This window comes from Passer domesticus, chromosome Z (genome assembly GCF_036417665.1).
Source record: "Passer domesticus isolate bPasDom1 chromosome Z, bPasDom1.hap1, whole genome shotgun sequence".
NCBI classification, from domain to species: Eukaryota; Metazoa; Chordata; class Aves; order Passeriformes; family Passeridae; genus Passer; species Passer domesticus.
In genome coordinates, this window is record NC_087512.1 from 34,809,621 (window position 1) to 35,378,721 (window position 569,101).

At 38.7% G+C, this 569,101-nt stretch overlaps 6 protein-coding genes and 5 long non-coding RNA genes across 33 annotated transcripts; 4 read left to right on the forward strand and 7 right to left on the reverse strand.

Annotated features, from left to right (window-relative positions):
• Positions 1-2,472: 2,472 nt before the first annotated feature.
• On the reverse strand, positions 2,473-109,062 carry SLC24A2 (solute carrier family 24 member 2). 3 transcript variants are annotated; one of them, XM_064402783.1, is made up of 11 exons: positions 108,918-109,062; positions 106,065-107,118; positions 53,850-53,888; positions 52,677-52,785; positions 36,826-36,876; positions 29,364-29,459; positions 27,653-27,738; positions 14,220-14,351; positions 7,207-7,296; positions 6,634-6,800; positions 2,473-4,590 (listed from the first exon to the last, which is right to left on the reverse strand). In XM_064402783.1, exons 2-11 carry the CDS (start codon positions 106,974-106,976, stop codon positions 4,341-4,343), a joined length of 1,932 nt encoding a protein of 643 aa, XP_064258853.1. In that variant the 5' UTR covers positions 106,977-107,118; positions 108,918-109,062; the 3' UTR covers positions 2,473-4,340. The 3 variants fall into 3 exon arrangements, with proteins under 3 accessions (XP_064258853.1, XP_064258854.1, XP_064258855.1); XM_064402784.1 differs by lacking the exon at positions 108,918-109,062 and adding an exon at positions 108,745-108,887; XM_064402785.1 differs by lacking the exon at positions 36,826-36,876 and having other exon boundaries at positions 108,918-109,061.
• LOC135289291 (uncharacterized) lies at positions 23,060-46,130 on the forward strand. 6 transcript variants are annotated; one of them, XR_010352077.1, is made up of 6 exons: positions 23,060-23,357; positions 29,972-30,112; positions 30,196-30,269; positions 31,775-31,848; positions 34,675-35,837; positions 38,677-39,633. It is a non-coding gene; the product is annotated as an uncharacterized LOC135289291 (long non-coding RNA). The 6 variants fall into 6 exon arrangements; XR_010352076.1 differs by lacking the exon at positions 31,775-31,848 and having other exon boundaries at positions 30,196-30,596; XR_010352078.1 differs by lacking the exon at positions 31,775-31,848.
• Positions 109,063-109,113: 51 nt separating the features above from the next.
• On the forward strand, positions 109,114-114,278 carry LOC135289290 (uncharacterized). The gene is made up of 6 exons (XR_010352071.1): positions 109,114-109,888; positions 109,955-110,014; positions 111,400-111,470; positions 111,553-111,635; positions 112,338-112,403; positions 112,794-114,278. It is a non-coding gene; the product is annotated as an uncharacterized LOC135289290 (long non-coding RNA).
• A 72,006-nt stretch (positions 114,279-186,284) lies between these two features.
• On the reverse strand, positions 186,285-206,448 carry LOC135291156 (uncharacterized). The gene is made up of 3 exons (XR_010354025.1): positions 206,197-206,448; positions 189,343-189,486; positions 186,285-188,181 (listed from the first exon to the last, which is right to left on the reverse strand). It is a non-coding gene; the product is annotated as an uncharacterized LOC135291156 (long non-coding RNA).
• A 17,786-nt stretch (positions 206,449-224,234) lies between these two features.
• LOC135291498 (uncharacterized) lies at positions 224,235-231,753 on the forward strand. Its single transcript, XR_010354310.1, has 3 exons — positions 224,235-225,092; positions 230,345-230,414; positions 231,680-231,753. It is a non-coding gene; the product is annotated as an uncharacterized LOC135291498 (long non-coding RNA).
• Positions 231,754-247,316: 15,563 nt separating this feature from the next.
• MLLT3 (MLLT3 super elongation complex subunit) lies at positions 247,317-364,813 on the reverse strand. 6 transcript variants are annotated; one of them, XR_010352240.1, is made up of 13 exons: positions 364,584-364,813; positions 363,910-364,090; positions 309,038-309,120; positions 304,113-304,256; positions 291,989-292,108; positions 283,782-284,390; positions 267,668-267,746; positions 263,938-264,070; positions 262,301-262,400; positions 259,357-259,428; positions 257,478-257,549; positions 255,814-255,931; positions 250,724-250,863 (listed from the first exon to the last, which is right to left on the reverse strand). XR_010352240.1 is itself a non-coding variant. In XM_064403064.1 (12 exons), exons 1-12 carry the CDS (start codon positions 364,593-364,595, stop codon positions 250,732-250,734), a joined length of 1,737 nt encoding a protein of 578 aa, XP_064259134.1. In that variant the 5' UTR covers positions 364,596-364,813; the 3' UTR covers positions 247,317-250,731. The 6 variants fall into 6 exon arrangements, 5 of the variants coding, with proteins under 5 accessions (XP_064259134.1, XP_064259136.1, XP_064259135.1 ...); XM_064403064.1 differs by lacking the exon at positions 255,814-255,931 and having other exon boundaries at positions 247,317-250,863; XM_064403066.1 differs by lacking the exons at positions 255,814-255,931; positions 304,113-304,256 and having other exon boundaries at positions 247,317-250,863.
• LOC135289472 (uncharacterized) lies at positions 300,172-304,102 on the reverse strand. Of its 2 annotated transcripts, XR_010352243.1 has the most exons (3): positions 300,964-304,102; positions 300,683-300,750; positions 300,172-300,252 (listed from the first exon to the last, which is right to left on the reverse strand). It is a non-coding gene; the product is annotated as an uncharacterized LOC135289472 (long non-coding RNA). The 2 variants fall into 2 exon arrangements; XR_010352242.1 differs by having other exon boundaries at positions 300,683-304,102.
• An 11,024-nt stretch (positions 364,814-375,837) lies between the features above and the next one.
• FOCAD (focadhesin) lies at positions 375,838-464,551 on the forward strand. Of its 4 annotated transcripts, XM_064405765.1 has the most exons (45): positions 375,838-375,927; positions 379,778-379,880; positions 380,319-380,410; positions 383,271-383,345; positions 384,990-385,144; positions 389,660-389,764; positions 394,944-395,045; positions 397,733-397,937; positions 400,135-400,341; positions 400,783-400,870; positions 401,519-401,721; positions 406,913-407,170; positions 415,524-415,628; positions 416,030-416,131; positions 417,207-417,337; positions 418,910-419,036; positions 424,140-424,274; positions 424,652-424,702; positions 426,424-426,507; positions 427,974-428,106; positions 430,746-430,934; positions 431,135-431,256; positions 436,147-436,239; positions 438,278-438,366; positions 440,470-440,511; positions 441,784-441,892; positions 442,406-442,522; positions 442,864-443,102; positions 444,518-444,607; positions 447,020-447,167; positions 449,043-449,162; positions 449,820-449,942; positions 450,799-450,876; positions 451,259-451,330; positions 451,519-451,621; positions 452,722-452,802; positions 453,789-453,917; positions 454,924-455,039; positions 456,240-456,500; positions 457,109-457,198; positions 458,676-458,853; positions 460,277-460,374; positions 461,274-461,519; positions 462,650-462,725; positions 464,090-464,551. In XM_064405765.1, exons 3-45 carry the CDS (start codon positions 380,354-380,356, stop codon positions 464,161-464,163), a joined length of 5,406 nt encoding a protein of 1,801 aa, XP_064261835.1. In that variant the 5' UTR covers positions 375,838-375,927; positions 379,778-379,880; positions 380,319-380,353; the 3' UTR covers positions 464,164-464,551. The 4 variants fall into 4 exon arrangements, with proteins under 4 accessions (XP_064261835.1, XP_064261838.1, XP_064261836.1 ...); XM_064405768.1 differs by lacking the exons at positions 375,838-375,927; positions 379,778-379,880; positions 380,319-380,410; ... (1 more) ...; positions 384,990-385,144; positions 389,660-389,764 and adding an exon at positions 390,022-390,044; XM_064405766.1 differs by lacking the exons at positions 375,838-375,927; positions 379,778-379,880; positions 380,319-380,410; ... (1 more) ...; positions 384,990-385,144; positions 389,660-389,764 and adding an exon at positions 390,788-390,810.
• A 6,803-nt stretch (positions 464,552-471,354) lies between these two features.
• Positions 471,355-489,139, reverse strand: HACD4 (3-hydroxyacyl-CoA dehydratase 4). Of its 3 annotated transcripts, XM_064405770.1 has the most exons (8): positions 488,910-489,139; positions 488,367-488,474; positions 483,086-483,189; positions 482,072-482,199; positions 476,204-476,316; positions 473,729-473,835; positions 472,824-472,955; positions 471,355-472,105 (listed from the first exon to the last, which is right to left on the reverse strand). In XM_064405770.1, the coding sequence occupies exons 3-8, from the start codon at positions 483,180-483,182 to the stop codon at positions 472,023-472,025; spliced, it is 660 nt and encodes a 219-aa protein (XP_064261840.1). In that variant the 5' UTR covers positions 483,183-483,189; positions 488,367-488,474; positions 488,910-489,139; the 3' UTR covers positions 471,355-472,022. The 3 variants fall into 3 exon arrangements, with proteins under 3 accessions (XP_064261840.1, XP_064261841.1, XP_064261839.1); XM_064405771.1 differs by lacking the exon at positions 488,367-488,474; XM_064405769.1 differs by lacking the exons at positions 488,367-488,474; positions 488,910-489,139 and adding an exon at positions 487,433-487,536.
• Positions 489,140-495,405: 6,266 nt separating this feature from the next.
• Positions 495,406-502,858, reverse strand: LOC135290153 (interferon kappa-like). The gene is made up of 2 exons (XM_064404045.1): positions 497,257-502,858; positions 495,406-495,734 (listed from the first exon to the last, which is right to left on the reverse strand). The coding sequence occupies exon 1, from the start codon at positions 497,810-497,812 to the stop codon at positions 497,258-497,260; it is 555 nt and encodes a 184-aa protein (XP_064260115.1). The 5' UTR covers positions 497,813-502,858; the 3' UTR covers positions 495,406-495,734; position 497,257.
• A 1,872-nt stretch (positions 502,859-504,730) lies between these two features.
• Positions 504,731-567,147, reverse strand: TJP2 (tight junction protein 2). Of its 5 annotated transcripts, none has more exons than XM_064404036.1 (24): positions 566,974-567,147; positions 555,141-555,261; positions 526,470-526,523; positions 524,341-524,465; positions 522,043-522,145; positions 521,016-521,589; positions 519,437-519,540; positions 519,141-519,294; positions 518,036-518,147; positions 517,787-517,926; positions 517,226-517,292; positions 515,923-516,073; positions 515,074-515,182; positions 514,251-514,461; positions 512,668-512,855; positions 511,515-511,610; positions 511,328-511,407; positions 510,663-510,873; positions 510,143-510,243; positions 509,561-509,773; positions 509,070-509,180; positions 507,842-508,183; positions 507,331-507,416; positions 504,731-505,654 (listed from the first exon to the last, which is right to left on the reverse strand). In XM_064404036.1, the coding sequence occupies exons 3-24, from the start codon at positions 526,512-526,514 to the stop codon at positions 505,483-505,485; spliced, it is 3,495 nt and encodes a 1,164-aa protein (XP_064260106.1). In that variant the 5' UTR covers positions 526,515-526,523; positions 555,141-555,261; positions 566,974-567,147; the 3' UTR covers positions 504,731-505,482. The 5 variants fall into 5 exon arrangements, with proteins under 5 accessions (XP_064260106.1, XP_064260105.1, XP_064260103.1 ...); XM_064404035.1 differs by lacking the exons at positions 555,141-555,261; positions 566,974-567,147 and adding exons at positions 529,741-529,849; positions 530,412-530,553; XM_064404033.1 differs by lacking the exons at positions 555,141-555,261; positions 566,974-567,147 and adding exons at positions 529,741-529,764; positions 530,412-530,498.
• Positions 567,148-569,101: the final 1,954 nt, after the last annotated feature.

A 569,101-nucleotide genomic window follows, 5' to 3' on the forward strand; every position in this document is an offset into this window, starting at 1 on the left:
TCCCTTAAAAAACACCCAAACATTAATAATATTTCTAAGCATCTATTTTTTCACTGTACTTGGATTAACTACATGTTTAACTTACCACTTTGTGGACCTTCATATCCACACACAACAGTACCATGAGTGACAGTGACCATAAACTACTTCATAGTAGTATATATGGAAATTATATGGTAGGTTCATTGCCATTACAAACAAATGACACCTAGATAAGGTTGCTTGTCACCCACTGTGCTTTACGCTTCATGAAGTTTATGCAGTCAGCCACATCAACTGGATACATGAGCAGAAGCATACAGACATAAGAGCCTGTCTGCACTACAAGAAAGCAGTAGCCTTCAGTAAAATAGTTAATTTAAAATACATAGAGCTTTGCTGAAAGACTTTTCCATGTCTACATGTAGTTCTTAAGGAGAGAATCTTCACACCACACTTTTAATGACACTTCTATAGCTTTTACCAAGGTGTGACCAGGGTGGTTTATGCAGAGGGACATCAGAATAGTTGTAGAACTCCAGTGGTATTTTGTTCCAATGGGGCCTATTCTCATATTTAATTCCAATGAAGTTAGTGCAGAAGACCTCTAAAACTGGCTACAATCTGAACCATGATCCTATTCAAATGCTACCGGAACTCCCTTCCAAAAATTGTGTTCAACATTGATTCCATTCAGAGATGATGGTGCCACAGAGGGTTGGTTATTAAATCTGAAGTTGTATTCTTATCTTACTTCTGTGTTTCCAAGCTGGTGTCCTGAATGTGCTAAGCTAGAACAGGATGTTTATCAACACCAATTTTTCTATTAATTATTCATTTATACTTCATAAGGTTTATACAGACAGCAGTAGCGATTGAGTAAGTGAGCACCGCCACACAGGCAGGTGGAAAAGGCTTCAACACCAACCAGCTCACTATAGAATTTGGGCAGTGTGAAGGACCAGATCACTAGTGAAGTCATTCAGAACTTTGGCTGAAGAAAATAGAACTTTGACTTCTAGGTGTGCAATGTTGAGAAGAGTTCATGATCCTACACTGAAATAATTATGAATAGAAACACTTTATGCTGGGAAAATTTGCTGAAATTGTTAAATAGGAATGTTGCAACAAGTGTGTGTGTTAACAGCAGCATTGTGTCTGGACAACTCACTGACATCCAGTCATTGGGTTGGAGCAGCTGTTGACTGTTTTCTCTGCATTCTAGTTTAAGATTGAATTCCTTCTGTAAGGATAAGGGACTAAGCTTCTCCCTCCATCCCACTCCTCCTTTTCCCTACTAGCCAGCAGAGCTGTTGTCTTGTAATCAAAGAGCACATCGGCATCCAAGCATCCACAAACAGTTTATCCCAGGAGTAGAAAGGTGCCTTGGCAAGTACAAACATTGTTCACAGACAGCTCTCACAGAAAGCACCACACAACTGAAATCTGTCCTATTACCTCTGGATCTGAGGTACCACTGGCACAGTTATTCAGCCATTTGAAAAATGATCTGCCCAACAGACAGACGGCAGTGGGAGCCATGAGGTGTCTTATTCTGGAGGAGGAAAAGTTGTTTGTAATACCTGCTTAGATAAAGATGTGATAGGGACAAACAGACATGGGAAAGAAACGAGACACATTTTAAGACAGTATAGAAATGCCTTTACAGGATACCAGTCCTTAATGGTATACATAAAGGTCTTCCTATAAGCTCTTGATGCCAGTTACTCTCTACTCCCTGCCTGCCCTCAGTGGGGTAGCAGTCTCTGCTGCTGATGCCCTGAGTGCACCAGAGTGCTCTTAGAGCTCTGAAAGGTCAGGTAGGAATTTTCCTTTTCCAGTGTGGGAGTTATTACACCATGAAGATACGAAGGTAAAAAAAAAATTTAAAATATTAAAAAAAGCACTGTACTAAATAGAGATCGGACTCTGGTCTGGTTTCTTGATTTGAAATGTCAGATCAGTGAAATCTGGGCATTGCAGTATTTTCTAAGTGTCCACATACACAGCCCTTCCTTTAGATCACTCCTATGTATGATTCTGCTTACTTGGGAAAGGATTGCCTGTTTTGAGCATTGTCATCAGAAACAAAAGCATTTGGTGACTCCTCTGGAATAGATTGTACTGTGGAGTCAGCTCTGTATTTTGGGACACGTGTTTTGGTTGAGGTCAGAATTTGGGTCACCAATTGCTTTAGGCTGCGGTTCTGTCAGTAGAGGGCACCACAGTTATGCATATGCACCCACCTTTCCACTGCCTACACCCCTAGGAACAAATGTTAGAGATGGGCAGCACTATCGTTAAGACAGGTAAGGATTCTGCACCAGTGAAGGATCTTGAATACAAAGACAAGTTTTCGCTCTCAGTGTGAGGAGCTCACTCTAAAAAGCACTAAGAAGTAAGAGATGTTGCTTGTTGTATGTTTAAATATTATCAAATACTGATTCTGCATGTAGCTAGGACTTAGGACAATATATGAGTAGCAGACATTGCAACTCCTAGTATCCTTCTTTTATTTCATTAACATCTCACTTTTTTCTTCATGATATCACATAATATTAATATTCCTAATATGAATTTTGTACTGTTTTCTCTACCATTGTTTTCTGTCAAGTGCTTAGTTTCTAATCATACACTGTTACATACAAACACATATAACAGGAAAATAGCAAAGGACAAAGGGGAGGAGTGAGAAATTAACAGTGTGGAGCAGTGAAAAACAGACAAGACAAAATGTGCTGAGACTTCTGTTACACAGATGTGAGAATGGCATTGCCATTGTGAGCACAATACACATACAAAACAATGCTGAAACAGGTCACAGAAATGCACTGAAACTTCATGAACTCTTAATTGCACAAAAGACTTGAACAAACAAATGACGATTATCTGAAATAATTTCTTCATATTCATTCCAGTCCTCTCATTAAAAAAAAAAATCAGCCAAACTACAGAAAGTTAGTTGCTTTCTCCCTTCTTGTTTTTTTCTGCTCTAGGTTTGGACCTTCTCATTCTCCCAGTATCTCAGAAAAAGGATGTTGCATTTTCACTCCTTCCTTTCTTTAGACATGTACACTTCCAGCAATACTGAAGAATTTTCATGTAAGTTTCCTGCAGCTCCACTGTATTTAAATTGTGTTTCTCCTACCTAGTTTCAAGATTTATAACAGCAAATGTGAACTTCCCCAGCTTTATACAATAGGTGGAGATCTCTTCCAGCAATAACTATATGTAGCTGTGAAGGTCCTTACACTCCAAGTAATAGTGAAAGCCTATAAAGTATATATTCACTTAGCAATTAGGCTGCCATTTTATAACTACTTCTATTTTCTGTATGAAATAGTATGCATAAGCAAATTAGCCTTTTTATTCTGGCATGAAAAGGCAAACTCATAACAGCATCTGAAAGCCATTGGTACTGTTGATATTGCTGCATTAGAAAAAATGGTGTGTTCACATAGCTGTATGATGTCACTGCATGCTGCACTGCTATTAGAGAAGAAAGATTATCCCCATTCTGGTCTTTGCATGAGAATGCAATGAAAATCTGCACCAGTTACAAAATGGTCAGGCATCATGGCTCCTTCAGTGCCAGAGTTTCTGGAACCTGAAGAGTTTTGCAAGATGTAAAAAAACCACCATTAACATCCTGCTGATTGCCTTTACGGACCTGTGATGCAGATGACCAAAACACTGATGAATTCCCTGGCTTTGCTGAAATCACATCACATAAATCCACTTACATGAAGAGACAAACAAGCCCTTCCCTGTTTGTGACTCATTGCTTGGTGTATGCTTGCCACTCAGGAGTTTCAGCAGGTTATTGGAAAAATCCTGTACCAGGGTGTGTGGGGGGTGGTGCCTCCACAAAGTTAATATTAGCTTTCCCCTTGGAAGAGGAGAGCTTTAAGAACTGAGCACACTGTGTCTGTGTATACTACTACAGAGAACGAGAAGTCTGTGGGTAGGTACCGTAGGCAGAGGAGAAGCAGTAACTTTCAACTTTCGCTGTTGCCGTGAGCACGTCGCGTGTCCAGTGCTGAGCAGCGAGGAGGTTCTGCAGCAGAGGAACCCTCAGTGCACCCAGACTCAGCCCTTCAGTTACTGCACTGGCCAGCAGCAGCCATTCTTCAGCTCCGAGATTGTCCCTTTGTATTCTTTTCTTTCTTTCACTCTTTCAAAATTGAGGAAGAGGAAATTTACAGATCCATGGGTTATTCCTGCTGCAATTTTCCACTGTGGTTTTCTTTCCCCCACTGTTTTGTTTTGATGTATGTATCTTTTCTTTAATAAATATATATGTTTTGGTTTTTCTTTTTTCTTTTTTCTTTTTTTTTTCTGTCGAGAAACGGCACTTTCCACTAGATGGAGACAGGACACTGGATCACTTTGTCCTCCAGAAGGACACTGACAATCAGGAACACAAAATAAAGCCCAAACATGAGGAAACCCAGGATTTTATTCATCTTCCACTTGCAGGAAGCAATGGAGAGGATGACAAAGAGCAGCATGATGAAGAGGAGGACAATCGCACAGAACAGACCATTACTGCTGACTGTCACTGGGGCAAAGCTGTTAACCACAGCATACAGGAGCCACGGAAGCGGAAGGCTGTAAAGAAAAAGAAAAATTATTTTAAAACATTGCAGAAGTCCAGAAGGGAGCACTAGAAATTTTCTGGTGACAAATCAAACACAACCAAAGGCTTCCTACACAAAGTGAGGCAGGAAGATGTTCAACTCTCCTAACAATTGCATAAATATAAATTGTAAGCTTTCTCTTGGTTCTTGGGGAGAACACACAGGATTTTTTGCCCTCCACACTTCCAACAATTATACTGGTGAATTATATTTCTCTGGGCTGGCAAATCACCTGGCATCCTGTCTGTGAAGAGGAAAACCCCTTTCATTTGTTTCTAGTCTTCACACTATCTGCAGAAGCTATTTGCACACTCTTTCCAAGAGTCTGCCTGCCAGGAGGGTGGGTTGGAAAGAAACATGTCCTTCCCATGAAGAACCAGCACTCTGCAAGGCACTGCATGCAAAATTTCACTATTAAATGTCTTTGTCCACATTTACTGTAAAAACCTCTGCTAAACTGTGAACTTCAATTGAACTTCAGCTTAACTTCTATTTCTGTGCTTGCTGTCATTGCATTTCTCATCTCCCTACACCACAGAAGGAGACAATATCCCTCTGCAAGATGTCAAGCTGAAATAAATATTTAAGACACTGACTGGAGCTTAGCAGGCTTAGAAAGCATGAAGTGAGTTGTCAGAAGCTCACAACATTAAAACTTTGAATAAGCAGCTCAGGAGAGAATAATTTATTACAGCTGCAGTACTAACTACACCAGACTACAGCTCAACTGTGCCATTTCTGTTGTAAATGTAGCAGACTGGTGCAGGACAAAACCATTTCCTTTGGCAGGAAGATTAAACATTTTTTAAAAAGTAAGAAAGCACTGCAAAAGAGAAATAATTTTGTAATGCATCCTCTGTACTCCAAGTTGGAGGACATGGTTTTCTGCATTTTACAGGTTTGCTGCAATAGATATTTCAAAGACTTAACGCTTCAGGATTAATAGAAAATTGGCCAAGTTTTCCTACTATGTCTAAAGTACTACCATTAGCTAACAGAAAAAGTAAAAAATATATTTACTATACATTCTAACTTCAGGATCCTTTTTTGTAGCTTTGTGCAGTTGCTGGTATATTTTCAGCTGTGAAAACCAGGATCTCTTCTACAACCAGGCTGTCTGGCACTGTAACTATAACTAGACCTGTTCTTTTGTTTGTGTGTGATAGCAAGGAACAACCAAAGATGGAGAAATTGAAAATATGGTCATGATTCTCAGTACCTCCATCCGGTGTTGAAGAAGGGAATGTGGGAACAAAGACAGAATTTATCTCTGTATTTCCTGCACATTTTTGAAACACTGAGGCATAGATTACACTATTTCTGAACCTGATCTACCTTGGTCTCAAAAGATCAAAAAAGAATTTGAATTACAACATTATACCACAAATCATTACCCTAGAGCTGCCATGAAGCAGTGAAGGGTAAGTAGAAAACTTCTGCACAATCTCATGTAGCTTCACATTGCCACAGCTATAAAAAGGGTCCTTTTTGTTAACAGATAATTAGTTTGTAATTTGGGACTTGTCAGGTATAGGAAAAAAAAATTAATCACATGTCACCAGCAGCCTAAACCAGTTACACAAGACAATGAATTTCTGTTGTTAGAGCAAACATGTTGAATACTGCAGAGGCAATGAATTGTTCCTGATCATCATTTACAAAGAAAGCTCTAGTATAAGCACAATGAGTTGTAGCAGAAAGCAAACAGCAACCTCACAAAAGTATAAAAAGCTTTGAAAATCCCTTTCGGAACAATGCCCTTGCACAATTTTAAAGTGCAATTCACTTGCCTAAGCCTCTCTGTAACGTATCAAAGCAAGGATTAGGCAACAAATTTATAACATTTCTTCATGCAGACATCTGTAAACTTCAGAGCACTTGCCTCAGTAACATTCGCTTCATATTTGCATTACTGTGCTTTTAAAGATTGCTGCTTGTAGCACATTGCTGTGGTATTGGCTAAGAACAAAAGACTTGTTTAAAATAGGCACAATTTTCTTGATGTAGAACTTACCCCACTGTGATGTCAAATATGTTGCTTCCAACAGAACTGGATACAGCCATGTCCCCCAGACCTTTGCGTGCTACAATAACACTGGTAATTAGGTCAGGAATGGATGTGCCAGCAGCTAGAATAGTCAATCCCATGATTTCTTCAGTAATACCAATGGTCTCTCCAACCTAGAAGAGTTTAAATAAAACCAGGAAAAAGTGTCCTGCAGTGAAGAACTGTCCTGAACTTTCCTATTAGCTTGGAGAATACCAGGCAAGATCAGAGAAATACTAGTTTTCATGGATTTTCCCATGTATCAGGAGAAAAGTAAGGCTTTCAAATAGAAGCATAAGATATTGACAGCAGTTGCAGATGGTTCTGATGTTACAAGAATGACCAAGTCCTGTGGTCGAGCCAACCACAGCTCTCTGAACTACTTTCCATTTACTGAGTACTGACTTACTTTATCCATGGTTACAGCTCCTGAAATAAAGCAGCACCCAGCATGAGATAGATGGACTCTGACAGAAATTATCTTTTACAGTGCAAAACATAATGCAGGGCTTTTATTTTGTGACAGTATCATCTCCTTACCTGGTGTGCCCACCAGACCATTAAGTAAGAAAAGAAGGCAATCCAGCTGATAGAGCCAAAAAATGTGATAGGAAAAAACTTTCTTGATGTCTGAAACAGAAAAAAGGAGAAACAGTGAAAACCTATATTGAAGGCTGACCTGCCATACTCTTAATTCCTTCTCAATATGAGAGTGGCTTCTCATTTTTTCTGATGGCCTGTTCTAAGCAACTGTTCTGATCATCATCAGATGATCAAAATACCTGTCAAGAAAGGTAAGAAACAGATGCCCTGACATTGTGCCTCATTCTTACAATTGCTTCAGTCATAAAATAAGATTGCCTAAGAACTTGAAGAATGGAAAATTCTGGGATGTCATTTTTATAATAATTTGTTACAATGCAGTTTGCATATGTGTTTAGCTCAATAGTGGTTTGACTTCTAAATTTGTTAATAATTTCATGTTTCTTCAGAATGAATGTTTTCAGGTGACCATATCTTTCCTTCCTACATTAGTAACTTTTTGCAACAAATTTCACAGTCAGTATAAAAAAGACTGCCATATGGCAGAGCTAAAAACATGTACACTTAAAATTTATTACAGCATTTACTCTGCTTGTGAAAACTACTCACTTTCTCAATAGAAGATATGTTAAGCACATATTTTCCATGCTTCATTTTGTAGAAAAATTTAATGTTATAAAAACATGCAAAACATACTGTCAGGCCCTTCAATGAATTAAAAACTCCATGTAAGACTGAAGTAACTTAATTTTCATTTTCACTGTCTCCCTAACTAGTGTCAGATTTTGAAGAGACAGTGTTCTTGCAGCCAATGAATGGGTTATAGTCAGATTAATGATTTATTTTGGTTTCTGTTCTTTCAGAAATCTTTTGCATTTTCCATATTATCCATGGACTAACTGAATCTATGTAACAAAAAGAGGTCAAGTTAACTACTAAAGGAAGGAAACAAAATTGCTGTAGTGCACCAGGCTAACACTGTCTAAATCAAATCAGTACTTAAAATTAAATTTGTCCTGTGAATGAATTCTAACAGTCTTTCTTTATGGTCATTGACCTTTTGAATGCAGATCTTTCCTCATATGATTTCTGACATGTGACTAGCAGAGTCCTACAAATTGCATGAATAACCAGTGGGACTGCCAGTGGAAGTAAGTTATACCACTCTGAATGCCTCTCATGGCTGCCGCTCAGTCTTGCAGTACTTCCCTTTTGGTCCTCACTAAATCCACTTCCACTCCAGAATTTTTGAGAATTTTTGCCCTCTTTCATTGCAGGTCATCCCCTACTGTATGAGGAGGCTCATTAAGACAGTGGATCATTCCTAGGTGTTGTGGAAGCATATGGGATTGCAGGGCTTTCCCTCAGTGTGACTTTTGGACAGAAAATACCATTTGTTCTGATTCAGATTCTTCGAGCCATCATAAACACTTCTTTTTTTAGGGAGCTTATGGAGCTGCACAGTCAGCTTTCCTTATATAACAAACTCAACAGATATTTGTATGAAACAATTTCACATTTAGGAACTGATCAGCATGGAACCATAGAGTGGTTGTAGACCAAAAGATGATCAGTATATTGGGCTGGCCATTAGAACTGGTCAAGCAGGAATGTCACTGTGTTTTGCCAGCTGAACCTGGAAACAGTGAGGCTGGTCTGTAGCTCAATGAGACTGTGTAGATTCTCTGCTGATGTAACTGGAATAAGCTCGGGACATTAACTGATGTAAAAAGGGTAAAGTCAGCAATGCCAATTGTGCACACTCATCTACAACATGGGACAAATAGAAGGTCCATATCTGCTCCAGCAGCAGGTGCAGCTGCTGGCTGTGCTACAGAGCACTAACTCACTCCCTGTGTGTACTTTGCATAATGCTAAATGTCCTCCTGAAAACTGAGCATGTTGACTAACACAAGCTATACAATTTCATAACTGAATACACACAGGAACACATATTAAAAATGGTACAGCTTTAACAACACTACCAGAGGGATGGAACACTTCTTCTGTGAAGAAAGGCTAAGAGAATTTGGATTGTACAGTCTGGAGAAGAGAAGGCTTGGCATGATCTAATTGCAGTCTTCCAGCTCCTAAAGGGAGCTTCTAAGAAAGATGGAGAGAGACTATTCACAAGAGCATGTAATGACAGGACAAGAGGACCAGAAAAGTAGAAAGAAAGAAGGTTTAAACTGGACATTAGGAAGAAACCTTTAGTTTGAGGATGGAACAGGCTGCCCAGAGAAGCTGCGAATGCCCCATCCCTGGCAGTGTTCAAGGCCAGGCTGGACCAGGCTTTGAGCAACCTGGCCTAGTGAAATGTGTCCTTGCCCACGTCATGGGAGCTGGAACTAGATGATCTCTAAGGTTCCCATCCAACCCAAACCATTTTATAAATCTGTGATTCTAAACTCCTTCATAATATAAATAACTGAACATCTGTTGGAGTAAAAGTGGTCCAGTAAGTGTTTTAAACAGATCACCCTTAAATAACCACCACAGCACCTGGAAACATTATTTTCATATAAATTCCACTACTGTCACAAGCATTGTTTTTAGAAGTGCTCACAGTACTTTGGTTGATCTGTTTCTTAATTGCTTCTCAACTCATTACAGAGTAATGTTTTCAAAAGAGAGTTCTAAATTTCCATCAAACCAGAAAAATATGATAATGAGCTTATGATATTTAAAACCTACTCAGATGGAATTTTAAGTTAAAAATAAAAATTTTACACGCATTGGGGGACAGAAGACAATGCAAAAAGGAACACAACTGAAAGAAACATATCAATGGCTGTCATAATGATCTGACACCAGTGGGAGCAAAATTAAGACTGGTAGAAATAAATTAATCTAAATAGCAATTTCTCTTTTAAAACTAAGCAGGTAGTACTTTTTTTCACCATTCCTAGTAGTAAACTTTTCCAACTTCCAACATTTTTCATCTTCCTTGTAAAAACTCTGATCTTTTGACAAGACATATAGTAATGAGACAATGAAGCAATAAAATTGTTGGAACTGGTCACAAAATCTGCATAGAGCACCATCTGCAGCAATGCAATTCGAATGACCACTACCCAGTACTCAAGATTTAAGCACACACTGGCTTAAGCACAACTAATACAATACATGCTGGTCAGTAATAATTCTCTGATGGTGTGAATATATACATCAAATGGCCCTTGCAAAACAAGGAGACATTGCCTATCTGAGTCAGACACCCACAGAATTTGGATGGATAAGAATTACGACTCAGTAACTGTGCAGCATGTGTACTCCTCGCCTGCCTTAGCTAATCCTCTCCCACTAAAATTAACTGATAAGCAGCAGTCCAAGATACTTTAATAGGCTTAACACTTAAATTATCTATTTTAAAAAGGGGAACATTTAAATTCAGAAAGGGCAAAATTTAAACCTTGTACATTTTACATGAGATGAAATCAAAAATGGAATCCACAGATACTGCTATATAATATGCATATAGATGAACATTTGAAAAAGCCATAACCAGAATGCCAATTCTTCTTTGTATGCTGGATTTTATTCCAGACTGTAACAATAATAATCATGCTTGTTTGGTAACTAGTTTCAGCATTCTTTTGATATTTATGTAATTTCTACTCTCTAGCTCTTTGAAATACACAGAACTGCCAATTCTAAGCATTTTCCTAAAAGAATTAGTCAGAGACAGCAGACAGCAATACTTCTCTCCCTCTTTTTCAGTAGTTGTTGTGGTGGTTGCCGTGTAAAGACAGAGTGCAGAGTTTATTAGCAATTGGCTCTTTTGTGGTCCAAGTAACAGATAAATGAGAGAAGCCATGGCTCACTCAGTTCATATGCTATTTTCCTTTAAGAAAAGCAAAAGGATTTTGTAGTTCCACTGTGGATTAGATGGATTGGTACTGTTCCTGTCTATAAGAAACCTTAAGAACATTTCTCTTGATACATTTCTATATATTTATTTAGTACCAGTGTCTGAAAAACAGGGCTATAAATAGCAAAAATAGTCCAGGTATGAAGGCTTTTCTTCTAAGAGCTTGATCCTGGAAGGTAGTGTGTGCTGAATAATCTGGAAAGTAACTCTTTCAATTTTAGCCAGCATTATTACCAACATCTTTAACCTGAATGATTCACATGTTTGTCTTGTTCATAAATGTATCTGCATTGCAAAGTTTGATCTTTCTTTCACAGTTAACAGTGCTTAACTCTGATTACTCAGAATCTGCTCTTCTAACTGGATCTGTACAGGAACATGTTGTCCTTGTCCCCTTGGTAACAGTGCATCTCTGTATGGCAACAAGAGTTCATGTGAGTTGTAGCTCTTCGTTTATAATGGGAATTTGCAGAGATAGAATGAACTCCCCCTTACGGGTCCAGTGATGGCAGGACTGGAGCCCCAAGGGCCATTTTTCTGGCCTGTAATGCAAAGGGATGGACAGTGGAGTTTGGGTATAATAAAAGAGGTGTGTTCAGTTTCTGCTCCAGACCTACTGGGGCACCTTTGTCACATAATTTTTCTTTCAGTCTTTCAATATCTGTTACTCCAGGAAACGGGCAGTTACATGTGTGACCTTTACAGAGCCACTGGGGAAACAAGCCATTAGTGCAGGAAAAATAGCTATTAGTGTTCAAAACACCTGAGCAAAAACTCAGGAAAAAATTCCCTAAGGGCACACCTACCTCTGGGATATGCCAACAACATTATTGATGCTATAGTAAGGATTTTAATATATGCTGGCTTAATGTGAGCAGGTATTATTAAGGCACTAAACACATTAAAACATCTCAGCTAGTCAATCAGCTGGAAGTTACCTGAACTAATGCATAACCTACTTTAAGTATACAAAAATCTGCATATGTGTGCACCACAGCATAATAAGGCAGCAGGATTTTGCTAACTTTAGAACCAGAGACCTTGTCTACAAAATAATTTTTCTAGAGCTTCTGGGTTTCATGGAACTAAATGTATCTCAGAATAGTACAAATAAATGCAGGGAAACCATCGCCTTTGTGTGGAGATAAAATATACACTAGAAAAAAAACCTCTAGTTAGAAGGAAGAATTTACTGAAAAGTGGACACCCACAGAGGATGCCAAAGACTCCATATGGTCTTTCAAATCAGTATATAGCAAAAAAGCATTCACTTTATATATGCATATGCTAATATGAGCATCCTGATGCAGAATTTGGGTTTCTGACTAAAATTACCACACTTGCAAATCAAGCCCCTGATGGCAGACCTATCTAAAAAGTCTAGTTGAGTATTATTTTAGGTTTGCTTTCACTTTTATCTCACAGATATTATTGAAAATTGTTTTCTGATGCACATGCTGAGCTGTGATAGCAGGCATCATTTTTGTTAGGAAGGAATTAGTGGGGATGACACACAGAAAGAAGTGAGAATATTTTGAAGGTAAATTAATGAACCCTACTTAAAATGTTAAATAATTTATGCAACTATCTGGTTAATTCTTTGAGAGCAATGTTCAAAGTAAGTAGCTTGTCATACTGATACAGCCCATTACCTCTTCTGCTAATCTACATGTAACTACAAACTATATTTTTGGGTGTTTTTTTCTGTATAAACTACTCCTTTCAGGGATTGGAGTTTTAAAACTGTTTTTAAAACCTGCCTACCTGAAACATACATCCATGTTTATCTTTTGTGCTATGGCAAGTGTATCTTTATGTGCTAGCTTTTGTGCTTTTAGCTGGTGGATGTCAGCATGGAATTCTGTTGTGAATGGTACTAGTATTAATAATAACACGCAATAGTTGCAGGCAACTTGTCAAGATATTCACTTTACAAAACTATTACTGAAAAAATGTTCTCATTTGTACCGTACAGAATATTGGATAAAACTGCAGGTCTACTTATATTGCCTTCAGTTTTTCAAAATTCAAAATAAAGCCTATAACTATTTGTCACTGATTTTATATCAAATTATGAAAAAAAATGCAAGGATGGTTTTGAATGATGAAAGGAGGACATAAATTCAGAAATAAACAGTCTTGAAATTCATGCAATATGTTCTGTGTGTTATGTAACAAAAGTGACTTCCAGAGCTTTCTGGAATCTTTAAGGAAAAAAAAAAAAGCTTAAAAATTGGGAAGGCAAAAAGCATCAGAAGGGAAAGAAGGGTAAATGTCACTTTATAGCTTTGGAACTTTTTATCTGATAAAAAGAGATCTTATTTTAGCTTCTTTCTTGCACTGAATTGCAGTTTTTCAGTGTGTGGGATGGGAAGGTTTTTCACTGTGTGTGAAGAAGAAAGAATAATTCAGGGTGTTGATTTTTAAACTTACATGCTGTGCATGCCTTTCTTGCAGCAGTTTTAAACCCGCTTTTGATCCAGAAAGTAAAAGAGATTAAAACACCGCTAATTTTTTTTTTCAGGTTGTGATGCTCTCTCTTTTACTTTCCATGAGCTTTTCCAGTCAGGTCTATTTGTATATGTAAGTATAAAAGTGGTAAGCCTTGGTAACTTGTCAGTCCTACTTCAAACTGTGTTTAGGACAACACTAGCAAGTATTTTATAGATGAAAGGACTTAGAGATCTCATTCTAGTATAAAAATGATAAGATTATGAATGGAAGAAAAAAGTCTAATAGAACATAAATTATGATTGAACTACAGAAAAGATTTAGATAGTCTAAAAGCCTTCCAGTCATATAATTTAGGGCACTGCATATAGACAGATACTCCTCAGCACTCATGTGTTCTGCAGAGATTCAGAAATACAAATGCCAAGGCCTCAAAGAATTTTTCAGACTGTTCACTTTATATCATAAAGTACAAGTAAATACAAGCTATAATCTTTATAGAGCTATTAACAACCAGTTGCTCCTAAACACCCGTTTGCCATTTGAAGATTTGAATAATAACGTTGTGACTTCTTCTTCAAAGAAGAAACAATTAGAAAAACCTTATAGCTCTAGTTCTTTTTTAGCATTTAACTAGAGAGCCACCATTTTGTGCAGTACAAACTGACTTACAACAATAGTTACTTACAGGTTTTCTGACGTCTGGCAGGGTAGCCCACAGTGGAAAAACAATGGGTAACACCAAAAGATAGGTGATCTGCTTGCGTGGGGTTTCAGGCCAGGCCAGGCTGAGAGGCTGTTCCTCCTCATCCTCTTCATTCTGTAAGAAAAGGTCCAGTGAGCAGATTATCAAAGTGGATGAATGAAGTCAGGGATTCTTTCAAAAGGAGCTCAAGGACAGCATCGTGTTTCAGGAAGAACTGAAAACATTGCATTAACACCACACCTACCTAACAACATTAGCCAGGACACACCAAGACAGACTTTGGCCATACTACAAGGTATCCCTACAGGCTGCCTCAGGATGTCCATCTGTTGACAATGTGGCTGGTCCCTTGGGATGCACAGGGTGGCTCTGACAAGTGTTCCCATGGCTCTCCCTTGGGATGTGGGCTCATCTAGTCATGGGTTGAGACTTGTCTGGGCTGCATCAAGCCTGGCCACACAGACAGGAGAGAGAGCATGTGTGCACACACGTACCTGTGTGTACACATGCACAAGTGTGCGCACCTTTATGCATGCATATAGATGTGCACGTGTATCTAACTCCTTAAGCTTTTGTGAGTAACTTGAAACCTTACCATTAAATATATAGGCATACATATATTGGTATGTGTTGTCCTCTCCACTGGGAGAGGACATAATTCAGGTACCCTCAATTGTAGAGTTCTAGTGCTAAGCTGCCAGGGTCAGACTGGGCTGCTCAGGGCTCTGCCCATTCAAACTGTGAAACCAACAAGGACAGTGATGGCCCAGCTTCTCTGGGCCCCAACACTGTTGCCAGGTTGTCCACATGAGGAAAGGGCTTCTTGTCTCTATCCAAAGACTCTTGTGTTCAGACCAGTCACAACACAGCAGTGTTCCTAGCAACTTGGTGCTAACACTCCTCTCCAATTTGTGTCACTGATTTTCACATCGGTCCCTAGTTTCCATTTATGTGTAAGCTGCCCACCTGTCATCTCTGTTACAGAGTAGGTGTATAGGAACCCTCTCCTATGACAGCAAACATTTGGCTTCCACACAGTTATCTTTCCTTAGACTGCTTCTGCTAACAAAATGGAACAAGTATAGTGGGCATGACTCAGCCTTTTGCACATAGGTATTAAAATAACTTTTAAATTGTTAGCATAAGTAGGTGATGTCTCCAGAACTGCACATAAATTGCAGAATCAGGCAACTGAAAAAATGGCCTGAATAATACTTTCACACAGATGTGTATAATGCAAATGCTGTTAAAACTTGGAAAGATTTCTTGAGAGCTCAAAGAGCTAAAAAAGTCTGAAAGAGAGCACCCAGTGAACACTGTTTGACAATGTGAGTGATATGACTTCTTCAGGTAGTGTTCTTGGGTTTTGTTTTTGAAAAAAAGATAATAATTGAGACATGTTCACAATATGCATGTTATTCCTCCTATAGATTTATAACCAGTTTCTTTTCAGTTATTGCCCTGTATTAAGATTGCTTACATAAACCTTATGACAATGCTATATAAAGCAATCATTTAAATTTTAGCACCAGTTGTTCTTTTCTAAGCAAAAGAGTTATTGAAATGTCACCATATGTTGATACTGTTAATAACATTCTACTTACTGCTAATTTTTAAGATCTGGTCTTGATTATTCCACTATTATGAACTTCCAAATTGTTCAGCTACCTGAGCTGATCAGTACTTACAGAAGCAAGCTCAGCTCTTAGCTTGGGATTTTTCACTATGAAGGTATCACCTAACATCAGTGGAATGGAAATAAACTCCTATTTACCTCTTGACACACTAACAAGTTGCAGCAACTTTTGAGTTGTGTGTCAATGTTAACAGAGGACAATATTTTGCTAGCTCCTATACTTAGTGAAACTCCCAAGTTGCACAATTGTATGACAACAGTAAAGTGAACAGATCATAATGGTTATAATCATTAAAAACATTTAAAAATGTATAACCACAATTTGTAGCACTCAACACAGCACTTCAGAAACTCCTGAGCAGCTTAAGAGGCTAGCTGTTGCCTTTAGCTTTCAGCTCCTCATGGAAATGAACATACTATACTTCATTGCTGGCAATCTACTGAAGCCTGACTTTAGAGGAACTGTGCTGGAGAAATGTGTGAGGCTACTTCCCAAACCCAAATCCATTCACTTTCCATTCTGGTTGATGCTTTTGGGGTATCACAGGCTCAGCTTTGAAATAAGATGACTGAGATAAAATTTGAGCACAAAAGGACCAATTGAAGGGTTGCCTAGGTAACTCTTTCTGAATGGCCTCTCTGTAATTCAATCAGCCAACTCAGCTGGAATAAAGCTTTCTAAGTGACTGCTGCATAAACAGCACTGAGTGGCAAAGTACTTCCTGAATTGCCATCTTTAGAGATTAGCCATGATTGACAATTATATTTAATCACAACAAAACTTTACATTAGTCTGATTTTGCACATAAGTCTTAAAATTATCTAGACAGTAATGCCTATGTTGGTTCATGCAATACTGTACCAGTACACACATATGGCTCAACACTGGGCCTTGCTCTATTCTCATGTCTGTGTCAAACACCTCTGGGTGTGCATGAGCACAGAGGCAACACGAGTGGCTGTAGCAAAGAACTATACAGAATTGCTTTTGGAGATTGCCAGATGTCTCCTGAGAAACCTTAATCTATCTGTTCAAGATCTTTTTCCCTTCCAGTTGTCCTACATCATCCCTTTCCCCAAGACAACTATCCCCAAAATATAAGGACAAACACAAGCTCACAGTGCAGGCATAAAACTTTTTTTTGCTAGTTTAACTCCAGGATACATGGATGTTGCAGAATGGATATTCTTTTCCCATTTTGTAAATTGGATTTGGCATCTGATTTTCAAAGTATTTGTAGATCTAGCTTCCATGAATTTCAAAGCAATACTAAATTATCCCCTGGTGTCGAAGAAAAGAATGGGAAATAATTTCAGCAGCTCTAAAACCACATAAATGAGAGTGTCATGCTGTGGACTAAGCAGCAGTGACAGAAAATGACTCAGCACAGATTTATGGCAGAGATTGCATGCACTGTATTGGCTCCAGCCATGTACACAGAAACTAATCCTGAAAATATAGTTTTATTTCAGTCTAAATGATGGAAACTCTGTACTTGCAATGTTCAGTAGGATTAGATTCTGTACTGCTAAGAAGAAAATGCAATTATGACTTGATATATACTAAGGAATTCAGTTGCCTAAACACATATGATGGTACCATTTTAGATACCTTCTGGTATCTGCCTTGACTTTCACATGCTCTAACAGAAGTGAAGGATATTCTGCTCCCTTTATGATACACCTGATCTCAATTTTTTTAGGGCGGCCAAAGTGCTGCTACCTGCCCATGCCCACTCCAAATCTCATTCCCTGCTATGACTCAGTAGCTAATTAACTTCAGCTGGACTGGATGTATGGGAAAGCTGCATCACCTGATATGATGAACTCTGATGATAATCTATTAGAAAGAAATTGCCGTATTAAGTCAGAACAAGAGCCAATTTAAACCAGTACCTTGCAATGGTCAGACACGGGTGTGCAGAGACTGAGTATTGGAATACAGCATATTTTTCATCTTCCACAAATTCATAGAATCATAGCAATATTTAAGCTGGGAAAAACATTTTAGATCATCAAGTCCAACCATAAACCTAAGACCGCCAGCTCCATCACGAAATCATGTCCCCAAGCACCATACCTACACATATTCTAAATACTTCCATGAATGGTGACACAACCACTTTTATGCTTGATAACTGATCCAATACTTGATAACCATTTCCATGAAGCAAATGCTGTAATCTCTGATCCAATCTTCTCTGACACATCTTGAGGCCATTTCCTCTTGTCCTGTCACTTGTTTCTTGGGACAAGAGGCTGACCCCTACCTGGTTATGCAGTCCTTTCAGGCAGTTGTAGAGATGATAAGGTCTCCATTGAGCTTCAATTTCTCCAGGCTGAAAAACCCATCTCCCTTTTCTGCTTCCCACAGGACTTGTGCTCCAGACCCATCACCAGCTCCATCGTCCTTCTTGGACACACTACAGAAATTCAATGTCTTTGTAGTGAGGGGCACAAAAGGGAATACAGGATTTGAGATGTAGCCTTACCAGTGCCAGGGGTACAGTGGGAAAATCACTGCCCTGGTCCTACTGGCCACACTATTGCTAATACAAGCCAGGATGCCACTGGACATCTTGGCCACCTCAGCACAAAGCTGGCTAGTGATTAGTTGCTGTAGGCCAGCACAGAATCACAGCATCATAGACTAGTCAGGGTTGGAAGGGATCTCTGGAAATCTAGACCAAATGACCCCCAGGTCATTTAGTGAATTAAGTTTTTCATTCCCCAGCCTGTAGCATTGTTGCATAGGGTTGTTGTGACCCAAGGGCAGGCCACAGCATCTGGCTTTACTGAACCTCATACCACTGGCCTCAGCCCATAGATCCAGCTTGTGTGACCCCTCTGAAGAGCCTTCCTACCTCCCAGCAGATCAACACTCCCATCCAACTTGCATCATCTGCAAAATGACAGGGTGTTCTTGATCCCCTCAACCAAATTATCAATAAAGACATTAAGCAGGACTGGCCCCAGTACAGAGCTCTGGAAAACACCACCAATGACTGACAGCTGGATTTCCCTCCATTCACCAGTACTCTTCAAGCCCTGCCCTCCACTCAGTGAACTGTCCACACCTGGTCCACCCATCCATACCATGGAAAGCCAGCACCTCCAGACGAATGATGTGGGAAATGGTGTCAAATGCTTTACTAAGGTCCAGGTAGACAACATTCATAGCCTTTCCCACATTTACTACATGAGTCAATTTGTCATAGAATGAGATCAGATTGGTCAAGCAGGATCTGTGTTTGACAAACCCAGACTGGCACATGCTGTGTGATGGCACTCAGGGTGTCCTGCACATGCTGTGTGATGGCACTCAGGGTGATCTGCTTCATGACCATCCCTGGCATCGAGATCAGTCTGACAGGTCTATAGTTCTCTGCATCCTCCTTCCCACCCTTTCTGTAGCTGGGCATCACACTTGCCACTGGGACCTCCCTAGTTAGTCAGGACTGCTGGTAAATGATGCGAAGTGGCTTGTGAGCACTTCCATCAGCACCCTCAGTACTCCTGAGTGGATCCCATCCAGCCTCAGAGATTCATGTGTGTGAAGCAGTACAGCAAGTCACTGACCATTTCCCTTTTGACTACTGGGGCTTCATTCTGCTCCACATACTTGTCTTCCAGCCCAGGGGTCTGATTGACCCTGATGACAGCCAATCTTGCTGTTAAAGAATAAGGCAAAAAAGGCATTCCATATCTCTACTCTCCCCTTATTCCTTGTTGCAGCACTTGCAATTGTACCCAAGAATGGATGGAGATTGTCCTTAACCCTCCTTCTGTTGCTGATATCTTTCTAGAACACCTTTCATTTGTGGAAACACCTTTCATTGTCTTTAACTGCAGAAGCCAAATTAAGTTCTAGATGGGCTTTGGCCCATCTAAATTTCTCCCTGCATTACCTCCCAATATCCTTGAAGTCCTCCTGAGCTGCCTGTGCCTTCTTCCAAAGGTCATAAACTCTCCTTTTTCTCCTGAATTCAGCCTAAACTCTGTTCAGCCAGGCCAGTCTTCTTCCCAGACAACTCCTCTTTCAGCACATAAGGACAGCCTGCTCCTGCACCTTTAAGATTGTTTTCTCAAACAATGCTCAGCCTTCCTGCACTCCCTTGTCCCCTTGGGATCACATCCCAAGGAACACTATCAGCCAGTCCTGTAAACAGACAAAGGCTGCCCTCTGGAAGTCCCAGGCAGTTCTGGCACTTCTCCTGACCCGTTCCTTACAGCTCTGAAAATAGAAAGAAGCTCTCCTTTCGTGGTCTCTGTGCCCAAGATGGCCTCTGACCACCACATCTCCCACTAATCCTGTGTTCACAAGCAGCAGGTCCAGCTGGTCACCTTCTCTGGCTGGCTTCCTCACCCACTCTGAGAGAAGTACCAAGGCATGTTCCACACAGTTCAGAAACCTCCTGGGCAGTTCCCTTTCTGCTATTTTGTATTACCAGCAGGTATCTGGTATTGAAGTGTCCCAGAAGAAAAAGGTCCAGGAATTGTAAGACTTCCTCCACATCTTATAGTATATTTTTGTCTTCCTCTTTGAACTGGTTGGATAGGCTATACTAGACTTCCACCAGGATACTGATTTTGTTGGCTTGCCTATAAATACTCAACCCTTTTATCACCATCATCAAGCTCTAGAAAGTCAAATACTCCATAACATAAAGGGCTACCACACCACTTCTCCTTCTTTGCCTATCCCTTCTGAAGAAGAATTTATAGCCATCTATTGCATTACTCCAGTTGTGTACGTAATCCCACCATGCTTATGTTCATTGCAATTACATCACAGTTTTCCATCTGCTCAATGACTTCTAGGCCCTCCTGTTTGTTGTGCATGCTGCATACTTTGGTGTAGATGCACTTTAGGTGGTCTATCAGTCCTGTCATATATTGGATGGGAAGGAGCCTTAATTACTATATGACTGGTCTCAGGTGCTTCTGGCGTTTGTAATGGATTGATGATGATTAGGTCTGTGCAGCTGTCTATGGATCTTGACCCACCACCTCCACTGAGATGGTGAAGGGGCAATGTGAATTAGTACAGGGACATTTTGAATGCGCTTTGGTGCACTCAGCACACGACAGAGCAGAAGGGCTGTAACAGCACACTGCTCCTCAAATATTGATGTGCCATTCCTGGGCTTATCTCTAGCATGCCTGGTTTCATCCCTTTCTTCTTTGAAATCTAGTTTAAGGGTCTTTTACTAAGCCCTGCTAACCCTTTGCCCCTTTGAGACAGGTGTACCCTGTCTGTCATCAGCAGGCCCACTTGTTTAAGCCAAGTCATAATAAAACCCCCTAAAATTCTGCTGGTGATACCACTCTTGGAGCAAGTTATTGATCTTCTGAGTCTTCCTGCTTCTTCCAGCATCATGTCCTGTAACTGCAAGAACACAGAATGACATACTTGTGCTCCTCATCCCTTAACCAGTCATTAAAGATTTAGGCATAGCTGCGTTAGATCTCCACATATAATAGTCCATACTGTGTTTCTGTGAAATCCTTTACTAATTCTGTCATAATTCTTTTTACTCTTTTTGCATAGGATCCTCACTTCTTGCTGGTGTTTGAGACTGTCTTTTTGTTACAGAGACATCTGCAGTGCTGAATATCAAGTGTATACTAATGCCTAGATAGGATAATTGTGGTATCCTGGCATATATTTTATTGTTGTTGTTATTATTGTTAATGACAATAAGGAAATGAATCCTCTATTAGGACAATGCCCTCTTTGCATCTTAAGAAATGAGATTAGAAGTGTTATTCTGCTTGGTGCTCTCTTTCATACATCCGTAACAAGTACTCTTTTAAACCTATCTACATACATCAAAACTCTATTCTTGCTACTTCAGCTCTTCTTTTATTTAAATAATTAAAAACAATTAAAAGGGTACAAAATCTATGGATGTTCCATATTTCACAGTTCTTCATGCAAGAGCATCTATTAAATACGTACCTCTAATCCTAGGGAAGAAAGCACTTACTAGTTTGCTCTAGGACTGTTTGAGAAACATGGGGTGGTGTGGGTTAGAAGGGACCTTAAAGATCACCTTGTTTCAACCCCCCTGCCATGGACAGAGACCTCTTCCACTAGACAAGATTGCTCGAAGCCCCACCCAGACTGCCCTTGACCACTTCCACAGCTCCAGTTAGGGCATTCACAACTTCTCTGAGCAACCTGTTCCAGTACCTCACCACCCTCCATAGTAAGCAATTTTTTCTTAGTATCTAATCTAAACCTATCCAATTTTCCCAGTAAAATTTTTCCAAACAGAGGAAATGGCAGTGTGTTCACATTATGTGAACAATACAAACATATGGTGACATTTCATCCACAATTATTTTGTTTATAAACAACAGCTTATAGCAAACTCTATCTGCCAAACTCACCAGGTAGTCACTCCTTCCAGAAAACATCACAAAATCACTGTCTTCATAGAGGCTTACAGTCATATTACATTAGGAAAAACAGTTGCTTTTCTGGCACAATATGAAACAGAATTTTACACTTTTTTTCCACAGATGAGGAGGAAATGGAAAACAAATACAAAGAACCACCTCAAACTTACAGAAATGCTGAATCTGTCACTGTTCACAAAGTATTCATATTGTATAACATCTATAACATGTGAACTATAAATACCATATTCTGAGAATTAATCTTAGTCCACCTAAGATGAAGAGCTTAGCTATAAATTCTCATGCTTGTACATTTCTTGTGCATTCTGACTGCTGATACAATTAATCAATAAAGAATTAGCATGAGGTCTCCAGAAGAAAGGAAACTTAAGGCAGTTCAATTTGCTTATGCTACAGTAGGGATATTGTACCACCTATAAAGAGACAATTCCTTTCTTTGCTGCAAAGGACTGCTCAGGTCTTCTTTGGTTTTGGGGTGGGTTTTTGTCTGTTTGTTTGTTTGTTTGTGAGGTTTTTTTTGGAAATGAGCTCTGTACAGCCCAACTTTTCACAATGAGTAAGTCAAGAAAAACAGATGTGATTGTGATCTCAAATGTTCTCTGTCACAGAGGTATATAGTGATTTTCAAATTTGAGGTTTATTTTTTTCTTTAGAAGGGCACTTGTCACATTAATCTATTTCATTAGAAAGGCACAGAGTATAGGCAGTACTCTTTGAATAGCCTCAAGTCTCTGCCTTCTGCTTCTTATCTGTAAGTTACATCACTCATTTATGTTCTCTTACAAGTAATTAAAAAAAAAAGAAGTTGAGATAGTAAGCTAGTACACGAGTATGCAATTTCTATGGGGTGACTAAGAAAGCAACATCTTTTCTTACAAATTCTTGAGTAAAATTCAAGCAGGCAATAATATTAAATCCATTAACTTTCAGAATGCATTCTGTATATGTTTATACCCTTCTTAGGACAGATAATTTGTGCCAATCCTTGCTGCACCATCACTGAAAAGAGATGAAAACAACTGATTTAGAGTGGACCCTATAGGAAGGAGTAAGGTCAGGTAGGTGTTTGGTTCAGATTCTCCTCTTGCTGCTTGTGTTCTCTTGGGCATTTGCAGAAATAAGTAAAATTACAGCTCCCAAGACTTATATGCTAGTTTTTATGCTATGTTATTGCCAGCACTCTTTGGGGAATTTGAGAAGAAATTCTCAGAATGTAACACACAAAACTTCAGTGAGTTCACCTGGAGAAATATCAGCTATGGTATCATGGAAATACTTCTAAAGAATAAGACTTTGTCTTCATGCCATTTTGCACAAACCTAATTTTCAAGTAAGTCAAACTGGTATACAACAGCAAAAAATGTGGAGTAGGCAACTGGGTAGCATTGTGAAAATAAACTCCTTTTGATAGCAGCATCTTCTCTTTAAGTTACAATGAGCAAACATGATGCAGACATTTTCTTTAGACCAAGCATGGCAACTGAAAAAGTATTTGGATGTTGGAATATATCACAGTCTTACAAAAAAGGCTGCTCTAATCTTCTCTATGCTCTCTCTCTATGAAATAGTAATGTTTAACATAGCTCAGATTAATACCCTGAGACAGAGAATGCAATGCCACTCACATTCTCACCGAGCTAATTTTATGTGAATTGAATGAGTATTCCAGGGCAGGGGAGACATGTCCCAGTCAATGCTCTGTCCTAAAATGGTGCTGCTGCTCTTTTGTGGGGAAGGCAATACATGCTTTGCCAGACTGTTGCTCAGGTAAGCAGATTAAATCCAATTCAAGCAATGAAACCTTTGCACCACTCTCCTATGACACAAAAATTGCCTTACACTTTCATGGAAAAGTTATCTCAGTCACGGCTGGCATGTAAATACTTTTCCGGTGGGGTTTCCACGGAAACAGGAAAAGCTGTGCGCATGTGTACATGTGTATGTGTGTGTATGTGCGTGCATGTGTGCGTGCGTGTGTGGGTGGGAGGAAAAGGTGTTATCTTCAGATTGGAAACTATTTTTAGGTAAGCCACAGGTTAAAACAGCTACCAAATGCTAGTTAAGAAGGTGGCAGGGGGTGGAACTGGATTTCTCAGATCACATTCTGAAGGGCACTTTATAAAACATTCAATGAGCCAGTAAGTGTCCTTTCAGTCTTCCTTCATTTTCTTGTGCATGCTTGGTACCACTCTATGAAGTGTTATATAACAGTCTTCTCCTCTGTGGCAACCTGCTAAAGGTTAAGAGACAGAATGCTGTAAGTAGAACAGAATCCCCAAGGAAGATGCAAAATTCAGCAGAAAGGAAGGCAATTTCTGACTTCAAATAAAGCAGTAATGTCTTACAGATGGTATGGTGGGAGGAGGTATTGTTCCCTCCTGTGCCAGCTAAGAAATAGGAAGGAGACCCACAGCCGTCTGTCCTTCTCAGCCGATGATCCCAGTCTTATCAAAGAGTAGGATATCAGCTGCTATTTATAGTAAAGTGGGGCAATAAGAGTCTCACTATCTGGCACAAATGTTGCTGGGTATATTTTCTGGACACCCTTTTTGAATTTCGGTAAGCAGCATTAGAGTTTTTCTTGTTGCTCAAGAGCTTGTGGTAGAAAGAGAACAGCTGAATTTCCCTGGAAGACAGTGGAGTAAGAAAAATGGGAGTTAAAGTCCTAGCAAAAAGGGAAAGGGAAAAGCAATACAGTGGAGTTTGGAAGAGAGAAATGAAGAAATTAAAACCAAACCAAAACAAAACCCCAAATAAATTAGGTGAAATCCACCTAGTCATGACACCTTGCAGAAGTCATTAACCTGACAGCATCCTGGCATCTGTCTTGTGTGGTGCTTCAGCTCTGCGTAAGCCTTTCCTTCTTTCTTGAAAAAGAAGCAAAGGAGGAAAGAAAAAGAATTTGGGAAAAAATATTAAGAGGTTCTTAAAAAGCCCTTAAAGAAACCAGGAGAGGTATATGGAAAACTAAATCATGGCAATTGAGTATTATCCTTAAAAAAATATTTTACAAGTATATGAAAATTAAAATACAACATGAAAGCTGTTTTTTTCTCCTTTGCTTGCAGTCTGAGCCTAAGACCATCTTTTCACAAGGGTCTTTTCCTCAACTTTGTCATTTTAAAATATGGAATTTATAAGTAAAATGGACTTATGTGCATATTCTATTTTTACTAGAGGAACATAGGATATTTAATGTACTTATTTTAAGATAATTCTAACTCCAGTATAGAGATTGATATTCTAAAATGCTTGTCCAGGGATTTATACCCAGACACTATAATCTGCATCAGTGAAAAGTAAGAAAAAAACCAGAAATATGCTTGTTTTGCAAGAGGGGAAAGCATGAAGACCACAGTGGAACTTGACAGTGGAGGAGAAAGAATCAGATGCCTATGCAGGTCTTCTGTATCATCATGGAAAACATGGTTCACAATGACGTGCTATGTGACTAGAGCCATTTCACATCCTGCAGTTTTCAGGACAGCATTTTTTCCCCCCAAAAGCATACTTGAAACTTTGTCAGTCCAGACTGACAGTGCCTCTAGTTTTCTCATTTCTAAATTATCATTACCACAACATGGAAGCTCTAACAGTTTTTTAAGGGGATTTTTCTAAGCAGCACTTACAGGTCACAAAACCTTATCCTTAGACTATGCAAGTTGAAAACCACAGAGAAGCAATTTTATACTGTCTTTCCAAATTCTGACACTATAGCCATTCCTTTTGCATTAGAGTAAGGAAAAATAATCTAAATTTCAAGCTACTTGATTGAATTCTACTTAGAAGGAAATAGTATCAATATACAATGGAGAACACTTGGTTACAAAAAGATCAAAATTCAAGACCATTTGCAGGTCAAGTTTTGAAAAGCTAAAAGAAGGGTTAGGAGGGCAATGACCAAGTTCCCTTCTTCAAATTTTAATATTCATCAATGGAAACGGTCACAGAAATGTTGTGAGTGGCCCTATGTTGTTGCCTGCAAATTTTGTTGTATTCTATAAATCAAGAGTAATCTTACTAGCGTCCATTACGTCAATATAGAGAGCAGAAGGAAACTGAAGCACGCAGTATTACCTTCAGAGTGACACTAGAGTTTGGAAAGGTGTTTAAGGAAGCTATGCAAAAATCCAGGCAATACATTGAGGAGAGCCTCTGGTACACTACAGAGTTGGCAGAGACCTTGACAGTGAAGTAGGGTCCTAAGTATTGTGGAAGCGTAATTACTTGTTCCATGGATGAGTAGTCTATTTACATTACAACTTTTCAAAAATTCCAGTATGTACTTTTAAATTACAAAATATGTTTCAGCAATACTCAAGCAGCCTAAGAAAGCTGCCAGGTTACCGCTACAAAATTGGAAAGGCCACTGGGGAGGAATCCAGGATGGACCATGTCAAAATGCTGTTAGGAGACTGCTAGTTTTTATTTTGACAGCAGATACCTGAAATTCTTTCATTCAGATTGATGGAGCTAATTCTGCAGACTCATTCCTTCACCAGTTACAACCGCCCTGCTTTGCTCTATTGTGCCATTTGGATAAGGATAAATAATGTATTCCACATTGTATCTAAAACATCAGAATCATTGTCCTGAATATCCTAATACTTGCTGAAATTAACATAAAAGTTCCAAAGCCTGCATAATTGCAAATTTAAACTGTCCAAAGTGAGATGAAAGGAACTGCACATTGCTGAGTAATGTACTCTTGCAATAATTTTCCCCTCTTCCCCTGCAGAGACTGAAACCATTATCTCAAATGACAAAGATCCTTGACCTTGCAGATTTCTGAACAAGCCTAGGAAATGTTTTATTACAATGTAAATTAAAAGCATGTGGACATTGCTGTGATATGTGATTGCTTAAGATTGCTTTTTCTTCATTGTTTTCACTGAACATACCCAGTAGGGAAAAAAACCTTATGAAGCAAATAACAGAAGGCAGGATGCAGAAGTTTGTGTACAGGTCCTCTTTCACAATGAATTTTGACTATTTCATGATGCACATCGTGACAGGTTCTCTTAAGAGAATAGTTTTTGTGCAATATGACAAGCAATTTCCATTAGCTATATTTATGGCTTCAAACACCTTATCTGTAAAGTAAAAATACATTTCCCAAAAGAATAGATTTCAGACTTCTACCTTACCTTACACTAAAGGGCAGGAACAGAATGCAAGATCTTTTACATATGGCAAACTGTACACTGGGTTCAGGTGTAAAAGAAAACTAAATATTATGTAGATACTGTCAGCTTCTTTCTATTAAGATGTTTACTTTCAGTGAAATGCACAATCAAACATGTAATATATATGCTAACACAAGAATAAAAAGAAGAATAAAAAAGTCATTGACCTCTTCAACATTATGGGCGATTCCATTCTGCACTGGTCCTGAATCACTCGGTGGTGTTACTGCAACTTCCACTTTTGCACCTTTCTCTGTGGAATCATAGATAAGAGAGGGAAAACAACAGATCATAATATTAAATTACAAATATACTATGAAAAGCTCTCTTATATTCAGTCTGAGCAAACTATCAAATACTAATGTTGAGTCAACATGCGTGTTAAAAGAGAAAGAAAAAAATTTGCCTAGTACACATTTTCAATAAAAATCTTATAAGCAGTGAGCTAGCATTTTGAGAAATATTTAAGTTCATTGCAATATTCAGTGCTCTTTGTTTATGCTAAATGCACTGAGCCTAATACTTCAGGTAAAAAGTGACATACAGCATTCACCCCTGACATTATAGAATGCACTGTGCTGAATACACGTGGGGGGATATATTCAGTGATAAAAGTTTTATAACACACTAACCCCTGCAATTAGTAATGTTGCTTCCAAGCTGTAATCCTGTTGTCTTCCATGTAAAAACATAGGAAAGAGTAAACATATGGTGTAATAACATCTAATAATAGAGGATGATCTTTAAACCAGAATCCTGTAGTCCTTGTGCTGAACTTCCACAGGAGTTAAAGGGATAAAGTTAGGCCTTAGGTTTCTGATGCCAAATTTATTAATATTTATTCTTACTTTGACTATCTCAGAATTCTCTAAGCGGTAATCACATCTATAATTATGTAGTACATAAATGTGTCAATGGCCCAAAATCCACTGGACAATACAAAGTAAGGGGGAATAGCAATTTGAAATGCCTTACTCAAGTTCAACATGCCTTATGGCATGCTCTTGTGTATAGAAGTAAATACAGCTGTCTAGTTACATTACTGCTATCCTGAGATTCTTCTAAATTAAAAATCTGAGATCACAGCCACAGCGGAGTGCCAGACTATCTGTAATTATTTCAGTATATGTGTGTTGTCTCCTAACCCCGCAGTCAGCATTATGGTTTATTAACAGACCGTCCCAACCAACTGCCTGATTTTGGAAGCAAATACTATGTAAATATAACACAAGGTCAGAAAAAGTGTCAAGTAATAAAATGATTCAGATTTTACTGGACACATTTGTATCTGGTTTTCTAATGCAGATAATATGATGAGGTAAAGTAGAGAAAACAGGTCATGGTACAGATTTTCCTTTAGCATAGGAACTTAGGAACTAAAATAAAAATTCTTGCCTTAATGGCAAACTGTAGTAAGTTAATTTTCCACAATTAGCATAGATGGGCCTCAATGACTCCCAGAAAGTAGTATACAGACAAATCAAATCTTAAATATGAAGGTGATGCTTTTTGTGATGAGGGTGGTACCATATAAAACAGATAGTCTACTAGAGCATTTAATAAATTAATTAAATTTTCCCGTATAGAGGAGGGAAGTTTTGCCTCTCTGTCACTTCAACACATAACCAAAATCAGCTTTGCTTTTTCTGTTCAACCTGCCTAGAAGGCTTTCTATATGCCTTGAATGGTTTTCTATTCTTGCATTTAACTTCTTTCCTATCCATAAATTTAATATTCTTTGGTACAGAGAATCAAAGTATTTTTACTAAAATAGAACATGTAATGTAGGAGAAAGTAATGATTAACAATTTTCAAACAAAATAACACAGTGAAAGAGACTCCCAGGCACAGGTGATAAATCTGCAATGCTGCACTCACCGTGATTAGCAGCTCCATTCTGCCTTTCACTGTCTTCCACCTGGCACTTTTTTTTGGCAATCTTATGCAGAATTGAGGCCCTTTCCTTGAACTTTCCTAAAAGAAAACATTGTCATTATTACAATGTAGCCATTTTGAGATGCAAAGTTTATTTGCCATAGCTTAGTCTCCATAGATCACTGCTCACTGTTGATAATCCATTTCAATTCCTCCTCAAACAGCAAATATGCTAGTAAACACTATCTCATGTTCCCGTATACAGAGTTGGAGTTTTTTTGTGGGTTTTGTTTTGTTTTGTTTTGTTTTGCTTTGTTTTGGTTTTTTTTGAGAACTCAGCAATGAATAGAACAAGAAATTGAAACCAAAAGCTATGATTTTTCTCTGGAAGAAGTCAGTAAAATTTCACCTATAAATGTGCTGGTGTAAGATTCCAGCTGAAGCAGAAGATGAATACAGATGAATCAAGATATCATAAATAAACACAAACAGTTTCAGTTCTCAATTTGTAGTACCATAGAACAGAATTTCATATTAACACATTATAGTGAGTGTGGTCAGTTTTGTCACTTTGGACTTATTTATGTGTCTGTGACTTCTACTCACTTCAGGGCTTGGTAAAATTATGAAGAAGATTATTATGGGAGTTACTAAAAAGAACCTGAAAGACACCACTATCACTTATCACAGCCAGCATGGCTTCATGAGGGGCAAAGTCCTGCCTGTCAAACCTGATTTCCTTTAAAGATAAGGTAACACATGCAGGTGATAAACAGCAAATAATGTATTTGATCTTTTTGGATTTCAATAAATCTTCCAATACTGTCTCTCACAGGATCCTTCTGGAAAAAATGGGCAGCCCACAACTGGATAACCACATCATGGGATGGGTGAGCAGCTGGGTCACAGGTCAGCCACAAAGGTTTACAGTGAATGGGGGTGACAGCAGACTGGGGACCTGTCATTAGTGGGGTTCCACAGGGCCCCATCCTCAGCCCTGTGCTCTTCAACATCTTCATAAATGACTTGGATTGGGAACTGGAAGAAATACTCAGTAAGTTCCCAAAAACAGAGGAGCTGCTGACTCCCTCAAAAGGCAGGGAGATCCTGCAGAGAGGCCTCGACAAATCAGGGGTCTGGGCAATCACCAATCGTATGAAGTTCAACAGGGGAAAGTGCTGGATTCAGCACCTGGGATGGGGCAGCCCTGGATGTATGGACAGACTGGGAAATGCTGTAAGCAGTGCCATGGAAAGGGACCTGGGAGTCGTGGTTGATGGCAAGTTGAGCATGAGTCAGCAGTGCCCTGGCAGCCAGGAGGGCCAGCTCTGTCCTGGGTGGCATCAGGCCCAGCATTGCAAGGGAGGGGATTGTCCTGCTCTGCTCTGAGCTGGGGCAGCCTCACCTCGAGTGCTGGGGGCTGGTTTGGAGTATCATGATATGAGAAAGATATTAAACTGTTAGAGAGTGTCCAAAGCAGGATTACAAACATGTTGAAGGGCCTTGAGGGGAAGGTGTATGAGGAGCAGCTGAGGTCACTTGGTCTGTTCAGCCTGGAGAACAGTAGACTAAGGACAGACCTCAGCACAGTTACAACTTCCTTATGAGGGGAAGAGGAGAGGCAGGCATTGATCTCTGCTCTGTGGGGACAGTGACAGGACCAAAGGGAATGGCCTGAAACTGTGTCAGGGGAGATTTATGTTGGATGCTAGATAAACCCCGAGGGCACTGGAACAGCTCCCAGAGCAGTGGTCACAGCACCAGCCTGAGAGCTCAAGACACATTTGGACAGTGCTCTCAGGCACTTGATGTGACTCTTGGAGCTGTCCTGTGCTGAGGCAGGAGTTGGACTTGATGATCCTTATTGGTGCCTTCCAATTCAGCATATTCTGTGATTCAGAAGGGGTAGAAGAAGTCTCCAGAGTACATGATTTTCATATCAGATTATTAGAGGTAATTTTTCTTCTAAATCTGCCAGGTTGGGGTTTTTTGTCTTCCATTAAGTTAACTACCCAGCTCAACCTCTACACTCTCTAGGGCAACACACTCTCCAGAGGTCCCAGGTTTTGTCACCCTTTATTGACCACTGTTTCTAAATCATACATTAAAACAAGGCAATGTCAAAGATGTGAATATTAGGTGAAAAAAACCCTTTTCCTTCCTTCATAGATCTTTCTATGTAAGGACTCTTTGGACATCTTATGTGTAGAAAGTTGATGTATCTGCCTTTACTGATTTATCCTGATTGTTATTGCACTTTAAGCATTTAAAAATATTTTCTGAAAGTTTAACTGTTGACTATTTTACAGGAGATTTTCTAATTAAAAATGCTATTATGATACAGGGCCTGTAGCTCTATTAATTCTCCATCTCCAGTTTAAAAATTCTATTGAAAACTCTTGGTGTCCCTGCAGCAAAACCAGCACAGACTTAAGACCAGAAGATATTTCAATGGAATTATATAAAAGACTAACAGCGGAAAGTAAAAGTAAGAAGTCATGAATTAATTCAGTTATTTGGATAACAGTCACTTCTTGCCAAGATAAATACTTGGAGAAATTCCAAGCATACAAGGATAAATCATTAGTCAGGAAGGAAATCCTCTCTTCCCTCCTTAAAACGGAAGCTTCACACCCCTGTACCCACACTTTTGTACGTGGAGAAGTATATGAGCAGTTCTCAGAGACTAGCAGCTATCATTTGCTGGGAAGTGGAACTAATTTTTCAACAGCAAACCACTTGGAAAGTAATAAAAATACCACAAATATTTAATAAGCCATACTGTCCTTTCTGCAGTCCGTACCTTTTCACAAACACATCATGCTCCCCCAAAAAAAAAAAATAAAAATCAAAATTAGCAATTCACAATATTTTGAAAATATTATATTTTTGGCACCCAGAGTTAATTGCCTGCAGAACAGTATTTAAGCATAGAACACAATCATAAATAACAAGGCATCTCATTATTTCACTGCACAGGGTAGAGGCAGAGATTCCAGTTAAAAGGGAAGAAGTAACAAAGAGTTAAAAAAAAGAGAGAGTGAGAGAAAGAAAAGGGATTTTTTTGGACAGTAGATAAAAGAGAAGAAAACCAGAAAAAGTATGAATCATGTCCCCAGATATTTTAAGCCAAAATGCTGAGTCATGGTGGTTCCTAACTTCTTTTGAAAGAGTAGGGGCATTTAAAACTGCTTATCCAGAAGAGTGAGTAGATATTAAAAGGTGCCTGATATAAATTCAGTCTCCTAAAGGATTATGCTAGCTTTCAGATTCCAACTCAGCTTTATATGTTTGAGAATTCAGATTGTGATGCCACGTATATAGAAATGCATTTTATGCAAGCAATGAAAATGATGCAGCTGACACGTTTTTGAAAAATATCTGTGGAGCCATCCATATCCCCACCTAGTCCAAGATGGTGTAGGAGCTTTCAATTAAAGGTCCAGTTTTAGAGGTTATTTTAAATTATGAAGAACCTAAGGATATTCTAGTCTTTTATTTGAGACTGTGTAAAACTGTGTAGGTTTTCTTAACAGAGAAACATAGACACTATTGAATGGAAAAGAAAATGTTTTCACAGAGATTCACATTTTTTCTGATGTAGATTAGTGTAATTGAATGTGTCCTCCATTTTTTTCACATTTACAAAAACCTCCCACTATCTTTAGAAAGAATTTCTGACACTGATTTTTAATGATTTTAGGTTGCACCATTTCATTCAGGAGACTGTTCCACAGTTGTAAGTCACTGTCATGGAAGTTAAAATCAACACTTGAAATGGAAAATGTTTTTTGTTTTATTTTTATTTCTCAGTAGATGGATGACTCAGTTTATATTGTTTTACATCATTACATTTGATTAGATTCACTCAATATAGGTAACAAAAGAGCAAGAAAATTATTAAAAAACATTATTAATTATCAAAAACATGAAACTGAAAAAAGCAGTAGTATTCATCTGCATGAAGACACTGAAATGTAGAAAGGACAGCAGAGCAGTGCCCCCTCCCTCCCTCTCTGCCTCCCGTCCTCCCTCCCTTCCTCTACCATTTTCTTCCTTTAAACCAAACCAAAACTTGTTCACTGAAGGGGAAGCACAGAGCCACCAAGAAAAAGGACCAGCTGGGGATGTTTCTAAGTCATTCCAATTTTCAGAAAACCACTAAGGTCAATCTTAGGCACAGATCTTCTCTTATGTCTTTTTTCTTATCTTTAGGTGGGGTCATTAAATAAAGCAAGCATTGGAATCTTATGCCACTGTTATTATTTCTAGAATGTAGATGCCTGTGTTTCCTCTGGAACATTCCTATGTACCATGGTTTGACTATGTAACAGAGCTTTTCACAACAGGTGGTGTAATGAGAGTTTAGATGAATGACAGTGCATGCTTCCATGGACCAAAAATAGGACAGATCACTATAGAAAATTCTTAGTTAATCTAGGTTCACTGAACTCCAACAGATTTGGCAGCTTATTTCAGTTTGCAAAGAATGAAGTAGAAAGAAGAGGTGATCAAGGCCAGATGATTATCAAAGAAGGTAGTTTAAAATGACATTGGTTTTTGTTTGAATAGACACAAACAAATCAGTATTGTATAATGTAGAGATGCGTTGATCTGCATGAGTAACTCCAGCTGGCATCTGTTGGCAGAGATTCTCTTCCTGATAAAGGATATATTAAAAAGCCAAGCCTTTATCTACAAAGTAAATTGCAGTCTACAGGCTCCCTGGGTCAGAAAAATATCTGATTTGATGTGAGAACAGTTCTTCAGAAATCCACTCATTTAAAAAATTCAAGACTCTACCATTTGCCTTGTTTTCAGTCTGTGATCAAAGGAAAATTACTGCATCCATCTGGCCATAGCCAAGCTTTCATGAGTCTGACCATGTCAAATCTGTGGCTGTTGAGCACTCTGAACTGTACCTACTAATACTGCTTATGACCTGCTGTGGAAGATAACTAGTGAGTGACTACCAATCTAAATCCAGAAATCCACCTTACATGCTTTCTCCTTCAAGATCAAGCAGAAGTATCAAATGAAAACGCATGCAATTTTGTCGTGTTGTAGACTATTGGTGGAGCACAAGATTACAGTGAGGGTCTCTTCTCATCTTGTGGGGTACATTTAGTCTCTCAGTTTGACCTGATTAATCTAAAACTAATTTAAAGTCACTTTCAGACCAAAGGGAAACAATCAAAATAATAGAAATCAGTTTCTAATACATGGAGTACAACAGCCCTCTGGCCATTAGGCTGAACCTGATTGTATTTTATAGCTCAACCATTAATTCTTGTCCCTAATTGTTCTGATGCAGGAGGAAAAATGAATGCACCTGAGTTTCTTCACTGAAGGACTGAAAAAATATTCCCTATCTCCACTCCAGGCTTGAGGACTGGACATAAGGATGTTACAAAAAAAAATCAATGGATTTGTAATTTGATTTATGTATTCCTGTGACTAAGTTGCTGTGCAAAAGGTACAAAAGCCTCAGTCATAAAAAGAAAGAGAAAGAAGTAAATGGGTAATGCAAGTAAGTGTGATGCAGAATGGTAGCAACTAAACTTCTGAAAATCCACAGAAAGCTGAAAATATAGTACACTTTGATCAAAATACAACTTCTAAAATACACTAATCATTACTTGCCTTGTGAAAGACAAGCGAAAATGATGATGGTTGTATTTGAGAAGGTAAACTGCATCATAGACTCCTGTCAATGTTAGTGTTTCTAAAGAAAAAGAACTTCCTTTTTATTTCTGCTACTGGATTTTTCCTGTGCTACAGTATGGTCCTGAATTACTTATTAACGAGAAATGCATTTTGAGGTGACATTGAATATTAAAAGCATTACTTCTGCATAGGCACAGCAATAATATACATATATGTATGTATTATACTGCAACAGGTATTTCCCTACAAATAGCTACATTTAGATGTCAATAGAGTATTTATGAATGTTAGAAGGCTACTTTTGAACTAACAGATATGATACTTCACCATAAAAAATAAAAAACTTAACACACTCACATTTAAGGCTACAATAAGAAATTACCTTTTTATCTTGATTGTCATGAAGATTGAGATAAGACATATTGCAAAAGCTTTATCTCTGGTAGCCATATCTGAGTGGCCCAGGTGAATGGCTTCTTACAGGTTCTTCAGAGGTGTATTTAAACAACACAGACACCACTGATTGACTGTTAAAATTCACTTTCAGTCATCTTTTCTTATATTGGTACCACCCCTGTGAACCACATGCTTAATCTGGGAAATGGAGCGCAGTGAGGTAAGACCATTCTATGGGCTCAGGCCTGCCACAGATGAAAACAGCATCTTCCAGCACGTGGTGCAAAGGTGCATGGAGCCACCTCCCACAGCCAGGCCCAGAACCAGATGGTTATACTGGTGTATCAACAGCCGCTTCAGAAAGAGGGAAACAGGTGTTACCACTTTCCATCCTCCCTGAGGAATGGATCATGAGTAAGTCATGCAACGAAGATTCTCTTAAAATCTTCAAGATTACTCAACACTAGAAAGCAATTGTGTTTTTAAAAAAAGAGAATTACAGTATTTGTCTTAAATTCCTATGATTAAAAACAAGTAGGAATAGGTGGCTAATTTTTCTACAGGCCTCAAGATTTTCCTCATCCCCAAACATGCTGCTAATCTCTAAACTTAACATAATGAAAACATCTGTCTGGCATTATAATCAGAAAGATGGACAAGACACCTTGATCCTACAGACAATCAAGTCTCAGTTCAGGGATAATTCCAAATTGTAGAAATGCTGATCACACTAGGACAAGAAGCATGTGTTGGAAATTTAGTACGGAGTTAACTGCTTTCCTGAATTAGTATGACAGAACTGCAGTGCTTTTGAATCAGCAGAAAAATTTCCTGAGATTTCACTGAGCCCTGATTCAGGCCCTAATTACTTCCTTCTTGTATTGCTAGAATGAGGATTTCAAACTGCAAATTTTTTGCATTGCAATCAAGCATACAATTAATATTCCAGGAATAAACGTGCCTGGTTTTTAAAGGTTATTCATTGTGTTTCAATAATACAGTAAACTAAAGTCACTTAGCAATTGTTCTGAGTGATTTGAAAATCCATAAATTAATTTCTCTTCTTGAATGCATTGTAAAACATGGCATCAAATAAGTACCTAACAACTGATGTTATACTGTGCCAGATAATTTGCAAGTATGGTTTTGCATATGTTCTTTGCTAAAAGCCTCCCATTGTATTTTCTTACCTGAAATAGCAGAACTGAAATGTTGAAAAGAAAGACTTGAAAAAAGTGTTGTAACTGATTGAGCCACCAATAAACACATGCAAAAATGAGTTATTCAAAAATGGAGAAAATGAAAATAGGACCAAGAAAAACAAAGGAAAATGTAAACACAAAAAAGGCACTCAGAGGGCTTCAAAAAAAGCTCATACAAAAAATTCTAAAATATTTCTTACCTTCTTCAGTCATTGTGTCATAATATTTTAGGTTTCCATATGATCCAAGCTCTATAACATCACAGTAAAAGACACAGAGATAAGGAACCAGCAGACATTCAAGAAATGTACATGTTTTTGCATGTGCTTCATAAACTGGAACAGTGATTATGCAAAACATTTTCCAGGACAACGGAACACAGATTACAGAAATGGCACTGCTTTCCCCCTCCAAAATTTCACAAGTCATTGACTTTAGCTAAAGTGTTAAACTTGCTAAAGTGAGATGTAGGAGAAGCACTGAAATCTAAAATTTAGCCCTTTCAAGTTTCTTGACAATTTGGTGCCTTTACATTTGGGAAAACACAGTAAACCTTGAGAGTACCCAAAAACACAATAAACCTTGAGAGTACCCAAAGTGGTAATTTTGCAAACTGAGCTCATTTATCATTCCCCCGGTCAGACATTCAAATATGTCTGTATCCAAATTAAACAAAAAAGTCTCAAAACACATAATTTTAGGAACTGTTCATAATACAGTGCTCCCTAACACTGTTTTGATACCAGTGCTGATATTGACTGGCTTTAGAGGAGCTACTTAATTTAACCACGCTCTTGTCACTTGTGAAATCAAAAAAAAAGTTACTTGTCTCATCAGGTGATATGACACCTAAATTAATTAACTCATTCAATCTATCTGAATATATTGCATTATTAGATTCTATCGGGCAGAAAAAAGAATGGAATGTAGAGGTCTCCAGGTCTGCAGGGCTACTACTATTTGTTTCTGTGTGATAAAATCTTGCATGAAACCCTCTTTTTATTCCAGATGTGGCTTTACACTACTTTTCTTGAAGTGCTTTTTTTCTTAAAATTTGGCATACATGTTATTGTGTGTATAAACACAATAATTTACATAAACCTACAAAACAGGACAATGAAAAATTAATCTCAAGGAGGAATTTGTAAATGGTCTGGCTGAGGAATTTGTGAATGACCACTCATAATTTTTATTAAAAGTTTTGTAATGGAGTTTCTGAGCATCCAACTTTTGACAGAATGTAACCATTAAAAAGTGGATACTTAACAGTTTGATGATGCTTTTTTCTTTGCAAATATTCTCTTCCATATTTATGAAACACCTTAAGCAATTAAATACAAAAGTGATATCCAATTATTTTGTTTTTCAATGATGCATGATGATTTTTCAACAATTTTTCACAAAGGTGAATTTCAATTGAGACATGGCTATTAATTTTTAACTGTAAAATACTGTGATGATATCGAATCTGACACTCTGAGAGATACATTTAAAAAATAAACTAAAAGAAATCTTACAACATTTGCAGAGATAGAGAATGTCTTATGCCATGTAACTAAAATATACAGGCTATTATCACTGGGATTTTTTAGAAAGTATGATAGGATTGTAGTGATTTTTCATAGGCATATTATAAAGAAACTTACTCTCATATACTCTTGTTAATAAAATGTAGTGTCTTACTTGCCCATAAGTAAGCCCAATAGAATAGGACATTAAGTCTCTCTTAAAGCAAACAAAAATGTAGTTTAAAGACAGAATTTAATATATTGTTTTACTGCAATAAAGAATGCATATACTGTTTTGTAAAAATGTCTTGCAACAAAATCTTTGTAGCTGCTAGTACATATAAGCTATTCTACTATCTTAATTTCACTCCTTACCTGGAAAGAACTCCCAGTAACTTCAATATAGGCACCCCTATATACAGCATTTGGAACTATTTGTCGTATTTAATTAGGGCTTAATATTTGCCGATTCTACAGCAGCACCTTTGCTTGTACTTATTCTCACTGATCTTTGCCTTCATGTGTCTGGGCCTGCTTTGCTAGAACCTGGGCTGAGGCATTCACTGGAGATTGAAGACAGGACTGGAACACACATGCCAGAAAGAGTCTGCCAAAAGGAATGTAAAAGTAAATACGGAAATGGAGGCACACGGAGAACAAAATGTTGGCAGAGAGGGACCGTATGAATGAAGTTGAGAAGAACCACAGCACCACATTGCACCACAGCAACAAACTTCAGAATTAACAGAATAGCATGAGGGTTCTGACTCAGCAGATGAAGAAGAAGAGATTTCAGAGGAAACTGGCAACTGTGAATTCTAAATCCCAAAACAAAAAAACCAAAAAATATGGGGTGGCAGCAAGGCAGGATATTTCACACATTGGCAATCCCATTTAAATCTATTTACTTCCCATCTGAAGTGAGAGATAAAAGACAAACAGTAAATAAAAAAGGGTCAATCTGACCTTACAGAGACCAAAAAACAAGAGAAACAAGGTGATGCATTACAGTGCATGATGCTGATGATAATAATGTTCTGGGAACTTCAGCAATTCAACACACCAAGGATTATACTAGGTTAATTCCTGCAGTTAGCAAAATTATTTCCAGGAAAACTCCAATCTTGCTGGTGAGATTATGTTCTCCAAAGATTATAGTCCTATACCCAGAGTAGAATGCTTTATTCAATCATCAGAGCACTGACAATGCACTACAATGATCCCAGAAGATATCAGCTGCATGGATTCACCTGCATTATATTTGAGGGCTTTAAGATTACTTAGGTCACTGCTGCTTGGCATCAAGACAGATCGCCTCTACACAGTCTGCCTCCAATATATAGTACTTCTGCTGTAAAATTTGGACTATATCTGGTATTTGTTTTTGAGTTCTCCTGTGATACCAAAATATATATACCCTCTTTAATATAACTTTGAGTAAACAGAAAATGAAGTACTTTTCAGAAAAAAAACCTACTGTATTGGAAAAAATTCACAGCTTTAGAAGTAAACTTATTTGAAATGGAATTGAAAAGAGTACTTGAAAAATTATCCCCAAATCCAATACAATTAAAATTTGACAATTCCACTTTTGTGAACATGCTGTGCAATTCCCATGGTGAGGTCATAGTAGATAGGCTGGATGGCAGCCAGTACCTGCATCCCTACTTGTCACATGAAACAAAGAGGACGCAGAGATGCAGCTTAACAGCTGATCCCCAACAGTTACACAGTCACTGAATTAATTTGTTCCCTTCTGCATATTTTTACACCAGACAAGAACAGAAGGTTCCTAGTAATCCTGACTGACATTCCTGAAGGATTACAACAGTCTTACTATGTACTGTTCTCTACTGTGTTTGTAGGTGTCACACCACATTTAAGCAAACAAAAAAATATTGTTGGTTAATGGGGCTATGTTATTTGTGATTTCAAATTATGTTCAAGACATCAAGCATGGCTTCACCAAAAGTCCTGCCTGACCAAGTCAGTGACCTTCTACGACGGAGGGACTACATCAATGGACACGGGAAGTGCTACAAATGTCAGTTATCTGGACTTCTGTAAGATCCCTTCATGATCCCTCTCACTGAATTGTAGAGAGATGTACCTGTGTTACTGGGAAGAAATTGACTGGATGGTTGCATTCAGAGGGTAGTGGTCAACTGCTCAGAGTCCTGATGCATGCTGGCAATGACTGGTGTCTCTCTGAGATCAGTCTTACTTAATATCTTCATCAACTACATTGACAGGGGAGATCAACTGCATTCTCAGAAAGTCTGAAGACAGCATCAAGCAAAGTAATGCAGTTGCCACACTCAAAGGACAGGATGTCCTTCAGAGGGATCTGGACAAATGGAAATGGGAATTTCAAAAGGTTTAGCAAGACCAAGTGCAAGGTGCTGCACCTGGGCTGGAGCAGCCTCCGGGCTGGGGTATGATCAGATGGAGAGCAGCCCTGGGGAGAAGGACTTGGGGGTGCTGGTGGGTGAGAGGCTGGACATGACCCAGCCATGGGCACTCTCAGCCCAGAAAGCCAAACGTGTCCTGGGCTGCATCCAAAGCAGCGTGGGCAGCAGGGCCAGGGAGGGGATTCTGCCCCTCTGCTCTGCTGAGAGCCAACCTGCAGGGCTGCTTCCAGCTCTGGAGTCCCAGCACAGGAAGGACATGGAGCTGATAGAGAGAATCCAGAGAAGGGCCTCCAAGATGATTAGAAGGATGGAGCACCTCTCCTATGAAGACAGAATATTTGGGTAGTTCAGCATATGGAAGAAAAGGCTCTGAGAAGATCATAGAGCAGCCTGTCACTTAAAGGGGAACTGCAAAAAAAATGGAGACAAACTTTTTAGTAGGAGTTACTGTGGTAGAAAGAATGTAGATTCACACTAGACATAAGAAAGGTATTTTTTGTATGGAGGATGTTGAAACAATGGCCCAGGTTTTTCAGAGAGGTGAGGTAAATGGACCATGCCTGGATATATTCAAAGTCAAGATGTACAGGGCTCTGATCAACCAGACTGGTTGAACATGTCCCTGCTCATTGAAGAGAGATTGTACTAGATGATCTTAAATGTCCATTGCAACCAAACTCTTCTGTGATTTTGTTAAAGAAGATAGCTAATAACTCAGTTTATTTTACACTCACTAAGTATAGTACATACTGTCTGTGATTATATACTCATTTCTGTCTTTTAAGTATATAGCCCCAGGCTGCCACAGAAGAAAAGGAGAACCAATATTTCTCTTCACTCTCCTGTGGCTAAGATCTCAGATACAGACTGCAGCTGACCCAAGTAAGGCCAGAAATGAGCCTGTCAGAGATTCTAGAACTACTCATAAGCCGTACAGCTATTTTAGAGACAACAACCTGCATTACTAAACATGCGTATCCCTTCATGGAAAAGTCAGACTCTCAAATGAAAGAAACTAATTGTGGATTTCTTCAACAAGCTTCATAAAAAATGCATTTGTATGAGAATTCATGTCACACTCCTCCAAGTTCATTAAAAACTTCAAAGTTGATGTATCTATTATTTAAAACAAAACTGGTAAAGAGAAATTACTGATGGCAACCCCATAATTTTTAGCACAATTACACGGCTGTATTTACCAGACACTCCTTTTCTTTGACCTCTACGGTCATGAAGGTGTCAAGACTTTTTTATTTGCATTTTTTAAAAAGAAGGCAAAAAAATGGTCAAAGGAATTAGAGGAATTCATATGATAACATCAAGGAGCACAACAATGTCTTTACTGTTTTTTTCTGCTAGACATCAAGGTTTTGAGAAAATTTAATTAGATGATCAGTCTTATCCAAAAAAAACAGAAAAAGGAGGCTACTTTAAAACTTTTCTAGATAAGTTGTAGTGACTGTCCAAACTAAACTAGAATCAAAGTTGAATTTGGTTTCAGCAATGATGTTAGATTAGGAACAAAGAACTTGTGAAAGATCTAGTGAAGATTAACATTACTTTTTTAAAGTTTTAAAATTAGAGTCCTAACTTCTAAGAGGTCTTTAACAAAAGAAAATGCCTTTTTACTTACACTGTTAGAGGAAAACCACACAAAAAGTCCCAGCAACTGAAGGCTACCAGGAACTGTGAATCTTTCTAAACTTCTTAGCTTCCTTACTGAGTAATTATATTCTATCTGGGATAGACTGGGACTGCTGTGGGAGTTTGTATGTAGTATCATTGCAGAATGCAGAGGAGAGAAAACAAATACTCTTTTTAAAAACAAAATACTTATTCTCCTACTACATCTGGATAATCAGATGCTGTACCCTACATTTTTCACTTGTGGACCTTCCAGCTGCCAGTCCTTCAAAAATGAAGGCTTTGCCACTGAACTCTTTCTGTGGAAAATATAAAAAGATCCCTTTTGTATGTAATTTATACAGTTTAAAATTGCATTGAATTTCAGAATTACGTCTTTTTTGCTTATACTTCTACCACTACTGCTTTATTAATGGTCCTAAACAGACATAGAACATAATATAAATTCAGTCTTTCAGGTACTTGGCTATTGGGCAATACATTGAGAGTAACTAAATCATTCATTACTTTGTACACCTGAGCTCTAGTAACATGTGGTCACCTTCCATCTCTTTAAATTGCAAGTCTTCTATTGCTGTTCTCTCTCCTCGTGTGTCTTTTCCCTGTTTTTTAAATTTTATTTTAGGTGGTTCTGCCCTAAAAATAATTTCATTAGGGTTGTTTACTTTTACATAATTGGTTTATTTCAACTTGATAAAGTTGAAGTGTGAATAGAAATATAACTAAAAATTTTTACAATCATATCAGCAGAGTTCTGGGCAGCTTAAGATAGTGACAACATCCAAAAGTTAGATCTACCTATTACTTTGCTCTTAATGCAACATTTAAAGTGAAGAGTGAAAATCCACTGTTTTCTGTCCATACCATCTAACAAATCTCCTTGTGGTGACAAATGGAAATTTGTTGGGTCTTTAATTGATATGGGCTGAAGAGCAAATGTTTTTACGGGAGGGTCAATGACATATGCAATGGAGCAGAAAGCAAATTAAATTACTATTGCATGTCAGACACAGATTTTGATATTTTTAGGTGCTTTTATTTTGCTTAAATTAAAGAAAATCATGAAATTGCTCATTCCTGAGAGCTTTGTTTCTTCCGTCATAAGACACCTTTTTCCATCTGCCATCAACTCTTGAAGACAAGTGCCAAACATTCTCTACAATGTAGTAACACCAAAAGACAACCAATACAACAAAATTGACTTGGCCTAGATCAAACACAATTCCTGCTGATGTTAAAGATGGTATTTATCTGCAAACAATTTTCAAATATTAATGAAAATGGGAATTTCAAGGTGTAGAAGTGAAAACCTCATTCTGTTGATGATATTGGGAGTTCAACAACTGATTCTGGATTCAACAAGTGGGATCATTCAAGGGTTTCCTTGAGTGTCTCTTGGGCCAAACACTGTAGGATCTGGAAACCTACAACTCCAATTGAATAAATTTCAGCTGTTTTGCTTTCCAGCATATCCAAGGAGAATAACAGAAAACAGCATGCTTTCCTTTCACTATCCAGTCACAAAATCCAACCAACTCGTGGATGATGAAGTCATCTGTCATGTGCAAGCTGTACTAAAGGAAATCTCCCACTTTTCAGTTTCAACAGAAAGCCCCTCACAGACACTACTATTCCCTAACCTGTACAGGTTTATCCACTGCTTAAGTTCTTTATTGTTCATATTTTTAACAAAGAAATACTGAGTTAGGAAGAAACTTTAAATGAAACTAAAGCCATTAAGCATGTAAATACATAGTCAGAACAGCTGTACCCTGAGCTGGGATCAGTCTTGTATTTAAATATTCATGTCTTCCTTGCATTCTCTGTAGGAAACCCCAAGAAGAATACACTGTCTGAAGAACAGGGCAAACTGGAAAAAATGATGGACAAGAGAGACAAGAATTCTGCCTGCACTGTACAGCCTGAGTAGATTATAGTTAAAACAACAAAGAGAGCATGCAGAAGTAAACTGTTGTGAAAACTGACAACAAAAACAACACAAAGATTACATTTCAGATTCAAAACTAAATTATAAAGGCATCAGAAAATTTTCATTATTTAACTTTTTCCACCTACAAAGATCAATACAGATTTTAAAGGGAGACCTATGTTTCAATTTTATGTAAGTAGAAATCTTCTCAATGAAACTAACACAACACAAGGCACAATGAGTTGTGCCTTCTCTCTGAGTCTTGGGAATCTCTGAGGATAAGCAGATCTGACACTTACTGCTATAGAGTTGGAGAGCATTAACAAAGAACTGAGTTTTCCCGCTGAACTTCCCTTTCTGAGAGAAATTTGCAAGGCTTTCATTGCCCACGAAGTTATGTATAACAAAAAGACAGTTTTTAATATCTGTGGGTATGATAAAATTTGCAAGCCCACTCACCCTATAGTCATGGAACTGCAGCCTCTGCTACCTAGAAAAAGCAAGACCTACATGCCCAAAGTATGACAATAATGAAACGGTTCCCATATGTAAGCTAAATAGATCCACTCAGAAAAATAATTTAGACTTTAAATGTCTACTTCTTTGATCATCACTATGTATTTATGATTCACATATTAAAAAATCAGCAGAACCAAAACCTCATAATAAAATTCTCTTCATTAGTCCAAGACATAATTTTTCTCTATGCCAAAATCACATATTTGTGATTTTGATTTTTTTGATTGACAGCTCAGGTTCCACAGCTGTTACAGTGACATTTATGCCTTCTGTGTGTTACATATGTTTGTAAATACAACTGCTATCTGCTTAGTTTTGATGTCCTAAGTGATACTGGAGCAAACAGCTATATAATTTCTCTCTTTCTCTTTCTGACAGATATGAACTAGGCTATCTAAAATACTGTCTGTGCCTATTTAAATAGGCATGCCCTTAACTGCATGCAACCCATATGAGCTTCTATTCTACCTATGCTGTTAGTGACTCTGGAATTATGGGGTGTCTGATGTCAGAGATGCTTTAAAATACTCATCTCATCTACATTATCATGGAACCTCAGGTATCTACGTTAGGAGCACTGGGCCACAAATAATGAGTGGACTGGAATACTTCTCATCAGAGGAGAGGCTGAGAGCTAGGACTGTTCAGCCTGGGGGAAAGCAGGTTCAGGGAGCTCATATCCCCATGTATAAGCACCTGATGGGACAGAAAGAACAAAAGGGAAAAACACTTCCCTCAGAAGTGCCCATTGACAGGGGAAGAGTCAATGGAGACAAACGAAAAACCAGAAAATTCTATCCAGACACATATTAGGATGATGAGCAAACACTGAAATGTGTCTCTCAAAAAGACTGTGGAGTGTCCATTTATGAGCATTTTCAAATCACAACTGGAAGCTGTCATAGTCAACCTGCTGAAGGTGATCTTGCTTGAGCAGGGGATTGGACTAGCTGGATTCCGTAGTGCAAAAAGTCCCTTCCAACTTAAATGAGAAAAACCACATCACTTTTTTGAAAGCTAGACACATAAAAAGAGAATGAGTATCTCCCTGACATGACACTACACTTTAAAGGTTAGCTTAATTGCCCTTTTCATTGCTTTCCCACCATTATACCAGACTGAAATACTATGGGAAGGATTTAAAGAGAAAACACTGTATTATAACTAATACAGTTAATTATATTATAATTAATACAGTTAATGATATTATAATTAATCCCAGTTACTACTGGGATACTACTAATATGTATCCCAGCCTGGCAGGGAGCCCCCATCTTCTCTGGCAGAAATCCCTTGCAAACATTTCAGTCTGCAGCTGAGAGGAGAGCCAGAATGGTCTGAGCATTGTGCTCAGAGAACTGTTCTTCCTTGATGGGACAGAAGAGCCAAGGACAAGCTGCTTAAGAACAAAGGTGCATGAAGAAGGATGCTCATCTTCTTTACAGGCCTTTGGGTATGCCTAAAGGATGCTCAAGAATGATGAAGAATTTAAAGTGGAGATAGTTAATAACATACAAAATTACTTCTATAGATTTTGTCTAGATTTGCATATTTCTTCATGTTAAATAAAGTACTTTTGTGCCTATATAATTCTCAAGATGTATTTCTTTCTTCTCTGGCATGGTACTAGGAAGTGGTGAGGCCACACCTTGAGTGCTGTGTCCAGTTCTGGCCCCTCACTTTGGGAAGGACCTTGAGATGCTTGAGCACATCCAGAGGAGGCAATGAGGCTGGTGAGGGGCTTGGAGCACAAGCCCTGTGAGGAACGACTGAGAGAGCTGGGGTGGCTCAGCCTGGAGAAAAGGAGACTCAGGGATGACCTTGTCATTCTCTGCAACTTTCTGAAAGGTGGCTGTAGTCAGTGGGGTCAGTCTCTTCTCCAGGCAACCACTGACAGAATGAGAGGTCACAGTCTTAAGCCATGCCCGGGGGAGTTTAGGCTAGGAAAAATTTCTTCACTGAAAGCATGATTGGACACTGGAATTGTCTGCCCAGGGAGGTGGTGGAGTCACTGTTGATGGACGTGTTTAAAAAAGGCTGGAAGTGGCACTCAGTGCCATGGTTTAGTTGATGACGAGGTGTTAGGTCATAGGTTGGACTCCATGATCTCAAAGGTCTTTTCCAACCTAGCTCATTCTGTAATTTTGTGATTCTGCTCTTCTGTGAAGTGCACTCAAATCCTGCTGTATAACAGAATCAAAAAACGGTTAAGGTTGAAAAAGATTCCGGAGACCCATGTTCTGGAAATGAGGAAAGTGGAAGTGCTTAGGTTACTACAGCCATGTAGAAGCTGAGCATTACCCATGAGCTGGTGTAAGCAGAGCTGCCTGGCCTTACTCTCTGAAGATATAGCAAATAAACAGCTTCAGGCAAACAAGGTTTCCAATGGTACCAATGGCAGTGAGCACAGACATGATGGTGCATGTCACCTAGGCCATGGGAAGAGTAAGAACACAAGTTTTTTTGCAAAATGAGACAAAAGCTGGGAGGCTGCTGTGTAACCATCCAGGCAAAGGCTACCCAATATCTGCAGGGTGTCTTTTGGGTGAGAAGAAAGTTTCCATAACATCTAAGAAAAGTACCCAAGCAGCAGAAGCAAATGAAGAAGAACAGTTCACGGAGAATGGAAAAGTAGGAAAATTCTTAAGACCAATATTTAGGAACACAACAGCATCTACCAAGCCATTATAAATAATTCACTACTATGTCAAAAACTTTGAGTATTCTTCTTTATTTTCCTGAGAAGTATGAATGCAGGTTTTCTCTTTTATTTTGTCACAACGGAGAAAGTACTGTACTTTTCTGTGTTCAGTGAAGGAAGTGACAGAATTGTAAGCTCAGCTTTATGTAACAGAAGGTTACTTCTCTCACCAATAACATGCACCATATTTTTATCTTAAAAAAAAAAAAGTAGAGCTTATAAGATAAACAATTCAATTTTCTGCAGAAGTACGTCCTGTAGTTTTCCATTTTGGAAATAGGACTCAAGATGGGAATAGGAGAAAATTGCCAAAGATATCTACTTCTCACTAGGGACTAAGCCATGACAGAGATTTATATCACACCCATTTTCATGCAGAGGATGTCATTTGCGTATGAGTTATGGCCTTGTCACACAGAGCAAGAAAGTCAGCAACTAGCTACATCCTCACTTGTGGGAGATGTTTTGCTGGCCTGTGGCACCTTATCAGCAGGCAGAAAAGGAGTGTTATGATAATGAAAAGGTCTCTTTCTTCCAGTATCTTGATAAAGCAGTGCAAGAAAAACAATGTAGTCTCAGACGGCACTGGTGCTCTAAATCCTCACTTCAGTGCTGCTATCTTCTCTGTTCAACAGAGTAGTCGTAGAAGCCTCCAGAGAGAAAATGCTCCCTCCACTTCTGAAGGAATCATCTTTACAGCAACGTAGAGCTTATAGGGAGAAGGCAGGATTACTATTCATGGCACACTTTCATAAAAAATACTTACCATCTAATTCTTGCCCTGCTCCCACTGCAAAACAACTGCCATCTTCTATTAAAAAATGTAAAGAGATCTTTATAAAACCTACACTTTCCTAACCCAGGAATATCCTTTTCAAAACTAGGACAAAGGTATCTGAGGTATAGGACTCAGAAGAAAACAGCTATGAATTATCAATGATTGTCAAGATTTATATTCAGGTTGCTTGGATTTTGGATTGGGGTCTGACCAACACAGCAGGTCAGATGATGCCATCCTTATTCATATGGGTAATGTTGTTATGAACAGACCAGCTGGATTGCAAGACTAGCACTTAAGCAGAAGCAAATATGGCAGAGGATTTCCTGGGGATTAATGACTGGCTAAGAGTTGATGATAGCCAGAAACACAGGCAGTCATTAATCTTAATCCTCAGGAAATTATGTCTTTCAAGGTCATTATTTCTGTAATAAGATAAAAGCAAACAAATACCTAATGTCATACAGATATTTATATTTTTAATGAATTATGATGTCTCAGCTGTAATGTAAAATTTACATCTCATTAACAAACATCCTACACATTCACCTGCTAGAGTGGCTGAACTCTTATCTTCTTAGAAGCTTTATGCTGAGACCAAGATTTTAAAGGGGAGAAGCCTTCCTTGTCTAGACTGTCAAATCCACAGCACGACCGCACACCTGTCTGAATATAAAGAGCCAAATATCCAGCAGTTCCCACTGATCTCAGATATTACTCATCTGTCAGAAGTGGGCTGAACACCTTGCAAGCCTGCTGATTCTGGAGAGTTTGCAAGTTGGTTTTTACAAGACAGCCACAAGCCGTACAAAGCCACATTTATGTGAAAAGGGAAAAGGAACGACAGGTTCGCAAGTGTGTAATAGTATTTTGGGACTGCTCTGTTTATCCACAGTTTTGGAAAGTAAATATTCTTCTCTCATTTCATGTTTTCCTACTTGCAATCAAGTGCATTTTTAATATGCTTTCAATTGCAGTAGAGGTTGGTTCTGACTTCACAAATGAATTATTCAGAAGTAAATTTGATGAGCTGGTTTTCTATAAATACACACTGAATGTTAATGAAGTAATAATGGTGTGTAGGTCAAGCTGATCTTTAACAGTCACATGGCCTGTTTATACACTCTATATAGCTTTCCCTACCAAGAGGATACAGATGGGACTTCTTCTCTGTCACCCTTACAAAATCCATATAACTCCAAACGACAGTGCAGGGTGCCTTCTGATGTTCCCATTTTCCTTGCAATTGTTCAAGGGAATGTAACGGTGAATTTTATTACCGACTTAAAGAGAAAGAAAAGCTGTATCTCTCAGCAGCAGTGCAAAAACTAGAAATGTATCTTTTAAAGGCAATATTTTATCTAGAAGCCCTCAATAATCAAGCACAGAGCTTCCAGACTTTAGCCACACTTTTCCTGCCACTGAAAACACAGTTGACTTGGCTGTGACAGCCACAGTGCTGCTGGTGTCTGTTCGGGAAGTGATCTGACTAAGGAACCAACAGTGCAGAAAGAAAGCAGGGGCTGAAGAAACCATCTTATGGGAGAAGGCTGAAAGAAGGTGGGTGCAGGTGAGTGAGAGCCAGCAGGAGAAAGGCCAAGAAGTAAATGCTAGAGAAATGCAGAAAAAGGAAATGCAATGAGAAGGAGGAAGATGTCAGGAGTACACCCAAGTGCAGGGGCTGCCAGAGTCCCCCTCTATACATTAGCTTTAATAGGCACCTTTCAAACTTTTCTTTTATTTGAGAGTGGCACTTTTTAATGCTCTCATAAACTGTTCTTTTTCTGCAAATCCAACAAATTCAGCAAATGATGCAATGCTTTTGACCTATTGATCTAAGTCATCATCTGGCAAAAATACTGAGGAAATTTAAGTTGACTAAAGCAAGAATGAAACATTTTTATAACATCTTTCTGCTATTCCTTTGAGTCTGATCCATACTTGCATCAAATTATTTGGAACAAACCCTTTAGCCCCACAGGTCATGCAGCAGGTCTACCGTCACTCATTACACAAGTACAGCAGAGCTAGTTTTCTTTCCTTACACAAAACTCAAAACTGCTGAGTTCTTTTTGGTAGAGGAAAGGACATGTAAATTGGAGAGAGCCACATGGGCCAGAGAAGGCACCAGGTACTCTTTTACATTTCTCATCTCCCCACATAATGTGTTTATAGAGCAAAGGACTGATTTCTCAGCCTTTTAATAAATATTATTTCTTTCAATTTGTAATAATTAAATGCTATCAGCTTAAAAAAATTATTTAGCTAGCATGGTAAAAGACTCTTAAAATAAAGATGATGCACAAATTTGGTTCTTCAATGTCATTATACATAGATTAAAACACAAAAAGATGGGGAGAATTTGGTCAGTAAAATTCATACAGATTGAAGTAGATAATTAATATTGTATACAGTAGGTATCCACATCCATTTTCACACATAGTTTTTAAGTGAATGTAAGATTAAAAGACAATGACATCCAAATGTATTAACTAGCATTATCTGCCTCAACCTGACATAGTATTTACATAAAATGGAATTTTTCTTTCATGGATGTTTGCAGAATAAGCTGAATGCAGAATAATTAATACAGACACTCAAAAGCTTAAAATCTCAGAAAACAACATGAGTGTGTCCAGTGGAGACATCCAGTACTTCCCATGTTTGCCCTCCAAACTGCCTGTTGTGCAAAAGATCTTGAAAGCCAAGTCTGTGTACAAATGAGGTGGTGCTCAGAAAAGATTAATAATGTGTGACAGAAACATGGATGCATTTTTTCTCAGATTTTTCCTATAGTCGTAAGTCTGTTTATAAAAAGTTAAAACCAGAGTTCCACATGCAAAAACAAGTGACTGAATGAATTGCATGCTCTCATGAACTAAAATTTGAATTCTGTGAAGTCAGCAAAAGCTTGAAATAGTGGCTTCTTTATATATACCAACTTAAATATCTGCACATATATAGGCTATTTCCCACCAGCTTCTTGGACCTTTCTTCATGGAAGTTTTGCATTAAAATACAGAGCTAACTGTAAATGTAGGTAAATTCTTTTTCCCTTTTGTAAATTTAATGCAGTGTGTTAGTTTTAATGAAATGTTCAGATAATGAAATGGCTACTGCCTTGCACTTACTTGATGGCTGGAATATGTTTCTATTCCCAGTCTTTTTAAAGAGTATTACTTTCAAGATAAATGTGAGACTTTGGAAAGGAAAAAATTTGCCAACAGTGAAGTACTACAGGCGAAAAACCCCTGAAGAAAATGTTACCGGATTAATTTAAATAAGATTTATGCATTGCAAACATCTCTATCAATCCACAATCAATCAATCATTTCAATTGTATCTGACAATTTGTTTTACTGACAAAATGAAAACCAGAATTGAGGCACTTGACAAACTTAATTATAAGTAATATCTGTTTGTCAGAAGTGTAGGGATTTTGTCTCTCTCAAGATGAATTTCAGATTGCAAACCCCTTTTGTCCTTCACTGTCATGAAGGGGGAAGCCTCTCGATCACACTACACCGTGCAAGCTTACTACAGCAGAAAAGTAGAGAGGTCTGAACACTGAACAAGCCATGTATGGGAAACAAGTGAAATAAGCTTGAGCAATGGAAAAATACCTGAGAGATGATCTTATTCTCAATTTACATTAGGCTCAAATTGTGCTCCAGTCAACAATTCTAGCTTTGTTGTACTCTTCAATCTGTCATATATGCTCATGTGACGTGCTATATATAGTTTTTGGTCACTAAAGTTTGAAATGTCTGTCAGTAATATTTTAGTCTCTTTAGAACATCCTTATTCCTTCACAAGTACTATTTCTCAAGATAACTATTACTGCAGCAAGAGAAGTCCTACAGATGTATAGACATCAAATAACACATGGCCTTGAATTTTTTTGGTTCTTCTACAAGAATCTGAGAGTCAGATCACCCCACAATTACAAAGCCAATATGGTTTTCCTGCCAGTTTCTCAGATCAAAGCAGTGGTCTTGTTGCTAATTTGTCAGAGGAACAGTAAATCATGCCACACTTGGATAAAGCAAGTAAACTGTTTACACACATGTAACACAGAGGTGCGTTGGCTGCATTTTTATTAATGCCAGCATTAAACAACCTGAAGTCAAATCAACAGATTCTCATTCTTTTCTACAGTGCACATGACAAATTATCCACCATTGTGACATTTCTTTTAAATAAAATCAAAACCAGCAAGGAAAACAAACAAAAATCTTCATGAAAGTACAGGATGATACAGTTCATGTAGCTTTTATGTTGCTGCTGAAGCCAGAAGAGAAGAGAATCAGTATTTAAGGATCAACCAAGTGACCAGTTTTAGTTTTACTGTAACGAACACATTTCCTAAGTTGAACGTCTTGGTGGGAGAAGGTATACGACACCATAAAAGTGCGGAACTCTCTCAGAAAATGTGTCTCCAGACACATTCAGAAAAGACTGATTAAAGCAAGAGAAATGCAACAAACAGTTTCATGGAGAGAAAGGAAAAATAAAGCATTTGTTTGCTTTTGCATCAGGGACAAAAAAAAAAAAGCATACCTTCAGCAAGTGGGTCAAGTGTGTGAATCATAAGCTGGAAGATGCTATTCCTCATCAGACTGTTGTGGAGAGATGCAGAGCTTCCTCCCCGCTGGAGACGTGGCTTGGTCTAGGGTAAAAAAAATGGTGAAGAATTTAGGGTCTTTTTGGTTTTTGTGTGGAAAGATGTCTGAAACAATATGAATTAATCTCACACCTCACTGCACAATGAAACATTTTGAACTATTGCCTATAGCAGGTTATGTTAAGCTACAGACTTTATCACCCATTGCCATAACTATAGATAATTTCTCTGGAGGGGATAGATTGTCCGAACAGCCATTAGTCTCCCAGGAGTCAGGGAAAAAAACAGGTCAAAAAGAATCCTTCTTTGTGAAAACTCATAAAATGTTAAGAAAATGAAAACCTCATACTTGCATCAGGAAAAACTAACAATTTGTTTCTTTGTAGAACCTTTTACTTGAATACCTGAAGTAAGTTATAATATTCATTACTTCAGTACACTGCAAATATGCATATGATCAAAACTATGGAGAAAAAGGGCAGACAGTAGTACTCTTTTTTAATGGCACTCAGTCAGAAACATGCTCCTTGCTTTGGCTGGATTCACTGAAGCCTCATGGCAAAAAGAGATTGAAAGCGTGGTAAGGCAGTACAGACATCTACAGCAATGAATCTAATGTAGAAGCATCTTTTGCACACTTGTAATGAAATACAAAACATACTCTGAGATTCTGTTCCCCATGCAATTGCCTAGTACAATAATCAATGCACTATATATATACATCTCACCGAGTAAGACTGTTTTGTGTTTGTTTGTTTCAATAAAAAGTATAGTGAGAGCCAACAGACTACTGACTAGAAAGACCCTGAAATCCAATTAGAGGGAAAAAAAACAACACTGAAGAAAATAATATTTGGCAATAATACATGGATTAATCTTGGTGTCATATACATACAAAAGTGATAAATTATAGAAACAAATAAAGAAGATTAATTCACTGTTTTATGTTTGGAAATAAATTATTTAAACTCCGTAGCAGTATAGGAGGAGAAAGAAATCCCAGCAATTTAGAAAAATGTAGAAAAATGTTGATGCACTGCAAACTAATGTAAGGCTTGCCTCACCACCCTCTTGAGAAACAAATGCTCAGATGCATAATTGCTGCCTACCGTCAATGTTTGGTCATCCTTGTCTCCAGCATTAGGCGACTGCAAGAATGGGAAAAAGAACAAAAAGAAATGTCAGATGGAGCGCACAGGGAATGGAAAGGCAGTAGAACATCACATATGTCTGATCCTATGAATTCTGTTGTGATAGATTTTTGAACCACCCAAGGCATCCTACTGATCCAGTAAATCAGAGTAAATTCACGCTGCAATGTGGAAGTGCCTTTTACTCTTGTCAGTTTCTTGGACAGGAACTGTTGTCACTTCGGGCCTGGCACAGCAGCTGGGCTGCAGATCACAATGTTCACTTCATACAAATTACCGAGGGAGCCAAACTCCCGGTACAGGAACCAGTTTGAGAGAGTGAAGATAGAAGACTAAGGGCAACAAGAAACTCAGGATTGACCAACTGTTCCACAAAAAGCCTAAAAAGGAGTAACCTTCATATTTTGCAGGAAGAGACTAGGCAAGGAAATGAAAAAATGTGTTTCAGTTTAACAACTCCCTATAAATAACCATTTAGCTCTGATTAAGGGCAACCAACATGGCACACACTGCCCTGCCATGAAAGAAAATGAGTCTCTGAATGGGTCTTAAATTATTTTCTCCATCTCAAAGACTCTTTACTGCTATGCAATACACAGAAAACAAATTACATTGTAACTGCTCCACAGAACTGCTGTCCCATTCAGTGAAACACAGTTTTTGGACACACATCAACAGTGATTTTTTGGACATGCCTTTCAGGTTAACTGACTTTGAAGGTCAAGTGGAAGGCAAGCAGCCATGAACAAACACCGATGACAGAGCATTCTTTATGTTCCATAATAAATACAATTATGTTCCATAATAAAGACAAGAATAATGAGAACCAAACTCCTTGTCAAAAATGTACTGTTACAGCTCTGACTATTAACTCAAAGAAAAGATAATCAGACCAACAAAAATCTTTGTTCTAAGAAAGGAATTACCTGTCACCTCTAAAATAAATCTACCCTTATATAAGAAAATAATAGGAAAAAAAGTATTATTCTCTGTTGAAGAAAACAAAAAGAACTTTGAAAAGAATAAAAAGAAAAGGAAACAAAAAGAAAATAAAAAAATCTGTGTTCTAAAACATCATTTTAAAAGTGGATGCATCTCAGAAAATGTTGGCCTAATGTGTACATTTACATAGTTATATATTATACGTACTCGTGTTTCAGATAGAAACACACAAAAATGAGCAAATCCACGGTTTATATGTGAGTATTTTGAGGGACCTTCATGGGAAAAAAATCCATCTCACAGGAAACTTTGCAAGGAGACAAAAAAGACAAGCTAAAAAAAGCTTTTATTGTCTCCAAAAAAAAGCAGTTTAGAGTACCACAGAATCACAGAATAATGAGGTTGGAAGAGACCCCTCAGATTACTGAGTCCAACCTATGTCCTAACACCTCAGCTCAGGATCTAGACTATAGCACCAATTGCCATGTCCAGCCTTTTTTTAAACACATCCAGAGATGGTGATTCCAACACCTCCCTGGGAAAAGCATTCCAGTACTTTATTATTCTTTAAGTGAAAATTTTTTTCCTAATATCCAGCCTATACCTTCCCTGACACAGCCTGAGACTGTGTCCTCTGGTTCTGTCAGTTGCTGGCCGGTGGAAGAGACCAACCCCACCTGTCTACAACCTCCCTTCAAGAAGTTGTAGAGTAGTTGAGTCTTAAGGATCAGTGCATATAGTTATAGAAATAAAGTCTGTGATAGGTGGATGAATATGCAGAACTGGAACTTGATTAGAAGTTAAAAAAATATATTATTTGGAACTTTGATTTTCTGAAGATAGGAAATAATTTTTTTTTAAAATTTTTAATATTGAAAGATATGAGAATGAATAATTGATGAAACTGAGTAAATTGTACTTTCTACCTGACAAAGGTCTGAAGACTATCACTTTTCAAAATTTCATGTTGAATGAAACACTTCTCATATATTTGAAAAAGAATGAGATGGAGCTAAATGTATGCATAAAAACAGCTAGTTGATAATTTGCACCACATAATTCAATTAGTAAAAGATAATTGCATAGAAAAGAGAAAGAATAATGAAACACATTTTCCATGCATTAAGGAAACAGAAGTGTGAAATAATTTAATTATTTGCCAATACAAATTGGGGCATACACCATTAAATGGATTTTTAAAATTATTTTTTCCTCTCGTGATTAGCCATGCAATTTTTTCCGAGTTTAACTTCCAGTCAAGTTATGTTCTAGCAGAAATATTCACGACAATTTCAAAACCAGGAATGTAATAATTGTTTGACATCCTGGTAATATTAAATACTCATCTTTCCTGGATTCTATCCTGGAGAAATGATAAAAAAACCTACCTTTAAATAGTGTCTTAAATTATGGTAGTGAAAAAAATCAGTTGTATTGCTGTTTACAGTATTGAATGGCATTTTGTCCAAACCAGGATGGAAAAATTAAACTATTTTACTATTGTTCACCGGAAGTTTTGAACATGGTCTTTGCTATTTAGTTTTGGTATCATACACTGCATGGGAAAGTATCTTAAAGTATCATTTTTCCCTTGCAGAAATATTAGTATTCAGGCATTTTATGCCACACTTAAAAACTGGTCCAGTTGGTGGTGTTTCTTTGCACTGGGAGTGAATATTGCATTTGTGGATACATTCAACAATGATATTTAAAAGCAAATACATGGTTTTAGTTAAAGATAGGATTGTTCTTAAACCACGGCAACTGTTGCATGTTAGTTCACTGAGGATCAGAAAGAGATGAAGGTTCCATGTCTTATAAACTACAAATATTTCTGAAGATTTTCCTAGTAAAAATTATCTTTTGCAATTGCATACTTTAATTTCTCTAAAACCACGAATTTATTATGATTCTGCATAGTGAAAAAAAATTACTTCTAGCATACCTTATTCAAAACATTCGGGGCACAATCCATTATCCTGTTTTTATCAGAATTATAAAATGATTAATCATTAGACAGATGAATAATGTTTTTAGAGAATTCAATGGAGTATTTGTTAGTTCTCCCCCATACCCCATGGCAGGACATAGGAATTTGCCCATTCTCCTGCCACCATCAATGATCATGTATTCAAGCTTGCTTCAGGTGAGCTAAAAGTCTTAAAACATTTGGTTTCAGGAAGGATGCATTAAAAATGTCTACTTGCTACAGAGAAATGGTTCCTGGAATTATTTTTATATGTCTCTCTTCCTCAGTGAACTAGGTTCATCAGTGATTGAGCCTGACAACTTCCTTGCCTTGTTTGGGAACACATGTTCTTGAGAACTGAGCAATTTATGCAAGAGGTGATGCCTCACTAAGTGCCTTGTGAGTCTCCCAGTGCTTTTCTCTGTCATAAAGGGCATCATGACAGTCAAAGGAGGAGCAGAATCTATAAAAAGCTCTAGGAATTTGACGCAGAGCATCCCTCTTAACAAAAGATGGCTAGTAACTAGAATAATCTCTTAGAGTGTGTAGTCCACAACCAGAATCAGAAAGCTGACTGTCTGCAGCTGACTGTTGAGCAGTTGTTGCCCTAATTGAAACTTCCATGTTAAAGGTTCACTAGCCAGAAACAATTAGTGAACTGGACTGCCCCTTCTCTTCTCCTAACATGAGAAAAGCAAGTTGTCAAAGAAAAGCAAGTAAAAATGTAATGGGATTTCAACACCCTTTCTGCAGTGTGGGTTCACATCTCTTTCCTGCTTGATAAATATTTTCCAAATATAATAATGGAAAGCTGTTAAAAATCAATCAATCAATCAATCAATCAATCAGGTTTTTTGGGAATAAAGGCATTTAGTGATATTTGTTGGTTCGCAGTGTTGTTCTGAATGCAATATGGTCTCTCCAATTATTGTATTATATGAGGCCAGACAGGAATTTGCATAATTGCCTCAAGATGCTTTCTAGCCCAGGACTTGTGCTGCTCTCTCTTAAGCCTATTTTAAAAAGTGGCATCTGGACACAGCAACTTTACAGCTGGCAGTGAGTCACCACTTGTAAGTTCTCAAGTAAATTACAGAAGATAAGTTTTGTTGGAGCATTTGTTTAGGATTGTATAATCTTACACTTAAGGTCTATAGGGTATTTTGTTAGACTGAACTTCAGAAAAATGAGATAGATTTCAAAGCCAGCCATTGAAGTCGATCTAGTTAACCTAAGACAGTTTAGTTAATTTCTAAAAACCAGTATCCTAAGGAGTGCTAGTAATGCACTTGGAATAGAACTGTTCTGCATTTCTTTTAAATTATATGGTAACTCAAGTGAAAACATAACTAAAATCCTAGCAACAAGTTCAGCTAGGCAGATTTCAGAAATAAGACTAATAAGCTTAGTGAGGCAACCAAAAAATGAAGCTAATACTTTATCTAGTTCTCTTAATGAATACATCTTTGAATTTTACCAAATAAGAATCCCTTAGAGCTCCTTTCTGTGAATACTCCAAAACAATTCAAAGTTATAACATTTGCCTACTTGACGGTTGGCTCAAAAGATCAAATCCTAGTGGTCTCAATATACTTACCCTAAAATTCTAGGTATCCATGGAAATTGAAATTGACCATCACTACGTGCAGAACCTCTGTGAGGTGCTGCAGTGGGCCCAGCGCAACTTTAAACTGAAGTAAAAGTCCTGAGGTGGCACGCCTCATTACCCCACTCTCTAGATTATTTCTGTAGAAAAGCTGTATGTAGCTGCAAGGGAATACCTCGGTATTCAAGCTATAGTAAACTGATGGCAAATATTTTAACTTATATGCTACTGCTTAGACATCAGTATCTGAATCCAGACTGTGAATTAATACATCCTGCATACAGGACCCTGGATCTTATTTAAAACACAGGAAGAAAAAGCTTTAGTGACTACACTGTAGAAAAATATGCTGAAGTTATTTTTAACTTTGCTTTCTTTCTTCCTTTCACCTATCCCTTTCCCAAAAGTAAAATGAAACAGTGAGTTTTACCTAAAGAAGCATATTTCTGTATTGTTGAAGAAATATGATTCAGAAAACCACATCCAAAATCAACCTGAAGCTGTAAAGTTGCTGTACTCATCAAAATGAAGAATTTATTAAATTAGAGGTTGAACTTCCAAAGACATTAACCTGGACCACCAAAATGGAATATCTGACTACATTTATAACTTCTTGTTTAGAGGCACCAAGTGTGAAAGCTGTAGCTCTGGAACAAGCGAAATGGCTTTATTATTTCAGATCAGTTCTCTCTTTTATGCCAGTCTATTCATGCAATTACCCAATGTGCATACACATAGTGAATCCTCATAAATGTTCAGGCGAGATGCATCTCAGTTGATTTGAGCAGTGACAAATAGATGGTGTAAGCCATCAGTTGCTAAATCACATGCTAAAGTTAGGTCAACTGATTTAATTCCAGATATCTGTGAATCCCACTGTGTGAAATAAGGCTCTTCTAGTCAGACTGTATAACCAATTATATGGTATTTAGTTACTCATCATGTGTAAGGAAGAGTCTGCCCCATGTCTCTTACCTTCTCTGAACTTGCTTAAAGTCAGGTATCTTTGGCTTAGGGTGGCAATGTAATAGCTCAAGCTTAAAGACTTCATGAGTTTTTAATCACCTTAGTGTCAAAAGTAATTATGCAGTTTTAAGTTGTCCCTCTTACCCTTGTTTCAAGACTTACTAATGAAGTCACCTTTTGCTATTTTTTGCGTCAAATTAGCACCATGGCTCTGTATGTCTATGAAACTTTCAGAAGGGCAAAATAATCCTTAAATAAATAAATAAATAAATAAATAAATAAATAAATCTAGCTACTTAGCAGTCATTAGATACACACACACAAAACATGTGTTCACAGGTGACAGTTTAAGTACTTCAGTATGGATTTATGTGGACAACTTTAAAATACATGGATTTAAAGTCTTTAATATGCTGCTACTGCATCAACAACATTACATGAGAAAGCATAAGTGCATTAGTATAAGTTCTGGAAACTTAAGAAATTTTGGAAGCAAAATCACCTAGAAAACAAGAAGCAAAATCTAAGAAGGGGACTGGGAATGTTTTAATCTGAACTGCGACAACACCATAGAGACCACTGACAGGAAATGCTTGCTCTTCATTTCTTGTAACACAACCAAACATGAGTGGCTTAGTAAGAAGCCAGCAAAAAACAAAGGATCTGCTACAGATAATGGAGGTTTCAGAGTTCCCCTCAGAAGTGGTCACAATAATTCCCAGAGGGGAAATGGTTTGACAAATCTCAACTGCGGCTGTTGCTACGCTGATTTGCAGCTCCTGAATAAATGTCACTGCAGTCAGTTGGCTGTATACTGCAGAGGATTCATCACATGAGAAAAAAAGGCTGCAGTTTCACTGTCTTTCCACCTCAAGCACCCTGGAGATCCTGAAGGACAGCTCCAGCTGCAGAGAAGAAACCAGCCTGCACAGCCCATAGGGAGGAAATGCTGAATCAACACACCCTCAGCTGCCCTCGTAATGTCCCTGCTCCACCAAGATCTCACTTCTCTCATCTTATTTTACAGCTGCCTTTCCCCTCCAGGCAACTTTTTTGTTACCAGGATCTCGGCCGACTTTATTGTCAGCTGATAGAAATGCCTGATCCAGCTCTCTGGATAAGCAAATGTGTGAGGGGCATGTACAATAATGAATAATATTGGGAATACTACCTGAGTATTGCTAACAGTGGATGTTTCCCATAGTGTTAGAAAGGGACAGAGACTAGAACACAGAACAGTGGCCAAAGGGAAAGTCTTGGCTATCCTGTGGTGCTACCTTTTCCATGAAACAGTAATAACATTAAAAGTGGTCTAATTCACACATTAAAAAAAAAAAAAAAAAAAAAAAAGAAAGAGCAGCTCTAAAGGAAAGCATCACCAATACAGCTGGTATTGGTGATGTCAGATTTGAGGTACAAACAGTTATTCCAAATAACTGTGTTTCAAAATGTAAAATCATCATCCCTGGGAGCATGATGGCAGCTGCGGGCTGCAGGAACCTGGGTATCAGTTTTATACCAGTGTAACAGGCAAAATCTAGCAGTCAACTTCCGTTCCTCCATATCCTCATTTGTTAACTAGGAATAGAGACAGTGCCTGTAAAGAACTCTGTTCTTATGGAGAGGGCTGATTCCTTTAGGGGCTGGTTACTGGGTATGACTGCCCTCTCTACAGAAATTAACTGTGCTCTTTTGGGTTTTGCATCTCATGCTGAGCACAACATAGAGATTCATTTCAATAAGATACAAAGCAAATCTTTAAGAGCAGCATCTGCAATAGCTGCAGGTAAAGGATCCATATGTATGACTTAAGATTTAATATTTTAATTTTTTTTGTGCTATTTATGTCTCTAATAAGTCTGAACCTAGATTAGGATTTACAAGATTATATGAGAATTCACGTCATCAAAGCACACATGAAACTTGCACATCCCATAAGATGTACAAGTGCTTTTTACATTCCACAGGATGTGGACTAATTACTCAACATTGTAAGAGGGAAACAAATGAACATGTGATGGTTTAATTTTTTTTATTCACCCACCAACTGGATTATGTTACATGTTCTCAGTTTTACAATGTGAAACTAGACATCATGTCCAAGACAAAGTATTACTAAAATAAAGTATCTTCCTTTTACCTATTTGACTCAACAGTATTTCAGGCTCACTGTCCTCCTAACTGACACTGAATACCATTTGCCTCTATATTAATCCTTCAGATAACCATTTTCAGCTTTTCCATCACTGCCTCTTAGGTTCTTCTTCTCAAATGAAACATGGAAATGCCATCTAAGGCTTTTTCTTATACCTGGTGCAGGTGTAAGAAATGGTAGGGAGAAAATATTTTATGAAGACATAGCGAAGAAATTTTGCAGGAGAACCTGCAGATAAGAAACCAGCACTGTGTCTGATGGAGATCTGAAAACAAAAGCAAGTCAGATTTCCAAATTTCATCTACAACCATAAAACAAAGAGTTTTCTTCAGATTAGGAGAAGAAAAAACAGGACTACATTAGCTTCCGTCTTACTCTGATTACAACTGCTTTTAACTATTTTTCTACAATGTTCTGCTTGGCATTAAGATGAAAGATATCTAAGATTTGTGACTCTGAAATCATGAGCATCCCTATGTGCTGGGATTCTAGAGACCAACAGACATTGTCCAGACTCTGGACAATCTGCAGTAGGCATGTTCCAGGTTGCTTTTAACTTTTTTAGAGCTAAGAGATGAAACTGAGGCAGAAAGATCTAAATGACATTGTTCTTCCTAAACAAAGGGTTACAACAGACCTTAAATCAGAACTTCCCCATTTTGGCTGTCAGTGTCTGGATCATTAGATAAACTGTGTCCTTTATGACAGAACTGAGGATAGACAGAAAATCTTTGTGCTCACCTTCATTCATCAGTGCTATTTCACACTGCTTTTCACACTATTGATTTGTCCCTACAACTATGGACCAGATGCCTTTAGGGAAAGCATTGCCAGTGTCTCTGTTGCTCTTCCTGGTCCTCCCAAAACAGCTTCCAATCTGGTCCTCCCAAAACAGCTTCCAATTAATATTTAAGCAAAACATACAGATCCAAGGATAATTCACCTTGTGATAGAAAAGAATAAGGCATTTGGGAAAGCAGGTGTACTGGTGTTAGGAAGGACTTACATGGATGTAATAGGAGACATTATTATTACATTAATAGGAAATATTATTATTACATTAATAGGATGTAATAGAGGAAAGCAAGAGAGAGTTCATGGTGAAGTAGAGAGGTGCTACTGACGTACAGCTCTTAGCTGTGTTTCACCTCTTAATCCCATTTACAGCCTATGGCAAAAGCATTTCTTCACCTGTAAGCTGCCAGATGAGCTTCACTGAGAGAGAAACATGAGGTTTCTCTGAGACTTTTGCTGAGAAATGCTATTTTGGACACCAGCCAAAATCAGAGTCTGCAAGGTCTTTCAATTAGCAAGAGAAGATAAACTCACAGTAACTCCATCAATCTTTTATATAATTCCATTCCACTACAATAAAAATTAAAGTCTGGTATCTCTAAGTCTGCAGTCTTTAACTGCAGAAGTCACAAGCACAAGACCATGCCATTAGGCCTAGCTGTAAGCATCCTTTTAGCCATCACTTACTCCCCAAATGCACAGTCTGTCTCTATCATAAAATCACAGAATATGCTGAATTGGAAGGCACCAACACGGATCATCAAGTCCAACTCCTGCCTCAGCACAGGACAGCTCCTAGAGTCACACCAAGTGCCTGAGAGCACTGTCCAAATGTGTCTTGAGCTCTCAGGCTGGTGCTGTGACCACTGCTCTGGGAGCTGTTCCAGCGCCCAAACACCCTAGGGGTGAAGAGCCTTTTCCAAACTAAACCTTTCCTGACACAATTTCATGACTTTCCCTCAGGTCCTGTCACTGGTCACCAGAGTGAGATCACTGCCTGGCCTTCTGCTTCCTCTTGAGAGGAAGCAGAAGACCTCCTCCCAGTGTGAGGAGGTCTTTTCTTATGATTTTTCCTCCACAACTTCTGCTTCTTTCATTGTATCTTAGACATTCCTGGTGCATTTCTTTTTTCCTATCTCATTGGCAGGCACATCACACGATGCTCATGGAAACCCAGCCCATCAGGAACACTTCTGTTTCAGGGACTGGCAGACCTCTGTGTCTGAGAGGGATGTTCCCACTGTTTCAGCTATCTGCTTTTAATAAGTGCAGTCATAACTATCTGCACTTAGCAATAAGAGGGCTATTACATCCCACTACTTTCAATATTGCCCAGCCCAAACAGCCCTTCTTCAGTGTAAAAGGTACACCAAATGGAAGGACTGGGGAGAGTTTTTAACAAAAACTACACCCTTGCATTGAGTGAAGCCACCCAAGACAGAGGGAATTTGAAACTAAGAGTTGAACTTGCACAGTGAAGCTGTACCCTCATAATGAAATACAGTGGGTATGAATTCTATTATGACAAATAAAACCATGTTCTGAGACTTAGTACACACATTTGTGGATTATTTAATAGCCAGTTCCTGTGGTTATGTTCTAGGTTAGCATGTTTTTGGTTTTAACATCCCAAAACAAATGTTTCCAGGTAGTGCACATACTGTTGGATCTACAAAAATCTGGTTGCTCCAGGAGGGAACAACCTAGCTCCCTACGATACAGTTTTAATACAATTAAATTAGTCATAAAAAGAAAACTTTTAGTTAAGGTAAAACAGAAATCACTATATGCTCAGCAATATTAATTCATCTGGAAGTAATCCATAAACCAAACTCCCATTGCTATGAATCTACTTTTTTCTAGTTTTGCAATCACTCTGCAAGCATATAAAAACTTCAGTGAACAATGCACGTGTGATTCTTTTCACAATATTCACCTGAGATTTGTACAATTGCAGTCTGTTTCAAGCTAAATTGTCAGTAAACATGGATCTTTCATGTGGGAGTTTGGGAGTATCCAATCAGGATTTTATGAATTTAAGTTATTTTTTAGTATATGGTCTTTTATTTACTATACGGTCTTCATATTTTTATATACATGGTCTTTTACATTAACCTTTTGTGCTTGTAATGTTGACTAAGAGAGTCAAAGGAATAAATGGATTTGAATCTTGTAGAGTCATCTTTCCATTTGTAAAACAGTGTGTGGACAGAATGAGGAGAAACACAAATTAGAACTCCTGAAGTCTGTCTGTCTCCTGTTTATTTTACAGTAGCTTTGCTGGCAGTTTTACAGTAGATATCTTTGTGTATGTAGATTTTTAATATGCTTCATAAATAGTATGCCATTAGCGTGCTGTGTGCTGTGGATATCAATGGTGATACCTGAAGTGTGCTTGTTTTATTAAAATAATATTTTTTATTTTGGTTCAAAACCATGCTTATTGAAAGGGACAGAATCATCAGATCTGTCACTGTTCAATTCCTGCTAACAGTGTTTTGTTTGCAAACTTTCCTATTTACAGTCACAGAAAACTTCTCTCAAACCAATCATGATTTTTCAATAGTTTTCAATATTCTAGTTAAATCTGAATTATCAAAGCCTCTGCATTCTGGTTCACAGACATTACATGGAAAAAATTAAGAAGATGAGGTAAAATCATAATAGTAATAAAAAAATAACAAGTACAGGGGACACTGGAATATGCCCTATGGATCAAAACAACAAAAAAAACCTGTCCCAAAGTCTGATTTCACACTACTTGGAATTAATTTCATGGCATTAGCATAAAACTAAATTAATTGAGAGCAGGATTTGATTGTGCATGCAGGAAGAGGTGGTATTTATTCCACTACATGCTGAAAGAAGGTGTCCTTCTCATAGTTTGTTATATATAAAGCAAAACTACAGTGAAAATAAAAGACACATTTTGCAATGCAAATTATGGTTTTATTATGGTTATAATAAAGTTTATCTGTAGGATATGCTCCTATTTCAAACCTTTTCCCAGACCTCTCCAGACAATGGCTTTTGAAGTCTGTCACTCTGCAGATTGTTGGGATTTTGTCAGCTCAGCCTGGAGTCTCTCCCAGCAAACAGCTAGATGCAAAAATTTGAAGACTTTGGTGTAGTTTAAAGTCATAAGTATCTGATACACAACACTGAGAGCTGGGAAAACAGAGGGCTCAAGGTCGAGTTACTTATCCAGACAAGCCAGACCAAACTGCATTGATGAACTCTGGAGAGTTCAACAATTGCCTAAATATTTCTGCAAAAAGCATTTAAGTCACTTCATATGCTACCTATGCTAGTCAGTTCTTGCAGCAACGTCTGTTTGAAAAAACAATACATGACTAAAATTGCCCTCCTAAGGCAATAGCAAATTGAGTTGTGCTAGTGCTTCTCCCAGAAAAAGGAATGCCTGGCCACTCCCAAACACGGCATCCAGAGCAGCTTCACACAGCACCAAACAGTCACGCTGTGGCTCAGACACGTGCCACACCACTCACTGCTTTCACTCCTGGCCTCCACCACAGCCAGAGTCACAGGCAAGTAAGGACAACCTTATAAACTACTCTCTGAGCTCATTAAAGGATGGCAAAGCAGGAACTATAACAGGATTCCAACCTTTTCGTGTCTCATTTCTAGCTGAAAGCTTGTTCAGGTTGGGTATAAACAAGAGCTGCTCCTGTCTGCTGGATTAGTAATGCCATCTGTGAAAAATGGACTGGAGAATAGACCTGAGGGATTTTGTTGTATTAACAGAATCTATCACAGCATTTCCAATCCCTATCAAGCTTTTGGGCACAGCTAGAGAACAGTAAAATACAGATCACATAGGGGATGATCTGGTCATTTCACCAAAAACTTTGGACCTAAAAGCCAACATAGAATCGAAGTTTTGGTACTCCCTTTGGAAAAACTGCTCTCCAGATTCTTATTAGTTCTGTGGAGAAGCTATATATATTAATTCCACTGATGGAAATAAATTGGCTAACACAACTATACCAGCTTAATTTGCAATCCTATATAATATAGAAGACATTCTTTGGTTTAGGCCGCATAAAATGACATGGTATCTTGGATGAAAACAAGTCAAGAGATGGAAAACTAAAACAGACAACAGTGCTTCCAAGACACAGAAGGTAAAAAGTTTTGTGTGCCTGAAGAAAATGCTCTACTCACAGAATCAGTGGTGGTTTTCTCTTACCTATCTTCTTATTAAATAAAAGATCAAATGACTGTCTGTATTTTTTTGTCTGTAAAGTGTTTCTTTTCTACCTGAGAAGCAATCATAGACCCAGGGGCAGGCTAAATTCTAACTACTGATTTTTTGGGGGAAGGAAGTGATTTATGTTATTTATCTCAGAGACACAGGACAGAAATCTTCCAGAGAAATGGATATGTGTTGGCTAGTCTTCCCAACCATGACTTCCCAAGGAAGACTCATTCTGAGATCTATGATTGCATCTTTTTCTATGAAAACCATAGTGATCATAAAACATTTGTGGCACAAGTTAATTATAATTATGCCTTCTGGGACCATGAAAGAATACCCAAAAAAGGGGCCTGTGTATGCCTCTGACAAAGGCATACACTGTGAAAACCTAATAAGAAAGACACTGCATATCTGGTAGCTAAAGACAATTAAGTATATAATTGTCAGAATTAGAACAGAAGTAGAAGTAGAAATGTTCATACAAACAAAACCTGATCAATTTCATCACACATTCTGCAAAAAAGAAGTCATGTTACACACAGAGTTGTAAAACTTTGACATGGCAGTGTGGATTATACTTACATAAAGTGTATTTAGAAAGGGCAGCTTTTTCCACAGGCATCACAGTAGTATGAATTTCCTATAATCACAACATACCTGCTATTTAATTGAAATATACATATTTAAAGCTTTTGCAGCAAGTCTTTTATTATCAATTTTCATGTAATTCTTCCAACAGATAATTTGAGCACTATTTTGTCTAATTACTTCAGGCATTTTGTCTCTCAGAATGTGTAGCCCTCTACAGAAAGGAGAATAGGAATAATTTCTGCACTTTTGTTTTTGTCATGTAGGACCTCACAGTTTATTGCGGTGTCTGCATGCCTGACTTTTGTAGAAAAAAATACATTAGATTTTCTTAATTTATTTGTTCTCTTCTTTCATTAGATGAAGAGAGCTGCTCTGTGATCTAAATTTTAGGAACTCTTTTCTCCTAAAAAAAGTATTTAATCTTCCAAGTCATTTATGTCCTCTAAATTTGCCTTTATCACTTACTCAAAGTCATGCCTAATATCTTATACCTACAAATTCTCCTGATTTCAGAAACCATGAAGGTGAGTCTCAGTTTCATTTATAAAATTCTATTTTTGATGCTTTATCCTTGTGAGGATAACCTTGTAAACGTAGATAGCCATAAACCACTTATTAGGATTAAACAAGTTAAAGCAAGCAAGTTTCATTTCTGCATTAAAGGGCTGAGCATGGTGGTGTGGCAACATGCAAGAGCTAGTCTAGTATGCACTGAGAAGGAAACCTTCTTCTTATATATTATATCCCATATTTTTGTATTTATCTCCCCCAAGGTATCAGCAAAACTTTTCAGCAATAACTGCACCAAGAGTAACGGTTCCTTAAAAGGTTATGGGTAAAAGGTATTGGCTTCTTCAGAGCTACTTTCTCTTATTTTCTTAGGTTCTTCTAAGGGAAACTTCAGCTTTCAGTAGTACGTGACTCACTCTTGCACATGAACAAAAAAATTAACTTTTCCTACGCTTTTTTAAAGTTCTTTAAAGAAAATTACAATTTTAGGGTCGTAAACATAAATAATCCCATTCCACATGCTTTATGATAAAGGTTTCAGAATCTCCTGCAGAAAAGGCTTCATTCAGGATTCTTAGTCTAGTTCTGTTTTGGTCTTCAGTCTGATACTCTTAGAATAAGGACAAATTCATTGTGTTATTTTTTTCCCTCAACACTTTCTGAATCAATCTTACTTTTTCATTTTCATTTGTAAATTTTACAGCACTAACATATTCTCTGTCTTGTCTTGCATTTCTCTGTAAAATTTACAGATTTTCTGCAAGGTCTGTCACTGATTTTAGGACTAAAAGTTACATATGACCATTGCTGTGGTCAGAAATATGTGACAGAACTTTAAATACCTGGAGGGAAAAAGCCACACAGTGCAAATCTCAGTTCTTCAAAAGAGATTGACTGAACTACTCTGATTCCAGTAAATTTGTCTGCTGAATTTCATTTGAATAAGCATCGTGGAGAGATGCAATTATAACCCCTGTTGGTTCACCCTAAAATGTACACATTCATGTTACTTGAGCCAGAACATCCTGCAGCAATGATTGGTCATTCTCTCCTCCCTGAACTACACCACTGAATGAAAGAAATATATGGAGAAAAAAAAAACCCTATAAAAATATCCAAAGAACAAAGAGTTGTCAGTGTCAGAGAGCCCTGAACAGTGAAGAAACATCAAGTGTCATAACTAATTTTCATAACTAACTCTTCATTATACCTTTTCAAGTAATTCCACTCCAAGACGTCTTAATGCTTTTGCTGTAGTAGCTCCAGCCAGAAGTGTAGCCATATGGCAAAACTCTCTTGAACATCAATTTTGAACCAAGGATGAAAATATAAAGAGACTAAATATGAACTTCAAGGTCAAGGGAACTTGGTCAAGTAAAAAAAATATCAACATCATAAAACAAAACAAAACAGAAGGCTAGAATACACAGATGGCCACCCAGCAATTTAGGGACAACAGCAGTATAACTCTATCCCTGGGAAAACCATGGCAAACTAAGGGAGACATATTGTAGAGTAGAATTGTGTCTGCATGTGAAGAGCTGGATTTTTCAGAATTCAAATGCCATTGAACAGACTTTATAGCCTGATATTCCTACTCTATTCCTACTCTATTCCTCCTCTTCCTCACCAGTGTCACCGAAACACCCAGTTTTGGTGATAACATCTACCACACAAATCCAATTGTTTTTTGGTTAGCATGACTGCAAAAATCCTTAGCAAGGGACTGAGTGGAGTGGAATAAGGTAGTTTTATAGGCTAACTGGCTCCCCTTGGGAATTTCTTGCACTTTCTGTCTTCTGCAGTATTTTTGTAACCACAGAATGGGTGTCTTGCAGACCCTAAAAGAACAGGCAAGTCACCAAGGGGCTCATACAAGTAAGAGTTTTTGAGACTGAGCTCATAATTTCTAATAGCAAATACATTAGGATTTTATAAGCTCAAAAAGGCTTGTGAGACTAATAATCCATAAAGCCTATTAAGCTATTAAGGTAACCAAATAAAGCATCTACATTTTGATCTGTCTCCAATCTAAATGCTCAGCATGAAGCCTCCTTAGTGATAGAAAGAAGACTGAAGAAATCATTCTCTGTAAGACAATTCTTCATGTTTCAGCTTCTGTTAGAAAAGAATATAAACCCCAGAAACTTCTTCCATTCTTACACGCTATAGCAGTGTCATACTTTAAATATATGAAAATGCCTTCTCTGTTAAAATGTTTCATTCATTAAGCCAGAGGATAAAATACACTGCTTCCTTTAGCCTATTTATATTTTTACTTGTTTGCACTATTTCACCTGCTGCAAAATGCATCAGACACACTACTCCCATAGCCAGCTCTGCTCCACTTACTACTTGTGACTACTGCTCCACACTCTTTCCTGGATGTTCTCCACAAGCATTTGTTTCCTTTTTATTCTTCTCACTTTCATTCAGAATTTGCTTAAAGACAAATATCTGTGCTCATCATAACTGGCAAGTTCAACAAAACTAAATTAAAATGAACTTTTTAGCTAATGTTCTTTGGAGATGTTCCAATGTTCCATTTTGCATCCTAGCTAGTTCGTTTTAACTTAGTGAAATGTTAATATCCTCAGCCTTTGTCATCTTTTGGTACATCAAGTAGGGCAAATCACAGAGGTATGGCTAGCTTAGAATACATTTCTTATAATTTTTTATTGAGTGTCATGCAGTAACATCACAAGCAATAATCCTAGCTTTTCTGCCATAAGCAAATAGTTGGTATTTACTACCCTCAATGGCAGTCAATTAATTTATGTTGAAAACCTAACTTTCATGCCTCTGAACGAAAATGGTTTACAGTACTGGTTTTATAAATGTGAAATTGTCTTCTCAGACTTGAGATTTCATACACGTATCTCAAAATAATCATAATCAAATGACAGGAAAAATGGTAATGTATTCATCACTGCAATGACACTCATTAATTTCTGCACCATTCATGGCAGAAATACGTTTGGTCTTTCTCATCTGTAAAACTTTATTATTCCAGATTCACAGAAAAGCTATTCTTTTGTCCTTTTAGTAAATGTGGTTAAAATGAAACCATTCAGTAAAATCATGTACTGTTTCTCACTTAATTGTGAAGTGCCCATTTCGGCAAACTATTTCTTTACATTTTCTTTAATTTTAACTGCCTTTCCTTTCCCAGCTCGGGGAAAGTTTAACTTTAAAGACCATGTGCAATTATAATCCAAAAATAACAATTAGAAATGCTTTACACATAAGTCAACCAAACAATACTATTCTGATTATGACTGGAAATAAAAAGATGAGTCTGTTTCCATGGTAAAATGTAACTACCATATTAGACATGGGTACTGCAGCAATAAACAAAACCTGCACTCAAGTCATCTGTTGCCTGACTCCAACAACAGGCCAGGGCTGATCTTCTCAAGTAACACTGATTTTATTATTTTTCCTCTTTACTTTTTTCATGCCAGCTGATATTGTAACAACACACCATGTCAAATGACAGTATGTGTGAGAAAGTCTTAGAGGACAAAGACTAGTGGTTCAGGCCATTTGTTAGGAGGATGAACTTAGCAAACACAAAAACAATTAGTTTACCACATTTATAATTTTTATTGTCACTAAATAGTGCTCACCATCTGCACATATGAGTAGTACTTGGAAAAACTGAGCATAGTGAGTTCGGATTTCTTGAGGATATATTATAAGCACTTGTTAAGTGTACTATTAGATGGTTTTCATATTTTTCAGCTATAGATACTCCAGATTTGGTCTCAACTGCACAAAATTAATAGAAGTATTTTTACAGTGCAAGGTAAAATAAAGTACCCATATCCCAACACCAAGACATTGATTTGTTCAGTCAGAGAGCTTTCAGGAGCAGAGACTGTAACATTGAAATTTCAGTAATTTTGTTTATTTTAAGCCTTAGGTAAGTAATGTAATGATTGTGTTTATTTTACACAGCATTTTTGAAAGACCGGACTGAAAACCACTAAGCCTGCTCCTGAAGTTAAACTTCTACTGACTTTAACACTTTTACTTCTCTCTGTCTATCAAAGAAAATCCCTTTATTTCTCTCTGGAAGACAGACACAGTTCACTGTAAAACAACACAGTAATTTGAGACAGAGAGAGGATAAAAAGACCACTTGAGAAAACCAGGGCTATTTGGTCTGTATTTATTGAAGAGTGTAACAGTTTCCTTCATTTTTATTTACATTTTCACACACTGCTGTAGTATGTTGTGGCATAGCTGCTGTGTTTCACCTGAATTTTGCCCATCTGTCAAGTGGCTTGTGAGGTACTTCACATCTATTTTACAATGTTCCTCATACTGACTCTTTTTCCAGATAACACGAATTACTTCTTCCAATATTTTATTATTAAAAGACTTTTATATAAGTCCTAGGAAGACTAAGCCAAATCTCAGTGGAAGCCCACGTCCACACTGTGATTAATGAAGCTTCTTTGCTCTGTACTGATTTTTACAGCATCCCTAGGACAGCTACACACAATCAAAGGCAGGAGTCACGTAATTCTCCTTGTTGTGTCTCCCTCCTACATTTAAATACAATGAATGTCTGTGTAGATCTACAGATTAGACTGACATACCAGAAATTTGGCTGAGGCTCTTTTACTGCAGTTGACTATAAACCTCTATGGACTTGCTGATCTGCTGCTTCTCCCACACAGATGACAAGCATAGAAGAGGAACAGCAGGGTTAGTGAAGAAAACTGCAAACTGCTTCTACAGTCCTCTGAAAGAACCACAGAAACAATGATGAAATCACACTTGCATCTGCATGTGGATTTTGCTGTGCCAGACAAGCTAGATAAATTCTAAGTAATTTTGCATAAATATCTTTCCTTCAAATGGAATAAAATTAGTAGTGGACTTAAGTCGCATTTAAATATAAGATCCTTAGGCTATCCAAATCACTCTTACCAGAGGTGCTTTACAGTCAGCTTAGATCAGCTGTGCTGTCCCTTATGCAAATGGAAAGGATAATCAGGATCTGGAATTTGATCAGACAAGTTTGTGACATCTCTTTTTTCCCTGAGATTTGCTGGGACATAGTTGGGGCATAACTTTGCTTGGCAGATGGGAGAGAACAAGACCTTGTTTTCATTTTGTCTATTAGAACAAGAATGCATTTATACCTACACATCTTCTGAGTGTACTAACACAGGTCTGCGAGTACTGCAGCACTTTTCTCTTAAAAGCCTCAAAACTCATTCACATACTTTTTAAAGACAAAAGTTACTCCCACACCATGTGAGAATATCCATTTCTTATAGTCTTATGTGTGGTGTTGCATTTTAGTTAAATGGTATCCTCTGTCTCACCCCTTGAAAATGTACGGTTTATTCCAAGCTGTGGTCCTCCGCTGAAGTCTCATGTATCTGTAATCCCATTGGCCAAAGTCTGATTTCGTGCCCACTTTGAATCTCTCTTTTAAGACGTGCGAGGGAGACCAGGCTCTCTCTCGGCCCTCCAGGCTCCCCTCCCTCCCCTCTTCCCCCTCAGTAACTGTGTTGTTCCCGGGGTGGGACCCCCCAATAAACCCTCATCTAATCAGCACCCTCAGAAGCCGTGTGAAGTCTCCTTGCCTGCCTGCTGCCACCAGCCAACACTCAGCTTAGGGGGCCCTCCAGGGCCTCCTATGTAGATACGTAAGTGTCTACATTTCTGGTCTGCTGGGAGATAAGGGAGCCTAATGCTATCTCCATAATAAGAAATGACCCTTCCCCTCAATATACCCACATTTTTATTTAAACAATGTTAATTCACAATTTTATTTAGATTCCAGGCAACTGTGCACAGAGGAACCCCATTCACCTCAGTAAAGCAGCCTCAGATTTCCCATGATAGTTATGGAACTCGGCTCAGTACACTGTATCTTACCAATATTTTCTTTAAAAAGGGGGTACTCTCCTGCCAGTCTGTACATTTTGGTCAGAGCTGTTTACAAGTGAAGGCAGAGTCACAGATTAATCAGCTGGGGGAGTGGTCAGACAAAGCCCTAAAGTGGCTGCAAGGAGTGCAGCAACAGCACTTCATACCAGTGCTTTGTAGGTTTGCATTTTAGCACTTCCTTCATTTTGGGCAGGTAAATGGTCTCAATTATGCACAATAAGGAAGAGCTAGAAAGAAAAGCGAAACCTAACAAAGAACGTGTCAACTTCTTGATCTTTAGATCTTATTTTCCTGTTTCTAGGCAGAAAATGGAATTACATTCTTTATGCTGCAGCTAAATTCTTAGTTTAAATTGAACAGGTCCACACAGCACCAGTTAGTGCTGCTGAATCTTGTATGGCCTATCATTTCTCAACCTTTATAAGCAGAAGCAGGGACAGAATTTCTAGAATTCTGAGGGCTGAAAATGGTCTTACACGCTACCGAAAGCTTTCATTTTACAGCTTGAAAGTATCTAAGCAGGCACTTATGTAGAATTTGTATATGGATTTATTTAGTTCATTAAAATGCGAAAGGAAAACCACTATTGATTCAATGATGAGATTTACTATATGAGGCAATATGGTTATATTCCTCTAAGGCAGGAGCTGATCTAAGCTCTTCTTCATTTGCCAATATATGGAAGGTTTAAAAATATTCTCTAGCCACTTTTTCTTGTCTTGCAAGGACAGTGGTGACCTAAAGTAGGAGAAGGGCCGAATCAATGTAAGCAAAATCATCACCAGACTGCTGAAATAAATATGTATAACATTCTTTTCACATTTTTCCAGAAGTTTATATCTATACTTTTCAATTACTAAAATGTATGTGCATGGTCATAGCTTTTTCTTGCTCTGCACAAATTACTATATTCACAGGTGTATGCATAGTGAATCTTCCAATTGTTTGAGTGCTTTTTTGGCTTTACTTACTGATTTAAGGCTAAGAAAACTCAAAACTGGGAGGTTCTTTAATTTTGTTTTGGTTTGTTTTGTTTAAGTGGATACTCTATTCATTCTCCCAAAATAATATTACAGCTTTTTTCTGCTAAAACTGTCTTTTATCATTTTCTGATTTGTTGGATTTCATGAAGAATACTGACGCTTAAGTAATGCATCTGGTAGTATCAGTTATTTGATGAGTTCTTTGTACCAATGATGTGCTGGAAATCAGTCCATGTTGTTCCCTACATGTGTTATAATATGGCTCTTGCTGTGAGATAAGGCTGACAACACTGACTGAAGTCTGTCCTTGCTTGATTAAAGCAGTGCAGATGTTCCCCAATGGACAGGAAAAGGTCAAAGAAAGACACTGAATGTTGCCTTGAAACACTCAGTTATACTCAGATATTACTGTTTTTCACTTGAACTGCTTTGTGGCACTGAAAAAGGGAGTGTATGAGTTAAGAGATGAGTTAGACTTTTTTATTATTTGTAAAGCTTTTGATAATTTCACAGAACGTAATTTACAACCTTATAAAAACTATATGCTGGTTACAAAATACACAGCATTAACAACACCTATGAGAAGACAATGGAAAATAAAAGTCTGTTCATGCTGTCTGTCCTTAGACACTTACTGGGCCAGAAAGCTGCAAATCAAGATATATTGTCCCTGTCTCACTGCTTAAGCATGCCCTTCAAACTGATAAAGCCAAACCTGATTCAAATGAGATCTGTGAACTCAGTAGTCTTAGTTTTTTTACACATTGCTAAAATTCACCAAAACTATAATGGAATTCTTTAGCATGTTTTCTAATGATGTTTTGATGCACAGAAGAACCTCACTGGCTTCAGCAGTTTACTGTTAAAATTAGGACTGTCATCTAATTTTGGAATTCACCTACGGTAAGTGAACAGTGAAAATCACTGAAATTAAATTGATAAGTAAATAACAGATCGCATATTTTGGATAGGTCTCTACAATTATGTCCATATAGAGAAGGGGTTTTATAAAGACATTCCATTACCTCAGTTAGGCAGAACTGATTAAAACCTAGGGAATCACAGTTCATTAAGCAGCAACATATCCGTTGTAAGGAACTTTCAGTAAGAAATTACAGAAAAGGAGAAAGGTCGTATTCTGTCACAGGATGATGATGAGCCATGTACATTTTCACTGTGGAAAAGCTAAATGCTAGGATGTGCCAATAAAAGTGTTTCCAGCAGAGACTGTCAGCCCTTCAAAAAGGCACTGACAAAGGCTCAACTGCAAGAGGGTAAACAGCTCTAGTCTTATGCCTAGAGGAAATATGGGTTCTGACTAGGGCACGTGCTGGGAAGGGCACCAGTGAACAGGAGAAAAGAGAAGACTTCAAAGCTTTATTTCTCTATACAGGAAAAATAGGAGAAAGAGAACACAAAGACATTTTCAAAATTCATCAGTGAAACAAGGACAGAACAAAAGATTGTAAGCTGGTCATAGAAACAATTAATCTTGAAAGAAGAAGGGGTTTGGCATATGGGAACAGTCACATTCTGAGCACCCACACTTAAATCTGCCTTTTTCTCTGTGGTCTTGAGAAGTGTTTACAAAGGATAGCATAAAATAATTGCCTCTGATTGCACCAGGACAAGTCCACACCTGTGCTTTATTGTCAGGTCCTGCAATGAATACTTGCAGCACATCCTGATGAAAAACCAGGAGTAGATTTGAATTTTACTAGGACTTATCAAAAGAGAATTTTGTCTGCTTGGGGATATGCAAGTAACAGAATTCTTGTTAATTTTAACAGCTAATATTCATAAAAGCAAATTCAAAACATGTAAATAGACACTCCCCCTCCAACCTCCAAAACACTACATTTTGAATGAAGCAGAATTTGTGGGTTTGATTTGGAGGTTGTTATTGTTATTGATCTTTTTCTTGTTATTATTATTATTGCAACATTTTATTTTAATAAGAAAAAACTTCTTTTTTCCGAATTGTCTTCTAGTCAACACAATTCACTGGTGATTCATCACTTCAACAGTTTTTAGACTTCTGCATACTCCTGGTAGGATGGGATCTTGTCACTGTTCCCCACTTAAAGTATGGTAATAGGGAAGAGAATGAAAAACTGGGGTAAATTATTTCCCAGGAAGGAACTCTGGACAGAAAGGATATTTTAGAAAGCTTTGCAGTCGTCTACAAAAATAAATCTCAATGACAGAAAGTGAGTACACTTTTGCATCTCAGGGATGCTCATGTGTCACTTTGAGAAATCTGCCTATTTTCATGATGGAAGAGCAATAAGGTTCATATAGTTGCTTTCTCTATGTACACTAAATTGCAATTTTGAAACAAAAACCTCTGCAAGTTTCTACTAGAGTCAGAATTACTATGAGAAAACTAGAATTAGATGTGAAGTGACAATCAGCATTAATTCAATATTATATGTAATTCCATGCCCACCAAGGTGGGATATTTTGTGCTTAAGCCATGGAACACAGAGACTATTTCAAGGACTCAGCAGGGGACTATACACATATTGTCTTTTAAATCCTTCCATCATAGCAATTGTAAAAGGCCATCTTTACTGTGTTATACTAGCACTTAAAATTAAGGGCAGTACATATGTATATATATGTTGCAAGAGTAATAATTTCCTTGGAAATAATTTGGTTGACTAAGTTGAGTGTATAAATGCAATTTAATTCATCATTAACATTTAATGCATCATAATGTATGTCCACTAAAACATTTAGCTATATTGATAAAATACTAAAAAGTCACAACAAAAATTAAAAGACAAAGATGATTTACTTAAAAAATTGCATCTTGACAATATACTTTGAATTGTTGTGTTTAAATGAGAAGTACACCTAGTACATTTTGTGAAATAAACCCACATGGCCAAACTAAAAATTATGACATGAAGCCCAAAAAAATATTACTGGAATGCTTCAATATAAAACCAGTTTATTTAATTTGGGTTTTATAAAGAAAATTAGTTGGTATGATACTTAAGGATGCAATTATTAATTTGAACACAAAGTGGCCATACTGATATGATATGCTTTCACATGAAATAATGACCTTCAAATACAAAAACAAAATAAAACACTGTACAACAGGAATATTCAACTGCCTTGAATACTCTTATTTGAACATGAGAATATTATGTAACCCTTCAGCTGAAAGTCTGATGTCTCAACCCCTTATTCCTGGCATAATACACAGGCACTGGCACACTGCTGTCCATGGTTTTAAAAAGAGCTAGCAAAGCCAAAAAACCCGACTCATAAACCCCCATTTAGTTCTAATGAGTCAGTTTTATCTAATTTTATGAAACATCAAAACAACTAATGCTAAAGTGTGCAAGCACCTTACTTGATTAGATTTAAGTCGAAGTGATGCTGAGAAAATGTACCTTAAAAGAGTGCTAAAAGATGAAGATGTCACCATTTCTTCTTTTTTTTTTTTTTTCATTTAAAAATCCCACCACCACCCCCAACTTCAATTTCCTATTTTAAAGCAAGCATTCAGTGTACTGTTCTGAGTCATACCGCTGGGGTCTGGCAGGCATCAAACCGTGGAAACCAGATGACATTTAAAACTACAAAAGCTCAGGGTCCTAAAGGAGCTGAAGACAACTCTAAGATATTGTCCCATTTTGCCTTGCCTAAGCAAGTACCTTAAACTCCTTCACAAACACTTCTGCAGTCTAATCCATGGATGCTAAGGATTTAAGAAGTAGACAGACAAGGAAACTGACTCAGAAGCCTTCCTATCTGTGCCACTTCCTCCAAAAAACCCTCATTCACTTTTCCCTAAAACTTCTGATAAGGCAGAATTTCAAAGCTTAGAAATGGGATCAACGAAAGTTCAAGCAGATGCATCTTTGGGAAAAACTGAACATGTGATATGAAATTCCAGAAGAGAATATTTATTTTTTCAAGTGGCCAAATGTCCTTCTGTCCCAATCCACTTCTTCAGAGACTGTTCTCTTAGGTTTTATCTCTCAGGCAAAAAAAGTAAGGGCTAAGATTCATCACGAAATATGTTAACTATGTCTAAAATTTTCCTCCCCCCATTCCTCGCTTTTTCTAATCCTTCCCTCTTCAGAAGGGAGCAAAAGTTCAATCCCTGCAGCTCAGAGATTACTTGCTGCAAGGCTTCACTGTGTAGCAGTGCCTATCCCTTTTTCCAATTGTTTTGTCTGCCTGTTGTTTAAAGATGGTGTTACTGCAAAAAAGCTTTTTTGAAGATGGCATCTACTCACTTTTTCACAGCACTCCTACAGAGTTATTTCAATGTATAATTGATTTGTTTTTAATCCTTGACTGAAAATCAATTTAAGCAAGAATAGCAACTAAATCTGTGTTTAAAATATACATCTATAGTCCTGGGAAAAATGCAAAGCCAAATTACTTCTTTCACTACTTCTGCCTTTATATTCTTTTGCCAGCAATACTATTGCAATGTGATCATGTGGCATCGTAGTAAGTTTTTGGCTAAGACAGAGACATGGACTTCTAGAAAACTGTGACCTTTGCTTTAATATTTCAAAATTTCAAAAAGCATTTATAAAGCTATTACAGAGATGGGGCAGGGGGAGGGGGGAAGCTAGAATGAATTGTAGCAGTGAACAGTTATGTCTCAGGAGCAAGGAGAAGGAAGGAATTAAATCACCACATCAGAAATTATGTCCTATGAATGTTTCTTTAGAAAAATAATGGTTTAGAATGCCTATTTTTCTTTTTCAAGGTCTGGTGAGAAAGCCTGGTTTATATTTCATGATTTTTACAATGAGCTTCAGACACAAATTAGCCACTGTGCAACAGCTTTCTGATGATGCCTGCTCTGTGCCCTTCCCCTAGGACCTCCCATTGGATCATTTTGCTGACACAGCATCACATGTAGCAACCTCCTGATATTATTAAACCCCTAGAATGTTGCATCACTGGAACAAATAATTCATTAGTGTTATTTTTAAAAAGGAGATACAAAATGTGTTAATGAAAACTGCTGCACATTATTGCTTGTGAATGTAAGAATGCATGAAGTGAGATATAATACAACCACTTCCAAGCACTATCTGATACTGTACAGACACAACTTATTATTATTATTGGAAATAATTTCTCTTCCTGTGGTTTTAACATCAATAGCATCAATAATTTATAAACTTGTAGATTTCATAAAAAGAGGCAGAGGGACTTTTCACACAGGCAGAGAGCAGTAGGACATCAGGCAATGGTTTTAAACTAAAAAACAGAGAGATTTTGATAACATTTTAGGAAGAAATTATTTGCTAACAGGGCAGTGAGACACTGGGAGAGGTTGCCCAGAGGAACTGTGGATGCCCCATCCTGGAGGTATTCAAGGCCAGGTTGGATGGCGTCCTGGGTAGCATGAGTGAGAGTGAGTGAGTGAGTGAGTGAGTGAGTGAGTGAGTGAGTGAGTGAGTGAGTGAGTGAGTGAGTAGCATCCCTGCCCATGTCAGTAGGGTTGAAATGCCATGATCTTTAAGGTTCCTTTCAAACCAAACCGTTCTGTGATATGGTTTTTCTGCAATGCCTGAAGCCTAAAAATCTGAGCAGAAAGGGGAGAGGTTCTTTCATGTGGATACTCAAAAATCATTCCAGTTGCTGGCAAAAATGGAATTTCACATTTCAAGAAGAATAAATGAACCAGTTCAACATCAGAGCTGGTAATGGGGAGCTCTGTAGGGAACTGTAGCTCAGTACCTCCACAGGTGCACTCTGGTGCCACAAAAAGCACCGGCACAAGGAGTTACATGCTGTTCAGCAATTATTTATGGTAACACATCAGAATGCACTAGCTGTATGAAACAGACATTGTAAAAAGCAATGGTTTAGTAATCATGGCTACAGAAACCTGATGTGAAGTCTTTCCTGAAAAAGTCTTTCTCCTCTTTTCCTGAGAACAGGAGAGACACTGACAATTTCTGTGTGAATTAGAAATATGGGGATTATTGTGGGTCTGCTGTATTACCATTTTAAAGTAATCTTTTAAATTTTAATTATTTTTAAACTAATCCTATTGTTAAGACATTCCAAAGAACACTTTATTAAAAAATAATAAATTAATCTTTAAAAAGTAAATACTTCCACAACAGCTAAATTTGAATCTGTTTTATATAATGATATTAAAATATTTTGTTGAATATGTAATTTATAAAAGCAGTCAAACTCTAACCAACTGTATTATTGCAGCTTATTATCTAGTAAAATAGATTGTAATCTTACTAATGGAAGAATATTTTATGGCCAATGTTTCAATAGGAGCAGCAGTTAATTACTTGCATAAATCTACTACAGACAATTAATATAAATTGGAAAATCACATGAAGCACTGTGTCATATTATGGAAAAGTTATTTTACCATTAAATAATTTTACTTAATGTCTACAATATTCGCTACATAGGAATACAAACAATAACATTAAATAACAGAAAACTTTTGTTTGTAAACTGAGTTCATGAATTACAAGTGAAAACTTAAAAGACACAGGAAATAAAATAAAAAATCATAAAATCAGATAAATTGTAACAAAAATGCAATATAAGCATAGCATTTTTTTTTTCACATCTTACAAAGAGTTCTGCTTACACTTTGGACATACAGGATTTACTCATAAAGATGCATACCATTAATTCTTTGCAGAATTTGGAAAATCCCAAGTTATATATATTGCCTACAAATGAGCAAAGAACTTCTGCAGTTAAACATGTCATGTCATTTTCTTGGAACAGGAGTATTAATTTAAACTATCTTGCAAGTCACACTGTAGCAAAAACTGCCATTGTGAGCTATTTGAGGCCTGATTAAACCATCCTATTTTAAATGAATAAGGAAAAAAAAATCTCTTTGGCTCTTCCTCTGCAGGGTTATCAGTTTCTGAAAGTAGTGTCACCTTCAATAACCTCTCTTTCCACATCTTCCCTTACTATCACGCAGAGCAAGCAAACAAGTTGTATTGCAATGAACACTGAGCAAAAGCATACTTGAGACTACACAGATTTGTTGACAGCTCCAAAAGTCTTCAGGCCTGTGAACATGGTTTAGAATTATCAAACAGTCTGGTTGGGGCCTTTTAAAAGGTCATCAAGTTGAACACTCCTGCAACAAGCAGGAACATCTTCCATTGTACCACATTGCTCAGAGCCCCATCCCGTCTGGTCTTGAATGTTTCCAGGGATGGGGCATCCACATTTTCTCTGGGCATCCTGTTCAAGGGTTTCACCACCCTCACTGTAAAAAAAACCTTTTAATATCTAATCCAAATCTACCCTCTTTTAGTTTAAAACCATTACTCCTTGTTTTATTACAACAGGCTCTGCTAAAAAGTCTCTCCTCATTCTTCTCACAGGCTCCCTTCAGGTACTGGCAGGATACAGCTAGGTCACCCCAAAGCCTTCTCATCTCCAGGATGAGCAATCCCAGCTCTCTCGGCCTTTCCACAGGGAAGAGGTGCTCCAGCCCTCTGAGCATCCTGGTGGTTTCCTCTGGACCCTCTCCAACAGGTCCATATCCTCCCTGTGCTGAGGACACCAGAGCTGAATACAATACTCCAGGTGGGGTCTTACATGAGTGGAGGATCTTAGGCACAGAATCCTGGAACCAAATTCCTAACTGAGGCCTACTGGCTTCACATTCAGTGCATGAAACAAGTGCATCAAAATGAAGTTGTGCTCAGTCCATGTTCACAAGTGGGGAACCCACTGGGACAGACAGTAGGACTTGGGGAGTGTGGTGACACAGACAGAAGAGAGTTTTGGTACCTCACCCTTCCTGCCAGGTGGTGGGAAGATGCACTTTTCTGCTTCTGTGCCCCACCTTATGGCTGGATCCTGAATGTCAGCTCTGATAAAGCTCCCTTGCTGAAGGGTCACTTCTCTTACTGTTGCCCACATTTCAGAAGCACCCAGAAGCACTACGGTGCAGCAATCCACTTCAGAGTTTGCAGGCACTATGCAACCACCACTGCCACTGCTGCCAAGGTCCCTGGGAGAAACAGCAGCAGGGCAGCCATACAGCTCCCCCCGACCTTGTGTTCACTCCACTGGTTCTCTTCATCCTCTGCCTCTCTCCCTTGCCCACAAACAGAGCAATCCAGGCAAATAAAAATGAAGGATTAAAAAATTATGAGGTGCAGACACTTCTAGATAAACAACTATCTTAATTCACTGTAACTCAGAAATTTGCTCTTGGTTAACATCACTTACCTATGAGTGACCAAATAAAATTGAAGTTTCCAGAAAAATCAGCTCATGAATATAAGGAATCATAGTGCTGTTGTTGGCTTATCTGATGGTTAGAATCAGCACAATACCGAAATGAGATAACAGATATCGTAAGGCAGTAATTTACTAATTAAAATTTTCATTGTTTCTATTGAGAGACTCTGTAGCTTCTATTGCTTCTACTTAGAGACTCAAACAGCTGTTTGACTCTGTGGAAGAATCACCCTTCCAAACTGACAGTGCTGCCAAATACAGACTTTAATTAAAAAACAAGTAACAGCTCCTGATAATGTCAACAATTCCATTCCAAGCTAAACCTACAGAATGCAGTGTTTGTTCAGGTACCAGGAACTGTGGCTGCAAGCTGCTCTACTGAGCTCCACTCAACAAAGTGGTGTATAATTCAGTTTACATAACAGCACTGATGAATGCTAAGTCTGTGTAAGGTGCAGAGCAGTGCCTAAAGTAGGAAGAGATTAAAATTATACTAAATCAAGTATCTCTGCTTCCTGCTGGATGGCTGGAATAAATGATGTTTCTACAGAAAGACAAAGGCAGGTTAAAAGATAGCTTTGCTTTGAATCACCAGGACACACTGACCTTTACAGAACTGGATATTCTGTGAAACATGATTTTCCCTCCCTTCCCAGTTTTGTTAACCAGCATAGGTATGTGGATAGCTGCTGGTTAATAAAGCAATTCAGCTTTGGATTTCTAGATGTCATGTATGATATCCACTTGAAGTAATTACTAGGCTTTCTATGCTTTTAATATGACAGAGAGATCATTATCCTTGCTGGCTAGCTTCCTTAAAATCAGTTACCTATTATTCACCAATGTTCCACAGATTTTTGCAAAGAATATGATGATATAGGGTCTGAGGACTCCTTTCCTGTACCAAGAGGTGAGGACTCCTTAAGGACCTTTATAATAAAAGTTGTCTTCACTCTATATTGTCTTCATTCTATGCCTCAGCTATCATACACAAGTCGTAATAACCTTCTATAAAAACCTAAAAATATTAAGTCTAGTAGGGGTCACAAATGGAAGGTGGTATTGCTTTGAATGTCTCTGTTTTCATTTATACATTTATATATGAATGTCTCTGTGTTCTTTATACAAGGTGAAACACCACTCTCTCCCTGTGAGGAGAGAAAGATTATCTTCTACCCAGAGAACCACCAAGTAACTATTTGTATTTGTAAGAATCTACTTCACAGGTATTCTGCACATTTCCATGAAAGAAGAAATAAACATAGGATCCAGCAGTACTTAGGTCTTGTCCAAGAATTAATTTTCCCCAAACATTTTCAGTCATGTGTCATACAGTCTTAGCTCACCATTACCGTCATCCACTGCCTTTATCTTATAGTAAGACATAAAGATAAAATGCAAAAGCATCCTCAGATGCATAGCTGCTTTTGGGAAGGCTTTTACAACAATACTCCCATTTACATCAAATTTGAGTGACTGCATGCTGCCCATCAGCATAAGGCAGTCTGCCACTGGTGCACAAGCTACCAGAGAAGGACCTGGCCCTACAAACAGCAAGTAGGTCTTGTCACAAAGTGTTCTTGCTTCAAAGAACTACAACAGTGCATGGTGGAACAGATACATTTCTGCCACCCTTGCTGAACAACAGCCCCATAGAGCCCTTTACTAAATTACTTGGTCCCACTGTGATTTATGCAGCATACCTAGTTAGCTCTAATTCAGTGAGGCCTCCTACACAGAGAAATCTCCCTGCTAGAACAATTTAAATTTTACCACATTTGAACAAGGCAACTGCTTTAAAATTGCCCCTTGGTTACTGAATGCAAAGAACAGTGTTGGCCACAGCAAGCTGCTGCAGACAGCTGAAACCATTACAGTGCACTGAGTATTGGTGAGACAGACATAAGCAAACCACAGTTTCCACTTCTCTCAGCATCATGTCCTAGTGCTTATAGTGTGCTGTCATATCTATGGAAATTTAAGCACCAGTGTATCTACAGAGGATTTCTCATAAATACTTCCGTATTTAGGACATAGGCATAAAGCTGTGAGTAGAAAAACCTGAAATAAGTAAACAGCTGTGTGTGCCTATTTCAGCCAAGGTCACAACAGCCAACATTCCTGTCCATTCCTAAATAACTCATTACAACTGAAATTAACCCTTGTGCTTGACAGCTGCTATTCATCTTGTTTAACTCTTCAGTAAATTAGTTCTATTTTCACAAAGATTGAGGAAATTTTTGATCATCAGTATACAGAAGATAGAAAATAGCAATGCTACAACAATCTACCAGCTGATTTTTCTACTCTCTCTTCCACCTCTTGATAATTTACAATTTGCATTCAGCAGTCAGTCATTGTTAGTCAATTATTTTAATCCTTTCTACTCTTCCTGATGTGGTTATGTGCTTTCTGCTAGGGAACAATGGTACTGAAGTTACTCACCACTTTCTTGCAATAACTGGAATTCAGTCTGATTTAAGGGTTCATGGAAATGTGATCCTAATACCTGCCACACATTAGCCAGAAAACCGTGTCCTACCTGCCCATCATGGTTGCTAGCTAAAAGGATCCCAGACACAGGTCAATCCTGTATTAGCAACCTTGATCACTCTTCTGAGGACTGTTTCTGAAGCCATGTCTGAAGAGTCTTCCTGGGGAATAAGGCAGACCTTAAAAAGGTGGAATGCAGCACCCCATTGCACCTCACCTCATGTCTCACATACTTGCTCAATTATCTGTCTTTTTCAAAGGATGTTCACATTTAGGGACTGTCAGACATGGTCCAGTAACTGGAAGGAAATCAGCTGATACTAGGACAATTCAGTGAATTGAAGTTAGCCCTGGAATTCCTTGACATTTCGTTCCTTGCAGAGAGTACATAATTAAAGACAAACTTTGCTCAGGTCACTGAGATAGTTTAAATGTAGTAGTATAACTCTGATGGACCTTTATAGTTTTCTTGCACATCACAAAATAAGAAAACCACTTCCTTGATGCAACACAGGAATTTTTGTCACAGGTAATCATTGCAGATGCATTTACTTCTAGTCATGGACTATAAAGAAAGTCAGGTCATAATATCCATACTACAAGGGTCTTATGCCAGATAATTCTCATCTTAGTGTACATGAAACCAAGCACATCTGGCTTTCTATGTATTTTCATTGCTTTCCAAAATTAAATGTTGCTGTAACTGTGAGTAAATATGTATTATAAAAGTATATAAAGTATTTTGATATATACAGTATAAAGTATTTTAATCTGTGAGGCTCAGAGGATAAATACACTGTGGAAGAAACAGTTGATAAAATAAAGGTGAAAATAAACTTATTTTCATATCATAAGAAAAATATCAACTTCTCAGGAACAAGCCCTGTCACCAGTAAATTCAACAAAAAAAAATGTTGGGCAGACCTCTGAATTTTAATGCTGTTTAGAGCTGCTTGAAAGTCCAAGTTTTCAATAAGATGTATTTCTACGGAAAACAGACCCATCGAGTTAGTCCTAGTTAATACTTCAGATTGCTCACAGAGAAGGCGTTTGGTTTCCACTGTGACACCCATCATGACAAAGTAATCAAACAACTCACTTAGTTCTTCTTTATGTTGTGCCTGAAGTTCATTGGTACATTTTTTCTATAAGATTTGAGAGTAGGTAAAAAAATTGCTTACAGAACACAGTCACATCATTGTTTCATCTGTTTTCTCCTATGGCTGGCCAGGTAGCAAGGTATGATTCTGCAAGCAAAATGTTAACTCTTGCCATTTCAAGTGTCTACAATTTAAAAAGGCAAAATTTCACAATGCTGCCATTAGGCTGACTGGTTAAAAATATAACCACACCAAAAAAATAAAAGTAGGTTTAGTCTCAGTTAAACTTGTTTTGCCATAATTGCAAAGATATCTCATACCAGGCTCATGGAACAACAGAAATCAGAGATATAAAAGGATTCCCATAATGGACACAAGCTGTTCTAGAATTTGGCATTAGTGGTGCTTTAGGGCACCTTGTTTTTTGTTCAAAAAGCAATCTCTCAAGCTCAACTCAGTCTCTTTCAGCAACTCATCTCTGCACTACTCAAGGTTTCTTCAACAAGAGAAAGCCATGAGGCTGTCCCAAGTAAGATAGCCAAAGTGACCTGCAGGAGTAGGTTTGTGCTACTACAAAGTAGCATATCTTAAGCATTTTCAGAAAGAAACATCTTTTACTCATTGGCCCTGTAAGAAAAGTACTGCATTTCCTACTCATCCACATTTCATCTGCATCAGAAGGACAACCTGTTCAACTCTGGCTTATGTCATGTTCTTCATGGACATCAGTTAATGAGTTCTTTTATCGCCTCTCCATAGACTAATTTTTTGATGCTTTTGCTATGATACTACAAATAGGCAGCAAGAAGTCCAGATCAACATTAAAGTATATCTCCATTTAATGCTCCCAAAACTCATGCTGTGCCGAGCAAGTTAGCCCTTTCCAAACAGTTATTTAAGCTGAAATACACTGGAATTAATTTATTCTGCAACATTTAAAACATTGATCTGGGGCAAGAGCATTTATAACTTAATACACAATATGCAAACACATGTTGCCCTGGCTAAAAGGTAGAGGCTTTGGACTTGGAGGTTACTGCCAAGAATCCTGCTTGATGCATAAGTGGTTACTTTGATGCAGTATATGTAACTCAGCCTAATCTCCTTTCTTGCTTCCTTTTAATTTCAAATGCAAAACAAATGGGAGGGCATTCTGTATAAAATTAATGGTGGGATCAAAAAAAACCACAGAAAATTAACACCCAGACAAGAAAATAACTCCTTAAAATACTGACAGTTTTTAGCCTCAGGAAAGAGGCTGAACTTTTGAATTTGCCCATAGGAAAGAAAAAATAATTGCCTGCTTCTATTCTAGATGTTCAGGGTAGTAGGCAGAACAGATCGTGTCATAGGAAGAGAGGCTGAGCAAGCTATGCCTGTTCTGTCTGGAGCAGAGCAGGTTCAGGGACAGCTTTCACTTGTGTGTAAGTACCTGACAGAGAGGTATAAAGGGGCCAGACCCCCTCAGCAGTGCCTGGGGAAAGGACAGAAAGCAATGGCACGGACTTAAATACAAGAAATTTTTCTTAACCTTTGGAAGAAAATTATTTTGAACTACAAGGGTGGTCAAACAGGGGCACAGATTTCCTAGGGCAGTGTGGATCCTCTCTCCTTTGAGGTTCCTAAGTCCAGCCAGGTATGGCCCTGACATGACCCATAGTAGCTGAGCTGCCTGGGGTGGGCTGAGTCTGGACAATCTCCAGAGGTAGGTAAGCCTCAACCCAGGTGTGATTCTAAATGGAGAGCCTCATTAGAGATACTTTAATGAAAGCTGTTTATTTCAATAAGCTTGCTTACAGTCTCTGTGCTCAGAAGGGCAATATATTCAATCAAACTCCTTCAATAACAAAAGAAAGCTAAAAACAGAACTTACATTCATCTTGTCTTTCAAGCTTACAAAATTCAACAAAGGCATCTGACTTCCAGAATTTAAGGACTTGAAGGACAAAATAGTTTTGCTGGTGTGTACCTTGCAGCACTATTTTTTACCACTGCCATTAAAAAAAATCATAGTGTTTGTAAGTATAGTCTTGCCTGTTAAAATTACTTATTTATTTGCACATTTCTGTTCATATTTGCAATATTGGTAACCTACTGAAAATCACCCACATACATCTGGGCCTTTATGTGAACTTACTTTCTGTATGCAATACACCTGATGATTGATCTGTGATGGGACTTAGTGCTTTCTGGCCTAAAGCATGGATAACTAATTATCTGTATAGACAGGTGAATGTCATTTCCTATTACAAATGACTGTAATTACAGAGCAGGAAATGTGATACCATATTTTATAGTAATAATATGTACATGCAATAGTTTCTTTTACTTCAGATCTCAACCATGTCTCCTTTACCTCTGCCCTGCTTCAGAAAAAAAAAGTGGGGAAGTGGGAAATATATTTAGGAAAAAGTTTAAAGATGATCTTTTGTTTGCCAACTGCTGCTGAGCAATTATCTGATGCATTATCAGATTTCTTGTCTTGTCTCTAAGTAGGCCCAGCAGGGGTACAGAGATCTCCAGGCAATCTATCTGCAAAGCTAGGGGGCTGTATTTTTATTTTTTTGTGGCTCTTTGCAGCTGAGAAGTTGAAAAGGATCTTCAGCCCTATTAGCTCAGGATCAAGCAAGAGACTGAGAGCCACGGCTTGCAGCAGTGTGGAGAATCTGCTGCTCCCACAGGAGATTAAGCCCTATGACAAATGCCATGACAGATCAGCTCTAATCAGCAACAGCAAGGCTGGCCTGTACAGGAGGTGTCATTTGGCTTGCTGAAGAAACAGTGCGTTGAGAATAATCTGAATTCCTCATCAAACTGAATGGGTAGCACAGTTCTCAGCTGAAGCAAGAAGACACATATGCCTATCAGGATATGTAAAAATTGTAATTTTTTCAACATCAGTACCACTAGAGAAACAAACACTCCATTTTTTTATACACATGCTTAAACAGCATACCCTCATTTATTTCTAATGGGCTGATAAAATATCCTCTCTTAATACTTCTGAATTTCAAAGGAATCTGAACAAAAAAATTAAATTGAAAGGCTTGTGTTTCTAAGTGGAATGTCTTATATTGAATCACATATTTTCACTGCACAGTCTGAAAGAAGGTCACCAGATGGCACTATTACACATTGTCATCCTGACTTCAGTCTTGTAATACACAGAGAAAGTTTTTAATTGTGGAAGAGCTGGTGTTATTATTACTGGAGCATTACATCTATTTGGGGCAAGTGTGACGAGTAGCATCTCTGTTTTAATCTCTGCAGCTGTAACAAGTTCTTCCAGAGGAACTGTCCTCTGAGAACTAGATGTTCTTTTGCAGGTTTAAATACAGACATAAAAAGAGGAAAGGTACGGACTGTTCTGTTATTTCTGTATTTCTCTGCTCAAGGACTAGCATGTAATGGGAGCACATCACAGCAGGAATGCACACACATTTGCCTATGCTGATTTTTCCTCTCTGGTAAGCAGAAACCCTCTGCTGTCATTGCAGAGAGATTAAAAGCCCTAGGCATACTTGTAATACATACTTTTGTCTATTACACTAACAGACAGCCAGCATATCCAAGGTGCATCTTGGATCTAATTAAAATGTGTCTGCAGACCTATCTGAAAAATACTGCACACTATGAAAGCTGGCATTTGAACCTTTCTTGATTGTCCTCAGCTCATCTTTTAACAACACAAGCAGAAATATTAAACTTAACACTCCTAATTTCCACAGCACATACAAATATTCTGAACGACTCCTGATATGTGTCTTTTACAACAGAAAACCATTGCTCATTTCTATGGCTACTAATCTGTAATCCTCTGATATGTGTGTCATGATTACTTCTATAGCTTGTTCGAAGCATAATTTAGAATAGCAATTTAGACTTGCTAATGCTTCAAGGTTGTAGCTGTTTTTTAGCTTCATTCAGATACAGCTTTATTGAAAGTTTATACAAGCTGCCTAACAGCTCTTTCCTGACTCACAGGATAAAGAATTAGACTCAGTAAATTATTATTTTGCTTTCACATATCCCATTCATTACATTTTTTTTTTTGTTAACTCATAAGTGGTGAACAACAAATGTTAACAACTTACGTTAACTCATAAGTGGTGAAACAGGAAAAAAACCAGGCCATGAACTTTGGATGGAAATAGCTAGCTCTTACAAGAAGTCCTGACCCACGCAAGGTTGACTAAATTTTTTCTGAAAAAATGCAGTCACCTTTTCATAACCTTGAACAGGATTAATGTGATAGCAGAATTAATGAAAGCAGTTTACTTCATGACAAGTGTATTTTTGGCATACATCCTGCACTGGAGAAGCTAGCAATCTTGCTGAAGAAAAACACTGGCTAACATCAGAAGCATGACTGTGCTGATAAAAAGCCTAGCTTGTCAATATTGTCTCTAACATTACTGGTCATCTGAACAAAAGGTTTTATCCTAAATTCCAGTTTGGAGAGCTCATGCTTCCCTGGACATTCAGTACCCAAGTGGAACTAACCAAAAGCAACAAAATAGCCACCACAGACCTGGGAGAGCTCTGCCAGAAGTCCCCACACATAGTTCAATCAGATGGAAAACATTTCTCCTGTATTTCTTTTATAAGCTTTCATGCATTTTACAAGGAATAAATTCACCCAGCAGACAATATAACAGCACCATATTTTGGAAGTAAACTGAAAAAGGCAGCAGCACTTTTCACAGGAAATGGTGATGCATTTTATCAAAAGTAAAATTCATAAACACAGATACATTCCATACTTATTTCTGATCACATAAATTAGCAGTTCTGCTCAACACTCAGCTTTATATTCATCCACATATTTTCATGAACTTAAGTAAGCTTCTTATATCAGGAGCACTGCAAATTATAGTAATTGTTCAAGCCTAGAAAAACTGTATTTCTATCAAAATTCTCCTTGCTGGAGGGGTTAATATTGGGCAGTACACCTCCCCTCCAATACAAAAACTCAGAAAGGTACAGGATATCATTATGAATTAGGAAGTACTGCTTCATTTTTCTGCAACATTTGATGCCAAACAACATCATAATGATCAGCACTTTCTGCACAGAATATGCTGCAATTATACAAAGTCCTTCTAGCACTCTGAATCTATCCAAACCCATTAAAACCAACAATGCTGATATCCATCTACTGTGAGCAGAAAGCCAGTCCCATGCAGCTGTTCAGCTCTCTGCACAGCACAATTCCTGGCTGACATTTGGAGTTGAAAGAACAGATCCTTTTGCTCTTGATGTCAAGATGCACTTTGCTATGTGGTCTTTCACAGGCTGACAGAAAGCGTTTCTTGGCCCACACTTTGGAAACAGCGATGCAACAATCTCAGTCCTTGACAGCATCCAACAAAGCTGACACATTGGAGCAGAAATGTCAACATATTAGGAAACCAGGTAAGTAATGGCTCCTTGACCAGAACCTGATGGTTTTCTTTATTCTTCCCTTGCTTTAAGAGGCTTGGTGAACAAATTGCAAACAGCATTGGCCCTAGAGAGCAGGGACTAAGGCTTACCATTGGCCAATCACCCACACCCCACCCTCTACATTTAAAAAGAAGGTACTCATATCTCAAAGGGGTGATTGGCAAATGGAAGACAATAAATTTTAGTTTTTCCATGACAAACAGACACTGTATGGTACAGTATCAGTGGATGAAGTAACACAGGCACAACAATGAAATGTGGCATGAAATCCTTATTGCAATTGAAGGAATTTTGCTTTTTAAAAAATACACATTTCTCAGTACTAGTCTCCTCCACTTATGCCTTATTCTTTTACCTTTCCACTGATATGACAGGGTAATCATTACTTTGACGATTCATTCATAATGTCAAAACACGGTGATGGTCAGAACCACTGCAACAGGAAGAAACAGATGCTCTATATTTCATCAGTGAAATGTCACTGTCTTCTTGCTTCACATAGATGTTGTAATTGATTATTTTAATGGGATGACATCCAAGGACATGCAGGGTTTGGGTTCTTTTTAACGAAATGAATAAGGCAGGCATAGGATTTTACAACTGTGAGGAGATTCGAGACATTGTAAAATCAATTACTTGCTGAAATTCAACAAACAAGCTTGAAAGAGCCATGACTGCAAACTGATTTCCTTTTGTTAAGGACTGTATGTACACACCTCCTTACAGCAGGCTCTGTTCCCTCACTAAATTGTGAAATATTTGAAAACATCAATTACCATTTAATTGTGAAGAAAAAACACCCAAAACCAGTTATAAGCAGATGGAGCAAGAACAATATAATCTGAATTTTTATAATTAACCACTCTTTTTTCCATGGGAAGCTGGAGTTGCTGTATCCTAACAAGGGTTTCCTTGCTATTTTAGGAGCTCTATGCAATTTCATCAATTTGTTGTAAATGCTCAGTCATCCACATGGAAGGTTAGAAATTTGATCAGTTAAATAATGGATTAAGTAGTTAACCAATACTGTAGTTCTCTACAGGTTAAAAGGATGCCTCATTTTTTAAAAAAGATAATCCAGAACAATCTGACATGAAACATGTACATTAACAGTGTCTGGCTGCAGTGCCAATAACTTCTCTATAAATAACAGTAAGACTCACTTAATAGCTTATTTGCCCCAAGTACCTGTTTGAAACCATATAAATATCTACATACTGACCTGAATAGAAAGAGAGCAAATTAAATGTCCACACACTAGATTAACACTTAAATGTAAGCATTTTATTTTGCTTGGTGGCATAGAAAAACAGTAACTTCAAATTACCTCTATCTCAAAGGTGGCCGTGTGCTAAATGACATCACGCTATCACCCTCACACAATCTGATGTAATTCCAGGTTTTAGAAAAGGTAGCCTGTGGGAATTACTCATGGTATTGCAATAAAAGCACAGGAGACAGCTTTTCAGGTTTTACCGATCTATTGCTGCAAGTGATAGTCCAGATTTTTGCCCAGTTCCAGGTCAGGAGATGATCACACATTACAGTAAAGATCCTGTTGGTGGAATATTAGTCCACAGCTAGTTGAACATGAGCCAGTGTGTGTCTGGGTGGCCAAGAAGGCCCCTGGCATGCTGGCCTGTATCAGCAATAGTGTGGCCACAGGAGCAGGGCAGGGCTTGTCCCCCTGTACTCAGCACTGCTGAGGCCACACCTCAGATCCTGTGCTCAGTTCTGGGCCCCGCACTGCAGGACAGACATTGAGGGGCTGGAGGGTGTCCACTGAAGGGCAGCGAGGCTGGTGAAGGGTCTGGAGCGCAGGTCCTATGAGGAGTGGCTGAGGGAGCTGGGGTTGTTCAGCCTGGAGAAAAGGTGGATCAGGGATCACATTACCACTCACTACACTAGCACTACTAGCCTGAAAGAAGGGTGTAGCCAGTTGGGGACCATTTTATTCTCCCAAATAACAATGGATAGGCCAATAGCAAATGGCCTTAAGCTGCACTTGAGTACTAAGAAAAATTTATTCACAGAAAGGGTGGTCAGACATTGGAACAGGATGCCCAGGAAAGTCTCCATCATCCCTGGAGATATTTGAAAACACTGTAGATGTGGTGCTTAGGGACATGGTTTAGTGGTAAAGCTGATGATGTTAGGTTAACAGCTGGACTCAGTAATCTTAAGTGTTTTTTCCAACCTCAATGAATCTATGACACTATAAAAATGCCCATTTCTCTGTAGTGATTACATAAGTAACATGAGGAGACTATATTCATAGGTCAGGCAGCACAGCTAAGCCAGGTGAATCTGCAGCCAGGAGCTGGGTTCTGCAATTGTCTACAACTTGAGCTTCTCACTGGTAATTTTAAATGTAGATCAACTAAATCTGAAAACTAGTCTTCATATTTTTACAGAGTAGTTTTCTATATGAAGAACACATAATTCACAGAGAAAAGTTTCCTTCCACTTGATCCCTCACAAAAATGTGCCTGTATGTGCATCTAATCAACAAAATAGCTAACAGCTTTTCCTACCTTTCAGAAAGGAATTTAACTTTTCCCATGCCCACTCTTCCTTTTAAGAGACAGACCTCTGAAAAAGGATGAAACCAGCAGTGGTTTCTAGCAGTTATCTGGAAAAAGTCAATTGTGATCCCACTACATAATAATTGCTTTGTAATTTATCAATAATCCACATGACCGGACAGATCATGCTGTGAAACACTGAATGCCCCTTTCCAGTTTGAGTCCAAGGGCAAAGAAAGCTGATAAAGCCTGTTTTGCTTGCTACAAGTGCAAAAGAAATTGCTTTCTTTGTTTACTAGGGATGATTTAATACAGAAGGAGAGCAGCTCAGAGGCTTGGAATCATACAGTGGCACACAGAGATCAGAGAACCATCCAGATCACAAATCTCAATGTCCTGACTTTTGAGCTTAATTTCACCTTCATAAAAATCAACAGGAAAATTTGTCATCAACTTTAAAGCTACCTTTCATTGAGTTTAGTTTTCCCTCACAAAAGAAGAAAATAAATAATTGTTGAAATTACAAAAATATGTACATATATTTATTCAAGTTCCATTTGACTTTTTTCCCTACTAGCCTTCCTAACATTTTATGGAAGGACAATAATGTTGGGAAGAATTCTTAAGCAGAAAATGTACTAACATTTACAGCTTTGGCAAAGAGGATATGCTTACCAAGACGCTTCACAACCAGCATGATACAAAATGAGAGCCCCATGTATGCCATATGGTTTCTTTCCACCAAGCCTGACCACCTTTTTCTCAGATGTCACCATGTTCTTGCTTTGCCTCAAGACCATTTTGCCATCAATACATTGATCTTTTTCTTTCTTGCATAAAGTAATCCAATTTAGCAACCAGAAATAAAATTTCCTACAGCACACTGTACAACGTTCTATCATGCTTGAAAACCACAGGTTTCTAAAACAACTAAATGAAAGAGAGAACCACATCTTGATCCTTAAATCCAAAGCTAAGGCATGAGTTTGCAATTCAGTCCAGCCTGTTACTAAGCCTATTGCTGTTATTTTAAGATGAGAGTTGTATTTCTTCACACATGTCTATGTATGAGATTATAAATCAACATTTATTTTAGGGGTTTTTTTTTAATGCTAAATATATAAACACAGTATTTTATGGAAACACTTATGGTGTTTCTTGCAAGTACAAAATGGACACAGGAAGTTATCCAAACAATTCAATAAGCAATTTCAATACTAATCTATTTTAAAATACTGATTTTTAAGATTGATATTTGTAAATAATTACTAATATATTTGCAAATGTAAGAGATAATTAAGGAATGGGTGCAAAAACATTTCTATTACTTTGTTTAAAAGGACTTACTCTTTACAGGTAACTTTAAATGAAGAAACTAATATATCCTCACCCCAACTTTCTGCACAGTTTCTTACTTATGTAACAAATTTTAGTTACTGTAATTACAGCCGTTGGCCTTCACCTGAATAAGAAATGCCTTTTCTCTGCATGAAATGTCATGTGGCAAAGAACAGCACCATAGGCCATTCCCATTATAGAATCAAATCATGATTACTTCAGTGCAAAGCAAGAAATCATCCCAGTACAGTGATGTAGACCTGTTTCTATCTCTGTAGAGGTACAGGATAAAGAATCATTAATGTGATACATTAGGTACACTGAAATATGTCTATGGTTCAGTACATCGTGTGCTGGGTCTCAGGCAGGATTGTTGTTTGTTGCTTGGAAAGAGTCCATATTTAAGAAGAAAACACAGACATTTTTCTCTGAATAACTAATCTAGAAAAATCCTTTGAGGAATGTGCTGCTCACAAACTCTAAATTTTTGAGTGACTCTTACGGAAAAGGGTTACTAGGCAGAAGACAGGTGAAGTGGTGTAGGAGGCATGCGAATGGCCATCCCAGAGAGCTGCACCATTTCTGATTTGCCTCCCGTGTGGCGCCTTTCAGACTGGCGGTGTGTGCACTAATGCACACGTAGCTGTGCCCACACACACACGAATGGGAAACGGCTCCGGTACAGACTGACAGTGAGACAACCAAAGGGGTTCAAAATCACTTCCTTGTCATGTCCAGAGTCAGGTTCGAAGCGGCAGCAAGTAGTGATTTTATTTCAGAAATGGAACACAAAAACAACAGTGATATTCCTCTGCAATGTAGTCCCAGGATCATTCTCTGACTAAATTTCAACAGAATTTTGCCAAGAGTTTTGAGAGGAGACTCAGGTATTCTGCCTGTGACTTCTGGACAGAAACTAGCATTGCTGTGTCTGCTTCCAGAAAACTCATTCAGACCTGGAAAACTTAACAGCTTTCCAGGATTTGCACTATAGAGAGGAAACACTAACCACTTCTTAACTCAAACTTTGCAGAGTATTTAATAATATTTATATCACTGTAGCATTTAAAAATCCAGCCAAGATGAAGACTTCAAACAGAATATGCTTCTACCCAGAAACATCCTAAATTAAAAGAAACTGTAGTGAATAAATACAATTAATACTAGGAATAAAGCAGAAAAACAGGAACATTTAAATAAAAATATATTGAAACAAAAATTAGCTGTAAGACAGCATGATGCTTTCAAATTATTTCAGTTGAATTTAAAAATCCATAAGTAACTAATAATATGAATTATTTCAAACAACTCCTGGACAAAGAAATTGTTGGAGTTCTAAAATCTGTGGGTTTTCTACTCAAACATTTGATTGCCATAAATTTTTTAGTTAAATGATAACTTTGTGATTGTGCCTCGTAGCAATAGAAGGACCTTAATTAGTAATTTGATAAAAGCTTGCAGCACAAACAAATGACAAAATTAACATCTGATTAATCCCAAAAGAGGCGTTCGTTAATGTTACAAACCCTGCAAACTTCAACCTTCTCCCTTGGGCAAAAGTCTACATAACTAGACAGGGCCCAAATGATGCCCTGAAGGCCACCAAACACAGGCTGTGACTGCAGACGTGCCTTTTCCTCAGTGATCTATATCAGCTAGAGCTGTTTTACAGCAATGTGAGAGGGTGAAGAGTTTACACTAGCTGGTTATGCAATAAATGTCACTGGTATTACTGCTGACTTCAGACCAGACTCACAGCATTAAGCAGTTAAGAGGTGATAAAGCAGGATTAATTCCTCAGGAAAATTTTTATTAATTTGTCAGCACCGTTTCTAGTACAAATTCCCTACTACCTTTATTCTTCCTCATACAGGGAAACATTTTGCACCAATCTGTTATTCCCTTAAGAATAGGACTTCATAGCAGTTTTAATATCATTGCACAGACACATGTTTAATCCTGTTTTCACACACTCACCTTAAAGGAAGTCATCCAAGATCACAGCTATTTATGGCTGTTCATGTAAATCACAATATGGACGACAATGGAATAGCTATGGAATAGTGCAAAACACAGTAACTTCGCAGTAATTTTTCTCTGAGCTGCCCTGATGAAAGTGTACCTGACAGGGACAGTAAAATCACCCAAAGTGAGTGAGTGATTAGGGAGGGCAGTAGCTATACCACTAGATAAAGCTGCTTGGGAAGCAACGTGAGCTCTGAAACCTCCACCTGCTGCAGAAACAAATACATGAAAAACATACAGAATCCTCATTGCTCTCCCCGGCCCTGAGGCCCACTTCTGTTACCAGCAAGGCAGTGGCTGCTATTCCAACACAGCATTTTTTTCATTTCCTTTTTTCAGATCAGAACACAGGTAAATGAACAAACCACGAATGACAGCAAATAACTAATTTCCTCAAAGATACAGGTATTGCCTGCAAAATAACAAAAATGTGGTAATGTACTACAATATATATTCTGTCAGATGCAATTTGTTTGCCAAAAGCATGTCCTAAGACTGCCCTAACTTAGGATTTTCAGTTTGCCTCTGACACTGACCCGCACTTAATAATACAATTGCAAGAATTTCAAATACACAAATTTACAACAAGACCAAACTAAATCCAAACCATCTGATCTGACTATTTTCCCCAAAAGCAAAATAGAGCATCAACAATACTGTTTAGACTTAGATCCTGTAATACAAAAAGGTGCTGCCTTCTACCAGATATTGCATTCATGACACCTGCAAAGTTCTATTGCAAGATTATATAGAGAAATAAGCTACTTCTTTAAATCACCTCTTGGACATCTATGTTTAATAAATAATCAGTAACCAAATGACAGCCTGGGTGAGGAGGAAAAGACTGATGGTATGTTAACTGTACATAAAGTCATATACATGACAAACCATATTCTTCTTATCAGGTACTGTGAATCATATTTATCTTTTTCCCATGACGAGTTTCTTTCCACTGAGGAAGGAAACTTTGATTTCATATAGATTTCATACAGTTATCCAACCTAGTCTTGGGAACACCGAGTTATCATCTCATTACTGTGGTAGGAAAATTAAAAATAGTAAAATAATACATGCCTCTTTCAGAACAATAAAGTGTCAGGACCATTCTGTAAGGCATTCTGCTCAAGAGACCAAATTTCCAGCATTTTGAAATGCACAGCTAAGTATTATTAAGGTATTTGGTTTCTACTGATAAAGGAAGATAGTGACTTTCAGGAGTACCTAATGAGTGGTTTTGAACTAAAAAAAAAATCACAAAACTAGCTACCTTTCTTTTTCTAAGCCACCTATATCTCATTATACATATCTGTGCATGATAAATTAATTACAATTACCCAGTATTTGGTCAATCTTGCCATTGTAGGTTGTAAAAAACTTGTCAGTGCCAAGAAAGCATTTGAGTCTCTGGTTTGTGCCAATAGCACATATACAGCTCTAAAGATTCATGGAAGTAGCCATTAAGTTATATAATAAAAAGTGATGTTTAAATAAAACATGGCTGATCTAGGTTAAGGTGAGGGAAACATCACCTATTTTACAGAGTTATCAACATCACACTAGTCACCATTTGCAGGTTACAAAAAAAACTTGATACATGTCTGTGGAGAAATAAGGAAGTCTTATTTTTTATATTGAAGTTTATTTTATAAACAGTAAAAAAGAGGTTGTTAGATAGAATGTCTTAAGAGTTACAGGTTTTACAGCTGTTCATTTACACTCATCTCTGATACATCTTCCCATCTGTTCTATATGCCATGTATAAAACACTTTTAATACTCATTCATCCCACACAGATCTTTTCAAGAGAAGCATGGACACATACCTTATTTTTAAGAACTTTCATGATCTTCACTTCTTTATAACTTTTGTGGCAGGGCTCTCTTTGTTGTGAACACACTCTCCCCTACCACTAAAATATTCAAATATGTTATAATCTTATTCCATAGTTACAAAAGCAAAATCCATGAATTCTTGGGGGAAAAAAAAATCAGAAGAGAAATGATACACTAGAGCCTCTTTTCACACCTCTACTGGCAGTGGAGAACTGACTCCTGCTAATAAAACCAACAAAACCACAGATCATTAGCAGGGAAGAAGTACTTCACCAAACCTAATATTTGGCCTGTGGCCCTGGCAGTGTAGTGCTGGCTGCCTGCAGAATGTCACCACTGAGAAAGGCCAAGGTCACTCTGAAGTCAGCAGTGCTCAGAGCATCACACTCTCCAAATGTGGCACCCTCAACACTGCAACAAGCACTGCCCTAGGGCAGCTTCCACTACCCACATCCCACATCCACAGCCTAAAACATATATTGTGGAGTGGTCACTATTGCCTTTTAAAACAAGACCAGAAAAGTAGAGGAGTCAGCTGTGCCTTGTCTCTCAAAAATTCTACACTACAAGTGTGGCACCAACTTAAAATGGGCAGGGAATGTGGGAAATCTATACGTACTTTCAGGAAAGTTGAGCACTCTCATCCCCAGAATCTCAGGACTTTGTAAAAGCCTTTGGATTTTGTTAAATATTTACCTGAGAGGTAAAACTGGAGGACTATCTTGGGGAAAAAAGTAGAGGCGTATAGGAAAAGCAGTACCATACTGCTGCACCTGTGTCTGGCACTTCTGAACAAGCCTGTAAGCAAAAACTAGATTTCTGAACCTCTTTATGATTTTAAAGTTAAGCTACTCCAGAGATTAAGCACCCCAAAGCTGGCTGATATTTTAAGGTCTGGTATACCGATTTGGGGTGAAACTCCACCTACAGTCTCCCATAGCTCTCACATTCTGTGAAGGATCTGGAACTAAATATCAAAAACTGAGATGATGGTGGGAAAAACATTTATAAAGTGCCCTGATTTCCTCTCTTTCTACAGCTTCTGCCACAACAAATGTAACCATGTCTGGAGTTCTTCTGAAACACAGCATCGTGAATATTTGGCAACACAGCTGGTTTTGCACAGCCTCTAAGATGTATCATTTGACTTCTTTTTAATTACATATGCTTTTTATTTTTAAATATATTGATGGATATCATCATGTCCCCTTGTTATTAATTAATGGTGGCACAGTTCTAGACTTCCTTTTCCCATCATAATTAACAAGGGTGGTATGTTAGTGGATGGCCATGTGTTAAGAGCATTTATTCTACACTACTTTTGCATACTGTTACTTTTTGCTTGTTACCAAAGTACATACATAAAAAACCAAGAGACTCCAGTGGTGAAAACTATAATAACTGCTTAGTGATCAATAAATTACTGAGAAGCGCTAAAAGAAACTGAAAATAGTATCCATTTCACTGCACTAATGGTTCCATATATAAAGTATCAGCTTATGGTTATGTTAATTAATAGTCCTAAATTGAAACAACAATGCTAAAAACTCAAGGCAAATTAACTCATAGTTAGTGCTACTGGAGTAGCATTAAATTAAAACAGAAATAGATTGAAAGTTTTTTGAGAGAATAAAAGCAGATAAAGCATGACACAAAATGAGACATATATCTAAACAAGAGATAGTTCAATGTCAGTGCTGAGGCTTATGTTTCAAACATGTAGTTAAAACAATGCAGCTATCTTGCAAGATCCAGGTAGTCATAGCTCTGTATTCACACACCTGCTTGCACAAGTAGACCAACTGAGAAATGTCTCTAGAATAAAAGTCAAATCTTCCTAAGAACAGTTAAACACTATGAACTATGAAAACTATGAAAAAAAAATCTTTTCATGGTAGTGAGAAAAGTAAGGTTACTCCTTGGACAGAGTTACAGTTACTGGGTCTGTGGATTCAAAATGAAGACCTCCTGAAAAAGGAAGTTTCAGTTTTTCTTGTATGCATGCAGGTAATTTGGGTTTTACCTTGAACACATATTAGACCAGACATTAGAATAGTGAACATGCATGTGCAGTGCTAATACAACCACCAAGCATTGAAGTACCTAAAATACTGTTACTTTCCTTTAGAATGCGAATACTGCCATTAAGTACATCGTGGCAACACTAGAGATCAATGTGGATCTTAAAATATCACACACAAGCTATTCAAGTTTCTTGAGACAACAAAATTGGCAATAAAATAATAGTTACACTGTGTTGGTAAAAATAGCTTGTGCAGCTCTATGTAGATGTAGAAAAACTGCAACTGTCTTGTATATACCATAAGCTATTTATCTAAAAAGGTACTGTCAGTGAAACAGATGTCATTGCACAATATCCCTGCACCACCCACATTCTGTTCTCCTAGTTGCCAAACAGAACTGTTTTGAATTATTTACTGAACAATCAGATTCAAGCATTTCTGCAATGATCTCTATGATACATTAAAGGGAAAAAAGTACTTAAAACTGAATATAGTTCCACATGATGTTTTGACGTGACTTAATACATTCAACATATCTTCACCAACACAGATGATGAATAGACTGAAATCTTAGCAGAAAGTTTAAAAAAAGTCTTGATTTTAAGACATTTGTCCATCAGCTTCTTCTGTTTTCCTCTTCCTGCCTATTATAATAAATGTCAGGCTTACGTTTTTAAATATATTTGCTCAGCTGAGGAATAACCAAATTAATACCAAAGTCTCCACCTCAGTCCTTACCTCTCTGCTCTTTGCAGGACCACTACATAAAATCTGAAATCATACCACAGAAAAAGCTAAGCTGGAAGGGACTTCTGGGGATATCCAGCAGCAGGATGGCACTCACTACTGAAGGGCCCATTCAGTGTGACTTGTAGGGACCCATCTTGATCTGCATATTCCATATACGCCATCCTACACTGTAGAACTCAGCCATCTGGTTTTTATCTTGTCTTTTAATGCTGTCTTGATTTTTCACCTAGCCTCCTTTTTTTCATCCTTTTCACAGTGATCTCTGGAGTTCATCAGTATCAGACTGCCATCAGGCTTCCTAGGGGGTGGCATGAGGTGCAGAACTATCCACAGTTCAAACAGAGCCTTGCCAGTGAACCCTATGAACCCTAAATGCAAAAAGATTTGTAGTCTGCTCTCATCAGTGCCACAAAACTGTTCCGAAAATTAAAGCTACCAGATTTTTCTCAACCTGTCACTTTAATAATCCAGACTGTATATGTTTGAAAGCATGTGAAGGAAAATAGTGAGCACAATGAAATTCATATAGAGTACTCTGTCTGCATTCACATTTGTACAAGCAGCCAACACACTAAAGAAAATAAGATCAGAAATTCAAATACTCACAGTCTTCTAGTACAAAAAGATGTACTTTAATTTTTAAGAATGGGGATAAGAATCTAAAAGGCATCTATAGAGATACACATGCATTCCAGTAATCTGATTAATACACCTAGAGCAAAAGAAAGCTAGACAAAAAAATCAATTCATATCTAAAGCCTTTCCTCATGGGAAATACTGTCCTTGAGAATGCAAAATTTTCTTCAACCTCCCAAGTCAACTGAGAATAAAAGCATTGAAATTAACATTAAAATGCGTTTTAGTATTTCAAGAGGTTTCTCATCTGATCATTTCTACTCTTTGGTACTTAATAAGCCACCTAACCCTTCACTATCCAGCTTTATGATGCCTTATTTAGACTTCTCAAATTTGTTGAGCTGCTTTCAGATTACAACAGCCTTAAAGGCAAATATGACACACACGCTTTTTTAGCAGAATACTTGCCAGTTTGGCAGCAGCAGAATAAACAACAGATAGGCAGAGGGAGTTTTGGTTAGAGGAAAGAGAATTTTCTCTACTCTCCTGAAATTGAAATATTTCAAGAGACTTCATCACACCCAGCTCCAGATAGCTGCCTAGCAATTCTCTGTCTCAATGGGGGAAAAGAGAGTGAAACAGTTTCCATCAGAAAAAACAGATTGCTAATTCTGTGCTCAGGATACTAATTTGATATATACAATTGTACATACACACTCTTGATGAGTGGGAGCAATCTAGGCTAACAGTTAACACTGCAGGAATGGAACTTTTTTTTTTTTTTTTGCCACCAAAAGCCAAGACTATCACTTCTGTGATACTTACAAACCTCAGAGTTTAGGAAATAAACATCCATATGCATTGCATTCAGACTATAAAAGCACTTTATTCTTGCTTTAAGCAATAGCTTTAAGCTGAAAATCCTAAGCACCTCTATAAGGCTTAGGACTACATGTAATAGTTTGGGGTTTTTGGGGGGTTTTTTGCTATTTTTTATTTAAAAAGCAATCCAATAACAGCAAATAAATTAAGAGAGAACTTCAGTAAGATTTTATCCCACAAACATAATCTGTGACATCCTTGCTATAAGAAAATAATTTCATTCATTCTACTTAGTGCTGTTCAACTGAAGAATAAAATAATTCATAATGACTTATCATTTCAAAGAGTAAGTGGAATATTCAAAAATATGTCTTTATAGCATAGCTCACGGAGTAAAAACATGGTCTGACACCTTGAGAAGCTATTGTTCCCAGGAAGCAGAAAATACATATTTGCTAAATTGTAACAAAATTAGAACATCTTTCATCTTTCTTCACCCCTCATTGATTTATGAATACATTATTTTATCATTTTAATTAAATTTAATTCAGAAAAACTATTTTCATGAAACAAAAGCTTGTGGTAGTAGCCAATTTTTTATTTTTTCACTCCATATGAAATCTGTGTATCTGTATCATGAACAAACCCTAAGTAATTAAAATGTTAAACAATAAATGAGTGGTCCTAAAGGTATCCTTTTAAAATCAACTTAATCTAGAGTACTTCAAATCTAAATAATTTTAAATATGGCTCACAAATGATTTATTCTTCTGTTCAGCCGACAATAATTAAGCACTAAGGGAGCTATTCTCCCTTACCTTGTAGCCTGGACAACACACGGCAGTTGCTTTTCATATTGATAATTGCTTCAGACCCATTACAGATTTATATTTTCTGTCCAGTTTTGGACAGATGAAATTTGCTTTGTATACCATAGTCTTTCTGTCATCACATGTTTTTAGCACTAGCTGTCAAAGGACTTATAGTGCACTATGAACTCTTAGATTATTTAACCAACTAATTTATATATTATTTATAATTATTATATTATTATTATATATTATTTATTATAACAAACTAATGTAGTTAAAGAAGCCCCTCGCTAATTAGGGTAAGTATTTTGTTGGTGTTGACCCTTCTTTTCATTTACTTATAAAATCCCAATAATGCATTTTGAGAAAGACAAAGATGAGCATGCAGATTTTGGGAAAAAAACAAAAAGGAAAAGGTAAAGTTACAAGTAAGTGTACAGGTTAGAGACTGGTTAGAGAATACCAAAAAAAAAAAAAATCAGACTTTTTTGGGTTTTAATTTTGGTGGTTCCTGGTGTGCCCTAAAACCGAATGTGTCTGTCACAACTTTTAAAAGATCCAGCTCTGGTATGTCTCTGTCCTGTGCACTTATATGTGTGGATTATGCCTCTTCTGAACCACTTCATATATGACTGCTAAACAAAAGAAACAGAACAGTGAGCAGCTACGTCCTGATAATTTGAATAATTACTGCATAATAAAACCTAATTTGATGAATATACCCAAAGTTACATAAGACCAGACATTCCAACCAACATATTTCTGTGTGCATAAGTATTACCCAGCTCAGCTTCATAGGTCCCTTAAATATTGCTTGCTTTAAGAAGAAAGATGTTTAAAAGATTATTGTAATTGCTGAAGACTCAACAAGACCTCTGTGCATAAATTTCATTACCTAATTTTTCATTATCTAATTGTGGATTAAAATTAGTTTGCATAGTTGCAAATAGAATATGAGAAACCATCCTCCTTAAACAGAGAACCTACGACTTTTGCCACTGTAGTCACTCTTTCCACAAGTTTTTTTCATGTAAGTGCAACTAATTACAACAGGAAGTTAAATTGTTTTATCAGCATCAAGAGATGAAAAACATGTATAAAAATACCTTTGTATACTGTTCTGAATTATTTGCATCTTTCTGAGGAAGAAAGTGCATTGAAAGTCTTTAGAAAGCCAAATTTTGTCACAAGATCCTCCCCAGATATTGTCACTGCTTAATCCAAAAGCTTAGGGAAAAAATAGCTCAGACCTCATCAATGTGCCAAAATGCTGAGTAAAGGTTTATGTCTTTTTGCTGGCATTTTATTTCTTGCTTTCTATGTGATCAAGATAATTCTGGAGTTAAAAGCCATTGATTTACCAGAAGGCTACTTTTTTGTTATTTTCAATAATATCAGTTTGATTAAACAAAAAGACATTTGAGCAAAACATGGAACTTTTCTATATTGTCTACTGTACTGTATTAGAACCCTTATGCTATAGAAGGACTTATCACTTATAAGGACATTAGTACATATAATTCAACTAAAAATTGACCAACCTTTCCTTCAGCATCTGTTGTTACCTTCTCAACCTTGTTCCTGTTTAAAAATTTCTTCACCAATTCTTCTACTTGGACATTGAACTTCATAAATGTCACATAGAAAAAATATGCTGTCAGGAGTGTTATGCTTTCCCACCACATTATGAAGTTATCCAGAAAAAAGATGATTAGCAAGATCAAGTCAATGATGTAAAAGGACATATCTCGAAAGAGTGGCCACCAAGTAAGGTTCAAGATCTCTTTAGAAAATAAAGCACACATTCCAATAACAAATAGGATATTGAACACGGCAGATCCCACTATTGTACCAATGCCAACGTTGCTGTGGGATATAAACACTCCTATCAAAGAAGTGAAGAGTTCTGGGGCTGACCCACCAGCAGCCATGAAGGTTGCCCCTGCCACATCATCAGAAATGGCCAGTTTTTCAGTGATGACAGTCAAGGAAGGAACAAAGAACTCATCACAGACTATGGCTAAGGCTATAAACATGTAAATCATTCCAATTATGTGGAGGATCACTGCTCCCTGTCTTCTCTCCTCAAGAGAGAAAAGGTCCTCGGGGTACTCTCCCTTCGCATGATCATCTGTTTCGTTGTTGTGCCCATGTGGATCTGGAGTGCCATTTTCATTCTGTTCTGTGAAATCCAAGAGAGTTCTTTTGTGCCCATGCACCAGCTTTTGGCTATCTAGGCTGCTGACCAGCGCCATGCTATGTGGTTCCATCTTGAAAAAGGCACTCATTGAAAGCGAGAAAGTACTAATGGCTGCTACACTGACAAGGAGCCCTACAATTCGTATCAGTCTCAGTTTTTTCCTGACATTCTGGTGCCACCTGCAACCGAACAGCGGTTCCGCCAAACACCACTCCTCCAAGACACCAACAACAGTTTTTTTCTGAAGAGCCATTTTGTGTTCTGTGCAAGATGCTGAGGGAGTCAGATGGACTGTTCCTTCATACTTTTCTCCAGCTTTGAAGTTAGAAGTGCTGTAAGAGTCTTCCCAGAATCAAATACTTTTACTCTTCACAGGACGTATTTTCTTCATTCGTCTTAAAAGGACAAACATTGATATTAGTCAAACAGGAAGTGATTAGAAACTTATGAAAGCACTTTACAGACTGGGTTCAAATTTAAAATTTGAAGCAGAATATGTAGCGTATACCACCAGACACAGCAATTATATGTTTGTTTAAGCAGTAACCCTGTGGATAACAATTTGCCTATACTCATGCCTCTCATATGCCTCTGAGCCACTGCTCTCCTCAGCTGCTGACAAAAAAAAAATCCTAGTAGAAGGCAAAAACCATCCCCAGATGTTGCACAAAAATGAAGAAACTATTATTTTAATGGATACACCAAAGATTATTACCTGCTGTAATTACTTTCCACTATGAACATGTAATGTCCAAATCCCAAACGCAGGGACAACAGTGCCAGGAAAAGCAATCAAAGTGCTAACAAGTATCTCATCAGACCTTTAGGCAGCTGAGGCAGCATTAATTGAAATGTTACGTGTGCACAGAGCAACAGTCATTGATGTGTAAGTAGAACACTCTGATGCTGGAACAGGATTGAAATCGGAGTTTCTTTAGCTCCTCTGTAAAATCTATTCAGGTTTACAGAGAAAACTTGGTTTCCTTCTGATCAGAGCTTAGGACACTGTCTTGGATGAGTCAAGACAAAATTTCCAGTCTCCCCTAATTTTTTTTTAAATTTATGTCATGCATTCAGAAATAAATGTAGGCTGTTACTAAGAATACCTATGTGGTACCTTCTAAAAGTGCTTCTCTTACTAATACTTAAGAAAATTGCTTAAATTTACACAAGATCCTGAAACAAATGAAATGGTAAGGAATTATGCAAGAATGACTATTCATATATGCCAGAGATGAGCGTTCTTGACTAATAGCACTTCTAAGACAGGAAAAAAACATCTCAAGATAATAACAGGTGTTTTGGTTAAGAAATTTGAAGACCATTTGTAATGTAGAAGTTACTTAAATATATGTCTTTCACAGTTAGTTGTATTTTATATGAAACAAAATATAAGACACTTTCTCAATAAAACTGAATGTTAGTCTTCACAATTACTCCCCAAAAATACTCCGTTACTTCTCTTATTCAAGTCATTTGTAGCAGTAGCTGAATTCTGAACATTCTATCGATCAGCAGAATAACTGACTTTGTATTCACAAATACAGGATTACAGCTATTACATGCAGTTATCTCCCTAGAAGTTATTAAGTCATTCTCAGTTTCTCCTGGTTTGTTTTTTTTTCAAACAGTTTCCACTCTAAGATGCCATAGAGACATACTTCATCCGCAAGATGCAGCAGCACAGCAGAGATAATTATTTTCCACCCCAGAGTTAACACTCGACGGACTGCCACAAAAACATTTGGCAGGAAAGACACCGGAACGGCACCACCGCCGCGGTGTCCGCGCTCCCTCGACCATCACGCGAGCGGGACACGGGAGGAGCGCTCGTGCTGTCCCCCGCCCTGGCGCTCGCACGGCACAGTTCGGACCGCTCCCGGCACGGCAGACCCCAGACCCCGACGGAGCGCAGCGCAGCCCCCCGCCGCCCCGCCTTTTCCCCGTCGCCCCGCGGAGATGCCGCAGAGCCTCGCCTAACTCAGCCCAAGTCCGCGCCGCGCCGCACAAACTTTTTCCACCTCCGAAAGGGGAGCGGGTCCAGCCCCAAGAGCGGAGAGCCGCGGCGGCACCGACCGGGGGCTCGGGGCACCGGTCGCCCCTCGGCAGCCGGTACCGCCCATGGAGGCGGGAATTTGCGGATGGGAGTCCCCGCACCGCCGCAGCCCAGCCCCCGCACTCGGCCGGCGCTCACCCGGAGCTGCGCTGCGCTGCGCGCCGGCCCGCGGACGCTCGGCAGGGCACGGGAAGGAGCGCGATCGGGACCGGGACGGGCACGGGCGGCCGAGCGCAGCCCCGCGCGGCACCGACTGCGGCGGGCGGCGGCAGCGGGACCCGCCCCGCGCAGGCGGGGCCGGCGGCGCCCCGCCCCCGCCGCGCTCCCGCGGGAGCTGGGGCACCGGCCAGCCGGGGGGACAGGGGATTTGTCTTTTTCCTTCTTCCCCTCATCCTGAGTTGCCTGGCGCCGTTTTAAGCGAGGTAAAATTCAGCGCATCTAGCAAAGGTAATAAGCCTCGAAGAGCGGGGCTGTTTTAAAAAGGTGAGGCCTTCTGATCAAAATGTCCTTTATGCCAAATGAAGGGAAATCAGGAAATGAAAGATAAGGACGTTTAATTTTGGTGTTGATTTAAGGAAGACAACATACCCATGATTAAGTTGTTTTTCATGATTGAAAAACAACTGCTGAACAGAAATTTCTTCAAACTGCATTTCAAAGTTAACATTTCAAAGAGAACAGCAGCAATGCCCTGTACACACAAGAAAACAGGAGAATTCCTGAGCCAGAGCTGTCACCTTCTATTTTGCTCTTCTGTTTTCAACATTAGTACTTCCCCAGTAAGCTGTGCATCATTAAGTAAATGCTACAAAATTCACAAACATTGAAACAGTTACTACGCAGCTCTGCCATAGCTAATTTCCTGCGATGCATGCTGGAGATTTATGAGTACACAGGTGATGCTCTTTGAAATACCAGTTGCACTCCTCCTCTACACCATTGTTTAAAAAACCTGCTTGGTAATCCATGGATAAACCAAAGCAATCCACTGTAGGCGGGCCAACATCCTGGGAAGACCCTGATTGGTTCCGGGCAGTTTAAGAACTTCACGTGGAAATCCTTGAAAAATGCAGAGCCCAGACAAGAAAAAGGATATTCGAGCTGGTTGGGTAAGAACAGCTGCTGAGATATGGGAAAAGTTTGTAAACAGCTCACTAACACTTCTCTGCTTTCAGTGGCATACTTTGTGCATTCTGGAAAGCCCTGCTGTAAGAGGTGAACTCAGTCTCTTTGAGGTAAATAACAACCTCTTACAGTTCCTGCTTTCTTCATTTTGAATTCTGATTTCATCCTTTGGCAAACAGAAAATAACTGTTAATTGGTGCTTCACAAAAATGTAAAGGTTTATCTTAAGTGCTAATACACAGATATTATAAGTATTATTAGGACATCACATGAAAAATAAGGACTGTTAGGGTAAGCCTGGCATACACAGTCTGTTTATATTTCCACACTGGAATTTTGATGGACCTGGGCTGTTTGTTTTGCCCTTAGCATTAATGGGAAACTCATAAATTCTAAAGATTTAGGAGATGGCAAAATGAGATATGCGTAAGTGCAGCAGGCATCTTAGAAACTATGTAGCCACAAAAGAGATGTAAATGGTTACAAAGATATTTCCAAAATTTCAATGGTTTCTAGTGAGGGCCGCAGCTGAGTCACACACACAAAGTGCACGTTAAGGCCAGAGTCTGGTCATGCAGTGTACATTTATTTCATGTTTCTTATTGGGAGGTGATCATTAGTGGCTGGCAATTGATGGAGGGGCCTGTTGATTATCACCACTTGCCTTTGCTCAGTCTCAGGATGATGCAAGGACACTTGGAGATTGCTTTTAACCATGCTTCTAGAGACCCCACATACATGAGAATTAGTTAAAATGCGGATTTACTTCTGTATCCTCATGTGCAAGACCTAAATGAAGTAGCTGCATCACAAACATTCAACCTGTGCCTGCCATACAATGTGACAGGGGTTAAGGGTACGTATGCTTATAACATTTCTTGTGACTGCTGAATTGTTGGCTTGAAGTCTATGAGAAGTGGCCACTTGAAAAATATCAAAAATGGTTTTATTGCTTCACAGATGGTCCAGAGCCAGGCTGAGATATGTGTGTAGTATCCCATTTTTATAAATTTATTAATTAAAAATTGGAAGTAGGCGACTTTTACAAATGACCACAGGGAGAATATGTAGAAAATCCTCTATAATTATGCTATTATATTCCCTATAATGATATTATCTACTATCTGAAAGTCCATGTATCTGAATTCTAATATCCATCTGTTTCTCTGTAGTTGCAAAAATTTTTCTCCCAACAATAAAAATGTGTTGCAAGCCAGGGACAATAATATCTGTAACAAAAATTATGTGGCTCACAGATGGGTATCTCTACCAATGACTTAAACATATTGAATCAGCTGACCCATCCTCATATAAATGCTGCCTACCAATCAGGAGATAATTAAATAAGCATGGTAACATTAGTATAAGAAAGACAATAACAATGAAAGAAATCCCCCCCCCCTTTTTTTTTTCTCATAAAATTAAACACCAGAGTATATCCTGGTTAAATAGAGAATAACCAAATTATTTGACTGGAACAATATTTTCCTCACAGCTGTTCAATGTTTCTGCTTTAAAGAGAGAAGACACCACTGCTAAGTGTTTGGATTCTACTCCTACATATTTGTAAGTGTGACTAGGTTTTCATTTTTATTTATATTTATTTATATTTATGCTGAATATATACTTTTTATTACCTTTTCTCTAGTTTACTGCATCATGTGTGAGGAGTCATCTGAATTCATAAACCACTCTTCTTCACCACTTCCTATTTCCAGGAAGCTCCAAGAAGTAAAACTTTTTTGTTGTTGTTTTGGCTTTGGAACAGAATTTTTGTTTTGTCTATTTTCTTGCTGTTGTAAACCTTTAACTTGGTAAAAGCAAGCACAGAAGTGTTTTTGCACTGGAGAGGGAAGGAGGAGGGAGTCAAATGAAAAATCCTAAATAACAACGTCTCTAAGTAGCCCAGCAGTACCTTCTAAAGCTGGAAGATAAAGCTGATGAGGAAGTTACCATGACTACAGAGGCGGCATATTTGAATGAAAATGGATGTTAAGCTTTTAAATGCTAATTGCAGTTGGGAACAGGTGACATTTGAAATATCAAAATTATTTCATACTTTGCCATTTTTAACAGGTAAAACAGGATAGAAAAGATGACAACATAGAGTTAAATTAAAACACTGGTTCTGGTTTCAGCTGGGATAGAGTTAATTTTCTTTGTAAGAGCCACTATGGGGTTATATTTTGGATTTGTGGTGGAAACAGTGTTGATAGGTCAGGGATGCTTTATTACTGATTTTATTACAGAGTCAAGACCTTTACTGTTCCTCACCCCACCCCACCAGCAAGAAGGCTGAGGGTGCACAAGGAGCCATTGACCCAAAATATATCCCAGATTATATGATGTCATGCTTAGCATATAGAGCTGGGGGGGGGGGGGGGGGGTGAACAAACGAGAAATGTTCCTAGTGATTGTCTTTGTTTTCCCTAGTCACCATCACATATGACGGAGGCCTGCTTTCTTGGGGATGGACGAGCTCTTTCCTACCCATGGGAGGTGATGATTGAATTCCTTGTTTTGCTTTGCTTGCATGTGCAGCTTCTGCATTATTGCTTAAATCATTGTTATTGCAAACCGATGAGTTTTGTCACTTTCATAATTCTTATTCTGCCCCCAGTTCTGATGTAGAATAGTAAGCCAGTAGCTGTGTGGGGCCTAGTTGATGGCTGGGGTTAAACCACAATAGTCCTTTTGTCACCCAGCATGAGTATTAAAGGATGCGAGATAATGTTTGATTGGAAAATGCTAGATTGAATTTATAGCAGTTATGCTGCTTAGCTATTAATCAGCAGGCTCCAGTGCTTGCCGTGGGGCTGGCTTGCCTGGCTGTATATTAGAGTCTAGTGCTTGTTAGTGACTGCTTTTTGCTTTCACTGCTTGCCATAGGGCTGTGCTGCTGATCATGTTATTCTGCTGGGCCTGGGATTCTGATAACAGCCGTGGTGATGTGCGTGGGCTGGCAGATGGCCAGGGCATCTCTGCTCATTCTGTGCTACAGTACTGGGCAGGCTGGAACTCCACCGCAAAATCAACTGAGAGGCACTGTGTCCTGTGAGTGAGTGCACACGGCAGGGAGCAGGGCACCCCAAAGCGTCTGTGGCCACGGATATGCCTGTGCCACAGTACGTACATCTTGATGTACCTGTGGCCATGGTTGTGTGTGTACACCGCAGATACACCTCTGAGAGGGCTGTGGCCCAGGGATTAATCCATGCTGCAGCAAGAACCCCTTGAAGCGTGCATGAGGTCATGTTGGAGCACCTCAATGTGTGTGGCCGGGGAGAGTAGGTATGTCTCATGAGGGAGCATTCAGCCATGGGTAAGGCTATGTTGGAGCAGGTTTGCTCCTGAAAGGATGGTAGCTGTGGGTGAGGAACCCTTCCTACTCCTTTCCCTGCTCTGTATACTGAGCGTGATGCCATATGGTCTGGAATATCCCTTTGGTCATTTGGGGCCAGCTGTCCCAGCTTTGTCCTCTCCCAGATCCTTGTGCATCCCCAGGCCACTCACTGGTTGGGTGCTGTGAGGAGCACAAAAGGCCTGACACTGCTTAAGCCCTGCTCAGCAGTACTAAAAGCATCCTTGTATAATCATCACTGTTTCCAACACAAATTCAAAAGACAGCCCCTCTAGATAACTCTATCCCAGAAAAAAACTGGAACAGCATGGATATGGTCTTCATTATTAGTATGTTGAATAATTTAATTGCTAATGATAATAAGCAAACACACTGCATATAAATCATAGTGTTTAAGGAGCAGAAACTGTTTATATTACCTGAGTAATATATTCTTGTGGAATATATTGAGCAAAATTAATCAAACTTCTTTAAATTAACTACAGCAACAAGTTTCCAGTAGCCAATATTAAAGAGGACGTCTAAAGTTAATATTCAGAAAGCAAAATTCTTAGTGATAAGTAAATGCTACAAGTGCTTAATTTGGGAGTGTTACTTACTGGCACTCAGTATACTGGGGAACAAAATATGAGCATATACATAATGGTCCATATTCTTCATGAGAGTCAATACCACAAGGTAAAATGCCATCTAGACCGGTATAACTCTGTAACTATTGCAGTTTGCTGTCTTACCATGAACTAGCCTGACTTTGGGATTTAGCTGTAAAAGATGCAAAGTATGTGCTTTACCCTCAACTGTTAGTATTTGCTCTCTATTAAGCCTCAAAGATCATCTGAGATTTCTGTTTAACCTGCAGTGGGTTAAATATTACTTGCTACCACATGTGTTTTGAAATAGCCTTGGTACTATTATTATATATTGTGATAAGTTGTAATGAAAACATTAATTAAAAAAACCCACATTTCAATGTTTTTAAAAACATTTAATAATAAATGATTAATTTTAAAGGTTTTGAGAATTTTTGAAGAGGTTTTTTGATTGTTTTCGGTTGGGTTTTTTTAGGTTTTTTTGTTTCTTTTGTTGGTTGGTTGGAGTTTTTTATTGTTTGTTTGGTTTTTTGTTATTTTGTTTTGGTTTTTTGGGGTTTTTTTAGTTTATTTGTTTGTTCCTAGAAATAAAAAAGATAAGAATTCTGGGGACTGTACCTGTGTACTCCATAGTTACAATGAGCACCAAGAATAACTTTATTAAGGAGGGTAAAACTAACTGCTTTTTTTTAAAATTCCATTTTATGCTAGTGAATAAAGTGATAAGAATATATAAACTGAATATAACTTTAAACACAAAAGATTTTTGGCCATGTTTTCAGAACTCTGAATAACATGGGTTTTTCTAATATAATATTTAAAATACTACTTAGACATAAGGCAATTGTAAAGGTTGTCATTATGACATGCCAGTCCCCTTAAAGGACAGTCTAATTCAATGAAAGTATAAATCTTCCTTCTCCTTACCTAGGCTTGAGAGGACCATCTCAGGGCAGAGCCACAACAGCCTAATATTTAGTGCTATGAGAGAAGAAAATACTCTGTGAAATATCACTATTGAATTTCTTTAAAAAATCTGGGTATATTATACACAGATGATTATTTTTAATTACAGGGTAATTAAAAAAAAAACAAACCAGCAGTGTGGAGCAACATGTCTTTAGCTTTCACATGGAATAAGTTGCTCCTCTAAAGCGTCTTGTATTTAATTTAACTCCAGTGAGCTGCCCTGAAATCAAGAGGAATGTTTATTTCACTATAATCTGTGCTCCACCAGCCCCATTTATAAGAACACCTGCAAGGTAGCAAGCCAGTTAGGAACATTTGTTGGTTTGGTGGATGAACTCCAGCATCCTTGCCAATTGCCTAGCAGTTCCACATGCCACATTGCTTAAAGCCCCAGCTCCCAGTGACTGAGGAGTGCCTCAGGAGCAGGGGTCAGACTTGATACTAGCTACAATCCTTGGTTTCTCACACAATATATTTATGACTAGGCCATTGGCCAGAAAGTGCTGGAAGGGAAGGTCTCCCACTGACCGTACTCCTCTCACAATCTAAATTGTCTTTGTTGCTATATCATCACACAGAAATTCCTTTTCTACTATTTCTCTATACTTATATTCTCATAATCCTTACACTCAGTGAATTACAAGTTAGTTGTCTTTATCTATGCAGTAATCTAGTTTTCAGGTAAATTCTTGCACTCTTTTGGATTTATTTCAGGGAAGTAAATATGAAATAAAAATTGTTGTCAAGTAGTGAGGTTTGAAACAGTGGGAATTTATGAACTATGCTTAACTATGCACAGATTTGGAGTAGGGAGGAAGCAAAATGAAAGAGATAAGAAAATCTCTTTATGACTGAAGTCAATGCTAACCCCTTGACATTGCCAATGAAAAGAAAAGAAATCCATGAGTCATTTCCCTCTTACACTGCTAGGTCCTTGTGTGCGTAGCACCAATTAGTATTGCTCAGTTAAAGAGTCCTGCACACATGCACTCAAAGTGCTTATATCGTGGACTAATGCATGCCCGGGTCAGTAGACAAGAGACCCCATCTATCGACAGAATTTCAAAATTCGCAGTGGTTGCAAAAGGAACAAAAATCTTTCAAAGAACAGCTGACATAGTGGGCTTTGTATTTGGCAGTGGTCAAAGCACTGAGTTGCGCTATATTGAATTTAGAGTAAAGTGAAAGAATGATTTAAAGCAGCATGAAGGAATTAGTGCCTGAAAAGAAAATGAAAAGAAAAAGAAAACCAGACCTGTCAAACTAACAATGGGATCTGGAACCAGAATATAAAATAGAAGTTGGAACCAAAATAAATTGTTGATTTGAGAAATTTTCAGAAGACAAACACACTTCTTTTTAAATGGAAGACTCTCTGTCATTACTTTCATAATTCAAGTGTGTGTAATCTTCCTTCATTCATTAAGAGCTTTCTGGAGAAATACATCCCAAAATCTATTTAAATTTCTGAAGCTTACAAACCTGTATTGTGTGGAATGATTGTGATCACAAATGAAGAGCAGTGATTTTTTTATGTACTGTAGTAACTTTTTTAAGAATTAGAAAAAACAGACCAAACCAACATAATAGTCCAAGAGAAACTGCATAGAATTGTTTCTGTAATTGAGATTTAAGTCAAAATACAAAAATGAGATCTGGAACTATCTGTATGTAGTGGTTGTGTTGTTTTTTAATCAATTTTGGCTATTATGCAGTCTAGTGCACAGACTAAGGTAGAAATAAACAAGTGAAACATAATTTGAAGGTGGCTTAAATATTCAAAAAGCTTAAGTGCATCACCCATTAGACATTCTAAAGGTCACTGTAATATGTTCATTACATTAAGAACAATTTAAGAAGACAGATACAATTACTTAATCTGGGTTTGGTTGGGTTTTGTTTTCCTCCCAGATATGTGATCTTTAGTGCTAAGAACCTCTGTTCTATGTCACATCTAAGAGATGTTGACTTTTGCAGCTCTCTGCAGCTGGCCCACCAGCATCAGTTCCTGCAGAACCTAAAGGTCTCCCACAAATAGCCAGGGCTACCTTGAATGCAGTCTCCAGTGATGTGAGAAGGTGCTGCTCCAGACTTGTTTTACTACTGCTTTCAGGGAGTTTTGGACTGTCTCATTGACATTCACTGGCTTGAGCCATCTTGGTTTATTTCCTTAGCTGTGTTTAAAAGACATGAAATTTACGTGTAAGTGGAAAATGTATTCAATTTAGCTCCATTTTAATGCCAAGAATGAGTAAACACCTTTATTGATTTCTATAGTCATTGGGAAAGAGTAGCCTTTTTATGGCTTTTGTCATTTAATAGTAAATTATATGCACCACACCCCAGATCAAAGGAGATTTAACATTTACCAACACAATTAAAATGAAGCTGAGAATTATAAGTGTCGTGTAAAATGCACGTTGATTCCCTTATAATCTTGGTACTCCAGATTTCTCAGGACTAGCTAGGGAAAGCAAGCTAAACATATTCTTATGAACCTTTTATCACACACATCCATGAATATTTCTGCAGGTAAAAGTCCATACTTGTAAGAAACAGGTATGCCATTGACTATGTAATGTTTTGGCAGGTAAGCGAACAGTTTTAAACTTGATATTTGACAATAACAGCATTAGATCCATCAGTTTAGCTAAACTTTAGGTGTTCTGAGAAAGTGAAAGTGGGTCTGATCAATGCTGTTGCTGAACTACGGTTGAATACTCCCGAGTAGGTAAAAGGAGAGTGACTTTACAGACTTTTTGTCAGTGATGATATTACAGCTGATGCTACAAGGGCAAGCTTTTCAACAAAGTATGAGAAACATGATACTCTTCACAAAACCAACTGGCAGCTTTTTGCACACAGGCTCTGTCTTCGGGTTTGAAACAGCAGCTTTTCTTAGTATGGGCTGTATGGAGAGTTGAGACACAAACGCTTAGTGCTAAGCATTTGTGTCTCTTCACTTGTAAAAGGAGAAAGAAGTCTGCTTCTGTATACTGTGCCTGTAGGCAACAGCGAGGCAAGAAAGCAAAGCAGTGCTTTGTGGTACTCTCCATGTACCTGGGAACTGCTGCAGCAGAGCCCAGGTAATGAAAGTCCATTAAACTTGTCCTCTCTCTCTAAACATGTAGAACAAATGATTGACAACCCTCGCTGATCTAAAGATTTTTTGAGTCATCTTGCTGGCATAGAGCAAGAGGAGAACAACCTAAAACCTGAAAGAACATGTTCAGGTCTACTGCAGGATGTCTTGAGATGAAAGCTTTAGCTCCTTCTTGAAGTTTTCTCATCCTTTGTAATGCACACTTCTGTCATTTCTTTAGGAAGAACAGGCCTAGAAATGAACATGGTGATACACAGCTATTTCAGACCAGTGTGGCTGATTTCCATGCATCTACTGAACACATCAGGCCAGCTTATGACAGTAGGATTTTTTTTCTAGCAATAAGTTTATTGTCAGACCTTCTTGGAAAAACTGTAAATGGACAGAATATCATGTTTATCAGCAATAATTATCAGCATTATTATCAGCAATAATTTTGCATGATTTGGGGAAAAGGGTGGCTGTGTGCTGAAGCAAAAGACTAGGAGTTCCTCCCAGCAAAAGAAGGCCAAATTGCAAATCCACATTTTTTGGACAAAGTTATTCTTCTTTGTCTCTTAAGGGGAGATTCTCATTCCTCAAGTGCAGCAAGAACTTGAAGGGTCAAGCATCACCAACAGTGGTGTTCAGGCACAAAGGGCTGGGTCTCATTACTTGAAGATGCCCTACGTGTGTATCAGAGATCTGTGTGGCCTTTGCTAACATGAGCGTTGATGCTTCATGGTTTCCATGGAAATTTATTGTTTCAAATCTTATCCTTAGCATGCAGGCTGTTTGCTTTATTTTATCAAAGTACAGATGCATCAATGCAAAAGGGTTTGGGACAGGCAAAAATCATAGTCTGGCAGAGGCTGCACCTTGCTGGAGGGACATTTTGGGGAGGAATGCTAGGTGTGGGAAATAAGCTTGGAATAGACACATGCAGGGTTGAAAGTCACTTGGGTCAGGGTAGGAGTTAACACGGTAAACAAAGGATTTGTGGTTTAGGTGCCTTTAGAATGGAATTAGCTCTATTCTGTGGCCTGTGTGGGCTTAGCTGCAAACTATAAGAGCCAAATCTACTTCTGCAAAATTGTTCCATCTGTGAGTTATTTCTGTCCCTTCTAAAGGGCCTGGGAACTATGTTTTGTTTTATTTAATCTGTGGCCTAGCTAGTCTATTATTTCAAAATAGATGAGTCAGTTGTGGGATTTACCTGAATTGCCAGGGGTTTGTGAGGTGCTTAACTCCTGCCAATCTACGTTGGTACTCAGTTATATCCCAGCCTGATGTTTTATTTGGGGGAGTGACAGGGAAAAATCTAGCTGCTTCAAAACAATGGACTTTGCTGGCAGCAGAAGTTGGAAGTGTAATTATTCACTGAATTTGTTTTCTCATCAGTCACCTTCTGTCTGTAATTTTGTTGGACAGGTGATTAATACATTTTAAAACCCAAAATTAATCTTCTTATGTAGGCATACTGAACTCAGATTCTATAAAGTTAATTTGCTGAAACTTTACTTGGAACAGAAATTAATGTGTTCTCTTAATAAATCAACATACTTGAGAGCCAAACATCTATCTGCTCTTCAGCAAACTTCAATTTCCCACAAGTAAGCAGAGCACATGTGCCATGAGTTTTAGAGGGGTGTAAATGACACAAATGTGAGAAAGGGACTGCAGGGAGAGAGATGATGACCAGGGTTCTTCTGCTTTCACGCAGTACCATGTGCTCTATGGATGTATATGCATATGAATGTCTTCTATGTATAAAGAATGAAATGGGGACATAAGGAGGAAATGTTCCATAGAAAATTAGCCTGAGCTGTCAAGTGGTGTTGCACAGCTGGTGTTGGGATGGCCCTGTCAGACATTGCTTTTGGGCAGTCCTGAGGATCTATGGGCAGGTGAGCTGCCTGCAGGCACAGCTCCTGAGCAGGGGAGCTGTGAGACAGGGACCAGTCCTGCTTCCTTGTTGCTCCTCACAGGTGTCCTGGCCCATGGATGATGCATGGTATGTTGGAGACTACCCCAGGCAGAGGGAACTAGCTCTAGGCTTTCATTGGGCTGCTGTGAATTTCCAGGGGAGGGCTGCAAACCCAGCAACCACAGATTGCTGCAGGTCCCAAAGGTCTGGAAGCATGCATGCTTTTCTGCACAATGGTGCAACCACTACAGCAGACATCCACAAGATTTCACAATTTTCCTAAAGCTTCAGCTCCAATACCATACCTGTTTTTTCCAAAGCATATTACTGCTCTAACATTTTATGATAGGCACTGTCAAATACAATTAGGCTTTCTAACTCTTTACATTTGGTCTCTAAGTACCTCATCCAGTTGCTGGGAATTTCAAGAGGTAATAATTTAGTCTTTTCTTTAGCAGTTGGTGTTCTGAGTTATGTTGATGTGCTGTTGCCAAATTTGGACTCTCCCATGTGCTATAGCTTGTTTCTTTCCCTTTCTTCTGAAGATAAATGGTATCAGCCATTCTTTCAGTAAGTCTATATGACACTCCTATGATTTCCAATCATTAGTATCCATCATAGATTTATAAATATGTGGCAGCTCCTATAATTTCAAATAGTTGGATTTTTCTTCTGTGCAGCTTTGCTCATTTCATCATAATTCTACCAATTGTCAGGTTCCAGACCTCAGTTTAACAACATATTCCCATTTTCAAATTGATGCTACCAAAAACCTCTGTAGTGGCACACTGTGATTTAATGGTGCTCTCTTGCCATTTAACAATACTGACTACCTTCACACTCTGACAGCAAATGTCATTTGAGTTGGCTGTTTTATTATTCCTGTATGACTTTCCACCAACTTTCTTGAACCAGCTTCAGCTGGGTCTGTTAATTATGAAATCTACCTTCCCAACAATTACTTAAACTAAGGACCATTATACGACATCCCATGGTCAGACATCATCAGTTGTATAGTATCTGGCAAGAAAAACTTTGGCAAACAATCACATAGGGGTCTGTGACCTATTTTCCCAAAAAGTGCTTCTGAGGTGTTAGAATACTAATGCAATTCCCAGTCAACAATGACAAAGTTTTGTAAAGGGACCAAATTATTCTTGATATGCAATGTAAGTATTTTTGGTGCTGGCTTGGCCAGAACCTCTGATGAACAGGAAAAATTTAAATTTATTTTATCAAAAGCAGAGTTAAGAACGAGACTTTTCACTTTAGTTGTAATTGTGCAACACCATCAGCATGGCAATTCTTGCTTTTACAAAATAAAATTGTCCTTCTGTGTATATGAAAAAAAAAGACTGTATTTAGTGAGTTGGAAGAGCAGGATGTTCATATTTTCTCAACACAGCAAACAAAACTGCACTGCTTTTCCTAGCATACAGGAAGCAACCAAGAAAGGTTGCTTAAGAAATAATTTCAAAGGTGATGTACAACACAGAATGCATTTTCAGCTCATGATTATAAAACTGATTACTGCTTTAACTTAAAAAATATTATTTTCCCTAAGCACACGTGCAGCTTCAATGCTCATGTGGTCTTCTGGCTTCATTATGGAGAAATCAAACTTACGCCTACATGAGAAACACAGACAACAGTAAGATGCATTGTAGGGTATCTGGAAAGAAAGACTTTGTTAAACAATCATGTAGCAGTCTAAGCTCTATTTTCCAGATATGCAATAATGCTGCTTTTTTTTTTAATATTCATTTTTTCCCATGGTTGCATACTCTTACATTATCAACTATGAATTTGCTGATCAGATTAAAAATCTGAACCTTTATGGAATGATACTTGTATCATCATACATTCTCATTTAGGGAGATACATGATGCTTTCAATTGCTGCTCTGTCTCTTGAAGTCAAAAGTGTATGTGAGCTCGTCCCATACAGTTAAGAAAGTGTAATTAACACAGATTTATCTTAAATCTTAAATTTATCTTAAATTTATTTTCTCTTGCTCCCGCTAAGCATTCTTTAAGAACTCAAACAACTCTTTAGTATTCACTTCTGTCCTTTAAGAGGGTTTTCCTTTGCTTGGATACCCAAGCAGGACAAAACTTAACTGCTAGAGAAGGTAGAGATCAAACCTTGGTGGCAGAATGATTTTCAGACTGCTGTTAAGAAATAACATCACCCAAAAGGTAACATCCTACACCAGTGAAGTGAGAATCATCCCAAAGGACAAAGAATCCTGAAATCTGCTAGTGTCATTGCTAGTATGGTTAGTAGTACTGCAACCAGGACAAAAATACCATGTTTTCCTCTTGATTGTTCTTGTTCTACATTTCAGTAGCGTTATTCCAGGTTTATACTGAGCTGGTCAGATTGACCTTGCTAAATACTTTAGCCACAGCATGGCCTCCACCTAGAGCAGGCTGAAATCTAGGACAGCAGCCAAGCAGCCTATCTGTGCAAAAATAACATTTTCAGAACTCTCTCCCTGCTGATCTTTTCACTGCATGCTACCTGTGATATTTTATATAATCCTAATCATTGACAGTTTTATTTTTTTGCATTTCTTAGAATCTGAATAATGAGAACACACTTTTTACTTTTGCTTTACTTTTATACTCACAGAAAATTCTTATTCTTTAATATAAAATTTTCTGTGTCAAGATTGAAAATACTGCAGAAGAATGGCTTTACTGAACACAGTGGGGGGAGGTGGGAACCCACAGAAAAGTATTATTAGTTTAAATTTTTTGGCAATCCTTATGGTTGGTTTTATCACACAAGAAGTTTGGATAATATCTTTTGGATAACATAGACCTGTTTTTTTCCTTGATTATGTATAATGTAGATGTTGAACCAAAATGAAGTGAAAACATCTTAGTTCTGCACAGTTAGTACTTGCATGTGTTTAAAGAAGAAAAAACATGTAAAATGCAAACTTGGTAATAAAATAGGTGAAAATTTAAACTTTATTAAATGTACCTCTTGGCAGTTTCCATTAATTTGTTTAAATTTGCTTTAATTTTACTGCTGTAATGAACTGAAAATTCATTGAGATAAATGAGAAAATTACCCATTCTGAAATCCATAATCCTGAATTCCATGTGCATAGTAACAACTAGATCTGACTCCAGGAAATAATAATTCTGGTTTCAAAACTATCACAGGGACAAATGAAAAAACAACCAAATGCCTTATGTCTATTGATATATAGAAATTGTGGCCATTGCAAGACACTGTTGTGATTTTTTCAAAAGAACAGTAGAAGAGTTCATCTGCAGAGGTTATTCTCCAAATCAGATGAGCTCTAATCCTATTTTAATCTCAGTGAGCTATATTAAACAAAAGCAGAAGGTCTTGATGTTAGAACAGATTAGCCTTGACCTCACTGAGATCAGACTTAATAAGGAATCAGGTGTACATAAATTGCCATCAACCACGGCCTCTGATGATGCATTGTGGATAGTGATACAGGAACAAAGGAAAACTTCCTTGTACAACAGAGCAAGTGAGAAATCCAGCAACCACTGAACTGTGAAACTGTGCTGAAAGCCATACAATTTACAGTAAGATCCCCTCTCCCTATCCCCTATTTTATTGTTCCTTAGGGATGAAAATTTACTTCCTGTGGGTATTAAGAAAGGATAAGGACACAAAGCTCAGGTGGGGGCTGCAAAGGACTAAGTGTTTAGCATGTGTCAAAACTTAACAATTCCATCAGTAAAGGACATAAACTGTATAAGGGATTATACTTTTTTAAAACTTTTATTAGACTCACCATGATTTTCAGCAGAAATTCTCTCAAGGAGCCAACCATCATCAGATTATAATTCATATTTTTATTGCTGCCAAACCTGTTATATGTGACTATGAATAATCTTCAATCCAACACCCTTCTATATCACCTAATTTTGCATATGGCAGTATATTAAAAGGGCAGTGTATTAAAAGCTTGTTAAAAGTCCACTCAATGAGCTCTGTGAGATTTTAGTCATCTGAGAAACCTGAAAATTCAGGTACACTGTTAAATAAAGATACTAAGTTTTCATTTCATTTGTATATTGTACAACTGGCTTCTGTTTTGACCCATTTGCAATCAAGTTTTTAACGATTCTCTTGTCCAAAATTGTGATGTTATGGGTTCTTTTAGGCAGTGGTCATGTTGCAGTAAATCCAGTCCAAAATCTTATCCATGTAAAGCAAAGCACTGAATTGACCTCTCCACTAGAGCTGTCTTCAGTTGTCTTCTGTAGACAGTGTCACATATGCTGGATAATTCAACAGAAATGGGAATCATGCATTCCCTCTGGTCCAGCTCAGCTTTCCTCTGACAGATGATCTGCTATTGTGCAAATGTGACCTTAATCATCGTATATCTTCAGCCTAGTGACTGGATCTGCATTTTCCTTTTTTTTTCCTTTAGAGGTACTATTCATACTATTTTCTAGTTGCAGAGTATAAACCTCCAAAAGCATGCTTTGTAAATAAATTACAGATACTTTCAAAAATATATATTAAATACTCTGTAATCTTAGTACTTGGGCTATAGTTTCCCTTTCCATATTTTTATTTGCATTCTCTTGTTTCCATGTTCAACATCATTGTCTTTTTAAAAATATTAATTTTATTTTAGAACATAGGTAGAAACACATTAATCTTCAATTCAGCCTTGCAGAGAGAGAGACCACATCTTTTGCTGGTGTTACTGTTGTTGTTTTCATTCTAAATATAGCACTGAAAACTAAAATATTTAATTTAAATATTTAAAATATTTCCTTTGAAAGTTCAAACTTACTTCAAATTTTGGCAATACTAATTTTATCACTAACTGCATAGGTATAAATTTTATGCTTGGCAAATTCTTTTTTCTCCTTTTCGTTGTTTTTCTTTCCCTTTCCTTTTTCCTCCCCCTTTGCTTTTCTTTTTGTTTTTCCTTTCCTTGCATGTTCTGTTACACTTAGAGAATTTTTCCATTTATCTCTTCAGTAAGGAAGAGATTGTTACTTTCCTAGACAATTAGGCATAAGAAGATGCCAGGCCTGCTATGTGTTCAAGTCCTTCAGTGCTACTAACTTGACTAACAAATCTCTTGCCCTTGTCTTAATGAAGATGTCTCGGCACATGCAAATTTGTCAGCCAGTTTACAGCATTAGCAGCTTTGAGAATCATATTACTGTTGAAAAAGCAACACAGAGACAGGTAGTATTACTAAATTGACTGGAAAAATAAAATAGCTTTGATATCTGTAAACAAGAATATGGTTTCCCATTTGTCTCATCGACCTGGTATATTAAAAGTATTTTCTTAGCCTCCCATCTCTGAAGACAGTCATCCAAGACAGTATTTTTTCATTTCATCTACCTGTCTGCTCATATGCTTGTCTGATCTCTTTTTCAACAAGCTGCAGCCACACTGCCTTTCAATTTTATGCCAGAGAGCTCCTGCTTAACTGCTAGCAGCTGTCCCAGCCTCAGCCTATCTGCTCTGGAGTGGTGGGGTAAGCTACGTTTAAGCTAAGTTTACGATTACCATCCAAAGATCTAGTTCCTCTCTGACCCTTTCAGAAGCTTAGAGCTTATAACAGTTGCTTGTTATTCCAGATGCTCTCTTCAGAGTGGTATTTCATCATTGCCAGCTGTGTTTTTTCCCACTGAGCTGTGCCTTGGATACTCAGCCTTGTGCCTGCCCTGAGAGGTGGAACCTCTTCAAGGGTGAGCAGCAGGAGCCCAGTGCTGTGCAAGCAACAGCCGTGGTGAGAGTGCTCTGCTGACTGTAAGTCTGTCAGCACTGCAGTGGGCAGAGAGCTCTGCAGGGTAGAGTCCCCTGCGTCAATGACTGCAGAGAAAAAGCGAGGAGGAGAGGAGCAATGCAGAAATGTTTCTCTGTTCCCTCCAGAGAACTAGAAATATGTAAAACAATCAATACAATGCCTAATTGTGGCTGGGTTATTATTGCTCCCTGAGAAGGTAGGTTCTTATTGTATTCTGATATTGTATTTTGATAATGATTGTCAAGTTAGTAAGATAAATGTAAAAAAACCCCTAAGGAACTCAAGACAGAAAGAGTGTGAGACAGAGGTAGAGAGAGGACTTAATTTTTTTTTTTCTAATAGGTCTCTGATCCATACTAGGTTATTTTTATTACTGTTATTGCTGTTGTTGGCTTTTTCTTGCTAAGCTACAAACACATAGGAGGAAAGTTGCATCCTTCCAGTTATGAAATATGAACAGACTCCTTAACAATCCACATCTGCTGCTCCACTGGCTTCTGATCAGTGGCTGGAGTCCATCTGCAACAAGACATAGGCAGCAGAGATGTTTTTAGTGAACATGTCTTTCTCTTATTTTTAAATAGCACTGGAAATAAACAAACGTTGAAATCTGGTTTCTTGCCAGTTTGATTCAGAAAATTGTAGAAGAGTTACAGCAGGTTAAAACAGGCATTCAACTGTAGAATGGGGTCAGAACAAAGGTTCTAAATCCACAAAAGCAGTGGCAATCAGAGGTTTTTTGTAGGAAAGCTCTCACTAGTACCCAGAACACTTGGGGGGTCATGATTTCTTTTGTCACACAGGTGTCACAAAAAGTGCGTCACTACACACACACACACACACACACACACACACACACACACGTCAGAAGAAAGTTACCATTTAAATGCAGATTAGCTTTGGGAAACACAAAGTTGTTTCCTAAATCAAGACGTCCAAAGTAGCTGAGTTATGGTAGTTGTCTGTGTTGGTAGTTATAACCCACGGCAGAGGTGAAGAGAAAAATGCCTTCCACTGGGCTAGCATGCCTTACAGGACATTTTCTTCTAATAAACAGCATGTAGTTGTTGCAGCTACTCTTCTTCACTTGGAGATAAAACTGTTCCCACTGGCATCTCTGAAAGAGGCATCTTCCCCTCCTTTTCCAAACACTAAGCAGAAGTCTCGAGACATCTCCCAGTTCTCTGTCCATCTTTTGATGGTTTCTTAAAGCAATTGGGAAAAAAGTCTGTCTCTGCTACTAGCCATGAGATACCACTAACTGCCGTGTACACTGCACACTGTGAAGTGGTCACTGAAACACTCCTTGCACTGTAGGTGCTCTTGTAAGGTTACTCTCATATGTCTGCAAACTACCCAACAATTTTTGCTTTGTTTGTGGACGTGGGAAGCTCTGTGGGAAGCTCTACCAAAATGATTGTTCTGAAGATTGCTTGACATTGGAGCCATGTCTTACCACTCCTGCATCCTGGGATGTACAGGGTTGTACATTGCCTGCCAGAGTGAAAATTATGTTAATATGGAATTTGGGCTCTGTGAGTGTATGTGTCTATTTTTTAGGCTTTCTTTTTTGCACAAGGGTCTAGGACTGCACAATCTGAAGGAGACCTGTGGCCACAATGCTTTTAAAGTTTTACCTGTGCCTGTTGAGATCCTTGGCCTAAAAGCTGTTTTGCTCAAGCTTTCCATAGGCTCTAGGATTTGGCCCTTCTAAGGAATTTTTGAGATCTGTAGAGAAAACAGTCACCTAATTTTCTGTGTCTGAGAGTTTGTCTCCTATGCAGAACCTGTCCCTGGATGAACTGTGCTGAAGAAAGGCACTTTCCCCTTCACCAGGAAGAGGAGCCTTATGTAATTCCTCCTCACTGATTGCACAGATGCATTCAAAAAGCCCTGTATAATTTATTCATCTTCTAATATGCATAGCTCCAACAGCAATGACATGATGTGGCTTTTTTGCAAGTGGTGTGGAGGTTACAATGAATTAATTGTCCAGGTGGTCAGGCAGGATTTTGAGCTGCCAGCAACCTTCACCTGGTTGCAGATCAGCACAACAAGCAGTGGTGGGAAACAGCTGTGCATTTTAAGGTCCTACTTTGCTGCTTCATTGCTCTTTTTGCTGTTGTTAGCTGAACAGTAAACATTTAGAAAGATGTCCACTGTAGATGTTTGAATTGCTTTTAAAGCAATGTTTCAGTTTTTCCCTCCACATGGAGGTACCTCTCTCTTTCAGTGCTCCAGCACTTCCTGCCATTCTCCTTGAGGAGCTGCTGCTGGGGCTCCCAAGAGAACCGTGGAGCAGGCAACAGGAAGGGCAGAGCAGATGCCTTACTCTACGTGTGGCTCTTTGTGGTGGGTGCCATGGAGTACATCTTGGTCTGTTTTCCCTTCTCTTAGTCCAGTATGATTTAAGATCAGTAGCTCACTAACACCACCAGTGATAGTGTATGCAGAGATGGTTTTGCAGTTTATCTAGATGTAGATTTACTGAATATTTTGCAGACTAGCAGCAGAGTTGTGGTACCCCATATCGCAGCTCCTGCGTACTTGCTGAATGTATCTCATCTTGCTCTGTGGTAGCTTTACTGCCTTACCTGTGAGATGGATAGCTCCATGAACAGCAGTCATGCCTTGGATTTGCACTGCAGACATACCTCTACTGGGAGAGGTATTAGGCTTGTTAGCAAGTGCCATACACTGCACAAATTAACATTACATTTTGGAAGATCCACTTGGGATAAAGAGACCTTAACGAAAAAAAAGTTAATTCACAGCATATGCCATCCCCATAATGATTCTATCTATAATGAGAACTGGATCCTTGTAGGATGAAAAAGAGCTTTTAGTTTTAAAATGATGATTTACCTGCTTTATACACAAACAGGAAAGCCCCCAAACAAACAAAAACCAAAACATAACAAAACAACAAATAAACAACAATAAAAAACCCAAACAGCAAGAAAAAATACTTTGTTTTTTTTCTAATAAATGTCCTGTTCTTCTATACATGCAAGTCTTTTTCTTAACCACTTTTTCCCTTGGTTAATAGCCTGGCATATAGTATGTTCAATAATTCAAGACTGAGCTAAAAATGGGTTTGGTCTACTTTCTTGGAATATCCTCTGGGAGTATAGAGAAGAGAACTGGAGAAGCAATTATTTCATGCTGCAGCTGTATATTTAACTGCTTTCTTTCTCACTCAAGTGACATCTGCATTCTCACAGCTGAGGTAATGGAGGAAGCTAGGACTCTTAAGTGCATCTGTGAGTCGTGGGAGGTGATTATCACAGCAACCAGAAATTTACCTCCTTTGCACCAGGCAGTTATTTGTATGGACTGCCTTGGATTAAAGTGTCCATTCTTCAACATACATTATCATCTGTTTGCTAAGGTCTTGATTTAAAAGTTAATTGATTAATCAGCTGATTAAGGCCTTCATGCGTCTGAGGGAATGGAGGGTGCTGTATGATTTGCCTTTTTTCTGCAGCATATCTTTACAGGCTGAACAGAGGACAAGCAATGTGACAAGAGGCTACTTCCAGCTGATCAGTTCTCCAGTGGAAATACTTGTACTTGAGGAATCAATTAAATGACTCATTTCTTTTGGAAAAGTCTCCTTGGAATCAGTCTTTTCCTTCAATTTATTATGGGCTGGCTTAGTGGCAATCACAGAGTAAACCCTAGCAGCATGAGGAAAGTGTAAGATGCAGGATGCAAAAGAAAATGAAGATCAAGAAGACTCTGGTCTAAACTGATGTGTACCTTGTGTGTGAAAAACCATCCTACTTCCTTGACAGGGCATTTCAGCCACTTACCTCCAAACACCAGGACAGGAGAAAATTGAGTTCTGCTCTCTAATGTAGCCATGTAAACTTGCAGAACACTTCATCAGTAGATAAATCAGTTACTGACAGCAAAGTTGCAGGAGCCCATGACCTATTCCTCTGAGGTTCTGATTCCTGGGACTTACATATTCAAGGCAGAAAAGACTTGTGTCAGAGACAGCTAAAGAGTTGTGTCAAACCAGCTCAACTCTCTTCAAGCCTCTAGAGCTAACAGCACATGCGTATATAACATTTTTGTAAGGTCTGAAGCTTTTCACTATAGAGGAAATATGACAGTGCAGACATATGACTTTTGGCAATGTTACTGCTGAGCACAGTTTCAAAGTAAAAATCCAAAATACACAAACAGCTTCCAAAATCATAAAGTTAAAGAAATGTAGAAAATGCAGGTATTTTTAGTATACTTTTTCCCCCAATTGACCCAAAATCCTTGTAGAAATGCAAGTAGGTTAAATATTTGCAGGTGGAATGTTGATAGTTACAGCCTATGCCTCTTCAAAGTTTGCCAGCAGAGCACTGGCAGAAAAAGCATTTTGCAATGCTAAGAAGCTGAACTCAGAAAGCCTAGTTCTCTTCCACCAGTAGGAAACATGATGCTTTAAATTTTGCCAATTACTTTTTTATGATCATTGTTAATAAGTAATACTACAAAGACATGATTGAGGGTGACATACACTGCATCTAAGCTTTTAAACTATTATGAATGCTACAGAGACTCCATCTTCTATATCTTATTCAGCACCTTAGGTTAGCCTGATGAAGCCTCATTCCATTTTGTCTCAGTCTTTTCCTAGTCCTTCAAGCTTCAGAAACCTTACCAAGTATGTCTGCCTTTCACTAATGGCAATAAATGCAAGTAAGCTGTTAACAGAATGTATTTAGATTAATAATCATGCCAATTTGCCAGAGAGACAACTGAGAAGTTTGCAAAGACAATCCAAAGTAAATTCCTTCATGACACGGGAAGAAAACAACCACCTCAGAGAAATCAAAGGTTTTTTGAAACCAGCAGCTGAAGAGTGCTGCCTGAGGGGCAGCCAGCTCACAGCAGCACTTCCCCTGTATGCCCTCACAGAGAGCAGTGTTTTCATGCTAAAGGGCATAATCAGAGGTTCTTTTTTTTTTTCCTTCCCATTTAAGGGTCTTGCTGATTTTGTTTTTCATTAACTTCTGCACTCTTCCCCTAAGCCCACTAAAATTACCTCATGGCTGTGAGCTCCATGGCTTTATTCATGAGAGAAGTAAAAAAAGGTGCTAGGTGAGGTTTCAGTTTTATGCCTTCTGTTTCACCTCTTCTTTTGACAGAAGAGATGTAGATCCCTGCCTTTCATATCACTCACAAGGATGCAGATCCTGTCATAATGTCCCCACTTATCTCTTTTTCAGGTTGAAGTGCACAATATGTCCTAGTTCTTCAACAGCCTCCAAGAAGGAAAGTTTCTCCTTATGCAATGACAGGATAAAATTGAAAATGCTAGACAAAGTTGTCTTCAGCATTTCCTCAGTCTTGTTTCAAAAGGACAAACTCCAGAAGGCAGTTTCTTTCCTGTAAAGCTTTAGCTAAACAGTGCCAGATGGGATTGCACTTCCTGAGGTGTTAACAAGGACATGGCCTGTCCTCTCCAGCAGCACAGGCCCTACTGCTTTCAGACAGCAACAGTTCAGTCTGTGCTATTGATCTGGAAGTGTCAGTTACCACATGAGGACAAGCCGTTTTATCCCAGAGATATAAATAACAACTTTGAGCATATGGAGAAGAGAGTGCTCTTGGTCTAGAAACAGCTTCATATTTACAAGTTTAGTTTTTAACATCTGGTCCAGCTCACAAGGACTGGGAGCAAGTACTGACACTGAGATTGTTCCTTCTTATGTTCTTCTTCAGTCTTCTGGTACTTAGCTCTTGTGGGTTTCAGCATTGACCTTGTACTCGTACTCAAGGTGAAGGCCACTCTAGCACAGATGTTGCTGTTACAAAACATGCTTCTCTGTATCTCACAATACTATGCTACCTTCACTAAAGGCAGAAAAAATTTGGCCTAGAGGCCCAACCAAAATCCTAGACATGATGATTTAAAAGTATTTATCTTACAAATAGCTTATCAGCTACAAGCCAGGAAAAAATAAGGCTGCTAACAAATTTTGCCATCAGCATTCAGCTGCACTGCAAATTGTGAGTGGAAATAAACTGTGACCTTCTGAAACTCTACCGCTAAACCAGGAACATTTCAGGTGCAAAAACCTTAGTGCATTTCCCAAAAACTTCAGTAAAAGTACTTTGTGGTTCATAAAAAAATTAATGTGTAACATAAGTGTTGATGACACATTCACTGTTTTCTTCTGTGTCTGTACATTTACATGTTGCATGCTTTTAACATAATTTCTCAGGACAAATGATAACTTTGAAAGAGGCATTACTGCAGTACCCTACATCAATCTCTCTCAAACTTCAGGAAACTTTTATTTGTGTTTCTATTTTTAAGCCTGAAAGTTAAGGAATTAGATTAAAACTGTGCATTTAAATAATTTTTTATTATTTGTCCCACAAGCTACTTCATCCAGTCCTTTACAGAGACAGGAGATCATATACTTCTCTGCAAGGCTGCATTTCAAATGCTGCACCATTTCTGCAGGCACACGTTGTCCAGGTGTGTCTGGACACAGTGTTTGCATGCAGAAATGGTGAAATGAAATCTCCCTCAGTGGCAGGATAGCAGTGCCCTTGGCATGACAAAAGGGCTCTTTATTGCCACAGGAAGAGCCACCATAACCTGCCATGGCTGGAAATTTCTTTTGCACCGGTGATTCTTTATTTTCACCAGGGACTTGGGAATGCAGCTGGAGGCAATGTGCACTTGCAGCCCAGAAAGTGCATTGTATCTTGGGTCGCATCCAATGCAGTGTGGCCAGCAGGACCCATTTCCTCTGGTCTGGTGAGACACCACCTGGAGTGCTGTGTTCAGGAATGGCTTCAGGCTGAGAGTAAGTTTAAACTAGATAGCAGGAAGAAATTCTTGATTGTGAGGGTGATGAGGCTCTGGAACCAGATGCCCAGAGAAGCTGTGACCACCAGCTCAGCAGAAATATTTAACGTCAGGTTCAATGGGGCTCTGAGCATCCTGGTGTAGTGCAAGGTATCCCTTTCCACGGCAGGAGGTTTGGAATTAGGCAAGCTTTAAGGTCACTTCCAACCCAGGCCATTCTCTGATTCTGTGGAAGGAACAGTGTGTACGAGTCCAGAAAGTGTCCGTCACCAGGCTTTCTCTGGGTTCAGCATGGACTGCTACCAAGGTCCTTCAGTCACCGGGAAGATAAGAAGACCAAGGCTGGTACTGCAGGCAGTAAAATGTACTGATCCCTCAGAATTTTAATAAACCTGAAAGATTTTTGCTCGTGAGCTACCTCTTGAGCAGACCGCCGCGCTTCCTTGGCTGCATCATTTGCAGCCTTTTACCACCACCCAGTGGGGACCGCGGGGACAGCCCGGGCCCGGGCACGGCCGGGCGCATCCCTGCAGAAGCACCTCCCACTGGTCCCGGGGATTCCGGCCGAGCCCCTTTTCCCATTGCCGCAGGAGTGCTTGCTCGTCAGTATCCGCCGGGCGTACACACCCGCGCTGAGGGAACACGGGGCTCCTCCTTAGAAAGCGTGCTTCCCTTCTTTTTCATGTCCAGGGGCCTATGGTGAAAGTTTTGACTGTTGATTGTTGTAATAATACTAACAACATTAATAATACTAACACTACTACTACTAATAATAATAATATTAGCAAAAACAACAACAAAACCAACAACAATGCTGGGGCTTTGGGGTGGTTGTTTTTTGCTTTGATTTTGTTACTTGTGGGGTTTTGAGGTTGAGTTCAGTTGAGTTGGATTGGGTTCTGGAATTTTTTTTGGATGGAGATGGATTGGTTAGTAGGTTGATTGGTTCGTCTGTCAGTTAGGGGTTTTTATGTACTTCTTCACAAAATAAATAACTGACCTTTGGAATTTCATGTGATGTGTTGGCCTACTGATACATTTTTGAAATTTTGGTTATTACCAGATTTTTCATTCTCTAGCCACTTCTTAGTCCGAGCTGTAAAAATGGCTACTTTGACAGTCCCACCCGGAAACCATGTGTATTAGTGAATGCAAACACAGGAACATATTTTCTTGCTGGTTGCTATTATTGTCTAGTGGTTAACACACTCACAACAGCTAGATGGTTGCTTTTTTGACCTGGTAAACTAAAAGTGAAAATCTAAGCTTGGGCCATCCTGCACAATTGTTTTGTGCGTGCACACAACAGTTGCTCCCACAATTGTTTTGTGTGTGCACAAAACAATGCCCTTTCTCTGAAACACCTCTACTCTGAAACCAGGAGATGTATTGCCGTGCAGTAGGCTGCACCGAAGATATTGCGCTGGTCTGCATGTGAAGCTTGGTAGCCACAGTAATAGAAGGATTTATTAGATTTCTTCTGGCTTATTAAGACAAAGCTAACAGAAGTGGCCAGATGTTGTAGCAGCATATGGGGACCACAAGAATGATCATATCAGATCAAAGCTCCGTCCTGTTTCGTGGTTCTGTTTCCAAATGTAACCAATAGCAGATGCCTCGGGAAGACTGTAACAACGCAGGCATGTACTGCTACTTTTACAGACTGCACGCTTGTACAGATCCTACTGATCTCTGAACCTGACTGAGCACGCTGGCATTTTGCAGCCCTCTGTACTTCAGCTTCTCTTCCCTGCCACAGGCAAACTTTTAATACCCATTGCTGGCAGAGATACAGAGTTCCCGTTTGATTGTATACATTTTGCTCTGAAGCCCTTAGTTTTTGTTTACATTTGATACTTTTTTAGACGAGACAGTAAACAAACTCCTTTCCTGGCCGCAGATGATACAATAGATTTCTTTTATCCTCACTTTTTCATTCCTTTATGAAATAAAGCATCTAACCAAAGAGTTTTCCACACATGAAAACCATCATATCTATGAACACCCTGGCTACAATTTTACTTTTCCTAGCATTCCTATACCTTTTTTTTTTGAGCAGAGGAACTCTGGACAAGACCAGAAATATCATTAGAACTGTGTCTGAACAAATGAACCACATGCAACAAATGGAATCCATTCCTTTGTGGAAAAATGTGCTTGATGAAAAACAACAAAAAAAATCCAGTATTGCAGATTACAAACCACCACCTCAGTTTGTAAGGCAGCAAAAGTGGCTTAAAGCCACCAATTCACAGGTAAGTATAGGAAAAACACAGAATACAGGTGGGTTTTTTATAGTGATATCTCTGCTGAAATAAGAAAAAAAAATACACAAGGAAACTTTTTTCTGGGAGCTCTCTTTATATCTCAAGTGTGCATTGTGGCACCTCTTCAGGTTTAGCAGAATTTACAGGCTCAGAAATTTACATGCTCACTACATCTGATAAAATATAAATGCACACAATGTAGCACACAGGAATCACTTATTTTTTATGCAGATAAGTAAAACACTTCTTTCTTGTCATGGAATATTTTTGGCTTTAAAGGAAACACCATGGTTCTTGAAATAAGTGTTTCTATGCACAGATTAAAAACATTTCCGCTTAAGTGCCGTCTGTTTCCAAAGATGGTTCTTTTTCTTTTTGACAGGCACTGAGGCACCTAGGAATATCACACTTTGAAAATTGGAACTACTGGAATAATCTCACTTACATTTACTCATTTGCTTTCTTTTATATATTAAAGAAACACGAGCTAAAACAGCAATACTCTGTTCTGAAAAACTAGACCTCTACTATATAAGGAAAAAAATAATTCCCTTAGACTGTAACTCAAGTGGAGCACCTTCTACCTATTACTTTTGGCTTCAGGAACCTTCTTTATACTGTCAACATGTAAGTGCTGTACTACACGATGGAGCCTTTTGGAAGGAACCTGTAACCTCTAGGCTGTGAACAGCTGCAAAGGAAAGTCCTAGTTCCTGCAGTTGTATATGCAAAGTCAGGGACTTTAAGGAAGGCTGTTATAAAAATATCCAGATAACAAGATCACCTTCTTCTCTACCGTTGAGAAACATTAATACTAGAAAATGCTTGCTTTCTCTCTGAAGTCCTATTGAACTGTTTCCTGCACTATTAGGCAAAACATCCCACCACAAACTTCCACTCAAAAAGAGAATACCTGAGCTCAAAGAGTTAATAAAGCGTGTATTTGAAGCAGGGCATTAGAGGCTTGAGGGAGCAGACATGATTCTCTCTACCATGGGATTTGAGGCAAGAATAAAACAGACATCTAAAGTCACTGGGAAAGCAGATAAACTAGACAACAGATCAAAACTGCCACAGACAAGAAACATGTTACCTTCCAGAAAAAACTGTTTCATAGAAGTAGATTGGTGAGAATGTTGGACAATAAAGTGACCTTAATATCATGTGGAAGGTCAAGGCTATCTCACATCTAATATCCAAGGTCATAATTTTAACTACCTCTGTGTTGCAGGGGGAATGATAAATTCTCAGTGTTCTCATCCTGAAAAAAGAAAAAGAAAAATAAAAAGGAAAAGGAAAATGAAAAGAAAAAGAAAAAGAAAAAGAAAAAGAAAAAGAAAAAGAAAAAGAAAAAGAAAAAGAAAAAGAAAAAGAAAAAGAAAAAGAAAAAGAAAAAGAAAAAGAAAAAGAAAAAGAAAAAGAAAAAGAAAACAAAAGTCAATGTAATTTACAATAAAGAAATAATTGAAAAAAGGATAGAGGAGTGGAAGGAAGGGCAGCTTTCTTTGCCAAATACAATATAAAAAACCTAAAGGGATATGAATGGAAAAGTTATACTTCTGTGTATATTTGACTCAGTCTTTTCACTATTTTCCCTCAGATCATATTTGGATATTTGAAGGAAGTCCATACTGCCCAAGAGATGTGGACTCTAGTGTGGCCAGGAGGAGCACAAGCCAAGAACAGAAGGTACACTCCATGTGGGGAGAACCAGAAGGGATACTTCTTCTGGTTTTTGTAATATTTATGATTGGAGGCAGGCATGGGAATTGAGATATTTATTTTGGAAGCTCTGTGGTGCAGGGAAAAAAATAGGGTGCTGAAATTGATCTCTTCTGAAACTACAAGTTATTATACTATGTTCAATATCAAAATTATTAGCACCAAAATGCACTGATCTTAGTCACATGGAAAGGTGGGAGACTTAATAGAGTAAAAATTATCTAAGGATTATACAACAATAAAATATACATACTCTGTCAAGTTTGCAGGTTGTTAGAATTCTGGCCTTTAGTCCAGAACCCATCTAAATGTATTTAATCAAATTGATAAATAAGTTAGATATATTACGGCTAATATCACTGGCATATTTAACTTAGTAGCTGTCTGTTTTACACAATGATTTTCAAACAGTTTAACATGGTATACCAAAAGGAATCACTATGTATAACAGTGCTGTCAGTACAGGCAAGGCATATCCTTCACCTTTTTTGATTCATAAGGAACGGTGTTAAGACAGTTATTTCTCAAGCTCTGGATAAAAGGAATGTCAAAACAAGCCTGTATTTGCAATCACACTGTGTGACTTTCCTGATCATTTCTTATCCGGTGTTTAGAGAAGACTCAGAGCATTTGAGGTGGGAGGAGGAAGGAGGGGGAAGAAGCTTTATAATGTCTGGGAGTCTGCAGCCAAACAATCTTACATCCCGACTGATTTAAAAGGTAATTTAGTTTGGAGCTTTTCACTCAGCACCTGGTAAAAGATAAACTAGCATAAGATATTAAAGAAAGTTCATTATGAGCAACCCAAACTCCTGCCTCTTCTCTGTGCTGTATTCCTCTAGGAATTTTTTGTAATAAATGTCCATATCTTTGTCTTCAAGGGTCTCCTGAAATGTGATTCTGCTTGTCTAAAACACAAACAAAATCTCCAGGGGTCTGTACATGGTGGGCTGAAATTTAGAGTTGCTAGTCAGGGATTAAGAAATGAACTCCACTGCAAGCCAAAGACTCACCTCTACAGATCTATTAGCTGCTGGTGTTTCACCAAGACTCAAGGTAGTGTGTACCACGCACACACAGTGATTACTGGAGGGAAGGTGAATCCGGTTGCTCAGTGCCACCCACTGCTCAGGGATTATGTGGATTTTTAACAAGTTCATCTCCCAGTGCAAGATATTTATTGACCTTGATCTTGGTAGCTCAGAAGCTGCACAGTAGAGGCAGAAGGCATGTTATGTGTGTTATTCATGTTTCTCAGTGCACCCCACCAGGAAGCTCTGTGTAGCGCAGTGGGGACCCAGAAGTGACACAGAGTCCCATAGCGGCTTTGCAAGTCAGTCAACACCAGAGCAGGCTATTCTGAATGGAAGGAGAAGGCAGGATAAGAAAGCTGAGCTGTTAATGCCTGCTAAGAAGCTCCAGTGCTATGCTTGCTGCGTGAGAACTGAGCACGACGGCAGTGCCTGTCACCAGAATAGCTGGGAGCTGAGGGCCACTGCCACAGCTGTCCTGGCTTCCCCCACACAGCACAGGCTATGCAGACACACTGATTACAACTTGTTGCTTTTGGAAAGCCTCGTGGAGCAGGTCTGTACTGCCCAGGGGCATTCAGACCAGGCCAGAATAAAGTGCAAAGGTTAATGGCTTTGCTGATTAGAGCAGCTGTAATCGAGTTAAGGACCATGCTTGTTATTCACTTAAGGTTGTGCTTGACTTAAATCACAAGGAAGTCAGTGTGTGGCTCTCCCCTTATCTCTGCCAGAGGAAGGGTAAAAGGCTCCTGTTACCTTAAGAGCACTTGTGAATATCTTTGTGTTGTGAGCCACCCGAGTGTAAGGCCACCAGACCCTTTCTGCCTGAGCACCTTCAGATAACTCTCTTCAGATGTCTGCAGGGAAAGTGTCAAAGCTACCACAAAAACACATAAAATGCATTTTCACAGGAGATGCGTGATCCCGCAGTGAGAAGAGGTCAGGGTGTCTGGAGAAAGGGCTGTAAAAATCTTTAATGAGCAATGACTTCTTCAGGGAAGAAACAGGGACAGAAGAAAAGCCAGAGGCAGCTGCAAAATCCCTTGATGTGTTTACAGCCATGAACCCAAAACTGAGTTTGTTTTTTCATGGTGGTCATGAAAGAAGGAGATACAGCACATTGTGCACACCCATTGTGCCTACCTACCACTGTCAGTTTCTGAATATTTCACTGTTTATGAAAGTGGAAACAAATCACAAGTTTTATTTATTACTGATATAGTTTACCAATAATGTTTCAGTTTTGGAATTTGAAGAAAGACCACAGATCTGCTACATTTTAGAATTTACAATTTACATTTTAGAATTTACAATTTAGAAATTCTGCTGTCATTTTGCTGGATTTTGGCAACTGTTGAAAAAAATCATGTTTATAAAATAAAAGTAGGAGTTTTAAAATGGTGATTTCACTACTTGCTTGCATATCAGTTTATATTTTGTGCATACCTATGCCTTATATATAAAGAAAGAGAGGTAATTAAGCCTCTTCTACCTATCTGAAACAAAAACATCCCTGGAGATACTAAAAGATTTGATCTGGTATTTCCCCACCACTTTTAAAAAATTCTAAAACTGTTGGTTCTAAAAGCTTATCAACAGCACATGTGTGACACCATCTATTTCAAATGTGGTTTAGAAAACCTTCACAGTAAATCTCACCTTGCAAAGACTGGTTTGGTGATCAGAACATTTGCACTGCCTACAATGGTTATATGATGTGGCCTATCCTTCATGAACGCTGTTCACTGTTGTAATAGGCTAGTAGACTACACTGCCAGTAGTAGATCTTCAGGAAGGTAATGACCATCTAATCAGTGAGTTCAAAGTGTTCCTTTATAAGGATTTTATATTGATCGCTTACCTTCTCTTCTTGCAGAGTCCAGCAGAACAAGGGAAACTGAGTAACTAGCTCCTGGTTTTATTGTGATCCTTGTTATTCTAAGGGTAATTTCCTTGTCTTTCAGGGAGATAAAGATGCATACATTGTGTGGGCAGAAGATTCTGTGTTCTTGTCAATGGCATAGGCCACAGAGGTCAATGGCATTCGGGCAAGCCTGCCTGAAAGCCCCTATAAATTTTCAAAGGTGAACGAGACAGATTTAAAGATTGGATGTATCCTGGCTGTGCAGGAGGAAATATAAAAATGCCACTTACTAAGGGGAAACAGAATATTAAGTCTCATAAAAACCTTTAAGAGGCTATCTTGTCTCCCCAGTGGAAGAAGAATTCTGCCCACTCAGATTTTGTTTGACTGGAAGGACACATAGAGGAGCACTTGATATGAGTGCATAGAACACAACTGAGCCACCAAGGCAAAAGCTAAAGCTTTCTTTCAGACTCCTCTTCTGCCCCCATTCTTCTTTCGTCACCACCTATTTAGATGCAACTCCTTTAGCAGAAGAATTTTGTCACTGACATGGTGAGGAAAACTTCTACTATTCCTCCTTCCAGATGTTTGTCATCCTCTGTTTCAAAATAAAAGTGGACACAGGCCTAAAGTAATACATATAGTCCCACTCTGTTTAGGAATAAAAGTACAGTTTAATGAACTATGAATCCAGATTAGGTTATGCTTTATGTTTCGTAAAAAAATATTATTCTTGACAGAAAACACTTTGGGACTCTTTTCTATAGCAACACACTAAGGCAGGTCTTAAAATGCCTTGACTAGCATATCTGGATATACAAGGAATAAAATATTCCTCTCTTTTTTCTATTAATAATACTGGAATAATACTGGATATTTGAAATCAATTTTTATATTAGTATATAATAATATATACATTGAAGAAGTGCAGTGAAGACAGAAATGTTTGGTATGGAAGGAGATGGGGACCCTTTTTTACCTTTTGGGAGTGAGCCCAATTCACTTTTCAGCCATACATTGTGAAGTGCTAGCCGGCAGCATAGTTTTGTTGTAATTTTTCACAGTGACAGCGAATCTAAAAGACAATGGTGAGCTTCTTCAAAAACTGATTAAAAAATATGGGAAATAGGAAATTGAACTTGGGTTTTTCAGATTCCCAAACAGAAAGTGGGATCTGCAAGATTTCCTTCATCTTTATTGATAACAGGAGCATATTCCTACAAGAGAGCATTCCAGTAATTTCATATTTGCAAAATCTATTGGCTTATAATTTTGGTTTGCTTCTTCTGTTCATTTCTTGATGTGCACGAAGACCAGTGCTTGCTTCCTCTTGATCAGCCACATACTTTTAAAAATGTTTGGCACGTCTCTCTGGCAAGGTCAAGTGTGATCTGCAGAGATGCAGCTAGAGTGAGGAAATGATGAGAGAGAAAGAGTAAACCACAGAATAACAGATGGAAAATTGGGACATATTTAAAAAATTTGATAGTTTCCAGGAAACTCAGTTGGACACCAAACTGAAAAATTTCCAAGCAAAAAGACAGTGCATATGCACGTGGTACTCATCTGCTGTAGTTTCAGAGAGTTGTCACAGATTTTTGGGGGTAGATGAGGACTGTTTGGAAGTGGACAATTTGCCCAGCCCCTGTAACCCCAGAGGCTGTTGAGAAACTGGATACCACAGGTTCAGAGTACAACTCTGAGCTTCTTCACAGCACTGATGGGAGATTTGTCAAATCTGAAAGTGTTTTCTGTCTTATCAAACTTTCTCATTTAAATCGATAGAAAAGTAGGGATGCAGACCAAAAGGATTACTCTTCCCGCCATGGTGAACATGGTAGATGTACATGCCACGTATACACCCAACTAGAGTAAATAACCAGTGGGTTCTGTTGGGAGACCATTACATGTCTGAGATGTCAGCAGAGGGTTTGAACTAAGAAAAACAAGTAGCGAATCAGTGTTGAAGGGAGCAGTAATGTAAGCAATAGATTTTCACATTTATTAAATCTTATGAATAAGCTATTTTAGAATGATATATGTCCTATGATATATTTTCTCTGTGATATATGTACATATATCACAGAGAAAATAGAGACAGAATGGCATAGCATATCTAGGTTTGGTTTCCTCTGCGATTTTTCAATTATCATTTACAGATGTGAATTTGAGACCAATACTTAAGATGTAAAAAAAAATCACATTTTGAAGAAAAAGAGACATGCAGCTGAATGATCTTTCCCCCAGCTGCTTTTCTTTGACTTCAAGAGTCACAACAGCACAGAAAAAATAATTTGTTCTGTTGAGTAACCATTTGTCAGAAACAAGCAGGAGTGACAATAAATTGCAAAGCGAGGTCAGAGTAATTTTGTTTCCAGCTTCTCTGATTTACTGACTATACATTTTCTTTTGTCCATGGAAAGAGGGAAGGAAACTTTCTTCAAATATAATAATCATTAAAAAAAAAAAAACAGAGAGAAAAAACAGCAGTATTTCTGTGATGGTGAATTATCAGATATGCAGAATGATGCATTCATACTGCTTTTTTAAGACATGATGTATTTGTATCCCCCTCCATTAAAGGGATTTTGTTGCAGGAAGATTCTTAGTTGTCTGACTTCTAGAGGCCTACATTTTTCGTCTGTTCCCTTCAAATTGTAGACTATATAACCTTATTTCCCTAAGTGAGATCAACCAATTGGCATGCATAGCACACATCTCTATTTAAAACAGTTCATGTTGCCTGACTTGAAAATATAGGAAGATGGGAAAAAAGCATTCTTGCAGACAATGCATTATTTTGTTATTTATTATTTTGTTATAACTATTCTGATAAATGATGCCTTAATGTTATTTGCTTCTCTAAAGTTCATGAAGTGAGTATGGGGTGACATACTAGAAAGTAGCTACCCAAGACTGGACAACACAGGTGTGAGCTGTATGGAAAGAAATTTGTTCTCACTGGTTCTAGGCCCTTGTACAGTGTCACTGTGGACTTCAGCAATTTTGGAACAGCTTTGCTGCATAGGATGGCTGAATAATTTGTCATGTCCAAGCTTCATGAATGTTAAGTTCATCCAGAATCCTGTAACTGGTTTATGAAATTTCTCATCTAAAAGATTTTGTGTCTGTAAAGGAGCTTATGTTAATTGAATGTGCAGTGTTGGTGAGTCATTTAATCTTGTGCTGTTCATTACATAGAATTGATTTCCTCATCTAACATAGCTATAAATTCTAAAATTAACCTAAATTTTACAATTAATCTTAATTTACCCCAGTGACAACTTCTGGTGATCCATGTAGCCTACCTCTAATATACGTTTTATCAGACTTTCTCAAATCAAAAAAGAAAGTGTTTTCAAACCTGCTACAAGCTGGATGTTGAATAATGAAATATTAAAAGGGATTTTTTTCTTCAACATGCATTTTTCCAGTGTTATTTTGTAACAAACTGAAAAATATCGTTTTCCAGAACAGCATAATTATATCAAGATTTGAGGCTTGATAGTAGCGACATCTTTTCAGAAAATAACTTTGGGCACTGGAAAAATCATCCAGAAGTGAACAGTTTACCTACTTTCTGAAAAACATGATGGTAAGTTGTGTAATCAGACAGAATATAATTTAATTATCTATTCTAGCGTACATATATTTAATATAGTCTATATTACTTTTTTGTTTATTCTTATTCCACCATAATTGAAGATAAAATTAATTTTAAATCAGTGTTTCAAGTTCAGGGATAGAAACCGCTAAGCCAAATTTCCAAGGCAAGCCTGGAAGCAAGGTGAAAGTCAGTCAACAGTATCAAAGTCTGTATGTTTCTATCTGGGACTGTGGCCCAAGGGCACAAAAATACATAACCGTTTTTCCACAGCTAGTGAAGCTAAGTATATTATGAGATGGCAACAGTGAAGGATTTTTTTTCAGCTTGAAACACCAATATCAGGATTTGTGGCTATAATCATAAGGAATGCAATAACAATTCTACAGCCCTATGCAATCCCAAAACCAATGTGTGTAATGTTGGCTCGGGCTTTTGTTCCACATCACAACGTCTGAATGCTCCATCATCTCTCCTTGATAAAGGGTTTCCTGAAGTTGGGACCTGAAATTATTTTCTTGTAATAGGACAGGTTCTGAATACTTCAAGTATGATCATAAGAAATTATATTGAGCAATACTACATATTTATTTTTTTGGCAAATTGTTTTGTACTCTTTGCTAGAAAGAGTACAAGGCAGCCGTGAGGCTGCCTTCCAAACACTTCACTATGAGGACTGTATGCACACCATACTGTATTCACTTACTTGTGACAAGTACTTTGCCAACAAACACATAAACTCTAACACAGACACAATATTTTCTGCCAAAATAAGCCCAAGCAAATACTTGTCTCTTGCTGAATTTCAACAGGGGAGAAATTCAAGCCAGGGTGACTTAACAGTTGAACAAATGTAAACAACACTTGGGGGTCTGAGAGCTTGATTCATGATTTTGGACAAAAAACAGCAAAAAGCAGTACTCCACCCATCTGTGCACCATTATGCAGAGGCAGGACTAAATTCCAGATCCCCACTTGCCCAGCAGATTTTGGCAATGCTTTGGCTTGGTGTAGCATGGCAACAAAGCAAGGCCTACTACAAGTCTCCTTTATCAAGAAGGTAGGTGTTAGATGTCTCAAACTCATGTACCACTCTGTCTCTAAGCAATGCAAGTGCACAATCAAAACAATCTAGTGAGGGCATGATGTATAGAGATAACTATATCATCAATCTCAGTCCCATTCCCACTGGAAAAAATATTTTAACTAAAAAAAAAACAAAAAAACCCCCCAAAACAAAACAAAAAACCCAACCAACCAACCAACCAACCAACCAACCAACCAACCAACCAACCAACCAAACAAAAAACAAACAAACAAACAAAAAACAACAAAAAAAAAAAATAAAAAAAGGAAAAAAACCCCAAACCCCAAACAAACAAAGAAACAAACAAAACATAGAAACAAATAAAGAAACAAAACCCCAAACAAATAAAACCCCACTAAAATTATCACTAACTGGTGATGTTGTTGCTAGTTTCTAGAGACTGAACAACAGACCTAGGCATTCAGATCAGCACTGAAGTGAAATAAAACTCTGGAAACCTTTACATTCTCCTGTATCCTTGTATTTGGACTTCTCTTTTGTCCTTCAACACATTGAGACTTGTATTTTCTTTCAAATTAGGTATAGAAAGTGTCTCTCTCAGGTGACCTCGCCACAAGATTGTCTGTATGCAGAAACAGAATCAGGGAGACAAGGTTCCCACTGTTTCCAGGCTCTTCATCACACTGTTGCACAAAAAGCCCAGCTTATATTGCCTTCTTTTGCCAGCAGAGGACAGTACATTATCTGCTCAAGTGAGACCTGCTGCCTTAGCGGCAATCCCTGAGGCGTCCCCTGCAAACCGGTGATATTTGCTCTGCTTTCTAGAATATCAGGACAAAGAAATGCAGTGAGACTGTCTTGTATTTCTTTGACTTGGCCTATAGTAGTTTAGTTTATTTAGTTTATTTACTTTTAGAGGGTCTTTTTTACTCCAAGGAAGGTTTTCCTCTGTGTATTTATTGCACAAAATGGTAGTAGACACTATGGAGACTGATTTCTCTCTCTGCAAACAGTGATGGCACAGACCATAAAGACTGTAGTAAAGGGTCCAGTTCTGAGGAAGCACTTGCATGAGCTGCCATGGGAGCTGGGACCTCAACAGCAATAATACCAGTTATGACTGTTTTACACTGTGCATGTATGCATCACTCTGTTCGGGTGTTTTGGGAATATATCACAAGTCATGTATGAGGAAAGCTATTGAGATAGATGCATTTTAAATAATTGCACAAACTTGTAGCTCCATGGAATTCATTCTTTCCTCTTTAGTCCTATCAATAATAATAAAGAATGAAGAATACACATTGGGCCTCCACAAAAGCATAAAATTAAAATCATATGTATTTTCAGTGTACAAAAAAAGCTACATAAAAACTACTGAATTTATAGGCCCAGGTTTCAGTTTACAAAATATCAAATACACAGGGAAATGATGGCTTTGTTCATGCAGTTTTGACTTCAGTACTGGTCAAAGGAGAAACAGTTTTTGTATAAAGAATTTTATAGGCATTAAAACATGGAAACTCTTTTGGAGTGGATTCAGACATACAAATAAAAATATACATGGCACTATTTCCAATCTCTTTAGGTTGCAATTTCTTTCTATAACACAGTTCAAAACAATACCCATCACAATTTGTGGTACATATTTTTAATTTTCATAATATAATTGCCAAAAATTAGAACTCTAAAATGTATAAGATTTGACAAGTAGTATTTAAATTATTATAAGTGGAAATTATTTTAATGAGCACAGTTAAAATTATATTAAACTAGGCAGTAACCAATTTCTTCCTAAACATCTATGTCATCACAGATGATTTGGTAGTCAAATATTAGCAGAATCCTTCCTTTGAGGGATCTAATATCCTCACAGCAAATCTGTAAAAGTACAACCCCCTTTTCTTTAATAAAATCAAATTGAAACTGTCATCAATAGATTCTAAGGGTGAAAAATTATAACAAAAAACAGGAAAAATTAAGTACTTTAGTGAGAACAGGTAAAAGTCCAGATGGTCAAACACTCCACAGAACTAAGTGTCTCACAGTGATATAATGATATAATGAGAGATTATGTCACTGTTTGTGAGGCACTTAGTTCTGCCACTATTGCTCAAAATTGAGATAGAGAAGTTTCAGTGTTTCTCACATTGGGAGTTATCAAATAAACTTTAGATTAAAAGTGGAGAACATCCCAGCCATGACTGAGCTGTCAGTCATAGCTGAACTGTATTTGTGAAACTCAAAGTGAATTGAATACTTAGCATTGCTGAAAGGGGTACTGTGTGAGTTGTGTTCAGCTTGACAAATAGAGACCATAGGGGAGGTGAGGGGTCATTTATAGGGTTGAATAAAATTACAAAGAAAACAACTTCTCTTTAGAGCTGTCAGAAATGTCAGAAATTTGGGTAATAGAAAATCAGGCCACTTAAGAAATCAGGCTACTCCATGCCCCTAAGATATGTACTTAATTGAACTACTCAATAAATTTGCCTATGAACACTAAATTGAGAGGAGGTGTTGAATCCCTCAGAAGCAGAGAGGACCTGCAGAGGGACCTCAACAAACTGAAGAACTGGCCAATTACCAGTTGGTATGAAATTAAAGAAGGGGAAGCGCCAGATTCTGCACCTGGGATGGGGCATCACTGGAGGTGTGTGTAGACTGGAGAAGGAGCAGTTGGAAAGCAGTGCCATGGAAAGGGACCTGGGGGTCCCGGCAAGTTGAATGTGAGTCAGCAGTGCCCTGGCAGCCAGGAGGGCCAGCCCTGTCCTGGGGGGCACCAGGCCCAGCATTGCCAGCCAGGCAAGGGAGGGGATTGTCCTGCTCTGCTCTGAGCTGGGGCAGCCTCACCTTGAGTACTGGGGACAGTTTTGGGCACTGCAATATAAGAAAGACATTAAACTGTTAAAGAGCATCCAAAGAAGGACTGCAAAGACGGTGAAGAACCTTAAGGGGAAGCCAGTATGAGGAGTGGCTGAGGTCACTTGATCTGTTCAGCCTGGAGAAGAGAAGACTGAGGTCTCCTCTTGTAGCCTGTAACTTTCTTGTAAGTGGAAGCAGAGGTGCAGACACTGATATCTTCACTCTTGTGACCAGTGACAGGTCCTGAGGAAATGGTATAAAACTGATTCAGGGCAGGTTTAGGTTGTATATCAGGAAAAGACTCTTTCTCCAGAAGGTGGTTGGGCACTGGAACAGCTCCTCAAGGAAGTGGTTACAGCACCAGCCTAAGAGAGCTCAAGAAGTGGATGAACAATGCTCTCAGGTACATGGGATGGTTCTTGGGCTGTCTTGTGCAGAGCCAAGAGTCCAATCCTGATGGGTCCTTCCAACTCAGCATTTCTATGATTCTGTGATTGACCCCAGAATGAAAGGCGGGTGCATTGCTGACATGGGAAAGAAAGATACAGATAGGAGAAAGAGGCAGGAGAGAGATAAGAGCTGTTAGAGGCTGGGGTGACTATACTGGTGCTTGGAGGAAAGCTAACCCTATAAGGCAGAGACACTTTTCCATCAGGCAGTTTCTTGCTGTGAACAGCATCCCTTTTTAACCGTCCTGTCGCAAGGGATGAACATTACCTAAGAGAAATATAGAAATATCCATCTTCTTTATAAATCAATTTAAAGTCTTGTCATTTTTGTTACAGCTTTGTTTCAATGAGCCTTGGCCATCTGGTGTTGAGATGTTTGAATACCTCATGAAAAACAAACTCATGAATCTTTATGTTTTACAATTCTGAAATTCTTCCAAGTGCAGTAAGTAGCAGTGGTTTTGCTGCTAAAATTGCAAAGCAAAAAAAACTTGTGTGATTTTGGGGTGATTTTCTTGGTTTGGCTTGGGTTTTTTATTTGTTTGTTTCGGTTTCTGGGTGTTGTTTTTGTTTGGTGTTTGTTTGGGATGTTTTGTTTATTTGGTTTGGGTTTGGGTTTTGTTTCTTTTTTATTTTTAAAAATCCAACAGTTTATGTTAACTTCACCTTTTCTGTTCCAAGGTTCTCTCATGTCAGGTTCCTCCATGTGCAACTTCATAACACAAGTCCAGCATTCATGCAGATGGTCAGAAGGCAAGAGAAACAGGTAAGGGTTATGAAATACTCAGAAATGAATTATTATGGCACTTCTCCAATCTGACTTGGCCTGGTATTTATATTTGTGTTCTATTTAGGAAATTTGCATGCTAATACGGAGAATGCTATCCTTGTACTATAGTCCTTAAGTACCTTTAGTTACATGAACAAAGTTACCAAAGAGAAAAACACAGACCAATGCTGTATTTTGCTTTCAAGGATATTCTATTATTTCTTCTTTGTCAGCAAAGATTCTTGTACAAAAAGAATGCTGCCATCACAAACACCTGACATTTGAAATTTTAAAAAAATATATAAATAACATTAAAATTATTTCCAGAATGCTCAAGGGGTGAGGATGAAGTTTCTTGCCTTTTATTGGAATAAGTCAGTAGAGGCAACATATTAAATTGGTGAAAAGTTATTGGGGAATCAAAATCAGTGCAACCTGAACCCACAATTTAAAACAGCAAGAACAGATATATCTATCATTTGTCTCTAAGAAAAGTATTTAACTCAGTGGTACATTCAAATCTGAATTTTCCCAGATAATCACAAATATTAGATACAAGAGACAAAACACTAAAGTTCTTAGTCTTTTTACCAAGGATACCTTCCTGTCAAAACCTTGCAAGGAGCATTGGTCAGTGTAGTAACTGTAATTATACGAAGAAGAATCCTGAAAGTGAAACAAGGGACTCAACACTATATTGTCTATTCCTTAATGCACAAACTCAAAATTCTATTTTGCTACAGGGAAGCACTTTCTTATTATCCAGGTGTGCATTTGTCTGTGGGGAAGTCTGCCAGCCAGCTGGCATACCTGACGTGATCTGTCCTGCCCTCCACACCTGGGAAGTGCTAGTGGGATACACACTGACATTAGTGGGGAAGAAGAAAGTTGTTTTTTATCTGACTGAGCTTTCTAAACAGTTCCTACTCAGAGGTGGCCCTCTTTCCCCCCCGGCCATTTATTCTTCACTCCACACTCTGCAACATGACTGTAGTGTCAGGCTGATACAAAATCCTGCAAGCTTGCTTTGCTCTGAACCTAATAATTTGTGTGGAGAATGCTTTTCCTTCAAACCCTGCAGGCACATTGCTGATGCCAAGAGTTTATTAAAATTGGTCTGATTATTCCGGCTGGTGCTTGAGGATAGATAAGTTTACTGTGTCTAATTTTGAAAACCATCTTACGAATCAAAGATTTGAAAGATGGACTTACGTTTAAATGTTTTTAAGTTCCTCTTCTTTTGATCATTTGTAGTAAAACATGACAGAAAATATGAAAATATGTTAGAATGAAACACAGCAGACATGATCAAAAATACAGAAGGATGCTGTGAAAACTGAAAGAGATGAAGAGATGAAAGAGATGAAGAGAAGTTCTGATTTAATGTAGAGCATAAGTGGTATAGCCAGGGAAGGATTTTCCGTCAACAAGGAGTGGATGAAACCCAGACTATACTTCACTGGAAGAGTGGCAGAGAAGAGGTGCAGGCAAAGAAGTGTGATGCAAAGGCTTTTACTACGAAGCATGTTTTATAAACTCTAAAAATATCCATTTAAATACATAGATCTATTTAAAAACATACATCCAAGATGGGCACTGTTTTTCTAAGCAAAGAAAAATATCTACAAGGAATTGATAATTATCAGCATCTGAGCCCATGCCTATTTTGGTCAAGGTGAGTCTACCCTTGAAATATTCCAGTGAAGAGCTACACCAGCTGGTGCACCTTCTGCTCTCCCCAGACTAGCATCTTCTGCTCCTGCGGCTGAAGGCTGTGTCTGCACCCTGAGTCTCTGCACTGCTTTGCTTCATCACATGCCAACAATCTCTTAGTCCTCCAGCATTCACTCTTGACTTCCATAACAAAATACCTTGCTCCTTTGTGCTTTTGCTGTGTTGCAGCATACATTGCTCATGACAGATAATTTTCAGTGGTATCCACCGATAAAACCTCATCTAGAATTTCATAGGCAGGGTCTGCTGAAGAAAATTCAGACTGGAAAATTTTCAGAGAGAAGGGCTCTAGTAGAGCTGGACAAGAACATCAGAACAAGGCTAAGAGGGATGCATAATCTGTGGGAGAAGTGTTATTTTTAAAGAAGTTCACTCGGGAAAAAATGTTATGAACCAGTAATTTCCCTCATGTCATCTGGGAATTACAGTAGTCCTCATAATCAGAGTAACAAGTCTCTGGAAACACCTACCCATACAACTGTGAAGATACCGAAACCCTAACTAATCTACATCTGCATCTTGATAAATCTATGAAAAAGAATAAAACAGCAGTTCCAGGGAATTGCTTGGTTACACTGATCTGTATGTTGGTGAGATCATATAAATTAAAAAGTCTCCTTTTTTGCATTTTCTTCCATAGGAAGAATTACAAATAACTGAACATCTGCAAGCAATTTTTGAAAATTATCAGTTTATTTCTTTTATAGCTAATGTACTACATTGATTTGGCATATTTCTTTCTTTTGATAAATGTCATATAACATTACATTATCTTGTGTATATATTAGAGTTTATTTTTGCAACCAAGCAACTATTAGAGTTTATTTTTGCCACATTTTTTTTCACTCTCATCCAAACTTTCCAGTTTGCCAGACAATACCTACTTTCCATAGAATTATTGTATTGCCTTCAGTAACTGCACAAAATGGAAACAAATTACTGACAGACCCTGCCTGAGGTTCATTAGCATTTCATGCAAGACTCTAAAACCTATTTTATATACTTGTACAACATTGTCTGTTTTCTCCCACACTCTCTGAATCTTTTTGTAGATGTATGTATTACATTGCACCTTCAGTAGATTAGACAGCTCGTCAGCAACGTTTCTTTGAAATTCATGGGAGTAAACAAGTTAGTTCCTGCAGATAAAAGGTGTTTAAATTCAGAAGTTGCTGTAGAATATCCTCTTGGATTAGTGCTGAAAATGGAAGGATTTTATTGTCACTTGAAGAATCAAATACATCCCCCAGCTGGTTTCCAAATGCAGAACCTAGAATTCCATATGGATTGAAAGCTGAATGTCTCGGCTAACCCATCCTGTGAATCTGCCATTGTTCTCTGACAAATACCAGACCAGAAAAAACTGATGTTCTCAAATGATGGCCCAAGACATCCCCAGTGTTAGAGTTTGTCAGGGGTTCAGGAAGACATATTGAACCTGTTGTGTTTTCACGACCTTCTCTTTGTAGGCATATCTCTTCTTGACATCATCGCCATTGGGAAGTGCTTTAAAATAAATAAGGAAAGAAGTGGCACATTCACAGTTAAATGGATATTTGTTTACAGCTGGAAATGCAGTTCTGTTAATGTTACTGTTTTTCACTATTCTGCAATGTGTATGCAACAATTTTACTCCTTTATGAAGTTCATTGAACAGCAGCTTCTGAGAAATTTTTCCTTTTTCTAATTTAATTACTTTTTCCTGTTCCCCTTTTTGTCTTTGTAGTTGATTTAGTGCCATGCAGTGTCCCAGATGGTCAGTCTGGGAAACAGACACGGATATTTTCAAAGAGACAATGTTGATTCCCTTTGGAGTCAGAATGACCTCCTCCTCCTCCCACCGCCCCCATCACCACTCATTCACAGATTTTAATCTCCAATAAACACAAGATTTAAATATGGGAAGAAAGGTGGGCCACAACTTGAAACCAACCAGCATCATAGGGAACCATGGCTGGCATTGGCAGAATATCATTTAGTGGAGTCTGGTACCATTGTTTGCAGCACAGATAAAACCAGCTGGCCATGTTATGCTTGACAAGAACTAGACAAGGGAGGGAGGATCGTATGTGAATAGGAAGTGGTGTGAAAGGAAATGAAGGAAAAAGCTGAAATGCTCAAGACAAGGTCTGAGAAAGAGAAAAGTGATGAAAGCCTTCCTGGGTATGCCAAGAACAGCAAAATTCATCACCACTTTCTGCCCTTGGGCAAAATATAGAAATAAAGGAAGCTTTGGCATAAACTTGCCACAGAGAAAGTACAGGTACTGTATACTGCAAGGTACTAACTTGCTTGACTGTGAAAAACTATCTTATGAATATTTCTTTAAAACCAGATATACAACAAAAGAAAGCCCACCCTCATTATTTTATCATTCTGAAATAGTAATTTTAGTAATACATAAGAGAATTGGGATCTGCCTTTAATTTTTGCTCTTGAAGTTGAGAAGTGAAAGATTTGATCTCAAAACCACATAGTTTTGCAGCAATATCAAAGCTGAAGTTTTGTTAGCTCTGAAATTGTGGTTAGCTTTCTGTATCTTCTAGTCATTCTTCCTACCACTGAATAAATTTCAATAAAAATTATATACGTTTGAAATTCTTTGATCGCTTATGGAAATTAATCACTAAATAACTGTACCTGAGGGCTGCAATTACAGGTATATGCAACGATATTACACAGCTAGAGGTTGGATTGTTTTTTCTAGTATACTGAAAAATTTTATGCTGTGCTTTAAATTAAAAGCAGATTTTCACTATACATATCATGTCAAGCCATAATTTCTTCTCAGTATGTATTTTCTCTACCATGGGATGAGGGGGCAATCACAAAATATAATGGTGAAAAAATTTAAAAGCATCAACGCCTATTTCTTCATTTCAAGAATGAAGCATTTTTACAGCAATGCAATGCTACAATTAAAATAGGTAACATAATAGGGAGTGTGTAGAAACAACAGTATTCAGCAGAAGTACTTGATAAGAAATTAGGGTATATAGCACCAAGGAATCTTCTAAACTGCAATTCAACATTTTGTTTATGTGGAGCATGGTTTTTCAACCACATTTCCTTAGAAAATAAGATATGCACAAATATGCTTTTTCCTTCTTACAAATCACAAACACCGTGAAGATCAGTGGTTGGTAAAATTAGAAAGAATCTATTAAATTCCTCCCTGAAGGAGGATAGCCTGTAGTACTGTTGCATTGGCCCCATTTGTTAGTGCCCTTACTCACCTTTCAATGCAGAGGACATGGGTGGAGGAACTGGCCGTAGCAGGAGAAGCAGGATCCATGAGATTGAAAAAAGCCTGCAGAGGAATTAATGTTTTTGAGGCATGGTGTAGGAGCGTAGAATATCAATCCACTGAAAAACAGGGTTCATTAATTCCAGCATTTACTGAACAAGTTGCTTTGATTAGCAGTTTTGATCAGACAATTCCCAGTGAGAATTTAATTATACTAGAAGAATGCTGATTTACAGTTCAACAGTTGACTGCTTTCCTTCTTCAGATACACATCAGTCTAGGCTCTTTTCTGTTCCTTGCACAATGTTAGTACACAGAGGGTGACAGTCAAATAGTGTTGCTCCATATGCAGAAAAGCCTTAAGGAATTTCCTGCAGTCAGTGAGATATCTGTTGTTCTAATACATAGACAAAATGTCACTGTGTCTCAATGTGATTTAGTGTGGTCCTTAAAGGTATTTGGCAGTTTTTCTGGTCTGACAAACTCACTTGAAATCCAAACACATCTGATTTTTCTTGAGTGCCATGCTGCTTAAATGGGACCAGAACTGCTCCAACAGCTCCTATGCACAGCAGATGTCAGGTGCATATCATGCGTACACGATGAGCTGTACATACATATAGGCCATGCCTGTTTCAGCATCTTCCTCCTCAGATGTCAAATATGCCCCTTTCAAATTTAGTGATGTCATCCGAAAGGTTCTAAAAAAACGTGCAGATATTAAAGCTGCATAGACAAAACAAACAAGGTTACTGCCTTCTACAAACTCTGCATAAGCAGGACTGGAGGAAAGCGCTCTTCTGGGTTGCAGCAGAAGCAGAGGCAACAGGTAGAAAAGGGCTTCTCTTTTATGATGGAGGGGCCCAATTCCACAAACCCAATTTTTTTCTGTTGTGATTGCAGAAGAGACAATTAGTGGTGCAAAAATACAATAATCCTCCTCAGCAGACTCCACAGTGGAGCTGAAACTCCTCTATTTCTCCCCATAATTCTTGGACGTGTTTGGCTCTTGTTGCTTTTTCTGAGATTCAGTGACAGTTTGTTTTCATTTAAATATTCCTGTTCACTTCTTGTTCAGTCCCCCACAGAAATCAGTAATAGGTTTTTATTTGCTCATTTGGTGAATGAGAAGATTTAGGTAGACTGCAGAAGGCTTGGATGATACTTAAAAGGTCTTGAACTTTCTCTGAATATGAAACCAAGCTGATTCTCCAGGGTGACTCTTCACCCACTGAATTCCGGCAAGGTTTCAAAACTTTGACTAGCTTTCCTAATCCTGTTTCTCAGGAAGATCTGATTTTCATTGCAGGCAGAACTTGAACTCCCATCTTCCCTGCAATACAAACTTCAGATTATACTGGGCACAGAGCTGATGTGGGCCACATTTGACTCAAGACTGGTCTCTGGAATGGGGAAGAAAGTAACTTAATGAAGGATTTAATAGTGGTAGGTACCACTATTTGTTGTACCACTTCCTGACAACAACTTTTTGCAAGACACAGGATAACCTCTTTAATACCAGTAAGGTTCAACATTTTGCAAAATATGGGGCAAATGGGAATGAAATAACACATTTTGTTGCATGATCCTATGGCCAAATGTATGCACATTTTGCTGAGATATACAAAGATGGTTAAACAGATTTGACTGAGCAAATCAGGGCATTTGTTTACCCACAGGATGATACAAAGGTGAAATTTGGGTATTTCAATAGACTATGTTTGGAACAAAAAGGAGATAAGTCACTGTTTGTGTGAAATTATAAAATTTCACATTTTCGGCAGAAATGTTTTCTTCTATTGGTACTTTGCAGCTGTGCCCGTACTGCAAGAAAGATGTCACTTTTAAACAGTGTATCTAAAGTTAGGGGGCCATATTCTCTGCTACTAGGATGTAAGCAGTTTGGACAGAAATTCAGCCACGGGTATCTCACTTTAATATCCAGAAACCTTTCTTGATGTTAAGTGCTTATAGAGAACCAGAGAAAAACTCCCCACCAACATGTTGGAACTGGAGAGACGAGAGTGGAGTTCTGAGGAACTGAGCTTGTAAGTCCCACTGAAATCCAGAGCTGGGCTCTGGACACATTTTCTGAATGCAAGGTTTTGACCAAGGAGAAAGCAGGTATAGAGCCCTCACCAATGCTCTGGTCACTTGACAATCCTTCTCTGCTCCTTGGGAACTCAGTTATCTGGGATATCACCTTAATTCAACACCTTCAGGTCACAGCTACCAACAGCCTTGCAGTGAGGAAAGCCATGTGGAAACAGAGAATGTCAGTAGAGCCCTTGGGACCAGAAATAGTTTTTCAATCAGTCAAGTTGCCTTGGTTTTCTGGATTAAGTTTAATTATCTGCATCTCAAATTTCCCATTGAAAAAATGTTTAGCATTTTTCCATGCAGCTGTGAAATACGCATCTGGTTTCCAAGGCAGCAGACAATCATCAGAGGAAATAGATAGGAATGCAAAATAAAATTATGTTTACAAACTGGTCTCAGGACAGCTTAGCTCTTGAAGGCACTGAAGAAATAGATGCCAAGCTTATGCTGAGAAGCAGTTCCTGTTTCTATAGAACCAAGGCAAAAATCCCATCAGCCTCAACAGATGCAGGTTAGCACATGGCATTTTTATATCCCGTTTCCATAGAGCTTCCAGGTCGATATTCCCTGTACATGCATGTGGCCTTCTGTGAACAATGTTCCACTGATTTGCTTAGCTGGTAGACCAAAAGTAGCAAAAATTCAGTTATATTTAGACTGCCTCATCATGCACCATCTTTCCTTGTGTTGAAAATTACAGAGCAAGATATATCATGCAAGTTATTATAAATCAGATTTTACAGCCTATACTAAAAACACAGTGCCTATGTTAAAAACATCTGTCCCTAATTTAAAAGGAAATTTACACTTATTTCCTCATTTCCACTCTTATTTTTCTGTCCCCAAGCCCTTCAAATCAGTTACTTTTGTCAGTTACTTTCAAAATTCATGTTTCATGCTCTTTGAACTTCATTGGTTACAAGCTGAAGACATTTTCTTTCAAATACTGGCTCTCATTTTTGTTTAACAGTAATGATACTGCTCTTCCGTGACCTCAGAAATTACATTTGCAGTATATAGCTAGCTATGTAACTTACCACCAGCAACACAGGGACTGAGTTAACTGCAACAGGGCTAAGAGCTTGCCTTTCAGAAAAACTGAAGGTAGAAAGAGAAAAAAAAAAAAGCCAAAAAAATAATAACCAAAATCTCTATCCCCTTTTCCTAAATCAAGGCATATTCACTATCCTTAGATGTTCTCCTGATCACTATGGACCCAGAGGTTTTAGGGAACGTGGGTATACCTGTAAACTGAAAATCAGTCCATAATCAGTTTGTGATTTTCATGCGAAATGTTATGGTCAGTCTTTGGGGTGTTGGCTGGCTGTCTGTGGTCTTCTTAGGGGTGTTTTTTTATCCATTAAAAACATAAACAAGAGAATTCAGAAGCAATTACATTCTTAGGCAATTGGCATGAGACTTGATACAGTGTCTAATACTTTACAATAAATATATCAGGGAAGAAAAGTCAGGGTACACTACATGTATCACTTTATTGGCTGCAGTCTACAAAAGGCTAAATCAACTGGATATGAGAAAGAGGTAGTCTGAACTGATTTGTTTCTCTGAGGAATTCCTTTTGATAAGAAAGTTCTTAGCTTTCTTATCATTCCATATGCAGTGTTAAACCAGTGGTAATATTGGCTGATGTATGGTTGCTGCATAAAAGCTACCAAACTAAGAAACCATGAGCATGAATTCCTGCAGAAACTTTATTCATACTCTTAAAGACCACTTACAAGAGGTTTTGCTGAGCCTTTTAAGATAGGAACAAAGCTTTGTCCCACCTTGATGAGCAGAGAATCTATCATCATGCAGCTGTCCCTAACAGACATGTTTGGCAGTCTGGTTATATAGGGAGACACTTCCATGGTACTGGCCGGATGTTCAAAAACTGGTGCCAGGATATTTTCATTTCTGATGTTTGACAAGAAGAAATAAAATTCTCTAAGCTTGCTTTAGTATGCTTATCTTATTTATGCCATCTGAGGTGAAGGAGTTTCTCCTTCAAAGGTTTAATCCTGGAGACATTTGTTACATACAGCTCAAGAGATTGAGTAAAGCCTGTGTGAGTCAGCAATAAGCCACTCCCAGCTGGTGACTCTGAGCTCCACAATGATAAATAGAATTTAATAAAACTGAGCCAAAATGGACCATGTGCAGAATTGTACATGTACATGTGCAATACGGCTATTTCTACTTTTTTTCCCAGAAAATCCCTCCCACTAAAGGACGCGATTTAAAAGGAAGAAAAAGGAAGGGGAAAATCTGAGCTGCCAACAACTGCTGTTTCAGCAGAAATGAAAGTGAGGTTTGTGTGAGTACAGCCTTCTGTCAAGCACTTGTGTATTGCAATGGCAGAGGTGACTCAAAAGTATAATTACAGGGAGTGTGAAGGGAAAGAAATGAGGCTGGAAGAGCATCTCCATAACTTTGACTTGCTGTTCAGTGTTTAACATTCAGGAGAAACTCAGTTCTCAACTTCACTCTTCCTTGGATCAGCCTGCATCTTCACAACCTCCAACTCCATGCACACATTCATTATATGCAATTCCTGCCATGGTGGAACTTGCGTCATCTTCACTTCCCTTCCATTTTACTGTCCTCTCCTTCAGTCTCCACTGCCACAATTTCTTCTTTAACTATAACAGTGTGAAACTGTGTATAATTTACCCACATACTAGATGAAAAGCGATCTCTTGAAACTATATGGTTTCTCCAGAGGCTTGGGTTGACTGGGCTGTGATTCTAACTCTGGTTTTTTGTCTTTGTGATTTTCTGTAAGGTTATCTAAATCAGCTGCAAGCTAAGTGTGTTTAATTTAGCCCACAATTTATTTATAGTGCTAAACAGTAAAATATTCATAGCACATTTTTTTCTGCGCACATTTTATTAGGATAATTGTTTTTTTCTAATTTCTCTTGTTTAACCTAATAAAGAGAACTACAGCATACATTCCATTTCCTATATATAATTTTTAATTTCAGGTGGCAGTGACTATCCTGGAGAGAGACAAAAATAATTTTTGAGCATAAAGTACTCCTGGGTAAGATTTTCTGCTAAAAAATCAAGGAATGTAGGAGGTGTTCTCTCTCTCTCCTAACACATATATAGATGCATTCATTTCCTGTATTTTGAAACTAGAAACTTTCTCATTGTTCATTTAATTCTACTAAAGTGTCTGCTCTTAGTGGTATCTAGCTGCAGGGAGTAACACAAGCTAATTATACCTTATCAGCAGTGGTGGAAAGAAAGAAGAAAGCCCTCCTTTTCAGAGATTAAGTTGTGCTATCGGGACAGACATACCAGATACCTGAGCCTTTCACAAACACAGGGGAAGACATTTTTTGCTCTGGTTTCCCTCTGTTACTATCTTGCACACATACAGGTGTAAGGGGAATATTGTACCATTCTGATAATTGCCAGGAACTCTCTCACACATAGGCAGATGCAGTTGGTCTAATTGCCAGGAACTCTCTCACAAATAGGCAGATGCAGTTGGTCTGATGACTACAGTGAAATAGCATTTGGTTTTAATTAAACTCAGTGGCAATGCGTCACCATTGAACAAGAGCATTGAACATCTTTTCTCAAGAATGCCCCACAAAGATGAGTTATTTCATGTCTGTAAGCCTTGGAGAAAAACTTCAAGACAAAACTTAAATCACTGTTTGCTTTAAGTAGGCTCAAGAGAGTGATGTAATAAAACGTGCTCACCTCTGTCCTCCATGCAATGTAAAAGCAATGGAAAACTGTAGGCCACAAGCAGTTCCTGCTTCAGTCTCTAAATGAAGAAATAAGATTGATATTGCCATAGTACAATAAACATCGCTGCAGTGTTGATACTATCTGTCAGAGACAAACTCTACTCTACACTCCTACCCTTTCTGATAAAACAAGTGAGAGCTGCATGTATGGTAGCTTAATATTCCCCCCTTGCCTGCAGTAATTTGTTCAAAAGCTATGGAAATCACGGGGCGGTTTTCCTATCAATTTCTAACTGGTCTGTGATAAGACCTGCAGTATTCAGTGTGCTACACCAGAGCACATACTGAAGTGACTATCTCTGACTGAGACAATACTGGTACAGCAGGAAGCTATGAATTGAGTCCACTTATGGTGCAGGAAACACAGCCACCTGCAATGACAGTGAGATGTGTCACATCATCTCTCTTTGCCTCAGTTTTCTGTGTTAGGTAGTCAGCACCATGTTTTGTGGTTATCTACTTTGTCACACACAGGTGGAAAACTCTGTTTAGGCACAAATTATAATCTACATTAGCCTGGGAAATTTAAACAGAATCTGCTACAGTTAAAGATTTCCTCATATGCCATCACAATCAGTTCCTGTGTTGGGTGAGGTGGGAATAGACCTGGTCTTACAGTCAGAGAAGACGTTTGCTGAGGAATCATACACAAATAAAGGCCTGGAGGATCTTAGTCTTTGAAATGACTCTGTATGAACCAGCTGCAGCACTGGAGGAGTCACTGCATGGGAATATCAGTGTTGGTCCTTGACTTCACCAGTGTAGATTTGGGAACAGAGTAACCTTGAAATTATGTGTACTCCCAACCCTGTTTACTTTACCTTTGGATAATCCATTTAATTAAAGACTGGGTAAGGACACGTCTTCACAAGGGACCATGGAAAAAAAGGCTGTGAAAGGCCAGCCCTGGATTACCACAGCAGCAAAGCTGTATTGCAGTACAGTTTACTGGATCCTCTTTGAACTGAGGGTAATGAGGAAAAGGAGGGCCATGAAGGTGGTGAAGGGCCTTGAGAGGAAGATCTTAAGGACTTCCTTAAGTTGCTTGATTTTTTCAGCCTGGAGAAGAGGAGACTGAAGGAGACCTCATCACAGTCCACAACTACCTCACAAGGGGAAGCAGAGGGGCAGGCACTGATCGCTGCTCTGTGGTGACAGCACCTGAGGGAATGGCCTGAAGCTCTGTCAGGGGAGGTTTAAGTTCCATATCAAGAAAAGGTTATTCACCAAAGGTTGGTTAGACGCCGGAAGAGGCTGCCCAGGGAAGTGACCACAGTATTAAGCCTGACAGAGTTCAAGAAGCATTTGGACAATAACCTCGGGTGCGTGGAGTGACTCTTGGGCTGCCCTGTGCAAGGGGATTGTAGGATTGTACCTGATGATCCCTGTAAGGCCCTTCTAACTCAAGATGTTCTATGGTTTGTATGAAATGTTTATAAAAGTTTTTATAGACATTGTAGTTGTCTTTACATGTTTCTAAGAAGCAAGAATAATACTATGAAGAGGAAAAACTCTGAGCTAGAGACAACTTGTAACTAGAACCAAGGTTCATAGCTAGTCAAGAAATCACAGGAGGAGAGTATATCAGGAGACTAGAGGGTACAAAGTTACAACTTAGATAAATATTTTGATTGCTTCTCATATCCTAGAGCATCTCCACACTTACAGCCACTTTTGGGTCACCTTTGACTGCAGCTGCCCTACAGTTCAGAGATGACAAAAACTCATCATCTGCCAGAAGATGACTTTTGCAAGTGCTAGAAGAATCCCTTAGCAGAAGAGCAGAATATCATCAGTTTTCTGGTGCGGGGTTGGTACCATCATATATGATACCACTGTCTAAGAAAAAGCAACTTTTTTATTCAATACTGATAAAAGTTATTAGGGGCTCTATTGCTGAACCTTGCTTTGCAGTGCTAAAATAAACCTCCAGGTCTTGTCTAGTGGGCTCCAAAGAGGCCAATGCAAAAAATTTCTTTTGGGACTGACACCCTGAATTTGTCAATTTATTTTTTAAAAGCACTCAGTTTAATCTTCTCAAAACTTGGCTTCCCAGACACATTACATTCTGCCAAGAACAACTTAACAGAAATTCTAGGACTCTTGAGAAATAGCTGCAAAGTATGTGCTGGAGATCCTTGGCAAGATCTTCCTCTGAGTAATGCCAGTGGTAAACAATTTCAGTACAATCACTGCTTTGGCATTGTCAATAGATACTTTATGTTTTCTCTTGATTGCATGAAAACCAGGATTGAGTTCAATGTCTGTGCTATTGTAGTTTTTGAGTAAGGAGTTTCTTTAGAGAAAACATAGAGATACTTTATAGGAGATACTTCAAAAGTGAGCACAAAAAAAAAGGCCAAAAGCAGTTTCTCATTTACAGCAGTAATCTTACATTGTAAAAGAAGCAAAATATCCATCACACAAAGCAAAGTCAAATGACTGGCATTTTTATTTGCTGCACATCAAAATGGCACTGTGTACCTGATTCTTCAAACTCTGAAAAAGAAGGCATATCAATGTAAGGAAGAGATTAAGGGCTTAGAAATCAATCCATTTGATAACACTGGTGGTCCTACAGAGAACAAAAAACTCAAATACAGCATCATTTGATAGCATAGTAAAGACATGAAGCATAATTTTGTCAGCTCTTATTTTCCCTTCCTTTTCCATCTCTTGGAATTCCTGTACCTCTCTAGAGAATAGCTTTATGGGAACAGAATGGGTACAGTAAATGTGAGGTGGGCTGATAAGCTGATGGTAGGTAACAACAATCAGGATGATAAAAATTAATAATTTTTTTCTTTCAAATTATGTTTACCTGAAAGGACACAATCAGGCTTTTTGGCTCATTTTATTTAAAATTATTAGCGGCACTGCCCATAGTACAGACTACCAAAAGAAGAAACATCAAGACAAAACAGTTAATTTAATCTGTAAACAAAGTAAGGTATTAATTACTGGGAATAATATGATGAAAAACTTGATTCTACATGAAACACCAAAGATGATACACAGATATTCCAGAGAAAAACACACATCACAGATTCAAATGGGGCATAGAGAAGACATCAATGGACAGCTAGCATTACAAATAAATAACACCTGAAGGTAATATAATTCAAATATCAGGATTACCATGTGTCGTGGTCTAGGAATGGTACTGCCCTATCCAGTGCTCCCACTATGACTGTTCAAAACCACACACCACCCTCTTCCTACTGTGGTGGGATGGAGTTGAGAATTGGAGGCAAAAAAGGCAAAGGATTACGATAAGAACAATTTACTGAAAACAGCAATGAACAGTAACAGCAGAAATATTAATATCAAAGGATATAAGAAAAAATATTTACATGAAAAAATAATAGACAGTACAAGACAGCTGCCTTCTCCACTTTTTCTTGACAGGAAACCCTTCTACTCAGAAAAAATTCCTTTTTCCCCACCCATGTCCTGGCCACCCCATGTGGCAGCTACTGAAAAAAATTAATCTGGTTCTGACTAGGACTAGAATACCGCAGGCTTTTTGGTATTGCACATCTGCTTGGTTTTCTTTCTTTTCTTTTCTTTTCTTTTCTTTTCTTTTCTTTTCTTTTCTTTTCTTTTCTTTTCTTTTCTTTTCTTTTCTTTTCTTTTCTTTGATTTCCTTTTCTTTTCTTTTCTTTTCTTTTCTTTTCTTTTCTTTTCTTTTCTTTTCTTTTCTTTTCTTTTCTTTTCTTTTCTTTTCTTTTCTTTTCTTTTCTTTTCTTTTCTTTGATTTCCTTTCCTTTCCTTTCCTTTCCTTTCCTTTCCTTTCCTTTCCTTTCCTTTCCTTTCCTTTCCTTTCCTTTCCTTTCCTTTCCTTTCCTTTCCTTTCCTTTCCTTTCCTTTCCTTTCCTTTCCTTTCCTTTCCTTTCCTTTCCTTTCCTTTCCTTTCCTTTCCTTTCCTTTCCTTTCCTTTCCTTTCCTTTCCTTTCCTTTCCTTTCCTTTCCTTTCCTTTCCTTTCCTTTCCTTTCCTTTCCTTTCCTTTCCTTTCCTTTCCTTTCCTTTCCTTTCCTTTCCTTTCCTTTCCTTTCCTTTTTTTCTTTTCTTTTTCTTTTTCTTTTTCTTTTTCTTTTTCTTTTTTCCTTGTTTTTCTTTTTTTCCCCCATTTATTTATTTATTAAAACCTCTAATTTATTTTTCTGCTTCTGTTTGCATGAATTTGTCATAATTATTACAGTAAACACTAGAGGAATGTTACATTACTGGACTCTACTCTCCTTCAGCTATAGTGACCAAAGAATTCTCGGTGCTGCCCACACTGTGCTGCGATACTTTTACAGAGAAAGAACCTGTGGCTAAATGAATGAGGTAACTTACTCATACATCACTGGGCAAAGAAATCAGGATTTTTGTTCCACACTAAGCTGCAATCCCTTGCAATGATGATAAAGCTGAACTCAAGCCTCTTGAGAAAGTCATTAGGGATAGAGATTGTTTCAAGTTTTTTTGTTTACCACCCTAAGCTCCTTTCTGTTCTTTTAATCAGAAGAGTTGTTCCATGTCATACTTGCACTTCATACAGGGCTGCATGGAGAAGTACATGTAATTCTAGCCTACATGTATTTCGCTAAACTGCTGGCAACCGCAGAAGGGGAGCACAAAGCACATATGCAGAAACTGAAATAGTGAAAAAATGGCAGGAATTGCACATGAGTATATCAGTGGTGAATATTACTTTTATGGTGGAAGTTTGGCTCCCATGATCAGGACAGGTACTCTACACTAGAGCAATGAACAGCAAATGGACAGGCCATTTTAGTTCCAGCAAATGACATTAGTAATATAGCAAAATAATATCTTATTTGTGCCTGTGATCCAGTTATTGGTTCATTGTCTCAACGGTATTTGCTGCAACATGCCTTGGGAATTTTCTTGCAGTCTTGGCAAACCTCACTGTGCAATTAGCATTGCTTGTTTTTACAGACAGTTTTTAAACATTGCCATCTAAATACACCTCAGACTGCTCCAGCACATAAAGTGGGCACCTTTCTTTCAGCAGCTCTGGGCTCGTGTCAGAGGGATTCACGTAAAACAATTTGAGAACACAGAACTTGTTAACAGTAAACGTTGAAAGGCTGCGCCTCCTCATATTTCATTCTTCACCAATGAATTCAGGCATCTGCAAAGAAATGCTTATATTTTTAGGTTTTGATTTTAACTACCTGCATGAGGAGAGCAACCACCAACTCTGAACAGTTATATATTCCTAAAAAGTCTGAAGTAGAGAAGAGATTTTCTAGACACTGCCATCCTGCAATATAACAGTCACCCAGGTGCTAGACACTTACTTTTCTTGGAGGAAGTAAATAAAAATGTTTTTGTTAAAAAGCATTATTACATCTAAATTTCATACTTGTCCTAGATATCCTAGGAACATATTTTAGAGCAACCTGTGTTACACAGAGAGTACTGATCAGTGATAACTTTGCATGCAGGTAAATCAGTAACTTTCATGCTGAAAAAATGTAGTTCTGTAAAGTAATTCTGAATCAGCTGCCTCTATCTGTTATGTAGAACAAGCTGTGATTGCAGTCTGCCTTCTGCAAAGTATTAGCAAATAATTGCTAGAAAAGTTTGCAATAATTTGTTTCTCTGTTATTTATTTTATATCCAAAAAGTATTTCAATGCAGGGATTCACAGGCTACAATCCTGTCCTGTTCAACTATTCCACTAAAACATTGGTCTAAGGTCATAGTGAGCTGTTTGCAGAAATACATTAAAAGGATTTCAATTTAAATTTTGTAAGGACTGTGTTGGAATCCAGAAAAACACTGAGGTCTGGCAGCAGCCCAATGGTTTAAAATTCTTTGAAACAGCTGTTCCAGAGACACAAAGAAAGTCTATGGTTTCAAGTCTGAACAAAGCTTTTAGAAAAGTATTGTGTTTCACCCATTAGGAAAAGACACCACTGACATTATGAAAGGTAAGTGGAAAAAGAAAAGAATCTGTATGAAAATATTTTAGCTATTTCTTTTGTAGTTATTATGATTGTATCTATTTGTTCATTGTCTGATGCTAAAAATCAAATTATCCGTTTTCTTCTAACAGAACCTTCTTCAGTGCTCCTAGGCCTTTTGCAGCCCACCAGCTAGGCTATGTCTGAGAAAAGGTTGGCAGGACTTCAGATATTACTGAATCCAAGACTGCAAGAAAGAAATCTGAGGTTGCAGGCTCTAGCTCTGTGATTACCTCTGTAGATTGCTGGGGACTTTGGAACACTAAATCAACTAGGAATCCCAATATAGTTCTTCTGAAGAGAAAAGGCTTGTCTTTATTACATCCTCTATTGGGAAAAATTCATATATCTGAATTTTCACCCAATCAACTCAGAATACCAAGCAAAAACAGAACAAGAGTAGGAAGATGCAAAAATGCCTTTGAGAGGACCTCTGCACAGACTGATCTTAAGGGTCACTTCCAATGTAAAATATTCTGTGATTTTATGCTAAAATCCATTTCTGTCCCTGAAAAAACAGTTATACTGCAATGTGCTTCAGCAGGGAAATGCTTGTCCCCATGTGCCATTTTCCAGTACCTGTCACGTTGCATGGCAGCACACAACTAGCAATTGCTAAGTGGAGTTTGCTGACTCTGGCTGTGCTACCACAACTTGCTCCTTTGCTGGGGCCATGTACAGGTAGTGGGATGAGGATAAAAGCTCACCATATGATGCTTATTTCTTTTCCAGGCACATTGCACCACTTGGCTGGCACAACAGAAAGTCTGGTTTTACATAAAGAAAAGTAAATAGAAATAGGAAAACTATGTGAGAGCAATGTAGCTGTGTTAAAATTGCAGCTTTCAGATCGTGCTAACTGCTGGACATTGGACAGAAGTTTATGGGCATGAATTTGTTTTCATTTCTTATTGTGGGAGAAGGTTTTCCTTTATATTCTTGATGCTTAAACAGCAAGAGTAGAAACACAGAAACACAATGCATTTTCTGACTGCAATGAACTTGTATCTCTGAAGTGAAACCTGATTTTTGTATTGAAAGAAGAAAATGAACTTGTAAGCAATCCTGCCTTCTTTCCTTCAATATCAGTAGGAAATAAACCCAGTTTCAGTTTCAAAAAAAAGTCTTAAATTAAAAAATCTATAAAAGATGAAATCTATAAAAAATATAAAATCTATGAGAAAATCTATGATGAAATCTATAAGAACTGTGTATGAGACAATATTATTTTATCCTTCTATTTAAGCACCTACAGAAGTTATATACATTTACTGAATATTGGCAGAAGTGTTTGTTTAATGAAAATCTGAGACCAAGACAGCTGTTTAGCTTTACAGGATTTTTTCATAATTTCTCCATCCATGTTATTGCAAATTTTCAGTCCAAGCTTTAGTTAAAAGAAAAACTTCAACAATTTGAAATAAAAGTGAAGAGTGGCATTTATTAGACTGCTCTTCAGAAGAATGAGAAATTATTAAAGGAAAAACAAGACAGAAACGGTTTGCTGATTAAATAAGACTGAAGAAGGAAAAAGATAAGGTCATTTCTGCCCAGGTTTGCCAGTGCAATTTTAAAAAGTAGGAACTGGCCTTCCTGCACTTATCCATGGAACTGCAGCCAAAACCTGAGCCAAGGTTGACCTTAACAATAAGTATGTCTTTCCAAAGAAATGAGAGGAAAACCTTTTTTCATTGCTTTAAAGACCACAAGAAGCCCATCAGTTCTGTGTAGTTCTGCTTCTAAGCAAAAGCCACAGTGAGCTCTCATAACTAACTTAAGATCACATTGCGCTGCATATCCAAGGTACCAGGACATCACGACCAAAAATAAGTGTATCTAAAGTTCTAAACAGATTTGGGAATTATCTATTCAACCAAACCATAGTTTTATGCAAAATTCTGTCTCTGTAAAATACTCTGCTCTCACCTGACTTGGATGACATTTGTAAAACATTTGAGCACCTCCTCAATATCTGGGAGAGGTGGAGACAGAGAAAGTGGGCACAGTGCTCAAGGATCAGCCTGAACACTGTGACTTGTTGTTGCCCCTTCCCTCATATAAGTTAAACCCAACACATATGTGACAGCTCATCTTGCCTCACTGCTGTAAGTTTGTTGATGAATAAAAGGCAAAAATCCTTCTTGGAATTAACACCATACCCCCAGAAAACAAGAAGGAGAAAGAAAAACAACATCTTATCACAGGTAGTCTTGACAACAAGGACTGCTTTGGCTTTTGAGAATCTGGTTGATGGCTTTAGCAAGTGAGAAGGTGAGGAATGCTGCAGAGTCTCTCAGGCTGCTTGTCACATCTGGTGAACATTAGAGAGGAAGAAACATGGGGGACGTGTTCTTGAAGGAAAGGGAAATAAATAAACCTGTGTACAGTGAGAAATAAATAATGAATCACATTTGGCAATACTGTGATCTTCTGGAGAAAAAACGGATGTTTTTTACTTTGCCCAAGAAAGTTTTAAAGAAAAGATAAGCTTAGATTAAATTGTTTCTAGGTTTCCAGCAGTTTCCATTGCTATTTCCTTGTTATTTCTCAACTCCTATTTCAGAGCTGCAGTCGTTGACAGCTCTAAGAATAACTACCTGCTTTCCAATGAGTCTTTATAAGGAGGGCTTTTTCTAGGAAATGAATAAGGATTTTTGCAAGACAAGAAGGAAAGAATACATAAAAGGAAGAGAAAAGTTTGTTTAAGACGCATAAATATTTCTTCTGAAGTATTCAGTTGCTAAAGGGCTGAGAGATTTGCTGTGACATTTGATATTCCAACTATTCTTCACTCTACAATTCTTTATTTTAGGAAAGTGCCGTTTGAGGGAATTCCATCAACAACCTATGCATATTTTCCTTTCTCCTCACAGAAAGAGGCATCATTGCTGTCTCCAATGATATTTCAAAAGCAGTTAGCTTTTGGCTTTTGAAAAAATAATTTTGAGAGTGTCAGAGATGCTAACCCCACAAAGTGAAATGAAATTCATTGAATCTTTGTGCTCTGTCAAAAACACACACATATACACAAACAGATACAGACATACACATGCTCTACCTTGCAGAAATACATACCATAGGACAAAAAACCCAAAAAACTGAAAGGTGATTTGTATTCAGTTCATATTGTTGTTCTTATTTAACACTAACTATGGAAGAAGAAAGCCTGTTGGGTTTATTCCACCAAAACTGAGTCTAGTATAATACAACCTGAGTTTCAGGAAAGTTCATGTCTGATTGGTATAGAATGTGAGACTACACATGAGTATGTCCAGAGTTTCAGAATTACATTAAAAAATCATTAAGGAACAAATGACCTGAACAAGAACAGGATACTGACAAGTATGTAACTACAAAGGCAATTAAAGTACCTGGCAAGTACAAGGAAAAAAACCTATAAAGAAGATCTGAATGGGGCTATTGCTGATGACATTCCCAAAAAGGCAGATTTTTCAGGTCACAGAAATGTTAATATTTCATTCTGGTTTGTGTGGATACCGCTAAACTGAAGTATTTCTAAGTTTAACTGCTTCCATGGAGCTGCTCTATGACAGGTTTGGAGAGTTTTGCCTTCTAAAGCACTTCAGAAATTTAAGAACCATAGATCACTTTTCTGCCTATATCTGTGGAGAAGCATTTGACATTTTTCTTTGATAAGCAAGTTTGTTGGAGAAGTAGAGCAGAGAGTTATTAGATCCAAACACAGCACATGAGAACAAAGGGACAAACAAAAGGATGTAAATTTTGTACTTTCACTCAAAGTATATATGGTTACTCAGATGGCATTTTGAGCTGCCTTATCTTGGTTTATCTCAGTACACTACAAATAAAGAAATTATGTTTACATGCCAGAAATTGTAGAAAGGTTTTATTTGTTTAATTTTGGCAACAGCCCCTAAGTAAATGATCTCACAAAATGAGTTTTGAGTATTTTTGAAAGTGAACTAGTTGAATTAACTTCAGTTCAGCATGCTATATAACAGTATTAAAAGATACCAATATAAGTTACAAAAAAGCTTCAGATGGCTAGAAGAGTGAAAAAGGAGATACAAGTTTTAGTGGAGAAGGAGAAAATATCTCTGTGGAGCCAAACTAACACCAACCTTTCTGTTCATTCACTCTGTCAAGAATTATATAATTTCATAGGCACATGGGTAACAATGTGGAAATATTCAGCACAACAATGATGTTCAAGTAAAAGAGATTTGACTAAAACATCACTCAAATTAATTATTTATTTTTGAGAGGAGTCAACAGCAGCATTTATGTATGTATATACTGTACCTCACAAGTGTAGTTGTGTACTAGATCAAACATTTTTCTTGAAAATGCTGTGGAAGACACTCATACTTTGCCTTTAAAAGAGTGCTTGCTCTGCTCCATGGCTGCCAGAGGAAAGGGTCACTTCAGAAGTCTCTAAACCCACATGCTTTTATCGTCCTCGGAGTTTTATTTTATATAAATGAAAGAGCATGCATCATTGTGTCAAACAACATGAATTTTTATCAGTCTGCATCCATAGACAGATTGGCACAATGTCCAACTCCTACACTTGTCTTGCTTTCTTCCAGGGGAACTGGTGTCAGGGTGTCAGCTGCTTAAAAATAACAGTATAAAATTAATAGGTAAGTGGGAATGATAACCTAGGCTAAGTATTAAGGGGTCATGGAGATAAGAAGTCAAAGAAGTGCCATAAGACATCAGAGAAATGCCCACTAAACACCCATCCAGACATATAATTTCGCTATTATGTTGTATAATCTTTGATGTTATGCTTTACCATAGTCTTTCAATGGAAAAAAATTGTAAAACTTGTTACTAGTTCTATAAAAAATCTGCTTCTGGTGTCAAATAATGATAGCACTTGAGGTCATCATGCCAAAGAAGATCCTTGTGTATCCTTTCTAACTCAGAACAGCTTGTGGTTCTTTGATTCTGTAAACTGAAATTGCTTTACAACCTCCTGTGTTTGGTTTTGTGATCTTTGACTTGTCATCTTCTCTTTTGTTTAAGCTGGCCTCTGCAATGTGAAGCATTTTCCATCCTGAAAGGACAGGCTTGTTTTCAAGAGTGTGCAGCCATTTAGATTCTGCCCCACTTGCTTTGTCCTGAAAGGATCCATCCCAAGGAAAGATTGTTGCTCCCTCAGCAGCCCTGCTGCATTATGTTTCAAATGACTTATGCTTTAAGTAGTACATCCACCAGTCTAGGTCAGAGCAAGTGGGATATTCTGGTTTTTAAGTATTTTCTTAAAGAATGACCCATAATGCTATTGAGCGCAGAGTGGTACAGCATTGTTAACAAGTGTCCTTCTTACAGCAGGTAGTAACCTGCAGTTGCTCACTACAGCACACAAAACCAAGACAGTTGTGGTAATTAGCACTGTCTTGTAATTAACTTAACCACTGTGGTTTAATTAGTAATGAGAACAAACCCTAATTGCAACTGTTCCTTTGGCTTAATGATCCAAAGAAAATTTTAAAATAGGATTTTATGCAAATATTTTTTTAGGCTACATGTTAGCACTGAACAAAATTCCTTCTGCAGCTTGTGACTCTTTAGGCTTATTTAAGTTGCCCTGTTTTGTTTTGGGGTTTTTTTTGGTTTTTTGGGTTTTTGTGTGTGTGTGTGTGTGTGTGTGTGTGTGTGTGTGTGTGTGTAATAACCATGGATGTTATTAATTTTAATAAAACACCTCCCCACCCCCCACAGTTTGTCTTGGGAAAGGATTTTGTGCAATGTTCTTTCTCATGAGCACCCTCATCCTTGATTTTTCCAAATACTTTAATACTGGAGTCCATTTCGGCTTTTACTAAATAGTTTGTTATTCCTAGAAAAGAATGCTTTGCAGACAAAAAGTAGCATATTTTATTGGATGGATGAAGGTAGCTGAGGAAGAATAGGAACTACAGAGAAGTTCTTTGGCACTTTGCTCAAGGTGCCCCTCTTGATAAATCAGATACAACATGATCCTTCTACTTAGAAATATATTTCTGAATGTACAATCATAGCAGATGTCAATTAATTCAGCTATATAAATTTCCCTCAATAGTGCTTGGACTGTCTCTGACTGTGTCATTGCTTTGGTGCTTATCTAATCTAAACAAAATAGGAAATTTTGTTTAGAACTCTCATTTCTATACTACTTATCTGGGACATAATTTGTGTTTTATTTATATGTACCGTCAAACCTTTTTCTGAGCATCTGACCAGCACTTACCTTACAGCATTCTGGAGATTAGGAAAGTAATTATCATTTTCTCCTAATCACAGAAGTAAAGACATTGAGATAGAGGATGTGTCCCAAGTCACCAAATAAAACCATGGCAAAGCCAAAAACAAAACATGTATTCTGGCTGACCCTGCAGTCCCTACAGACATATTATTAAGGCTGCTTTGCAATCAAAGGTATGACTGCAGCAGGGATAGAAACACTAGCTGGACTCATTTTAATGTACTTAAGAGATCTAGGAACACTAGCATGAACTTCAGCTAAGGCTGAAGTCAGCCATAGGCTGTGAGTGGTGGTTTATGCTGCTAGAATGCATTGATGTCGCTAGTGCTCTACAATCTATGCTGCCTACAGAAAACTAAGCAAAGCTAGGCTTGTATGGGCTGAATTTGTCCTTCTGGCTGCAGTTATAAATAGCTGCAGTCCACTGTCACATATTTGATGTGAACCTTACAAACTGAGTTTGAGTCCAGCTCCCCCTCAAGACTAATACCTTTTTCATCCACCTCTCACAGGAAGAGGAATTAATCCATCAAATAACTTCTTCAAATCCTGTTGGTTTTTCAAGCACTGCTGTTCCTGTCACCTCCTGATCTGCATTATAACAACAAACTATATCATTACGGATTAGCTGTAAATGGATGTTACTCAGTATCAGAGGGAGTCCACTGGCAAATCCACTTAGGGAACATGTCATACAGGATGAGAATGTGCCAAATGTTTTCAGTTTCTCTTGGTAGCACGGCATGTAAAAGTAGTTGTACAGAACTACTTTTGGAAGGACCAAGTCACACATTTTCTGACTTGGAGAGAGAGCCTTAGGACAGAAAGTCACACTCAGTAGTTGAAAGCAGGAAAAAGTCAGACTGACCAGAACAGAATGCATTGGGCTCCTTCACAGTGTTCCTTGAGATTTTCACCACTCATCTTCTCAACGTGGTTTCTCTGGAGTTCTGGAGCCAGAAACACATTCTAGGCAAGAGGCTGCAGGCTTCCCTCTGTCAGCATTGAAAGCACCACTGACAACATGATTTAGGTTACAGCACACATCCCTCTGTTGCTTGCACTTCACTTTTCATCAGGAAGCATAAACCAAGAAAGGGCATAGGTGTTAGCTGTATTTTCCTTTCACATTGCCCTCATATCAAACCCTTTAATGGATAGCTACTCAGAGCTGGATGGCTTTGCCTTTGAACTGCTGTCATGCCAAAGGATTTGTTAGATGTTCAGGTGATTTAGAGCCTTTCTGGAGAGCAGCTCCTAACTGGAATAGAAACATTTGACCTCTGTGGCTTCTCAGATGTCCCTGGTACATAGAGATGGGAAAAAAAAAAAAGAAAAAAAAAAAAGGAAAAAAAAAAAAGGAAGAAATATTGTGCTGAGATCAACAGTAAAGCAACTTTTCATTTTACCCACCCAGTTATCTTGCACATTTTTATCTGTTCTGATAATTTGAAGAGTGGAAGTCACTTATTAGTATGTAGAGTCAAAAAGAAATCCTTAAGTCAAATCAGGCTTGCTAATATTAGCAAAACTGTGGCTAAGTGACTTCAGGACAGAGGAAAATATTCTAAAAAGCAGTTTCTTCCAAATTTGAGAGCTTTGAACCAAAGGCATCTGCCACTGTACCTCTCAGCACCTTCGTGTAGCACTCTCAGCTACAACTTAGGCAGGTCCAGAAAACACAGTACAAGCATTCAGACTGCAGCTAAGAACTCCTAGGAAAAGAGGTCCCTATAGCAGGAGTAAGCCAGAGGCAGCCACCCCACAGTTAGTGCGAATTTACTTATTGATAAGAATTTCATCCAAGAGACATAAAGCATAAATCATAAACCACAGAACAATGGAATAATAGAATGATTTGTGCTGAAAGACACCCTAAAGATCACCTAGCTCCAACCTCCTTGCCACAGACAGGGAAACCTTCCACTAGACCAGGTAGCTCAGAGCCCCATCCAACCTGATCTTGAACACTTCCCTTCTGGGAAATGACAGCAGAAAGAACAGGGTAGAAACATATTGTTTCTTACCAGAATACTTAGCTCTATGTTTCTTTTGTTATTATTCCTTCTCTAGTGTAGAATTACAGATGCACTATGCAATTGCATATCAATTGCAAATGTGTAATTGATTCAAGCCTCCCATTTCCCAGGGAGAATTTTAAGTATAATTTGTGAATATGTTGATGGCTTTATGATACTGTGTACCAGTATTCAAAATATCATTAAACTCATAGTCACAGAGACATGTGAAGAAAAAATAGTAATCTTCTCCAAAAGATGTTAATTGTGACTGTTACTTTAGTAACAGCAAACTGTTATGCACTAAGGCGTCAAAAAATTTGGTGCTCACTAATTTGAACTTGACTGAGAACACGAAGTATTTCAGACTATCATTATGCCCACTTTAGGAGGGTTTTTTTCATACATGGCAAGGTTGTATTCCTTAAGGAGAGTGACATCATTCAAATATTTGATGTGATATAATTTCCTTTCTTTCTCAGTTAATTAATCTCCATTTCTTGTTCTTGATAATGAGCAAAGGCATCCAATAACTCTTTTGATAGAAATGATGATGGGAAGCAAGACCTCAGCTTTATCAAAATGTCAAGATCATCTGGAAGCATCTTTCATGGTGTATTGGTTCCCAAACTTGTATAAATGGCACTGCCAAGTCCCACGGTGGATGACCCCAGGTCCTGCTGTGGTAATTCTTCATTTCATCACAGAGATGACACTAGGGTCTAGCTCACCAGCCAGTAGAGAGATTTTATGACCAGGTTTTGTGATTATTGGCAGCCCCAGACTGCCAGAAGACATGCTGGGCTGCAGACCAAGTGCTCATGAGGCTGGAACTTGTGCTCAGATAGTTGAGATCTTTAAGTGAGATCTTCATTTAGAGGTCTCCTATTGGCTAAGGAGATGTGCTCACGTCTGCTACTCTTTCAGCAGAGTTTTTCTCATAAAGGGGAAGAGGAAGGAAAACCATTTTCAGTCCAGAAGCAATGTTCTAGCCATCAGCCTTCCATCTCATCCCTACATCCTCATGAGGGGAAGGGCAAGAGCAGGAAAGGCAATTGCATAAGTTGAGTGTCACATTCAGTCAAGAGAGGCTCCTGCCAATCCCTGATGTAGCCCATGCCTGCTTTTCCACTAACTTCTCACTCTTTCCTGTCTATCTCAGCCCAACCTCTAAGTCTTTATGGACTTCCTTAGACAAAGAAAGCAGTCTTTTCCCTCTCATTTGTAAGATTTGCCAACAAAGTTATTTGCCTGCACAACCAGAAAGTCAGCTGAGGTGCCTGCCCCTACTAGTGTTTGTCTTCCCCACCCCTTCTTCACATTTTTCATTGGAGTGCAAGCTCCTTGAGTTGCTTGGAGCCTTTCCACACTGTTTGAAAGATGTTTCTTACTACACAGCATTAAGAACAGCCAAAACAACTAGATTGAGGGAAAAATGGACTTACTATCCTTTTAATCTCTGCTTATTTTTACTTATTTCTATTTATTTATTATTCATTTCCACTGGAATTTTATTGCTGTCAGCTGGCCCCCAGACCAAGAATCATCAAACATCCTGGGGGGTTTCCAGTCGCACCTCTCTGAGCATGTATGCCACACTGTACTTCAAGAAATTTCTGAACAAGGTTTGTTTCAGTGCATAGACCACAGATAGATTCAGGGAGGCACATGGCTAACAAGTTTCTCTCCCCAAACCCTTAGTAACAGATCTGAGTTTGTTCCAAACAGTAGCTTAATTTTGTGTTAATACTTTTAAGGCCTCTGCCTTCATATGGAACTGTGAATATGGTAGCCTCCTTCATGGAGGCTGCCAGACTGGCAAGTGAGTATCATCTTGCTATTTCTGTGCAAATAGATATAATTTTATTATTATAATCTATCATTAGTAAAAGTCCTCAACGGGAAAGCCTGGTACTTCCTTAAGCTTCACTCCAACAGCAAAGCTGCTCTTCTAAGGCTAAACTAGAGACCATAGGAATTTCCCATGTCTAAGCTGTGCAAGAATTTTACAAGTGGAGAGTTACATAATTCAGCACCCATCAACAGTGCAATAAGATAGGTTTGAAGTATGGTTCTGACAAAGTAACATTAGACAGCATTTTTTGACAAAAAATTGAAACTGGAAATTCAATCAGGTTCCCACTCAAGCTGATCACAGAAAACACACTCAAAAGTTATTAGGACAATTTTGTCAGGAATTTAAATTGTTTAAATTGTCACACATACTCTGCATTCAACAGTGAGACTATGAAGGTCCTTGGTAGGAGCTATGCTGTATAAAAGAGCTATATAAAGAGCTGTATAAGAGCTGCCATATTCATTGGTAGAAGTATATGTAGATAATCTGAGTTCAATTCATAATGTTGATGACTGGCAGAGTTTGTGAAAACCCAGATCCTTTAACTATTCCAGGTTATGTTTAGGCATTAAGAAAAAGAAAAATGAACTGACTTTTAAACCTGCTGCACAAAGAACCTCCAACTGCCGTCAATTAGTGGCACATATAATTTAAAAGCACATCCTGACCACACACGAACACAAAAATTTCAGTTGGCCAGATTGCAAGCTACCCCATAAGCTTTATGACAGTTAAAGCCCACCCTGATATTTAAAGTGATTTTGCAGCAATGATTTTCTTCAGGTGGATCTCAAGTCCATCATCCAAAGAAGCTGCTTGTCTGTTTTTCAGCTGTGGCTTTGTTTGTAGGCAGTTTAAATGTTTCAGATATTCAACAACTGTGAATACAAACTGATAGAAGTGTTTTCATGCACATAGTGTGAGTGTTGTCATTCAGTGGGTTGAAAAGAATATCATCAAGAAGAAAAAGAAAGTATTTTTAACCTGATCTAAAAGCACTATGGCATGCACATAACCTTCACTGGGAATTTCAGAAACACAGGCAAATATGACCCTTTCGAGAAATTAGAACACTTGTATCAGAGAAACAGAAACATCACAGATGTCATCCTAAAACAAATATGTGTATGTGTGCACGCCATTTTGTTGTTTATCTGGAGATCAGAAACATGGATAAAATTTATAGATGATATTTCAGTAGCCACCTTTGGAAAATAATTTCTAAAAACAAAATGAGATATAAAGTTCTGAAAAATGCATTCCAATATGGATAATCTAGGAGGACAAATTCTGCTTTTTTCTCTCTTCAGTAGAAGCTTCTGAGAAAGAAAATCCTCTACTACCCAAATCAGGTTTTGAAAGTCATAGCTACTTTTCCAAGTAATTTTCAGCTAAATGGACAGGATATGGGAGAAAGGATCTATCACTATCAGTGCTTTTCCATCTTCATGTAGACATTCAGCTGTACCATATCAACCAAAGAAGGCATAGAGAATGTCTGTCTACCCTGCAGAGACTCTTAGAGGAAAACTCCTAGCAGGCTTACACTCATAATACTCTAACAAAAAATCAGAAGGAATGGTCACTATGTATCACACAATACCATCTTTTCTTCAAATTCCAAACATAAACCATATGTGGCTTGTGTTGCTTCCTCTTCCTTTGCATTCTTTACAGATGTTGCATTTCTAGAAATACTCCTCTCTAAATAGCCACTCAGTTTTGATTTTTTTTTTTAGAAATGTGTTCTTAATTTTTATCTCATATTTACTGGAGTGTAATGGGAAGCATTAAAGATGATCTAACATAATGACTGTGTGTTTTGTAAACATACAAAAAGAATTTTTTAAGTACTGGCAAGTAACAGTGAAGGCTAAAGCACAAATAAAAGTAATTTTTAAAACCAGTATAAAAATATAGTTACCAGCTTAACAGAAAATCAGTTAGGTTTAAACACAAATTCTCTTCAAAGATTGTAAATTTCTTTAGTTTTGTTATAGTACTATCCTCCTACTGATATCCTCCATATGTACAGCAGCAGTATATTTCCAAACATTTTCAGTCATATTAAATGATCTGACTCCTAAAGTAAGGTGAAAGTTGAAGGAAATAGGATTATTGGAAGAGATGTGGAAATGGCCATATAACTTTATTTGAATCTGGATTATGGTGAAGAAAAGGGACCTGTTCTGTTTTAGGAAGCAGACCTCCCATTAAAGAATATGAAGACAGGCTCAGTGGGAAAAACACTCTATTAAGAATGTGTTAGAGAATGAGAATTTTGATCTGTGTACGTCATGATGTTCCAGAAACTCTTATTTTTAATTGACCCAAAGTTAAAGCTTTCAAAAGCCTTTCTGAAATGCAGTGGTAAAGAAAGATGCATTTTCAAAGAGAAAACATCAAGTGTTTAATTTAGATCCTTTGCCTCTTTTTCTCTCATTACAAAGTACTGATAAGACTGGCACTTCAAAAATCTTTCTGTTGAACATTTGATCATAAATGATGGGTATAAATAATGATGCTTTGAAAAATAAATCAGCTTTTTTGGAAAAGAGTAATATCCTGTTGAGAATACAGTCTGTAATCCATTTATGGAATGGAAGCAAGGAACAGAAAAGGTGAGTGGCTGCTCAAGGTCACAGAGAATGTTTTTTGAATCCAGAACTCCAAACAATACAGTTATAAGAACAAACATCCTCCCACTGTACCCAAAACTAATGAAGGAGCTGGAAGAAGAGAACACATATAATTTATCTCAAAAGCTGCCAACTAATATAAGAATTATCACTTGCTGTTAAAGTGTTTCAGATCTCTCTTTAAGATATGTATTACTTCTGCTCCACAAGAGAATTTATTGCTAACAAGGTCAGTACTAAAACCGCACACCATCAAAATGCCTTTGTGAGTGTGAGGAGAAATTCCACCATATATATTTCTTGAGGGTACAATGACACAAAGGTAGAACTTGACCTCAGCAATAATAGATGAGAAATTTGAAACAGAAATGTTTTCTTACCAAGCTTTCCAATGCCTTGCTGAGATGGTCTGATCTTAAAATATGCTGACTTCTTAAGACGAAAAGTACAAAGTGTTCCAGATACAGATATCTTTAACTCATCACCTGTCCGTCTCCTAAGGCAAAGGCTAGTAAGATTTTTTTTCCTGACAAGAATAAGAAGGAGCTTTTCAGTCAGCTAAGCTGGAGTAAGAAACAATTTTCTTCTGTCTCACATGAACATGGTGGACTTCACACAGGACAGGGTGCTGAAAGCAAACCCCCAGCCAAGGGCTGCCCCTTGCTTCTGTGTGGGCTGCACTATGATTTCCCTCTCTGGAATATGCACAAGGGACTTGCCAAACAGCCACCCTTACAGGTGAGTCTGCACTGTAGGAGGTATAAAGTCAAAGCAGCCATCTGTGGGCAGAATGTGGAAACCCCAGGACCCTAGGTCATACCCATAGCACTACACCAGCTGCTTCCAAGTGACTGAGCAGTCTGGATCAGTGACTCAGTGGAACTCACACTCAGACCAGGGATTTGTTAATTGACTTCCCAAACTGAACAATATTCCCAGACTCCCAGTATTAGTCTGCCCCCTGGCCATGGAGTGCTCTCTCCCTTATCCATTTCAAAATATGCATATTTAGTTACTGCTAGTTTTCAAAGGCAAAGGAGAAACATTGCTAACCAAACTTCATTCCTAGAGGTTTGTCTGCCAAGTGATGAAGTCTCCTTCCTCATCCCCAAGAGGCCATCTTGGTTTCAGAGGATGAAAAAGATGTACCCTGCTCATCCACAGGAGACATGAAGTCCTGTCAGCATGGATTAGAGCAATAGTATTGATTAGAGCAATAGTATTGACATATTGAAAGTGCATCAGTCCCTAGGACTGCCACTGAATCCTCTGTTTTACATCTTATCCATGTATTTGGTCAACTTGAGGTAAGTACAACTTTGTCAGTTTTAGGTGTACTATATTACAATAATTTTAATTATTATAAATTTAATTTAAATTTTAGTTAGATGCAAGAGATCTAACTGTATGTACTCTTTGTAGATCTTTCAACATTCTGTAAATAATGCTATATTCAAAAACCCCTCTGAGGGTTTGAGAAAAAACACATGACTCACTGTAACAGTCCTATCCTCTTGGGTTTTTTTCCCCAGCCAGATCATCATGAGAGTAGTCCACAACTATTTTCTTCACTTCTGGAAGTCCACTTCCATTCCAAATCTTGCAGTTCAAACTCAATCAAATCTCCCACCAAAATCCAAACTCAGTCAAATTCCCAGTGAAATCATGGTCTGAAATGTTAAAGAGTTTGGTCAAAGTTTAAAAAATCATTAATAGTTTATATCTGAATAATATATATTAATTAATAAGGATGGGGGAGGGTATTTTAGATTGCCCCTTATGCTACACCTCCTCCAAAGTGTCTACCTGTTTGAAACACATGTGGCTTTTATGTTTCTGTGTACTAAAAGATCTGTTCAGCAGCTGGGATTGTGAAACTGGGTTAATGCAATCAGCTATGAAAAAAGATGCTGAACTCATTGTGGAAACTTATTTTAGATTAAAAGAAAAGGAATGACTTTTAAAAGGCCATTCAGAGGAGCACGGGGGAGTAAAGCAGAAGACTCTTTTTGTTTGCAGGAAAACCTGATTCTGTTTTCTTTAATTTCCAGGAACAACATATCATTTAAGTTTTTTATCTGTTGTCAGCTCTGTGGAAGAGCAGAGCTAAGAAAGAAATCTAGGCCAGAAGGCAGAACATAATTTTGATTGCACAAATCTGATTAAAAGCAGAGAAATTAAAAGGTTCTAAAACCAGAGAGAACTACAAAGATTAAAACAGAAGAGAAAATCATTTTGCAGAGTCTTGGCAATGAATAAAGTTGAGATGGTACGTTCAGGATCAGCAGACAGTCAAGGCCTTAAAAGTGGAAAACATTATAGAATTTTATATTTGTTGGAGATAAGGAGGTATACAGAAAGACAAGAAACCATGTTAAAACTAGACAGACAGGCATTTCTGTCATGAGAAAGTGGTACAAAACAACAAATATGTTGTGAGATTGCATTAGGTTTTGCACTGACATAACAGAACAACTGCTGTTTTATGCTGATGTTTACTGGTTTTACAATCTGAAAATCTGAGCAAGCAGGGCTCAGACAGGGATATGGGAGCTGGGATTCTCTCTGTCTCAGCTCAAAGCTTCAAGAGCGTCAGAGGCTCTGGCTGCCAGACAGCTGCAGCCCTGGAAGATCAGGGGCAGTTGGAGACTTCATTTTTAAGCCTTTCTTGCCTTCCTTGCTCCAATGGCACTTGCTGCTTATTACCAATTCATACAGTCTCATGTTTATGGCTGTGAACAGTGCATCACAAGATTTCCTAGATTAGAAAGAAATGGCTGAGTTGAAGCAATGGCTTGCTCTCATGGCGATACCAGAGAGACACTGTCAGCCCTCCAAGTGCTTTGCAAAACAAAGCATTGTGTTAGCAAAAATCATGTTGTTAGGAATGCTCTTACTAATTTCAGCCATGAAGCTAAAGTCACTGTAAGGCACAGATTCTCACCATTCTACCAGCATCCCAGAGAAATACTGAGCAAAACAGCACTCATTCACTCAATGAAAATCACCTTTTTTGCAAGCCAAAATTTGTCAAAATTCCAAAGGAGGCACGGCACTCCAGTTGCCAGAGATGGGTGGAGGGGTTTTTTTGTTGTTTTTGTTTGTTTGGTTGGTTGGTTGGTTGGTTGGTTGGTTGGTTGGCTGATTTCGTGTGTGTGTGTATGTGTGGGTATGTGTGTCTACCTGACACTCACACATGTGTAGAGTAGAGGATGGCTGGCCTGGTGCCACCATATGCTGTTTACCTGTACAAGGTATAGCCCCTGCACTAGACAATAGGCAGGAGAAAAGGAAATAATGTCTTTCTAAAAAACTAAATATATTGGTGAAGCTGAGCAGACACACATAGCAGATTTCACTAACTGTGATAATCAAATTCATAATGCTGAGTTATCAGCTTTTCTGAATTTATTCTCCACTGGCCTTTAGCCAGAAGAAAAGACCAGGTATTTCTCAATCCATGTTCATTAAAACAATTGCTTCAATGTTCAAGGAAGCCATTATGAGTTGTTGTTGCAATAGCACTGCTTTCAGCTTAGGTCCCCAGTGCTATGATGCTAAAATTATCCTGAACCTCTAAACACACAGCAGACATTGACATTAATGCAAGCCTGGAGTTTGCTGGTTTGCTTCTGAGCAGTGACCAGCTGTGCTGATGAGCAACCCCAGTACTGAAGTTTGAAGATACTGGGATAAGGCAAGGGACAACCTTACAGCTCTGACACTCATATGCCTGCTAACAAGTGATGGATTCAGCTTCTTTGATGTCAGCAAAGGTTTGATAGAGCCCAACTTAGCTGGTCAGACAAAGTCACCATCTGTATACAAGATAAAATGTGCATTTGGGGCTCAGCTCACTTGTAAAATTCTGAGTAAGCTTTCCTGAAGAAAAAACCCAAATGTTTTCCCCTCAAATAAATATTACAGTGTGTCTGTGCTTAGCAATACAATATTAATACTGAATTACACGTTTCTTCATGTATCAGATTAAATGAATCCTGACAGAAGTTTTTTGCAGAGAAGTTTCCTTTTTCATAGTTACTTGTCATGGGTTGGTGCTGGCACGGTGCCAGAGCACCCATGAAAAACATTTTTCTCAAATGGTTGATGTGAGATGTGACCAGAAACAGAGCAGAGAGGCTCGAGCTTAGAAATTAAGAAAAAAACTTTATTAACCTACATGATGACACCAGGTGCCAGTATTCAAATCTGACCACTGATTGGTTTGACTATAACTTCCTGAGAAAACTCACTTCCTTGTCAATCCATGATACGATAAAATGCATTTTACAAGTTTTAGATTTTTCCCCCACTACTCACAAGTAGTGAAGTGGGTTGTGGTTTTTTCACACTACTTGCATGTAATAAAAGAGAGACAAATGTAATCTCACAGGACACTGTAAATACCCAGTTAATATAAACACCTACTTCCTTGAAATGCCTGCTTCTCAGTAGAAAGGTTCTGCTCTTGTTGAGTGTTGTGCCAATACAGATAATCTGGAATGTTTCCAATAAGGGGTCTAGAAGAGACAGTCTAACGTGCAGGAACTCACACTAGGACATTTTCCCCACATTTGACAAAATCAAGAGAGCCCAGTAACCCAAACCTGTAGTGGATGATGACTGGCATACTGTGACTAGGGAAACAATCCTAGGTTTTGAAGACAACTGTTGTTTACTCAGACATTGCATCTCCAGCCCTGAAGGGCCGATTTTAAGGTTGGAGGGATCATTGTTGCCTCCGGTAAAATCCATTGCAAATCTCATGTATCATGGGCATACTCTGTATCAAGGTACCCATCTTTAGACAGGATCTTAATCCACTGAGCTTTTATGAGGGATAGGCAGCCTCATCTGATGCTGTTACAACTGAGCAAAAGACAGTTTGTCATGCATGACATGCAGCTAGAATGGCATCTTGTTCATGTTACAAATGTTTTAAGGCCAGATTTCGCCAGTCACGCAGAGTGACAAATGCTCATTCAGAAGCCTGAAATAAATTTTAAAATTGTTATTGCTTTCCAATGTGTGAAAAAGAGCTGACTATACTAGTGTGGCAAAGGAAGAAACTGAGAGGTGAAGTTTCATAAAGCAGATTGTTAAACAATTAAGTAATTATTGTGAGAATTAATGACACTATTAAAATTACCTGGGCTCATGGGTGCCCTAAAGTATTCATACCACTTGTTCTGATAACCAGAAAGTGGTGAAGTGGAATCAATCTATGTTTAACATTTTAATTTTATTTCAGATTTGATACTATTTACCCTTTAACACTGTGGCAGGTAGATATGTAGGGTGCTGGTTGTACTCTTTCTTTACAGTGAAATAATACCAAGCAAAGATTTTCTGTGCCAAAATACATCAAAATTATAACCACCTCTCTTTTAATTATTTTCATTAAAGATTACTTTCCATTTCACACCTAAGCCTAAGTGTTTACTTGATAATATGTAACAATTTGATGTATACTTCAGTTTAAATGGCTCATGAAGTTGAAAGAGTAACAAAACTTTCCTTCCATTTAAAGGATAAAATTGTCCCACCTCTTTTCAGTAGGTGGGAATAGACTTTGACTGATCTAGGCTAATACCTAGTTCTGCATTTATTTGCAAATAAATAGTGGCTTTATTAAGGAAAGGTCAGCCATAAAAACATGGATACACATGATTTGAATTAGGACACTGATGTAATTTATTCATATTACACCACAGAATGAGCTCCAATATTCTGGAGTTATTCTGTGTTTCATGTTTTCCTCCCGTTCACATTTTATAACTTTTCAAGGCAGCTATAAAACAGATACCATTTCCCCCTAAGCTGTCTTTCTTCTAATTAAACTGGGCCATAAGAGAAGAGAAAAAAGAAAAGGGAGAAAAATATTCTTTCTTGGTGTTCCTGCCTGCAAGGTACAATATGTTTTCAGAATATAGAGAACAGATCATTTTTCATTCAACTTCTTCTCTTCTCAGGTCTTTAATTTCATATTTCTGTTACAGCTTCCACATCTTATTCTCCACTTCCCTCACTTCTTTGCACTCTGCTATAAAAAGAAGCATTCTTCCTTCTTCAGAGCTGAGAAGCTCTATTCAGAACTTGAGTATGACTAATGGAAAGCAGTGTTTTCTAATATAACTGAATGAAGAAATGTTTGGAAAAGATTTCCCGTATGTATCCTTACATTTTTTAAATGTACCTCCATGTGATTGATAGGCAATGCTTGGTTAATTCTGAAGAAAAGTAAAAATTTATTTTCTGTAGCATTGTCTTTACTAAGAATAAAAAAAAAAAAAAAGGAGTTTACTTAAATCAATATATTCACTTATCACAGCAACTAACAGCAAGTGTGAAAAAGGAAATTACTTGGCAGATCTACAAAAAACAGGGGAGCTAAGGCAGACTGAGGTGAAATTAGCCTACCTCTAAGAGGATTTGTTTTTAAAAACAGGTACCAGGACTGGAAATAAAACTACTTTTGTTTCATCTTTTCTGGTATATAAAATTTTAAAAAATACACCTTATCACTTTGATGGTTATTTTTATCTCATATGCCAGGAGGTCTTTCTCTTCATTGCTCTTGTCCTGGCAATCAGAGAGGTATATGGACTATAAGAGGGCATAGATTTACAGAGAAAGGAATATATGATGGGGAGTTGAGATCAGTTAATACAGTTGAGAGAATAAAAGGACCATTACAATCAGTACTATGGCACCTCATATTTCTTAGCAGCAAGTGCAGCTCTCTGTACTCAGGCACCTTTTATTTGACGTTAACCAGGTTTTCAACATGGAGCTAGAACAAAGAGCAGCACACATATTATAACTTGCACTGCATGATCTCTAAAATTCTCATATGCACTGTTAAACAGCAACTTGTAAAGGAACAGCCCAACCCAACTCATTTTTCTCTATTGCCTGAATTTAAGTTGTCTGAAATTAAATTTAAATAAAGAACCCCATATAAATAAGACTGGGAATCTTCAGTGCCAGTGAGCAGCCCAAGAGTGTTCTAGGACAGAGGAATGCTGCAGGCTCATTTCTATGATGGGCAACTTTAAAAGTTATTCTGAAAATGTATGTATATGTTAAGATAAATTAATCAAGGTAATGATCAGTTATTTTCTGAAGTGTTGCTAAAAATATAAGATGAGAGGAGGAATGTTGTGGACTTTCACTAAACAATAGCAGAAAGAAATTAAAACTGAATTTTAGTAGATTTAGTAAACCCTTGAGGAATGGTTTAAAATGTTTTGGGACTGTTAAGGAATGAATTGTACAGATCTTCACAGACCATTAAGTTAACATAAGCCAAAAAGTCAAGAAGCTTACCGCAGTTTCATAACAATGACCAGACATTGGTTGTATTAAGCCATGCTTGTATTATTGCCTGTTAATAGTCAATTAGTTACAGCATAATGTGACAAGTATGCTTTTACTCCAGATCAAGCTGCCAGCTCCTTTCATTTTATTTTCCTCATTACAATTGATGAAGAAATAAGAGAAGAATTACAATGCAAAAGGACAAGCTAGGTACAATTGCCATGTCTGCTCCGTGCTGGGCTGAAATTCCTCAGTGGACTGTCTTGCACCATATAAGGTATTTGCATGCCCCTGGAGTGTCATTTATTCTTTATTCCTCTATGTAAATTGATGCAGTTATTTGCTTTGTGATCAGCATGGTGTTAGTTTTTACAGCCGATTGCATTGTTAAAGAGTGTTTTGTTTAGAAATACATTATCTCAACAGAAATATTCTGTAGATATGTCCTCACCTAAAATACTTTTATGAAGAAGAAGGGCCCTTTATGACAATGTGCAGGGCAGAGTCAATTTGTTGTAGCAAAGATTCTAGTTGGGGCTATTTATATTAGCATTCAGTTTTTGTGGAACACCTCCCTCATAAAATTGGCCTTTCTCTGCATATTAATAAAGCTTTTTGTTTCTCTGTGCTCCTCATTAAGAGAGAAGCAACTGATTATGCCCGTGAGTGGTATTACTGCTATTCAGCTCCCACCTCTCTTATTATGTATTCCCAGGCCACTATGCCTGTGGTTAAGCAACATTACCATAAATTTTCCAGGGGAAAGACTATGGCACAGACTCCTGGAGAGAAAAAAACAGCTAATGCCTAGGCTTACACACAGTGTCCTGCAGCTCCTTCCATATTCAGGGGACGGCACCAACTGCTGAAAACATTTTTGTCTTGGTGCCTGAAAAGAATTTGCAAAGCAAGTGCCATGGCACCTTTTGGCACGGGTTGTGCTGGGAAACAATGTAAGACTAACATACATCAATCGATTTGACTGTACTGAACAGAACTGGTAAAAAAATTACAACTAATTACTCAGGTATTTGTGAACCTGCTGATGGAACTGAATCTAAAAATGCTCATAGAATGCATTTAACAGCTCAGTCTATCTTGTCTGCCTCCTACATAATAACCAGGTTTTTCTTCAGTGTGGTTTCTTTCTCAGTCACAAAATAAGACATTAATTTTTCCTATATGTGTTTTCACAGTGTCTTTCCATGTACCACCTATATGCAGTTTTGAACACACAAACACTGTTCAGTGTCCATGGTAGGGACCAGGCAAAACCCCACATTAATTCAGTTTTTGTTGTCTTGAGACTGAGACAAACATCTCTGCAGCACATGACTGTACCGTCTCCCTTAGAGCCTTGCTGAACTCTGCTGCACTGAGGAGCACATAGATGTCCTCTGAAGACAAGCTTCATGTGACCTATGTGTTGTAACCTATTGGTGCGGTGAGGGGGCAGAGGCGGGTTTCGCCTTTTGTGCCCCCAAAAAATTGAGAACCCTTAAAATCTTTGATGTCTTACAGGACTACAGTAAATAATTTTTAAAAGGCAAAACACATGACAATGAGGCAATGTTTTCTAGTTGTAGAGAAACATGGGAAAGCAATGTGAAAATGAAAGTCTGCATTTGTACCAAACATTATAAAAATTATAAGCAGTATTTTTTCTATATTTATAAAAATTATTTTTAAAAGTTATGGCTATCCAGCCTACCAAGCAATAGACAAAATTATGCAATTAATGTGATCGATAAAAGATAAAGCCTTTCCCCATCCCCTTCATTCAGGGGTAATAATTCTTTAAATAATTTTCAAAAAATGTTGAAGATCTCTTGTGAGAGGTGAGAAGAGAGCAACGTGAGAAGCAGTTATTTCCTTTCTCTAAACATATTGCCATGCAAAGGACTGAGCTCCAAAATTTCCCGATGGGTTTTTCCTGCGATGGAAAGGGTCTGTTTGTGTTTGACATTCCTCCTGAGTCAGCTCACCAGTAAGCCAGTCATTTGCAGGCAAGGGTATAGGAGCAGCTGCTTCTGCTACAGTGGCATCCAGGATAGTGAATGAACTCATGTAAAATTTCTGTTGTGGAGAGTCCTTCATTTTCTTGAGACAACACACAGTTTTGCAGCTTAAGTGTGCTGCCTGTAGGTATATGCCTCTTTCTATAGTCATCTACTTAACACAATTGAATCTTAAGACTTGCTAAATTTCAGCTTATCAATGCATCAAATGCATGGTTTTATTAAACAGTGGCAAATTCTGTTTATCTGTGATTTCCCTTGTCCCCTGTCACACTACTGATTTCATAATGGGAAGCTACTGTATTAAAAAAATATTAAAAAGAAAGGAAAAATGTCAAAGCCACCACACTGGATGAATCCCAATGTACAGACTTATACACATGCAAAACCAGTTTATTCAGAATTTTTTTCCTCTCAGTGTGGAGTCCCCATGGCACTGATGAGATCTCTGTGCAGTTGCATATGCTGTACTTCATGGACTGAGATATTCTGTGTCTATGTTATTACCAGTAAGTAGTTGGTAAATGTTTAAATCATGGCACATGGAGATAATACAGAACAGAACTCTGTGGTATGATAAATCTCTAAAACTGATTCTTAAACTAGCTAAGATGTAGTCTAGGATTGCTTGTTCAGGCTTAATTTGACTTATCAGCTATGATACAATTTGTATTTGAAGAGAAACTGCTGCATTTCCAGCTACTAAAGCTGACTTGGGGATTTTATATAAAAGACCAGTTGAATCAACATAGATACAGTCTCTTTCATATTAATTAACTGTACCATGTGAAAAATGTTCTAAAAGAAGTAAATGAAGAAAACCCAAGCAATAACAGAAGTATAACATGTCAGTGAATGGAAAAATTTCTGTTTCTGAAACTAGTGAGACCCTTCCCCACCCAAGCGACAGAAAATTTTTATCCTGTCACGCAAGTGACTAATGGGCTCCTAAAGGTCTTCTAAAGAACAACACTACTCCCTGTGTCTTAAAGTTACATACCACTACTCCTCAGAGAGGGCAATAAAAATCCAGGCCAAGAAGAGGCATTTTTTCCTGCTGCTGTTTTGATTTTTTGCCCACCAGAAACTGGGAACCACCAAGCTAGAGTCTCATATATGCCAGAAGCAAACTACTGCACTCCCTCACTACTGAGGACCATGAATCCCAGGAGATGATTTGCAGGATCTCATGCAGAACTGCATCTGAGGGAGACAAAAAGGAAGAGGAATTTTATGTTCCAGAGGCTGGTAGTATGCCCACCCTGGAGATTCAAAGAGCTTTTTTTTCCAAGCAAGACACTTGTCACAAGTTTAAATTAAGATCAATTAATGTTATTGCTGTCTACAGTCTATTGCACATTAGCAAAAACTAATCATGATATCAAAATAATAAGTGCAAAATTATGCCTGGGCATATGCTTGGAAATCACACTATTGTCTACCAAGAGAAATGCAGGTACTTGGAAAGTGCTGTGGAAAGAAATCCTTTTTATTACTGTATTTCAACCTCATTATTACTAGTTTTGCCTGTGCTGAAGGGAGATGAGGGAGACGAGTAGCCTTGGAGCAGCAGAGGTCCCTGTGCAAAGCCCTGCATGTAGCCAGCCAACAGCTTCTCAAAGCTTTATTTGTGGCACTGACATGGGGCACAAGCAACCTGAATCCATCTTCCCATAAAACATGTTGAAATAATACAAACCTTCCACAGGCCTTTTCCAAACCTGGACAATGTTTTGGTAGTGCCATTTTCATCAGTCCTCCTCACCATAAGACAGAACCCAAACAAAGTGGCTAAGGAACACTTCAGTTTTCCTTCTAAATACACATTTCGTCAAACACTGAACACAATAGACAGGCTGTCAAATCTGCTTCCTACGAGCAGCTTTAGAGAATAAACACATCCAGTTCCCAAAGGAATTTAAATTTCAGTAATATTTTTGTATATATTTTTATGTAGAACAGAAATCCTAAATAGGATGGCAAGATGGTGCCCCAAACAGCAGGTGTGTTGGCAGGTTGGAGACCTCAGAGAGTGTAGCTTTCCCTTCCACACACGGCCCAACAAGAATTATATGAAGCATACTAGCAAAGACGAATGAGGTCTTTACTGAGCATTTTAATTCAGTATTCTCATTCTAATGAGGCACAGGAGACAAACCTGACATTATTCAGTTTACAAAGCAAGATAAAATTGAAGATAGATACTTAGCTTTTAAACTCAGATAAGTAGTAGAGAAAAGCCTGTCAACAGCTGGAAAGCCAAGATTTCTAATAAAGAAAAATAAACAGTCATTCTACATATATTGTACCTGTTTCACATAATACACAAAGCATTATAAAGGAAAATGGAATAATCAATTTTACCTTTGTTTATACAAGCAATGTGAGACAGAAATCTACTTTCCATAATGACATTCCAATTGTGTAAGCTGGCTTGTGAGCTATTGAGAATCTTGTGGGCTGTTGAGTCAGGTAGAAACTGTTTTCCAGTAACATCTGTGGCATTTCCTAAATAGAAAATAAACAGAGGTGAATTTAAGCATGCAGGTAATTGGGAGAAAAACAATGCTTACAATAACCAGATTTGAACTGAAGAGGAATGCTTCTCATATTTTCACTCAAGCATTTTTAAATCTCTGTTGCTATGTAATTACAGAGCGAGCATAATGAAGCCTAGTAAAGAGAAATTACAGTGGCTTACTGCACAACTGTTTCTCCTTTCTTCTAACTTCTGGAACAACAGAAGTGACATCTCACTCCACTGCTGTCAGACCTGAGATGACACAAGTCATCAACTCAGCAGGGAATTCATTATGGGCTATGAGAACTCCAGCTACCTAAAAAGCCAGTATAATATGTTGGCCCCTTCAGTAACAAGACAATCTGCTCTGGGTAAAAGTGTGTGGATAAGAAGAAAATATAAGTGTAAAGAAAAGACTATAAGATTATTTTGTGCTGTGGTGCTTAGAGTCACCATGACAAGAAACGGCTTCTCAGGTTAAACCTTGACTTTCTAGGGACACCAATGTCCATAGGAGTCAGTATATGAGACAGAACAGCAACAAATACCAAACTGATGTTGATGTAGAAGGACTCACAGGGTTCTCCCTTGTCTGTTGACACACAAAGGATGTTCCTTCATCACTCTTTGATCACCTGTCAGAAAGTTATCATCAATGAATTCCAGAGACTTCACAGATTGCTTGTGTCCTGTTGGGCTGTTTCTCCAGCATTTACCAGGGTGGCTGAAGTCCTCCATGAGGACCAGAACCTGTGAGTCTGAGGCTTCTTGCAGGTGTTTCTGAAGGCCACATCTACTTGTGCTTCCTGATTAGTTGACCTGCAGCAGACACTCATCACAACACAGCTCCTATGCTGGTGCTCACTAACCTTCAATTGCAAGCTCTCAACTGGCTCACTGCCCACATGCTGCCCATCTGCCAAGGCAGACCTCCATTCTTTCCTGCCACTCTCTCACAGAAGGGGCTTAAACAAACTCCTTATGGTCATCTTCCTGGCTTGTCCCTCAAAAAGCCTGTATTTCTCCATGGCAATGATCCTGTCATGTGGACTATGCCACCACATCTCTGTGATGCCTGTAAAGCCATAAACCTGCTGAGGCAGATAGACCTCTAATTCCACTGTGTCCCCCAGCTTGTGGAGGGACAGACACTCCCGACAAGCAGTCTGTCATGCTGGTTTCCTACAAAGGATGTGGTGGCTTTGCCTTGCCATGGTGTTTGGTCTGAATATGGTGCTTTGCTGTTAAGACTGAAAACCTTAACATGCAAACCTTGCTGATACAACACAGGCTCTACAGAGTCATTCAAATCAGATTATTCACATTTTCCATTTCAGTAATAGAATATTACCATGGACCTCTCTAGCAAACTGAAGTATATATGCACACACCTATAAAAACAACAAAAAAAATCACATACTAGCAAGAAATGCCAATTCATAATAATGACAGGCAGCACACTCACAAAGAGCTAAGTTAGCTGCTTTAGTAAGATTCAGTACGTCTGTCTAAACAATAAATTACTGCTGCTTTAGTGGGTGTTTGTGAGAAATGCAATGCCATTTACTCCCCACATGTAATAATTTTGGGTATTTGTTATAGTTTCACGTTATGAGAACGGCTGCTCTGAAATAACCAACTGATGTATTTTACAAATCCCCAGTGAAACAAATGGTGCACACAAGAAATAAATCTCCTTTTGTATTTGTATGGGGAATAATTTAATTTGGTTTGTTCTTTTACTTTCTTCAGGATGACTGAACACCTGCATACCTACAGAAACTAGTGAAAGAATTCCCTATTTTTCTTTGCTTACACATGCAGCCTCTGCTTGATGAAAAAGATTCTCTTTTTCTCAATCCATAAGCTTTTCCACTTCCCCCTTTTCAATTCTCTTCCCCATTAGATGGCAGAGGAGGAAGCAAATTACTGTATGGGGCTCAGCTCTCTGCTGGAGTTAGGAGAGACAAACATAACAAGCACGACAGAATCATTCTCTGTAATGGGTAGTTGCTCACCTGATCCAGCAGGAGCTGATACATATGAACATAGTTAAGGTAACGTGGTCATTTAATTGCCTGACTCCATCTTCAATTCAGGTACATTGATGTCTGGATCCTGGTGATGCAATTGCTTTGCACCTGCATCTATTTTCTTTGGCAGCTTGCCAGCACACACCAGAAAAGATAACAATTCAGCTACTAAAATATGTCTCTAAGATAAACACAAAACAGCTAGAGAAGGGTCACAAAAGATGGAATGATAAGACAGAAATGGGGTGATATCAGGCTGGTATTTAGTCACCAGTGGGTTTCAATAGGGTTCCATCCTTGGCCCAGTTCTTTTCAACATCTTCATAAATGACTTGGATACAGGACTTGAAGGAATACTAAGTACATTTGTCAGCAACACTAAATTGGGAGGAACTGTTGACTCCCTTGGGAGCAGGGAGGTCCTTAAGAGAGACCTCAACAAATTAGAGGCAGGGCATATCACCAACTGTATAAAGTTTAACGAGGGAAGTGCCAGATTCTGCAACTGGGATGGGGCAACCCTGGATGTACAGACTGACTGGGGAATGAGATGCTGGGCCGGGGGATCTTGGTTGATGGCAAGTTGAACATGGGTCAGCAGTGCCCTGGCAGCCAGGAGGGCCAAACCTGTCCTGGGGCACATCAGGCACAGCAATGCCAGCCAGGCAAGGGAGGGGATTGTCCTGCTCTGCTCTGAGCTGGGGCAGCCTCACCTCGAGTGCTGGGAGCAGTTTTTGAGTGTCACAATATGAGAAAGACATTAAACTATTGGAGAGCATCCAAAGGAGGGCAACAAGGATGGTGAAGGGTCTTGAGGGAAGCTGTGTGAGGAGCAGCTGAGGTCACTTGGTCTGTTCAGCCTGGAGAAGAGTAGACTGAGGATAGACTTTATTGCAGTCTACAACTTCTGCATGAGGGGCAGAGGAGGGACAGGCACTGATTTCTTAACTTTTCATGACCAGTGACACAACCCAAGGCAATGGCCTGAAGTTGTGGCAGGGGAGGTTTAGGTTGGATATCAGCAAAAGGTTCTTCACTTGGAGAGTGATTGGGCACTGGAACAGCTCCCCAAAAAAGTGGTTACAGCACCAGCCTGACAGCATTCAAGAAGTGTTCAAGAGTGTCAATCATGGTGTGATTGTTGGGGCTGTCCTGTGCTGAACCAGAGCTAGGCTCTGATGATCCTGATGGGCCACTTCCAACTCAGCAAACTCTATGATATGGTGATTCTATGACTCTATTACTATTTCTGTTGTACCTCCAGCATGTGAGGAGCAGATTTTCACTAATTTCACTAGTCATCCACACTAACTTCAAAAAGTAGAAACACAAAAAATCCAGATTCTTGTAAATTGCAGTTTTGATCAGGAAGGGTATTTATCTTTGGTTTTCCAGGACCACCACCAAATGAGACTAGCTACACTTAGCTAATGCAAGGACCATTTGTCCCTGAAATAACACAGTAGGAAAGATATAAACAGAAAACCTGGGCTGGCAGTGCCCACATCCTTGTGCAGAGGGATGGGGGAGGGGATGAACCAGCTTGGGCTGGCAGTGCCCACATCCCTCTGCAGAGGGATTAGGGAGGGGATGAACCTCAGACTGGGCTGGTGGTGCCCACTCAATGATATCCTAAATGAAAATCAAAATAAATAATACGATATCAGATACTAATGATCATTTGATCTCCTCATGAAGAAAAACAAGGAGCTTTCCTGGGTGATAACAGCCATGTAACTGTGCTAATACAGAGCAGAGATCTGGTCAGAGCAGTGGTGTCATATCACAAGCTGCTTGACACATGGGGGCTTGGCACACTGACACTGTCGGCATGGTAGATTTCCTACTCCCTTACACATTTTACACTTTCTACCTGCATATTGCAGAATATGAACCGAATCTTTGAGTTCTAAGAAAAGCTTATACTGCACAGAGAAGCAAAAATATCTCAGAGATCTATTATTACCTTAATAATAGAGATGTTTGCTTACACATTTTTAAAAGAAAATGCAGAGCCATCACCAGAATCTGCAGTAATCTGTATTCAGAATTTTGAGCAGCCTATCATGGAGGATTCATATGGATTTGCTGGACAAAAATTCAAAAACATAATAATTAAAAAGTAAAATTCTGTTCAGTCATATTTTTCAAATTATCAATAATTTCATTGTGGGGTACCTTTAGAAGACAAGAACCTCCAGCTGGGATATTAGGCCGATCTTTTTTGCCTTTATCTGAAATTTATGGTCTGTAGTTACATAAATAAATGAGAAAGCGAGACAGACAGAAAGAGTAGAAAAGAAAATTATGGGTTTCAAAACTTATGCCTATTGATAAACTTTTAAAGATTCAAGAATACTTGAGAGATATGATGAGAGAGAAAAATCCGAATATTTTATCCTTTATGTTCTTAAACTAGAAGATTTCGTAATGCATAGCCCAATTATTCTAAGCTTTAAGGTTAGTTCTTTTTTAAAAGCAGTGTTATTTGGGGCTTGCTTATCCTTTTCAACATAATCTTTGTACTCTCAAACTCTATTTATTCTGTGAAGGCCAAAACTCCCATATCAACAATGAAGATGTCATCTATTGTAATGAAGTAAATCAGCAGTTTCAGGCTTCTGAATCTTGGCAACAAGGCTAATCAGTCATAGCAATCCAAGGGAAAATAATCCAAGAGCAAAAAGGTTTGAAAAAATAACAGTTTCAATGAAAAAAAGAATATAAAAATACAAAAGTCAGTGCCCTCCCATGAGAATTTCAAAACCTTTCAGTAGTGTTGTTTTATGGGAAAGCCTTAAAAAGCAATATTAGATCTATCTCTACCATGAAATTAATTTGACATTATGAATCTTACAGATTGTTTGAGCTACCCATTTTGAAAGATCTCATCAAAAGAAAAGCTCTTAAAGGCTTTACATTTACCATAGATGGTACTTCCTTTGGATAGCTAACAATGAGCTTGACCAGAATGCTAGGGATTGAATACTTCATATTCTCCTTTGCATCTAAAGCTAAACCCTCTTTTATCTTTCCCAGTAAAGCTGCTACACAATTCAGCTTTTCATGCAAGTGACATACTCTTAAAAACTCCTCTTCATTTCTCAGTGCAAGTGCCCATACTCAGTTTACCCCTAAATTTGTGCCCCAAGAAGAACTGATTGAACAAGAAAAGAAGAAAGTCCCAGCTGTCAAATACTAATGTCCTACTCAGTGGAGTCTCTGGGTCTAGAGAGGGCTGAATTCAGAAGAGCAATGGTTTAGAATTAGTGATGGTTGCAAAAGGAGAACTCTGAAACTCTCTGGGGAGAATTACAGCTTAATCATAGCCCCTGCTGTGCAGCAGTGGTACAGGTGAGTTCATTTCACAGCCACACAGCTTCCTGTGAGAGCTGACGTCTCACAGCTGCACTACGCCATAGTATATTCAGCACCAGATCTCATTCAGGGAATAAAATTAAGTTATGTGTCTGTCACTAGTCAGAACTATATGCACATCATCTCACACCACTTCAGTTCTGACTTTCAAGTGTGATTACTCCACTTAAAGGAAATCAGAATCATACTTCACCTTTCTCAGAATCAGTCTCATACACATGCAAGAATATTATCAGAGGAATGGAGCACCTCTCTTACAAAGAGAGACTTGGGATTGTCTTGCAGCTTGGAAAAGAGATCTTTTTCAGGGTGATTTTATTGTAGCTTTTCAGTACCTAAAGAGAACCTACAAGAAAGATGGAGAAAGACTATTTACAAGAGCATGCAGGGACAGGACAAGGGAGAATGGCTTTAAGCTGAGAGAGGATAGGTTTAAATTACATATTAGGAAGAAATTCTTTACTGTGAAGGTGTTGAGGCACTGGAACAGGTTCCCCAGAGAAATTGTGAATGGCACATCCCTGGCAATATTCAAGGCCAGGTTGGGTGCAACCTGGTCTAGTGGAAGGTGTCCCTGTCCAGGGCAAGGAACAAGATTATCTTTAAGTTCCCTTCCAACTCAAGCCACTCTTTGATTCTATGATAATACGCAGGAGAAGCAAGACTAGGAGGAACTTCTAGAGCCACCTCTCTTGAATCATAGACTGGTGGCCACAGTGCAAGACAACAGTCATTTAGTTTAGAAAAACTTACAGAAAATCCAATGTTATCACTTCTGGTGCATGATATTGACCAAAATTTTTCATCAGCCTAATGATACCATTCAGAGATCACACACACAGAAACACTACATGGTGCTCATAAATAGTTTCCCTCATCCCTGTTTTTGAACTTGTGTGCCTTATATGTTCTACATGTGTTGTAACAAGGTTGTACAGCTAGAGAGAGAAGGGCTGGAATACACTTTTGCTGCTCTAGAAGAATCACCATACAACAAATCTCACAGCAGAGTATACACTTGACAATGCTGGTGCAGAGAGACAGCGTAGGCTGCAGTGTCCAAATGCAGTGGGCCACCATCCTCTGCCACCCAAGCCTGTTGATCATCTCCATTGAAGGAAGAAATACTGGTAACATAAAACAACCAAAAATTTGCAGCAAGATGGAAAAAAACTTTTACTGGTTTTTCCTGATAAACAGAAGAATAAATTTTAAAAAACCCTAACAAACACAGCAATGAATAATAGCCAGATAGGAACTCAAAGATATTTTCAGAAATAAAATGCTGTTTGTTATCTTGTGATTTAGGGATTTTGTGTGAGATTACACTCCATTACATTGCCTGCTAGACTCTGTTTTGCTGTGAAAAAAAAATTACTCTTCAGTGAAGACTACAGCACAGTTCAGTGCACAAGTCAGCCCTAAAATTGTGGCCTTGGCTCACAAATTCACATGAGATACATTAATATTTGTAAATAGTTTTGTTTCAAGATATTGTCCATATCAAGAGAACATTGCACCCCTTGAGGAAAGAAGAGTACTTCAAGCTTTTGAGCAAATCAGAATAATCTATTTTCATATTTTTTCCTAAAGTGTTCTTGCAATTCAAATGCTGGGTTCTTGAAATAGACTATATTATGAATACACTTATCTAACTTCTCTTTGCTGGCCTTTCTTCTTGGCAGGGCTGGTATTCAGAGCATATATTTGCCATATAGTTGATTAACACTATTTTCTCTGTTAGGTTGATATAACATACAGCAAATTTCTGAGAGAGTCCAGTAAAAATTTTGCTGAGGAAATAACACTGAGGTTCACATCAGAAATTTCTATTCAATTTTAGAAAAGAAAATTAATTCTATATCCTTTTTCATTTAAGGAAAAAACCCCAAAACCTGGGTTTCTCACTTCCACTCTCATCTTAGATCACAAATAATTCCCTCACAGCTGTCTCAGTTTGTGATGAGGCATGCATTTGCAAGCGGTCTTTGTATCTCATCTGCTCCTCCTTGAAAACTCAGAGTATTTACAGTGTATGATACATGTTTCTCATACGAAATCTAAAATCATAGCTGGAAATCTACAGACACACCAAAAGCAGGTTCTTTGCAACAATGCTGTGAGTAGAAATGAAATTTCAACTGAGGTACTGTAGGCGAGTATGAATATTAACACAGAAGTAATTCCTATCATTCTTGATAAATGTTAGCATGTATGACTGATTGCACGTTTTAAACACAAGTCTCTATGCTAAGAACACAATTCTAGAGAAGCTAGCCATTTTCACCTAAAAAAGATTTAAACTGAGCTCTTAGCCCTCTTCCTCTTTGACAAGGCTATGACAGTGTTTTGGCAAAGCTTGAGAGCAAATGTCAAGTGTCAATAGTCTAAATTTCACAATACCATTGCACACTTTCCCAAGGTGTACTGTATGTGTAGCAGCAAATTCATGGAATGTGAATTTGTAAATAATAAACAGATCACACACACAGATTATTTGTGTTTGTGTATGAATTTCTGACACTGCAAAGAGATACACACCTTAATTAGATGTAGCAACTGTAACCTTACCCTTGCTTCTAATACATCTAGAAAATCCTAGAAATCTAAGACAAAGGAGGAAAAATTTCTATGGAAATTACTATTCATTTAAACTCTTCCAAGGTCAGTTATGTTCTGATGAATTAAACTCAAACATTATACATAGCTATCTCTCATCTTGACCAACATCTCAACATTTTATATATATAATTTATAAGTACTTGGAAAACAGACAATGATGCTCTTGGCTTTTTTTTTTTTTTTTTTTTTTTTTTTTTTTTTTTTTTTTTTTTTTGGTATGAGGCACCAATTTTTTTTCTGATAACTATAGTAACTAAAAATGGATAAGATTAAGATACATTTATTCCAGAGTTAAATTTTTGGCTTTTGGTCCTTCACCTGCATTCATGAATTCCCTTCATTTTCTAGCCTGAATGATTTAGATCTATGTGTGAAGAGCAGGAAATAATTTCTTATACAACACAAAGTCAGTGAAGTCTGTTGATGTCCAAGTTCAGGGCTGTGAGAAAAAATGCCACCCAGAAAGTCCTGTGCTCACATTTCAGTTTCACTCATAGCAGTAGAGATTCTGGGTTGAGCCTCTTCTTGTTTCTGCTTTTTTTTCTAGTGGTAAAACAGAGGGTCCAAGATATAGGAAATTATATAGAAGAACATCTTCCATGAGTAAATCTTAATGTGATCATTTTCAATCATTCTGCATCTAGCATTTGAAACAAATTCCATCCCCCCAAATGGAAGGCCCCTTTCTCCACTTAACTTGACAAATTTTGGATATTAAGGAGGCACAAAGTTATCACAGAAGTTATTCTGCCGTCACTTTACTGTTTATCTCACTTATTTTTAGTGCTGATTTTTCATTCATCTGAAATGCATGAAATACAGATCTTTGTAAAGACAGGAACAGGGAAGTAAGGTGGCATTCATAGCTAAATACACTAACCAATGTGATAATAGTTAAAAGCTTATTTGCAAAGAGACTTCCAAAAGCTTAACTTCCCTGGAAGGTGGCAGCACATGTACCAAAACAAATGGAGAGAAAAAGCAAGTAGTGTTTTTCATTCCTAAGCTTCTTCCACAGCTTTGTGTGGCATTTTATCCACTTCTGTATTTTCAGGTCCGTTTCTACTCCTCCATTTTTTAATATCTGTCTCAGCTGTGAGCTTATCATCTGCTTATCACGAGGGGTGTTTTCCCAGAGCTGTCTAAATCTCCTCAATTCCTCAAATCCTGGCAGCAAATCCATTCTCACATATTATAAAATCAAAGCATCTAGCAGGTAGATGTCACAGTATGCTTTCTAGCAGCATGTTAACAAGACACAAAACACAAGCACCTTTTAAATTTGCCACATGGCTTCTCACTTTCCCCCCTCTTGTTCCTCTTTCTTGTCTTGCAGTAAAGTTTGATTCAGCAAAGAACCAAAATTTGCCATTGATTTTAAGATGTTATAATCTTCACCCAAGTAGACTCCTCACCACCACAAATGCACATGTGTGAGCACACAGCAAACAGATTTTTCTGAATTGGGACCTTGAATTTTAAGTTTCCTGGGGAGGCACCACTCCTTCCATGCATTTGCAAAGTACTTGGCACCAAGACTTAAGACTGTATGGACACTTGAAGGTGCTCTCAGTGAACAACAATCACAGTGATGACAGCCAGCAAACTTCATTGTTTGGCAGCCACATAGAACTAAGTGAGAATCCAGTGATGTCTTTACACATCAAAGAGATTTGCTGGGAAGTCATAAAGAATAGTATTACACATTTAAATATATCTTGTTATATGGTAGAGAGAAGGTCTCCTGAAGTCTACTGTGCTTCCAGTACCAGTGCTATAGTCCCAGCTCATTCCAACCATCTGGAACCTCATGTCTAGGGAATAAGAGACATTGCAACCTGGAGTACATTGTTGGATTTCAAAACTTGCCTCTGAAGAAAGGCAAGGGTCACATTTTCAAGGTGAACAACACCTTGTAAATTTCCTGAAGATATCTAGATTCACTGCCAGGAGCCCAGAGTCTTGTGTAGAGAAGGATAGATGAGTCCAGTAGAGATGGTGGTTTTACATCACTAATTGACAGACCCCGTATCATTGTGACTGTCTGCAGAGACTACACATGTATGTAAAACTGAGATGGTCACAGCTAGCTGTCAGTAAAATTTGCCTGCTGAGGCAAGAGCTCCTGAACTATCTGTGTCAAGGTACCCTTCTTAGTTCCCTCTAAGCTAACGGATTTGTATGTACTTGTGACTGTGAGCAAAAGTTAAGGTTTGGTTTTTTTAAGGCAGTTGTTACATATTTTCGAGGCAGCATGGTCCACATGTTTCCCATCCTAGGTACAAATACATAGATGGTACCAGATGTTGTCCATTGGACAGAAAGAAGCTAAGCTCCAAGCTGACAGCTGTAGCTGATGAGGTCATCAATACAGTTTAGAGATGGAAAGAGTTCAGTGGAAAAATACATGTCACTTTTTCTTTTTCTCTTGTTTGAAGTCACTGAGCTTCAGGGTTCAGGGGAATTGTTGCTTTGACTTTATTCTTCTGTAGACGGGTGGCTGCCTGCCAGTGGCAGCTGCATATGGGATCATTTGCATTGCATGAGGAGTCTCTTGTTTAAAGGGAAGCTCTTCCTTTCCTTAGATCATCTGCTTCTTTAGAGTCAGGGCCACTGTTTCACACAGATTGTATTCTTCCTTTAATCTTTTCTCTTTGCTTACTCTGTACTCGTTAACAAGTATCCAAAGCCAGGTTTAGCAGACTCATCTGGGATAGCTGAAAAAGGCAGTCAATGCACAAAGAGGGAATTATTTGATATTCCTGTGGTTGCATACTTCTATGAGAGGATTTTTGCAGTGGACATATGCTCTCTTACAGCACGATGTTACAAGCAGGAGTCTAAAAAACTTTTATTTATTGCACACCAAATGGATATTTAACCTGTCTTAGGAACAGTGTTTTGTGTTTGCACCTCATGTAGACTGTGGGGTACCCCTCCCAGAGCCCCACATCAAACAACAGAGTGCCTTTCATCTCCTGGAGCAATGCAACTCATTTCTTTTGCACCTTACAAGTCAGGGACAATCAACTATTTTAATGGGTTTTGTGGGGGAAGTAAAGAGTGAAGGATAGAGAAAAAAGTTCCCCTAGAATGATATTATAAAAGCTGTGACTAACATATTAGCAATTTGGCTTCATACCCTGCACACAGGAGAGTGCCTAAAAGTAAAATAAGATTAAGTGACTGTGATATAGCTCAGGCACTCAAGTCCAAACTTGCTGGATGGTTGCCTTTTCAGATCTAAGTCATACACTGTAAACAATCCTTACCATACTTCAGGATATAAGTTGTCTTTTTATTCCCTTTTGCTTCCTCCTCTTAATTCCCTCCCAGAACTTTCAGTATGTAAGAGTAGGTGCATCCCTGTTGTCTGATACAGGTTTAAGATTTGCTGTTCATAGCCTCTTTGGTTAAAGACAGACTGCAAGACTCACCCACAAGTAAGAGCTGTCTCTGAATTCCAGTCCAGTAAAGTAATTTGCCTTCAAAAGGTAAGAATCTAATAAACTATAATAAAACTCACAAGTGGACAGACCTAATTAAAGTGGCAATAGCATTCTAATACATGTCATCCCATAATGGAGGGCAGATATGGTTTTAGTAAGATCTTTCTTAATGTAGTCAGCTAAGCTGATAAGAAAAAAAGGGGGGAAATAGACTCTTTAAAAGTCTTGTTAGCCTCCTCTCTGTTTTGAAACTCTTTTGCACTGTCTCAAAAGAAGGGAAGAAAAAAGAAACAAGGAGAACAAGCATAAGACATGCTAGACAGTTTGTGAGTTCACTGTGTCTTTGCTAGATATACACACATCAGTGACTGACTAGAAAGGGGAAAGGGGAAAAAAAGGCACAAGAACCAAAAACAGCAAGAGGAAGCATGTCCAGGCACCTAATCTTTGGGAAGCTAGCCAGATTTCATCTATAGCCAGCCAAGTCAGATTTGCCAGCTGAGACTCTCTCTGTCTCTGTAGACTGGTGCAGACATGGTGAGTCAGGGAGTCACAGTGAATTACTGTGGAATGCCAGGAAGAACAAAGTGCTGTTAGCAATAGTTGCAAACCAAACATCAAAGATCAATCAAAAATCTATTTTTTGATTGTAATTTGTTCAAAAGCAGCTCAAGCAATTCCAAAGTATCACATAAAGAAAGGCGGGTCTGATTATTGCTTCTCTTGTAGGTGGTTTGTGAGTTTTTGGGGGTTTTTTTGTTAACGTGGAGTCTGTTAAACCCCTAATGCATAGTAAGTACAGATTCCACTTGGCTCATTCCCTTTGAAGTCAGTTTGCTTTTGTTCTTTACCTAGCTTGATGCAATTTTCTACAAGCTAATTTGTATGCAATCCTGGTCAGACCCTGCCACCCAGAATTCTGTATGTGAATTTACCATCAGGGAGAATGAATTTACTGTAGGAATAGAGATGGATTTTGTGGTGGGAAAGTTGGGGATGAAAGAAAGAAAAGAAAGAAAAGAAAAGACAGCAAGAAAGAAAAGAAAGAGAAAGAAAGAAAGAAAGAAAGAAAGAAAGAAAGAAAGAAAGAAAGAAAGAAAGAAAGAAAGAAAGAAAGAAAGAAAGAAAGAAAGAAAGAAAGAAAGAAAGAAAGAAAGAAAGAAAGAAAGAAAGAAAGAAAGAAAGAAAGAAAGAAAGAAAGAAAGAAAGAAGAAAGAAAGAGAAATGTTATTGCAAGAACAAATAACAAATATAGAAAAGCAGAAAATATTTGGGGAAAGCCATATAACCTCTAATATGATGGCAGAGCAGAGGGAAGGGTAAAGCTACAAAGAACAACTAAAATTCTGTTTTCTTAAAATGATCTGCATTTTTCAAACTATTCTATATTTTTCACATTATGATAACCACCAACTGAAAACTAAAATATTCTGCAAAAGCCTGAAATACTCAGGGACCCAGAAAAGCAGAACAGCAAAAATTATAGGCTATGTCTAGTGAGTAGGAAAAAAAAAAGTGACCTAGAATCTGTCTGCATTACAGGGCTAGAGAGATTTGTGTTCCTTCTGTTTTGTTGTCACTTTTTTTCTATTATCTACAATTTATAATTTGGATTCAAAACTAATTTAATAAATTAAATATTAGGAAGAAAATTGTGTGTGCTACTGCTCCTATACCAAGGCCACTTAAGGGTTTTTTGCCAAAATTTTGCAAAAAAACCTGCAAATTACTTCTAGGATGAACACTGTGAATTTTGTTTTGAAATCACCTAGAAGAATAGTTTTCATATTGGGTCTTAAAAAAAGGCTGAACTTTTATAGAGAAGTACTAACAACAGCCAGACTTACAATCAGTAGAAAATATTTTGGAAGTGCTATTAAAACTCACTCTTTAGGGCGCAAGCCAATATTTATTACGGGCCCAAGTGAGACTTAATACAGTGTCAGAGAAGGAACAGGGCACCTTAATCCACATCTGCTTGCTGTTATTTTCCACACTGTCTTTGAATGGTGTCATCAATCTGAGACAGAGGAGTCCGGAATAGGCAGATCTGAAGTCTGATCTATTCAGACAATGCCTGTGTTTTGTTAGGTTTATTTTGTTTAGCACCAGCATTTTTTCTGGCATTGTGCTGTTCCCAAATACAGAGAGACCTGACTAAGCTGAATCATCATGAGATTGGACTGATGCTGATGGGAAAGCACAGCACGCTGCAAAGCTCATAATTTCTCATGAGACTGTACCATGAAAGCTTCTGCCCTCAGATAGCCCAGTGCTCAGTATTCATATGGACTTCTCACAGCTCCTCTGAGTGCGAAGCATCTTTCCTGAGACTGTCCTTGAGAACACTCCACCCCTTCTTGCTGGACTTTGCATTTCATCCCTACCAGCAGAAGTGTTATGCAATTTCAGTGTCGGTTGCTGCATTTCTCCATACTTTGGTTAAGAACCTCCCAAGGGTTGAAACAGTGGTAAGGTTTCTGCTGTCTAATATGGCCACGCAGAGACCTTCCTCACAAGTCACCCCTTTCCCCAACATCTCAGGCTCAGAGACCCGCCTGTGAACAGCCCAACTGACCAGCTGGCTCCCCTCAGCCTGCGCCACCCATGGTGGCTGTGCTCCATATGCAGCCACAGCTCATGTCCAGCCTTACCAAGACTTCCACACATGTCACTGAGCTCTCACAATCAGCCCATCGCACCTGCTGCTCATATCTGGAAAATATGGCTGAAAATGAGAGTACAAACTGCCAAGCAGCTTCATTGCATCTGAGCCTTGAACCAGCCAAAACCAGACACTGACTGTAGAAGCAGTGCTCTCCAAGGATGCAATCTCCTAGTGGGCATCAGTCCCCAGAAATTCACCCAGAAATTGGAGACCAGCTTGGAGATAAGTTCTTGAACTTCAGGATGAGGTGTGTTGGCTGAGAGGGTGACTTTCTCCCCTCATCTGATATGCTGGCTAGGGAGTTAACATTGCCTTTCGAATTCACAGACGCTAGGTGGTCATGGTCTTCCTTCTGCTTGGCCTCAGTGTTCTCTGTTTAGGGCCTGGCCTAAGGACTGGTTTTGGCTCAGTTCTCTGTGCTCTAACAACAGTGACAGTGACAGAGAGATTTCCTTCAAGTTGTGAAAATGGTAGCTGAAAATGGTGTTTTCAATGGTTATGTTTATCTTATCACGGAATCATAGTATCATTTGGAAAAGACCTTCAAGATGATCAGGTGCAACTGCTAACGTAGCACTGCCAGTCCTGTCCAGCTCCCAGGGGCCAGAAGCCTTCTCCATTTTCTCTTTACTATATGATTTCACTGAAGCCATGAGTGTCAGTTGTCATGATTTGCTGGAAATTTGGTGCTTCCTTCTAGCTTCACACAGTGAATTTTAATATTCTTACTGGAGGGAGCAACCTGTTTATCACTCATGCAAGAGAATATTTGCTTAATCACAGTTTTTAAACACTTCTCATCTGACTGACCTGCTACTGTTACACAGGCCACCATACAATCAGCCTCTTTGGTCAAAATGAAGTGTAAGAATCAATGTGTAAGCAGTCTTAAACCTAAACCAGACAAGAATAAATATAAGCCACTTTTTTCTTTTTTTCCATTAAAGAACTGATTTTCTCATTTCATACTTTAACTAATAGTATTGACTTGTTTTACAGGCTGGACTGTGCTAACTCAAGAGATTTAGCTTTTAATTTGTTTAAATTGAGATTGTCATAAGGGTTACTTGAGCCCCAAAACCTTGATAGTGTTTCAGAAGTTCTCATTCAGCAACTGAGTAACAAGTATTTCTGCTAATGAACAAATTTGTTTCACCTAGGTCTACGTTTATTTTTACTATTTTGTTTATTTAAGTATCATTCAAAGGATTAAGGGCACAAGTGAGAACAGATTTTTTTTCTGCATCTATCTTCATTTCTTTACATTCCAGGAATACACAAGATACACATAAAAAAATTTCTTGTTGAACCCTTTTATTTGTCAGGTATTGAAAGATTGAGTATAGCTAGCCTAACAAACTCCCAACTGTGTTTTTTCAAAAACACCATTGTTAGTGCTTTTCAGGCCTGAGTGAGAGGAAGAACTATTTTAAAACAGAATTTGTTGTTGTCATGGTTTGCCACTGGCCAAACACCAGGCACCCATGAAAGTGGCTCGCTCACCCTGCCCTGCCACAGCTGGGAAGAGGAAAGAAAAAAATTATCAAAGGATTCATGAGTTGAGATAAGGACTGGGAGAAAACACTCCAAGGGCAAAACAAGCTCGACTTGAAGGCAAAATGTGAATTTATTACTAACAGATTTAGGGGAGGATAATGAGAAGTGAATTAAGTCCTTAAAAAGCCCCTGTCTTACACCAGCCCCTCCCTCCTTCCCACCAACAGCGCAGGGAGACAGGGCATGGGGGTTTGCTCAGTTTGTCACGCAGGATCTTCCACTGCTGAGGGAGAGGAGTCCTTCCCCTGCTGCACCATGGGGTCCCTCCCACAGGAGAAAGTTCTCCATGAATTTCTCCTACGTGGCTCCAGTCTCGCAAGCAGCAGCACTCCCAAAGCTGCTGCAATGTGAATCCCTCCCACAGGCACACAGTCCTCCCGAAACTGCTGTGGTGTGCACCCTCCATGGGTGCAGTCCTCCAAGGACAGGCTGCTCCACCCTGGAAGCAGGGCCCTCTCTCTCCACCGGTGTCCCACTGGATCACAGCCTCCTCCAGACATCCACCCTCTCCAGCGTGGGCACCTCCTCCACGGGCTGTGGGTGGATCTCTGCATCCCCATAGATCCCCACAGACTGTGGGTGGATCTCTGCATCCCCCCTGGATCCCCACGGGCTGTGGGTGGATCTCTGCATCCCCCCTGGATCCCCACGGGCTGTGGGTGGATCTCTGCATCCCACAGGTCCCCACGCGCTGTGGGTGGATCTCTACAATCCCCCATGGATCCCCACGGGCTGTGGGTGGATCTCTGCATCCCCATGGATCCCCACGGGCTGTGGGTGGATCTCTGCATCCCCATGGCTCCCCACGGGCTGTGGGTGGATCTCTACAATCCCCCATGGATCCCCACGGGCTGTGGGTGGATCTCTGCATCCCCATGGATCCCCATGGGCTGCAGGGGCACAGCTGCTTCACCTTGGTGTCACCACGGCCTGCAGAGGAATCTTGGCTCTGGTGCCTGGAGCACCTCCTGCCCCTCCTTATGCACTGACCTTGGTGTCACCATGTTGTTTCCCTCACATGTCCTCATCTTCTCCTCTTCTAGAAGTAAACTCTGTACACGTTGATTTTCTTCTTAAATATGTTATCACAGAGGTGTTACCAACCTCTCTCATTAGCCCAGGTTTGACCAGCAGCATGTCCATCTTCAGAGCCATGGGGGATTGGCTCTTCTGGACATGGTGGAAGTTTCCAGAAACTTCCTACAGAAGCCATCTCTGCGTCCCTCCCCCCACTACCAAACTAGGCTGTGCAAAACCAACAGAGTTGTCCAGGTCAGTCCGCACCTTGACCTATGCTGCATGTTCAAATTCTCTCATTATATGTGTTGCGTTTCTGGTAGCATACTAGCAGAATTCATGTGCCCCCTCTGTCTACACAATTTTTTTTTTTTTTGTAAGTGGCAATTTGACAATATTTGTGACAATCTCCACAAAAAATGCTACAAAATACAACTGTTTAAGATTCAGCCACTGTTGGAACCTCAAACCAGGGCCTGATCAACATCGACAGCACAAAACTCGGTAAGAGTTAGTTAGTCAGTTAGTTAGTCAGTCAGTCAGTCAGTTAGTTAGTTAGTTAGTTAGCTAGTTAGCTGGTTAGCTAGTTAGCTAGTTGGTTAGTGCTTTGTGTTAAGGTCAGGTTTTCCTCCTGTGCTGGTTTTGGCTGGGATGGTGTTAATGTTTTAGATTTGTGCTGGAGTATTGATAACTCAATAATATTTTCATTACTGCTGAGAAGTGTCAGGGCCTTTTCTAGCCTCCATACCATGCATCAAAGTGGGCCAAGGGTACACTAGGAGTTGGGAGGGGACACAGCTGACCCCAGCTGACATAAGGGATATCCCAAATCACATGGCACTGTGCTTAGCATATAAAGAGAGGGGAAGAAGGAGGATGTTTGTCTTCCCCAGTTACACATGATGGAGCACTGCTTTCCTGGGGACTGTTGGACACCTGCCTGCCCATCAGAAGTGAAAATTGAATTCTTTGTTTTGCTTTGCTTGCATGAGCTGCTTTTGCTTTGCCTATTAAATTGTTCATAATCCATAAGGTTTTTTTATTTCTACCCTTCTGATTCTTTTATCCATTCCACCAGGGAGGAGTGAGCCAGTGCCTGTGTGGTGTTTAGTTGCTATCTAGGGTTAAACCATGACACCTCTAAAAAAATGCTGGACACTGACTCAGTGCAGCAGGAGAGCGCAGGGAAGCATTTGCTTGCACTGCACTTCAGGTGGTCTTTCTACCCTTATGTAAGGCCTCAGAAAGGTTGCTGATATGCTGATACATGAAGCTGACAGACAGGGCATGTGGAAATATCACTATAATTCATCCCCATTTTCTTCAATATCTGTAAACCCTGGTAAAATAACTCTTTTTGCCCATAGTATTTATTAAAAGTGTGCTTTGAAGCTTACATAAATGAGGTTATCCACTGTCCAGTATTTAGGAACTGAGCTGGAGTTCTCTCATATTGGCAGCATGAAGGCTAAAGTATAATTTTGAGAGTTATTTCGACATTGACTCCATGTGTGCCATGCCACATGCTTCTATTTCTGGCACTACATGTATTTACAATAAAATGAAATTATTAACACATAACAATATTCATTCAGTCTCTCCCTGTTTTGAACTTTTATCTATAAGACAACAGTTTCCCCATTGTATTTGGTATGTGAAGTTGTTTCATAAAGTTACACTTATTTATGTGGAGCTTTAAATTGCAGCCTATTTTCAAGAGGTTTTTTTCACACATTTAAAGGCTTTTTTGAGCCTGGACCTGCAGATCATTTGACCATACAATATACAATACAGTGTAAACAGAGCAGCTCTTGATATCACATACAGAAAGTGGGTTACATGGCTGAATTCAGCAGAATGGACTGTCTTGGTGGTGAGTCCAGCCACTTGCCACATGCACCAGACCTTAAAGGGTGGTCCTGCAGCAGCACATGTCCTGACAAGATGAGTTCAGATGGAAGACTGAAAGGATATTCCTGAATTTGTTTGCAGTTTCTACACCTGGTTCATCAGCAGAGAAGTAGCATCACTCAACTGGTTTGCACATTGTCTCCTATCATTTACAAGCCCATGCTGAACAGCTCAGCTTGGGATACACCACAGACCCAGTACAGTAGCACAGGCATGGCAGCAGTTTTATGCTCATGGTTGAAACTCTCCTTTGTGCTTCCTCCTGCCCTAGCAGCATCCTTGCAGAGATACATTTGTAGGTAAATCCAGTATCAGTAAACTGGATCAGGGAGGGATGGTTTGCAATAAAACCTTAACCAATTATTTTTTAATTTCAAATCCAGCACAGGTGCATTGTTGCACTGGTAGAACCTGAAGGGGCAGTCACTAGAAGGAGGAAGGAAATATTTATGTTAATATCAGTCCTTTCTATGATCAAACAACTGTGCTCTTTCCCTGGAGAGCATGCAGATGTCCAGTAATGTGCAGGGCACCAGTATTTGGGCAAGTCCTGAGCACACCCATAATATTTGGAGAACTTTACTGCTCACTGATGACTGGATAGAAAACCACAAAAGGTCAAAGCTGGAAGAAATTGTGTCTTGGAATCAATTCAGCCTGTTTATATACACCTCCCAAATGCATCCCTGATGTGCTCTTTCAGAGACCACTGCTACTATCAAGCATTTGATGACAATTGAGTAGCGAAAGATGGTCAGGAATATTTATTTAATCTCCTTCATCTTTTATTCTTCTATATCCAGGCTAAAGCTAGAGGTAGCTCACAGCAGTAGCTGATGGATTATCTGACAAATTGTTCAAGACATTTGGAAGGGCTTTATTAGTCCAAAGCCAGTGTACACTAAAACTAGACAAATGATCCAATATTCTTATTCCTTTCCAAAAGCCAATGAGTTTGTTATGGAGGTGAGCCGAGAACTATCCTGAGCAGTGCCAAATATTTTCCAGAGTCAGGAACTACTGAGAAGAAAGCTCCTTTTTACTGCCAATTGCCTGAGGCCAAAAGAGAACATTGTTAAATTTCACTGTAAGAAAAGCTGAATCCAGCAGATGTGGAGGAGAGACTAGAGATGCCAGGTGGGTACATGTGCCAGATGGGGACATGATGCCATGTAGAACAGCAATGCCTGCTTCTTTAGGCAAAATATTTTTTAAAAACTACAGGAAAAGAAACAGTACAACTTCTAATTGCCACCTCATTAGCCAGCAGCCGGGGAGAATGGTGGGGAAAAAAGAATAGCTGAGAAGACAGAGCTCCTCCAAATTTCAGATGGCACAAGGAGGACATAAATGATCCATTTGTTAGATTCCAATACACATCAGCACTATTTATTTGCAGTTGTGGGGGGATCACACAATAAAACATTCTTCAATAAAACAGGCTTCCCCCTTGGTGGTCTCTCTGCAGAAGTTAAGATCCCAGAAGGAGTCATTCAAAGACGACCTGGTTTTTTTCACCACCACATGGTTCCCAAGCACTCTCAAAACCACTTTTGGTCACCTCAGCCTGCCTCTCCTGAAGTTTAGATTTGTTACTGCAGCCCACCATGCTTCTTGATGCCCATTAACCTGAGCTGGTGTCAGACCATGTCTTGGAAATGCTGCTATTGCTCCTCTCTCCAGAGGCCCTGAGAATGTGGTGTTTCTGTAACTTTTACCCCAGTAAGCACCCTTTCCTCAGTGTCCTTCCTTCCAGGTGGCCACAGCATTACAGCCCCAGTATGCCAGCTTCATGCATGCCCCTAAAATGCATGGTCACCTGGTGACCCCATCTGATGCCCAAGGCTGTCTATCACAGATTGCCTGCATACGGCTGCTCAGTAAAATGCTTTGCCTTTTAATTAAAAATACCTGAATTAGAAGCTGCATTATATATTTAATGATTCATTATCTTAGAAAGGAAATGCTTTGCACATATTTTCATGGTCCATCTGATTACATAAAATCTGTTATAAAGAAGTGAAGGTATAGATGATTATGGATGGGTCAGACCACCAGGTTAGTCATGGCTCCTTCTAGTGAGTATTGGAATTTCTCCTGTTAATAACTAATAAATAATAATTCATGAAAACAGAAAGATAATTACAAGTTAAAATATTTATACTGTGCAGGTAAAATATACCTGAAGAAAAACACTGTCAATACACCACTGTCAATAAGGTGAGAGCAGAAGAACAAGTTGCCATCAATAATTCTGTGCTTGTATCCTTTAAGGATGACTAGTTACAAGACAAGGTAGCAGCCCCCTATGTAAGGCAGTCATAGACTTGCACGACAACCAGTTAATGGGGACCAGATTTTAAAGCACAGAAGCATGACCTTGCAAAGCTTTTGGAAAAATCTAGGCAACATATATGAAGAATTATTCACTTGCACAATAGGGAAAGATGTACTTAGGCACCCTTAGTCTAGCACATAATAATTCTTTAAGTCATATATACACTAGTATGCTATTCTAACCTTCTCAGACATCTCTTGGTGAAGGTCATTGTTTCATGCACTGTTTCATGCCGTCACTTTAGAGGTTCTTAGACTAGCCTGGCAGGAGGTCCTAAAAAGAACATTTTTACTTGTCTGAGCCAACTCTCCTCTAGTGGTAACTGCAGACCAAAAGTGCTGCACAAACCAGAAAGGTACTATTTCCAACTATTTCTTTTGAAGTAGGTTTTCACAATACTGTATTGCTTTGTCAGCTTTGAAGAATAAGGGAATTCTTTAAGTATAAAAGGCTGACAGCCAAAAGCATCTGCAACAAATAACAATGCTAGAAGTTCTTTGAAGAACAACCAGAATCAATAGGAATTTAGCACTAAGTGGAAACTTTCAGTAAACAGAGAAAAAAGAACAGAGAAAGCACAGGTTTTCTCTCCAGAAAGGATGCTGGGGAAAAAGAAGGAAAGAGAAAAACAGGCAGATCTACCTCACAGCGATGAGAAATGATACCTTTCACTTACAGAGGCTATTAGTGGCACTTCTCACTGCACAGGCAGAAGGTAGCAGTTGCTCTTTCATGAACAAGACTTAGCTGCTGAGATGCATAAGAAAAAGACAAGCCTTACTTTTATGCAGTGCAGGTAGAGATATGGCCCACAAAGAGTCCTTGTAGTCACTTATTCAGAAAACACATTACTGGGAAGTGTAAAGTGTGTCCTGAAGTGTTTTGGGCAACCTGCACTCTGGAGCTGTTTGGCTTCAGAAACCTGGGCAGAACCTTCTCTCCTAACATTTTATTTTGAATACAGGTATAGATCATAGAATCATAGAATGGTCTGGATTGGAATGGACTACTATTAAAAATCATCTAGTTCCAAAACCCCTTCTTCATCCCTCTAATCATTTTGTTGGACCTCCTCTGGATTCACTCCAACAGGTCCATGTCCTTCCTGTGCTGTGACCCCAGAGCTGATGCAGCCCTGCAGGTGGGCTCTCAGCAGAGCAGAGCAGAGGGGCAGAATCCCCTCCCTGGCCCTGCTGCCCACGCTGCTTTGGATGCAGCCCAGGACACGTTTGGCTTTCTGGGCTGGGAGTGCCCATGGCTGGGTCATGTCCAGCCTCTCACCCACCAGTACTTCCAAGTCCTTCTCCCCAGGGCTGCCCTGATCTGTTTATCCCCAGCCTGTGTTGGTACTGGGGGTTGCTTTGGCCCATGAGATTTCCATGGGCCCACTTCTCGAACTTGTCCAAGTTCCTCAGTGTGGCATCCTGTCCTTCAGATGTGTCAGCTGCACAGTTCATCTTGGTGTCATCTGCACACCTGCTGAGGGTGCTCTTGATTGTTTTGTCTATGTCATTGATGGAGACATTGAACAACACTGGTCCCAGTATGGATTCCTGAGGGACACCATTCATCACTGATGTCCAGCAGGACCCTGAGCTATTAATCACTACCCTCTGGCCACGACTATCTAATCAATTCCTTATCCAAACAATCCACCAATCAAATCCGTCTCTTCAATTTAGAGAGAAAGATGTCTGTGTCAAAGACTTTACAGAAGTCCAGAAAATTGACATCTATAGCTTCTCCCTAGTCCAGTGATTTAGTTTTTCCAACAAAGGCCACTAAGCCAATCAGGCAGGACCTGCCCTTGGTGCAGCCATGCTGGCTGTCTTGGATCACCTCCCTGTTCTCCCTGTGCCTTAGCACAGCTTCTAGGAGGATCTCTTCCAGGATCTTCCCAGGCACAGAGGAGAGGCTGACAGGGTGGTAGTTACCAGGGTCCTTGTTTCTACCCTTTATAAAGATGGGTACAATGTTTCCCCTTTTCCAGTCCCCTGGGACCTCACAAGACTGTAATGACTTTTCAAATATCATAGAGAGTGGCTTGGCAACTACATCAGTGAAATTGCTCAGGACTCTGGAATGTATCTCATCAGGTTCTATGGATTTATATACATTCAAGTTCCTCAGAGGGTCACAAATCTGATCTTTATTTACAATGGGAGGGACTTTGCTTCCTCAGTCCTTGTCCTGCTGTACATCCACTTGAGAGATGGGAGAAGAGAGGTTGTCATTAAAGGCTAATGCAAAATGTTGATTACTTCAGTCTTCTCTTCATTCATTGTTACCAGGTTTTCAGTATTGTTTATCATTGTTTACACCTTTTTGTCTTTCCTTTTCTGGTTAATATACTTGTAGAATCCTCACTTTAGCCTTCTTCATCCCCCCTCTACACAACAAAACTGATAAATACCTTTAAAAAAATAACAAAACCTTAAGTACGTACACTGAAATGGAGTTTTTAAAAGCAAAAGAGGAGAATGTCACACATATTTCGCTTTACTCATTGCTTTATCATACGACCATTAAGAGCTAACAGAGATGCCACAGCCAAGACAAACTGTGTTCCTTCCCTTATCTTCTGTTTGGGAGCCCCTTTTCTCATTGGTTCTTTCGATGCTGGCTCAAGGGGGCAGGGGAAGAGCAGAATAAAAAGGACCCAGGAAATAATAAATAGATGGCCATGGAGAGCAGTGGAGAAGGAAGAAAAATTCCTCAGACTCACGGTAAGGTAGTTTGAGCAAGGTTAGTCAGGGAGGAAACATGACAAGCCAAGAAAGAAGCAGCTGCAGCAAGGGGGTAAGCATGTACTCAGCAGTCTTCTGTTTCCTACCAAACAGAAAGTCTGGGCAGCTATCTCCCCCTCCTTCACCTGTCTCTACTGCTGTCCCTTTCATTTATTTCATGTTTCTCCAACCCATGTTTGATCTACTGCTTCAGTCTTTTTAAACTGCATCACAAGGGCATCTGGGCTGCTGATGTTAAAATAGTAGTGTTTTCAGTTCCTTCTGATGGTTAAGGCTTAATAAAAACTGATCCCAAAAAGTACAACACAATAAACCAAACAAGATTTTTTCACATGGAAAAATGTTAAGCTTCAGAAATGGAAATATTTTGTGGCCATGCTGTGATTTTTAAAAACTTTCCTGTTGAAGACTTTTCCAATCCAAGGCAAATATTTGAGCAGAAGCTTGAGGAATCGCTTTAAGGATAGAGTGTGATTTTATAAAACCCTGTCTGTGGTTAACACACTGAGCACATCTATACACTTCAAATATGACCTTGGCCCCTTAGTGTTCTCTCTTGCATTTTTTCCAATAAAGTTTCATTATCATTCCAGTTAACATTTCTAAAGAAAGGGAATTGCAGATCTCTTAACGGTCCTTGATCCATTTCATCGTCAAGGACACTTGTACATTTTCATCTGCATGTGTGAGTTGCCCATCAGATAGGCATGTCATAATTCACTGTTATGAAGGAAGAAGGAGGCCACTCACAGGGAGTAGTGGTCTGAGGAGAAGAAAGTGCAGGCATTAGAAGTTAACTACCTTAGACTAAAGACAACTGGAAGAAAGGATGGCTAATTCCCCAGTCTCCAGTCCATTCCCACATGTTGAACACTAATGTTGAGCTGATTCCACACCAGATTGTAGATTGCCTCCTTACATTTGCCTACTGCCTACAGTCCTGTGTGCTTGCCTAGTGTAAGCTGAAGCTACGCTAATCTGTGATGACCTTGCACCTAACCTTATCCAAAAGCTGTGAAGACAAGGAAAGTTGCAATAGAAAGGAGTGGCTGCCAGTACTTGATGTAAGCTCATTTTGATGGAAGTAGTGGAGGTTTTGGAAGGAGGTCTGCATTAAGACACCTTAAGCAACACATACAGGAGTCAATGCTTTTTGTAATTAGACATAATCAACTGCTTTATAGTTTAAGCACACGTGCTGTACGGCCTACTTGGGAGATAGTCCACAATACATCTTTCCATACCCACAGAATTAAGGCTTTGAACATTGCAATAGAAAATATATTATGCTACTGGACATAGAAACAAAAGCCTGATGTCTTTGCCATTGCTCTTCAGAGGGACAGATCTGCTGAGGTAACAAGAAAACTGTATTTTGAGATGACACAATTTTTAAACATTGAATAATATGTGCACACAATATTATGTGTGCACATATTATGCAATGTGTATCAATATTAAGTGATGCTACCACTTACAGACTCCCAGTGTTCTAACCTTCATTCCCCAGCCACAGGTTAACTCTTGCAAACCCCCTTTTTTCCAAAAAGTTATTCCCAAAAATAACCACTTCTTTTTGTGCAACAGCTGAACAGTACCTGGTTGAGCTTTCTTCCAGAGGGCTGTGAAAACCAAAACTGATGAAAGCATTTCACTTGAGAGACAAAGCTAAATGCCAGCAGTGTGTGAGTGGACACCATTTCTGGTCCATGTAAATGCAATAAATTTATAACCAGAAATTTATTTACACATATCTAAAATGTAGGCCTGCAAATCCTCTTGGAAATTGTACAGACTTTGCAAGGCCAGGGTATTTGATAGCAGGAGGGGTTACAGACGGTGTTTCTTTGACAAGCTGTCTGAAGCTTCCACTATGTCCATCAGAGCCAATCCTGCCTGGCTTCCAGACAAACATGTCACTGGTCAAGGCTGGCCCAATCAGAAATGGTGGTAACACCTCTGTGATAAAAGAAAAAGTGATTGGGCAGACATAATTGTGGCCAGAGAAGAGCAGAGAGAGAATACGTGAGAGAAACAACTCTGCAGACACCAAGGTCACTGCAGAAGGAGGTGCTGGAGCTGGGATTCCCCTGCAGCCCGTGGTGCAGACCATGGTGAAGCAGCTGCAGCCCATGGAGGATCCCAGGGATGCAGAGATCCACCTAAAGCCTCTGCAGGAGATCCACACCTGAGCAGGGGGTGCCTGGCAGGAGGCTGGGACCCCGTGGGAAGCCTGTGCTGGGGCAGGCTCCTGGCAGGGACCTGCAGACCTGGGGAGAGAGGAGCCCACACCAGAGCAGCTTTCCTGGGAGGACTTGTGATCCATGGGGGACCCAGGCTGGAGCAGCCTGTCCTTGAAGGACTCCACCCCGTGGAAGAGTGACCCACGCTGCAGCAGTCTGTGAAGGACTTACCCATGGGATGGGGACGTCCCACTTACCCACGGACTTCTCACACTGGAGAAGTTAATGGAGAACTGTCTCCCGTGGGAGACACCCCACACTGGAGCAAGGGAAGGAGTCCCCTTCCTGAGCAGTGGGAGAAAGAACATGTGATGAACTGACCATAACCCCTGTTCCCTGTCTCCATGGGCTGCTGGGGGGAAGGAGGTAGAACTGGGAAGGAGGGAGGAGTGGAAATAACATTTTTTTAAGGTCCATTTTGATTTCAGAGTATTATCCTACTCTGATTTTGTTAGGAAAAATGCAATTAATATCCCCAAGCTGAGTGTTTTGCCCATGACAGTACTTGGTGAGTGATGTCTCTCTGTCCTTATCTCAATTCGTGAACCTTTCCTTACATTTTATCTCCCCTGTCCTGCTGTGGAGGGGAATGATAGAGAGAGTTTGGTGGATCCTGTGTTAAGGAATGCTGCACTCAACTACAAACCTTAACTGAAAGGTGGGGTTTGGGTGCTCAGTTGCAAGCTCTGTGCTCATATCTCTTCTGGGAGATTTAAATGCCTTTTTTAAAGCTTGTTGTGGACCAGAGTTTCAGCAGCATTGCTCTCTAGCTGTCCTTCAAGTTGGTAGGTTCAGTAGGACAGTAACATTTTGGAAAATGTGTTCTGTAAAAACACCTGTCTGCAAGAAACACCACAATTCTGCTTTCTCACATGAACTGATGTCCACAGTATGCACCACATTATGCTCTTTTAAAATGGCAATAGCCTTACTTTTCCCTTATTTTTATGACTAAGTTACTTACAACATCCAAAATTAAAAAAAATTGGGATTAAAAATACCAAAACTGCAGGAACAATTACAAAATATATAAAATGGCTAAAAGCAGCAGGAGATCAATTTGAAATTGCAGTGAAGGTACAAAAGGAGGTCTTCTGAGCCCTGGCTGCAGGCACACAGTGACCCTACTTGCTTCCAAAATGTCACAGGTGTATAGCACACCAACGGGTGGGTAAATGTGAGTGGGTAAGAAGGGCGGGGTGGAATGGTGTGAATGGTAAGTTGGGTGTTTGTAGTACATTTATTCAAATACATTTTCATTCGCATCATACACATTGGGCTAATGAACTTACATAAGCTGTATTTTGGGAGGTTTAATTAGGAAAGCATTTACTACATACATTTACTAAATTACTGTATGAAAGACCGTGAATGGGAAGAAGAGAACATGAAACTAAAGAGCTGATCTGACGCAGATTTGAGAAATTTCTCTGTATGTGCAAAGATAGTAATGCAGTAAGTAAAAAGGCACTGCAGTCAAATATACTGTTGTCTTCCAAATGCTCAACTTGGCATTGCCCTTTAGCTTAAGCTAAAGTTTCTGTGACCCATTAAGCAAATGCACTGAAAACAAGGATTCTCTGCAGAGGCAGATTTGGGTTGCAAAGTGGACCTTGCCTAAAACCTCAGCTACAGTGAAGTATGCTTTATAAATCCCTATGATCACAGGAGGTGCTTTATGTACACACCTACAGCCAGTAGCTGCTGTTTTTCTGTCATGCAGAAAGTCCTCCCTGGACACCACACACTCACAGTCACACACACGCTCCACTCTCTCCCAACAATTCAGGCTCTGCATAACACATAGAACCACTCTCAAAAAGCTCAAGATTTTGCTGCACCAAATAGGTGTTCCTCATCTGTCCAGAGGACCTACCAGATTGTCACAAACAACGTGACTGTGCCAGCCAGATGAAGACTACTCTCAGAGGGTATTTTTAGATGCAATATAATACTTTTGATCAGTCACACCCTCAGTTTCCTCCCCTCCCAAAGAGCTTTTCCTTTTGGGCCATATGTCAGGATATGTCTCAAGTTGCATCTTTCCTCCACAATGTCAAGTGATGACAGGTGAATGGTCACCCTAACTGCTGTGTTGTATCAAAAGACCAATTCCAAAGCTGCACTCCAAATGGCTACAGAGGAAGGACCTTGATGCTAACTAAAACTAGTATTCAGGAAAATTAAACACAATCTACACTTTCTCTCTGTCTTCCGACAAAACATTCATTACTTGCTTCATGAATTTTGCTTGTTAAGCCCTCACTGTTGAGCTATTACCGTCATGTAGTCTAATTATGGTTACTAAATATATATATATATATATATATATATATATATATATATATATATATATATGCAAGTAACTTCTTTTGCTAAACAGACTGGATTGGTTTTGTTTGGTTGGTTGGCTGGTTTTTGAGTCACACATAACACAAGCCACTGTGTTTTGGACAATTTTTCTTTATTGTCTGTGAAGACAAAGCTTTTTGAATGCAGATTTTAACATTTTCTTAGCCTTTCTTAATCTTATGAGGTGAAACCCTGATTACTATAGCTTGCCTTTAAATTTCCTAGTGTACACACACTAATTATATACAGCTCAAAATTACTATCTCCATAGCATTTATATTCTTCTGAATTAATAAAACATTACTAAAGAACAGGCTCTCAAATGGAATAAATAAACCTAGCTTCAGTCTCTTCTGTGTACTGACATCAATTCCACCAGCAGGAATCCAGCATTCAAATGGTAAAAAATGCCACTCTTCCCTTTCCTCATTATATTCTGAAAAAGAACAAATAAATCATTCTGCAACTGTAAGAGCATCATCACAAAGACTCTCACAAGACTCTTGCTTAAAAACTCTTCCGTTCATTCTGCAAAAAACTCACAGTCTAGTCATTATTTTTATTATTATTATTATTATTATTATTATTATTATTATTACTATTATTATTATTATTATTATTGTTACTATTATTACTATTATTGTTTTTGAGTAAGAAAGACAAGTTATGCATAAGTTCATAAAAAATCATCTGAACAAAAGAGCAGCTTCACTGGGGCAATAGAAATAAGCGGATTTGGACTTCCATTAGAGCCTGGGGGAAAGTTTTGTATTGAATTCATTCTTTTAAAAAACCCAAACAAAACAAAATAAAACAAAACAAAACCAAACAAACCAAACAAAACAAAGACTAACCAAGCAAAAAACAAACAACACCCCCTCTGAAAAAAAACACAACCAGAACAAAAAAACCCACCCAACAACAACAACAACAAAAATGCCAACAATAAAAAAAGAGGGGGGCGAACAAGAAGAAAGGAAGACTGAACAAGTGAGAGTTTTGTTGATGGTGGTAGTTTAATGACCTCAATTTTCGGTGCTCTTTGACTGCTTTCCAGCCGCTCCCCTCCTGGGCCCATTTCTGTGGCACACTGGGCTTGGCCGGGTGCCAGGGTGACAATCAATGTCTAAGCAGCCTCTTCGGCCAGAGATTATTCCTTGAGTCCCTTTGTTTTATTAGTGAGGAGGTGGGGGGCCACAGGGGTGGTTTCTAAACTGAAACAGGATGTCCTGCTGCTGTCCCAGGCTGTGAAAGTCTCCATTTCACTGGCTGTACCGGTGATGCAAGATGGCTTAAGCTAATCCAGTGAGACTAGGCTGCAGATTTCTTTTTTAGCTTTTTTCCTTAAGGATACAAAAACCTCAGAGGGATGCCGCCTTAGCAGACAGCTCTAGGGAGGCTCTTGCTTGGGATAATAAGCTAACTAGAAACTATCATGTTAAAACATGTATCTGAGCATGCTTATTATCCACAGACAGAGCTTTCCAAACTAACTGTGATTCAGTCTCCCAGACAATTATACAAAATGCTTCAAGGAAATAAGTAATTTTGCAGGTATGCAAAATCACACACAAGACAGGTATTAGTCAAATAGTTCTATAATTCAGACTTCTTGTTTTCTAATGCCTCGTGTAGCAAATGACACATCAGCACCTAAAAAAACCCAGAAAATAGTAAGTTCATCAGATTTTAGTTCAGCATTTATTGTTTTTCTGAACAATAAAATCTCAAAAGTTGTATGTTTGGTATGCATGAGCAACAATTTCTAAGTATATTTGTATTGTCCTCGTTTTTTGTTAAAGAAAATAAGAACAGAGCAGTGCATTAGAAAATACACTGAATACAACATTGTTAAGCTCTTACACAGAAAGCCTTATCTAAAAAATAAGTAAAGTTTGTTCTTTTTTTTCTGTGTATGCTACTGGTATACCAAAATCTGATTCACACTACAAGTATTTTTGGCTAGTATAGATAAAATGTGGCATCTCTCCTTATTGAAAAGAGTTATGAAAAATCTCTCTTATGAAAAGAGTTTCTTTACTGTTATCATCAGAAATTATTTGTAAACCTAGTGTCATATTTTACAGGTCACTTCTGTTTACTTACTGCATTATTATTATATGCATACTAAAAGCTGACAAAATTTAGACTATTCAGCTTTCACAGTTTCCCAGCCATTCCCCAATTCCTTGCCAGAAGACAAACCAGCAGCTGGTGCCGCACCCTGAGCTATTCTGGATATCTACCATGACGGTGATACTTGGTTTCCTACATAGCCCAATGGATTTCAAAGTAGTTGCAACAGGGAAAGAAAAATGAATGCACAATTTTAGTCCATACTTTGTGGATATTCAGTGTAGTAACCTGGATGAATGTAGAATTACCAGAGAAAACAAAACAAAACAACAACAACAACAACAACAAACAAAAAACAAAAACAAAAAACAGACAGGCAAAAAAATGATCCCCCTACCCTTGCATCCTTAAAAGTTTAAAAAGCAAGAATTAGAATAAAAGAGAAGGTTCATCAGCCCAGAGAGGCTTCATGGGCAGACGGGCTTTGGCCAGTTCTGAAACATGTGCAAAACACAGTATAAAGATCTTAATTTCTGGCTTGAAACTTGGGTGCTGCTTTCAGGCAATGTAAGATTAGGTGTTTCCCGTGTTGACACTGGGGGAGCATCTGTATTTCACAGCCACAGTAGGTGTCTGGACAGGAACAGTGGATCCACAGAAAAAGAGGCTTCTATCAGTCATAAGTTTCTCCCATCCACAGAATGGACTCAGTGCAGTTTGAAGACACTTGCCTGTCCTTGTGATACTAACTGTCTTGGATTTTCCTGCTTCAGCACAAACACAACTGGAAACACTTTAACAGGAATAATGTTTTACCAAATATAGAGCTCCTGTAGTTGTCATGGAGACCTTGTAAAACTGGAATGGAGAGGGGAAAGCAGCATCATCAGTACAAATGATGTGAGATGTGACCCAAGAGACAGTGCCTATACTACAGCATAAATTGCCCTTAGTCCAGTCATGCTGCTCTTTCTAATCCAGGCCACCTTAACATCATCACACCATGTAATAAGTACTTCACACTGAACACCTTGGTGAAGAAGAAGAGAAAAGCAAATCAGCATCAACATGAAAATCTGTATGTTTGAATCACTCTGAGATTTCCTTATTGCTGGACAAGGAGAATCTATACCTGCCAGGCAGACACTTCAGGCACTACCTACAGTTGGATTTCATACCAGAAGGAGCCCAGAATGAGGCAGCTTCCATCTTTCTTCTGGTTTCTTTGCTTCTTCTATCCATACACCATAAGTTATGCTTTTCTGACCTTCATATTTAATTTTCCTTTTAAAAGAGCACTAGAGTCCTTAGATACAATGGCTATAGTCAAGTAAATAACTTGGAAACCTTTTCTGCTTGGGAAGTAATAAGGATTTAAGGCAGCACAGAAGACAGCCGCTCATTTCACAGTCAGGTTGAAATATCAAATGTGCACAGGTGTATGTTCACACTAGGCTTGCTGAAGATGAAAACATTCCTGAAGAAGGAAGAATGAAAGATATCAAAATTTCCCAAGAGACAGACACACAGCTGAATGTTGCAAACATCTTTCACCTTCATTGCTATGCAATACATATGTTATTAATTTCCAGGAATCAAACAATATTAACTGATAGACATTTCTTGATTTTATAACTATATAAATATGGTGATAACCACCCCACTGAGCTGTGGCTAGACTCAGAGCTGAAAAGGAAACTTGAAAGGAAACTTGTTCATGGCTCCCCCTTCAGCATTGTTCCCTATATCCTTCTGGGACTGCACCATTTCAACCACTAGTAGTCCTACCAGCATTGCAAAGGGTCTTTACCATCCCTTCCCTTCTTTAGAGACTATTTTTTCAGTTCAAGAGCAACACATATGTTCATATGAGCACAGATGCTTATATGAGCATGAATTTTAATGGCTGTGTGAATGTAACTGCATGCACAAAGCATCTGAGTAAGAGTACATTGACTATGCACATTGAATGAATGCAGTACAGATTATTCCTTTCCTTATGATCAACTTGTTTGAAGAATTATTTAAATTCCTAGATTCCAATATCTAACAACAGAGAACTCTACTGTGTAATGGAAATTCTTTTGAATTATTTTGTGATTATACATACCAAAACAAATTGTGATATGTATAGGCGCACATAGGATTGTTCTGGCTATTAAAAAGGCACCAAATCTTACTGTTCACTTTAACTTACTAAAGAAAATTTTGTTGGACTAATTAGGCTCAAAAGCAAATGGCTTAGTTATGTGTTATGATTTTTTTATTTATAATACTTTTTTTTGTAAGTCACTGTGATTCTGACATGTAGGAATTCTTTACCATAAATTGTGTGTATGTATTTGTGTATGCCTGAAGATAACTTCAAGAACATTTTTGCTGTCTAGGGCAAGATTAAGAGACCTACAGAGCAGAGGTTATTACTGATTTCTGATTTAATCTCTGATGAAACCCAGTCATGCCAGCAAGTCATTGTAAGGATCTGCCCAACTCTTTGGACTACTTTCTCTCTTGAATTTGAGAAAGCTTCTAGCAAGCTCCTTTTTAAGCCATCCCATGCATTTTTTTCAGCCTGTGCTCCTGAGAGAAAAACCAAACTGAGACAGGAGAACTAAACCACAGTAAGTGCTCAGAGCTTCAAGCTCAGTTTTAGAATTACAGCTGATTCTGCAGATGATGCAGAACTTGTGTGCAGTGAAAGTAGTGGGGATTGTTCCACATCTCAGGTCCTTTCACGGTGTCTTGGCCTGATGGTCCCTGCCTCCACTTCTTCACAATTTCAGACAGCTGCAGCAATAACAAATTACAGCCAACACAGGGTGCGTGCCCCTGCTAGTTTTTCATGGCTTTGTAATAGCCTTTATGGGCAACAGACTGTGTGTGTGATGAGAGGAAAGGAAAAAGAGAAAACAAAATTTGAAGTGTTATCTTTTTTCTTTCAGGATCAGAAAGATCGGATAAGGCAACATTTGGCTTGCAAAGACATCAGTGCAGAGAGCTATGTTTAAAAAAGTACTCTCACATCACAGGGTGGAAGGACTGCTGCTCAGTGTAGTTTTCCACAGGCTGGAAAAATCATTTTTAAATTCTCTCTTACCTGTTCCCCCACCAGAAGACAGGGAGTCCACAGCATCTGAACCAGCTATTCTTCCCCCAGGCCCTCTAGAATAAAGCTAAGTGCACACTGAGGGTGACAAGACCTGCTCAAGGGTGGGGTGGGGGGTGGTTTTCATGTCGGCTTTCTTTTCTCTTTTTGAGTCGTACTCAGGGCTTCTAACATTTTCCAGTGATGGAGCAGAACACCTGGCTTCCTGTTCTGTAGGTAACCACAGCATGGTCACTGTGCTGTGCTGTAAAACAAAGTTAGAAACACAAAAGCCGCTTTGAATATTTAATATCACTGAAGATCCAATGCAGAATATAGGATCTTCACTGCTAAAGGTATAGGGAAGTCACAATCAAATTATCCTTTACTGTCTAGACAAAAAGCAGTGAAAAATCTGCAAGCACTCAAATATTCAGCAGTTTGCACTGATTGTAAGAACATCTTTCTTCTTCTACAAACATTATTTTCTATTGTTAATATTTTTGCTCCCTTTCTTATTCATAAAATCATGGAACCATAGAACATGCTGAGTTGGATGGGACTCATGAGTATAATCAAAGTCCAGCTCCTGGTCCTTCACAGGACCACCCAAGAGTCACAGTCTGCAACTGAGAGCATTGTCCAAACACTTCTTGAACTCTGTCAGGCTGGTGCTGTGACTCTGGAAAACCTATTCCAGTGCCCACCCGTCCTCTGGGGGAAGAGCCTTTGCCTGGTACACAGCCTCATCCTCCCCTGACCCAGCTTCAGGCGATTCCCTCAGGTGCTGCCACTGTCACCACAGGGAAGTGATCAGTGCCTGCCCCTCCTTTTCCTCTCATGAGGAAGTTGCAGCTGCAATGAGGGCTCCCCTCAGTCTCATCTTCCCCAGCTGCACAGACCAAGAGACCTCAGCTCAGCTCATCATACACCTTCCCCTCAAAGCTCTTCACCTCCTCATGGCTCTCCTTTGAACACAGTCCGATACTTTACTACCTTTTTTATATTGTGTTTCCCAAACCAGCCCCCAGCACTCGGGTTGAGGCTGCCCTAGCTCAGAGCAGAGCAGGACAATCCCCTCCCTTGCCTGGCTGGCGATGCTGGGCCTGGTGCCACCCAGGACAAGGCTGGCCCTCCTGGCTGCCAGGGCACTGCCGACCCATGTTCAACTTGCCATCAACCAGGAACTACAGATCCCTTTCCCCAGGGTGTTGTTGTTGTTTGTTTGATGGGGGATTTGTTTGTTTGTTTGTTTGTTTTTCCTAAAATGTGCCTCTGACTTCCCAGCAACATAATCTCAGACATACTGTTTGAGAAATCTTAGAAAGTTCCTTTTTAAAGCATTATTCCTACATTCTTCACAATGTGTTTCCATTATATTTATTAATATACAGGTTTTATTTACCTGATTCCACATGTGTGTACTGTGTGTGAGACTAGCACAATGTGGGGGCTCTGCCTTTGCCACATGTGGCTGCAGCAAGTCTGCTGAGAGGTAGAACACTAGTGGCTGCAGATGAAAAGAAAGGATCCCATATATGGTCAAAGACTCAAAATCATAATCTTTCAAGCATTCAGTGGCTGAATACAAAATTGGTACTTCAGGACAATACTTTGTGGTACATAAAAAGATGGAGACAGACAAAAGGAATGTTTGCCAGGACAATGAGTTTCTCTGTTTGAGGCACTGAAAAAGAAGAGGGGAATTACAAGCTTCTGTAACTATTTTAAATGCAAAACACTTGAGGTCAGTGTTTCCAGGGTCTGTAGGTTTTGGATCTTGTTTTTGGTTTGGTTTTTTCTTTTATATGGTGACTCTCCTTCATTTCTTTGGTTTTGGGAAGCAGTAAAGATGGCACTAAAAAAGTCTTGGTCATGAAATCTGTGTTCTGGTTCCTTTTCTGCTACTGACCTTTCGCATGACCTGAAGGAAACAATTCTAATACTTCTTCTTTTTTCTGTGCTCTAGATAGCTGGTGGCCAGTCTACTTTCGCAGATAATAACTGACTTTACGGAGTTCTCCAAAGGTTTGCATATGTTCCTCTGTAATGCAATGAAGACCAGCATTACAAAGACAAAGTCACACTTAGCCCTTTATGAGGTGGTTGTCTAAGAGGTGAGTCTCAGTGGATGGGGGATATCAGTACATCTTGTTTACTGTTGACTTTAGCAGCACTTTTGAGACAGTCTCTTATAACTGAAGCTGAAGTCAGATAAATGGACAGTGAGACATTATGAAAACTGGCTTAACTGCCAGGCTTAAAGAGTTGTGTTCAGTAGTATAAAGTCTATCTGCAGGTCAATTGGCAGCAAGACTGATGAAAGAAAACGTCAAGCCATGGATCTGGAGAGAAGTCCAGATTCTGGACTTCTGCACCAGCACATGCCTGGGTGTTGACTGACTGGAAAGTAGCTTTTCAGAGGAAGTCCTGAAGAGTCCTTGTGGGCAGCATTTGATTATGACTCAGCAATGTGCTCTTGCAGCAAAGAAGGCAAACAGCCTCTCGTGCTCCATTAGGCAAGTGCCAGGAGGTGCAGGGAAGTGATCCTTACTCTCTGCCCAGTGCTGCTGAGACACATCTTTGTGCTGGTCAGGTTCTGCTCTCTACACAAAAAGGGTTGCATGGACATAATGAAGAAAGCATGGTAAAGGCCAGGAAAATGGTTAAGAAACCAGAGCATCTCTTATACAAGGAAAGGCTGAGAGAGAGCTATAAAGTCTGCAGAAGAGCAAGCTGAGAGGCATGTGCATAATTATCTGATAGAAAGGTGTAAAGAAGACTGAGACAGACTTCTCAGTGATGCCCAGTTAAAGACCACCTGAAAATGGATACAAACTGAATTTTGGGAAATACTACCCAAACACCAGAAAACCCTTGATTGTGGTGAGGTTGGTCATGCACTGGACTAGGATGCCCAGTGAGGTTGTGAAGTCTCTACCCTTGGAAATTCTAAAACCCTGACTGGACCATGATCCAAGCAATCTGCAGTGGTTAAGCCTGTTCTGAGCAAGATGTGATGGTCTACATGATCTTCAGAGATCCCTTCCATCTTAAACTGTTCTGTATGTGTTGGGATTAGCCTTGCAAGCTAGTGACAGACATATCTTCTGGTGGTTAGTTAGCAGTAACTTTTTGTAAAATCTGTGACAGAAAACTTACAGAAGCAAAAATCTTTGTTGTTGTTTTTGTTGGAATAGCTATTCTGGTCTGTGGTTTGGTGGTTGACTTTTCCCCAGGTGACTTAAAATGGACAAAAAGCTTTTTCATCAGCAATGAGACGAAAAGAAATTGCTGAACTTCAGTTCAATTCTTTCTATCACAGATCTGCCCATATCATGGCCAGGTCTTTTTGTCCACCAGTTGTTGCTTCCTGAGCCTGACTCATCTGCCTGATCATAGCTTTCCTAGCTTCAGCCTAGGACATGGGATGATTCTGCCCCTTGGTCAGGAAAATGCCCATATGTTTTCTCTGCTACATAGACCTTACACTGATATAGCCCTGTGTTTGAGACAATGAGAAAAGATTACACTGAAAGGATTGTTACTAAGGGTTCAGGTACACCAGCAGCTTTCAAATAGGTCTGTAATCTCTTCCAGTATATTTTGCAGCACGATTTCAGAAAAAAAAAGTAGCTAGTTTAATGGCTTCTCACGACAAATCTGTTTCAGCATCCCCATTCCTGGAAGGATGTGGGTGAAGTATCCCATATGGATTACTAAGAGTCATCTTCCTTTTCCATTTGAAAAATACCTAGAAATCCACATAATGTAGCAAAGGGATTTCCAGCTGCGGCTTATTTCTTGAACTACACTATGTCAATAGGATCTCATGGAAGAGATGAAAAAACTGTCACAAGTTGAGATATTATTTCTCTTTCTTTCTTTCTTTCTTTCTTTCTTTCTTTCTTTCTTTCTTTCTTTCTTTCTTTCTTTCTTTCTTTCTTTCTTTCTTTCTTTCCTTTCTTTCTTTGCTTTCTTTCTTCCTTCCTTCCTTCCTTTCTTCCTTCCTTTTTTCTTCCTTTCTTTCTTTCTTCCTTTCTTTCCTTTCTTTCTTTCTTTCCTATGGCTTAATCAGTCAAAGTTTAGAGATAGTAATGATACACTGAACTATGGTCAAGGAAAGCATTTCAATCATGCCTGTGGGAGGAGCTCTAAATTCACCCTGAGAGAGGAAACAGTGCCCTATTTCTGCATGGATTTTTTAATTTATTGACATTACATAATGTGGTATTGTGTTTGGCTTAACCACAAAAAATAAAACATTCCACATTGCAATTGCCATATTTTCAAGGATCTATTTTCCCTTGCTTTATGCAGGTAAGAAAAAAAGATAATATAATGCATTCTCTTTCACCTTCTCCTAGAGAATAAATTTGGTCTATGACAACCAACTTAGGCTTTCCAGCCCTGTTGCAATTGTAGCTCAGTATAGCTTCATATAGAAATAAAAGGCAGAGATAAATTTCTTTTCTTGGCACTTTTGACAGTGACACAGGACAAGACTAATCTCTAATATGCAAAATTTAAGCATTTAGATCTGGTATCAACACTTCGATGGGCCCATTTTAAAAACACGCACAATAAATGTAATTTCATCTAGGCAACATCAAAGCATACCCATCTGCTGCTGAGACACACAGATGTTTCATTTTCTTAAGTAATGCTTCTTGTCAGTTATTTTGAAGAGAGGACTTAGAATATATTTTACACTTCAGTTAGTCTGATCATACCAAAGGTTTAGCCCAAAAGGCACCTGAATTTTTTTTTTTTTTTTTGCAATTTTTACAGTTTGCACATATTTGCAAATTCCAGAGGAGAGAACAAGCAAGAGTAACTTACCATTCCCAAGACAAAATGAAGACCCAGGTTCTCAAGGCTGTCATAACATTTTCTACTGAGATTTACCATGGTTTTTCCATAGATTATGGAGATAATACATAATAAAAATGTCAAGACCTCCTCATATGAGGAGGCTAGACTGCACAAATACTGGCAACAAAGCAGAAGAAAATGCATCAGCTACAGATATGATGTATGAAATTCTTTACATTTATTAGCTTACAATGTGAAGACGAGAGTGTTATCAGGATTCCATTTTCAAAAGCAAAACACTGCTGGCTAATAGTATCAAGATGTTTAGTGTTTAAATAAGGAATCTGGGCATTTCACTGTCCACTCCACATGAATATTCTACCACAAGAGCTGCAGTTGTTTCAGATTTCCTACTTACACCAAGCAGAATTGATGCCAGACAGCAGGTTTGCTTGTACAGCTGAGCTAAGTTTACAGCCCCTCTCACTTTTATGGACCCAGAGAGCTGACTGGTTTGCACGCTTCATCCACTTGAAATACAATCAGGGCACAGCATGGAGAGGAAAACTGTTGCTGAAGTCAGAAATTATTAGATTTTCATCAGTTTGTTTCTGTAAAGCAAACAGTGTTCCCCATGCCCCCAGTGTTTTCAATGTCAGCTCTTCAAAACTTTCCTTCAGTTCATCATGCTTATTATGCATAAGGTCATGAATGTTCCTGAGTGTTACTGAGTGCAATGTTTATGGTTAGGCAGCTTAAGTCAATGCAGTGTCTTTAATAAACTCCCGAATTTCTGCACCTCCTGTTAGCACAGTAATTACAGGAGGTCAATAATGTTGGGAAAAAAGTTACCTTTAATCATATGCCTACATTTTAAGAACCAGTTGTAGTATAGGAAAAAGCCTGTCAAATGTAAATCAACATGAGTCATGAGGAGTGCTTCAGATATCATGAACTTGTCTGAACTCTTCAATTTTTCATCTTATTTTAAGAAGTAAACACCAATTGTTATCAACTTTTCTTAAAGTAACAAAGACAATAAAAGCCATACTTCTTTTTTTTTGTTTAATAAGAATAATACTGATATATTTTGAACTGTAATGTCCTTCCTTTTAACAGACTACCCCTAGACTGAAATTTTTAATTGAAAAATATTATCTTCTGAAAACAGCAATTATATAAAAAGATATTATAAAAAAAATCTACTTATTAAATTCCAATTTGAACACAGTAGGCCAACATAGTTGTTCTGTAATGCAATGTTTTCTTCGCTGAACTTCCATTGAAATACCAGAAGTATGTAAGCTGTAGGAAAATCATGAGTGGCATGTCCAGTATGCCAAGGAGATATCCCAAACCAGAACTCTGATAACTTACAGGCAGAATGGTAGCAAGAAGTCTCACAAGGCTGGATTCAGCTCATGAGCAAGTTGTACCCTGTCTTTCTCAGATACATACTAACATCAGTTGTTAGGCAATTTAACCAGTCTGGTCTGCTAGCTTCAAAATGCCTTACCAATTTCTCCCCTTTCTCATGGCACAGGATATGTCTGAATAAATGTTAGTAAGAATTTCAATCTTTTGCCATTGTCTGGGTACCAGCCACATTAGTGTGCTTTGACTTTGAGGTCGTTACATCCAGCATTCAAATGTCACAAAGTCTGGGATACAAGATTTCAGCAGAAATGTGCATAGCTCCACAGAAAAGCATAGCGTATCATTTCCCTTTAAAGTATGACAGGAAATTGTATAGGCAGAACACAGATTGTCTGAAAGTGGTGCTTGACAGAAAGATCCAAATACAGCCTTCAGTTGTGACAGATGTCCATGACTAGGATTCACTGCATATCTCAGCAATGAGAAAAATGTGTTACACAGACTGTGTATGATGAGAAACCAAGTAAATAAAGTGGCATTTGATTTTGGTCTCTAGCTGAACTAAAATATTTGGTCCATTCTAAGGATTATTGCTGCATGATAGTTATGCTTTCCAGATGCAAGGGGAGGTGTCTTATAAAATGCTGGGCTGTATTTTCAAGGTATTAGAGGTAAAGGTTTTGATTTGGAGGATGCATGAGGGCTAGGTAGGCAGCAGAAACATGACCAAGTTAAGACTTGCAGAACCTCTTGCCAGGAAGAGATGCTATCCAGCATCACTAAGTGTCAAATATGCTGGAGAGTGGAGACAGTGCAAGCTGGACTTAAATGCAGACATTTACAGTATGTCTAGAGATACATTCTGAATTTCCATGTGGAAAAGCAGAGGTTTTGCAGATGATTTTTGCAGAAAAATATGTTCAGGGATAACCTAAGGTATGGTTTCTTATCTAGCCTGTCTATTCCCACCTGTTGTTGGTGGGTATCTGACACAGTAGCAGCAGCACCATGTACTGCCAGCCCTATTAATGGTGTATGGACAGAAATTCACACAGTACAATGTATTTTGCAAGTTACTGCAGTCTTGTAATTGTGCTAAAGGAAGTACTGAATGGGCATTTAAGAAAATAACATGGAGTGCACTCATTCATACGTTAATATGTTTGTATATTTTCAGCCAACGGAGCCTGTGCCTTAGCAGGGCAAAAATGTCAATGACCTAAGTTCACAAGTTATTTTCAAAAGAGGTAAGATTTCAGAAAAAAACCCTACAAGAATTAAATTCTCAAGGATTTAGAAATAATCAAAGATATTTTGGAAAATCACCAAGTTTAGCACTTGTATTGTTTCATCAATAACCTTGTGCTAGTGTTTAAAACAGATTGTATTTACATAAGCTAGGAAAGCATTTATAAGGTCATATCATTTCACTGTGCCATATCTGTGTTTTGTAAAGCTCACTGCATATATTGCTTCTCACTTTCATCTTCTAAAACAGAATAACACAAAACAAGAAATAGAAAGATAAGTCAGTGCTTTGCCAGGCAGACAACATTTTGTGTTCCCTGTTACATTCAATTCAGAATTAACTGAATGAAATTTTGAACTCCATTCACCAAGGGATGAGACCTCTGTTTTAATAGCTCCTCCTGGTTCTACAAAATGGTTTACAGACCATTAAACTAGCATCCAACATCTCTGCTGAAGACAAGGCACTAGTTAAAATACAGAGAGTAATTTCTAGATATCACATGGTGTTGCCATGGGTAAGAAATAAGAGAATCACACAGAATCAATTAGGTTGGACCTAAAAAACCTCTGAGATCATGGAGTCCAACCTGTGCTTGAACACCACTATGTCAACCAGACCATGGCACTGAATGCCACACCCAGTCTTTCCTTAAACACCCCCAGGGACAGTGACTCCTCCACCTCCTTGGGCATCCCATTCCAATGCCCCATCACTCTCTCTGTGAAGAAATTCTTCCTAATATCCAACCTACACCTCTCCTGACACAGCTTAAGACTGTGGCCTCTTGTCCCGAATAAATCTAAAAAGTGCAGTTTGTCTATCTGTACTACAGCCACAAATAATTATTTAGAAAGCTTTATGCAAAGTAGCTTACTACATAGAGAACATAAAAAAATTAGAAATCTTTAATAATAACAAAAAGGCTCAGTCCAAACACTTGTAATTCATATTCTCAAATAAAAGAAAATTATTTGTTAAACAGGGCTCTAGATGCGTTAAGGCCAAGGCATAATTATCATCTTTGCATTCCAGATCATAGTCTGAAAAAACGTGCTTTAAGATTAATTTTTTTAACCAGTTTGGGTACAATGCCTGCAAGGTACTTAGGATAATATCACAAAAGAAACAGTATTCATTTATATTCATTCTTTTAGAAAAGAAGGGAAACTTTAAAGAATGGGTTTTATGATAGCAGAAAAAAAAAAGTCTGAAAGAATACTTCTTCTTAGTTCCAAACTTTGATCTACATTTTGATTACAGATTATAACATATGCTGGGCCTGCTGAATCCTTCCTTTAGGTTTACCACAAGATAGCACCTCAGTGAATAACTACCTTAAGTGAAAAGGTAAACATTGTTTCAAGACTGTTTTTGAAGCATTTACAATAATAGGCTACTGACTACTTACCTTGATTTACTGCACGCTATTCCCCAGAATGAAATGATAAACCACTAAGACTGTTCCCACATTTCAGCTAACATTTATAGGTATTTGATTTGCAAATAGAAGAAGTCTGTTAGGGAATGGATCTATCAGAAGGCAGTTAGGTCATCAGCCAAGGTCTGAAGGAACTGCTTACAGCAAGCAATCCTTATATTGCTATCTGGTGGAGATACTCCACGATGCCCAAGTCCATGACTTTGCTCCTTGTCAGTGTTACCTGTCTACATGACCTTTGGTGGGCTGTTTTTACAGACCCATTGGCTATGTAAGGCTTGATTTTCAGAAAGGCTGAAAATTTACTATGTCAACAAAAATCAAATATTATCTAAATTAATGAATAATATTGAAAGCTATTCCTCTAACACTATATTACCCCTTATATAGTGGCTTGTACCTATTTAAAACTGAGGTAATGAAACCTAACCCTTGAGTGGAACAGTACTTTGTATCCCAGCCAAAAGTGGTGGAAAGCCAGGAAAATACTGTAACTTGTTTCTCTGAGCTTATGACCAAATGCTTTGAGCCCATTATTTATAGCAGAACTACTAAAATTATTCATAGGGAGATTATTTATCACATAATTCTATGCTTCTTTGGTGATAATTTTCTGTGGTGTTTCTAGATGGGTTTTTCACAGGGTTTTGAATTTTTTTTTGTGGGCTGGGGGTGATAACTGCCAAGCAATTGTCTATCTTGCATGCTTCTCAGTGTGCACTGATTTCATAAGGCATAATATATTTAGATCATAACCACTAACACTAGAAACACTTGCTTTTGACTCTGAAACAAGAACTTCTTCTGAATATGTGAGACTTAATATTTAAGACACAGAATTCTCATATATTTGTCTCAATGGCTCCTTGACTATTTTACTACCAAAAAAAGGGTGACATTTTGAAAAGGCAAATCAACTGTATAGTTCTTTGGGGGGAAAAACCCAACCAACCAACCAAACAAAAACAAACGGTGCAGATGTTTCCAACCTTCTCCTCCATTTTCATAAAATATGAAGTGACAGAGAACAAGTCAAGAGGAATTTAAGATCTAAGTACTCTTTTTCACTGTATCTATTTTGTCCTATCTTTTTCCATTATGATCCATAGCAAAAAAGATTCATTTGCCTATAAAATCAGAAAAAAATCAGATGTAAAGCTAGATGATGAAGACAACTCACAACCCACTGCATATGCATCTAACAGGGAATACTGCTGAGAACTTGAGAACTCTGACATTTGGTTTTAGAGGAGTAAGGGCCTAACCCATGCAAACTGATCGTCATTGTGATCCCTTCATCAAAGAGGAAGGCCCACTGGCTCCCAGACATGACACTGGCCTGTGACAGACACTTTGCATTAGGATGCTTTGTGTATTTCATTGCTCTTCTCAGAGTACTTTCAATTTTAAAAATCAGACAAACAGTAGATGGAAAGTTTTCTCTGTTCATTTTATTCACTCCATCTTTCTCATAAATACAACAGGAAAATAAATATACTTACTTTCTCTTAATTTCCTCCTTTTAGTCTTGTTCCCTGTCCCTAAATTTGCCGTCAAGACAAATTTCCTGTGTGTTATTGGTGGTTGAAGACAGCAACCACCTTGTCTAAAGAAAACTGTGTCCTGAAGTCTGAGGTTCATGAGACACTAGACTTTCAGTAAAAACTAGTTAATACTTGTTTGTCCCTGTTCCCTTCGCCTTTCTCCCAAGGATTTTCTGTGGCTCCTGTGAGAAGCAAGGCCTTAGACTAAAAACACCTCAGCCTGACAAAGATTTCATAAACAGTAAAAATGCGTAGTAGTGTTGTAATTATGGACTCCCCATGGTCTCACATATTATAACCTCCTAGTTCCCTCTAAGGAAGAAAAGGGAGACCCTTTCACCCTACATTTTTTTCGGTGATTGCAGTGAAAATTAGTAGCCAAGCAAAATATAGTGGATTCTTGAACATGTGTATATGTATATATTTTTTAGTTTATATTTATGTTTATACTTTAAATATTTTTGTATATTTTATATAATTATATGTAAATATTATATATGTCTATGTATATATATAGGTGTATATATATGTGTGTGTGTGTGTGTGTGTGTGTGTGTGTGTGTATACATACATATATATATATATACAAAAAAACTGTGGTGCTATCTTGCCTTTAATATTGCTGAGGAGGCACCATTCAAGTAGTTATTTTTCTTATTTTAGCATTTATACACCAGAGTGTATTCAGTGCAAGGCTGAATCTAATTAGCAGAAATGTAGCTATGTGAAGATCAAAACCCATGAAGATGTTTTGAAGATTGCAAAGGCTGGAAAAAAAGGCTTAATTGAATACAACCACAATGTGCCATTAATTTGAAAAGAAACATAAACAAACTGCAGGCTTCTAAGTATATAACTCCATTTTAGGAAACCTAGGATGGTGAATACTCATTTTCTCTAAAGGGACTAGCACAGGGACATAAGACATTTGCTGGCATAGAATTACTCACATGATTCAAACTACCAATAGATAGATTACTGTATTTTATGCCATTAGCTTCAAATATGGTGATTCTCCATATCTCTCTTAGAGTATTACTATAATATCCATAAAAAGATTGCCCAGTAAAAGGAAACTACAGTACAAAAAATAAAAAATAAGTAATCAGCTAACTTTCTTTTCTGCTCTGCATATTTATACGTAATTTGCTTAAAATGAAATTTCACTCAACCAACCACACATTTAATTTTCTACTGCAATTATATTTCATTGCTCTTTGAAAGAGTGGGGGTTTAATTATCAGCCATTAGTAAATTTCTACATCCTCACCAAAGTCTTTGGCATAGTAGGAGACACTTTTCTTCCACTGTGAAGTTACTGCATCTCATATAGTTTAAAACCTGGTGTCTGTATCTTTTTTAATTTTTTTCATTCAGGCTTTAGTCTTGTTTGCTATATGAGGCATCATGGAGTGAGGGTGGGAGGCTGGAAGAAACATAGATTCATCAGATTACAATGTCAGACACAGCAGAGCAAGCTCATGGTGTCTGGAGCGGCAGACCTGAGAAACCCAGAGTATGGGACAGGAAGGTGACACCTGTCCTCCAAACAGCTCCTTGGATATCTGCTGCCAGGGGATGGTTATGGACAGCTGGGGGCTCTCTGGCGCAGGCAGAGGACCTCTACACAGAGGAGAGAGCAAGCTGGAGGTCTCAGTACTCAAGGATGGAGCCTTCAAAGTCTGAACGGACTTCTGCTCTGCCCTTGATATTAAGCCCCTTAAGATCTGAGCCTAGCATATAGGGGTTTGAGTACTAATTAATAGAAAAGTTATGTAACATTATGTAATTTGTAATCAATGAATGTTGATGTATTTGTTTAAGAAAAAGCATAAATATTGCAAAGTTCTGATGACTGGTGAGCCAGGCTTTTTATGGGTTACCATCCAGCTACCTACTTTGAGCAAACTAGAATGAAAATTGAAAGCGTGTGTGTATTACAAATCAAAGGCGACTCCAACATAGGGGAGAGAATTATGCATCTGACTCCATCTTACTAGAAGGCTTTAATTACTTTATTGTACTATATTACGTACATCTAGACTGAATCTGCCATGCACTCACTCTGCACACAACTGCACAGAACTACACTCATCTCTGATTCTCTTGTGACTGTCCCGTGACAGTCTCAACTCACACACACTTCTTGGCCCTGATAGGCCAAGGGAACAAAACATCCTCACTTCGGGTAAATAATCTCCATATTGCATTCCACTTTGGCACAACACAGGCACAGCAAGTGATAAGAATTGTGTTTTCCCTTTCTCTGATGTCCAGAGAATGTAAATCTCAGAAATATTCTTGGGAAGAATTGTGCCTTGCTTTTCTCTATAAAGAGAATGTGGCAACAGTGTGTGAATTGGTATTATGCACCAGGTAATGAGCCTGTGCTCAGGACAACACACTCAAGTACAATTAGCAATGTTTAGAGAGGGGGGTTTCATTTGTTGCACAGAGTCTCACTCTCTGGGACACTGCAATGCAGTATTATCAGTTTCCTGTAGGCAAGAACTTTTTTAAACAGCGATTTAAAAAAACACTATGCTGAAAATAAAAAACCCCTTCATTTTCTGTCCACTGCTGCTGAAGGAACACTGCAAATGCCATGCTGACCTAGAGAGCCACACATCCTCTTCCACCTCACTGTTAATCTGCTCCTTGTCAGCCTCCATCATGGTCTTTGAAACAGGAGCAGGATATAATTGTAAAGACAAGAGACAAAGGAAAAGGGAAGAGAAAGGAATCAAAACTGAAAAACAAAGAATGCTAGAAAAAAGAACCATCTTTCTAAAAAGCCAGTACATTATTAATGTTTCAAAGAAATTTTAGTAAAAGACAAAAATCTTGAAACTATTTAATGTTCCAAATCAGTTACAGACTCATATTTTTGCATGTATCTGTATAAACATATACACATTTAGTCACGAGCTCTCACAAAGACATCTCACAACTACAGTTTAATTGTCCCTTTTTCCTCCTTTTTATTTCTTTTTAACTACTGAAATCATCTTCTTTAATTGCATGCCAAAGTCTGAGAGTGTTTAGTGGCACTTGAAAACATTGACCAAATAAGCAAACCAATTAGATTAATTGGCACCAGAGGTACTGTGTGCTTTTGGATGATACACAGATGGGGAAAAAAACCCTCAACATTTACTAGTTTTAAAACTCTGTTTGCAAAGCTTCGTTTGTTTTAAGGATTATGTGTATGTATCCTGCTACTATTGGTTTTCACAGAACAGGAATGGGATGTACACATCCTGTCACAATGTGAATCCAGAAAATATCTTCCAGACTGACATACAGACTCAAAACACAGACTCAGAAATGTTTATTACTTCCCATTTTCAGTCATAAAACAATTCAGAAAACATACTGTGCATGCCTCTGAACAAGAGAGGGCAGAGGACAGGGTCACAAAACAACTCCTCAAAAAATTAGCAAATTTTATTTCAGCAACACCATGAACAGATAAATACTTAGGCTTACACACAGGTTTTTTCTAACTTTTCTACTCTACTTTTGAAAAGTTCTCTACTTTTTTAATGCTTTTTTTTTTCTTTAGTCTTCCCTTTTCCATATCATAGGAAGATCAGTAGGATTTTTTTTTTTCTGGGACTGGCATCATATAATCTTTAATGTTATCCAACACACTTTAAAGAACCACAGATCTTTTAAATTCCTGTATCAGTCTTTAGGAGTTCAGACTCTGCATATTATGCAATAGACACAGTAGGTAGTTCCAAATTCTCTGAAGACTTTCATGCTGCAATAAGTGCTGGATAATTCATGGGTCGAAACAGCTAGCCCAACATCTATTGCAGATTTGGTGGCATCTTTGAGAAGTTATACAGCTCTTTTGAGCACACCTAATATCTCTAATCTCTATTTAACTGAAAAGCAATGAAAGAAAGGAGTGACTGTAAATTTTTTTCTTATTTCAATTTATTATTAATAAAAAGAGCTTCAGAAGTCATCTGTGACTTCTGAAGGACTACTCCTGTGTTACTATACTAAAACTAGAACTGAAAAAGAGTCTGATGACAGTCAGAGGGACACTACTTGTAGAAGCAGCATGAAGTCCCAACAATCGTTCCTACACAGTGCTGCTATGCATATATCTATGTCTCCATCAAAACTTGTAGCAAGCTGGGAATATATTGGCAACTCAGCAGAACTGGTAACTTAGTGCAAAGCAGTTAACAAGGATAGAGTGGTTGCAGTCCTAGGGTTTCTAAATCCTTAAAAAAATGTAATCTAAGTTGACTACATAAATGATCCATGACTTCAATTCCATATGGCACCATAAGGGACAGAGTCAAAAAATCCATAAATCTTCCCACGACAGCTGCTTCTTGCTGTAGCACAGGCTTAAGCACCATGCTTGTAGTAACTGGAAGATGAGATCACTGAGCGGGGACCCTGCACACTTCAAAATCCAGTCAGATCTCTTACTTCGATGAGGGGTCGCATGAGGCATGAGAACAGCCTATGGCCCATGTACAAAGAAAGGGGATTCTTTTGATCACATGTGAGATATGCCTTCCCAGATGGGTAACAAGAGAAGATGTCAGGAAAGATGAACTGATTTTCACCACAAGGTGCCTAACTATCCTCAGCTTTCAATCACAGACATGAAAACATTTACCTTGCAGACCTTTTTAGTGAGTGCACTTTTGCTCTCACACTTCTAGCCCCAAGTCTGTGATGGTATGGCACTGTCTGGAATCAGACCTGGGCTGTCTAGGCAACTAACAATGGACTAATGGAAACTCATTGAAAGAGCATTTGATTCTGTTTCAATCATTTGATCTATTTGTTTTCAAAAGCACAGCACACAGATTGAATAGTTTGGTGTTGCTAACTTTCCCTGGTACAATGGTCCTTTTGAAATTGGTGCATTGCTTACAACACAGTGCAATTGCTCCTGGGCATCTAAATTTTTCTTATTTTGTTTTGGTTGTGTACATGTATATTATTTAGATGGTGAATTTCTTCATGATGTTCAGACACCAGTGGAGTACTGTGCCTACTCCCAGTGCTGTGTAAGCAACAATTCAATCTCCAAAGTATTGGAAAAGTGATTTACAGTGAGTGACAATAAGTGATTTAATAAATGTTTCAGTTAAGGCTGTACAGTATATAGTAAACCTCTTGCCTGCAAAATCTGTTTCAGCTACTGTGGCTGTCTGCAAATCTGTAAAAACTCATTTGTTTAGCTACCTAAATTTGGAGACAGCAAATTCACCTGAGAGTTTCAGATGCTTTAGAGACCACACTATAAACAATCAATTTAACCATTAATACCCATTACATTTTTATTACAATATTTGCTTATATGCAATCAACTTTTAATGCTGTCAGCAACAATAAGAAAATAAAAACCAAAAACTTCAAATGTTCACTGACAAAGGATAGTGGTTGGGCTTTGTGTCATAAGAAAATTTATAAAAAAGCCAAAGACCCCAAACCTTTAGGCAAAACCAGCAGACAAAACATGAAATATTTTCAGGTGCAGCACCTTTCAGACTAGTTTTGCAAATTTCAGATGCAAGTTGTAGAGAAAGTGTAGCATATTGAATGAGTTCTCTGTATACTTCCCCTGTGATACAGAAAGAATAAATATGCACATACTCTGGCTGAATTCTTTACTCCTGATTTTAAAGGTTTATCAAACCTCTCTGGGGACTGTTATGGAGTTATATATCATAAATATAGAGACCTACTTCTGTACCTTCATTTCTTGAGGTCAGAACTCGTGATCCCATATTGTTACAGACTCAGGGAACTTACACCCTAGGGGAGGCACATGGGTGTTTTTTACAGCCTCAATACTATGGTACTGTAAATACTATGATTTGGGCAATTGATATCCATGACAATGACACATAAATAATACAGTTTGGAGAACAAAATGGGGTAAAAGCCCCAGTGACTTAGGGACCCTTTTGAAGAGTAGTTTAATGTTACTTTTATGCTGTGGAAATTTTTAACATATCGTTTTGGAAAAAAATTTTCAAATGGTTGTCATTTCTGTCCGCTCCTAGAAATGACAGAACTGTGAGGTATAAAATACACAGTGCTTTTCTTTCATGTCAGAAAAGAGTGCAAGCTCTGATTTTTAAATGCTTTTGATGATTTTAAAGCCAATACCCAATGCAAGGTATGTTAAACTGGTTGAAAAGAAACTGCTTCTCTATCATGTTTCAGCATTTGGGGTTGAAATACAAGGCAGAAGAATATGAGTACTAATTTTTTTGTTTCTGCTGCTTTGATAAGGTAAAGACAAAAAGAAGGAAAAAAAACCCCAATCTACCACAGATAAACTGGACGACTACCAATAGACATTAGGTAGGACATAATGCTGTAGCTGTAGCTCTGCTGAGAGTTTAACAAAGTCGCCATTGTTCTGCCACACAACAGGGGTGAAAGGTTAATCAGAGGCAAGAGCATACTAAAATTTGGGGACAGGAAAAGATATTAAACCTTCTGAAAAATATCAAAAGCTCACTTTTGAACTTTTTCACCCTGCTTCTTTGGCATCTTCATGTCCCCTGGAACAAATCAAGATATCCTGATCTCATTAAATGACTGTTTAACTTACTTTTCTCAGAAATGTATTCCATACAGCCGCCACTCTCCAAGTGAGGAAAAACTGTAATTTTTCTATATTGACTCAATTTCCTAGGGTACAGGCTGCTCTTGTGTTTCAGCTTTTAAACACCAGAAAAAATATTCGTTGTTTCACATTTATCACTACTGCACAGGAATTTTAAAAGATTGCATAAAACTATGTCTGATATTCCTACATTTAAGAAATAGTCTCTGAAGATCACCCCACAAAACTTCATTGTATCAGTTTGCATTGCTCTTACTCCTTTCCCCTAGTAAATTAACACACCTTCAGGCACACCAGCCTTAGAATTTTTTTTTTCCAAGTAAATTCTAACACTGTTGTTAATGTCTTATGCTCTCTCACCTCAAGTTGCATATATGTCAACACTCTCCATTCCTACTTCTCTCTAGCCCAGTCTCCAACCCCTAATGATTTCTTATGGTATTCCCATTGAAAGCAATTAGCTGCACCAAAGCTCATTCTCTCCTTCCTGTTGCAGATGCAGTACCTTTCCTCTCAGCCTGTTTGCCTGCAGGCAGGACAGTTGGGAAGACAAGTGTTCTCTGTTCTTGTCATAGGTCCTTGGCAAGAGCTCCCCATGTGCCTCCTTTCCCTCCAGGAGACAAAGCCAGTAAATTCAAGGGGGCATAATTAATCAAATTTCAACTTTGGTGCTATAACTGTTCCTACCTTCAAAGAAAGATCTTTCTACCTCTTTTTCTTGAATGTACCCTGTACACTGCACCAACGTTGCAAATGGATACCTTATAATCCTCTCTGATCAGCCCCATATTTGAACAGTGTGAGTAAAATGTTCCACCATTTCTTGCTCCCTTTTCTTGTCCTCTACTTCAATTTAGAGGAAATTAGATATTTATAATTCCTTAATTTAGAACACATTTCACTTGTGTTTTCAGTCTCAACCAGTTCCTGGTCTGTTTTGAGATACAGTGGCAACTGCAGGTCTTCTAAATGGTTTATATTTGTTCTGGCATCCACTGAAGTTTAGAGGACAAATTTGGACAAATCTTTTCAGACATTCTCTAGTCCTTCTGGACCACGCTGACCTTCTCCTTCTGAAGACCAGCTGTAGGATACACTGAAATATATTTGAAGCTGCATCAGAGGAAGTCAGGTTGAACAAAAGGAAACAATTCTTCACACAGAGGGTGGATGGGCACTGGAAAACTGGTTCCCTGTGGAAGTGGTCACAGCACCAGCCTGACAGAGTTCAAAGAGCATCTGAACAAGAAGTTAATCCTATGGTTTAGGATATATATAGGATCCTATAGTTGCAAGCAGCAAGGAGTTGCATTTTATGGTCCTTATGGGTATCTTCCAACTCAAGATACTCTGTGATTCCTGACAAAGTACTTTGGTAGGAGAAACAAATGTGATATTGGAAAAAAAAAAAAAGGAGGAGAGAGTATATTCATACTCTGTACTTTATGCACATAAATTAAGCAGAGAATGCAATTAAATTAGAAACTTAAGTTGCAGTTAAAAGAAAAGCATGCCTTGCAGGTCCTGAAGGAAAAGCAGGGTATGCTTCAGTTTCATATGAAAGTAACCAAAAGTACATAGTTTTAATAGCGCCAACTGGACACTTAGAATGAAGGGAAGATCACTGATTTTATGGACAGGGAGCCAGGGACAATTTTCTGCCATGTAGCATTCTCAGATTAAAACCAAATGTCATTCAGACACAGAGCAAATGTCAGTTCAGCAACACAGAGTTGGGAGCAACCACAGAAAGGAAATCAGCATATATCATAGAGCTGGTTAACATAAATGATCGTTAATGACATGTTGGACATGAAAACTCATTCACCAGATCTGCTGGAGCCAAACAGATACTTCCGCTGGGTTTCATCAATCCTACTTATCATATCATCAGCCTGGATTTCTTCAAACCTTTCTATAGCTTGACTCCCATTTCACATTTCACCTTTTATGGTAAAAGAAGTCACTAAAGCAAAGGTTCTCTCTGTTGAGAGAACTTCCTAGCATAAGAAAATATAATATCGTCCAGACATTTTTATATGCCATAATACCTTGACCTTTTAGTGAAAATTCAAAGAAGACCACAGTCCTTTTAACCCTTTATGTTACACAGAAGTTGTTGCTAAACAAACCTAATGTTTGATCCATAAGTTTAAGTTTGTATATCAATGTGTAACTATGTGTTGTTTCATTTTAAAAAACCAGTATTTGTCGCCTAATTTTCTGGCATCTGTCTTGAGAGAGAATGGGGAAAAACTCCCACTAAAACTCAATGAATTATTTCTCTGTTTATATACCCCCAGATAAATAATTCATCCCCGACTCTCCTGCAGATCCTTTGTGCTGCTCTGACAACAGGAAGAGACAAAAAATTCTTCTAACTGGTTTTCTGCCCTCCCCAATTCATGAAAATAAATGCTCCAGACTGGATGACAGATGCATTTCCTACTCTAAACTTCACAGTAGCCATGGATCAGACTAAATATGATTAAGTTTGATGGTCTGATAACTGTCCCACTCATAAGTATCCAGATTTTATTTAGTGGCCGTGGATAAGGTTGTGGAATGCTCGGTCCTTGGACTTCACTACCAAGCCGTCATGTCTAGGGATAAGGGTTCAAGGAAGAAAGGAGGTACTGGGTGTCAATGAGGAGTTCTCTGGAGCAATCCTATTCCCCATATGTTTATAGAACCTGAAAGGCCACACCAACAGGTGCTAAGCCAGCTGGCTGACACTATTGCACAGCTGTACCCTAACGGCTTGACAGGTCATGACTACAGAAAGGCAAATGAAGTACCTATGCCTTACAAACAGAAAAGAAGGGTGATCTGATGAACTACAAGCCAGTCATCATCTTGGTTTCTGTGAAATTCATGTAGTTAATGGCCTTGGAAATTTATTCCAAGTATATGAAGGTGGTGGTTGTGGAAAGTAACATGACACAGTTACCAAGAGTAAATACTGTCACTTTTGAGAGAGCGGTGGATATCATTTACCACAACCTTAGTAACCAACTGATTCTGCCATGGTGTTTTCATATTTGGATTCAGGCACTAAGGTCTGTGTGGGGAAACAAATACATGAGTAAAAAACACGGTTAGGTGTAAAGTCTGGTGACTAGTGTTTCATGTTCAACCTGGAAACTGGTTAGGTTGGCATTCCCCAAGAGTCTGTGGAGATCTGTCCTGTGTTACATCTTTATCAGTGTCTTGAGGGAGAAGATGTAGTGCACCTGCCTCAGATTTGTATGACACTAGGCTGGGGTTTCTGTAGTCAAATACTTGATGGCAGGGCTGCATGACTTAGACAGGTGGGAGGAAGGGGATGGTGGTGACCCTGTGAGATTCAACAAGGACAAATGTTGAGGTCTGCTATGGAAGGCAGAGTGCTGAAGACTAGGTCTGGGGAGCAGCTCTGGTGAACAACCAGAGGCTGAAGAGGTGCCAGCAGTGTAGTATGTGAGAACCATGGATCGTCTCCTCTTCTCTCTACCCAGACCACATAAGAAATTATGCTTTACATACAGGAAAAACATTGACAGACTGTTGAGACTTGAGGCTTGCAGCACAGGACAGGTCCAAAGAGGGTCACTGAAAATGGCCAGAGACCTGAAGCATCTCTCCTGTGAAGACAGTGTGAGGGAGTTGATGTTGCTCTGCCTGGAGAAGGGGAGACCCCATTTCAATCCTCCCATAACTAAAGAGGGCTTATTTGAAAGAAAGATATTTTACCAGGTCCTACAGTGATAGGACAGGAGGTGACGGTTCTGTACTGAAAAAGGGTAGGATTAGATTTTAAGAAGAAATTCTTGAATGTAAGGGTAGTGAGGTAGTGGAAGAGGTTGCCTGGAGAAGTTGTGGATGCCCCATTCCTGAAGATGTTCAAGGCCAGGTTGGATGGAACTCTGACCAATCAGGTCTACTGGAATGTGTCCCTGGCCATGGCAGGGAGGTTGGAATCAGGTAATTTTTAGCAGTCTCTTCCATCAGAAACCAAACTATGATTCTATTATATAGTATGTGCATTATTAAATATATAAGAATAAAAATTATCATTAGTGTAAAATCCAGAGCCAACCAAGTACATTTGGACTGTAAGGCAGTATATCAAAATTGTTAAAAGGCTCCCTTAAAATTACTTCCATTTCCAGTGAATAGAGGGAGATCTGTACCAGCTTTTGTTCTCGGACAAAAACTACTTATGCAGGAAGAAGAAAAGCATATTCTTAAAGGAACAGTGACATAAGGCTTGTAAGATTGTGCCTGGATGCTCAAAGCTACATTTCGTTTACTTGAATACTCAGTTCCTGGGAACGAGCCAATACAAAGAGCTTCCCAAAGAATCTGGCAAAAGCTCAATGGGACTTTCAGGAAGAAACTATGGAGTTGCACCAGATGATCTCTCTAACCTCAAAAATTTTGTGAAGCAGAGTCAATCTTGCTTTCCTTGCTTTAAATCCTTTTGAAGAAGAAACCGTAAATCCAGGATTGATTTAGGCCACCAAAGGTTCTGCAGATGTTTAATGCATGGCATTCTCATGGAAAGAGCTTGAGCCTTGATATTTTATTGTTAGAGGCATTATCTTCAGAATGTGAATCAGGAATGAGAGAAGACATTGCATTTATGGAGAGAGAACATTCTCTCCCCCTTCTTCCTCCCCCACCTGTCCACCAGCAAATATTAATCTGTAACCACAAAATAATAAAGAAAATTCATCTGAGCAACCAGCATCATGGTTAATTGTGAACATAATCAAACTTATACCAACCAACTTAAACCAAGGCACTGCAGAATTCTGTCCCCCAGTTGCATGACAATAGCAAGTGCCTACTGCAGCAACCTATTCTCACAGCTGTGACAATGCAAAGAGAAAGGGGTGTTTAGCACAGAAAAGTCCCAGCCAACACTCAATTAAGATTTTACATAGGTTGTGAGCAGATGTCTGAGGGACCTTAAGCAAGAGATAGTTGAAAACTAATTGAGCACCTTAATCACTATTTCCCTTTATACACAGGCGGAGATTCACACACTTCTACAATAACCATAAAAGCATTTCTAGGCTGCCCTGATTGCAGAGCTCCAAAAGACCATCAGGCCACATGATTTTAGATGTGTCTACTTTCACAGAAGCTTATTCATTCACTTACTGTGCTAACAAAATCTGACACTAATCAAAGAAGTATTAACTTTGTCTTACATGCAAGACAATTTTGAGAGAAAGATAATTATGATTTTGACAGAAAATAATAATAACAATAATAATAAAGCAGTCACTACAGTGTTTCATTTCTGTCTTACAAGATTCCCAAAGAAACAGCCACATCAAAATAATCCCACTCCAAACCTATCCAGGTGCCTAGCAAGCATGGAACTTACAGCTGGGGACTAACAGAGTTGTAAAAAGAGAATTAAAATATTTAGCTGCTTAGGCAAAGTGAAAATGTAGCTGCTCATAAAAGTTGAAAGAAAACTGCTTCATCTTGGATAGCCTGGGTGGTACTGGCTGAACATAATGAATGTTTCCTCGGCACTACTCAAAAACGGAGCCCTCCTGCGGCATTTTGCACCATTTTCTAGACCACCCACTCAGACGAAGGATACACAAACCACATGTGCTAGGAATGTCTGCCCTGCAACGAAAGCAGTATCAGCATTATGACCTTACTCCTTGCACACTCAGGATTTTAATACAAACTTGCTTGTATTTTCAATTCCTTTGATTCTTTAACGGTTTGTATGTAGTCACTGGTTATTAGATGCTTAAAGATTTGAAAGAGGAATGTAATTGTAGGAAAACCCCTGCAGTATCAGAGTAGAAATATTTTAAGCAAATACTCCTTGTCCTTCTCCTGAAAAGAGATAGGCTTTATTTCTAGGTCTTGTTAAAAAGCTGTATCTGACACCTTCACAAACCCACTCTTTCCTAAATAGGACTCAGATGTTGCATTCTGTCTCTCTTGTGAGCAGTGATAAGTTAATAATTTGTTCCTTGCTGTGATGAGAAGGGTGATGTTTACTTACAGAAATTGCAGCTTTATAGCATCAACTCTCTAAAAGAACATACAAAAATGCATAATCCATTTGATGGAAGATTCAGGAAATGGTTACTTCCAGTCAGAATTATACTGAATAATAATAAAAATACATCTGCTGCATTCACAGGCTTACATTTGACTTCACTCAATTTTCAAGACTGGAAATATTAAAGTAAATGAAAAATGCAAGACAATTTGCAGTACAATCAGCCTGGCTGAGGTAAAACATAGAATGGAAGTCAGATGGAATACTGAAACAAATGTGAAACAGACATTAGCATCCCAAACAATAAAACACCTTAAATTTTTTTATGTTCCTGCAATCTCCATCTCTCTCTGTCTCTACTCATCAACAACTGTGGATTTTACAGCAGCATACCAACACAATTGCACTACTGCATCTCATCTTTGTACCTTTTTTTTCTTTCTCCTATCCCACACCCCAGGGCTTTGCTCTTACTGTAGTAATACTTCTCTTTCCTGTCTAGTCACAGTAGCATTTATTGCTGCTCAATCAAATGCAAGGCTCTTACAGCGAGTGTGCTTTGATGTTAATTTATCTGTCCAGACACACAGCCATCCTTGTAAATGTCATTGGTTTAGCAGCATTAATGCACTGATTAACCTCCAAGCATGCACAAAAGCACTGCAGATACATGTGCTTTATTCCCAGTCATCTGTTAGTAAGGCTCTTACGCAGTAAGGCTCCCTACAGTGTATAGAGGAGCTTCCTGGTGTACACCACATTCTACTGTACTGTACTGCTTGACAATTAAGAAAACTATTGAGGCTCATAAAAACACAAGCCTCACATTTGTTAAACTTTGGAACACCTCATATTTTGCTGCTTACTTCTGTAGTTCCTCCTCACTCCTGCTGTGGGTGAAAACCTGACAAAATTTTCATCATGACGCTTAATTTCTGCAAACCACAGACCAATGAGCAAACACAAAACAGACTCTGTAGACTGAAACGGGAGTTTACTAAAGTTTGTCATCAAACTGCAAGTGGTAAAATATGGGATGTGGTGTATACAAACAAATCAAACATCCTACCATCAGAGCAGTGTCTGGAGTAAGATAATGTATGCAACAAAACCAAATGAATGGGGCAGTTTTCACTTCAGGCAATTCTGCCATTTTCCCATCAATTTTGCAAACTGACAGGTCTTGGAACCAATGGGTCATTCAAGAGACCCCCAAAACCCTGGTATAGCTTCTAGGAAAGGAAGATTACCAAGTAAGGACCAAGGACTCAAACTAGATTGTGAAAGTACTTTATTTCACTGTGAGAATGGGAAAGAAGAACAAGGGGCCAGGCAAAACCCCTTCCCAGAGACTAAAAGAAACTTTAATAGAAATATACTAGGCTCTCCAAATGCACTTTACTGTGTGCATTTTGTTTCTGAAATTGAAAGCATAGACTTTTCCTAAAAACACCAAACCAATGAAGAGAGAGAGAAATGATCAACCATTTCTTACAGTCCAAAGGCTGAAGACTGACCACGGATTTAGTTTTACCTTGGAAGACTCTCTTCACTTCAGCATATGAGAGGTGGAAAGGAGGCCCCTTCCTCCTTTCTAGCTCTTTTTCTTTAGCATGGACTAAGATGGCCTTCAAATTTAGATGATAGCGAAAGTTTTGTAAAGCCTCTCAGCTGATTAGAATTTGTAAAAAATATTAATTTTTTTTTAGTTGTTTACCCAACTGGACATCCACTTTCTGAGGACAAAAGTTTCTAGTGAGAAAACCATCTTTGCTACCGGATACAACTACTGCTCTAGTAACAGCGACTCATGCTGAGAATTACTCTAGATATCAGAAGTTACTGCTAAACTCTGTCTGTCTGGTCCAAATTCTCTTACAAAACTGCTTTAAACAGCTTTATGCTAAGTAAGAATTCAAAACATTTGTTGCCAAAACACTTTAACCCATCCCAAAGATCAATGCTCATTGACGCTAAAGACTTGGAAGGGTATCTTCTTGGTTTTCCTTTAAGAGAAATATCAATGTCTGAAATTAGGTGAACACAGATTTATTTTGTTTCCATGTACAAAATTAGATGAAAATAGCTAGCTTTAAAATTTAGATCAAAACTTAGTCACTCTATTTCTATCAGAGTTTTGTGAAAAAGTAAACACATGCATTGACACCAACAGTCTATTTTCTCTCTCTCATTGAATTAGAAAATTTAAGAGTTCAAGGATCATCCACAGTTTGCAGGAAATTCAGCACTGATTTGCTACTGTAATTGATGTCATCTCCCTTTTATGCCTCTTCACCTAGTTTCTCCTTTCCTCCACCCCTGTTCTCAGTGTACAATAAAGCTTATCTGGTATTTTAAGGGTAAAATGATTCATTTCACCATTTCTAAAAAAACAGTGCAATAGTCGTACTAGAAGTATCCCCTTCTGCAACTCAATGAGTCTTTACCACAAGACTTACTTAGAAAAGTCTAAATTGACAAATTTCCATATACATCTGGTATAACTAGAAGACAGGAAAGTTGAACACACATTTGTAGACCAAAGGTTTTTAACGTTGCTTTTAGATTACCAAATATTTTTATATAAAACAAACAATAAAAATTGAAGTTTATCCCCTTTACATGCACCCCTTTTCCTTTCCCCATCGTCACCTGCCTTCTGTCAATAGTAAAGTTAACATTACTATCCCAGTCCTCCATCCCCTCCCCAATTGCACATTAAGACATGGACTTAAAGGAACAACATAACGCTTCAAGTATGCTTCATGCCAATCATCAATAAGAGTCATAACATTACTGAAAAAGTACACTTATTCTTCAGAAGCCTAAGGAGGACTTCCTGCGGAGTATGATCAAACAACATTTTAAATAAGAAAAAAGCCCCCCAACCCAATATGTATCGTGCCCTTTCAAAAAGAGTAAAGTGTAAAATTTTCTTTGGACTTAAAGAAACAGTATTAAGATTTACCATCTGAATAAGAAATAACCCCAATAGTTTTTCAGTGCTGCACAAACTGTGCACATTAAACAGTAAGTCATAAAGATACTACTGTTTAGCTCTACACATAGAGACTACATGTGGCATAATAAGCATACACATGACATACTGGCCTGTCTAGCAACAAGATACATTTATCAGTCTGGTAAAACCTGAATAAACCTTTGCATCCAGAAGTATTTTTAAAATTATTATTTTCTCTTGTCATTTAGGAATTTGAATTTGTCATATAAAGGTAATGATTTCATCAAGAAACCATCAGCAATATGAGAGCATGAAGCATTGATGTGAAACTGGGTATACATCCTCTCATTTGATCATGCATAAAAAAGGATCCTGATTTCAAGAAATAATGGATGGTATGAAAGAATACTCCTTTTTATACACAAGAAATTCTTCTGGAAACACAGTAAGGTTATCAAACAGATACCAAAATCTGCAAAGTTTAAAAAGCATATGTGCATGTATGTGTGTATGTATATATATATACACAGGTGTGGTACACGTGTATATATAAACACACATACAGATGATATTATACATGTATTTATTTCATGTATTTATTTAACTGTATAGCAACTTTTTTTTTCTTTTCAAATAAAAGGTTTTAATTTAGCAGTTATAAAAAAACAAACTAAATCAGAAAAAAATCCCCAAAACAAACTAAGCAGATCATATACTATATGAACAAACAAAAATGTTATGCAAAAAGTTTTATGGTAGAAGTGAGTCACACACAGCAGAAGAGTGTTGAAACTCAAAGTAATAAATAGCTCCAAATTAAGAATTTTCTACAACATGTTCTTTAAAGACAGGACCATTTTTCTTTTATCATGAGCTCCTGCAGAACACCTTCACTCTAATAGATATTTAATTTCGCAACATTTAAATGGACACAAAAACATAGACTTCAAGAGTAGCCAGATTCAGGACAGTATACATAACATTTTTTGTTAAAAGTCTTATTGGTTTATTCACTGAGCCTAGACAGCAAGTCATATGAACCTATTTGGTGCATTTTTTAACCATGGTCAATATCAATAAGTGGATAGAACCAAGGACCTGCAGTCCAACTTGCTGTAGACAGGAAATGAAATGCAGGACCACTGCTTGGTCACCATGTTTGTATCTTGTTTCCCAGAACTGCAGAGGTGGAATCAAGACTGTAGTGTTTTAATTCATTAAAGAAAGATAGCAAGAAGTGACATTTCAATGTGAATAAGGTTACTAGACTTGTGAAAGTACGGCATCAAAAGAGCACACAAGGGACCCCACTACTTGCAATATCTGGTAGTGTCACTCAGTGACTCATTGACTTTAGGATACATGTATACAACAATAAATAGATCAGTTATGTAGTAAGGCAGTGTGTTGAACATGCATTCATCTTGTGGACTTGAACACCACAGAGAGAGATACATGATATCATACACATTCATTAAGAACAAGTATTTTTGTTTTTCTGTGTTTGTTTTTCAAGGCTATCCAGGCAAACTCTTCCAGATCATTTTCTTCTTGAGAAGAGTGGTCCTCTGAGTCTGGTCACTTTTGATCTCCCTTATCAAGAGACTGGCTTTAAGGAAAAAAAAATGCTGAAGAGGTTTTTGGTTTTTCTTCCCCTCCATTTTGGTCGCATCATTCTGCATACATCATTTAAAGAACAGTTTTTGACACAGCCATATGCTGAATCCTCAGGAGGTTCCAGATGTTTCCAGATAACTCTGTAGTTTACGGACTGTGGTTTTGTCCAGTGAACAAAGATCAAAGTCAAAGGTTGTATTTGTGATATGAAAGTGTCCAGTTTCTTCTATAAGATTTACTATCTGAAAGAAAAGAAAAGATGCAGTTGGAAATTCCAGAAGTTTTACATGCCCACTGTAAGTATAAACAAGTACCATATGAAAGGCCTAACATGAGCCAAATTTCCCCAATACTTGCAGGTTTAACCATTATCCTTATCATTCAGTTCCTTTCTGACATGCATTATTGTCCAGATTACAGTATCTTGGGGTTTTTTTAGGTCATCATCAACCATAATGTCAGCATACCCATCTGCTGTTGCCACAAACATTAGCATGGACAATATATTTTTCAAATGTTCAAACAAAATCTGCTTATTTTATAATCCAGTTTAAAAAAAAAAGGGAGGAAGGGGCAACATTATGCCCTTAAACGCAAACAAATAATTAAAAAATCCCAGGTAGATCTTTGGAATATTTATTATGTGCATAGCTGCTAAGCAGGTTACATTAGGAAATAAATTACATAAGCCTTTCTGCAAGCAAGAAAAAGAAATAAATCCTTAGAGAGTCCAGTCACTATTATTAAAAAAAAAATTAAAAATGCAAGAGATCTTACATAAACTGTTAGTTCATACAGTAGTAGTCACTTTTTGAGTAACACAGTTAATTTTTTTTTTTTTTTTTTAGCCTAATAAACCATGGAAGAACTTCCAGCAAGGTCATAACAGCACTTAGGTTGTGGGGTCCTCATCCTTGGAGATATTTCAAAGTCATTTGACATAGTCCCAGGCAATTGGCTCTACATGTCCAGAGATTCCTTCCAACCTTAACCATCCTACATTTCTGTGAAATTGACAGTGGGCACCTGACTTGTGCCTTTCTGCCATTTTTAGTCTTTAAACTGTAGTCTGTATTTTTGAAGAGTGGTCATACTCAACACAGAATTGCTGTAAAAATAACTCCAGATAAATTAAGTTCCAGGATGCATACCTACCTCAAAAAAAACAAACATTGAGCATCTTGAAAAGCCAAAGCATTATTTGTCAGAGAGGGATAACACAGTGCCAACACATGGCTGCTATAAATCTCCTATGTGCAGTTTCATTCCAAGAGACAGACGTGCCAAGAGCACACAGAAAGGCACTCCACCCTGAAGTAGCCTGTGGGTAGCTCAGGGACTGACAGAACAACACTGCTCTTCTCAGTCCTTCCAACCACCCCTCGCGCAGCACTCAGGCCACACTCTACAAATCCCGTCTGCAACCTCCAATTTGAAACCCATTTAGTTCTGGGGCTTCCACATACACCTCCACTGAAACACAGCTGTGAGATACTCCTTGATTGCTTTCAGCTTTATTACTCTGACTGCAATTCCTTTTCCACAGCTGGAGGAGATACAGACGTATGCACACATGGGTTACAGAATGTACCTTAAAAAGACAAATCTGTTAGGAATAACCAACTTCACAAATATTTTGTAGATTTCCACTCTCCATGTCATTATATAAACAGCATTTTTTCTTCTCAGACCACAGAAGTAATGACTATGTTAATGATAAATGAAATAGGAAATGTGTATTGTCAGGCATGGAATGACACAGCCAAGAACAGATTAAACGAATGAATACAAGATAAAGTAATAAAAGGGAAGTGCTTGTTACAATAAAAATCTCCCTTTCCAATCGCCCTTTATTTTCAAAGATGGGAAAATATAAAAATTAAATATGTTTAATTTGGTTTACAGCTGCCCAAAATTCTGAAAGCAACTGGAAAAAAATCTTGCTTTTATTAACACATCATTAAAATCTGTACCTCTTGCTTTCAACTTCTTTTCCACATAGGAATTTTTTATCTAAAATGACTAACTTCATTTGTCCACTTGTTGATTCACAGATTCTTGCAACACTTTTCCATCCCCTACTATTGCAATTCTGCACGTGATATGAGGAAAATTGTCTCCAATTGACATGAGGAAAAAATAATCCAGCAGGAAAAAATTTATTGACACCAGAAGCAAACTTTGATATGTATTATTATCATTTTTGCTACTCTCTTGCACCTCGTCTAAGAGAGAAGCAAAGGTAAGTATTTAATCCAGCCTCCTTTTGTAAAGTTTGGAATCTAATCTTGGGCTTGCTATCTAAATATCTACTGTGAGACAAATAAATAGCTGCACAAGGAATTTACAGAAGCAGTGGCCAGGAAAATGCAGCTACGTTGAACAACTCTGTCTATCACTTCTTTGCGTTACTGTGGAAGAATGCTACCCCTAATAACCCCCATGCAATATACTTGATTTTAGAAACAAAGATTATGTGGAAGTGTTAACACATGTATTTTTAAACAGTGCTGCATATTTTAAGAAATGGATAAGGACTTCTATTGATCAAGTTCTGCTTTGGGCTTTTAAAGCTCTAGGTCAAGGGAAACATAAACATTTTAAATACATCCCTCATCCAGCCTCCAAGAGATACAGTCGCTACGTCTGGGCACCTGGCAAACGACTGAAACGAACCCCAAAGGCTTTGATGGATGTACAAAAATGTATCAAGATAAACCCAGACAGCACAATGAAAAACACCTGCCTGTGTGCCAGTCAATGAGGAATTCATGACTTACAGTATTAGCATATGCATCCTTGTGCTATTCAGAAATTCTTCAAAAAGAATAAAAGGTTGAGATTAGTTGCTAGGAAGTCTGACAGTTCTAACATTAAAAACACAGCATTAAAATGTTTTATTTCTAAAGCTCAGGCTGCAGAGAACAAAAATATCCCATTTGTTCCTGCTGTATAAGCTTTGCTTTTCTGCAGTAAATTACGTCTCTGTTTACATAATGTCTCTCCAGCTCAGTTTCATCATTATCCATCATAGTATAACTATTTATCAGCCTTTAAACAAGCAAATGAGTGTGTTTGTATAAGGAAGCCAAAGTGCAACTAATGACAGTCATTTTTCAATTTATGGAAGGTTTTAGGCCATGTGATAGTTTCCAGACCTCCAAGCTGCCCCTGGCAGAAAATTCTAAGATAGTTGCCATCTGAAGTTAAGCACCTTCTGAACATGAGCAACCTAATTTTCAGCCATGCTGCAAACTCTCAATTTCTTCTTTAAGCCTCTGCTGCCTAATGCCTCAGATTTTTTGCCAGCTGAAGATAGGACTACTTGATGCCTCAAAATAAGATACAAAGATACCAGAAATGTTGCTGCCTTTCATGGGGTGGTGCTAATATTTTCTTCACTGAAAATGCAGAGTTAGAAACACTGCTTTAGCCAGCCAAATTTGAATTCCAACCTCTTTCCGTACAGTGAAAGATGTGGTAAAGGAATTTCTTTGTAAATATGATTTCAGACAAGTTCCTGTCTTGTCATGGTCCAATATTCATATAAAAACTGCTCACAGGACTGATTCCTTGGTCGAATGTTCTTCACAGATCTTCTCCCTCTCAGGCAATTATTACACGTTTGTAAGAAGCACCTAACATCAGAATTATTTCATTATGTATCTGGGCACTTGCAGTGTAGTATCACATCTCTCCTGTCTTCTCTCTCTCTCAGCTTCCTTTAACAAAGTGTCTCAAAGAGAATGCCTGTCTTGGGAAAGAGCCATATTCACAAAGACACATTTTTCTCATTTCTCAATTTGGCTGCATTCCTGTTTGCTGTCATGCCTATGGACTTGGTAACAACTGAGATTAGAAAAAAAATTTAAAACGAAAATCCTTTTCATGTCCCTCAGTGTAAGCTTAAAAAGCCTCTGCTTTTACACTATATCAATGCCTTCATTGTTCTTTTGCAAGTCCCTTCTTTGAAAGTGTCTGTGCAAGAGACTTACCTGCCCTAACATAAACTAAGAAGATGGCAGCTGCCATTCAGGAACACATGACTCCACCATCATTCCACTTCAACACCAACACCTCTAAAACTCTTGCAGCTGTCTAGAGTTTTCTGTTGCATATTTTTGCATTTGATCCCTCTTCTCATGCAGTAACCACAATGCCATTACGCAGTTTTGCACCTTGCTGTTCTCACCTTTGTACTTCCTACAATCTCTATGTATTTCTTAGAATAGAAGTTTCTTATTAATTCCTAGAGACATTCTCAGCTCTGTATCTTTTGAATTTCTGTGCACACTGGAAGTATTTTACATTAACTACATAGCTGCAAAGCAATGTAAGAACATTTAAGATGGGATGGCAGATTATTTTTCATGTAGAGAAGCACTGATTCTCTGCAAGTTATCCATTCAGTATTAGGAAGATATTTCTGTAAATGGATAAAATCATAGGAATTAATGAGTTGCAGAATGTTAAAGGATTAAAGGTTTTAAAACAAAGCTGTTTTGTTTTACAGCAGCATAGACCATTCACTAGTGCAGACAGTCCAATAGGTAAGTAACTTGGCTCTTCCACTGATTTCTAGTAGACCTCTGTAGACAGTATCATGGTGTTCCCAGAAGAACTGAATCCCTGTCCCAGCCTGCACAGCCTGGGACATAAATCCAGCTTTCACTAGGGCTGTACCAACAGCCTGCAAAGGCTCTGAAACACAGGAAACAATCTGCAAGAACAATTTCCCCCAGGAAGGCAACACCAGTTCTACATCAACCAAACTTTCATAACGTAAATAATAATGTATAAGTAATCATGGATTACAGCATTAAAATGCCTCACTCCTAATGCAAGTTGTGCGGCAAAGTTCATGAATGAATGCTTTCTCTGGTATGACAAATTGTCTCAAGAGAAAAAAAATGTTTAGTTTAAAACACACAAGAGTATACTGCTCTTTTTCATTTACTCAGAATAGAATACTCTAAATTTACAGCTCAGTTATGTTTCTTGTTATATTACTTTTTCCTTGTATTAGTAAGCTCCCATAAAGCTTACTATAACAGTACTCTAATATTAGAATGAACACAATTTAGTGGACAAATCCATTATTTTTCTAACAAAGACAAATAATTCTTCATCACCAAATAAATGCTGCCGGTGAGAAAGACAATGAGGGGTTCAATTTAAAGCACTTTACTTACTTTGAAAGTATTTCTTAGGATGGCCAAATAATTCCAGTTGGAAAGGATTTTGCTAGTCCCAGCCACTGCTCAGAGCAGGCTCAGTTGTGGAGTCAGGTCTCGCTACTCCAGGCTTATTCTGTCAGAATTTCAAAAGCTCTAGACCACCATCATGGGAACAAAAAAGGTTTCTTGCTTGTTTTTATATTTGCTCTGCACAAAATGTTCTGAAGTTGATTTTCTTTTCCGAGATTCCACATGAAGCCATGTAAGCCCTATGGTCTGAAGGCTGTCTAGACAGCCCCAGTGAAGCTGAGTTCATGGCCTGACTGCGCAGGCTGGGACAGTGGCTCAGTTCTGCACTGGTAACAGCAGTACTGGCCACTGATGTGAATCAGAAGTGATACTATTTAGAAACTATGCCTTGGATACCTGGGGAAGTGAGTGCTCAGAAAGAAAACACAAGGCGGTAATTTTTACAGCACAGTGTCTTTTCCAGATTAAATTTTAATGTGAGCTCTTTGAGAATCAGTGAACAATGTGAAGTGGATAAAGTGTTGCAAATCCTATATCTTAGCCTCCTGCAAAATTATTTCCCTATGTAAATAAAAATTCGGCTATGCTACCATTCTAAAAGCATGCTTTGGTTTCCTTTGTAGGAAAAGGAAACTTGAGAGGCAACAGTATATTAAATATGAACGGTAACCAATATGCATCACTGTGTGTTGTAAGACGAAATCTGACAAAGCCACCAAAATTCATCTTTAATTAAGAATATCCTTAACCAAGATTTTCTTTTTCTATGACCTCTCAATACTTTTCTCATCTTTACTGACAATATGGAGCCTGAACTAACAAAATGGTTAATGCTGGAGCTTGCAAAATATTGTTAATATGCTTAGTCGAAAAATTTGACAAGTGATTGCAAACTTTTACAAGTGGCAAAAAATTTCCTCTTTACAACCTCTCTAAAACATACTAAAACCATCTGTGCTACAATTGTATCTACTTTGTGGACAGTGCTTACTGTTTAGTCTTCACAATTTTCAATCCAATAGTACCTGACAGTACCACCCAAACACAAGAATACTTTCTTTGCTCTTACCATTGCATAACCTTTCAATAAATTTGCAGCATTTTTGGTTTGGACACTTTCATATTTTACTCATTCTAAGACTTCAGAAGATTCAAGGAATATATTATGTTTTTCTTCAAGTGGGCTTTGCATTGAATTTTATGTTTTCTGCTTCCAATGGGAAAAAACCCACTTGAATTGTTCTGAGACAAGGCTGGTCATTTTCAGGAAAGAAGCAACAAGATTTTTATCAAGTCACAGTGCACATCCATTCTCCCATCCTACTTTCATAATTATTGATAAAGTATGTTAAGAAACATAACAAACTGGTGAAAAATATATCTCAGGCATTTTTTAAAAAATTGTCATTTAGAGAGACAACACAATTACACACTTAATATTAAGTGCAAAAATTCCCAAAACTGCAGTGTAAGAGGTAATGGACTTTTATGGACTACACAGGCTTGAAGACTATTAAAATTGATAGCAGAATTTTTAACCAATAACTGATAATTGATTATAGAGTTTTAAATGAAAGCAAAAAAATAAATAGATGAGACTTCAGAATTTCAATGAGCACACTGTGATAGTGCATGAGAATGCTTCTCACCTGCTGCAGTACATGTCTCTCTCTCAATGTCATTAATCTTCTGTGGAGCTCTACTAGTTCATCAAGATATGCCTAGAAACAAATTGCCCCCCATAAACAACTTGTTAATTAAGTCATAACAATGCAATTCATAAACTTCAGATGTCTTCAAAATCAGTAGAAATAGAAATCTTCTTTTAAATCTTGGAATTATATAATATCCTGAGCTGGAAGAGACCCAGACGGATCACTGAGTCCAGCTCCTGGCTCTGCACAGGACATTGCCAAAGGTCACAAAATTTGCCTAAGAGCATTGTCCATTCTCTGAACTTCATGAACTCTTTCAGGCTGCTGCTGGGGAGCCCATTCTGGGGCCTGGCCACCCTCTGGGTGAAGAACCTTTTCCTAATAACCAACCTCTCCTGACTCAGCTTCAGGCCATTCCCTCAGGTCATGTCACGGGTCACCATGGAGAAGAGATCAGTGTTGCCCCTCCTCTTGCTCTCAGAAGGATCTTCCCTCAGTCAACAAGCTCCCCCCCTGCAGTCTGCTCTTCTCCAGGCTGGACAGACCAAGTGACCTCAGCAGCTCCTTGTAAATCTTCCCCTCTAGCCTTTCCCTACCTTTGCAGACCCCCTTTGGATGCTCTCTAATAGCTTTAAATCTTAGGATTTGAGATAAGGACTTACTCAAGTCCTTACTTAGGACTTGAGATAAGACCAAACTCGTCTTTGAGGTTTGTTTTTTTATTAATAGTCTGTCATCTCTAACTCAATACAAAACAAATATAAATTTTTGTGGTTTTTTAGGATATTTCACACTGACAGAAATCTTCATAGGTGGTTATTTGCTGATAATCTCTGCATCTCAACTATGCCAGAAAGAATCATAAGACTGGGGATACCAAAACAGCACCTTTAGAAAACACATCCCATCTTTCTACATAAGAACCAAATCCAATGACTCCAAATCAATCTTTTTCTCCAGAGGTATGTAATTATTTCTTTTGTGTCAACAGGGAAAAAAAGACTGAACATAAATTCTAGCGCTTCTTCTCTGGGATGTCAAACATGTCTTACCTCTCCACCTTATTATCAATTTTCTCCTTCAGAAATGGTGCCTGAGCCATTGAAAACTTTTTTTGTTTTGCTTGTAAGCAGAACAAGATATGGCACTCAACCTAAGCAACCCCCAAAATGCAAACCAAAATATCAGAGCATTAAAAATCTAGGTACTGCAGATAAAAATCTAGACACTAAAAACCTAGATGCTGCAACTTCCATCTTTTGCCTAATATTATCACAAAATTGACACTAATATCAGCAAAATACAAGCTTTCAGACACACTTGTCCATAGTGGGCAATTGTGCTATGTTCACTCATGGAAGGATTGAGAGCTGTTGCCCACAACCATTAGACAGATTTAAATCAAACTATCTCAGTGTAAAATGGCGATAGTAGCTTCATGTCAATTTAGTTAACATGCTACGTGACGCTGCCAGTTCCTAATGCACAGCCTTCAGAAAGGATCCTGGAAAACAGATTTTCTTATTTCTCTGGATTGATTCGCGGGCTAGGAATACATCTGTGAATGCTCATCTACATTTCATTCCTCTGTGAAGCACAATACAAACTCATGGAGGACAGTAGATAAAATAAATAGATGGAAGATTCCCAACTGGTGAAATTTGCCAAACCACCTGGTCGAAAAGAAGGAAAAAAGTACAAAACATGAGAGAAGATGAAAGAATTACAGAAAGAAAATAAAGGAAGATCTGCACCTGGAGGAATCCAAAGCAATTATGTACGAAGATTTTCATTCTGTAACAAAGACTGGCATTTGGCAAGCACATTAGTATCATATTCTGGAGTAGTTTATTGCTACCTCATTGTTATTTACCTTATCACAATCCCCATTCTTCATTTGTTTATCTGTTTTGTTTTGCTTTATTGGACTTTTCACTTCTAAAATCTGGAAAAGAAAGAAAATACTGTAAAAACTAAATGCATGACTGGATACAACTATATATGGAAAAATTGTGCTGTTAATAAAACAAACTCAAAACTGAGTTTTTCATTCTTTAATCCATATAACTTACTCATACTTTTCAAAACAAAAAGTAATTTACAGCAGAAAATGCTGAGGTACTGGAATGAGGTGATAATGATATTATCAATCCTTAAAAGAAGGAATTTTGCATCATGTAAAGCCTTCTCAACACTTCCCCCACCCCCCAATATTTAACATGCTGGGAGAATAAAAGGTGATTTGGCAGATACAAAATGATGCTGAGGATGTCTCCAGTGCCTTTGAAAGGTCACATTATCACTGTACTTTTCCTGTTCTTTTTTTCCCCCTCAATACTATCTCTTTTCTTTGACAACAGAGGTTTTTAAACAGTCCTTGAAATGACTGCATGAGCTATAACTGAAAAAGTGATGGACACTAATTTCTTTTGCAATTATATGGTACTCTTCCTTCAGAGCCACTCACATCCATTTATTATCACTCGCACAAGCCAAGATTGCTTCATCTGGCACTGAAACAGATTCAAGAAGAGTACATCAGCAAGCAGCAGGACACCATGCTTGATTTGAAACTTTTAGAACTAAGGGCAGAAATATTTGGGGGAAAATGAACTGTTGATTGTTCTTTCAATTTTTTCAACAGACAACGCTTTTTTGAAGTTAAAAGAAAAATCACCATATCATTCTAACCTAGAATATAGCCAGTTATCAAAAACATCAAAGAAAAATAAGTAGTCACAGATAATGGGAAATTATGTTTCGCATTTAATTTTAAGTGAAACTAACATTACTAGCATGATTAATTCCAAAACCATACCCAACAGCCACAACACAGGATAAAACTTAGTAATTAAAACAGGGAAATAAAGCATGTAAGAACAAGTCCTCTAAAAGCATTACTGACATTTTGCCCCAAGTCCTCTCCAGTTTCTCCTTCCCTTGGTACAAATGATTAAATTGCATATGTCTTCCTTAGGCTGGCGTATTGTATAAGTCTTCCCTAGGCCTATTCTTAAGAATACAGCTGGCAGACAGCTATTTCCCTATCTAGCAAAAAGTCACCGCAGATCTGATTTAACCTTACTTCATTTAATTAGCCAAGAGTGATGAATGTTCAGATTCAAAACATACATTTTTGAAGAATAATTCTAGTACTTCTGTTCAATACCCTCTAGGGTTACTGCTGTGTAGGCCCTTATCAGAGTTTTATCTTGGAAAAAAAACCCCACCCAACCCTACAAAAAACCAGACCTTTAATCATGGATTCAGTACCTTTTAGATGCATTTATTGTTATCACAGGCAGAAAGTTCTTGCTTTCAAATAGAACTTTGTCAAGAACACAGAATATTTTAAAAAGCAGCTTCCTTACAATGCTCTTAATATGCTGTTTAAATTTAACATCTTAAGCACTTTATAGATGAGATACACCACTAATCATGTCTGATGAAGCTAATACAAATACCAACTCTGTCTTAGTTGTTCAGTTCTATAAAGGAACTTAATTAACACAAATCTGATTTCATCAGTAAAAGATCATCCTGGCAAGCAGCACTAAGGTACCAAGAAGAGATTTCAAATGTGGCTATAGTCCACACAATTTGAATTCTCACAATGCTTCCCAAAATTTACAATTTGCAGCTCGATTATAACACTTAGCTCATTTAAAGAAATGGAAGAAGGTATGTAAAGGTCTTTTAGCTGACACATAGCTATTGTTTGGAGTGTCTAAATGTGGAGGTAGACTTTCTACTACATCACCAACAAGCAAAGGAACACAAATGATGTGACTGAGTGGGCTGCTGATATTGAGACTTACAATTACTTAACAATTGCATTGGCTCTTTAGAAATCAGTCTTCATTAAACAACAAGCCATAGACAGATTTTTTTTTTTTTTTGTGCTTATGTGGTCAGTAAATGCAACATTCTTCACCCCTACAGACAGCTTTTTGACCTCAAGGCTAACTCTTAAAAACTTTTAAATTTTGTATAGATAACTTAGAAGAGCCTGTAGTGGTAGAAAATAGGAATATTTTCTGGACATGAAATTACTTTCTCTCAGTGCACAAAGTACTTCCTAGCTTGTGGGGGCTTTTTTCCCCACAGTGTATTTGAACTTAGCTAGCATGAATAATAATATTTGGGGTTTGTACTATAGCTTGTGCTGGAAATCTTAATAGAAAAACAAAGAAAAGTAAATAATATCTGCCACATAATTGAAGCAATTACAGAGAAGAGATATAGAAAAGACCCACCTTTGAAACTCACCCTCTAAACCACAAACCTGTGTTAGTGCAGGTAGACACTATTTTAAGTATATCACAACTGTAAGTAGCCAGTATGTGTCCTAACAGCTTTATGTATGATGCTACTGACACTGGGAATGAATCATGCCTCCTTAGAATAACTGAAAAATGGTGTATTTTGTTTTGTAAAGAACGTGAGTTTTTATACTTAATTTTATATTTGGAGAGTCTTACTTACTGTGGGAGAGGTACCACCCAAAAGCTAATTCTCATTTGTCTCTGGAGTATTTTGCAACACTAAGTAATTTACTTTTTTTCCTTTGAAAATCCAAATTGTCCTCTGTTGCTACCTCAGAAACAACAACCATGCTAGCTCTTACAAATATAGGACAAGTACTCTGATGCAAAGTAAAACTATTGTCTCTTCTACTGCAGTAAAAAAAATACTGTATCTTTCTAGATGAACACTGGTTAATTGGTGAGGGAGAGGAGAAGAGATGAATCAATAAACTCTTGAGTTTGATGTTAACTCTGTCTACTGCTAATACAAAGCCAAACTGCATTTTTTACCTGGCTGTTGCTGGTTTTCAGTACAGGTGGTGCTGGATCATGACGGAGCAGTGAGGAAGCTGAGCTGCTATCACTATCGCTGCCATCACTCAGACTAACCCTGCAGAAAAAAAGAGCCACACCATTACATCTGCAGACAAAGGGCTGTTGGGGTAAGCCAACCTTGGACTTTGAGGTAGGGACTTAAAATGACCAATCCCTTGCCAAGCAGGCTATTGTTAATCACTGTCACATGGAAGAGAGCCATCTGAGCAGGGCTGCACTCTGGAAAAGACTCTTTGTAGCACAAAGAAGGAGGCTGCCTGTCTGCACTTGGCTGAGACAGTTAACAGCAACTAAATTTACAGAAATGGTTAAACACCTACAAAATTGAACTGCTTCTCCTATCTCAGTTCACAGCTACGTAAAAGAAGGAAAGTGGTCTTTAGGGATACTTTTCTGCTCTCCTAAAACCTTTCCAAACAGCTGTACTTCCCACCTGAACAGGTGTTTTATTGACAAGTTCCTTGTTTATTGTCAAAACTAACACAGCTTCTCCTGATTAAAATTTAAAAACTTAGCATCTCAGAAGAGATCACATAAAAAAGCCCACCTCCTAGTCAGTTTGACCCTTCATTTACTTATGAATAACTGGGAATATTTTTTTGTTGGAAAAAAACCCCATTAGTTACTCAGGACAAAATGAAGTAGAAAAAACAATAGCCTTAAAGTTCCTTCAAAAATCTGAAAAAAAATCTTCACACCTGGAGACTAGCTGAGCTTGAAACAATCCCTTACACAGTCACTGACAACGAGAAGTTCTCACACAGCTAGTCATCTTGGTAGTTTTCTCCTTCATTCCAGCTGCTAAAGTACACCAGGGAAGAAGATGCATTCATTCAAGTTTTCCTGTTATCTTCCCATTCAAGTAGTAGGTGACACTGGCACTCAGGTGCTGAGCACTAACAGGAAAATCCTCTGAATTACATAAAGGACCTAATATGTAGAGTGTTTGAGGGATGCAGTTTCCGATCTTCCATAACCTTGAATATAATTTGGATGGAGCTTCAAGCTGCCTGAACACCACTTGAGTTTTGGAATGCCTTCTGAAGGTTACAGCAAGGATGCAGAAGCTTCTTTTAAAAAACAAAAATTTAAAAAATTTCTTTGACAGATGCTTGCCTTACCGTCTGATGCACTTTTATGCATTATCTACTCCAACCAGCACAGAATTTACTTGAAATTCCACTTTCATTCATTTGGATTCAATTTAACAGCTTGATCTAAAACCGGTAAGCAAAGAGGTCTTGTGACTACGTATAGAATGGCTTATTCAACAGTTGAAGGACAATTTTCTCTAATTTAGGCCAGGGAGTAATTATAACTCCTCGCCTCAAGTCACAATCGCGTGAAATTGAGTAATGTCAAACAAACGAGGATCATCACAACGGTACTGATTAGTACAGGAAGAGTTTGTATCAGGAATGCCTAGTTGTGCTAGTGTTTAAAAGGGGCTCTTTTATGTGCAGATGCTTCAGAAAGAGTGAATTTTCTGCCCATTTGCTACTCAGCACCCTGAGAACATCAGACCTTACCTCGTCACTAACAAGCACTACATGTTTTGGTCAGCAGGCCACTTGCACTCGTGAGACACTCACCTGCGACTCCTGCCCCCTCCTCGTGTATTTACAGGTTGTTCCAACTCAGAATCATTGTCCTTCTCATCTGCTTCATCTGATTCATCTTCATTATCATCTGAATGCAGATCTTTCATTATAGTCCTCAATGGACCTGAAATAACAGAGAAAATAAAACACTGTGAAGTTTACTTCCCAGCATTTTGGGCAATTTACCCAGCTTTAAAAACTAAAACATTGAGAGAGGAGAGTCTTAAAAATTAAACTAAGTAATACAATGGGGTATTATACTGCAGGAACCTGTCCATGTATTCATGAATCTTTACTCCCATGAGCAACTCAATCAGCTTCAACAGACTTATTCTTGACAATGAAGTGACTCACATGTTCAAGCATTAGAACAATTTGCACCCTGGACCATAGCTGAAGGAAATAAAATACTGTCATAACTGGAGAAATTGATGCTTCTTTTGTTTTGCTGGGGTTTAGTACTTTTTGCTGTCTCATTATATGCGAGTTAAGATCTACAGGGACATATTGATCAGTATTAGTACATTCGTGAGGTTAATAAATCATTCGTGGTTCTAATAAATCACTCTGACTAAATTGTACTGTACAAGGTAGTAATTTTGTCTTCTTGGTTTTTATGTATTTTACCTTCAGCTGTTCCCATTATTTCAGGGTCAATTTCAAGTGGAGTAAGTACTTCACCTATGTTGGTAAGTATGATGTGCATCAATACCACCCAACACCATGTTAACATTTTTCCTGAATTAGCAAGAAGGTACAAAGCTTAACTTGTTCACAAAGCTGCATTAAACTCAGTTTGGGTTTTCATTTTCACTCTTTTTGCTCTAAGACACAGTTACAGAAAGAAGAATATGTTTAATAGAGCTGCGAAGTGTAAAACTACAGCTACTCGAAATAAGAATGGGCAAAAGCAGATTAGAAGAGCGAAAAAAGTAAAATGTCCTAGTGCCATAAGACATTTAACTATGAAGTACAGCCTATCTAAGACATGAAGCAGCAGTTGAAACCACCAGTGATGTTTGTAAGGACAGCAATTACTACTACGGTTGTAATTCCTTCAGCCCAAGAAACACAGTAGTAACATGAACACATTGAGCCTGAGATGAAGCTTTCAACTCTCTTATTTGCTAATGGGAAAACTGAGTCAAGGAGCGTCCTCCCCGGTCACTGCCAGCAGACAAGGGAGACATCTGTTAGTCAATGCCATACTCATAACAGGGTTATGAGTATGATAGTGCTCCCTTCATGGGGGAGGACAGTTTTATGGACGGCTCCAGACATAGCAAAGTTCAGGCCATAGGCATTTTGACTAGTTTAGTGCAAGTGACTTCAAAGCTGTTGTTTGGAATGATTTATCACTAAGGCTGCCCTAGAATTTTTGTAAATTGACACAGTTTGGACAGTTCAGAGAAACAAGCCTTTTCTCTGTTTTCACACCCCAGGAAAGAAAACCAGATAGTCCTCATGGGCAAATTCCTAGTTGACCAGACATTTGTATAGGTGACAGTATGGAAGTACTTACTGTCCATGCACCCACAGCTGATAGGTAGAAGCAGCTGAGCTGTGCTCCATTTTCTGTCCCTATTTGAATCTCAGGAAGACAATGCTCAGTTGCAAATGACAACTTGTACTCTGACTGAATAACTTACTATCTGATCCTTGAAGGAGGGAAACGGCTTTTATAGAAACAGTAATAAAAAAAGAAACTTGGACAACTCAGACACCCATCACTGACAGCCCCATAAGCATTGAACAACTTGTCATTCAAACAAGTTCTCACTTAGTGTTGGAGCATATCTGGGAGGCTAAAAAGCACATTGCTAGCTAACTTTTCAGCAGACTTTTCTACCAATCAGCAAAGCACTAATTTTTAGGTCTTTTTTTCCTAGCATGGATAGCAACTTTCTGCTCCTTGCACACTTACTCTAAAATGCCGTAACAACCTTTTTAAAGGTGTGCAAAGTTGTTACCTCCTAAGATATCAGAATAGTTAAGAAGAAACTGAAAATTAGGAGTTGCCCATGAGCAAGTTTCTTGGTAAGGAAACAGACAAATATCAAAGTAAGCTCCAAGGACAGAAGAACTGAGGAACCTCACATTAGCCCACTGTTCATGCAAAAAGAGGTGAAAAAAGTTCATGCTGTGTTTTTTGACACCTGAGTGAGCACTGGAATCTAAATGTAACTGAAGAAGAGCAACAGTCCTAGCAAGTAACTTCCAGGTAAGAGGAAAAGCATGGCTTCTGACCAGAGCACAGTATACATCGTGAACATGTCATGGTATGCCTGGTGCTCCATACCTTTGATATACAAATGCATGGCCTGGGCAATAAACACGCTTAGTTAATTGGGGTTTTTGGAACTCCCAGAAAGAACCACAAGCCACTATTTATTGCTACAAAAAAGAGAAGATGCATATACCATTTGCACTTCAGAGCTGTTCACACAGGGGGACAAATCTCCCATCTATTCTACAGAGGAACTGAAAGACAATCTGTGATACATCTCTTATATGATCTTGAAAAGAGGGATGGACCAGTCTGCTCAGAAGAAACTAAGTCAACAAGTTTTTTCCCAGCAAAATAACAGATGCAGAAGTGGGTATCTAAATCTTTCGGCTTGTAATGGACAGTTCACACCACTAAGGTTTTCGTGAGAAGGAAAATGGAAGTTCAGCAGGAAGTGTATCTGTTTATTGTTAGGTAAATATCAACTGCCTGAAGCCAGTCATTACCACAGTTCATTTCAGCTACTGCCTTCTTTCACATAGAATAACACTGCCAGAAAACATCAGAAAATCAGTACCAGTCACCTAGAGAAGGCACTAGGACAGATATGCATCACATAATCATGCACAAATCTATTTAAAGTCAGTGTGCCTGAGGCACTAATGTATAGTCATAACCTTAAATCAAGTCTACCATTGAGGAATATAAATGGCTAAAACAAACAATTTTGTTTGGTCAAAGGCTGCATTTTAATGCTCCTTATCCAAAGAACAAAACAATAACACATTAAGAATGTATCGGTTGTACAATCTTATAAACCAGGGAAAGAAGCCAACCAGGAACTAAGTAGTCTAATAGATCATGGAGAATGAATATAAACTTTACAGAAAACATGCCTTGGCAAAGCGTCCAGGAAGAAAAATGCATTCTTTATTGAGTTTAAAGTAAACTGAAATTATTATCCAGAAAACCAAACTGCAAACTTTAAGTCTAACCATCATCTTTCCCTGGCACGTATTTGAAGTAAATATTCTGTGCTCTTAAAACTTCCCAGTAGTACAGGACGCTCAGAGCCTTTGAAAGGGTCTACATAAACACAAGTCTGTGGGTTTCTGTTGGCTGCCCATGGGAAACCACACTCTTCCAGGGCTTCAGATGGAGCCAGGTGCCATGCTACCTAACCCTGCAGAAGAACAACTCAGAAACACAAGCTCTTTTGGGTTTATCCTCTGTTAAGTGACTGGCATGTATTTAGTCCTTCAAAGCAACCAATACTCACACTCTTTTCTCAAGTTCCCAGTCTCTGTCTCTCCTTTTATTTTGCCCTTACAGCCACATCTGAAAACAACCTGCAGAAAAGTCTCTAAATCAAAACTGTGGCCAATTCAGGCAGTGAAACACAGAAGAAAAGAGGTCATGAGATGCCATGAGTTCTGTTTTTATTGGCCCCTTCATTTCACACATTCCTTTCAATTTCTTTTCCTTTACTGGTACCTTGTTGTCTGTTGTTTTGAGATGGTGTAAAACTGGAACTCGAACTGGAGCTGGAACTGGCAGGACTTGGCTGTTCAGACTTAAAAAAAAAAAAAAAGAAAATAAATAACATTTTAAGAAACATTTTTTTTGCCTAGAAAAACTCTTATGGTTAGTTACTGCCTAAAGCATTCTGTCAGAAAAAGAAACTGTGGGGCCAAATAATACTCAAAGACCTTAACTTCAGGTGTCAGTGAGGCAAACATTGTGGAAATTACTATTGCACTCACCATACATACACATTACTACATCATGTCTAGTTGCTAAAGTCTAACAAGAAGTTTCCAAAGCCTTGTTTGAAAGATTATACAACATGAAAGCCTAAATGAGTTTGTAATGGAGCTAAGGCATCTCTGTCATTGTCATACTGGAGATGCAATGTTTTTCAAATTAGCAATGACGTTGTGGAATTGAAAAACAAAAGACCTGAGAAGACCACACTAAATGCCAGAAAGCCTCAGACAGTTTTCCTTCATCTCCCTTAGAAAATAAGTCTTAATATAGGGATTCAAATGAAACTTTTATGCTGTGACTGAAATTCTCCTAACACTTTTCATATCTATCAAAACTCTGCAGATTGTAAATGTGATTGAACCAGAAGGTACGCTTAGTTACAAAGAGAAATTATCTAGAATTTACCAATTACAAAAGAAAATTGAATTTTTAAACAGGGTTATTAAAATCAGTGTGTATTATTTAACAAATAGTTCTACACGGTTTTTTTTCCTAGTGTTGTTTAAAATGTGTCAATTTCCCTTTAGGTTAATGAGGAAGTCCTATTACTTCATAGAAAAATTCTGTACTATTTTACTCTTCAGTACTGAAGAGTCTTGCTTCCTGCTGCCAGGTTGCATGTCTCCGTATACATTTTGGCTGACTCCAAGACTCAACGATACATCCTTGCACACTCATCTGTGTACAGGAGACAAAGTATGAATCTGATATGTGGGCAGAGGGGATGCTAATGGACAACACAAAAGAAGTAGCCATACAGAAGGAACAGTAAAAATCAGGTAAGGAAATAATGGTCTACTGTTGAAAATTGAACCAGCTCACACTTTAACTTTTATACAACATGTGTTATCATGATGTGTTACCCAGGCTAACCAACATTTTCTGACTCTTCTTGCCTCATGATTAAGACAGAACAAAATCTTCCTCAAAAATGACGGCAGAAACATCCAGTCTGTAAACTCAGTTTTCACACACACAGGCTACCTAAGCCTAAGAGTTGCTTTTTCTCCATAAATCAGCCTATTGTTGCCCTTCATAATAGAGCAGGCAGATTTACTGTCTTTTGTTGCCTTTTCTCACGATAAGAGATGCCTATTTGGGCAACAGAATGCTTGAGAACAACACCATTAACATCTGCTCTCCTTAAATCAACACCAGCTCCAGTTCTCACAGACACACAGTCAAAATACAAACCCTGTACCTGACTGTGTGGGTGTATGCCACTTATATACAATTGAATTAATCCTGTGCAACAAAATCCAACCCAACCAACAACACAACCCACTTCAGAGTACCAAGAGAGATTCTTACACACTACACAGCATCAGACCTTTTTGAAATATACTGCAGCACTACTTAACATTGCTCTGAAAATCAAGCTTAGAAAACAAAAAAAAAGCTTTCCTTCTTGAGTTTCTGTAAAACCTTACAAGATTTCTAGCTGTAAAATAATCATGATAATAGGAAACAGACTGCAGTGATGAAGAACAAGTGTCCATGCAAACTTTAAAGACATCAGCAAACTAAGCTCAGTTGTCTAGCTGCAGGCGACTTTTAAACATCTGGTTTATCCATCAATTTCTGCTCCTTGCTGCAAAATTACTAGCTGAGAACTGGTTTCTGCAGATTTCCTTTAACTGTATTTTTTCTTTATTAATTTCAACATGAACTTCAACTTACCTAAAGTCAATTCCCTCAAAAAAATAGCAAACACTAAAAGAAAGTCATATTTGGCTTTCAAGTGCTAAAATCTAAGAAGAAAAAAAATCAAAAATCCACAGACACTATTTAACTATTACAAGTTCACTACTTTCTTTTTTAACCAGCTTGCTGGAAATGAAAAAAGGGAGAAAGGCCTAATATCATTCTCATTATAAGGCATGAAAATACCACTGAAATTGCTCCATGCCAAAATTTTCTCCCAGCATTAACTAATTGGGTCAATATCACAAGAACAAATGAATATAGATACATAAAAAATTGTGTATTTTCCTGGTGAAAATTTTGCTCTGCTTTAGCAAGATCATTTTGAGAACTCAGACCACAAAAACTCCTTAGGAAACATATTGATAATGCAGACTTATTTTAAAGGGTTAATAATAACTTTTGAAACTATTTACTTCATGTCCTTAAATGTCCCAATCTGGAAATTTATTTCAAGGAATATAAATTAGCGTAAGTATTAAAACTGTTAAGCATTGGAAATGAAACCTTCATTTTTTGACTGAGAAATCTGGGTGAGAACACACCCAGAGAAAACGGTTGCTTTTAACCTAAGAATGAATGTTATTAACAGAAAAGATTTGCTTTTTCAGAAGGAACTAAAAAGACGCCTTCCATATATGAATAGGGACTGGTGCCAACAGCACCCATGCTTCTAGTTAACAGTGGGTGTCTTTTATCACTTAAGCAATGCTTTTTGACAGTTTTACAGATTGTTAACCCATGGACTTAGGTATTTATGGCTTTACACACTTGGGCTTTCTGCTCTTATTCACTGGTTCCTAATCACAAAATATTTCTTTTTAATAGGTCTGAAATTAACTAAAGCCTATCTTTCAACAATAAAAGTTTAAGATAGTATCAGCAAAGAGCTTCTCTCATATGGCCTTTTCCTGTTTTACCAGTTTTTTTCTTTCTACAGACAAGCTAATGAGAGTTTGGGCCTGAACTGTTCATTAGTGCAATGACCCCATATGATTTATTGCATTCTTAGACAGTCTACTTCACTTTAGTGCTCTCACAGTGATGCACGTAGACAGTGACTTCTTTATTAGGCCTGATTGAGGGGTTCTGTGCTTTGAAAGTGTTCAGCAAAAAAGGGCAATTTTCTTTGGCCCAAATTTTCCGTGAAAAGGTACCTTTTTTACCAGTGATTTTTCTAAATCACCTGGCTTCTGCCATTTTCAAATTCTTGTCTGTTTTTACAAGTAGCTCACTCTTGAGCTGCAAACAACTTTCAGGCAAACCTACCTGTTTACAGCAAAGGATATAATGGAGCTGTTTCTGTAATATTTTATGGTTGTCCCAATTTGTACAGCTTCTTGGGGCTGTCTGGTCCAGGGACAGTAGCTGGACTTAGATGATCCTTTTGGGTCCCTTTCAACTCAGGATATGATTCCATGACTTTAAAAATAACCCACATCATTTCAAGCTCCCTATAAATTCTTACATTAAGAAATAGAAGATATCTGTATGTGGGTGACAATGGTTTTTCTAGCCTTTCCCTGAACCATTCTTGAAGGAAGTTTACAAATTGTTTATTGAAGTAAACATGAAGTGGTGTAGCAATATCTCATTTTGTATCAGTCAGTCCACGTATTTTTTATTTTTGCATGATGGTGTAAAGACATATGTTTCCCAGTGCTATACATACCGAGAAGTCTGTACATTTGAAACTACTTATACAGCTGAGCATTGCTTCCACTTCGTGCAAATTTAGAATTTCAGGAAGGAGGGACATGCTCCTGCAGGACAAGCCTTTTTCTCTAACAGGACTCCTATACTTAACAGCATTTACTGCCACTTAAATGCTCTATCAGTGACCTCAGCTTTCAGCAGAATAATTCAACCTATCTGTAGCTCACACAAGAGGCTCCCACTGAACATCAGCAAACAGCTTTTCACAGCAAGGGTAACCAATCATAGGCACAGGCTGCCCAGGGTGATTTTGTCATCTCCCTCCCTAACAGGTATTGAAAAAACTGTCTAGACAGGATCCTGGCCACCCAGCCCAAAGTGGCCCTGGCTGAACAGGGCTAACAGGGCAGGTAGACCAGATAACAGTCAGAGATACCCTCTAACCTCAAGGAGTCTGTGATTCTTTGATTTTGAAACACACTTTGAAAAAAGTAGAATCAAGAAAAGGGCTTAATCAAGTCTCTGCAACTGTTTCCTCTGAGCAACTGCACTGAATCAAGTGGAATTTGCATTTCCTTACACACTGTCCTACTGAAACATGTTATTTAATTTTGAAAGAAAATCCTTTTCCTTCTGCATTTATGAATACATTTTATTTTACCTTTATAAATCAAAAGTAAATTTGAGACAATGCTAACATAAAAACTCACAAATAGTCGATATTTAGAGAAAATTCATGAACAGGAGACTGAGCAAAAAATATGGATAAAAATTCTTTTGCAAAACATTGTACAATAACATAGAAAGATGAAGCACTAGTGATGATTGTTCTGTAACCTGTAGGGTATTTTTCCTGAAAATGCCTTAATGGAAAGGAATGGCAGACACAGTAAAGCAAGCAAAAAAGTACAGGAGGGAAGATCAAGGTTTGCCTTGTAGAGCAGCTGAATACTACAGTTTCCATGGATTTCAGGACTACAAGATAAAGAATAAACTAAGGATAAAATAAACTAAAATTGTGTATGGTCTTATGAGTATGAACAAGGTCCGTAAAAACAAGAGGCAAACTGATGGAAGTTCTCATCAGATAAGCCTTACCAAGAAGGATAAAGACTGTTCTGAATATGTAGGTAATGCTGGCAAAGACAGGGTTATAGAAAGGCTTTTCAAAACTGGCACGAATCACTGTGTTATTCAGACTGCCAGAAATGTGTGAAAATACATCCATATTTCTGACAAATTGATAAAGTATGAGCAGCGCAACATGGGAAATTTAACAGGTCTGTATTCCATACAAAGTCTGACCTACGTGGGGAAAAAATGAGGCCAAACAATATAATATATACTTGTTTGGAAAACATTGCTCATTTTATAAGCCCAGTGGCATGAAAACCCTGTGATGAGAGGATTGCGACTGTCCCTCTGCACTCCTTTAACTGTGAAAAGGCCAGATGAAGCTGACAAGCAATACTTAGATATTGATTTTCTGAGAGTTTGACTTAACATTTTAAACCTTTCCTTTGACAATTTCCACATATTCTATATACAGAACTGTCCTGTGCCAATAAAGGAAATGTGTTCTGGAAAGAAAGAAACTTCAATTTTAGTACTAAATACAAACCAGAAAATTCAGTCTCGGTATTAAAGCTAAGGTGAGAGCTTCATTCAACTATTCTACATCTTCTGCTCTAATGGGATTAATAATGATAGAAGATGGGTAGTAGTTGTTCTGGCCAGTCCCTTCAGCTGCTGTGTTGGAAGCTAAGACTTGCCAACTCCCTTCTCTTGTGCTATTTTATCTACAGTGCCCTATGCTATGTGTCACCACTGAGAAGGACAGATGTTAATGCACTGACAGTTCACTGTTTGGGAAATCAAACAGACAGTGCTGTCACTTTTGGGGCAGCAAGGAGCTGGATCACCTAAATTCTCCCAGATCTGAGGTTCAAATGCTAGGAGTTCACACACACCTAGTAACAACAGAAGCAACTGGATAACCATCTCATGTAAAATTGTTTCTATGGATATAATTATAAACTATGGTGCATTTCTTCACATTAGAAATTTGGTCTTTTCAGCAGGTACTCAGAGACTTTGCAAATTCACCTCAGTTCCCCTCTATTCTTATGTAGCTCAAACTTGAGAACACTCCCAGCATGACCCCACGCTAAAACTCTACTATGTGGAAAGCTTGTCCAGGTCATAAAAATCAAGCAAATATACACCTAAATGTAAGAAAAACAACAGGGTTATTTTTTTGGTTTTTGGTTGTTTGGGTGGTTTTGTTTTTTTTTTCTTAAGTCCTGTTGCACAGGCTCTTGAACTCATGTCCCAGAAAACTAAATGGTTCAAAATTTAACTATAAACTCCAGAGAGATCAAGTGCAGATCTGTTTCCTCTGTCAGTTTCACAGTAAGCCTCATTGTACTTACTCTTCCCTCAAACTTAACTTCTGGGTTTTAAATTACTATCTGAAAAACTCAGCTTTCATTTATTGTACATTCCAGTTTCCATAAAAAGCTGTAGAGAGAAAAACACAAAAATACATGCCATATCCTAAAAAAATTCTCGAGTCTCTAAGACAAAACAAAACTCCTCAAATGATTTTTCAAAATGTCATAATTTTTAACCAGTCTTATGATGCTGTAAACTTAACAATGATCTTTAGATATCATGTTTGGCAGCAACGTGCTCTACACACATTTTTTTCTACAGATCTGAAACATCTGATAAAATGGTTCCTAAGCACTCGCTCTATGATAATATTTGTTTGTCTAGTAGTTTTCACAAAAGATCGTCCATATTATATACACACAGACCATACAACACTGATTCTCTGAGAAAAAGCTTTATAGAGCAGATTTCTCTTTTCTTATTTGCTCTTTACTATTTACAGCAGACACATCTGCGTGCTGTAACTTTGCCTACACAAGTAGTCTCACAAAAAGAATACGACAAAAAGTAATCCTTATTTAAAGCTCCTTATCTCTACTTCTCTGATTTAAAATAACTTTTTCATAGTGTTATCTGAGTTCTACATTAATAGAGTTTTGCTTCTGTTTCATAAGACATAAGAATATAACAGACAACAAAGACAATCTCTTACAAAAATAAGAAAATGTGACACTTGTTTATATATAAAGTTCATTTCACTCAAATTGTTATAATGTAGTGTAACCTATTTGTAATGTAATTGATAGTTACCTGAACAGGCACCTTAACCACAGAATGAAGTTACTAAAAATACCGGGCTATAATTACATTATTTGCAATACTGGCTAAATTAAGATATCATGTAGTACAAATCTGATCAATCTTGATTTTTGAAGTGTTCAAAGAATCAAATCATTGTATATGGCACAAACAAATGAAGTTGAAACATCTCACCTACAAGCTTTCTCCTTTACCTAAAATTGTAACATTTAACATGCAAAATTTTATTTACTCTTACTAGCCCTCTCCCAAAGCAAATTTAGGCCACCAAGAGCACCAAAAATGGCTTTCTCCTTTGGTCTTTTTATGTCCTGAACGAGTAACTTCACAACTGAATTGCTGTTGTCCAGAATACTCAGACCATGGCACTGGATGATGTTTTACTCTTCTTGTGGAAGACACATTGCAATAAGCTCTATCTTGAAACTACGTCTTTTTCATCTACAAATTACAGCTGCATTGTAACAACTAAAATCCACTGAAGCAGCATGGGCAATGGAAAAATATCATTCATTCACTGGAAGACACTAAAATTATGACAGCCTGTATTTACTTCTTTTATTGACACAGTTTAGACTGTAATACTTTTGCAGCTAATAATTTGAATTATGAAATACAGGTTACTGTATGTAACCTACTCTGAATATTTAGGTAATACCTAAAATGACCTCATACAGAGCAGCAAAATCACTTGATTTACTTCAGTCCTAATCAAGACTGTCCACCTAATATGGTATTAAACAGCATAAGTTTTGCAATGGTTTTCTGACTGGGGTGATCAATGTTGAGACACTGATCCAGTTACTGCTGGCCCCCAGCTGTGGTTATCCCCTAACCTGTGAATCATCTTTTCCTCGGGTAGCTTAGGCACAGGTGGAGCTGCCTGTTAACCTCAACAACAAAACATAGCTCTGCTGCTGAGGGGGGTACCTATTATCAGTTGCCTTTAAAGTCTCCTTTCATGTCGCTCTGAGATGATGATACAAGTTCTGTGGAAACATAAAGAGAATCTGTGAAGTGCAAATAGCTCCATTTATCCTTATCTTCTAACTCTGCAGTATGAAACATTAATTCCTACAACACAGGGCATAATTTCATCACCTTTGCCAGATGGCTTGCAACACACTAAGTACACAGGAAGAAATTGCTTCATGTTCAGACAGCCACAGCAAGAACAGGTAACACGTCCCAAGATAATTCAAAAAACCCTACATAGATGCTCTGGACACAGGCAGCCCCATCTTACTGTGCTACACATGTGCAAAGGCTGTCATTTTCATTAGGGCAAAGACAACATTAATTACCAAATTTCTTAGTCCCTCCACAGCAGCACAATGTTAAAAGAAAATATATCCGATCACCAAATAAATCTGATCATACAACTAACTTTGTATGAAAGCTGGGGTTTTCAGCCCCAGTGGGAATGAATGGCGTGAGATATTGTTGCTCAGAGAGGGGCACTAGAAGCCCCACTGACATACCCAATGCCAGATGAAGCACAAAATACACATTTCTGTTGGGGAGATAAAGATTTCTGTTTTCAAGGGAGGATGAATGCCTGAAAGCTTAGAGGCCTTCAAGAGAAAATGCTAAGTTTTAGTACCAATAGAGCTGGATATTTTATTCAAAGTTTTTTTGGGTTTTGGTTTTTTTGGGTCTGGTTTTAGGTTTTGGTAGGAAAAAGCATGAAGTAATTAGTTTTGCAACATCTTTTTCTAACAAAAATGTAAGCTGTACTGAGGCACGAGTAAGCCAAAACAGTACTACTGAATAATGACTCAGACAGTTAAGACAAATTCACACTAACACTCTTAAGGTATGTAGCAATTTTTCTACTGCCGATGTGGTGATCTCGAACCACTTTCAATGAACACTCAAAATATTATTAAAATTTGTTTCAGGTATGACACTGCCCTTAAACAGCAATGGTTCCCTGGCAGAGGAGGAGTCAATAATGTTGTCAAGAGGGAAAGGCAGCTGCCATACAGAGGGCATAGAAGAAAAGAAAAATGAAAGCAGATGTAATCAAGCAGTTATTTCCTCTACCAGGCTCATATATATGCACACTTCAGTATTGGGAGACCAGAAACACACAGGCACCATCATCCTTGAGTCTGGGGCAGGCAAATTATGTCCATAAGGAGCATGTCTTGCCCATTCCAAGAGGGCCCCCCAGCATTCCTCCACACTGCCAAACACGCAGCGCAGCCCCAGGGCTCTACAGCACAGGGAGGTGAACAGTAGTCCCTCCCCCATCAACAGGCAATGCACAGGCATGATAGGGTACACATTCCCTGCAGCAGTGAGCTCAAACAGTCTTTATCCTTGTTAGTAAAAGTTAAAGACAAAGGGTTTTTTTCCAGGGGACTCTTTTAAATATAAAAATTAAATTGCATACTTACAGTGTGTCCTGAAGAGTTCATGACTGTCATCACCAGAGTACAAGCCTCTGAATGGGAAGTATTATCAAAATTATGTAATGAAGTTCATGGGGAGTTTGGCAGCAAACTTTCAAAAATACATGAGTATACCATGGCGTTTCTGCCTCCCTCAGAAGAAGTGTAAACATACTGGTTCCACATAAAAAATAAAAGGGCATAAGAGCCTTGAATAGATCTAACTATTGTAAATAAAATGCCACCTGAAAATCGTCAGGTGTTCGATTTTATTTTAAATACATGCAGCCATTCTTCTGGATCACAACAATTTATGTAAGTAGATAAAGCAACTTCAAAGCAATGAAATCCTTATCAAGAAGATCTCACTTCATTATGATTAAAATAAAATATCCTGTCTTTTATATTTTATTGTTTTGACTGCAATCCACCTTGGCCTCTCAAAATTGTCATGACTTAACCAGATATGAGACAAAGTATTTTTATGCTACAAAACCACCCCAGAAAATTACAGTATTGGCACTACACATACCAAATTAAATCCCTTACTTCCTAAAGGATTGCAGGTAAACAGGGCTTCCAGTGCTGAAGTACAGAAAAAATGGCCCAAATTTGAACCTCCATTTATGCAAATACTTGAGTTAATTCACAAGTAGTCACAATGAAGCAGATGTAGCCAGTACTTGCAAATTAAGTAAAATACTTCACCTGTATTAGTAGCTTAATAATGATTAATGTTAATTCCATGGTCAAAATGTGACATTGCCTAAAACTAAACAAAAACCCAACAGACTCTGCCATAAGAATACAAAATTTCACGGCTCTCACAAGATTACTTTTGCAACCTGAACATTTAATCATTTCTACACAGTTTGTCTCACTGCTTTATTTCTAAATTTTTAACTTTTCTGTAAGCCAGGGACTTCCAAACACACTGGTAACAACACTGTCTCACTTTAACATTTGAGCTTGCTGCCCAGAGGATCTCTACTTTTCTATCATGCTTCTTCCTCATGCAGCAATAGCAATTTCACCATATACAGAACAGCCTAACATGCACCCAAGCTTTTGTGAGTGAAGACAAAGCATTTTTCACTTCAAAGTGACACCTAATTAAAATAGACAAAGTATAGCAGCTGAATGGTGCCATACTACAGTAGATGCTGATGGCCACAGAGCATACTTGTGCCTACTGCCATTTCTCTAGAGGTCTGCTTGTCTTTGACCACAATTTCTCTCTGAGCATATACCTGGAAGGAAACATCTCAGACTGTGCAATATTTACCTGATTGTGACTACTGAATTACCTCCTTGACACAGGGGTACCACGGCCAACAATACCACATGTTTGTGCTGGCATGGTTTTAAGAGCAGTGTTATTTCCCAGACTAGAAGCAGAAAGACTTCCTTTATTTATCACACAAATAGTAAAGAATGTAATAATGTGACCACTGCAAACCCACAGGGCCCAGTCTGCAGTGAAGCACGTGATCAGCATTAACCCTATTCTGCACCATTAATCATCTTGAGAGTCACAGCCACATTTATTTCACAAATAAAATCTTATCCTCTCCTTTTCCTTTTTGACCTTTGATAACTACATGAAAACAGCACACAGAGCTCTATCTCACTACTGTTCCTGCTGGCTTTAAATATTACCCGAAAAAGCTCAGATTTTGGCTCCAAGCCCTGGCAGAAAGTAGGCTTTTTCAGCTAACAAGGGCCTGGAGGTTTTACAAGACCATGGGGGTTTTCACAATGTTCTTCCACTTTTGCAATTGTCAAATTACTACATCATGTGCCAGACTGAAAGTGGCATTTTATGGATTCCTTTAAAAAGGTACTCATACTATTAGACTGCTTTAGGACATGCAAGCAGTTAATTAAATATAAAGGCATAGTCTCTGTGATCCCTACTGTATTTTCATTGTTCCATAAAGGCTTTCCTGAGAAGGAGACGGGATTTTTTCCTAAAGGCAAAAGACCCACTAATGTACTTTGCTCTTAATAACTGAAACTCCTTACCCCTCCACTATCCCATGTTACTAGCACACATTTCTGTTCAGGTTGTATGTCCATAGGCTTTGACATGCCAAAAGGCCACTACCATTACTAATGCAGTGACATAATGCAGGAAAGGATAAAAACCAATACATACATGATTAAAATAATCACACCAGAAGAAATTAATTTGTCAGAATTCAGTCCGTTCACATGGACTCCCTGAAAGAATCCACCAAACCACTGTCATGCATGGCAGACTTAAAGAGTTGTTATTCAGCTCTCTACAACTGGAGATACATGAAGAATATTTAATACCATAATCGGTATGTATCATCTGTCTTATTTCTTTTGTGCCTTCCTGCTGCAGCAACTTCACCAAGAGCCATATAACACTTTTGCCTTCTTACTCAGTCAAGCCAAATCAGTGGTAATCAAACAAGAAGTATCTGAGTATCCCTTTTGAAATGACTCCACAGCTCAAAAGGGGCAGCTCCAATCACGGAAATGCCTCACTCAGATGCAAAATTCTGTATTTCTCCATCTCATACAACAGCTTGCAGATCACATAAATATTACAAGAATATCACCATATTTGCCACCACCCCGGCAGCAAAATCAAGGTCAAGTCCTTTTTTTTATCGTGTTACTGCACTGTCCCACATAGGAAGCAAGCAGGTGGAGTTTTCATTAACTAAAACATCCTGTAATTGAATTTAAAAACAAAATATTTAGAATTTTGAAGTGGACTGTGTTAACATGCCTATGCTTCAATAAAACCATAAATCTGCATGCTTTTGTTCTATACTTTATTTTGCATGTTTCATACCTAAACCAGTAAAATAGTTTTTTCAGCCTTTATGTGTGACTTCCAAATGAACTAAAAAAAAAATCCATGCTCTTTTGAACACCTAGTTGACCAGTAACACTGAAGTCCAATGCACTTTAATTCACAGATGTCTTTGAGAAGTGATACTTAACAAAGCAACGTGAAGAGAAATGCAGACACTCGTTTTACTTGCCAACAGCTCAAAGCCAACAGAAAAACAAAATTTAAATAAATACTGCAGTGCACCATACTACAGTGTATGCCAAACACAACACAGAGGAATGCCCATACATGGTCTTGGTCTAAGTGACACACAGAGAGACTCTTAAACAAGGGCAGAGAGTTTATCACTACACAAGGGTGTGATTCCCTGCATTTCACACTGAATTTTCCAGAGATATTTGAAGCTCAAAAAAAGACTGACTACAAGATACCAAAGGACAGTGTCCAGCTGTCTCAAATACACCAGAGACAACAGCATGCTAAGCTGTCTGGATTCTGAAAGGTGAATTTCAAGGGATAGCTCCAAGGGAAGAACAATCATTGGCAGACACTTAGTGACCTGAAAACAATGTACCTCTCACAGGGGGTACTGTAACTCTACATTCTGTACTTCATGAAGGCAGAGGCCATGTTTCAAGTCTGAATGCCCATAATTAGGTAGAATATGATGCCTGTACATTGGAGGGTTAAGCAACTCTACTTTTTTTGTCTGAAATTGAAGTCTATTGATTGATATGATACACTCTACCCCAATTCACTGAACTCAGGGTGTATCCAAAGAAATCAGGGGAGCAGGATTATTGCCATCATGTAGCACCACCCCACTGAAACAACACCTCTGCTTAATCATGTAAGATTCCTTTACCACAGGGACTTTTCAGAATGTCATCCTTATTTTAAAATCCTGAACCCAGACTTCACAACTGAGAACTGATAATGGACTATATCTAATTCGAGAACCATCCTACAATGAGCAACAGCAAGAAACTTATTTTTGCAGTAAATTCTACATTCTACATTGCACCTTGTATTACAAATTTATCATGTTTTATATGTGAAGTTATGCCTATGAGTATATGCATATGCAATACCCGTAAAGTGAACTGTCATCCTTTTGGAACATGGGTGTGTTTGAGAATAAGACCACTTCTTACTCCCCACAGTGAAGAAACGTCAAAATTCTTAGCAAAGTTATTAATAATTTCATTATATACAATGTATGAACATTACATTAATGCAGTATTATTATGTTTGCATAAATGTCATAAACAAAACTTAAACTAGAAAAAAATGCACCTGACTCAAGAGTTAGTATTTTTGATGTATTGTAACAATTTTCTTTTAGGCACTGATTTGTAATATAATTTGTTATACCTAACCTAAATCTGCTGAATTGGGTATAGTGGTTTTGCTTTCTTGAAGACACTTAGGAATAAAGCTAGATACTACCAAATATACTCCCTTTGTTCATCAGGGCTATGATACCCACCATTGTAAGTGTACCAGAGTAAGAAATGACAACTGACTTAATTTTACAGCATATTATTATGCCAGGATATGACACTAGAAGCATCTTCCGAGCTTCAGGCAACTATGTTTGTCAGTATCATGAAGCTTTGACAGGTCTGAAATGACTGAAATTGTAGAGAAAAAGCACTGCCATATTTTTACTTCCATTACTCTCTATGTAACATTGCAAGTTTTTATTTTTTTCTTTTCCTTAACATGATTATGTTTATTGGATATACCCTTTATAGATCTAGCTGTGAGACTTCCTGAAATACTTAGAAGCTCACCCAATACATACAAAAAAGTCCAAACTATTTCTTCCAACATACAAAATTATCCTTATTACACTGTTTGGTCACTTTTCATTAGGTTCCTGGGTTAAAATTGGTAAAATGCAGAAGGAACATCTCTTTGTAAAATTCTGCAGACATTAACTAACCAGGTTGCCCAGTTGTTTCTACCACAGCACTTGCCAATTGTGTGACTCAAGTACCTTAGGGGATTATTCAGTGTTTCATAGGTAGTTTTTATTTAGGTGAGTATATTACTGACTTTCTAAACAGTATCCCATCACTGACTGGAGCCATACTCAGCCTGATTTATTAAGGACCACAGCCCAAAAGAGGCAGACATCCTTTTCACCCATTCAGACAGGGACCATACTGTGCTCCTTGTCCACCCACAGAAGATCTGTGTTCCATGATCCACTATGTCAACATCAAAATAGACAAGACTCCAAACTAGCAGGATTTATTTCTCTTTGAGAGGACCTCAGAAATTTGCTCTCTCAGTAACAGTGGCTTACAGACTTAGAAAATACTGAATCTGCTTTTTAGCTTTAGTACAGAATTAAGGAATTCCTTAGGTCCTACAGGTCAACTACAGATGGACAATGGACTTGTGGAAGTGCACTTGTGTCCACAGCCTATTAAAAATACACAGGTGTTCCCATTACACCATTCGTAATGGGCTAGAGATTGCAAGACAACAAAGAGAGAAACACCTATCAGCAACTAAAAAGGATTAGTTTAAACTACCATCCATATATCTTTCACATATCAGTTATTTTCAAGTTGCCACACAGCACACACCTCTGCAGAACCATTTGTAGAATTCCACTTACATTTAATTTGCTTGTCTCAATTCTTCTGTCTTGAAAAAAAAAATGGAGAACTGCTGCAGCCAGTAAAAGCATATGTGCTCCTCTAAGGCATTCACAAATCTATTTAATTAGTCTGCTCTACTGAGGGTATATAGTATATCTTTAAGATATACTATATACCCTCAGTATATAGGCTAGTGAGGATATATAGTTTATCTTATACCTAGTGAAAAATTAAAAGAGAATGTTCAGCTTTTTGAAAACAAGAAAAAGTATTTCCCACCAAGGGTGTGACAAGTATCTACGTTTTCAAGTTTGAAGACAAACTGGTTAAGTTTCAAGCCATAATAAGAATGCCACTCCAATCACAGACTGTCTCCTGTGTCATGTTGTAAAGCAGGGCCTGTTCTATTGTATACCTTCTAAATTTAACAGCCTGTGCATGCCCTAAGGGAGCAGTCATTAAAAGGTCACTTCAGAAGTAAATTTCCATCTCCCTCACAGGAAGTTTCTACAAAGTAAAAACCTAATGCTGACACCTCCCCACAGCAAGGCATTTATTGTCCATTCCAGAGAGGGCAAGCAGGGTTATGAATCTGATGGCAATAATAGAGACACAAATCAGAAAGTAGAAAAACAAGAGAATTGAACAGGAAGGGCTGGGAAGTATTCCTCTATCATGCACACCACATGTCTAGCCATAAGCTTAAATAATGGCATCAAACAACATTTCTCCTACCATCCTTTCCTTCTCTACATGTCTCTATGAAAGATGCTTCTAAAAACCAAAGTTTGCTAGGAGAATTATTAAAATCCTAGTTTTAATCATAAAATTAAAGAGCAAATCATACTTGAAACAGATGAGAAGGCACAGTAGAGAAATACTTTCAGGAGAGCAAATTTCCATTAAAACATCTTTCTTCTTGGTAAGCCTACTACTTGGCAATAGATTCCCCTCATCAGAGTGAGATTCTAGGAAATAGTCCACAAAATTGGCGTCATTGACAGAACTGCCTTTTTTAGCAAAAAAATACATAACTCTCTGATACAACTGCAACCCTTTCCTGGATTTACTGAACTTTCTAATACTTGAAAACAAAGATTTAGAGTGTGAAATACAGGCATTTAAATCCATTTCCCTTTCTCTCAAAAGAAACATGAATTTCTAAAGAATATCTCCCATAGCCTCATTGTCATAATGTTGACAATTAGTAACTGAATAGACTTGAATAGGCAATACAATTCAACTAGAACAAGCTTAAACTTGAACATGGCCATCAGCTTCCTTCAATTTGGACAATCTGCCAATAGACAGCAAAAAGAAAGGGGAGAACACAAATTTAGTGGACTGTCCCACAGACTACAAGTACTCAATACAGCACTGAGTAAAGTATTAGGCAAAACCAAACAAGTACAACAAGCACTTACGTCAGATTTGGAGGACACGTTTTCCTCTATGTCAGAATCACTGGGATCTACAATATCATCAAAGGGTGGCAGAGTAGGCGTCTTCCTTTCCAGTGCATCATTTCCAATTTTGACTCTCCCCACCTTGAGCTGAGATTTATCTTTTGTCTGTTTTTTGTCAGCTGAACAAGTAAGAATCAGTGGTGGGGCACTAGGTAAACTTTTAAATAATGAATCCGAGCTGGGTTTTTTTCTTTTTCTTGCAGAAGATTCATCAGTGTCCAGCATAGACATGGGTCTTTTTGTGAGAGTCTTCTTTTCTTGTTGCTGCCCACATGTTACGGTAAGGATAGGAGTGTTTTCAGATTTTGGTTCCTTGGACATGGGTTTGGGTTCCTTGAAGGCCATCTTAGGAACCGCTTTTTCATCTCTTAGTGGTTTGTTTTCTTTGGGTTTCTTAGAGGATTCTTTGGAAGATTTGTTATGTTCCCTGGAAGGTTCTTTGAAGGCACTTTTTTGTTCTTTTGAGTCTTTTGAATTTTTTTCTTTGTGCTCCTTTGTTAACTTCTGGGTCTTTGAAAAACTGTTACTACTGCTGCTGCTATTTATGTTCAGAATCCTAGCTGGGTCCTGCAAAGAGGAGATGCAAAATCTTACTTTAAAAAAAAACAAAAAACCCTTAAATCCTCAAAAGGCAGACACAATATGGACATAGGATTCATACTAAAAACTTGGAACTGCAGGTGAGTAACCAGGAGTAGAAATAACAATATAAGAACAAATAAAAAGCCAACATTTGGTCAACATTTGGTCAAAACATCTGTTACAAACTGGTGGGACATGAGCAGTTATCACAGCTTGTCAAAAAGTTACCACTAAAAGCTAGTTTTCATCCTAGGCATTGTACCAGTCTTTTTTAAAAACATTGTAATGTTAACATAAAGGCAGTTTAGGAAATCTTTATCATCACCATTACCTGTGATAAAATTAAAATCACAAAGAAAAATTAAGTAATGAACCATATGATGTCAACAGAATTACAGGATCAGAGGAAAACATAACATTCCAGGCAAAGTTTGACTTCTCTGACGTGATCTTCCTGCCTTTGCCAGATCTTTTTCCTCATAAGCAATAGGAATCCTGGGTCCAGTCTGGCTATGGAAGAACTGATTGGACAGACAACAGTCATTGCCTTTTTATGGAAAACCTCCTAAATCTCAAAAAGTTTCCTTCTTTGAGTATACTGGCATCTCTGTTGAGTCCTTAATCACTTTTTTTTTTTAATTGAACTGTTTTATGTGAGAAGCGTTTTTCAGAAGGTGGTGACTCAGACATCCTACAGGAGAGGCAAAACCAGAAACAGCAGAGCAGTATCATCCATCACTCAACTCTGGAAAGTTGAAGTGGCAATGCAAGAGGTCACCTGCAGCTAGAACTAGCAATAAAAAAAACATCCAGAATGGGTCATACAGGATCCCTTCTTCTGAGAACTAACACCTGGGAATTTTTAAAGAACAGTCCCACTTTCATGAAATTGCCAGTGATGGGCTCTCAGTATCTCAAAACCACCCAGCAGACTAACTGCACTACTATGAACACTAAACACATGTCATACACATAGAAGACAGGGTCCATTTTTATATTTCAAATCTGCAAAGTGATGTTTCAATTTACAGGAACCCATAGTCAAGAAGTTTACACTGCTTAATTGTTCTTCCAGCCTGATTATAAGCATTTCTATCTGTACATTGCAACACTTTAATGAGTATTGCATATACCCACTGATTTCCTTTACCTGTAAGAGACATGTAAGTGTGGTGTATCTGGCTGTCTAAAACTGCCACAGATTTACAGATCTGTAGAGAGGAAAACATATCTAGCTTACCTTCCACCTTTACTTAACCACCATTTTACCCACAACACAGAGAGAACTGCAGAAGTGCAATGGAAAGTAAAGGACCAAAGCAGGCCAGCTTCATCCCCCACAGGGACTGACTGATTTTAAAAAATGCACACAGTACAACTGCTCTGAAAAGAAACTATCCAAGAAAACAAAGCAGGAATTACGTGTTAATGGAAGTTGTGTCAATTAGAAGATAAAGGAAGACAGACTTCATCCACTGATTTGCTTCCTGTTCATAGATAACTACTTATAACTTGTCCAATTAGGATGTATGTGTTAAGTCAGACTTGAATACTCTAGGACCTGAAAGGTCTACACAAAACATGTGTAGAAACTGCAGTATCATCCTTCTCCTCTGTAACAATAGGTAGAAACAATTAGCTAAAAATAATTACTTAGAAATGTTCTTCCCTTATCATCTTATTTAGTGAAACAGTCACAATGCTGCATAAATTATTCAATTGCATGTTTTTATAAGATGCTTCTTGCATCTGTACTGCAAATATATCTTTGCATCAGATTTGATAAACGAATTATATATTTATATATCAACATTAACATGGGCCAGAAGCATCAACAATGAACAATACTATAATTACATCTGAATGTCTAAACATAAGGCACTTGCTCAATTCCCAGGCCAGCAATTAACAAACAAAAAGAAAAAAGCACTTAGCACACCTTGACATGCTTTACTTGAGTCATAAGACTTTTTCTGGCGTTCTTCTTTAAGATGAAAAAGAAAAAAAACACCAAACATTTTTACTATTTCCTTTGATGCAAGGCCAGCACCGAAAGTTGACTTATGAACTAATTATTAATGCTTCTAGTGTCACATCATGTTCTATCACTCCAGAGAGGTGTTGCCCTGGGGAAGAATAAAATATGTGTCATTACTAAACTAGATTGAGAAATTATCTCTCCTACTGGTCTCCTTATAGCACATATATTTTACATTTCAGAAGGAGACTCTCATTTTAGAGGTTTTCCAACAGATGAGACCTGTGGAAATGGTTTTGGGGCACAGTATTATTAAAATCAAAAGAAAGTTGAGATCTGTCTTCTTTTCAATTTTAAAAGCAGACTTTTTTTCATCTTCCTACAACATGGAAGCTGATACTTTCATAGAAATAATAGTATAAATAAGTGACACAATTATGAGATTTATTTATACACCCCTCTCACATGCTTTCTTAGAATTACCCTATCTTAAAGGCAGCCAGCCCATTGCTTTTATATCTGCATTCAGTTTCTAAGTAAAAAGACTATCTTTCCTTTTTTTCCTTAATTTCTGCAATGACCCAAAAAAACCCCAACAATGACATAGAGGAGAAGCTATAGGAACATTAAATCTGTAAGACAGAAAGAAGTCAAATTATATCCACCAGTAAATTATATCAAACCTGATGATGAACATGGGATGCTGATGGGGATGAAAAGACACTGAATATTCCTATCATGTACCATGTATCAGCATAGATCTTAATAACAATTAGAATGTACTTTCAAACCATTTTCTTATTAGAATCTGACAGTGTGTTTAAATGTTTCTTTCTATCTTATTAAGTGTTACAAGAAGTAAGAGTAAATTCAATAAAATAAACACTCTTTTCTCAACACTCTTTTCATGTGAAAAACTGGGATTGTGGGGTTTTGACAGATAATATATCTGCATACCATAGCTTACATTTGTGTATTCAACAAATATTGAAGCAACTCAATGTTAGCCTTTGATATGTTGCATAACAAAGAGTGTGCAAAAGAATAATACAGGTACATAGGCATGTCAAAATGCCTGCAGATGTCATCTTCAGCCAAGTAACACCATGTACATACAGTACCTCAAGATATATAGTACTGCTCTAGGAAAAAGGCTAACATATCCTTCAAAATATGTATTTTAGAAAGCACAATAAAAATCTAAAATTTATCAGCAAATAAAACCTGTGCTACTCTGATTGTTATACTCAACTCCTGCTCATATTTTGGCCAACACAGCTCATGCTAAGGCCCGAGATGCATTCTGGGAGCATACAGAACATACTGTAGGCAGGACAGGTGACCAGAATAGCTAACGGGCCATTATGCTGTCGTGATCACCTGGAAATTGCTATCTACTGCAGCCATCATCTTTGCCAGTTTCACCACCATCTTCTAACTTACAGGAAGTACATAAACCATACCTCCAATCTGGAAAACATCACCTTATCAAAAAAAAGCCAAACTTTTGAAGTTGCTCCCCCACCAGCTGGACTGCTCAGGCTTTCAGGCCTCCCACTGTGAAACAGGATATGCCACACTGTGACAAAGGAGGAAGGATCAGCACCCTCACACTCAGCTAGATACCTTTATTTTTTTATGGAACCCAAGTGTATGGATTAAGAGTTACAGGTTATAAACTAAGAAACTTTGTGATTTGGGAGGTAAATTCACTTTATAGACTAATCTGGGCAATGGGAACCAACTGTTTGTTGTGGTTTTGTATTTCTTAATGAGCTCATGAAATTAAGTTTAAATCACAGAGTACATTGTCCTGTAAATTTGAGAGACACAAATAGACTGTGATAGCTGCTCAGTAGGTAACATAATTGCAGATTAAAACACTTGTGTAACTACAGGTGAAAAAATGATGCTGAACTGTATATGTTACAGACCTGGGTTCACACCACAAAATGGAATTCCTAATTTGTTTTAATGTGAGATTGAATAAGCAGTAACTTCTGGAAACCATTGCAAACCTCAACTGCTGACAGATGTTAATAACCTAACTAAGAAATTGAACACTTGGGAGGGGTGGGGGAAGCAGAGGGGCAGGGGCAGTTCATTATATTTTATGAAGTCATTAAATTGAGCACATTGGCATAGCCTTGTCAGTCTACTGCACTCTGAGTTTAGACTACAGATTTAGTACTAGAGATCATAAAAATGTGCATTACTTTAATTTCTAATTTAAAAATGTTACGCCTATTGAAATAATGTGTTCATATTAAGCCAATGGACTAGAATTAGTCTCAAGTATGTCTGTTGCTCTCAAGAGAAAAAGAGGAAAAATATCTAAAAGTAATTCCTTCATCAAGCAAACTCAGATTTCTGTTGAATATAAACTTGTTTATTACTAAATAGAAATACTAGCTGATTTAGGGGTGGAGGGGAGGGGGGCAAAAAAACTGAGAAAGAAAACCACAACATTTTGAGAGCCTCCAAAAATACTCTGGGGTAGAAGATGAATTTACCTGCTTTCCGCAAAAATCCCAGCCCACCAAACAGTTATGATCAATGACATCAGAATTATCAGAGGCAGAAGGAGAAGTACAAAGCTATTACTGGTTTAACAGTGAAGGCTAACTGGGGGAGTTTTTTCTGGTCACACACAGGAATAAAAACTTTTGTTTTCTTTGCTTATAAAATAAATCTCATTTCTCTACAGATGATACTACAGTTATTTGCAAAAGACATAGTCATCCCCCTGAAAAACCTAACCAAGCTGCTTCTCTATTTTGTCCATGCAATATTTATATAATGCAAACAGGCATAGCAGCAGCACTGATTTAGACCCATACAAGTATCTGTAGCCAGCCTGCAGCTATTCTTACATTCTGAAGAAATGCACAAAGTAAAATTTTTCATACATTTCTGCCCGACATCTGTACTTCCAAGATTAAAGCTTTGGTTTAGAATCAAAACACTGGGGCTCACTAATACCACCTCCATTAAATTAAGTGAAAAAAATTTTAAAAATCACTTTAGACATACAAATATCTCTATTTAATACATATTTCAGAAGAGAATGTGATAGAAAGCAAACTGACCGTTGTCTCTTACTTCATACTTCAACAATACCTTATTGTATTTTTCGTAAGTAAATGCTAAACCAAGAATAACATTTTGTTGCACTGGTTTGGTTTTTTTTTTGTTGTTGTTACTTAAATTCTTATCTAACCACACTGTTTATATGGTACTTTGCAGTGGCAAACAGATAAGCATACGGTTCTGGTTTTTCCACACTCAAAGTTTAAAACAGACCTCAAAGTTAACTGTGGTATTCACAGACAAAACAAACCAAAACTAGGCCAAGCACATCAAAGGCCTATTCCTGTAGCAGAAAAATCCCGAAGTCACCTAGTACAGACATCTGGAGTACACTTTTGCATCTGGGACAAGCAACTTATGCCCAAGAACTACTAAGACTTTCCTTCAGCTCTTATTCTAGAGGCATACTTAAGTGAAATCTGGACACTGAAGTTGTTCCATCACTGGGGTTACTCCAAATGACAAAACCAAAAATCTATTTGTACATTGGCTGGAATTTTCCTACATTCCAACCAGAACAAAAGACCAAAATTCAAGGCTTTTCAGCTCCAAGAACTTGTAACAAAAACCCCAAACTTAACCTTGGATTTAGTGTAACAGTAATCTTATGTTTCCATTTCTCAATAATAGCTTATAATTCTCAGCAAGGCAGATATTTATGAGATAAAAGGACAACTGTTCATAAGTGTTTTCCAAGTTGGACAGGGTAAAGCAACGACTGCTAGGGGAGAGAAAAAAATCAAATATCCACATGGACTGACAAAAACCAGTGTTTTGATAAAACACCTGTCCTCACTATTAAAAATTCTATGGATGGAATCCTGAAATGTGATGCATGTCTAACCTCCTCAGGTTAGACTCATATAGCTGTACAGTACAGGCCGAACTCTCTGTAGATGTTGGAGTTGCTTCAGCAAAAAATTAAAGATTTCAAGCAATAGTTTGTACGGATGAGTGCAGCAAATACACACTTCACCTTCCCTCACTCCACACTTGCCAATTTTCCACATCAGATGGAAGTTTACTGTCTAAATACAGTTTAGAAAATGACTTCCCAGGTTTACACTTGCTTACAAAAAACTGAGATTCAAGACTTACCATAGTGTACGGTTACCTAGGCAGGGAATTAGTACAGGATTCAGTATCATGCCAATACCTCTTTGAAGTCCTTCTAGAGGTGTTTGGGTTGCTTATTAACCTACTAGCCTCAGCATACCTGCTTTGACATGGAAAGCAAGGCATGAGTGAATCAACATTACAGCTGATGCTTTAGAAGTGATTGCAAAATGAACTCTAGAGACCTACCTACCAGCACCTCAAGACTCCCTATTACAGATGGTCAAGTGTCAGAGAAACTCATGTGTGGTACCCAATCAGATGGAGATACATCCTAGTATAACCAGCAGCACCTTGCTTCAGCACCACGTGTACCCAGCTTCTTTCCTTTGAGGCATTAAACAGTCATTTCAGCATGCCAAAATAAGGACCTTCAGTTTAATCATCAGATTATACCTCAGCATCTCATTAGGAAAATAACCATACTTCCATATATTTTTTAAATGTTGCAAGATCACCTTCATTAGAGATTGTGAAGCACTAATGTACAATGCACACCAGACAGAGACATGTCAAAGAACATTTCTTGCCTGCTCTTGCTATTATGTATCCCTACTATCTTCAGCATACCCTTAATTCATTTTCTGACAATTCTTGCAAGGTACAAGATTTGGCACAGAGTGAACATGAAAGTTATTAATAAAAATGGGTATTGCCCTTTTAAGTACATGCACTGCAAGATTAAGTGACATACTTCAAATCTACAAGGTACTACAAAAGAAAATGAAAAGCCTAAAACAATTTAACAGAATGGAGAAAAAGCTTGCATTGCATTTCTTATGTGAATAAACAACAACATACTCCTTTATTTTCCCATACCATTAGCTCATTTTGTCAAGAAATCATCTGCTATTTCAGAAAGGTCCATTTGTATTACTCAGGAGGTTCCCTGGCTATACCTTTTTACTACATTTTAAACTGGGAATTCAAAATTTGATGTCCTAGAGACTAACGACACATTGCTTTCTTTGAAACATCTAGGAAAGAATTAACCTTGAATTTAAACAAAACTAAAAATCCTAAAGAACACCACTTCAAGTCTACACAATTATCCTGAAAAACTATTAATAAATGAAATTATTATTATTATTATAGTATGATCTCACATTCTTTACATTTCCACTGATCATACTTCCATCACTGTAATCCTCCAACTCTACAAGATACCATTACAACTTCTTCTGGAACAAGAGTAAAACAACTGTACAAGTAAGAAAACCAGAGAACTGTCACTAGCAGCCGTTCTCACAGCCATCCTGAGCAAAGAAATGTCAAGAGCTGCTATCACTGGCCTAGCAATTAAAACATTGCAAAAAACACGTAGAATTTTTAAAAAATTAATTTAATTGTCAGGAGAAGCACTTTTGGCTCAACTATCTTCTAGCGAAATTAGTCTCACCTTTGGCCCATGAGATGATTTCTTCTTCGCTTCAGAAAAAGACAGAGAGTTACTGGGAAGGCTGGGGAGATGAAGGCTCTGCCCTGAAGAAAACGATGTGCCATCTGACATTACCATCATCTGTTGTAAGAGGGAAAGCATGTCAGTAAAACATTACCACAAGAACAAAGTCTCACCTGCCTAGAAAATCACACTGGTAGGAGAAGTCCAACAAACAATATCCATGTTTCTTCTGAAGAGGAGGCAGTTTAATGAAATCACACTGATAATCAATAATTCATTTTCCCCCAAAAGAGTCTGGTTTTTCCCATGATATTAACTGGTAAGCAATCTCCCTGCCTGCATCCTGACCCATGAGCCTTCCCAATCTATCCTCTCTCCCTGCCCCGAGAGGCAGAGGAGGAAGAGTGAGTGACCAAGCATCTTACCCAAGGTTAACCCACCACAAAGACACACTGTAAAAACAGATTAAGGTTTTAAAGTAAAAGCAGTATGTTTATAACTTCAGCTTCTAACGTCAGACTTCTGTGTTACCTAGAGTACAGTAAACTGTGTGACCGGTAAGCAAGCACAGAGTTTGCTGTTAAGAGGGTCTAGCTCCCTTTCTTGATTTTAAAGACTTAAGTACAAACAGATCATTTCTAGAAAGCACAAGTAAATCAGCTACTGCTGAGCAGTTACCTGACATGTAAAGATTATTCTGTCTGCCTCTGGGAAACCCAGTTAAGATTCTGTCCTCTGCTACACTACTGCTGTGTCTGGATTTTATGATTCCTACTACAGCCATTCATTTATCTATTGTTTCAAGGCCCTAAATGCTAGAGACAGCTTACCTGTCTGACAAACCCTGCAAAGCTGGAAAGAAGATTTAGAGCTCTACACCTGCAAGGAAACATGTCTCTCTTCCCAAGGTTCCCATGCACGAAGTGACACTGGTTTTGTGGATATCCTATGTGTTTATCCTTGCCTCTTCAAAACATCCTCTGACTCAGGGGGCAGGAATGAGCTGACCCATCACACACCTCATATACATTACATTAAAATACTGGGAAATCAAGGACATAGGTATGCATATTCCAATGTTACCTCTCCAAGTCAGGATGATATTTTATTGCATACAGGTTCCTGAAGACAGGCTTTCAATTTAAAAAAAAAAATAAATTATTTAAACACCTCTAAAAATTAATCTCGTTGCAGACCCCTTTGCTCAAAAGATACATGGTAGATTGAGGAATATGAAGAGACACGTCCAGGTAATAATTTTTTTTTCATCAGCCTGCTTTCAACACTGTAGCTAGATGGCAAAGGCAGAGGAAGAAGGCAATTAAGCTGTTCTAAACCAGAGTCTGCCAAAAGCCAAAGCTCTGAAAAAATCATCTGTCCAAAAGCAACGACATTCTTCTTGCAATAATGGCATTTTTGATTGTAATTAGTTATTGTGAATCACAATAAGTGATCCTTTAGCAGGAGAAAGGTCTTTTTATCTCAATTTGCCAAGGTGTTTAGTTGCATTAAGCTCAGCTGAATACAAGAGAAGGCACAAGCTAACAAAAACAATCAGCCAGTTGGAAAATCTATAGGCACATGTGCATACCATAAACCTGGGCAACAGGTAGAGAAAATGCATGTATTTAGCATTACTTTCCCTCACAGAAAATGTCAAATGGGTGTTGAATAGTATTGTTCTTTAAGTCAAACTCTGCAGTATTTTTAAAGCCACAAATTTAATAGAATGTATCATTTGCATAAAATCAAAGTCATTCAGAAATAAAGCGAAGTTACTTATTAATTACAGAGTTTAAGTAGATATTTTATTGCCCAAAATAATTTTGTTCATATATTCATATGACAAAAATATGCAAATCCATGTAGAAGAAAAATTTAGTCAGGAGAATCAGGGTTTGCCCTACCCTGAAATTAAAACCAAAAAAACAAAAACTCTGCCAGAAATTCTTTCTCCTAGTGTTGGAAGCTGCCATTTTCTCCCCAAAGCATAGAAGCCTGATCCACTGAAACAAACTTATTGAGGTTTAATCACTGCACAAATTTTCTTTTTAAAATTCAGAAACATTACAGTTTGGAAATATTCATATATTCATGATTGTACACAAGCATTCTTAGAAAGCTGACTTTTTTTTCCAAAGTGTAGGGAATTTAAGATATCTCAGTTTCTGGCAAGTATTTGGATCATTAACAGTCTCCATATTACAGACTGTTTCAAACAGGATGACAGTCTACAGAAAGATTTAGAGGGATGGAATGAACCATGTGAGGAATTAATACCATGTGAGGTCTGATTCGGCAAATCTGGTTACATGCAGGAGAAAATAAATCCTGTAGTGGTTTTGGAAAATAAAATCTGGACATACCAAACCATGAACCCTAAAAACACTAAAAAATAAAACTAAAAATTTCAGTGTACTGAATCCTGCAGATGTTATTTCATGATAAATCATTACAAAAAATAGCAACTGTAAATTCAAAATTTTAATGTGATTAACAATGCATGCAGTTAAGACAGACTACAGACTATACCATATTTAAAGCTGACAAGAAAATGACAAGAGACCATAAAGTGTCATGTAAAATTAGCTCTTTGGCCCCTATGATAAAAAATGCACACTTCTCTTCCGAAAAGATTTCTGACAGAAGAAGTATATGTGCCTCCTTAAGCCCATTATAACACTAAAAAAAAAAAAAAAAAATTACTTCAACCTCTCAAAAAAAGATGTTAATATTAGCACTAAATAACATCCAATATGTTTGTTTTCTTTGTCAAGATCATCTATGTAGAAAGCCCCTATATTATCAACACCTTTTTGAATTAATATGCATTTCCATTTTGGCTAAATTTAGGGAAGTGACAACTATACATCCAATTTAAGTTACTGGAAGACCTCAGCTGACAGAATTACATAAATTTCTGCAGTGGGTAGCTGCCCTTTGTCCAGGCATTAGTCAAACACAGAATCACAGGCTCATGCACTTCTGCCAGCTTTCAGAGCAAGTCCTTTTTTCACATTGCTTCTAGCACACTGGCAACACACACTGCTTGACTGTGGGAATATCTACGTATGTGCCTCTATTAAACCAAGGCTACACCAAAGATGGAAAAGGTGGGAATGAGCATACCACAGCCAGACACTACTGCATCAAGAATGCAAGCTCACTGGTAGCATAGCAGTAACTCTCCAGCACAGCCTATATAAACTTTTTTCCTCCTTCCTGCATTGCAATTACCCTGCTGCCTTACAGCTTACACCTAGAGATACAGCTCAAGAGAGGGGATGCTGTAGCCTGTGCTTCAGCCAGGCAGCAAAGGACACCTGCAGCTGGTACTTGGCTGGACCCACAATGAATCACTTCAGTGGCAAAAGTCAGGAACATGACTGATTCTTCTTGGTCCCTTCTAAAGTCAACAGCTAAGTGGGATCAGCCAGACTGGTGGAATAAGACATTGACTGATATCAATGAAGCAAGGTGAGACAACAGCAGTCACTAAACAAGTCAATTTAAACAACCATATAACCACACTCTGAATTCACCAGTATGCAAAAAAATGAACTTCTAGTTACAGTTTTGCTGTTCCCTCAAAGATTTTGCTTGACTTTATTTAGCAGAGATTTAGCTAATCTCAAAGCTTGTCTTTCATGGGGCAAATGGTAACAGTAATACAGCGCGTAAAAGTAGGGCATTAGTTGGGCTTGCCCACAAATATTTTAAGTGTTTTTTAAAAGTGAGCTTTAGGAGACCTGGTACTGGATAAGCACCAGAAAGATGGCCAAGGGAGAACAGTTGGTTTCATAGTTTAATACCAGGGTATAAATAACACAGAAACAGCAGAATAGGCTGTATGGAGAAACATGTGACGGGAGGTGATTGTCCCACTCTACTCTGCAGGTGTAACCTCATCTTGAGTCCTGCATGCAGCTGTGGCACCTCAGCACAACAAGGACATCATTAGACTACTCAAGAGTGTACAGAAGAGGGCAACCAGCAGGGTGAGAGGCAGTTGACATCACTTGACTTGTTCAGCTTGAGAACAGAAGGCTGAGGGATGACTCCACTGCAGCCCACAACTTCCTCAAAGGGGGGCTGATGATCCCTCTCACATAATCTAACTGCTCTGCTGGTACTAATACCTTGCCTCTAGTTCACCAACAACTCACTTCACTATCCTTCAGCTGTTGAGCTTGCATTTAAAAACTTTGTCTACCAGTTGCTTGAAATGAAAAACAACATTTTCCCCACAATCAGTGCATAGAGAAGATCCACTGAAATTCACACTATTGTGTAGGAATTATCAACCTGAAGTGACCACTATCCATAACATCCGAACTGCTGGCAACTTAGAAGCATAGAACGGTTTGGTTGGAAGGGACATTAAAGATCATCCTGTTCCATTCCCCCTGCTGTGGGCAGGGACACATTTCACTACATCCGGTTGTTCAAACTGCCATCCCAACTCCAAGGAATGGGGAAACCACAACTTCTCTGGGCAACTTGTTCCAGTGCCTCCTCACCATCAGAGTAAATAATGTCTTCCTAATATCTAAACTTACTCTCAGTTTGAAGCCATTCTCCCTTATCTTAACAATACCTGCCCTTGTACAGTTTCTCTCAGGGTATTTCTAAGGACATTCCAATCTGCTACTCAAGACATGCTCTGGAAAGAAAAACTGCCATGCATTTAATTAAAGTAGTTCTATGTACTTCTGAAAAAAGGAATAAATCAGTGAACAACTGTGGACTACCAATTACCATAATATAATCAGGAACCTTCCTCCACTATTCCTCTTCCAGCAATTCGGGGAAAACTATGAAATTGCCATACCTAGTGAATCATAATAGCTTGTACTAAACCTACTAACAACTGACTCTGAAGTTTCCTTACAAAAAAGAAAAAATTGACCTTTTGGAGATAACATTTATCTACCAATACATGCTTGAAAACTTGGAGTACCTGTGTACCCAACAAGAAAAACTCACCTTCAAAACAAAACCTTGCTTTTCATGTCCTTATAACATGAGGAATGTGGAACAATCTTAAAATGTTCTATGGAAAGCTGATCTTCTTTTATTGCCCATTACTACAAACGCACACAATTGCAAGGTGCTGCACCTGGGCCAGGGCAACCTCTAATACCAGTCTAGGCTGTGGGATGAACAGACAGAGATGGAGAGCAGCCCTGGGGAGAAGGACTTGGGGGTGCTGGGGGATGAGAGGCTGGACATGACCCAGCAATGAGCACTCCCAGCCCAGAAAGCCAAACATATCCTGGGCTGCATCCAAAGCAGCGTGGGCAGCAGGGCCAGGGAGGGGATTCTGCCCCTCTGCTCTGCTGAGAGCCAACTTGCAGGGCTGCATCAGCTCTGGGGTCCCAGCACAGGAAGGACATGAAACCGATGGAGCAACTCCGCAGGAGGGACACCAACATGGTTAGAGGAATGAAGCACTGTTCTTATGAGGACAAGCTGAAAGAGTTGGGACTGTTCAGCTTGGAGAAGAGAAGCTCAGGGAAGATTTTATAGCAGCCTTTCAGTAGCTAAAGCAGGGCTTTACGAGAACTGGAGGATGACTTTTTAGCAGGTCCTGTTGCAACAGGACAAGGGATAGTAGTTGGAAACTTAAATAGGGTAAATTTAGACTAGCTATAACAATGTAATTTTTTTCAACGAGGGTGGTGAACCACTGGAACACACTGCACTGAGATGTAGTGAACACCCCATCCCTGGGAACACTGAAGGTCGAGGGGATGGGGCTCTGAGCAGCATGATCTAGTTGGAGATGCCCCTGCCCACTAGATAACCTGTAAAGGCTCTTTCCAACTGCAACTATTTTATGACTGTGCCAACCCTGATGCATAGGAGTCACAGATCTACCACCGCCCATATATATTTACTCAGGAACTGTGTGAGCTGTCACAGGTCCAGACCAATACAATTTCCTTATTAATGCACACTAGAGCTCCTGCAGGTGAATGAGCCACTATCAAAAATCTGTTGTCTGTCCCTAGCTTTTCATTTTCCTGAATGAAAGGAGGCCATCGATGAAGCTGCAATAATCAGATCCACACCAAGCTATCTGTTACAGTTTAATTTACCAAGCTGCTCATCAAAGAACATGCTCATACAGTATATTCAGCACAGGCAGTGAGCTTTACCACAGTGTGCTGCAGAAAAATTCCAACAGCATTTTCAGTAAAAACTACAAGACACCTGTTAGAATTCTAGGCAAAATGAACCATTACTACAACATTTCTGCAGCACTCATCATTAGTTATACTCATCATGCATCAGTAGCAGATAACTGGACCTCTTTGGCTCTGGGTCGCCACACCCTGTTATCATTTTACAGTGACTAACAGGTTCCTACACATCACTTTTTTCAAAATTAAAGAGTTGGGGGGAAAGTAGTAATGATTTTAAATGACCACTGCAATACTAATACCTAAAGTCATGATGATGAAAAAACAGCATAGACCCCAGCATGAGCTACACAACGTGGGCATGTGGACCTGTATTTTGAAATTCCAGACGGTAACACACTGCTAAGAAAAAACCTAGCGGTCATACAAGTCCCATTAAGGCTGAAGTTCCAAAATATAAATCATTAGCTAAAAATATAGTAATCCTGAACAACTATTATTTATATTTAAAGCAATATTTTAAAAAATGTTAAAATTTTACTTTGCTTCTAAGTCAAGCAATATGTAGTTCAAGAAAATTCAATTACCTAAATATAAAAAGCACAAGATCAAAGATAATCCCTTCCCTAGAGCAGCATTACACCTAAGGCTGGTTCTGGGTAGAAGCCAGCTATTCAAACCGATACAGAGGAATTTGTCAGGAAATAGGGAGGATGGTGAAAAGAGGGAAATCCCCACAATTTAATCTTCATTACATGGATTATGAACATCTTTTAAAACTGGCACTATGCAGACATCCCAACTGACTGAAAAGACATTTCTCAAACATAAAACCACAAAGACATGAAAAAACCTCAAACAACAGAATGCAGTGGGTTTTGGCAAAACCTACATTTTTACCTTGATAATTTCTCTAAAAATTGCATCCCTCTCAGAATAAGTCTTTGTCTCTCCCACTTATTAACAGATTAACTGTCTTTAAGAAAAGAGCTGTCTTGTTACAGAAGCAGTGTTCTTATATTTCCTAACGAATTTTAAAGAAAGCAACAATAAAGGACTCATCTGTTACTAAATAGAATAATTTCTACTCCAAAAGTCACCTATTTCTTGCATCCTGTAAACATAAAACCTCAAACCATTAACAGGCCTTTGCATTTGTAATGAAGTAGTGAATTTTACTATTTTGCCCACCGTGTTAACTGCTCTCTAAGGGGTAGAGAAAGGTCTTTTCCTTTTAGGAAAGAAAAGTCAACTATTAAATTTTGTCTATACACTTCTGGATTAAACAACTGATTTTGAATCTCCTGCCAAAAAGGCAGAAATATTTAACTTCCAATTAAACTTGCAAATACAAATATTTTTGTTTATGCATCTGCAGCTATGAGAGAGAGGCAGTATCAAACTATCGTAATGTAGACTGAAAATATTTTCACTACTTTTTCCTGTAAGAATTGAAATTAAGTTATTTGTAACATCATATTCAAACAAGTGATGCCTGAGCAAATCTTTTTTTTCCAGTGGCAAAATTTAATTCTAAAATGTTAGGCAGCTATCATTCAGCATCTTCAAAATTAATTTATTTTTACTAGCTCACTAAACAGACTAGATGTAATTTTCAATATTGTCTTGCAATTGAAAAAATTGCAATCCAAAAAAGCAATAAAACTGATACTACTGACAATATAAAATACACAAATTGAATCAGACTCTTTGTGTTTTCCGTGGGATTCAGCATTCAAAATCTACTTCAAATTTGAAGGTTTTTCTCAATCACTGTAATTTCCCAGTGTCGGTTTTCTTCTGAAATCCATATGCAGCAATCCCTGCGCCATCTCTTCTTCCTTGGGGTCTCTCAGATTCTAAGGCTGAAACTGATCACAAAAGGTGACTGAAAAATCTAGGAAGGAATGACCGCGTAAAGGTCAACACTTACTGGTGTATACATGATCAAAATTTTAATCCTACTGTACCTGCTCAGGCATAATTCCATGCTGTGCCTACAGGATGAGCTGTGTAGGAGACTGCATGCATACAGTTCTTTCACTTCCAGTAGCTTGATAACTTGCTTGGTAAGACATGGATCAACTAAAAGTAGTCACCTGTATCCAGGGTATCCTTGGGAATTTCAAGCAACAGGTTGCTAATTCATATGGGTATACATGTACACCTGGTAGCTACAGATGATGAGGTACCACACTGAGTAAATGGTACAGAAAATTCTCAGCGGCATCATTTGCACAGCAAACCTTTGTAAAAGGAATGTCATTCAGAACATATATATATATATATATTTACAAAGGTATAGAATCTAAACAATGTATGGTTTCGTTGAATTTGTCCAGTGTAATTTTGAAAACATTTTCTTTCTTTTTTTTAATTAGAAGAATAAGCCAACTGAAAACAGGTGAATGGTGGAGATGGATTTGAGCGTAACTAAATCTTTTCAAGGGGCTGTGGGAAGTTCAGTGTAAAAAATATATTTTTGAAGGTGGAAAACTTTGCTAACTGGACATAGCTTAAGACAGAACCAAAGGTTTCTAATTACCTTCTTGATTAGAGAATCTCTGAAGCCAAATCAAATCCTTCTTCTAAGGCCTGAAAATGTAACTGCCTCTTGGAAAAGAAATCAAGTTGGTGAACTCCCAATAATGAAGACTGACTGCACATTTATGCTTCAATTCTAGTGATATCAAATAAAATGCTAAGATACAAATATTTTACAGAGCTAATCTACATGATTGGTACTACCCTAAATGTCCTGTTTGCCTAACTCAAGTGCCACAGTGGCAAAACTGTACTACAGTTGAGTTCAGAATTTTTAATCACCTGAGGTATCCCAGTGTTACTCTTACTATGTCAGTGAGCTACAGGATAGCCAGTCACACCTTACTGGACATGAAGGATGGAGAAGGGTAACAAAATTCTCTCAGCCTGAAAGACAGAAGGACAGTGGCTGTAGCAAATAACCTTGACTAGTTCACGTTTGGGATGCCACAAGGTATATGTGTAACAGAAATGGGGAGCTAGGATCATCCAAGACATAATTAAAGGAATCTGCAGCAAAAGACAAATACAGAGATAAAACTACACTGAATATGGCAGCACGCAAGTACCAGGTGAGCCTACAGTTCTCCCTCCAGAAGGACATACTACTTGTAATATGCATATGTTTATGGAAATGAGAAATAATCATGTTTTGTAATTCACATCAGTCAGCCCATGTAAAAACGCAGGAAAAGGAAACAGACCTGGATTTCAAGGTGCATAGAAATCAAGTAATTTAGACCATTATTTAAAAGCATGTAAGCAACAGTTCACCATTTTAAAGGATTTTACTCAACGCTCATTCAGTGTTTTACATTAATATGGTATCTCATTCATTTTGAAGGACATGAGCCTAATTGTGTCAGATTCTTTGCCTATCAAAATTCAGCAACTTGTTACTGTTATTTCTTTCTTGAATGTAGCCATAAGCTAGAAGTATTAATTGTCTGGACTTATTTGTATAAGTGCAAAACCCATCACATACTTGATCACCCTTAAATGCTTTTCTCAGCCTAAAGCATGGAAGTTACAAATGAGTTAATGCCCTCTGTACAACAGACTCACTTAGAAGGGAAAGTCAGAAGCTTTTCAGGGTTTCTACAGAATTCAAAAAAGCCTGTTTCCAGTATTTCATAAAGCATAATGGGCTTTTCAACACCAGGAGATGTAAGCCTTTCAGAGAAACTTTTAGGGACTAGAGTCCCTAAAAGAGAGAATGCTATTACGTTATTTCTGCCAAGCTGATCAGATAAACTCTCAGATCAGGAAGTCCACAAAGGGATGCAGTCATGAGAAGGTATTAATTTCTTGAAAAGAAACTGGGGAAATGGAGAAAGAGAAAAAGAAAAAGCCATGCACTCTGAAGCATCCTGAAGACAAAAAAGAAATGAAATCATGCATTTTAAGAATGACCATACTGGTCATTCCCTATATTCAGGGAAAGAATTTGATCAAAACATGACACATTTTGTTGCTCACACTTAGGCAACATTCTTGCTTTTGTTAACTCAAGAAACCTAAAATCAAAAGGCTCAGAAAACTAGCAATGAAAAGGAAGCTTTCTATTTTAACCTTTTTGACCATTACTCCTCAACTCCAAATCCACTGCTGGCTTAAATTTATTACACTTCTGGTTAAAACTTATCAATCTTATCCAATCTGTTGTTAACAAATATTAAAGCAATGGCTCATAAAGTTTTCCAGAATACAATCTCAATGTTTTATTTGCAAACACACTAAAAAGCCTCTTGTACCTTATAAATGCAAACAGAAAACACTGCACATGCTTCTATGTCAATGTAACTACAAATGTAGCAGTTCTGTTCTTCAGGAGGCTAACAGCATCTTTCAGGCTATACATGCTACTTGGTTTTGCTCTGTTTTCAAAGGATCTCTTCAGCAGATTGAAGATTCTCACACTAGCTCTCTCATATCTCCAGCGCAGAACCTACTATTGCCTAAAGGTACCAAAAAAGGCTACCCACTTTTGTTATGGCTGGTTCAAAATAAAATAGGCACTGACATTAACACTTAAAATTTCAGAGCATGAAGTCTTTCTCAAGATCTCTGTCAGTGACTTGGTAAAGGAGGCAAAATACACTCACGCAGTCTGCAAATAACAGTCAACTGGGAAGTGAAGCATCTGACACTTCACAGCAAGCCGGGCTTACAGAAGGGACCCCAGCAGTCTGGAAGAAAAGGCTAACAGCAGCCTCATGAAATAAATGAGGACAAATGCCAAATACCAAGAAGTGCTCCAGCAAGGCAGATCCCTGCAGCCAAGAGGCTAGGGCTGTAAAATGGCCTGGGCAGGCTATGAGCTGAGCCAGGGCCCAGGCAGCAACAATGCCTTTCAGGCTCCCAGTTCTTGCAAGGTGGTCACAGTCCTGGGAGCCAGGGGACGGTCAGAACTACATCCTCTACTTTGTTTTTGTCAGACCCTATCTACATACTGCCTACAGTTTGGATCTCTTAACACAAACACGATCAACAAAATGGTGGGAAGTGAAAGGAGGTAACTGAGACCGTGGGGCTGGAGACTGCAGCAAGAAGCAGCTACAGGCCGAGGGCTGGCTCAGGTGAAAGGAGGGATAGAGTCAGGGGCATCCAAGGAGGGCATGAGCTCCTCCATTCCCTCCCATCAGCAGGGCACTGATCAGAGGGAACAGAGGAGACACAGGCTCTTCACAGTGGTGTGTGGAAGGAGGCAAGAGGCAGCACCCCAGCCTGACACGTGAGAGGTCGGGCCCATGAAGATGGCCCAGCAGTGGAGCCGAGCCCAGAGAGAGTTTCACACCCCAGCAAGGAGGAGTCAAATCCTAGGAGACCTCATGGCTGAGCCCCTGATTGTTCCTGACACAATGAAATACGCTATCATTGTGTGAAATACAGCAGAACAGTTTCACAGACAAAGTGTAAATCTAAAGGTTTGGCCTTTTGGACCCTCTAATCCCTCCATATGGGCAAACTTCCTTTTGGCTTTTTTATGTCACTTGATTCTGGCAACACATAAAGAAGTCAGTACATTTTTCTGATTCAGACTCTGCGATATTACACAGATTTAAGTAGGTTTGTTTTTCGTTAGAGATGTGACTCATTCTTCCTTATAACTACTGAATTAATTTTGCTTAATATAAAACTATAGAACCTCTTTCAATGAAACACATTTTATTTTCTTATTACTTCCATCCAGTATCTTTAAATCCTTATCCTCCAGTATTCCTTAAGTACACTATGATGTATTTAAGGAATGCACACTCATTTGTTTACCCACTGCACTTAAAGATACGAGCTTGTGTATGAAGTTAATCACAAAAACACTTCACTTAATTTCACTGTTAGGTCAATCTTTCTCATTATACTAATCATGCACCAGCAACAAGCAGCAACATCTTTATTGTGATGGCTTTTGACACGGGTGCAGGACTCACCCCTCCTGCCTTTAGCAGCTTTCTTCTGAATTCCTCTGTCGGGTTGTTGAATGTGAGCTTTTCACAGCGCAGGTGATTTACAGGTGGGTGGCCTTCAAGGTGCAGGAATAAGTCATAGTCAAATCGAACTTTCTTAGGTTCTTCCTGAGGGTTAAAAATAACCAGACAGAAACATCTAGCACCAAAACTAACTAAGTTGAAAACAAAGGCTATATAAAGACTGTCAATTAAAATTAATATTAAACCATTCTCTGTGTTCTCAGACACACACAGAATTTACCTAGTGTCAGCTGAGCTACAGTGAATCAGAGAAGCTCCTATCAGCCCATGAAAACACAAGGTAAAATGCATGAATTCCACAAAATCCTGACAAGGCTTACTTGACACTGTTAAGTCATGTTTGGTCCAGGCTACAGATAGGTACATAGGCAAGTATTAGGGTTCAGCTGACACAAGGTAACTCACTCAAAACCACAGTTACATTTCTGAGCCCTAGAGAGTAGTAAGTTCTGAACACAAATTTCTCCACTGCAGTCAAACAATTGATTTCTTCACAAGTTATAGAAAGGGGGAATTGTGAATCTGCTGCAGCCAACTACTTTTGATGTCCCACTTACAGGGTCTGCTCATTTCTTAAAGAAACTTCATTGTCTTGAACAAGTGTGGTCAGATAGATTTCAAGTGTTTGACCAGAACTTTCAAGCAATTAAAATTCTCTACCACAGAAGTAAAAAAATGAAATTGAATGTTCCCTGTACCAATAAAGAAAGAGAAAAAACATAAAAGGCAAATTTATTTCAGGAGAAATTATCAGTGCTCTAGTGCCCTGGGAAAGCCTCAGCTGAAAAAAGAACAGTGGTTACATCAAACAGACTTCACTATCTTCAATCTGGTATTACAACTAAGTCCATTTTGTGTTACACATTTACACAGTCCCTTCTAGAAGATGTATGTGCACTAAGTGCCTTTTTAAGATGCTATTAAGCAGCCCTTCCTGCAAAGGTCCTGATGTGCAATGGAAGTCACCAAATCAAGCCTTAGGAAAGCATAAAAAAAAAGTCAACTTGAAAAAAAGTTTCAATAAGAAGGAACCACGAAGGAAGGGAAGGAAGAGATACAGGAAAACCTTAGCACATATCCAACACTGCATGAAATTAAAATACATGTTCTGTTCAGTGACAGATGCTTTGCTTTAGAAATTCACATTAACCATGCTGAATTTTGAGTCAGGATTTCAAGTATGGGAAGAAAATATAGAAATCTCAGTTATTTTGAAAGTTAACTCAGAGGTTTCAAACACAGCCAAGGGACATCCTAATCTGTCCCATCTCTAGACTTAGAGCAGAAACAATAAAAGGAGACCTGAAGTTGTCTGCTTCTGAAGACAAAAGAAATCGGTCCCCCTAGTTGAGCTATTTTCACAGTTCTGACATAGTTCATAGAAATAAATGACATCATAGAAATAAATGACGTAATTTTCAAAGACAAACATGGATGATACTTGTTGTTGTTAGAAATATTAACACGTTTTCATGCAGAAGAAAAATTGAAGCAATTTATTGCCTGATCTGCTTAGAAAACTGCAATGTTGCTACAGGCAACACAGTACCAGCAGCTTTGCCATAAAAGCCAAGTTGTAATAATTCATAAATGGTTGTCTTCGAACAATTATGTGGAAAGTCAGATGAACATAACCAGTGAATAAAAAGCAGACTTACTACACATTGGTAAGACCATTGGTATCACTGCACTGCCATTATTTCAAAATGGGGGAGATAGAATATGCTGCAGTTTATGAGCCTTATCCTATATGAACTGCATTTTCCAGGGTAGGAGTCTTTGACCTAAAAGCATTTTTAAGGACTTGGTTTCAATGAGTAACAACCATAGCCTTCTATTGCTGAATTTGGGAGCAGGGGTTTGTTCTAATTTCTGTAACACTTTAAAGCTTGGAATATTCTTCTATCATGGCAAAATACCCATTAAATTTTTCACCAATTTCCATTTAGTCCTGGGAACAGGATCCTCTGTGGCCCAAGTAGCTTCCTGTACCACTCCTTTCTCTATCCATGAGGGCATTTCCTGAATCAGAAATTCAGCAGCTGTCTACCTTTAATAAATGATGACGGTATGTCTCTTCCTCCTCCTTCAGTCTATATCCTCTTTTCCTGTATTGGAGTACCTGTGAACTGCCTTAGGGAGGAAAGAACAGCTGAGCCAGGAGAAAGTAGTAATTTGCCAGCTCAATTTTTGTGTCACTCTTCCTTTGTATTGCACCCACCCCAGGGAAGCGCATGCTGCTGCAGCTGTGTGACACACTGACTCACAGTCCAACTGCTGATTGTTGTATTACATTACACTAGCAAGGGGTGAGAGATGTTTGCAAACTTCCTAATTCCACATGTTGCTTGAGGGTAAGGCAAGTTGTAATCACTACTGCCCTCTTGATCTCAGTCTAAGCCACAACTTCTGCTGAGGAACACCAGAGACTTGCAGTCTCCACAGTCAGAAAAAGCAGCCAAAGTCTAGTGGAAAACAAAAAGAGAAATACTGGGCAGGAAGTTTTCTGTAGAGATCCTCAATGATTGACTCACTGTCTTCTACTTTGTCTGTGGGATGAACATTCAATAGATGAGTTGAAGAAACTGGGCTGCTTTTCATTAGATTTTCTGAATGAATCAAAACAGTTTACCTAATAGAAAAAGAGCTAAAAAGCATACCAAAATGTCTGATCAACTCACTGAGCCAGTTCTGTTTCATTTCCAACAGCAAACATGATAAATCAAGACCTGCCCTTCACAGATTGATACAGGGAACATGTCTGAATTACCTATTCAAAACCTACAACTTCCAAAGTGCCTGAACAGAATTAGCCACACCTCACAGCTTAACAAGGCTTTCTGTAAAAGATGAAAAAAATACTGGAATACATACTCAAAGGCACACATAGCTAAACTAACCCCAAAAGAAATTTTAAGTGATCAGGGTTCCAGAAAAAGTATTTTACAATGCATTTCTATTTTCTTTCTCTCTTAGTCTTTTACAAAGCATTCAACACAGTAAAGATACTGTTTTGACTTGATTAAAATAAGAATTTCAAACTGGATCTTGATAATATAAAATCAACACATGAGTATCTTTGAATTATGTTAAGTACCATAACAGCTCCAAGGTACATGACATATAAAGAGAACCTGAATACTTTTGGATATTAAGGTAGTGTGCATTCAACTTTGCAAGATTTTGCTCTTTAATTTCACACAAATCCAGTTCTTTTTATCTGTACTAGTTATTAGTAATGCAGATCCTGTTATGTACAGTTAAGGAAAATTCTGTATTTGCTATTTGAGAGACTCACAATAAGTGCAGCAATTACGTAGAATGTGAGGTATCACAATAGCATAGGTTTTGCAGAATGGCACTGGATTTGGCTTGTGCCTGGTAACATTGAATATAATGAGTACTCACATACAGTCTAAAATAAGGTTTTTTAAAAGACAAAGATGCAAAATTTAAAAAAGACTGTTTTGAAAGATCAAAACCTGAACCAATTATAAAGATTTGTAGTACTAAATAGAACAATGTAATATTAAAATAGAACAATGAGTTCATTGTGTAATCAACAGAATCAAGACTGGTGTCCTTTCCTCAATTTTAAGTGGCTCTTTAAGCATTCAAGTCTGTCCATATTTTAGCAGGGCTAGTAATTCTTCTCAATTACTGCCTTCTCTTTTTCAACAAGGCAATTTTAATTTCACAGAGTTATCTACTAAATAATAGTAGTAGTCCACCAGGAGTACTGGTCCACCAGTAGTCTATATTGAATGTAATATTGCTTAACTTCTCCATCAGTGCCTTGGTGAAGGGGCAGGTGCCTCCTCAGCGAGTTCACTGGTGACACAGAGCTGGCAGCAGCGGCCGATACCCCAGAGGGCCGTGCTGCCCTTCAGAGGGTGGAGAGAGGGACACACAAGAACTGTCTGAAATCCAACAAAGGCAAATGCAGCCTCCTGCACCTGGGGAGGAAGAACCCCAGGTAGCAGCACAGGCTGGGGCTGACCTGCTGGAAAGCAGCTCTGAGGAGAAGGACCTGGGGTTCCTGGTGGACAGCAAGCTCTCCATGAGCCAGCAGTGTGTCCTGGTGGCCAAGAAGGCCAATGGTGTCCTGGGGTGCATTGGGAAGAGCAGTGCCAGCAGGTGGGGGGAGGTGATCCTGCTCCTCTACTCAGCCCTGGTGAGGCACATCTGGAGTGTTCTGTCCAGTTCTGGGCTCCTCAGGACAAGGGAGACACAGAGCTGCTGGAGAAGGTCCAGGACAGGGCGACAAAAATGATGAGGGAACCTCTTTTATGAGGAAAGGTTGAGAGAATTGAGTCTGCTCAGCCTTGAGAAGAGATGACTCTGAGGGACCTTACTGTTAACAAGTATCCAAAGGGCGGGTGTCAGATGATGGATCCAAGCAAATTACTCTGCTTGGTGGTGCCAAGCAATAGCACAAGAGTCAACAGGCACAAACTGATGCACAGGAAATTTGACCTGAACATGAGGAAGATCAAACAGTGATCAAGCACTGGAACAGATTGCCCAGAGAGGTTGTAGAATCTCCCTCATTAGGGAAATTCAAGAATTGTTTGGACACAATCCTGTGCCATTTGCTCTGGGATGATCCTGCTTCAGCAGGGAGGTTGAACCAGATGACCCCTTCTGGTCGCTTCCAACCTGACCCATTCTGTGATTCTGTGAAATACAATTACACATTTCTACATGTTACTGTAATACTGGGTTGAGGAACAGCATTGATAACAATAGTTTTAAATACATTCTTAACCAAGTTTACAAACTTAGTAAAACTTAAAGTTCAAAACTTAAGAAACCCCTCACTTCAACATGATTTCTTTTCTTATGAAAAACATGAGATTCCATACCTTGTTTTTGAAGTAAACCTCAATTGGTAAAATGAAACCAGCATATCCAGATTCTTCAACTTTGTAGGGTGGGTCCTTGCACACTGAAACAGAGAAAAAAAAACAGTATTTAACAAAAAAAATTCTGAAATTCATAAGCCAACCACATGAGTAAATCTGTAACAATAGTTCTATGTGGTGCTGTTAAAAAACTGCACACATGCAGCAGGATCTATCTGTGCACAACTCAACCTGAATTTTGCAGGCAAATTTTTCTTGCCTGCATAAAACCTTCACTTCACAGATAGGAAATCTCAAATTTGAAAACTTTATTATTGGGAAAGGGGGGGACATAGCACTTCATCATATAGTGAAGAACATGAGGAAGGTTAACCATGGTATTATGTTTAAATAACATTCAGATTCTCCTTAAAGGATTTAGATTTCTATAACAATACTATGCATATTATTAGCCATAATATAATATTTTTCTTCAAATTCTCGGTTTAATGCAAAGACTTTTACCTACTTTGAGTCCACACAGTACTGAATAGCAGATCTCTGAAGAAGATCTGAATAAAGTGGTGCCAGCTGTCAACTCGAGTCAGTGACAAAAAGTAGGTTGTTACAGAACTTGGAACAGAAGCCATCTCTGCCTTCTCCTGTTTGATTACATGGCAATCTCATTACAGAACTCAAGTCTATTTAACACATTAGCACAAAGGGACGCTAAGCTTGAGAAACCATGCATCTAACTGCAGCATCAACTCAGATGCTTCCAAACACTGCATGTATGACACGCTATGTATGAAAAATCATGTCTATGGCACTACCATCTCACTGAAGGTTTCTCCACTGTAGACTGGTAGAATGACACAGTTAATAACACAAAAGGTTGACTTCCTCAGAAACATCTCCTCTAGCTCTGTGAACCTAGCTGACTGGAAAAAACATTCAAACTATCAGATGAATCACAATTTGCTCAGATGTGTACTCCTTTCAGAATTGCCTGGTAGTTTACAAAAAGAATGTATTGCAATTAACTGTACAAGGCCTGATTATCAAAATTATTCTTTTTAACAAAGCACTGCAGATAGGCACTTAAAATCCTTTATCATCCTGAAAACATGACAAGGCCCATCAGACACACCCAGGAACATAAACACTCTTATGTTCCCCATAGTATAATCAGTACTGCAGCTGTCTGAGGACATGCAAGCTTGGTTAATCCCCAAGTAAAAAAACACAATGGAATTTTCTACTACTATCTTGGTATTCTCCTTGTTTGCTAGCACCAAACCCCTCAAGGGTTAGGGAGATCACAAGTCCTTGCCCACCTACTGCAGTTGGCTATCACTACCTCATTCACTACATGAAGTTAAAAAAAGGGAAAAGGAGGGAAAAAGAGCAAGAACAATCTCTTCTACATATGATTCTGCAACACAGTTCTCTTGAAGCTACAGAAGTTAATTTGTTTCTCCTGGCAGGAAGAAAGCCAAAACAAAAGCAAACCAGAGGACCTATAGTTCGTAAAGTAGGATTTGCAAGATTTGGGGAAAAAAAAAAGCATTACAATGATTGGTCAAATCTAAGAGATTGGTTCAGACCAAGGTCTTCATTTGGAAACTGGAAGAACCTTCCAGAAGTAGTATTTCACTTTATATTGGCACATCTTCTCCTAAGATGAGTTGCCAGCATTTTAAAAATGTAAATATAATAGCCCTAGTTAAGCACAGAGGTTACAGTAATATGTATTGGCAATTTTTCAGACAATGATAAAGGTGCATTCCTGCTCCTCTGACTTCAGGAGACAACTTGAGAAAGCCTTCACAATATTTTTTGAATGGTCACACACAGAAGACTGAAATCCACTTTCACAAAAATGGAGCAAGATTATACAAATCAGATAGATATGCAGAGGCTTTAGAAACAGTGATTTCAGACTACATATATGTGATGTTACAAACATCATATCAACTTCTTCCTGAGCACTTAACTGGTGCAGAAAATCTCATTAGCATAAATATTTTTCATTGCCTCCCTCATTAAGCTCTTCTTGCAGACTTACACAGCTGTTTGCCATGCTGAATAGTACCTTATCAAAGTCTCATCGTTCTTCAAAGAGCCTGTAACAGCTCCCAGTTTTGATAAAGCCCGGATAATGGGCTCCAGAACAAAAAGCCGGGAAACTACTTTGGGTGTCTTCCCAAAATGAAAAATGGGCTTTTAACACAAAGAAAATTCTAGTCTTTTGAATGAAACCTTCCTGAAGAGAAACAGAAGTGACTGAGCAAAGCTCAGTGCTATTGTGTATGTGCAGACTGCAGCTATTACATTTTTCTTGCATTTTTTGTGGAAGCCACCACTGACAGAACATACTGACAAAAATGGCATTTCTGTGCACTCTGAAACAGCACTCCCTCAGCTAAGCTCTTTTTGTCTTATTGAACTGTCAGAAGGAGTAACCAGGGCTGCAGTGACATGTGGTTTAGCCAAGCCAACAGGAAATCATCCTAGCAAGGTATGCTGAGCACAGAAAAGACAAGTGGCAAGAGTTAAATAAACCACAGAAAAGGAAGTAAGAAAGCAAACAAACCAAAACCACTCAGGAAAGGAGAATAGGGAAAAAAATCCCAAACTCGTAGTGAAAAAGGTAAAGAGAAACAAATGCAAATTGCAAATGTAGACCAACAAACTCAATCAACAACAGAAACTAGGAAGGAGTGATTTTGAAAAAGGAAGCATCTAGAGACCCTAACAGATTTCCCAAAGCTTGCTAGAGAAAAAGTGACTATGCTAGACTAGGTACATAAGCAGGAAACACTACCTTAATACAAAAAATCTTCCTCCTGATCCAGAGGGACAGAGGCATTTCACTTCTGCTCCTTTCCTTTAAAGTGGCACCTAAAAATCCATTTCAAGTGCCAGATCAAGTGTCTTGAACACCACTTACCACTAGGACTTCGTTATTAGGGTCAGATTTTTTTCTTCTAAGGAAAAAGCTTGTATGAACACAATTTTCTCCCTCTCTGCTGTATCTTTTGTCTGCGTGGTTCAAACTCAAGGTCCAAACTCTACAACAGTTAAAACCCTGAAGGTTCTCACAGACTCAGTTAAAATTGGTGCCTGATAAGGCAGTTCCAGGGAACATCACTGAGATGCAGGAAGAAGCAGGCAACAGCATACAGAATAACAGAACAATTATAACAGTGTTTTCTGTCAAAAGAGTTATACATCCAGGAGAAGAAAAAAACATAAGCAAAATGACACATATTTCTTTACATGCACTGGGCACAGAATAAAATGTGGGGGGTTTGTTGCCTGTATAAGGCAAAACAAAGAGCTTAGCTCAGTTGATCAGAGCACGGTGGGAATAACACCAACATTGTACATTCAATCCCTGTACAGGCCACTTAAATGTTGGACTCAATGATCCTTGTGGGTTCCTTCCAACTTAGAATATTCTGTGAGTTTTGACCTGTTATTGTATGTTTGTCAGAATAATCTCTTCTCCCATAAACAATAATTTTAGTGCTAACACATTTGCTAAACAGATAGATCAGCTAAAACTATTTTAGGCAACTTTGAAATACAAATAGGAGCTCATGCAACGTAATTATAATGCTGAAGTCGGTCCCTTATGTTCACCATGTTTCATTGCACTGTGGGGTGAACATCACAGTAACAGGCAGTAACACTTGGTATGCTTAAGGCCACAGAATGGAAATTAGATCAAACAAGTCTTTAACTATAGCTAAAGCTATTGTGAAATGCTGCACGGGAGCTTGAACACAGGTGAAACTAAATGACTAGTCAAGTCATAAAAACACAGAAGGAATAGGGGAAGGTGTAAAAGCTAGGTCCACAATGCCACATTTTACTAACAGTGACTACACTGAATCCTTTTGGACACAATAATAACAAAATTCTAGTTAAAGCTATCTTTCTTAAAAGCTTTAACATGAGATTCACGTGCCAGTTTAACACTGTTGAACATATCATTATTAATTTTTTTCTTTATTAAAAATATAGTCAGAACGAACAAGTAAAGGCAGAAGTTCCCTTCAAGCAGATTTCAACACAACATCAGGATGATGCAGAATAAAGTCTGCAAGAATTAACACACATTTTATGCATCCTGCAGGATACTCGAGGTGGTTTCCTGTAAGAAGTGATGCCTTCTTAAAGACAACTGGTTTAACAAGAAGGATTTTTGTACTAGTATTTTATAGATATTTGCCCATTATTTGCTCATACTGGTCATGCTCTAATCCACTATTTCATCTATTCATCACCACCTTCCTTAAAAAAAGTCTCAAAACCAAGGGGTCACATTCATTTTCAGAGGAAGGCAGATTGTGGTACCAAATTCCTCCTGTGCTGTAACTCAACTTTAAATATTCGGCTGTGATTTTATAAAAGCTCTTTGACTCTGTTATTCTGCAGCTCACCTTGCCAACTGGAAAGGTCCAGTATGTGGATTCTTAAAATAAAAAATACCAAAACAGCCTGGAAGAGAATGGCTCTGTTATCTTCTAACTTCAGGCACATCTCAGCCATTATTATAAAAATTCTAGGTACGTTCAAACAGAAACTGGCAAAAATTACTAAGGTGAGTGTGACTAGGAATAGGAATAAGAAGGGTCCATTTACTTTATGTACCTTTTGCTGACATGTACTTCATGAGAAAGATAAAACCTCAAGAGCAAGCACAGAAGGTACTAAAAGTTCTAAGACTGGGGTCTCAGCACTGCATTTACAGATATATTACATCGCCTCCCTCACATAGGGAGAGACCAGATCCCCACCACTTCTACCAACTGGATAAGATAGCAAGATACAGCTTAAAGCCCCTTAAATAAAGTGAACCCTAACTAAATTTTGGAGTGACATTTTCTGTACATACTGTCTACTCCCTGACCATTAAATAGCTTATACATCAACTGAGAGCAATCTAATACACAAGGAAGGAGGGCAGGGAAGTCTCCAAATCTCTGGCTGAGTTTGGACTCAGTCACACCTAGTGTCCATCAGGAATTTAGAAAGCAAGGGGCTTGACTGTGAACCTCGTGACTCAGCAGGAGGGTCGCACTTACCATTTTACATGCTTACTCCTTTCCATCTCTGGTCTCTGTGTCATTCATTCTAAGCTGATTCTAATCTGATTTTGCTTTGTGTATTTCATCCACGTAAAAAGTAATAGAGTGAGCCTTGCCATTGAACTTTGCTAATCACAAATTTATATTAAACCTGCTTTCACTAATACCTTTGCAAAAGCAGGTTTAATATATATATTTTTTTAAGCAAGTGAAAGGATTTTTTAAGCAACTGAAATGCCTCATTTGCAAGTCACTGTTACGAGTGCTGGAGCTGTACTTTCCTGAGGATGGTTGAAAGCTTGCCTGCCCATGAAGGAAGTAGTGAATAAATTCCTTGTTTTGTTTCGCTTGTATGCACTGCTTTTGCTTTACCAATTAAACTGTCTTAATCTCAACCTACAAGTTTCTCACTTTTATCCTTTCAATTGTCTCACTCATCCCACTGCTGGGAAACAAATTGGCTGTTGTATGGTGCTTAGATGTCAGCTGGGAATAAACCACAACATTACCCCTCCAGGACTCCCAGCAGAAGGACAATTTTCCTGATATAGAAAGCTCCTCAGACAGCTGCAAAGTTTTGAAGTTCATTACGCATCAGATGGTGCAGAAGCCCCTCCTCTTGACTAAAGGACACAAAGTTGTTAGCTGTATTCTGCACTGCACACACTAGCAAAAGTCCTTACTGAAACATTCAGAAGTTACTGGAAATGTAAATCTAGCATCAGACGTAGTTTATGTCTGCCATCCCTTCTGTCTGCTCCTTCATGTTTCCTCTGAAAAAGACAGGAATGCAAAAGAGATGGGAAAATAATAAAAACAAGTACTTTTAAACTGAGTTATTCCTACATTTCCTGCTTTATGTCTAGATTTTTTTTTAAGACAACTGTACTTTTTCAATACAGTTCTTACAATTTTTCAAAAATGACTGTTAAAAATTTACATATGTCCAAGTGTCAGTAGAGTATGGCACTTCCAGAAGGAACCAGGTCTAGAAGCCTTTCTTAGATGAGCATGACACTAAAGCAAAAGCAAAACCCTTGAGCAACTGAACTGCATCTAATGCTGCCTGGATAACAACATAATAAAACAAAGAATTATCTTTCATGGAAAACACATCAGGTATAACAATAAAAACTCAGACAATAAATGTCAATTTGCCCTATAGATATCATTAGTATTTTAAGAGTGATAAAAATTTCCAGTAATTGTGCACTAGTACCTTCTATACATATTTGTATAGAATATACAGCCCTTGAGATTTTCTATTTTATTCAGAAAAACAGGTCCCAGGTTGTTTGCAAAAACTATTGCAGGATTTGAAGTAATTTCTTTTTCGGTTATTAATTATGTAACTTTTCTTCCCATTAAAGACTTTGCACTGACAATATTTTTTCTTAACCACCAGAGAGATACTTAACACAATAAATCATATTCTCTGTTTTAACTTCATTATGCTATGCAAGGATCTGACTGGGAATAAGCATTTCAGAGCCAACAAAGTTAATCAGCATACCAGTGGTGCCATAACTGTGTCAAAATTTTGGGGCTAACAAAGTTTTACAAGCAAGCCAAAACTAATTTATTTTTTTCCATCACACCTCCATCCTTCATGGTTATTTTAGTTGACTCATTCCAGAATGAGTACGGCTGGAAGGGACCACAAGTGAACGTCTGGTCCAACCTCCCTGCTCAAGCTAGGAGCATCCTAGAACATGGCACAGGATTGTGTCCAGTTCTTCAGTATCTCCAGTGAGAGAGATGCCACAATCTCTCTGGACCCTCTCCAGCAGCTCTGTGTCTCTCTGGTCCTGAGGAGCCCAGAACTGGACACAGCACTCCAGATGTGCCTCACCAGGGCTGAGTAGAGGAGCAGGATCACCTCCCCCCACCTGCTGGCACTGCTCTTCCCAATGCACCCCAGGACACCATTGGCCTTCTTGGCCACCAGGATACACTGCTGGCTCATGGAGAGCTTGCTGTCCACCAGGAACCCCAGGTCCTTCTCCTCAGAGCTGCTTTCCAGCAGGTCAGCCCCAGCCTGTGCTGCTACCTGGGGTTCTTCCTCCCCAGGTGCAGAAGCTTGCAATTTCTTTTGCTGAATTTCAGAACTCTTTATTCTTCAGATGTAATTTACTGAAAAAAAAATTGCTTGTATCATCTACCTGATTACCTTCTTGAACTGTTCAGAGTAGGTATACATAAGATCATGAATACTAATCTACCTCCCATAATTATTCTAGGAATTGGAGAGTAGGACTAAGAACAGGAAACAAAAAAGTAACCCTTTCAAATACATTCATACCATTAACTAACAAATGGAAAAATACAAAAGAAGTATGTTACCTTGAGCAAAACACAGATGTATTAATATGATGTGAGGTTAAATTATCAAAGGGTATTGCTAAAGGTAAAATAATTATTTACAGTAAACAGTGTGTTTACATTAATCTGCCTGGTTTTTCAGCCTGCCACCTAGCATTACTTGTGTAACAGACCAATACAAAGCTCTGCAATCAAAAATACCCTGAAAGGGAGAAACTTGTAGCTTATGTGCAAACATGTTTGCAATTAACATGATGTAAGTGTATGCTTCAGGCATTAACTGAGTTTAAGAGTTGTGTTTGCATACAGGTGATACAAATGTTGTACACACTGGCATGCACATAATTTATCACAATAATTATACTATTAAGCTGATAGGAATTTTGAGGGAAGAAAACAACCATGTGAAGATAAGGAAGTGGCATATGAAACTATAAATTTCTACAACCAGAAATAGTTAAAATTGCAATGCTGGTTCTGACCACTGTAGCACGCCTACAGCTTTATTCTTCTCCTCAAGAGGCAGAATAGAACTATTTCATTTGGAAGGGACTTAAAATAATCATCTAGTCCAACTGCCTGAACACTTCAGGATATAGTTCAAGTATGTTGTTAAGGACATTGTCCAAATGCCTCTTAAACACTGACAGCTTGGGGCATTGACCACCTTTCCAGTAGGCCTGCTCCAGCATATTAGACTGCCCTGCTATTAAAAAAAATGCTTCCGAATGTCCAGTCTTAACCTGCCCTGGCACAGCTTTGAACCATTCACACAAATCCCACCACTGGGTCCCAGGCAGAAGAGATCAGCACCTCCCTCTCCACATCCCCTCCTCAGGCAGCCGTTCAGGGCAGTAAGGTCACCCCTCAGCCTCCTCTCCTCCAAGCTAGACAAACCCAGAGTCCTCAGCTGCTCCTCATAGGACATTCCTTCCAGCCCTTTCACCAGCTATTTTCCCCCTCCTCTGGACACGGTCAGGGACCTGCCCACCCTTCTCAGAGTGTGGGGCCCAGCGCTGCACACAGACCCAGGGTGAGGCCGCAGCAGGGCTGAATGCAGCAGGATGATCCCAATCACAGCTGGTGATGCTGTGGCTGATGCACCCCGGGATGGGTTTGCCCTCCTGGCTGCCCGGGCACACACTGCTGGCTGGGAGCTAACCAAAGCTTCCAGTTCATCCTGTTTGTTTCTCACACTGCATGAGTTGGTATATAAGCATTTCAGACACACTGAAAGATATATATTTATATCTATATATTTACACACACACACATTGAAAGGTACAAAATATTAATTCACAAAAAGCTCTTCACTGATACATTTCTTCACAAGCTCTGAGTGCTACATTCTACACAGCTGACAAACTCCCCTTGGCACATAAAATAGAAATGGAAGGAAAAGAAATAGAGACTGGACCATAAAGGTAGAAAATCTTCAAAGTGGCACATGGTCTAACCCAGAATAACTGGTTTTGCTGTAGGACAATTCCAGCATGAAGTGAAAAACTAGCTTTTTTTAATCTTTACCTTATAAATGGCTATATTAATAAAATTGCATTTGCACTAATAATCTAATGGAAATCTGTAAAACAATAAAGTTACCAAAAAGACTTTTAAGAGATCATAGCTACAGTTTTGCCTAACTGAGCTAAGTGCTTTCTTATGCATTCATCATGCCATTCATCACGCAGTGCTTCAAATCTGCTCTTTTGAAAATATCAGAAAAAAAAGTGGACAAAATTGCATTTACAAATTAGTATTTTTTCTTTTTAAAAAAACGCCACATTAATTGGAAAGCTATTGATGGAAACGTTAGTAAGGTTTTACTCATTTATATGCTACAGAATAAAAAATTTCTTCTGTAATCCCTAGCTCTACTTGTTTCTGAGAGAAGCAACACAGTGTTGTTTCCAGTTTTCCAGTCCATGACATCTTCCCAATTTCACTGCTGAGTTGCAAGCATTCAGTAATAAGGAAATAGTTTTGATTATAATTCTTAAGGAACACTTTTGGGGGTCTTAACTATTTTAGTTACACAGATCTTGGGGGGGGAGCTTCCTAATGGCATTTACACAGGCAAACTGCTAACCTTAATTTTTTTGACCAAATACCCCAATCTTTGTTCAGAGACTCCAAAAGTCTAGCTAAGTTTTGAGTTTATGAAGAATACTTCAATGGAAACACTAAACTTTTCACTCTACACAACATATTTATCTTGCTTTGGTATGCGTCTGGCACATATTTTCTCCATGTATTGTATTGATTAAATAACAACTTGAAAAACAGAGTAGAAATAATTCAGTGTAAACATCTTGAACAAAAATTAGAGTGCATACCACCAGTCAGACATACAGGAAACAAGTAAGCTTAAACCACCATAGTTTAATGAAACTACGGTGGTCATGACTCAAAAAAGACTGCAGAGGAAGAGAAATCTACACTTTTCTTCATTTTTGATACGAGGAATGTAATTATTCATCTTGGGTGAAGAAAAGCAATTCAAACCGGCAAAACTATGCAGATATAACAACTTCAGCCTAGAATATATCTTCTATTTAACATTCATTTATTATTCTTTCAGGAATTAGAGTAGATATTGTCTAGATGACATTAAATAAGTTTATGGAAACAGCGATAGAATAAATACTCTTAGTTACATTTCTTTTGTCATTTCCATTGTCACCTAAAATAGTGGTTCTTTTTTGTTGTTTTTTTTTCACTAGAAATTGCCCTAGGAAACTGTGTGAATACATACATTTTAGATTTTGTTCCCAGTCTGATCTTCATAGGTTTGAGAAAAGAACACCCCTAAGTGTGCATGCAATGTGTTGTTCAGTCAAGAAACTAAAAGAAAAGCTGTGTGTCTTTGTTTCCCTAACCAGAGCAAAACTCTAAGCAGGCTTCCCCACACAGAAGCCTAAGTCCTTCCACCAGCCAGGTGTTTTAAAAATATCCAGATATACCAAAGACAGGTGATAGTTTTTAAATTCATGAAGATCCTAGTAATTTAATTTCAGAAAGGTAAGCACAAAACCCAACAGACATCAGCCACAAGTTTGACAGTCACATTTTTGGAGCATCTGTCTTTGAATTTCTTTAAAATTGCCTTTCAAATTAGAACTCCAAACCTAGACAACATAACAGAAAAATTGCCTCGTAAAACATCATCCTTCCCCCTTCTTTTTCTTTGTGTGACATGATATTCTGCTGCCATTTACCATGGTTTCCCCTGCAGGAAGGTAACACAGGAGCCTTTGGACACTTCTAGAGATTTCAAAGGGAATGCAGACAGAAAACACCTAAACTCAAGGACAGCAACCCATAAGTGCAGTTAATTAAGGGCAAAGAAAGTACAGTTTGTGGCTAAAAAGCACACGTGCTTATTTTCAAAGCAAGTGGAAGTAGAAGATTTAATAGACAGCAGCAGCAAAGTCTCACTTGGTGCAGAAGCTGGACAAGCTCTGGGTTTGGGTGTACAGACACTGGAAAGGGTTCCTCCTTGCAGGTGCACCCATCCATTTAAGGGAGCACGCTGTGTCTTCTATCAACGTACATACACCCCAATACTTGTCCTCCAAAGCAGACCTCATAGGAAGTGAGACTGAACCCCAGCCATCACACACCTCCCCTGCAGCAGCAGCAATCAGCAGCCCCCATTCGGCCTGAAAACAACATTCAGGACCACCTCCCTGCTCCACACCACACAGACGTACTCGTGTTCCCTATTTGCTTCCCCACCACCAGTCATAGTAAGGGCTATTTCTGAATAACTTGTTATCTGAGAAATTGAGCACAACAACAAAAAACACCTTTTCCTTAAGTAAGATTACAGTGTCAGAAAAATGCCCACCCACAGCCCCATGCTGAGTGAGCACTGAAGACCATTCCCACAAGCAGAATCCAACATACCACAAAGAAAACAGCGATAAAATTGAGACTGAAGACTCTCTGGTGCACTTCAGTACAAAAACCTGAAGTGAACCTAGTAGGAGCCCCACATCTAAAAGGTGTGGAGAACTTTGAGGTGGAGCAGAGTGAGAGGGCTTTTGTTCTAGCACACAACTTCCACATCCATCTTCAGGAACTGACTATTGTCAGCAGCAGAACTTCAGCCATATGCTTCAGAAACTAAAAGTGTTTCCATGGCTGTTTGCCATGCCATTTTAGACAGACTGAGATTACAGGAAATGCTAAAGGAGATGGAATAAATCAGTCACACAGTAGTCACCTAGAAATGCCTAAAAAGGCTTGCTGAAGGTCTTGAGATGAGACATGCAGCTCTCTGCTATTTAATAATTATATGCTTTTAAGAGTCCTCTAAGCCAAACCTTACTAATATAAGTAAAAGTAGGACTAAGCTAAGAGAAGCAATCAAAGGACAAGTATTGAAAACATACATAGTAAATTAATTATTTTTAGAATATTTTAGGTACACAAAAGACAGCATGACAAAAAACAATTAAGCTGTGTAATGATCCACATAGTAGTAGCAATGGAACATTCTTCATTATCCTCAATTGTTTACACTTCTTTGAGGACAGCACAAAGGATCAAACCACCATCTGCTTGAGTGTAGATTTTGGGGAAAGGACAAATCAACAGCATCTTTTCCTTGCACTTTGCTTTAGTTAAGAGCAAAAGTAAAGACAGACAGACAGAAATTAACATTGAGCCATTCTGAATTTTTCCTTCACAAGCAATCACAAACAGACTTTCTTAAGCTTTCCCACAGACAGAGCAAACTGAAGTATTTAAGACACCAAGAACAAGAGCAAGCAATAGTAGGGATGGCCACTTTACAAGTAGTGGTACACAATTGAAGAGAACTGCTCAGTAATAAAAAAACCCACAGTAAAGTTAGTTTTAAACAAGGCTAAAAGTTGAATGCATGGTCAAAACAATATAACCAGCTCCTACTTGAAGACTTCAGAACCAATCAAAATATCAGGGTGGACTGGAGAAGTAGCACATAGACATAATGTACTGCAGGAAAAAAATCTTTACAAAACAGAGTGAATACAAAAAACTCACACCAGCCATCTTAATTTTATTTATTGAACAGGCAGATTGTTTTGACTTCCATCATTCTTAATGAGGTATTTTTCTATATGAGTGTTTTTTAAAATATTTATTAATGACTGAATGTAACACAGATATCCTACCGAGGAAAAACCCTTGATAAAAGAGAATTCTTTATGTTCCAGCTGAGAATAATGAAGACAACCAGTTGATTTAATGTAACTTCTTACATTTCACAAGATAGTAACAAATAGTAATCAATGTAGAGAGAAACACACAATAAGAATTTTTAAAAGACCTGCATTTAAATTGGAATTCCATTTTAAGTAACGGTCACTTAACACTCAGTCTTCTTTATGTTCATAAGTAGGGTATCTCAGTGAACTGGATGACTGGCTATTTCAGTCAAATATGTGTCTGATCTTTTTCAGTGTAACATAACTCACAGCAATTCTGTAACACAGAGTAATTAACAGAATTGCTGTAAGTTAACACCATGAGATTGTAACTTACCCTCATCCTTTAAAAGATTATAGCATAAAAATCAGGAAAAGCTGAGAAACCTCAAAGGAAGTATTAAAAAGCATAACTTGCAACACCACTGAGAAGAGCTAAATTAAATATGTGATATGCTTTACTCAAGTAACATAAATAGGGTGCATAATCACATGCTCACAAATGCCACTGTCACAGCCTCAACACACATAGGAAAATAAACTATTTAAGACAACCCCAGACATAACCTTTCACAAACAGATGAGAATCATTTACCTCAATTTTTATTCTGAGCTCTCATCAAAAGATTCTCACAGCACTTCTCAATAATAAGGACAAATTTTGACTTCTGAAAACATCAGTTACCCAAAGAGGACAATGAAAACTATGTGCTGATAAATATTCTCTTGGAACTGCCCAACCTTCAAACTACCTAATCCACTTAATCTCTATTTGCCGTCATATCTGTACATGAACACGCAGCACCTGAATGTCTCAAACCTGTAATTACTTCAAGGGAAAACAGTAAAGCTCACACAAATACATACAGTAGCTAGAGGAAACATAGGAAAGTGCAACAACATGGTAAAGAAAATGCCAGTGGAATTTGGTCACTTTCTGAAAGTGGCATGTTACCAGCTTCAGCATCTAATTTCAGTCCAACCTTAAAAAAAGATGCTTTACAACAGCAATCCCACAAAAACAGCAGTCTGTGGCACTAAACACACTGCACTTCAGACTTATGACGTCCCAGAACAGTCTAGCAGACTTGAACATATAGCAGCAGTAAACAAGTGCTGTCCTTTATTTATCCTCCTTTAAAGGATAACTTTAAAGCCTCTAGGCAAGAGGTGTATAGCACTTCTGTACTGGTTCTGGCTGGGACAGAGTTACATTTTTTCCATGTCTTAAGTGAGGATACCATAAGCAGATTCTTGTTACTTAGCCTCAGTTATCATGCTGGAAGCCAACACACACCAAATTTCCTGTGAACCTACAAGCTACAACTTGTGAAAGTGTTTAAGCTCAAGTCTATGTATTTTCTACAATAAATATGTTTGCCAACTTAAAGTGATCAATCTCCATTGTAATTTAAATGTAAACATCATAACTATTGAACCACACAATTTTCACATTTTTACCTGTACTGACTGCTTTTACAGTAGAGAATTTGAGGGGAAACCCCCAAGGTTCATCTGCCAGTGACCTAAGCATTTGGCAGAGACTTTGAAGTAGGGCTTCAACACCATTAATTAAAATAGTAAGTTCCATGGAATTAAAAAATAAAGAAACCCTGGCCTTACATTAGCATATTGACTTGCATTAAACATTTTGTTTGGTTTATTTCTGCTCTTCTCTTTTGTCATCCAGTTTTGACCAACCGTCCACTCAGAAAAGTAGGTAGGTATGTACAAGGTAGGTACATACATCTGCTACTGCCGTTTCCTGCATGAACAACCCTCCAAAAAATACAACTATGCCTGTCCTAGGTATTCAGATAACCATAATCTTACACTGAACATTTGGCAGCTGCCTATATATTTTAGCCTTTGAAAGCATACATAATTGTGTGGGCAATGTGATGCCTGGACTGCAAGTCAACCCATCCAACTCCTCCAAGAAGGCTAAATCCGCACTAACATCCTCAATTAGAGATTTGAAAAAAGCTTTGTCTCTCATATCTTCTTCCAGAGTTCCTCCAAAATGCGTGAAGTAACTGTCTTATAAATACATATTGTTTTCAACATTCTTGGTCCCTCAGCTTGGGGTTAGAGGTTTAAGGGGTAAGGAATAACTTCATGCTGATTGCCTGTCCCAGAACAAAGGTAGCGACTAAAAACAGTGTTCTTTGGGAGCATAGCATGAAAGCTTCTCTAATATCCCACTTCCTCCCCTGGAAACAATTTCTTTTAGCAAGTAAAGGAGACAAGAGTTGTTTATTAAGTATTTCTAAACAAATCTTTTGGATTTATTTACTTAAGTGCTCTGAACTAGGACAGCTCATTCATTTCCTATTGTCTGCTTCCAGGAGGCACAAAGAAGTATCTTTTTCCCCACACTTTTAAATGAGAATATGATTCTTAAAAAATGGTGGAGCTGGCTATTGTTTGATAACCAAACAATTGGGAAATAATCCAGATTAAGGGTTATGACTGGGAATCAGTCACCAAATTAACCTTGAATAAAATGCTTTTAATTAGTTATTCGCTCAGAAGAAACATGAGGATATGGAGTTACCAGCAATTCTTTCTACCTCCCAACTCTCATTCTTGACTGTGACCATTCATAATTTTTGAAGTTCTTGCTTTGTTCACTTCCCACTAAACGTTGCTAATATTGACCTATTTTGAACATGCTACATGTTCAAGCTGATATTCTCTATAAAAAGAGTTAATTTATTCTCTTACTCCTAGCAAGCATTACCAGGCTTCATCAGAAAGCAAAGGAAGATTGAGAAACTCTGTGTGCACTTTTGTTTCCAATTCCTTCCCATTATTACAAGAGCAGAGATTCAGAAGAATGGGACTCAACATTTACTCTTCTGCCTCAGAGGGGGTCAGTAAAATGACCAGAGGGAAGGCAGCCTGTTCATCCATCCCTAGCTGGGGCCCATGCTGAGAAATACAGCATTAGAAGAAAGCAGTGTGATTTTTCAGAAGTTACAGAAAAAAGCTACAGTCTTTTTGTTGGAAGTTTCACACAAGGTAGCAGACCTGTAATACTGTTTGCCTCATCACCTTGTCAGACAGTGGCTACAAAATGGAGACAACAGAAAAAAACAAAAGAACACATAATATTAAAGCTTAAATGCCTCACAGGAAGTTTGAAGGTTTGACTAAGACAAAAAAAATCAGTTCTCAGAACAGCCTTTACTTAATCCAGATTTTGTATGGGGTGTGGCCTGTGTGCCTTGGGCATCTTCACCTGTTCCCAAGGCTTCTCTCCGGGGTGATTTTTAGTTTCTGGGGGAAGGATAAACCTCCTGCATTTCTGAGGACTTACCAAATGTTGATGAGTATCGAGGCTGATGGGTCAGGAAGAGTGACAGTGGAAAAGGACAGTATCAACCTCTGTGTTGCCTGTCCTACACTAGTGGCACTAGTTTGGGTCCATCCTTGTTTCCACAAGGTAGCAATTTTCCTAAAATATAGAAAAAGTTAACATCCTCAAGACTCTCGTTGCTTTCAGAGGGATACGTAAAAGTGATAAAAAAAGCCTTGGTTCCTTAAGGAAAGCAGTATAGGTCACATGTTTCTTACTGCCAGCCATGCTGGTTAAGATTCACTAATGCATTGCTTACAGTATAACCTAAGTTTTAATTATTCTGTTCCCACTGAATTTGACTGCCTGCCTGTCTGCTCTTTGCTTACAGTAAAAATTCCTTCAACAAAGCATTTGTATTCTGATCATCTTGTGAATTACACTGGTTTTTTCCCTCTCATCACATTCTATAAAACAGTTTTCCCACAAGAGCCCCTAATATGTACCATCTGTATCAGGATGAAATTCCCAGAGGCTAGTAACTTATTCAACTTGTGAGAGTCTCCTTGGCACCTATACATTTTTCCATGGTTAAGTCAGCTGTTGGAGTAAATTAAGTATTAAGAATATATTCAACCCCCTGGAACTTGATCTTATGCCACAGCAATAACAAGTACCTCTGATTTTTAAAGTTTACTCATGCAGTTTTGTCGATTAGTAACATGACTAACATTCCAAGTCAAGCTAAAAAGCTTGAAACACCAAGTTATTACTCAAAAGAAATTAAGAATGTTCTTTAGAGAAACTCCATGGAACTACTTCCTCCCCTGGTAAAAATATGGCGCTTTACTGAACTTTTTCATATTTTCAGTGTTTATTTTCTTTAACACAGTATCTTAAGTCTACAGTACTGTAGACACAAGAATTTTCAACCACTTCAAGACAAACAGAGTAGTAACTTAGTTTACATATAAGTGTTTGATCAAGGAAACTAGTATTATTGGCAACAACTTTTACAGGATTTGGGTAGGGGCAAGGGGGTGGGAAACATCTTGTTTTATGTCAACTACAAAATCATGGCAGAATTATAAACAGACAGACACTGGGGACTGCTGACTAACCACACATGGCTGTACCCAGAAATCTTTTTCATTTTGCTAGACTTGACAAAGTTGAACCTGAACCTGTCCTCATATTCAACATTCACAAAAGGCACAAAATAAATCAACAAAGCCAAACACATCTTTCTGCCCCTAAGCTGCTCTGAAAATAACATGACCTCTAGGCTGCAATTACCTTAAAATTTCCATCCCTCCTTTCAATGCGAGTTTAAAATTCTGATCAAACACTTGGGGATACATCACACAACCTCATGTGTACATTTTGTCACTCTTAGTACTGTTAAGCATAAGTGACAAAGCACAATTTTAGACTATGTATGAGAATTCACTCAACTAAAAGACAACAAACCTTTTCTCCTACTAACATTAGGGTTGCTTTCAAAAAATAATCAAAGCATCTAAGGAGGAAGCCCTTTAAAATATTAACAAAATGTACTTGGTTTTCGGAATAGCAACAATTTGCCCTGTTTCTAAAAAAACAAATGAAAGACAATGAAGCATTGACTTCAAGAGGTGGACCACTGCAAATACAGCATGTGAGTGAACTGCAGCTCAGGACCTGAAGTTACCACCAGACAATTCGCAGCAATAAAATGAGGTCATCCTCAAGAGGGCTAGGTACGTTATACACACTGGTATGCTTATTACACAGGTTACTTCATAGGGACCACTTCCCTTTCTCCAGAGTGTGACAGTACTAGAGATTACTAATAGATTTCCTGGTTAATTTGAACAATGGATCAACTAGAGAAAATTTAGTTTCTAAGTGGGACTTCTGAAGAAGTCTTACACTAGTATACTGCTCTTCTAGAAAACTATTTGCTCAAATATTCTTACATGGTTAAATATGTTTTCCCAAAAGTAAACAAATTTTTCAGCTCTCAATAAAATTTTTGAAGGGGAAAACCAGAATCCTAATCAATGGGGACTACATTTGTTTTACATCCTCTCATATTAAACCCTCCATTAAAAAACTGGGATTCAGCTCACTACAGAAGCAAAAAGTTACTGCAATTGTTTCAACTTATCTAAAACCAAAGACGCTGCAGTTCTTGGCTGCCATTAATGGGAAATCAGGAGTTTCAAGACAGAAACTGTATTTTTCATAATTCTTCTTGTTAGGGCGAATTGTATTTGCACAAGATAAAGTCATACTGACTCCACATTGGTTTCTTACTTTACAGGTGGTAAAGACATGCCAGTGGAAAAACATATTGGGAAGTAGATTTTAATCACGAAGTACAAGAAGAAAACTAATATGACTACATGAAAGCTCTATTAATAGCTTTCTATTAATTTCTTTATTTTATGAAGTCACATTCAAGAAGTCCTTTTTCTTCAAAGTAGTTATTCTGTGCAATTTGCAGAAGTATTATGTTCAGTGTTTTATACTTTAAGGGGGCTAATGCATGTAAACAAGAGAATAATCCATCCCAAGGGCAGATCAGACTATTGAGAAGTTTTACATTTGGTCATCAATATCCATGTTTCCTAGCCAATATGAAAGACAATAGGGGGGTCAAGATAATTGCTTGTAGTAGCCCATATTACAAAGTGCTTAGAATAGAAATATTGAGCTGTGATACTACAAGCAAAAAACACTCACAAACTGAAAAACATCTCCTTTGGAAAAGGACCAGACACTATCTTATCAGGTAGGATTACGGCAGCATTTATAATTTAGGTAATTATAACATACTTTGAGAAATTATCTGGTTTTCAATTAAGACATGAGCATTGTTAGAGGGATCGTGCAAGCTACAGTACAAGACAGTAAGGCCAGGTCGAGCCTGCAGTAAAGTCTGGTAAGAAAAGGAAGCTGTTTTCTCCTCACCTGCCATCCTACAGATGCACTTACATAATTCCAGTTCTTTGGTTTGACTAGTTCTCATGCACCATGAATATTATTGCTGTGAATTCACTGCTGGCTCATTTGTCAAAACATGAACCTGTTAAAGCATCCCTGATTCTTCTTTCCCTCACTTACTTTCATAAATACCTCAAACTTTCAGTATCTCATTTCAAGCCTCAATATAAAATTGATGTACAAATGTAGTTTTCAATGCTTTCTCATTTTTTTCAGTCATACCTGCATGCGCCAATGCCTGCAGAGAGAAAAGAAGGTGTCTGCATCCTCGTGTCTGTGGAAGTGTAAATTCCCTCTGCCACACATCATAAAGGCCAGGAATAGCATACAGCTAAAGTGCTAGGTGCATACAAAGTTTGATATTCTTTCACGTGGGAGACAAAAAATCCTGCTGACTCTTGCTCAACAGAGCACTCTGGGAAAGGTTCGGCTAACAGCCAGCTAAAAAGCTGGTCATGCAACCAGAGAACAGGTTGTATGGCTGGCGCGTGCTTCCCTCGTGCGTGAGGCAGCGATTGTTTGGGGAGACACATGGACACCACATGGTCAGAGAGCTGACTGGGAAAAGGACGCAGCAGCAACGACACTGCAGTGGCAGGTAGCCAATGCATGCTTGTTTGGGTTAAGTTTAGAACATAAAAGGGTTTGGTTTGTTACAATAAACAATCTTCTTCAGAGAAACCAAGGAGGTCCATGTGTCTTTGTTGCCCATTGCTAAAGTTGCATGATTGTGCTAGACTAACCTTTACATATAAAGGCAATGGAAAGAAAAAACTTCACTGACTTGGTTTTGCTGACCCAAAAGCATGGAGCCACAGGTTTCAAATTTTTCTTCCACCTTTAAAAGGCACGCTTGCCATGCAATGTAGTCCTTGCCTCTTTTACAAAGATGCTAATAACAACCATCTTTTGATGCATCAGAGGAAACACATTTTCCTTTCCTAAGGAAGACTGCAGAAGGCAGCATCTCAGGGCCATCATTTGCACATCCTCTCACAGGCTGTTTAACAAAAAATGCCAAACATGACTTAAGTCATATTCCCCACTTGATGACTGATGGAGAGCATTCCTTTTTCTCAGCTCTCTACCTCACCACCTATCAACCTTGCCCCTATGAATATATTAAAATCACAGCTGGTATTCTTTGGGTCCAATAGAATTCACATATATGGGAGATGTTCACTCACTACATCTGCCCAAAATCTTAACCATTTTGCCCTAAGATCATCAGCTGCTTCTCTGAACCTTTGCCCACAGATTTTGACACTGGACACTGTAATGTATCTTTGAAATAAATGCTTTCCAAGACAGAACAGTGCCACCAAAACAGCAAGAAACCACCAGGTACTCACTGATATTGATGGTAATCAGCTACCAAATTGAAGGTCACTCAGGAGAGAACACACAGATGGTAAGAAGTTAGGTAAGATGATACTAAATCATATAATTTACACAGTGACAGCCTGTGGAAGCCCCATAATGCCTCTGTGAAGTCCAAGTCACTCTACAAAAACATAGGAAGGTATGGGTCCCAATTCAATGAGCTTATGCAAAAAGAAAAAGCTGCCATGAAATTTCAACATTTAGTTTCTGGTGACATGAAGTGCAAGCTAATTTAGTTATGATTTTACTCCAAGTCATCTTCTAACTGACTAGAACTATCAAAACTAGAAACTGGTAGAAAAATTTGAAAATCTCTTATCATGTAGCCATCACAAGCCCAGAATGTTTTTCACTCATTCACCTTCATGCAGAACATAGATTACATCTTACCTTTCTACAAAACACTGGTAGTCAATTTAAGCACTTTTATGTTTAGTCAAAAGTAACTTGTCTGACACAACAATTTTTATCCAAAAGGTCTGTAAATAAAGAAAAGGATCTCATCTTCCAGAGATGCAAGAGAAGCACACAATAAATTAAAAGAAACAACTCAGGAAGTTATCCCCTGCAAGGCCTACAACTAGCTCAATTCAAACAAGTTTCTTTGTTCCTCTAATGCAAACACAAAAAATATCAGAAACAGAAATACCTATAATAACAGCACTTGGATTTGTTCATGTATACAAATGGCAGTGCAGAGGTGGGAGGAAGAGATGTTAATCTGTCAGTCTTGTATCTGTGTGGCATTTTCTATTTTTCTTCTAGTTAGTAATTCACTGTTTGTTGCATAAGCTATTTTATATTAAAAAAATGCATATGGCTGACTTAATTCTTCTTTTGACTCATTTACAACCACAAGAAGCTGCTAAACGTAATTGTGGAGTCTCAGCATTAGTAATTTCTCACAGTTGCTGTAAAACAGAATCAAATGATGGCACTACAAGGGTTTAACAGTCTCCTGGTGGTTCTCAACACTATGGACAAGACAGCACACGCACATACTCCATTCCTCTCACCCCTTCCAGCCCACCACTGCCATCCTACCACAGCGGGTCAAGTGCTAGGGAACTACACACCCTCAAGGGTAAGCAGTCTCAGCAGAAAACTGTATGATTGTATGCATTCAGAGCATCACAGTAACTGGTGACAGTGATTTAACTCCCCTATACTTTAGCAATTTGAATTCATTTAAAGCTCTATTGTTTCTACATCCCTCTGGCATTTATTTAGCATTTTATACAGCATTCATGCTTTATTCCCAAATTCTCCTCACTGACAAGATTTTTGAAGTGAGTTCACAATATACCCTAGTTCACACCTTCATGAGACATATTCTACATAAAGGTATCAAGCAGAAATCATAATTTAACTAAAAAACAAGGTGAAATTCATCTATTCTGGAACTGGCTATTTTTACAATTTTAACTACTTATATAACTCTCACACTTAGTAAACAAAATGTGTTAATTACACAGATTTTCTGGCAAAATATAACAACATCTCTCAGTTCAAGACAAAAGGGTAAACCAGGAACACCATGCCTTCTACAGTCCACTTGAGTCTTGAATATAAAACAAACAGAAATGGTTTTCATTTCCTTATGCAAATATTGCCTAATCTATAGCATCTAGCAAAGGGTGATTATACCCTTCCATCTGATTATCAGTTCTGACTAAAAGGCAAATTTCAATGCTTGTCCCCAAATCATAAATGTGATTATGTCAAAAAACAATGTCAAATTTGAATTTAGAAATAGAAGCAACAGTTTACCCTACTGAGCAGAGGTTTCTGGGAAACACATAACACAACCAACCCTCCCAGACATTTAATATTTCATCTTAACTAGGCTGTTTCTTCTCTCCTTGATTTCCATACCAGAACACAGATCCTCCTCCCTCCTTTCATGACAAGGTATTTTCTACTAATGATCCATGACCAGCTGCTTCTACAATGAGGAACATGAGCTACCAACAGTTCTTGGAACCGTAAGCAAGCAGAGGGTCCCTCAGCACCTTGAAACACCAGCTCTCTTCTGCTGAGAAGTTGTGAGACCTTCAAACACCAGTGAACAGAAGTTAAAAAGAGATTCACAACCAAGACTGAGACCTCTGTCTGAAGAAAAGCTCCATTCTTAGCTGTGACTGTTCAAAGTTCCAAATGGAAAAGCAGCAAAAACTGGAAGGGGACAGTTTTGTCTATTGTCACCTTTCCTAACACTACATCATATAACTTAAGATACATGCATATATAGAAGGCAGGAAGAATACAAAGACAAATTCAGAGTCATGTGACAAACAGGGAACAGGGATGAAACCCGAAGAACTCTATTCCCTGTTTAGTTGAGCATGTATATTGCACAGTGGATGCTGAAATGTCTAAGAGCATTTGTGCTTCCACAGTGCTGGTTTCTTTCAGGCTGTAATACTACTGACATCTATATATACTGGTAAACAAATCCAATTAAAAAAATACCCCTTCTTACTACTTACACACTCTTATTTGGCCTCTCTTATTTATGAGGTATATAGCTCATTATGAAAAGCTTACTACCACAATACAAATTGTTTTGGCTTAAAACAAACTAACAGAAAAGAAAAAAATCTCTGTAAGGACACCAAAGCAGAATTAGAACATGAGATAGGTCCTCCTGGTCTCTGATTTCAATAGATATTTTCAGATGCATAAAAGCATATTTGTCACTGAACAACTTTAGCAAACAAAATACAATCACAAATTCTGTAGTAAAAAAAGTGCAGAGAACCTTAAAATATGAGCTGAAGTTTTGTTTTTCATTCCAGACATCAAGTGTAACTGTATACTTACTACACATGCTCTTTATTTCTCTGATCTGCAAACCATTTTGGTCAAATCTTCAAAGCAGGTATTCAGACCCAAGGTCACTACAAACATACTTCTCTGTCTGTGAATCAGTTTTGGTACATTTGTGGAGGATTTTCAGTTTTCTTAAAACCACAATGAGGCTTTTCACCATGTCAAATTGTTATTTCAAATCTCTTACTGGCCTTTATTCCAGCCTTGTATTCCAGCCTTGTAGGCCTTTGTTATTGCAGTCTAACTGCTATCTTCCAAAAAGACTATTTGAAAAAGCTTATTCACAGCCACTTAGAAAAACTAAGCAGGAAAAAGTGCTAGCATTGTGTTTTGAATGGCACAAAGCATGAGAACATGACTCTAACCAGACTCTGCAAGATATGGGCAGCTAATTATGCTCTGACAACTCTGATGCGACCTCTGACTCACAGGAGAAAAAACAAAGCATAAAGACAAATCACTACAGAAATCTATGTCCTTGCTCCCCCTTTCCCATGCACCAGATTTCACATAACAAGCAATTTAGCCTTTGATTTAGCTACTTACAAGCCCCTTGTACCATCTCTCCTAATCCAAAATCAGCCTTGTCAGGAGGCTTTACAGGGGTAGTAATTCCTTTCTTTGATTTCATATTACCTCTACTTCTCAATTAATTTTTTTTATCTGCTCCTGGTTTTATTACTTCCTTCTCCTATTTAATGAAGACTTTACTCTCTGATAACTCAAGGTACTTCCCCTGTTTTTGTTTCCATAGCACTTCCATGGTATGTGTCACAAAACTCATGTTGCCTACACAAAGAGAAAGAAATAAGCTACATTTAATATGTGAATTCAAAAAATTACAGTAAATACCTCTGGCAAGGAGAAAAAGCCACTATTCTGTTGCTGTTAAAACCAGTTAGTAAACAGACTGCTTATATAAACAGAAAAGAAAAACTGCAGGAATATCTACGTTGTGTGTGAAGTCCCTCACCTCCAAGTGGAATTGTAAATTCGCTTATTTTTATCAATATTCCTATTGAATTTTCAACTCATACACTCTCAGTTCTTGTTCACTTTCCTGGAATGATCTAACAAAGAAATGTTGGGATTCATTTCTTCCAAGAATCTGCTCTCTTTGGAATTCCCCTTGCTTTCTAAGGATTTAATTTAATTTCACTTCATCGGGGTTTAATCAATCTGACTTATGCTTGCATTACTCTACACTTATCCATTTTTCTGTTTCTGGGAGATAAATATTTATCACTCATAGCATTTTTTAATCAATAGAGAGTCCTCTACAGCTCATAAAGCTCAGCAGCTTAGGTACAAAACCCACCTTCTTATTAGCAGACACCAAAACGAGAATCAATTTCTTTACGAATTAAAAAGCCTGAGAAAGAGACACTCTTACCACTTCATTCCTCTTCTCATTAGGTATCAAGCCCACACGTGATCCCCCTTTCCACCCCTACACTCAGGGCAAAGCAGACTGGTGTGGGAAAGGAAACAGGTCCTGCCAAGCAGTGGTGAGACACTGTATTCCTTCAGAAACACTGCTGCTGAAAGGGAACCCAGAGGTTTGTTTGACACTGAAGACGGCCCCTTAAATACACCACACACTTGACAAATACCAAATTCCACCTTGTTTACCAAGAATGGTACAGTGGGGGGGGGTGTGTCACAAAAAAAAAGTTTTCTAAAAATTAAGTTAATTGAGAGAGCAGTATTTCATGACACTGTTGACAGCACTTTTGCCTAGTAACTCCACTGCCTGCAACACTCCTATTACATTCCAGTATGAGAAAGCCCCACACTATTAGCAGAGTAACATTCAGAAATGTGAACTAGGTAAAAAAAATGGATAAGTTTTTGTTCAGATTGTTAACAGGTCTTACTGGCATGCCATTATTTTAAGTCTAAATTGAAAGACAAGAGGAAGTTTAACTAGGAATTTCAATTGATTTGTAAACAGTTTAAGGTCACATGAGAATTGTTTCAACTTGTCTTTATTAACCTAACAATGCTTACAGAGATTTGTTTTGAGAACTAAACATTGTAACGATTTAAAATGTTTAGTTGAAAAATTTAGGGATGAGAACTGTTGAGAGGGAGTGAAAATCAGTACTATTTGCTTTCTGAAATTATGGTGCTTGACTTAAGTCCACTGGAAAAATTTTATTTTCACTATCACAGTGATTTAACAACCACTAGACTTTGTGGACACATAAGTACTAATGGAAATATAGCAAAACAAAGAAATTCAGACACATACCCCTGCAATCTGAAATTCAGTATATATAACAGCTCTTATTTTGATTTCTCATTTTGGAATTAAATAAAGACACTCTTCATACATTATGGAAATAAATACTTACTAAATCCAAAGCAACAGCACAGAGGGGTACAGTAATTCCAGGTGAACTCAGTGAACCTGAGTTGCCAGACAATTATCTGACCCAACAACATCTGTTACTAGAACTCAGTTCCCCAGTCAAACAATTTATTAAATACTAGATTCTCCAGGTTGGTATCTAAGGCCACTATATTCAACCCATTCACACCAGGGAGTACTTCAGCTACTCTATACTCTCAGATGATACAATTAATTGCTGCCTCATAAGAAAACTCCCATTCTCTTTCCTAAAGTCCAACTACTAGCTGCTTGAAAGGTCACAGTTACATCATGTAACTGGCACTACACCAGAGACACCACAGCTGCTGAGGAACATTCCTTACAGCCCCTCATTATAGGGGCATTAGGAGCAGCAGTCAGCCTGACCCTGCTCAGTTTCCTGTACAGTAGTTTTCAGCTTGCCTCAGAGAGCTTCTCGTGGCTGGTGCGCAGCCAGCCTGCCGGTTCTGTCACTCACCATCTCCCCAAAGATCCCTGCTGAAACAGGGCTGCAGAAATGCTCAAGTCAATTGTGTTCAATTTTGCATCGATCAGCAGTTGAACTAAGAAATTTGAAGGGGAACACTCACAGAAGAAACTAAAATTAAAGCATCTCAAAAAAAATCCCTATTTTGGAAAGCGTGCCATCAATACCCTGAAAACCAAAATCTGATAGAAAAAACCTGTTGGATCTGACCAGCTAAACTTCTGTCAGAGTTGAAACACGGGGGAAAAAACCAAAACTGTAAACTCCAAATATACAGACGCATAACCTACAGAAAGCACCAACTTTTGGAACTACTCATGAACAAGATGAATTCCTGGCATATGTGTCACATACAGGAGGAAGTAAGTGAGAGAAGCAAGGTTTTTTCACCTTCAGTGTATTAACTGAAAGTGATTCTACTTTTAATATTCCTTGGTATACCTCAAACTTTAGCTCCATGCCAGTGTCTGAAAAGTTATTTCATCTTAAGAAGATGTCATAACTCCCAGAAATATCTTAGCTACAAATATTTAAGATAAAATATGATTTCAATCAACAAAAGAGAAGGTGTGAGAATAAATGTTATTTGGTGCAATAATGTTGCATTTGGCTGAGTGGCACTGTGACATGACTTCTTGAGCATGACTGCAGAAGAATTCCTACAACAGGCACCTTTTTAGTGATGTGGATTGCTCGAGTCAAGCTCCCACCCTTCCCTATAGTAAGGAAGGCTTCCCATCACTGACTTCACTTCTGTGACGCTGCACATTAACATCACAGCTGACAACATCTCATGGATTGGGCAACCAGTGAGCAGCTGACCATCTGCACACTGAAAGGGTTTATCTCATCTCATTTATTTCAGTTAGTCTAAGATTGCCACGAAGATACTGTGCCTAATTCCTCTACATGGGACATCAAGAAAGGCTCCCAAGAAGCACTAGCTGCAAAGTCTGCCTCCATCCCATAGTATGCAAGGCTTGGTAACTAATACTGACTAAGGCTGTTTCTCTACTTCAGTCACAAGTTGCAGTACGACAATACAACTAGTGGTTATGCTCTTAAATTTTTCAAAGGGAGATCTCAAACTGTGTGTAACACTGCTGAAACGCAAACACTATTCACCATATAGGAAGTTAACAAGTGTCTCTTCTCAGGACTAGAAACATAGTGCAGGCTTCTAATGAGGGTTTAGGAAAGGAATATATAATGGAAAGAATATCTTTAGAACTTGCATTTCAGTGGTTCTAAAATATAAATGAAATTAAGTAATAGTTACATATCATTAGACAAGTCCCACAGTTTTAATGCATTCTTAGTACCCACTGAAATCAAGAGATTCCTTTGATTGAAAGTCTATGATAAACTCCTAAATGTTTAATAGTCATGTCAAAAGTACCTCCTACACAGTTAAGATTTATTATAGGAGAGCTTTAGTCAGCTCCTCAGTTATTAGTAAGCTGCTATACTTCTATAAAAACAGGGAAGAAATCAATGTTGGAGGAGTAACTTCCTGTAGCAGTTGAGAATTGAAAGACCTGTGCTAAGGAAAGCATCAGATCTGGTGTAGTCAAGGTTAGTAAGCAGTCACTGTTCACAGAACAAGCAAGAGCACTTGAAAAATCTCCCTGCCTACTTGTCCTTGTTCTGTGTGAACAGTGATCCAAAGAGTCACCACCAGGTGATCAGTGGTCATCACCAAGGTCATCAGAAAGTGCAGCCAGTCCCTATTGAACTTTACAGACTTGACTGCATGTAGAAAGCAGGCTATTAGCATACCTTTACTAACCTCAGATCACTAAGTGACCTCAGTACCTCCTGTCTTTTTGGGTCTGAAAAAAGGTGGTGTAGATCAAGCAGAGATTGCACTATATGTAGATTCTCATGACAGTCAGTCAGTAGAAGAGGCTTTTATGGAACTGGTAGCTCATAGAAAATATTGTAGTCACTGAAACTGACCAGTGAGACAATGTAGTCTTCAATGTTCTGAGGAAACTGTAAATTGTGCTGAGGTCCAACTTTGATCAGCACTGCTGGAAGTGAAAAGAACAAAAAAGAAGATGAATTAATGTCACCTGAGGGACTAGAAACACGACAACTAGGCTATCACATGAATCAGCAAAGGCCCAAATAAGGACTATGTGCATGCTTTTATGCTTTGGTATGTGAGGCAGAACATGCCAGTCTCACTGCACAAGCACACCACAAGCTGACCTCAGCTAACAAAGCAGTCCACTCAGCCTGCTGGTGTTCCAAGAGAAATACATTTTTCCTTAAATGTCGGTTGGGCTGTTGAAAAGATAAGTTAAATAATTTTCTATTGAAAGAAGAGGAATCTAAACACAGAGAGGACAATAACAACGGGAGGAAAAACTCTGAAAGGAGATCATGGTCACATGCCTGTTCCATACTCCCTCTTTCATTTGGGTGTGCAAACACACCCACAAACACACTTACGCAGAAAATCCTACAGGGCTTAGGAGAACTGGGGGTACACAGCAGGCAGAACATTTTCAAATACGGGTCATTAATTGTGCAAAGGGGCCAAGCTGAAACGTGCAGAAAAGGAATCTGAGGGACTACCTATGGACAGTCCATGAAGGTGTCTGGGCTTAGTTTCATAAAGGGAGCAATTCCCTTTAGCAAACATTTGGAGCTCCTGCAGTTAAATTTTTTTGTGTTTGCTCTTCATCCCCTTCCCCTGAACAATTTCAAAGTATAACCACATATTGTTTTGCTGGAGGATTACTCTGGTGGGAACTCTAGACTAAGTGGCCAACAAAGCTGGACTCTCTTCCTGGTTCTGCCACCAGACCATCAGGACAATTTTCTACCTCTCCATATCTGTAGAGAGAGATACAGGTCTGTCTCTTCTGTGAAATGCTTTGATTTCCAGTTAAAATTAATGAGCCAAATGGTATCATGGCTAAACCCCACCAAATCTTAGCTGAAAACTAAAATAAGTATCAATGCTTTTAACCCATACCACGCTCAAATGAAAAATGAGCCAGAAAAATCCACCTTGTTCCTAAAACTTACAAGCAAACCTCACTGAGACCTTCTCTCCAGAGCACCAAAATTAGAAACATTCATAATCATGAAGATGAGGAATGACGAAGAAAAGGTATATCTCGAGACCCCACTACTCCTCCCCAACCCTTTTTTCCTCCCAAGGGCCAGCAAAAGCCAGCAGTTATCATCTGCCAGCAGAGGAGCTGGATTTCCTGAGCTAAGCATACTGAATACAAAAGGCTAGATTAGAGTTGCCTGGTAAAGCTTTAAGTGTCCCAGAGGAGCCCTCCTTGTTTTGGTTTAGAAAAGACCTGCACCAGCAATGCCACAAAAATCTGGGGAGCACCATTCTGGTGTTTGGTTAACCACACATCACAAGCACATGGGCCCTCCCTGCTATGAGTGAGAGGTTGTGAAGACAGAGTAAACATGACCCCATAGCAGCCCACTCCAGACACCTGATTGGAGAAAGGGAACATAAACAGAAACAGAGACTGCTTTGTTAGGTACTTGGAAGCAGTTTTGTTCCAGATTTTGTGGACACTTTTCTGAAATGCCACATATTTGTCAGACAAGCTAACAAACTTCTGTATTTATAAGGACATACAAAGGTAATGCTTGACAGAGCTTATTTGTGCATTAGATTTAATGCTACTGCCTGTGGATTCCTGCATGTGTGCGTTCATGGACAGATCAAACCTAAAATAAATTTACAATACTACAACAGGTGATTATTACACGACAAGCAAAGATGCTGGATGAAATCAGTCAGGAAGTTCCAGTCATTGAGTTGTAACCTGTATGAACAGTCATATAGCCCACAGAGAAAATATTAGAGAAAATCAATTCAAAACTGAAAGTCATAGCTCCACTTTCATGCTGGAAAGCAATGTGTGAATACATACAACTGTTCTGAGACACAAGTGACAGAACTGGCACTCAGTGTATGAAAAAAGCCCATACCTTTGTTTAAAACCGTAAGAAGGATCCAGTTAAGTTTTCATTTCCAGCCCTCCCTCTAGCCTGTTGCTGGTTCAGGGGGAACATTTCTAATGGCATTTTTTGGTGGGATGGGGGGCAGAAGGGGAGATAGTCTGCTTTATATCCACTGCCTACACGGAGACCAGTAACTTATCGCCAAAAACAACACGAAAGGCACTCGAGGGTTTCATTAAATGTATCTCTGTAAGGGTTCTTTGTAACAGTGGTGGTCACGGACTTTCACATTCAACCTGGAGAGAGTATAAACTCTTCTTTTATCTTCTAAGGTTATTCAACTCTTTTTTATCCAAACTGAAATGAAGTGTTTCAGATCACCAAAGAAATGTCACAAACCAAAGTTTTTAGATAGACAAAAGATCACAGACTAGCTTAGGCTGGAAGAGATCTTTAAGAGGTCACCTAGTTAAACTTGCTGCAATGAGCAGGGACACCTTCTACTAGAGCAGGTTGGGCAGAGCCTTGTCCAATCTGACCTTGAATTTTCCAAGGGGTGGAGCATCCACCAGCTCTCTGAGCAACCTGTTTGGCCACTCTTTTTACAAAAAAGTCCTCATATTTAATCTAAATCTACCCTCTTACAGCTTAAAACCATTACCTCTTGTCCTATCAAAACAGGCCCAGTTAAAAGTCTGTCCCAGCTTTCTTACATCTCTCTGTTTCAGAAAATTTCATATTGTTTTGCTATTTCATTAATGCAGTCTAGGAAAACAACAATGAAATACTCCTACTACATCTTCAACACTTCTCAAAGCTCAAAGAAGGATCTGTACAGACCACAAAGCAACAGTTCTGTCAACATCTGAACTCAGGTTTCCTCTGGATTGATTCCCTAAGCCTGTATTTCCCTGTCTTGAACACTTCCTGCTGTCTCCAAGCTTCTGCCAGGGCAAAAAAGCCTCCTGGTGGTTTACCTCCCCTCCATACAGAGCCTTGTTTACACCTACAATCTGCAGAGGTAAGGAATTGCTACCAGCCAGGATCACAGAATTTTTTTGTACTTATCTCTCATTAGATACTGAAGATGGCATCCGTAACGTCAGTACCTAGTAGTAGAAGCTCTTCCCAGAAGATACTGTATCCCATTGTAGACAATCTGTCCCCAGCTTCTGACGATTTACTCTTCTAGCCTTCCAGACAAAACTTTCTGCAATCCAAATTCCTCCCATTTGGCTTAACCTCAGCAATAGTATCCAAAAGTTAACACAAAAATCTGGTACTCACAAACCGTGTAATTTCTCCAAATGTCCCAAATGCATTTTTTCTATCAAATGTAAAAAAACTAGGTTTGTTTTGCAATTAAATAAATTCCAGGATGTAAAAAAAAAATCAGAAAAGGGAAAATCATGAGAACTTTTTCAACTCTTGAGCTATGTTTGTGCTAGTAAATGTACTACTCACCATAAAGAGCAAAATGGACTACTGCTTTTTTTGCCTTTACACATATAATGCTGAAGTGTGTGTCTGTGTGCATGTGTACATGTATCCTGAACATTAACATAATGCTGAAAAAAATGAGTCACACTACTACACATCCTGGCAGCAGACCTGAGCCTACCCCTGCAGAGCACACACAAAACCAGTCACAAACTGCTTGGCAGGATCCTCACATGTTATCTCCTGCCTACATGCAAATTTTACTTGCTCTTCCCACCTCAATTAACAAATCAAGACACAACCCAGAGACCGAGGCTGCTCACACTTTCTTCCATTTGTCAGTCCTGGCTAACAGCATTGCCTGAAGACAAGCCATATCTATAACAGCTTCCTGACTACCAAGAAAGGTTCCAGTGTTTTTTCTAACACAGGCTAAGGTTGGAAAGGAGCATTGCTTCTTGTGATCAAGAAGTTTGAACACACCAATGTAACACTGTACACATTCCCACTTTTCTTGTGGCAATTTCCAAAGTCATGGATGGTTACAATTGGAAAAATTGGGTATCTTTAAGTCTCTGTAATTTCTTATAGACTTCACAGCATGTCTTCAGGAAGGCTATCTTCATACTTTCTCAAATCAGCTCTACCACAATACATTTGGGTGAGGGAAAGAGTCTTTTCACACATTCTCTTACTCTTGTGTTAACTTTTAGCTGAAATATCCTGCAGTAATGTTAACATGGGAAGCCAAGGAACATCTCGTATTTCAGAAGCAACTAAAAAGACTATCCAGCAAAAATACCAGCCCCTAAGTATGTCTGCGTGAAACAAAGCCAAGTTTCAACACATGCCAATATGTTTTAAGCACATGTATTGACTATATTTTTCTTTTTTTACATTATACACACACAGCTGTGAATCACAGTCATACCAAAAGGAAGAAAGGAGACTTAATAAACACTGAAAGCAATCAGGATAATCATCAATGAACTGATGAAAAAAACAAATGGATTTGTAAATCTTTCAGAAAAATATAACTTTAAACAATCTAACACCAAACCTAAAAGTCCTATGTCTTTTAAAGATGCTAACATCAGCACTGTGTTTCACTGTACACCATTAACATTGAAAAACATCTGGAAATTTGCAACCAAAACTGTTGTAGCTCCCAACCATCTAGAGAAAAAAGAAACATTATCCAATACAACCAAAGATTTTTCAGAGTATACTCCACTATAGAGGTCGCCACACATTATTTTACTGACAAACTCTGCAAATAAACATTCCATTTCTTCTGTACGTAAAATCATTCAACAATTTTTGCCTCTTACATCAAATCATATGTTCCAATGCTATATTCATCCAAATTTTACACTGAATTTATGCAGGACAGGCTAAGAGAAAACAATCTCATTCCTGAAAGATAGATATACATAAAAAATTATTTCTCCCAGCAAGAAGCTAAGGCATGATTTAGTCTTCTATCAGTTTAAACACCCATTTAAAATTTTCTATATTTACATGTAGGGCATTGAAGCACTCCTTTAAAATTCACTTGCTCTCTCCTCCTTCCTTTCCTCCCCAAATTCAGCCAAAATTTTAACAACAAACTGAGCCAGGTGAGCATCAACAAGACACAAAAGACTCTCAAACAGACAACTGTCAACTTATTGAGGTATTCTGGTGTTAGCTAACGCAGCAAAACAAAATCAAAAACTGGGTGCAGATTCATCTTCACCCTCAGTAAAAGAAATTGCACCTTACAAGCACAGAGTTGTAATCCTATACAACATTATGTTTTTCCTTTTAATCCTTAGATCTTCCTTTAATGTAAAGGGACTGAAAATCATTTGCCTTTTTAAAGGATGAATCTTTCAACTCTCTACAAATTCTCAAGGGTAGCTTATCATATACAGTTAATCACTTAAAAATGACAGGCAAGAAAAAAAATATTAACCAGGATTACTAATAAAAGAAAAGAGGATGAGAAGGTTTTGGATTTGTAATAGTTGGAAAACTCCTTTTCAGACAGGAAATACTTTCATTCCTAAGGAAGTGAATATCAGCATCAAGTACAGCAAAGAAAAAATGTAGGGATTAATTCAAGTGACTTATAAAGAAGGATGTAGAAGAAGAGAGAAAAATAGAGATTTTTTTCAAGTATAATTAAGATGCTGTCATATTTGAATGTACTTCCCAAGCCCTCCCTGAGACAGCCGTGCCTCTTAATTCATCCTAGAGGTGTGAAATGTCAGTTACTTCAAGATTGTCCATATTTGTATTTAAATTTTCTTACCTTTTTCTTTAGAAAACCTCCCAAAATGCCTTTAGTTCTCTAGCAACAAATGTGCCTTCCGTTCCTCTTGCAGACCCCAAATTTTCCTAAGCAAAGTGGGAGAGTCTCTTTTGTCAGTTGTAGCAGGAAATGGCAACACACAAGATTCAGAGCCATAAGCACTGTAAGTCAAAACATGCTAAGCAAATCTTCAAAATCACAAAGGACTAAAAATCCCATTTCTCTAGTGCTCTCTGTTCGTGCAATGGAACACCCTGTACAAAAATCCCAAAGCTGATGAAACCGAATGGCCTCTCAGCTCATTACTTCTTCTTCAACCATAGCCAAAAATGGATGTCAAGAGAAACCAGTAATAGAAAGGAAGATACAGTCAGGCTTCACACACACATTTTCTCCATTTGAAATCGTGCATCACTGAAAATTACAAATTTAAACAAAAAAATGTGAGCATTTGCCCAGAGTTGTGGATGCCTGTCCCTGGCAGTGTTTCGAAACCAGGCTGGATGGGACTTTGAGCAAGCTGGTGTAATGGAAGGTGCTCCTGTCCATGGCAGAGGGTTTGAAACTACATGATTTTTAAGGTCTCTTCCAGCCCAAACCATTCTGTCATAAGCCGTAACTGCTACATTCTAACTCCTTGGTCACCTTTCCTAGTATAAACTTCTCTTGTAACTTCCTGAAAACCAGGAAGCTTGTGACATCCAGAGCATACTACACATGTCAGTTTCACAGTACAGTTTCAGTCAGAGCGCAAATCAGGAAGACAGCTTTGGGCGGCATGCATAAGTTCTTTGCTAATATCAGATTTCTAGCTACATCATCTTCTATATCACAGAGCAGTTGAGGTTGGCAGACACCATGGAATTTCCTTTTTTCGTCCTGAATTCTAGTCAGCTTCAGTGTCTCTTCCTCCCACCATTTCCAAGGAGAAAATGTTTCTCAAGCACCCAGGCAGCTGAAGTTTGAGCATCTTAAAGGATGGAGACTCTGAGTAATGTCATCCAGCACTTGACCTTCTGCACAGTTTTGAAAGTAAAAAAAGAGGTTTGGTCAGTTCAGATGGAATTTCCTGTATTTCAGTGTGTGCCCACTGCCTCTTGTCCCACCAGTGGGTACTCCTGAAAAAAAGTTTGTTTTCCTCTTCCTTACATCTGCTTGTTATATAAGGTAACTCAGTGCTGAACTTACCACCAAAATAAAAAAAAATATTTCTATGTTAACCATGTGTAGCATTCCCTCAGCTTCATTACATTTTCTACAGTTACATCTAAAATGTATTTAGTGCTGGATGTTAAGTTATAATACATTGGTACGTCAATTACTATGTTTGAGGATGTTAATCTAACTCAAACACCTTCCAACATGAAAAGCCAACATCATCAACTGAAGTCTAACACACATCTATTTCACCTTTCCAGAGACAGTAGCCCCACAAGAAGTCAGTTATTTTTTAAGGTCTGTAAAAAACATACCCATAACATAAAACACCTGGGTATTTCTCTGTTATAGTACTACAATGGCAAAGCTTAAATATCATAAGCATTTGATAGCAACAACCTGGCTAGCTGTTTAGGTGAAAGCCTTCTGAAATAAATTAGCCATACAATGAACTAAATCAACAACATAAATTATAAATATTTCACCAAGAAAACATTTATTTACATCTTAGTAACCCCCAAACAACTTCCAGGAAGTCAGGAAATCCGAAGTTGCATGTTAAGTACAAAATGAGTCACCTATTCAGCAAAATTTCTCTCTGATAAATGTTAGCTATAATCTATTACTTTTCTCTTACTAACACTGGAGTATTGGCAGTGGAGGAAAGGGAAGAAAAAGAAGTAGCCCCAAAAGCCAGATTTCAGAAAGATGTTAAAGGAAGGTTTTTGAGTACTGGAAAAGGGTTCAGAAAAAAAAAAGTTAAACTATTCTAAACATAACATTAAAAACAAACTGCTTCAAATTGTAGTAATCAGCACAATTTTACATATTTTACAGAAATCAAACAGTATAGTAAATTCCCAAATGGCTTATTGTGAGAAAAAACGTGCCATAATTGGTAGAATCTCTTTCTTCCAAGGCAATGGGAAAAGAGAATGACAGAATTAAAAATTATATTAAAAAAAAAAACCAAACAAAAAAAACCCCACAAAAACAAAGGCTTTAGGCCTGCAAACACTTAGGCAAGTATGCAGCTCCACGCATGTGCCTCACAGTGTTTTACCACTGTGTTCAAGAATTTGTCTTTTCAGGCCTGAGGTGTTGGAACTTTTGATGTTTTTTAAGATGCCTTGTGTTTCAAAGCAAAGGATGCTAATGAGGACACAAAAGGTTTCATTACCTGATCTTTTTTAAAAATTAACAAACTTTGACAAATTTTTCAAAACATATAAAAAATACAAGCCCACATATTTGATTTTTAAGATATCTGAGGGTGCCAGTGGGAAGGAGGGGGCTGCTACGTTTTCAAAACAACATCCAAGTGTTAAAGCACACACCTTCACTGAACTCAAATTGCTGTCCACAACTGCTCATAACCACAGTAAAGGCAATTCAGATCCTTCTTTTATAAAAATTCAAGTATCAGAAGGCAGGATTAGTTACACACACAGCATGAACAACTTGCTTGCCAATTTCATCTAGGAGACAGTGCTGTCACAGATATCATACAGAGATGTTAACAATTTTGACCTTTTCTTAAGCAGACAGAAACCCCAAAATAGCATAATAATTACAAAGCTTTTCCGGGTGAGGAAAAAAAAGGGAAAAAAAATCTCAAACAATAAAAAACTGAAATTATAACACCTACTTAGAACAAAGGAAGTGAAAGGTAAATCTGCTTCAATTACAATGTATTAAATGACTAGCAAAATCTTTTTTTTTTTTTTGCAGTATTTCCTCATGATAATTATCTCAGACCTGACTAAGATGAGTGAATTTGCAACTTCTAATTTTTTTGTGGAATATTTTTCTCCCCTAGGTTCTAGGAACAACTTATCTAATTGTTACATCAGGTACTTTACAGCCAGTAAAGGTATGGGATAAGTAACAACCCATTGCATCCAATAAAAGAAATCTGCTCTACTTTTTCATTCATTGTCCTTGACAATCTCATACTCTTTGAGGTTTCAAATTTCTAACAACATGGAGGAATCTCCCTCTCTCCACCAAGCTGTAATGCTACAGGACAGCAAGTTCACCAATGTTTGTAGACAGCCATGGCAGTTTCTGTGTCTCACAAGAATGTTAATACAGAATTGCCTCTGCAGTCACGCAAGTCAGAGGATATCAATTGTTTAATGATTTGCGGGTAAGACTGCTTTGCTTAACACTGAACTAGGAAAAATACTCACTGTAAAGCTCCTGGTGAGTCTGTGATCACCACTTGTCCCACACACTTCCCCTGAAATTTGATTCTGGACAAATGCCCATGGTACATTCTTTCCTCCACAGAATGAAGATGATAGAGAAAGCCCAAGCACTTGCTTCCAATAAAAAACACTGACCACTTCTCTCACCTTACCTAAGGCAATTCTACAAGCCAGGAAATGCCTGCAAAAAAAGCATTTAAAATTTGAGAAGTGGAAGACAAACTTGAGCTAACTACTGTGGACTATCCACGTTTTGGATAACAGGACCCTCTTTACCTTTTTATTTTTTGTTTGCACTCCCACTGATCTCAAGGCCATGCCTTGTCAAGTCAACCTATTCAAAAGCTTTGTAAGGGCATTCAGTTGCACTGACATTCCATGTACTTAACTTCTGAAAAATCCATGCCATTTGTTTCCAACTACATGCTATGCTGAAAAGGAATAATTACAATTCCATTAGAGAAGGTGAGAAACAGTTTAAAGATATTTAATAAAATTCCTGATGAGGTAGACTTTAAGGGCTTTTATGACAAAAGCTTGAAACTTCAAATTACTTTGCTGCAACCTGAGAGGCATAGTATGCAGCACAACTCAATTGATTTCAATTGGTCCCTTAGTAAAACCAATTGAAATAGGCCTTTTGGAAAAATTGTCAAAAAATTTTTGCATCTGGCCCCATTCATATGGCTATAGATGCAAGACAAACAAATGACCATTATGAGAGACAAATTTTTGCACATGTGATTTAAAAGCTTCTTCTTATCTTGCTTAAATGAAACATATTTATTAACCCTACCTTGAATGAGACCAGAAATCTCCATTGCTAAAATCTATCCCAATGTCACAGCCTGTGTTTTGAACACTGCTGGCCTGGAAGCAAGCAAAACAAGACAACAGAAGACTATTCTACCTTTCCAGGTACTCATTGAAGACAAGAGTTGTCCTTATTGGACAGAAAACAGCCCTGATATTTGTGCCTACTGTGAGCAACACAAGTCAAGAACTTTCTTTTGTTGTTAGTGAGGCAACAAAATCTGTCATCTAAAAGATCACAACAACTAACAAAGGCCACAACTTCTGGGTTTTTTAAATTGTTTTACATGACCATAAAATCATGCATGCTGAGGCCAGCAGAAACAAGGGAGAGGACTCTAGACAGAGGTACTAACCAGTTGCTGCTCTACAATTTGGCAAGAGTATTTCATTTTTGCCAAGCAACTGGCACGAGTCTTTAGGCTTGTATTAAGAAACAGTGTTTGGAGTATTATAGTTCAGCCATGTCCTACCATTGTCAGGAAGGCAAAAAACGCTCCATGATGCTAACAATGCTGTTCTTTGGCTAGATGCTGTGGAATGGTGCTTTAGAAATCTGACACAGCATACCAAGTGCCAGAAGTACCACTGGAAGTACTGCACCTTTAAACCTGGCCCATTCAGAATCAAAAATTTATTTTACTTTCTTGGATCCAGAAGATACTCTTCTGCTGTAGAAGAAAGACTTGAGAAGCATTCAGCTTCAAACTTCTACCAAACTTGTGCTGACAGCATGAATCAGGAAGTGATGAGTTATAAATAAAAATACTCACTATGAGAAATAAAAGTTTGCACTGTTTTTATGAAATTAAGACTGTTGCCAAGTTATTAATTTCCTTGGGAAAATTAACAGGTGGTTCAGCTTCAGTATGGATCACTGACTCTGTAGAGTGTTAAATTCATGGCTTTGGTATACAACTGTCAACACCATAAGAAGCAGCCTGAGTCAGTGCTGACCTCTTTTGTTTATCCTTAGAGAAAGGTAACACTTTGCATCCAGTTAAATCTATCACAGACATACCAAATCAATAATGCTGTCACATTTTAGTTACATGTCCACCTTAAACCACAATGCTATAAAAGCCTGCTGAGTTATGAGCCTGTAGTAGAGAGAATTTTGAGCACTGGCAGGCAGAGCTCAGCTCCTACGTCACTGATAGAGAGTAAGCTGCAGTCTATCTCTACTGTACCATTCAGCTAACAAACACTGCTATCACTCTGCCAGGGTGCCAAGTAGAGGCCCTTAAAAGAGCATGCTGAACTAAGTAGCATATCTTCAAGTGTCACTGCAATAACCTTCATCTCTGGCATCAGATCTAGAGACAACAAAAAGAATGCCTGTTAATTCTGGTCAAACACTATGGAAGAAAAGACATTATGAGGTCATTTCCCTCCTCCCCTGCAAATATCAAACCCAAAAAGTAGTCTGACTAATTTATTTGGAGATTTAAGATTACCAGTTGAGAAACCAATAAGACAATTTAAATGTTCTCACACAGAAACATACCAACATAAACAAGAGTAAAAAATTCAAGATGTACACAGAACATAAAAAGAATAAATATGAGTTGCATGGATACCACGGACACCTGAAGGTGTAAGACCAGCTTTGGCACGACCACACTAGAAGTTTATAAACCCCCTGCTTAGTTGGGCAGTGAAGTCTCCTGGACTACCACATGACTTTCATACTGGTAACCCTGAAGGCATTCAAATGAAGAGGGAATTCACTGCTCTTCAGAAATGTACAAACTCTAAAAATACTAAAACAGCTTCCTTTTCTGGTCTTCCTTATCTGAGCAAACAGTATCACAGGCCACTTCAAGAAAAACAAAATGTATCACTGGAAAACCTAAAGAAAAAACCTTTTTAAAATATTACATTGTCTTTTTAAGTTAAAAGAAAAGCTTTCTATTACCCTTCTCTTATTACAGATCTGAGTGGTTCCTAGTTGGCAGATAACCATTTGTCAGCTAGAGTGGAAACTTTTGCCTAAGCCTTGCAATTTCCTTTGGTTCTTAAAAATTAATACTGCAGTCTCCTGTAACTCCCAAACATGTTGCAAAGTCTCCAGGTCTTAGAAGTAAGTGAAATTCACTAAAAGCACAGTTCTACATTAAGTTAAAGCTTCTTGTACAAAGTGTTGGAGCCAAGACCACAATACATCAGCAGCAACATCAAAGCAATACTTAGGCATTCAGGGAGTTTAAGGATGTCTTTTGTTTTAACACAATAAATCATCTTATGTGACAAGCTTTCACTGAAGAAGAGCCATCCATTTTGACAGCAGGCTGCACCCACACCTACCAAGTCATATATGCACTCTATTAAGCTGTTTGCTGTATGCATGAGTCCAATTGTATTTACAAGAGCTCTGAGAATATAATCTGTTGTCTAAAAACCAGGACAGCAATCCTTGAGAAAAATACTGTGTTCTCATCTTCCCCTAAGTGGCATGTTGAACAACTCCAGAACAGCTTATTTTCATCCTTAACTAAGGCACAATAAGGTTAGTCATAATGCACTTCAGCTCTGTAGATGAGCTCACAAGCTGCAAATCACTTTATGCAGCCAGAGATCTTATTTTATAGATGTTTAAAAGGGATCATGTTCAGGGTTTTTTGCTATAAACTTTACACAGGAAATAATGACACAGCAGCAAGTACAAACAAGTGGTATAAACAAGACCTCTTGTAAAGACCCATTACCTTTTAAAGTCTCTCAGCCACTCTTAGCGCTCACAGAAAGAATGGATGCACTTCAGATTCTTACCCAAGAACTGCAATGCATGCACAAGTGCAGGATACACATATCAGCAAATGGAAAATAAACTCCTCTAGGTGCCTCAACTAGTGCACAGAGACCAAGATAATTAGAAATGCTACATGATTGTTAGTTTAGAAGTTGAGAATGGGGACAGTATGGAATGAAAAACTTACAAAGGCACTTCACCTACCACAGACTGCATATAGTTCCTTTGCACAAAGATCATCAAGGGGAAAACTGCAACCAAATGAGACCACACAAGCATATAAAGTAGAAGATACACAGCAAATGCACCTCCTCCTCCTGTGGGCTAGCTCACAGGTCAGAGATGCCCACAAATCTCAACTACATCAACTTTTAATTTAATTCTGTTTCACAGCAACATAAATTAGATCTCAAACTTATTTAATACTAGGAACTAGTTGAAAGTGAAATCATTATAGCCATGATGGTACAGCAGATGGCTGGAGAGTGCCCCTTCACATGCCAGCTGAGTTATGTGCGCCACAAGTTTGAAAGCTATATCCAAAGTCTCCACCCTGTTACTGCTATACAACTGAATGACTTTCTAACAATTTACAATGTAAATTACACGACAAACAACTTAAGCTACACAATGCCTAAACTATCACCTGCACTGTGAAGTTGCACCCAAGTTACCTGAAGTGATAAATCCTCTAACAACATAGTTTGAAAGGCAATTCAATTCAGGCTAAATATTAAATTGTGCAATTTCTCACACCTCATTGCATAGAAGTATTTGCACCAGGTATTTATCTTTCTTCTTGGATCAACTGTATGGTTTCCATTTCTGGCAAAGCTTTTCAGAAAAGCAAATGGAATACATATTCAATGCAATACAAAGTTCACAGAATCCAAATCCTCACCAGCTACTTTCAAACAATCCCATCCCAGCAAGGACATCGTTACCTCACTGAGAAGCGCAAGAATTGAACCTTGAGCATGGCTTCATAAGAGGGGCAATACTTGTCAGGCCAAATTACTAGCAAGACAAATAAGGAGACAACGTTCAAATACCAACCACTAAGAAACAGCTATGTCTTTAAAGCAAGATTTAGTTACTGAAGAAGACCCACAGTCTACATGACAATCACAACTACAAATCGTCAAATGATTCTTCCATCTTTAACAGATGAACATCAAAGCCGGAAACCAGCTAAGGGTATAAACAGAGAGGCTAAAAGCCATTCAGAACAAACAGCTTTAAATCAAGAGATCTAGAAGGAACAAATTTAAGACAAATCCCTCAGCTTATTAAAATGTCCAGTCACTTGCAGATAGCACAAGACAAAGGCAAAATAAATAAATCAGTCTTTTTAGTGAGTGAATGACAGGAGTGCCACTGGTAGCAAGATGAATGGCATTAATTCTTGAGATAAAAATCTCTCTCAAAGATTTTCAGAGTAAGAGCTAACAGGAATACTGAGATTTGATAGGGCAGGCCAGTACTAAAAGTGCCAAACCTTGCTCATGTATCAAATTAAGTCCAATAGCAAACAGAAGTTTCATTGCTTCTTGAACAATATTAAGGTTCCAAAAGAAATCAGCAGCTTTGTAGAACCAGAATGAGATCAGAGAAAGAAATCAGGTGTGCTTAATCTACTAAAACCAGCTTGGATATCTACAGACCAGCAAAAGGATGAGTCCTAGTACAGAACTGTTAGCCTCTGCCATGCTCAGCAAGCTGTACAGGGTCATTGATTTTTCTGGGTCTCAAATTTTTGTTTTTAAGTTGGATCATTTTTTCATTTCATAGTCTGCTGCATTTATAGAGTATGGACTACTCCCAACTAAATGGTCAAAAGTGATTGCCTCGACACCCCTGTATCCTTGTTAAGTACTGGAATTTTCACTTGCTACCTACTTTACAAGTGACCTGCAGTTCCACATCTCTTCAGACATGCAAACAGACACAGCAACAGCTCTCCAAATCATGGCATTAGGTTCTCCTAATGCCAAGTCATATCTCTTTAAGTGCTATATTTTTCTAAGAAATTATCTTGCTCTTACCACAAGCCACTGAGTGGTAACCCAGAGAACACTTCTTCCTTACATCACTCCCCCCCACTGGGCTCTGGGACTACCTTACATATATATTCACATGTTTAATGTACCCAGTAGAGCCAAGTGGGCATCCAGTGCTTCCTAACCACTGGTTTCCAAATAAGAGTACCAATACTTCCAAGAGAGCTCCCCCAAGCAACCAAGAACATATCAAAGTAGAGTTTCTGCTTGGCACTCTTAACTTTTCAGTCACAAATGGAAAGTAATTTGGAGCAAGACTTCCAGAAGACAGCAACAGCATCAAGCTTACACTCACAAAAGAAAAATAACCAAACCAAATATTCCAGAAGTGAGGTCACTTGGACTACTTACTCATAATGCTGCATAAATTTGCATGAATTCTCCTTCTGATGTACAAGTAAATAAGTGCATATTAATATGCACATTTTGGATAGCATGAGCTAAATGCACTAAATGAAAAAAAGGTGCAATTTCACAGTGCAAGTACAGTATTAAATATCCTCAAAGTAGACAAGGTCCTTTTTAAGTTTTCTTCAATAGAAAGCTTTCTAAACCCTGTTTCCTTTTTGTTGCTTTGAGAAAATGGAGAAGCAATTAGCATTTACAGCTTAGTTCCTGCTTCCAAAATACCCCTTTAACTTTTTTTATTATTTTTATGGTGAATATAAATCGCACCAAATTGTTAAATCACAGCTATTTTCTATGCTACCTATACAAATAGGGCTGATTTCTGGCAAGCCATAAAACAATTATGGCTGAATTCCTGTAGCCCTTTGATATTCCAGCTTGACTGTAGGGCTTCAAAGCCATCTTAGGGCAGCACTAAAAATCTAATTTCCAGAAGGCAGAGAAGGAAAATAAGGCATATCAATTCCCACATGCTCAAACATGAACACACCAAAACCTTAGCACTGGGATGATTATGCTTGAAAGTGACTTAGAACAAACACACAAGATACAGCAACAGTTTAAATCAACACTGCTTCAAAGAAGGCAAAGATACAGACACCTTGAGAAAAAGGGCATAAGGCCCACTACATCTGATTCCTCAGTGCTTTCTGCAAGTTGGGAAGCATATTTTCCTGCTTGAGCATGCAGCTCTCACCTCTTCTTGTGTGGAAGTATAGAAAGGGGTGACAAAGAATCATAATGTGTAAAGGGAAATGCAGAAACTGCCTAAGTCTGCAGAGAAAGCAAAGGTACTTTAAGGTATTAATACTATCAGTAACAATTACATAGAGATTCAGCAATGACAAGAACCTGAGAATTTATATAGATGTATTTTACATTTGCACTATTATTATATTTAATATGGAAGTGTCTCCCCCTCATTTAATCTGGGGAAACCGGTTGCTTCTGTAGCAACATGGTTTCTGATAACCATGAAAAATCTCTGAGAAAGGCTAGGCAACAACACTATATAATCCCTTCAAATAACACCAACAACATTTTTGCCTTTTCACATGGAATTTCAAAGAGATTCAACTGAGAAAATTGAAAATTTATTACTATTTTTCTTTACATGAGAGAAACTTTCATATTGGCCAAAGAGAATACTATTTGAGTAATATAATTCACATTGGTGTAGACACACAAAAAATGCAAAATATCCTTAAACTCCCTGCTATTTAAGTGTCTGCTGGTTTTTGGTTGCAGGCTAAAATAATTCTGCCAGTAATTCCTACTGTGCACAGGCACATGGAATGAATGCAAACACAGAGTCAATATTACATCAGAATTATGGATTCTCCATTCTAAGGCTGTATGAATGAGTACATGCATAATTTGTATAAATGATGCACGTGCACCCATGTCACATTTCTTCTCCTCACAGAATTAATGCACATTCTAGAGGTACTGCAGAAAATTAGCAAGATCCAAAACCACTGAAACACAAAACGAAAACAAAAACCAAGAGACAATGACAATTTCATTCTAAATCCATCCTCTTAAGAATAAGTAGCAACCTGGTGATTTCTAGCAAATGGTTTGGTCAATAAAGTGAATACCAAAGAGGGAGCATAACCTTTAATATTTGGCCTTTCCTGATTGGTGCCCACCTCCCATTCTTTTGTGAATGGGACTTTTTGGGAAAAAAAAAAAAAAAAAAAAACAAACCAGGCTTCTCATGATCATTTAGAATTTCCCCTAATTTTTATGAAGTCCATTCTTAACTTTGGCAACTAAAATGGCAAAAATCCTTTCAATCCCATACATAGCCACTGCTGGAGGCATCCTGCACATAATGTATCCCTAAACTGCAGATAAATCATTGGGCCCCCAATATGCCTCCACACTGGTTTTGTAAAAGCAATTACAGAAGTGGGTTAGACACGAGCTACGTAGTATTAATGTACAGTACAACAGGCTGCATAAAAATGAATGAAAGAAAACTCTCTCCAGAGAGCGGGAAGAAGAAGCTGTGTCTTCAGTGCCTTATCCTGCATGCCAGCCTTAATCACCATTATTTTCCTTTGGTGTTTTTCATGCAAAGATACAAATGTCAGTTTTCTTTATTTCAGAATAAAACTGTTTAGTAAAAGGATATTCCAGAAATTCTCAGTATAGATTAAGTGACTGAAGTTTCAAGACAAGCAAACTGATCTAATCACTGTATTAGGTTCCAAAATCACAAAACAAACTCCATAAAATTAAAATATATGTAAACACATGTACAGATTGTGTGCACAGTCTATACTTAAAATAATACATACATATCAAATGCTTATAAAACTGATTTTAAAAAACAGGTTAATTTAGATTTTAATCAAGAAAATATTGTTATCTAGATCTAAGGACACACTACAAAGGAAGGAACTGAAACCAAAATATAAAATTTTTCATTGTCTAGAATACACATATTGACAACTTCCCAGATTCAAACTACTCCTAAATAAAAAAAAAATAAAAAAACAAGCCACATTTTAAATATTCCATTTTGAAACACAATAGCTATTTTTGATTGTACACTTAAAATGTCAATCTTCAAGTAGTTTATTAGTATTTCAACTAACGTAAATTTCAGCTCAAGCATTAAGACAAAAATGTAAGGAAATATCCCTGCAGCCCAAGATCAGTAATCTAATACAACTGAACTTTTGTTTCAACACCTGCAAGGTCTGCCACGATTGTTTGACTTTGCCTCTATTATATCATATACAAATTCAAGGAAATAACCTAGTGTAGATCTGCTTCATAGAAACAAATTTGTTTCTATTTAGTTTCCAGGCAATACCTATTAGAAGGGCAGTGCTAGGATGGGACAGCAATGCCTGCAGAAGCAAACAAGTATTTTACTGATGTACTACCTACAAATGGAATAATTTACAATATTCACAGAAACCATACAAACCAAACAAACACTTCAGACACATTACTGAGAGCCAGGCAAGGAAATAAGTTGAATGCCAAAAAGATTTAGTCTTAACAGGGCAGGAATATTATCACAGACAGGAGCAGACCTTTACAGCTCTAAGAGATAACATAACCTTAATAGTAGTAACAACAAAATAGATTAGGAGACTTCAATATTACAGAGAAATTTACAAGAACTGCATCTTCTGATTTCTGTACAGCAAACAAAGATTACTTTGGCAACCTCTAAAGCAAAGACTAAACAAAGCAATACATTTACAAAACACACCTTTTGGGGTTTTTGTTTCTTGTAATTATCTTTTTATTCCTTGCTAGTCCTCAGACCAATGCTCATTATTTTTTAGACATCTGAAATTTCCCTGTTGAGAATTTCTTTGTATAGTTAATGGAGCTTGTCTGAAACTAGTTCAGCTGCACTTCCATCCTCTTGTCAGCTACTAAATTTGGGGAACAATCTACATACATACTTTCCACATTCAATCTTCAAATACAACAAAACCATTCCACAGCCTTCCTCCCCATTTCTTGAAAACTCCAGTGTGGATCCTATGCGGAGTTACCCACCAGCAGTAGATATCCACCTCCATCTCCTTGCCAGCCTGTCCATTGGGTCACTCCCTTGTGTGCTGCCTGTGCTGCAGGGGAGCCAGGCCCTGGAATGCAGCGCCTGCTGGGCCAGAGCTCAGCAAAACAAAATCCCCAAGCCCTGTGAGACACAGATGGAGCAAGCAAGCACACACTGCGCACAGGACACAGACTCTCCACAGCACCTCCACTTACTAAGCATTCCTCCAGTGAAAGGCAGCAACTGGAAATTGGGTGCAAAGGGCTTGGCACTGGATCTTGGCACTGAATCTAGCTAAATAGAACTAATCTTTTGCTTATTAGTGTCCATTTCTTTCCTCTAGCAAAAGCTTACGCCATAAAGACAAAACACACCACCTAAAAAAATATTTCAAGGGTGCACAACTCTTTTAAACATGAAAACTTTTCAGCTTTTTATGCTTAGTGATATTTAAACACTTTGTTACAGCTATTTCAAAGCAATACTCATTAAGACCTTTCCACAGAAACAAGTCAAAGACTGTACAATTTCAATATACTTTACTCTTTCACAGAGTTTTGCTTTTCCTTATAGCCATACTAAGTCATTTTAAGACACCAAGAGTATCCAGCATTACATTGTGCTGTAAGAAGGCTAGGCAAGAAGAAAACTAACAAAACAAAAAATACCCAAGTCAAAAAAAAACCAAACAACTCAATCACCTGGCATCATCCTAGCTACAAATACCTGCCCTGGAATATTATACCAGATATGTGCATCTCCATGTTCAGAAAGCATACAAGATTTCAGGCTTAATCCACCCTCTCCTTTTCAGTAAAACATGGTGCCAGTGCTGTGATGACACAAACCCCCATTGTGTAAATTATTTTTACCAAGTTCTTCATTAAAATACTCACTTGGAATTTACATTATGCAAAATGAAATGTGCATATTTTCTGTTATTATAGAGCCTGGTACATGATAACAAGAGGAATTGAAACTTCACTTACCCATTTAATACCAATCAATCAAAATTCATTACTCGAAAGGCTGCTTCAAGAAACAGCAAACATTTTTGGACCTATCATTTTTCCACAGACAATAGAAAAGACATGATTGCTGGTCTCTAGCCCACAACATCAAATAGTTCTGTTTACACTGAATCTCTACATTTTTCCTTCTTGGATAACTTGCCCTTTAAAGTTTGCACACGAAAGGTAAAATACTGTCTTCCTACAAGTATAAGAAAGTATACTAAGTATACATAGTCCTCAATTTCCCCTATAAGCCTACACCTTGTCTATTTCAAGACATATGTTATGTTCACATTACTTCTATCTAGAAAGAAAAGAACAATTAGTGTCCCACTGAATGGGGTAGAATTTTTCTGTACAAGCTTTAGAAAAGCAATTGCAAATAGAAAATTTAGATTTACTGCAAACCACAACATATCATAGGAATCATCAACAAAATCAACCCACCTCATTCACATTGCTCATTCAGATCTACTCTTGTTTTGCTTTGTTATGTGTAATAACTCACCTTGTTATCACAAACATTTGAAAACAGAAACACCTATGCCACTATTTACCCTTATGACCAAGTGCCCTATGAAAAATACATACATCCTACCATGTATAGTCATATGTTTTTTTACACAGAATTACAGACAAGTAACTGCAGTCATTCAATTGCAATTTGTAAGCATCAGCTACTCAGAATATGCCTGAATTGCATTTAAAAGAAATTACATTTGATCTATCTTTTAGATGATGTTATAGCTGCCAAGACCTCTGCTACCACAGTGTGAACAAAGTTGCAAATCAAACTCATACAGACCCACTGGGCTCACACAGGGAGCTCAAGGAAACAAACATGCACTCCTCTAGAAGAGAGACTCCTCAGAGTCAGTGCAGCAGTTTGGCACAGGATTAACAGTGTGATACAGCCAATATCTGGCAAGCAAGGGAGAGAATTAAGCCAAAGATACTGATAAGAGCACTGAAGACATATATAAATAGATTTAATTTTAAAATAAATTCCCGCACAGATATTTAAGCAAGCTTACAAATATTTTATACAGCAATCTGTTCTTCCAGCCCTTTGTATAACAAAAGGCACATCAAAAAGGCAAAAATCATACAAAAAGCAAACATTCTTGAATTACAAGCTAAGTGTTTTATGACAACATGAGAAATCATAATTTTCATGCAAACATATACAACTGTTAGAATGTGACTGCTCCTTTGTCTTCATATATGTCAGGAAGGGAAGAAAGAGGATGAACTAAATTCTGTTGGTTTAAAATTGCAGGTGCTCGTCACGAGACTCACATAAAAATTCATGTAGTAAAGCTTCAGCAGCCCATAGATCTCATTCTGGATTGCACATGTATAAATTAACTGTGTTTTCCCCAGCTATTGCAAGCATCATCAACAAGCTTTACATTCAGGTTGCCACCTGAATGTATCAAGTTGTGTTTTTTACAGATTCTACCAGAACAAAGGATAGATTAATCCTCTTCAACATTTCTCCCCAAAACCTGAATGAAAAACTATAAAAAGCCCCAAAACCAAATCCAACACACAAAAACTGAATCCTAACTATACTGCACATCATTACAAGAACAGCCTTCATACTTAAACAGTACCACAAAAAATATAGTAATAAATCTTTGTCCAACATTTTACAACTTACTAAACCTTAACAGATTTATGCCTGCAGCTTGTATCGCCTAACCTGTAACTGTAAATAACACACTGTTTAAACATTTCTAACACATTTATTTTTCGAAGGATAAAAACTGTACAGATGTAAATAGTTATAAAAATAATTACTGAATAACACACCTGTTTTCATTTTCTTAAATAAATTTAACTAACTCCAGTTTTAATACTGAGGTGTCTTCCCCTTCATCTTACTAAAAAAAAATTATAGATTTGATCTTACACAGAATAATCTGGTTTTCTCTACTTCAAGCAAGTACTATTGTACAGCTATCCAAAAATCTTTTTTACAACAGCTCTGAAACTACACTTCCTGCCATCTAAAATCTAGAAGAGCTACAATCAATGGATATTAATATTTTAGCTTTAGTAAGAAGTAACTAGTTACTTAAGACTAAAAAAACTCTTTCAGCAACTAAATGCGGTATAAATTTAACTTAATGTGAAATAACCAAGGTTCACCTTTTACAAGTTAAGAGAATCAGAATTGATTGACAGTTTTGGACAGAAATCAGCATTTGCCCTTGTAGAAACATGCTTAGAGGGAGAACAAATATAGGTAGGAGTAGCATCCCTTCAATTAAATTAAAATAAGCACACACTGAACACGTAATTCACACAACTAAACCACCTAAAAAATCTGTGCAAATATACTAGAAAAGTTTTTGACAATGGAGGATGCAGCAACCCTATTATTTCCCAGTTTTTTCCACACTGCTTACATCTAAATAAAGCCTAAATATTGGCTTTGGATGTGATTACTTTTGACACTAGCAAGGAAAAATTATTTATTAGAAACCGGGTTTTCTGTACACATAGTATCTTAAAATCAAAACCATCAGTTATTTTCTGGTGTCACACATGTAAATACAAAACATGATAGCTTCCCTATATTGAAACTCTTTACACTTTCTTTCAAGTCTGCAAAATGCCCTTTTGAATTGCCACTGGCTGAATTAGAAAGTGCACCTAAAACCACATGTGTATTCTCAAAGCCATTCACCTTCATACTAAGTAGTAGCAAGATTAAGTCTCAAGAGTTTCCTGTTAAACAAATGAAGTTCTTCATTAGATATCAGTCATTTCATGTGACCATTTTGCAGCTAAGAGCCACAACTGACCTAAAAGATGCAGTATGAAACTTGTATCTGTTAGATTGATGAAAAAGAAATTCTTGTGTGCCTGTCATACTTAAATGGTTAGGCTCAGGCAAATTTAAGAGGAAAAAAAAAGCAAAGAAAACAGACCTAAAACTGATCTAAGTCCTTACAAGTGTAGCTAAGTATTCTAATAAAATACATATCATAAAACTGATTGCCTGTTTAGTAATCTTCATGGTCTGCCTGCACTAGCTGGTCTGCCTGCACTAGCTGGTCTGAAAGGAAAACTTCAGTCAACTGGGAAGAACCTGCTTGTGGGTCCCTATGCTCACATCACTCAGTTCACTAAATTAATAGAGCTAAAACTCTCATTGACTTTAAATGGAGCACAAAAAGGTGGGTTTTTTTTTTTTAGTTAAAAATCATGAAAAGGAAAAATAATTTAAAAATAATAGCAGAAGGCATCTTCTACAGTAACTAAATATATTTCTAACTGTTATGATTCACTAAAATCTCATTCTGCACTAATAGACTACCTTAATGAAAACAACCAGTGCTGGAAATGTGAACTTTTTAGAAGACAACTAGAGCTGGTCCTTCCTGTACTAGAACACTAAGCAGCTTTACTTCCACCACATTGCCATATCATGGTAAAACTTAGTGAGCTAAGAGGTGCACTAAGCAGCAGTGCTCTCGGCTCTGCAGAGAAAAGCAACATCTCCCACTTTTAAAGTTACAACATTCCAGTGACAAACCAACGTTTTCACACTGACTAAGCTATTAGCATAGAAATACTGTCCAGCCCTTTTTTTTTTAATAGGAAAAACTTAGTTTGTCAAAAGGTTCCACTGATAAACAGAAATGTAACCACTCAAAACACACTAGTTCCAAGGCCATTTTTGAGGTGTGCTCACGAGTCATCAAAACACAAGCAATACGCTTCCTTATCCAACTGAAATACTGTAAGAGAAAGAGTAAGTCAGGCAACTGTTGAAGAGCATCAGCTCTTTTTGGGCAAGGAGAAGAAAATATTTCTACATTGCCTAGCTTCCATGCAATTAATGAGACATATTAGAACACAAGAACAACAGCTCCTCTTTCAGAGGCAGTATAGCAGTGGATCAAAATTAAGCACAATCTGATGACACACCTTGCTTCACAGACGTGCTTTAAAATACTTCACTTCTACACACAGGCTGATTTTCTTCACATGAATGATGAAAGACAGGCAGCACATGCTTTGAAATAAAGGTAGAACCTTAAAAATTCTCCATATCTTCTCTCATCCAATTTACATCAGCAGACAAGATTTGCAAATAGCAGCATTTGTGATTGCCTGACTGTCCTAGTGAGCTTTTGTCTTGCAAATACTACTCAAAATTGAGTCTAGGCATGATTCTACTCTCTATAATGTGACTAGCAGTCCTGTTGCCACCCCCCCATGAAACTACTCATGGAAATCAGACAGCAGAGCAGGCCATTGAACAGGATGAAGTAAAAAGGACAAATCACTGCACACTCCTGTATGCTCCACCATGCAAGGATAAGCTTGGGCACTCAGTCATCATAAAACAAACAGAAAGCAATAAAACCACCGTGTCATGCTCAGGATTTTAAGGTGAGACAGACTGAAAGATGAAGAATGCTATTTTATTAGGTCACTCAAGCTTATCTACACTTTGTCCCCTGTTGGTCACCATCACCCCTCCATCCTGCCAACACACACAAACCAACCTGCTCTGCACTCCAGTGACTGAATACCACCCAAGTAATGTTGCCACCTTAAAACTAATGCAACTTTGGGATACAGGACCCTGCTTGCTCTGTAGCAACTATTAGCAGAACAAACTTGGACACACCTTTGCAAACTCACTGCCAACATCTAGTATTTCCAAAATTGCTAGCATAAACAGATAAGCAAAGCCATAGTTGTAGCTGGCAAGCTGACAGTTTATCCAGCTATTCTCATAAATTTGCAAAGCAAATGACCTGGCAATAATTTATCTCCCTTGCCTCCCCTAGTAGCTGGAATTACTGTGTCCCTAATAAAAAGTGATCTAGTAAAAGAAATACTTTCTAAGTAAACAACGCCTATCTTAGCTTCTTGATTTATTATTTTCAAATCGATCCACGACCTTTACAGGTAGACCAAATGAACTAAAATTTTTCCTGACATGCATACATCTCAAAGAATGCAGAGACAAAAAGAACACTTACCAGACAACTAGGTGTTATTATGGCTAGCCAGTATATTAGTACTTGCTTTTGATTAATCTTATACACCTAAATTCAGCATTGCTAAACCCATGGCTCAGGAAAAGTTTGTGAAATTACCAAATATCTCAAAGCAGTCAGTTATCCTATGCTAAAATAATGAAGTATATAACTGCAGACAAAGTGAAAACAGGTAGTTTGACTAACACTTCAAACTTCCGTATCATTACTATTAAATATGCACCACTTGAGGTATCAAACCAAACTAGTAGCACTGATTTACAGAGACCAAAAAAAACCCTTAGAATACTTCTGTCAAAAATTTTAACAGTACTTCTAAAGTAGAAAGACAAACTGCTACCACTTGCAACACACACATTCCCACCGCCCTTTTAAACACTTTACAATGGCAGAAAACATTCTAAGTAATTCACACGTGGATCATTCCCCCAATGTGATTTCAAGGACCTGAAACTTCTTCAGCATCAGTAGTTTCAGGAGGCTAAGCAAGGCCCAGAAGTTAATGGAGTGTCTGCCATCCAGGTTATAATCTGCAGAACGAGAATGGCTGCAGAGTTCTCCTACAATCCAAGGCAGGTACAAGCACTGTACAAGAAGTCCCCTCCCAGGCTATACAAGAGGGCATCCTTCCCAGCAGTTGCCACATCATGAAAACGATGCATACAAACAAAACCCCAAAATAAACACTCTAAAACATTTACTTAAATGACTGTGTAACTGTACTCAGCAGCTGGAGACACAAAGCAAGCAGCAAATGATGTATCCCTCACTTGCAGAAGTCCTGAACTACATTCTTATTAGCAAGCTCCACATCACACATAGCAACCAAACTTGGGAAGCTAGGGATTCATGTTTCTGCAAGTAAATAAATATAGCAGAGATAATAAACACAGAGAGGACCACCAACAACCCCTATGCAGATCAGGCTTTAAATATTAAGCACACTTTCTACCACTGATTTAATGATACATCATCTAACTCACTGAATATGAATAATACTACCTCAGCTATTTAGGCTTCTTACATCTGCTCTCAGGAGTTTTTCTGCCAAACAATTTAGATTGACTTAAAGTCATGTTTTTTGCACAAGAAATAGAAAAAAGCAAGAGGAAGACTCACCAGGACAAGCTGGGCAATTTAATTCAAAATAAGGCTGCAGTATTTCATACAATTCACTGAAAACCGTTTGTGTAGTACTGCACAGATTTAAACAGATCAAAAAAATACACTAACGGTATGAAAACAAAAGGGAGTTGATAGCCTGTACTTCAAAGGATAAACTCTGGAGTTGAAATAATTCTTACACTCTGATGCTTAAGAGAAGGAAATTATTCTAGAGAAAACATGGTCACTAATATAAAAAGTCACAGCTTGGTATTTTCCAGCTGAGAAACATTAAATCAAACTATATGTTTTTACCTACCACAAAGCAAAGCTTTTTTATCTCAACACTCAAAATTTTCCTGTCTTTTGCTCCATGAACATTCAATTTATCCCCCTCAGCTCCAAGCAGACACAATTTATGATGATGTTCTAAGGAACTGGAGAAGTACTAGATGCCAATAAAGATAACAGATCAAATGAAAATAAGCCTGCTCACTTCTTTTATTTGTACTGTTACCTCAACCAATCCCACTACAAAAATCAAGACAAGCAAAGGCTCAGGAAACAGATCTGAAAACAAAAGGCTTCTTAAATGTCTCCCAGCCAAACTTGTACGGGTACAAATGCACCTTTTGAGACTTTTTAATGTACTCCCGAGAAGATGAAACCCAGGAGACAAACAAGCAGGGTGTTGAAAGAATCCGAACACAAGTACCAAAATCGGAACAGCAACAGATGTGCAGGCATCCCTACTTCCAGTCATACAGGACATCGGGAGAAAACAACAACAGCCAGAAGGAAGTAACACGTGGGCAAAAATCGCCAGTAAGGACCTACGCTGGGACAGAAGCTAACTCCGTGCCACCCACCACCGCGGGACCAGAAGGAGTCGGGAGCCAGACCCACGGCCGGACCAGGCTCTGCGGTCACAGGCAACCGGGAGTGGACATCCCCGCGGCAGCAAGTGCGTGAAGGGGCAGAGAGGAGCCCCTGCCGACCCCGGTCAGCCCTACAAGAGGCGGGAGAGAGCCCCGGCAGCCCACCACCGCACTGGCGACCGCTTTTGTTCTCCACCGAGACCGGCACAGACCCACCGCCTGCGCCCGCTCCGGGCCGCCTCCAAGCGCTCATCCCAGGGGAGACCCCACTACCTCTTTTCGGCCTGGGGAAGCTCTCGTGCAGGTGAAAGATGACTTTCTCCACAAAGTGCTGAATGTTGCTGTGCTCAGGCCCTCTGACAAACACCATCCAGTCGTGGGTGAAGCCCTCCACGGTGGGTTTCTTCCTGACCTGGGCTCGGTGCCCCAGCTCCAGCTTCACCTGGACGGCACACTGCGGGGGAAGAGGCGGGGAGCGGCCGGTGAGCGCCCCAACAAAGGGAGATGGGGCTGGCGGCCGGGGGGAACCGGACCCATCGCGGGCAGCACGGGACATACGGACACAGCAGTATCATAAACACGGCAGAAAGGATTTGGTGGGGGGAGAGTTGGCAAAACCAGCAAGGCACCGCTGCAACAAGAAAAAAACGGCCCCACAGGCGAGGGCGTAGGACAGCCGCCGGTGTCACCGGGAGAGCGCGGGGAGGCGACCCGGGGCCCGCTGTCAGGGACGCTCCGTGCTGCCCTCGGCGCCTCCGCGCTCGCTGCCCGCTGCGGCGGCAGGACCACGGCTGCCTCCAAGTGCGTGCGCGCGCCGCGCCGCCGGGAGCAGCGGGAGGCAGGGAAACCCGCATGCGAAGAGAAATTCCCGGTCACGCCAGCACCTTCCCGGCGGCGCCGGGCAGCGCGGGGCGGAGGGCTGGAGGAGACCCGCGCTACTCACTCACCGAGCCGGCCATGCCTGGGGCGCCGCTCTCGCCGGGGCGATCGCTGCCGTCCCCCACCCCCACCGCGCAGCCCTAATTCATGAGGACGTGGAGGAGATGGCGGGCGCGCAGAGAAGCGGCGAGCGAGCGGCAGGCATCCTCTGTTTTGCTGCTCCGGCCGGCTGCGGCGGCGGCTGCCGGCCCCGGCTCGCGGCGGCGGCTCCCCGCGCTCCCGCTCCCCGCGCTCCCCGCCCGCGGCAGCCCCAGCGCTCGCCCCAGCCCCGCCGGCCAGCGCAGCGCCCGCCGCGCATGCGCACCGCGCTCCTGCCTGACACTGCGAGGGACGCAGTAGTAAGTGCCGGGGGCGGCACCGGCCCCGCGCGACAGCCAATGGCGCGCGAGCTCCTCCGCGAGGCCCCGCCCCCGCCCCGCCCGCCCTTAAAGTAACAGGTTGGGGCCCGCTGCTGGCCGCGGCTCCGGCAGGGCCGCGCCCCCGCCCACAGAGCTCCCCGAAAAGCCCCCGATGAACCCCCGTGCACAAACAAAGAGAGGAGGACAGCAAGGGAATGCCCGACTTGCACAGGGTCGGCAGGTGATGGTGGGCACGCAGCAGGCCGGAAATAACAAACCGATTCTTCCACGCGTTTGTAGCGCCAGCTGCTATTTCCACCTGTAGCGGGCTGAGAGTCTGCTAAAACACGGTTACTGCCTCAAACATTTCCGTATTTCGTCCGTATACGGGAGATAACGTGGGGATTCCTGCCACGGGAATATGCCACTGTGGAGTTGGAGTGATTTACTGTGAATGTCTAAATCACGGTGCTGACGTTCGTGAGATGACTATTTTCCAACAGCGGAAAAATCGTCAAAAGTTGCCGGTAGTAACTTCTGGCACGTCGAAAACTGATTTATTCCTTTCGTTAGCTGTATTTTGACAGTGTTTGCAGCGGCAGTGAGAGCCCAGCGACTGGACACAGCAGGGCAATGCTTCCCGCGAGCAGATGCCGCGCGCAGATGGAGCACCCTTCCTGGGCATTCCAGGCGCCGCCGAGAGATGGCGCGCCGAGCCCTCCAGCTAATATCCTCATTTGACCTCTCCAGAAGACCACGATTTCTATCTTCGTTTCGGAAATGAGCGCACATTGTCCAAAGTTTAGTACGATTTAATAATTCCTTCGAAACTACTGAGCTGCATCTTCCTTTTCTTAAAGATGTTGTAAGCCCTAATCAATAAAATCAGTACTAAGAATTGAAAAGGATGAATACAATTTGTAAAAATCACACAAGTTACAACGTGACTTGAAATGTATATGAATATTCATGTATATGAATATCCATCTTTTAAAATCCTGATGTGTAGACCTGAAACTTCACATATCTTCTAATAACCTTGCATTAGGCAAACCAGCAAATATAGGAACTCCTGCTGAGTCCATAAATGCACCAAAGTTGATTCTGGCAAGTTCAGAACTTTGTTCTTGAGTAAGGACTGTGTGTGCAAGGGCAGAAAAGCTGGACCACCACCGAGCTTAATGAGGTGTGTGCTTCCAGCTGTCAGGACATATCCGAACAGAGCATCATCTTCCTTGCTTAGGATGCTACTGGAAGGAATGGAGCTGGATTGTTCTCTGGAGTCCTTCTATACTGACTTATTTCTTATGTATTTGGACAACATTATTTGTCCTCTTGAGTTAAAATGGGAGTGAACCACTACAAGCTGTTTTCCTATGACATATACCAGTGTCACAGTGAAAATGCTTCTATTACCTAACTTCATTCATTCTAAGCATCTTGTTAGCTAACTTAACTGAGACCTCTCAGTTGACTAATCATTACTCAGGAACATCTGCTGATTCATGCTCAAATCTGGAAAAGAAAAGGAAATTTTTTACTGTTAGTCAGTTGTGAAGCAATGTTGATTTTTAAACAACAAAAAAACCCAAACGCAGCATTTGTATTCAAGCTGAAGGGGTTGAGATGCAATTACAGCTGTGATTTAAAAATATAAAATTTTCATTAATTCCAAATATAATCTTTGGCCAACAGGAGCGGAATCAAAGAACAATCTCGAGCTGTTAAGTGACAAACTGGTGCAACTATTGACTTAATTTTGGATTAACAGTTAAAATAAACATTCTTTGATCTCATTGTAGAAGATGGATGTAATTATGTGCATATGAATGTGCAAAGACATTGGCTTAAAGAACTGCAGAGTTATAAAGGTGAAGGCAATTTTCTACAAGTGCTGCTCAAACAAGGTTTACCAGGGAATAATTGCTCAGCTGCTGGAAAATAAAAGACATTTAAGTTACGTTCTTAGATCTGTTTAACAACCTGAATGTTCATGTAATCAACTCCTGCAATGCTAAAAATGCTCGCACTTTTTATGTGTGCTGAAATAACTGATACAATTGTAGGCTTCCTGAAAGTTCCGTGTTCAGATGTCTTGAGTCACACCTGAATCAAGCTGTGACACATGATGCATAGATCCCAGATCCCTGACTTACATGGAACACAAGTCAACATTTCTGCTCAGTATACAGCTGTGTATAGAGTGTAGATGTGTTAGTGCAGCATTGCATCTGACCTAACAGGAGCTGTATTTCATAGCTGTACTGTTGGTGATTCCACACACGACTGAAAGGAAATGCTGCCTTTCTGTATTTTCTTACACAAAGCAGATATGTCTTATGTCACAAAAAAGAAGACTGTTTCCCAGCTAATTTGGATACATTTGTCTTCAATATTTTAAACACAGCTGTTTTAAATTTCTGTTTGAAGTTTAAATTTTGTGACCCAAGTCTGACTGATTCTTAAATAGGCCTTGTTTTCAAATATTTCAAAATACGCAATAAACTGAAAAAGCTGATATTACTGGCTATAAGTGAAACCACTGTGCATTTTAAATGTATCATCAGTCTGAATTTCTCTATATTTGAGATCTTTTCTTATGCAGAAAATATAAAAAAAAATCATAGCCAATCTTGATCCAAGCTAGATATTGATTACAATGGCCTCAACCAGAGCCAGAAAGTTAAAACAAGCCTACAGCTGATCTTACACATGCAACAAGGAGTATGTCTAAGTTTCCTTGTAATGCCACTCTGGCTGTCAGGATCTAATGGTAGAATACTATATCTGGATTGGCTTTCTTTGGTTAGTTACATAGGATGAACAAATGCCAAGCAGCCTGAGCCAAATGTGCCTGTTTTGAGGTTTTATTGGCTTGTTAATTTCTAACCACAAATCAAATTGAAAATAAGCACTTCAGATAGAAACATATAAAACCTCTTACCAATAGGAAAGATCTAGAAGATCAAGGGCTGTGTGATTTAGAACACAACATAAAACAGTTTCTAATTCACCACTGGTCACCTCAAAGGAACATAGTAATAACAACAGAAGATAAATGTAAAAAGAGACCTTGTCTATGCACAATATTACAGTATAGAAGGGGGGTTTTTTTGTGGGTTTTTTTTGGTTGGTTTGGGTTTTTTTTGTTGGGTTGTTTTTTTTTGTTTTGTTTTGTTTTGTTTTGTTTTGTTTTGTTTTGTTTTTGTTGGTTTGGTTTTTTTTTTGTGGTCTCTAGGGTCACATAAGGAAATTCATTGAAAGTGAATTCTTCATGAAAGACCTAAAAGGAAGTGTTTAGAGGTTTATTTCCTCACAATGTTGGTGCCCCTAAAGGAAATGCTGCTAAAGTCAAATTCTCTATTCTGTTTACAGCTGTGTAATGACTAAGTTCAGAAAACACGTTTTGGATTTCCCCAGCCATAGCCAGGACAGTCTGATCACATGTGCAAGGGAGATATTAGGGAGTAACTTCACTGAAATCAGTGTTCTCAGTTTCTGGCCTGACAGGAAATCACCCCATTAGCAATCAGTCAACTATAAAACAATTATGTGACCATCTTCACTTTGTGTCAGGTTCTTGTGGTGGCAGCAACCCCCATTTGAATCCAAGTCACGGCACCAAAAACACTGTCATGGATTGACCTTGTCTGTATGCCAGGCACTCGCCAACTTCTCTCTCTCACTTTCCTCTGCAGCTGGACAAGGGAGAGAAAATACAACAGAGGGTTCATAGGTTGAGATAGGGATAGAGAAATACTACTCATGAAATATTGTTATGAATGAAACAGGCTTGAATTAAGATATTAACTGAATTTATTACTAACAAAATCAGAGCAGGATAATGAGAAGTAAAGTAAGACCTTAAAAGCAAGTTATTTCCACTCTTCCCTCCTTCCCAGTTCTACCTCCTTCTCCCCAGCAGCCCATGGAGACAGGGAACAGGGGTTATGGTCAGTTCATCACATGTTCTTTCTCCCACTGCTCAGGAAGGGGACTCCTTCCCTTGCTCCAGTGTGGGGTGTCTCCCACAGGAGACACTTCTCCATTAACTTCTCCAGTGTGAGAAGTCCATGGGTAAGTGGGACGTCCCCATCCCATGGGTAAGTCCCTCACAGACTGCTGCAGCGTGGGTCACTCTTCCACGGGGTGGAGTCCTTCAAGGACAGGCTGCTCCAGCCTGGGTCCCCCATGGATCACAAGTCCTCCCAGGAAAGCTGCTCTGGTGTGGGCTCCTCTCTCCCCAGGTCTGCAGGTCCCTGCCAGGAGCCTGCCCCAGCACAGGCTTCCCACGGGGTCCCAGCCTCCTGCCAGGCACCCCCTGCTCAGGTGTGGATCTCCTGCAGAGGCTTTAGGTGGATCTCTGCATGCCTGTGATCCTCCATGGGCTGCAGCTGCTTCACCATGGTCTGCACCACGGGCTGCAGGGGAATCCCAGCTCCAGCACCTCCTTCTGCAGTGACCTTGGTGTCTGCAGAGTTGTTCCTCTCACAAGTTCTCACTTGGATCTTCCCTGGCTGCAGTTATATCTGCACAATGACTTCCATTTTCCTTTTAAATCTGTTATCACAGAGATGTTACCATCATTTTTAATCAGCCTGATCTTGGCCAGTGGCACGTCCATCTTGGCTGGCTTTGGCTCTGCCAAACATGGAGGAAGCTTCCAGGAGCTTCTCACAAGAGCAATCCCTGTACCCTCCACTACCAAAACCTGGCCATGCAAACCCAGTATACACTATTAGTTACCATTAGTTAACACTATAAGTTGACTATTATCTAATTCAGGAATTTAGGCATAAGATGACCACCATGTCTTGGTCATGGAATACTTATGTTATTCTATAGCTTCATTACAAGAGTATCGGAAAGGTACAAGACTATACTATCCTCACACTTTCATTGTGAAAGCCATAAACTAGCCAAATCTTCTTTATTCCCAGTATCACTATAAATGAGTGAGAATCTGAAATGGCTTAACATTACCTTGGTGAAAAACTTCTAGTGAAAACCAGATTTTTAAATCAGTGATAAGTACTCATATAGCCACTGGGTCTTAGCGGTCCTCATCTTTAATGAATCCATGATTATGCCCTCACTGATTCAGGAAGTAGTTTTACTCCAACTTTATGGATGGCAAATTGAAGTAAAGAACTAAATTATTTTACCAGGAAAAAATCAGATAAGGCATAATGGTTGAAAGCAGTTAAACACAGTGAGAAGAAAGTTTGGCCCTGAAAAAAATATAATAATAAAAAAAAAATTAGAAAAAAGCATGTAAGCAAAAGGAGTATTGGAGAACAGAGAAACCAAAATACACAGCTAGTTCAACAATCAATGAAAAATTATTTTACAGAGGTGACATTTGAGAGAACATTGCAAAGTTTAAGGAATATATTACATATATATTTTCAGAAGTCTGGCTTGATATCAAGCTTAGGAGCTTGATAGGCACATTTCAGAAATCTAAACAAAAATCATATGAATCAGAAATAGCAACTTTCACATATGAGAAAGCTGTAAAACATGATTGCTCAACATACAGGAGTCAGCCAGTAATCACAGCATAGTAAGGAAGCCAGAAGTAATTTTTATGAAGTCATAGAGGGGCACAAAATAGAATTAAGACGGCTGGACATGTTTTGCCAGCTGCTACAAGGAGATTGATAAATCTGCAGCCAGTATATTCTGACTTGCCATTCAGAATTCAGATGCCCTTCCATATAAGCTCTGTGTGGTCCACTGAATTAAATAGATTTTACTAGTAAGCAGGTGTACTTCATTTACACTTCTCCTAATGGCAGGCATCCCTCAATGAACAATGAATTTCCTATCAGAATATTTTTCATCACCATGTGTCATCAATTCCAGACATTTTTGCATATATATTTACAATTTCCAGTACAAAGTTCCCAGCTTTCCAGAAGATACAAATGCAAAAAGCATGCTATCCTGATTTACTGCAATTTCCACCTTTCAATGCTTTGCTGCCTCACCCATTCTCCATTTATCTGTTCCTCAGACAGCATTAAACTAACCAAAACTATACATTTTATCTGCTTCAGATTGCAAATACATACAAATATATGTGTCTGCATGTGTAGAAAATAAATACTGTATGTACATATATATAAACATAGAGCAAGAGCAATAGTTTCCCATCACATCATTCATCAGTGTTCTGCCCTTGCATCCTCACCTCAAGGAAATCCTTGAGAGACTTCTCCTTGAGAAGTTGGTGAGTGCCAGGGTAAAAAGGTGCAATGATTCTTACGAAAAAGAATGCCAGGAGCCTTGCAAGTCTTTCAGGGGGGTTCTAGAAAGAGATACATTCTCCCCTCAGGCTCATTGTCTCCAGGCTAAACAACCCCAGCTTCCTCAAGTGCTACTTGTGTATTTTGTCCTCCAGACGCTCCACCAGCTTTGCTCTCCTCCTCCAGATACATGCTGTGGCATAATGTCTGTTCTGTAAGGAAGGAGGGGCCCAAAACTGAACACAAGATTCAAGGTGCAGCCTCAGCAGTAAGGAGATGATCGTGTCCCTGGTCTTGCTAAAGTCACATCACAACTTGCAAACACACACTGAGTAAATTTAAACAAATGAATAGTCTTGTAATCTCAGTGACAACAATTGGAATACTCATGTATTTTAGTCACTCCTGAGCAGTCTTCTCGTAGTCTTGTGACATTAGCTAACATCCATTTAAAGAAAAAAAGTGGAAGCATAAAACAATCTAAATCACATCCTTAACTTCATTCCTTGAGTCCTCCTTCACTGTGCTGCACCATGTAAATGAAAGCAGAATGCAGTTTGTTATTTTGGAGTCTAGTGAGGCTCAGCTTCTATCACTCGTCCTTGGCTGTTAACACTGTATCTCGTTCATTGCTGCCCATGAGAGTATGAAGGTTAACCACCTACAAAGTTACATCTGGATTGTGCAAAGGAACAACAGTTACGTCTGCCTGCAGTTTACTGCAAGTGTTCATCACCTGCTCATACTAGTGATGTTTGGCCCCACTGTACCTTTCCTAAGTTGTATTATCCAGCACTCGAAGGATCCATTTGTACTCATGTGCACATCCTGGCAATAAGGTTTCAAAAGTATTTCTGCCTTGTGTGGGACATAAATTTGTTACAGTGTATTCCACAACAAGGGGGTGACTTCTTTCTAATATCGTAATTGTTGCCACTGCTTTAATAAAATCAGGTCTAGTTGTACAGAGTAGTATGAAACCAGTCTCTGGTGAGGTCCAAATTTCAGTGTTATCACTCCACTAGCTATTTATTTTCATTCATGAACATATAAATTAAAGGGCTTTGTAGGATCCATGACCCTGAGAGTGAAAACTGATGCCAAAAATTCTTCTATCTCTTTGAAAATTCTCTGCCACTCGATACAATCAATGGGAAACTGAAACAGTTTCTAACAGTGCTAGCAAATATCTTTGCCAGAAATATGCCTCAAATTTCCTACATTACCCAGTAAAGCAAGTGCAGTACAGACAGTCAAAAAAGCCAGGGGCTTTGCTTGCACTAATACAAAGAGAGGTTTTTTTATCTATGAACTCCTACAGAATAAACTTCAGTATGGCATTTCAAGCCTAATCTTGTGAGTTGCAGAGTTCTCCCTGGCAAGAGTTAAGCAACTTCCACTCTTATTCATCTCAATACCCAGTGAGGATACAAATCAGAGACCCTTTTCTCAGTTCTGCCCTCACACTGGATTTGCGTCGAAGTCCACAGAAGCTCTGCATGGGTAGGGTGATGGCCCTTCATAGCTGACTACTGTTTGGAACAAAAGCAGCTGCATTGAAAGTTGAATGCATGTTAGATGAGCCTTTTTAGTTGTAATGGCTAAAGACTTAGCTGACTAGGCAGGTCCATTTGCTAAAACCGTATTTAATTATCAGGCTCAAGAGATTTAAAATAAATATATTTCAATAGTGGTAGGTTTTGCTGCTATTGATTTCTGCAATATATTCTTAACTGGAACTTTTGTTATTCCTCTGCTTCATGATTAAAGCCAGAATTGCTTTCTGGTTTGGATAAAATTCCATGTAAGAAATGAGATATGCAGATTAGGCCATTATCAGTGCTATTACTGTATGATTTTAATTTGCATAGTAACCTTCACTGGGAGACTTCACAGCACATTACAAATTCTGCTAAGAGAACCTTCTGGCATTTCTTGAAGAGCATTACCGTGCATAACCCCTCATAGGATTACATTGTCCCATAATAAAACAACTTAGAATATCGTAGAAAAGGCGTAACTGGACACAAGGACTCCTGCCTAGTTCTTTTCCTGGAAGAAAATTCACAAGCCAGAGAACAGGGCAGTTTTCACAGATTTGCTGATCTTTTCAAGGACTCTTATCACACAAACTGGAATGTGGAAATGCTATTTGGTAGCTCAATACAAGCTAGCTGAATTCTATTTTTATTATTTTTTATATAACAAATAGGCCACATTAAGACCAGCGGGAAATTGTGTTGGAGACACATCCCAAATTTGTCAAATTTCTTTCAAAAGGAAAAACTGATTTCAAAAATTTTCTAGGGAAATAATTTTTCAGCACAATCTGCAGCACATATGAACTGCTCTGAATCAAACCCAGTAAAAACCTCAACACTGATGCTACCTTCAGAACCCCCAAGTATTTCTCCTGCTTTAATGGAAGACCTTGAAAGCTGGGGACACCACTTCAGGCCACTACAGAAAACATACCTCAGTTTCACAGCCAGGCTCTATAAGCCTTGCAAGTTGAAAGGCAATCAACAGCAGTATCTGCAAATTTAAGTATGTCCTTTAAGAGATATCTTCTGCTTTTTTCCTGCTTCTGAGATACCAGCATAGAAAAATACGTTATTAAAACAGATTGAGACCATAGGACAGTAAATGATTTCACAAAGATGAGATGGCTTCCTTTTGTCTCATCTCAAGACACAGCTGAGTCTCTGGAGCTACCAAGAGCCCTTTGTGAGAGCATTCCTGTTACATGCACTCAGTGCTCTCACACCTCAATGTCCTTAGATGACCTGCATGAAACTCAGGGCTTAGAAACAGTGCTAGAAATTACACCTCACAGTCAAGTAATCCATAGAAAGGATGCGATACCCCTGATATTCTCACACCAAGCATGAAACCTCTGCTGTCAAAGCAAGATTCTTCACAGTGTCAACACACCCAGAATGGTCTGCACCAAAATAAATTGCTATGTGCTCCTTTAATCTCAGGAGATCTTATTGCAGTTTGCACCAAATTGAAAGCCATTTTGGCAAATGCTCAGTTGGGCAGTAGCACACTTGGAATTGTACTCGTAACTAAGGCTCCCATGTCTAGAGCACAACATGGAGAAGTTTCTCTGGATGAGATGCTGCTGAGATATGCTTCACCTGTCAAGCAAACTCTGCAACCTGGCAATTATAAAATGAAAAGTTCTGTACAGGCAGTCAAAAATGCCAGGGGCTTTGCTTGCACTAATACAAAGGGAGTTTTTATCTACGAATTCCCACAGGATAAAATTCAGTATGGCATTTCAAGCCTAATCTTGTGAGTTGCAGAGTTCTCCCTGGCAAGAGTTAAGCAATTTCCACTCTTGTTCATCTCATCTCAATACTCTGTGAGGATACAAAACAGGGACTTTTGTCTCAGTTCTGCCCTCACACTGGATTTGCGTCGAAGTCCATGGAAGTTCTGCATGGGTGGAGGGATGGTGCCTTCATAGCTGACTACTAAGCACAAAACGTCAACAAACCAACCTGTCAATGGCAAGATGTTCTTCGATGAAGCAGAAAGCATGGAATGGGCAGAGGAGACTAAACACTTCCTTTGGATTCATGTCACCACCTTAGAGATGGACTGAAATACATCCTTGTGAAAGCTCCTACAGGTCCTTTTTCCTCATGATGCTTCAGCATCAGGCAGACATGGGAGCCCATCTTGGCCCGAGTGCACTGAGCAAAAGCCATGTCACAAACACGTGTATGTGCTGCTTGAAAACAGTTGCTGCAGAGAGGTCATGGATAAAGCAAGCAAGTCCACACGTTCTCTGGGATCTGACTGATCTTCCCTTTGTATTGTACACTTGTAGGCAGCTCAAGAGAATACAGTGAGTCACTTCTGGGCTTTTAGTCCCTCTTGGAAGTGGGAGTGCATGTGTTTCCACCAATTCAATGCAGGCAGTGGAAGGGCTCTTTGGATACCATAAACTGCCTACAGCTTTAGCTGGTGAAACTGAAAACAATGTATTAGTGATCTTTTTAAATGCAAAAAACTGAAGAAATACTAGACAGACTTTTCTACATTTCCTTTTGTTTCTTATTTGTCAGCATTCCACTACTTTCAGCTCAAACCAACTCAGAGAAGATAACCTTGAGAGAGAATAATCTAACCTTAGAGAATAACCCAACCATTTTAAAACAAATTCCTTTCAGAATATTTCTGGTTTTTTCGAAGATATTTTCACTGAGAGGCATTCTTATACATGCCTCGCAGAAGGTGTGTGTTGCTTTGATGTTAGGGAACAGAAGTGCTGTTTTGTATTAAACGAACAACCTTAACTGAGAATACACGTACGGATGTGTGGTTACCAGTTAGTAGCATAGCAGTTACAAAAATACATCAGAACTGGGTTTAAACTCTTCTTTTGTCTTTGAGAAAGCTGCACCCTTGATATTCTTAGAGGTGTTTTCCAACCTAAGTGATTCTGTGATTACGTGGCGACCTGCAGCAACCAGAACATCATTTATTCTTCACGTCCAGGGTCTTCCCGATGTGCCTGCAGCTTGCTGATGACTGCCTGCCGAAGCATTTAGGAGGCGGACGACACTGGCCCTGCTCTAATTCCGAAGCCGATGAAGAGCTGCGCACCGGCGCTGCCGCGGCCCCTCACACCCCGCCGCCGCTGCGCCTGCGCCAGGCGCCGCGCATGCGCGCTGTGCGCGGCCGGTTGCGGGCGGCGGCGCGGCCGTGGCGGAGGCGCAGCGAGCCCGGCCCGGCCCGGCCCGGCCGAGGTGAGGGGGGGGGCCCCGGGGAGCGCGGGGCGGGCGGCGGGAGCGATCCGCGGCGGCAGGACGGCAGCGAAGTAAAGGCAGCCGCCGCTGCTGCCCTGTGTGAGGGGGTGTTGGTTGTTTTACGTTTTTGTTGAAAGCTGGTAGCTCTGAGATGTTTGCCTGTGTCGCACGCAAGCCGTAAGGGTGTGTGCAGGTGTTCTCACTCCTGGCCTGGTAGGAACACCAGTTTGAATCGAGAGTCCTTAAAAGGAGCCAATGGCTCTGAGCCCGCAGGCGAGAAATGTGGTCTCGGTGCTCCCTGCGCTGTTTTTCTGTTACGTGGCTTAACTTACCTTGACAGAGATGCTTCTGGAGAACTGGACTAGATCCAGAAGTATAATGCAGTGACAGCCTCTCTGTGGTTCACGTGAATTAGCAATGCTTGTCCCTCCTAGTGTTAGGATGCTTTATTAGATTTGCGTGGCAAGGATGTGGTAGCAGAAAGGTTACAGGGGTGGCCTCTGGGAGAAGCTGCCAAAACCTTTCCTCATGTCTGGCAGAGCCAATGCCAGCTGGCTCCAAATGGACCGGCCACTGGCCGGGGCCAAGCCCATCAGGGATGGTGGCAGCACCTCAGGGATAACAAGTTTAAGAAGGTGAAAAACTGCTACACAACAGCAGCCCAAGGAGAGAAGTGAGAACATGAGAGAAACCGCCCTGCGGACACCAAGGTGCAGAAGGCGGGAGAGGAGACGCTCCGGATGCTGGAGCAGAGATTGCTCTGCAGCCCATGGTGAAGACCGTGGTAAAGTAGCCCGTGCGTGTTGCAGCCCATGGAAGTCCATGGTGAAGCAGGTGTCCACATGCAGCCAGTGGAGAACCCCTGCTAGACTGGTTGGATGCCCAAAGGAGACTGTCACTCCATGGAGAGGAAGCCATGCTGGAACAGGCTTCTGAAAGGACCAGTGGGACCATGGAGGCAGGAACCCATGCTGAAACAAGTTTTCTGGCAAGACTTAGGATCCACAATTGAGCAGTCTGTTCCTGAACACCTGTAGCCCATAGAAGGGACCCATGCTGGAGCAGTTAATGAAGAACTGCAGACTGTTGTTGGGATCCCATGCTGCAGCTGGGAAAAGTGTGACTGTGACCTTATTTCCTGATCCCCTACTCCATTTATGGGGAAGAGGTAGAGAAGTTGTAGTGAGTGAAGTTGACCCCAGAAGGAAGGAAAGGTGGGGGGAATGTGTTTCTAAATCTTTTTATATTTCCTTTTATTCTACTCAGTTTTCATTGGTAAAAATAAATTTCCTTGGCTTGAGTCAGTTTTCCCTATAACAGTAATTGCTGATTGATCTTCTCTCATTATGTCATAAGCCCTTAATCATATTTTTACCCCTTTTCCAGTTGAGGGGCAGTGATAGAAAAACTTTTTGGCTGGCTTGCAGTAAGGCAAGCTTAAGGTTACACAGATGCTTATGGCTTACATTGACTAAGTTGGGTAAGCAAGCTGAGGTCCCTTTCCAATACCTTGTTTTTTTTCTTTCTTTATCTTGCGTGTCTGTGTGGATGGTTTTGGGGTGGATGGTTTTTAAGTGTGTGGTTAATGGTGTATCACGGAATGTCCTGAGGTGGAAGGGACCCACAGTCTTAGAATCGTAGAGGTTGAAAAAGACTTTCAAGATCATCAAGTCCAGCATTTAACTGAAAAACACAATTTCAGCTAAACGATAGCCCAAAGTCCCACATCCAGTCATTTCTTGAATACTTCCAGGGGTGGTGACTCCGCCGCTTCCATCCTTGTGGGTTTTCAGGACTCCACTGGATTTGGTAGAGAGGAAGATTCAGACCAGTTTTGATGAGAGGATTGGACTACATGAACTCTGGAAATTTTGTTCTAAAACTGTCTGATTCAATGATTCTTACTAGGAATAATACACATGGATATGGATTTACCAAGGAAAAATTATGCCTGACCCACATGATTGTCTTTAATGAATAATAATTGGGTTTGCAGTCGAGTGGAGGAGTAAGTGTCATTTACTTCCTCTTCAACAAGGTTTTCAACACTGTCTCCCCCACTGTTCCTGTATCAAAGGTAGGATGTGTTTCTGCTGGCAGGGCTGCCCTCTGCATGGACTAGAAGAACAGGTGATAGAAACCTGAGGAATTTCAGCAATGACAAATGCCCTGTCTTGGCCCACCACTTAGGGATGGGCTGGGGAGTAGTTCTGTGGTGGCCGTAGGCCCTGGCAGGCATTGCCCTAGGATGTGTGGCAGAGCTCTGACTGGGTGCGATCTGTCCGCCTACACTCAACACTTAGATCTCATATTGACATGCCCAGTTCTGGATCCTTGTGTAGGGAGAAATAGTGAGTGAATTCAGCAGAGATCACGGAGGTAATGGGGCTGGGGCCCTTTCCCTGTGAGGAGAGGCTGTGGTTTCTAGGACCGTTCAGCTGGGAAAAGGGACAGCTGAATAGTGCTAGCCAATAGCAGCCCTGACACCAGTGGGAGGGGATGAAAGAAGGCATAGCCAGGCACTTCTCTGGAGTTCTTGGAAAAAAGAGCTAAAGGTTAGTGATGGAGAAAAAGCTTTTGTTGATCAGGACAGCTCAGTAAAGTGGTGCCTTCCCTGATCTTGAGAGGTTTTCAAAGCCAAACTGGAGCAAAGCTTTGAGCAACCTGGTCTGACTACATGACTGAACTTCCTTTGAATGGAAGGTTGAAAAAAAAAGCATCTTTAGGTCTCTGCCAGCCTTGATTATTCATGTATCCTGTAAACTTTATGGACATTCCATATGGATACGCTGTTACCTTTGCTAAGGGTGAATGCTGAAGACTGAGGAACTGTTTAGGTAGTATTTAATTTAATTGCACTGATACAGCTGTTGCATTGTATCTATCCTGTGGATGTTTAGTTTAGATTGATAGAAATTTAGGATTTGTGTCTGATTCAAGGGCAACAGACTTCTAGTCTATTTGGAAGAGCTGATTTGTGCTTACATTGAAAGTAAGTTCTGTGCTTGTAATGATTCTCTGTAGTAGTTTTTCCTTTTAATGTAGGTAAAAAAAAAATTACCTGATGAGAGATACAATATAATTCCAGTGTGTTCATGCCAAAACTATCCAGGAAGGAGCCTTACCTCATTTTTCTGCTTCGTGGGTAGAAATGAGGGGGCTTGGGTTTATGTATACAGATAGGCTGATCTATCTAGATATATCTTACCCATGCTTAAGAGATCTAGGTACATCTGGAATTGTTTGCTGTAGCAATATTTAAAATTTTTAAAAGCAAGCTATCAGCTCTAGTTTGAGTATTCATTTATTATATGGACACCTATTGTCTCAAAATGCCATAACATCTATTCTAAAACTATACATAGCATACCAGCATCAGTGTTGGTTATTTTCCCTCCTGCATTTTCAGACATGTAATCCACAAGTATTTGGCAATACCTCACTGCTTAACTGTGAGGAATTTATGTTCACTGATCTATTAATGTAGCCATTAATTTTGAGTTTTCCTGCCACAAATGGTATTTTTGTGGCACATGCTGTGTTGCTTGTATCCAGGCTTTAATTCCATCTTTTTTTTTTAAAGTCAGTGGCAAGATTCTGAATGTACCACACTGATAGCAGGTCTTGAAATTTGAGTATTTTGCATGTATATATTTACTCAGTGCTTATTGCAAAGGATTATGCTTAGGTTTTCAACAAGTACTACTTTTTTGTTTTTTTGAGCAAGCCATTCCAAGGCACTGGAGGTGAGTTTACTATAAACTCATATATAAAAATATTTGAGTATTTGCCATGGCCATCAGTTTCATTGGTGGGCAATAAACTGACTTCTGATTTCTCTTAAATGTAGGTTCACATGTGCTTGTGAGTACCTGCATAGTCCAACTTACAGAGAAGGTTTTCACTTCAAGTGTTCCAGCCCCTAACTACAATTAACATTTTCAGTCTCACAGGTTAGTCTTTTGTTTGTTTTACTTCTGGTTTTGCATGAAATTATATAAAGTTTGTGGATAATTTTGCATTTTAAATAATATTTGTGAGACTGTGAACATTCTTTTTGACCTCTCTTATTTTCGGTTCAGTGATATATACTTAAAATGCTCTCAGACTACACATATGCTGTGCCATATAGAATAGTATATGTGTTGCAGCTTTAAGAAATGTCTGTAATCCATTCTTTGTGCAGGACCAATGAGTATTCACAATTTCTTGGGTTCAAACCCAAAAGACAAAGTGATATGGTAGACTTCAGAGGGGGAAGAAAATGCTGTAATGCTTGCATGTGTCGTTAAATACAACATAAATTGGAGGGCAATGGGAATCAAGAGGGTGTAAAAAATAGTATGCTGTCCTTCCTAATCCTAAGTATATTTTTTTAATATCTCTTGTAGGGTGAAATTTGACAGTGTCATATGACAGAACCAAAATGTTGGATGACATCAAGAAGCGATTTGAATTTCCTAATGCAGTTGTTCAGTCACAGGTAATATTTTAAAGCATGAAAACAAATCAAGCTGTCTGTGGAAATTTTTGTTCTAACAGCTGCTGCTCATCTGCCTATCTGTTTGTTTTTTTCAAAGTCAGAAGACCAGAGAAACAGAGTATTCTTAAATCACATCAAATCCTAATTGCTCTCTCTGTGTAATTGAAACACAGGACATAATTGCTCATCACTATAAAGTCTCTTAGTAAAATCAGAAACTTTCCATGACTGGAAGGTTGGACTGTGGCCAAGTGGTTTTTAGTGACCTTGTGATCTCAAGAAGCCAGAAATTACAAGATGTTATGTGTGGGGCTGAAATACTTTGTAATATTTAATAGAAATGCTCTGTTTCTTCCTTGATGGTGAGAGCTAATGAACTACTGCAGTCTTGTCTGTCATCAAGGGATAAATATATGCAGCTCAGCTCAACCCCTTTTATTTTCTGATCCACGCATTTGCTCCTCGTCGTTTTCATCTGAAATTATAATGTACAAAAAATGTTTATCATAGTATGTTTAATGGACAGGAAAGAGTAATAGTAGTAATGGTCTCTGGTTCTTTGGTAACATACATGTTCTTTACTTTGGCAATTTCTCATTTCAGTTAAAAAGGTAGCTCTTTGGCTGTAAGTTCATTGCTAATTTCCCTGTTTCCTTCTTCATCCTGTTTTGTATTTGGGATTAAATATGTACCCATTTGTTTGGTGAAGTAAGTTGATCAGAATGCAGTCTGTACGACCTGGTGCCTCTCTTGCTTCTTCATTTCGGTCAGTTCACCTTGGTTTAACAGTAATTAGATTTGAAAGAGAGATCCAAGGCTACTTGTCATCAACTTGGCATTTGGGAGAGAAAGCTGGAGTTCATCTAAGGACTAGCAGAGAGTCTTGCACTGCAGATGAGGTTATACCATTAGCCTTGATGAGTAGGACTCGGCATTTTTGAAGCAGTTAATTTTTCTTTAGCGCAGAATGTCCCTGTAGTACACTGTTGTATTGCTTAAATGTCTTGGCTCATTATTACAGCTGCACATCATTAAGATCTACTAATGTTGTTTGGTTGATTTTGTCCTGTTCTTTGGCTGTTTTGATAGTTTCCAGTTGTATTCTGACCCTGGAAAGCACTCTGTAATCTTCAAACTATAATCAGGTCAGGATTCAACTTCATGAGAGATGTCTCCTCTTTCTGGGACCAACCAAGATATCTGCTCTGCAGAGTGTGTAGTCTACATATGATTAGAAAAGTGAGGAACTTGAGCACAGATTTGTAGGTTGTGAAGTTTTACTGCTTATTCAAGTTCTAGAAGTGCAGGGAGCTAATCGACATTTTCACTTTCCTGTATAGCTAGGTCTCTGCAAAAGCCAAGTTTCTATTGATAAGCCCTTTTTCCTGTGTAACAGATGTGTCTTAAGGATGTAGGTGTGAATTAACTTCTGAAGGTTCTTTTAAGCAGGAAGAAGATGTAGGCTTCCCTTGTAAATGCACTGAAAGAGATCTGATCTGCCTGGGGAGCACACTGTTGCTCTTGTGATGGGTTAGTTGTAACCAGAGATAAATCTCTGACTTGGTCCCATTTTCTCCTTCCATTTCCTCAAGAGTAAGATTTCCAAATAACCTGTCTTTTTAAGTCAAATTTGTTTGAGTATATTTCCTTACTTGTGAAAGCATAGTCCTTGTAATCAAGGAGTGCTTTGGGTGCTGTCTTTACAAGAAATATAAGCTCTTATTTAGGTTTGTTATGACAGGTTAGCAACTGGTGCATGACTGAAGTGGAAATAAATCTTGAAAGGAGAAGGAGCCTTGAAATACTGAAAATAGTCTGTTCCTGTCTCTTTATATACTAACAAAAATGAAATGCTAATTTTTATTTTTATTCATTGCTGGCCTACTTTACTTTTTCCAAAAGTAATGATCTGTCATTAGCAGAGAAGAGTAGATGCAGCAGCTGTTCTGGGCACATTGATAGTCTGAAACACTTTTGTGCTGTTACTATGAAAACATATCTTTCTGTGTCTTTCACAAAAATTGGTTTTCTGTGTAACAGTATCAATAATTATTAAACAAGACAGAGTAAGATATTACAGATGAGTCAGAAAACAAAAGCCTAGGTTCAAACAATCTGACGCCTTTGTGTGTATTTCAGTTCACGTTTAGATTTTGAAAGACAGTTTGAGGATATCAGACTTCTACTGAAATACAATGAGGAACTTAATCTTTACCTCAAAAGACTGAACCTGTGCTGTTTTGAGGAACTGGAGCTTTTTGTTTTGAAGACCTTGACTATTTAAAACTTGTTAATGATTTCTGCCATGGCATAGCTTAATAAGGAGTAATGCTAATGTCAAATGTCCTGTTTAAAGTAAATGAAATATTTCTGGCAGGAGCTGTGATAAAGTGCCAAGTGCTTAAGGCAGAACTTGTGGTGCAAAAGTTTGGGTAATTGCTTAGATATGCAGTGTTCTGCTTTTAAGGACATGGAGATCTGTGCAGCAATGGAGGTATAAGGTATATAGTTTATTGAAGTTGTTGCATCAAAATATCTGCAATTCCAAAATACCTATGTACCTGTAAAAAGAGGCCTTTGGACGTATGTGGATCCCTGTGGAAGTTTGTTTCTTTTGTGCCTCAGCATAACAGTAAAAGTGCGTATATTAACATTATGGAAATTTTGAAATTTCTGAAGCCTATTTCAGCTTCAATATCTCTGAGGTTGGTATTTCAGTCATAATAAAATTATCATAAACAACAGCATTGTAAAGACTTCTTAATGGAGAATTTAAAAATAATGCATGTGCTTTTTATTTGTTTTCATTTTATTTCTTTTAATGCATCTTTGTGTGGCTTTTGTTTCTTTTTCTCTTTAGGCAGTGGGCCATCTGATTGCTGCAGTGCTGAAAGAAAAAGTTTCTTCTAAGAAGATCAGACAGGCTTCTGACCAGGTCTGTGGCATTTTTTTCACTTTTGTCTCCTCTTCCATCCTTACATGATTATTCTCTGTGCTTTTTCTAGGTTTTCCCATTTTCCACTGTCTAATTTTAATACAGTTCTAGAAGTTAAATAAGGTAGTTATCAATATGTATTTGGCCATACAGAAACAGTTAAACTCTGGCATCAGAAGAGCAGTTTTGCTTCCATTACTAGACTTAATGGCAGAAGCCTTAATCCTGCAGAATACCTATATCCAGCTATGTTCAGTTTAACAGAGTTTAATTTAGTTATGTTACTGAGAGTGAAGTACGTAGCCTGAGACCTTGTCTCTTGAGTTGGAAATTTGTATACATTGCTATAAAAATTTCAAGAAGTATGGCATTTTACATACCTGCATTGGTGTTATATTTCATATGAAGTAACTAGACCTTGTGTTTATTTGGGAGGGAGCAGGATGTAAAGGCATACTTAGCATTTGCATTTTAAATTAGTCAAGCTCACTTAAGTGCATGTCTTGTTAACAGAGAGGTATATGAAATGCTAGCAATTGTGTCACAGTAAATGGGAAAGGTGTTAGTTAGAATTTGTTCCTCTAGTTTTTCTCCCCAAAAGCTGACATGTCTAGAAATGAACAGAAATTCATCTGTGGATTTGTATTCCACAGTATGGGGACTTCACCCTTACATACCCAGACCTGGAAAGCACTAAGTTTTGATGTGAGGGCGTATTGGAGGTGTGTAGTTTATCTGACAGTTCTTTCACAGTCCTGATCACAATCAAGTTCCCAAATTATGTTCTGGTTTTGAGCTACAAGGTGATATTTTCCCCTTAATGCTGCTTATATAAGGTATTAAACTGAAATACAGCAACACATTCTAACATGCTAGGAAGCAGAAGATTGTGCTGGTTAGACATTGCAGAGTCCCTTTATACTCAAGAGCGTTTTGCAGTGTTGGTTGTTTTAAAACCATCCTTGTTCTCCAGTTGAAAGTCTCAAAGTCAGCAAACTAATCTGTGAATACTAATTTACCATGGAAACCAGCAATAGTTTTGATGGTTACTGCCAAATCTTCGTGCTTACTAGCAAATAGAACTTTGTATTTAGTAAAGGTGACTTATCTTTGGATAGCCCTTCGTACTCCCGTCTTCAACTGTGTGTGCTACACCTTGGTGTAGACACAGCTTGTCATGGCAGTTTGTGAGTTGCCTCCAATTGCATCCTTATTTTTTAACCTGCCTATTGGTGCCCTATCCCTGGATGTGTTCAAGGTCAGGTTGGATGGGATCCTGGGCAACCTGACATGGCATCCCTTTCCGTATCCCAGACTTGGAACTAGATGGTTTTTAAGGTCACTTCCAACACAATCCACTCCATGATTCTATCTGCATAGGCACAGCTGAAAAATTCACGTGTATTACCTTTTTGTCAAAGACAGTAAGTGTTGCCCTACCATGGGCCTAGCAGAGGGCAAGCAAGGACCTGTCCCTGCTTTTCCTGACTTTTCTTTCACTTTTTGTCCTGACTTTCTCAGGAATCAAATCCGTACCCCAGCTACCTCTTGTGCTCTCTAAGGCTTCAGGAGAAGTGTTTGAGATGAACAAAGACAAATCAGTGGATCCTTCTCATTACTTGTGTCCCATGCTTTTGCTTTCAGACTCCTGCTCTGAACCTGCTTTGGGAGAAGTGCTGCAGTGAGAATGTTGCTTTGCGAACAGCCTGCTCCGAGGGCTTGGTGGCACTTGTGGTGGAGAAACATGCTGAGCTTGACTATGTTCTTCATGGAGCTCTCAACCTAATTCCCTCAGCAAGGTAGCGTTTGCTTGCCTAATTTTTGTCAGCTGGTTATCAGTCATGGCTTTTCTCTTACAAATGTAGAGGAAGAAGAGAAGTTCTGTGTCAGTATCTTCAGACACACCATGGCATTAAGGACTGCTACTGCCCTGCCACTCTGCTGGAGGATGTTACTTTCACCTTTGCTGTGTGACAGTGAGGGTCTAAGATAAAAACTCTCAGAGTATTCTATGGATGTAAGCTGAAATTGTTAGTAGTTCAGGCTAGTGCTCTGTACTTTGAACTGTTGAACCTCACAAGTCAATGAAATGCTTAGTTTTGTTGTCCCTACCATAGAAGAGGGAAAGCAAATGATAGCAACTTCCGTTATGAGGGAGTATGTTGTGGTTTAACCTCAGGCAGCAGCCAAGCCTCATGCAGATACTCACTCACTTCCCCGCCAGTAGGATTAGGGAGAGGGTAAAAGCTGGAAAACATGTGGGTTGAAATAAGGAAAGTTTGAGAAAGAGTGAAAAAGCTGTGCACGCAGGCAAGCGGGTGTTCAGCCATCTCCAAGAGAGCAGGGTCCCATCATACGTAATGGTGACTTGGGAAAATAAATGCCATCATTCCAAATACCCCCTCTTCTTTCCCTCAATTTTATGTACTGAGCATGATGTCATATTGTCTGGAATGTCTCTTTGGTCAGTTGGAGTCACCCATCTTGGCTCTGTCTTCTCCCAACCTGTCAAGTACCCCAAACTTCCTCCCCTTTGTGGTAGCATGAAAAGCAGAAAAGGCTGTGTGTAAGCCCTGCTCAGCAATGACAAAAACATCTCTGTATAATCAACCTGTGTTCAGCACAAATCTAAAACACAGCCCCATACCAGCCCCTGTGAAGGGAATTAACCCTATCCCAGCCAAAACTAGCACAGAGGGAAATAACTTCATCAGTTTGTCAAAAACCTGATTGCTTAAATAAAGTGACCATAAGAATGTGTGTTGGGATTAGGAATGCTGCAGTTTGTTTCCTTGTCTGCTGAGGAGAAAATCACTTTACTTTGAAGTTACTTCCTCCTACACAATTCTGGAAATAGAATGCTTACATTTTGTAAGACATTCATTTGTCTTTTGACCTACACTGCCTGTCCAACATACTGAGAAAATGCATTTGAGAGGAGGGAAAGAGGCACTGTGCATAACATTTAGAAATAGGAAATCAAATGAGGATTGGGGAGAGATCTCCAGCCTTGGGAAGACTGGGGAGAAATTTACCAACCTTATTAAGTTCCCTTTTGACTGCTAAGTGGATTTCTGCACCAAGTTGTGTAATTCTCTTGCTAGAAACTAGTAGAGTTATTTTTAACCAAACCAGCTATGTATGAGATGTGTTATGCTGGTAAACTCAGCATAGAGTCTGCAAGAGCTCTGCTATACAAGACATGTTCTTCATCGCTTCTCAGCTTCACATAATCAGTTTTACGCTAAGGTTTCTCATATTAGAAAAATGTGAACTTCTTCTAACCTTGTGACTTGCTTCTTTACAGCTAGGACCTTGCTGTGCTGATTCTGTGCTGGGTTTGCTATAAATAACTACCGTTTTCTAGAAGAGGTTTTGTAAATACATTTTTATAGTATGGGTAATCTCTGCAAACCACTGTCCTCCAGGTGATGAAGTTTTGGGGCATTTTTGAAGTTAAGGGAGGATTCTACGTACATATAACAAATAAGTGAAAGTACCTGTGATAAGACTGTGAGAACCGGAGTCCTGTGGCATAAGGTGGAGTAAAAGTTTTATTAGCTGTGATGCCATCATGATTTTTTGCGTTTTCTTTTTATATACCTTTTATGTATTCTCAGTATTCTTAACATGCATAGTTGAAATTCTTTGTTATGGTGTCTTAGCTTAAGTCCTGATATTCTGCTAGGCCAGAAAACCAAACATGCTAAAGGCCTCACAGCTGGGGGCTGGAAAGGCTCATGTTATCTTGAAAAACCAAGGGCCTTTCTAGAACATATTTTGTAAACTAGGCTCAAGCCCATCTGGGAGGCAATACTTTAGAATAGGGAGATGTCATGCTATTAATTTCAGCTCCTCATTGGGGAATCTTTGTCAAATACGCTAATTTGCAAGGTCTGTGAAATTGTGTACATGATATACTGTGTTTGTGCATTTCAGTGTATTCCACCTTGATGAATTATTGCACCTAAGGATAGGTATTAAATACCAAGATAAAAACCCTTTTATCATGTCCAGTTTATAATTCTAAGACCAGGGAAAAGGCATCAGCTATCTCTTGCAGACTAACAAATTTGAATTTGCTCTTCAGCTGAGGATTTGTTGCAGTATCAACAGTTTATAAGGTTATGAAATATTAATACAGCTCTGTACTTCACAAAATAAAAAGGGTAAAATGGGATATTTAGAATTAAGTTAGCCTTAAAAACAAATTCAGAGTTACATATTGAAGGGACTACAATCTACCCCAATTCTACATATTTGAAACTTCTTAAATTTTTTTTTCATGTGTGAAACCAGCACTTGACTGACTGCCATACTAAGTGCAGGCAAATTATGTAGTAACGTTTTATGTATTTTTGGCTTCTTTCCCACTGCCACCCCCTCCTCCCCCAAGCTGCTACAAATGAAACCACATACACTATGGATTGCAAAGCACGGTTTAGGTTGCCTAACCACAGAAGTCTGTGGTTTAAAATGTCTGTAGCCTCAGGAGCTCATTAAACTGACAAGTTCAGATTGACTCTTTTCAGTGCTAGTACTTTTTTTTACCTTGCTTTAGAATTGTAGTCTGCAGTCCATCATCCTGTTCCCTGCCAAAGTTTCATCTGTGTGGCTTTGCAGTGCTTGGTACACAATGTTGCTAAAACAAAAATTAGCAGCTAGTGGCAGCTAACAGAAAGGCATTTGCAGCACCTGAGCACTTTCAGTGCTGAATGGAGTTAGGTGTATATTTTTTTGGCGAAGACTACGCACATTGTATTCTTATTTCTCTTCTGTTGCAATGAATTTTGCAGGGGCTAAGCGCACCTGCTGGATTATATTTTGTCAGGTCTATCACACCTGACAAATTATTCACACTGGAAAAGACATTTTGTTTTGGCAGAGGTGAAGATCTTATGTTTATCTGAGTTAACATGTGGTTCACAATACCTTCTCATTGTATATGTTACTGTACTGTAACTGGCTCATAAGTGTTTCCTTTGATGTCCTAAGAGTTTAAACTTCATGGACCATCATATTCACATGCATGTTTGTGTGTTTATGCATATATAGGAAATATGTTTACATATGTAGATACATACATGTGTATTTTCACATGTTTTTAGGATTGGTTTTCAGTATTCTGTTCAGGTGATGGTGGGAAAACACTGCCTGTGGTGAATAATGAACAAGGATAAACAATCAATCTACTGAAAAACCTGTGAAACAAATAATTATTGTAATCTTAAAAACACTGTCAGAAGGATTTATATGTAGCATTTTTTCAGAATGTTTTTATTACTGAGCATCCATGCCTGTAGGAGATGGGAAATGGGATGGAAATCCTTGCAATATGACATGCCTTTGTTTTGCTTGTGTTCAGGAGATGAGTGCAAAGCCTAAAGCATCTCTTCTCTCCCTGCTTTCTGCTTGGGAATTAGGAGCAGGAGTACTGAAGTTTCAGAACAGGAAAGATGGTTTTCTTACTAAGTATTTTATGGTTCATTTTTTTCCTCCTTGCTGCAGTTACCCAGTTGAAGCTGGGAAATAAGCTTGGAAATTTCCATTCCACTGGCTTTTTCTAGCAGTGAACAATCTAAAAGGTTTTCTTTTTCCCTCCCGTACACCCATTCAAAAATCTCCTTCCTCCTCTGTGTTTTAGGTTGACTATATTGGGATTTAGAAGACTGCAGCACATCTTCCTGTTAGTTGCTTTGCAGCTGAGTTTTGGCAAAACTCTCAATGTCTTCTCATATTGTCAGATTTCAGTATTGTGAGAGCCAGGTGTCACAGCAACCAGTCATTTTAAAGATCACAGGCACATCTTATGATTGGTCCATTTTTAAAAGAAAGAGAGAAATATAAGCATATTCTATCACTTTTGATCTGGGTCCATGCTTTCCATTATAGAACAGAGAATATAATACTTTGTCTATATATGAACTATAAAAGTATGCGTTTAATGGTGAGGAGATCCACTGTGGGTCTCTCTAGATATTCCCTGGCATGCCATACAGCCTTATAGAAAAGAGTGTGTCTGCAGGTGGTGACAAGTATGGTAAAGGTTTTAAGGTTAAAAGTGCTGTTTGCCTTGTATTCCCATTCTTGCAGTAATTGATGGGCGAATATTCTCTTTGCTGTTTCGCTCATTATGTGAAAAGAAAACAATGACACATAAATGCACAATTTGCCCAGAACAATGTGGGAATATGTTAAGAGGTGTCCTTAAGTAGAACTCCAGGTCTCAAGTGTCAATTTTGTTCCTTCTCTTATGTATGAATCAATTAATGTAGCTGCACACTTGACAGTAACTCAATTATTTTTGTCAACAGGAATGTGCATGGTTTAGTAAAAACTATTTGCAAGTTAATACAAATTCAAGCTATTCAGCTGGGAGAAGATGGGGATGAGTCTGTTTGGAGTCTATATGGAATCAGGTTAGTTTTGCATTCCTTTATTTAGAAACAATAATAACTTTCTGTCTGATTTCCAGGAAAAAAAAGAAAAGTAAAGTAAGTTAATACTGGATTTTGATCTTACTATTTTTTGTGTATTTTGCTTTGTTCACGTTGCACAGGTAATGAAGTGCTGGCACAGGTAGCCCACAGAGGTTGTGGAATCTCTGTCCTTAGAGATAACGGAACCTGACTGTATGTGATAATGGGTAGCCTTTACTAGCTGAGTGCTTGGGCATGTGGGTTGGACTGGATGATCTGAGTAGGTCCCTTTCAGCCTAAATGATGATCTGATTCTGTGGTTTTTGGTTTTGGTTTTTTTTTTTTGGTTGAAAGTTTTAAGGAGTTTTAATACACAGATAAGATTGCCACCATAAGCTCAAAAGGGACAATGGCAGTGGGGCAATGGGAGGCAAGACGGGGAGAAAACAAGTACTTGTTCAAATAGTGGATGATTTCTAATATTTCTTTTAATAATTGTTTTATTTTAAATTGATTAATCACTTCCTTCTCACTTGTTTTTCCTATTTTGTTCTTACTATAAAAGTCAAGTACCTGAATGTCTTTGCTGTTAAGGTGATTGATGTGTAACAATAAAATACTTAAAGAGGTAGAGGTACTTATCTAAAGCTTCTTGTCATGCAATATCAGACTTTTGAAGAGGACATCCTAGTGACTTCATCCATTTCTTGAGAAACCATGAGTCAGTACTGACATTAAAAGCCTCTATTGTATCTTTTCTGGAGAACAGAAAAGCTTGGTAGAAGTTATGAATGCTTTTCAAGTTACTTTTTATGCAGTGAAGAGGTATCATTGTAGGAGGCTGTAGCTATAATGGCTTAAGGATGTAAAATGCATTATTTGAGAGATAGGAATCATGTCTTTAATTGAGTGAAATGAAATAGTGAAGAAAGTGAAACAGGCTTATTGGTGTGCTGGATGTGTTTGCATTCCTGAAATCCTTCATGTGGCTATACCAGTTCTCTTTACAAAATCCCTATCTGTGTAGAGCACCTTTAAATGAAAAGGTAGGTAACAAAGACAGAATTCTTTTGGAACCTTTTTAAAAAGCTGGTAGCAGAAGCTAAGTTAAAGGAACTTAATTCTGGCTTCATATGAAAAAGAGGGTGGTAGGATGTGACTGGGATAAAGAAATAGTCTCTACCCAGTAGAGCAAAGAAAAGTTATTACATTTTTTCACTCTCACTAAAAGAGATGCTAATGGTAACATACATGGAGGTGAAATTTAGTAATTCAGAGTGGTATAAAGTAAAGTAATAGAGAACTAAAAATAAGAAGCAGACTTTTATTTAACCAATATGGTTTTTGTTTTCCCTTTTGGTTACAGTTAACTTTAATAAAGAGAAATGATTGCTTGACATAGGGTCAGAGCCCTGAGATTTTGAAACCTGACTTCTCAATTTTAGTGTACAGAACAACCTATCTGTTCATTGTTATGTAACGATTTTTGTAGTTGTGCTCCATGAAATGCCATTAAAACCTGGTTTTTTGTAGGGAATTGAAGAATGTATACAGTAGCTCACCAACACTAATCTCCCATTACAGTGTTCATATATTATGCTGTCAACTGTGCAAAAGTATTCCATATGGAAATCATCAATGAAGAATCAAAATGTAACAGTACATTCTCAAGTGGTTTTCTATTGTCACCAGTATTACAGGGTAATAAATAAATGTGGTTTTGGCCAATGTTAATTCTGGACAATAGAATTCATTTTATAATAGAGCTTCTTGGGATGGCATAATATCATGATCAGTTCCTGAAAAGAAACGGAAGAAAATCAATGTGTTGCAGATTTGTGCATTTTATTATGTAGTGTTTTCCTGGGATGGAGTTAGCTTTCTCCAGAGCAGCCATCTGCCGCCAGAACAGTGTTGATAACATACCAGTTTTGACCACGGCTGAGCAATGCTATCCCTCCAGCCTATTGCCATACTCTCAAAGGGCCAGTAAGGGAGAGGTGGTCAAGACATTGGGAGGGGACATAGCCAGGATAGCTTACCCAATCTAACAAAAGGGATATTTCATATTGTATGACACTGTGCTCAGGAGTAAAAGCTAAGAGGAAGGAGCTGGGGTGGATTTATTGTTAAGGTGTTTGTCTTCCAAAGCAATGCTATGCATACTGAAGCCCCACTGCACAGAAAGTGGCTATACATTGCCTGCTGATGGAAAGTAAAGATTTTTTTTTTTCCTTGCTTTTCTGGCCTTTGCTTTACTTTAGTAAACTGCCTTTATCTTGACCCAGGAAGGGCTCCTGTTAGCATTCTCGGTGCAGGTGGTTCATGATATATGTGTACAAAAAATGGAATATTAATTTTTTTCTCAAAGCTGTTAGCCTTTTTTTTATGAACTAGTATTTTATTATATTATTAATGATTCATCAGGCATGATTTTACTGTTTTAAAGTTATACAGAACTGCTACTTTTCTGAATTCAAGATTCAGAGCAGATAGCAAAATGCTTTAAAAATGTATATTTGATGGACTAAAGTGCTATTCCTGAAAGGACTAGCTTTCTGAAAGGGCCAGGGTCACATCTGCATACACAGAAAGGTCTGTTGACTGCAGACATTTTGTTTCCTCATACAGAAAAAGAAGCCTGTTGCTGAATTTATCCTTTAAATCAGATTGGAGCTCACTTCTGTTCAGAGATGTAACAAAAAAGTTCAGATGACCTAAAAGTTAAAAATAGTATATGTTTTGTTGTTACCCCTCACAAAGATTTATCTTTTTTGCCTGGACATTTCCATATTATGAGTGGGTAACCACTGTATTTACTTGTGTGTTTTGCTTTATCCTGAACCCAGCAGTAATTTAGGGTAGTGGTGCTGTAATGCCATTTAAAGATGCATGTTTTACCGTGCTGTTCTAGCAATTCTTAAGATGGTGTTGACAATAAATTGCATCTACACACCTCAATTTTCTTTCCGCTAATAGCAGAAATTATCAAATGGAACATTCTTGGTTTGCACTTTTTAGTGCTTCATTGTTAATCACTGTTCATTGTGGAGCTTAGCTGACTTATTTCATAATCCAGGTCAGTGCAATTTTACTAGTTTCAGAACATACAAGATCTGTAATAAAAAGTTTGCTTTTTTTCCTAAATAGTAAGCCATTTTAATTTGAAACTTGATGTGTCAGATGCTGACTTTAGGAAGGTTCTCTCTTCTGGCTTTTGTGTCATTGCGGCATTTAAATGATGACTGGAGATGTATTCTCTTGATTATGAAAGGTGGTTAATTTTTAAAATATGACAAAGTTACTGAAATAAGAAGCTGCTATAACCCTATATGTCTTTACAAGGACTGTGTACTTTCAAGGTCCTGGCATTGCATGTGGACAGTATTTCTGGCTTACTGCCTGATAAGGATCTGGTCTATGATGTCACTGGATTCAGGTGCTAGACAAGCAACAACTTTTTTGCCTCTTGCATGCTGTCATCTTTGGAAAGCTGCAATGAAGCAATAGCCTTAGCTTTTCTAGTCTTTGTGCACAGATTGTAAAAGACTCTAACTTCAGTAAAATATTTACAGGATCTAGGAAGGTGGACATAAGAAGAACATTAAGTAAGTTAACAAATTTTTGAGAAATGAATGTGAGAATTGATAGGCTTCTAGCCCCAAATGTGAGGGCCAGACCTGTAATATGCATCATTTGTGCTCTTAATAGATGGCATCTGTTTTCTGAACATATTTCAAGTAGTGCATAGCATCAGCCAGCTTTCTGAAAGAACTTTTGTCTTCAGATTATTTTTTTCCCTGAAAAGAATCATATGTCTTCAGAAGAAATTATTTGACAGGCAGCAGGGGAACCAGTATTTTAAAAAAAAGACCCAGTGTTTTTTGCTGTGTTGTAACCACATAGCAAAGAAAACAAGAGTCATTAGGTATGTAAATACTCTTCAACCAGCTTTCGTAGTTTGGTGGGCCTTTAATTCAGCTGATGGATATGCAGTTCTTTGATTGTCTTTATAATCAGTCAGTTGCCCAGGACTCAAAAAATGTTAACATTGAGAATGTAAAAAAACCACAATGAGGGAGACCTCTTTTAGTTTAAGAATATGTCTGCTACATGGTGTTTTGCTAGGCATAGCTTAACTCTAAAAATTCCTGATTATAGTAGGTAAGTATTGCCTCTTCAGTTGAATTAAGGGAAGCCTTCATGTTCCATCATATTATGCATTTCAAATTTGCCAGGTAATGGGAAAAATTAGATTTTTATTCTTTTATGTTGTTCTTTCAGATGTCATTCACTTAATTTGTAACTGAGTTGGTTCAGTGCTGCTTAAGATTAAGCCCATGTTGTTTTGCAGTGTTATTGGATATGAGGGTGTCTCAGGGAGTGTTGTCTTCTCTAATAAAAAGACTGTTGGAAATTCTGGCTTTTTGCTCCTTAGAAGTTTTTAAAACAATGGTAGTTAGTGAAATATCATTGTAAATCCTTCCTAAAAGGCATATCTGACTGTCACTCATGTAGTGTCTGAAACTGAGGCAGTGTCTCTTGAGATTCATCACTTCAAGGGATGGCTCTGAAATCATCCACTGCGCTGCAGATAAAACTCCTTTAAGGTCTCACTTGTGCGTAGCACAGATTGTTGACCTGTGAGCTGGAAAGATGGTTAACCGAGCTGAAGGTGGTGGTTTGCAGCAGATTTATGCTGTCTTTCTCTGTTTGCCTTTCAACTTACAGCACAGAATGGATTGAGTTGGAAGGGTCCCTAAAGATCACGTAGTTGCAGCACCCCAGTCCCCAGACAGAGATGCCTTCCACTAGACCATGTTGCTCAAAGGCTCATCCAGCCTGTCCTTGACCTGTAGGAATGGGGCATCCAGAACTCAGGGCAGTAAGTTACTCTAGTTAAATTACTTTGGTTTTGTTTCTGACAGAATAGGTTATGTACTTCAGGCTTCCCACCTTCCCAGGTTTTCCTCCTCCTGGAGGAAATTTTAATCTTGTTTCAGAAGTTTTGAGAAAATATCCTCTTTTGACAGTGTAGCAATCTTCGCAAAGCTGGTAAAGGGCGTTGGTAAAAGGAAGAGGTTAAATTGGCTCTTTCTACAGCCACGCTTTTAAGATAGTTGTTTTGCATACTTCCTTTCTGTGTTATAGATATAAATGTGATTTCTTTGTATTTCAGGAGCACTCCTCATCCGTTAATCACTGTCCTAGAAAACAGACCTGATTGCTGGCCAGTTCTACTACAGCAGATAACCGTATTTTTCCATCAATGTCCAGAGAGGTAAACTAATGAAAAATTTTAAAAAGCTAGCAAATGTAGACAGCTGAATCGTATCGCTGTAACTGTTTTGTTGAAGGCAAACAAGCTGTAAGAATTCTGTCTTTTGTGAAAGATACTTGTAAAATGTAATTATAACATTTCACAATTTAAAATAATATAAATAATAATTATTAATTAAATATAAATAATAATTATTAATTATAAATTATTTCATCACTTTTTATCAACTGTGTAGCTAGGTTTTGTATGGGTATAGAATAACTGGTGCAAAACTGATAGCATATTTAAATGTTTTTTTAAAAATAAGCAATTTAGCTTGTCAGCTTTATAAAAGTTTTGACTGCTTAGTCATAAAAAGTGAATGCAATACAGCTGTAACTCATGTATGCAAAATGCTGGGATGATGAAGGAAAAGTGAAGACGATAAATCATACAGAAAGGATGAGGTCTTGAAAAACAGTGTATCCTTCTGATTAAAATGATAGAAAAAAGTCAGTGGCACAGCCGTATTATAAAGCATCATTAAAATTGCCAAGTACTCAACAGCCAACAATCTCAGCCTTTTCTTCATGCTTACCACTAAGAAACTTGTTTAATAAAGCTTCAGTGTAAGATAATGAATCTGTGGCATTGTCAAAGAGAACTGTTTTCAATGATTTCACACCTATATGTGTGCTTTTCCGATAAAAATATCCCTTTTTTCCTGTTTTCTGAAAGACTAATAACAGAATAATAATACAGAGAAATTGAATTCTGTGGTCTCTTGCTCTTTGTAAAGAAACAAGTTAATTAATCTCTTAACTTTCTTGTGGGCTTAGACTACATGATCAATAGTAAGACTTTCAAGCAAAAGTATGTTTTGCTCAATTTAATTTATCACAGTATTTTTCAAATGTTGCTAATTCTTTCACTCTGCTGCTAAATCTGGGACTCACATAGACTCCCCTCAGATATATAAGTGGAGTGAACTGTGGACTTTTTGCTGGTGGCTTCTTTTGAATAAAAACAGGAGTTTTTCTTAGTGAAAAGGAAAATATATGACATTCCTGTTAGTGCCCTTTGTTCAAGGTTTCTGTGGGTAAAGTCTAGAGAATATGGAATCACAGAATAATTTAGGTTTGGAAATGCCCTTCGGAACACAGAGTCCAGCCGTTAACCTAATACTATCAAGTCCCCCAATAAACAGTATCCCTAAGTGTGATGTAAACAAGCCATGTTGATGTAGACCTATTACTGAATTCTTTCTACAGTTTTGCATCAAGACTGAGTCTTGATGAAAAGCTGTAGAAACTTGTTTAAAACAGAGTTTTGATTTCCTGTTGATGTGCTGGATGGTAGGAAGACTCTGCAGAGGGATTTGAACAGAATGGATCTGTTGGCTGAGGCCAGTGGTATGAGGTTCAGCAAGGTTCAACTCCAAATGCCCAGTCCTGTAGTGTGGTCACAATAATTCCATGGAGTGCTACAGGCTGAGGGAAGAGTGGCTGAAAGGAAAGGGATCTGAGAGTGCCAGTTGATAACACCTGAACGTGAGCCAGCGTGTGCCCATGTGGCCAAGAAGGCCAATGGCATCCTGGCTTGGATCAGAAATAGTATGGCCAGCAGGTATAGGACTAAGAAATGTACTTGGCACTGGTGAGGCTGCACCTCAAACTCTTTGTCCAGTTCTGGGCCCTTCATGACAAGAAGGACATGAAGGTGCTGGAGCAAGTCCAGAGTAGGGCAGTGGAGCTGGTGAAAGGTCTGGAGCACAGGTCTGATGAGGAGCAGCTGGAGGTGTTTATAGCCCAGAGGAAAGGAAAGACTTAGGGGTGATGTTATCACTCTCTGCCTGAAAGGAGGTTGAAGCCAGATGGGGGTCATCCTGTTCTCTCAAATACCAAGTGACAGGATGAGAGTAAATAGGCTCAAGTCTGCTCAGGGGGGTTTAGATTGGCTATTAGGAAAAATTTTATCATGGGCTTGTTAAGCATTGTAACAGTCTGCTCCGGGAAGTGGTAGAGTCACCATCACTGGAAGTATTCAAAAGACCTGTAAATGTGGGACTTGACATTAGTTTAGCAGTGGGCATGGCAGTGCTGGTTGGGCTTGAGCCTAAACAATTCTATGATTCTGTATTTGTTACTGTATTGACCATCAGCTTTATTTGACCGTTTTAGTAATGTCAAGGGCAGCTTGTATTCCTAACATAGTCAAGCCAGAAAGATCTGTTCTGTGATAACATTTTACTGGGAACCTGTGTTGGTTAAAACAGTTCCTGTTTCACTTAATTGTATTAAGACCATTCTGCAAAAACTGGTAAGTAAAGGATGACTCCTTTTTGCTGAAATCATGTTTTACCTGTTTTAAAAACGTATTTCTTAGAATGGCACATTAGTTTGTTATGACATTCAGCAAAGAAAGTCACTTTCTTGAATTGATCAGGAAAAAAATAATAAAGTTAGGAGTGTTGTAACCTCAAGGTCCATATGGAGTCTTTTAAAAATTGCACTTTGAGGTATGGTTATGGTATTGGGTGTCATGACAGTACTTAGTTATGGTAAGTCAAGTTTATAATGTCCTTCTCAACACCTTTCTGTTAACTGGGCCTTGTGAATTTTTGCAGGTAATGTCACATTACTTGGGTTTCCTTGTTGTTATTCTTTCAGTAGCAAGCATTCATGGCAAACTTATTTCTTGACCTACAGGGCAGAGGGTTCATGTGTTGGCATAATGGCTTCATTTCTGAGATATCTGTATTGTGAACCATCCCAGTTACGGGAATATGCTGAACTGCGAATGGGTTTACTTAAGGTTTTACTGCAGCCTCATGGGCCAAAGCACAAAGAAGCACCCTCCATGCTGGAATGTGAGATTCTTCGACTTCTGTGTGATTTGATTCCACACTTGCAGGTACAGTTGTTGCCTGTCCTTACCTTTTACCAACAGATACTATCAAAAATAGCGATATTATTATTATTATTATTATTATTGTCTTTCATGTGTGCAAATATAGCATTCTTTTCTATCTAATGTAGATGCAATTCGTTGATAATATATAAATCTAATAAACTGTCTCTTTCTGGTAGAAGGTAAACCTTCATTTGTCAAATCTGATACACCTGTTAAGATAGGAATTGAAACATGTTTACCAAAATTACTTCCGTTTAGTTGCCTCAGTAAACATACAGTAAACTTAGAAAGACAGTTGTGAGAAAACTTTCTTAAATGGCAAGATATTTGTCAAAACCATACAGTTTTAACTTGAAGTGGATACTATTAAAATTAAACAAACTACATGAGATGAATGATCTAAGTACTTCTAGATATTCCTTTCTCACTCTTTATAGCAGAGTGATTAGTGGGTCTGAACATAAAATTTAGTTTTTCTGAAATATGTTGAACATTTTGAATGTTTTTTTTAAGTTGCACAGTGATATGTGATAGGAGCTAGGGATTTAATCTTACAGTCCCCTTGGTTACTATGATGTTGGTTAATATTTAATGCTCTGTTTTTCCTCATGCTATACTGTGATACCAGTTAAGCTTTTTTGTACCTATCTTTTCCCTCTTCTTTTGGTATTAGGACAAAACTTCAGATGTATTCAGCCAAATATGAGGTGCTTTATCCTTGTTGCTATGGAGGTTCATTGATATGAAAAATGTAAAGCTAAGTAGGCTTCTTATAAGGATATTTAGTAGCATCTTTCTGCTATGGCATTTTACTAGAAAAGTCTTCTTTGTACTCACAGCTACTTTTCACAATCTTTTGGAAACCATAGAGCTTGTTTATCTTGGTTCAGGTCTATTCCTTATGATGATGGGTACATGCTGACCTTTTCTAGTCTCTCATCTTCAGAGAGATTTCTGATTTTGTCTCCATTTTACCCGAGCTTCAGTATAACATTGTCTTAAATATATGACCAAGCTTCAGACTTGAAAACATTTAGCCATAAAAATGGCACTGAATAAAACTTACAACGATAATTATGAACCTTTCTTTCCTTCATACATGTTGGCATTTCTTTTTTTTAAACAAGAAATCAGTTCTTTTTTTTTAACAGAAATCATATTTTCAAACTTGTATTAATACTTGAACATTTTTGTCTTGCCTGAGATAGAACTTCCACAATGGAAGGTACTTCCTTCAAGAAACCTGTTTGATGGATTCTTTTGTAACTTGTCAATTCCTTCCTCTTCTTTCTCTGAACATCAGGTTGTTCTTATCTTTTCATTTTCGCATAGCTTAATTTAATCCTCTGTGTAATATAAATGTTGGAATGTTTCCCTGTCATTTTGTCTGGCAGTGTCAACCAAACTGTCACAAGTACAGCTCTTCACTTGTAGACTTTTCTGCTATTCAATTCAGTGAGATTTCTGCTTAGAGCAGATTATTTACAGAACAAAAAGGGAATAAAAATCACGGTGCTATGCTTCATGCTGGTTCCAGAGTTTGGACTGGAGCAGTGCGTTTGTCTGGAAGTAGAATTTTCAAGAACAGAAAACACTGTCATCCAACACATGGGAATTTTTTGGAGACAATCTGCTTCTTGAAACCTCTTTAGCAGGCATTCAGATATGGAGATACTGCTTTTGGGTATCACACTTCAGCTTTTAGTTTTTGTGGTAGTTAGATTGCGTGGTGTTCTAGAATCGAGTAACACCACCGCCTTTCTCTTTTGAGACAAATGTTAAAATCCTGGTTATTTTATAGAGGAAGTATTGTAGAGCCAGAGGTTTCCGTTATAAGAATATTTACCTGCTTAATTAAATCCCCACTTATTTTTTTGTGTTGTTATGGAAGCCCCAAGAGCTGAATTAATTGCTGTTGCTTTTGAGTAAAAAGGGTTTTTTCTCATCAGCTACAAAGAAATATTTTAATTCTTTCACATGTTTCTCATTTTACTTCAAAATATCAAATAGCAGTTCATAAATTGTTTTTTTCAGAGAAGATTAATAAGGGATTCCTGGCATTAGTTTATACAGATGGTTCTTCAAAGATTTGGTACTATATGCAATAGAAACATCGCATAACTAATAAAACTAATTTTAAGTTCTGCATCAGTAGGGAAGGGCAACTAAATCATAATGTGTTTTGACTTCTCTGCAGCTCAAAGACTTACTGCAAGTTACAGAAGCCTTGTTTTTCCTGCAAGAGCTGTTCCTCAGCCTACTACGCTATCCTTTGTTTTGGGAAGTTCAGTTATCCCAGCTTAGTCTGCAGCTGTTATGCTTCTGTGAGGTGTGTTTAAATGTGACGGGAGAATGCTCATCTTTGATCTCCCTAATAGAGGATAACTTTGAGCTCCTAAAACAGGTAAGAGTGTATGGTAAAAATGTAAAATAGTTTTACTAAATTTAAAGATTGTCATGTTTGAGGCAGTAGAGACATTAATACATGACGTTGACCTGCAAGTGACCACTGTTGATTTAACAAGTTTCTAATTTTTTTCCCTTTTTTCAGAAGGTAAAAACGTAACTGGTTCTGGATATATCAATTCTGTATATATTAATCTTTCAGTATGAAAATTTGTTTAAAACAAGTTACAACAGTGTGGACAAAGTAACTAAATGTTCTACTTATTTAGTTAAAATGCAATTTCTACACAGTTATATTCTTCATTGCCCTGTCACTGCATATGCACTCCCTATGATTCATTAAGATAATCTTGCAAAGTTTTGTTAGTTTCCTGTTTGTTCTGTTTAATGTCACTAAGAAACAGAGGAGGCTTGGAACTTTTTTCTTTTTTCCTCATAGGTGTTTCCAGTGGACCAGTATATAATTGGGTTAGCACTTCTACTGCTGCAAACTCCAGAAAGTCAGCAAAAGTCTGTTTTGAGTCTAGGTAAAATTCTTCTTGTGAAAGAGGAATCCACGCTCTTAAAACTGTGTCTTTGCTTATTCATATTTATGAAATAAGCACAGCATTCCCCTGGAGTTGGATTGGGTGGTGAAATGGGGTTTTTTTAATAAACAGAATTTCTCCTGAATTTTAAAAGTAGTGGCAGTAAAAATAGTTTTTCCTACTACACTGACTTATTCCATTGATGTTACTGTATTTTAAGCTCCCTGCTGTCTTGGAGCTCATCGGTTTCATTTTTGAGCCAACAGGATATTCTTAGCTGATGTTGATGCATCCTGAGTGGTTTCTTATTAGAGGTATTGAGAGTAGGCGTGACAATCATAGCAATGTTTAGCTGTGCTTTTGACTTAGCAGTTTTGATTAGTGTAGTTATTCCAGTAAAAACAACGGTCTGTGCTACATTTCATTTTTGTATTTTTTGCTACCATAAGGTGCTTTGCTATAAACAACAGAAATGTGTGTGTGTCTAAATGAAAAAAAAAAATCTTTTACCCTTTATATACACATACAGTAAATCTGGAGACCTTTACTTTGCCCAGACTTTCATTTCCTAGAAATGCCTCTGTCATACCTAAAGTTAACAATGTTCACTCCCTTGACCTTTGTTTTTCCTCATCTTCTCGTAAATAGCCTACAAGCTCCTTTCATGTTCAGAAACCCAGGACATCTCAACCACAGCCCTTACTTTGGTGATGCCTGTGCTACAGATCTTATCTTCTACAAGTGTTGGAGACTGCCTATCAGGGGATGTTTCTGGAACTACCAGGCAGCAGTTGGCTGTAAATCTTTTGGGAATATTAAAGGAGAAAGGTGTGAAGGATAAACAGGAATCGGTAAATTGATAAAGTTTCTTTCCTTTTTTCGGGGCAGGTAGGGGAGGCATTTAAATTTTTTTCTGATTAAGCTGCTTGGGAAAGACTCTGCATGTGTGAACTTCTTTGTATGTTACATTCTATGGGAATGCTTGAAAATATGTACAGTCATAAAACTGGAGCAGTGGTGAAGTGAGACTTTGTTTCTTGCTGGTTTTATTCAGCAAATGAGATTTTTTTTACTTTAAGAGACCCTATAGATTCAAGAATTCACCTGTATTATTAAGCAAGTAACAGGACTTAGCAGAAATCAAGGTTATGTATATTTACTCTGTTTCTTTTAGACTTGTTTATTCTCTGCATCTCTTTTTCCTTACTGCTGTATGGGACTGTTATATACCATTCTTTCTACCTTGTCTGAAGAGAGTTACAGAGTAACTGTCAATTAACAAATTTTGTCTCATTAACCTGAATCTTTTTATAAGTTCTGTTGGGTTTTTTTGGGTTTTAGTTATTTACTTACATCCCACTTCTCTGCCATCTGTTCGTTTATCTGCACTGTTCCAAGAATAGGTGACAGCAAATCTCTTTGATCAAGATGTTTCTAGCAGGGGGGTAGCTAAGCTCCCTTGCTGCTTTATACCCTTGTTTGTGTAGAGAGGGCGTGATGTGACAATTTGGAGTCAGATATAATGCCAGTTCTGAGTCCTGCCACTTCTCCTTGACCTGGAATCCTCCACATATTTCATCTTCTATTTCTTCAAATCTAAAAAGGCAAGCCCATTTGTGCTCCTAATAGGAAAAGACTTTTTTTAAGTTTGCAAAACCTTACGCTTAATAGTCTGCTCTGAAAGAATAGACAGTGGTTACAGTTTATTTCCTTCTAATGGTACAAATGTCAGTGGAGGTTTGTTTCAGTGAAATATCTTTGTCTCATGTCAGTCTTCTAAGCTCTGTGTCACTCTAGGCTCTGTGTTGTGATTTAGAAACTATTTTAGTGTCTTGTTGTCTTAGACTACTCTGCTATTGTACAAAAAGATTACAGTGCATTGTATTACACTGTCTTCCTGTAACAGGACTTGGTTGTACTAATTGTGGTTTTCTCTTTGCTTCAGAAAAGCATGTGAAAGTTTTTCTGATAAAGGCTTAAATAATTTTTGATTACTAACTTTTTCTGTTAGCCATGTTACAATGGAAAACAGTTGTCTTTGCTGAGAATTCCCTAACAGTTTCTTCGCCTGTGTCCCATTAATTCTTGCAGAGTTCATAACAAGTAGCTTGGCAGATCTTTGGTAATTAATGGTTCTCAGTGCAAATGGGGAAAGAATCATTTTGCCTAATCATTGTTTGAAATAATTATGATGATAACCTTTGGTTCTCAACTAAATGATTAAAAAATGTAGATTCTCTTTAATGGTCCCATGATAACAGTCAATTTGTGTTGTAGGATCAGATCAGTGCTAAGAGAATAAAATCTTGATTGAATTATCCTTAGACTTGCTTCATATTGGAAATATACAAGAAAAAAGGCAGTAAAAAGAACACAAATGCTTTGTCCTCAGTGAAGAAGCTTTGAGCAAGTGTATATAAGAGTTATGGTTAAGTTATGGTATATTTTAATACGATCACAGAACAGCCCAAGCTGCAAGATCATTTGGTCTAGCCTTTCATAGGAAAGGGAGCCTAGATGAGAGTATCCTCTGCAATCACATGTTGAAAACATCCAATGATGGGGACTATACCATGTCCTTGGAGAGGTTGTTCCAGTGAATGATTGTTTTCACTATCAAAAATGTTTTGCTTGTAATTTCATCCCTCACCTTCTTGTATCTTGTATCCATTGCCCTTTGTATTCTCCATGTGGCTCTTTGTGAAGGGAGACCCTCTGTCCTTGTAGTAACTGCCCTTCAAGTACTGGAAAATAATAATAACATCCCCCTTGAGCCTTCACTTCTGCAGGGTGAAAAGACCTGACTCATGGCGCTCCTTTGACCCATCTTCAGTCCATCCACATCTGTTTTGGAACTGTGGGGGCCAGAACTGGACACACTACTCCATGTGCAGTCTGACAAGTGCTGGTGAAGTGGGATGGTCACACCTCTCTCTGTTCATAGTGCCCCTGTGGATGCATCTGAGGATCCACTTTGCCTCAGTAGCTGCAGCAGTGCACTGCTGACCTGGTGTCTGTGTGCTGTCTGCTGGGACCCCTGGGCTCCTCTTGGCAAGGCTGTTCCACAGCTCATGGCTCCTAGCCTGGCTGGGCCCCGGTTTTGTGCTCCCAGGTGCAGGACTCTGCACTTCCTTGGTTGAACTTCACACAGTTCTTGTAGACCAGTCTTCCAGCCTGTTCATATCTCTGAAAGGTGGCTCTCCCTGCTGACAAGTCCCCCTCAACACCCAGTTTAGTGACACAGCAAACGTGGTGAGGGTGCTTTTGGTCCCATCCAGATCATCCATGGAGATGCTACAACATGGAGCCCAGTACTGATCCCTGGGGGGCCCCACCTGGCACAGGCTGCCAGCCTCAGTAAAACATGTTGCTCAGAAGGAATTGAGATCCAGCATTATCAGTAACTTTTTCCCTGTCCTGTCTAGTAATGGGCGTATGTCTTCCCCGGGCTTCTACTTAATTGCTTATGTACCTGATCAGCCATTTCTTCTTTTTGATACCTCTGGTCAATTCCAGTTCCAGCTGAATCCTGACCTTCATGTATGCCACCCTGAAAATCCTAGCAAGGATCTTACAGTCCCCAGTGGGTATTTTTCCACCTTTCCATCGAGGGTATGCTTCTCTTTTTGCTTTTAACAACACTCAGAAGTTAAATGTCCTTTAATGTTTCTGGGTTTTTTTTTTTTCTTTTGCATTGATTGCAGTGGAGAATATTTCTACCTTCTATGCCATGATTTTAAAAGTTAGGATGGGGCTAGGCCTTCATGTATGCATTGCCATTGAGGGATTTTATATATGTGTGTATCTATATATATATGTGTGTATATATATGTATACGTGTATACACACACAGCCCCCTATATATGTTTGTGTTGATGGACTGAAATTTTGTTCTTAATTCACTTGACTAGAATACAGTAGTAAAATAAAATTGTGATCATAGCCTCCCAATAAAGGGAGAAGGGAGTGAGTACATTACGCAGCAGAACCTTTTGGGAATGTAGTATGGAATGGGAAATGTCAATATAATATTTCAGGCTCTACCAATTTCAGCAGTTTTTTCTCAGGCACTTAAAAATATTAAAAAAAAAAAAGAAAAAAAAAAGAAGAACATCACTACCAGAAACACAAAAAACTCCCACAAACAAACAACACCCTCCCAAATAGAACTTCAAACAGCAGAAAACCTTTCATAGTCTGCTCTTGATTTCAAGACCTGTTATCTTCTACAGGCAGGCAACTCAACAGTACATCCTACGGATCCTGGAACTCTTACTAGACCTCTGTATGTCCTTGGATAAAGTTTAAATACCTTTTTCAATAAATGAAAGTATCACAGCTGTACCCAGAAGAGCTTTTTGGCTCCAAATGATCTTGCCAGCCAGAGGAGATAGCATTTTAGATTGCTCATTTTTTACATAGAATAGTTGTAATGTGTAAGTAATAGAATAAGCTAATTTTAATGTAATTTTAAAAAAGTAATCTAAAATACAAGGACATTCTACCTTCCATTAGCCAAAATAAATTTACTTTGAATCAAACAGTGTGATTAAAATGAAATTCTGCAGTTTTAATTAGAACAGCTTTTACCACTCAAAGTTTTTTTTTTTTTCCCTATTGACTTAAAGCTTAGTGGACCCATGACTTTTGTGTTCTGAATTCGACTTTCAATGTTCATTTGGAGATCTCTTCTCAAATACTTTATTCACCTCATCTTTGTATGTGTTCTTCACCTGATTACTGCCTGCTAACTACTTTCTGGATAATGTAAAGATATTTTCTAAGGAAGCAAATAATTAGTGGGAAAGAGATATCATGTCTTCTATTAAGTTGTCCTGTTTTAATTAAAAACTTTGAACTTTATTTTACAGGAGCTTTAAAAGATATATATCCTTATATAAAAATTCAACTTAAAATAATTCCTCATTTGTATTTTCCATCTTTCCTGCTGCTAAGTTGACTGCTACCATGACTGCAACTGTTACTGAAAAGGTTATATTTCTATTAGAAGAAATCTATGGAGGAGTGGGGGAAGATGTTGGAAAATCCTTTTAACTTCAGCGTGATAGTATATTATCCCTATATTCCTAGTTTTCTACCCTACAGTGCTTAGTACAAATGCCAGAAGATGGTATGACCTTGTGTTAACTCCCTGTGAGTGTGATTAATAAGTTGTGTTCTGCTAATACTTCCTTATTTATTTGTGTTAATGGTTAATATGTACTAGTTGATGTCTTAGCTTTGAGAACAAGGGTAATGTGTCAGACCAAAGAATGATGAGAGAAATACATAATGACATATTTGATGACATATTTGAGGTACTCTGAAGGAGAGAAGATTCACCAGAAGATCAGGAACCATATTCAAACAAGTCCATGGAAATAGCTAACATATAGATGTATTCATATATAGAATGTATATGTATTTGTTTGAGAAATATAACCCAGTCTCTTAGGTTAGTGAGCATGATTGCTTTGAGGAGAATTCCTATGCCTTCAGGAATAAGCTGACATTAAAGTAATGTCAGTTTTCTAACCTAACAAATTGGATTGAGAGTTTACTTCCGTGTTTTCAGTGACACAGCTGTAGAGTATTTTGTTCTGAGAAGCAAAGCATTTCTTAAACAAAACATGTAAAGTCAGGTTAACTTAAACTTGTGGGATTAAGTTCTATTAAGAGTTAAGACAGTTTTTAGAAATAATATAGATGATAGTTAAAATTCTGGGATTATGCTGTCATTGTCAGAAATGTATGTTTTTAACTTACTGGAGAATTACAGTGCTCATTTTAGTGGGCAAGTAGCACTGCAGTTACCATCAAGAACCGGAGCGATGGATGTCAGATAAAATGGGAACTTCTGAGCAGGGAATTATTAACCCATTGAACCATCTGTAGTGCAAGAATTTATATAAAAGATTTTGATAAAATGTATTGCAGTATATTACTTATTGCATTGGACCGTAAAAATGTTTTGGATATTACAATTGTTCTTTCATGGTATCTTATTTGTTTGAGACTTTGATTTGTTTCACTTGTTCTCAGGTGCCCTGCAAACTCCTTTGCCCTATAACTAGCTCTTACAGTTCATTGTATACAACCTGGAAGATCATGGAGCTCCTGAAAGAGAAGTCTGCAGTTACTAAGTGGCTGTCTTCAGTGAGGTCACTGCTACCTGTTAGCACTCAAGTACCTGCCCATGTTTTTCTTTTGTTGGCTTATCTACTGATCCAAGAAAATGGAGACAGTCTTCATGATGTACTGCAGGCTACAACAGAAATAGCCAAGGCTGATTGTTCTCAGGTAAAGATTTTTTTCTTAGTGGTTTGGAATTGGGCTGGATTTTGCAGCCTGAGAGAGGCAAGTCTGCCACAGTTTCATGATGCTAGGTCCAACAGGTGACAAGGCTGCATCCTCAGTAGGTACAGTATGGATCTCTGCGGCAACAATGCATAGATGATCAGTGTGTTGAGAACATGCCCTCTGGATCCCAGTCTTACCACCTGCTGGCATCTCAGCTGCAGTTGCTGATGGAGACTACCCCTCATGCTGCACAGACATGTGCACACCTATACTTCTAGCTTGCTCTCTTTTGTGTGTCACTTAGAGCAAAATATGTATTATGTCTCTGTTTTGGAGTATTTTGTGGTTGTTTAGACTTAGGAAGGAAACTGGCTTACTTCTTGATATTTTCCAGGAAGCATGACAATACAACATGAGGAAGCTGAAAAGGGGCTACCAATAATTTCTAACTTCTGGTGACCTTATGAAATATTCTCTGTTCTTTTGTAGTTACTGGAAGACTGTCAGGTGCCTTGTGACATCTTTATTCTTGCTTTTTAGAAATATGTGCATAGTCTGTCTGCTTCAGTACTGAATTCAAACTAGAATTATACAGGATGCTTAAACTTACCTCTGTAATCTGGAAAGATTGAGGGGGTTGTCTAGAAACAGCAAAATAATGCAGAAAGCCTTGTACAGAAACAACCATAACTTATTTGTAAAATAGTCAGGAGAGAAGTGTTGATTTAGCTTTAATTATGCCATGAAGACAGGCTTTATTTTCTTTGGGGATTTTTGAATTGCTTTCTTCAAAGCAGTTTGCATGTTCTACAGCACAGCAGTTTAAAAAAGTTACAATTTTGACTGTGTTATTTAAGTACATGTTGGAAATCTAGTAGTATAAAAATCTTATATCAGGAAAAACAAAGTCCTTTAAGAAGCAGACAGGTTAGAAGTAGAATAATTTTGCCGGAAAACAACACTTTTTGCCTCCTACAAGCCAGTAGGAGGTAGTCCTCATGTTGAGAGGAAGGGTGCAGAGCTAATCAAGGAAAAGGGAAAGAACGTAAAATTTAGAGGTATTGAAAACTGTGATCTGACAATGTGGTCCTAAGCCAGGAGTCAGAAATGAGTCTTCCAGATACATTTCCTCATGTGACTGAGACAGGTTTTTGAGGGAAGACACTAACACTAAGCTTAAGGAAACTTATAGATGCTTTGTTGACCTACTTTTTTTTTTTTTCCAAGTAGTTATTAAAACTTCAGTTTTTCACTTAAGTAGAAAGCACCGAACTGTGCTCAAAGGTCAGGAGTAAGCAAAATGAATTGCACTTCTATGTAAAAGCAAAGCTGAACTGATATAGAATCACCTGGGTATCTCTTCTTTAACTTAGGTTTTTGTTTTGTTTTTTTTTTTTTAATGTTTCTGTAAGTCAGCTTTCAAAACTGTTAGGAGTGTCAACTATGAGTAGTTTGACATGTCCACTAAATACTTTGTAACCACGGATCCAGGTCCTAGTCCTTGTAAATTAGTTCTTCTCTAGGCAGAAGCTAGATAAGATGTACATCTGCCCTGTTGTGGGAGCTTTACTTTGACTTCTGATCCAACCTGCTGCAGGTATGGTAGGTTTATTCTTGTGCCTAGCTAGCGGTGTAAAAATTACCAAGATAGCTCAAGATGCTCTGGGAGTGGGTTTCAGTTTTTGTGGACTATCTCTAACCTGTTTTGTTGCATTGGGTCTTTGAGTTGGATGATGAATCCGTGACATATTACAGGAAAGGGAGGACTTTATTTATTAACTATTTTATATAGTTGTTCAAAATGCAGTTTAACAGTCATACAAGAAAAGCAATAATTTGCTGAAAAAATACCACTGAAGTAATATAGTACCTGAGCAGAATGGCCTGAAGCCTGAATGTAGGGAATGACTGTTGTGAATTTCGTTGGATTGATATCAAATAGCTCCACTGACTTTAAATGACTTTAAATCAAAGAGCTATTCAGCAGAATTGCAGAAGCTTTAGACAGATGCAGTGAGAGTGATTTAACCTGAAGCTATTCACGTTTAGCATTATATGAGTGGGTTTTTCTGCGTTGTTTATTCTTATTTTAAGCCGTAGGTTTTGTTCAACAATACAGTAAGTAAGATTAATGAACAAATCCTGTTGAGCTAGCTATTGTGGTCAGACTACCTTAGAATTAAGAAGCCTTCCTTAGAATTACGGACCTTCATGAAAAAGTCCTCCCTATCACTGGGAAGCATGGCTTGTGTCTGAAGGCAATGAGAAGATGAAGTTCAGACTTCATAATATTTTTTGTTTCCCTCGCAATCAGCAGAAGTGCATGTGAATTAGAAAGTATTGCAGAAATGCAGAACTCAACTTGATTTGTTGATACGTTCTTACTGGCTCACATTTTGTCAGCTGATAAGGTGTGTAGATGGAAAGCTTTTAATTTTTAAAATTATTGTGGGCTTTAAAATACTTTTCTGCAAAATATGTAATGTAATCAGGTATCTTTGTAGTAGTATCACATAAGGCAGTCAGTATAACTGGTAATATAGCAGATGTTCTGCTGAGTAGTATTTGAAAATTTGGCATGGGAAAAATAGTGTGCTTCATTGGGGTGATGTTTCTGTTCCTAGTCCTTAGTTAAGTGCAGCCAAGGACACCATATTCTCCAGTTAGCAACATTTAATGCATTTCCATGTTTTAAATGATGTATTTTACTCCAAAATATTTTAATGCTTTGAAGCTTGAACTTACTGTCTGGGTCATTTGAACTTGGCATCACCTGGCATCTGTCTTGGGTCTGAGTCTGCTTAATGGCTCCACAGAGATTATTACAGTGCAGCACTGCACTGAAAGATTATCACATTGTTTCTTGTAGGTTCATTGCTCTCTCTAAGGCAGAAGAATTACTGTAGACTTGTCTCATGTTTCTCTTGCAATAACAGTACAGCGAGAGAAAACATTGATGCTCCTGCATGGAGGGTATAACTGATTACTTTAATAAACTCAGTCAGCAGTGTGATGGCAAATAACACTAAAATACTGATGGCAGGGTTATACTTCAGAAATTGCTATATTTGGTTCTGTGTTTTATTCAGTTCCACAGAAATAAATGGTGCTTTATAAAATATGGTGGAAGTAAGTGGTTGGAATGTAAGTTAAGAAAGTGAAAACCTCATCATAACAAACTTGTTAGACACTTTGACTCTTCAGTTCCTTCCTTAGGGTACTTTCTGAAGAGTGTTGTGGAAGGTGGTGTGCAACATAGTAGTTAGAAGGCTGTTCTGAAGAAGGAAGTTAGAGGACGGGTATGGAAAGAACAAAACAAAAAGTTGCTTTTAAGCCAAATCTTACTTTTAGATAGTGACATCTACATTAACTTGAATCTGTTTCTTTGGTGTTAGTGGCGCTTCAACACTCAGTTTAAAGCCAGATATTTCTAACAGGTATATTCTGAATTCTTTGAATCATGTCCAAATCAAAGTAAATGTGGGTTAGGTTTACTAGCTACTACTTCAGCACTTAATGTTGCTGAAGTTAAATAAATAAAGGGTAAAATGAAGAAGTATCTACTTTGGAGCCACTTTGAATTACCTGTACTCCAGCAGAGTATATAAAAATGCTGATATGTCATAGTGAAAGTCATCACATAAAAAGAAGTGTGTGATGGGGTTTTTTGTTTTCGGTTGTTTGGTTTTTTTAGTGATCTAGACAGTTACAGAACTCCGCTGCTAGTGAAATTCCTTTACTTTGTTGTTCACAAAGGGACACAATGGATGTAGCTGTTGGTATTCAATTGAAATGCCACAGGTGATTCCCATGCAAAATCTAGTTGAATAATTTCATTTCAAAACAAAACGGAGTCAGAAGGATTGCTTTCATGTTTATTCCAACTCTTCAGAGTTCACTAACAGGAGCTCCCATTTTCACACTGAGTGTTGTTTTTATAAGGAGTCTGTTATCTAAACTGATGGAGCACTTTAAAAACATCACTAGATTTAGTTATTGTACTATAATTGCTCTTGCAGACATTGTTCTGGTTATGCTTTATTTTTGTTTCGGGTTTTTTTTTCCCTCACCCTCTCCGTGAAGGGAGGCTACAGAATGTTTCTCGACATGTATCTCTTCTTTCCCCACCGAGTAAAAGCCGTTTTATGATTCAAGGTAATGGTTTTAGCTGAAGCATTCTGGAGTAGTGGTTCTGGACTTTCACTATGGAAGAAAGCCTATTTTTCTAAATTTTCTAAAGGCTTAGGAATGAAGAATAGTATGTGGCTTATTAGGCTTTCTGAAGTAAAATTCTCTGCACAGGCTGCAGAGACACATGAAGGAGTTAATTGGTCTTTCTAATTGGATGAATTGTCTTGTTCAGAACTTGTTATTACATTCTGTGAAACCCTTGCTGCAAGAAGAAAAAATTAAATCATCTGACTGAGGTCACTGGTGGATGTAGCACAAGATCTATTACTGTTATTTGAGGATTATGAGTCTATAGAGGACATGCATTCTTTATGGTCTTTCAGCTGCTCGAATGAACTATTTTAGTGGTAAATGACACCTTCTGGGAAGTTCATCTGAAGATGCATTATTTTCTGTTCTTTGCGGTTTGGGAATGCATTAATACCCAAAAATGTAAAATACATTTTTATTCATGTTTAAGGATATATTGAACAAAATTTGTCTTGTTTGGTGGTGCCTGAATTGTTAGATTCATTACACAAACTTTAGTGAGATTCAGTAGGGAAAAATCATGTCATAGTCCGAGCTTGTGGACAGACTCTTTATGTAACTTATTGATTAGGATCCTGCTAGAGTACGTGAAACTTTTGAAAACCTAGCTTGTTTTCTAAAAAGTGCTTCTCATTTTTGAGTGAAATTTATTTTATAGTTTTATAAAGAGAAACTTAGCTACATTTATGCACTTATCTGAAAAACTTGTTCCTTCATTTGCCTGAATTGCCCAGTTGTTTTGTCTTGTTCATTGAAGCAAGAAATGCCAAAGTACTGTATGCTCTCAGAAATCTTCTCATTTCCCTGTCTTGCCTACTGGACAACTAGGTTGATGGTTCATCTGCCAAAATTCAGCCCAGAAATGGAACCTGCTATTCTCCCTTAGCTTGTGCTTTTTGAAAAAGAATAGTTGTCCCATAGCTCAGAAAAAAAGAAGTCATGCCACCAAATGGCAGAGAGTTCTTCTCAAGTGTATTTATTAAATAATATCATTTTGTCTCACATGTTTAGTTTTATTTTAAAAGGGAAAATTATTGAGAAATCTCAGCATCATTTTTGTGACGCAAATTAGTTTTAAAACTAAAAAACGTATGTCAAAACCCTTCTTCAGGTTCCTAATGGCAGTTTTGAACCAATTTCTGCATCCTCTGGTACCCATGTTGACAGGCAGCTTGCCTCCCATTCTGAAGGTGGTTCCTGGGAGCTAGTGAATTATTACAATCAACTTTGTGGAGCTGTTACACCCTTGATGAAGATGTAGCATAAATTTAATACTGAAATTAATCTCAGCATTGTTTTGTCCATTATGTGAAGGAGATGGAGAGAGGAGCACTTTGCTGCGCCAGAACATTTTGGTGTTTTTCCTAATCTTACTATTGAAATATACAGGACAAACCAAACAGACTGTAGAGGATAATACTTTTAAATAAGTTTCTAACTGTCTTTACAGTAGCACATGCATAAACATTTCCTGAGAATTTTGTAAATCAAACTTAGGATCTGTTTACTAGATAGTAGTGTAAAAGCAATTGTAGAACTTTGATTTAATATATGTTTACTGTAGAGTAAACTTCATAACAAGCTAATTAATGTAGACACAGGACTTGAAATGAGATTCCCATCACAGCTGATGAAGGCTGAGCTTAAGCAGAATAACTTAGAGGGTTTGAATGCTGTTATAACTAAGGATTATGAATATAATTTTTTTATATATCATTTGGTCTCACTGCTGATGTGTAATCCAGTGTAGCTACAACTGAGAAAAATTAAGAAAGTAGTCTGTTGACTAGAGAGCTAGCTTAAGATAAAACTGAGTTGCCCTAGAACCTGCCTGTGGCAAGAGGAAGGGGTAATATGGGAAGAGACTGGAAAGTAAGCAAGTTAGGTGAGGATGTTCATCATTATAATTACATATCTGTCATCTTTACTGCTGTCTTATATAGCCTATTTGCCCAGCACAGCATTTATCAGGGATGGATACGATTTAAAGAATTAACAACATCCTCTTATCCTCTGAGTTGAGAGCCCTCCAGTTAGCCTGCTGCATATGAAACTTTTGGGATAATTTTATTACAAGATGTTTCTTCCCTATTAACATGTTAACAGTTGTATGAAAAGCTTATGTATCAGTGAATCAGTGGAGGAGCATGTGTGACCTCCCTGAGAATTTTGAAACTTAACATGGTGATGCAGGCTGCTGTGTTAGGTTAATGATTATCTCTACCCCAAAAGCATCCAATGTCCACTGCTTACACATCACCCTGCAGTTTACCTTGTATCATTCAAAGATTTAGGTAACATTAGATCAGGTGATATGTTTTTTTCTTGACACTCAGGTACCCAGATAGAAAACTGCTTGCCTCTGTCAGGTATCCTGTATTCAAGGAGACTTTTTGTCTACCTGTGTTATTTGGTTTCTGTGCAACCTTTCCATTACCTAAGGCTTGATTTAACCAAAACAGGTTCTTGCTTGAAGGATGTTGAGCCTTCAGCACTCAAGTCTTATTTTGGGTTCTCTTTAATCAGGAAGTTAACTTTAGTTTTCTTCCTGTATACTTACGTACATAACTTTGTCTTGGGCAGCGCTGTTGTCTCTTTAGCATGAATAAAGCAGGGAAATACAACTGCATAAACTAGCTTGAACAAATCATTACAGTTAGGGAGTGGGAAGAAAAGGTTGGGCAGCAAATTAAATCTCATATTTTGAGTGCAGGTTTCACTTTTCTGTGTTTCAATGTTAATGCAGACATTAACATTGAATCTTATTGCTGAATTTTACCTGGGAGCAGAATTTACATTAATCAATTCTGCCAGCTGCTTGAGAAGTGGTATAACTTACTTCCCCCATGCCCTTTTCTGTTTTAAAGAATATAATTCCAACAGGGAACATCAGTGTTTCCAGTACTGTTTTGTTGTCAAATCATTGCTAAGAAGGTACTGCGAAGAAATTTAGTTTTAGCCTAGCCAAAATCAGGACACAACAGAAGCTGTAAAACTGCCAACTTTTCTTAAATCCAAAAATTTGAAAGAACGGGAAGGGAGGTTGCCAATGGGAAGGTGCATTCAGTTTGGGTGTGAAAATCTGTCCAAGTGAATACTACCCTAAATTCTCAGCCTCATTCAACTGGTTGTGCTTTGAAATATTTTTTAAAGCCAGTCCTTTTTCTAGGTGGGTCATAGGGTGATGACTGATTCTATAGAAGATAGACAACAACTTTGAGAAATAGAAAAAGACTAGTCAATTCCACAAAAATCTGGAATATTTTTGGTTTATAAAGGGATTTATTCTATTTAAGAATGTCAAATACTATTTGGAAAAAGGAAAAAAGTAATGCATTCTAGTTGTCCATTAAGTGGTAAATGCAGATTCCAGAACATAGCTTGAGTTTATGGAAGTACCAGTTCACCATTGCTGAACTGTAAAGATAATGATGACTTGTAAAACAAACAATATTTCTTTTTGTTCTCTGACTTGGAACCAGAATACAGCCAAGTATGCAAAATCCCAGAGCACTTGAATTATTAATTATTATTCTTCCTGTGGACTGAGACAGAGCTTTTTACAGTGAAAAATGGTATCATCTGCTCGTGTGAAAATGCAAGTTGAAACAACTGTTGTAGCAGAATTTTCCATTACTTTTTAACCAGTATCTGTATAAACCACTCACACACACACATACACATATATATATAATATATAAATAGTGTATGTATTTGCATGTTTCTGTGTCTTTGTGTTTTAAGTAGTCATAAAAAATGACATCATGAGTAGTTTTAATTTAAGATTAAATTTAGACACACAGTGATAAGAAGATGCACAACAAAAAAACTGCAGCACCTGCTTGTGTGAAAATACAGAAGATCTGAATTAGAAAGGGAATGGGGATATGTGTGCCTCCTTTACTTTATTGTAACTTCAGCAGCAGCTCTCTGGAAGTTTTGTACCATATAGTAAGAATGCAATAAATTATATTGTATTATGTGACAGGTTTCTCATATATGCAGGCAGAAAAAAATGCATAAAAGGTATGATTTTCTAATATGTTGGGAGAAGTTTCATTGTCTTTTCTAAGGTGTTGTGTTGCCAAATTCAGCAAATTCCAATTTATTTCCCATATTTGTTCTATTTTAGGTCCCAAATCTGATCCCTGTTCTTATATTTAAATTGGGAAGACCTTTGGAGCCTGCACTTTACAGGGAGATATTGTATACTTTGCCTACACTTGGTGTACATAAGGTCAGAATGAAAGATTTTTAATACAATGAAAACTGTATCAATAAAAGGTCATGAATTTATAAAAACTGTTTAGACTGAGCAATGTATATCTTGCTTAACTGATTTTTAGGCTTTTGCATTACTTTGTAATATTTTGGATGAGATATGGTATTTGTTTTAAAGTTAAATGTACACTACACTTCACTGTCTGCACTGCATGATCATTATATATGTCATGAGAGGATGCTCTTGGACTTGTTGCTTGCTAAAGTTTTTTGGAAAATGACTTCCAGTCTTTTTCTGATATTGCACTTGGCTCATTTTTCATGGTTGTACTTGGTTGTAAATTAATGATTTGTAGGTTACTCTTTGTCCTTGGACATATACAATAACAAAAACACTTGGTTAAAAATTTCTTTCAGGTTTGTGTAGCTCAGATTCTACGTGCCATACACATGCTGGGGAGCACAGCTAAGCTCAGAGCAATTGCCTCACGGCTGATGACATCATTATGGGAAAGACAGGTTAGAAACTTCTTGTAGTGTCACTATAAGTCCAGTAGAAAAACTTCATTCCCATTAACCAAGGAAGAAAATAATTGTAGAACATTGCTTCTACTATGTCTCTGTCAGCATTATGAAGTAAATGGTGTTAATGGTGTCTGTACTGATCTTCTAGTAGAGTATTTAAATAGTATGTCTTTCATGAAACTGTATTTTCATTTCATGACATCTGAAACTGTGATTAGAAAAAGAAATTGTTTGACAGATGGCTTTCTGCTTTTCATTATATGCAGTAAGAACAAGATCTTATTGTTGTGGTTTAACCCCAGCCAGCAACCAAGTACCATGCAGCCACTCACACCCCCACCCACCAGTAAGACTGGGGAGAAAAATCAGAAAGGTTGGAAGAGGGTTGAGATATCTGGGTTGAGATAGATAGTTTAATAGGGAAAGCAAAAGCTGTGTACACAAGCCAAATAAACAAGGAATTAATTCACTGCTTTCCATGGGCGGACAGGTGTTCAGCCACCTCCAGGAGAGAGATCATGTGTAATGGTGGCTTGGGAAGACAAATGTCATCAATTCAAATGTCTCTCCCTTCCTTCTTCTCTCCACTTTATATCCGGAGCATGATGTTATGTGGTCTGGAATATCCCTCTGATCAGTTTGGGTCACCCATCCTAGCTGTGTCTCCACCCAACCTCACTAGCATCCCCAACTTTCTTTCCCAGCATGAAAAGCAGAGAAGGCCTTGGCTGTGGGTAGGCTCTGCTCAGCAATAATGAAAACATCTCGGTATTGTCAGCGCTGTGTTCAACACAAATCCAAAACAGCCCCATTCCAGCCATTGTTAAAAGAATGAACTCTATCCCAAACAAAATCAGCACAATAATTTGCTTCTGACTTTTTTGAAGTTGCAATTGAGACCTCATCTGCAAAAGCCAGTTTGATCTCAATGTGGTATTAGAGGCAAATAATGAAAAAAAGCAAAATATGGTATGCAGTAATAAAAGTCGAAGTGTAGAAGTGCTACCAACTGAAAATCTGGTCACGCTTTTAAAGGTGTGATGATCATTTGAAATGAAATCTTTTCTAGGATCGCATTTATCCAGAACTGCAGAAGTTCTTGGCAATGTCTGATATGCCCTCTGTGTCTATTGACAAAGATGCTCAATGGGAAAAGCTGATTGCTAAAGCTGCTTGTATAAGAGATATATGTAGGCTGAGGTAAGTGCAAGTGTTACCTATCTTATATCTTTGTAAGGGAAAAGAGTTGTTTTCAGAAAATCTGCAACATTACTTTTACTTATTCTGTTACATTAATTGTGAGTAATATTTCTCTAGTTGAGACACTGACTCAGCCATTGCTAATCTGAGCAGTTACTAAGTTTTGGGTTTTCTATTATGACCAATAGAACACACATACAAATGCTGTTAAAATTAAATTATCTTCATCATGGAACTAAAGATGCATCATACACTGGTCCAGGGCAGAAACTTCAGGCATAACACTTACAGATTAGAAAAAAGGAGGGATGAAAAATAGAAAAAAGAACTAATATCTCTCATTTGATCTATTCAAAGAAGGATAGAATTTTTTTTTTCTGAAAACTATATTTTGTCATGTGTACATTTTTGGTTCTTTATTCAGGTATAATACCACTGTTGTACAGGTATAACTGGATAATACATTGAACCTTTCTAGCTCTAATAATCCATAAATATCAGTACTTGATAATAATTTAGAGTTCCTGTAAAGGGTATTTTTAAGTGCATTAGTATTTACTACCTGGTTTTACGTGCACCCTATAATCTTTTCTGTTTGTCACCTATCTTGGGTTCCGGTTTTCACTTTCTTTCTTGAAGGTCAGCTACTAACAGCTGAGAAGGTTCAGATAACTTGACTATCAACTAAAAACAAATTCCTAAAGAAAATAATATTTTCTTTTACCTCTTCAACCTTCTTCCATTTTGCCAGACAGTATTTTTCAATAAGTTTTTTTAAAGTGAAAAGCAGGAGAGAAATCTCTATGCACCTGTAGAATTTTTGCCGGTTAAGTAGAATAGCTGGAGTTCAGGTGCATGCACATTCTTCATGCATTTAGAAATTATTTTGAAGAAAGTGTGAACAAATAGATAAGTCACAATTTACCATGCATATAAATCACCTACCAGACACCATTTACCAGAATCGCTTACAGAGATAGTATGAGGAACTGCTGACCACCTTGCCACCCACAACCCAATAAAACTGAATGGATAGTTAAAAGACTGGAGAGCTAAAGCAGCCCATACAGCCAGTGAGAGAAAGACAAGTGGCATTGCAGCAGGAAAAAAAAAAAGAAGAAAAGGGACAACATAACTCTCTCATGTAAAAAGGACAGAAAACATTTGGTGCCGAAATCTCCACCAATACACAGTAGTAACTACTTGCAGGAGACTTCAACAAAGAATTATAAAATAGTGCATTTGAACTTTCACTCTCTGTCCCTTCTTGAATGATGTAATCTTTTAGTGAACACAACATGCTTAGACAAAACCTTCTACAACTTAACCACTCAGTGATCTTTTTTTTGGAACTTGATGGCTGCTGATTTAATTCCCCATGTCACTCAGCCTTTAGAGCACTCTGTCATATCTTCCTTGTATGTTTTTTTTTAATGTGTGTGTGAACTCCCACTTCTAGGCAGTTTTACTTGTCGCTTAAATAAAAACAGCAATTAATAATTTTTTGTGTATAAATCATAGCTTGTGTTTATGTGTGAATATTGCCTTTTATTTTCTTTTTTTTTCCTTTAGACCATACCAGCATGGAGCAGACATGTTGGCTGCAATTTCCCAGGTGTTAAATGAATGCACAAAACCTGATCAAGCTTCACCCGCTGCCATAGTATTACAGGGTCTACGAGCGCTTTGTGAGGCTGAGGTAAGATTAAATTGGCTTGTCCTTGTGTTTCGAGTTTTGCTTATGGTTCGTGAACTTTTTTCCCAGTTGGCTCTTTTTTAAGAGTACATTGAGTTGCTGTAGAATTTCTTTTTCTTCTGACAAATTTAATTCTTCTCTTCCAACATAAGTTAATAGTTCCTGGGAAATTGTACTGTGATCTCCTACCACAGCAGATCAGCCCTTCAGTGCATGAGCTGAAATTTTAAATCAGCTTTGCCAGTTTATTGCAAAGACATCATTCCTTGCATTTTTCCTTGAGATTTGAAAAGGAAAACTGTTTGGTACATAATTTTGATTGGCTGAAAGGCACTTAAATAATGTAATTTTTATATCTTCTTACTGGCCTGCTCTGCTGTGTCTTGTTTATAGAGTGTACCAGAGAGGTAGTGAAATCACTTAGAAGCTGGGAGGGTTACTATAATGTGTCCATTGCTTACTGATGAAGAGGGCAAGTAAGCTTTGGGGCAAGCTGCCCAGAGAGATTGTGCCGTGTCCTTCCCTGAAGAATTTCCCATTCTTTTTGGATACAACGCTAAGCAACTGGATCTGATCTTATTGTAACCCTGCTTTGAGCAGGAGGCTGGGCTGGAAATATCATGAGGTCCCTTTGAACCCAAATAGTGATGCTATGATATCTCTAAGCTAGGAGACAAGGCTCTTTGTTTCCACATCCCAGACAGTGATATCCAGTGTTGTGATGCAGGCACAGACATGCTGTGAGTCTGCTACTGACAAACTGTACTATACAGGCCATCAGAGTAGTGAACTAATTATATCCTGAAGGAATATTTGATTACCCATTCTCTGCCAAACAGCAATTTTATGTTTATCCACTTCGACACTTCCACTGCAGCGTTCACTGCAGTAACACCAGCTATTGCCACATTATCTGAAATCACTGAGCAGTTCAAGAACAATATAGTGAATCATCCATAGATGTTGGTATTCAATATCATTAAAAATAGTCATACAATGATTGTTAAGAAACAATTTATTTTGGGTAATTTTTTGTTTGCATTTGGTGTGCAGTTTGGTTCTTCTTAAGATCATATAGATTCTTTGAATGCTGGCTTTGGTATTGAATCAGTGTTTTCCCAGGCTGGATTATATTTAGACTTGCAAAAAGGTAGGAGTTAGATATATGATAAATTTCCTGCTATAATAAGCTACATTTCCTACATCCTACTATAATAACCTCATTTGAGAACAGATGTATACTGTACCACTGTTGAGGACTGGAAGGCTAAGACTATTCAAGATGGAAGAAAGGAAGGAGGGATGGATAGACTTTGTGAATGTTACTAGTTTTTCCTGTCCAAATTGTACTCGCTTTATTTCTCCAGCTACAGTGTAGTGTTCTGGGAGACCTAATCTACCACATAACTATTCTGAAACTTCAACAGGGAATTCTCTTGTGGTTTGGCTAGCTGGGTTACCATTTGGGTTAAGTAATTTAATCTGTTATTTATTGTTTAGACTGTAGTTTGCAGTGCATAAAAGACATAATCATAGACATTGGTTTTGTTTTGGGGTTTTCTGTCTCTGCTGCTGACTTAAGGGAAAGGGATATAGTCTCCGAGCTTTTCCACATGCAGCTGCTTAGATGTAGGATTTTAGGGAGCACCAAACTTTCAGTCAGCTTCTGAACCAGAATAATACATTTTGTTTTCATATGTATAGTGTTGACTCGGTTGATGATGGAACGCTATACACCACGTGGCTTTGTCAGGGATGAGTTCTGAGAGTCTTGGAAAGGCTCCTTTGTTAAAGTAATATGATAACAAAATGTGCTATAACATTGATTTCTTTTTTGGTTGACTCTTGTGTAAAAATAGTTATCCATTCTGCTGATTGCAGTAATTGTTTTGTATAAAGATAGTGACTTCATTCAAAGTGCATCCTGCATGAACAGTGTTAAGAGTATAGCTTTTGCAGGACTTGCAAGAAGGGCCAGCTGCTTCCACCCCCATTTTTTTTTTGGTAGGTGTAACATAAGGTCATTACTGAATAATGCACAGTGACTTGCACATCAAAAATGAAAAAAAACCACACAGTTCTTGCCAAATCACATTTCCTCTTTTTCAGCATGTAATTCTATTTTCCCCCAGTGATTTCAACAGAAGCTAGTGTTCTTCATTTCAAGCTATCTTGGCATCTAATCGATTTCATGTATCAAGTACAGTATGCAAGCCAAGAAACATTTAAGAATAAAATTTCTAAGCATAGTGTTTAAATTCCCTTTCCATTGAAATGTTGTTGTTCTTTATTTTTCTCCTAAAATTTCTCACCTTTTAGGACTGTAGGTTACCTGAAGCAGATGTGCTTTGTCTCTCCTCAGCATCTGTAAATTTAGCTTTTAGTTTTTTTCCCATCCAGCAGTCAGTGTTTTGTGGGGTGGCAAGCTTGCTATTCTAAAATCAATATTTAAAATACAAGAAAACATAAACCTAAACCAAAATATGTTGTACCAAAAGTACTGTGTGATTGTTAATGTCTCCAGATGACAATGATATGTTAATTTGAACAAACCAGAATGAAAAACCCCCATGCAACAAAAAATGAAAACAGACTTAATAAGTTTTACCAAAGTATGACACTAGCATGTCTAGATCTCTAAACACAGGTTTTCTGCATAGCACCCATCCTTTTTTTTTCAGACAGTAATTGGCATACCAATGTTGTAAAATTCTCTTATCTTGCTAGTTTTCTAGAGTATTTTGCATTTTCAGAGGGCAGGTTTGTGGAGCTGAAAGTGCCCATGGAATCACAAGGCTTTTCCTTGGGGATTCATGACTAGGAGGTAAATTTCATCACAAGGTGCTTATCACAGTTGCACTTTCCTTCAGGAAGACACCATGTAAAGGTTATTACTGCTTTTATAACCTTTCTATTTTTACTGTGGGTTTTTATGGTGGGTAAAGTACCAGTTTCCCACTGTTCCTATCCCCCTGTTCCATCAGTTTACAGTATGTCATTTGGTAGGAGTTTTCTGTAGGACAGCTGTTAAGTTGCAAGTCTAGAAAATACCATCTGAGAAGGAACTGTACAGACTTAAGATAGATCTGAAAATTCTGTTAGGGTGCTGGCTATTGTTTAAGGCCTTTCTTCACCTCTTATGTGAAGTTGGAGAATGTGTGTGTTACTATGGGAAAAAATGAAAGTAAACATGCTTCGCTAGCTAATGATTTGTTAGTCTTCCTAAATTACAGTATCAAACCCCCAAATGCACAACTTCTTTTCCCTATGTATTAATACATGTTGTGTGTGCCAGACAACTAACTCATTACAAATTTAACATTTCTAGATAGCTGATGAGGAATTTCCAGTGTTAATAGATATGTCTGTTTTTCTGAACACTGGAAGATCTTTTTTCTTATTCTTACAAACAGTCTGTTTTGAAAGAATGGAAAGAGAGGTATCATTTTCCCTTGGAATGTTACCAGATGAGGTCTTTCTAGCCATCAGTGGTTGTTACCATAGAAACACTTTCATGGGTTTGCTGTTCCTGAAATGGGTTCAACTCAAAATGTGTCTTTGGTTTTTTAAACTGCACCCTGAAATGTGTTTTGCAATCACTGTAGTGACTTCTTAATTTGGCAATTACCTGCATTCAGAGATACAAAATACTCTGTTTTTTCAGTGCAGAATATTACTAAATCTACCTTTCTCAATGCCTTTGTGGAATATCTTCATAAACATGCCTTTTATTTGATTTTGTTACATAGATCAATTTGTATTTCTCAATGTCTTTGTTCTCTGTTGCTTTGTTGTAATTTTTTATGCCTGAAAGACATTTTCATGGCATTTTCATGGCAATTGCAAATCAAGACTTTTAAGTCTTGATTTGCAATTTTTCACTTTAGAAGGCTGAAGATTATACTTTGCTTTGCCATTGCTATTTTAAAATTTTTGTCTAGACTTTGGTTCTAAGCATACATGGTTTTGGGTTTGGGGTTTTTTTGTGTTGTGGTTCTGTGGGGTGGGTGGGGTAGGGTGAACAGAATTATAGTTTCTTGGGGTTTTTGGTTCTATTTGTTGGGGTTTTTTGTTATTTATTTGGTTGTATTTTTCCTTGTTTTGTACTCTTTTTGTTGCAGTGGAGCCTGACATCTGAAAGACAAGTAGTAACAACAGATAAATTACAGACAGAATTATTTTAGGTATGGTGGCAAAATTCTGTAATGTTAAGTTCTCCACAGGTAGCAACATTAAGGTTTGATGAAATGCTCCATGAAAATTACTTGAGTTTTCAGAAAAATACACTGCTTATTATCAAGAGAAAGCATGGGCAACTGGAAACATCTCACAAGGAAAAAGGAACAACTTACAGTACTGCTTTTTATGACTTCAGCTAGAACTGTACCACCGACTGGAGCATCTTACAGACTTTTTCAGTGCCTGGAAATGCAAAATGTTGTACTGACTGCTTGTTGAGCTGTCATGCAGATCTTTGAAGGTGAAAAGAAGCTTGGTGAGATGTGTGTTGTTTCCAGGAAGGAAATTATGTATCCCAGAAGACCAATTATGTATCATGTTGTGCTCTGGTACAGCATAAATGCCTTAGTATTGGGTATTAGTTATTTAGTATTTATAGTTGGACAGTTTCCAACAGTTTCTAGATTATAAACTTTTGTGTTTTGCATTTGTTCTGCAGGTTTTTTTTTGCTTTTATTGTTTTTAAAGATTAAAGGCAATTGGTTTTGGGGGCCTCCCAGCAAAAATATATTGCTCAGTGGCTTCCTCTGCTTTCATCCTATTGTCCCAGAGACAGCTTGCTTTTTACCTAATTTGACCAAGTTAAGTAGAGCAGTAATGTGGTATGAAGATACATATATTGCTTACAGTGTATTATTTATTCGTACAGCTAGTTGCTTTCCTTCACTACTGGTGAATTACTGTGCAGTATTACTGTGATGTCAGTTGATCTACAAGTGAATTTTTAACATGCTTGCTTTTTTACTTTTTATGAACCATATATTCCTGTTCTCAAGAAGGAAGAGCAAGAACAAGGACTGGAAAGAAAAGTTATTTAAGGGAAGTTGGGATAGCTGTTAGTTATGATGCCTCCCTCTTTGCTTGCAGGTTGTTTGCATCCGTTCTACGTGGAATGCTCTGTCTCCAAAGCTGAGTTGTGATACAAGACCACTCATTTTAAAAGCACTGAATGAATTGTTTTCCCTGGTTCCCTCATTAACAGTGAACACAAATGAATTTGAAGTAAGTACTTATAGACTAAGATGAGTCTTTCTTTTAGTATATCTTTGTATGTAACTTTTACATAAGCCTGCTTGATCTTGATAAAATTGCACCCACTGCCCAGTTCAGATTAGTCAAATTAATGTTTCATACAATTTCAGTTTTCACTTGCATTAGTGAATCCTGGGAAATAGATAGGAAATTCCAGTGGGAGGTTAATCCATGGTTTCCCTCTCACAGAATGTGTAGAGATGTGAATATGTCTGGAGTTAGAGCTGCACTCCTTCCACTTTCCTAGCTCAATCTATGTTGATGTGGCAGTAAGTTGTTGGACATAACTGCCTCTATTTCAACTACTTATTTGGTAAAAAAAAAGCATATTTTCTTTGTTTTTGTAGAAATTCAAAGCTCAAGTTATCAGCTTCCTTTGGAACAATACACAGAACGAGGTAAGTGATATAATTGAAAACATTCATTTCTGATGTCAGCAAGAAGATACTAAGTTTTATACTTTTCTGTCAAGACAGTGTCAGTAATCTAATTTTCTAATAGCGTTTTGTTCCTGTTGCTTAACACTTTTTCTGAAGCAATGTACTACACGTAAAAGGTGGTAACTGAAGGTTCTAACTTCTGCCATTTCCAAGGAGAATTACAAACAAACTCTGCACTACTATGTCCTCACCTCAAGTGATGGGAACAATTTTGGGCACCACAATATAAGAAAGACATTAAATTTTTAGAGAGCATCCAAAGAATGGCCACAAAGATGGCAAAAGGCCTTGAAGGGAAGTCGTATGAGGAATGGCTGAGGTCACTTGGTCTGTTCAGCCTGGAGGTGACTGAGGGCAGACCTCATTGTAGTCTGCATCTTCCTCATAAGGGGAAGAGGAGGGGCAGACACTAATCTCTGCTCTTAGGTGGCCAGTGACAGGACCCGAGGGAATGTCCTGAAGCTGTGTCAAGCGAGGTTTAGGATGAATATTAGAAAAAGGTTCTTCCCCCAAAGGGTGGTTGCGCATTGGAACAGCTCCCCAGGAAAGTGATCATTGCACCAAGCCTGACACAATTCAAGAAGTGTTTGGATAATGCTCTCAGGCACAAGGTGTGACTCTTGGGGATGTCCTGTGCAGGGCCAGGAGTTGGATGCAATGATCCTTGTGGGTGCCTTCCAACTCAGCATATTCTGTGAAACTTGTTCGACTTCCTCTGCAAAATTTCAGCCTCAACATGGTGAAGCATTCTTGACAAAGGTGCTGCTATGCCAGCTAACTCAATTCACTTGTGGAGTATTATAATGCAGTGGAAATGTTGGGACTATCATCACCATGGTGCTGGTGGAAGTAGTGTATTTTAGTTTAAGACTAAACCTTTTGTCAGCCTATTTTAGTGAATTTTTCAGCCCCATGGTTAATCCCAGATGACAGCTAAGTATCATGCAGCCACTAGTTCACTCCCCTTCCTTGTGGTGGGATGGGTACAGGAATTGGAAAAAGGTAAACCCCAGGGACTGAGACAAGGACAGGTTCATAAGTGAAATAAAGTAGCTGTAATAATAGCAACAACAAAATAACAGTAACAATAATAATAGAAAGGGGATATAAAAGAAAGGGGATATAAAAATAGATAAAGAGGAATAAAACTCAATTACAAACAAGTGTTGCACAATACAATTGCTCACCACCTACTGAGGGATGCCCAGTCTATCTCTGAGCAGTAATGGGTACTCTCTGGCCAACTTCCCTGAGTTTATATACTAGGCATAAAGTTTTATGATATGCAATATCTCTTTGGTCAGTTCAGGTCATCTGCCTTGACCTTGCTCCCTCTGAGCATCTTGTGCACCTCCACATTGGCATAGGAAGCTAGAGTAAGCACTTAGCAACAGCTAAAACATCAATATGCTATCAACATTATTCTCCTAGCTTGGGTATTTCTACCTGAAGTAGAATGCTCAGAATGATTGTTATCAAACCTAGATAATTGGTCTTGCTGCTTTGCATTGTGTATATAAAAAGTAAGCAATTGAGAGTGCGCCTCAGGAAAATATTGTTGAACTCTTTTTCAGCATTCAGTGTTTATTTGATAAGCTTTTTGCATGTGGCGTTTCTAGTAGGTAGCAATACTATATGCTGTGTTTGTGATTTTCTTTCTCTTCCTATTAATTTTCTAGGATGCCCTTGTAGCCATTTCAGCCTATAAATCACTCTCATCATTTGACTCTGGAGAACATACAATTCTTCATCTTCCTGGACAGGTAACCATGTTTGATAGTAAGCACATCTGATACTTCCATCTGACATAGATTATATCCTTGTGCCACAGTCCTTGTGCCTTCTCTGACAGAAATTCAGGAGAGCCTCCTGAAGAAATACAAGCTCCTGCTGGTAACATCAGATGATGTCATGTATGATTGGAATAGCTAAGTCTTATAAGCAGGGAAAGGCACAGATGAAACGTAAGGCTAAGCAGTCAGAAGGTAGTTTTTCTTTGTTATTAAACTAGCGGCTTTTTTTGGGGCAGCTGATTTGCATTTTATGCTCTTCTGTTAGTGCTTGCATTTGAGTCTTGGCACTAAACAGCTCTTGTGATTGCTGTTTCATCCACTGCAGTCACACTCATGAATAGGGCTTTTGTTCACAAGACAGGCAAGTCAGTTTGAAAAGTAGGTGCAATTTTTGGAACTAAGCTGAAAAGTTTTCCCATTTTTGTTGTGAACTTTTACAGCATAACATCTTACTTGTTTGTCATAAAGACAGTCAGAAAAGACTTGAGGTACTTACTAAAAGGTTTTTTATGTGTGTAGAGTGCAGTTAAACTCTGAAACTTCTGATTAGGTGACTCAATAACCTAACAGAATGCAAGAATACAAGGAGATGAGCATAAGGTAATCTGTGTGACTCTTCTTTTACATTATATGAGAGACTAGGCAGTACTCAGTAGTCCATTAGTACTTCATGGAATAGTGAATCCTATGGCTTTGTAGTAAAGGTTTTATTTACTGCTTTATTATATGATAGGCTCCATTTGTGTGTTGTAACTGGTTGTTATTAAAAGGCTGGAATATGCAACTTTAGAAAACATACTTTATATAAATCAGTGAGAAGAGTTCAGCATAAACCTTAAAAATGAAAAATGTGTTTCACATAGAAGATCACAGGATACAATAAGGGAAATAGATAAACTCTGCTGCAAGACTAAATATTTCATAGTAGTATATAGTTCTATATTACAAGTGCAGTTACTTTACAGTCATAGTGCTTGTGCAATACTTTACAGAAAGTGAGTAAATATGTTTTAATTGAAAGAAATGCAAATATATTGCAGTTTTTCAAGTTCAAAAAAATTATGTAAAAGTAGTGTCTAACAGAAATGTTTTATTTGTATTTAAAGTGCCAATATAAAATATTGTTAACCTGAAGAAGAATCAGGGTGAAACTAAAGGTTTTGAATATTATTTCAGCTGTAAGTGTCAAGATTAATTTTGAAAAAGATGAAAGATATGTGTTTACACACCCTGTGATTTTTAGCAACCAGTTTTGCCTTTCAGTCAGGTAGAAGAAAAGCTTTTATTCATTAAGCTTCAAATTTATGAAATAGAGTGAAAACAATGAAATGGAGAATTTTTCATATTTAGTTGGTATTTTTGACACTCGCAATCATGAATAGTAGTGAGGACTTGGGATTTTTGTGCTGACATTTAATTTTCTTAAAATCTTCCAGGCACGACCAGAAGTTGACTCACTGGAAGAGATAGACATGAATGAAGACGACGAGGATCAGGAGGCAAATCTCTTTGTTCCGGGTTCTTCATATATCAAGCTGTTGTCTCTAACACCAGCTGCTGTTTTAGGAGGTATAATATATCCAGTGTTTGAGTTCACAAATAGGGAATCACAGTGACTGTACAGACCTGGGGCTCTTTTAGAATGGAGTGTCACATTAAAGTGCAGGCTTTCTTTTTTTCAGTAACAAATGATGGGACAAAATGTAAAGTAAAAAATGAAGCCCACAACCCATTTCCAGGAAGATCATGTGACAGAGGTCCTGATGGTGGGGAAAAATTAAAATTCTTTACCCATCCTAAAGTGAAAGCCAGTTCTTATTATATACTTCAAGTAATCACTGTTTCATGAGAGTGACCTCAGTAGGGAGGACTGAACAGATCTTTCTAAAGGCAATTTTGTGTTTTAGCCTGGGACAGATGGAAGTAAAATATTATTTATATGTATTGTTTTGTAAACAGTGTATTAATGGTATGAAAGCAATGCTGTACACAAAATCTGCTTAATTGATTAAGATATCAGTGCTATGCTCAATGCATAATTTTAGTGATGCATATTGATACTGAAGTATGCTTCAACAGGTGGTCTCTGACACTTGTTCTGAAACCTGTGCAGTTGAATTACCAGAAATGCTCATTGTCTTACAGTTACAAGATTTGAGATAGTGTGTCAGGACATAAACATTGTTTTTTCATTCTTTTTAGAATACATGGGATCTTCATGTGTGATTGCAGGCTATAAACATTACCATGAGATAGCAGGTGGCATTTTGTAGTATTTTCTCCCAGTGGAGGTTTCTAAAAGAATCTGTTTGTCAAACTCTGAATGCATGGGCCTCTGGAATGTATACAGCCCAACCTAGAGAGTCCTAACTACTAAATCCTGGAAGCTTTGTGGGGGAGAATGACATAACCTAGTTCAATGAAAGAGAGTGATGTATCTTGACAGAAAATCTGTGTAATGAATGTTGAAGTAGCCAGTTTTCTAGGAGGACAGGAAACCAAAATGGAGTTTAAAGTGAATACTCTGGATACAGAGCTGCAGCAACCACAGACTGGTATCAAAAAGATTGAATGGAAACATTCACTAAGCCATTTCTCCCTCAGAGGTGTGTTCTAATATTGTTATTTAACACAGTGTCCAGAACACTTGAGCAAAAGCTTTAGAGACTGGTTGGAGTGATTGTTGAGAGTGAATTGCTTCACCAAAGAGTATGAAACTGGGTTAATGAGGCAATGTCAAAGACAGGCAAAAAGCCACAGAGTGCCTGTTCTATGGGAGCTGAATCTGGGTCATCTCATTTGGTGGAATTCTTGTGGTGCATGTTATTGAGATTAATAATATGAAACTACTTACAAGAAGCTTTGCAAAGTGGAGCTTTAGGTAGTATTTTGTCTCAAACTCCTTTAAAACTGGTTTATCACATCAGTTTTAGTATTGTTTCTACATACTAGATTCCCGGGGTATCAGAATGGGTATGACTGCCTTATTTTTTTTATTTTGATAGTTTTTCATTCTGGGTGCCTAAGACTTTTTTCAAATCTGGTAGTCAGAGAATTAAAAATAATTCATAAAAAGAACTATGAGCTTGATATCGTTGTTGTTAGTAATAAGGGTAGTATCCTTACTGCAGAGGAGATGATGATAATAACAATAGTAACAACACCAACAATAATAATAATCAAAATATTATTCATGTGATGCTAGTTGTCTTTGTTTACTGTCAGATTGATTTCAGTCATTAAAATACTGTATTTCTAGTATTTGCTGCACATGTAGTTGTTTCACTAAATTTGTCCAGATTTTAGTTTTGGTTTGAGTTATATTTGTCAGTCTACAGCCGAGGCGAGGCTTGTCCCCTACCTGAAGAATTGCTTCTGAACGACTTATATTTATGTCTTTTGGCATAACGAGTGAATGCAGTAATGTGACAACAGTGGTAAGGGGTCTCTATCAATGTGAATGGTTTCCAGAAGTGAAATGGCTTCCTCTTTCAGCATATTTCTTCTCTATTGTTGTAGCCATCCTAAACAAAAAAGTTTTTATAAAAAGTCTAGACCAGGTAGGTGGATAGTGTTTTCATGTCAACAAGTATCACCTCCTCCAATAAAACTGAAGTTTGAGGGTTGAAGACAAGGACTTAAGAGTTTCTGTCTGTATCACTGCAGAGAAAATTGCTGACTGCATTCCGCAGGTTTTGTTGAAAGGATATTGGCATTACAGGCAGAGGAAAAAATCCCGAGATGCAGGTGCCCTTCCTTACATGCTACAAAAACATTATTTAGATTCTGCTATGTGTCCTTCTGTTAACTATGTATTGTCGTTACTGTTATTTTGTAGCAATCAAAGAAGGCAATCAGCAGCTCATGGAATAGTTAAGGTATTTCTTTCCAACCTTCAATATACATATGTCAGTTTTGAATAAAGTAGCTTTACTCTGGAATTTCCTCATATTTCTTGTTTTTACCAAGTTCCCATTTTCAGCAATGCTTTTTCCAATTTTATAGACAATACAGCTCAAGGAGAAAGATCTCCAGATGTAGATGTCCCTCCTTCCTATGCTACAACATCAGATTTAGACTGATGCTCCATTATGAAATGAAAATAAATACTAGTATCATTCTGGGCTTGCCAGGGTTAGTTTTGTCTCTCAATTGTCAGCTTCTCATATTCCCTTTCCTCTCATGTCATTGCATTCCGCTTCATTAAGCATTTGAAGAGTTTGCAACATCACTTGTGAAACAGGAGATGACCAATATGCCGCGTGCTGTGTATCATTCTGCATTAAGAGGAGGGACCACACGCTCAGACCAGGGGAAGACAGTGGCAGGTGTTCCAAATTTCTTGCTGAAAATGTATGAGAGGAACAAGCAACCAGGCATGACACCAGGCCTTGCAGGTAAGCTGTCACTTTCTTGAAGTAGACAAGTATGCATATTTTGAATCAACTTAAGAAACTATGTTTTATGCCCCTTAAATATGCTTGCACATTCTTTTGAATTCTTGGCTTTATTAAGTTAACCTTACTTTGCTTTGGGTTCTCCCTTGACTTTGAGTGCGCGCACTGACGTTTGTGTTCCCCTTCCCTCCCTCTTCCAGCTGGCATGTTGCTGTGTTTCGACCTCCCAGTCCACATGGGCAAGGATGGCAAGCCTATTAATCGATTTCTGGCCAGCAGGGGCCGCAATTTCCAACAAATGTTGGTTGCCCTCCTTCATGAGGTAAGTTGTTACTGGCTCTTCTTTGCTTTTTGAAACTATTACACCTCCTTCCCTGCTTTACTATCTCTTTTGTTTATGTGCATTGGGTATTGGTATCAGCTAGTGATGGCATATGTGAATGTATCATAATTAACTGAAGTTGTTGTGAGAGACATCTAGAATGATAGAATCATCAAGTCTGATCATCAGCCTACCACCGTGGTCACCCACCCTCACTAACTTAACATGTAAATTTTTTTTTAAGTGTTCACTGCTGAAATGCCTCTTCTGAAAATCAGGTGAACAAACAGGAGCTTTGCCTTTTTCTGCCTTGTAGACTGCTATTCATATATGCCTGATACCTGTCATTGTAGGTGAATAGCAGGCCTGAACAATGATGGGGTTTCTTGGGGAAACAATATCTACACCTTGCTAAGACTTGCCATTTTTTTCTGTCTCTTAAACATTTCAGCTCCTTGACCTATTAGGCTTGTGCCACCAAAACCATGCAGTTACCTTTAGTGTGGTTTTAGAAAAATGGCATGAAATAAGCCCTCACTTAATCATTATGGAAAATAAAGTGTGTGTAACAAAGTCTGTCAGAGAATTTTGAATTATGGTACTTTTGAATATCAAAGTTCATCTTTGAAAATTTTGGACAACAGTAAAAAAACAGTTCAACTGGATCCAGTGAAATAAGTGCTCATTTCCCAATGGGAGCAGCTTTTAACACAAGTGAAAGTGTATTAAACTTTTAAAAGTTTGTAAAATGATTCTATTAATACAGTCATTTTATATTTCTGTAGGAGCTACTTGCATGCATCTGAGGGGGTGATCTGGGACCTGATTTTGTTTTGTAACTGTCACCCAGATGTGAGGCATATCTGCTGTGAAGTTCTTGTATGATGCTATTAAAATGACTGATATCAAACACTCAGTTATGAAATAAGTATAACACAAGGTTTGAGTGGGAAGGTTGTGTGTGCAGAGTTTGGAGAGTTTTCTGTGTACAAGCTGAAAGTCTGACATTAGAACACAGGCATGTACCATGGGTAGTGCACATGGATTACATTCTGATCCTACGGTACACCTGCATGGCTCCCTCTGGGCTTTGCTGTCAGGTCCTCCTTCAGCATTTTCACATTATGTTTGTACTGGTTAACTTTCTGAATCTTTCTCGAGCGAGCAAGCCAGTTGCCTCTCTAACAAACTGTCTGCAGCCTAGTTTGACTGAAGTTTCCAGTCAAATGTGTGCCATGGTGAAGTTGGCTGCTTCTGGCTGTAACAGTCTTCTGGCTCTGTACCATCTCTCAAACTCTTCTGTTTTGCTAGCATATGCATACAAGCTTTCCATATAACATCTTAACAGTTTTGGTCCTTCACAACTGAAAAGACACAAAGAATAATAATCATATCTTATGTCCATAGTAACACCAGTGTCTGTGGATCCTAGTGGAATTTAGGTCAGGTGTACAAGGAAAAAAGCCAGTCTGCACCAGCTGGACTGGACTATAGAAATCCATCCCTGGCTCTGTATGATGAAGTCAGTGTCAATAGGATTATGAAGTACTATGGATGTCAAGTTCTTCTCTCAATCTAGAAAAATTTAGAAAACTCACCCTTGAACACTTATCTCAAGATATCTAACCATGTATGCAAATTTAATAGAAGTTTTCCATCTTGATATCTTTGCTGCCAAGGAATGAAAGCAGAAATGGACATTATGCTCCTCATTATCACAGGAGTGTCAATTAGTGAATGTTTTCTAACTATTTGGAAGCTCCAGTGGAGAGCACCAGGGAAAATCCACAGGGTTGTTTCATATGTCAGAGGAACAGATTCAGATTAATAAGTTGTGAATGAAGCATGAGCTTCCATAGTATCCAGAAGAAAAAGCTCTGCACTACATGTAATTGCTTCATTCAGAGAGACTTAAGTTCTGTGATAGTGGTTCTGAAGAAAAATGTGTTTAATTACACATTACCATAGAAGGCATGTATGAAGGTTTTATATCAGTCAAATTATAGTGGGATGCAGATCAGTTCTGAACTTGGTTTAAACACTTGCCTGTTGCCCTAAAGCATCAATTAAAATCCTGGTAAAAAAAATATTTGTGTGCAATAGCAGTGATTATAAAATCCAGCAGCATATCCAAACTTTACTTTCTGGTAAGAAAAGTGTGTACAAGCTGTCTTCTAGAAACAGAACCTTAAAATGGTTTGCCAGACAAAATATGGCCGTTTTGTTGTGGACAGTGTGGTGAACTGGATAAAGTTAATGAATACCTAGAATGACTGGAGACAGAAATATTTTACCTAGTCTCTCAGTACTTTACCAAGGTGATTGATTCAAGATGTAGTAAGGCTAAAAATAAATACAAATATTTTTATATTTTAAAGTTAAACACAAAATATCTTCAGACAATGCTAACTGCACCGTCTTAGCAAAAATCTACAGTAACTATAGATTTTTGATTTAAAAAATCAGTACTTCTGTTTTCAGTTTATACTGCTTTAAGAGTCAAAGCTTTTTTCCTGCTTTTTCCCTTTGTATGTAGAGACAAGGTGGTCAGAAAAGAGTTGTTCAGGTCTTTGAGTAGGTGAGAAGCAAGTCCCTGGGCTCATCACACTAAATTTCATACTTTAATGTTTGTTTGGTCCTCAATGTTCTTCTGAGGAACAGAGTTTAACAGTAAAGACAGGGAGCCTAAGCTATAAAACTGCCAAATTGGTCAAAGAAAATTTTGACTCAATTTCCTTGAGTCTCATTCCCTGCACACACCTCTCCAGCCAGCCAGCCAATATTTTCTTACACATAAATTGTGCACTTAAAAAACAATCTGAACTTCACTTGTCACCTTTGCCTGTGGTTGCTAGTATTAATTACTCAACACTTAGTCTAGCTGTTGTTACCCTTGATATCCAGTAATAGATGACAAGTAAAGGCAACAGGTTTCCTGTACTGAAGTAGCAGGTTGCAGTACTGCTTGTATGAAAATCTTCAGCAATATGTCCAGTCATTTTCAGTTGCAGATGAATTTTGAATGTTCTTTGTTATGTGAAGATGTTCAGTTCCCTCTTTCCTTCCTCATATTCCACATACATTCAAAATGTTTACTGCTATAAGGAGAGTTATTTAATGAAAAGCACCTCAGCAGTTCTATTGTCAACAAATACATAAACAAATTTAGGTGTTCCTGGTAGACCATATTGTCTTAGCTGCTTGAAATGTCACAAGATGCCTAAAGTTTTGTAATTAACTCCCGCATGAATATTATATATTCATACACTATTTTGCAGGCCTGCTTTTGTTGGCTTTCATAGGTGTAGATTAAATGGCAAACTTTATAAATCACTACAACATCAGTTAAACCTGAATCACAGAATCATTTAGGTTGGAGAAGACCTCATTGGTACCAATATTTGACCTGTCACCACTTTCTCATCTAGACCATAGCACTAAGTGCCACATTTAAACATTTGTGGAACACCTTCAGGGATGGTGAATATACCTGCTCCCTGGACAGTCCATTCCAATGCTTAACATTAAGAAATTCCTCCTGATATCCAGCCTGAGTCTTCCCTGGCACAGTTTGAACTATATACTCTTGTTCTGTCCCTAATTGTCTGGGAGAAAAGGTCAATCCCCACCTGGCTACACCTTCCTTCAGGTGGTTGTAGAGAGCAGTAAGGTCACAATGATCCTATTTTCTTCAGGCTACATAGCCCCAGCTCCCTCAGTCAGTCCTAACAAACAAGACTTGAGCTCCAGGTAATTCACCAGCTCTGCTGTCCTTCTCTGGACATGCTCCAGCACCTCAGCATTCTTCCTGAAGTGAGGGGCCCAGAAATTAGGACAGAAGTCAAAGGTGTTGTCTCCCCAGTTCCAAGGACACAGATACAATCACTGCTGTGGCCCTGCTGGCCACAATATTATTGATCCAGCCCTTCTTGGCCACCTGGGCACATGATGAGTCATGTTTAGCTGTCTGTTGACTAGCAGAATTAGATGAAATAGTCTAATGCACAAGTTTAAAATAATTCCAGACTGGAGGCAGAGGGGAAGACTGGACTTGCTGCAGGTTCCTCAGGAACCCGAGGAAAGCAATTCTAACTGGAGCCTTGACTTTTTGGAGAGATTGATGGGCAGACATGAGCAGGAGGTGTGAATATAATTTTAACTAAAAGGAAGAACTAGTGTTCATTAGTCATTATTAGCATGAGATTTCCTTGTTTTTACTACAGGTCATATTTGTATTGTCTGTCTGCAAGATGGAGTATGTTATCTTTTTTGATTGACTTTTAGGATGTTTTTATTTGTATAGGTGTATTAGTACTTATTCACAAGTCTTTCAGGTTCACTGAAAGCAGTGGGCATGGAGCTTTAGGATGGTCTTTTGTTTTTTGTTATAAAGTCCAAGTGAAGAAAGAATACCGACTGGTTTACATAGATAATTAGGGGCATAAAAAAGGTGTATAAGCAGGAAGACTCAGGAAAATAATTATACAGGGGAAGGTCTGTTATTTATCTTGATTAACAATTCTGCTTTTAGAAACTTCTAAGATCTTCACAAACAGTGAAAAAACATTTGCCAGTGTTGTTCAAGTGTTGTGCTAAGTGTTGTGCTTATTGCCTCATACAGTTCCACTGTCTCTCTGGGATCAATTACTTGTTGCACTGCCTCAAGCAACCATTTTTGACTGGCCTGGGTAATGAAGTTGAAAGTGACTTGGTGTGGGTAAAATCAGAAAAGAGAATAAAGTACATGATAATATTAATTTCCTACAACCATGTGTAATAGCCCATGGAAATGAGTCAATGTTTATCTGCAAGTCATAGACTGGACAACACAGATCGTGCATATATTAGATTTCATGTAACTGCTTCTAATCTTTCTGGTGTGTTGAACAGGTTAATATTCAGCCTTCTGAATGGCACCACTCCGTACTGCTGCCACAGACCTGGTTAGGATTTATGAGTCGAACTTACAGTGCAGTTCTGCAGGTAATTTTGAGATATATATTATTGTGGGCATTCATGCTTATTCAAGTGGGTTGGGTTTTAATTTTACCAGCAAAAGCACTTATACAAGTTACAAAAAAAGTAAAGCTTGAGGTGCCTGTTTATAATATTTATAAAAAAGAAATATAAATGGGTCTTCGGCTACTGAAAGCACAGTCTGGGATTCTTTGCAGAAGTGTACTTTCTATTTACAGTTCAGGTTCATGCAGGTTTGTTCATGTGTCTACTTAAAGAAAGTCTCACTTTTTAGAATTTTTAGAAGATGAAATTTTAGCTGGAGCTCTAACCTATTGCTTGGGTAGGAAGTTTGAAATAGTAGTACCATAAAGGAGACAGAAGCTATCAAGGGATGATTCATTAAAAAGAACTTCCCCTTAATAAGCATGTCATCCTGCTGGACTGTAAGAGACTCCTCTTTCAATTTTTTCAATCCTATCTAATGATTAAGAAGTCTTAAATTCTCTCTTTCATTAGGTTAGCTGAGCTGGTATCTAGACCAATGTAGTATAATTTGATTTTCAACAGGAAAATTATCTAAAAAAGGTTTAGCAAATAGCTTCCTTCCAGAATGCTTTCTTTGTGCTACTAGAAGGGCTTATTTGTTTGTATTTCCAGGCCACCTCAGCTGTTTTCAGCACAAGCAGCTCAGGTTACTGAATGAATTCTAGAAGCTTTGCTCCTTGTTTCACTGTGCAGCAAAACATAGGCTTCTCTCAATTGTTTTGAATTGTTTTCAAAACAATTTTTATCTTGACTGTCAACAAAATGTGAGATCCTGTACCAGGCCAGCCCTATTACAAAACAAGCAGCAGCTATCCAAATTGCAGGTTTAGGTCTTGGGAGACATTGTCTCTTGCATTTAATTACTTTCCTAATTTGCTTCCCTTCCAAGGCAAGATTTCACAAGAAGCTTAGCATGTACCAGATTTTTTTCTAAAGGATCTGTAGGACTTCTTGCTATTTTACAGGACAGTACAACCTATGTTTGTTGCTTCTTACTTAATCCTTACACTTTTGTAGTGCATTTCTTGGAGATGGCCAAAAGAGACTACAGTGTAAAATGAGTCATCTGGATAGTACATAAGTCAGTGTTTCTGAGCTGCTGTACTGCCTTCTTTTCAGTCAGTGTGTTGATGTACTCCTTTAATCTCTGTGGAGGGTCACTTTTTGAGTGAGACCTGGATTTTCAAGGTTCACTGTGTTGTATTTTCAGGTTGGTATGTACACCCAAATTACAAGCATTCAATACCTGAAAAATACAGCATGTATGCCTATATTTTTTCATTTAAGGTTTAATAATCTGGTAAGGAGCAGTAATTGACAAGCTAAACAAGTTAAGTTATAGTTCTCTCTGTTGGAGATGGTATATTAAAACAAAGCTGCTTTAGGTATTTTTAGATAACATATGTATGTTATAACATGTTACAACTGTCACCGTGTGGCTGAATTAAACATCTGTGGATATTATGCAAAGGCCCTTTTTTGCTTCTTTAACTTGGACTTTCCTAGCAGCAATTCAGGCTGCTACATATAATATGCTAGAGGGCAGAATCCATATCACCTCTTTCAATGTACAGAAAAAATGGTGTAGGAAATCACAGGGAGGTCAGAGTTATATAAAGTAAAAAAGGAGGAATTCTGCCTTATGTAGAGCATCAAGAAAGCTGTGTTTTGCTGTTAGAATCCATTTTAGCTATCAGGCTTCTAAAGCTCAGTCCATGATTGTTGTAGCCCTTCCCAAGGGAACTTGGGTCTGCATGTACTAGAATAAATGCCTCAGTGTTTGTGGTTGTTTGTGCCATCTGCAGTTTGTTTTTTTTACTCAGAACAAAAAATTACGGATTCTTCTCCTTCATATATTGTATATTACAGTGGGATCCCCTATGCAAAGCAGTCAAGGTCACTTACGAACTAGCCCTTAGGTTAGGCTCAATGTGTTACCTGAGTATTCTCTGAGGACATCTTATGATGTAAATAAAGTTTATAAGATCCATTTTTGACTGTTTTTGCAATTCTGCAGGGGAGGCAGGCAGAGCTGGAGATGCAGTTAAAACATGGAAAAGAGGATCCTGAAGAGGTGCAGTACAAACAATTTACAGCCTGGCTATGGTAAGGAACTGCCCATGTGCTCCTGACCATTTGTAGTGGCGGGCAGGGAGACAGAGGAGGACAAGATTTTAAAGCCTTTAATTTTACAATTTTAAAGACTGTATGAGCACTAATGAAAAAAAAAAAAACCAAAAACCAAAACAACAACAACAACAAAAAAACCCCAAAACTAAACAACAACTAACCACCAGATACCGTGACCATGATGGAATAAGGGAATGGCAAGAAAGAATATTGGGTCATTGTAAGGATTTCCATATGCATGAATTCACAGGTACCTTCTCCTCTACAGAGCCTGAGAACTTTGAAGGATGAGCAGTTGGAAAGAGTGAAATAATTCAGAGGTTTTATAGGATGTTAAAGGAGAAGGGTTATGCAAAGATTAAAATTTCCTTCTTGAGAGTTTAATGAGCTGTTTCACTGAAAATACCTTGATGAAAGAAATGCAAGTCACAATCTGACGTATGTCATGGTGAACTGATGCTAAGTTACCATTACTGTGTTTGAGAATGTTGTTTAAAAGGAAGCACATGATGCACACCCTAATCCATATTCTGCACAAATTCTGTTTCAGTCAGGTGAGAAGGGTCTGTCAGTTGGTCAGGATTTAGCCATATACGTGCATGGCCAGGAGAAGAAGGGGGGCAGTGGAAGGCTTTACAAGAGAAGAAAGCTATCTGTCCATGGACAGTATAAATATCTGGGTTTGTCCTTGCTCATAAGTGTATTGGAAGCAAAATATGTACAAAGCCAAAATGCGTGTTGTGTGTTTCAATCTAAAAGTCCCACTCAAGAAGAATTCAGAATTTGTACTGAATTCCAGCTAATTCTGGAATACAGGCTTGTAATGTAAGATCCATAATGCTACAGTGTTGTAGAAAAGATCCTTTATTAATGACTGATCCTTTTCTTGATAGGGTATAAGAAGGCCTGTAACAATGCTGCTTTCTAGATTTCTCCTGAAAGAATTTCTGCTCTTTATTTCCTAAATGGTGGTAATGTAAGCTATGTAACAAATGAACAGAATTCCCTTTATCAGGAAAAAAAATCAAAGCAGGAAATTAACTAGAGCCCATAGTAGCTTTAGTTTTTTTTTTCCAGTTCACAATTATTTGCTTGGTTCCTCAGGGTCCTAACTTCAGCAGCCGTTAAGCATTTTTGTTGCTCACTAGGGTTAACCTAATTGTGGACAATGTGGTATAAACTTTAGTGTTAACCCTTTGTTGTGTAAATTTTGTGAAAATTTTTGGTGCAATTTTGCATTGGTGTTTACCAAGTTGTAAATGCTTCTAGTGTGGTGACTTTGAAACTGTGTGCAAAGCAGTGTGATTGTGAAGGAACATCTGGGTAGGTTTCTTTGAAAGCTTGAGTGTAACTCAGTCTTATAATATACAGCTCTGTTTCAGGAGACATGCATTTTCAGTCTAAAGTTGCTTTTTTATGTAGAATGACATTCATGGCCATGACAGAATTGTATGTTTTAGAATAGAGGATCTCTCTCCTCATCCACACCTTTCAGTGTAGGAGATTGATTGCATCTCTGCTTCAGCCTTGATATGAATGCAAAACTAAACAATTGAAAACAAGTAGCCTGTTATAAATCAACTACAATAACATGTAAGAAATTGTAGCCACTCCTATAGCTTTAATTTAAATTGATTCAGGTTTATATACCATACCATAGCATAACTGCCTGTAGTGGTTTCCAGAAATAAAGTGTTGAATAAACTGTAATGCTTGTCCTTTATAAAACATTCAGGTTTCATTATGCTAGAACATAGCACAATGATCTGGAAACTTATATGTTTGATGTGCTCAAAGGCATATTTACGACTATTGCATGAATCAGCATTTTACAAAAAGTTGTATTAAGTCAAATAAGAGTCCTTTATAAAACACTGGGAGTGCACATGAGCATGAAGAAACTTGGGGTGGTCTGATTTATTACAGATTAAACGCTTGTAATTATTTTGTGGTAAGTCTTCTGATTGGCTGGTACAGTCGTTGACCTAGAACAGACTCATGTAAGACAAAAGAAGAATTTAGCTGAGTTCATGCTATACTGTAATGAACATTGTGTAAATTCTTTCTGTTCTCTTGCAGGGTCAGAGATATGTTGACCGATGTCATCAAAGGTGCTTCCAAGTAAGAACTGCTAAATTACTACAGATGATGGTTTTTTCCCATATTTTCAATAAAGAGTGGGACACTGTTCCTTTTTCTCCTAGATCTTGTTAAGATGATTTTTGCCTTCATTAAATTTAAAGTATCCAGGTTTCATGGGTGTGTGGATTTAGAAGTTTCTCTCTGAGGTACATAATGAAATGTTGTCTTTTAAAAGCTTAGGAAATTATTTAAGGCAAAAGATACTGAGAGACTTCAAAGAATTTAACAAAGTTAAATTTTACTAATTTTACTAATTATTTGCAAGTACTTCTTATCTCAGGGGAGGTAGTTTCACTGTTCCAAATGATGACATTCCACTAAGACTCATGTTTCTTGTTTTAAAAAGCAAAACAGAAATCCAGAAAATACTTTTACTGTGATAATGGCATCTTTGGATCTGGAATAAATGCTAGATTGGCAGTGTAGATATATTTTCACAGCAGCAATCAAGGAAGTTTTTAGAAATGGAAGACTGATGCAAAGAGTCTAGTGGCCTGTAAGTGGTCTTACACAGTCATATTGTTCAGGTACTTTTGTAAAATAATGTAAGAGAGTTCATCAGGATTATATTGCAGTTTGTTTTTCTGGGAATGACTAGAATATCAACATACTTCCTTATACAAAATTGAACACAGTTATGTTTTCTCTCTTTTTTGTCAGATTTTCTTTCTTGATTTCCTTAAAGGTTTGCATTGTCATAGAAGTGATGAATCCTATAATTTTCCATTATGTTAATGTTTTTTAGTGTAAGGAAATAATAAAAAACTTTTTTTTAAGCTGATAATAACGGCTTCTCTGCTAAATCTTCTCATGCTGTGAAGTGGCATCTTGCAATGAAGTGGCATCTGCCTCTCCAGCATTCTCCATTTGAAGATGTTTCTGTTTTGTCCTCTATGGAAATGGTACTAGCTAAGACCAACTGCTGCAAGTCCTTCTTGCTCTGCAGGGTAACATTCCTTATTATAGTGGAAGAAAACTTCTGTTTTTATACAGCTTCTTGTGTGCTAGCCTTTCTATAAAAGACAGACAAGAAAAAATAAAACTGAAACACTTCTTCCCTCCATTCTTTCTCTAATTCCTGAAGATGAAATGTACCAGATTGCTGCTGAGTTAGAAGCGAGCCCAGTGAAGTTGCTAGGAGCAAAGGCCTTCCCTCCTGGATCACAAGTAGCATAACTTTTCTGTTTTGAGATATGTTTTGTTGCCAGCATCTTTTTTATGTTTCTTAACTGTTTTTCTTTTTCTGTTCAGAGAAAGCCCTGTGGTGAAAGGAAACACTATTTTTGCTCTAACTGGCCTTGCAGTTGCTGTAGCCAAATATGAAAGCAGCCTTTCTTCAGACACTGAAGGGGTGCCTGAGGTGAGTGAATCTGGGAGAGGGTCCCTTTTCTTTGTGGAGTACAGAGAAGTAATATGACCAGGTGTTTGGGGAGGCTGGTAAGTGCGTGTGAAGTACTTTACATTTTCAAGTTCAAATTCCATCATACTCAGTGAATGCCATCTGTCAGATTCTGTGGTACTGGAGCATGTAGAGTATGTATGTGCCTTGTCACAAGAAACATAATGTCTAAATGGTCATTTATTTGACCATTTTGACAGATGAGATGGAGGTCACTCTATGGACACTGAAAGCCAGCCAAACTCTTTTTTCCTAATTTCATCGTTTTTGGCTCCACTGAATAGTACTTGATCAAAAGTAGTGTCTGGACAGCCAACACTGACAAGTAAATGATGCTACTTACACTACATAGGAATGACAAAATAATCTCATTCATGATGGATCACAGCTGGAACATCAGCAGCTGAGCTTCTGTTTAGGTAGAACTTGATTTAAGAAAAAATAATGATGACTATTTGGGTTTGATTTTTATAGACTGGACCTGATTTTATTCCTATGAAACACTGGATTTCCATGGTCACGGAGACCCTCTTGAGTATTGTGAATAGCCGCTACCAGCCTAAAGGTCAGGTCTTCCCATGGTTCTATCAGGTATGTGCTATGGTACTAAAGGCAAGGCAATATTTCATACCTGGAGTTCTAATAATGAAGTTTCCTGGTTCTGTTTGAGCTGTAGTAGTTAGAATAGGGGAAAATCAAGACTTTTCTTGCGGTTATTAATTTTCTTTCATTGTGCTTTCTGTTTGTGTTTGCTTGAAGTTTTTGTCTTTATTATCAAAATGGTAAAAGCCACATGCAAGGAATGTCAGATTGCAATGCATCTGTGTTGCTGTTAGCTCTGTAAGTGTTTATTTTAAATTCCTCAAATTCTGAATGTTGTTGCCTGGAAAGGAGTAAGAGGGAAAAAAATGCTCTCTTTTGTGTTTTTCTAGAAATCTTACTCAGGTGAAAATACTGCTAGTATTATAGCTCGATCCTGTGCAGCCACAGCTTTGTCTCTCCTGGTGCCAATTTTCATTGTATCATGCAAGGAGAAGATTGAGGAGGTTCTGAGTATGCTGACTGACCGGTTACCTGGGAAACCAAATGCTGACGAGTCTCAAGCTGTTCAAATCCACATGGGTCTTGGTTTGGGGATGTTCATCTCACGTTTGTATGAAGAAAAAGTCAGGTGAGAGCTACTGTATTTAATGTAGTTGCAATGATAACTTCCTTTTTCTGAATGTGGTCTTAAGCTCTTTGGAATTTAAGTATTTACAAGTCATAGGCAAATGATTCTTGAAGGGCTTTGTAATGTTTCTTAAATGGTGCCTCTTACTATCAGTCTTCCCCCCCAACTTTCACCCCCTCCAGTGCTATCCTAGGTACTTTGTCATTCCTTCAGGATGAGTGAGTAATTTTCATACAAGTACAAAGTTCAAAGCAGTCAGCCAGAAGAACAACAGGTATGCTTTTAAATGGGACTAGTTGTGCTGGAAGACATAATTGTAAAATAATTCGCAGCTCTCATTGGTTCCTTTGTAAGTGGTGCTCTGGACACGGGACAGTGTTCACTTATGTGATATGAGTTACAAATGTGAGGATGGAAGTAGTGTAATGCACTGTTTTTAAAGCATGCTATTACAGCCGTGTTGGCAGCACAGAGGTGTTCTGAAGTTGTTAGAAAATGCCTCCTTTTCAGAAAGATTAGCCTCAGTTGCAAATTTCTGGTGATTCCAGAGTAATTGAGAAGTAGGTTTTTAGGTTGGACTTTATATTCCTCCAGAGTTTTGACTGCTAGGGATTTTTTCTTCTTGTATACTCATAAAAAATGTTTCATTAGTACACAAACACAGATACCAAACAGATGTGATTGGCAGTTGTTAATTTGCTCAGTGAAACTAATGTTTGCAAGGCACCTGATTTTGTTAAAACTGAAGCATTGCTGAATTCTGATCTTCATGCTTTGGTGTCTTGATGCCTTGCTGGCATTGACTCAGCCACGTAATTTGGGAATAGACTACCTCTGGATGTTTAGTCAGTGGATACATACAAGCATTAAAAGACTCTTACAGAGAATGAAGTTACACCAGCCTAGTATTTTGGAGTATGTGAATCAATATTTTGGGGGTTTGTGTTGGTTTAATTTCTGTGGTGAGGGGTGTTAAGTGAATACATTTATCTAACCATTTCTTGCAGACTAGTTTTACTCTTTCACTGCCCTGCATGGTTTGAAACCTTAATCTTACACATTCTTTAAAGCATTGTCTTCCAACAAATCAAAACTCATAGAAATGTAGCTATAGTTTATATCAGATTATAGATCTAGTTTCCATTAAAGATGTCCTGTTCATTATGAAAATTGAGAATATGTTTTATAAGAGGGGAGTCCATATGACATTTTTGGAGTGAGATGTAAACACATCTTTTTTTTCAGTAAGTTAGGCAATGAGGTGGAGAGAGATTGAGAGAGCTAATAGTATGAAATGTCATGAATTTTCAGCTTATAAATAGTTACACATCTAGCTGAGATGATGTTTTGTCAGGGGGTCCTCTCACTGTCAGGCATTGGATTTTTTTTGTTTCTGTTTTGATTTGGTTTTGTAGTGATATACCTGGTCAACAGATGAACTTCGTTCTGATGAAGTCCCTGGATGTGTTGGAGGACTGCTGCTTTGACACCAATCTGGAGTACAAGTGAGTTTCCTATATTACTGGTGATACTTTATTTTGAACTATACCTTTTTATTTCATATTTTCTTTCTTAATTCTATACAGAAAAGTAGAAGAATAGGACAAGGAGACAGTGAGTTCTGAGTACTTCCATATAATCACCAGCTCAGGCAGGCTGGAAAGGCCCTTTGGAGGTCTGCCTGCTCCCTAAAACAGAGTCAGTCAAAGACTTTGTCTACACTGCTTAAGTTTTTACAGTTAGAATTTGAATCTCCTTAGACAATAAAACACATGTCAGTTGCCATGAGACAGCTAACATAGCATGGCAGGATGTTTCTTCCACAGCAGTTATTTTTCTTTCAAATCAGGGAAGGAACCACAGCACCTTGAGCAGCTCAGTGTGAGTGCATGAGGTTTTCTTTCAGTTTGAGCATTACTCTGCCCAGCTCTTCACTGTTCAAAAGAAACAGCAATAATTCCCGTTTGCCTTTGCCCTCCTTTCTCCAGTGCACTTTCTGAAAAGCTCTGGAGGAGTCACAGCTGTGCACCATTGGGCTGTGAACCTGTATAGCTTAGTAAGGATTTCTGTTGCCTTTTGAGTGACACAGGGTGAGATACACAGTACACAGAGATTCTACCAGCTGCACCCCTTTGTCATGCCTATTGCTGCTGGTTTGTGCAGCCTGTTAGCTGGAGATGAAAGCCTCAGAGAAGAGCCAAGCCAGACTTTTCTGGCAGCAAGAGACTGCCAGAAGAATGTGAAACAATGGCAAGCAAAAGAGGGATGATTGAAGAGGGGGTAGTTTTTTGTGCTGTCTATGGTTTTTAAAGGTTAAGAGCGAGTTGATGTCCAGTACGAGTTCTCTCTGTGAGCAAAGAAATAATGTAAAGCTGTAAAAGTTGCAGACTTGTCCAAATTTTGCATTTCTACATTTGCTGTTCCAAAGGAAGGTCCTTTCCAGCCTTTTAATCCAGTGTGACACAGGCATGATCAACTGTGAGGCATGAGCATTTTCACCAGTGTTTCACTCCTGCTAAATCAGTGATTTTCTTTTTCACAAGAAACAGGCTGATGGTGTTTTGAGCATAGCTCTGCTGAGCAGTGCAGGTGTGGAAATCAGTGCTGTCCAGGCTCAGGCAGCACCTGGTGGGCGGCAGGACTCCCTGCAACCTGATGCTCTAGAGTATAACACTTAAAATGTGCTAGGAAATCTTGAGATATCATGTAGGTGAAATGTATCTAAATACTCATTTTATGTAGCTCACAAAAAAGGTAGTCAAGTGAGAGCAATTGTTAGTTACAAAAAGTGTAACAGAAAAGGTGAAGTTTTATTCTTGCTTTAGTGTCCGATTATATTTTAACTCTTTATTAACAGTGAATAACATAAAATATTATAGCTCTAAACTATAAACTGTTTTCTTTCTATGCAATTTTGTCAACAAGCAGTAGTGTAAATTTGAATTTAGAACTCTTGTATATAAGCCATGTCCTTGTTTTGTTGGCTAGTCATTAATTCAGATATACCAGTTATTTAAAAAGGTTTGTTTGATCTTTGCTGGAAAAAAGTACCATGCCCAAGACACCCCTCTGTGTCTTGTAGCCATGCTCAATTATTCTTAATTCCCAGTTACTGTAAAACATTAACTTAAAAATACAACTGAAGTTATTGTCAGATGTCTCTTTTTTACCTAGCTGAGCAAATGCAGCAGCTCTTGCCATTTTTAAGTTGGATAGGAGAAGCTTAGGAGAATGCCTAAAATCCTAGCCATGTTCATTTGCTTGCTGCTTGCTACAAGCAATGTCAGGGAGATGTGCACAGGGAAAAAAAAATCATCTACCAATAAGAGCAACTGGGGATGTGTGCCAGTGAGAGAACACCTTCAGAGCAATGTTTTAGTATATCATGATGGAAGCCCGAACTGTTCAGAAGTTTTCTGACAAACCTGATGACTTGGAACTTGTTATGGGAGTACACATGCAGAATTTAGTACAAGATCTTTGGTCCAGCATGAAATTTCTGAACAAAAATCTGAAAAAGAGGTGGGGACTGTGGAGATGTTTGTGCCAGCTGCTCTATTCAATTATGTCCTTTGAAACTATGTTCTTGTTGCAATTTTAAGTATCCTCATCATCAAACAGTTAGTTGTGCTGCATATGTCTGCCCTGATGAAGCTGCTCCACTATAAGATATGCAAATTTTAGTGCATGCAGGTTAGACACTTTCTTCTTATGGTCTTCTTTTGTCTGGTGTTTCCTGGAAACGATATGTGAAATAAAAACCATTTGCAAAATTGACTGTGATAATAAATTATCTACAGGGCTAGTTATCAGGCAAGGCCAAGAGGTTTTCTTACCCACAAACTTTATTGCGGTTTAAAGGGAGTTCAGAGAAGCCAAAGCATACTTAATCTTTTCTCTTTTGTTTTCTCTTAAAGCACGGGATGTATTTTAGGAGTAGGACTTGTTCTTTCATTTATGAGTCACAGTAGCCAAACAGAATCACGAGTGCATGTTTCTGCTTCATTGCGAAAACTCTACAAATACCTGGACAGCAGTGAGGACCAAAGCAGAGGAGTCCAGGAGGTATGACCTATTTTATCACAAATTTTAAGTCTTCTGTTTATTTTGTTGCCTCCCTTTAATAATTATAGTCTTTTTGCTGAAACTTTTTTTATCAGTGATACTGGAAGGCTTGATTTCTACTTTTTCTTTCACCGTGTATGGGTTTATGTCTGCTGGAAAATAAAAGTGATAATAACAGCAATAATAAGAATAGAATAATGTGTAATCTTGTGTAGACATTAACAAACTGCCTGAAAATATTGCAGACATGATCCTTTAAAGGTGTTCTTAACCCCAAATTAAACTGTTGAAAGTTGGATCATGAGTAACTAGGACTATGTGTCTCTTATATACAGTTGTTTACTTCTCATCTGATCTACTAAAAGCAGACAAAAAGTTACTCTTCGAGAGAACTTAAATCCTAATACTTTGTTTTTCAATATGCCTTCTGTATACTTCTTTGAAATTTTGTGCTGCTAGCTAATGTGAATTTTGTACTTTTGCATGCTGCTATCGCCCCATATGTTATTTTCTTTTATATTTTGAATACTTAAACTGAAACCTGCATTTCAGGGAGTTTTTTTCCAGGATAAGTCCTGTGAGTTTTGACATGGCCCATGTACTTAGCCTATAACTCTGCTGAGGTAAAACTTGAGAATGAAAGGTGATGAAATTCAAATAGTTTGCAACAGAAAACAAAAATCAGAACAAGCAGATGTTTTGCATGAGAAAAGCAACCCTGTCTGTATGTGATATATGTAAGCCTGGAGCAGCTGAGCAGGGGAGTTGCATAATCCTCTGTTTTTCCTACAGGATTCAATAGAGATTGATAGTATTATTTTTTGCCCCTGTTGGTAGAGTTCTGAAAGCTCTTTATTAAACATCTTCTATTAAATTTTATTTTTTTGGCAGTACATATGTGTTGGGGATTAGCCTTTTGCAATTTATGGTTCATGCATTAAAATTACTTACAGCTATAAAATAATTTATATGTCCCCAGAGATCTTCAAGTGCATTATTGAAATTAAACTGAGTTCAATACAGCAGCTTCTGTGATGAAAGGCAGCAGCTGTTTAACATCATGAGATAGTTTGGGATGAGAAGAAAAAACTACCTCTGTAAAGATTTGTAGAGATGAGTAAAATTTGGACAGCACTCTAGGATGAGTGCTATTGTATCAGATGCACAAGAAGCTCTTTCAGAGCTGTAAATGACTTGCATATAACCTGGTATTTGAGAAGTAATTTTGGCCTGCTGCAGCAAAAGGTACAATAAACATAGCAAAATCTGCACATTACTTGGTACAGGTCAAATTGATGTCAATCCTGCACTCTGCTTCCCTCAGAGTCATGTGTTGTTCTGCTACTTAACTTTGATACGGAGGAGGAGGTAAGGGCATTTGGCACACTTGCTTTGTTTGATAGTGTAAGGTAGAAGAATAGAAAAGCAATGTTTGATAGTGTAAGGTAGAAGAATAGAAAAGCAATGTTGCTGATGAATCCTTCTGCAAGGGCCAGAGTCTGGTGTTGTGGGCTGTGTATGAGAGACAGTTCTACGTGCTCATTTTCTGGCCTGGTGGATCTGCTTGTAGTCCTGATGGGAGAACAGCATGCTGAGTATACTTAGATAAACAATGATCAGATACTTGTGTTTAGAGAATAGCTACGTTTATGTGGAAGGTCAGGAGTTTGACCTCTGTAAAACCAGAAGTACTTCCAAGCTTTAGTTGCGTTTGTTTCACATTATTAGCATCAATGAAGAATCTTTCAGAGAGGGAATAAATATCAGAAAGTATAAACTGAAAATGTTCCATATTTTCTATCATTCTGTCACATTATTGACCATTGCTACAGTGAGCTTGATTAGGTGCTAGTTAATGGAATAAATTTTTTTCAGGTACTTGCCTATTCTGTGGCCTGTTCCTGTGTCTCTGCTTTCAGTGTCGGAATCATAGAAGCAGCTGAGGCTGAGAAGGCTATGAGCAAGCTACGGACCTTAGCAGAAAATAATCAGCAGGTAATAATTCTTCTGTATTTGGGCTTTGTTTCAGTTCTCTTTCTCTCTTTATCTATTCAATATTGGATACTGCTTTTCCCAAACTGCAATTCAAGACAATTATATTGATCTCATTTTATCATTAACTGATGAATGTATTATACTGATGAATGCTTTCCCTGAACCACTGACAGTGCATAACCATAAACATAGCCACAGCTTCCTACAGGTGTGTGTTTGATCTCTAGTGTCCTAGGGTACCCCCCAAATTGCCAAAAATAATCTCAATATTTGAGTGCAAGTTCTTTTCTGATTAATGTTTGCCAGGAAATGAAGGAGCTGGGGCAGGCAACCATTTTGAATCAAAGCTTGCTATTACATTAATCAGCTGTTCAGAATGTTTATCTGAAAAATAGGAAGTCAGAGCTAACTACCTGTGCTAGAGCTTTTTACCTTCATGTCAGAAAATCTGCTCTAAAACAAAGACTCTATGTGTAAAAGATTTAATCTCAGAAAATCCCATGTCACTTGATATAAAGCATCTCATATTCTAGACAAAGATGTTACCTCTAATTGTTGGGAAATAATAAATATGTGATAATGTTTCAATAATAAATATAAAAAGAATACAGACTCGTTTGTAAAATCTGTTTTTAATAAGTTCTTTTCACCTTACAGACGTACAGTTTTGCTTTAGCTTTAGGTGCAATAGTACATGGATTGTCAGCTTGTGGTCATGGGAAAGCTGAAGACCTGAGTAACAGACTAATGCCAGCCTGGATAAAAACTGTGCTTGCAGAGGTAAAGGAATTTCTATGCATATCCTAGGTTTTGTAGTTGTTTTGTTGGTTTAGGTTTTTTTTTTTTTTTTTTTGCATGGGTGGGGGTAGAGGAGCTGGGGAAGGGATGGTGTGCAGTTTAAAATTAACAGTAGCAATATAATTTTCCTTGCTTTTGCAGGAGTGATGTTAGGAAAAGTTAGGACTATCTGAATATGCTGTTTGATTGATATTTGGAAGCAAGAGTATAATTTTGGGCTGTTCGCTAAAGGGAAAAAATTCCTGTTTCTCTTCTATTTGGATAATTTATGAGAAATGCGTATCTTAATGAGGTCTTAATTTGGACATGTTCACAAGTTTGGAACAGTGCCCAAGGGTAAAGTCTAGGTTATTGAGTTAAATGTCTTGTGAAATCAGGTGCTGCTTGTCAAAACTAGAAAAAAGACAGGTAATTATAGTGCCTTAGTCTTTAAAATAATTTCAGTTTATCTGTAAGAGTTAGGTGTTTCAGATCAAACTCTAAACTTATATGTATTAAGATTGCAGCTAAAGGTAATTATCAATAAAGAAACTGGTTTTGAGTTGAATTGCACTGGTATATTTTGCAGAATACAGATTGTGCTAGGAAAAAAAAATTGTCAATCCATGATGATTTCAGAGTTGGAGAACTGAGCAGGAAGCTCCATATAAAGCTTTCAGTCATCAAGAGAGGAATTAATATTATCTACCCTGCTGGAGTCTGATCTGAAAAGGTTATTGGGATTAGAAGTGTACTAGTGATAGTAGTCATGGTTTTTAAGTTGGAAGAAACAAGCATTTTGTCCTACAGTAGTGTTGTGTCATCACATTGGCTCACTAGTCCTGAATTATGCTTCCAGGGTTCTCCAACAATGGAGCGTCTGGCTGCTGTCAGTGGGCTGGTTGCACTGGTGGGCTCTGAAGGAGGCATGATACAGGTCAGAATATGTAAGCAAATGGTACCTTAACCTCATGGAAAAATTTGCCTAGAAGGCAAGATGGGATGCATCCTTCCCATTCCTAGAGCAATGGCTGTGAACCAGGACATCACATTTTTGCAATAATTAATGTTGGGTATGAACTAACCAACATTGAATTGCAATGCGTAAAAAGGGACTTGTTCCATTTTGCCATCACAGGGCCCATGTGCAATGCCACTGGGGTAGAGTTTTCAGCCATGTAAGCTTTCTCCTTTTTTCTCTCCCACTTCCAGAGAAAGGCATGGGTGCAGATGTAATCTGTTTTCAGAATTTTTTCTGTTTGTTCCTTCTTTTTTATCTGTTACAAAATTAACCTTTTTTTTTTCTTTTTCTCTTGCAGCTGAAATCTGAGAGCATTCAGTCCTCACAGTTTCAAAGTAAGCTGAATGAAGTGATCAGAACACTTACACAGGTAAGAAGGTAGCCTTTGTTTCCTCCATTGGATAATGCATTTCCTCCTTTGGATAATGCACTAGCACACCTGCACACCTTGCACAAGCAAGACAAGTCTCTTTAAAAGAAACTACGTAGTATTTGTATCCAGCTTGAATGAGACAGTGTAGGGAAATTTGTCTAACTAGTGGTTTATTGTCTCAACAGATAATTAGTTTCTCAGAGCAGATTGGTCTTCAGACAAATGCAGCAAGACTTCTGGGACGTCTTCACATGTCCTGTTTGTCTTCTACCCAGAACAGGGCATCTGGTAAGATGCTTTATTACTGCTTCTTAAAGAACATGTAGAAATAGCACATCACTAAAAAGACAGTGAGAGACACATGAGATAATATCAGTCAGACATTGCAGCCCTGTGAGGTGACATGACAGCCTTTGAATCAGAGATCTTACACAGAGGTCCTGTGTGCCTAAAGGGTGGAACATGAAGTAGGAATCAGTAATAGGATACCCCACATCTGCTTTTACTTGCAGTATGAAAGTAAGGTTCTAAATTGTTCTGGTCAAACTTGTATATTGCTTCTTTATTTTTTAATAGGATGAGTGTAAACAGGTTTTACAGTTCCTATGGCATGTGTGTTTGACATCTACTCTGTGCCTTTTAGAACTGATTCATCTACTTTTTGTTTTAGCACTTCCCACTGTATAAAAAAAACAGTATGTAAAAACTAGTCTATAACAAGACCAAACTAATGTTTTAGAAGTATTTTCCTAGAACAGATCTTCTCAGATTAGCTGAAATAAAAAAACTAGTGTTCTGTGCTCTTTCAGGGTGGCTGATGCATCCCTAACTTTTAAGTGTTGTTTCAAAATGCATTGGTAAAGTAAAGGCCAGATAATTAATCATTAATAAAATACCAGTAACAAACAAAAGCTAATGAAGTTGAAGCTGTTCACTTTGGTGTGAACTAAACAGGGAGCAGCCAAAAATACAAAATGTAGATGAAATTACAAAGAAAAGTCTCTTAAAGTTTCTACTTTTATGCATGCCTGCGTACATACATAGAATGTCTCTGCTGCATTAAACTTCCCAAAAGTTTGAGCTGTTCCCTTTCAAAGCCCAGCTTGCAGTGACCAACGTATTTTTAAGGACGTTCTTATCCCTGGCTTTTGATCTCTGAATTTGTATTTTCTGATCTGGCACCTCTCACCACCAGAAATGTTTAGCTTGCCTTAAAGATGAAAAGGCCAATATGTCTATCAGTCTGGTAGTCTAAATACCCTGAGTCACCTACAGAATCCGTTAGCTCAAACACAGCTCAATTTGGCCTTTAAATGTACTTGGGAGCAGAAGGTTATAATTTTTGCTGATGATATTTTAGAATATAAGCAGTCTTTTTATCTTCACAGTTCCTCCAGATTTTAGCTACTTACCTGTAAACAGCTTTATCAGGGCAGCCATTGACTTTGCTATTGAAAGTGGAAAGAAAGGTAAGGATTGAACTACAGCATTCCTCTGGGAAATTTGTTACAGCTATAAAAGATGACCTTAAACACTTGCTTTTATTTGCTAAGAGAACTTTTCTAAGCACAAATGTGAACTTCACTAATGTGAGGTATTTAAAATAGAAATTTATTACACTCAAAAAGATAAGGTAATATTGTGTAGTTAGGACTTCAGTTTTCTCCACCTAATTCTTGACTTTTAAAACCCTTTTCCCTTCCCTCTCTGTTGATGACATGATGTTTCTTCCCTATGAGAATGCAAGTCAAATAATTTTTAAGTGTTAGCCTGTATGCTCAGTTAATACTCCATCATCAGACCGACTTTATGCTGCCCCTTATTTCAGTGATGCTGGATTTAGATTCTCTGTATCAGCGTGGTATTAATCAGATTACTGATTATAAAAGTGATGTCTTGGAGTAGTCTTAAGGAGGATAGAGAGGATTGCTTCTATGTGGAGTTAAGTGAGCTCACTGCTGTCCTATGAAGCAAGCTTCGTTTTAAATGGAGTTTAAAGTGCCTATGTTTTGATTCCAGGAGAACTGAGTTAACTTAAGTAGACATAACATGGTACGTAGCAAAGGTTAGCACTTATCTGACTGGTTTTTTGGCCTCCATCTACAAGATGAGAAAGGAAAGCAGTGTCAGAAGACTTTGCTGTTCTCCCAGTAAGAAATCCAGAAGTACTACCTTACTAGATGAGGAATATCTTTAATTAACTTGTAAATTTACTCAAGAACAAGGGACCAGAAAGTTTCTATTAGTGACAAAAAACCAGTTCGACAGGACATTAAAAATGTAACCGTTCATTATAAATGAAATGGCTAATTCTCAGATGCCAAAAGTAACAATGACACTTTTCAGTTCTTTACTACAGCTTGAACTACAGTGTAGTGTTCACATTTTTTTGCTGAGCTGTTCAGCCATATATGTGTGTATAAAGTTTAGACTCTGACCAAATCTTCTGTTCTAGGCCCTGAATCTGTCCCAGCTGAGCTGGTGAAAGTAGCACTGGCACCCATTGCATTAGTTGGAGAAAGCCATCAGTATCCACCTGTAAACTGGGCATCCATTCTTTCTCCTTTGATGAGACTGGACTTTGGTAAGAGTAGTAGTTTTCTATTAAAACTTCTGCATTAGTTTTCTATTAAAACTCTGAACAAGAGTTCTTCACTAATGCAGCTTTCACAAACTATGGAGCCCTCTTCAGGGCTTGAAGTTAGTGCAGTGGTTAGTTTTATTATGCTTTCAAGACTGAATTTTTAGTTATTGCAAGTATATATTTCTCATCACCATGTGGACACTGTTTTAACTGAAGAAAAACTAAAGAAGATCAGAGCTGATAAGTTCCCTAGAATATTGGTGAAAGTGGCCTGAACATTTCATTTGATTTATATAAAAGCCCCTCATAAAACTCAACTAACTGTATCCTGTTATGAGTAACTGCTAAATGCTTGGTCCAGTGCCCATGTCAGAGCCTGCCACTTTTTCACATATTTCAACTGTTTGATAGTTCACCTAACTATCACTAGTTTGAAATACACTTTCTACTAAATTACACTGGGTAATAATTTTCAGAATAATGGATAAAGATTCCTATAATGAGGCCTGCCGTTCTTATGAAGAGCTAAGACTTGTTAAATGTCTGGAGGGTTTTTTTATTCCTGCTTTTCACTTAGGAGTCTTACTTTTGTAAATGAGGGAATTTTCAGAGGAAACAGTATGTCTGTTTTGTGGCTGGTTTTAGATATCAGACGGCATCATAGTCTAGGAATATTGATTCATTTTTACTTCTGTGTATTAAATACTGACTTTTTTGGCAAGAAGGGTTTGCGTTTTTTAAATTTTTACTTTTCTTAGCATTCCCACATTTTTGTTCCTGAGGGATTGAAATAACTTGAACAAATGCTGATACTTCTTGCTGAAAGTGCATGAATGTAAAGAGGAGTCTTCTAACATGTATATGTTAAAAGCTTTAAGTAGGATTTTTAGAAAAATAAGTTGTAATGTAATGCTCTAGTAGAACAATAACTCTATTTTATGAGTCGAGAACAAATTTAAAGGGAAAATATTTTCTTTCTAACTTAGTTTGTTTTTTTCTGTTTTAGGTGATGAGGTAAAACATCTCTGCCTTGAACTGGCTGTGACACAAGCTCAGTCATCTCAAAATGCAGCAATGCTTTTAGGGATGTGGGTGGCACCTCCCCTTATCTACAGTCTCAGTGTACGTATGTCAGAAAACTTGTGGGAGCTCAGCACCTCTTTCATATAAAATTCCTCAGTGACAATGTTTAGGCTGTCTCACCAGAAAAGGATTACTGGTTCAAAATTCTTCAGAAATACCATGGCAGACTTAAGACCTGCTACACTCATTTTACTTTACTGCTTAAGACCTATAGTGCTGATAACCTCGTGAGATAAAGCATGGCATGCAGGGAGAAAAAGTATCTTGTATTATACCAATTAAAAGTCTTAACAAAAAGGTCCACGCTAATCTGTCCAAAAGCTTACCTACTTTTTCTAGCAAGGTCTCTTGATCTAGCTAACTAGTAAAAAAAGCTATGTCTTAAAAACCTTGCCTTAATTTTGTAGGCAAGGTTTTAATTTTAATACCAACAGACTAACCTACAGTATAATCAAATTTGGTCTTATCCTTCATTGCTTTTCTGTTCTTCTGGAATTAAAAGGTGGATTCCTTAATACTGTATGTAAAACTCCCTGAATCCCACAGAACACTTGACTGCACATTTCTGTCATTTTCTCCTAGTTCAGGAGCAGATTCATGACAATTCTCTGAAAATTAGATGCTTGTTTCTGTGATCTCTTCAAGGAGTGTTTTTTGTTTTAATTCATTAGTCTTAGATATGCAAACATTTGCTGGCAGTTTTAAGGTACATAATTGGTAAGGTACCAAAAAAAAGATTTTATTTCTGACTGCCACTTTTCCAGCTGCAGTGGGAGTTTGTGGTCACAAAATAAGGTGAGCTATAGAGAATTTAAGCTCTGCCTTTCGTATGGATTATTCATTCTTCACTAGCTAGCAACATGCATAGTTCTATGGCTATCATACTTCTGTCATTGACTGTCTAGACAGTCTGTATGCTTTATGTAGAAATGCAGTGGGCACTATGTAAAAAAATTACTCTGTCCATACGTAGATGTGGTGTCCAAGGTTCACTGAAAGTAAGTTCTTCCGTTTTTAATGAAAACAGAATATTGACATATTTGAACTCTCTTTAATTAAAAAAAAATCATCAAAAAAGGGAAGAAGAAAAGACCTGAGAAATATTTATGACTTTAAGATTTATGACTTTAAGTGCTTTTATAAATCGTGTTTGAGCTCTTTTTATAATTTCACCCAGCAATAGCTCAAGGTCAGTGAAGAGCTAGAATTTGAAATGGAGCAAAAATTTTTCCTTTTCAGATGAAAACTCAGAAATATCTTTTCATGTCCCTGTCCCTGTGGATGCAACATGTTGCAGAAGACAAACTGCAGTCTTTTACAGAAGTGCTTCTGATACAACAATTTGAAGTGAATAACCGCACAAAAAGCCCAGAAATTTGCCAGTGTGTTCTACAGGGGCTCATCCAGGCAATGAAACTTCCCAACCCTGCCCAGTTTTGCTGGAGCTTTTTGTGTCAGGCTGTGGAGAAAATATATGAGCTTCTTCCAAATGAGGTTCAGGTAAGAAATATGTATGTGGTGTATGAACACTGTAGCTAGGTATTTTTTTAATGATGGTAAGTACCATCTTTTTTGCACTGATGCATCAGATTCAAAACATTAATTAGATGTGCAGTTTTTAATTATATTTGTTAAAGTAGCAGCATAGTTTCAATTTAAGTTACTTTTGGTTATTTTAGAATGCGATGTTGTGAAACCAATCTAATGTGCACTCCTCCCTCAGAAATGATTTGGTAATAGAAAATTACAGTATTAGTACTGAAATAAATTTTAATGAAAGAGAAGAAATTAACAATGAGGAGACTTTCTTTTTCCCACAGAGGATTCAGTTTCTCACAGTGATTTAAAGAAGCTATTTCGCTACAGAAAATACTTCCAAAGAATGGCACTTTGCCATTAAAAATAAAATAAACTCTTTAAAAGTATTCAAATACCATTGTTCTTGTAGATTGATTTATGTCAAATTCCTCAGCAAATATTCTAAAATAGATTAGGTGAGGCTAGAATTATTCATCATTATCATTAAAAAGTTTCTAAACTCACCAATTTTGACTATAAAGAAAGCCAGAAGTAGACATTTAGACATGCATTTACTTTTCTTTTTGCAGAGAGGTGAGCTGGAAATGTATATTGATGTAGCCAGATGTATTTCAGAAATGGCTGATTCAGAGATCAATCGCATTGTCCAGATCTCCAAGGTAATTACATTTGAATTATGCTCTTTTATCACCAGATCATGTGAAACAAACAACCTTGTCATTTTTATTGTCACCAGACTGTTTTAGCTCACTGGGAGCATTTAATTGTTTTACGTGACATATAGGTAAGAGTGTTCAGGATCTAATCTTCAGGCAGCAGAGAGAAGCAGAAGTGGTAAGAATCCATATTCCAAACTTTCTCAAAGCAACTCAAATACTCATGATTTCACCTGGGAGGTTTGAACTGGAGAGTCTTAACTAACTTGGTGAGGTGGGGGGCTGGCCTCTTCTCTCAGGCAGCCAGTCCCAGGCAAGACACAAAGAAGACACAGTCCTAAGCTGCACCAGGAGAGGTTTAGGCTGGACATTAGGAACAATTTCTTCACAGAAAGGATGATTAGTGCTTAGAATGGGAATGTCACACCAGGGACATGGTGGAGACACTGTCCCTAGAGGTGTTTAAGGAAAGACTGGATGTGGCACTCAGTGCTGAGGTCTAGTTGACATGGTATAGTTGAATCATATGTTGGACTTGATAATCTCATAGGTCTTCTCCAACCTAATTGATTCTGTCATTCTGGGAATTACTTCTGTTAGCAGAACAGGAATGGTGTGAACCAGAGTGGTGTTATATCTTCTGAATCTCAGACCAATGATGCAAACAGCACACCACAGTCCTCTTTAGTTAATATACCCACCTGCTTGAAACTGTAAATGCATCCTGGTGACTAGCTGTCCTTGAGCTGGTGGATCTCTGCTTCTGTTAAAAATGTGAAATAATTGACTGAAAAACCTTTCATTCCTGACTTTATGTTCTATATTTACATTCACGCTCAGAATGTTTCCTGGTGGACAAGATGACTGTGGATGATAATGTAATTTAAAAAAAAGCTTTTCTCACCAGTGGAATCAATTAGCGGTGGAATACTTAGCAGCTGAAATGCTAAGGAAGTGACCTGTGTGGAAGAAGTTTATATTTTCAGATCAAGCTTTTAAAAACAAACATCTGTGACGTAAAGCCCCCTGTTCTGTTTTCTATGAAATTCCTAGAGCACCAAGCATTCAAATAGGTTGTGGAGGCTGAACTGTCATTTCCTTGTATTTTTCATTCTTATTTCACACTGGAAAACATCATTTAAGAAAGCCTCATTTTGTCACTACAGTGTATCTGTCTTGCAGGAAGACTTGAGTGGCCAGAACTGTTAAGCTGGTTCATTCAATTTCAAAGGGGAATGTAAAATTTAAGGCAGTGTGAAAAAAAGCTGTACTGAGTTACACTTTGCTGGCCTATTTTGAACAATTCAAGTAAAGTTCAAGTAGCATGTACAGTCTTCTGTGTAATAGTAAGTTTTGAGGAAAGTGAAGCCTACTAGTTATTCAAAGAGTTTCTTACTTTTTTGTAAAGAGGAGTGCAGAATTTACTCTTCCCACAAGAAATATACCTTTCAATTTAACATTTTTTTAATTGCATTTGCAGAACAATATAGAGAAGGCCACGTTCATGAAAGTGTATTTGGTTTCTCAAGGAAGATTGCCTCTGACGAACTTGAGTTCCGTGATTCATATTGTGGCAGGATATCACCAGAAGGAAAATATTTTATGGATGTTCTTGCATAGTTTCTATCATGCTCGCATTGTGAGACATGAAAATACAGGTAAGATTAAGCTTAAAGAAAAATCAACCATGCAATCAACAGATATTTGTGAATCTACACTGATTCCTTTAAAATAATTTTAAGATGGTTTAACCAAAGTATTTCCAAATTTTTCCATATTGGAAACTACTGTCTTCAGAATTATTTTATTATTCAAGTATTTGTATCAAACTTTGCTTTTATGTTTTTCTCCAGTTACTTCTTTTTTCTGTGGTCTGGCTACAAGTTATTTGTCTCATCAATGTGTTTTGCAGACCAGAGTTTTAACTAGATCTGTGTTTCCCAGTCTTTTTAGGATAGTGTTAGAGATGTACATAGTACATTAGAGACCTCTTAATACTGCAAGTCTGCTAACCTTCTGACCTAAAATCTGACTTACCAGTATGTGACACAGAAGGTGGGGGGATGTTCCCATAAGACTGGTTGAACTAGGGAAATAACTTTCTTTCCTGAACTTCTTGCACTGATTTAACACAGGAAATAAATTTCCCTTTATCCCTCTTCATAACTATACCAGATAGTCATCTGGTGGCTTAATGATTTGGGCTGGCTCAGCTATGGGTCTGACAAAGCATAGGGGCTGAGAAGAGAAGTAGGAGAATCAAACAGGAAGATAAGGAAGAAACAAGAAAAGAAAGATACAAGAATGAGGTCTCATTTTCATGGCAGAAAGGTCTTTGTCTGTCTGTGTTCACTGAACAGCTTCAAAGCATTATATTGCCAGATGCCTTACCTGCCAGCTGTGTTTGAAGAACTTGAGTAGTGAGCTTTAATTGAGTGTAGTGAGGTTGCTCTGGGTAAAAGAGGAGACGGCATGAAAGGGGGCACTTGTAAAGATTACATGGACATAGTAATGTGTGATGTAATGTGGTCTTGGTGGTGAGCTTCTGGGAGGCAGAACAGATTATGGATAGCAGAATCTGAATCAATGAAATGTCTTCCATCCTTGAGATGAATTGAGGGCTGATTTTATTTGCATGCTTTGACCATATTTTACTGACCCTCTCAGCACTGTAGTACCATTTTCACAGTAATGTGCACATTGAGGGAGGCTTTAGGATTCTGTAGAGGTCAGATGTGCAGACTTGGTTAGTGGGTCCTGCAGGCTGCCATTATGTGAAATAATTTTCACTCAGTTTTTTGTTTTGGCTTTCTTTGTGAGTGTGTGTGTGTATGTTCAGTGTGTTACCTGCCCTGTAAGCAATGTTTCTGTACTATTTAAGGACCTATATGTTTTCTGTCAGTGGCAGAATTAATCAAATGTGATAATGGTGTTGGTGATCTTTTTCTTTTAGAGTTGGTACTTTCCTGCTATAGTAATTTTCTGTGCTTGCTTTTCAATGAAAAGCAATGCATTCTAGTGTTTAACATGAGTAACATGTTAATTCTTAAAAATAAGAATGAGTTCTTACTCTTTTTCTAGGAGTTCTCAAAAGAATGGACTGGCTGTTAGACCTGATGGGCTACATCAGAAATGTAGCGCACAAGTCAACACCCTTAGAAAATGTTGATCTGAAAGAGGTAATGGCTGTGAAAATTATTTGGAGCAAGGACAGAAGGAGGTTCTGATATATTTACATTTTTCCTCAGTTATAAGAATTATTCCACATGCTTTTGTATTTTAGAAGATAGTGATCTCACCATCACAGAGAAAATCTTCACATTTTTTGTGAATGAATGTGTATTTAAAACTCTTACTTTAAAATAACCTTTACACTTAAGTTATGATAGAACCTTAAGGCAGCCAAAGGAAGTAATTTCTTAAAATTTACTGTATTTAGAACAATTGAAGGAAACTTTTGAATTCACTAGTAGAACTGTCTAGGCAGGTGAGAATTGTGTAGTTTCTGGTTCTGAGAGAGCTTGGACAGTTTCAGAGAAATAATATTGTTCACCTATTTTAGATCTTCCATTTGAGGATATAAAATAAGCTGCTGCCTAGATCAGAAGGGCATTAATTACATTGCTGCAATATTTCCCAACCATTTATAGCACCACAAAGGTGACCATCTCTGATCTCCCTCAACAGTCAGGTTGCTGTGAAAAAGTTGTTTCTCCATTTTAAATAAGTTGTGGATCAGCTTTAATCTAAAAGATGATTTTAGAAGAGTGTGATTTTACTTGTCTTCATGTAGACATTTTAGTTTGAATTTATAAAGAGGCATATGCTCTTCAAAGCATACAAGTATATTAAGAACTTTTTAGTTCTTAATTTTAGTTCTTGCATTTTGAATTTTACCTGAATTTTTGTATGATTATTTTTAAGAGCAAGTGATCATCTGGATTTTGGTCTTGGGTTTTTGGTTGGTTTCTTTTTTGGATGAATTTTTTGTTGGGTTTTTTTGGTAAGGTTTTTAATTTTTTTTCTCCTTCTGTATTATTCATTTAATGAAGTACATTTTTGCCTTTTTCCTGTTTAGTGCACAGATTTCCTCGTGTGGCTGTTTGCAGCTTCTGTTTTGGTCTGGGCTGACCATGGTGCTGCATTACTGCTTGGCCTCAGTGCTGACTGGTCACTGTGGAAACACCACATGGTATCACCAGAATTGTATGAGGAACACATTAGCCCCACTGACAAGTTTGCTGTGCAAGAGACTCTCACTCTCCTTCCAAGGAGCCTTTCCCTTTTGCTGGCTAAAGAACCGTGGAAAGAACAAACACAGAAGGTAAAACTGCATGTAGTGGTAAGCACTTTATATGAGAAAGAACCCCATTTTTGGTAGTCACCTTGGATCTTGGAGCAGTTATTTTCTCTATATTTTATTGCATCTCAATTGTGATCTCACTTTATTTTTAATCAGACACAAAAGTAGTTTCTTAAGTAAAATCTGAGAGTTGCAAAAAAAAATAAAAAATTCCAAAGTCAAACTCTTAAGAAAACACAGCCAGGAGAATTGGGAGCTGCTCGTAGCAAATCAGTGTTTTAAACACTGAAAGAAGGATCCTCTGCAGCTGGACACACCACACTGTAAATTCAGAACAATCAAAGATCTTCTTTGCAGTTTGCAGTGTGTGTCATTTATTTTGAAGTATGAGTTGAAAATAAATGTGGAAAATTGTTCCTAATTTGACAAACCTACTATGCAATGCACATAGTTGCTATATGTGGAAGTACTGTTATTAATCTGTAGCGTAATAATTAGCTATTTTGTGCAAACTGGAATCTGCTGGGAACTGGTTTCTCTGAGCATGCTTCTGTGCTCAGAGTTACCTCTGAAGTCAGAATTCAGAATGTTGGAGGAATGCAGGGGTGAGCTGTTAGTATGCAAGTACTTAATTAGGTTTTAAGGAAGAATGTGAGGCCTTGCCCTGAAAATCATCCTTAGGAGTTTAAATACCATATTGTCATCCAGGCATCCTGCACTGCCAGAAAAAAATAACAAAAAATGAGAGAGGTCAAAAGAGGAATAAAGGCAATAAGAGTTCTGAAGGAACTTTTTTCCAGTAAAACATTTGGACAAGAGACTGATAAGAATGAATTATATTAATAGGTTAAAGGTATGAACAGGCAAGATGGAGGGAAGCTGTTTAGTGTGCCTTCTTCTTACAAAGAATTATTGCTGACATAATGAGAAGGCACAAAGGGAGTTTCAGATCCAGCTATGGAAAGAATTGCGTTGACAGGGAGATGTACTCTAGGGTGTTTTGTTTACCTTGGGCAGAAGCTTCACTGGCCACTGCCTATGATTAGATAACTGAATTTAGCAGTTATCTGTCTGTCAAAATGAAAGTAACTCATCGTGTTCTGATACAGGGGCTCTTTTAATTCAGATTTTTTTCATGTTTCTATCTTCAGTTTATTGACTGGCTGATCAATATGATGGAATGTCCTAAAGAAGCATTATCAGCATCATCCGTGGACCTGCTGAAAGGTAATATATTTTTAATTGGGTCCTCATTTTCCATAACAGTCAGTACAGATCAAATGCAGTTGTTACAAGGAGTGAGATTTTGTCTTTGATGTAATTGTCGCAGGTAAGTTGGTATTCTTGTCTGTAACATTTTACCTTTGCTGTTTCATCTTCTGATGCTTATAATGTAGCACTTAGGGTCCAAAGGATCTAGAGGTACATCTAGTGCACAAACTTATTTCATTGATAGATCTGTCTGTTGGTTTTGAAGTTACCCTTAAAAATAAGATGCAGCATACTATTGGGAAATCCTCCAGTACTAGAATACAAATCACATAACTTTAGGTACAAGACTGTGCTATGTGGAAGGGGTAGGAGGTGAACTAGGACAGCCTAGTAAAAGGGTCTGAGAAAAAAGGAAAGAGAAATGAGGGTTCCTGAAAAGATACAGGAAAAGAAAGTTGGAAAGTAGATAATATGTAAATTATGGTAGGAGTTGTAGCCCTAGCATGCATCCTATTGCTTACATACACATGTAGGATCTGTGCAACTCACTTTAAGAGGACACCACAGATATTCTCAAGAGAAGTGCACTTGTGTTTCTTTCCGTAAACACAATGCACTTCCTTTGGACCATCTGATTTGTTGGACCTAAAAGGGGCTTCTTGAAATCCAATTATTAACTTATTTGCATTAATAGGATAATTACCCTTGTTTTGATGTCTGCATTTTTAGGCACTCTCTGATGAACTCCCCTGTAATGTCTGCTAATCTCCACCAGAAGCAATGCTAAGGGCCGTTTGAGAACCTCCTCTGTATATCAGAGAGTTCCAATATTCACCATATGTTCTCAGTATGCCGCTATAGAGATAAGTCACCGTTCCCTTTGAGCTTCTCATTGTTTTTTTTCCTTTTACATACTAGAACATGAAACTTCCATCTAAATAACTAGACTGTGACTAGGTTGGTTACTGGATTTTGCCTGAAAACATAATTCTTTCAAGTTGAATTAAAAAATCAGTGAGTTGCATTTCTAATCAGTAAGTTGGGCAGAGGACTTAATACTTTGTGCTTCTGTTGTTCCCAGAGCCTCCTATGTCCTGGCTTGCATCATTGCTCATTGAATTTGAGCTTTCTGCAATGTTGGTTGATCTGTGTGCCTAAGTGATAGACTAATTAGAAGATGATGTGATATGATTTCAGTAGGAGATGTGCCACAAAGCAAAGGAAGAGTCTAGTACATCACCACAAGTGAAAGAATTATGAAAAGAGTCAGTAAAAGGAGAACTAAACCTATACCTGTGCTAGTAAAACTACTAGGAAGAATACTCACATCTTTTCCTTTGGACTGCACAACTTAATGCAATTTGTCCCTGTCTTCACAGTTACACTTCTGGCCTTGAGGTCTCTTGCCGAGTTCAAGAAGAAAGCAGTGTGGACTAAAGCTTATGGTTGGTAGCTGCACACCATACCTTACCCAATGAAGAAAATTGTCCATACTTGAAAACATAATATTATTACTCAGGCGTCAAGAAGCTGTATTTCAAAGATGTTTCCTAACAAAAGATTTTTAATTGGATTTTGGTTTTTTTACCCTTTTGCTTCATCACAAAAATTCCTATGAAAAGCAATATTTTGTCTTTAATTGTTTTGCAAATATGCTGAATCTAAATGAGAAATACACATTCAGTTTCAATTGAATTGTTTCAGTAACATCTGGGAACCTCAAATGCTGGAGTGGAATATTCCTTTAATTTGTGGAAGCTTTGAAGTAATGGTTGAAAATAAAATAAACTAGTAAAATTTGATGGATAATAGTGTATTTATTAAAGTATGTTTTAGTGTAACAGACTTGTAATGAGCATTATTTTTGAACTGATAATCCTTTAGTAATAACCCAATGTTCTTGTGCAGTAATGACAACACATTATAACTACATAGTGTGATCAGAATTTCTGAAGAGGGGTGGTATGCATGTCAAGTTTGAAACGGCTTTATAAAGATTGCTGAAATGAGTTGATGATCCTGATGGCTGTAGTATCTGCAGCTCCAGGACAGTTGCCATTTTCTTTCCACTTGTAACTGTTCTTGTCTCCGTGACGCTTCTCTGCACATAACAAGAGTTTTTCCTCTGCCTCTAGGGAGAAGGGACAATATAGCAACTCCTTTCCACACTTATCAACTTAAATAGATTAGCCCCTGCTATTTTCCTTATTTATTACTTTTTTCTTTCTGAAGGAATGGAGACTTTTTCACTTTGCAGTCTTTCCAAGACATGTTTTAAAAGAGATTTTATATTTAGCAATCCTCCTTGCTGAAGTGGACAAAAATTAACTAAATATAATTGGGCACTGTTCCCTAGTGTCTTTCAAAACAGTACTGGTAAGAGCATTGTTGTGATCAGGGTGAAAGAAATTATATTTCCATATATCTAGAAGACACATACCACTGGAGGAGTTATGTTATTTTTCAGGACTGATAACATTTCCTCTGTTAAAGAAATTCTCTGATTTCTTGATCACTTGGTCTGTTTGCCCTGGAGAAGAGGAGACAGAGGAGAGCCCTCATCGCAGTTACGACTTCCTTGTGAGGGGAAGCAGAGAGGCAGGCATTGATCTCTTTTCCGTGGTGACAGTGACAGCACCTGAGGTGTTTATGTTGGATGTTGGCTGTTAGGAAATGATTCTTCACCCAGGGGGTGGTTGGGCACTGGAACAGCTGCCCAGGGAAGTCACAGGACCAGCCTGATGGAGTTCAGGAAGCATTTGGACAATGCTCTCAGGCACACACAGTGTGACTCTTTGGGTTGTTCTGTGCAGGTCCAGGAGGTGGACTTTGATGATCCTTATAGCCCCCTTCCAACTCAGAATGTATGATTCTATGACTCTTTCTAGGATTTTCTCATCCAACAGGGTACTGTGTGAAGGCTGAGCATTTCTTCACTGATTGGGTGTGTGGAGGATTAATGCAGTACTTGTTTGCCTTTCCAAAATAGTGGATAATTAGTGGTAGTTTTCTGCTGCATATGCAGCTCTATATTGAGAAAACTGTTTAAAGGTGAATGTGCAGAAGGACTCACTGAAAGTCCTTGTCAGAGAGCCAGCATCTCAGTTCATGACTTTCCATTTGTGTGTGCTTCTGTGTAATCTCTAACAAAGCCAAATACATCACACTTTAATGGTTCCATCTCTAATGTACTGTTTCAAGCTAACTTACACCTTTAATCATCTCAGTTTGCCTGTTGATTAGCATTTTAATTCAAATGAAAACTTGTCTTTTTTAAAGGAAATTGCTGTGTGATGCCTACTTGCTGGGTTTTAGTTTGCCTAGAGGAGCAATATGTAAACATCTGAATTAACTAAATTTCTACTGATGTGTAGTAGAACATGGAAGCCAAGGGATGGCATAGCATGGCCTGAGGTTGGCAATGCTTACAGAGCACTGAGAGTTTAAGAGAGTATTTGAAATGTTTGAACACCAGTGCACACGGTACAAGAAATAAACAGGATGAACTGGAAGGATTTGTCAGCTCCCAAAGCTATGAGATTTGGATTGGTGAGACTTGGTAGAATGAGTTCCATGACTTGCGTGCTGGCATGCAGGGCTATAGACTGTTCAGGAGGGATAGGCAAGGCAAAGGAGTTGCATTGGAAGGCACAGTTTTCGCTGTCATTCCTTGCAGTTAGGAATAATGTGGTTGAAAGCCTCTGAGTGAGAATTAGGGAGATGGAAAACAAAGCAGATGTCACTGTAGGTGTCTACTGCTGTTCACTCAGTCACAATGCCAGCAGTGATTATTTAATCTATGGGCAGTGAGGAGAAATCTCTGGACCACTAGCCCTTGTTCATATGGAAAACTTCAATTTCCTGGACATCAACTGGAAATGATAGACAACTGTGACAAGGAAGTCTCAGAAATTCCAGAAGTATGTTGAAGATAATTTCTTGCTACAAGTATTCATTGAGACAACTAGGAAAGATGTGCTCCAGCTCTCCCTCTGCCCCGCCCCATCACAAACTTGCAAATTTGCTGTATGTGAATAGGAAAGGAGAAGATGGGATTTTTAGGTGGCTGTTTTGGCCACAGTAATCATGAGTTTAAATTTTTTGGTGTAAATGAGAAACAAGACATCAGAGTTGCTATCCAAGATTTCAGGATAGCAAATCTTAAACTGCTCAGGAAGCTAGTTAGCAGTATCTTCTGGGAATCTGATTTTCAGGGCTTAGAGATCCATGAGTGCTGGTCCATTTTTAAGAGCAACCTTTTAGAAGCACAGGAACAAGTAAATCACACTGTGCCAAAAGTCTAGCAAGGGCTAGAAGGGCAGAAGAGCAGCTTGGCTGAACAGGGAACTCCTCTTGGAACTCACAAAGAATGATCGCTGTAAGAGAGGTCAGACCTCACAGGATGATTACAGAGCTGTGGTTCCCTTGTGTAGGGAGAAAACACGAAAGTCCAAAGCTCAGAGTTTAAACTGGCCAGCGTTGGGTCAGATAAAAAAAAAGAAATTCTGGGTACGTTTAGAGCAAGAGGAGATCTTAGGAAAATATTCAACCAATTATTGATGAAGATAGTCAACCTGAAAAAAGGATGAAGAAAATGCAGAGGCATTATAATGCTTTTGCATCAGTCATTAATAAATTGATACACATTGGTCTGACCTATCCTCTCAGTTAGAGAACATACAGCAGCAGTGACTGTCCATTTCTGGACACTGAAACTGTAAATGAGCAGTTGTATCAGTTTAATCTTTCTAAGTCAGTGGGGCCTGATGGGATTCATCCCACAGCACTGGAGGAGCTATCTCTTGGGAGTCTAAGGGAGATCCCTGCTGACCAGAAGCTGCACAACATTAATCCAATTTACCAGAAGGGCGTGAGGAAAGACACAGACAACTTCATTACCAGGGAAAATTTACCGAGATCATACTGGATACTATTGAAAGGCAATTAAAGAACAATACAACCATCAGTCAGAGTCAACATGAGTTCACAAAGGGAAAGCCCTGAGTAACTCATCTGATACCCTTCTACGGTACAGCTACCCTCCTAGTGGGTGCACTGGTTAAAGAACTAGCAGAAGGGCGGAGCTCAGAGAGTTCTAGTGCATGGAGCTGACAAACAGTCATCTGCAGCATTCCTCACATTTCAAATCTGGGGCCAGTTCAGTTCAATGTACTGTCCATGATTAGGAGGCAGGAGTTGAATGCACAGTTATGTTTGCTGATAATATTAAACTTGAAAGTTGCTATTGACTCTTGAGAGACAAGAGACCCTTGTCCCTCAAGATGATGCAGAAAGATGTGGATAGTCGAGGATTTGGCTATGATTAATTACATGAAATTTAACAAGTTAAAACGGTGGATTCTGCGTCAGATACAGAGGTACCAGTATCAGATTCCTGATACAAGTCTAAATGGGTAGAGAAGTCATACTGGAGAGCAGCCCTCTATAAAGAGATCTGGGGTTGCTGGTATCTCAAGGCACAAAGATTGAAGTTCAGAGAATCACAGAATTACTGGAATGGAAAGGGTCCTCTGGAGGGCAACACACCTCTCCTCACTGGCTCCTCCACCACTTGCATTACTAAGTTATCTTCCAGTATCTGCAGGAACTTCCTGAACTGTGTGCCGAGCCATGTTGTGCCTCCAACAGTTATCAGGATTGTTGAACTCTCAGAGGAGGACCAGGGCCCATAATCTCAAGGCTACTTCCAGTTACCTCCAGAACTTACCTCCAGAAAGCCTCATCAGCTTCCTTGTCCGAGTCAGGTGGCCTGTAGTATACACCCACAACAGTGTCACCCATTTTAGGCTGTCCCTCAATCTTTACCCATAAGCTCTCAACTCCTTGTCTGTCCCTGGGCAGAGCTTGATATTCTTTCACATAAAGACCAACTCCACCGCCTCACCTCACTGACCTGTCCTTTCTAAAAAGTACACAGGAATCCATGATAACATTCCAGTGGTGAGCTATCCCACCATGTCTCCGAAATTGCAATGAGAGCATAACTCTGACCACACATAGATTGCCAGTTCTTCTTGTTTGTTCCCAGTGCTTGGTGCATTTGTGTACAGGCACAAATGGGATGCAGCTGAGCGTCCAGGTTCCCTAGGAGGAGTGTAAGAAGATTCCCCATAGCCATACACGCCTTTGATGGGGTTAGCGCTAGGACTCTCATCTTGCAGCAGCCAAGCTTGCACTGGTTGGCATGGCCCACTCCCCAGGAGAAAGCAATGGCATGAGTATTGGCACTGCGGACCCCAGCCAAGTCATTCAGTTTAAAGCCCATCTCACCAAATTGGCTGGTCTGCTGCCAGAGCTTCTCATGCTCTTTTTAGACAAGTGGATCCCACCCCTTCCTAACAGGCTACAATCACTGAAGTACAGTTCATTGTCATAAAAGCCATTGTCTCAAACATCTTTTTGCCTGCCCAGTTCTGAGCTTTTCCAGGAACTCAGGTGAGGCATTGGAGCTGTAGTTACAGTGGTCTTTTGTGGTCAAATATGGAAGGCTGACTGCCTCAATCTGCCAACTGTCTGCCCCAAGTTACCTCTGTACCAGAAAGAGGTGGGGAAGACTTCTGTCATGAACGTCAGCCTTTTTCGTGCAGTTTATACTTGGGGGACCTCTCCATAGTGAATTTTAAAAAATCCTTTTCCTATTCCAGCATTTTACACAGCTGTAAGACTCCAGACATAACATTTTTTTAACAACAATAAAACAATAAACATGGCTTTATCTGTGATAGGTTTGACCTCAACTGGCTTCCAGATGTCCATTCAGCCCCATCTCCTCAACAGGGCATTCAATCTCCCTCCTCCTCCTCAACAGAACAGGGAGAAAATAGGATGAGAAAGTTCATGGGTCAAGATAGAGTGACCATTTACTATTCACTGTCACAAAAACAGATTCAACTTGTCGAAGAAAAATTTATTGCCAATTAAAAATAGAGTAGGATGGAAAGAAAAAAGGCAAAACTAAAATTACCTCCCCCAACACCTCCCTTTTTCCTAGGTTCATTTTACTCCTTCATTCCTGCATTTTCTACCTCCTCCCTCCCCAAGCAGTACAAGGTGGGTGTGGGGATTGCATTTAGATAATAAACCTTGATCTCTGCTACTTGTTTGTCTTCTCACTGTTGCTGTGCTCCAGCATGGGGTCCCTCCCATGGGATACAGTCCTTCATGGTTTCTTCTTACAAAGCAGCCCTTCAAGCACTGCTGTAGTGTAGAGCATGGGGTACAGTCCATTAGGAAAAAGCTACCTCATTAGGGGTCCCCAATGGGCCACTGTTCCTGCTTTACTTGTGTGGGCTCTCCATGGGCTGCAGCTTTCCTCAGGGCACAGCCACCTGCTCCAGCCTGGGGTCCTCCACAGGGTGCCGTGTGGATATTTTGTCTGGTGTGTTTCTTCATGGGTTGCAGAGAGACAACCTGGTCCACCATGGTCTTCTTCATGGCCCACAGAGAAATCTGCGGCAGTGCCTAGAGTAGCTCTTCATCTTCTCCATTGACCTTGGTGTCTACAGAGCTGTTTCTCTTACATCTTTCTTACTCTTCTTCTCACAGCTGCTGCATAACATTTCTTACCTTTTCTTAAGTTTTCAGAGAGGAGCCATGCCGTCATCTTTGCTGTTTGGCACAGCAGTGTCCTGCAGTGGCTCCATTTTGGAACTGGCTGGAGCCAGCTGTTTCTGGCATATTGGATTGAATTTCCAAGGAAAAAATTTTCATGTTTCAACTTTAGCAAGCTATATAATGGTTTAATGTGGACTTACTATGGCCATCTTCAAAACTGTCATCTTACTCGGCTGCTCTGTATGTTTGTTAAACACTGTTCACACTTGAATCAGTTTGGGTTAGACAGAAGCCCTAAGTGAAAGCACTCCTGTTTCTCTACTAAATTCCAAATTTCTGTTTGCAGTGGTTTGAAAAAAATTAATCCAGGATTGACACTATACTATTCTAAGCGTGATCTTGTTCCTTATCGTCTGAAAATACTTGGTGGTCAAAATAGTCTGTAGGCATTGTCTGCCACATTTATTAAATAAATAAAAATTATAGTAGGTGACCTTTCAAAACAAATTAATTTTGCTTCACTGTTTCCTTATATAACCTCTTAGGCTGCATGGTTTGAAAAGTCATACAGGAAAAAGCCTCTTCATATTTTAACAGTATTTAGTTTCCCTTTAAATATTATCTTCTCCTACTATCTAGGCTCCCTTCCCACAGTTTTCAGTCAGCTAAAAACAAAAATAGCCTCACTTTTCTCCCCCACATACTAGAATTGAAATGTAGGTGATAACCAATACAGATGAAACAGCAGAAAAGCTCCTGCTAGCCTCTAAGGAATTATTTGGCTATTCTTGCCTGTATAATCCACTGGGTTGCTGTGTATATTCCTCACTGGCAACCTCTGAAAAGCCTGTGTTGTAGTTGCATTCTCACAGTTTATCCTAGAGAAGTATAAGGAGCAATACCATTGAGTAAAATGCCTAGAATTTTCCACATGGCTTTTGACAGTAATTCAGTTCCCTTTTAGGAACAACACATTGACCTGACTACATCACACTTTTTTTGCACATATCTGTCTGCTGTTCAGCATGGAAGAAAATAGTTGTGGGAGAAGAGACTGACGTGCCAAACACATGGTTACAAGTGTTTATTTCTGACCCTTAAACTTCTCCTTGAATATACAGTAGATGAGTACCTTAACACTTGCCTTTCTGATTTAGCTACATTTTCTGGAACTGTCTTTTGACAACTGAAGGATGGAGCCAGAATGTGAAGGATCCTTAGTGAATGCCTGGGTTAATCAGCTTGTTAGTCTCTAGGTTGCAAAGGTTCTGACTTCTGCTCCTTGAGAGATTCCAGTTCCAGCCAATTTAGCATTTATACATGAGATACATACACGTTGGCCTAGTATAAAATAATCTTACAGATTAAATGATATTGTCATTACAGAATATCTGTAGCTATAGGTAAGAATTAACACTGAAATAAGGGCATGGCAGTGAGTTGTGGCATGCTTCATTTTTTTCAGAATTCTGTAACATATATTAGAAAAAAATTAATTTAAAAAAACTCTTGCCACTTGAAGTCAAAGAGTTTTCAAAACACATTCCAAAGTTTTCAAAAGCTGCTGTATTTTTGAGGTGCAGTCAAGAGATCTGTTTTTTCTGAAAATTCTACACAGCCAGATAATGTTCATGCAAAGAGGAGTTTTGCATTGAGAAATCTTTCCAGTTTGTTTTTATCTATGATGTGCAGCAATCCCCTAGGAATATATTTTGTCCTTCCAAACAAAATATCAACTTAGCTTCTTTTATTTTTGATGTTGCCTGTCCCTAGGTGTGCCATTCTCTCAGAGATAAGGTTCCGGATGATAAAGCACATACCTGAATCAAAACACAAAACGGTGTAAGAACAAAGGAGTAGAATTCAAACTGTCTACAAATAATTTAGAAGGGACTGTAAGAGCCTTCAGCTGGCAACCTTGCACAGTTCCTTCCATGTACTTAGAAACAGAACACTCCATCATAAAGATGAGGTCCTTCAAATTCACATTAAAGCCAATGACAGAATGAAGATTTCTGTATGATGCAGCTAAATTCAGTTGAAATTTTTTCCAAAGTGTTTTGATGAGAAGGAGAAGGGACCTGTTTACACGCAAGTTGTGGAGTGGCTTTGCTTTTTCATACCTTTAAATAATCATGCTGTAAAAGTCTTAATTTAGGTATAATTTTTCATCCCAGCTAGGCATTATGAGTGAAGAACAGTTGCACAGAACCAACGTATGATCTAATGGGAATTGATTTAATAAAAAAAAAAATATAAGTTTCACTAAATAGCTGTAAGGCTAGCATCACTGAATCACCTTCTATAGGTTTGTGTTTTTATGTACCATACACATAGTGTATCTTGCACATTTAACTATTTATATTTAAAAGATACTGGAAATCAAAACAGGTGGTGATGCACTTTCCTGCAGTGGTCTGCAGGAGATGTAGCAGAGAGAGTTAGACCTCGTGAAAGGCCCAGTACAGATTTGATTTTTTGTTGCAAAGGCATCCAAGTTGTGTTGAGACCCAGCTCTCTGGAAGATGAGATACTTACCTGCAAAGAGCACTAGCAGGTACATTTTCAGAACATAGGGGAAGTAGATTGAGAAGGTGAATGGAAATGGTAGCTTGATAGAGTATGTGCCAAAGGATTCAAAATAAGGCAGTGATACACAAATTGCAAATCCTGTAAAAACATGGTAAATTCTTAGGAATTAAGCAGATCATCAAAAAGCTTAATGAACAAGTCAGTTACCTATTTTATATACCTATACATATATATGTGCATTCATATACATATGCATGTTTTCTCTTTGAGTTCAGTTTTGTAGGTTTGGGGTGCTAATTGCTCTAAATATTAGAATTAATATATATATCCTGTTCACTAACAATAATTAATTAATAATAATTAATTTAGAAATTATTATTATTATAAATAAAAAATAAAAAGGTCAGAAACAAGTACTTTCAGTGTGTTCTCAGTGGGCAGAGTTCTCAGTGTAAGTATGATAACCTGCTAAGTATGACCTGAGCCAGTAAGGTCAGCCTCAGTGGGGGAGAAACTCTGGAACTTGCTGTCTAGTATACTCAGTCTAGAAGGGAGGAATCCATTTGTCTTTTGTGAGGGTATCTTTCTGCTTTACTTAGACAAAAAGAACATTCTCCCAGATTTTTAAAAATGTAACACCAAGAACCCTAAGACCTACCAGACACACAACCCCAAACTCCAGATAGTCCCTATTAAAGAAAAAAATAACAGAAAAGAGAGACAGAGGTGACATAGAGGTTAATATGAAGGTACATGAACATTTATGACAGCTTTGGCAACACAGGAGGAACTATGTTAAACACAAACAGCAACTGAAGTGATCACATTTTACTGAAGAATATTAAGGAATATTAAGGAATATTAAGGAATATTAAGGAATATTAAGGAAGCTACCCTTCCCAACTCCTTACCTTTAGCCAGAACTGAAAGGGGATAAAGCGGGATGCACAGTGAGAAGTTGAGCCATGTTAGTGGTAGGTAGTATATGCCCATCCTTGCCAACATATTGTAAGTGTACCTGCAATAAGAGGAAAGCAGATGGGCTCAGAGGAAATTATGATGTCTTTAGAATAAAGATACACTATTGTAAAATTCAAAGGAATTGCAGAAGAGCTTGGAGCCGTTTAAGTAAATTTCAGAGCCAGCAACAGTTTTTGTTCAGACTCCAATGCCTGACAGTAGATGGTTCATTTTTTCAGAAGAGTTATCTGTGGTGCTACCCTAAAGCAGGCAGACAGCAATAAAGCCCTCCAGACAAAAAGCTGTATCAGAAACTATTTCATACTGGTCCATCAGAAAATGGATTTCAGATGCACGTGTTGCAACTGAGAGGGGCAGGCAGAATATTACTGTTGCTTGGGACTGAGACAATCCTGGTTTATGACTGCTGAGCTAGCTGAATCACTGCTGGAGAGGGTTAAACAAGAGGGCAATTGCAGGTACATAACCTGTAGTACATCTGTCCCTCTACTGGACCTCAGCAGGGGTAGTAGGTCCAAAAAAAGCAGTTGCTCACCAGTGTATTGCAGTATTTTATTTTTACTGTGGCTGCTACTGTTGCTTATTGGGAGAACAGAATGCTTAGTACTTCAGTCTCCAAAGGTGACCTGATTTTGGATTGATCTTAAAGTGGTATAGCAGCTCTCCAAACACTGGAGAAATATGTCTGATTGCACTTTTGGTCAGCTGAAAGCTTGCTAGAGATGTGTAAATCTGTTACCCAAGATTTTCTGACAGATAAAACTAGTGTTAAACACACCTGTATTCCCTTTTCATTTATTAATTTGATTAATTTTGCATCATACTTGGACTGTAGAAGAGTGGACCATTGTAAATGGACCATTGTCTCTCGAGGTTGCCCTCTGCAACCGCAGGATTGTCTCCATTTTTTATTCCTGTTGCTCTTAAGGCTGAATCTCAACACAATACAAAAAGGAAACAGCTATTCCCTCTCTATACAATTCCATGGGCTGTTATGGTATGAGCAGGAAAGATCAGAACTTGCTCTCAGCATATCACTAGCCATGATGCATAATAAATAGTCTCTCAGAGAAATTTATGTCCCTGAAACTTTATGTGGAAAAACTTGTAATACTTCAAGAGTAGTTGGCTAAGGGATGGGAAAGATCCCTATGCACTTTTAGACATGAATACTTCTCTGACATACTAGGACATGTCATGTATGCTGTAAGAGAAATCAGGTAAGAATTCTAAATTTGTGTGAGTTGTACTATGGTTTATTTGAATTGGTAATTTGCTGCTATCGACCACAGCAGCTTTCCTGTTAAACAACTGCTGTTACTGCTGTGGTGTTTAACTGGTCTTTAGCTAGGGTAGAAAATAATGATGCATCAATGGTGCTATTATCCACTAACAAGACTTCACAACAAATATTGTTTATACTGTTGGCATTTCTCCAGCCACACTGAACCCTTTCATTTCAGATTAGGTTCTACTGTTTTAGTTTTACAAACTTCAAGAAGAAATGGGATGGAACTATAATCAAAATAATTAATACAAGCAGCAGCCTATTAAAATGTATTTTTAAATACTCTGAAGCTGACTTAAAATCTTTTTTAATTCTCTCTGATACTTTCCTGTTTCAGATCTCTTTTATAACATAAGTTTCCTTTGCTGTCTAAAATGATATTCTTCAGTCAGTGCCCTAAGCAATATATTTAAATTAGCAGAAAGGCATTTTATCAGGAAAAAAAAGTTTTGCTGTAATACATGAGTTGCTGTGAGTGCTGTGTCTTCTTAAAATGCTTCTTAATTCTGTATGCACATGCTCTAAGTCTACAAACTGTAGAGGCTTACATTACAAATGAGAAGTATGTGTTGTTCTTGTGGTGTACTATATGCCCTTCTACACCAAAACTCTCAGTCTCCTGCAGCAGGAGCTCTTGGCTTTTTGGAAACCACTGTGCAATTAACCCAGAATAGTCTTTCTGCCTTTGCAAGAAGTTCTGCTCATGCTGCCTTACTGTGCTGTCAATCTTGGATCAAAGTGGATAAAAAAATAAAATAATAAAGCAACAGGATGGTAATGGCAACCAGGATGGTTTCAGGAATTGCTGTTTTCCAGAATGTAGTTGTGATTGCCTTCTAAATTTTTGTTTAAAACATCAAAGCCCTTGAACTCCAAATGTTAATGCAGTCTGCTAATACATTACTCTATCTTACATCTGTAAATTACTCTAAGTCTTAACATGTGGTTTTTGTAAAAATCATAAGGTAACTCTAAAAGTTAAAGCTTTTATTTATAAATGGATAATATGCTCTGCCAATTTTGAAACAATTAGATGAGCCTGCTGCATAATGGGGGTAGAGTTCAGCTGGCAAGAATAACCCGGTTTACCCTCATGGTTTTGATGTTGACTCCTTACCTGACCACATCTAATAAATTCCAAAGGAAAAATAAAACACAGACGACATATTTCCCTTGAACTTCTTCCTGACTGTTGATCACGACAAATAAAATGATTATTCTCTCAGTGATCTGAAAAGAAAAGAAAACTCTGAATTCAGTTAGCACCTTCTCTAACTGTTATTTCTCTGGCATTTTGGCAAAATAGAAGGCCACAAATAGATACAGTTTTCTTTACACAAAATCAGCAGTGAATATTTTGTTTCATGGCCTGCTTTTGTTCAAGGTCCTTCAGCAAAGAGAAGCGGGCACCACTGGCTGTACCTTCAAAGCACTGTTATGGTACGTGTGGAAGTTGGCTTGCCAGCTGGGATGACTTGTGTTTGTAGCCAAGGAAGCCTGTGGGTGAGCCCAGGGAGGTTGTGGAAGCAAGGACTACTCGTGCTGCACCTGACCACCTGGAGGGCTGGCAGGAATAACCTTCCTTGCTTGTAGGCTGTAGGATAGAGAGGGAGTGGGAGGCAGTAGGATACAGAGGGCCCTTCTTGAGGGGGGTCATAAGCCAGAAAGTACTAATCTTGCACTCCCAGATCTGTTCCTTATATCTTGGAAATCTGTGTCCCAAGGAATCTCTTTCATGTAAGATTTGCAAAAAGAAGGAGGAAAACTAGGATTCCTTATCTTTCTTTCCATCTTATTCTTGGTTACGGGAAGTGGGCTTAAGCTTGTCACTTACATGAATGATTGCCATAGTATTTATGTCCTAGCATTTTTCTAGTGGTTGAACTTTATCCAACCCACAAATGAAAAGATAAAGTGGATTAAATAGGCAGTGTCTCCAGCTTAAAATAAATACTTTGATAATACTAAAACTCAAGAATTTTTTTAAAGTGTGTTTTTGCAGCTTTCCTGACAACTTTTCTAACAGTATCCATGCCCTGCCCTGTAAAGTAAATTAATCAGTACTCCAACAGTTGTCAAGCTGTCCTAGAACAGTAACAATTCACTCTGATTTACACTCTATTTGAAAGTATTGAAGCAGAAATCATGCACCTAAGCAGTTGGTATGAATTGACAGAGCTTCATTAGGTTGGATTTTTTTACCCAATGCCATGTCTTCCATAAGGTATGTTAGTTGTAATGATTTCTTTCACAAGTTGTGATGTCAAGTCAGTTAAAAGTTACAAAATTAAAGCGGATTACCAAGGTTGTTTTTTTAAGCGTTGTTTTCATTGGTTTCCCCAGACTCCTACCTTCAACAAAGAATTTTGGCTCTCAGCAAGTTTGTGTGGTAGTTTTGCTACGTAATATTTATGGGTTCCTGCATGGACCATTCTGGCCATGAACTCTCTTTTGTCACAAACCACATCTGTCAAATAAAGCAGCCTTCACTATTCAGCAAAATTACGTCAGAGCAATTTTTCATACAGAAAGAGATCATGTCTATCCCCCAGGGATCTGGTTCCTCATCTTGGAAAGCACTGAGGGCCCAAAACAGCTAGAAGTGGTTTTCCTGCTTCTCACCCTCCTATGACTGTCATCTTGTGCTGCTGATCCCATAGGTCCCTAACTGAGGAACTGATTTTTAAAAAGGTCAGATGTTGGCAGACTTCTGTATAGATGGGTCAGGAAACAGAAAATGAGAGCTAATATGTCCTGTGTTTGTACACTGATGCTGAGGAACATAGTGAAAACATGGGGGAACTGGAAGTACTGATGCAGATCTGAAACCAGATAGAACAGAGATACAAGAAACACAGCAGGGCAACCATCACAAGAAGGAAATCAAAACAAAGGTAAAAGCCCTGTGAGCACTGAGTGGGATGGTGTGCTGGAGAGAAAAGATAAAACAGGATCTGAGTTCAAATTGTTAGATGTAGAGTGGTAAAGAATGCAGCATTGGTGCTGTGGGCAGTTTGTTACTGATCCTAAAATCCGACTTGAGATGTGGAAAGAGAGTTCTGCATTATTTTTAATACAAGAGCTATTTCAGGGGATTGCCACAGGTAGTTGTGCTAGAGACCAAGGGCTTCATCATGATAGTGAAAAGATGGACATGTCCTTAGATGTCAGAGCTGGAAGACTTTCAAAATAGTCACTCACTTTTCAAAAAATGGCTAGGAGGAAATGTGCTAGAAAACAGCACGGGGTAAATGGGATCCAATCCCATTTCAGTGAGAAAAAGGACAAGCAGTAGAAAGGTAGTTTCAAACTCCAGTTTGAAGCTCCAGTTTCAAATGGATGTGTGTTGGCCAGTGACAGAATGACTATGAATACCCACAATTCAGCCTTATAATCTGGAAGTGGAAGAAGCTGTGGATTTTCTTCTCTCCCCAAAACACAAGCAGAAACATGAGGCAGTGAGAACCACTACCTGGGGTTCAGCAGATTGCCTCCATCAGAGATTTGTATTGGGGAAGGGGAGCAATGGAGCCACACAGCTTTGCTAATTACACATGAAGAAACCCAGTAATCAAATTATAAAGCCTGTTAAGCACCTGCAAGAACAGGAAATTGGACATGGCACAAACTGGTCATCTTGAGGTATTTTGTTCCCGTTAGACTGAGGTCTCATCTGGCAAGCAATGGGCTGCACAAAGCAGCCACCTGACACTGAGACTGGAAGGATGTGACCTTGGTCTGGAGCACATCTGTGGGGCAGGACACAGAGCTGGCTGCTCAGGACAATTTTGATATCCCCATGAGGACAGACAGTGACATCCTACCTCTTTCTCTGCATAAATCAGCAGGTCGCCTGCCTGCTTGCCTTTATTCTCTTTCCATTCATAGCACACCGAGCTTTACGTAACCCACACAAATCAAAGCTAAATGCAGAGGTTAGTCAAAGGCTGGGGACATTTTCTGCAACTGAAGAAGCAGGGTGCTATACACACGTAGACAAAATGCATGTGCTGCTGCTCAGCCATGGATCATTTCCTGTATGGATCATCTGTCCTTGCATAAATGAAGATGAGATTGTCTCTAACTATTCTCATGTTTTAAATAAAGAAAATAAAGCACGAAACTACAAGTCCTATGTTTTCACATTCATAAAAAGGAAGCATGTGTTGACATATCACAAAGCATAAATATAATGTTTTCAGTTTTCATTCCTTCTTTAAAATCAAATTGGAATTACCTTCCTTTTCTGACACTGATCTCTCATAGGATAAGCAGGTTCTGAAGGGTAATATAAGTTTCTGAAAGTCAGACTGAGTTTTTTAATCAAGTAAGCGAAACAGAGCAAATTTGGCTAGAGAAAATAGCACATTCACTTCCATTTTTTAATAACCATGACTGTGCAGTTTTGTGCTCAGTACCTGAAATGCTTACATAGTTCTTCAATTTTGTGTATATTGACAAAAAAAAAAAAAGTGAGAAAAGTGCCACTAAGTATTTAAAGTTAAAAAATAATGGTTTTATCACAAAACCATAGTACCTTGCTTTTGGTTTGGTAAATCCAATCTGCTTGCAGAGGATGAAGAACTGCTCTTTGTTTCACAAAAAACACCAGTCTCTTCTTAGACTTTTCCTCTCTCCTTGCTATGGTACAAGCCCTTTCAGCCTTTACTCTCTAGCCAGGCTAACACATTTAAATACCTTCTGTTTTGGTGGCAACAATGACATGTGACATGTTCTCCTGTCCTCCTCCAATTATTTAAGGTGTAAATGGCCTGGGAGACATCCCTTCACTCCAGCTTTGTCACCATCCCCTGCCTCACCTCACCCCAGCACATGCGTCACACAGGACTCATCTTTCTTTCATGGTGTAAGTTTGGCCTTGACCTGCCTTGGTCTTCTCAGGTGCCTGGTGGCCTGAGACTTTGTCCCTCAATGAGTTTTTCCAGAAGACTCCTCTGCGTTTGATTTTCCACTATCTGTATCATGTATCTCAAAGTGTTTTTCTTAAATGCTGCTAAACCACAACAAATGTCTTAGGGAGAAATCTTTCACTCAAGGATTCATTTACATCTTGTATTTGCTATAATTCCTACATAACAACCTGCCATCACGAGGCACCTCCACCCATGTGCTTCCCTGACATTGCCTGAGCCAGCTGTTCTCTCATCCTAGGGATCACTCCAAGTGAACTTCATTGTGGGTGTGCATGCAAATGCCCGTTAATGAGAGATGCATACAGGGGTATATTTTAAGCTCTGAGTTGGAATAGGGGATGGGAGCACAGAACCAGGCAACCCCTCTCAAATTCTTGCACCTTTATCAGTGCCCTGACTGTGCAGCAGTCTAGTAAGCTGTAGCAAAGTAAACACCTCTTAACCAACTGTCTTTCTCTAGTTCATTGTGGAAAATATACCATTCTTTTCTTCCTAAGAGGCAGTGAAGAAAGTGTGATGAGGCATGTGGGAGTGGTGGTGGCACACAGCTGCTTAACCTACACGCTCAGCAAAAGCAGGTAACCCATGGCACAGCAGAGTCTCCACCAAAGAGCTTATGTATCTTGTTTGAACAGCATGAAGCTGCTCCTAACATCAAGAGAACAGAGCTGTTCATGGTGAAAGTGCAGCTGGGGAAAGAACCAAGTAAGGATCCAAAACTGTATTTGGTGTGAGGTGAACACTGAGAGTCACAATGCCATAGGGTTCCCTGAGCTGCCTCTCCATGTTTTCCAGGAGAGCACTGCACAAACTACACTGCCCAAGAAAGGTCACAGTTTTCTTGCTTAGAATATCTGCTTCATACTAATGTCATTTGTGGCAAGAGAATAGTGTTTGTGCAGGCCTCTCTGATCTCTGCCTTGTGTAAATCTGGGTAGGAAAGAAACAGACTATGTCAGGGCTGGGGAATGTGTAAACTCTGTCAGGACAAGGCTTGCTTTAATGACTAAGAGCAGGGTGCTCTTCTTTCCAAGACATGTGAGATTTGTTACAGGTCAGACTAGACAGCAGTCTTCTTCTCCGCCAGATTAGCATCAAAACCTGTGGGTTTAGGCGAGGAAAAACAGTTCTTTACGTTTTGATGGATTTGCTACCATACTTAGGGAACATTATAAAGAACAGAGATCTGTATTAGTCAATTAGTTAATTACTTATTTAGACAGTTGATGAAGACTTGAAAAGAGGAACATCTTCACCCACGAATACGTCATCTGACAAAAATGGGCTATCCAGAAAACTAAAAACATAACTAACTACCCTTGGTCTTCTGCCTTCTGACTGCTGAGAGAAATACAAGTTTCACCTTTACTCAAATACTAAGGATTGAAAAGGTTTGAAGGCAAATTCAAGTAATCATTTTCCTTTTTCCAATGCATTAAGCACCAAAAGGAAAAAAAAAAAAAAAAAAAAAGCATGGCAAGGAAATCATCAGAGTTATCATCTTCCTTTCTGCTATAGCATGCGATATTTTGGCTGGTTTTCTGCCTTCAGCTGAACATATGACAAACTACTAGGGAAAAAGACCAGCTTGGTTAACAGAGTACTTACTGGAAGTCAGGAAAAAAGAAGAGAGTGCAAATTACCTCTGGAAGGAGGAGAAGATAACTTGGGGGGACTACAGAGATGCTGGGAGGTTATGTAGGGAGAAACTTAGAAGGACCAAGCCCCTGTAGAATTTAATTTCATTACTGCAATTGGCCACTGACATACTTCTGCGGGTGGCCGCTCATCTCGACATTTTCTAGGTCCAAGCATGGGGTACTCACTATTCAGTTTCACTCAAAAAGAAAAAAGTTAACAGGAGAGTTCTTTCCCAACCAGGCCAGTTCTGAGGAAGCAATTCCTGCAGTTAGGAAACTATCAGAAAACCAGGCTGCCTGAGGAAGGGTCCAGGTGCAACATTCAGAGTAGTTCACCCTGGGCTTGTCCCCAGGGGTAGCCATGGCTGATGTGTGTCGGTCATGAAAGGAGAGCTTTGAGAACGAACTTACCTGCAGAAACCTGGGGAGGAGACGGCTTTTGTCAATGCCAATGAGGATGTGCAGGATCTCCAACACAGAGAACAGCTGGCAGAGGCGCATTACAAGTCCTATGGAGTGAAACGTGTCAGCCAGTGAATCTAAAGACAAAATTAAGAGCAAGATTAGAGGATGGTTATGCAGTTAAAGTCTGGAGCAACTACTGGGTTTGCTTTTAGGCTATCACTGGAAGTGACCAGAAATACAGTTCACACAGTACCAAACTCTGGGGAGCAGAAGAAAAGCTTCCGGGAGTGGAGGAGGCAATCTGCTCTGTGTATGTGTGGCTCTGACACAGAAGCAGGAAGGTGATAAAAGAATTAAATTCCCTGTGCTTAAAGCATGGGCAAACACTGTGCAGGATGTGTTGGTTTAGAGATACTGCTTTAGGATATTTCTAAATAGGAGAAAATATTGAGGAAATGCATAAGGAATTTCCAAAACACTAAAAGACGTTGAATTCTTGCCTGTATCGGAAAACAAGTAGTCCAGAAAGCAGGCATTTTATATGCCTAATACTGTCCACCATTACACGTAATTTTAAATTTCCAGTCACTAGTTTTCTATTTTCATGTCTTAACCCCAGGGAACAGAAAGAGAAATCTATTGTAACATTTTTGGAGATAGAGGGTCATGTGTAATAACCACAGAGATATTCTTTCCCGGTGGCTTCAGTAAGATTAATATTTGCCATAATTACTGGACCTAAGCATTAAGGTTTATGTCTAACTCAAATGTTACTAGTACGCCACTGAATATTAAAGTTCATTAGCAAAACAAGAGCTTCATTCCCAATGTGACAAGGATAGAAGACAGGCACAAGTAATTTGTTCAGCATTTTTAATCGAGTGCTTTTCTGATTGAAATACAGTCCCTGGTATTAGAAATACACATGTTCAGAATCTTAACTTTATCTCTAATTTGATATTTCTGTGTGTTTGTCATAGCCACTTAAAATGTCCAAGAAAAACAGAGAAGGAACCTTACCTTTTCCAAATGTCATGAACCTGATCATCATATTTGTAAATATCCAAGAATGTCCACAGAATTGCATTAAGTCATACACAAACAGGTACATGTTCATGATAAAGCTGTGAAAAGCGAAAAGAATAAACTATATGACTTAAAATAACACTGTAAGAAATTGCACTCTCTATGGACATGTCAATAAATCAAAGGAAAAGAACTGAAATTGAGAGCAGCCCTGGGGACTTGGAAGTACTGGGGGATGAGAGGCTGGACATGACCCAGCCATGGGCACTCCCAGCTCAGAAAGCCAAATGTGTCCTGGGCTGCATCCAAAGCAGCGTGGGCAGCAGGGCCAGGGAGGGGATTCTGTCCCTCTGCTCTGCTGAGAGCCCACCTGCAGGGCTGCATCAGCTCTGGGGTCACAGCACAGGAAGGACATCAATCTCTTGGAGTCCAGAGGAGGATCAGAGCACAAGAGAACAAGATGATCAGAGGGATGGAGCACTTCTCCTGTGAGGAAAGGCTGAAAGAATTGGGACTGTTCAGCCTGGAGAAAGTTTCAGGATGACCTAATTGTGGCCCTCCAGTACCTGAAACAAACTTAACAAGCTTTTTGTTACAAGAGCATAAGGGACAGGACAAGGGAGAATGGCTTTAGACTGAAAGAGGGCAGGGGGAAATTAGATATTAAGGAAAGAGTCTTTACTGTGAAGGTGGTGAGGCACTGGCACAGGTTCCCCAGAGAAGATGTGAATGCCCCATTCCTGGAAGTGTTCAAGGCCAAAAGAAGGATGGTGTTCTGAGCAACCTGGACTAGTGGAAGGTGTCCCTGCCCATGGCAAGGATGTTGGAACTAGAGGAAGCTGAAAGGAACTTAACAATTCTCAATGTCCCTTCCAACCCAAATCATTCCTTGATTCTATGAAATATAAATAAATCAGTGAAACGGATTTATTTATATTTCATAGAATCAAAGAATGAAATTATATTATTTCATATAATCAAATAATGAAATTATATTAAATACATAATAATGAAATATTATGAAATATAAATAAATCAGTCTCTCACAGCTCCCAGAACAGAACTCTGTCTAATGGATTAAAGGCTCCCTTTCTTGCTATACATAGGATCTGCTCAGAAAAATTTTCAGAGTTCCCACCAATCATTAGGGTGATCTGTGGCCATAAAGGGAAATTTGTGCCTCCAGAGGAAGAAGTATCTAAACAAAGACACTCAATTAACTTCTGGATTCAAGTTGCATTTAATAAACAAAATCTCCTGTGGAAGAAGACTAACTTTCGCAGCTATTCTAACCTAATTTTCATGGACAACTTGACTTTTTTGCAAAACTTCATAAGCTCTGGAATTTCCTATAAATGTATTTTCTTCTGGTTTATTCTGAAAAGAGAGGTTTACCTGTCCTCCAGATGTAAGACTACTTTTTAGGAAATTAACTTGTTAATTTTGTACTAAAATTTATCTCCTGTGTTGTATTAGAATTTATCTCCTGTGCTGGACCTCTTAATTTCCTGCCCTAGTAAGTAGTATTCTTTTCAAGTTGCACTTTGATCCTGTGTGTTCTTGTGGTATGTCTCTGTCAAAAAACTTAATTTCATTCATATCTGTATATTAACAGATATGGAATAAAGGAATAAATTTCTCTGTTCAAAAACATCTAAATTTGATGAATGCCTATCCTTCATTCCTAGCATTGGACCATAAGTAACAATACTTACAGATGTATTTAAATTGATCTAGATAAACTGATATTCTAAATTTTTGTTGTAGGGAAATCACAAGGAGGCCATAAAAGTGCTTGTCTTCCTCTCTTCCAGTTACGTAGGATACATCATCATTTCTATAAGCACAAAAAGATTTGTGGGAATAAAATATTTCCCAAAAGACATCACTGTCATTTGATACTGTAAAAATGAGACCCAGAACGAAGGAATCTATTCTACATATACCTTTCTTTTGGGAAAAGTAGGATATAGCCGAATTGAACTAAAGTCCAGTGAGATCAATTAATATTTTAACCAAATTCCATCTGTTTTATTACTGAATGACACTTAGTTCCATCTTGTGGTAAGAAGAAGTTGGGAAACTACATACTATAAAAAGACAAAAAAGTTAAGAACATTGCTCTGTGTGAAGAAACAGCCTTGTTACTGGATGGATAGGTATTAGTGTATGGAAGTTACAGGAACAGACATGAGAATCTTCAGGCCTTCCAGTCAGCAGCTCCACAACTCTTTTGGTCTGATACTGCTGTGTGACTATTGCACTGGAGGCAAGCTGAGCATATGGTTTCTCTCTCCTGAAGTTTAGCTTGCTACATCTGTCTGTCATCCTCAGAGCCTGTCTTTCAGTGATTTGGTTATATTTTCCAAACTCTTCCTGCATTGGCTGGCTAGAAAACTGCAGTTCTTAAGGTACTTAATCTTGACTAAACAGGGAGTAACATTTGTAAACACAGCCTCACATTAGTGTTTTGGCAGTGTGGCAGCTGTTGCTCATTAGAACACATAATCTTTAAAATACACCAGTGGCTGCTGAAATATGTACAGACTGCTGGCATTAATGGAGGGCCCCATGTTCCCCACGGAGTGTAGGGAGTGGTGCTGGGCAGCATGCCGGTGTTACATGGCAGGCAGACCCCGGCCCCAGAGCCTTGAGTGCCACACTTCCCTCCCCTGCTGAAACTCTCCACTGTGAAGAACCAGCCCTGATCTGAGACTGCATCACACTTTTTCAGCCTACTTTGATAATTTCCACACAAAAGGTACCTAAGAGCAAAGAAAAGCTTTTCACAGAAGCAAAGAAATCTGACGAGACTGAAAGGTGATTTCAGCGTGATAAAGGAAGCTGAAATGTAACTTTTCACCAAGGTCCTTCTCATCCAAAGGCTAACCTCTTTACCTATGGAAACAAAAGCGGGCTGAAGGTAATCTATTTTCCTGTCCCAACAGCTCTGTGTCACAGCACAAAATTCAGGCATCTGCTTCTATGTGAAATGTGAAGGGCAGAAAAGATGGTCTTCATTTAGATCCCGTGCTCCCATCGGTTCACAGCAGGAATGACTCCACATCTCACTCCCAGAACCTGCTTCTGCAGCACTGCTGCAGACAAAACACAGACTGTCCATCAGGTCAGTTCAGTCCCTGAGCCTGCCTCAGACTTGCTGGCTAGTCTTCCAAACTTCCCTTTGCCCCTTTGCCACCCTGGTGCCTGACCTGCTGCCACGTCTCTCCTTTGTAGTGTGATTTGCTTTAAGGCATTCAAGTTTCTTTCACTTGAAGGCACTGGGGGAGGGGGAGGGTGGTCACAGCACTTTTCAGTACTCTGCCTGCATTGATGACAGGAGAAACAAACAAACACAACTCTTGGAGGAGACACAGACCCAGAAGGCTGCACTTGCTGTCTACTGTTTTAATTGGCAGTTTCACCTTATTTACTATGGCTGATTTTGTGACAAATACATTGAAATGCTAGGGATGCACTTATCATACGTAATATCAGCCTTGCTTAGCAGAAAAGTTATCTGCTTTCTCTGTGGGCTCAAAACCCGGAAAACCAGATGAAATGTAAGAAATGTCAGAACTAGCACACAGAGCAAAGATTTTATCATTTTAGTTGCAAAGCCTGATGTATTTCCTTGGGCAGAAATTTCACAAAGTGTAACTGTTTAATTTTATTATTTTTATCACAAAGGTCTTCAGTGTGTCTCTTTGGTAACTATCATCCAAGGCAACCACAGAGGCAGGTGCCCTTAGTGTCTGAAGGGTGGTCAGGACCATGCTTCCCCATGAGCTAAGGTGACAGCACAGCAGAGGCACCCAGATCAGGTCAGCCCTTGCCCCATCCATGTGTCCCTTGCAGGGTGACAGGATGAAGGCCACACTCGGGTTGCTCTCAGGGTTGTCCCACATGGAGGATCCCACCCAGAGCACTTTCCTGCCTCTCAGCACTCCTGTGCTCTGCCGCCTTCCCGTGTGCCTGTGCTGGCTGACCACACATGAGGAACCAGCCCCCACTCTGAAACCAGAGAGCAATGTTCCTTTTTTTCTTTCTCCTCAGCAAAAAAGAAAAAAAAAACCAAAAAAAAACTACCCAGCAGGCAAGATCTGCTAGAAAATTCCCTCTGCTGACATAGTTTCCTTCTAAGTCACATTAAGTCATGTTGGTCTGAACTTTTGTGTCTTCCCCTTCCTACCCATGACAAGCTGCAAGCCCTGTAGTTCAGGAAGAAGAGAGCTGCTGTGTACAGCTGCTATACTTTTCTCCCACATGCCACCCCCTGTTTTTTCCCCTCTCGTTTTTGCATTTGAGCAGTCTGTGTCACCTGCACTCAAGAAGTATTACCTGTTGCAAGGGTCGGATTGCTGCTGCTGCTCCTGAGCTTTCTCCTTTTTCCTCTCTGCAGCTGCAACAGCTGTTTGTTAGGAGATCACCCCTCCTCTTCCCTCTTACCCCACCCCACGACGTCACCGTGTGTAGCACTAAGCAGGAACAGGGCTGCACTTCCCGAGAAAGAAGTTTTTGTACCCAAATACTTCCACTGCATTTGCCCTGATCCTCAGCCTAGCCCAGCCCAGCCCAGCCTAGTGCAACCTAACCTACTTTACCCTAACCTAAGCAAGCCTAATCTAATCTAAATTGGTTTCTTGCTGTTGTAACAATAAGCTAGTCTGTAAATCCCAATAACTTTATTTCTTAACCCAGAGCAATGTTTTTGAAAGATTACTGGAGAGAAGAAATGCAAAATTAAAATGCTTTTATGCTTAAATCATCAGCACTATAGCAATGCTATCAACTCCATCAAATGGTAAGGAAGTATGGGAGCACACCCATCCTTCAAAATATTTTGTATAGAGGAAAGAATTTTCCACTTATTCTATAGAAATATGTGGGTTTTCACGCCCCTGTGAAATTTGGACACTACTTGCAAAGTGAAAACATATGTTCATCCTAATTTACTTCTGCCCGAGGTGTCTGGGATGTCTCAGCATAAATCAGATATAGACTACAGATATAGACTACTTATAGTATATCTATACTATTATATATATAATCAGACATAGACTACTTATAAACTCCCTTCTGCCAATATGTGAGTTTCGCCACAGGCATTTGTGTTGAAATCACACCCCATCCTGCAGTGAGATTTGAAATCTGATGCTGTAAGTGAAGAGCACACTGAGGATGTAATAAGCATAGGATGTTGTGTGTAGGTACAAAATGCTGGAGGATAAAATGTCCCTTACTGGGTCTCATCCCTGTTGCAAATGGCACTGACCTTCTGGCAGGACCATGCCTGTGGTGTCCTGGAGAGGTGCAAAATGCCTCCCTGGCTAGTGAATCATTTCCTGGCAGGCACAGTGTTTTCCATGGTTATGTCTCCCACCTGAGACCAGAGCACAAGGGTCATACAGTTACCCACTGGCTTTCCTGCCGTATGGCAGCTTACTGCTCCAGAATCATCTTTTTCTAGGCTAAAGAATTAATTTCTTTCTCAGGAGGAAATAATATATCATCATTAAATAGAGAGTTAAGCAATCGAACATACCACTGTTGAAAGGCCCACCCATGAACTGCTTACTCACTCCCCTCTGCAGCAGGACAGAGGAGAGAAAATTTAGCAAAAATTTAGCATTTTAGTTCATGGGTTGAGATAAGGACAGGAGAGATGTCTCAGCAAATACCATCATGGGCAAAACAGGTGCAACATAGAGATATGAAGTGAATTTACTGCTAACAAATCAGTGCAGGACAAAGAGAAGTTAAAACAAGTCCTTAAAAAACCACCTACCCTCCACCCCTCCCTCCTTGTGAGCTCTACCTCCTATCCAGCTGGCATAAGGAGACAGGGAATGGGTGTTATGGTCAGTTCATCACCCTGGCTTCTCCTGCTGCTCAGGAGAGGAGTCCTTCTCCTGCAGCACTGCAGGGCCCATCCCACAGGAGACAGTTCACTGAGAGCTTCTCCAGCATGCCTCCATCTCATCAGCAACAGCTCCCTCCAAACTGCTGCAACGTGAGTGCATCCCACAGGCACAGTCCTCCCAAAACTGCTGCAGCGTGGGTCCATCCTGGAGCAGCTCCTCCCCCTCCTTCTGCTCTGACCTTGGTGTCTGCAGAGTTGTTGTTCTCACATGTTTCCACTGCGCTCTTCGCTGGCCACAGTTACAACTGCACAACAACTTTTGTTTTCATTTCTTAAATCTGTTATCGCAAAGGCAGTACCACCATTTCTAACTGGCCCAACCTTGGCCAGTGGCACATCCATCTTTGGAACCAGGCGGGATTGGCTCTGCTGGACATGGGGAAAGCTTCTGGCAGCTTCTCACAGAAGCCACCCATATAGCCCCTTCTGCTAAAAAACCCCAGACCATGCAAACCCAATACACAAGGCCACCAGCAAGGGCTTGCAAGCTGGATTCCACTTCAGATCCATGGTGATGACCACCCCTGGCACAGCCTGGTAGGAGGCAGGGGCAGCTGGGGCAGCTGCTTTTGACTGGTGCTGGGGAGGTGCTGCCCACCACTGAAGCATTTTGAGGGCTTTCCTTTGGCAGCAGTGTGGCTCTATAGAGTCAGTGCTCATTCACTGCTGAAAAAAAATATCTCCTGGAATTGTAGCACGTGAAAGGAGTGATTTTGTCCTCCAAAGAGAATTATGTTGGTGCCTACTCCATGATGAGGAATGAGGGGCAATGAATAGAGATATTTGAGTGGCAATGCACTGCAGGGATCGAGCCAAGGTACAGGGCTCATTAATCAATTATTGCATAGATATTTGAGTTCTCCTTTGGGAAATGTAGAATACAATTCTGCCAGTAGCTTGTAGTTGATCTGGCCAGTCAGGACCTAATGCTAGGTCTTAGTACAAAGAATCCTCTAAATTCAAGAGTTTTCCTGCACACAACTTTCGTTTGAAAATATGTGTGGGGTCTCTTTAGCTGTGTGATTTGCAGTGGTGTTTTTTGTAGTGTGATGAATACAAGAAAGTAACAGGTAAGAGCTTTTATGAAACTAGATCAAGATGGGGACACTTCTAGGCACACAGATTTTGACAAAGACTTTTATGTTTAAAGCATTTAACACTTTTGTATGCTGCAAAGACATTAAGAGGAAAGGAAATACCAAACGGCACTGTTAAACACATATTAACTGGATATGGGAACAAGCGGGTAAATCATGGAAAAGAAAACTACGTTTTCATTTGTGGAAAATGAACTTTCTTCTCCACCCCAGCTTTTCTCTTGCAGACTAACTTCTGTCTAGAAACTGCTTACCTAGCATCAAAAAACTATTTGTATTGCTGCTGCCATCTCTTAAAACAAGTTTTATGACTGTTCCGCTTATGATGTTAAGACCAAGTCTCACGGGTTTTTAAAAATCTAAACAGTTTTAAACTGCATTTTGTTTCCCTGCATCATGAAGTAGGGAAAACAGATTCTATCTGGGCATGGTGCTTGTGTCGGGAATCTTTGCAAGGGGATGCTTTATGCAGAAAGTTAATGACGATCTTAAAATGCTTCATATGATGCGGAAAGAATTTCATTCTTTTCAAACAGGAAACATCACCCGGGTAAAACATCTGTTCCTTTTATGTACAGCTTTTGTTTCCAAATCTTTGCTATAAAGCAAATATGCAAATGTGTTTTTAAGAAAAGAAACGTGTCTCAAAATTAATTTTTGATGTTTCTGTTAACATTGTATGTCCCTTCCTCCATTATTAGATTTTTTGGCACTGTGAATTCAAGCCTGTGTTGGCCAGTGGATTATGCTATTTTAAGCACTGGTAAATCACATCTCTGAAATGTGTGCTTAGCTGTAAGCACACACTCCTGTGCTATTCACAGAGCAAGTCACACCGAAGTTCCTGCCTGCTTTAGTATGAGAAGAGCTGTACTGGGGGAGGCACCCATTGTGCCACAAGGGTTCACCAAACAGATACACACCTGGCAGGGGAGTTAGCCTTGCAGTTTTATCAGGTGAAAAATTACATTTGAAATGCTTTTGGAGAAAAAAGACCGTCCCAGCCAGTCTGTTTAACTTTGTGCATCCCTTTTGCATTTTGCCACCTTTCCTGTCCAGACCTCCCAAAATGTCACTTGGGGAAGATATGACAGCCTTACCCTCATTACTTGTCAGTTCCTGTGAGTCTCTGAGGGAGCAGGTCATATGGCCTCTAGACTGAGTTGTGTACTCATAACCAGCCCCTCAACTCTATAGGAATATGCTGATTCAGGGGATTCATTATTTTCAAGCACTGATTTCAAGCATTAAGCTTACAATATTACCCTAATCCCTAGGCTGAAGTAAAGAGCAGAAAGCTACTGAATATCTTCTCTGCATAGGATAAAAATGCAAACCATCATGTTTCTGTAGCACAATTTAATCCTGTTTTTCATTAAGACCTTTCCACATGGAAGCAACTTATTTTTATGATGCAAAGGGTGACTTTTTTGGCTGATTATTATAACCTGGTTTTACTGTTCTCAGGGAATCTCAATCTGCATATTCAGGGACAATATATTCTGGTTTTTTAGGGTAACAATTTTTTACAATTTATTTTTCTTTCAGGGAGCAGTGTAAATAACATCTCTCATTTTCAGTTAAAAAAATCTGACCTTTATCCTTTATCACACCTTTCCTTCTCATTCCCAATTAGCCTCTTTCCAGCAGCATGGGAAATTCACAGGCTTTGTTTTGGAGGCAGTGAAAAGATTAACGAAATATTAAAGACATACCCAGTTTTGAAATGAGTCATGTTTCTACAATATCTGTGCCTCCTAATTCACTGCTCTCAGTTTCATTGCTGGATGTGACCCACAACCCCATCAAATATGTTACTACAATACTAAAGAGGAATTACTTCTAGGTGGGCTGGGAGGTTTCACTTTATTGAAGTGTTAGTCCTGACCAGTTCTCTTATAACGGAAGTTGTGATGATAGCTTCTGACATTTTCTAGGAATGTAATGGTTTGCAGAAATACTGAACTGTGGGGAACTGGGAAAGAGAGGGAGATGTGCCCTATTTTTCTTCAAAAATGAACAAACAATCAAACAAACTAACAAACCAAGAAGAAAAAAGAGAAAGCAAATGAAGTATTTCATATCTTGACCTGCTTCTAATGATCAGTAATCAAGTCCAACATAAATCCTTTTAAAGTACAATTAAGTAGCCCTGACAGGATTTAATACTTGCCACAAGGACAGCACTGAGTTCTATATCAGTCTCATTTTTAATTATTAAAATATTAAAATATTATAATCTCAAGAAAAAAATGTTACGGCCAACGCAAGCTTTTCACAAAAAGTGGAGACCAGAAGAGAGTACAACTCAGTCTAAAGAGACTTTAAAAGAAAGTATGTTAATTGATTTAAAAGAGAGCAAGGTTTTGAAAAATAGTTGAAGTCAAATAGGCTTTATTACTTTGTCGAAGAAAAGCTTTCTGTTTTATATAAATATGTCTGTCAAGATATTTCCTTTCTGGGAATTGTAACACACAGTACTCCAGTTAAATCCAGAGGAAATTGTGCAGGTTCTGGTCTACCAAGATAAGAAAATTAAGGAATAGCATAGACAGTAAAAGTTACAGTGAGTAGATGTGTTGGTAACTGGTGTGCAGGGACCAGATAATGCTATTTGAAATCTCAGTAGTTAATCTCCTGAGTGTGGATTTTGACTTTGCAAATGCACTTCCATACTTTAACAGTTATTTTTTTAGAAGGGAGTGTTAATTATGTTTACTTTTATGTGTTCAAAAGCAGATGATATTATTTGCTTAGAGCACTGAATTCCTCATTGATGAAGGTAACATGGTTTTAAGATTCTTACTGGGAGCACTTGGGCTCAGCAAGGTTGATCCTAGGAAATGCACTAACCTTGCAGCCTCTTGTGTAGAGAACTGAGGCAGGACATGAATTTCCCTGTGCTCATTTGCTTATCACTTGCCATTGCTTCTTCCTCACCTCCACTGAAATTAAACCAGAGAGCTACCAGTTCACATCGGATAGGATTTTCAATTTTGAAGTCATACAGGGAGAAAAATAATTAATTAAGGACACAACTAATGAAGAGCCTGAATGGTGTTTGGAAGCAAGTGGGGTTGGCAGTCTGTGGCTGCAGAGGAGGGGCCCCACAGCAGCACTGCAGTTTGCAGGCTTGTTGTGGTACTAGGAAGGGGAGAAGTTTGTCTTCACATTCCCTGACAGATGACTGCTTCTCTGGGAACTCTCAGCATTGAAAAAGACTTTGCACCTTCCTGAGGATATAATGATGTCAGAAGTGTGGGAAATTTTGGTACAAATGACTCATACCTATATGAGGATTAGAAGATTTTTGAATATTAAAAAGCAATCACCTTGTTAGAAATTGTCAGTTGCATTCTTACATGCTTTGTTCATATTGTTTTGCTTTGCATTAAATTTCTGAAGCAAAATAAATTCATTCTGTCAATTAAAACTGAGAACTGACACTTTCTTTCAGGATTTACGCTGTATCTTTGTAACCCTCATTTCTTGGTCTTCTCTCTGATTGCTCCCTGGAAGAACCCAGTGTTCCTCCACAAATGGGAGGGGGAAAACAGATTAGGACTAGCCCTAACAAGGGGCAGACTGGACTGGAAGGGGTGACAACTGGCAGGATGTAGCAGTCTGTGGGCATTGTCTTCCCATGAGCAGTTCCTGATCCCTTTTCCTGCCCACAGCCTTGGTGTGGGTCTGCCTGCTCCACCACAGCCACCCTTCTAACTTCCCCAGGGCTGCTCTGAAGGACAAGCATCAAGGGCTTGATGGTCCTGGGTGATAGTTTGGAGAGTTATTTCCACAGGCTTTTGTCCTGTTTTGGGATTTTCTTCTGATTTGAGTTTGCATTTTTTTATTTCCACAATTTAAAAATTAAGTCAGAGCTGATGGAACAAGCCAAATCCATGGACAAAGTGCTTTGAACAGCTGCAGTTGATAGTTGACTGAGCTTTGTGAATAATTTTTTCCAAAATAAAGTCTGAGATAAGCATTCCTCAGTTCTGCTGTAGCTATTCTTAAATTTCATGTCGAAAACAAGGCTTTTGACCCCAGCCCCATAAATCTGTGCTGGAGAACTAACTCTGCATAGATGAAAACTTACCATTTTTAGTGTCCCCAAAAGTGCAATACAGCTAGGTCCAGCACAACACAGGTGCTGTGAGACTAGCCATGAGAACAGCCATGGCTCCGAGTGGGACCTGTGCTGCACAGCACTGGTGTGCGAGCATTGTGGAAAAATTTATGAAGCTTCTTGGCTTACAATCAGTCCCTTCTTGGAAGGATTTTGTTTCATTGATAATAAATTTTCCATGGGGATTTGAGACTTCACATTTACTGTTTTATTAATTTCCATTTGAAAACAATGTAATGTATTTGCCTCATCTATCTTCTAGAAAAATACTAACTGGAAGAAATACCAGAGGGTTTCAGCTGGCTGGGGGCATAATACACAGCTCCCCATGTAACACAATGGCAATGAAATATGTATTACTCCAAAATGTTACAAGGGCAAGATGAAGAGAAATTATCTTCTGAATCTCCATCTTTCTTACCTTACAATTAAGAATCCTTACCTTTCTTGAAAGTAAGAATAAAGCAAAGGCATATTGGCTTGCAATTTTCTTTTTCCTTTTTATTTGCTCAGTGACTATGACTATTCCAGGGTCCCCATATTTAAATGTCTTCTAGATATTGTCTCAGTACAAATAATTTCTGTTGGCTCACAGCTAGCCAAAAAGTAATTGAAATCAAATGGTTTTTTTTTTTTTATGAGCTCCTATCTATCATCTCTGAGATCTTGGTTTTTTCAAGAATAGTTAATTTTTTTTTTCAGTTTTCTTCTGTGGACCAATAGCACTTTATTGATAAGCATGCTCATAAAGACCTGAAATACTGTCCTGCCAAAACACATGTACATTCATCTGAAATTACATTTGTCTCTAATTTCACTTTGCCCTCTAGTGCCCATTCTGGTTTTTGCCCGCACTGCAAAATACTGTGTTGATTGAAATACAGCAAAACATATTTGTATTTAAGGAGGAGATTTTTAAGGACAGCTATGAATTAAAAAGAAAACTTAATGATACAATAGTTTCTGAACTATTAGTGGGCCATAAATTAACATAATTATATTGCAGACAAGTTAGGCAATAAAAACTGGAATCCCTGACAAGAGAGGAGCTGAAAAATATTTTATGCTATTTGCAAATTTCTGTAAAAGTAAGACCATTTCAATAACAGTTTTCTGCATTGCAGTAGCCACCCAAGGATATCAGAACCAGAAGGGTTAGTAGGTTGAATGTAATTTTATTGTACAGGTTTGAAGAAGTACAAACAAGCAAGAGAAATGAGATTTGAAACAGTCCCAGGATGGGTCCATTTCAAGTGCTTTTAGTTATGAAGCAAAGAAATACATATTTTGTCATAATATTTGTAGCAGGGTATCACAAGGTTGCAAAATTACTCTGATAATTTACTCTGGTTTTTTTGGCCTTTTTGTTGCTCTGGATCATGGTGAAGTTGCTAGGTGTTTTTATTTCTGGTATTTCAGCTTCATTCATGAGATTCATATCTGCCATCTCTTCTTTACCTTGCATCCATGGGCGGTAGAGAGGAGAGTATGGACACCCTGCAAAAGAGAGCTGTGTCACAGATACGACACCTGAGACCCCGTGCACCATCACTGCTGTTCACACCAGTCAGTTTTTGCTTAGATACACTTTTTATTATCTCCCATTTCAATACTTTTTTGAATGGCTGGAGATCAGAAACAGCTTTAAAGTTGCTGTTTACCTGATGCTTAAACCAACCTCTTGCAATTTCAGCCCTCCAGGACTAACACCACCCTCTTTTGGGATCTGCAGATATGCTCTCTCCTCTGCTTCCTTATGCCTGTGCCAAATGTACACTAGGAAGGCCACAGATGGATGTTTGCTTGGGTTTTGTTTTTTTTTTTTTTAAGTTTTTGGGTTTTTACCAAATTTTTAACTCTATTCTTTGGGTAAAAGAGACTTGATATACCTCTGTTCCCCTTATAGCAAGTGATTAGGGAAAGCACACTGTTTAAAATTGAGTTATCCAGGGACAGTTTCCCAAGGGAAAAATCCAGGCCCAGTTTTATTGCAAGCTGTTTTAAGGAATTTGATTATATTGCAATTATTACTGAAGGCTGTGTGGTTTGGAGGGGAAATTAATTGGAGATCTATACATCTATATGGTTCAATTTGTGAGCAAAGGGAAAGAGGCATATTTCATGCAGCAATTAAGCAGAGCACTGGGTGGTGATGTTTGAGGTTGTAGTAGCCAGGATGAATATACCCATGAGCAAGTAGAATGTGCCAGACAGATGTGGCTTTAGAGTACTTTTACATAGAAAAGTTGCTTCAAATAATCTTATGAAAAAAATTGAAGTGAATTGGAAACACTGCAGGAAGGAATAACACCCCTGCCCCCAAACAGTTAGAGGCAATATATTTCAATTAGAAGTAATACTGTCCAATTAGAAAGCTACTTCAGAAGCCATAACTACTGCGAAAAATGTACTATGTAGGCAATCTTTATAGAATTACTTTACATCTTTGAACAAAGCAAATTTAGAATTACTCAAATGTAAAAGAAGTTACTTGCTTGGAAAAGAGGATACAAACTCTCAAAGAAAAATGCATATTCTCAATCTAAATCAGGATCACTTAAATTAGCAGTGTACTACTTTTTCTTCGCTGCAGTCTGCATCAGTACAAATCTAGCAATTCTTGTAAGGCATGGGATGTGTAGTTAATTCACAAATATGTGATTCTCTGCTTGTAGGTGAAATAGACATGGAAGGTAGCTGCATGTTTTCTCAGCAGAAAACACCATAAGGTGTCACTATCTCTAAAAGGCTGAAATATCTTCCTAGGGAGTAATCTTCACTGAAAATTCTTATAGATTAATTTATACCTAGAGTAGACAGCTTACTAACCAATGAAACAAATTACATTACATTGAATAATGCATTACTTTTGCAAAATTAAATTTCAGAAGCATAATTTAAATACAATAAAAATTAACTAGAGCATTGCCACAAGATAAATCATAGAACAAATAATAAATGTTATTTATAATAGCTGATTATTAGTATTATAAATTATGTGAGGTTAAAATCTTTGTACCTTAGTTTTTAAGCTTCCTTGTCACCTTATCAATCAATTGGAGACATCTCCTCATTTCTGCACGGCTGATCTCCCAAGAGCACAGGTTGTGTTGTTTATCTTTAAGAAAACAATCTATTTTTTGGAAGTACTTTTTCAATTTCAGCCTGCTGACTTCTTTTCTCTGACAGGGTTGGGTGTGTTTTTCAATTACACATGCCTCCAATTGCTCAATTTGCAGATAAAGTCCATTTTGGAACTGATCCAGTACTGTTCCATTCCAAGCAGCAAGAGTCAGGTTTTTGCTAAAGATATAGAAGATATGTTGGAAGATCTCTTCAATGGCAACTCCAACAGTCTCTTTTTGCCTGGGCTGCAGAACCTGTGTAGGAAATCTGAAGGACATTTTCTCTCTTAGACATTGTTGGGGAAACTCTTTTCCCATTTTATCCAAGAGTCGCAGGCTGTTCTCAATCACTTTTCTTTGCTGCAAAGGGAGGTGGTTGCACTGAAGACTGGAGATGATGGTGGTTCTTGACAGTATGAGGCCAATTTGTATCAAGCCAAAAGCATTCATGATAAGGACAAGCTCTAATGTTCCTTCTTCCCTGTGTATAAATTCTGAGTGCTAAGCTGGTTGCTTTGAAGTTATTTGTAGATTCCCATTTCTTCAAAATCTTGACATTTAATTATTCTGTGGGAGAAGTTTTCTTTCATCATTTGTTGGTTTTTAAGGTTTTCCCCCCTGTGCATGGTTTTGCACACTTTCATTTTCTGCTTTATGACTTCATAGTCTTTTTGTTTTGTTTTGCTACTTTGTTTTTATTTCAGTGGGATATTGGAATATTTATATATATGTTAGATTATTTATTCTCTCTACTACTAAAATTCTATAGGATGTATAATGAGAATTTAAAATAAAGAGTTACAGAAATACTTGTTTTTTTATTATTCTAGCACTTGAAGAACATGCTGAAATTAAAGTATTTTCAATGATGGGTCAGGGACCTGCTGAATATTACTGCCATCTTGTCTCCTATCATATGATTCATACTTCCAAGCTTCCATTAAGCTTTCTCTATGTTCTTTCAGGAAAAAATGTTTTATTTCTCCTTGCTTTTATTTATTACAGATACATATAATTAGAATGTGTGTGTGTCTGCATGTGTGTCTCTGTGTGTGTGTGTGTCTGTGTGTCTGTGTGTGTGTGTATAAAATGTGTATTATTATGTGGGTTTTGATACATAAACACTGCTAATTAAATGAAGCCTTGATCTCACTTAGACATGATAAATGCCTTGCAAATACAAACACACTAACATGGGAAGAAGTTAGGTACTTGAATTAAATACTCTTTTTCCCTCATATGAGTAACAGCAAAAATTAATATCAATGCCAATTGAGTACAGGTCTGAATTCTGACCATAAATGAGAAGAGAATGAGTAGGGAGGACAAAAAGCACAATCCAGCCATTTGCTTTGCCATGCCATGTAATAGAGGCAGTTATGAGTATCGCAGTACTTTGGGATATCTGCCCCCTGGTTTTGATTGTATTTTGGTGAAAGCTAGTCTTAAACTGCTATTTTGTTGCCCCCCTGTCTCCTGTGAATATATATGTGATTAAAAAGGCAACAGTCTGTAAGTCATACTGTCTGGATGAAGAGGTCAGTCAGATAAACTGGTTTTTTAGTCTAGATCTGTTTGTGTATTATAGAAGACTGGCAGAGAATAAATCCCCTTGGTTCCCAGGTGGTCCCCAGAGAACAGAGGGGCTAGGTGCAGCTGGGCTTAATTTCTGATTAGAACCAACTTGTCACTCTAAGTCCAGTCACATTCAATGGGATCCCAGAGACACCAATGGTGTGGGTTACACCGTAAATCTGCTCTGGTCTCATGTGCGATCACAGAGTCACAAATAGTGCAATACAATGATTCAACACAGTCTGGTTGACTTGAATAAGAACTTTCAAATCCAGGTTCATCAATAGTTCAGTTTATTGGGGCATCAATTTACAACTTCTTGTTTGATTTCCATAGATAGATTCACTAGACATGAAAAAAGTGTACAGTGCTATGTGCAAATGTTCCCAGGTGCACTCTGACACAGTTGGGGATCAAATCTTGCCAAAGTGGAATCCCTGCTTTGGGGAGGAGAGAGAAGCAAGCCCATTGACTTGTCTGCAAGGTGCTCATGCTCTCATCCTCTGCCATGAAGGATTTCAAATACCAGTTTATACATATGGGAGAAGTGAATGTGAGACTGCAGCCAAATATGGTTACTGCCAGCATGAACGTGGAGAGGGCGCAGCCAGTTTGTATGTTAATGAAGGATACAGAGAGAGATTATGAAACCCATGGGTCTTGCGCAAGGGTGGAACACAACACAACAGGGACACCTTGGTTTCACTTCCTTTATCACCTGGCCAAGTGCAGCAGTAAGGGTCAGCTACAATGCTCCTGATGACCTGTCACCCCATCAGCAAGCCATCCTGCCCACAGTCATTCCTTTGTGACACATCTCATGGCAAAGGCCTCATTCCTACAGTATTTTTGTTCTGTGGTTGCACCTACCACTGTGGTTGGCTTCATTCTCAGTCTGGTAGTCACTCCAAGCAAATTGACGATACCATTTTAGAGCTTCCTTTATGTTCAGCATGTAGGTATTTGGGAGGCTTTAAAAAGTTGTTTAAGCAAACTTGGAATGGATGTACTGCCAGTGTAAGGAAAAATGCATCCCCTATCACCTATGACAAAAAGAGTAACATCAACTGGAGTGGGATGCAAGAGTGCAACATGAGATGAAATGTTTTCACTTACTGGGAATATTTATTGCTTTGGAAAACAGAAGTGCATCAGAAATCAGTATAAAACATATGTACTTCAGGAAAATTATTCCCTAATGTTCCAACAATTTCCATAAATTATACACAAGTATTTTTCCAAAACTGTAATCTTTATATGAGTTTAATCCTTCTAGTTATCTAAACAGATAAACTTAATCATATTTATTATATCTCCCAGACACACAAGTTCTTTCTTTCCTCTTGCAAAATAGTTTTGTCCGGGTTTCCTTCTTAGTGAAGATCTGAGGACACTACACTGAGTGTCACAGAGGAAAAAATAGAAGATAGTCTCTTCCCTATTTCTTAAGAAGATTGGGTAGGTCCAGGTGTCTTACTCTCTTGTTTGTCTTAACATGTTGTCTACACTTTCTCACAGAACAGTTACACTTGACTTAGTCCACCAGGGTTTGGTTTCTGTATGGTTTTGTTTGTCTGTGTGTGTTTGTCTAGTAACAACAAATTGTTCCTCCACGGTCAGACAGTTTCTTGATTATTGCACTGAGGAAAGCATAGAAGTGACATTGCATGATTCAGGACACAATCTACTCTAATCATCTACCTTTACTGCTTCATTCAGGAACAAACAATTCATTAAAAGTAATGACTGGAAGGAGTAACTAAGTGACACAAAGCTGCAGTAGAGATTGCTGTTTATTTCTATGCCTGTGGGTGAAGCACAAACCAGCCACTCTAAGCTAGAATTAAATGAGGGAAAGAGTTGACGAAACACAGCTGTGTTTCCAAGTAGACCTAACAGATCATTGCTTTGGAAAGGTTATCTAGTCTTCAATTCACAAAAAAACATTTGCTCCTAAAAGATCATCTAGCTATATATGTATTCATTACAGGAAGACTAAAGCTAAGCATATGCACAATTTTGTCTTTCTAACATCTCTAAAGCGCTGCAAATTATTTCTCTAATGGAAACTTTATATTATATTTCATAACAGAATAGAGAAATTAAATTAATATTTGCTATGCATGGGTTCTCAGGCAAATGGAAAGTCTAAGTTCAACCTGTGTATAAGATAGCAAATAGAGCATTGAGACAGAGTATTACTACAAAATGGTAATCTTTTGACCTCTTATAACTACCTTGTGTTGACCCATTTAAGCTACTCTAGATATCAGTTTCTTTTTTTCCATTCAGAAAACACAAAACAAACTGATTTTAAAAAGTCCATGTGTAACAAAGGTGTTGGAGTAGGTTTGGCTTGGCACAAGACAGCTTCCTCCCCATCTAGCCCATATTAAAGAAAATAGTTTTCTCCATTATGTTTCCACACAGCAGTGTGTGCCAGTCTTCTCTCTTATAGGTGATAGAGTGGCTTGGGTTGGAAGGGACCTTGTAAGTCCAGTGAGGAGTGCCTGAGGGAGCTGGAGGTGTTCATCCTGGAGAAAAGGAGGCTTGGGGGTGACCTTATTGCTCTCTGCCACTGCCTGAAAGAAGGGTGCAGACAGGTGGGGGTTGTCTCTTCTAGGGACAGGACAAGAGGACACAGGAAGAATTTCTTTATGGAAAGGGTTGTTAAGCATTGGAATGGACTGCTCAGGGAGGTGGTAAAGTCACCATCCCTGGTGGTGTTCAAGAAATAACTGGATGGCAACCTTGATGCCATGGTCTAGATCACAAGGTGATGTTTGTTCGAAAGTTGGACTCAACGATCTCAGAGGTCTTTTGCAATGTAACTGATTCTGTGATCCTGTGATCATCTAGTTCCAACCCTCCTTGTCATGGGCAAGGACAACTTCCAGTTGACTAGGTTGCTCAGAGGTCCATCCAACCTAGCTTTGAACACTGCTAGGGATGTGCCATCCACAGCTTCTCTGAGCACTGTTCCAGTGCCCCACCATGCTCACAGTGAAGACTTTCTACCTAATATCTAATCTAAACTTACCTTCCTTGAACCTAAAGCCATTGCCCCTTGTCCTACCACTACGTATCCTTGTCAAAAGTCCCTCTCCACCTTCTCTGTAGACTCCTTTTTGGTACAGGAGAGTGCTGTAAGGTCACCCCAAAGTCTTCTCTAGGCTGACCAACCACAGCTGCCTCAGGCTTTCTTCATAGGAGAGTTGCTCCATCCCTCTGATCATCTTCATGGCCTCTTCTGGACTCACTCCAACAGCTCCATGTCCTTCTGTGCTGTGACCCCAGAGCTGATGCAGCCCTGCAGGTGGGCTCTCAGCAGAGCAGAGGGGCAGAATCCCCTCCCTGGCCCTCTGGCCCACGCTGCTTTGGATGCAGCCCAGGACACAGGGCTGCACACTGTTACCTCATATTCAGGTTTTCAGCCACAAGAATGCACAAGTCCTCTTCTCCCGGGATACTCTCAATGAGTTCACTTCCCACTCTGTACTCTGTCTGGGATTGCCCTGTTCCATGCAGCACCTTGCACTTGGGCTTGTTTAGCTACATGGAGTTCTTGTGGGCCCACTTCTTAGGTTTGTCCAGTTTCCTCTGGATGCCATCTCATTCTTTTGCTTTTGTGTCACATGCAGCACTCAGTTTCATCTGCAAACCTGCTGAGCAGCACTCGATCCTCACTGACTGTGTCATCTATAAAGATCCTGTGTTCCAGCTCAGGGGGCCGAAGGCAACTGCTCTTACCGTTCAAAACCGAGGCAAAGAAGGCATTCATTAGCTCAGCCCTTTCCTCATCACTTGTCAGAGTGTTTCCCCATAAATCCAGTAAAGTTCTGCCTCCTCATCCTGGCTGAGGCGGATGATCCCTGAGTGAGTGGGGGCTGGGAAGCTGCGACCCTGCCGCACCAGGTCCCGTCTGCCCATCCCGGTGTCCGCGCCTCCTGGGCTGCGGCTGAAAGCCGGGCGGCTCCGGTGGCAGCCCGCAGGACAGGCATGCCCGGACAGGCCTCTCTCAGAGCAAGCCTCCCGCAGGATGGGCCTCCCGCAGGATGGGCCTCCCGCAGGATGGGGCCCGCCTCGGGCAGCCCCGGGTACCGCAGCAACCCCGGTTGCCGCGGTACGGACCGAGCTCAAACAGCTTCTCTAGGGAGAGTGACCCCTCAGCTCTGCATTTAAATTGATATATTTCGTGTGTTCTGTATATTTGTATCACATATTTATATTCTATTGCTATTCTCTTTATCAGTTATCTGGAAAGGGATCAAGTGCCCCCTCAGTCAGTTTGTGGGTGACACCAAGTTGGGCATGTGTTGATCTTCTCGAGGGTAGAAAGGCTCTGCAGAGGGCTCTGGACAGGCTGGATCGATGGACCAAGGCCAGTGGTGTGAGATTTAACACGACAAAGTGTCATGGCCTGCCCTTGTGAATGCCCTTCATGTTGGGTCACAACAACCCTAAGCAGTGCCACAGGCTGTGGACTGAGTGGCTGGAAAACTGTCCAGCAGAAAAGGGCCTGGGGGTGCTGGTCAACAGCAGCTGAACATGAGCCAGCATGTGCCCAGGGGGCCAAGAAAGCCAAGGGCATCCTGGCCTGTACCAGCAATAGTGTGGCTAGCAGGAGCAGACATGGGATTGTCCCTCTTTCCTCAGCACTGCTGAGGCCACGCCTTGAGTGCTGTGCTCAGTTCTGGGCATGCCACTGCAGGACAGACACTGAGGTGGTGGAGATCCAGAGAAGGGCAACGGAGCTGGGGAAGCGTCTGGAGCACAAGTGCTATGAGAAGCGGCTGGGGGTGTTTGGCCTGGAGAAAAGGAGGCTCAGGGGCTCTCTACCAAGGAGGTAGCACTTCTTCTCAGTGACAGGACAAGAGGAAATGGTCTCCAAGGGAGGAGTATTAGGAAATGGGTATTAGGAAAAATCTGTTCATAGAAAGCGCTGTCAGGCATTTGAACTGCCCAAATGAAGTGGTTGAGTCTCTATCTTTGTAGGAATTTAAAGACGTGCAGGTGTGGTATGGACATATTTCAGTTGTGGATTTGGCACTGTTCAGTTTATGGCTGGACTTGATGATCTTGCAGGTCTTTTCCAACCTAAATAATTCTAATCTGAGCAGCACAAATTTCCTCATCCCATTGCTTCAGCAAGAAAATTCTACCTTTTCTACGACAGCGTAACAGAATGATGGACTTCCAAAGTTGGAAGGGAGCCAGAAGGACCAGTGAGTCCAGCTCCTGGACCTGCACAGCACCATTCCCAAGAGTCACCCATGTACATGAGAGCATTGACCAGTGGTTCTTGAACTCTGGTTCAAGAAGCTGGCGCTGTGCTGGTGCTGTGACCACTTCCCTGGGGAACTGTTCCAGTCAGTGCTGAACCACCCTCGCGATGAACAATACTGTCCTAATACAGAATATAATGGCTAAGGGTTGGAAGGCACTTTATTTTTACAAGATCATTAGAAAATCATTTTTCATATTGTATGACCAAAATAAATTTTTCCTTATTCTTCTTTGAAGAATTTTATTGTATAAGGCTGAAGAGCAGAAATGGTAAGGCAAAACTTAATATTATAACTTAATTCCCTTGCAGGAACTCCACAGTTTTGCACCAGTTTTAAATCACAGCAGGTTTTAAAATGATTTTCAGAAAAGTGTGAAGCACATCAATAGTGATGTTTCCCAGTGACTTGAACAGAAGGAGAGAAGACCCTGAACTGAAACAGCATACTCATGGAAGTCAGCAATTCTAGACTAATACTGTTGAAAAGAAAAATGAGATACACAAGGTTTGTCTAGAATATATACTTTATTATTTGCAGTCTGTGTAAATTTTAATATGTGACTGAATTTTCTACACCGTTTTCTCCATTTAAGCACATCCCGGTCTTTTCCAACCACCCAGTCAATTGCACCTTTAATATGTACAGTCAGTATTTATGAATATCGTATATGCATCTATGAACTTAGAAAAATAACATGCAAGGAAAATTGTTACCATGAAACTGATAAAAAATAAGGATAGGTAAAACAGTCAATCCCCTTTTTAGTGTGTTATGGCTTTGCACCAAGTATCACATGTCAAAACAAACAGCTTCAGATGCTTCTTGTTAAAGGCACTTACTGTTCTTCAAATACACTTTCACATTTAGTTCTATTGCATTAGAAGTGTATCTCTGGGATCATACTTTTATAACACAGCAGAACAGTCCAAAAAGGCAGCGTTAATAAAAAGGAAAAACGGGGACTTATATTAAAATACGAAAATGCCAAGAATTAACACAAACTTTAAGGATTTGGTCCTTATAAAACAGGCAACAGCATTCAGGCAATAGTGATTTCTTTTCATAGACACTGACAAAATAATATCCCCAAAAAATGAACTCTTCCAGTTCCAGTGTATAGATATGTCTGAGTTGAGTAGCGTACCCTCTAACACCACCCCCAGTAAAAATACAGCTTTTCAAGGCTAATTACTGTTCCACTTTGGCTGCGAAGGAAGAAACCTCAGACGAGTGTTAGACATGAACATACTAGCAAGCCTACAATTCTGTGTCTCTGTATCTGGATGGCTGTCCATAATAGCCCTTCTTGGAGTGGTCTGCCAGCTGCCGGCGGTACTCCTCCTCCTCCTCCTCCGCATCGCTGCCGTAACTGACGCGGTTCTCCAGGTAAGGTCTAACAGGAGCCTTCTGGGGTTCTGGAGGCCTGGAGCTAACGTAGCAGAACAAGAAAAGAGAAAGAGACCATGTCTACTCCCATTATGAAAAACCAAAAAATAGTTATGCTTAATATCTGCTTTATGGCCACATAGAGCTTAGAAAGGCAGATGGAGCAAATGAAACCCCTTCTAGCCAATACAAAACTGCGTAACTATAGCAAACCTATCTCTAGGGGCATCTTATTTCCATCAAGCTGGAGGATGCTGCTCAGATTTGAAGTACTCAACCTACCTGGAAAAACGCCAAATTTCAAATTTCAAACTGCACACACAGACATCAGTAGCTTCACAGTACTATATTCCCTGAGCAGAGAGGTTTCCAGCCTTGCTACAACCCCGACATCTCCCTTAATTAGTTTTGCACAGAATTTGCTCTACACCTCCTTCTTCTTTTGCATACTCAGTCTTCTGTCTCAAAGTCCAAAGACTTCTTATGTGAAAGACTTTCTTAAATTGGTAGCCTTTTCACTCAAATTGGTAGCCTTTTCAATCACGGCTCTCACTAAGGCACTTAGCCTTAAAAGTAGGCAGAAATAACCCCCACATTCACTTTTTATACAGTATGGTGCTACACATTTGGCATGACATCACGCAGACATAGTAAAAATAGAATCTGTAAATGCAGGGTATTTCCTCCGTTTCAAACCCATGATTTTTGCAACCCACGCTCTGGAAAAAAAATGATGGTATTCTCCTTACATCTTTTTCCCAGGGATTAAATACTTCTTTCTAGACCAATCATTAACACTCCTGTAAAAAGCCAACAACACTGATTTCTACATGTAAGCAAACACTCTGCAAACATGGTAAAATATTAATTTTCATTACATTTATAAAGCTTCCAATGCTATATAAAAATAATGCTTTTCTAAACCTGCCAAGAAATCCAGAAAATACCAGTTTTCCATCTTTGCATCTTAGATTATTTACTATGACATCAAAGCATTTGACTCACTAGGGAAAAAAAGTTCCATTTCTATTGGCTATTGCTAAGATGCAAGAAAAAATTAAGAGTCCTGAAGAGCAGAAGACAATGTCCATCATGCAGAGTGTTAGCGCTTGCATAGCTGTCAAGTCTTAGATATTTGCATTGTGTAGGGTAAGATGACACAGGGGTTGACCCTTCTAGAACTTACTGAAATTTAATGAAAGACGACTACTTTAATGAGATTTGATGGGTCACCTGTATCAACTTTCATCTTTAGCTTACCCAGCCACACTACGTATCTGTAAAGAAGAAGCATTTAAGTAATTAAATGTTATTAGAACAGCAAATATTTGTTAGGATAGACTACCAGTCATCAAGTACCTAGCACAGGTAGAATGGACATCAGAGGACATGAATGCTGGCCAGCTTCTGTAACACTGATTGGGGCAAAAAACTGTCTCTGCAAATATTTCAGTGAAATACAGTGTTTCTTCCCAGATGACTCAAATACTATAAATGAACTTACTATGAATGAACTAAGAGAAAAAAAATCCTGAAATGAGTTCACTGAAGAGTTCGCTAGAATTCTGCCCCACCTTTATGATAATCTTTGAGGCATCACAACAAAATGATATACCACAGCAGGATGACTTGTATGAACAAAAACTGGCAAGATCAGTTTTCCTCCTGTGAGCAAAGTCAAAAATCGAGACAGAATGTTTGGAACTGGATACACCTTACCTCATTGGCTGGGGCCAGCTCTGTTCTGACTTCTGTGTTTTGACGGGGACAGCATAAATATCCGGATGCTTTTGGGCTATTTCAAGCTTTAAAAGAAAGTAGAAGAAAATAATTGTTCTTTTTTGATCCTATATTTGGATCTAGGATCTAGCAGGACACTGCTCCATCTGAAATAATTAAAGCACAAATTGGTAATATCCTGTTGATATTCCTAAAATTGTATAATCTTTTGCTAGAGTACTAATTCAAAGCACACTTGAGAACAATGGATTACCAAAAGCAACAGGATTATTAGAAGTCAGGTTTTTACGGCTACAACAGGAAACCTTAAAATATGACCTCTTTTTATACACAAATGCACACAACAAGTGAGATTATGTCTCTGTGTGTGGTTTTCCAAACTTCTCCCTCCACATAAGCAACACAAAGCAAAGGCATGATTTTTGTTTCCAGGACTCTGGTTGTTGTATAGGTTGCAAAGCACAGGACGGGGAAAGGCATCTCCTCATACCCTGGCATTCTGGGCCTCTTGTAACTCTTGCATTCTTTGCATCCTTGCCTTGTGATCCATCTCCTCAAATATTTTCACTTTCCTCAGTACTGATTTTGGAGTATTTTCTTGTTCGCTTCCTTCCTCTTCCAACTTTGCCTCCTCCTCCTGCTCCTCTGCAGGCAGGACTGCTGGCTGAGAGTTTCTCAGAATAGGACGCCCAAAGGCAGGTTTCAGAGAAACAGGTGGTGGTGGTGGTTTGGCTGATACAGTTGAAGGCTCACTGCTGACAGCAACATTACTCAACTTGGAGTCATAGCTCTTGGGAAAGTCATATGGATCCTCTCTGTTTTGTAACTTCCCCTGCAAGTATAAAACCCATAAAGTTTACATCAGTAACTGTATAATTTTAGTTTCAAAAGAAGGCTTTAACCTTCTTTAAGTAATCACTTGTATTTATCTATGTATTTATTAGGGTCAATTTTCATATGATGTAACCTTTCAAAGATGTTTGAACTGCTGCAACATTTTGGGCATATGCTCATAGACCACACATCAGCCTGTAGAAGACCAGGACATTTACACTTTTTAGACATTTATTTGTCCTACTTGTTAAGGATTACCAGAACTACATGTGTTAGAGCACACCACAGAGAAAACTGATGCCCCAAATAATTTTTCACTACTGCTTAACATGAAGTATCATGACCTAAAATTTAGAAGTGCACAGAACCCAGTGTTTTATATTCAGCTTTTGTTTTCCCTGTGCACGTCCTCCTCTGCACTATCTTCATTGTCAAGGCACACTTGGGCTGTATTTTGAATATTTATGACCTATTTTTTTCCCTCTTGCATCATTCCTGACCAAACATTTAACAGAAATTTCTAGTGATGGTCAGGTGGTAGATTCTGACTTTATGCTTCACAGTAATAGCCACAAGATATGTTTTTCCTGGTGATTAGCCTACTTTTGATCTTACGCAGCTAAAAAGTGCCTCTCAGTTTGCTAGTAGATACAAAAAGGAGTTTACTTTCTTATTCTATACTGGAGATCACATGTATTTGAGAAAAAATGTTATCCAAGAAGTTTTCTTTTTGTTTGATCCTGCAACACTTTCAGTCATTTCTTCTGTCCATGCTTAAAATGTTTTCTAGTGTGTGACCATGTCTATTGCTCTTTCCAATCTGCCACCCTGGAGGGATCTCCAGAAAAAGGATGTTTGTATTCAGATTTGTCTCTACAAATTACCTTAGGTGGTTCAGGCTTGAATGCTGGAGGTGGACTTGGTTCTCTAAGGATCTCCCTGCTACCAGCTTTTCTCAACTGAGCCCTTGGTTCTGGAGTAAACTTTTTTAAACTCTGTGAAAGAAAGAAATAAAATCACTGCAGTAGCCAGTAATTCAATCATTTTTCCTCTCTCTCAAGTTTACAATTTTGGGCACAGTAACCAGGAGTCAAAAGACTGCCAGCAACCTGACTACAACATTGCAAATGTAATTGAAAAGTTCAAGATCATGAGATATCATCAAGAAATCTATAAATTCAGAATCTATAAATTTAGGCAGAAAAGCAGAGCTATTATTAATTTCCCCTTCAGTTCCCCTTAGTGTAGATCTAAAACACTATCAGAAGCAAGGTAAAGCTGCTGTATAAAAAAGTCCTCTGATTTTTTAAGCCATACATAAAGGGTTTTCAGAAAGCCCAAAGTTCAGTCTTACTTAAAAATCCAATCATCTCACCTCCTCGTGATGCACAGGTTCAGAGGATCGGCTAACAGATGAAATCCTTGACTCCTCCAAAGGCTCATCAAGTTCATTGTCAGTGTATGCACCACCTTCTCCATCTGTATCCTCTAAGTCACTGATCAGCCGGCTGTCACAGCTCAAATAGTCAGCACCCATGGCAGTAAGGTAAGACATACGATCATCGGTGTCATCTTCCATGCCATCCATCTAGGGAAAAGTCAGTAAGAAGTAAGGAACAAAGAGTAAATAAATTAAAGTCCAGTTAAGACTAAACATCAGGCCAAACAAGCCCTTAGGAATGACTTCATAGAACTGAAAGAAACTAATGAAGAATCACAACAAAAAGTCCTGTAGAAGTTTATCCCTCATCATCATTCTCCCCTAGCCCAGCATTAGTGATGAAAGCGCCAAAGTCTTACAGAAAGAATAATAATTTTTTTTTGTTAAAGACATACATCAACTGACTATTTGTCTAGCCTGCTGACCACTGGCAAATGAAATTTTGAACAATTTTTACTGGCAAGAGATACTTTGAAACATTTGTATAGCTTCAGAGAGCATGGACTGACTGCTTACCTTTCCTTCTGACACCCATACTGCTTCTCCTTGCTGTTGCTGAATTGTATCCTTCAGGCTACCATACCAGCTATCGTTGGCTGAATTCAAATTAATGGTTGCTGTAAAAATTGAAGGAAAAGGTGTATAACATGGTAAATGCAATACAATCCTTTATCCATTCTTTGCTGTTTAACACTTTTTGGTTTAAATATGTGAGAATGTTAAACAGCCACTTCATTTAGATCACTGACAGAAGCGTGGTATTCTTGCTTTATTGTTGGTCCATTTCTAAGCTTATTAAATCACTTATCTTTTAATGGCAGTACACCAGCATAAAATTTCTTTTCCATTAGAATTTGGCAGAACAAGGAACTTTAAAAGAAATCAAGGAAGGCATTACTCATGACCACACCTTCACAGTCTTTTAATTCCAGCCTGCATGAGCTAATATGCAGAGTAATAAGTAGATGTCTCAAGACTTACACAGTTCCATACAATACCCTCTTAGACAACAGGTTAAACAAACATTCTTCCTTACCTGTAAAGAGGTGGGAGCAAGTTTTCTTCAGTTTGTTTGCTTGCTCATAAAGTTTTCTTGAGCTCTTGTTTGATGTAGGACATAGCCTTTGTCTCATGGTCTTCACACCCTGTTTACTGTCTGGGTTAAAGAAGACCACAATTGGAAACCACTGGGTGTAATTTAGCAGGTCCACTGCTTTAGGAGTGACATCCAACAAAGCATGTTTATCCTGTTAACAAGAAAGACCAGTCAATGTGGTACATGTGGGAACAAGTGGAGGTGACTGGAACATGGGATCCTAAGAAAACCACGATACTGGTTTTGTTGTAAGCACAACTTGTGAATCACGTCTTCCCACAGTTATACCATATTTAGAATGTTAAGAGCAAGAAGAGCACTGTATGACTGTAAAGCCTCTGGAAAATTCAAAAAGCATGTATCAAAACAGATTCTCCTCTGTCCAAATTTAGAATGGACTTGAGAAGGAAAATGTAGTTTCTAATACCAGGTTCGAAGTTACAAAAATTATTAAAATTGCTGTTGAACAACTTCAAAATAGCTTTATCATTAAGCTTATTACAGAAATAGATGCAGTAAAAATGTGAGCACTTGGAAAGTTCCAGGAGCAAACAAATCAAACACCATGCCTTTGAGCATAAGCAATTTTCAGAGGAATGCCCTACCTGCTCAATGATTTGCCTCACAGTGTTCAAGCGCACTACCCCAGTTGACTTCTCAGAACCTGCATCTCTGGGCTCTGTCTCTGCAAAGACAACATTTTAGCTTATCTAGAGTGGCCAGGCAGCTGTGATTATTAAGTTATCCATTCTCTCAGTTAAGGATGAAAAAGACACTAAGAGGACAACTTACTTGCTGTCTGGTACAGGTGAGGCAAATCATTTGACAACTTCTCCATAGCAACATCTGCAATAGGGCCAAATATCACCACAGGTCTCTTAAAACCAGCTGAAAGAAAAATATTTGGAGAAAAGAGAAATCTGGTAAGACTAGCTTTATATATAAAATACAAGACCTTCAGTTACCATGCAAAGGTGATAATTAAGTTGTAGTTATTAAAAATGTATTTAAAAAAACCTATTTCTCAAAGGTTTGTACAACAACATAACAGAGAAAACTACTTTTACCAGCTGAGAAGTAAGAGACTGTTTTCATTAACAGCTTTCTTATTCCTTCTAGTGGAATTGTATTTAGAATATTTTACATCTGAAAATGTACAGATCTTCATTTATCTTTCCATCCATCAAAACTCCAGGAACCTTGACACAGTGGGTTTTGTGTGAATAAGGACACAAATGATAAATCTACTGCAATGCAGCTTGAAGAAGCAAAGAAATGTAAAACTATGTTACTGCTCATGTTGAAGCAAGTGAAAACACACTCCTCAGAGTTAATGGGGGAATGCCATTACCCCAAGTCTTCATCCTGGCATCTGGAATCTTTTTTAAAATACTCTTTACTAGTTTGTCTTGTTCCAGAATACTGTCATGTGCTACTACCCATAAAATCAGCTTGATCTGCTCACCACTAGTAATACAGCTAGTTTACAATCATGGAGATAGACCACATGTGCCATGACTATATTTGGACTGTTGAAAATACTTGGGTTCTATTTGCTCTGAACCTACTGTTGAAGTGCTATTTATGAAGATTGAGGTTGACCTCAGGCATATGGAGTGTACTTTCAGAGCTAGCCAAGAAGAATACGAGGAAACAAGCAAAGCCCTGCTGTTTCATCCGTATTTAATTTTAAACCTCCAAACTGGCAGGTATATTTTGGAGGCAAGAGAGAACAACAGCCGTTTTAAAGGAGTAAAGAGGTTTTCTTATAGACTAATTAGTAGCATCCAGAAATCTCCATTCTGAGAAAAATGTCATCCCTTCCTGTTGTTCTAATTTAACATAGTTAGAAGTTGATAGAAATCACTTTCTTAGCTGACCAAACATTTGGATGCTAAAGCAGTCAGCAATAAATGGGCTGCAAGCTCAAAGCAGTCTCACCTACCTTCACGCAACTGAACGCGCTCGTAAGCTGGGAATTTTGTGCTCACAGATACAATAGCTGTCAGATCTTCACGACTCTTCCTCAGATTCTTCTTTGCTCCAGATCGCTGGCCACGTGTTCTCCAGAAATCTGCCCTATCACTTGAGCCATCTTTCTGGGCATTTTGAACACTGGCCATCTGTTCAGCTCTGACAGAGAAAGCAGGGAGTTCAGAACTAGTCAAGGAGGGCAAGGGTGCTTTCACTGAACAATGGGTTTTGAATTTGCAACAGAAAATTTGCCAGATAGATAGAAAGGAGTGGAGCTAAAAGCACATAAGTTCAGGTGCCTTCACCTTGGAGCAAACACATTGTCAGAACAATGCTCCAACCTGCCACAGCTACAAGCTGCTGGGCAGGAATGAGTTCTGAGGTCTCACACTTACATGAGGTCCTGAGGTCTGATCACTTACATGAGTGTAAATAAAAGAATGCAAAGAGGTGGTGAGAGAGAGCAACTCAGAACTGAAGGCCTAAGAAATTACTGTCACTGTTCTCTTCTCCATTAGGCCTCAAAAGTTAAGTCACTAGAGCAGAGAAACAAAGGCTGGTTTGGTCAGACCAATTGACAGAGAGGAGAAAATGTACCTACCAGGAAACAGACACAGGAGTCACACAAGAAGAGTATTTTGTAACTTGTGTGCATCATGTAACTGTGAGCTTTTTCTTCCATCATAAAACCATAACCACACTCAAGAACTTAAAAGCTGCAGTCTAAAAATTCAGCTACAGTCTGGTTGTGGTTGTATGTTTGGTATTTTTTGTCTGATTGATTTTAATAGTTTTAAGCACTGTGTACATCTGAACACTTATTATAACCTTCCATGCATTTTGATTAGGAAAGCATATTTAAGCAAAATGTTGCTGTGCTTCACTCAATATTTCATACAAAAATACAGACTACAGCTACAAAAACAAACAAACAAACAACAACAACAAAAAAACAATAAAAAACCACCAAACCAAAACCAAAACAAAAAACCTCTGTCTCAGAATACATTCTGAAAACACTGTACACAAGGATAAATATAAAAAATTCAAGCACTGAATTCTTCTGAAGATTAATCATCAGAGTATTCTCACAAAGAGTCATGAGCTTCCTAAGGTGAAGGGTTTTGTTTAGTTTTTTTGTTTCATCGGGGTCTTTTGTTTTGATCTGATGAGGGTGATCATACAAAGAAGGCAGCGGGGAAAAAAAGCAAAAACCTAACAAAAATAGGACCCACCACCCATTTTCTGGAAGAGGAACTGAAGCAGCTACTGCTCAAAGCTTGGTTGATTGCTGAGACAGAAGCTTTATGTCTGTGCTAAATAATGACCTGGTATGTAGGTAACACCACCCTCTCTCACTGACTCCTTGCATAATGCCATGGTTCTAAAATATGTAGTTTTTTATAGGCACAATTCTTGTAAAAATGAAGACAAAACAATTCTTTCATTCTTTCATTCAGAATAGAAAGGAAGAAAGGAATGACATAGGAAGCAAAAATGACTTGGTGAAGGGAAAAAAATCTTACTTCTAACAATGGGTGGGAAGCACCTTACCTGCTCTTATTTGGAATGAGGCCCTTTTCCAGTTCATTTCCAATTCTCACAGCCAGCCAGTTTCCCAGTTTGCCATCATACAGTGTATCAACTACTCTAAAGATCTCTCCCCTGGTGAATGCTAAGCTCTGTGGTGACTCTTTTTCACACTCAAAGTGACTCCTGATGAAGAATGAATCTCCTCTGCCACAGGCCATGATGTCTCTGTAGACTAAAACAAGACCTCCATTTTAGCTTATATATTTTTACACTTATAGCAAATATAGCTTTGAAATTCTAAGCATCTGCTCCAAAAGATGAAAAAACTCAAATCTACATTCCCCTACACACTCTTATTAGGAGTGTTCCATACTTGTATGTGCACAGCCCTTACAGCTCCAGGGCAAAAGGCAGCTATGCTACTACAGTCTTGCAGCAGGCTGTGTCTCCCAAAAGGAAAGCAAGATGCTTTTCTTGCTCCTTAACTGCTCATGAATAAAATTGTCCATTTTCTGCTGACAGAAAATCCCTTCTGACTGCCAAAGCACAGCAGATCTTCTCCCAGATGCTACAGACAAAAAAACAGAGGAAAAAGCAGTACCTTATCACTTCTCAGGATTAAGAGTTGCTATTTGCTAATAAAAGACATGGAGAAGTACTCTGAAAAACACAGCACACATGCAGCATTGTATGTATGGAATACAGCTATCTTCTCAACTAGTGAAAAGGAGAGAAACTAAAATGCTATCAAAAATAAGCACAAGATAAATTATCTGTGGTTTCACTGACAAAGCACGGCTTAAAAGATTCATAGATATACACACATTTTTTTCAAAGCACCTACCTTCATATTTGCTTTGAGCCAAAATTGTCACAGTTTCACCTTTGGGAATTTCTAGGAGATACAAAACAGCTTCTTCCCGAACAATGCCTCTGAAGTCTTGAGTGTTTACCTACATAACAAAAAAAATCCACAACAACTGATAAATCAACAATAAAAGGAATAACCACAGATGTTTCTTTCATCTGAAAAATCTTAATATTCTCTCCCCTTATTATTTTTATATATATCCGTATATCTCTATCTATCTATAAAATAGTAAATTATTGTCTCTTGTTAATACTTAATTCCAGATATTAACAGTAATCTTCCTGAAATAAAATGATCTGGTTGTACACTGCTAGATTGTTTCTTCAACTTTAACAGCCTCTAGAAGAGGCAAGACAAAAGAGACAGAGGGAAAATTACATTAACCTTCCATGTGAATTTTCAGAAAAAAAAAGAATGAAGTGATTAAGTGGCACAGATGATATAAATCAGAAACCTGAAAAATAAATCACCATGACCTAAATAAACTGGAGATAGATGAAAGAAGAAATTTTGGCCCCTATTTTTCCTCCTCCGAGACTAGGAAGAAACATCGTACAAAAAATGTATTGTGCCATCTTGCAGCATTTTTCTTGATTAATATTTAACTACTCCTTCTACAAAATTATAAACAAACTAAAGCTTATATATACAATGGGTATATAATGCTCCTTCAAGAACTCATTTCTGTAAGATCCCTCCACCACATATACACCCTTGCAAAGCAATGCAAAGCAATAATTTGATTCCTAAGATCATAATTTCTTCCATATTTCCAGTAAGAGAAGCAAATGAAATTTGCATTTCAGGGACACATACTCATACCTTAAGAATCTGATCTCCTTCTTGCAGTCCCTCCTCATCAGCTGAGGTACCTTCTTGAATTCCAGCAATAAATATCCCTACATCATTTCCACCAGCCAGTCGCAGACCCACACTGTCCCCCTTCTTGAATCTCACCATTTTTGTATTAGGGCTACAGGATTTACAAACAGAAAAAGGAAGTAAGGCCAGATATTAAAGCAAATAACAATTTTAGGACGCCAAAAGAAAAAATTACAACCCCTTAACAACATTATATTAATAATATTCTTACCTCCTTTCTTTCACTATATAGGCTATATTTACTAAGGTAATTCAGTGAAGGCAGGAAGCAGGGAATTTGCATTTTTCAGAATGGAAAAAGAACTAGGAATAGTGACTAAATGGCATGCCATGCTCCTGCTGAGCAAGGAAAAAGGTGCCTGTTTCTGAAACCCCAAAGTAGCTCCGTACCTGCTCTATCCTCTGCCATATGAACACCTGAGGTTTCTGTGAAAACACACTGAGTTATGAGTAACCAAACTCACTGTTTTTTTTTTTCTATAATTTAAAGAACTGTCATATGAATTAAACTGACACCTATTTTCTTTACTGTGTAACATGTTTGTTAGAAGTCTTCAAATTTTCTTGTAATGAGAAATATTTTCAAGTATAATCTATTGAGACATTAACAATCAGTCCCTTCACATTGCAGTGGGATAAACTACTGGACTAGGCTCAGCTTTTTTTGCTGTCAGAAAAGCTGTATGACTGAGTGACCTTCCAACTCAGAGGACACTACTTATCTGTCAGCCATTCTCAATAATACCCTAAGCCTGTATTATAAATTCCCCTTCACCAAAATAATCACTTGATTAATTTGCACATCAATGACAACATATGCAGGCTCCAACCCCAAAAGGGTTTCATTTAAAACAATACACCAAGCCATGGACATTTTCAAAACTTAAGGCTTCTCCTTACAATTCCAATACTCCTATTCCTTCAATTTCTGTATTTGGAAACTCTCAAAATCGGTTTCCTATTAATAAAAATAAAATAAAACAAAACTCTTGCATATGTTCCCATGCAAACCCAGAAATACAGAGTGTTCTGTATCTTCCAGGTAGATTCCAGGCATATATTTCTAAAACTAAGTTGATCTCAAGTATCATCAGTTAGAAGCCATGTCACCTCTTCTTGACACTAAGCTATAAAGGGAGTATCACCAAATGGGAGAAAGAATAGAAATCCATGCAGCCAAGAATCACGCACTGGTCACTGGAAGAATATGGAGTGCAAAAGAACTCAGCAAGTACCACCTTACCCATATATTGCTTCATCTTCTGGGCTGGGTTTAAGAATTGTTCGTGTAACTGCTTTTGGCTGAGCCACTAAAAGTAAAAAAAGACAAAATAAGTTACTGAGATATTGAAAAAGTTGTAAATGGCAGGATTTTTTATCTATCAGATAGCAATCAAACCCTCCATGACAAAGATTTATACAGATTTCAAAATCAAGCATGTCTGACTAAAATTAATTTATTTCTATTTTTTTAATTCTTGAAAAAGAAAAAAAAAGTTCAAGGAAGGGATACACAACTCTTTAAAGCAAGCTAGATCAGACTTCATTTGTCTACTTAGGGCCACAGTCTAACAGTAGACGTTCTAGAGTGTATTTGCTTTTTTCAGGTGGTAGGTCTAATAAGCAACCGCTGTCAAAAATATCAGGTGTTTCTTGCCTGCACCACAAAGCAAAGACAAACCTCCTCCCTGTGTGTCAGGGTGGGGCTGACATGAAGAGCATACCAGCTTTGTCAACATAGTTGAGGGAATGGACATTCTATGGCTAGGGGGAAAAAAAGCAACCAAAACCTTCAGGCTCTGACCTGCTGGGTCATCTTGGTACTTCAGTTCCTTGTTTGAGTCTACAGCTGTAGCAGCAGGAGCAGCAATGTCACCAGTTGATTTGAATGGAGTAGGCATTGCTCCCATTCTGGACATCCTACTGGAGGGATCCTCTTTTGCACTAGAAGGAAGAAATAGGGAAAAAGTGTAATGAAATCAGATAAGAATGCATATATTTGAGTAACTTCTTTGATAAGCATTAGAAAAATGAACTAGAGAACATTTCTTACTTTGGTTTCTCTTTCAGTTTTTCATTGGATGAATGTGGTGAATCTAGATCAGAATGATGTGATCTGTCATCTTGAGGGGAGAATGATCTGTTTGACTCTATTTCAGAAATATCTGTAAAGAGAGTGGCAAGACATGAAGACATGCAGGATTTGCTTAAGTTATCTGCTCACCTGATCAGCATTTGCATTTATGAAGTTTTCAGATATAGGATACACTGAATATTTCAGCCCACTCTCATCTCAAGTTGGATTTGACAGATTCAAAAAGTGCCTTTTAGTGCTTCCACTCCTCCATCCTCCCAAAATATTACAGGAAAGTTTCACACAACTTGTAACAAACACACATCACACAGCTACTTTGAGCATACTACACATGCATTAGCTAGTGCTAGCAGGCTTTGATTTGAAGTGTCATGGAGGTTTCCAAACTGAAGACCACCTTCACATCAGCAGTCCCCACATCATTGCCCTTTCGCAGCAAAGGAAGTAAGAGTGGCTCTCAGATTTGAACTGCACCTCAGACTTCACAGTAAAATCTACAGGAAGTTCCACCCCATATTCTGACACCACGAAAGCAAGTATCTTTTTCCATATAATATAACATCCCAAACACTCTGAGCTCTTCCCAAAGCAAGATCAGGCTGAGAGCAAGATCAGCTCACACACTTACATAGAACAGGTGCTGGGAATAGAAATTAGTTAGCCAGGGTCACTTAATTTCCTCTTGTCCACACATTTCTTCCCTCCATTTGAATGCTGCCATGAATTTTAATGTCCTCGGAAGGAGAGACCAGTCCAAAGCAGTTGTTTTAAAAATGTTTATTAATGCACCTGATTTGCTTGCTCCAAGAAATAAGACTGATTTTGCCAGACCAACATTGGTCCTTTTATCTCTGCCCCTTCCTAAAATGTAACCATATGGTTACTACAAAATTATTTTCACCTAAAGGATGGGACTTGTTGCTTAACTGAGTATTACTTAGGTTTGTTTGTGTTTCATTGTTTTTCTTAAAGAACCTAATACCACTCTACCCCAGCAAAACAACATAAGCTCCATTTTGTCCTTGCACAGGGTCCAAAAGTCTGGATCCACATTAAACCTCACCATCCATTTCTGAGTCACTGTCGTTCAATGAAGGAATGTTGAGCAGCGTCTGCTTTCGGTCCCTGAGAACAACCAGCTGGAGTTTCCCACGGGATTTCTCAATCAATTTTCGGGCATCAGCTAAAGACATGTTCTCTGTCACTGTACCATTGATCTGGACGCAAAAAGACAGCAATGACAAACAAGTCCACATTGTGCTCAACTTTAATAGTGAACTTGCCTACAACATGACTAAGTTCAGAATAACCACTATAACCAGTGCCTGCCAAACTGCTATCAGTAAAACCAGAACAGACCTTGAGAATGATATCTCCTTCATGAAGGTTGCCATCTTTGGTTGCTAGGCCAGTACGGGTCATTTCTTTTATGAAGATCTGACTTCCAAGACGGAGTCCATACTCTGGAACCAAGAAGATAATCCACTGTAGCTTAAAAGATGAGCAAGGATGCATTTTTTTTTAAAAACTACACAGTGTTCATGCATCAAACACCATTATACCATGAGAAGAAAAAAAAAAAGAAAAAAAAAGAAAAAAAAAAGTTGTGTCCAATGCCTGTGCTACCATTACAATATAAACAAGCAATATCCCAAATCCAATTACAGTTGGATGACTGGTCTGCACCTTCAGCAGCAAAACTTGAGGTTTTTTTGCAAAAATGCCCTTGTTCTGGAGCTGCTTATTAATCAGCTTCCCTCTGATTCCTATTTTGTATGGCATAGATGGGAAAAGGGTCAAAAAACACTAACAGAAGTATTTCTTTTCATCAGCTGCTGCATGCTGACCTTGTCCTATGTGTACTGAAGGAAATGCCTTGGTTGTTTCAAGCAAAGGAATTTTTTTTTTTTATTTTCTTGCCTCCTCCTTTCCCTGTGATCTAAGTTACTTGGGTCAGTATATTTGAAACTTGAAAAGAAAGGCAACATCCCTAAAAAACACACATCCTAGAACAAAAAGAATGTTGCCCTGCTTTAAAATATCACCACATTTCAGCAAGTCTGCAAAGTATCTGTATGAATGGTAGAGATTATTACAGTATAGCTAAACATAAAAGATAACAAATGCAGCTTGTATTTCTCCTTATTTGTATACATATCTGCATTATCTTTACAGGTGGAAACATTACATGTAGAGGAAGTAGAGGAAGGAGAAAAAAGGACTGTTGCCAGAGCCAATAAAAAAGAGAGATTAGCAAAAAATCGGCAAAATTAAAACAGGGCAGATTAGGAAAAAACCAACAATCACCTCCAACACCTCCAGAAATAAACCACCACTTTTTCCCTCAGAAAACACCCCAAACAGAAAATTATGTACAACCTAATCTCGGATACGCTTTCCAGCACAAGTCTTTATTTCACAGTGAAAAAAAGGTCAAGCTTTTGGCTTTCATTTACACACTTCAATATTCAGCAAAGAAAGGCTGAAATATTGGTATTTCAATATTTCAACTGCTGCTATTTCAGTATTCTTTAATGACCAGAGCCAAACCATATTACTAAAGGCAGAGTCTACTCTTTAGCCTTTCTAGATAATCCCATTTGTAGATGTGCCAAATGTAATCTGAATTGTAAACAGATCCATGTTTTCCCTCAGAATCAGGAGGAAAGGGCAGAGAAAATGGAAAACCATGGACACAATAGCTTGAAAAGACTGAAATTATGTGGGTGAACAAATCTTCGTTCAAAGGTAAAGTTCAAGGTTCTGGGCAAAAACCATCCAAATCAGCCAAAAAGAATGTAAGAACAATTTCAACCGTCAGTTTAAAAAGTCAACACTTAACCTGCAAAAGTAGAAAGTAATTCAGTTCTTCTCTTTTCCCCCACCAAGACCCACGCTGCACTGGAAATTGACTCCTCTCCTCCCCTGTTATACCCACCTTCATTATGTCTGCCTTTTGTCAAGAGAACACTGATGGGTGCATTTGGATCTTGCGGTCCTAGGTACTCATACTGGCGGTGTATTTCAGGCGAAGGACTGCGGGAACGAAGCCTGTCCCGACTACGACTCCTCATTTCCCTCCCATATCTAGGATCAGATAAAGATCCATGACTGTAACTGGGTGGGCTGTAGTCTCCTCTGTAGTGCCGTTCATAGCCAGCATCCCTGTCGATGCTCCTTCCCCTACTCCGATCCCTTCTACAGTCTCGATCCAAGCTCCTGTCAACGCTCCTACCACGACTTCGATCGCGGCTATAGCTGCATTCCCTGTCACGGTCTCTGCTCCGGTTGCGCCCTCGGTCATGCTCATCTCTATAGCTCTGATCCAGGTTGTTTCCCCAGCTTTGGCTGCGCCCTCCACTGTGCCAGCTTCTCTCACTATAGCCACTTCGAGCACTTTTGCCATCAAATTCTGCATGGTCATCCATTACATCTAAAGCTCTGTCCTCATAGTCAAGGGAGGGGCTTCTCTGCAGCGCAGCAGCCTGCACTTTCCTTGGTCTTTTCACTACCTGTTCAGTACAATAGAAAACAAACAAACTCCTATCAAAGATCAGAATGTAAAATTGAACAGATGAACATTCTTCAATATGTGCTGGGGAAAAAAAGAAGGAAGAACAATATTCTGTTTCTTATTGGACAAGATCTGTGTATGCACAACATAATTTGCCACACAACTTCTATTTGTCCCACTTGTTCTTCAGTAAAATAGACATTATAAAATAAACATTTTATTCTCAGTTTTTCAACAAGATAACTTTGTGATACTGTTGATTAATTTCCATTTGTTTCACCTGCAGAAACTATATCTTTAATTATTTTGTACTTCACATATGGCAAAGGACTGCTTTGCTTTATGCCTTTAAATACTCTTTATAGAGTTTTCTCTTTTCTTTATAGAAGAAAACCAAGATCCTGACTGGTTACATACCAATGCACACTGAATACATTTGGAATTTACTTACAATGGTGGCCACTTTTCCACTTTTCCTAAGCTGCTGAACTGCAAAAGAATGTAGAACATTTTCCATTGGGGTCCCATTAACTATGACCACTCGGTCATTTTCTCTGGAAACAGGAAGGGAGATAAAAAAGGAAAGAGAAGATTTAAGAAGAGTCTTCATGAAAACAGCAGAACAAAGTTTCTTCTTTTGTTCCTTTTTTTTTTCTAAACAGAGGAAAACTACGGGTTTAATTCAGTTGAACAAGGAGTTTTGCTTTAAAACTGTGTTTGCTATATTAATTCTACAATATCTGAATACCAGAAGCAGCGTTCAGTACATGTAAAAACCAGACATTGAGCAGCACTGTCTTTGTGTATATACTGTGTTCTGCTTAAGTACCTTGCCATAATGTTTTTTAAAGAACATTTGTGATGAGTATTGAAACTTTTTTATTTTGGTCTTTCAGGACTCCGAGTTTTTTACACCTAGTGCTAGACTTCTTTCACATAAGAATTTCATTAAAGCTTCAAATTGCTGCAGCCATACCTGTATTTAGGCAAATATTGACAAGTACAACTGCAGTATATTTTTCTTAAAGTCTGGTGTTCAAGTCACATTTACTCTGTAGAAAGGTGACAGGGTGGAAAAAAACCCCAACAAAACAATAATACACAAGTCCTCCTTGCCCTAAAACATAGGCCAATTGGGAATATTAACTTTTCTGTTCAGACCACCTGCATATCAAATAGACCACTAACACCTAACCCCCTTTGAAACAGCCCCATAACACTGATTAATTAAACCCCGTAAGTTTCATAAAGGCATTTCAATGCTAAAAATGAAGATTAAAAAAAATTAATTACTACTTCTCATACTCCTTATATTAGCTTACTCTGGTGACTACCCAGTTACAGTCAGAGCATTAGCTCAACAAATTACTGGTTACTTTGCCATTTCTGCTAGATAAAAGAAATCTTTGGTACCAACTATTTTATTATCATTATAATCAAATTACATCACAACCTTCTGTTCCAATAAGAAGATTATATACTCTAAGCCTCCATTCGTAAGGCAGTCTAACTCCTAAATGATTTTTGTGCTCTTTTTGCGCCCTTCCATTTCCTTTTAGTGGATGAGTATGCCAAAACAGCACGGTGTATTTCAGTATCAATTTCATCCAGGTTTATGAAGGAATTAAAGTAGCCCTCTGGACAGTTCATACATTCAAAGCTAATATTGAACTTAATGTTGCAATATTATGCCAAGAGGTCCATCTACATGTGCTCATTTTACCCTACAAAGGATGACAGGATGGTTTTACCCATCCACTCTGAAGGTTAGACTTATATTACCTGATTTGGAGGAAAAGCTTTGCCTTCATTTCTCTTGAGAATGTGTTTTGTCTGAAAGTGCCCAAATATCTTGCTATTCTCTTGCCATCATCAATTTACCTATGACCGTTCATAATTTCTGGACATGATTTCATTCCCAAACCACACGTGATTGCAGAACAGGATGAATGACAGTAGTGGTGTGCAGGGGTCACTGGTATAAAATGTAGGATTTGTGCACTTCTGTTAAATATTATTTGTTACATGCTTTACAATTATCCTTTTATTTAGTTACTCAACAACTCCCATGTAATTTTCTGACCAAAAATAAATGCATGGCAAAAGGGACAGAATCTACTCTCTTGTTTTATTATTGCTGCACAATTATTTGGTATTCTTCCAAATCGTCTAGTCCTCATCAGGTATTTCAGATCAAAGGATGAAAAACTGATGTAGGACAGAAACTCTCAGCCTACAGATTAATTGTCTGTACATGACAGATGCTGCCTTATCAAGGGTGAAGTTATCAGAAAGACAACAGAAACTCTTTAATTCCATAATTTTTTCTTTCAGATATAAATAAACATTTAGCAAACCTTATTTGGCCTGACTTAAGTCATTCTTGGAAACTAATGACTGATAACGGAACATGTTTACTGGAGGAGGAACAAGCAGATTTTTTAAAGATACTAAGTTTTTCTACTGTTTCTTTAAATGAAATTAAATCTTGAAAGAAAAATACATAACTGTTAAAGACTTTGCAACACCACCACTAAAATGTAGTGTCTTTACCAAACAGCAACACCTCTATGAAGGGTTTACTTGCTAAGTTGTTTTGGGGTTTTTTTTTAAAGACATCTAGATATTCAAGAGGGCACCAAGTGTTGAGGTGATTAAATCACCAGAATTTAAACCATGTCTGTCCAAAGGTTTTATGTATTCTACTGCTATGCCCCTCAAAATGTCAAACAAAGAAAAAAGTGCTTACTGAAGTAATCCATCTGCTGGACCACCTGGGAGAACATCCGATATTACTATTGATGTTTCACCATTTTCAAAATGAGGGTTATCTCTGCCGCCAGAAACTGCAATCCCAAATCCTCGTTTTGAATCCTTTACAATAAAACCAAATACAACAAAACTTGAATACATCAACAGGAATTTTGACAAGGAGAAGTAAGAGGAACATGAATGTTCTTGTGATAGCACTCTTAAGTAGATATTAAAATATGATAGCTGCATGTATAGGGCTGCAGAAACACACAGTACCTCTAGATTTAAGAAAGATTAGGTTTACACATCTATGTATCAAGATGACAAGTTCCTGTCTTCGAAAACCTCTACAGCCTTATGACTCTTAGTAACTAAGTAAACAACTCACTAAATATTCAAGCATTTTGCTTCACCATCCCATGGGTTATTTATACCAAATTCATTGTTAGGTAGATCTATTTAGTTAGTGATGCCTGGGAAAGTAGAACAGGTTTCCCAGGATCTCATCTTCCTTATGATTACTAAGTAGTTCCTCAATCAAAAAAACAAGATCATGGTTGATTACAAAGAGCAAATAATGGACTTGTGCATTTTCTATATAATCATCCTCTGTCACAATCAACTATTTAAAATATGTAAATTATGTCAAACCTGTCATCACAGAAATAACAGATCCATAGCAGTCTTAAGACAGGATTCATAAAACCAAAGAAATGCTTCACAGAATGCCAAGGAAACATGTCAATAGCACCAAACCTGAGAACTGTTAGCATAACTGAACTGCTGACAGCAAGGTGAGCACAAAACCACTCAAGTTTCATTTTATCAGCTATTTAACATACACATCTTATCACTAAAAATTACAAATTATGCTATTTGAACAAAATGTTTTAACATAGTGGCAAAGCAATACACCAAATTAAAGTCACACTTCCCCCCAGCATCCAACAACATGTGTAGTTCATAATATAACAACTCGTGTTCCACTAATGCTGATAGTAAGTGATTATTTCTTTGAGGAGGAAAAAAAGCAATGTGCTTTTCTTTTAATATAGCACTTCACTTGCTACAGCTTAGTTTTACAGGAAGCAGTTTGATGTTTTACATCAAAACAACAGATACAAAGTAATGGTAAAATTAATGGCAGTGGCTGACACAGCAAGTTCAGTAGCTCTTCACCATCTAAGTAGCCTAAGTCTGCCTCTGTGGTAAAGAAGTAATGCTAATTTACACCATATCAGAGATCTGAAATGCTAGAAATTACAGGAACTAAGACCATCTTCTGCAATATTTTTCCTGTCTACCTCTGTAACCTAAAAACCAACCTCTTTTCAACCATACTTTCTTATATGAAACAAGCTATGTAGAAAAGATTGCTATTTCACCTTGGGTCATCAAGTCCAGTTCATTGCAGAAGATGTGAAAAATCTTGAGCAGCTCAGTGCAGGCTGCTCACTGAACACAGATCATCAGAACAGCTGGGAAGAGCACCACCACTGAAGTCAAAGTGCATACCTGGTACTGTGGTGTGGCAGCCCAGCTATTAAATGAGACAGGCACAAGTGCTCTATTTTGTTTAATTCAAAAGGACTCCACTTGATGAGACACTTCCTCTTTTCTTAAAAAAACCCAACTTTTCAAGTGACATCTATAGTCTACCTTTTTGTAAGTTTTAATGACAGTGTTCTTCTACCGGATTCTACACTACTATATATTAAAGTATCTTACAAAAATAAAATCAGTGGAATCCTGATCATTGATTATTACAAAGCCTGGGCATCAACCACAACCTGCTTGATAGAACCATCTGCTTTACTTTTAAGGCTCTCCAATAATTAATTTAGCTATGTGGCTGACATGTGGTATATCACACTGACACTAGAAAGACCAAAGAGCAGCAAATACGGCACTTAAAATTGTTAATTGAATTTACTCATAAAATTAAAGAGTTGTGCTATTGTATGAGTAGCAACTAAGCTTTAACATAAAAACCATATCTGATTTGGACAATGAATTAATATGTTACAGACTCAGACATGCTAATGACATCTATTGCAAAACATATTCAGAGTAAACCAGTGCTTGAATATTTGAAAACTAAAAATATAACAGGCACTCACTCACCTTTTGTAAGGTCACTGTGTACTGTTCCCATATCAGCTCTTCCATGCCTGGGGCCTGTTGCACACAGAAACCAATTAGTAAAACACATAGCACATAACTATTTAAATTAAAATGTGAACTACCCAACAGGTTTAAAAATAATTTGCATATTCTAATATTTTGGGAGAATTAGTATGAAATTAATGTATTTTAAATAATGACAATTTTTCTTTTAAAAGGAAAAAATATTAATAGGTCTAGAGTGGTAGAATCCCTTCATGTTTCACTGATTTAGCAACTCATTCTGATTTTTTGGAAAATCCTTATTCAGCAAAAGCATTTAATTCAGATCAACTAGCATTCTATAGTCCTGATTCAATAACATATAAAATACTTATGGAAGACCTTTCTGTCCCATGATGCAGCAAGATTAGCAGTTGAAACTGAGGTTTTCAAAATGAACTAGACTTCAGATCTCTTGCATCTTGTTCAGGTGGATTTAACAAATATTTTGTCCATTATGAATTACATATCTAAATATTTAGGTTCCCATCAAGAAATTAAATTTTACAGGAAAAGACAATATATCACTATATCTTACAGGTATAACCATTTCTGTAACACTGCTCAGATACCTTTTCTTACCACATTTCCAGTTAAAACCGATCACTTATATCTTACATGATAAAACCTGAAATCTTTCCAACATCACAGCTTAAAATATAATACAGAATAATCACCCAGCTGTGATGCATCTATAGTACACAGCCAGCCCCTTCAGTGTCTGCCCTGTAAAACTAGGAGAAAAATGAGCTACTGCACTGCAGAAAAATGACACTGAAAACACTTTAAAATGGAAAGCATCCATTCCAGAAGAAAAATCCAGGCATTGCACAAGTATGTGCATGAACATACTCAAGCCACATGTTTTGTTTTTACTGAAAGTGGTCTTCTTTCATCTCAGAAGACTGAATCTCAGACAGAAGCTCAGTTCAGACTTAATGGTATTTTTAAAAGCATCACAGGGAGTAATGGCAGCTAAACTCCAAAACATCAGACAGAGAAGTGACACAAGAAGGGTGTGCCTGTACTTTAAGGCATCCCTTGTGTTTTCAGAGTAAGACTTCCAACAGCACACAACTGTTCAGCAAGATATGGATGTTATTTCTCATGTGTAAAAAAACCCTTGTTGCATCGTTCCAGTTGATTCTGTGCATCACAAAGAGAAAACTAGATTTACATTTCACATTGCACATTCACTGTATTAAAAAACGAAAGTAAGTCCTGCTCAGAGATCCTAAAGGAATATGCAAAACATTCAGCATTGTTACCAGGAATTTTACAACACTGAACAGTGTTAAATTTCCACTGTTCTGCCAGAAAATGAACAATGATTTCCAGTTTCCAGAACCTCTGGTGTCTAATTAAAAAGAAAATTAGAAATAGATCTAGGAGGTGATGGCTTATATTAAAAGTATTACATGTAAGTAATTGTTTCTAAATTTTGACTTGTCTAGGTCAGATAAGAATGTGTTCATAACTATTAGCATTAAAACGTAGGTTTCTTGGGGTCAGTGTTGAATGTGCTGAATCGCATAGTAAAATTATTTTATCTGGTATTGCTGTTTAACCTGCTAACAGGTCAAAGCTTTCAGCTATCTGAAATTGAACTCACTCGATATATTCCCTTACACAGAGAATCCTTGCCACAAGTGAAAAATTCCTCCTTAACTAAGCTCTTCTTTTGAACTGCTGTGATGCTGCCGTAAATGGAAGTGACTAGGCTTGCTTATCTGGCATGTAGGGAACAGTTTACCCACTACTGACCCTTCCAACCATCCTGCTTTTCTATGTATTTTTAAGCACTGCAAAAAATAAGTCTGTGCTGAAGAGGGGTCTCAGTGTCATTTAAATTCCATCTGACTTCACTGAATAAACTGTTAGAAATGAAAGGCAGTACCAAATGACGCTGAAGAGGGGTCTCAGCGTCATTTAAATTCCATCTGACTTCACTGAATAAACTTTTAGAAATGAAAGTCAGTACCAAATGACGGGTAAAATCTCAAGGACAAGCAGATAGGCTCAAATCTTGTAAAAGCACAGAAGATGGAAAATCTTTTCCATCTTCCGCTCAGTAAAAAAGCCTCAACAACTTACACATGTAACACAAACATCACTTAAATTCAGTTTGCACTGTATGCAGCTCCTACCAACACTACCTCTTAGCCAAGAATACTGAGGCCAGCTCTGGGCAGGTGCAAGAGTGAAGCAGGCAGAACACACTCATGGGGAGCTTACTACCCATGGGGACAGAGACAGGCCTGAGAAATGACTGCTTATTCAGTACAACACTGCAGGAAAAGGACTGAGGAAAGCACTATGAAGGTATCAGGGATGAATGTAAGGATATGAAATAGGAAACTTACGGGAATTTCCTTCCAGAAAACTAGGCCTTCCATGAGCAGTGGCATAAGTATAACCTTGTGCATAAGTGGAGAGATGTATTGGGTAGTAAACCAAAGCATCATAAGCCTACACAGTTAAGTTTACTTTACTCTGATAAAAAAGTTTTATTGCATCTGGTCAAAAAAAAAAAAAGTAGTAAGAATGAAAGAGACTAAAATTAAGGTCTTGCAAGATGCCAAGCCCATTCTATTATCTCATTTGTGCCTAGAAAAAGATCCTTATAGTATCAGTGACTGTTTCAGGCACATTCTATGAACATCTTTGGGGTTTATTTGTACCTTGAAACTGTTACTGAAAATTCAACAAAAGATAATTAAGCAATTCACTTTTAAATTCTCAAGTATTTGTTAAAGTAATCTATTTTTTGAAACTGCTCCTTGGGAAACTGTCTCCCATTTGCTGCACTCCGCATCAGAGAAGGAAAGCACACTATGTACTTGCAAAGGTGATTTTGTACAATGTAATTACCAAGACAACAGGACTAGTTCTGCTGTACTGATAAAGCAACGCAGGCTCTGCAACACAGTTCAAAGAACTGAATGGTCACCTTGGAAGCCCGTAAGGCAAAAACAATCTCTAAACAATAATGTCTTTAACATTATAAAACGTACTGCTGCTTGCCATTGTCACGCTGCTAACCCATACCATCAGAATAGTGAAGAAGACAAGATTGAGAGGGAGGGAGAGACTACTTTGATCAAGTTGGGGACTTGATCAAAACTAATATCTGTCTCCACCCGAATTGCGAAATTCCTGTACTCCACATTTAGTGATGTGACTCTCCTCTGAATGCATCAAGTGATGAGTTATGAAAAGCCTTCATCACCTTGCCAATTTCTTCATACTTCATCTGTAAGGAAACACAAAGGGATCCTGAGCAGCTTGTGCATTCCTTACAGGATCGCAGTTTCACTGCAAGATTGCACAGCAAAACACTGGAGAGAGAAAGGTAGGCAAAATGGTTAAGAACCCCACCTCTAGTTGCTAACAGTAACTGTTTTACCACCCAGGTTTCACACAGACAACAGGCTACCTGCAGTAAATGCAAATTATTGTAATTAGCTATTAGGGACTATAGTCAGTCCATTTCTAATTAGAACACTGTAGTCAGGATTTGCTTAAAGCTGTCTAATGCTCATATACTAAAGTGACAGGTGCTTTCTAAATACTCTGTTTATATATATATACACTCTAAATAGACTGTTTAGCAGAATCTTTGGCAGGAAACTAGTCAAACTGCTAAAATCGCCAGTATGCAACAAACAGGCAGCTGTTGCAGCTCTAACTGACAGTCATCAAGAGATTTACACAATTACTTGCTACTGAGAGATCACTGAATCACCGAAGACAACTTCATTCATGCAGAAAGAAGAATAAAACCAGAAGACCTGCCACAACAATCATCTGGCTATAAAAGTGAGTTGGAGAGGGGAGGGATATATGAAGGGAGGAGGGGAAGAAAAGACGTGGAGCAAGATGCAACAAAAAGCAACTCACGTGCCCTTTCAAAATCCCCAACTTTTTGACTGCATGTGACCACATTCTCTGCAGAGCTTGAGCTGTCTTCATTGTTGCAGGATATAATCTGTGAGGGAGCACCGTACATCCCGTCTTTTCATCTGTTTCCACCACTCAACACGGTTATGTAATTCTAATACAATAGTGGCCTACATACTCAAACAAATCCTGCCATCAGTTTCACTCAGAAACACATCAAAACCACAGCAAGGAAATGTACTGGGAATTTAACTAACTCCCAGTTTCAGAGATCCCAGGAAAATGCAGTTCTGTAATCTTATGTTTGTTTGTTTGTTTTTAAAAGAAGTGTTGAAAACAGATCACTATGCAGCACTTTATTCTTCTTCCAAGCACATAGGGGTTCACCCCCCTAGGAACCTAATTTAAACTTACAAGAAAAGAGGCTTAAGAAGCACAGCACAGACAATCTGAAAATTCATATACTGACTATAATATATTATAGAACTGTGTGGGCTTGGCTCCAGCAAGAAAAAGGAGAAATAAATACAAAATTATACTCACTGCAAATAACAGTATTTGCCATCAAACATTTAGTAAAGTCTCATTTGTAAGAACGATAAGCTAATTTGTACAGCCAAACAGATAGGTCACTTTATTGGAAAATAGGTCAAGCTATCACTCCCATTTGTGCTGCATGAATGCTGTGAAATTTAAGCCTCAAGTGAACTTTTCCCCTAGACTTTATGTGAGTTTTACAGGCAGTGAACAGACAGGAAGATATACCAAGTTTTGTATACAATGCTAACCAAAATCTCCATACATAGATTTCATTTTTCACTAGTAGAGCTATTTTAATAATAATACTGCTAAAGAGTATTAAGATAGCAGTGGAAAATGTGAAGGGTTGTGTTGTTCATTTTTCGGTGGAGTTTTTTTTGTTTGGTTTGGTTTTGGGGGTTTTTTTGTGTGGGGTGTTTTTTCTGTTTTTTTTTTTTTGAGGGGGATGCAGTTAGGGAGAATAGTGGGTAGGAGTGCCACAGTGGGACAAAGCATGTGTTCCAGTTTTTCCATTCAAAATGAAGACTAAATTCAGCATTCTGTATTTTGATTGTGACCCCACCTCTGCACCAGCCAGCCGAACTAGGATGAACAGAGGCTTGCACCTTCATCACTGAGCTGCCAAGAGTGAGCACCAAGGGGATCCCGGAGAAGCACACTGACACCAGCCCCCAACATCAGGCTACCCACTTGGATGTGAGTAAGACTTTTATTACAGTTTGGTCAACATAGTTTCGGATCTCCATCAACATTTCTAAAGAGCACATTCCTCTCAACAGACTCACATTCACAGCTTCCAAAACTGGCATTTATTTATTTATTTTTACCAAAAGGGCAAGAAAAAGAAACAAAAGTAAGTATGTATTTGAGACTTCTCTAGCCTTGTTTTCTTAGCTTTTCTGTTTTCCTCCCCCTTGCCCTGAAAAAGCTTCAGAAGCACTCTGAATACAGAAGAAAAGACCATGATGATGTAAGAGAGTAACAACTGAGAAACATTATCCATGACCTATAGCAGTTATAACAGCAAGGACTCTTTGTTGGTTTTAGACTATCATTTTTCTCTAAAGGAATATACCGAGAAAAATGAATGGATTGCCTCTGCCAAAATTCACATTTTTTCTGAAAAGCAATTTTAAAAAATAACGAGGTAATCTAGGGACGTTGCTGCAAGTGTAGAGACCAGAGAGCTAACAGAAAGACGCAGGTGTTTGCATTTGGATGTTTCATTTTGAAGGAAAACAGTATCTCCAGAATACTTACATCTTGACACAGCTTGATATACCTCAATTCAATTCTTTTAAACTGAGACAGAAAAAAAACTCCAAACAAGCATTGTCCCAGACACTGTCATTTCACTTTACCTGCATGCCTCTTCACAAAAAATAACTATAAAGGGAAACTACAACCTAACTACACTCCTAGCACAAGACTATAAAGGCAATTACAACCCTTTTACATATCACACCTATTACCCACAGACACTTAAAACTGGAACTCTTTTAAAAAGCAAGCTCAATTCCAATGACAGGTAGACACTCTGGTTCTTTCTGGGAGTCTATTGTGACAATAAAATGTTTGTGAATCACGTGGAGAAAGAAAACTAAGCATGATGATCTGATTTATAAACTGGAGAAGGTGAAAAGAAAAAGAAAGCTCTCAAAAAACTCAACTGAGCAACCTCAGAACACCACAAAACCTTACAGCAGCAGGCTGCATCTCTCCACTCACCTGGACTCCAAGTTTTAAACCTAGCACTATGTTTTGATCTTTTCCTCTACAACCAAGGAAGAAAAATGGTATTTCCTCACACATAATCTATCAAGCAAGACACAATCTGTCCAAGCAAGCAGAAAGGACACCTTAAACAGTCTTAATGGCTCAATTATCAAAGAAACACAAAAAAAAAAGAGGTCATTGCCCTCCAACTTTTCCTGTCCCCCTTCATATACTACTATGGATGTAAGCATAGAAACCTTGAAAGCTGAGTCTAGGCTTTCCCTAAAGACAGAGTTATACAACACAGATGAACAAGAACTTCAATTTTAAGTGAAAGCTATCCACTTTCAAGAGACACAGGGGCAGGGACTCTTCCAGCCACTGACAGGAACAGCCAGGTGGAGGGAGTCCAAAGCTGCATCCAGATAAAAGTGTTCCTGGTCTCAAAGACCAGTTACACTATCAGAGAAACTGCCCTTACATCTCACCTGCCCTCATAAAGGCAATTATGATGGACAAAAAAGGATGGCCTTAGATTTACAGACTTTCAAAGATGCTGATTCACTTCAGTTTCTGGATAACACTAAAGAAATGCCCTCTGTATAGAGTGGAGGCTCAGTGAAATAAGAAGCAATCTATACATCAGTGTACAGTATGAAGCACCACACCTCCTCTTTTTCAGCTGAATGCCATAGCCCAGGTTATTAAAGATGTCTACAAAATGATGATGAATGCTGCATAGCCAGAGCTTGCCAAGTATTCTTAACATAGTGAAATGTGGCTGAAGAGGAACAGGACCTTTACCAGGCCTTTCTGGAGCAGTGAGGAAGCTCCAGTTGATGTGTCCCCATTAATTATCTGTGTATGATACAGCAGACTTTTGATTAGGACCCAAGAAAATGAGAAAAAAAACCTACTTTTACCTATGGATTGTTCACAATACAGCCAACATCTTGCACAAAAGGAGGTACCTTATTTTCTACCAATAAATGCTCTGATTCAGAGAAGCATATCCTATTTTTCAAATAGGTTCCTGCACCAATACAGCAACTCCCAGAACAGCAACAGATCACATCCTCCTCAAGAAACAGGTTCCTAGAGTGATGAATGGCTCAAATTAAATAAAGAGACGTGATTAAAAAATGGTTTGCTAAAGAGATCCACTAGAAGTAAAAGATAACTGCTCTTCGACAATGGCAGAAACACCTTCTCTTTCCTCCTAGGGGCACAAAGAAGAAATTTAAGGTACAGCTCCATGTTAAAAGACCATCAATTCTACTTTCACATTCCTGTAAAATCAAAAATGGTTGCTAACATCACAATGGGGTTATATTATCAGGATGCAGGAAATCGGGGAAAAAAAAGTCATGAACTGTACACACAAATATACTTCTGCAATGGAATGGAAATTTTTGAAGGAGAAGAAAAAAAATCACACAGAAATGAGACAGACAATCATTTCTTCCTCTTCCCTCTAATGGGGAATTATCAGTTACATTGTATAAGGTTTGCTTTCACCCAAATTACCCAACAAGAGTAAATATTAACAAAATACTTTTGCTCTATTGGCAAGGTAACAAACACATTTATCAGCAGCCTGGTCAAGTGGAAGTTGTCCCTGCTCATGGCAAGGGGGTTGGAATGACATTATTTTTCAAGTCCTTTCCAACCCCAATCACTCTGTGATTTTGTGTATTACCTTGTGTCAGAAACTGCTTTTTTTGCACAATGCATGCAGAAACAGCAATCTGAAGGGCTGCCTAAAAAGATCTAAAGAAAACATAAATTGAACATGTTTCTAAAAATTTGCTTTTCATAGATAAATAAGATAAAATAGTGATAAGTTGAATGTCACTATATAGAAACATAAACCATTCTTCATGTAAAAGACAAGATATTGTTTAAAGCTTTTCTTAATCATATTTCACCCAGGACTTATACTATTCAGTTGCTATAAATTGTAAATTCTATCTAAAACTGGCAAATACTGCAAGAAGTACAACAAGTCCACTCCAGGCATGCACAAACCAATCTTTACCTCTTAAGTTTCATGAAAATTTTCAAAATGACCAAATGAGAATGGTTAACTACAGTTAACAAAACAATAATGAAAGGGTCTTTTGTTTCACTTCTTTCAGGAATAGTATGAATCCAGCATGACAACAATGCCCAGATATTATTTGACACTGTGCTGAGCACAATTTCACTATGATTTTTGCTTCCAGTTAGCAAAACTACTACTTCTTACAAATCAACCCGTACCAAAGCTCTCAGCTGCAGAGCCAAGAGCATAATTTAGGTTTCTTGACTTCAAGTCAAGTAGCCTAAGTGTTGTGCAAGGAAGCCAACACACAGATTTCCTCCATTTCTGTCAAATACAAGTCTTGCAGGAAAATGGCCCCTGTAATCAGAAAACAGGGATCAACCCTCTCCCAATGTGGGAGTTTGAGCCAGCTAACAGGAGAGGAAGAACTCCAGGGTGGCAGAGCCTGCATTCATTTCTATCTCTTGATGCACTATGACACAACAAATGCCTTCCAGACTGCAAACTGAACCAGAATCCACTCCTACCCAGAAGTGGGGAGATGAAGGGCAATAGCACTGTTCATCAAACTATTGAGAATATTAATTGACAAATGCATCTAGGTCTCATTTGCATTGTAACCCTGATATCAACATTCACAGCATAATGCCCCAGATCTACTAGTGCACAAAAAATTGCTTAACAAATTAGCCCAAGGGGATGGAAAAAGGTTTCACACACAGAGAAGATCTATGCTGATCGGGATCTTTGACAGTTGTGTGCTTTTTAATGCAAAATGTATCACTTCATCAGCTCACAACATTTAAATGAGAAATAAAGCTTAAATGACATGAAGGCTATCACACAATCCGCCCAGTGCAGCAGCCTCTGCAGTAGCATTCTTCAAATGGCTCACAGTGATGAAAGAACATCCCCAGTTGAGAGAATTTCTTCAGGAATTTGCCCAAGCACAGGGAAAAAAAACCACCAAAAAACAAACTCAAATCAAAATAGAGGCCTGGGATTTGAGTTTTGTAAATATTTAATTTTTCTGCAATTCCAAAATAGAAAGGGACTAACAGGGACACTGAAAAAAATTCTGGTGGATTAGAGCATAGGGCAGATAATTGCTGTATAGTTCAGTTTTGTTTCAACTCTGTATTGAAGAAGCACCTAAATAAAAATGGGGAGACTGTACATATAAATATTTGAGTAATGCATACACTAGACTCTTTGGGGAAGGGAAAAAAAAGCAACTTGTTTTTGGGGAAATTATTTTCTGTTTGAGACAGTAAGATACTCTCTAGGAAAACTGTATTTCCTACATATTTTTACTAAACATTTACCAACTGTACTGAAAATTTTCAGGAAGTGGGACAAGCATTTTGAAGGAAGAAAAGGGAAAAATCAGGATTTTATTAAAATATTTTGAGGTCAAGTCACAATTCACCTTAGAAATTGGTTATGAAAATCTAAGGTGCATTGCATTTTTAATTTGTTTGTTCTCTTGCTTTCTAGGTGCTTTCTTCTTCTCAGACTTGTCAAAGCTTCCTTGCCTCTAAAAGTGAGCACTTTTGGAAGGTTCTCACAAGACCAACACCCCTTTTCATTTTTGGCTATGCAGTTTTTCCTTCACAAACATGCAACCTCATAGGCTGGGGTACAGCTTTGCACGGTATGAACTAAACAAATTCTTTCTGATCATCACATTTTCCACACTCTTCCTGCTCATTTACATGCAGCCCCTTGCCTCTGTGAATTCTGCTGTTCAGTTCTTAAAAAGAAGCCAAGACAGCTTTCTAAAGCCACAAAAACATCCTCATTTTTTTCTCAGTGAATTACTCTCTTGCCACTTCTGTCAGCTGAACTGGCAGGCCAAGGGAAACGGCAGAACAAATATTAGAACTCTGCAGCTAAATTCAACTTGGACAACAGATGAGGCTTCACCTTTTAAGGATGTACCAGGAAAACAAGAATTTATAAAAGGACTATTTTAATTCTAAGATTAAATCATAGAATCATTTAGGTTGAAATGGCCTCCAAGATCACTGAGTCCAGCTGTTAATGTAACACTGCCAGGATCACCACTACATCATATCCCTAGGACTATACCTACATGGCTTTTAAATACCTCCAGGGATGGTGACTCAGCCACAACTCCTGGCAACTTGTATAACCCTTTCTATGAAGAAACCTTTCCTAATATTCAATTGAAACATCATTCTGGCACAACTTGAGCCTGTGTCCTCTCATTTTGCAACTAGCTGTCAGGGAGAAGAGACTCACACCCACCTTTCACACATCTGTAGAAAGCAATGAGGTCATCTCTGATCCTCCTTTTCTCCAGGTTAAACACCCCCAGCTTCCTCAGCTGCTCTTCACAGGGCTTGTTCTCCAGACCCTTCACCAGTTCTGTTTCCTTTCTCCAGACAGACTCCAGCAATTCAACATGTTTCTTAGAATAAGAGGCCTAGAACTTAGTACAGAATTTCACGTGTGGCCTCACCAGTACTGAGTAAACATGGACAATCACTTCCCTCATCCTGCTGGCTAGACTACTGCTGATACAGGTCAGGATGCCACTGGCCTTTTTGGCCCCCTGGGCATATATTGGCTCATGTTCAGCTGCTGTCAAACAGCACCCCCAGGCCCTTTTATGCTGGGCAGCTTTCCAGCCACTCAGTCCACAGCCTGTAAGCACTGCTTGGGGTTCTGATGAAAGTCTAGGACTCATCCTTTGGTCGTGCTGACCCTCATGCTGTTAGTCTTGGACCATGGATCCAGCCTGTCCAGATCCCTCTACAGAGCCTTCCCAGCCTCCAGCAAGCAGATCAGCACTCTCACCCAACTTAGTGTCAGCTGTCCAGATCACCAATTAAGGTATTAAACAGGACCAGACCCAGTACTGACCTCTAGAAACTCAATTTGTTTCTGGCAATCAGCTGGATTTAACCCTATTCACCACCACTCTTAAGGACTGGCCATCTAGCCAGGAGCATGGAATTGAAAGAGACAAAGAAAAATACTTCTGTGGAAAAGACAGGAATACAGAAGGTCCCAAGTGGCTTTAAGGCTACTTAATAGTATGAGAAAATACATTATGTACTATATTGATTAAATTATAATTCTATATTTACTGATTGTCCACCCTGTTCTGTGCTGGTGTGGCCCCACCTCAAGTCCTGTGTGCAGTTTTGGGCACCACAATACCTCAAAAGATATAAAGCTATTAGAAGCAAGCATCCAAGATGGAAAAAGGCCTTGACGGAAAGAAGTATGAGGAGCAGCTGAGGTCATTTCATCTGTTCAGCCTAGACAACAGGAGACTGAGGGGAGCCCTCATTGCAGTTGCAGCTTCCTCGTGAGGAGAAGAGGAGGGGCAGGCACTGATCTCTGTGGTGGCCAGTGACAGCACCTGAGGGAATGGCCTGGAGATGTGTGAGAGGAGGTTTAGGTTGTACATTAGAATAAAGTTTTTCACCCAGAGGGTGTTTGGGCACTGGAACAACTCCCCAAGGAAGTGGTCACAGCACCAGCCTGACAGAGCTCAATGAGTGTTTGGAAAATGCTGTCAGGCACATGGTGTGACTCTTGGGGATGCCCTGTGCAGAGCAAAACATAATTTTTATTTACACATATGTGCACACTAAATATATGCCCTGTGGCACAGACGAGCAGAAAGCAAGCCTGCTTTCTTTCCCCCCCGGCTCACGCCGGGAACCGCGCTCAGCTACTGCGCGCTGGGGCTGAGCGGGCTGCATCACCCTAACCTGGAGAAGTAAAAAAAAAAAAAAATTCTGATACTTCTCATTAGGCCAAAATCCTATTTCAAAACTATCCTTTGATAGTAAATATGGCAGAAAACGTGATGTTAAAACAAAATTGTTAGGTGCTTTTGCTTTTCTTTCTTTTATCTCAAGCCCATACCCTTTCTCAAACAGACTGGGGTTGGTTTGTTTTTTTATTGATTTTGGCTTCATTAAGGGCCTTTTCTTACCACATTTTTTTCAGGAATTAATTGTACTGTTTATAAAAAGGAAACAAACATATTCCCCATTCCGTTTCATGTTCTGGAAAAAGAGAAACATCTGGTACTCTAAAGATAAACCACACACTAATACAGACAGAGACACCAAGATACCATAAAAATTAGGTACCTGAAAATTAGCAGTGCTTTATTTTAGCACTTAACAATAAAAAGCAGAGCTATAGTTACATTTTCAGAGTGAAACTTTTTCTTCCCAAATGCTTTTGACCTGAATTTAAACAGTTTGCACTTCCAGAAAGTACCACAAGGTCCTTTTAAGTTCTGACTTTGCTGACATAAAACAGTAACTTCTCATTACACCAGAAAAGTAAACAACATACACAGAGGGATTTTCTAGAATTAATTCACTTGTATTTCACAGTACTTGTGATCTCTGACAGTAAGAGCAACAGTTAATAATTTCAATTGAGTATGCATTAAATACTAGAGATTGTGTGGTGTCTTTTTAAAACAGTGACACTTATTGGACATGCTAATCCTAGCAAGACATTCACATTTTCATTCCCTCTCTAATTATTGTGGAACAGAGTTACTACAAAAGCAGTCACCTGAGTTGGTTTGGTGCTACCCAGAGCAGGTCATCATTTACCATGATCAAAGGCAGGGATGGGGGCAAAAAGCAATATTTATGCAGCAGAGTGTAGCAAGTTCCAAACATTAAAACTCAGCATCAATTTACAACCCCCATATGTTATGCCAACTAAAAGTACACATGCAAAACTTTTCTGGCATGAGTGGTAGGCACGAGTGGAGTTGTCTGCGCTTCTTACAGCTGCTGTTGATGCATACATGTGCCTCATCAAAACCCAGTAAAAAATATCCCATTACAAATGAAACAAAAGCTTGTTCAAGATGAAGTGGGGAGAAAAGATTGTATTTGATTGTATTGAAAGCACAGCTGCAAGATACTCAGGTCTTATCTACTAATTACCTAAAGCTCAAAAAATTCAGCTTAGACCTATTCCAAGAGCAAGTTCTCTTCTCTGTCTTTTGCTCAACAACAGTTCTCTCACTGTTCTGATAAAATTGTTCCAGTGCTCCCCCAACAGGAAGCAATCGGTTCTTCCAAATTTGTGAGGGAACAGCTTCAATTGAAACAGAAAACTGCTATTTGGGGAAAAACCAAAACCAATCTTGCTTCCTTCTTGTTGCTGTTGCCGCCCCCCCCCCATTATTTTAATTTTTAGTTTCTGCCTCTTGAGAAATAACGCTCTAGCAACTAACTTTTTTTTTTCATCAAAGATGCCTTCCTTTTCACATATTGCTTCACAGAGGATAGCCAGAAGCTGGTTTTCCCAAGTGTTCTGGGACCTACAGCACCAGCCCAGTGGAGAAGCCTTAAAAGACAATTGATTCTCCCACAGGTGTCAAAGGGGCTCTAAAGAAAACAAACCTTACCTCCTGAGGCCCAGTCTTGGAGTAAAGTAGATTTCTCCACCACCCACTTTTTAAACACTCAACAAGGCTTGAGGAGATAAAAACCTGGAAGCCAAAGGCTTTACCTGAAGATCAAAATTAATTGAGGTATAAGGCCAACAGATCAATTATACTTGAAAGTTGGATATGTGCATACACACTGGAAAGTGAAGAGTTTTTCTGCAGTTTTGTTTTCTAAATTTTTTTCCTAGACTTTCATGTTGTCACACAGATTATGGTGCTAGGAAGACTTTTTTTGTATATGCTTCAGGAAGGTAACTACTGAAGGGACATAGAATTTTCAATTCACCTGATCAATACTGGCTTTAAAAGCTACTTCTGACTTAAGTCAGCTCCATTCACTTTAACTGTAAACATAACACATTTCTTTACAGTCACCATGTTTCTGGACCTTCTGCTCCTTGGGATACCCACACAAATGAAGTCTGAGAATCAAAATGCTACAGCAAATTGTGCATAACCTGAGTTCAAGGGGACTTGATCTTGTCTTAGCACAATAAAATAAAAACCCAAAAGTTTGATTCTGGTGTGCTTGCAGTATCAGGATTCGGTGGTGAGGTAAATTAGAGACTCAGTAGGTGCACATAATCAATTTCATTAACTTAATTTTTTTTCTTAATGAAATCTAAGTTAACTGTGAAAATAAATTAAGTGCAGCCGCCATTCCTGAAGTGCCTCATTTCATTAATTATTTATTGTTTGCAACTAAAACATAGCTTTTACTCTTGTGGCATCTTAAAATTAAAAAGAAAAAAAATAGAAAAAATCCCCAAACCAAACCAATCTCCCCCAAGCAAAGAAAAATCAAACCAAATGAAAACAAAGAAAAAAAAGGCCCCAGAAACAAAAAATCCCCCCTAAAAAAAAACTCACACAAAAATCAAACAAAAAACCTAAAAAAAAACCCAACCCAAACCAAAAATACAACAAAAAAACCCAAACAAACAAACAAAAACAGCAAAAAACCACCAAACCACTGAAGCATCATATGTATTCCATGGTCCATAGTTCTTATTATCATTTTATTCAACTTCAGCAGTACACTTTGTACTGCTACTGTTTTTGAATGTTTCATCTTCCTGCATCCATATTCAAGTAGACATAATATATACAAGCATATAAGTGACCAACTCTAGAATCAAAAAATTATTGTTATTCCATTGGTCATTTGACACCTGCAACTCTGGAATCTGAGAAAAACAAGCTGGGTACCTGTCTACTGCTTCCTGCAACTGGTTTTTAAAAGGCCAATTCATTACCGGGATACAATCCAGTCAGGCCAGCGTTTATATTTAATCATCCAGCCATAATGCAAGAGAATTCAAACAATGGAACAATTGTTAGTTTCCGAGCTTCATCCTGAACCAGATTTTCTATCCTTGTTAAGGTTTCTAGTAGCCTTTGTTCTCACTCTATTAATAGAACAACGATACGTGGTATTCTTGAAAGCATTTTACTTTTAGTCAAGCATTCCTGTGTGTATGTATCTAAGTATGTAATCTTACTACACACTGTCACATTAGCTTTATTTTCTTGTCTGAAGGAAGTAAACCCGAATATAGCTCTGTGTAATGCATAAAATTTAACAGTATATTGGATCATATCTAACCCTAAAACCCCATAAAATTCACACTATACAATGCATTTCGTAAAACCACTGTATCACAAACCTCACAGAACACAAACATCAAACTGAAGGCCACATTGACCAAAAGATACCAAAACTCTGCAAAATAATCAAGCTGTTTTGAGCCTGAAGTCATTTGGCATCATTCATATACATGCCACAACAAACAGCTCAATTCATTAGCCAACTTTTCACTGTTTTCCAGTCACATTAGTCGTACCTCTCTGCATTCCTTTCTTTCTACCACCACACTCCTGCCTTCAAGGTCTTAAGCAACTCACCTCTCCTCAAGATGTCTCAACAGTCCACTCAGCCATGCCAGAGAACATTGCTGAAGTTCACTTCTGAACTTTAACATGGCTTACACGTAACTAAAATGAAAACAAAATCTGCTGCAAAAGGGAGTTTAGCAGTTTTTCTGTCATCCAGACAGTGGGATGCACAGATTCAAGTGCAGATCTGGGGATCGCATTTGAAGGGTTTAGGTGTGTAAGTCTTGTATTGATACTCCTCACAGTGTATTTGGAAAAAGAGCAAAAAAATCACCCAGCCCTTCCCAAGACCTTATATACCAGGAGACAATGGATTGAGCCATCTGCACCTGCTTTAGTAAAACACATTCAGAATCCCTTTACTCACAGCAATGGTTCCTCCTCAGAGCCTCCAAAGGACTATAATTATTATTTCAAACAACAAAATCAATCATATAGCCACAGCTCTGATTTTTGCTGGGACAGTGTCACCAGCAACCTACCATCCAACATAAAATAGTATTACACTAAAATTCACCCTTATCTGATAACACCGATAAAACAGTCTCAGGCAAGAAAACATTCATTTCATTCCTTTCCCTCAATTTTCTTGCAAGGCTGGATGAACTCCAAGTATACCTACCATGAACTTATGCATGACTTTACTAACAAAATTATGAAGTGACAGCAGTCAAAAAACAAGTAGTAAATCAACACAAGGGACAGAGAGGTGAAGTCAGCTGCCCCTTTTCTTTCGTATCAAGATAGTAACTTTCATGTGTCTGGTTCATTCCTACAGCACTAATCTGAGTTTATCTGCAGCCTTCTTTCTTCACTTGAAAGGATGCCAGCAGAACAATTTAAAACTAGAGCCCTTGATGCAATATTTCTCCCGAAACACTTCACATGCATGTAACATTGATGTAAGTAACTTCAGGCATCACTCCAACCACTAAATGAAACCAAACTGACACATCCCTATGAAACAGGGCCACTTCCACTGAACTGCAAACTGAGTACACAAAGAATAAACTAAGCAGAACAAGCTCAGCAAGTAACAGAAAAAAATTTTATTCCTCCTTTTGCAACCACATGAGGCTTTGAAAAGAACTAAGAAAGAAAAACAAGAGAATCCTTTTGCTTATGTGGCTGAAGGGAAACTAAACAGGTCAGAATCATTAAGGTTTAGAAATTATTCCATTAAATTACCACCCTGAGCAAACCTCAGGTAGCAACTAGTTCATTCTCAATTGAGATTTGGAACAGAAAGTTTTCTTCTTGTGGTCTTAGCCACATGAAAGAACATTATACAGTTCAAGAACCTTCTGACACACAAAGCAGAAGCAAACCGTAATAACATTCATATCTGAAAAAACCTGAAGTTATCCACCTGCCTATAGATGAAAATGCTTTAAAAAATCTAATCAAATTAGTGTGATCCAAGAGTTTTAATCCATTTATATTGCTACAGAAGGCATTAGGAACATATCTACTGGCTTCTACAATATAAAGCAGGAAAAGAAAGCTTGGAAAAGGAGCTGAAAATTAGGTCAAATTATAAAAACAGGGGAGGGAAGTTAATGAATAAAATTTAACTAATTAAATTCTGTAGTTCACCACCATAGCAACATTAAAAAGACATCATAATAATCTGTCAAACAAAAAGCCATTCAGAAAATTGTAAACATACTTAAGACATCCAAATATGTTAGAACTAGATTATAAATATTTCATATACACTAAAGGGACAGCAAAGAGGGATATATCAACAGTACTCTGGTACAGGGGGTCTCACATTCTACCAACAGTTTGACAAGTGTCTTTGAGGTACAAGACTCCTTGCCTTCTTCCACCATCTTAACCTATCCTTAAAACCTTCAGGTGCACTGGGCAATGCACACAAACAGCCAGGAAAGAATTCTTGCCAAAGGGGAGCTGAGTGCACAACAGCTATTGGAAATGCCAGCAGGCATCCATCTGCAATCAACACCATGTCTTTAGAAGTCTGACACTAGGATTTTTTGCCCTAATGTAGCGCATCATACTGAGGTAAAGCACATACAAGTATTTGTCAACTGCCAGCAACTGAAAGGGAGATCCTGCCAAAGTACCGAGTCAGAAACAACATCCTCACTGAAAGACTTTTAAGAAACAAAGTGTTAGAAAATAAAAGTTTACAGCCAAACTATAATCGTTAGTTAGCCCATAGACAAAACAATGCAAGTACAGCTCCACAAAGAATAAACGAATTCTTATGCATCATCTAAAGAGCATGCACACACATGCTACCAATTAGCTATGCTACTGTCACTTCAATTGCTTTAATAATGTATCAACTCTACGAACAGAATAACCAAAACCACTGACCACTTTTTATTTCTGGAATAAGAATTTCTACAGAAAACAAAGAAATAAAAAAATGTAAGTTATTTTTCATCCTGTTCTGCAACTCCTCAAAAAGCTTCTGAAATACTGGTCAGACAGAAGAATCCTCAGCCACGGCCATTAAATAAACCTCACATTACCCACTAGATTTTTGCAAGTGCTAGAACATAGAAAGAAGAGCCATCAGTGCCAAGTGCTGACCCGGGCAGCAAGCTGCTCAGTTCAGTCAAAGGCCAACAATTTGCTTCACAGAGCTTTGTTTATGGAGCCTAGAATGGCAGCCTAGCTAGACATCCTGCATTATCTCTGAAAAGCTCATACTGACTAAAAATCGTAAGGAGTGAGCGTTCGGAATGCTCTCTTACCACAGAATAGACACACATGTGCAAGCAAAACGTACAGGCTAAGTATATACATATTATTAAGTCATAAATCAATGAATAATGAATAGGTGCATTATTTCTTGTAGCTGTATTCAGATGCTGTAGATCAGAGCTGGTTTCTTTCCAAGTTTTGGGGTTTTTTTAATACTGTGTTTTTTTTTTAACAAGAACCATCCAAAACTCAGTTATGAAACACTCAGGCAGTATTATTTTTCAGATCTAGAGACGCCAGTGGCAGAACACACAAAAAAGATATTGCTCCCTGATTACTTAATAGGGCACAACACCTGGCAAGCGTGGTTGCTGATTATCTTCCTGTTTAGTTAACTGCTAGAACTGCAAGCAATGCAGGAGCATTTCCTTCTTTACTGCATTTTGAAGATCTGGGATAGAGATGCCTGAAGAGTTAATGAAGGCATCTCTCCTACTATTTAGTAAGTTAGATGATGCTTTAGTCTCACAAAGCATCGAGAGTAACTGCATTTACATATTGTTTTCCACTGTACACTCCAGTTAGGATGCATTCAGGAGCATAAATCTGCCTGAAGGCTGGTGCTTGGGTACTTGCAGTATATGTCTCTCCTATCAGCACAGATGACACAAAATTCTTGGAAAGTTCTTTGTTTTCACGGTAAGGAATTCATTCCAAATATGGCTTTAAAAAATGAAGCGATTCTAAGTTCATCTGCAATTTTAACAGCCATTAATTACAGTCAGAATTCCTAGTACAGTTATAAATTTTATATTGTTCGCACAGCTTCATTAGGAAAAATAAAGAGGAAGCTAGAACTCATAGCTGCAGTATCTCTCTAGGTTCTTCTCTCTTTTTATACAAAATAATGAGCAAACTGGTGTCTTTATACAAGAAATGGAATTGTGGCCTTATTAGCAACTGTATTATAAGGAACATAACTATTGCAGTAGCTACACTGACCATGTCTCCCTACTTAAGTTGAGTCCACATAAGAAACATGAGCTCTCGCAGTCTCACACAGTAGGCAGAGGGAAAGATCAGCCAAAGCTCCCATTTTGCTGACAGAGAAGCTGGCACTGAATTCATAACCAACACAACTAACTTCCACACTGCCTGGACTCACAGCTGTGAACCAACAAGAAGCTTTAACCAACGCAATTAATTCTTACTTCTTCACATGAAAGGCAGGCCCTAAAATGGTTTGAAGAAATGCCATACACTTCATTGAGACCCGACACTTTTTATCAGAACAGAAGCATTGCCATTAATTTCAAAAGGATTCCATTGATATTGGTAAAAGCAGGCCAAAAAAAAAGTTGTTATTTGGGACAAATGGAAGGAGACAGTCTGTCCCTACATGTGTTTGAATACACTGAGAAGCATCTTGCTTCAGTAATCATTCCATGACTATAACTTTGTTTAAGTGAAGAATTTAAACTATAGCTATGTGAAGTGTACATCTGTAAATGCAGGCTTTGTAACTCCTGTAGCTCAAATGTGCATGAGTCAGACTTTCCATCATCTCAGGACAGCACATGTAAACCTCATCCCCAAGAGACCCCTGCAAAGCAAGGCACCAGCACCTTATTATGTCTGTTTCTGTTTCTCTCACCCGAGCCAACAGCAAATGATTACACCTACTCACCAAATGTACTGGAACACCAGTGTCAAATGCACTGGGATCAGTGTCAAAAGGCTTACAAGAAGGATTAAGAAGAGATGAAACACTCAAATACAGGTGAGGTTGAAGATAACACAACAAGAAGAGTGGATTAAATTACCCAGATTAACTGCACAACTTCTGTGGTGAAAACAAACCCTAACCAAACAAAACCAACCAAAAATAAAAACCAAACCATTCAACCAATAAACAACCCGAACACACAGAGTATGGAAATAATCTCATACATAATCAATACTTCAAGGATACTTAAGAGTACTGATTATTCTACAAGCCACCAAAAAAAAAATTATGAGGAGTAAATAAGTGTTTATGGCTTGCATCCACATTTTAGTGGGGGTGGGAGAAGTGACTATAGCTCAGTTCAGTTTTCTGCATGCCGGCGTGCACACCACACCACCCCATCACTCCTGACAGACGCTGCCTATTACTCCACAGCCACATTCATTACTGCAGTTCAGCAACTGACGTTCCTAAAAAGCCAGGACCAGTGAGAGGGGGAAGCAGCTTTTCTTCCCCAAACTTTTGAGTTTGTTTCTCCACTGGGGTTATTTTCGGTTAAAACACTGACCTGCACCCCGGGCCCAACCAGTATTTAAAATACAAAACTTCGCGCAGCTTTTCGGGCACCGCAGGAACCTGCCAGTGCTTCGGAGGACATGCTGCCCCCCCGCTCCCGTTTAACTGGAAAAAGCACGGTATTCCCACCGCCCTCGGCTCCAGCATTGCCTCCGCCTGCCCGCGCCGGTGGGAAGCGCGGAGCCCAGCCGCAGCCCTGAGCGCTCCTGCCGCACACCGCGGGGCAGGCACGGCCCGGGGCAGGCACGGCCCGGGGCAGGCACGGCCCGGGGCAGGCACGGCCCGGGGCAGGCACACCCTGGGGCAGCAGCCCCCTGCGCGCCGCTGTCACCGCGATCCGCCGCTCCCTGCCGTCGGGGCCCAGGGCCGGGGCCCGGGGCCGGAGGAGGAGCGCGGCGGTGCCGCGGGTGCTACCGACCTGCTCCGCCCCCGCCGCGGGCTCCCGCGGTTCGCTGCCGGCCGAGCCCTGCGTCGCTCCCATAGTAACATCGCCGGGCTCCGGGGGCAGGCGGTCAGTCCCGGCAGCCTCGGGAATGCTTCTCCCGCCTCCGCCCCGCGAGGGACCCGGCCGGGCCGCTGGCGAGGGGCTGCGGCGGAGCCCGACGGGACAAAGCCGGCTCTGAGCAGCCTCCACAGAGAGACTTTGTCCTGCCGGGCCCGGCCGCCCCCGCCGCCAGCCAATCGTGCCTGTAAACGCCCCGGGGAGGCAAAGAAACACTTCCATTCTCCCTGGGAAGAAAAGAATTGTTATTCCCCATTTACAAAAATATTTCTTGTGTCCCTGCCCTTGGCAGCGGCCAGCAGCTGACGCCCGTACAGGATACACGGGAGCAATGGGGCCGGTGGCCCAAGCCCGGGCAGCATTCCTGGCATGAGAGCTTCTGACAGCGTCCACAGCCCGTTCTGTCAAACAGACATGCACCAGTCATGCCCACCTTTTCTGTCAGTGCGTTTTTTGGAAGACGTGGATGTGGAAGCCTCCACACCCCACGTCCACAGCCTTGGTCAGACTTCCTTCCCACCGCCTAACAGCCTTCCACACCAGTCTTGACAGACCACACCACTCCTATTAATTCAGAGGCCAAATTGCCTGCTTTGGGAGCTGTAATTACATAATTGTAAAAAAAGCACACTATTGAGTTAACTATTCCAAAGACCTTGCAGAAATGAGTGGTCACTAAAAACACAGAAGATCGGCAGAAATTCAACCACATTATATTCAGAAAAAAAATTGCTTCTTTCCCAAGTGCTGCTGTCTTCCTGGCTTTATGCTATTTTGGGTGGATGAGGCAATACTTGAATCAACTCTTGGAAGGAAGAAATTAAGAATGAGAACCAACTGTAAGGGAAAAACTTTCTTAAGCCAATGTTAAAAAAAAAAAAAAGCAAACAGTCCATTACTTTGTATTGCCTACCCTCAAATCTAAAGAGAATAAGCCAAAAAAATACCGAAGCATGAACTTTGCTCTTCTTTGATGTTGTTCCTCCTCTCAGTTTTACAAGTGAGCGATACCATACAACTTTTTTGCAACAGTAGCAGTCCAGTATATGGCTGAATTCAGGACCATTTGGAAAAATGAAGCACAGGGGGCCAGGTTCTTCACACACATGGGATACTGTGATAGCTTCTGGCATCAAGAATTTGTCCATGAAATACAGCATGGCAAGGCAAAACAGCTGTCACTCTCCACATCAGTGTACACCTCTGCAAACTGGAGGCAACTTTCCAAAGAGCACTGTTTGGCAGCATCAGCATAGAATGCCATGTCATGGCATTAGCAGAGAAATCCACTGTCCAGTACTTGTTGAAATGACATGACACAATGAAAACATGTTTTTGCTGCAGACAACTGCATAGTTTTAGATGCAAGAACAACATTTGTTTTAAGCTGGATGGCAATATACTTTTTGAAAAGCACTTGTCAGACATGAAGTGGGACAGGAAAAGAAGCCACCAGATCTCTTGACTGCCATTTGTTAACACATATAGAAAGTTCGTTTCAGCATAAACTAGAGCACCAGCTTTCTGAAGCTGCTTCCTTCCACACAAGTTCTAGCAAAAGATAAAGAGCTACTGCTCTTGATTTCCCCACTAGACACAGCTTCTCGGCGAGAGCAGGCAGTGCCTGTCAGAGCAATCCAAAGGTATGCCTATCCTGTCCAAAGCCAAGAAGAATTATTTGTGGTTCCAGGCAAAGCTGTGGCTTGACCTAATGCCTCCTTTTGGCAAGTTCTGTGACATCAAAGCCACAAGGTGTTATCACTAACAGAGGCTATACTTCCCTGAGCTGTAGGGCAGCAAGGAGGGTTAACACACTAAGCTAGCCTGAGGTAAGTGTAACACAGATACAGGAGCTGACCACAGTTATGTAAGCCAGATAGGCTGCTTTTCAATCCCTTACCACAAAATACCATCTGGGAAGGGCCTATCAGTTTGTGTCTATTTAGTGTCCTGCAATAACAGACAGAAGATAATCCATGTGGGCTTATCTAAATATTCCCCATGTTTGTCCATAAAATTTCTCACTTTTAAGAGCAAAGTATACATATCATTCCCCGTTTTCTTTCTTTCCTCAAACTAAACAGCTACTCTACCACAATGGGCATATAAATCACCCCATACCAGCCTGCAAATATGAGCACTAAGTGGCCTCTAGTGCTCATGCTTGGCCAAATGACCAGATGCTCATAGTGATGGCATGGACTGATGTAAAAAATGGTGTATTAACACTTGCCAGGTTTCTTATCCTGCAATTCCACCACGAAGAGCAAACTTTCAGGCCTGCTTTTTGACCCAGATGTCCTCCCAAGATGGATATGCAGGAAGGCCTTATAAGAGGAAGGCGTTGCTAGCTAAGCAACAAATGGAAGAATACCAGTGTAAACAGTGGTGAGAGTTGTGTGAACTCCTCCAGCACCTCAGGTTTCTGCCTCCTGTGGTAGGAAAAGGGCAACAGGTTCTCAAAGCATTCAATTCACTTAACAGCTATTCCATGGTAGCACAGCATTCCCATTCTCTCTCTTCCCTTGTAAACCAAACCCCTCACCTGGAGTTCAAGCATATTGTTTACCATTAGGTATAACCTGTCCTGTCTCATCTTCTCTGAAACACCACAAAACCCGCAGTGTGGATACAGAATACCTATACACTAGCCAAAACTCACAGCAACACAAGCAAGGAGGGGCAGGACCCTCAGCCAAATGGTCTGATGTGTCTGTGCAGGTCCCTGAGCAGCCTGAGTGTTTGGAGGCACAGCTGCATGCACATTTCAATCATTGGTCTACCTTTGAAATGGCAGGTGCAGGTCCAGTTGTAGGCAGTCCTGCAAGGGATACTGCATTAAAAAGAGTAAAGGCTGGGTATCAGCACCATGCAAAAATTATATGAACTGGGCTACACATTTGCAGCTCTGTTCTCTGAAGTATTTAGGACCAGCTATTGCAGAATAGCAGTAACTCTACAAAGCAGCATCATCTGCAGGGGGTATCATGGAATGATATGTAGGTGTACAGGAATTTTAAAATTAACTTCAATGAAAAGATTATTGGTATTAACTTTATGAAAAACATGCAAATAACTTACAGTGAACACATTTCCCATTGAGATTTTCAGTTTAAGTAATCAAGGGAGACATTTTTTGCCTATAATCAGATAGAATCTATGGTCTGTGTAACACTAATTTGGAGAGATCACTTGCTGTAGCCTGAGTCATGCAAAACCTAGGGCGTATTCCATAAATTATCTAATGCTACTGTGAATGAAGCAGTTGTGCCACTTCCAGCATCCTCAGAGAGAACATCCATTTAACACTACACTAGAGGATGCAAATTTAAAACAAGCAGCTGCTCTCACAGTTACTCCAGCCAACAGAGTAAGGCTATTCTGCTACTTGTCAGCAGCAACCATGTTGTGATTCAGGTTCTCTCCGCCCCCTCTCCACCATCAAGTCTTTTAACCTGTCCCTATGACAATAAATTATTTTTTCTGTTTCTTTAGATGTTAAAATTCAACACTTGGTAGTGCTGCCAGACAGCATGGCAAAACGACAACCTCCTTTAAGAGCTGGGAACTGATTTCAGAAAGAGATAGTAGGAATGTAGGCTGCTAGTCCAGTTTTGGAACTATCTGAACAGAGATGCCAGTTTTGCTCTTGTTTTTAAGCAAGTGTTCATGATCCTTCATGAGAGACACTGTAGAAGTTTCTAAAAATACCATGTTGTCAAACAGCCTTTCCCCCTTCCCTTCCAGGCAATCTCTTTAGACTGCCATTTGTCATCAGCCTGCAAAATCACACAAATCAGTCAGCCCAGTCCTACTTAAATGATTCATAAATCCAATTACATTCGCTTCTTTATATAGCAAGCTGGGCACTAACAGATTCAACCTTCAGGATTAGAGGATGTGTAGGTAGCTGACCTCTGACTCTCAGGAACTGCTCAGGAGCTCCATGCATATGGTTCAAACATGCAGCTCTACACTGGGGGTGTCACATACACAGCACATACACAGTAATATACACAGCACGTACACATACACAGTAATCCTAATCTCTTTCTTGGGGGGACTGGAGAGGAGACACCTTGCATACTATCTCAACACTTGCTACCATGTGTAGAAGTGAGTCCAAAGGAGGGTCAGCAAGACGGTGGGGCCTGAAGCACTGGCCCTGCAAGAGGAGGCTGTGGCAGCTGGGTTTGTTTAGCTTGGACGAAGGATGCCTTCAGGATACTCTGCAGCAGCCCACTGGTGCTGACAGGAAGAGACTGAAGAGATGAGGCCAGGTTCTTAGCAGTAGTGCAAGGTGGGTAAGAGACAAAGGGCCAAAGTTCAAATAGGACAGGTTCAGATGCACACGAAGGGAAACAATTTTCCGCACGAGGACAGACAAACCATGGACCCACTGCAGACAAGTTGTACGGTCTCTGTCCTTGGAGGTTGTCAAACCCAACTGGGTAAAGCCCCAGGCAACTTGTTCTGACCTCACAGATGACCCTGTTTTGGGCACAAGTTTGCACAAGAAACCTCCTGAGGTCCCTTTCCACCTGAATTATCCTATAACTCCAGAGTTACTGCATGATTCAAGTGCCAGCTTAAAGCAAAATGAGGCAATTATTATCCTGCCCCTTGTCTCCGCTTCCAAAGTACAGCTTGTGATTATGCAACATAAAGATTTTGGCATGCAGCTGCAGAGTCTGGTCTGTTGTCTGTCTCTATGTAGTGCAAGGATGAACAGCTAAACACACTTTCCAAGTCTCAAAGCAGCAATAAGGCTGCTATGTTAGAAAGCATAGATGTCCCAGGAAGAAATGTACACAGCATCCCACTCTTTGTACATATTTTTATTGGGGTAATCACAGTGTCAAGTCCTTTGTCACTTAGGAGGCCACCTATTATGATGTTCTCAAGAGGAGAAAATTTTAAATTTTTTAAACCTAGACACAGAGATTTACTGAGACATCTCAAACTACTAAAATTTTAACATGTAGATAATTAATTAAAGCAAGAGGGAGCACTGTTCTAAGCCAATCATAAACTCAATTTCCAAGTTCACAAAAAAATTTGAAACACACATGCTGAACAACTAGGAACAGCACTGGACATTAGCAGTATGAAATACAGTTATATTATATATATATATATATATATATATATATATATATATATATATATATAAATGTAATGTAATTATGTTTTCCTCACTGTTTTGGACAGTCATCAGTTCTACCAGATCTCACATATTACAAGTTTGTTCTGCTTTAAATCAGAAGACTGTTTGCTTTGTTTGTTGCTACTTTCTTTTTGCAAAGAATATTGCAATTAGAAGTCATAAATGTATAGCATATTCACAGGATAAATAAAACAGCATGAGAATATGCAGAGGTGTTTGGTAACAGTTAATAAAAATTATAGTTGTGAGAAAAAAATACTTTTAAGTCTATTTGTTCTAACCACATTTTCATCTGAGCAATGTTTCAAATTACAGTGTAGTTCCTTGAAAATTACACTAGTAAGGCAAGCAAATGAAATAGTTTGACCTACTGCTAGAGAGTGAAACAAGGTCTTAACAGTGACTCTGCCTGAACTGCCCACATCCCCTCCTCTACAGACTGTGCAAATTGAAACAACTTTCCTTGCATAAGCATTTCAACCTCTACTACTTCAAGAAGCTACAAAAACAAAAACCATTATTCTAAAGAATGTAGTAACTATGTAGTTTAAACAAATCCAAATCACACAAGTGTGTACTATTTTTCTCCCCAGACACCATACAAAAGTGTGTATCAACACTTGAAAGGAAATCTCTTCCCCAACCCCAACTTTTTCATTTTTAACTGCTGGCACATTCTGTTTGAACATTCATTTTGCTTACATCTCATTTCCTTCCTCTCTTCCCTATGTTTCCTGACTACTGGCAAAGATGTGAAACAATCCTCTGCTTTTAGCTATTTATCTGCCTTTCCCCACTGGAAGTCAAGCCCTACAACATCAAAGCTTTACCACAGTAATCAACTGTTACGACTCAAATTAATTAAGACAACACAATAAAGAAAACAAAAATCCCATTCTCATGGAGATCATTATGCTTATTAAAAACAAGCAAAAGATTACACAGATGTAACATACATCTGTTACTTTTTTTCCTGATATAGGGGTTAATTTAAAAAACAAAGCTTCATACAGCAGCTCTTCAGCCAAGTAAGTTCTATAGAGCACGAAAACTATGCTTCAAAGCTCTGCCTCTCCTCATCCTATTTATACTGGCAAACCTCCTGCTGACGAGCTTATTAAGAAACAAAGCAGTTCTGCAGCCCTATTCAGAAACAGCAAGGTCCCAGCTAGGGTACTAATGCCCACTTTTGGGTGATGTTTTTCGCAAATGACTAAAGTGAGCTGGCAATTAGTCCAAAAGAGAACAGCAAGAACAGTAAGGAAGAAAGCAGATGGACACAGGCATCCAGTCATTCACTTGCCAGTTCCACAACTCCTAGAAGCCCACAGACAAAGCAGCTGGATGCACCTTCTGAGCCATCTTGACCTTTCTGATAAATGGTTCTGGAGTTTCTTTTGCTAAGAATTGAGCTCGCAATTATCCACATTCCCTGACGTAAAGTTGGCATACCCTATCACTGAAGGTTTTTGTTTTGAGGAAAATGTCAGAGGCTGTTCAAGACCTCAGCTGAGACATTCCTGCCTAGCTACACTTCACTGATATTATATCAAATTTTCCCTCACTCAGAAAATTAAACAGGGAAGTAGCTTTGGTTAAGTATGTCACAAATTAGAAAGTCAGAACAGCAGATATGCACATTTTTAAGTAAATTACTAAAGCAGCAATAGCTGCTTCATCTCAAAAATGGAAGTCAATTATAGTTTTGCAAAACATCAGCATAAAAACCTTTCCCTCTCTTAAAATCATCATCTGTTAATCACTTACAAAAACAAGCCAAGCATGTTCGATCGACACATAAAACTAAGGACGCATTTTACAGTCCTTCTGGAAACGCTTGAGAAAAGGTTTCACAGGCAAGGTTAATATGCCAAAAGGATTATATTTACCTTAATGATGTACTGTAAGAAAATATGCAGCAAAACAACTCTCCCTGTGTGGCTATTCTGTTTCCTAGGACTGACTGAGTCACTAAGCAACTCCCATGAATATTACCCTTTGTGCTTAAAGTAATTTATTTATCCCCAAGTCCATGCTAAATATTTATATTTGCTGAAGACATCACCATAGATTACATCCATTCTTTACCAATGTTTAGCTGACAGATGAACTAGTACAGGCCTGTGCATTATTATTTGCATAACTTTAGCAGAATATTGACTTCATTGCAGAAACCTCTCCTCTTCTGGAGCCTGTTGTACATCATCAAGTTCTCAGCAAATGTACATGTAACCATATCAAAGTTTCATTGATAATTCAAAAGAACTAGTTTTAATTTCGTATTACTCTACTAAGTACAATTTCTTGAAACCTTATAAAAACATAGCTAAACGAATATATACCTTACCTAGCACATGAAAAGAATGCATAATTTTAAACTAATGGCTAGGTTTAACTGATAGAACTTGACCAGTACCTTGGGAGGAGTGATGATTTTTGAGTGCTGTTGTCTACCTGCTGTGCTATGCTTTGGGCTTGATGAACAGCTGTGCTCCCAGTCCCACTCACAAGGAGACGGCAGTGCAGTAGTTTGCTCCCTGAAAAACAAAGTTTCATTTAAGTCACATATAACCACAAAGGAGTGCTTGTGAAGCTTGGAACACTAAAGTCCTAGAGATAAAGATGATATAACATATATTTCCCTGCCTAGTTTGACATGCTTTAGCTTCCCTGGAAATCACGTGGAAATAGTGCTAGAAAAAAAGGAGATACTCAACAATAAGCCTGCACGCAAAGCAATCCATGCATTTTTGCCAATGAAATAGGGTATTGACAGGAAGCATACTTATAGTTACTTTGTTGCACTTTGTCCTCTCCACAAACCATCTGGCTTTTTGTTTCAGTTTAGTTTTGGTCCGATTGTTTGGCTTGCACAAGACTGTACACAGGAAAGCTAGTAACAGAATGCTGTCAGTAGCTTTCTTGTGTACAGTCTTGTATCTTGAGCATAACCTCAGAGAGAACAATTGGATACACGCGCTCCAATGATGGTAACTTAAGAACTTCAGTTGCCAAATGATAGAAAGAAAACAATTTCCAGTGTAATCTTTTACCCTCCTTCCCCTGCTAAACAGGCTATCCCTCTTGGGCACAAGTAGCATGCTAGCTTCCATTCAGCATCCCTGTCAGAGGGCTCCTGCTCTCCCTGACCCCTCGTCTAGTCCTTGATTACCCTCAGTAGGAAAAGAGAAAATGAATGGTTTCACTAAGATAAAGAAGGAACTTTTGACAGAAATAGAAACACAGGCTAGTGGTTAGGGTTTGGTGGTTGCTTTTGTTTTGTTTTTAAAAGAAAACCAACACGCAACTCAGTACTTTCAATTCTTCTCTCAAAAACATCTTTCCAAAGTGTTCCATCTTCAAAGAAGGGTATAAGCCAGACTTCCCTAGGAAGTATATTACCTATTCTTTCAGCAGCTTTGAGTTTCTTTGCCTGTTTCCATGTCCCTCCCCCCCTGCCCCCACAATGTACAATGTTTTTTCATTATGGTTAACACTCCATTAGCCATTTCTAGATCACTTGAGAGACTTAAGAAAGACATACTGAAAGAATTCTGCAGAACTTCCCCACCATCTACAAGTCTGGCCCAAGTTTTGATGTGCCTTGTGTGTCACACCCACTTTTTCCTGAGCACAAATATAATGAGGTCACAGATTTGAAAAAGCAAAATTAAAATATCTATTTTTTTTACATACATTTTGCTTCAGATTAACTTTGTACAACATGCAACAATGCATGCACCTGCCAGACATCACACTTCGAAACTAGAAGGTTATTTTATCCTTTCCCCCCAAGGTCTTCCAGAATAAAAACATCTTTCTAAAAGTAAACTACACTTTTAAATCAAGGCATGATTTCTGAAGTTGCAGAAGAAAAAGATGCTTAATATGAGTTTACATGACTACCAAAGAGCAGCACAAGCTATACTGGGTATTTGAAACAAACTTCAGCCTTATTGTTCTAGGCTGTGCACAAAACACTATTCTGGAGGCTGCACAAAAGTCACACAAGCAAGCTAAGCCTAACTACCACTGCTGCCATCATTTTCCCTTTGTCAAACTTCATAAAAATCAATCTGTCACAGAAATCATCACTATTCCAAACAAAGATGGAAGTAGAAAAATTTTACTTTGTAATGTCTTTGATATGAAAATATAAATTAATACCTTAGCAAAATAATTTATCTGCCTTTCCTGCTTTATTTTGCACAGTGGTCTGGGTTTTTATGCAGAATTCTTACAACTTCAATGGCCCTAGCCATCACACTCAAGTGCTATTTTTTATCTTAAGAGATGTTTTAGAAAAATAAAGTGCTTAATTATGCACCTGAATTTGTGCAGTGAGGAGCTGACAAATAAGGACCACAATAACCTTGATTCAGTATTAGGTTCTGGGAAGTGTCTCATTTTGTTAAAATTTTTTCCTATACACACACACTCACACTTTTATCACATTTTATTTTTACAAAGAATGTAACAGGATACCTCTAGAAGCTGAGTGATAAGCTGATCTTAGCAAAGTGCATTATTAATGTGTTTATTCCAGTCATTTAGAATAAGCAGTATGCAGCTACAAAAAGAACAGTGCTTTTTTTGTCAACTTGGTTTACTTTGACTCAATTGCTGTTTACCAACCTTTCGTTCCCTGAAAGTTTTAATAAAAACATAAAAGAGATCCCTATTACAGTCCAATGACAACAGTTTTTCTGTTTTTCTGAAACTGTTGGAATGGCAAATCCAAACATAATCCAAATACATCTTAACCAGCTTGAAATTCTAAGTGTGTACAACAATAATTTTAACTAAACCTCTCCCTGAAAGCATGGGGATGTCCAAATAAGAATGCTGGAAATAAAAACAAATTTTAACAGTGTATTTTGTACTTAGATACTGACTAATACTCAGTAATAGAGGAAAGACAAACAGTCACAGTTACAAAAGAAATAGACATTACACTTAGTAAGTTTCATTTTTAGAGGGCTTGATTCAAGCTGTGACTCTGCCAGACTAACCTACTTGAAAACGAAGAAGAATTCTACAAGAATATATATACAAGAACTTTCCAACACAGCTTCTCAAAATAGCAGGAGAAATCAGGTACCATTTTATCAAAATATAAAGAGCAGCTGAAAAAAAGAGATTTGCATTTATATGGAACAACCAAAGGAAGTCACAGTTCAGCATACTCTGCTGTCCTGAGTCCAGACAGACTGCACTGAGAATCCATTTTAATGGGAAAGTTTTTATCAAAAAGCCCTAGAAGCACTCATAATACACTGGAAATTCAGAACCAATGTGAAGAACACTTGTGTTAATAAAAAGACACAAAACCATTTCCATCAGTGTATTGTCTAGACTAGTTTCTGTGGTTCTGGTGATAGATCTGGGAAAAAAAATCATACTGTACTTAGTGATTTATTTGCTTTTACTGTTGCTACCACAATTAAAGAAAGCATATTTGTGGAAAAATTATAGGATACATCTGAATTCAGTTGTAGTCAAACAGCCACAATTATAATCCAAGTTTTTCTTTGAAGTCTTGCTTACACAGAGCTATTCCAAACCAACAGAAACATACTAATTGGTCTTGGACCTCTCGTATTTTGCACTCCTTTGCAATGTCTGAAACATGATGGCAACATTCTATTGTATAACAAAAAAACAAGAGACCACAAGGACCCTGAAGACACCTATCCATCCATGCTACTCATACAGCTGCAGGTGGAAGAGAAAGACAACTCTGTTTTCCACACAACATACATTTTTGGTGGAAACAGTTACATACACAAGGATTTTTCTGAAGCCTAATACTCAAGTTGTATGGTACAAGATAGGAAAGCACTCTGGATTGTATGTAACAAAAATCAGAAAAACCTTCTCATAGGGAAACAGTATTCCTGAGTATGATGAATCTTGCTTCTAAACAGAGAAGTAAAGTTGCCTGCACAGACAGAAATGATTTTTCTTTTCTCATTTTAGGAACTGCTTCTCTGACAGATAAAAATTAACATGTGCATATTTTTTAATGAGGAGAGGGGAAACACACACATACATCAAATTAGTAGCAAGCAAAAAATACAAAACAGCTATTTCATTTCTGTTCTGACGAATACACATGTGTTTATTCTTCATGCTCTTCAGCAAACTCCTAATTTAGAAAAAACACCTTGTCCTAGTTGTTCCTCTAGCTAAGGACAGGTAGTACACAGAAATCACTAATGAAACCACTAAGTTCAACCACAACTACTGAAGATACAGAGCTTGGAAGGTACAAGAAAAATTACCTGTTTTATTAATAACTCTCCTCTTTCTGATAACAAGTTTTAAAAATGCATGATTCAAGGTGAGCACAGTTTTTCCCACAGTTACTCACTGATTGTTTTTTAACACTTACCCTGGATGTTGCCAAAGATTTGCGTGTCTACCCTCAGGAAGCAGCTCCCTCTTGTTAAGGGGAGTAATACCTATTGCTGCTTCTAAAATAGTTATGTATTTCTTGTATCGCATCCTGCCTTTCTCAAGAGCTCCACCACGTTAAGTTATCATCCAAATGCAGATGGTGCAACTGAAGTCATGCCTCTTCACTGATTTGAAATACTGCTTTTTAAAACATGCTGCAAGTTTGAAGCATAAAAACAGTGCTTTTTTCCCCTCTCCCAGGCTAGGACAGTTAGCAGAAGAGAGAGAGAAACCAAAGAAAAACTCCTACCAGATTCCCCAGAAACGTCACTGTTACATAATTCGATCTTTGAATAAGACACTAATGAAAATGATTGAAGAGACAATCACGGTTCTAAGCCTGGCCGGATAATGCACACTCTCCAATTGACTAATCCTTTGCTAAATCTCTGCTGTCTATAATCTTTCAACTGCTAATGGAGCACTAGGTAACTTCTCTGTCAAATCCACCCAGGGAATAAAAGAAATCTGCACAGAAAACTTGAGACCATTTTAGACAGTGACAGCCAAAAATAGCTTTTGCCTTAACTTTTCTCACCAGAAAGCACCAGAAAGCTGTCTATGTTGGAAGTGTCACAAGGAATTTAGCTGATCCACTCAGAAAAGGCATGGAGAAATATTTCCTTATGTGTCTTGTACAGAATAAGAAAGCTAGAGACTCCCATTATGATACCTACTAGTCATTCTAATGTGCCTCACATAATGCTGGAAGCCACATCCCATGTCAGAATTGCTCTAGCCATGAGGTAAGTAACTGGGCATGCCAAAGACCTCAGGTAAGAACTACAAAGGTGGAGACAGATGCACATGTTGAAAGAAGTAACAGTGATATTTTGGAAACACTGCAGTACTGTCAAATTGCTTTATTCAAAGAGATGTACTTGATTGCAAAACTAACCAAGGAAATGTTGATGTAATGCTTCTTAGTAAGAAATGAATGCTTATATATATCTAGATATGCATATTTACATATATTATAAATACTATGCATTTAGGCAGTAATAAAGATAAAAACATATGAAGAAGAGATGTGACAGGAAGACTGAAGCCTGGAACCATGACTCCCTCTGTAAACTGTGCCTCTTACTTATTCCCTAGTATTATTAAGCATGTGTGTATTTCTTTTGGGGTGATATCATATTACATGTTACGTTTTAGAAACCAAGATGATTTCTTGTGCTGCAAAATATTTAGCTCTTAACAACAAGATTTGTATAACTATTTCCAGATTCTACATTACTTACTGCATTAGCCATATTTGGGGTTTAATATCCAATCACATTTGTAGGTTATGTTAGTACATGCACGCACTGAACTATATCATGTAACCACTAAATAGCAATCCATGTGACTGATCTTAGAAGAGCAAAATAAAAACAAGCATCTTGTAAATTCAGAGAACAGCACTACAGTTGTCAGAGGAACATGCTGATAAGGAGTATGTAGTCTGAAATGTAATGATGTATTAAAAAAAATAATATATTAAAACCACATGAATTAAATTAAGCAAAAAATTATTTTTCTGTGTGGGAAAAAAAAAGGCAAAACCAAAACACTTAACTACAACTTTAAACATCTGTATAGAAAGCATTAAGAAGCTTAGGAAAGAAGAGTAGTACTAGGAGCCTGAAGCACAGCTAACGTCATTAAGCCTTCATGCATCCTGACTTCTGGTAGCTTTGGCAGATCTATGGTTAAGGCTGACTGAGAAAGAAAAGACAAGACAAGAAGTGAGAGGTTTTTGACAATTCCAGTACCTAAGGATCTTTTGACTGTCCCTGACAGTTCTATTTTACCCAAAATCAGAATTATTTTTATAAAATCGAGTCTTCCCTCAAAGCCGGTTTCATTAACAACTTCAGTACTACCACACTTTCACCTATGAAGTTTTGATATTTCTTTTTGTACACCTTCTCCCTTAACACTTCTTTAACTCTAAGCTTTCCCCTTATAGATCAAAGAAATAGTTCTTAAAAAAACTTTCCCACAGTAGTTTTCAAAGCCAGTCCTATGCAGAGTCTAAAAAGCATTAAGTGCAGCTCCAGTCCATCTTTTGTCCCTTTGAGTAAAGCATATTAATTCTGACCAGAAAAGGAGCCCCATGACTAGTGTTGCACACAGGGAAGCCAAGCCCATACAACAAGCACAAGTTACTCCCAAGTACTGCTTTCAGTTAAATGGTGTGTGAAACCTCCAGGTATCTAGAGAGAGAGAGACTGACTCACAGTTAATCAACTTCCTTCAACTTTATTTAGAAACAGAAATTCAAAGCTGCTAGTACCTGCACTGTAGTGCTGCTAGTACTGAAGAATGACCTCTGTAGAGCAAACAAAAAGTCTAAAAAAGACTGTCCTCCATTGTTCCCTGCTGGAGAATTATCGTCCACTCCGCTTTTTCTGTCTTTGTATTTTTTCAGGAAGAACAGACACCAAAAGTTTTCTTGGAAAGAACAGTGCAGTTTTCCTAACTGAGAGCATACAAGTGATGCCTGGGAAAGTACAATGTATTTCTGAAAAGAGAGAAAGAATGACAGAGCTTTTTTCTCCATTAAAGAAACATTTACAAGATCAAAGCAAACGCTTTATTTTGCTCTAATCCTCAACAGATGAAAACAGTCATACACTCTTAATTAGATGTAGAGCATACTTCTTGTAAACTGATGGCAGAGGCAGGATCACATCCTCAGTCACTTCAGACCCAACTAAAAAAGAGACAGTCATTGCCTAATGCAGCCACAATTACTTTCCATTTTGTGAAAAGTCCAAAATCCAGTTCTTTCTCATCTTTCAACAAAAATCTGTGTAACAGCTACAGATGAAAGAATTCTCTTATTAAGACAGCAAAGAAACAAGCATCTCTTCTTACTTGCTTTTGCTCAAGTGATAAGAACAACTGTGACAGTCGATTGTTATCTTCCGGAACATACAGGTGTTTTGTTTGTGCCACAACCACTATACATGTAAAGTCTGATCTGTTAGAAAAATCGTATGGTAGAGGAGCATCAAGGATCAGACTGGGAGTGCGGGAGGTGGGAATGAAAAGAGAGGAGGAGGACTGGGAACTTCTTTTTCACAGCTTCACGGATTGCAGTTGCTTTTAGCCCCTCCTTAGAGATCGCTCCTTCCCTGAACAGTCCATATGTTCCTGGAGATTCTCAGAATCAGCTTATACAAAGTTGTGCTAAGGAGGCTAGAGATACCAGTAGTCAAATCTGCTGGCTATTAAGCAGAGCTAGATGATGAAGCAGATGTTAGAATAGAGAGTGCAAGCCAGACTACAGACAGCCTTGCTGTTAAGTGACATGCAGGAGAGATTTATGGGTTTTCTCTAAAACCTTAAAAACCCCAACCAAAAATTAATGAGGCAAGGCAAATAACATATAGCTTGAACCAAAACGTGAAATCTTGGTTATGATGAGGCTGCATTGTTAAGCTCACACTCAGTTTATCAATAAGTCACTTTATCAGCTGATGTAAAAAAAATGAGTTTGGTACAATAGTTACTCACAACACAATCCTTTAGGGAGAGGTATCATTGAGCCAGTCTTAGGAAAAAGCCACAGTGGCCCAATTCATATGAACTCATGTCTAACTCAATGAAAACATAGGAAAATCTAAGGAAACATCTTAAACCTGACACTTCACATGTATATAGACCACACCCCAGATAATTGCACACCTTTAAGAAGTAAAAAGAAACTTCTCAAAAGCAGTTCTGGATTGCTGGTACAAAACAAAAGCAGAGACAAAAGCATGAAAAGGGAGCAGGCATTGGGGAAAAAACAGAACAATAGGGCTTTATATATTGCCTTGCACATTTCTTACTGACCTTACTATTGTATCAGGCAGTATTTTTGTCTGTCGTTTAAACACTAGTCATGTGAAAAGAGAGCACTAATGAGTTTCGGTTTTTTCCTAGATTAGCAGCCATGGTTATCTGAGGTTCTGGGACTCAGATGCACGACGACAATGCTGACCTAAATTCAGGAAGACTTGGGTAGCTCATGTTTCCTAAAAACAAAGCCTCCAGCTGATGAATACACACCAGGGTAGATGCTGTACCAGATATCAAACCAGAGCTCCCACGGCTCACTCTGTTATTACTAAGCTTGGACCATAAACATCCTAAATATATTAAGAAATGCAAGAGCCATCTCACACTGAACAGAAAGGAGTTGACACAGCCTGCATTCTCATTTCAAATAGAAAACTACAATATCCCTTAACGACATGCACTTTCAATAAGCAATCGGTTTAAAAAGAAAAACAAAACAAAAAACCCAATAACAAGCCAACTAAAACCCAACCCAAACATTAATATTAGGTATTAAAGGTATTAAAAGACCTGAGTATTCTTTGCTGCTGCATCAAGCTGTTTAATGACAATGCTGCAGTTAGTACTTGTTTAAATTATATAATATTTAAGTAAAAAATAACCTCAGCTGTCTAGAGCTGAACGATGGCTTTGTCTGCTAAAAAAAAAAACAACCCCAAAAAACCCTCCCACAACCAAATCCAAAAAACACACAAAGCAAAACAACAAAAAAGGCACTAACCCCCCAAAAATAATAACAAAAGAAATCCCAACCTAAACTAAAAAAAAAAAAAAAAACAAAAACCCCAAACTACCAAATAATAAACAAATAAACCCCCCCCCAAACCATAAACAAAAACACCCACATAATTACAGCAGGTTCTAAATCATAATTTTCCAACACCGAAAAAAAATTACTTTCTGAAGTGGGACCAGGATTACCCAAGGTCTAGTAAAAGACAATTAAAGAGCACCAAAAGGCTTTAAAGACTCTGAGAACAAGCAGTAAGCAAAGTGTTCAAGGGAGCAGTCATAGGTATCCAACATAGTGCTGGTCTTTCTGAGGAAGAGGATAGGGTTAGATAATTGAGAAAAGCGTCCCATGGTTGAACAGCTCTGTTTTGACGATGTAAGTTCTCAATGCATTTAGAGCACTTGGTCATGGGACCGAGACTGAACCTTTGACTCCGAAAGATGACGTGCACTGGTGCGTGTATGCCAGCACAGTCATGCAAAACCAGTCCTCCCCATGTCACTGCTCCAGTCTTTGTAGGTAGCACAGCATTTGCAAACATTCTTCACTATGGTAGGACTCATCTATTAGAAGACAAAATTATGCCCTATATACTTACTGACATAAATATTTGTTTTATAAATAGCTTTTCTCATTTTTGAGAAGTCTTCCAAAGTTCACAAAAACCCACTGCAATCTGGGATTAAGATCCACAGTCTTTCTACAGCTGATGCCAAAGATCAAATGTCAAATTTTAAAAAAATAATTTTTCCCCGCAATTAGAAATTTCATACCTACTGGAAAATAAACTAGACTTGAAAATCTCTAACCTCACAGACCCGTAGCTGTTCTAACATGTGCTCTGTTCCCCCTGTCATTAGAGTGACCAATTCCAAGACTACTACAATGGGATGAAACTGATGCAGCCACAGTATGACAAAAGTTACACCATCCATGAGTATGTAAATACTGTTATTTCAACAATTAAAAGTGACTAGTCTTGTAACACGAGATTTCCTGTACCCTACAAGGAAGTTGTGGAGAAAGACAAGATTGGTAACTATTAAAACACATACACAAGAGCTATCTTCCAGATTTTTGCTCTAAGTTAAATGCAGTTTTGAAGTAGTCCTGGAATAGTAGGCCGTTCCTCAGTTGAGGATTACTGTGGTCCAGGAGCTTTCTAATGCTTTTAAGCATATAAGTTTTATAAAGGTACGGCACATCCCATTTTGTGAGCCATGGAGCTACCGAAACATTGTTTTAATCACTAAGAAAGATTTCCTGGTTGTCCTTAGAGGACACGGAACCAGGAAAAGGGGGGGATTAAGCAATCAAAAAAGTATCATACATTCTATTACCTTGATGCTTCATTCTGAAGACATCTATTTAGATTGTAGTTCATGCAAAGTGTTGGGATGACTCTAATTCTGCTGTGTAATTCCCAACACTTGCCTTTAGTCTCACAGAAATCCAGTGCAGTGGCACTAAGCACCTCAGCAGTTACTGCCAGTGATACAGGACAATAGCAAAACACAATTAGATACATGTTCTCCAGCTCACAGTGTCATCTTTTTATAAAGGGCAGAGAAGTCACTGCCGCTACTTGAAACCAATGTTTAGCGCCTAAGATGTTTGCATGTAACAGTCCAGAAGCAATTATAACAGTAAACTCACCTAAAAATCAAATATATGCAGAAAACTTCGGCAGAAGGCTTAAGACAACCTTCATAATTCTCATAATAATGCTTTACTAAGTATAGATCTTACTGATCATGTCTAACTGGTGCACACATGCTTATTAAATGAAAAACATTTTTCTAAGTTTCTAAAAGCAGCCTGATGATCTCTCAATTAGTATTAACTCACACAAGCAAACAAACCTCCTATGCCTTTCAGTACCTGAAAGGCTCTGTAAGGACTTCTTGGATTCTGACAAGTATCACTATTTGAAAGAGCTGATAGTTAAAGCCTTAGACGACAAATGCTCCACAAATGAAAGACGCAGTTTTGCACATACTAGTTTCTCTTTTATTTTCCAAACCGTAAGTGAATCACAGTTCTCAACCTTTAAAATTTTGCAAAACAAAAGAAAAGGTAATCTATTGTGTTGCAAATGATGCGACCTTGATAATTACCTCCGAAGGTTAAAACAAAGCAGTCATTTGCAGCCTCTGCTGGAGCACAGCTGTGGGGCCAAGAGCCCTCGAGAATCATGTTAGCTGTAGAAACCGACGCAATTTTATGAACTGAAGCTAGGGAGCAGTTAATTCAGAGATTCTCTCTGTTTCAAGTGAATAACTACAAGAGTGCAACAGTGAAACATGAAAGTTTTCTGACTTGTTATATGACTGTTATATAAGTATGTTCAAACAGCATGTACTTTCTCATGCTGGAAAAAAAATGCAAACAGGTTTCATGTACGGGGTAAGTAAGGGCAGAGCTGTCGACTAAAGCAACTGCATGCCACTGGTAGATCAACCTTGCCACTCTAGGGTGAAAATCTAATGTACCTGGGCTCCAGCACCACAAACACGGCCGATGCCAAGGCACTTTAACAGGCAGTTAAAACATTTGTCTTCTGGAACTGCCTGTCCTTTGTTTCACGGTTCCCCGTTAACTTGAAACTTCCCCTGACCCAGTTAGCCAAAGCCTAAGGCACGGCTGGAATCCACCCGGGATGTGCCAACATAAAGATTTCAGGAATTCTCTGTGCAACAAAGGCAGCCCAAGCCCCCGACGGCGGGGGCGTGGGCTAGCCGGGGGACCCGCCCCCCCGGGAATAACCCGGGTAAACAAACACCCCGACTCGCCGGTGACATCTCTCCCACTTTCCACGTAGTATCGCGCTCTCCCGGAAAGTACTTATCACGGAAAAAGTCACCGAGAGCCGTTTAATCCCGTTAGAGAAAAGCCGATCCGCGGCCGAGCCGGGCTGTCCGCGCCGCCCAGGTGCGCGGCACCGGCCTGGGGGCACCGGCCTGGGGCCCGCGGCGGCTCCGGCCCCCGCGGACAAGCGGCAAAGCGCGCCTGAGGAGCGCAGGCGAGAGGGCGATAAAGCCCAAGGCACACAAAGGACCGAGAAGAAGCCGGGCAGCTCGTGGCCGCAGCGCGGCCCCGGGGCGGGGAGCGGAGGCGCCGGCCGCGGGGGACACGGGGTGCCGGGGGGCACCGCACCTTGCCGGGGAGGGGAGGCGGCGGTGAGCGCGGGTTCGGAGCGGGGATATCCCGCGGGAATACTCGCCTGCTCGCGGCGGGCGTCCGGCAGCGGGAGCAGAGGTCCCAGAGACGCCCCGGCGCTGGGACTGCGCCTCGCCCTGCCCCGCCGCCCCGGAGCGGGCAGCGATTGGGACGTCGAATCCGAGTGCTGGGGGCCGAGGCTGGGACTGGGGCCGAGGCTGAGGCTGAGGCTGAGGCTGGGTCCGGGTCCGCTGTGGCCGCTCCCGCCTAGTCGGGCGATTTCCTGCGGGGCGCGGGCGGGGGCGGCGCGGCCACGCCGGGGCGGGCTCCCGCCGCAGGTGCCGGCCTCGCCCCCAGGTGGGGAGGAGAGGGGGAGGGCAGGGCAGGGCAGGGGCGGCCGGACGGGGGGGGCGGAGCGCCCCCTCTTTAGACGTGCCCCCACCTGCGGCTGCCGCCCCCCCAGCGCAGGGTGCCTTCGCCCGGCTGCCCCGGCCCACGCCGCGCACACCGACCCCGCGGCGGCGGCAGGGGAACAGGAAATACCGGTCGCAGCCCGGTGCTCTGCGCCGCTGAGTCACCGCGGCGAGGCCGCCCCGCCCCCCGGCTTTCCTCTGCCCGTCCCGGCAGGGACCCCGGCTCTGCCCCCCGGCTCTGCCCCGCGCTCTGCCCCCCGGCTCTGCCCCGCGCCGCGCCCGGGCAGCAGAGCCGACCTACGGCCGGGCACGGCGGAGCCCTGTCGCCGCTGGCAGGGCGCACCGTCACCCAGCCCAGCGCTTGGGTGTGTTTTCCGTTTACATCAATGTGTTGTTTGGAACTTGGGATCACTGCCCATCTGAACCTTTCTAACGGGAAGACCTCTGAGACAGCCTATAATACCACAGCGCAGTGTTCCACGTATGCCTCTCAATCTGCTTTTCCCTGCCCTTTATCGCAGAATTGCTGCGGCCGCTTTATTGACAGCTCGGGAGAGCTCTGTTCACATTATCACTCTCAGCTGAAATACCCAGGATTAGCAAAAGGCAGAGTAGCTCCATTTCCAGGCTGGAACACCCCGTGTCACTCTGCAAGTCCACCAACACTGTTCCCGAAACTGTAACATACCATGAGAGAAATAACACTCCAGGCTGGCATTCCACAGGTATCAGCTTTCGGCATCACTGCTGTCCTGCAGCTGAGATGAGAAAGGCAAGGTTAAACAGCCCTGGCAGGATTCTTTGGAGTCATATTTCTTTTGCATCGTAAAGCACTAAATGCCACCAGGAATTCCTTATCTGCTGTCTTATCTGGTGGACAGTTAAACCCCTTGCAAGCCCCTCTAAAATTAAACAGCACACTCCCACCCATATCAGGCCTGCGGAACAAAGTCTACTTGAAGTTTATGGTTTGTTGCTATTTTCAGGTGAGAAATATACTAGATTCCCACTGCATTTCTAATTCAGATAAATTTCTTCCTCAATAGGTAGAGTTCATGCATACAGAAAGTAAGATAAGGAAGGCAAACAGTATTCTTCATGAAGAGGCTGGACTTTGGAAGGAGGCCCTGAAAGAACCTGTTTTATTAGAGCAAATATGAAACTGCATTCAGATATTGTATGAGAAGGCCTGCTTCTAGCTATTGTTAATTATTAACATGCATGTGCATACACTAGCCTTCAAGTACCTATTTCAGTCTAAAAGCCCCAAGAGCACAAACCAGAGAGAAAAAAAAAGACTAATTTAGGGCTAATTTATAAACTTGGTGTTTTCAGTCTCCTATAGACTAATTCTATGATCAGCACATAATGCAATATTGCTTTCCGCCAGAATCAAGGCACAAGAAATGGAAATTTAGTTTTACTTCCAGGTATGTGTCAGACTACTTGGTCTACACTGGGCCCTCCCTAGGCTCTCCCTCTTTTTCCTTAATGAATGTTTTAAAACTTCATCTGTTAGTTCTCAAAATCTTTTGTAACAGTGGCCTTAGGATGTCTGGTTAATGCTCCTAAAATGCTGTTGAGTAACACTATGGACACATTAAATATATGACTGATTTCTTTTAGTACAGCAGTAGAGAACATTGATGGCTAGCAGAAGAGCCTACATCTGGAAAGTAACAATGCTTGCAACATTATTCACTGTGTTACTGATCACTTTTTGTAATTACCACGACACAAACAATTTTTAAATCAATTCGGTTGGTCAATTGGACCAAC

Coding starts and splice junctions, on each gene's coding strand:
- SLC24A2 (XM_064402783.1), bottom strand. CDS start 106,976: ATGGCTCTTCAGAAAAAAACTGTTGTTGGTGTCTTGGAGGAGTGGTGT. Junction 36,877..52,676: donor ACTTGACCCACTTGCTGAAG/GTATGCTTTTTT, acceptor GTGATGTTATAG/AGCTTGGATCATATGGAAAC. Junction 4,591..6,633: donor ATATTTGACATCACAGTGGG/GTAAGTTCTACA, acceptor TTTTCTTTACAG/CCTTCCGCTTCCGTGGCTCC.
- MLLT3 (XM_064403064.1), bottom strand. Junction 284,391..291,988: donor AATCATCTCATGGGCCAAAG/GTGAGACTAATT, acceptor TCCTCTTTGCAG/GACCCAGCTAGGATTCTGAA. Junction 250,864..257,477: donor AGAGACATGTACTGCAGCAG/GTGAGAAGCATT, acceptor CTTTTCTTTCAG/ATAGTAAATCTTATAGAAGA.
- FOCAD (XM_064405765.1), top strand. CDS start 380,354: ATGTTGGATGACATCAAGAAGCGATTTGAATTTCCTAATGCAGTTGTT. Junction 441,893..442,405: donor ACACTGAAGGGGTGCCTGAG/GTGAGTGAATCT, acceptor TGATTTTTATAG/ACTGGACCTGATTTTATTCC. Junction 449,943..450,798: donor TAAAAACTGTGCTTGCAGAG/GTAAAGGAATTT, acceptor TTATGCTTCCAG/GGTTCTCCAACAATGGAGCG.
- HACD4 (XM_064405771.1), bottom strand. CDS start 483,182: ATGAACATGTACCTGTTTGTGTATGACTTAATGCAATTCTGTGGACAT. Junction 473,836..476,203: donor AATTTATTAGATGTGGTCAG/GTAAGGAGTCAA, acceptor CTCTTATTGCAG/GTACACTTACAATATGTTGG. Junction 472,106..472,823: donor CCTGCTAGTGCTCTTTGCAG/GTAAGTATCTCA, acceptor GTTTTGATTCAG/GTATGTGCTTTATCATCCGG.
- LOC135290153 (XM_064404045.1), bottom strand. CDS start 497,812: ATGAATGCTTTTGGCTTGATACAAATTGGCCTCATACTGTCAAGAACC.
- TJP2 (XM_064404033.1), bottom strand. CDS start 530,483: ATGAAGACAGCTCAAGCTCTGCAGAGAATGTGGTCACATGCAGTCAAA. Junction 517,927..518,035: donor AAACTGAAAGAGAAACCAAA/GTAAGAAATGTT, acceptor TCTTCCTTCTAG/TGCAAAAGAGGATCCCTCCA. Junction 510,874..511,327: donor TGAGGCAAATCATTGAGCAG/GTAGGGCATTCC, acceptor TCTTGTTAACAG/GATAAACATGCTTTGTTGGA.